The sequence below is a fragment of the Manis pentadactyla genome, chromosome 2, assembly GCF_030020395.1.
Source record: "Manis pentadactyla isolate mManPen7 chromosome 2, mManPen7.hap1, whole genome shotgun sequence".
In the NCBI taxonomy this organism is placed as follows: Eukaryota; Metazoa; Chordata; class Mammalia; order Pholidota; family Manidae; genus Manis; species Manis pentadactyla.
In genome coordinates this window covers 110,099,363-110,676,078 of record NC_080020.1, presented here as the reverse complement: position 1 = coordinate 110,676,078, position 576,716 = coordinate 110,099,363, and the positions used below count along the sequence as shown (strand labels likewise).

The window sequence follows — 576,716 nt, the reverse complement described above, 5'->3', positions numbered from 1 at the left end:
CCCTTCCAAACACTGGAAGAAAGGAAAACAAATATAAGAGGGAAAGGATAGATCAATATGAGGATGATGCAGTAAAAGCAAAAGCTGGGAGGAGACAGTAACATATGCATCACCCTCCTGTGTGCCAGGCACTGTGCTATGTGCTAACCATCTATTATTGGAGACCTCTAACAGGAAATGTCTAAGGATGCTGAGATCCTGAGGACAGATGGCTCAGGTCCCCCTGTCTAATATGGTAGCCAGCATCCGTGCGTACCTACTGAGCACTGGAAATGGGCCAGTGTGAAATAAGATGTATTATAAGTGTAAACTACATCCTGGATTTGAAACAGTACAAATCAAAGGCATGTAAGTCATCACATTAGTAATTTTTTATTGAACATATGTTGATCTGATAATATTTTGGATATTGGGTTAAATAAAGTTTATTATTAAAATTAATTTACCTTTCTTTTTACCCTGTATAAATGTGTGATTACTAGAAAACTTAAAAATTACATATGTGAGGCTTGTCTTTGTGGCTCTCATTATACTGTTGAGGAGCACTGGCTCAGACTGTTAATAAAACTCAGTTCTGTGGTCTGAAAGGGACAACAAAGACCTCTGATAGTCCACTGTTACCCAGGGCTTAGCAAAAGTTCTGAGCCCTTTCTATGCAGTGAGCCTTTGAGTTGCACATTTAAGAGGAGGCACTTTGAATCCACTAGGGTTACACCAGGGGCAGGGGCTTAGACTTGGGCTGCAGGGAAGAGCCCACTCTCATCCCCAAATGGACAGAGTTGCTGAGTCCCTGTGGAGTAAAGAAAGTGGTGATAGAAAAGTGTGAGTGCTCAAAAGCCATGGGAAATGCTGGGGGTGAGGGGTGGTGCTAAAATAGCATAAGGGAAAGAGGACTTGGAGAAATCAGAAAGCAAAAGGGTATCTGTTTTGTACTTTCCGACCTTGAGATTTCAAAAACTGAACAGGAATTTTGTTACTAGTATAAGCTGATATTCGCTGTTCCCTTACAGAGTGCCTGTTACTGTATCAAGTGTTGGTATATACATCAGCTCCTCTAATCCTATGACAAGCCCTATTAGGCAAGCATTTATATTATCCCATGGTCCAGATGTAGAAGCCAAGTCTTAGAGAGATAAGTAACTTGCTAAGTTTTCACATCTGCCAGGTGGCAAAGCTGGAACTTGAAGCTGAATATAGGTCTGTCCGTGTTGGCCATGCTCTACACGACTGCCCAGCTCAGAACAACAGGGCTCCAACCTCAGGAGGCTCTAGGGGCCTTGGGGAGGAGACAAGGGGTGGGGAAGGGACCCCACCAAATTCCCTGGAGTCATTTTCAGGACAGTCCTGGAAGCTGGAACCACAAAGAATAGATTAAGGCATGTAGCTGGGAGTTGAGAGCCCATGTTTGGGTGACTGGACAAGAAATCCTGATGTAATATAGCTACTGAGGGTATGGACACTGGAGACCAACTGTCCGGGCTATGAATCCACTTCCCAACTTTATCCAAAGGCAGTTTCCCCAACTATAAGATTGGTTGATTCTAGTAGCTTCCTCAAAGAGTTGTGAGAATTAAATGAAATGCATGGAAAGTGCCTAGTAAGTACATATAGTGAGTTCAGCAATAAGTATTGGCTGTTATACAGGAGAGGAATTACTCCCTATTACCCTTATCACTGCCTGGCCCCTGAAGGTGTGGTGAGCAGCATGTTTAGATTCTATGAAATGCAGAAGTACTCAAGAGCAAGCCAGCTTTTCCCTGAGGCAGAGAGAAGAGGTGTGGAAATACAGTGCAGTACCTTGGGCCTTCTTCCTCAGGAGATGGGAAAGTACTGAGATCTTGAGGACACCTCTTGGATGCTTATCAGTGTAGGAAGTCAGAGTGAGTTCAACCTCCCTTTGCCCATAGTGAAGAAGGAGACTTCTGCCCATCTTTCTCAGGAAGAGGACTCCTGAGGTCCCCCTGACACCCCACTGTGGGCACAGTGGCCTGGCAAAGCAGGGTGGGCCAGCAGTTTAACCAAGAACTGCCTATATCAGACGCCAGGTGGGCTGGGCCAGCACAAAGGGTAGAGGCAGGATTAGAGAGTTTCTGCTCATAATGGTCAAGGTATGGAATGGCCAAGGCAGGTCACAGAGGAGGAGGAACACAGGCAGCTTCTGGAGGCTTCTCGAGTAGAAACCCCTCTGTGGCTCCAGGGAGAAGGGGGTTGCCCTCCCAAAGCAAGTTCCTTATGAATCCCATGAGGCCAAAGGAAGACAAGGAAAAGGGTAAGTTGGGATTCAGAGGCTTTTTATTCTCAAGGCTCGGTCTCTGTCCTGGTGCCCCCAGCTGCTCACAGTCTCTCTCTCTCCCAGCCCGCTCCTGAGTCCACCCTCTCCACCCTGTGGCACCCTCCTTCTCTCCGGCCCCTTCCAGGAAGAACTCCGTGGGAGGAGGGAATAGCTACTACTCTCCACTCCTTACCCCAGACCAGCAATCACAGGACAGACTGGCAGCTCTGCCTCGGTAAACATCACATTGATGTGCAAACAAGCCCTTATATGCATATCGCTATCAAGGCCAGGCAGAATTCTGGTTGAAAACTTCCATTTACCCAACACCCTTCTATCTATAATTTATCCCAACCCTGCTTCCCTGACTTTGGTAGAGGGGTATGGAAGCTAGGGATACTTAAGTGTGACTTCCCTAGATTTGGTGCATCTTCTAGCAGATATTCCGGTGAAGCTTGGCCCAGATGACCACAGGCCAATGGGAGCCAAAGGAGCCCTTCAAGATGAGCACGTTGGCTGCTTCGCCCCGCCGTGGAGGAGGCAGGTGGGGTTTCACCTTGAGTTGGAACTAAAGGAGAAAGGGAGTGTGGGGACAGACATTGAAAGTTGGTCTCTCCTTTCTGCCTGTTTCTGTGTTAAAAATTACATGTTCAGCCTAGATTCAGAGAAGGAAAAAGCAGGCCCCTGGATATTACTGGCAGGAATTACAATATCCTGTGGAGGAAGAGATTCTCTATCACAACAGGGATTCTCAAATTAGTCAAAGACTTGGAATTGTTTCCTGACAAATGAAATGTAACCAATTATGAAGAATTATTTTGGAGATGTTACATGTCTTGTTTCTTTCCCTTTGTTTACTTTGGATTGCCCCTGAGGTCAAGTGAAAAGTTGATCTCACCACAACAGCCCAGAATACACGAGCACATCTGCTGCCCAGGACATAGCACTCAAATGACCAGATGTAAAATGCGGCACTAAATGAACCAAACAGCTAAGAACACACAGTCTGGCAACCATCTTTAGTCATTAGAAAGCAATACGTATTTTTGTAAAGTGATATTTTACGAAAAAGAGACACGATAATACAATGTCAGCTTCAACTCTCACACATTGCTAGTGGTAATGTAGTAAATATTACTGCTTTAGAAAACTCTTTAGCAATATCTCCTAAGGTTGAACAAGTAAATGCTTTATGCTCCAACAATCCTACTCCTGTGAATATAACTAACAGAAATATATACATGTGTGCATCAAGACACATGTATAAGAATGCTCACTGCCACACTGTTCAAAAAAGCAAATATGTGGATGTCTCTTTTGCACAACTACAAAATCCTGTGGGCTCCCCTTTGCTGCCACAACTGATTTAATGCAGACTGTGGCTTCATGCAGGTATAATCAGTAATGCCCTGCATAGGGCCTACACCATATATATCTGACTTCCTATAGTGCAGCTTCTTGGACTTGGGATTCCCCTGAAAAACTCATGAATGTGCAAACTAGAACAGAATTTATGCTGTAGGACCATCCGTGGCCAATGGAGGCAGGAGCCAATGGGCAATGTGTAAATGTTTCCACCTCTTTTCTCCCTAGTGAGCAGTTCCTAAATGCATTTCAAATGGCCCCTCAGAAGATGCTGGCAGGATGGAGCACCATCCAGGGGGTAACCTAAAATAGTAGTGATTAATTTAATAACACATCCATAGATTGACTTCTTTTCTTCTCCCATCTCACAGGCCTGCATACCTGCTCCCAAGGAAAACATTTCCAGTGAAGTATCCATAGGCAAATCTCTGTCTACCTTAACCCACGCTAAGATAGCTCTATATGGAAACCACACAGTAGTAGAGTGAATAAATAAATAATGGAATATTTGTTATTCCATTATTCCATGAAAGAACTGTTGTATTCATCTGTTCTGAAGAATGGATGGGGCTTGCAAATATAATGTAGAATCAAAGAAGCTAGATATAAAAGAATGTATGCTCTGGATTACATTTATATAAAGTTCAAAAGCAGGTAAAACTAAGTCATAGTGTTAGAATTCAGGAGAGTGATCACCTTTGGGAAGGAGGAAGGGGGCAGTAATTGGAAAAGGTTACAAGGGAGTTTCTGGGTATACTGTCGATATTCTCTTTCTTGAACTTTGTATTGTTAGGTGGTGCTCACTTTATGACAATTCCTTGAGCTGGGCTTTTACGTTTTGCATATTTGTGTTATACTTGAAAAACAAATGTATTAAGAGGTTAAAATCAAGAGATTGTGATGACTGACAGTTTTGCCTTACTCAACAGTGTGCCAGCTTGTTTAGGAAAACCACCATTAATATCCATAGTCGATGGTAGGAGATGCAAATTTCCAGCCAGGAGGTAACATAAAATAAGTGAAGTTGGTCCAGCGAGACTATGTTTTTCTAAACTGAGTGAGTTCTCTTTAGTTCTAGTCAGTGTTGTGGTGGTAAACTAACACTTCAAAAAACTTAAGAGAAAAAAAAAAAGCAAAAAAAGAGAGGGAGAGAAAGATGGTAGGAGGACGAAGGATAAGGGGAAGGAAAGAAAGATGGGAGGAAGGTTGAGATAAAGGGAGGGAAGGTGGCAGAGTGAAGAAGGGAGGGCCTGGCAGGGTAAGGAGGGGAAGGGAAGGAGAAATAAAAGCCCTGATTTATAGATTCACCAAGATCTGCAGTGCAAATAGTCCCACCATAGCCGATGTCAGGCTATCAACTGTCTAACAGTTGGCTCACGACCTTCCTGAGCACTTTGCAATTAGGTCCTGTGAGCCAGTCTGGCTGGCTCCAGCACCTCCGGCTCTAGCCAGTCATTGCCATGTGTGAAAATGGTGCCAGTGTGTCCTGATTTTGGATTTTTTCCAAAGAAGCCAGAGATCTGGATTTGTATATAAAAACTCTGTTTCTAAATGATATCTACTGGTTCAAATTTTTCAAAAACACTTAACAAACCAAGAAAGAAAAAACACATATGCAAACTAGATTTGGCCCATAAAATGCCAGTGTTTGACCCCTGGTCTACAGACAAGTCCGTTTCAGGAGACTCTCTCAGCATCGCTAATGAAGCACAGTCTCAGATACACTGAGCAGCAGTATGGTGCTGTGAAAGCAGTCCTACTTGGGGACTGGGAAAACTGAGTTCTAGTCCCAGTTTTACTATGGAAATTGCTTTACTTGCCTGGGCCTCAGTTTTCCTATCTGTATTAGGATGTTTCTGAAGATGCTCTTCTCATATTAGGACTGCTAGGATTATGTAGTGATTTGGGATGAGACAAACTTCATGACCCAGCAGGACAATGTAGAGGTGCCTGTTACTTAAACAGAGATTTCCAGGCTTGAAGGAGATGCATCAAAGACAAGTTGAGGCATTCCCCAGGTCATCAGTCTAATTGGTATCCAGGGTAGTCCCCAGACTTGATTTCTCGGGGAGAACAGATGCACTTTCTTGAAAGGAAACAGATTAGCAAGAAGACTCCAGCCTTGGAGTTTGTCAGACCTGGGCTTGAACTATGGCTTTGCCACTCCGTAACGAGGGACAGCAACCTCGCTTTCCTCATATGATATCCTGCCTCACAGGGATTGTGACAAGAACCATAAGCTGTTTAAAGTGCCTAACACAGTCTCTGGAACATAACGTCAAAGAGATTTAATCACCATTATCATCAGTGTGATTTATCAAGGCATCTATTTAGAAGTGCTGGACAGCCAACAGCCTAGATATTCATTAAAATGTAATTATATGTCTCCTTGTATTTCATTCATTCTCCTTTACTCTGTTATTTTAGAGATTCAGCCAGAGCTAATATTTCTGCAAGATTCAGACAGGTCTGGACACACATATTCTGACTGCATCCAAATTTACAGGCTCAGGAAAGCTCACAGAAAGATGCTGCTATGTATTCTGCTGGAAAACAAATTCACATACCAGGAGGAAAAAGATTCAGACCTGTAACATCTGAGAAGGCAATTAGGTAGCTTAATCTGTGCTATGAATTTACTTTAAAATAGTATTTTTAAGCTCCCTCAAGACAAGATCAATAACTATATCAGAGCTCGAGACAAAGAGGAAAATGAGTCATGTTGATCCGGTTTTATTTCAAATTTTGATATTTTGTTCATCAAGAACTTTTTCCATTAATTTTTATTTTTAAAATGTTGCTTTAAAAATATTATCTTGATCACTGCTTCTTTAAATTCTGTACCTACTCGCCCTAGTCCCAGCCCTGGTCATAGTTGTTTGAGTACTTTTAAGCCAGCAGCCACTTAGTAGAAGATATTTTTATGCTTTTGAGAATTTCTAGTTGAATTCAATCAAGAATATGACTCAAGTCTCCTCACATAATGAGGCAGGTTTCTGTGGAGAAAGCATTGAACTAAAGAGTCAGAAGTCCTGGTTCTAGTTTTAATCTGGGTGTACTAAATTGATTGAGGACATTACTAGACTTCCCTGAGACTGTTTCTTGGACTTTAAATCAAAGATAAGCACATGCGTACTTTTACTGCAAGGCTGGAATATACCTAAATGCTTACTAATATTACGCTAAAATTCACTTGACTACTGAATTTTTTGGCATCCCCTATATGTGCAAGGAATATGAGTAAGAGTTTTAGTTGTAAACAACATAATTCCCTGCAGCTCCCTCATATTCACTGGACTATATTGGGTATTACACAGAATATCTGGGAGGGCTCAGTGATTAGACTTGGAGGCTACTCAGCTAGGCCCAACACCTAATTATTGCTCCAGGAGGACTCTGCTGTTATGGCCCTAAAGGGTAACTGCCACTAGGACCATGTTAATCTCTGCCTCTGCAGACCAAGTGTCTCTGTCACCCTCATTGAAAATCTTCCACTTGGCACTCCTGACTCTGCAGACCCTCCTCCTAATCCAAGCCTTGCATAGGTACCTCTGAGGAGGCCAGGCTTATGCCTCTAACCAGCTGCAAAGGAATTTGCAAAAAATGAGTTTCTGGCTCCTTCCTGGGGAAATGGGATCATAAATCTGGAAATCTGCAAAACAAGGAAGGGAACTGGGAAAATGCTGTGCAGATAGATGGCATGGTGGATGTCCACTGCAAAGAGGTGGTTTTTGCAAGCTCCGGCAGTATTGATGGATGTCCATGCAAACATGGGGTCAAGAGGACTAAATGTACACTTGGAAAATCACCTCCCTCTTCCCTGGAGTCACACACAGTTGAAGCCGCCCCCTCTCCCCACCTCTCCTGGGAACAGAAGTGTTGATGAGAACTCAGACTGAGATACTCAGGCCTGGTGTCCCGTCATTCACCTAAACCCTTAGATATCCCCACTTCCTGATAATGGGTAACAGCGTGACTGCCTGCCTTACGGGATGTTCTCTGGCCTCATTAATCTGAACATGCTTGGGAAACGCATCTGCTAAGCCTACAGCCAATTGTCATCCTATCAGCTTACACACGCTTTCTCAGGCAGCAAAATATTTTTAAGTTCTAAAACCCTGGCCCTGGCGCGTACTTTTATTTTACCTAGCCTGGTTTGATTCTCTGTATAAGACAAAGACCCAGAATGAATGTCCTGTCTGTCCCCTCTGCACTGCCAGGGTCCTGGGGCACCGGCACAAGTTGGTGTGCTGTGAAATGACACAGGGATTCCCTGTGAGTGCTTCCTCCTCTCCACTGACTGACTTAAGTTTCCTGAAGTTTTTTCTTCCTTCAATTTCTGAGAAAGGTGTGTGGGACTGAGACACAAGGACATTTCTATGGTATAACTATTTCTTTGAATTAGTATGGACTTCTTGTGCTCTGCTCCAGTTTGACTTTTGTGCCTGGCTCTTTGTGTGTGTGTGTGCATGTGTGTGTGTGTGTGTGTGTGTATGTGTGTGTGTTGCTTTGCTCCTTCTTTTATATTGTAAACTGATTGGTGTTGGGAACTACAACTCATCTCTGCCCCACACCTAACAGTGTCTCAGAAAGAAGGCAAAGAAAGGGTAGTTCAACAAATTAAAAAAAAAAACCGAACACCTATTTCTATGCAATAACCTTCCTTTTGCTCCTTCCTTCCTTCCTTTCATCAAAAATTGGTTGGTTTTCCACAAAAACAATGTAATAAGTGGCAGTTAAATAGTAAGGATAACATCACAAATGCCTATTTAATCAATAATATTGTTGAGAACTGTTTATTGCAAAAGAAGGAAACAAGAACACTCTTCTTTTCTATACCACTATTTAAACAAAATGTAAAAACAATAATTCCAAAATAAGAAATTATTTTGAAAAGATTCTATAGCTTAAAGGAAGGTGGAATGTGAAGAATAGCAGGTGGTTTTGGGGAAAAGAAAGAAGCAACGGAAACGCCTTGGGCGGGGATGCTCACAGGGCTCTGCAGATGGGAAGGTCTGGCAAACCAGAAGATGCCAACTTGGGCTCTTTGTTTATCTAACTTCATTCCCAAACCAGGTCAGTTAAAGCTCTAGAACTATTTAGGTTTATTAGAGTTAACACAGCTTGTCTTTTGGCTCACAAATGGAACCAAGCAAGGAGCAGGAACGTTTTTCTCCAGGAAACCTTTCCTAGCTCCTGCCTTCAACTTCAGAATGTGTTTCCCTTCCAGGCAATTCCATAGTTATTAATTTTTTTTTCTTATAATATTGATCACACTTTCCTATTAATTGGGTATATGGTGTTCTTCACAAGATTTATCCATTTCCCAAAACATTTAAAAGCTTGTGTCTTAATCCATTCAGGCCTAAGAAACATGCCACACACTTGGGTGGCTTATAAACAACAGAAATTTACTTCTCACAATTCTAGAGGCTGGGAAGATGATGCTGCTGGCTGGCAGAGTCCCTGTCTGATAAGAGTCAGCTTCCCCACTGATGGCTATCTTTCCACTGTGTTGTCACATGGCAGAAGGGACAAGGGAACTTCCTGGGGTCTCTTTTATAAGGCACTAATCCCATTCATGAAGGCCCTGCCCTCGTAACCTAGTATCTCCCAATAGCCCCACCTCCTAAAACCACCACCTTAGGAATTATGTTTCAACATATGAACTTAGGGTGGGGGTTGGGGGGCACAAGCTGCTTGCTATTCAGACCATAGTACCTTGGAATAGAATTTAGTCATAGAAAGTGCTCTATTATCATTATTATTATTGTTTCAATTTATCTCATACTTAAATACTAGCAGTTGTATGGGAAGTTAATCTTTGCTTGCCAAATGAATGAGTGGATTCTCATGTGCATGCACACACACTCCAAGTACCTTACATCATTCTACTGACCCCTAGGTACACAATTTTGGGGGCGGGGGTGGGAAGAGAGCACTACTTTACAAAAAAAGTCAGGATAGCTGTTTTAATGAAGTAAGATACTTAATTTTCCCTGGGTGACCAAAAATGTTATCAGATGGCACTGACTCCAGGCACTGACTGACTCTAAGTCCCTGGGGGGAGGAGGGGGTTTGGATCACTGAGTTGGGTTTGTACCCACACAGCTGCTCCCTTACTCTCTATCTGGGGGAACACTGCTGAAGATTAATGAGGACTTTATTGAGATCAGCATCTACTCCCTTGTCACATGTGAAACCTTGATTTGGCTGCCAATATTTCTCAAACTAATTTATGACTGAGTTGCTTGCTATGACACACTATTATCAAGCTGAATACTGTATAGTGAAAACTACATGAAAACTTTATACTTGGAAGTGCGATTATATTAAACAGACGTTTTTGTCTTTATCTTCATGTGTGGCTGCCTAAGACAGTCTTCCACATGGTGAGAAACGCAGAGAGAAGCACCTGGAGATCAGGAGCAAGGTCTGAGCTCTTCTGTTGTGTAATCTGGTGAGGGGGCCAGGGCCTTTGCACAGTTGCTCCTTCAAGAGAAGCAGCATGTTGTTTTCTGCATTTGAATGCAGAAAATGCCTCAAAGGTATTTTCTTGGTGTTACAGGATGCAGTAATAATACACTGACAACTCAACTTGGAGGCAAAGTCCAAACAATCTGATTATTATCTCCCTGACTGAGGTGTCTGATTTGCTGATGTGTAAATTTAGTTCCAGCTAGAGGTCAGCATCTGCTGTATTTGACGGCTCTTGACTCCTTCAAGTGAGAATCAACAAATGTAGATCAGACGTTGAGTCCATGGTGAAGGGCTGCTTACAGAGGGCAGGTTTTGTCCTTGAGGAAGAGGAAGCCTAACGGTCTTGCCGCAGGCAGGCGTGAGTGAGGTCTGGCAGGCCCGTGGATGCCCCAGCCAGACACCCCACTTTCCCTAGCTTCCCCTCCCCTTGGCAGCACCCCTTTACTTGTCCTCTTAGTACAATGCAGAGACTGAAAGGGAGTCAGCTGGCCTCTTCTGGCCCACTTGTCTCTGCCTGAGTTTTGAAGTTCTTCCAGAGCCTTTCTGCAGTAGACATTCTTCCCCTTGGCTGAAAAGGAGTGTGGCTCCATGGCAGCCATGTGGGATCAGTGCCAGGGACTCTAAGGAGCATATGAGATGGAAATAGAACTCAGTCTCATGGCACCCACCAGGAGGTCCCCGCTCCAGGCTGGCTTCATACCGAGCCCACTTCCTTACTGTTGCCTTGAATGAGCTATCAGCTCTTGCGGATGAACAGGAGGCGGAGTCAGTTCATGTCTTCCAGAATTGACTGTCCTACTCTTTGAACTCAGGGAATTTTAAAATTCACCATGAGCCATCTCTCCCATGCCCTTTGTGGGGGAACAGAAAAGTGCTCCATTTCTGCCCCTTCCAGCGGCTGAGACCTGCTGAGCGGGTGTCTCTGGCTACTTGGTCCTTCAGGCTGTGCTTCATCCCTCTTCTCACTGGTCATTAGATGGACAGGCAGGCGTCCCAGGTCTCCTGATGGATGACTGACATCGTGGTGGGCCCCAGAGGTCAGGAGAAATGCCCTGCCTTGACCCTACAGCCGCGCTCAGTCTCCTAGGCTTCCCGTCAGAGAAGCCCTGCCTTCCAGGTCCTGGCAGCCCCACTTCACATAAAAACTTAAGTGGGAGAAAGAAAAGGGACTTGGTTCCCATTGCCACAGAACTTAAGCTTTCTACCGAACCCTTACCCTTGTTACTTTCAATCCAAATCCCTGATTCTTATATCACCAAGGAACTACAATCCACCAGACAAAAATTATTTTCCTGTGTCCTCCATCTGCCTCTAAACTGCCCTAAAAAGACACTCACCATCTTCCCACTGTCACCTCCTCCCTTCCCAACTTGAAGGAATCTTTCCTCTGAAAATACTGCTGTCTCTAACTGTGCCCTTTGCCTAACAATCCCACCTGCAGACCCTTCTTGTTCATTTACATTCAATCTCCTCCTGCAGAGAGGGGGTGTGGCAAGCTAATCAGGGAGTCAGAGGCCTGGGGATGGGGCAATATTTCCCATTGGCAGACTTCAGCTACTGACTACCTAGGCTCAGGACTGAAGTTAAATTCCATACACAAACATCACACTGAAGTCCATGCAGGAATGTGTTGAAGGAAATCATCACACATGCAGTGTGACAGTGAACGACTTCACCGCTCTGTGCCTCAGTTTCCTCATTTTTGAAAATGGCAATAATGTTATGTATCTACCTTATAATGATGTTGGGAGGGTGAAATGAATTAGTTAATACATATAAAATATGTAAGTGGAGCCCAGCACAGAATAAATACTCAGTCAATTTGTTTCTTATTATTACATTTCTGTGAACTCACTCATTCCCAGCAACCTCCAGAATCCCTCTGTAGACCTTGCCTTTCTATCAGTTTATACCCTCTTTACTGCTACATTTACGTTCGTTCTGTCTCTGCTCAGCCAACTGTACATCCATTTTCCCCTTGATTCTATGTTTTCACCACAGTTTGTTTAATTTCTAAAAACTTGTTAAATTCCTAACAAATGTATTGGGCATCCTGCCATAGGTTCAGGAGAGATTTCAAGAGAAATATCTGATGAAATGTAATTTAAACAGTTTGTGGTAGAATTAGAGAAAAGAATGCACTACGTTCAATGCCTTGAAGGCCCAGACCTCATGTTAAACGGGATTTTAAAGTAGAGGTGGGACTGTCCATACGTCACATATGGAAATGACTCACTATGGTCAGGAAAACACATACCAACATCTTAATATCTCTAGGATCTGTGAGGTTCTAAAAATACAGAAGAAAGGGCAAACAATGCAGGATTCTTTCAATTCAAAGGTATTTTATGTTTGACATAAAAACACTTTTACATATCTTAAGATCCAAAGAAAAGCAAAATCCATTCAAATGACCAGTTTGAGGGAAAGGTGAAAGTTTCCTCGAGCAGCAGCAGAATTAGTAATTATCTAATTTGAATGCAAAATCCATGCCTGGGAGACCTGTCTGAGTGTTTCTGACATCAGGGTAACAGGTAACAGTCTGGTCAGTATCTGAGCCAAAAGCTTACCTGCTATGCAACCTCCAGCAAGCTGAGAAAGCAACCCCTAAAATCCCATGGTAGGTAGCTCCCAGAATATGGTAGGATGATCTAAAGTATTCCCTAATTTGTCTTATTTCAGAAGGAGTTAAAACTACAGTATTAATAGTTTGTCTTAGGAATTTAAGGTATATTTGGTATTAGAGATAAGTTAACATTAAGGATAATTTGGCCTATTTGAGTTATAAATAGGTCAGTGTTGAAAATTCAATCTAAAATGTTAGTTGAGTAACTAATTATTGTATAATATATATAAATACATGAACTAATTTAGGCTTCAATTTTAAGTAAAAATCTAAGTTTTATACAGTATCGAAACATCTAAGAAAACGTAGGCTTCACCGAACTTACAATTGTGACTTGTTAATTCTTTGAGAGGTTATTTAAGTACTCAGGATATTTTGTTAAATCAGGCAACTGAGTTAGTTAAAAAGGAAATCAATATATTAAATTTGTACATGCAGTTTAAAATGTATAAAGTAAGTTAACCAAATTTGTCAGTGATAAGAAATACTAATCTAAGGCCTTTAAAAATGATTTTTTAAATCCCATACATCTAATTAGAGGCTAATATCCAAAATATATAAAGAACTCATATAACTCAACACTAAAAAACAAATAATCCAATTAAAAAATGGGCCAAGGACCTGAATAGTCATTTTTCCAAAGAAGACATGCCAGTGGTTAACAGACACATGAAAAGATGCTCAACATCACTAATTATAAGAGAAATGCAAATCAAAACCACAATGAGATATCACCTTGCATCACTCATAGTAGCCAATATCAGCAAGACAAGAAATAACAAGTGTTGGAGAGGATGTGGAGAAAAGGGTACATTCATACACTGCTGGTTGGATTGTGAATTGGTGCAGCCCCTCTGGAAATCAGTATGGAGGTTCTCAAAAAACTAAAAATATAAATATCATATGACCCAGCAATTCCACTTCTGGGAATTTATCCAAAGAAAACAAAATCACTAATTCTAAAAACTATGTTTACTACAGCATTATTTATAACAGCCAAAATATGGAAACAACTTAAATATCCATCAGTAAATGAATGGATAAAGAAGATGTAGTACATATTGATAGGGAATATAAGTCAGCCATAAAAAAGAATAAAATCTTGCCATTTGTGACAACTAGAGGGTATTGTGCTAAGTGAAGTAAGTCAGACAGAGGAAGACAAATGCCACATGATTTCACTTATATATGGAATCTAAGAAACAAAACGAATGAACAAACAAGACAAAAATAGACTCATAGACATGGAGAACGAATTGGTGGTCACCATAGGGGAGGGAGGTCGGGGGATAAGTGAAATAAGTGAAGGGAAAAAAAAATTGAGAATGTTTGATAATCCTGATCTGGGTGATGATTACATGAGTGTATAAACATCAGAATTCATCAAGCTGTACACTAAGATTTGTGAATTTTATTTTAAGTAACCTCAATAAGAAATTTAAATAATTTTAGAAAAAACAGACTTTAAAATAAAAATAATAATTTTTCAAATTTGCTAGATTTACAGATCTTTATAAACAGAATTTAAGATTAAGAACTTGAGTTTTAAATGTGTAGCTTGATAAAGTGAACCCTGAAGAAACTAATAACAAACACAAAATCTAACCCCCTGAATATGTGGGGGTTTGGGGTGCAAAGAGTGCCCTTAAGTAATTAAAGCAATTAAAGCATTACTTCATACTTGCCTACCCTTTGCCCTCTAAATTCTTATAATACTATCTTGGGCATAAGTCTCTTCTCTCTAACATGCTCATTTATGGCAAAGTCTGGGTCACCTATTTCTACTTTGGCCCCCCAGGGGACCAGGCACATGGCAGATACCCAGCAAATTCTTTTCTCATCTGTTTGTGACTTTGGACAAGCCATTTCACCTCTCCGAGCCTCTGGCATCTGAAAAGGAGGGGTTGGACCATCCTGCTAGAAGGTGGTCTCCATGCAAAGGGTCTGCATCTGTCTTGTCACGGTCGTAACCCCAGAGCTCAGACCTGTGTGAGGCACACAGCAGGCACTCAACAAATGCTGTTGAGTGAAAGAGCAAATGCACTATATAATTTTATGGCTCCTTTTACACTGTACCCTGACTGTTTCGTCCCATGATGTCTGAAAGGGTCATGGGAGCAGTTCATTAGCAGAAAGATGGTAATCTTAGTCACAGTGTGAGAATAGGGTCACCACTGGAATCCAAGAGATGAGGCAAAATAGTTCTTGACTGTTGCCATGTGGTCACCTTCCAGTGCAAACTGAGTTTGCTGCAGACCAGTCTGCCTTGCTCCCCTGTCACAGTCTCCTGTCCCAGACTGACCCACTCCTGGCTCTTTCCAGAGAAACCTAACATCATTCCAAGAGAAACACAAACAAACTCTCCTTTACCAGTTTTGCTTATATTAGTGGCCTCCTGTAGCACTGTTTTACTGCATTCCCATGCAAAACACCCCCTCCTCCCCAAGGGTGGTAGGGAGGGAGGCAGAAGGTAAAAGGGACATCAGCCCCTGCCCCGTGTATGTGGAGTAGAGCAAGCGAGTGCCTGAGCTTCCCTGTTGTGCCAGCAGTTAACTGAGGAAGTGACAGCATGTACAGAATGTGGTGTGTACAGTTTTCTTCCTGACTCTGCCCCAAGCTCTGTGAGCAATTGAGGACCTCCTATGAATCTACAGAAAAGGTGCTGAAATATAAATGCTAAGGTAGCAATTCTCAACTTTTTTGGTCTCAGGACTCTTAAAAATTATTGAAAACTCCAATGAGTTTTTATTGTCTCTCTTGGGTTATATCTACTGATAGCTACTGTAGTAGAAATTAAAACTGGGAAACCTTTAAAACATAAGAATTCAAAAGCACACATTCTATTTGTCAATTAGAGCAAAGATGTCATTATATGTCAGGGAGCCTCTGTAAAATCCCACAATGCACTTGAAGGAAACCAAAATATGTTTATGCGCACAATATGCCTCTGACATAAAAATTATTCTGTGCTGAAGGCAATTAAGAAGCAGTAAATGTTGCAAAAGCTCCCTGTTTTCTGCTTGAAGGCAGGAAATACATTCTCCTTTTATTGAAGACAGACTTTTATCATCCCAGAGAGGAATCAGTAAAAAAAAACCCTTGTTAAAGTAACTCTTAATTTCTTTAGTTATTTCTTCACCATTCCTATCCCTAGTCCAAAATTCTTTGTCTTGTCAATTCTTCACAAATGTATTTCTTTTGTCTAAAAGGCATAAAAGCTTCCTGCTCTGGACACTGTGGGTCTTCATTCTCCTGTCAAGGTTTCCGTGTACAGTACATGTAAAAATTCAATAAAATGTGTATGCTTTTCTCCTGTTAATCTCTCTTTACTAGTTTAATTTCCAGACCCAGCCAAGGACTCTAAGAGGGTTGAGGAAAACTTATTCCTCCCCTACATACACGTGAGAAAATAAACATTTAAAAATTATTTTAATATCATTATGGAATAGTTTCGACCTCATGTACTTCACACCCCACCTTGAGGACCTCAGTGACACTCTCCCAATATAAAAGCAACTTTAGGCTTCATTAAAGGAAAGAGCAGACTGAGAAGGTTATTATTTCAACTTCAAACTGCAGATGCCACTTCACACCCACCTCACGTTTTCTCTCTGGCTGTCAACGCTGTGGGGACCACATGACTGTGCCTGCCTGCAACTCCCTCCATTTCCAACTGTCCTGTGTGTTGTGGCCAACAAACAGAAGCAACGGGAGAGGAGGATGAAACGGGTAGAGCAGGCAGCGCCAGCAGATGGTCCGTGAGATCAAAGGGAGGGGGGAGCCACCTCCACCAAGATCTGGGCTGGGAGACTGAGCACAGAGAAGTCTTAAGCCTATTCAGAGCCCCCCAGGGCTCTAGGTCATGAAGGCTAAGAGGGTAACCTAGCTCTCTTACATATTCCACATTCATTTCTAATACCATAGCTTTTCATTTAAAGGGTAGCTTTATCAAGACATTAGCATTCCAGGAGTTCTGATTAGCTACCACACTGCCATGTCACCTCCAACACCCGTTTCTCTGTAGAGTTGTGACCACTACAGCATGAGCTACACTACAGTAGTTCATGTGTACACTACAACCAGGATCCATGAATGCTGCACACCATACTACATCTGAACAAGCACTCTGGAGAGCAAAGTGTTCCAGCTCAGGGTCCATCTGCTTCATATTCTCTTGGAAAGCCAGTCACAATATCCTGACAACAAGGCAGAGACAAGCCCAGGAATGCCGAGGGGCACAACCCCACCAGCAGGCAAAATCTCAGACTGGGCTGGTGCTTCCTCTGCACCCTGTTCCTTCTGCATTCATCTCCAGCCTACCGGGGCATAGATCTACCAAATGCCCTGTTTGGGGATCTCCCAACATTTTTGGAAAAACTATCTTCCTCACACATTTTTAAGTTGACATATAAAACTTTTACTGCAGGTTTAAATAATTGAGAAATATAAAACTTCTGGCACATTGACTTTTAAAATTATTGATCACTTGACTAATCTATTAGTTCATCTATTCCAAAAGCACATGAACAAGCTCTTTTATAACAGCCAGAAACTGTCCAGCATTTAGTATTCTTATGTTCATACTTCCATCTATGTTACCCACAGAATTTTATCTAGTATGATATACTTTTAGGCTTCAAAGTCTTTTATTGATCAGCATATAAAAATTCTCAGTGGCAAAATATGTACACAAGTTAAAATTTTACATATTAAATTTTTCTAGATTGAGTATTTATCATGTCATGATTATTAATTCAAAATTGATAAAGTTAAAATTTCCTGTCATTTAAGACTCTACATAGTAATCAACATTCTAGATTAATTTATCATTACAATTTATATCAGTGTGTTATGGGTGAAAAGTAATTATAATACAAAATTTAAAAATAATCATTAAAGCATAAAATAATGATTAGACATTAAAATATTTTTTAAAGATTAGTTTATATACATATTAGTTTATGAATGAATATTGCTTATTGTTAGAATAAGAAAATATTTTATGGAAATATTACCAGCCCAAAAAAAGAGAAGATGTTGGGCTAATAAATGTATAGAAAAGTTGAAGCAAGCAAGAGACTTGTACCCAAATTAAAAAATGAATATGGATTTATAATAACACAATAATCTTTTGGAAAAATGCAAAGGAAAATGTTCCCTCATGACTTTGAATAAATGTTGAAGAAAATACCACATATCATTTACTTTAATTTGAAACTATAATCTTAATAGTTCATCTCCCCCTATTGAGATCAATGTAAAAGAATTAGATAATATAGCTGATACTTGATAAAGGTAAGAAAAAAGGCAGACTCTCTTTTAGCATAATAACACAAGGGGCTGATGCTATTCGTCCACATTGGCAAAAGGAAGTTGGAGATTTTATTTTGTTTCATACTTGGTCAAATTATTGTTGAATGAATAAGCGATGTACTGTGAGGTTACACCATGAAAGACAGGTTTCTATGACTACATCATGGTACAAGCAGGAACTGGAGTAGAAGGGACCCAGGGGAGGAGAAAGAGGGTAAAAGAGAATCCCCTGGAGGAGCCCAGAGATAGGGCGAGACTGCTCCTGAACCCCATCTGAGGTGGTTTGCCATGGACTGAGAGGTATCTTCAGGGCAAAGCCAAGGGCTGCTTTGAGCCACTCTTAGGTTGCCTGTTTGTGCTTGATCGACACATCGCAAGGTTTTCCTTCTGGTAATGGGTTTTCTTCCACCCTTCAACAGTTAATAGGACAATTAAAAGGTTACATACTAACATTTATATGTGTGTGTCTCACCTACAAACAAGGCTAAAAGCTTCTTGAAAGCCTAATTCTGGTCTGAGTCATCTTGGATCTCCCACAGTATCTGAGCCTGCATTATCTGACATTGTGCCTCATGATACATATTATGTATTTGTGAATAAATAGGCAAATATCCCCTTTTTATGAAACAGATTGTTGCATCTTGATCATCAGGCACCATCCTACAATCTGTCATGCACTTAATGAATACTTGATACATAGTTTCAGGCCACATGTAACAATTCTCAGGAATATACTCCTTGATAACTATGTTATCTAAAAGCAGATCTGCAGAATTATAAACAAAACAAAATGAAAACATCATATTACTAAATCCCAAATGTTCTTATCTTAGTGCCATATTGTTTGTTTACCAACCAGAAGAACATGAAAGCTGGTGTACATAAACACTTGCTACCTTCTTGGGCAAACTGTACTCGCTGAATTTGGATTCTCAAAAACAGGATATCTAGGAGTAGGCAGGAATTCCTAAATTGAGATAAGGTAATACAGAAGTCTAGATAGGTACGGATGCCGGCCACTGAAGAATGTGTTACTCTGCCTGCTTTCCATCAATTTGTAATCCCTTTGGGTTAACTACACGTACAGAAATGATAATCAGACTCATCTCAGTGTCCAGGTTCAAATAAGTAAAAAGTGCCTGGGATGGTAACAGACTTGAAAAATATTGAGACTTTGGGGAGGAGATGGAAGGTCAATTATAGAGGTCTAAGGGTTAAGCACCAGAGAGAGTCCAGGGTCAGAGAGAACCTGACTTCCCATAGACCACATTTTCCCACCACACACCCATCTCTTTGTGCTGGCCTGAGTCTTGGCCCTCCTCTCATGTTTACGCCCCCCGCTGAACTGCACTGTCTCTTTCTCCCAGTGCCGGTATTTCCTCAGCTCTAATGAAAGTCAGAGATTTTGCCACGTGTGACAGAAACTGCTGGTCAACCGTTTCTCCTGTGACCCCTTTGTTCTCCCTTCTGTTCTCCTTTTTTCTCTTGGAAATAAAACTAAGTGCTGACCAATGAGATATAAACAGAAATGGCGTGCACTTTCTGGAAATGTCCATAAACAGGAGTGGCTTATCTCACCGCCACCTCCCATCTCCTTCCTGCCAACCGGAATGCAGATCTTGAGGTAGAAGCTGTTCCTGAGGGTGACAGAGCAACAAGTCTTCCAGAACACAGGCCCCTGATGACCTGGAGGGCCTGGGCAGCATTGGGCTGTCCCCAGAACTCTTTGGTGTGACAAAAAAAAAAAAAAAAGAGGACTTTTTTTAATTTGGGTTTTTTGTTTTTGTCATTTGTAACTAATGTAAATTTTACATTTTACAGTTGAAACAGATGTCACACAAGAAAAATAAACTTGGGTAATTTAACAAAAGGGAAAATGTTTGCTCTACTTAAAAGTTACAGAAATAGACATTAAAACCATGAGAAACCATTTGGTCAGCTAAGTTCTAAAATAGAAAGAAAAACAATAAAACTCAATGGTGATACGTCTTTAAGGAAACAGGTGGGCTGACGACAGTGTTATACATTTTACAACTCTTCTAGAAAAATTGGCCACATAGGTTGCTTGCCTCAAATATGTTTCTATACTATTATCCAGTGATCCAATTCTTACAAGATTGGAAAGTATTGTAACCAATAAACTCAAAAGTAAAAATTTATGACAGCAGAATTATTTTAACAACAGAAAACCAAAACTGCATAAATGAGGTAATATAGGGGAATGGTAAATGATGGTACATTAGTTTGATGGAGAACCGTCCAGCCATTTAAAATAATATATGACAAATACCATTGAAGTAACTTGTAAACACACTGGTAAGTAATATTAAGCAAAAATTTCTTCAGGAAAATGAATACATTGGGACAACACCTGTCAAATTATGGCCGATTGCCCCATCCTGTGCCTTTAATCTGTTTCAATGCATCCACATAGCATCCAGTGAGAACTGTGTCCCAGATCTATTCATTGCAATATCTGATCTCTCTCTCTCTGTTGCTATTCTTGCAGAAACAATCCCTTTCTGTTCCTTTCTTTGAACTTAACTTGTTCTTGAATTTTGGATTTGGGGTTTTACAAGGTAATTTCCAGTAGAATAGCTCAGGTAGACAAAAGGGCCTGTAAGAATCTTAAGGACATTATTCCACAGCAGCCAGACATGCCCAAAGTAGAGAGATGCCAGTCTCAAAAAGAAGTATGGATGTGGTTTTGGAGCTTATTGTGGACTTAAGGGACAGTAATAGAATGTCTACAACACTTTAAAAAGAGTTGTAATGAAAAACAACAGAGCAACATTCTGGAAAAGGCAAAACTACGGAGACAGTAAGAAGATCCACAGTTGCCAGGGTTTCAGGAAGATGAATTGGTGGAACACAGAGGATTTTTAGTGAAAATACTCTGTATGATGCCATCATGATAGATAGGCATCGTTATACATTTGCCCAAAACCACAGAAAGTACACCACCAAGAGTGAATCTCAATGTAAACTATGCGCTTTGGTTGATGATGTGCCAATGTAGGCTCATCATTACAAACGTCCCACTCTGGTGGGGGGTGCTGATCATGGGGGAGTCTATGGATGTGTGGGGGCAGGGTAGCTATGGAAAATTTCTGTATCTCCCCTTCAGTTTTGCTGTGAACCCAAATCTGCTCTAAAAAAAATAAAGTCTTAACTAAAAACAAACAAATAATATATAGCCAGCTTGGTGTAAAAGGGTCTGAGATTTCACAAATTGCAAATTGGACTTTGAGTCCCAGCCTTTTTTTTCAAGCAAGTAGGCTCAGAAAGCTATCCAGGGGCCAACATGGGCTATTTCTTATGGAAAAGGAAGGTGTCTCAAAAGACAAAGACAAAGCCAGGAAGGTGCGCCAACAGGAATGGAAAACAATGTACTGGGGTATCCTCCCAGGAGCAAACTGGGTCCTGAGCTCAGAAGAGGGAGACCTGGCAACACGTGCCTGGTGGGATTCCAGAATTCTTATGAATCAGTGCTTGCTATGTCTTCCTTTAATTCCCTTTTAAAATGGAAATATTTACTGAGATTGTCCTGTTCCTGTCTCTCATTGTTTGTTAAGTGTGCAAAGCATGTAACTTGTCTTTCATTTACAGGTTTCTGGATCCAAATGAGACATGGTCAAGGAACTGCCTCAGCCTCATTTGGACTTGATGGAAATCACAGGACAGAGGACTTTGAGCCAAATGCTGCAGTTGAATGAAACTACTCAGGGTCCTCAGAAGGACTGAGTATATTTTGCACATGAAAAGGGCATGAATAATTGGAATTAGGGGGAAGGCCGTGGTCTACTTTTGTAGTGAAGGGCACCAGGGATGCATGCCTTCAGGTAGCCACTTCCCACATTGACTTTAAGCTTGGCCATGTGACTTACTTTGGTCAGTAGGACATCAGCAAAAGCAATGCAAGCAGAGACTTTAAAGAAACACTTGCCCATTGGGGCTTACCCTTCCCTGGTGCTTCCATGAAGCCCTTCCACTGCTTTGTGAAGAAGCCCAAGCTAACCAACCGGAGGATGAGAGGTCCTAGGGAGGGAGGCCCCAAGCTGTCACAGACATCCCAGCTGAGGTCTCGAAGATATGAGGCTGATTCCAGCCCAGCTGGTCCAGAGTAGAGGAAACACCCAGTTATGCATTCAATCATGTTTGTTGTGTTGAGCCATTAAGTCATCAGGGGGCTTTTTAACCAGCTAATACAGGGAGGCTCAAAAAGGAGTAAATCTAGCATATGGAGGACTGGGGAGCTGACTTTGAGGTAGAGAAATCAATGGAAAGAAGGGATGTAATAGGTGTGTGGGCAGTTTCCCAAGACAAACCAAGGCAGACTCACAGAGGGAGACCCAGTGATGGCCAATGAAGAGGAGCCAGGAAGAAGAAAGTGCCAGAAGTTAAGTCCAGTGGGGAAACTGAAGATGAAAACTGGAGCATAAGCAGTAACATTGGAAGTATGTGTGATTAAGGAGGCAAAGTGGTGAGAAGAATGAATGGGACATCAGGACAGTGACCCAGAAATAAAGCTTTGAACAAGAGCTGTAGGTCTTCTTGCTATGAAGTAGCTAACAGGTAATTATCATCGACTACGGCAGAAATACTGAATAAGAGTCTATGAGGGTATGGCCCTGGAGTCTGCCGTGCTGAACAAGCTCGCCAGGAAACACTAATGTATACTCTCTTTTCGGTGACCCACTCCACATATTAAGGGATGTTGGAAGGTGTAAACTTTGTCAAGTCGCTAAAGTCCCTACTACACCCTTTTCCCAGGACAATGGGTGCTTTGATCATCTCAAATATAATCAACATCAGTGATTCTCAAACCTGGCTGTACATTAAAAATCATCTGGGAAACCTAAAAAGGTATGAAAACTTAGGCCCTACTGCACAGGAATTCAATCGGAATCTCTGGGAGTAGCACCTAGGCATTAGTATTTTAAACGCTTCTCACGTGTTTGGATTATGAGGTGGAGAAAGGTGCTGGAAGAGGTGATGTAATCCTTAAACTAAGAGCTCATCAGGTTTCTGAGAAATGAGTAATAAAGGTAGAGTCTCTCTGAACCTTCTCATTTTCATATATTTTGTGATTGATCTAAACTGTTATTAAAATCAAAGAGCATTGTTAGGAATTTGGTGACTAATGGCTGTTTCTGAGTCAAAAATGAAATTGCACTTATTTTCATGATGTAATAAAAGCCAAGTGCACATTAACTCAGACCCTATGAATCAACAAATGGGATTATTCAAATAGAGCCTAAAGTCAAATTATCTATGAAGATGCATTTTGCTTGATTTGTTATACAATATTTCAAGATTTTGGTAGAATGTTTAAACTACTAAAAAAATGGTAATATACATGAGTACAGCCAACCTGATGTCTGGGACAATAAGGAGTAGTTGAGAGCTGTGACAAACCAAATTTTGAGGAGTGGGGAGACTTATGGACCAGCCAAACATAAGAAGGATTGAAGACTGATTTACCCACAGGCTGCCAGCCTATGGACCTCTGAGTCACAATAGAAACTGTTACAGAAGTCAGCCTATGTATGGAATTATAATAGTGTGTCAGGAAAGATACTAAGGAAGGGATGACCATGGAAACATTTTAAAGGCTGAGGATTTTTTTTCATCTTTTAAAATTTGATTTTTAAAATGTTAAACTTTTCATTTTGAAATTATTTCACTTGCAAGCACGTTAAAATTATAGCTTGAAGACTTTTGTATCTTCACCCAGATTCTCCAAATGTTAATATCTAACATAACCTCTGGACAAAGATCAAAATAATTATTTTCTGATATGATACTATTATCTAAACTACAGATCTTATTCAAATATCACCGGTTATTCCAATAATGTCCTTTTTCTGGCTCAAGACCTAATCCACTATCACCTTTTGCATTTGGTTGATATGTCTCTTTAGTTACCTTTAATCAAGAATCATTTTTCTGTGCCTTTCAGGATTTCAACATTTTTGAAGAGTGTTCATCAGTGACTTTATAGAATGACCTGAATCTGGGGTTGCCTGGTGTTTGCTCATGATCCAAATTCAGATTACACCTTTTTGGAATAAATACCGCATAGTGATGCCATCCATCTGAGTGCCTCACAACCAGAGACACAGAATGATAACTTGATGAAAACTTGGATGACTAAGGAAATTAAGGTGGTACCTGCCAGGTTTCTCTATTATCATGTTACTATTTTTCTCTTTGTAATTAGCTTTTGGGGAGATACTTTAAGGGGAGATACTGTGATTATGTAAATATTCTGTTTCTCATCATATTTTTGTTCATTAATTATAGCATTTATTGATGAATCTTGCCTGAAACAATTATTACTGTAGCATTTGCCTAATGGTGGTTTTCTAACTTCATATTTCTTCTACATTTATTAGTTGGAATTGTTTCACTTTTTCTTCTTTTGCATTTATTTATTTGCATATCAGTAAAGTTCACAGATTCTTATTTTATTCTAGCGTTATAATCCATTACTAGCATTATTTATATTGTTCAAAATGTCCCAGAATTGACCATTGGAAGCACCTTCAATTAGACTCCTGTGTCCCTTTAACCTATACCCATCATTTCTTTTTTAGCACTTCTGTATTTCTGGCATCACAAGACATTTCAGGCTCATCTTGTACTTTCTCTACCTCAGACCTAGAATCAGCCATATTTCTTCAGGGAACTCAAGTTTTTATTGGAGCATGGTGTTCAGAAGCCAAGAATTTGAATGAGATCATCAATTTCTGGTCAATCAGTGTGTTCATTGGTACTGAATGTCATGCTTCTAGGTTCTCTGCAGGTAGAGCTGGGAAATATATGTGTAACATAACCATATGTCTATGTCTGTATCTATATGCAGGTACATAGTAAAATCCATGAGTTCATGCTGATAACCTGCAAGTCTAATCCAACAGCACAGAGTTCATTCTAGCCTTCCCCCTTTCCTTATTTATAATTCCTTTATCTGACCATGAGAAACAGCCCTCATTTTCCATAACACATTAACGTATTTGCTTAATCCTAGGATATAAATTAAGTAGTTTAAACAGTCCACCCATTTGACTGTGCAACACCTATACACCCATCTTCCAACACACACATTATTTAGAATTTTCATCCATAGATGTATAAGTACACCCATTCTGCCCCAAAAGTAGACAACCAAAATATCTAATTACTGCATCTTGTTCCAAGTCCAGGACTTCTGGGTATTAGGAAACCTTCTTCTTTCAGTCTGGATATAGTTCTTTATGGTTGATAAAAACATGGCCAAAACAAATTTATCAATCACCAACAAATCCAATATGCAATAGTAGAGAAATAACAGGTATAACTACAATGAAAGAAATATTAATTCTAAAAGAGGAGTGTTGGGGAAACATACATATATACATGAACAGCAACATATAATAATACATTTAAGACAATAACTCCCCTGGGGTGTGTATATGACTTGGTGATGAAAATGTGACTTAAAGAATCTAATCAGGGTGAATTTCAGGGCTCTGGCTTAGAAATGCTGGCACTAAGGCTTTTCTTCTCAGCATCATGATCTGACGATGCTCTGACAGTGGAGAAGTAGCTTATCAATCTGGAAGCCTCTGTTTTTCTTCTCTTGGAGGCTGTTCTTTGTTCACTGATGCATGTAGAGATGTTTCTCTTTCCAACGGCTACAAAATTTTAGCATCTCCCTTTCTGTGTGTGTGTGTGTGTGTGACTTCAAAGAGTGTGACGGTGCCATAGGAGTTGAGCAGTCGTAGACTGTCGTTGTCCAGGACTGGGATTTCTTGGGATTTCTTTGGCAATAAAACTCCTTTACAAATTTAATTATCATCAAGATATTTGACGAGTCACTTCCACAGGCTAGGAGCCAGACAGTGGACACGCCTCTGTTCACTGTGTCTGAGTCTAGGAATCCCTATGGTCTAACAACAGGTCTTTACTCTGTTATTATTCCCTAAAGCTTTAGTGTAATGGCTACTACTTTTTTCTTGACTTCTGCTTTCAGTTTCTGACAACCACCTGAAGTGGAATGATGTGCTCCCTGCCCTCAGGTTCCATCACAGCTGCCCTTGCCTGCCTTGCCAGGCAGGGACTATTTGGGAGTGGCCTAAGGGCTTGTCTTTTGCCCTAGTTTACCTCCTGTCTTTACCTGTATGAATCTTAACCTGGAGTAGCATATTTGGTCTTTGCAACAGCGCTAGACTCCAGTCATTTTGGTTGTAGTCCACACTCTGAGCACAGCCATGCCTTCTTCCTTCTCTGCTTTCAGATGGTTCATCTTAAGATTGTTTCTTCATTGTAGGAACTTACTGTAATAAAAAATCTTGAACTTCTCTTAGCACTACTCCTGATGTGCCTTGCAGGTGCAGGCCTGAGTCCCAGTAGGCCACTGCTCTCTGCCTCATCACCTCTGCTCAGAGAAGCCCGGAATGAAGGGCTTGTATTTCACTGCACCCCACTCCTGGAAACAAATTCCATATCAGTTCTGAATTCTCTGGTGCAAGAAACAGAAGAGCTGGTTCAAAGTAGCATAAGCAATAAAGGAACTTATTAGTTTTTATAAGTTGAAGTTCAGAAGTAAGGCAAGCCTCCAAGTCAGCTAACTTCAGAATGGGATCCACTTAGCAGCATTCCCCTCTTCATTTCAGCTTCATCCTTAAGCTCTTTCCATCCTACTGGCAAAATGATTCCAACAGTTCCTCTCAGATCTTCATGGTCTGATCTGATAGGAAAAGCAAAAAAAAAAAACAACAACTTTGGTACCAGGATTGCATGCCAGAGTCCCAAGATTTATCCTGACTGGACTGTTTAGGTTGCATGGCTACCCCTAAGCCGATGGGAAGTTGTACATGTTAGGGTTAAGCCAGCCAGTGCCTGTCCCACGGGCGGTGTGTGGCAATAGCAGACATGTAACTGAAAACAGCATGCCACTAGAAAGGGGAAAGTGGATTCTGGGTAGGCACTTAATAATGATAGTCTATTACCAGGCCTTTTAAAATAAACTTGACAGGTCTTTTAGAAATAACTTCACGTTATTTCTAAATAGAATAGCATTAATCTATTTCTGAAATTGTCTTATTTATATGTCTGTCTTTGAAGAATCTAAGGCTCCATGAGAACAGGGACTTTATCTGTCTTGTTCATTTCACTTGTAATATAATGCCTGGCATTTAATAAATATTTGCTTAGGAAATGAATGGATGTATTGTGTTTGTTCTGCATCTCTGAGAACTTCCAGCATACTGTCCCAAACCTCTAGGGCATGAATACTTCATGTAAGATACTTGGCCTTAAAGATTCACAGCTGGTAAGTGGATGGCCAAAACCTGAATTTTGGGCTGGCTGACTCCACATGTCATGCATTTCTGATTATTCTAAACTTCTCTCTCTAATGTGTTAGAATAAGCCCTCAGAGTTTTAGCACATCTGTATTCAGAATACATGTAGGAAATACCTAAAATACACTGACAGCTAGTGTTCAAATAATATTTTGGAAGGCTAAAAGGAGTCTAAAACTGAAATGAATTGATATTTTCTGATCTGGAGCTATAAACATGCTCCAAGTTAAATTCATATCCTGCCTAATAGTATATGAAAGGATGGGACTGTTCTGTCACTAGTCTACTTTCTCATTTTGCTGTGGCAACAATATAAGGAGCCTTATGATTTTGCCTATCTCATGCTGCCTCTGTTGAAGATAAACCATTTTTATGTGATAGTATTAGTAGAGAGACCTGATCAAGAAAGAAGAAAATTAACATTGACTGTCTACCATGAGCTAGGTTCTTCCTTCATTCATTTATTTACATGTTAATTTCTATTCTTCACTGAATATTTATTGAGTACCTCCCATGTGGTAGGACTCATGTTAGAGACTAGGCATACAATAGCACAGTCTAGGGAGACACTGTGGTGTGTCAGTTAAGATAATGAACTCTGGAGCCAGAAAGTTCTGAGTTTAAACCCTAACTTTGCCACATCCTGGGACATACACAGTTAACTTACCTGTGTCTTATTTGCTTCATTGCATGAAATTGTTCTTTAATTCACATACACTTGTTTTGTGAGGCATAAGAGAGAAAACATAAATGTTGCACTTGTTGTGTCTGACACATAATAGTTGCTTGATTTAATGTCATTTTTATTACCAGATCATCCCTACCCCCAAGTTGCTTACAATAAGAGGAAACATACACAGATCTTCACACTTAATGTTCCCCAAAATGCCCTGAGATACGTACTGTTTTTCCCATTTTACAAGCAAGGAAATTGAAAATTTCCATACTTCATTCAAGGCTTCAGATAATGAGTAAACAAGGCAGAATTCAAATTTAAAGACTGAGTTGAATACCATATTCTCTCCACTTACCTGGATCAGAAATTGAGAGACACTGATTTTAGACCAGTGGTTCTCAACCCTGGAGAGCCTTTATAAAGCCCCAAATGCCAGAACCCTGTTCTAATTCAATTAAATCAGAATATCAGGATCAAGGCTCACTAGGCATCAAGCAGTATTTTCAAAATCTCCCCAGGAGATTGTAATGGGCAGAACTACTCAACTCTCTCAAGACTCTTCTAGCTTCAACAGTCTGATCTTTGTATATGTGGCAGGAATTGTCAGAATGAGATCAGTACTGGTAGAGGCAGGGACATTTCAGGACTTTCCTCCATGAAGCTCCATGGTCACCACGGTGTACGTTAGGGGAAAGGCCAGTGCATGTAGCGCTCCTTGGCCTAAGGCCAGTGCCGTGGGGTTGTGAGACATGGTGGAGTATCCTTATGACATGTCAGCAGCTGCAGGAGTGCTGGTGAAAGAGAATGGTGGGAATCCAATCTCCCTCTTCAATGTTGGGTTGACTTATCAACAGTATCCTTCACACATAGAGGAAGGAGCAGCTGGGGAAATGTCCCAAACAGCTGCAGCTGTTCTTTGTTTCTGGAGAGGATGCCAATAACATGTTGTTCCTCAGGGTTCTCAAGAATGAAAATGTGTGCATAGCTACAAAAACAGACAAACCCATAAGGATAATTATCATATTAACCTGTATGTCATACAGACACTTGAGTTAAATCATAATAGATATTTTGATGTATATTCTACTTTATATTGAGATATTCAACAAGGGAAGGAAGACTAGTTCATCAATGCCCTCTGAGATATTTCAGTCACTCAGAGTCAAAGCTTCTGCAGCTCCCTATATTTGGGTCACTTCCAGAATTTATCTCAGAGTCTGGTCCACATAAAACTAACCTGCATCTTCTAGGATTTGCTCCTCACGGCAATTCTGTGAGTTGTGAGACACAAGGTCAGATGCCATTATCCCCATTTTATGGAGTTGGAAACATAGGCTTAAAAAGGTTATGTGACTTGTTCAATGACTAGCAAAGGCAGAGCCTACATTCAAGCATAGAGCTCTAGATTCTAAATTCTCAACTTGCTCAAGTGAGTCAGGAGGAAATTATGCTGCCCAGGCACACCACTGATGAGGAACTGAGCAACTAAATGGAAGCAGAGACATTCCAATGAAGACACAGGTATTGGATTCTGATTATTTGTTACTGACATGTTACAACTTTAACTACTTTGCCCCTGCTCTGGAATCCAAGAAGAATATGAGTAAGGCTAGCAGACAGGACCCAGACTCTGGTTGGGTCAGATCTTCCTCAGTCCTTGTCATCCCAGACTAGTTGCAAGTCTCAGGCGATGCTGAGCCTTCATGTATCCAGCCTCTGGCACAGTCCTACTACCCTAAAAACATTCAGGTAAAGGTTGAGTAAGAAAATTACCACCTGCGAAACAGTTGAGAAAGAGCAACAACCATAACTAGGGATGGGTGTGAAAACTCTCCTGACCAGCACTGTCCAATAGAAAGACAACATAAGCCACATGCATGATTAAAAATTTTTAAGCAGCCACAGTAAAAAAAGAGTAAAAAGAACAGATGAAGTTAATTTTACTAATGTATTTTATTTAACCCAATATATTCAAGATATTTTAACATGTAATCTACATAAAAAATTACTAACGAGGTAGCTCACATTTTTTATACTAAATCTTCAAATTCTGGTGTGCACTTTATATGTACAGTACATCTGAAACTCAAAGTAACCACATTTCACGTGCTCAATAGCCACACATGGCTAGTGGCTACTATATGGGGCAGTGCAAGTCTAGACCATCTCAACACAATTGTTAGGTTGTTATACATGCTTATATAAAGTTCGTTTTCTGATGCTTTGTCATTATTTGGGGTTTAATTTGCAGCAAGCCAGATTCTGATTTAATATGAAGGATAGGGTTTTGGGTGGTAAGGCAGTAGAATTTTTATTGAACACTATTACTGCCAGATACTGCACGTGCTCTGGGAGCACAGGGGTGAGCAAAACCAGAGCCTTTGGAATCCTCTGTGTAAATATATTTAATGAAAGGACAGCCATCCGTCCGTCCATCTGAAATTCAGGAGTACAGTTGTAATCAGGGATGCTGGGAGAGAGACTGAATAATGGGGATGATCTAGAATTTAAAATCTAAATTTAAAATTTAGAACTAAAACGTATTTGCAAGCTCTGCAACTCCTACGGATTGCATGGGAGTGATATGAAAAAGATATAAGATAGAATTTGAAGCATCTAGAAGACTTACATATAAAAGAGATGTTTTAGTTTTGATTCCCCCTGTGTTCTCCACTAAGACAAGGATTGAAGTCATTTATTTTGGAGGCAATCTTAGGAAACATGATAATGGAGTAGGGAAATGAGACAGAGAAAGGAGGCAAGCCAATGCACAATGCATTAATGACAGGGTCACTACTTTGGGTAGCCTTGGCTCCTTCCCATGGGGGAGCTGCTGAGAGACTGTGTGGAACACCCCTCAGAGCCCACTCACTGAGGCACAAGGGAGCTGGGGTAGTTATCCTCCAATCCCCAGACCTCACTGATTAAGGGTGTCTACTGGGGCATTAACACCTGGCACTTCTGGCCTGCAGTGCACTTGGGCTGAGCTCACTCCTGCTGCCAGAGAGCAACCCCAGCAAGAGAAGGAAGGGACAGGAAGCTATGGGTGTATGTGGGAACTCTTGCAGGCAGTCATGGAGCAGGCCAGGAAGGTAAGACTTAGGCTCCAACAGTGTCTGCAACAACGATTAACATTCTGAAGACCTTACCATGGGACCAGACACTGCTCTCTGCAAAGATAGAGGTTTGCCACAGTGTGTTATATAAATAAAAAGAGTATTCTTAGTATGTCAGGTACTAAGACTATCTCCAAAACTGATTACAAAACCACAGCATGCAGAGACACTTTTCTCTGGAATCCTTGCTCAAATAACTGAAATACTGACCCTCATGGAACAAATGCACTTTTATACCACCCACAGACCTCAGCCTCTGTTGGATCTCTTGTCCTTACACCTTGATGGCATCTCAGGGAGACCCCTTATTTTTCCCAGCCAGTCAGGTATCAAGGATGTTTCATTTTCAGGTTTGGTTCATCTAACCTCAAACTGCAATCTCTCAGGTATTTATTTCAAAGCTCCTTTCCTACCCCCTTGCAGGTCTGACCTGGGCTCAGATATGTACATTCAGAAAGGGAGGACAGTATTGGTCGGTGCCTCATTCACTGTAACATCCTCTCCCCAGCTCACTCTGCTGCTTCTAACTCCTCCAAAACCAGGCAAGGCGGGAGACATGAGGAGAGGGCAGAAGGCCTTACTTGGCCAGCATGGAAGCAATACAGTCATGGTGCCTTCTACATGGCAAATCTTCTTTTCTTTCACCCATCATTTTCATTGGTGTTTTGGAGACCTCCTTTCTGGGGACATCTCTCTGAGGACAATAGTATCTCCTGGCTGATCACTCAAGATCCCCTTAGATTTGATTTTAGTAGGAGAAGGGAAGGAAATACTCTGTGCTCAGAGAAATCTCTCACTCACCTTCCTCCAGCATTGTTATCAATGCCATTTTTATGTATAGGTGAAGGTGGGGGATACACTATGGGGTACAAAACCAGTTCCAACCATTTAGTGAGTCCTGCTGGTGGTCTCACACCCCCTGCCCTCAGCGCTGAAGCCTGAGCCAGCAGACCACCCTATTCCATATCTTGCTATAGAAATAAGGGAGCCGGCTACTACTTTAGGCTGGCTTAAGTGCTCTCCTGTTTAGTCACACAGATTTTAAAAAGGAAAAAAATTGTAATTAAATTAAGTAATCAATTAAGTGGGTAAATCTGAGTAATCCAATTACTTCAAGATGTCTCCCAAGATTTGGTTTTAATACTCACAGACTTAAGCTTTGTTATTTTTTCTAATCATAGGACAATTACTAAAAGTACCGTGAAAGTGGGGATATACTTTTCTTTTTTTAGGAATATGGAAAAATAAGCAAGGTATAATATAGAAAAGTGATTCAAGGACTCTTAGTTCTGCCAATACACCAATCATCTAACAACACGTAAATCTTAACCAAAGTGTGATCAGAATAGAAGCTTCTGAAGGCAGTGTCCCCTCTTTCTAGTGTTTAGGTGCAGAAGACACTTGAATTACATTGAATTCCCAGATTAACTAATCTCTATTTCCACTCCCGAGGAGAGAACAAGAGTAAAGTGCCAAGAGGATATATTTTTAAAGGTTTAGCGAAACATCAAATTCAAAGAAATATAAATCTCTCTCATTATATATATATACATATAATCTCTTCTATTTGAACCGGTTGATCTATAAGCCATTCTTTCCATGTCATTTTTTTTCTTTCTTACAGAGAATCTGTGTGAATCATCACAGCCCTAAAACTATGACTGAACTCTGACAATTACAGAACTTTTAATTAAAAGAGAACAATGGCTTTAGTCCTCCATTTCCTGATGGAGCCACCTTACTCAGCTATAGATTTTCTGTCAGTGTGCAGCCAAGAGTCGTGTTTCCCTGGTCAGAGGGTCACTGTCTGTCTTCATGGAGATTCAGGCACAGCAACCAACAGAGGGGCAGCTGGCAGCAGCTTTCCCAGAACCCCAGAGGCCAGTTCAAACTGGGCTTTCACCTGGCCCAGGGGAGCAGCCCTCTCCCAGTTCCCCACAGGCTGTTGGCCCTCCTGGAGCCAGATCCGCTTACTTGAGCCTGGGAGGTGGCAGGATGCCCAGGCACACAGGAACAAACCTCGCCTTCCGCTCTCACAGGACATCAGTCAGCACAAGAATTGCCAAATTACAGGAGATGGTTTAATAACTATGATTTAGTATTTTCCCTCAAAATAAAAATAATGTGCTTTCAAATTACAACATGTCCCCTTCATAATATTGAGCAGAATATTTATTGGAACAACAGCTCTAGCTGTGGTACTCAGGACCTTCCTTACACGTGCTCCCACGTGCATTAGCTCTTTGGGGCCTGACTCCAATGGGGTCAGGGAGATGGCACTAATATCGTGACCCCTTTTTTAAAGCCATGGAAATGGATCATTCCACTGGATGTGACTTGCCTTGAGTCAGAAGCTGGTAGTTTTCAGGGTCAGGACTGAAAGCCAGGTTTCCTCACCCTCAGAGTCCTACTGCATTTATCGGGGAGAAGAAGGCTACATGGCAGTTTTTAAAGAATGGCTTATTTTTTTTCTGATTATAGAAGTAGTTGTATTAATCAAAAAACAAAACAAAACTGGAAAAACACAAAGCCTTAGCAAGAAAAGAAAAATCACCCATATTCCCAGACAGACATAACTGCCATTAACATTTGGATGTATAATCTCATGTGTACATTTTTCTTTAAAAATGGTTTCATACTGTGCATAGCACTTTTTTAAAAAATGAAATCTCCTATTTTCTTCCCAGCTATAGAGGTAATGCATGCTTACTATAGGAAAACCAGAAAACACAGATAATCTAAAGCACATCACAAGCATCCTGTAATCCCACTGACCAAGAGGCAAGCATTAAAAAGAAATTTCATTGAATCTGACATTTATAAAGCCCATAAAGTTGCAACATGCCTCCACAGCAAAGGGTAAGACGTTTTAGGGGAAATTAAGGAACCAATACTCTGCCATTATCCTTATTTAGAACCTAAGCTGATTTGTCTGGAATGAATGTCTCTTTATTTCAGCTTCCTCATTCATAAATAGAGGCAAAAGTTTCCAATTAACTTCAGAAGAATATTTTCTGGATCAATAATATAACATTGGTTGAGAATTTTGAGTGTTTCGAAAGAAATCTCTAATCTCCAGGCCATGAACCACACTCATTCAGTTTGAATTTCTCCTTGCCAGGCCAGACCACAGGAAATTGGAGCCACATGAAAACAGCAGAAGGCGGTTGGTGGGGCTGGACATATACCTGCTAGCTTTATCTAAGGCCAGAGAATGCAAGGAGCTGACAAAACAGAGGACATGCAAGCTCACTGTTCCTACATGCAGGCAAAAACCCCACAAGCCACATCCATATGCAGGTATAAAAGGCTTTGGGAGGGAGATAGTTCTAGTTTCTTTTCTTTTTTTTTTTTTTTTGCTATGTCTCTAAATTGCCTTGACAATTGTAGTCAGCATTGGGAATGGTCCACCATCTGATTTAATAACTATCTTAATGACATAGCTGTACCCACATAAATTGAGTAGACAGGATCACTTGAACAGCCCAAAGGCAGCTCCAGGATTGGAAGGTGCCCACATTCTGATGCAGCAGAACATGAAGTCTCAATGGTAACCAGTAAGACAGATGGGTTTTTGGTCATGGCTGAAAAGAAGACCCTAGAAGTATGCACTCAGGTATGTGCTACCTAGCTAAAATAAAACAGAACAACTACTCAAATGGATGAAAACCTTCAGTGTACTCTGGATGGGTTCCAACCCACTGTTAGTTATAATCTCACATGCCCTGTGCTTCCCAAGGCCTGTCCACCCCCTGCATGCCCTATGTGTATATGACAAATGACACCACTATCCACCCAGTTATCTCTAAACCAAATTCCTCAGCATCAATCTTGACTCCTCCCTCTTTCTCATTCCCTAGATTTAATTAATCACCAAACTCTGCTGATTCTACTTTCTAAATATGCTCAAATCCTCTACTTCTTTCCACCCTCATGTCTACCAGCACAGTCCACACTGCGGTCATCTCTCAGCTGCCCACTGCTATTGACTTCTCACTGGGGACCATTTCCATTCTTGCTGTCCCCCTGCCAGAGTGATCCTTTGTAAACACAGATCTGACAGTGTTAATCCTCCACCAAAAACACTCCAATGGTTTCCCATAGTTTTTAAAATTGAAGACTAATTTCCATGCAGTAAAAATCACTCCTTTGAATGAATGATTTTGCCAATTTTGACAAATACACAGCTGTGTAACCACCATAACATTCAAAATGTATAAAAGTCCTTTTATGTGATTGAGAATAAAGCTGTGTTTTCCTTTAAGATTGGGAACAAGACAAGGATGCCCACTCTCCCCACTTATATTCAACATAGCTCTGGAGGTCCATATTACATGGCTAATTATCAGGGAAATGCAAATTAAAACCACAATGAGATAATACTTCACACCAGTTAGGATGGCCAACATTGAAAAGAAGGAACCGCAAATTCTGGTGAAGATGCAGAGAAAGGGGAACCCTCCTACAGTGCTGGTGGGAATGTAAATTAGTTCAACCATTGTGGAAAGCAATATGGAGGTTCCTCAAAAAACTAAGTATAGAAATACCATCTGTCCCAGGAATTCCATTCCTAGGAATTTACCCAAAGACAACAAGTTCTCAGATTCAAAAAGACATATGGACCCCTATGTTTATCGCAGCACTATTTACAATAGCCAAGATATGGAAGCAACCTAAGTGTCCATCAGTAGATGAATGGATAAAGAAGATGTGGTACATATACACAATGGAATACTATTCAGCCATGAGAAGAAAACAAATTCTACCATTTGCAACAACATGGATGGAACTAGAGGGTATTATGCTCAGTGAAATAAGCCAGGCAGAGAATGACAAGTGCCAAATGATTTCCCTCATTTGTGGAGTATAACAGCAAAGCAAAACTGAAGGAACAAAACAGCAGCAGACTCAGAGACTCAAAGAAGGGACTAGTGGTTGCCAAAGGGCAGGTGTGGGGGAGGGCAGGTAGGGAGGGAGGGAGAAGGGGATTAAGGGGCATTATGACTGGCACACATGGTGTGTGTGGGGGGGTCACAGGGAAGACTGTAGCACAGAGAAGACAAGTAGTGACTCTGTGGCATCTTACTATACTGATGGACAGTGACTGCAGTGGGGTGTGGGGGGGACTTAATAATGTGGGTGAATGTAGTAACCACAGTATTGCTCATATGAAATCTTCATAAGAGTGTATATCAATGATCCTTAATAAAAAATGTTTTAATTAAAAAAAAGAATAAAGCTGTTATAGAAGCTCCACAGAACTGGGTGACGGTAAGTTTTTAATTTCACTTGGGTAAAAACCCAGGAGTGGCATTTCTGGGTGTATAGTAAGTGTATATTTAACCTTATAAGTAACTGTCACCCTGCTTTCCAAAGTGGCTGTACCATTTTGCATCCTAACATCATAGGATAAAGTCCAAAATTCATATTAGTTTTCCAGGACCCTCCACATCTGCCTCCTGCCTGACTCTCCATCCACCCTCTCTCTCTACCCTACCCTTTCCTCACTTTATCATCCAATTACACTCAACTTCTTTCACTGTCATGAAAAGGTCTAATCTCCAGGACTTCCCACTGCTGTGTAAGCTGCCCCAAATACTGTGTACTCCTCTTTTTCCCTGAACAACTTATTTATCTGACCAACTTGTTGGCTCAAATGTCATCTCTGTCAGGAAGCCTTCCCTGAACCTAAATTAGTCCCCTCATGTATTCCCTTCACTCACTCATCCAGCAAATGTTTATGAGTAACAACGGGGTCTAGGCCCTGTTCCACGCGTGAAGGCAAGAGCAGTGAGTGAAAAGACCAAAGTCCAGGCTCCCATGGAGAAAATGAACAATAACAACAACAATAAAACAAATATATTGGATACTAGAATGTCAGATGGTAGCAAGTACAGTAAAAAAAAAAAAGTGAAGCAGAGTCATAGGCAAAGCTAGGGTAGAACGTGGGGCTGCTCTTTGAGACGGGACAGTTTCAGAACACTGCTCTGAGGTGGGAATGACATAAGGAGCAGCCCTGCCATATCTGGGGAAAGACAATCCCAGGCCGGTGAACAGCAAGGACAAGGACGTTACCACAGAAAAGAGGTTGGCCTGAGGAGGCTGGCATGCTCAGGAAGTAGCCTGGAGACCTGTGATGGGAAACGCAGTGAGCCAGGGAGGAGGTGAGGAAGATGAGGCCAGCAAAGAGCCAGGGTCCTGCCACGAGGGGGCGTCCAGATCATCCCCACCCCAGCACAGCGTTCATCACCTGCATGGCTACGGCTTCCCAGTCGCCTTTCCCTCTCCATTGTATGCTCATGGAGGCCCAGGACTGTGTTAGTTTTCCTCATTGCTTATTACAAGCACTTTACTTAACAAATCTTTGAATGAAAGAATGAGTGGATGGAGTACCTCAGCAACACAAACTCTCTTGACTGAGTGGCAAACCCCTGAGAAGACAGCATGAGCCCCTATTACCAGTGGAGAACAGGAGGTTCAGCCTGCTTCAACGGCTTTCCCAGAGGGAGACGGAGTGGCTGGAATGCAGCTGCCTCAGGATCGCAGCTTCCTCTAGCAATAGCTGCCCCATCTTTCCTGACCAAGGAGTAACAGACTATAATTCCCAGGCATCATTTGCCCATCCTCATCCTCTACCCATCTGCTGACCTTGAATTTGAAAGAATATCTCTGGACCATCCCTTGTGGCAGCAGTTGAAAAAAAAAAAAGTAGCCCAAAAGAGCCCACAAATTTTTCTATTTGACCCACAGAATGATTTTTGTTAAACTGGGAAACATTTTTAAAAATCAAATTTTTCTGCTTATCTTGAAAAATCTGAAGATGAGGCAATGTTAGAACTGTTATTTCCATAGAAAAACCCACTGAATTGGGTAGTGACTGTCCCTTATGTTGTGTGTGTTCTTTCTTATTTGCCACAACCCTCAATGCTCTTGGATGCCTTGTACCTGGTCCACTTCTCTAGGTTAGGTTACTTCCTTTAGGGTGATAGTGTGGTTTGAGGCCCCATAGCAAATGCAGTCAGGGCCCATGGTTTAGGGGGTTTGGAGACCAAGGCCAGGTCCGTGTACATTCCATTCCTCTTTCCAGAACATTTAGGTGGTTGAATTCAGAATGGAATGACTACACAGAGTAGTCTTAGTCTAGAAATCAGGAAGTTGGGGAATAAAGTTGATGTCCCTAAATTGCTCTGTGTAGCAGAGGATATTATAAGAGGGAAGCCAGAAAGGCAGCGGTGAAGTCTGCATCCCTGGATGCAGCTCAGGGCACAGATCTTAGTGTCTTACCTACGGATACATAAGCCTGCATGGTTTGCTGTACTGGCTGGCAGAGCCCCTGCTTCTCCCTTGATGATTTAACTCAGCACACACTCTAGATTACTGGGCTACTGAAGACATCAGTGTCTATCATGCAGTACAGTCTGGCTTGTGAGAACTCTGGAAGAGAGCTAAAGGAAATTTTCCATGCCAGTTTATGTAATCTAGGGACTACCACAATTCCTAGCACACAGTTGCTGAATAAGTACTTACTAAAGATGAATAAACCTTGTGTGAGTTATATCTCCTGTTTCATCAGAAAAGTGAGGCTTTTTCACTTAGCTAATCCTAAGACCTCATAGAGCTCTGAAATTCTGTACTTCTATAGATTTCTGAGTAGTTACAGGCAAAGTAGAGGTCGGCAATAAATAGAAGGGAACGCATCTATTTCATTAGCATAGAAAACAGGTTTTATTTATTTATTTATTGAAATATCATTGATATATAATCTTATGTTGGTCTCAAATATACAACACAGTGGCTCAACAGTTACCTATATCATTAAATCCTCACCCCCTCTACTGCAGTTACTATCTGTCAACATAGGAAGATGTTACAGAATCACTGACCATATTCTCCACGCTGTCCTACCATCCCTGTGACGGACTTATATTATGATTGAGAATTTTTGCACCCCTTTATCCTCCTCCCCCTCCTCTCCCCACCTCCCCTAATCCAGTCCCTTCCCCCTGGTAACCACCAGTCACTTCTCAGTGTCTATGAGTCTACTGCAGTCTTGTTCATTCTGTTTTGCTTTGGAAAACTGGTTTTAATGATGGCAGAAAAAGAATCCGGAAGGCTCCAATTTTCCACTGCTGAGCTGAGATAATGCCATTAGTCATAGCTGTGTTTCTCAGCATTGGTGTTACAGCACATACATCAAGAGTTTACATTTTGCATGTGAGTGGAGTTTATCTGCCAAAAATTAATTCATCAAAAATTTGCCTCTGGGATTCAAGAAACATGGCTGTAATGGGTGCGCTATACAGGTGAGGCCAGCCTGCACAGGTTGGTGAGGCGACTGAGGCTGCCAGCTGGTGTAATATTAAGAGCACCCACAGGCCCCCTGTCTGAAAATTTTCTTTTGTTAACCTGCTTTGGTACCTAAAATCCCCACAATTAGTCACACCTTGGAGTTAAGGCCTTGAAAGATGGTCTCCCCCTCCAGTATGCAGGTAAGGACTTCAATCAGAACATTTGCACTTGCTATCATGTTCCGAGAATTTTCTCAAACAATAATGATGATATTTGCACTCTGTTACTGAGCACTAAGCCTATAAGCATATTACACACTGCTGAGTGCTTCTCATTTCATTTCTACCACACAACTGCCAGTGTGGCAGGTACTCCATTATCCCTGTTTACAGTGATAGATGGAGGCTTGGCAAGAGCCAGAGGTCATATGACCCTAAGTGGATTCAAACCCAGATTTTCTCATTCTAGATTCTTCTCTTTTTTTAAGGTATAACTCATACACATTAAGCACACAAACTTAAATGTACAGCTTGATGTTTACATATGCATACCCTCATATGACCACCGCTGAGACCAAGACAGAGAGCACTCCCAGCACCCCAAGTGGCTCCCTTGTGGCCCTCCCAGTTGGCCCCCCAGCACCCCTCCCCTGCAAAGGGAACAGAACCCTAATGCTTCACTGGCTATGTGAAGGGAAGTGGTAGCCCAGGCAAGCTGGGAGAAAGGAAATGGTCCAAGACAGAATATTGGGCAGGGTAGGGAGACAACACAAGGGAACTGCCCTGGGGAAAGACAAGGGCTTGTCCTTAGATGCCACCTGTTCCTGCAATGCGCCCAGCTACTGTCCAGGTGGCTGGGACAACCAGCAGCATCTCCCAAGCATGTGTGCAGAGATCACGGCAGGAGCATAGGGCCTGCATGTCAAGCAGAGCTGCTCTCTCCCACTGCCGGGAATCCCAGCCTCTTACTAGAAACAGAATGTTGACAAATGAAAAGGAGATGTGTCTGCTGGCACAGAGTCAATGGAGTGGGAAGACAGGCCAATCCAGGGCTCCCACAGGAAGTTTTGAACCCACTTTCTAATTCTTAGCTTAACTATCAACTCTTCCCAGATCCAATATTGTGTTTTTACTTTGCTAAGTTGAAATCAAGCCTCTGCTATTGACTTTTGTCTGCCTGACAGTGCAGGATTCTAGTTCAGATTTTTATGACCTCTTCGGGTTTCTGCACTAATTTCATTAATTACATTCTATTTAAGAGAGCTCTTCTGCAAGTTGGCACCTGTTGACTGGCAGCTTGTATTTGATTATTCTTACCAATTCTTTAAATATGCATCACTCTATCTTCAGATCTGAAGTCCTAAATAGTTGGCAGGCTTAGGAGACACACCTCAGGGAAACCCTGTGACTTAAACTGCAGGGCAATTGCAGACAAAGTTAAAAGCTATTCAGATAGGTTTCTGTTGGTGAGGAAAGAGGAGTAAGGTTTCTTAAAGTGAGGGGAGGCTGAAGAAAGAGGGAGGAAGGGGCCAAAGGAGAATGAGGAGTGGAAGGAGAGATAAAGAAGGGGAAGAAATAGCAGGGAAAAGAAAAAGAGGTACAAAGATGGAGATAGAAGATAGGAACAGAGAAAGAGGAAGAAAAATATAGGGAATGAGTGAGCAGATATAATTCAGATTTTCAGGGGACAAGAGAGGGGTCTATAAGACAAGAAAAATGGACTTTTGAAGGCTTAATTGTCTATGTTTAATTATGGGCCACCCCCAAATAGCTGAATAGTGCCAAACATCCACCCTAGTGGGTGCTTGTAGAAAACCAGACACCAGCCACTAAGACAAAAGGCGAAGTCACATAGACAGTATGTTCCACAGCTGGATCCTGGAATGAGAACAATGGGGAGCACAGGCCCCAGCAGATACTGAAGGACATGATGCATGAATGAGAAACAAGCTTTACTGTTTTAAGTCACTGAGATGGAAAATTTTTTGTTATCAGAGGAGAAGCTATTCTAATACATATTCCATGATAAATTTATACTTATTAGAATATATAAATGTATCCTCTATCCCCCTCCAAAGGAAAATACACAGCACTCCAGAGGGACACACCACATTTACTTACTAGCTTTGTGTACTGTCTGCACTTTTTTCCCATGTGAAAAGCATAGAGCCAGATGTCTATAGGATCCCTTCACATGCTAACATTATGTCATGCTATGTACAAGGAAAGAATAGGCACCTGTGAGGTTGTGCCTATGTCACTTAATTAAACCAAATAAAATAAAATTAATTTGATTGCAGAGCTGTTATATCTGATTGTAGAGCAATTGATTAGATTCCATAGAGTCAATCTTATTTGGCTGTTTTTGTTTCAGTGTCTTAATGAGGGAATTAGATTGCACACTGATCCAATTGATTGTTTTGGCAAGTGGCCTACCAACTGTTGGCCATTTAGCCAGCACCACAGTTTGACCCTAGGACAGGATGTGAAATTAATTCATTTGAATGCTGAATTCAAGCATTTTTTCCTACAAGCTGCTATGTGTCAAGTACTGTCATATAATGGAAAAATATTTATCAGCTCTAAATATTTAAAATGCACAATCTCCCCTGTATACATGCCACACCAAGAGTTTTAAATATTTTATGATGCTACAAACTTAACTGGGTCAAGCTTCAGTTTTAAGCTCTGTGCAGACCTCTACTTTCATTTAGGGCTTCATTCCAACATTCCAAAGTTTGATCATTCCTTGCCCTTCAAAACAACTGATTATGATTCCATCAATTCAAAATGAAATACTCGTTCAATGGTGGAAGAACAAATTCTAGGATCCAGGATGCCAGGGACTTGTCTATTCTGTTTATTATTGTGTGCACTCAAATAATGCCTGTGTTCACTGTAGGTACTTAAAGATATTGGATGAGTACAGGAATGAGCAATTAACTTATGATTGAGAAGCACCAATCAATATTCAGCTATTTTCCAAAAGGAGGAAGTGTTCTTTTGAGCATATGAAGCAATAGAACTTCATGGTTAAGTGCTTTGGTTGCAGTTAGTTGAGTCTGAATTTGATTTCTGATCTTGCCATTGTGGCAGATCGCATTTTCCAAGGATGGCCACAGTGACCTCTCTCATTCCACAAACTCTTTCACCATATAAATTTGCCACTTCCTTGCCATGAGGTAGTCAATTTCTCCACTCTATTGAATCTACGTGAACTCTGTGACTGGTTTGAGCAATATAATAGCAGAAGTGATAGTGCACCAGCTACAGACATAGACTGTAATTAACCTGGCTGTTTCTGCATTCTGCCTCTTGGAAGACAGCTACCAGGTAAGAAGCAGAATCCTCTGAAACATCAAGGTTCTAGTTGGATTACTGCATGGATGATGAAAAAAGAGAGAAAGGACACATTCTGAGAGAAAATAGAATGGATTCATTTTTGGACACATTAAGTTTCTTTGCCTATGGGACACACAATATTAGAAGGGAATAACTATACATGCTTGAAACTCAAAAGGGAGATAGTATTCAAGATACAAACTTGGGCATCAAAACAAAGTAGGTGGTAATTGAAAACATGGACAAAGTGAGATTATCTTTTGTTTCTTAAATCATATGAGAAAAGAAAGTGGGCCTGGGGTATAAAAATGAGGAAGAATAAGATTTATATTATATTATTTATAAGGAATTATTATTATTATTAAGAGGAAGAATAATCATAAAAGAGATTGAGAACAGAGGGTCCAGAAAAGTAGCTGGAAACCAGGGAGAATTCCTTATCATAAAAGCCAAGGGAAAGGGCTTCAAGAAAAAAGTGTAGTCAATTGTGTTACATACTACTAAGATGTTGAGAGAGCTGAGGACAGATCTATTTGGAAAGACTGAAGAGCTGAACTTTCCATTTTCCAGGATCTATTGCAGCTAGGATTTTAGATCTGAATGAAGTTTCAATTGATAGATGGATTTGCTTGAAATATGGAAGGTGAAACTGAGCAACCTTTATGGTGCTTTTGGCTGTTTTCATGCCCTTTGGTGATATATTTATGAAAGCTGTAACTCAATTCTGCTTCTAGAGAACACATTAGCCAATAACATATTAATTATCAAGGTGATCAAAAGCAAAATCAAATTGTCTGTAATGCTTTTTCAAAAACAAACAGTGCGGATGTATTATAATAACAAATGCTTCTAAACTGAAAGTTCACAGAGTGACTTTCCATCAATATTTCAGATCTGGACATGGCATGGAAGAGGCTCTGGAGTATCATTTGCATTAAACTCAAATAACAAGACCTAGTTAAGTTGTGAAACATTCCAGTTTGCATAAACCCACTCTTGCTGCTAGGAGAGGTGAAAATGGGGAAGATGGGGAGAAGGAACATTTGAAGAGTAGGGATGCAGAAACACAGCTCCAAGTGATATAGTATGTGTAAAAAACTCCCACAGACAGCCAAGAAAGTACCAAGTTCAGAAGATAGTGGTTGCTGCTTGGAGCTAAGAGATTATGCCTACTTGTATGGTGTATAAGTTACTTCTGACTAGTATCAGATTTTTCAGCTCCTATAATTGGTGAGAATTTTAGAAAGAAATCTAATTTACAAAGTCTTTCTGTAGGGAAAATGAAAGTTCCCATGGCGAGCATGCTCACCTGACCCTAATATACTTGCCCACTGTGCACATGCAATGATGTAATAATTGGCCTACTGCATAGGTGCACACATGTTGGCACCATTATTGTCTGTGTTGATCTATAAAGACTTCTGCCCAGTGTTCTGCACAGAGGTGGATTGTGGATTGATGACTTGCTGGATGCAGACATGATTCTAGCACTCGACCTGCTGCCATGAGAATAAAGCTTGGTATAAGACGTTTTACCCACAATGTTCCACTGCTGTTATTCGGTCTCACCAATTCCAGAGTGAACTTGCCCAGAGTTGAAACCCTCTGTCACTACATTTGGTGTAGTTGGCAGGATTCTCTGCAGACTGAAAAAATGGAATGATCTGCCTTCATGGGAGAGGTACTTCAGTGGGCTGCCCCTATGGGTGGAGAAATACTGCAGGATGCCCCTTTGGGTGAGGAGATATTTGGGTGTCCCCCAATGGGCATGTGTTGCAAGGTGGCTTTCCTCATAGAGAGGGCCACTCCCCAGGACTGGGAAGGAGGAGGAGGTGATGCCTGAGTCAGTGGTGAAGACCCTCTACAAAGTAAGGAGGTCCTTCCAGAGATGCAAGGATGGTACAACATTCAAAAATCCATCAACATCATCCAGCACATCAACAAAAAGGACAAAAACCACATAATCATCTCCATAGATGCTGAAAAAGCATTTGACAAAATTCAACATCCATTCATGATAAAAATTCTCAACAAAATAGGTATAAAGGGCAAGTACCTCAACATAATAAAGGCCATATATGACAAACCCACAGCCAACATTATACTTAACAGTGAGAAGCTGAGAACTTTTCCTTTAAGATTGGGAACAAGACAATAAAAGCCCACTCTCCCCACTTTTATTCAACATAGTACTGGAGGTCCTAGCCACGGCAATCAGACAACACAAATAAATAAAAGGCATCCAGATTGGCAAGGAAGAAGTTAAACTGTCCCTGTTTGCAGATGACATGATATTGTACATAAAAAACCCTAAAGAATCCACTCCAAAACTACTAATATCTAATATCTGAATTCAGCAAAGTTGCAGGAAACAAAATTAATACACAGAAATCTCTTGCATTCCTATACACTAATGATGAACTAGAAGAAAGAGAAATCAGGAAAACAATTCCATTCACAGTTCATCAAAAAGAATAAAATACCTAGGAATAAACCTAACCAAGGAAGTGAAAGAGCTATACTCTAAAAACTACAAGACACTCATAAGAGAAATTAAAGAAGATACCAATAGATGGAAACACATTCCATGCTCATGGATACAAAGATTAATATTGTCAAAATGGCCATCCTGCTTAAATCAGTCTAAAGATTCAATGCAATTCCTATCAAAATATGAACAGCATTCTTCAATGACCTAGAGAAAATCATTCTAAATTCATATGGAACCACAAAAGACCCCGAATAGCCAAAGCAATTCTGAGAAGGAAGAATAAAGTGGGGGGATTAAGCTCCCCAACTTCAAGCTCTACTACAAAGCCACAGTAATCAAGACAATTTGGTACTGGCACAAGAATATACCCATAGACCCATGGAACGGACTAGAGAGCCCTGATATAAACCCAACCATATATGGTCAATTAATATATGATAAAGGAGCCATGGACATACAATGGGGAAATGACAGCCTCTTGGACAGCTACATGCAAGAGAATGAAACTGGATTATTGTTTAACCCCATACACAAAAGTAAACTTGAAATGGATCAAAGACCTGAATGTAAGTCATGAAACCATAAAACTCTTAGAAGACAACATAGGCAAAAATCTCCTGAATGTAAGCATGAGCGACTTCTTTCTGAATGCATCTCCTTGGGCAAGGGAAACAAAAGCAAAAATGAAATCATGGGACTACATCAAACTAAAAAGTTTCTGTACAGCAAAGGACAACATCAACAGAACAAAAAGGCATCCTACAGTATGGGAGAATATATTTGTAAATGACATATCCGACAAGGGGTTAACATCCAAAATATATAAAGAACTCCCACGCCTCAACATCCAAGAAGCAAATAAGCCTATTAACAAATGGGAAGAGGATATGAAGAGACAGTTCTCCAAAGAAGAAATTCAGATGGCCAACAGACATGAAAAGATGCTCCACATCACTAATCAGCAGGGAAATGCAAATTAAAACCACAATGAGATATCACCTCACACCAGTAAGGATGGCCAGCATCAAAAAGACTAAGAACAACAAATGCTGGTGAGGATGTGGAGAAAGGGGAACCCTCCTACACTGCTGGTGGGTACATAAGCTAGTTCAACCACTGTGGAAAGCAATATGAAGGTTCCTCAAAAAACGAAAAACAGAAATACCATCTGACCCCAGAATCCCACTCCTTGGAATTTACCCAAAGAGTACAACTTCTCCGACTCAAAAAGACATATGCACTCCTATGTTTATTGCAGCACTATTTACAATAGCCAAGATATGGAAGCAACCTAAGTGTCCATCAGTAGATGAATGGATAAAGAAGATGTGGTACATATACACAATGGAATACTATTCAGCCATGAGAAGAAAACAAATCCTACTGTTTGAAACAACATGCACGGAGCTGGAGGATATTATGCTCAGTGAAATAAGCCAGGTGGAGAAAGACAAGTGCCAAATGATTTCCCTCATTTGTGGAGTATAACAGCAAAGCAAAACTGAAGGAACAAAATAGCAGCAGACTCACAGACTCCAAGAAGGAACTAGTGGTTACCAAAAGGGAGGGGTGTGGGAGGGTAGGGAGGGAGGGAGAAGGGGACTGAGGGATAGTATGTTTAGTACACATGGTGTGGGGGGTCACGGGGAAAACAGTGTAGCACAGAGAAGGCAAACAGTGAATCTGTGGCATCTTACTACATTGAGGGAGAGTGACTGCATTGGGGTATGGGTGGGAAGTTGATAATATGGGTAAATGTAGTAACCACATTGTTTTTTCATGTGAAACCTTCAAAGAGTGTATATCAATAATACCTTAATAAAAATAAATAAATAATAGGGAGGTCCTTAGAGAAACAGAGTGCCATGTGGCAGCATGAGCCAGGGGTTGTCTTTTTCTTATAGTCTTAAAAAAGGCAATAAAAAAGAAGGACATACTTCTGTGAGAAGCATTAGAAGAGGCAACATGAGAACACACACTGTGAGGTGCTGTGGAGGAGGTAAATGATTTGTTGAACAAGATGGCATCTCTACAAGATGCTGTGGAAAAGGTAAAGGCTGTGAAGAAGAAGGATGTACTCCTGTGAGAAACACAAGAAAAGGCCCATGAGAACGCAAGCTGCATGGTACTGTGGAGGAGGTAAGAAACATGTTGAAGATTGAGGCAGTGTCACTGCAAGGCACTGTGGAAAAGGTAAAGGATGTAGTGGTGGAGGTGCTCTGTGGAGTGGCGAGAGAGCTGCCATCAGCTCTGGAAGTGGAGGAGGCTACATCAGAGGAGGATGAGGAGACACCAACTCCTCCTCTATTGAAATCTCTTCTGGTTGTAGTCAAGAAAATAAAGATGCAGCAACCATGCATTCCTCCAGGAGAGGTGCCAAGCTCCAACAAGTGTTATGGGAGTTGGGCATGAAAAAGTTCATTTATAACCCAGTAAATCATGGTCCAGACAAGGAGCTGTTTACTGCAGGGTGAGGTATGTGGTTCTGCAAATGGCTTCCCTGTCCCTCTTTGGGCCCTTAGTGGCCATTCTTGCCCCTCACTTAACACAGCCCATAAATGCAGTTACCCATTCTGGGGGACGTTAAAGCAATGTGGGTATGGAAGGGTGTGCAGTTAGCTACTAAGAGGAAGAGCTTAAAGGGCCTATGAAGGTCACAAGGATCCAGATTGCTTTGACAGAGGCAGGAGTAAAGAGAAATTAGATGGGAAGTCAAATAAAATCTTACTGGAGCTGTGGTAACAACTGAAGCCAGAATAGCAGTTTCAACAATTGGCTAAGGTGAGAACCAAGAACAGAAGTCAGAGAAAAAGCCATGAGTCCAACCAATGTGCCTGTAGGTCTTCCTGCTGGAGAGTGAGCCACTTTGCCTGGACCTGCACAGGAAGTCAATTGGGTGATAGAGTTTGGCTGAGGGGAGGGTCGAGGTGCCCATCTTGAGGGACCAGAGGCTACATGTTGAAATATTAATTCATTGGTCCCCAGTGAATGTACAATATGTCTGGCTCTGGTAGACACAGGAGCTGAATGTTCACTGATTTATGGCAAACCTGAGTGGTTTCCTGGTAACCCCACTGTTATAGATGGATAAAGGGGGAAGGCTATTAGAGTGAAACAAGCCTAAATACTGTTGGTAATAGGGTATCTACCCCAAAAGGAGTATACTGTGTATAAGTCTCCCATCTCTGAATATATTTTTGGGATAGATATCCTATGGTTACAAACTACTGCAGGTGAGTTCAGATTGAGGATACATGTGGTGAAGGCAATCCTGAGGGGACATGCCAAGCACCTGTCTGCAGTTTTGCCTGTGCCTCAGTGGGTAACTAATACCAAGCAATGCAAATTTGCCTGGAAGGCATAAAGAAATTGGAGAAACCCTCCAGGAACTGGAGAGGGTGGGTATTACAAAACCCACCTATTAGATTCTGGCCACAATTCTGGGAAGCAGAAGAGGTATGGTGCACCTTAATAGAAAAAAAATTGGCTGCCATGTACCACATCTTACTGGTTATAGAGCCCATTACCAGAGTGGCCCCAGTACAGGTTAGAACCACCTATCCCTTCATGGGGTGGGTACGACACTGGACCCAAAAACCATGGAGTGGTGTGGAACAGATGCCTATACTGGGCAAGTGGGGTGCATACCTATAGCAGCATAGTACCCTCTCTAGTAGCTCCTTGAGTGAAGAAATCCAGTGTTTACTGGGGTCAGTGACATATATCAGTGAAAGGCACGAAGAATTTTCTTTGGAGTCATTAGTAGCAGAGAGCCCCTTATTGGGAGGGAAGAACCCCTATAATGGAGGATGCATGGTACACAGATGCCTCTAGCCATGGGTCACCCCCAAAATGGAGGGCTGTAGCTCTCCATCCTAAGACTGAGAAAATGTGGGTAGAAGATGGTGAGGGGAAGAGCAGCCAATGGGCAGAGTTGTGGGCAGTGTGGCTCATGCTCACCCAAGAGCCCTGACCACTAGTTGTCTGCACTGAGAGCAGGGCCATCTATTAAGGCTTGACTCTGTGGCTACCAACATGATACCATGCCAACTGGTTTGTTGGTCACCAATTCCTTTGGGGGCAAGAGTTGTAGCAAGACTTATGGGTCTGTAGTCAGTCTAAAACAGCTGCAGTATATCACGTGACAGGCCATTGGCCACCGGCATCTCCAGGAAAGAAAGCAGATGAATTGACCCAGGTATGTTGGCTAGAAGGAAAGCCTGTCTCTGATGTGGCCCAATAGTTACATCAACGTTTGTTGCATGCAGGGCAGAATACAATGATGGCTGTAGCCCATCAGTGGGGCCTGCCTCTGACCTTTGAAGAAGACAGTGAAGCCCGGCAGCAGTGCACTACATGCTCTAAAAGGGATTTACACCAAGTCCCAGAGCAACCTGGGATGATAAGTGGCAGACAGACTGTATCAGGCCTCTATCAATATGTCATGACTTGTGCAGACACAGCTACTAAACTTCTGATTGCTTTTCCTGTGCATTCACAGACAAGCAAATGAGCAAAAGAGGCCTACAGCATCTCTTTGCAGCCTGTGGCCTACCACAGGTAATTGAAAGTGATCTAGGTGCCCACTCTCCTGTATATGTACAAGAATGGGTGCAACAATTAGGGATAAAGTGGAAGTTTTATGTATCATATAATCCTACCAGGGCAGGCATGATACAGAGGTACAATGGTTTGTTAAAATCTGGCCTGAAATCAGATACTAATAGTCTACAGGGATGATCAATCTGCTTATGGACAGTGATATGACATTTTAAAAAGAAGCCCTGGAAGGGGGCATTGAGCCCTGTAACATGCTAACACACATTGCTGTCTCCCTTATACAACTGCAAATACAAACTAAGGAGGAATTGTTGAAGCTGGAGTTTGGCCACCAGAATATCTTGCTGCCAGCACCAACCACAATAAACCCCAGAGACTCCATTTAGTGGACATGGCCCTGGATGTTTTGAGACATGGGCCAGCAATGGCTGGCCCTCCTGGTACCTTGGGGACAAGGATTGGAGGCTGGCCTTATGTGTGTCCCTGGTATAATAGCAGTGTGGCTCCCATGGATCACAGTAGTGTACCTTAAATGGCCAGAAAGTAGGAGCATCTTACCAGAAAGTTTTGTTTTATTTTTATGGCCAGTGCATGCACTTCCAGTAGCACTATACATAGTTCCCTCAGTAATCCCCACAGGGAATGAGGTAAAGCTGTAGTATATTAGACCTGGATGGGACCCCCTCTTTGGGGGTCCTAACACAGGACCATTCTCTTGCATGCATCTTACCTGATGGACAAGATTTACCTATGTTGGTGTTATTAAAAGATGTGCCTTATTGCCCTTAAGGTTAATCTCCTCTAACGTCTTTGTGGACTGGGTACACACCCTAGCAAAAACTGCCTGCTGGGTGTGCACAGAGTTCCCTACCAGTTCCACTACTGGTCTCCTGTGGAAAGTGCAAGTCATGAACTCATATGAGTGGAAATGGTTTGAACACAGCTGAGATGACCACTCAGTGGCAATCGACCTCCTCAGGCTTGAAGACACCTCTATTGATGTTGTGGAATCTGGTTACAGCGTTCCAGCTTTCTCACACAGGCACCATCATGGAAGATTGAGGGCATGTGGATTATGAGGTGAGAATCCTGGAGGGGTGGAATGTAGGGAAAGTGGAAGTTCCCATGGCCAGGATGCTCACCTGACCCTAATATACTTGCCCACAGTGCACATGCAATGATGTAATAATTGGCCTACTGCATGGGTGCATACTTATACATGTGCTGGCAATGACCCATTATTGTCTATGTTGATCTATAAAGACTTCCACCCAGTGCTCTGCACAGAGGTGGATTGCAGATTGCAGACTTGCCCGATGTGGACATAATTCTAGCACTCAACCTGCTGCCATAAGAATAAAGCTTGGTATAAGACCTTTTACCCACAACGTTCCTTTGCCGTTATTCAGTCTCACTGAATCCAGAGTAACCTTGCCTGGAGCTGAAACCCTCTGAGGCTATACTTTCCCACTTAGTATCTCTCTTCCACAACTTACTTTTGGGGGAGGTAGGAAAAGAAAATAATCTCATTTCTCCTGGGCTACATTGTGACAAGGCAAAATTGAATTTCCTAAGGTCATAAGCAGAAGCAATCTTAAGACTTACATAAATTGCCATATGATTCTGTGGTGACTTCCCAGATACATAGTTCTTTACAGGTCTTTAGGGCTTCTATCTCATTTCATTTTTGTCACATCTCTATAAGGAAAATATGGCAAGTATTTGCACTTGTTTCCATTGTACAGGTGAGGAAACTGAGATCCTGGGGAGTCTGACCTAAACAGTTCATATCACTAAAAGCAGCAAACCAAAACTACAAGCTTGGTTTTCTCTCTTCTGGTCTTTTTGTGAATTCTGTGGGTTGAGATCAAAGACAATGAACTTGGATCTTCAAAAGCTAAGGCTTGCAGTTACTGAGCCTATAAAATTCATGGAAAATAACCAAGAAACACATTCTGGTATAGGCTGGGACTTCAAGGTCAAGAGAAATATTTATTGCCATTCTAACCAAGCTGTGTAAGTAAAAGCTAAGTTAATATGTGGAGAAAATGATGATATGCAAAATAGCACTGTAGTTAATGGTTCAGCTTTGATTATTACCAAATGTCAAATAAAATTACCTCAGTTTTCTTGTAACTGAGGTTTTCTCTGTCGGTGTGAGGATGGCCTGGAGGCTCAAGAGCATTACAAGTGTTCACATGAAAATGGCCAATGCTCTCATGTCTCTCCACTCTGTGGGTCCACTCTTGCCACCCCCTTGAAACCGATAAATAGTATAACACAGCTATGAAGTCCATTCAATCATTTTTCATGACTTTTCCTTTTGCCTCCATGAGAGATCAGTTTTGGCATCTTTGTCATGTCATTCATTTTAGTTATTTTCTGAACACAGAGTAACAAGGTCTTCAAGGCTATGGATGACCGACTGTGTTTAGACAAATCCAGTTAAGTTTCTTATGTTTGGAGAATCCTGGGAAAGAAATAAATCAGTGAAACTTCCATTATGAAAATCAACATTTGGCAATGGAGCTGTTCCTCCTGGGAAAGCAATGAAGATTTATGTCAGGAGGAAGGGTACGGCCAGCTGCAAGGACCCTGCCCAGAGCAGCACTGCTCTCAGGGAATGAGCTGAGCCAAGCAGCACTGCAGCTCTCTTTTCTGGGTGTCGCTACTCTCCCTATCCTCAGAGACCTCTCTCAGCTTTTTTCCCAGTTAAGTTGTGAACCGAAGATACTTCCTTCTCTCACATTCTTCAGACAGGCTTGTGGTGAGAAGGTGATCAAACCATGCTGTTCAGTTCCTAGCACCTTTCCCTTCCCCCAGTCCTCCCTGAGAGCCCTGTCTTCTCTCAGGACTCCTCTCTCCCCTAGGGATAGTTCTAAATCCAATGAAACTTAAAGGGGTTTTCTGGTTCTTTTGGAATTCTCACCGGGAGCTGTAACCATCCTCCCATACCCCTTGCTCCTGTTCCCTCCCTTCATGCCAAGGGCATCTGTGAAGGATGCTTGGGAAGATCTCAGAAGTCATTAGGAAGACGAAGGAAATTTGAATACCAACCAATTATTAAATAGCATTAAGCAATTACTGTTAATTTTGTTAAGTTTGCTAATGCCATGGTGGTTATGTAAATTTTTAATACATATAAATTGGAGAGAGAACCTGAAACACTTATCGATGAAATGGCATAATGTCTGAATTTGCTTTTAAATTACTTCAGAAAGAAAGGGGGAGGAGTATATTGGCCAGGATCCTCCCCAGAGACAGAAACCACACCATTTATTGCAGCAGCAAATTTAACCCAAAGGATTATTAGCCAGGTCGCTGAAAGGGAAACAGAGAACCTGAGGTGTCATGGAAGTAGCTAGTACCTGCAGGAAGTAGTTACTGCCCTGAGGTTGCGAAGCAAGGGGACAGGGTCACAATCATCAAAACCTCAAGGCCTGGAGGGGGTGCCTCAGTCAGGTGAAGAGCAAAGAGCAAGCTAGTCTCTGAGCTTGAGGAGGGGCTGTGAAGATCCAGACTGGACTCGAGAGCGCTCTGCCCAATTGGGGCTCAGGTCTTTGATGAAGACCATGAGGCTGTTTGTGTGGTGTTACAACAGCTGCAACTAGATACTATGGTCACTCTGGAAAGGGCCTGCATGGCCAGGTAAGGCAACATCCAGGTGGGGTTAACAGGAAGCCAACAGGAAGAGAAAAGGCCCTTCTCCCTCGCCAGCCTCAGTCCCCTCCCAGCCCCACCATTGGCAGAATCCAACAGGGAGCCAGCCTGAAAAACAGAAGTGAGGTTAGAAGAACCCCAGCCCACAGCACCTCACAGAACACAGAAGTGTGAGATAAGAGCTTAATAACTGCAATGGTAGGTACACAAGACATGACTGGCAAATAAGCATTAACTATTGAAACTGCATGTCGCATATAAGAGGGTTGATATATTATTCCCCTACTTTTGGATATGTTTGAAAATTTTCTGTAGTATGAAGTTAACATAAAAAGGGAGACAACAGGCTCACTTTAAAAAATTTTTCACTATTGATGTTATTATTAATTATTAATATATCAAAATGATTTGAAGGGAAATCAAAAAAATTTTTAAAGATCGATCTATAATTCTGCCATTCAAACAAGCCAAATTTGCTTTCTTAAATATTTGCTTTATTGAGAATCTTAAAACCCATGGGTAACGGCTCACTCAGTACACTGAGAGCTTAGTTTTAACCCTTTCTGCCATTTCTCTATGGTCACTTTTCTACTTTAAGACAGAGTTCTTGACCTACATCTCTATTTAAGGATATGACCTAGATTATTGTCAGGCTAGCAAAACTCTCCAGATAGATGGATATAGATGTAGAATGTAGATATAGATACAGATAAGGTAGAGACAGATATAGGAATAAGGTAGCTATAGATAGATATATAGATAAGGTAGAGATAGATAGATGAGATAGATATTAGATAAAGATACAAAGTATATATATATATATATATATATATATATATATATATAAGGATATGACCTAGATATTATTGTCAGGTCACCAAAACAGTGAGGTAGAAAGAAAAGTAAAAAATGACTTCCACATTACTTGTCTGTGTAATTGGGTAAGTAGGTGATGATGTCATTCACCAGGCAGAAAATACAGGGAGAAAAGCAGAAGGGAGGAGATGTTTGGTTTGTTCTGGGGACGCCTGAATGTGAGCATTCTGAGGGATATCCAAGTTGAGGTGTACAATAAAGAGTTGAGTATATGGTCCAAGAGCTCATATTTTGAAGGATCTGGAATGAAGATAAAGATGGAGAGTTACCTTTTGTTTTTAATAATTGTATTTGTTTTTAATTCCACAAAGATACATAAATATATAAGTTGTAACAAATTCAAACAGCACACATAAAGTACATCTTGAATGCCCTCCCCCATTCTAGATCCTCCCTAAATGTAACTGATATTGTCATTTTCACCTATACCCTTCCATGACTTTTTCTCTGCCTTTACATTACATGTATATGAACTTATACAACTCTGTGTTATTTGTTTATTTGTTTACCTGAAAGCTATTGGGCTGCCTTAGGTCATTTCTCTGGGAAATAAACTCTGTGATGGAGATTTGCATGCAGGAGATTTAATGGAGGGAATGGATTGCTAGTGTAACACCAGTAAGAGATTGAGGGATCAGGGTTGGGTAGAAGAACAAGTTGAACTGTGATGCAAATACAGCTGCTTCTCAGCCAATCTCATTGGACACTCTAGAACTAGGAGAGGCCTTTGGAGTAGACCCATATTGAGGCCAGGGGCCTGGGCCATTGCACCCTCACATTAATCAGACATTGAATGAGAGCTGCCACTGAGAAGGGATTTGCTTTAGGAAACATGGTTCTGTTCAGCTAAGGGCAATTCCTAGAAAGGGATTCTGCTGTAATCCTGAAGGGAAGACCGGGAGGCACACATCCACTATACAGGCTATATGTATGGTTCTGAAACTTGGATAAACCTAAGAGCATATCCCAGAGACTGATCCTTTTTGGTAGTTAGATTGATCATATTCTTTTTAATGGCTAGTGTTTCAGAGATGATATAACCACAGTCTCTTTAATCATTCTCTTGTTGATGGACATTCCAGTTGTTTCCAACTCATTACTGTTAGAAACAAATCTGTGGGTCAAATGGATTTTCAGGTTGGTAATGACTGGATGAGTCTCTATTATAGGATGCCCTCCCTGCTCTGGAAACAATGATAAAAACTGTATATAAATCAAAGGCATCCACTACTTGAAGTAACTGGCAAATGAACAGAAGCAGAAAGACTCCTCTGGGGATTAAATACTTGGAGGAGAGGTGTGTTATGATGTATGTTCTCCATTTCTGTGGCTGTTAGTGTGGCATTACCATGGTGCATTTGGCATTTGGAAGCCTAGTGGTGAGGGCACTGATGGAAAAACCAACAGTCTTTCTGGTTAGCAGAAGCAGAAAAATGAAGCTGGGAAGCTGTTACTGAAATGAATGAAGGAATCCTGGAAGGGAGAGAAAGGGCACAGAAAAAGGATCCCTAAATTTTGTCTCCTCACATCTCAGGCTGACCTCTGAACCATGTATGCATGAGCAGAATAAAGCAGCTCAGCTTAAAATAAATTATTTGAATAAAGACCAGAGCTGCTGCCCAAAGAAACAGAGTTTGCAGTTCAAGCCTAGCCAAGAAAACTGCCTACTTAAGCAAAAGAAACATGATTTAGAGAAAAATAACAGGAACCAGAATCTTTATAACTCCATATTGATAATGTACGTGATACATTCCAAAATAATTTGACATCTGAAGAAACAAGAAAATGGAGCACATTCTCAAGAGAGAAGAGAATGAACAATGTCTGACCCTGAGATGAACCAGCTGTTGAAACTAACAGATAAGAATGTTACAACAGCTATTTTAACTATCCTTGATAAAGTAAAGCAAAATATGTTCTGAATGAATGAAAACAGGAAAACTCAGCAGAGATATTTAGTCAAAAAAAAATCCAAGTGGAAATTATAGAGCTGAAAAGTATATCTGAAATTTTTAAATTACTAAGTGAACTTAATAATCAATTTGATCTATAATAAAAAGAGTAAGCAAACTTAAAGATAAATCAATGAAATTATCTATGTAGATTAACAGGGAGAAAAAGATTGAAAAAATAAACAAGAGACCCCTCAGATCATATCAAATGGTTCAACATACCAGAAGAAGAGAGAAAGAATAGGGCAGAAAAAAAATTTGAGATAATAATGGCTCAAAGTTTCCCAAATTTGTTGAAAAACAGAAATTTACAAATTCAAGTTACTTTGCTGACACCAATTAGGACAGATAAGAAGACAACTAACACTTAGATACATGGTAGTTAAACTGTTGAGCCAAAGATAAAAAACTTTGAAAGCAGCAAAAGAAAAATAACACATTACGTATGTACGCATTACAAACAGAATCCAGTGAAGAAATGAATTCTCATCAGAAACCATAGAGGCCAAAAGAGAGTGGAACATCTTTTAAGTCCTGAAATTAAAAACAAACAAACAAAAACCTAACTAACCCAGAATATCTTATCCAGCAAAAATATCCTTCAAAGATGAAGGCAAAATAAAAACAATTTCAGATAAAAGAGAATCATGAGACTTTATAAGCAGTAGATTTGTTCTGTAAGAAATGCTAAGACAAGACAAGTTCTTTAGGCTGAAGGGGAAGGATTCTAGATGAAAATCTGGATCCTCAGGAAAGAATGAAAAGCAACAGAAATGGTTTTTAAGAAAAAAAAACTGGGGAACAAAAACTTATTTATTTATTTTTCTTAATTTTTAAAGTAAATCTGTTTAAAGCAAAAGCATGACACTGTCTTGTGGGATTTATAATATAGGAATATGTAATACATATGGCAACTATAACACAAAGAACAGAGCAGAAGTGGATATGGCATAGCTTCCATATTTTACACAAAGTGTTACCATGTTAACTGTGAAAAAAATATATCATAATCACTAGTCAACACTGACAAAAAAAATGCAAAGAAGCATACCTAAAGGCCAATAAGAAAATATATATGGACTTTAAAATATTCAAATAATATATTTTTAAAAGCAATAAGTGAAGAACATAGGCTAAAACATAGGTGAGACAGGTAAAAAAATCAACCAATCAAAATTACATTAAATATTAATGGATTAAACAATTCTATCAACAAGCAGAGATGGTCAGGAGGGATTTTATAAACTATTATCTATTAGAGATACACTTTAAATCTGAAGACACAGATTGGCTCAAAGTAAATTAATGGGAAAAATATATATACTATGCAAATAGAAGGTGTAAGAAGGTTGCAGCGGCTATATGAATATCAGACAAAATAGATTTCAAGACGTGGGTTGAACTGTTTTTCTTAAAAAGATATGTTGAAGTCCTAAACCATGGCACCTGTGAATGTGACCTGATTTGGAGTCTGTTGATGTAATCTAGTTGAGATGAAGGCATAGTGGACTAGGGTGGACCCCAATCCAATAAGCAGTGTCTCTATAAAAAGAGGGAAACTTGGATACAACACAGAGACACATAGGGGAAAGAAAGTTATATGATGATGGAAGCAGAGATTGTATTGATTTATTTATGCCATGGAATACCAAGTATTGCAGGCAACCAACAGAAGCTGGAAAAAACAAGGAAGGATTTTTTCCTAGAGCCCTCAGAGGGAGAATGGCACTACTTGTACCTTCATTTTGGGCTTCAAGACTCCAGAGCTCATAGAATAAATTTTGGTTGTTTTAAATCACCAAGTTTGTGGTACATTTTTAATGTCAACCCTAAGAAACTAATACCCAGGACAAAGAGTATTATCAGTGACAAAGAGGAATATTTCATTATAATAAAATGGTCAATTCATGAGGAAGGCATAACAATCATAAATGTATATGCAACAAGGAAAAGAGTTTCAAAATACATGAGGTAAAAACAGACAGAATTAAAGAGAGGAATTGACAATTCCACAATCTTAGAGATTTTTATCAATCTTCTCTTAGCAATTAGTAGAATAACTAGGCAAAAAAATCAGCAAAGATACAGAAGATCTGAAAAAAAAAACACACACACGCTACCAGCCACATAAATATATAAAGGAAAGAAGTGCTGTTAGCCTTAGAACATTCTTTTCTGCTTTCTTCAATTTTCCTGCAATTTCCCCAATTACAGTCTTGGTCTTTCTTCTGATGTGCAACATGTTTACCCTATTTCCCCTCCTCAAATTTGTGGTGGCAAATGTTTTTAATTTGCTTTTTAAAAAATATCTTTCCTCTTACATCATTTATGCTGCATTTTCTTTTACTCTTTCTTCTTAGTCAAACATTTTAAAGTTCTCTTTTCTCATCAGTGTGTATCTTCCACACATTTTCTTTTCTGTTTTGTTCTAAATTCATACTTCTTATAGATTTCTGGTTTTCTTAAAATAATAACAGTAAGCCCTTCCAAGTGTTCTAAATATATTCAGTCTTTTAATCATTTACCATAACCCTATGAAGTACATACTATTACTATTCCTGTTTTATAGATGAGGACATTATGGCACAGAGAAATTAAGTAACTCACCCCAGGTCACACAGTCAGTAAATGGTAGAGTAAGATTCTAACTAGGCAGTTGAGACCCAGCATCTGTGCTCTTAACTATTGGGCTATGAAGTCTGTCTCCCTAGATTGCCAAATTAAATATTTTGGTTCTTTTTTTATAATAACTTTACTTTTATTTCCTCTTTATCAACTTCCTCTTTTTCAGAAGTTTTTCTCATTCTCTGTTATATTATTCTTCAACAAATTAGTTCTTGATAACTCCTTCATCGCCATGAAAAATTTTCTTTCTAAACCTCCTTTAATAGATTGAAAAATGCCCCCTGCCAAAAGATATCCATGTCCTAATCCCTGGAACCTGTGCATGTTCTCTGATATGGCAGAATCTTTGTAGGTGTGACTGAGGGGCTTCAGATAGGGAGATTTTCCTGGATTATCTGCAAGGGTTCTCATATAATCACACGTATCCTTAAGAGAGAAGCAAAGGCAGATCTGACACAGGTAGGGAGGAGGGAGCAACAGGAAGGCAGAGCAGAGAGGGGTTTGGAGACTCTGCCCTTGAAGAACGGAGTAATGTAGCCACAAGCCAAGGAATGTTGCTAGTTACTAGAAGCTGGGAAAGCAAGGAACAGAACTCTCCCCTAGAGCTTCAATAGAAAGCATGGTCCTGCTGACACTTCGATCCCTACCCAGTAATACTGATTTTGGACATCTGCCATCCAGAACTGTGAGAAAATAAATTTCTGTTGCTTTGAGCCACTTAGTTTGTGATAACTTGTTACAGCAGCTATAGGAAATGGCTTCTCTCAGCTACTCTGTTAAAACATTTTCCTTGCTGTCTTCTTTCATGAAGGCAGAGAATCACATTCTTTCATTTGAAGAAATGTTGAATATAGACCTCCTATGTGCTAGGCTCTAGGGATAAACATGTAAAACAGTACTGAAAGAGTCTGGGTCACTGTGCGGCAGTGCTGGGGCAGGGTAATTTTAAACAAAATACAACAAAGTATATAGTATGAGACTGAGAAAAACTCTGAGGTCATGCAGGGGGAGTGTGTACCTGAGAGGACCAGGATGGCTTCTTCAAGGAGGTGACATCTAAGTTCAGGCTCCCACAGGAAGTAAGAGTGAACCAGGCAAAGAAATGTTCCAGGCAGACGGAACAGCATGTGCAAAGGCAGTGAACAGGTCATCTCTCAGGTCCTCTGCATTTTAAAACACCTTCATTTTCCTCCAGCTAACCAGTAAGACCACAGAATGTCTCTTATTCTGAGTCATGTACTTAGTAGTGCTCTGTACATGTTTGTTAATAATTCAAAGGATAAAGCATAATTTTAACATACCTGGTTTCCTTGCTTTCACTTCTAATATTCTTCAGTGGAAGAATCAGTAGCTGAGGGCTGGAGATGTGGGTCCTAGTTTCCATTTCCATTTATCACAATGCTCATTTTTAGAATACAGTTTCTCCTCAGTTCATGAGTTTCCTGACAGATCACGTGGGACATAAGAACCATGAACATGTTTGCAGAAGTACCAGGTGTGGCCAAAATGGACGCCACTCTTACTCCATTTGACCCCTAACCATGACTTTCATTAGCTGACCTTTAATTTCCAATATTCCTAAAGACTCAGGAGAGCTGGTGGATGATTTTTCTGCCTCCATGTAAAAGGCCTTAGCCGTCTCTAACACTGGCATGACCTCACCATCCTGTGGGATCATTAACTCATTGTGGGCAGGAATTGACCACCCACGCATCTCACTTGTAACTGCCCTGGCTCTGCAGCCAGAAACTGCACATAGAAAGCAAAGAACAAATGTGCATCAACAGCTGTGTTTTCTTTCTCTCTTGCCTTTCTTGAGAGAGAGATCCATGCTTAGGGCCATGTTCTACACTGCTCTTAGCTCATAAGGGTACTTTATCAAGGTCCACGAAGATAATGCCATGTGTGAGCTCTGAATTGTCAAACAACTCTGAAGATTGGAGGAATTTGATAACAATGCAATCACGAATTCGAACATATTTTTAAACTTTCTCTCAGAATAGAAGCCAGTAGGACAAGGATACTGAAGTTTGGAAAATGGATGCCTTTGCAGAGAAAATGGTGTCATTTCAGAGTACAGCTGAATCTACAGAACTAACCCCTTCTTCCTCCTCAATTTAACAGACATTTTGTTGGCTGAGTTATACAGCTTCCCGCCCTGCTTCTGAAGGTCTTTGTTTATCTTTGCAAGGACAATTAAGTGACAGGAATGTGTAATCTAGTGAAGCACTGCCAAGACAAACAGCTCTCCTAAAATGTTATGTAGAAGTGGCTATTATTGCTGGTGTTTCTGCAAGAGTCAGAAACCACTTGCTAATAGCTTAATTCCATTTCTCTGGAACAGGCTGATCCTATTGCAGAAGAGGGACCATGTGGTCTGCTGGTCAGAGAGAAGTCCTGGAAGCCTGAATGGGCCCACACTTTACAACATAGCTGAGCAACTGACTCACTCTGTAACCTGGGTTACATTGCTTAACCTCACAGGGCTTGCTGCCCATCCAGCTGGAAAATGTGTAAGACGTGAAACTGGACTGAAAATCCTTTGTGGTGCAGCTGATTGGCCTGACCACAGGGTGCAGTGTGAGACTGCTGTGTTGACAAACAGCGCTGTGCCCTGCAATTGGCAAAGGTAAGCCTCACAAGATGCCATGTGACCTCAGGCTGGAAAGTCTCACAAAAAGGAGTGGGAAGCCTCTCAGCAGAAACAGTAGATGAGTATTTCTAGTGTCTGTCCCAGTCTGGCCTCAATCAATAATCATATTTCCCTGTATAATGGATTTTAAATGAACCTTAGTGGAATCTAGATCCCCAGTTCACTGGCACATAGTGACTGGGTTTAGCAGGGCAAGTTCCCTGCAGTGCCATGTGTTCCTTGCTCCAGGGATCTCAAAGTTGGCAGAGACTCAGCTATGCTGAGACAGGGATGAGCTTGAGGGAAACGAGGAGCAAGCCCTTCCCTGGGTCTCCAGAGGGGAGAGAGTTTACATAAAACTCACACACTTGAATGGGAATATAACTGATTGGAAATCGGTGAGCTAAGTTAAAAGACAAAACAATTCAAGGGAGGGAATGTTTATCTCACAGGAAACAGAGTATTACTATCTTTGCATACCTTTAAGATACTGCCTTCCTATGCATAACTCAATCATAACATCGATTACGTGTATTTCAAATACTTTTTTGCATGGTTTTCTCCTTTGTTTTCATTAGAAAACTATAAGTCCCGGGAGAGGAAATCCCAGGGCAAAATACCTCTAAAAACCTAAATCAGTCAAAGGGAGAAATAAAGTTTAAAGCCCATTTACTGCTCACAAACTGCAGTCCCAGGCAGTCTTTCTCCTCTGCTCTGGAAGAAGCCAGCCAGCAAGCAAGCCAGCCCCCTCCCCTTAATCTCTCAGGTTTAGACACGCCCTCAGTTGCCCAGGTAATTACCCACTGATAGGGAGATGAACTTCTCTCCACCCCTGAGGAATGATGCAAATGCACTAAAGTCATACATCTCTCCACCTCTGAATGCTTACTGACATGCAGATATACTAAAGCCAGGCGAGATATTCTAGAAATATTATAATTTTACCTGCAAAAACCCAACTAATAATAGCTTGAGCTAGAAAGGTACTTGATTATGTTATAGAAAATGAAGTCTGGCATTCACGGTCCCAAGCTGGATCAGCAGGTCAGTGATGCTGTGGCACCATGTAAGCATATCTCTGCTTCCACTAGGCTTTCCCTAATTTCAAGGTAGCTGCCACAGCTCTTCACATCATGGTTGTATACAATGGGACACCCAAGAGGTAAGGAAGTGGGTAGTTGGTTCATGCTTTTTATCAGGAGGAAAGTTCTTCCCTTAAATCCCTACTAGACTTGCCCTTAAGTTTCATTCACATGCTCACTCCTAGACAAATTACAAATCATTGCCTCTGACCAGACACATTACTGTCTAAACAAAATTGGGCTTTTGTTAAGAAAGAAGGGGGGTTTACTGAGTGGGCAGCATTAATGTCTATCTTACTCCTCCAACAGACTGTAAGTTCTTTGATGACAGAAATGGATTCTTATTCTTTTTTCTTTTTCTTTGGTGTTTCGAAGGTATAGCATAGCATCTGACAACAGATGCCCAAGAAACATTTGTTGAATGAATGAAAATGACCAAGGATGAAATAATATAACAAAATAGGCATGGAGAAGTAACAAAGTTACAGAATAGTAGAGATTCTTATAATCTTGGACCCTTCCCTCTAATTCACAATTCCCATCATGGAAGGTAATTTGAAGAGAGGAATGAATTACAAAAGATGTTGTTTTTTTTAGGGTGGTCAATCTGGCATGAGTAAGATTTTTTTTAAAAAGCTGATAGGCAGAAAGTCTGCTGCATGTCTTGAGCTGCTTTGTATTTTAAAACATGGACAACTGCAACACAAAGACAAGTAGTGATTTTACAGCATCTTACTACGCAGATGGACAGTGACTGTGAAGGGGTATGTGGGGGGGACTTGGTGAAGGGGGGAGCCTAGTAAACATAATGTTCTTTCTGTAATTGTAGATTAATGATACCAAAATTAAAAAAAAACATGGACAACTGAAATCTCACAAAAGTTAAGTTAAATTGCACACGTGTTAAGAGATGTGTAGGAAGGGCAGGTCCATGTGCCCTACATGAGGAATGGTTACTAAAGATTCTGTTCTCACATCCAGATGCTGAACATCCAGAAGAGGCAAACAGACTAACACTTCTACTTTTTTTTAGGAGCCAGGAAACCTTCCCCAGAAAGTCTACAGTAGACATCCCCTCACACTTCTTTGAACAGAATAGAGCCACATGCCCAATCCTAAACAAGTCACTGGAAAGGGGAAAGGGATTAGTGTGACTGGTTTAGGTTACTCATTCAGGGTGGGATGGATGCTGGCAAGAAAATCTACATGGCGTGGTCCAGTTTAGGAGCTGCTGCTACACTGTCAGTTCAGAAGTTTAAAAACCCTGAATTTTTTTCATTTATTGTAGTAAAAATAGTTATGCAAGGAGGATGTAAGAGAGATTTTGGACGGTGGATAGTCATTAAATGAGTATGGGGGAGTGGAGAAGCAACTGAGAGGGAGGAATCAGAGAGTTTTTGAGGTTGAATTTCTTCTCAAAATTGATCTGCAGCAACGACAGAAAGATGGAGAGCCAATGACCAACTATTTCCAGAAACTTGGAAATAGTTCCCAGATTTAAAATACAGTTGTAGTTAACAATGAACAAACAAAATCCAAAGTAGATAGCAGAATGCAGGACTCAGAGAATTTTATTATATGGCAAAATAGGGATAATAAGGTCAGCAAAGAACAACATACATAATAAATTCACATGGCTTATGACCACTTCACCTCCCAAAAGGCTGAAAAGGTGATAAGGAGAAACATTATTCTGCCCTGAATTTTGATGAGTTGCAACAAACTAGTTAAGAAGAGCAACCAGAAAGGATCAGCTTAAACTTTGGGAAAGCAGGGAGGAATATAATAAGATCAGTCAGACATGGGTTTTCAGAGTTACGGGAATAGATTCTTAAGAGTTCAGAATAAAAATAGAGTTGAGAGACTCTCATGAAGATGGTCTTCCTACAATTCCATTTGACATGGATGGCACAGGACTGGAAGAAGTAGCCACAAGAGGCTGTGCAAAGTGCTGATGACCCCAAATTTTAAAGGAATATCTATTAAAAGATGGAAGGAGTCATCACATGGTGGATAAAACCTTGGCTATGGAGTCAGACAGAATTGGGATAAATCCTGACACTGACTCTTAGTAGCTGTGTGACCTTAGACAAGTCACATAACTGCTCTGTGCCTTTATTTTCTCATCTTTAAACTGTGTTTAAGAAGTCCTTCCCAACTGGGTTGTTTAGCACCAAGTGCCCAGGTGGAGCACTTTAGTTTGGTACCTGGTACAAAGTCACATAAATGTTATAAAAGTTTTTTCTGTTGTAGAAACTAAAACAATAATAAGTTGTTATTTTCACCTCTTAAATATTTATTTAATAAAAAGGAGAGGAATTGGGAAGAAAACCAGAAACATTCCACAATTCTATTTTCTAGGTGGCGTCTCTTTGGCATGTTGCAGAATTCAATAGGTAGAAAAAAACCACTAAAGGCAAAACAGAAACCCCCGCCCCAACAAGACTACCCCAGCTCCACTCTCCAAATGCAACCAGTACTGACAGTTTCTTATGATTACTCCCAGAAAAACATCCCCCCAAAAGCCTTATTTTTAATTAAATGTTAAATAGGAGGCACAAAAATAATATAAGTCAAATAGGCTGTGCAGTGCAAGACAAATTGATGGAACCCAAAGAGCACACACTTAATTCTCCTCCTCTTCCTCCCTTCCGCCCTCTTCTTTCCTCCCTTCTCCCCACCTCTGTCTTTTCTTTTCTCTTTGTTAAGCAGGAAGTCTGAAGCTCACTGGTTGGAGAGAACTGAAGTTCCAGCCAAGAGATAGCTAGCCTATGTGCCTGACAGATCTAAATGAGATCAGGCAGGTGGGCCATGGGGAAATTTATGTCGGGGAACTGGGAGGACCAGGGATGAAATGACAGAAATGCTGCTTATGGTATTTAAGGAACTTTGGTGATGGGAGGGGAAATGGATCTCAAATTTGAAATGTTCATCAATATGGATGCCCCGAATAATAGACTGGTCACTTGAATAGGGAAATTGAACCATCTTCTAGAATGGGCTATCAAAGGAAAGGTGAGTATATAGAAAAGGATATTTAGAGAGCCAGGACTGGACCCCCTCATTCTCTAGACAGGTTTACTAGAAGAATTAGTAAGGAATGTGTAGGCACAGTTGATCTGGATGTCATGAGAAGAAACTTTTGACAAAGTTTCTTATGGCATCCTTGTGGGGAAATAGAGAATATGATCTAGGGGTAAAGAGATTGACATGGCTTCCTAATTAGTTGGACCATCAGAGGCAAAGGATGCTAAAGAATGGTCCACTTCAACCCAGCAGGTACCTGGAGGATGATATTCAGGGAAACATCAAATACATTGGCCAATTCAGCAAGGATGTGACTGGCAGGAGACTTGAGCCTTTTCTAATGTCCTTTTTTAAAAGGGAGAATGTAACTTTAATGTTACATGTGTAAATGAATTTTAACTTAAAAATTTTTTAAACATTTTAATAGAATTGTATAATTAAATTTAATTAAAAATAATTTAATTTTAATAATAAAAATTATAATAATAAAATATTTTATTGATGTTTCCCCATCTTTGTCAAGAGAAATTCCAATCATCTAAATTCCTCATGCTGGACTGCAAAACTGGTTATAATTATTCATCCCTTCCTATACATACGTCCTTTGCAACAAGACCTTACAGCATATCCCATCAAGAGATGTCCCTGTCTGTTGAACGAGGCAGCCTTGTTACTTGCTATGGCTGACAAAATGGAGCAGAAATGATGGCATGCCAGTTCTAAACCTAGGTCTTCAGTAGCGTTGTGTGTTTCTACTTTCTTTCTGCTGCCACTGTGTGAACAAGCCCAGGCTAGCGTGCTGTACGATGAGAAACACATCGTCTCAACACCCAGCTGACAGCCAGCGAGCTGTCAACATGGGAGGGAGGCAATCCAAAGCCAGCCAGGACCCAGTCTGTCACTTGACCACTGACACATGAGCGAGCTCAATTGGGAACAGACAGGCCAGGGCCAGTTCAGCAGAAAATCCCAGCTGACCTGTTGACGCATGAGCAATAATAAAAGCTTATTGTCTTAAGTCACCAGGTTTTGGAGGGGTTTATTATGTAGCAATAGTCAATTGTTACAGCCCATACATACCTGTCCTGCTTTCTCTCTCTTGCTACTCTGGCATTCATATTTTATGCCTCAGCCATGCTCTCAACAAGCCATTGTGTCAACTTTTCCATGGCTTCACAAATGTGAAACCTCTGTCTGGTTTACAGACAGTAGTCCCTTCCCCACTGTTCATCTTGCTGATGCCTAGTTATCCTTGGAGTCTCATCACCAGAATGAGCTTTACCAGGCAAGAATTCCAGAGTCCCCTTTCTCCACACCTCTTCCAACTCCTGTTGAGCGCTTCTCCTCCTATGCTGCTGACAGTCCTCATCTACACCCTTGTCAGAACACCCATCTTCAGTTACATTCAACTGTTTATTAAGCTATTATTGCTTCCCTGTGAATTCTTTGCAGGTAGACATTTTGTCCTCTATCTTATTCCAGCAACTAGTGCAATTTCTCACAAATAGTTGGTATTTTCCAAATGTTTATTAAATGACATGAATTAAGTGTAAAAAAGAGAAAGAGTATATTATTTGGCCTTGAAAAGAAGATATAAATGTGTTGACAAATTTAATAAATAAACCATTAGCTTGGGAATAGCTACAGGTTATCAATTAGCTCTTCAATGGTCCAGAGTAACCAGCTGATAAATTTAAGCTCCATTAGCCATCCACTCCTCTGCAGGTAACAGGTGTTCCTCAAAGAGGATGTCACCGCAGATGAAAACTGTTGTATCTGTAAAGGGTGGCTGAAAAGACCCCAGAGCATTCACATGAAGTCTATCTCCTGTGTGGGGACCAAAATTAGGCAGTACGATTTCTGGGAGGCCTAGCTTCCATCCACAATTGAGTTATCGATTCTATGATTTTAGGGAATCAGAGTAAAGCAATTCTAGACACAGTATAACAAGTGCACAGACAACAGTTATCAGTCATTCTAATAAATGACTCTAAAGCAACATAACTTTCTTCAAACAATTTTTATGGGTTGTCATATGAAAGAGAAACTTGCCCTCTATGATTCCAATGGAGGTTGAAGTCTGACAGGTACATGGGTGGATCTCCTAATAATTAGATCTGCTCAAAAATGGAGTGAATAACTCTTAAGAAATAGTGTCTTCTTTGTCTCTGGACATATCCAAAGAGAAATTGGCTGACAATACATCAGCAAAGTTGAAAAAAACTTTCATGCTATGGGGTCAGTCCCCTACTTGGCTTTTCATCAGAAAACAACTCTCTCAGGAATTACCATGTGCCTACTCCCTATCTTCACCGATGACAACTACCTGCCTAATTGTTATAAACATGTATGACAGTATCTACCTAACACCAAAGATTCTCTTTTCATGCAAACAGCACCGTTGCCTCAATCATGTTTATAGAAAACCCCATCCCCCTGGCTAGAGTTGACAGACAAGTGGTGGCCACTTGGCACTAGCCTGAATTTCAAAGATGGAAATTTGGGTATTGTGAGTTGACCGTCTTCTGACATGCTCACAGAGCATCAAAGGAGGCAGCTCTGCAAAGAAATGTAGAAATAATGCTGACTGAGCAAATCCTAAATTCCAGGCACTGTTCTAGATGTGGGTGAACCTGCAGGAAACAAACCAGATAAAATCCCCACTTTCACAAAAGGAGGCCAGGAAACAAAGTTGAGAGGCAAAGAGAGATCAAAAGAACATGGCCTGAGTTGCCTGGCAGGCCCGAGAGCTGCCTGTGGGTCCTGTGAGAAACCCCAGTGGTTCTCCAAAAAACTTCTTGCTTGCTTATGCCAACTGGAATTGGCTTCTGTTATTTGCGACCCCCAGGGTCTGAATTAAGACTCCATATGAAGCATTTGACTCCATATCATATCATTCTCTTTATAACCACTTTGGGGCACAGGGAAGAGGGGAGCTTTTTAAGATCAATAGGTCAGAAGCTAGTGGAAGAGAATAAGAAAATTTTTCTTGCCATCTTTCCATACATCAATCCTCAAATTTAGGGTCGCTGGGTTTCTACTTTCCATAATAAGGAAGACCAAGAGAAGCTGTTTCCCCAGATATTCAGGATGGCAGAGCAAAGGTTATATGATAGACAGAGTTTTATGTTCTCTACTGCATCCAGGTATTATTGTTATTATTTAATGTTTCTACATAACTGTGTGATAAGCAAGGAAGTATGTTCTCCACCCAGGCTTAGAATAATAAATAAAATCATTCCAAAACAAGAAGAAAAAAAGCTATTTTCCCCAAGAGCTTAGAGGGGAGAGGCAAGTCAAACAATACAGGACAGAGATGTGGCCTGAGATGAGTTCAGGAAGTTTTAAATAGACAGTGCCGCTGCGGGTTGGGTTTCCAGGGGCTTTTTGAGAGAGCAAAGGGAGGGCTCGCTGCATGGCAATAGGGCTGGCATGCTCACGGAGGGCTGCAGGTGCTGGGACAGCATGCACCCCTCCTCCATGGTGCCTCTGTTCCTCAGGCTTTTCGTTTTGGAATCTTCAGCTTAATAAGTAGGAGGGTAGGAGAAAGATTTGCTTTAAAAAGTATCCTTTTCTAGTGCCATTTCTCTAAATCTGCTCTTATTTTAATGACTCCTACAGTGAGATGCAGATCTTCTTTCAATGTTCTACTTGCTGATTAATATCCTGTTGACTCTGAAGGTAACTAAAAACCTTTTGGATGAAGCAGAAATAGCTTTAATGCAAGTGATTCTTAGAAGTGGGATTGAGCACTTGGGGTCATCTCGGAGGGGCTTCCTCTGAGCTCCAGGTGGGAAGGTGGTTTTTGGTACTTGTTAATTTAAATATGTCCACTCATAAACAAGTTCAACATAAAGTCATTCTTCTCCTTCTTCCAGTGTCCTGAGAGGACCCACCTCCCATTTAACTCTGGAGGCCCAGGGCTAATCTAAATTGTGAAATTAGCTCTGTCCTTCCTCATCCTCCTGCCCAGCCCCCTTTCTTTGACCTTTCCCATCAGTGTTGACACCTTCCTCTCTCTCTCTCTCCATGTTCAGATTCCTAAGTTTAATGCATTTCACCCAGTTATCATAACCTGCTGAAAAGAAAAATACCTTTATATTAGTCATGCACACTTGAGTATGAATTTAAGTCAGATTGCTTCTTCTAAGGGCATCACATATTAAACCTTGTGCTTCAAGGGCAGGGAATTTTAAGGAAGAACTAACAATGGGCTGGTTGTTCAAAGACTGCATTCTAGTCTTGGCTCTGTGCTAAATGACTGGGTTTCATGAACCAGGTACTTAGTTTCTTAGTCTTGATTTTGTTTTAAATTCTATAACATCAGAGGTTTAACTAGATAACTTCTAAAGCCTCTTCCTGTTCTTAAAGCTGTGAATTCCCATATAAAGAGGGATATTTGAGGAGCACTGGAGCCCTTCCAGGTCTCTGAACCTATTACACTGTTTGGCCTCCTTCATCTAGGGACCCAAAGGCACCTTCCAGCAACTGAGATCCCGTGTCTGCAGATTTTCTCTCTGGGGAAGTTCCTGCCAGGCTTTTAGGCAAGGAAAGCTGAAGTCATTATTTTAGGTATTTATTCACACCTAAATTTCTTGAAACTTCCTGATGCTACCTTATACAGTTTGACCACCAACAAATAAGTTTAAGACTAAGAAATGTGGTAGAAACACACAAGCTTTTAACTTCAACCAAATCCCTTTCCACAGGACTGCCAGCTGCTGCTTGTCCCCAGGTGTGTGCCTCCCGAATAGCTCTCCTCACAGGACAGTGGTTTCCAACCTTGGCTGCACTATTAAATCCCCTGAAGAGCCCAGGTCAAGTCCTGTGTCCTGGTCATCTCAGGGACCACTTCATCAGCTTTTCCCCCCACAGAGGACCACAAAGCAGTGTCCTGAGAACACTTGTAATTCTACTTTTCCTCAGACTTGAGGACCCTGTTAGGACACATGTGGGACCTCAGGATGTCTGCGGTGGAGATGTCTTCTGACCTGGGCCCACTGAAAGAGCACTCTACCTCACCTTTCTCTCTCTCAAAATCTGTGCAGATTAAGGAGCCTCCATTTTATTATTCTGTTTAACCGAGGAAATCACACTTCGTACCTTCTTCTATCTCAACCTCTTGGTTTATCTTGAATAACCTACATGTCAGCCTCCTGGGTGTTCTAGTCCCTCAGACTCTGAGAATGACCTTCCTGTTCTTTAATATGCTAAATTAAATTTCCTTAAGCCTCGTGTTCACCTGATACATCTGAGGATTCCCAGGGACCTAAGTTTCTGCTGGCACCTCATTTTGCTTCGCCTGAACTTTTTTCTCTCCTCTCTGTATTATCTCCTGGCACCACCATCCACCTTCCTGTTTGTTTTTCTCCATGACCGGCACCATCCCTACTCCATCACTCCTTCAAAGCACCACTCTCACAAGGCTATGTGTGTGTGTGACAGAGTTTACAGATGGTTTAGCACTAATGAACAGTATTACCACACAGAACAGCACAGGCACAAAACTGAACATCAGTCTTCACCATCCTAAAATTCAGTAGCCATGGAAAATTCCAGTCACATATAATTAATTTCAGGTTTGGGGCCACACCCACTCAAGAAACTTTTTCATCTTTTCTCTTGTTGTTAAGCTCTATTCCCCCAAATTCCTGGTGCTGTTTTTAATGCAAAGAAGTTCACCTTTCAATATCTTAGGCTAAGCTAGCTTCTGCTGACTCTAACACATCCTTATGCTCATTCACTTGGCTGAACAGAAAACCAAAAGTACAAAGGGAAGCACAGTGGTTAACACAACATAACCCTTTTGGTCTCTTTTTTGAGCAGAGCTGTCTTCCTATGTCATGACTTCTGTGCACCTGCCCTCCTTGTTTGGTGGTGCCCTGGTCTGAGCTCACTTCCTTGAGTTAACAAACAATCCATGGTTAAGTGTGCCAGATGACCCACTGTGTGATATAGCTGCTAGGTGCTGGTGAGGGATGCAGAACATCAGAGCTGGGAGGGACCCAAGGACAGTCCAGCTCCTCCACTTAGGGATGAATAAAATTGAGAGTAGCCTGGTATCGGCCCAGGAGAGAGGAGTAGCTCACAGTGAGAGCTCAGGCCTCCTGAGTTCACATCCAGGTAAACAGTGGTGTTGCCTTGAGCTAATTAATTACCAGCTTCTCTGTCATTACTTTCTCTGAGGCTAATAATAGAACCTATCTCATCAGGTTGATAGGATAAATGAACTAATGCATACAATGTACTTAAAATAGTGTCTGGACATAATACACACTCAACCTTATTATGATCAAGCCAGACAGGAAAACCAGATCAAGAATCCAAGCCTTTCGACCTCCAGCCCCTTGTGCCTCTTACTCTGACAGGCAATAAGGGATAACAAGTAGGTGAGTACACAAGACTTTGCCATCTAGCTGGGTAAACAAAACCAGAACACCTGAAGCAATCAGGGGCAACAATTAAGGAAGGGCTGAAGTGCCAAAGCAGTGACTCTCAAACTTAGCTAAACATTGGCATCATTGAGGGGATTTTTAAAAATCCTGATGCTCAGGCCATACCCTTGGCCAATTGAATCAGAATCTTTAGGGGTGATATCTAAGCATCAGCATGTTTTAAATCTCCCAGGTAATTTCAATATGCAGTCAAGGGAAGAAAATCACTGGCTAGAGCAATCATGACACCTTGAAAGGCCACCTCATAGGCCTACAAAAAGGTGACACGCTTTACTTCTGATCACTACAACTATACTGGAAAGCCTGAACTTGACCCAATCTTAAGATGCCTCATCCAATCTTCTTTTTGTTTCAAAGCCATCATTAATTAGGCCTTTATTATGTGCTAAGCTAGACACTTCTCATGCATTATCTCCTTGACCCACACAATAATCCTATGAGGCCAGTCCTAGAATTAGCCTCTTTTTACAGATGTGGAAACTGAAGCCTGAAGAAATGAAGTCATTTGGCCAACATGATACATATAATGAATGTGTGATGGATCTGGGACTCAGACACACACTTTCTAACCCGGAGCCCTTGGAACCAGACCTTGAATCTTTCTCACTGCTCTTCCCAAGGCATCCTTCCCCAGAAATGCTTCTCAAACCTGCACCCCAATCTGAGGGTAAAACGCCCCCCATCCTCTCACTACCCCCCCTCCACCTTTCCCAGCACCCAATGCTGGAAATATTTTTTAAATATACCACTTATTTTTGCCTTTGCTTCAACCCCTTCCACTCTAAAAGAGATTAACTCTCCCCTTTCTCTGTCACAGATCTATATACAGCCTTTTTCTTGCTGATTCCCACAGTTCCCTTTCTGTTCCTAGCTACTTGTATACCTGGACTACTGAACTGCCAGCCATCTTTGTAGGCAGACAGTCTCCTCCCACTTAAAAATATTCACCACATTATACAGCAAGCTTTTGTCTTCATCTGCTGTGTTTCCACCCTCAGTCTTCCAAAATATAATTATCTTGCCCTGAAAAGTCTTCATTAAAAGAACTTGCAATTTATTTTCCTTTCAAAGGCAAACTCCTTACTATAGATGTATTATTTATTGCTATATAACAATATTACCACAAATTTACTAGCTTAAAACAACACACACTCATTATCTCACAGTTTCTATGTGTCAGGAGTCCAGGAATAGCTTAGGTCCTCTGCTTAGCATCTCACAAAGCTGTGATCAAGGTGCTGGTTGGGGCTTCAGTCTCACGTGAGGCTCAGCTGGGGAAGGACCACCTTTTGAGCTCATTTGGGTTGCTGACAGCATTCAATTCCTTGAAGTTGTAGGACTTAATACCTCACTTTCCAGTTGGCTGTCGGCCAGGGGCTGCCCTAAGCTTCTCACCACACCGCATCCTCCACAGAAAGCTCATAACAATGGCAGCTTTATTCTTCAAAGACAGCAAAGACAATGTTCCCCTCACAAATTGGGAATTTCAGTTGTATGTAATGTGATTGCCTACACAGAATCATAACCCAATTGCCTTTGTCATGTCCTATTGTTTAGAAGTGAGCCACAGGGCCATTCCATATTGAAGGCAAGGGATAAAGGCGTGAACACCAGGAGTCAAAGATCATGAAGCCACCTTAGGGCTTGTTTTGGGCACCATCCCCCACCCCTGCAGCTCTACCTGATTGTTCCTTCTTCTTTCCCTACCTCCATTTTCCACCTCCAAGTTATTGCCCAGGTTGCCCCAATGTGGAGTACAAGGGAAGCAAAATTTCTTCCCCCTCCAAGCCTTACTCCAAGGACAGGGAAAGGCATTTGGTGGACACCTTTCAATTGTCAGTTTAAGTAATATGATTTGACAATTTAACCCTGTGCAAAAGTACGTCAAATTCCCCCCTAACATAAAAGGACCTCAGCACTAGTTTGCATGAAACAGAGTCAAATGCAAATGGGTAGGAGAAAAGAGTTTTTCATGCTGATCAAATGGTTTTAGTTGGAAGGACACTAATCCTTGCCATGATAAGATGGGCATAATATTGGATATTCAAAGAGAGAGCAAGCCACAAGCCAGAGTAAAAGTCCTTTCACTCTTTCCCACCGGCAAAGTTTGCCTCTCTAGTTACACTGCCTTCCTCTATGCCAGTTGTCTCAAAGAGCAGAATTTACCATTTGTGCTACTGGACCAGAGGAAGTTGAGCCAAGAAGGAAGGCAACTACAGGGTATGCAAAACATAAGGAAGTACCCAATGGTGTAGGTTTTGGATTTTTCTAGAGAATGTAGGTTTTACCTTGGTGAAAGGTGTAGAAGTAAGGATATGAGATTGTAAACCAGAATTAGTTTCAACCACAAGACACATAAAATTCCCAGACAAAAATGACCTAAACAAGGAAAAGATTGTTTCTCTCTCTTTCTCTCCCCCCTCCCCCTCTCCTCGATGGTCAAGAAGTCTGGAGGTAGCCAGTGCAAGGTTAGGAAATAATCCATGGGGGCAAGAAAGCAGGCTCCTTTTCTATGCTGCTCTGCCATACACAATCTCCATTTTCAAGGTAACTTCACGGTCAAAGTGGTTGCTGGAACCCCAGTCATTGCATCTGTCTTCCAGTCAGTAAGAAGGAAAAAGGAGAAGAAATGTTCCTCCATTTAAAAACACACTGTGGAAGCTGCACACACATACCTCTGCTTAACATGCCATGTTAAATCATATAACCCCACCTGTCTGCAAGAGAGGCTGGGAAATGTAGTTTTCATTCCAGATAAAAATTGGTCACTTATTAAAAAGGGGAGAAATGTCTACTGGTAGACAACAAGCAGCCTCTTGCATAGATATGGCATTAAAATGCACCCCCTGCCTGCCTCTTCATGAGAGGACTCACTATCCCAGCTCTTGGCAGTGCCATCAGCAGAGAGCCCGCAGCTCCAGCACCCCTGGGTCTGCTTCAGCTGTAGAGAGCTGCCTGGCCCAAGGGCTTCCCCACATTCCGTGCCTGAAATGAGGGCATGGAGGCTGGCCTCTCAGCCCAGAGTGGGACAACTCTGACAGGCTATTTTAGCTCCAGAGCCCCTGTGGTGTTGGTTGAGGTTGCTGCTGGGCCAGTCCTGCTCCTACTTTCACAGCTGTTGACCCCAGGGCACTACCTTATAAGCACTCTGTGGCCTAAACTCTGTTTCCCAGTGAACCCAACCTGCACCAACAGGGGAAAGAGGACTTAACAAGAAAAGACTATAGGAAGTAGACAAGAGAAAGAGTTAGGAAATAGGGAAGTACATGAGGGACATTATTAGTCAGGGCTCTCCAGAGAAACAGAATCTACAGTGCGTGTGTGTGTGTGTAAATATAAAGGGGATTTACTATAAGGAATTGGCTCACACCATTTTGGAGGCTGCTGAGCACCAAATCTGTAATGTGGGCTGGCAGGATCAAAACCCAGAACTGATGGTGCAGATGAACTCTGAAGGCCGTCTGCTGGAGAATTCCCTCTTGCTCTGGGAGGCCTGGTCTTTTTGTTCTATTTAGGCTTTCAACTAATTGGATGGGGCCCACCCACCTTATGAGGAGCAGTCTGCTTAACTCAAATTTCACAGATTTAAATGCTAGTCTCATCCAGAAATACTCTCTAAGTTCACACATAAAGTTAACCATCAGACACTCGCTCAAGGCTCAGGAAGCTCCCTTCTTCATTCCCCAACATAACACACACACACACACACACACACACACACGCCTAGGTGGTGGACATTTGCACACGGGGTGGTAAAAGAGAGCAAGCTGCCTGATTTCAGTACCTTTTCACCTTCCTGTAAAGCTATAAATCTTTTAACAGAATCCTTGGGTAAAGGACCATCCCAGGTATTGTGTATTAACTTTAGGAAAGGTGAGAGAGATTGGGATCCCAAAATATAAAAAGGAGAGTATCCCTCTCTATCCAGGACAGAGATCGTAGCAGTTGGTTTGCTGTTCACTAGGCCATGGACCATGTATGTACAAATAACACCCAAGCCAGAAAAGGTCATTCTTCCCTACTTCCCAAGCCTGGGTGAGAACAGAAGAGCCTGTCACTTAGGTTTCAGCAGGAGAAGGGCTGAACTGACATCTAGCACATCCTCCTGGGTCAGGGTTGGTTTGGCCTGGCTTCTGTCAGGTTTCATGTCAAACTCCATCCATTCTTCAACTATCTTTACTCTTTTTTGTCCTCTTATAACTCCTTTTGTTCTGTACAGAGCTAAGTTCAGTATAGATTACAGTTGTTTTTGTCTTTTCTATAGATTACTGCAGTCCAACTGCAGTGATGATGTCTACTCTTTAATATGTGCCTACATGGGTCAAGGATGGTTTGACTTCTCATGTGCACTCAAAAAAGTGAGGACTCAGATCCTATCATCAGAAGTTAGATTATACTAGAAAAGACGTTGGTGATATGTAACCATAACTTGCCTATCCAAAACATATGTATATGTTCTATAAATGATAGTGGTAGGTTTAGATAGAATCAACTATTTGTCCTCCATGTCCTTGTTAGGATATATCCAAGATACAATAAAAGAAACCAAAAGACTAAGAAAATAGTTAAAAGCTGGGCAGCATTACTGTGATTAAAAAGCCCAATCCTCCTGCAAAACTGAAACCAGAGAAACAACATGATTTTGTCTATAGTCAGACAGCTCATTAGTTGCGAAGCTGGGCTTAGAACACAAGTCTTGACTCCTATATGTCGTAAATAGTATTCAGGTTTTCTTGCCTTCTTATTTCCATTCGCTAAACCTATTGTTTTTACAAAACAATATCACATGCAAATGGGACTTTCCCATGTCTGCTGATAGATTGGCAGATGGTCTTTAGATTCTCACTGAAACCTGACTTTTCTTCTCATTGAATCCCTGATGGGCTCATCAGTACCCTTGCCAGGCGCAGAGGGGGAACAGAATTCTGCTAATGCTTCCCATTTCCTTGGAGTTAGCTCAGCCTATAGGGATTTGCAATACCTGATATTTTATTGGATTATATGATTGTCATCCCCTCCCCTTCCCAATCCCCATCAAAAGTGCAATCAGGCAAAGCAAAATGACTTTTTAAAGAAATAAGCTTAGCACACCTCTTGGAGACAAATACAGCTATGCTTCTGGTGTTACAAAACAAGAAAGGCCCTCACAGTCCATCCCTCCAGTAAAATTAATAATACATGAGGATTTTCAGGAATTGCTAAAAGTGTGACACCCACCCTTTCCAGATTTCCCAGAAGGATCCTGATTTCTTTCTGACAAATGAGTTCATTAAGCATGTAATGAAATTTGATTTGATTTCTAGATCTTTGCAAATGTTTCATGTCCACAAAACCATTCATCAGGAAAAAATAACCCTGTGTTGGACCTTGGAAAAATGGGAGCTGTAGCCCAGGGTAAAAATGAACTGGAAGATGGGAAAGCAGCCTGAGCATATCTCCACACAGGTCTGGTCTCAGGCTCTCCCCACCCTCTACCCCAGCTCCAGGTCACTGACTGCAGGAGGCCAGTATACCTCCACTTTGGCTCACAGTCACGGGGAGCATCCCTCTTTCTTACCACAAAGCAAACTTCACTTTGCCTTTTGCCGAAGATGAATCTGACTCATTTTCCTTGCTGAGGGTTACATGGTGGCCTGCTATAGGCCACAAATTCAACTGATTCATGAGTGCTGAATTGCCAGTTGTGCCCATTCAATCACATTTAACACTCAGAGGTTTTATGAAACCTCAAATCCACAAAAGCAACTAGACAGCAGGCTCCAGACCTTCAGCGATTTTCCCTGGCAACCCCCCGCCCCACCCCGGCCCTCCAGTCAGCATCTCCTGTTATTCTCCCACCTTCCTGTCGTGTCCCCTCTCTCTCCACCCCTGCATTTCCAGTCTGTTCAAATCTAAATGGAAATGCATGACATGATTTACTCTCTTCCTCAAGGCTCCTGTCAGTCCTGGCTGCAGGAATAAAAATCTCGCCAACAATCCTCAGCCAGAGGGGGCTGTGCTCACCTCCTTGCTTCCTGTCACCTTCCAGTTCAATTCCTGTAAGCTGTGGCTCTTTCTTGAAAACATTAATTAACCATGAGGCTTTTTTATCAGAATTCTAGGAAAATGATATCTGTATGACTCACATTCCTGCAGTTTAAAATAGTGTTTACTATATTGATTGAGGCAGATGAGTTTTTTGCTAGATGCTTAGTGTATAGATTTACAACCATCTGCAAGCATTCTGGGAAAGAAAAAAAATCAGCACCACTAGTTCTTAATCAGGCTCTGCCAGATCGCTAAAACTCTGAGCGAAAACATATGGGATGAAATATCTTTAATTAACCTCATAAATGCATTTATTTAGAGATACCACAGTTTCCTTTATAATTGCTAATTTTAACAGTAAAGTTAACACCACCCTTAGAAATTATATTCTACCAATCTTTGCATAGTAAAATAAGAGAGACATTTTACAATCTATATTGTTACTTATCTAAGGGATTTGATAATCCATACAACCATGAGCTTGTTAAATAAACTATGTAAATTTATGCAGACCAAGGTCTAAATTAATTCAGGCCTAAATAAATCAAACTCTAGCTAGACCATAATTTAATTAAAAATTGAAAATATGACTCATAGCACTTAAGTTTACTGATGTGTACTGCCAAAAGAAGCATCATTGCTATGAAAGAGATAAATGCAGCCAGGCCTGATGGATTCTTCAAGGCTGAAACAGAGAGAGGCATCAAGATGAACATGGCGGTGTGAGAGTTCCTCTAATAGCTCAAATAAATGCCTTTTAGGGGAATTTCAAAACAAGTAAACTCACAATGTAGTCATGAAAATCCATAATGTACTTTTGTATTCTCAGCTTTTCTCCCTGTAATTTTGGGTTTTTATGTTCCTCCTTACAAAATAGACATGGTTTTTTCAAACTTTATTTTCACTTGTTACATATTTTATAAAATATTTTCTCCCCTCTATATGCGGAAATGTGTTCTCTGTTAGTGGGATCCTTACTTGTGTCTCAGGTGCTTGGGCATACTTTAGTATTCAGGAGGCTTCCTCCCTGGAACATGTGCAGATGACCTTTCACCTGGCTGAGGTCATTCTTCAGCCGTGTGTTCCCTAGAAGGAACTCTGACCACTTTTGGGTGCCCCTAGGCATGAAGCAGATTTCAGGGGAGGCAGGATGGGGTAGGAAGGTGCCTGAGGCAAAACCAGGACACGTGAGCAGACTATATGTGTGTGGCTTATGGAGATATTGGGACAGTATTTGAAACCCGGGTTCCCTGGAAACCAAAGGGCACACAGCCTTAGCAATCAGATTTTTCTATCTGACTCCCAGGCTCTAAACAGTGCCAGTGGAGAGGAAGCTGTGACCCCACCAGGATACCAGGTGGGCGAAGCTATTCCGCCCTCTCCTCCTGCCTCCGAGCAGCCCACCTGCCCCACCCCACCCATGGCTCCCCTGGGGTACCCTCTGAGCAGTGTCATTTTACAATGGATTCTTCCTCCTACTTTTCCAATGAAAACCTTTCTGTTACACCTGTGGATTAAGGAGTCTTAAATGCCTTCAGGCAAAGGAGTCAGTGATTTGGGAGTTTGGGGCCTCTGGCAGGGTAAGAAAAGGGTTTTCTTTTTTAAGTGAAAAGGCTCTTTGGTGTTCTCCAGACCATGCAAGGCTTCTGGGACCCGAGCTCCTCCGTCTCTACAACAGGACCTTCTGTTCCTCCACAGCAGGCTGGCTCTGGAGCTGCAGGGATGGAGAAAGGTGGTCCCAGTCCCCACGGAGGCTGGGAAACACTGGAACTTCCAGGGTGGACAAGGGACAGAACTTCCCCACATGCTGACCTTCCTTGCTCAGGAGATTCAGAAAGCGTGGGTGCAAACTTCTGAACTGTTCTTCGACACAAGCTTGGCCCTTCCTCCTCAAATTCTTGAATAACTTCTTGGGAGACACAGCCAGAGAGAAACAGAATATTTAGGGTCAAGTTTAAGATCCCCCAGAATTTTCCTTAAGAATAGCCAAAGCCAGGGCCTTGAGAACCCTCCTGTCAGCTGTGATGAACCAGGAAGGTGAAGGGCAACAAAGAAGGAAAGGATTCCTAAAGTGACAGAGGTCAGCGCCTTGGCAAATGGATCGCACCTCCCGTCAGTGGTTCTAATGATCCTGACCAACTGCTGAGCACAGCAGAAGCTGAAGGCTTCCTCGGCCTTTTCACGCCCTGTCCTCCCACAGACGGTGGCCGCCGGCAGGCTGAGAGGCCCAAGCGCTAGTCGACAGCGCCCCCTAGCCACACCAGAGGCTACTCACAGACAGCTGGGAGTGTGTTTAGGTTTTTCCACACCAGAAAAGGGGGTTTCCATTTCATTCAGAGTTCTGGGAAGCGGAATTTGTGTAAAACCTTTCTTTCACATGATGGAAAACATTTATTAGCATCTATTAGATGAGAAAATTTGGCCCAGAGGCGACTGTAATCAAAACTTACAAAAAAAGTTTAGTTCTCAAAACCTGCATTTTTTCACTCATCTGTGACTGTGCAGTTTTTGCTTCCAGAACTTGATGCTGCTGTAAGTTACAGATTTTGAAACTGGCAAAGAGCTACCATTTCTTCTGTTTTCTTCTTTTCCTTTTTTTCTTTTCTCCCCCAGGGCAGATTTACATCTGGATGATGCCTACAAGTCCTGAAGGGAACAGAGGCGCACCAAGGACAAATTCCCTAGGCAACCCTAGGCACACTTCAGTCAGGGACATCTGAGAATCATCCAACGGTGCTGTGCCCCTTTGGGTTCACGAGATGGAGATGCAGCCTCTCCGCTCCCACAAACCAGTGGCACGAAACAGCTGCCACGCGTGCTGAAACTGCAGACTGTGGCGAGATCCGGGACACACTGCCCAGCCAGCGGCTGCCTTTACCATCGGAGATGGATGAGGCTCTGAGGAAAACAGAGACTCAAAGGGGCAGCGGAGCTTCCAGGCAAAAGCTGTTCGATGACCATGCTGGCAGGAGAGACAGTCCTCACCTTTGGAAGAATTGAGAGAATGTAGAGGCTGTGAACATGGACGCTGGAGACCAATGCATAGGTTCCATGTCTGCTGAAGCCTGGCCTCAGTTCTCTATACAGGTACAATTCTAGTACCTATATCATAGAGTTTTGGTGAAAATTGAGATAAACCATATAAAGTCCTTAGGATACGGCTGACACATAGCAGGCAGTTGATGAATATTAACTAGTGTTAATCCTAGAATTTAAAGGAATAAACCCAAGTTTCCTTGCATTCTAATAAATCCCTAGTTTTCCTTCGCACCTGAAGGTCTTAGTTAGCAAAGCAAATTGTGCTTGTGTGGTAACCCTCAGTGGCAATTTCCTTGGCTATCCCCACATTGGGAGCAGAAACAGGAAGGAGGTATACAGCTTTTAAACATTCTCTTAGGAGGAAACATGCAAAAACATTTGAAGACTGCTGATATATCTCAAACGGATGCTCAACTAACACTGTTAGCTGAGGAATAATCAGGGTTCTTTCTTTTCAACTGCCATTATAATCATTTCCCAAACCCTAGCACCATCTTGAGTTGATTCAGTGAACTTTCCTGAATGGTCCTTTTGCAGTAAGGCTTTTTGTTCATGTTTCATTAGATTGTAAGTTTCTTGAGCACAAGGATCCTGCCTGCCACTCCATGCACCCAAGCAACTAGAAACTGTTAGGTAATTTTGGATTAATTAATATGAAAAGGAGTGCCTTTTCTAAATCATATTAATACGATTAAGAGTTACATACAGTCAAATGAAAGCCTTAACATTTGGAGTATCTCTTAAGGGTCAGCCTCTGTGTATTGTCATTGAATCTGTGTATTGACACCAAACCATCACTGTCTTAATCACTGTCCCACAAGAACCAAATTATGACACATTATGAACAGCCCATTTCTTAAGAAGTGGCAAACTGACATATTTTCCTGCAAGATGACTGCCTGAGCATCTACCAGAAAGTCTTCCACACAGAAAGTGATGGAAGTGAAAACAGCACTTATCTCCAGAAGCCACGGGATACACATCAACATATAAGACTTTCAAAATTGAAGCCAAAGTGCAACACTTCCTCGAGCTTCACTGAGCAAGATAACCAAGGTTGCGCCCTGGGAAACATGGCTTGACAAGTTTCATATGTCTAGTATCTCTAGATGGCTTCACATGGCTTTTATTTAGTCCTAATTGAGTTACAAGAAAAACCCAGATTATGAATTTTGATTTGATCTACCAGCAGAGTAGTTTACACTCCCTATTTTTTAATGTTCACCCTGCAGCCATACTGCATAATCACATGCTCTCATCTGAATTGGATCAATACTCTGATGAAAAATTCTTACAAACTCTTTATAGATGGGAAGATATGGATAGGTGTAGAACTCTTTTTTGACTACTATATTATACAGTATTGGCTTCCTGGTCTAGCTAAAATGTCTGTACCAGTCATACCTAGAAATACAATCTTCACTGGTTTATATTGACATACTTTGTAATAGCAATTGTAATTCCTGAGGTCTTCAGACTTAAGGAACAGCTCCCTGTAAGAGAAAACTCTGTTCATAATTTGAGTACAGAATCTCCTTCCTTCTTGTTATCAGACAGTGATATATTGGAGCCAGCAAAGAACTACTGGCTTCATATACTTTACGACAGCAACTCTCTGCCTCTGCTAGGCCCCAATGATCGAATGAAGCATAATGCTGTACAAGTGATCTATTTGGCTTTAAAATGCAGTCAAGTATATATATATATATATATATATATATACACAGTTGAAGACACATAACATTATGTATTCAATATAATTCCAATCAAAATTCCCCTGGTCTTTGGGAAAACTGCAAGCTGATTCCAAAATGAATATGAAAGAGCAAAGAACCAAGAGATAAGACATTCAAAAAGAAGAGGAACCATATGGATGGGCCAATACAGCAGAATATAGAGTCTAGAAACAGGTCTACACATGCCTAAAAACCTCCTTTTTTCTAAAGCTGATATTGCAGATGCCTGGGGGGGAAATACAAATTTTTTCAATATATGCGTTTGGGGTAAAGAAATTACCCATATGTTTAAAAAATAAAACTGAACCACTCAGACCACACATAAAAGCCAACTTCTAGTGTTTTCAAAACTTAGATATAAAAGTAGGATTAGAAAATTTATTAAAGATTAATATTGGGAGGAAATTTAATGATTTTCTGATTAATAAAGATTTCTTTGAGAAAATAAATGCTATAAATGAAATGATTCTTAAAGTGAAATCAACTAAATTAAAATTAAGAGTTTGTGTTCCTTAAAAAACCCCATAATGAAAGTAATAAGGCAGGTCAGAAATTGGAAAGAGGTATTTGCTACATAAGGACTAATCTCCAAAGTACATAAAGAACTTCCATAAATCAAAAAAAAAGAAACCAACTAATAAATGGGCAGAAGCTTTGTGTTAAATGTGTATTTCTCAGAAGAGAAAGAAGCGGGTGAAAATACATAGAAAATGAGCAGTTTTACTAGAAATTAGGAAAAATACACATAAATTAATGCAATAATCAGATACCATTTTATAGTTACCATACACACAAGAAGTAAGAACCCTGACAGTGCTCAGTGTTCCTAAGGATGCACAGCAATAGTTACACCACTTTGGAAAATAACTGGCAGCATCTAGTAAATTAGAAAAGTACTCAAACTCTGATTTAGGAATTCCACCCCAAGGTTTAGTTCCTAGAGAAACTCTTGCACTGTGTATGAGCAGACACGGAGAGGAACACTTGCAGCAGCACTATTTGCTCATAATTAGAAAAAAAAAAACCCTGCAGACAGACCAAATGTTAATCAACAAAAGAATGGATAGATAAGTTATGGTATCTTCACAATAAATACATCAATGAACAAATTCAAAAGTTACACTCAACACAGATGGAATTCAGAAAGGAAACGCTGAGTAAACAGTGGTAGAATATGTGTGGAATGACTTGATTTATGTAAATTCAAGAACACGCAAAACTAAATAATATATACTTTGGGTGTGTAAAGGAGGTAAAACTATAAAGGAAAGAAAGCAGTTGATTCCTACAGATGTCCAGGGAATAGTTATCTCTGATAGAGGAGAGAGAGGGAAGGAGCACTTTGAAGCCTTCGAAAGTAATGGTAATTCTCTTTCTTAAAGTAGAGCATTTGGTACTGCATTTTTGTTATGTTCTTATTATTTAAACTCCCCCAAATTTTTTAAGGTTTTTATTTTGAAAAAAATATATATTCACACATAAGTTTCAGAAAGAGCAAGTAAGCTCCTATGTGTCCCTCATCTAGCCTCCCCCAATAATTAGTATATAGCTCAATTATCAAAACCACAAGATTGACCTTGTTGTGATGCTGTGGACCAAGGTGCAGACCTTACTTAGATTTCATTAGCTTTTGCATGTACTATTTGTGTATCTATGTGTGTGTATGTTTCTCTGAAGTTTCATCCCATGTATAGATAATCACTACCACAGTCAAGATACAGATCTGTTCCATCACCACAAACGTGAGGTCACATCGTCCCCCCAGCCCTAACCCCTGGCAACAACTTGTCTGTTTTTATTACTACAATTTTATTACCCTATACATTTTTAAAAATGTTCTCTTGTATTTAAGATTTTTTTTAAAACTTAAACTTTAGAAGGGAAAAATGCTTAGAACGTGGAAAGGAGATCCCCCAATCTCTCCTTAGCTTATGTGGTGAAGTTTCCCTGGGCTTGCTGGACTGTGGTCACTTCATGGTCACCCATCCCACCTCCCTCACCCCTCCTAAGGGACCTAGGGTAAAGATAAGCATACTTTTCTCTCCTTTTTTAGAGGTCATCTTAGAATCAGAAGACTACCCTGTCTTCCCCAACCTGTTCCTTCCCCTTGACCTCAGGCTACTTCAAAGGAGTAGCAATTTATAACAGTTTCTGTTTCAGAGAGTGAAGTTACCCCAGTATGGGAAAAGTTTACAAAGAAATGATTATACACAGATGGAGAAACTACAAATACACTGAGAGTCATCTGATCCTGACTGACAGCCTAACACTTAGGTCTCGCTCTGCATCCCTTTTCCTGCAGGCAGGCTGGCTCTCTCTTCAGCAGAGTCCCTGGTGGATCCCAGGCTCCTGTCATCTGGCTGCTGCAGACACAGTTTAGGTTCTAATCCGCTTAATCCCCAGTCTGGTGGCCTGCCTCTCCTGGATTCCACCCCACCTGTTCTTCAGAGCACCTCAGCTAGTCTCCTAGGGATACAGCCTGGGGAAAGCCCTCCCCTACGCTATGCCTTTTATGTGAAAACAAATGCCAAACTTCTTCCCAACTGGGCTCTTGTAAATCCCTGGTGCTTTCTGCATCTTTCAAACTGGATTTAAAACAGCCTTAGCTCCCTCCCTTCCCTTCCTCCCCTGGTTCTCCTTTCCCTAGTTGAGGTGTGTTTTGTTCCGCTGTGATTCTGTTTTACAGTGCTCAACGGGCACATACAGGCAAACCCCGATTTTGGCCACAATTCATTTTTAGAATCTTCCCCGTAAAGGGAATCATATTTCCTCCTAAGAACAATGCCATACTGGGAGGCTGAATTCCTGGAGAAAGCCAAACCACAGTTAAATAAGTTGATTACAGGGTATTCTTTAGGATATTATCATGTGATTTGAAAAGGGGGTTGTAGACAAGTAATTCTGGGAAAGACTGCATTTAACAAACTTAATCCCCAGCCCCTGCCACTGTAAAAAATGCTCAGATTTTTTTGTGTGACCCATAGACATTTTGGGGGGAAATGGGGAGGTTTTTATGGGCAGAAGCACCACCAAATGAGGCATGTATGTGATGATAATGTATCATTTTTTAAAAAATGAAGCTCAAAGAGCTGAAGGCACTGTTTTCCAACTCCTGTAAAAAGAGCATAAAGACATGCTTTCCCAATCTACCCTCCACCTTCCCATGCCCCTGTGGGAGCTGACTTATAGGAAAGGGGTCGCCTGCTCGTCACTCAGGTTTCTTCCACAGGTGTTGATCCCAAGAGTACCTCCCAATAAATGAGTCCAGAGAAGTCAATCTGTGACAAGAGCCAAATAGCTCATAGATCTTCTGAGAAGTAACAGCCCCTCCTTCCCTCTCTTTTCCAGAGGCAATTAGTTTCAACTCCTTTGATATGTTCTTTGCATGTCTTTGAAGAAAAATGCTTCTATTGCTAATTTCTGATAATTCTGCTTTAGGTATGATCCATGAACTTTCCTTCCTGGAGACTGAAGATATTGTTATCTTTCACACACACACACACACACACACACACACACACACACACACAGAGTAAACTTTTCATCCACCCATGTCCCAGTAAAGTTAGAATCAATACACAGTAAATATATTGACTATACACAAATGATATATAAAGCTTAGCAATGTAATATGATTACTTTTTTTCATTCACATTTGCTTTCCCCACAGGTAATATATGTCTTGCTTTTCCATTTGCTTAATTTCCTATTTATCTATTACTAATTTATTTCCAAATGCTTCACCTGTAAAAATCTCTTAATATATCCAAATTAAGTAGTCCATCAATTTCACCTTCTTGAAGATGTCTCTCCTAGAGTCTTCTGCCTTGGAATTTTCTGGGAGGATTGATTTCTAGGGCTGTCTCCTGTTTTCTTAAAATCTTCCCTTTCCCCTCGTTTCCAGGATTTCCTTTACATCTTACATGCATTAGATTTCTTGTTTTCCTCGTTTCTGGTTTACTTTCTTGTACTGGTGGAGTATACCCTTCAGTAGTTTCCTTAGAAACACTGCATGGGAGATAAATTTTTTGAGATGTTGCTTATGTGAAAAAAAGCTTATTTTAGCCTTTGTACTTGGCTGATTCAGGAAGACAGTGGATCTAATGCCTCCTCCTTCTTTAAGCATTCGTCTTTGGTAAAATCTCTTCTCCCTTTGATTGTTTTTCTATCTGCTTAGGTATCCACGTAGAAAGAGTCCTGAATAGAGACTTCAATTCACAGTTTTAACATGTCCTCAGAATTAGAAATTGGTTTGCACACTATAACCAAATATCAATTTAAGTTATGTTAGGAATTGTTTTTTAAAGTCAATTTATTTAACTTAATGGCTTAAGTTTAGATGTCTAGTTTCAAATATTTCCATTCCTCAAAAAAGTCAATACCTCATTATTACTGATACTAAGGAAGAATTTAGAATTTTAAATTCCCTCCTAAATACAAAGGTCTTGGTAATCCTATAAAAAGTATGAAAGGCTAAAGAAATGCCAAATTTTTATATTAGAATAAATACACAGAGAAATAGTTGTATTAGATATTGCTGCATTTTATTTTTTTGTATATATATTATATGTATATATGGGTTTATATATGTATATATGTATATTATACACACACACATATATATATAACTAATGCATCCACATTATTCAATAGTCAAAGAGTTCTAGAAGTACACAATGAAAGATTTTTTTCCCACCCTACCTCCTAGTCTATTGAAAACTATTATTTATTTCTTGTGTATCCTTCCAGAGATATTTAATGCACACACTCGAATATTCAGAAATACACTGGTAACTCAAAAGGGGTTTAAAGAATAAATGATTTTAAAAAGATGTAGACAAAGTAAAAGGAAAATCACAGTATGGTAAAGCATCTAGGGGCTGACAGCAGCAGGAAGTTGTTACTAGGCCTAAAGGGGCAAGAGGATGGAGAGAAAGGGGCAAAGAGGAAGGCCAGATTAGGTACCCCTGGTCCCATAGCCAGGCAGGATCTCCCATTGGCTGAGCCCAACGGGAACTGAGAGGATGAGGACTCCCTTCACACAGCTTATTAGTTAGATTTCTTCAGAAGAATAGATAGATACACAGACAGACAAGGAACTAGAAAGATTCTGAGGAGCTGACTCACATGATTGTAGGGGCTGGCAAATCTGAATCCGTAGGGCAAATCAGCAGTCTGGAGATGCAGGCAAGAGTTAATGTTGGAATCTTAAGTCCAAAGTCTAGAAAAAGTCAGGTAGAATTTCTAAGTTTCCTCTGAAGACAAAATTCCTCCCTCTTGGGGTCCACAGTCCTCGCTTTTAATACTTTCAAACTGATTGGGTAAAACCCACTCACTTTATGAAAAGTTTTCTTCTTTCCTCAAAGCTTACTGATTTTAATGTTAATCACATCTGAAAAATGCCTTCACGGCAACATTTAGACTGGGGTTTGACCAAACATCTGGGTACCAGAGCCTAGCCAAGGTGACACATAAAATGAACCATCACATTAGGAGCCAAGATGGCGGCATGAGTAGAGCAGCGGAAATCTCCTCCCAAAACCACATATATCTATGAAAATATAACAAAGACAACCCTTCCTAGAATAAAGACCAGAGGACACAGGACAACATCCAGACCACATCCACACCTGCGAGAACCCAGCGCCTCGCGAAGGGGGTAAGATACAAGCCCTGGCCCCGCGGGAGCCGAGCGCCCCTCCCCCCAGCTCCCGGCAGGAGAAGAGTAGGCAGAGCGGGAGGGAGACGGAGCCCAGGGCTGCCGAGCACCCACCCCCAGCCATCCGGGCCAGAGTGCAGACACAGTGCATGCGCGGGGGGCCCTGGATACTAGGGAAACAGGGCAGCAAGACCGGTGAGTGGGTACCGGAGGCCTGGCGCCAGAGGACATAAGAAAAGTGAGAGGCCATTTTTTTGTTGTTGTTGTTGTTTTGTTGAGGTGAGTGCTTTTTGGAAGTCTTAAAGGGACAGGGAACCCAATACTAGGGAAACAGGGCAGCAAGACTGGTGAGCGGGTGCCTGAGGCTGGCGCCGGAGAATAAAGAAAAACGAGCGGCCATTTTTTATTTTATTTATTTATTTTTATTTTATTTATTTATTTATTTTTTTTCTTGTGGTCGTTGTTTTGTTTTGGCAGGTGCTTTTTGGAAGTCTTGAAGGGGCAGGGCAGGACACTTAGTCCAGAGGTGGGGAATATGGGGATCTCTGGGCACTCTAATCCCCTGGGATGCAGGGAGCACGGAGGCCCCTTATGGAGATAAATAGCCTCCAGGCCGCTCCCCCTCCAACGGGAATCCACCATTTTGGAGCAGGAGCCGGAGCCAGGCCACGCCCACAGCAACAGCGGAGATTAACTCCGTAGCAGCCGGGCAGGAAGCAGAAGCACTGTCTGCGCGCAGCTGCCCAGCACAAGCCACTAGAGGTCGCTGTTCTCCCAGGAGAGGAGGGCCACAAACCAAGAAGAAGGGAAGTTCTCCCAGCCGTCACTCGTCCCAGCTCTGCAAACTATTCCTATCACCATGAAAAGACAAAATTACAGGCAAACCAAAATCACAGAGACACCAGAGAAGGAGACAGACCTAACCAGTCTTCCTGACAAAGAATTCAAAATAAAAATCATAAACATGCTGACAGAGATGCAGAGAAATACGCAAGAGAAATGGGATGAAGTCCGGAGGGAGATCACAAATACCAGAAAGGAGATTACAGAAATGAAACAAACTCTGGAAGGATTTATAAGCAGAATGGATAAGACACAAGAGGCCATTGATGGAATTGAAACCAGAGAACAGGAACGCATAGAAGCTGACATAGAGAGAGACAAAAGGATCTCCAGGAATGGAACAATATTAAGAGAAATGTGTGACCAATCACAATGGAACAATATCCGCATTATAGGGGTACCAGAAGAAGAAGAGAGAGGAAAAGGGATGGAAAATATCTTGGAAGAAATAATTGCTGAAAACTTCCCCAAACTGGGGGAGGAAATAAACAGACCACGGAAATACACAGAACCCGCAACAGAAAGGATCCAAGGAGGACAACACCAAGACACATAATAATTAAAATGGCAAAGATCAAGGACAAGGAAAGAGTTTTAAAGGCAGCTAGAGAGAAAAAGGTCACCTACAAAGGAAAACCCATCAGGCTAACATCAGACTTCTCGACAGAAACACTACAGGCCAGAAGAGAATGGCATGATATATTTAATGCAATGAAACAGAAGGGCCTTGAACCAAGGATACTGTATCCAGCACGACTATCATTTAAATATGATGGTGGGATTAAACAATTCTCAGACAAACAAAAGCTGAGGGAATATGCTTCCCACAAACCACCTCTACAGAACATCTTACAGGGACTGCTCTAGATGGGAGCACTCCTAGAAAGAGCACAGAACAAAACACCCAACATATGAAGAATGGAGGAGGAGGAATAAGAAGGGAGAGAAGAAAAGAATCTCCAGACAGTGTATATAACAGCTCAATAAGTGAGCTAAGTTAGGCAGTCAGATACTAAAGAGGCTAACCTTGAACCTTTGGTAACCACGAATTTAAAGCCTACAATGGCAACAAGTACATATCTTTCAATAGTCACCCTAAATGTTACAGACTGAATGCACCAATCAAAAGACACAGAGTAATAGAATGGATAAAAAAGCAAGACCCATCTATCTGCTACTTACAAGAAACTCACCTCAAACCCAAAGACATGTACAGACTAAAAGTCAAGGGATGGAAAAACATATTTCAGGCAAACAACGGCGAGAAGAAAGTAGGGGTTGCAGTACTAATATCAGACAAAATAGACTTCAAAACAAAGAAAGTAACAAGGGATAAAGAAGGACACTACATAATGATAAAGGGCTCAGTCCAACAAGAGGATATAACCATTCTAAATATATATGCACCCAACACAGGAGCACCAGCATATGTGAAACAAACACTAACAGAACTAAAGGGGGAAATAGACTGCAATCAATTCATTCTAGGAGACTTCAACACACCACTCACCCCAAAGGATAGATCCACTGGGCAGAAAATAAGTAATGACACAGAAGCACTGAACAAGACAGTAGAGCAGATGGACCTAATAGACATCTATAGAACTCTACATCCAAAAGCAACAGGAAATACATTTTTCTCAAGTGCACATGGAACATTCTCCAGAATAGACCACATACTAGGCCACAAAAAGAGCCTCAGAAAATTCCAAAAGATTGAAATCCTACCAACCAACTTTTCAGACCACAAAGGCATAAAACTAGAAATAAACTGTACAAAGAAAGCAAAGAGGCTCACGAACACATGGAGGCTTAACAACATGCTCCTAAATAATCAATGGATCAATGACCAAATCAAAATGGAGATCCAGCAATATATGAAAACAAATGACAACAATAACACAAAGCCCCAACATCTGTGGGACGCAGTGAAAGCAGTCTTAAGAGGAAAGTATATAGCGATCCAGGCACACTTGAAGAAGCAAGAACAACCCCAAATGAATAGTCTAATATCACAATTATCGAAATTGGAAAAAGAAGAACAAATGAGGCCTAAAGTCAGCAGAAGGAGGGACATAATAAAGATCAGAGAAGAAATAAACAAAATTGAGAAGAATAAAACAATAGCAAAAATCAATAAAACCAAGAGCTGGTTCTTTGAGAAAATAAACAAAATAGATAAGCCTCTAGCCAAACTTATTAAGAGAAAAAGAGAATCAACACAAATCAACAGAATCAGAAATGAGAACAGAAAAATCACGACAGACTCCACAGAAATACAAAGAATTATTAAAGACTACTATGAAAACCTATATGCCAACAAGCTGGAAAACCTGGAAGAAATGGACAACTTCCTAGAAAAATACAACCTTCCAAGACTGACCAAGGAAGAAACACAAAAGTTAAACAAACCAATTACGAGTAAAGTAATTGAAACGGTAATCAAAAAACTACCCAAGAACAAAACCCCCAGGCCGGACAGATTTACTTCAGAATTTTATCAGACACCCAGAGAAGACATAATACCCACTCTCCTTAAAGTTTTCCAAAAAATAGAAGAGGAGGGAATACTCCCAAACTCATTCTATGAAGCCAACATCACCCTAATACCAAAACCAGGCAAAGACCCCGCCAAAAAATAAAATTACAGACCAATATCCCTGATGAATGTAGATGCAAAAATACTTAATAAAATATTAGCTAGCAAACCGAATTCAAAAGTATATCAAAAGGATCATACACCATGACCAAGTGGGATTCATCCCAGGAATGCAAGGATGGTACAACATTCGAAAATCCATCAACATCATCCACCACGTAAACAAAAAGAAAGACAAAAACCACATGATCATCTCCATAGATGCTGAAAAAGCATTTGACAAAATTCAACATCCATTCATGATAAAAACTCTCAGCAAAATGCAGAGGAACACCATGTAAAAATGTACTGAATCTATTGGACAATGGCTGCTTCATCAGAATGATGAAAAGATGAGAAGGTAGAGACAAGTCTTAAAACAGTCCTTCTCCCAGAAGCTTGGTTGAGAAGGGGAGGGGAAGGGTATGGTTAACATCCATGCATGCTTGTGTAGTAGTGAATCATGCCTCACATTAAAGGAATGGTAAACTTGGTGTGCCATGAATTGCCTAGAAATTATCTCAACCTTTCTCTTCTTTGTCATTTTTTTCACTGTCCTCTCCTCATTCCCTGAACTAAGGGTCTTCTTGGGCCCCCCAAGTTTTCTTTTGAGTCAGCAGAAGTACCTCGCAGATTCCCTTTGCATTTTCTTATTGTCAGATTATCATAGCCCACAGCTGTGGAAAAGTTCCCTGAAACTGTGGCCATTGCTATGTCTGAGCTTTACTTTCTCCTTATCCATGCAACCTGTATCTCATTACCTCCTGGCAAGGCCCACCTCTCTTGCCCACCATCTTTATCTGACAATTCATATTAATTCTCACATTGAGCTCGCAGATCACAGGCCCCAAGTTTTCCAAGGCAAACCATTCTTGGCCTCATGGTGTTGGTAGATAGTGTTAATCATCTCCCAATATCCATCTTCTCTTCTTCCTTTTAGTAGAACCTCCAAGTTTTGCCTGAGCCTAAAAAGAGACTAATTTCTTGGATTCTCAAGCATCTAGATATGACCAGGTAATTACATCTAAACCAAAGGTAATCTCACTCTCCTTTCCTGGGGTGGAGACAGGGGATGATGGCTAGGATGCTCTTGGAAGCCATGTGTTTATTTAGCATGTCAGAGTGGCCTTACCACCCAGACCACTCAGCTCTAGACTGTTAAATGAGGAGGAGGTAAGTCTAGGTTTTAGGTAAGCCACAGTGCTTTGTTTTAGACTGACTGTACCTGAAATAATACAATGGCCACAAGACATAACCTTCTAATTGGTTTTAATGGCTGTGTGATCCAGCTGCCAAGGGACATCTATGACTGGTTTCACAACGACCACTGTGTCTTTCTGGTTTCACCCCCACAATTTGTTTTTCAACTCTTTTCAGTCTCCTCTACTAGAGGAATGTCTAAAAATGTTTCTCATCTTTATGACTTTCGGAGAATTTGGATCAAGAATGAACAGCACCTGGAGGATTCTCCTGGAAGCTTTGCCCCTTGGAAACAATATACATATTGTCCAAGATCTTCTGGCAATGGCATCAGTTATGGCCCAACAAATCCAGGCTCTACCATTTAATAGTAATGCCACTGAACCTTTCTGTTTCTCAGTTATAAAACAGGGATAGTAGTTATACCTGTCTCCAAAAGTTGCTATGATAATAGTTTTAAGTGATTACAGTAAAATTCTCTTCTTTTTGCAAATGTTAGGACAACACAGGACCATGCGAACTAGTGCTGAAACCTCTACCTCTATCTTGGAGAAGTCTGTGTCATTAGCTTCATGGTGAACTCATCTCCAACTACTTAGAGCATCATTAGAGGCTGATACAACACAGGCCCAGGGCCACTAGCGCTTATGACACAAAGGTGGCCCCTCTGGGCTGACACAAGTGGTAGGCTTGGCCGGCAGCTCAAGGCTAGATTTCACCACTCACTCTTCCCCTTGACTGGGTGCCTCCAGCACTGCAAAAACTCAAGGCTGCTGGTCCATCTGCGAGGCCAGTGCATTCCACCAAGGTGCCCGGCCAATAGAGCAGGGGTGAGTGAGAACTACACTCAGGTCCTGTTCTCTCACCAAGTTGTGTGTCTCAGCATGCAGTATGGAAGCCTGAGAACAGGGCATTTGCAGCCTCACACAAAGGCTCTGTGGCTCTGCCAAGTCCTACGCCCACTTTTCACTAGTGAGCACAGAGGTTCTTTAGAGCTGTGGGTGGCCCCCCCACCAAGGCAAGTGGTGGCCCTGTACCTGGTATGCAATAAGCACTCTCAAATATGAATGCTCTTTGAGGTCACCACTTCTTTCTTACCAGCATAGGGTTTTTCTTACTTGCTAAATCTTGCATAAATTTGGTCATCTAAAAAGTTGATTTGCATATTTTCAGGGAAACAATTGGAAACCTAAACTGCTCCAGGGAATTGCTTTCCCAATGTGTCCTTAGGGTTTTCTGAGGGGGTTCATGCCACATCTTTGGGGATTTGACAGGTTCCTTGGCTTACCTGCACTGGCACACTGGGGGGAAAGGAATTCTGGGTTGCACCATCTGGAGAACACCTGGACCTGATCTGAGGCAAAGCGAAGCCACAGAGCTGTTCCTGGCCAGTATTAGAGCCTGGGGGAGGGAGGTAAGTGGCAAGTACCACTGCTCTGTGCTGTTAGTGTTGAGTTTTGGTGCCATGGTGGGAAGACAAGGCAAATTCCTTCGGAGCCTGTTCTCTAAAAAGCCTCCACTAGAGGGCTTCTTAGGGTCTCTATCTCTGCAGCTTGTCTGGCTGTGAGCTGAAAGGAGTAGGAAGCTGCTTTGGACCTTAACTAGGCCTGCGGAGGGACTGAGGATAGTTGTATTTTATAGGTTAGGTTATGAAGGTGGAGTGCAGGGGTTTTGCTCATCCACCCACTTTACATCTGCTGATAGAGTTACCCTGAGGCAAAGGGGCTTCTTAGAAGCTCAATTTCTCCATCAAAGTAAATATGCATTAAAATTTTGGATATATAAAGGTAAATTTACACTCTTACCAACAGCATTTGAGAATTAACTGTTGACCCACACCCTCAATTAACATTGGACATGATCACTCTTGTAAATTTCTCCAGTGGATTAAAAATACATATTAAGCAAATTTTTCATGTTTTTCCTGAGCATCTATATTTTATCTATTCCTATCCTGTCAATATTCTTTGCCCTATATGGATATTTTTAAATGATATATATTTTTAGATCCACGAAGTCTCGCTGTACAAAAGAAATATGGTTTCCATCTAGACCTTTCCTACTGGAATAACCAACCACCTTGGCCCAGCCCTCAACTCCTCTTACAAGGACAGTGCCTACTGCGTGTGACTGCTCTGTTCTCACAGTTTTATGACTGAGCCCATCCTTGATATGTTGGCACTGTCTGCTTTAGATTAAAGTCACCTAAAGAGGTAGACCTGCTTTGCTTATTTGTTTTGTTAGGCAAAATATATACCATTAAATAAGTGTTGGAATTGATGAAGAAATGCTTCAGACTTGGCTTCTCCTTCCTAAAGGAGTAATCTAATACACGATTCTGACCACAATTAATGTGTAAAACAGGGGATTTGGCTAGTATCTGTGCTTTGAGGAAAAATAAGCACTACAGCAGAGAGCTGCCCTCTGCTGATTAAAAAGGAAGCTCACTAGCATAACTTCCAATTCATATTCTAAAGCAGCTTATAAAGGAATTTTAAATGTCAGTCTGGTTTCAGATGATCTGAGTATTTCTTTTTCACTTTAGTTTTTCCACATGATACATATTTCTTTAGAAAGAAATATGTGATCACTGAAGAAAATCAGCAATTTCTTCCAAAGTATAAAAGTCTTATAAACCTACCATTTAGAGATCACCACAAAAACATACTTTATATTTACCTCTATAGTCTACGTTTATAAACACACATACACATGTATAAAAATGTTTTTCAAAAAAATCTGAATTGTAAGATTTTCTGTCTTGCTCTTTTCACTTAGTGCTGGCATTTTCCTGTCATTAAACAGTTTTTAAGACCTGATTTTTAATAGATGAATGATATTTCATTATAAAGATATATCTTTCATTTTTTAACAAGGTTCCCCAGTGCCTTCACACCTTCAAAGGCTGTTTCCTCTTCCTGGGCACATAGGAAGCTCTTGTTTCCCAGCCTCCCTGGCAGTTTGGCTGGAACCGTGTGACTGAGTTCCAGCCAATGGCATGTGGGTGAAAGTGACTGACCTTGAAACCAAACCATGTCATCCTCTGCTCTCCCTTCTGCTGCTGCAGCAACTCTGGAAGCCACGTGTTCCAGGTGGTATGGCTACAACATAAAGCAAGCCTCCATGCTTGAATCACTACTTGGAAGAGGAAAGAGCATCTGATTGGCATCAGATATGACTTGAATGAACTTCTGTATGTTACCGCAGATAGCCCAGTGATGCCTTAAGTAAATTAACCTAATGTGAGACCTGCAAGCTATTTACAACTTTCCACTATTGTAAGTAGTTATTTACTATTTATTCTAATTATTGCCAATTATGTTGCTATAGTAAGTAAAAAGTGTTAGATTTTTTCAATTTTAAATAAGCAGATAGTTATTTTCTTCTTTACATTTTTGTACAATTTTGTAGATTTCTACAAAAAACTATTTTTTTAAAAAGAAGGAAGTGTGGAAAGAGATGAGCAGAACTGTCTGGAGGATGACTCCTGAAGCTTAGTTTGTCTGGTGATGGGCTGCCTAGAACAAGGGCCCTTCTTCCCCATGGGAGGGTCTGTGCCCCAAACCAGGACCCTCTGGGCTAGGAGATGTATTTTCCCAGCTTTATGAAACCAACCTCTACAACTGTTGCCAGGTGACAGAAGCCAGCATTTCCAGACTATGCTGTGCAGCCTGCATCTGACTTCAGACTACTTGGAAACTAAGGTCTGTCTGGTCACAATAAATGATGTCCACTAGTTGCAAGCTTGGCTCATAAACACAACACTTCAGATCAATGTGTCTTTTTGGGGGGTTGGTTAATCATCAGGTTTTTTTTTTACTAAATAATATATTTACATAGATAAAAATTCAAGAGATACAAAAGGGTAGTTAAAACTCTCCCCTCTGCTCCTTAGTCAACCAGTTCCCTTCCCCAGAGGCCATTAATTTTGTTTCTTCTAGATTAATTAGAGAGATGATAACTGATTATAAATTGAATAGAACAACCAGAATAAATAAAAAAAGAGGCTCCTGCTCAAAGAAGATGTTCTCTGATATTTAAAATTATTACTTTTTAAGAATAAAACACATGATAAAAACCTGCACAGTCAGGTCTGAAACAACAAGCACATGCCAACCTTATGCACCAACCCCCGCTCTTAAACCTTCCCTCAAGAACAACCACTGTTACTACTTTCTGGTACTCTGACTCAAAGCATTCTTATGCATCTATCCCATAAACATTTACACCTTAAACTGATACACGGACATACAAATATACATTTCTGACTCTTGCTTCTTCAAACTTTTTTATCTTGGACATATTTCCATAAAAGCACATACAGATAATCTTCCTTCTTTTGAAAGAATGAATCATAAAGTGTTGTCAGTCTTCTACTGGAAGACTTTTAGGTCATTAGTAGTTTGTGGCTATTACAATGTTCTAGTTTTCCTATCTCTCCATCTCCCCAATAAACAATATTTTTTTGTAATGAGCATCTGTGTGTGTGTGTGTGTGTGTGTGTGTGTGTGTTATAATTTTGTAATGACAAATGTTTGTAAGCTTAAATTTCCAGTCAAATAGAATTGTCTTCCTTCTTCCCTCCCTCCCTTCTCTTTCTCTCCCTTTGAACAGGGGAAGATTTTCAAAATAAATAGTCTATTATCATCCTTTTCAAAGCATTTACACCTTCATTTTTAGGTATGATGCTCCAAAAATTTGGAGGAAGGCAAGTTCTTACAATTATTTTTGCTAAAGATCTAATAACACTGATTTAATAACATTTCTCTCTTGATGTGTTTCATTTTATTCTAGTTTAGCTTGGTTATTTTGTGTTGAACTTGAATAACATTTCTCACTGGCCTGCTCCCCTCACAATGCCTTGGGAGTATGATAATGACCCAAGCATTATTCCGAAGTTACTGAGCATCATCTGATAATATTTGCAATGGACAAAATAATTACTGTCGTGTTAGAATTAGATGAAAAAGGATACATGTAAGAAGTTGACAAGATTGAATACAGAAGTGAGTGCCTTTGCAAAGTTGTCATTTCACTCTAGATGAAATTAATTTAAGCACAAATGGAATCACAAAGATAAAGACAGTTTACTGTAACTCCCTGAAATAAATATTGTTTCTGGCATTTGAACAAAATTCAGAGGAAATTTAACGACAAGCTTAACCACTCCTCATTTTTGCTTAAAACTCTTTCCTTTGTATTATTAATGCTTATAAATCTTCATCTGAAGTGACGTTTAAGATAATAGATTAAACTTACATGATTTCAGCAGATTTTCATCAACTTCCAGACTGAAGTCTAATGTAAATATATTTCAATCTTTTGAAAAACTGGGTTATTTCAAAAGACTATTTATTAGAAAGAAATATAACCTAGGAAAGAATTCACACTATTTTCACTCAATAAACTAATCACATAGCTGATTCAAATACAACTACAGGAGTACCATGTTCAGTTACAGCCTAGTAGCTCCTATTAAACCAACCCACCTTCATATAATAACATAAAACACTAGAAAAATATTTTTGAAAAAATGCTTAAAGACAGTGAAGAATGAACAACAGCTGGAAGATGTTGGAGAGGAGCCAACACTTGGAAGAAGAGAAAGCAAATCTAGTCAATTTCCTACATTTTATGGCTTTTAGCCTGAGACAGCCCAAGTTTGCGCAGTGAGTGGGTATGTAATACAGCATTAGAAAATACACAATATATCTAGCTTCAAGAACCAGAAGTCAGAGTTTGGGGCAACCACATCCTTGGGAAAGTGAGGAGGAAGACTGCAGAAAAGAGAGAGGTAGCTGGAGAGGAAGGAACTGTGCTTAAATGCTACATTATGGATAATCTCTGAACTATGTTTGTGCAAAGCAAACTACAAGTAGCTCGGCTAAGGCCAAAAAAATATGAACTCAGATTAGAGCTACTATTTACTGCAAGGAATATCAAGTTTGCAGCTTGAGTCTAATCATGTTACTTCCCTACTGAAAAACAAAATCAGTGATATTTGAGGAATATAACAGAATCCAGTCTTCATAAAATAATATTTACAAGTCCAGGTTGCAATCCAAAATTATTTAACAACTCCAAAATAAATAAACAACCAGGAAAATGTGACCCATTCTCATAAAAGAAACCATCTAAAAGACTGGCTCCAAGATTATCTAAATGTTGGAATAATTAAACAATGCTTTAAAAGCAGCAATTTTAACTATGCTCAATGAGGTAAGGAAATATGCCCATAATGATCTAAAAGATAGAAAACATTAGTAAAGAAACAGAAAATACAAAAAAAAGAAAAAAGAAAAATTCTAGAACAGATATATACAGCACCTATTATATAAAATTTGCCAGATGGGTTTAATAGCAGACTGAAGATGATAGAAAAGGACCCAGTAAACTTAAAGATAGTTCAATAAAAATGATCCAGTCTGAAAAACACAGAGAAAAAACATTGAAAACAACTAATAGAGACACATGGGCATTCACAACTATATAAAGGGGTCCAACATATTTGTAATTGGAGTCTTAGAAAGACATAAGACAATGGGGCAGAAAAAACATTTGGAAAAGCACTACCCGAACACTTCTCAAATCTGGTAAAATACATAAATTTGTAAATTCAAGATGCTTCAACAAATGCCAGGCAGGATGAATAGTAGTAATAATAATTTAAAAATCCCTAGACACATTATTATCAAACTATTGATAACTGAAGAGAAAGAGAAAATACTAAAAGCAACCAGAGAAAAATAATACATTTTATAAATATATAGGCAAACAGTGAATTAATTAATTGATGATTCATCATCAGTAATAACAGAGACCAGAAAACCATGGACCATCTCTGATTGCGGGGACATGTGGGGGGAGGAAGTTGTTAACCCAGAATCTTATATCCAGCAAAAATATCCCTCAAGGATGAAATGAAGTAGACATTTTAAATGAAAAGAAAACTGAGAGAATGGACCTCCAATAAACCTGCACTAAAAAAAAAAAGCTAAAGGAAATGAGGCTGCATAGAAACTTAAATAACTGGGGAGGACTGAAGAACAATGAGAAAAGTAAATATGTGTGTACATATAAGACTACTTTGCCTCTTAATCTCTTTAAAATACATATCACATCACAGATTTCATTTTGTTACAGCTACAGTACATTTGGCAACTACAATGTCAAGGACAAGGGGTGTGGTTAAATGGACCTATTAGTTGAAATAGTACAATATTACCTCAAGTAAACAGTGAAAATTAAGGATATATATTGTAATCCATTGAGCAAACACTAAAAAAGCATGTAAAGAGGAATAACAAAAAAGCAAGAAGCAAACTGACATGGAATTCTGAAAGACATTCATATAATGTAAAAGAAGGTAGAAAAGGGGAACTAGAACAAAAACCAGAGGAAACAAACAAAACAGAAAACACACAGTAAAATGGTAGGCTAAACCCAATCATATCAATAATTGCCTTACACATAAGTGTGCTAAATACTCCTTATCAAATCAAAATGCAGAGATTATCAGAAAGGATATTTTAAAAAGTCCAACTACATGCTGTCTGTGAAGATGCTATTTAAATATGACTACAGACTTATTTTAGATCTGTTTTAGCAAACAGTTTTTAAAAGTCCCCCAAACTTCCATCTAATTCTCCCCAAAGTACTTTTCTCCTCACTGTATGAATGTTTCTTTATTATTAATGACTGTGTTCATAGTTATTAATTCTCATAACCATAGGCCAAGAGAATAAAAGCTATCTAAACAAATACATATTCAACATTCTCTCTAAAACCCATGAGGAAAAAAAAGCCCATAAAAATTCTCCCCTTTGTCTGGTTTCTGATGATTTCTGAAAGGTGTGAACACAATTACAATATTCAGAAGAGGGTAATTGTGCAAAATCAATCAAGCCATCAACCAGTCTTCAAGTAATATCTAGTTCAAGCAAGAAACTCCTTTAGAACTATTAAGGATGATGTTATCCCTCAAAGTCATTTAACAGATATTGAAAGGCAAGGGATTCATAATTAAATAATTATATGGAATCCCCTGAAATTACAAGATTTGAAAGTTTCCTGTGGCCCTCTAATACTCAACATTTTGCTTTGTCACTGCTGCCTCTTCCACCTCCTATGCCTTTATTTTTTAAAGTGATTGATGTCCCTTAACTAACCAAGCTTGACATATTTTAGATCAAAAAGTTTTCAGACCTATTTAGTTTTTCACAATACAAGAATGAATTTACAAAATAACATTTTAATTTCCATGAAATTTTCTCAGCAATAATGCTACTATCACCAACAATCATAATCTCAGCAGCATGCTGTAAGACCTAAAAGTGAATTTTAAAATATCAAATGTGATAGATGCCAAAAAAATAGAAAATTCTTATCCATGAGGGTAATGGTAAATCATCATCCACTACTTACTGGGTGAAGCCACTTTCTTCAGAAAACTACGAGTTCCTTGAAATGCTATCAGTTTGGTTACCAAAAGCCGCTCAACATGAAATTATAAATATTTATAGTAGTTGGACAAATAGAATCATAATTACATTTCACAATTTGATTTTATATATTTGTATATAGTTGATCAAGAGTTCAGATGGAGTAATTGCAATGGAAGGGAATATTCAAGGGTCATAGGGCACATGATAAATTAAACCAGGGGCATGGATGTGATCATTTGGGAGATTACGGATTCAGAGAAAAATGTCAAGGATAGAATCTTGGGACCCACCAACATCTAAGGAACAGGTGGAGATCAAGGAGCCCAAAAAAGATGATGGGCTTTTTGAAAAGAAAGGAAACTGGGGAGAAAGTGGTGAGAGTGTGCTATTGAAATAAAAAAAAGAGAACATTAGGGAGGAGTGTCGAATGCAGAATAAATACATAAATAAATGATGACATAATCTTGTCAATGCTAAGCAAGGAAGGGTGTTTCAGCTCTTAGCTCAGTAAGCCACTGGTATTTTCCATCTTTTTCGATGCAACTGTTTTCAGGCTACTATAAAAAGCTAACCTTTGGCATATGTATCACATACATACCTATGTATCAGTTTGTTAGGGGTCCTATAACAAATTATCACAAAGTTAATAGCTTAAAACAATAGAAACATATTCTCTCACAGTTCTGGAGCCCTGAAGTCTGCAATCAAGGTGTTGGCAGGGTTAGTTCCTGAAGGTCTCAGAGACACAAATCTGTTCTGTACCTTTCTCCTAGCTTCTGCTGGTTACCAGCAATCCTTGGCATTCTGGAATAACTCCAATCTCTGAGTAGTCACATGGCATTCCTCCTAGGTGTCTGTGTCCAAATTTCCCTCTTCCTATAAGAACAGCAGTCATTGGATTAATCCAGGAACTCATCTCAACTTTATTAAATCTGCAAAAAAATTTTCCAAAGAGTCATATTCTGAGGTCCTGGGAGGACATGAATTTTTGGAGGACATTATTCACCTAGTACACCACCGTAAGGGTATGATCACAAATTTACAGGTGCTATAGCAACTCTAGAAAGGGGGATACATTTAAGAAATTAGAATGGTGCACAAAATACATGAATTTTATATGGGCATCTATTGGAAGAGGTCATTGAGAGGATGTGACCTCCCATTGACCCATGAATTGGACCCAGGCAATTAGAGGCTCCTTACTCCATCCTCATCCTTGGAATGTATGTTTGCCCCACTGTTTCCACAACTGGAGCCATTTTCAAGGATGCATCCTTGAGAGAGTAATGTGTTATTGAGGCCATCTGGACTCAATATGTGACTGAACCTAAAGTCTCTATATAAATTCCTAAGTTCCTGGCCCATGAGTGTAGAGATCTACTCAACTTGCCCCTGCCACCAAGACAAGCCTGGTATGTAAGTTCCCTTGCTTATTAAACCTGCCACCTACAAACCTGGAGTGGCCTGTGTCTTTCTACAGCCTCTCCTTGCTCCGTGTATGGGGACCAATTTCAAATATCACTGGGGGAACACCCAAGGTTTCAAACCAACAACACTGAATTTTTTGCACCTTAGTTTCCTTCAATTGTAACAGGTGTGCACAATAGTTAAGACTCACTTTCTAGAAATTCCTCATACTCAAAGTAATTTTTAATTTCCCATCTTAAGAGAACCCCTTTGAGCTGCTTCTATAAAGAAGAAATTAACGTTTTTTCATTCAGTGAAATACAGAATCAGAAAAAGCCTTTCCAACTCTTCCAGACCTGGTTGGACAGAGTTTCCATAGCCATGCGAATGGCGAAACTAATGGACTCTTAAAGTAAGGAGAGGTGTGGCAAAGGACCCTACAGTACCTTTTCCTCATCAGCATCAAATATTTACTATGCATAATGGTCTTCATGGCACCATTAGGTATTAAGCGTATTTAGGCCTAATAAAAATTATTTCCATGGGATGACACTGGGGAGGGGCAAAAAAATGTGAACAAACATAAAAGTAACATTTGGGCTGATGGTGACATTTTAAGCCACGCAGTCAATTCAGGAAGTGATTCGAAGATATGATTCTCGTGGGTAATCCGTCTTGATCATTCTGGATTCCTCCCCGTACCCCGCACCCCCCGTCTGCCATTTGTGATACTTCCCAGGACCCCCCAAAAGCGAACCAGAACGGGCTTAACTGACCAGGCGCAAGGCCCGCAAAGCAAGCCTCGTAGACGTCGGGCAGGCGTCCTGGCGACCCCTCCGGACACTGGGGCCCTGCGCGCTCCTCCCAGGGTCGGCGAGGACTGCCACGCCGGAGGCGGTGTTAGGGTGAGGGTCACACTGGTGCCCAAGTCCAGACAGCTCTCGGTGGTAGTCCATCACACAACTGCAGAGAGAGGGCCAATATGTATCTCAAAGGGCCTGTATTTGAAATACGCATTTCGGATACTGGACGGCATTTTTTAAGAGGACAATTAGTCCCCGGGGCAGCACACACGGCTCCCTGAAACGAAGGCTTCAGACCTGTCCCTGCGGATGAGGCTGTGTCTGACCGGGCGTTTCTGGACAGGAATGAGAGCCTGGATCCTAGAACTCGCGTTCGGACACGTTTCTGTCGCTCTGAACGCCGAATGGAAACAGTGCGAAGTCTGGCTGGAGCGCTGGTCTTTCGCCCGAAGATTTTCTGCCGGGGAGCCCCGGAGCTGCGACCCCAGGTCGCGCCCACGAGCGGCCGCGCGGGGACACCCGCTCCCGGGCTCTCGGCCTCGCGGGTCAGCGGCGCGCGCCGTTTCCCGCCCGCGCGGGTCCTGCCCAGGCCTCTCCCACTTCCTTGCCACGGGCGCCGCCCGCCCAGTCCGGCCGCACCCCCGGGCCCCGTCCCTTTCCCCAGGGACCAGAGGGAGGCGAATTCCTGTGGGTCCCAGGAGGGCCAGGAGTGCGCGGCCAGACGGGAAATTGCAAAAGCCCTCGGCCCTCTGCCCTCCCCCGCGGCCTTCCCGTAACTCCCGCCCCTGGGCGCTCGCCCCGCAGCTGATTCACAGCCGGCCGGCCGCCTCTGCACGTCCGCACCCGCGGCCCGCGCGCGCCGAGGACCGGGCCGACTCGCGGAGCCCTCCGCTGGGGTGAGTAGCCCCGCGCGCGGTCGTAGGCTGCCCGCCGCTCCCTCCGCTGCTTTTCCCGCGGGTGGCGCCGCGGCACTCGGACCCCTTTGCAGCCCCTTCCCGGATGGAAGCGTACCGAAGCGCGGCCGCCTGCCTCCTCTGCCCCCGTTTGCTTTGGCTTGGGGTTCCATCTGCCGCGGGACGGTGCTGAGGGGTCCTCGCCTGTGACCCACCTACCTGGTGCGTAACACTAAGAGTAACTCTTTCCAGAGCGCACTCTTCCGTCGTCGCGGCATGTTCGTTGCATTTAAATTCCCATTGGATCCACGTCTGCCTCTGCCTCTCTCTCAAAACACGCCGCACTAGCTGACTCTTGTCTGCAGCCCGCCCACCCCCCCACTCCGCACTCTTAGACGCCACCTGCCAGTCACTTCTCTCGGGGTGGAGTTGGCGATCTCCCTCCACCCGGGCTCTGTTTACACCTACAAGTGGGAGGCGCTCCCACATGGACAAGAAAACCCGGTGGTGCTTCCGCGCCGGGGCGTACGTCTGTCTCTCCTGCGGCATGAATGGCAGCATCACGAGTTGGCACTTTCGGCGGCGGGATCCTTGGGTTTGTAACCTCCCCACCCTTTTATAGGCAAACCTAGGCGTGAAGGAGCCCAGTCAGACCGCAGAGCTGGCTGTAGTGGTGCTGAAATCCCAGAGCCAAGGGCTTTGCCCCTGACTCCAGGGAGTCCTTTCTTGATAGTCCTTGGCCACCCCTTCATCTGCCTACCCATCGTGCCTGCTTGCCTGCCTGCCCTGTGGGGGGAGGCACAGTGCTAAATACCACCGAGAAGGGCTGCTTAACAGACACGCTTGAAGACACTGTGAATGAGCTTGTTCTCCAACTCAAGAGGAGTGAGGGGATTGTTGATGTATGCAGAGGACACAATAGGATGCGGCGTATTTAATTTGAGCTAAAAGGAAAGAAACTTTGGATCTTATTCCCAGGTCTAAAACTGACTTTGGGACTGGGCTCACTTTCTTCCTCTGCAAAATAGTAATGGTTTATACTTTCTGTGAACCAGGCACTAGTCTAAGTACTTTACATATATGCTAGCTCATTTAAGCTTCACTAAGGAAGGAGGTGGTAGTTTTGTCGTTCTCATTTTATTAGTGAAGAAAACGAAGCCCAGAGATGTTAAACAATTTGTCTATGGTCACACAGCTAGTAGGTGACAGGATTTGGCTTTGGAGTGCTTACAACCACTATGTTGTGCCCCAAACTCTCAGGCCCTTTCTGGAGCAACTCTGAGGTGTTGCTTCATTATGTCCTGTTTTGTCTCTTGAGCTGCTTTAAAAATGCACTCAGAGACCCTTGAGGCTGAAGGCCCCCAGTCAGAATGGCCAAGGATTCCCTAACTTAAGTGAGCCTCAGAATCATTCTTGGAGCTTTTCAAAGTACTAGACTCCAAACTTAGTCATCTATTCAGAATCTGCAGGGCCTGCTCAGTTTGATGTCTCACCTGCTAGCATTCAGTAGTTAAAATGCCTCCAGTGGCAGGGAGCTCACCACCTAACATTTCATTGCTGGACAGAGCTAATTCTCAGCTGTAACTTTCCTCCTTATGATTTACATCTTTTTCCTGGTCTGTCTCCTGCTACTCAGCAAACATGTCTAAGCCTTTTGTATCAGAGCCACCTTAAGAGTGTCTTGAGCCACATTGAGGAGAATGCTTACTTACACACTGGGTCTCCCTCTTTCTACCCTTTTAACCTGAAAGACCAGGAACACTTACAGGGGTGCACAGAGGTGTTCCGGAGTCCCTGATGTTTCTTATAACCCTTTTATCCTGAGAAAAGAACCAATCAGGATGACTATTACAGTTTTGAAAGAGGCGTCAGTGGTAATACGCTTAAGAGGAAGGAGTGTGTTTCCTTGGGGGAACTGGGCTGAGGCACTGTTGGTTTGGATAGAAGGAAATCTTAGGGTCATCTAGCTCAGTTACAGGAACAGTAAGCCCTGGCTTTCCTCTTCCCTGGAGAAGGAAGTTCTCTTTGACTTAAAAAAATATATGAAATGGGGAAATATAAATAAATAAAATATTATGGGAAATGCCTCTCCCACCAAGCAGGCTTCTTTGTAGCTACACAAAGTGAGAGGTCCTTTTCCAGCAGCAGTGTCCTTGATTCACAGCCTTGTCCTTCTCATTTTAGTTCTGCTGGGTTTTCAGCATTTATTTACTCCAGATTGTCTGTCTCTTATTTTTGTTTTAAAAATAATACAAATAGTAATTGAATACATTCTCATTCAAACAGTAAAGAAGTATATGGAATGAAATGTAGAAGTACCATCTTCACTCTTACTCCCTCTCAGAAGAGGGAAGGTAAGATTTTTTCATTTTCTATTCATTTGCATAATATGTGTATATATATATATATGTATGCATATGTAAATGAGATTTTACTCTACATTGTGCAGCTTATTTTTTCCACCTACCACTTCTTAGAGATTTTCCCATGTCTGTACATCTTTTCTTAATGGCTACATGTTATTCTAAAGTAGAAATATAATTTATCCATGCTTTCCCTTACTGATGGACATTTGGGTTTAAAATTATTCAGCATTAGCCAATAGTGCTTCAGGGAAGACTGTGCGTTTATCTTTGTGCTTAACCCTGAATATTTCTGTGGAATAGAATCGTAGGAGTGTCAAAGGGTGTGTCCATTTTTCAACTTGATAGATACAACCTCTCAAATTGCACAGTTGCAACCCACCCCAGTTACTAATTTAAACTCAGTGCATGAGAATGTTACCCTCATTCTTCCCGACATCAGCTATTATCTTTTTTAATTTTAATGTTCAAATCCAGTAAATGAGTGAAATCCGATGTGGCATTTAAGTTTCATTTTTCTGATTACTGCAATTTAACATCTGTAAATATTTATAGCTCATAAGTGTTTTCTGGGAATTACCTGTTCATGTCCTTTGCCTGTTTTTCTATTGAGTCACTTTTTCCTATCCCTGTTTATTGCAGAAACTCTATACCTGTTCAGGATCTTAATCCTTGTCTGTTACAGATGATGCAAATATTTCTCCTAGTATAATGCTTTTTTCTCTCCAGTGTTTTTAATGTGGTTAAATATATAATATAAACATTTACCACTTCAACCATCTTGGAGTATACTGGTAGGGTTAAGCACACTGTTGGATGTATTTTTGGGCAACCACTGCCGTCATCTGTCTCCACAACTCTTTCATCTTGCAAAACTGAAGCTCTGTGCCCATTAAACACTAACTCCTCATTCCTGCCCCTCTCCAGTCCCTGGCAATTTCTTAATGAAATTGACTACTTTCTGTTTGAATTCGACTACTCCAGGTACCTCTTATAAATGGAGAATATATAGGATTTGTCATTTTACGATTTATCATTTTACGATTTTACATTTAGCAAAGTGTACTTTAGGCTCATCCATGTTGTAACAGGTATCAGAATTTTCTTCTCTTTTTCAGATTAATATTCCATTGTAGTGTCTATCACATTTTGCTTTCTATTCATAAAAGCTTTTGCTTTTAACTACCTTTTGCTGCACAGAAGTTTTAACTGTTTAAACTGTTACCAACTTTGCAATCTCATGATTTCTGTGCTTTGGCTAGCTTAGGAAGGTCTTTTTCTCCTAAAAGTTATTTTTTTAAATTATCTTATTTTCTTCTTTTATTTTCATTTGGATTTTTACACTTAGCTCTTTAAAATATCAGATTTTTGTATAAGATGAAAGAGTAGGGTGTAACAACTTTTTTTCTAAAGTTTTAGACAGTTAATCCCATACCATTTAATCAACTTTTTTTCCAACTCACTTGAAATTCTGTATTTCTAGTAAATTAAATTCCTCTTCATATAAGGGTCTGTTTCAGGATTCTATTCTAGTATTTTTTAAATATTTAGTAGTATATATTTGTACTTTAAAAAATTTTTTTAGAAATGATTTCATACACTTTCTCTTTTGTATAAACTTTGGCTTGTCAAGTTTAATAAATACTGTTGAAATTTTTCATAAGATGTTTTTAGGTTTATAACTGATAGTAATTTTTTTGCATTAATATTCGTTGTGGTAAGAACTCAAAGCATGGAGGAAGCAATGTAATGTGCTAAAGAGCCACACTTTGGGGAGTGACCCATCTGGTTTCGAGTTCTGAATTAACTATGTCAACCTATGTTAAAGTTACTTGTAACCTTTCTTAGCTTTCATTTCTTTATCTGTGTATGGGGATAATAACATAACATTTTTCGTAGGGATGTTGTGAAGATTCCATTAATAAATGTATGTAAATCACGTAACAAAGCACCTGGTAGAGAGCATCCAATACATGCTAGCTGGGATAATTTCATATTGACCTTTGTATCCTAGTATGGGCTCTGCAGTGTGCTTTATCAAAGAAAACAAATAATCTTTTCCTTTGTTTATCATTAGTATTCTTGGAGACAAAAATATGTAATAAATATTGCATATAGGTGTGCTGCTCACTCTTCAATATGCATGTGAATTACCTGGAGATCTTTGTTTAAGTGCAGATTTTTATTCAATAGATCTAAAGTGTGTTCTGAGATTTTTGCATTTCTAACAAGCTCCTGGGTAATGTCAGTGCTGCTCTGCTGGTCCTCTGTCCATACCTTGAGTATATAGTCATTCACTGGTGTTTAAAATTAAGCTGCTAGTGATAGTATTTGCTATTGGGATAAATGTGATCGACAGGACTTGTAAATTGCTTTCTTACATTTACAGTTGACTTCTGAACAACACAGAGGTTAGGGTGCCAACCCTTACACAGTTGAAAATCCTTTTATAACTCTTGGTTCCTCCAAAACATAACTATTAATAACCTACTGTTGACCAGAAGCCTCACTGACAACAAAAACAGTCAATTCACACATATTTTGTATGTTATGTGTATTATGAAGGTATTCTTACAATTAAGTAAGCTAGAGAAAAGAAAATGTTTTCCAAATTGTCACTGATCTCCAAAAAATTTCCAGTGTATTTATTGAAAAAATCCACTTAAAAGTGGACCTGTGTGTTTCAAACCCATGTTGTTCAAAGGTCAAATGTATATGCTAAATAATTAAATTACAGTGTATTTCTTTCCTCTCATATTTCCCCCACCTTTTTTTTTTAATGAGAGCACTAAATCTAAATATAATACCAAGTTCTATTCTTAGATCAAAATCATTAACGCAGTTAACTGGATTATTTAAAACTGTTGTGTTAAGATGAAGACAGTCACATAAGATATATCCAGTCTGAGTATGAAATCTAAAGTCAACTGAAAGAAAAGACACAATTACAAGTGTCTTAGCAAATAGAAAATGTAAGACATAAGGAACACTTGGAAAAACATAAGATAAAAGAACTCATGGAAAACACAGAGTGAGGTCCACTGTGTAACCATGCAGCATGCGCTGACTCTTAAGAAAACATATATCAACAGACGCTATGCTGTCATGTGAGTATATTTTCCCACATGGTGTTATTGTAACCAAAGTCCACTGCCCGAAGTTCACTGTAAGCCAAACACAGGATACTGGCCTTTACAAAAGCAATGAACTTTACTGCAGTATGACTGAGCGAGGAAATGGGAGGCTAGCTCAAATCCGTGTGCTCATCAGCAAGAGGGGCTTTTGCAAGGAGCATGGTGAAGTTGGGAAATTGCTACTCTGGCTTCTCCATCCCACAGTGATTGGCACATCCTCTGATTTCCTATGATAGCTGGGTTTTGTATATCAGATAACGAGGTGCATGCTGATCTGGGACACCCTTTCTCACCAAAAAGGTCAGTGCCTGGGCAAACAAACCTATCTTGCACATACTCTCACGACATGACTGGTTTTGCCTGGATCTAGAAGATTTCTGGGGAGGCCCTGACGGGGGCTTGGAGGCTTCCAGTTCCCTGGAAAATATGAATCGTCTGTGACTGTTACCCTGCAGGGCATGGTTTCATTATATCTTGGTCACTTCTCTCTTCTCTCAATCACCCTCAGAGGGGACTTTGAACATGTTAACTAGACATACCTTAGTGTGCCCATCTGGCAGAAGGGAATGATTGTATGTTTTTCTACCCAGGATACTGGTTGCTTTCTGTATTTGGAAACACACTTTTTAAATGCCTGTAGTTCTCTCAGGAGCTGAGAGATCACATTTTTGTACAGAAGCATAAGATAACCTCATAGGTTGATCTAGTACCTAAAAAATACCAACCTGTTTTCAGGTCTGTTTTACAGCTCTGGACTGGATTTGAATTGTAAAACACTATCAGCTTGTTTAACCTTGTTGGGGGTACATGTCTCAAATGTGGAAGTAGTGGAATTGCCACTATTTGCATATGTAAATATATTAAAACACATTTTAAATGATGCTTTGTGCTGCAGAATTACATAACTTGAGATAATTAACCATAATTCCCCTTATCCTGCCCACCTCCCTTACCCCCTCCCAGCTATAAATACCTAACTGTTAGTAGTTGGGTGTCTTTGGGACCATATTTGGATCCTTTGAATAGGAGATAGCAAAGCAGAAATAGATATGCAGCAGATTTGGGGGGAAGCTCTTGGGAAGGGAAAAAGGAACAGGGATGTCAGAGGAGCTCTGCAAACCTGATTGAGTTCTACACCTATGGAAGTGGACAGGCGAGGAGGAAGGTGGGGAGGGAAGAGCTCTTCCAGCCACACTGCAGTTCTGAGAATGTTTTGGCCAGGCCAGAGGGGACACTTCAAATCAAAGGTTGCCCAGGCAGAAAAGGCTTGTCTTGACCATTGGCTCGGAGCAGCCTGGGGGAACTCTGAGCTCAGGTGTGAATGTGCAGCAGATCCAAAGATGTAGAGGCTGCCTGTCTAAGCCCCCAAGACAGGCCCTTGTAAAGGGACCTCTCAGTGCCATAGCTGCGTGGTCACCACACTTCCCTTCCAGAGGTGGTGTTATGTGCATACTGTTTTGAAACTTGCTTTGTCACGCAGTATTTTTAGACATTCTTCCCTATCAGCACACAGGTCTATTTCATCCTTTTTGACAGTTTCATAGTATTCCTCTGTAGAATGCTTAAACTTTCTAATTCCTTTTGATGGCTATTTGGATTTCATTTCTTTCCCTCAGTATTAACAATGCTACAATGAATATTATTTAAATATATAATTTGTTTGTATAGGCACACATTTACATAAATATACAAGCATACTATCTATGGGATAGAATTCCAGAAATAAAATTTCTGGATTAAAGGGAATACACATTGAAATTTTAATAGATATTGCCAAAACAACCTTGGTAAACTTGTGCTTTTTCACCATCAGAGTAACAATACCTATTTCTTCAAACTCTGAGGAGTGTTAGGATTCAATACCTTTTCAGGCTTTACCAGGTGGATACCACACAGACACACATAACAGACATATATAGTTTTAATTTGCATTTATTTTATTAGTGATATTGTCCATTTTTTTCTTTTCTGATTATTGGTGTTTGTTTTTTTGTGAATTACATATTCATGTAATTTGCCAGCTTTCCTACAAGGCTGTCTATTTTTGATTGATTTCTAAGAGCTCCTTATGTATTAGCAATAATAATTCTCTGCCATAACTATTAAAACTATTGCTCCCAGTCTGTTGTTGGATCAATATTAGCACTAGTTTTTTTTAATGTTCAGTTAATCAATGTAGCAATCTTTTCTTTATTGCTTCCAGGTTTCATATGCTAAAACAAATTATATAAATATTCACTCATCTTATTCTTGTAATTTTAATGTTATTTCTTGCATTTATATCTCTGTGCACCTGCAATTAATTTTGTTGGAGGGAGTGAGGGAACAGTAATAATGATAAAAAGTTAACATTAATTGGATTTTCTGTTTGTAGGTTCTCATAATGTTATTTAATCCCCATGCCAGTTCAATGAGGTTGGTTCTTTATTCTCATTTTACAGAAAAAAAAATTGAAACTTACATGGGTTAAGTAACTTGTCCATGGTCATATAGTTATTAAGTGTCAGAGTAGGCATACTACGCTGAGTAGTCTCACGTCAGAGCCTATGTACTTAGTTATTACAGCTTTCTTTTCGCACAAATGTCCAGGCTGTTGTTCCAGTACCATTTGGGGGAGAGGGGGTAATGTATCTTTTCTCAAAAAATTTAAAACATCACCTTTAACATACATTACATTCTTACCTATCTTTTGGATCTATGTTTTCCATTCCTTTCTTTGGCTTCACTTACCACTTAGAGACTTAGCTTTAATCCTAACTGGGGTCCAAATTCCAAGGACCTTTAACAGAACATGGCTTAAAAAAAAGAAAATCAGTTGTGCGTGAACCAGTTCAGTCTCGTAAATCAGGATTGACCTGACACAGCTGGTAGAAATACTTACCTGGGTAGGTTTAGAAGGGAAAACATGCCAGAAACTTCCATGGGCACATCTCCCAGCCACGGACACTTGAGGAGGAAGGGTGGTAGAACTGGAGAGAAAACCTGTAGGTCCTCAGTCCTGTGCTGTAATGGTGGAGGCCCTTTCAAAGGGACTCCCAAAGGCAAAAAGCAGTGCTCACGAAAAAAAAAAAGAAATCCAAGAAATATGGGGAACCTCCAGGAAGCGGCATTACGCTCTTTGCACTGCCACCCAGAGCTCTCTCACCAAGTGCACACGCCCGAGCACGCGTCCCAGATGAACAGCTTCTTTCTTTAAAATTGTATTTGCATATGACATCATCAGGGCACCCAGCCAGTTTTGAAGAGTTTGGCAGTACACCCAAGTTCTTAGGAAGCAAATGACTGATTAAGCTGCTTCTCATGGGAATAATTTGTGGTGGGGAAACTTCCCTGGAATAAATGTTTTAGTAATGACAGAACAAGAAGTGCTGGGGAAAAGGGCAAACCTTTTCAGAAGTTGTTTTGTTACACATGTGGTATCTATACTGAAGGATACACAAAGTCATCTGCCTTTGGCCAAGAGACAAGATTTGAATGAGAAGTTCTATGAAATGAGTGGGTAATTTTTCTTTTCTTTCCTTCTTTTTTCCACCCAGAGAAGGAATGCCAGTGGAAGACTATGAATAAGGCAATATTTGGCAACAGAAAAAGTAGAAGGGCCTGAAAAGAAATCTGTTTCCATTAAAATAAATTGAAAAGAGAGAATGAGAAAATTGGTACAAATTTTTATTCATTTACCAGATACTTAATGGGTAGTACCTCTGTTCTGGGGCTGCTAGACAGCGGGAGTAAGGACCAGGTGTGACCTCAAGCTGCTCAGTCTGGCTGGGAATGCTGGGAAGAGAGAGAGAGAAAGACATCTGGGGAAAAGGCCAAGGCCTGTGGATGAGCGGGAAAATAATCTTTCCTTTCTGAGCTCTTCTTTGTACTTCCCTAACTTCCTTTTCCTGCTGGGAACTGGAAGTGGCAGTGCTGGAAGTTGCAGAGGGAAAGCCTGTTGAATCAGTGGGGGGTGGGGTGGCCTTTCTAGCTGCGGAGGAAAACCCAACTCCGCTGGGAGAGTGGTGAGTGCCAGTGGGGAACCCGCGCCAGCAACTGGCTGACTCTGAAGGAGCTCAGCAGCCCAGCCTGGACTGGCAGCTCTGATTCTTGAGGTGATGTAAGAACGCCTGTCCTAATCCTGTATTTTCCTTTGGATCTGCATAAGCAGGTGGAGTACAGGGTGTGGAGCACCCCAGAGCTGCGTGCACCCATCTCCCTCTTCTATCCGTGCTCCCTCTCAGGGCCATCCAGTCCTGTGACTCTAAATGCTGTACGTGTGCCCGGAGCACGCCTGACTCCATCCCCCAGCCAGGACCCCTCCCACGAACTCCATTCCCTCTGCTATCCTCCCTTAGCAGAGCTGACGAATCAGCAGGGGGCTCCCTAGCTCTGCTTGGATGTCACAGAAGCATCTCAAATTTGTCATGCCACAGACTGAGCCCCTCGTGCAGCCCACTACATCTCTTCTTCCCACTACATGCCATTCTTCACTAGTGGCAGTGGCAATTCCCTTCTTCCAGGGACTCAGGCCAAATTCTTGGAGCCATTAGAGATGTCTCCCTTTGTCACCACCCCTCACACCCTGCCGGCTCTCTTTCAAAAATCTCTGGGATTGCACCACTGTTTCCACTTCAGGTGCCCTTCCCCTGGTCAGCGCGGGCATCACTCTCCCTGGACAGTTGCCTAACCTCCTAACTTCCCTCCCTACTGCCCTGCTTGCCTCCTTCAGCCTCTTCTCCTTACAGGGTCTTTCCTGTTCAGAGTGAGAGAGCCCATGTTACTGCTCTGCCTAGAACTGCCTAGGGGCTCCCATCCAGCTCAGAGTAGAGGCCAAAGTTTCGAGAATGCCTTCCTTGCCTGCTTTCGGTGTCTGTGTGCCCTCTGATTTCACCTCCTGGCACTCACCTCCTTGTTCACTCCATACCCGGCCCCTTATTCTTCCGTATGTGTGCCAAGCACTCTTCCGCCTCTGGAGCTTTGCACACTCCACTTTCTCACCCCCAGGTTTTTCACTGTGCTGGTTGGGGGCTCCCCAGGAAACAGCTGGTGCACTGGGCAGAGGATGAGGATTTCTGTAGGAGGTGTGGCGGGGGGATCACACGGGTTGTGCAGTCACCAGGGCTTGGAAGCTGCTAGCTTAGCCCTTGGTGTCTGTGTTTTTCCTGCAGCATTAGGCTAGGCTCTGCGCCATCAGGGGAGCTGTTCCTGTGGCACTTCCTGCAGCAGGCTCCATGGATGTGCTTCCATCTACTGACTCCCGTTCTGCAAGTTTTAATGAATGTCATTGATTTTTACCAGAAGGTTTCAGACAACAGCTAGGACTCAAAGTTCTGCATGTGGTCCTATGGTGGTCTGCAGCCTGAAACATTGGGATGGTGGCTGACCAGTCACACCACTCAAAATAATCACTTTGCTGCTGGGCAGGCAACAACCCTAATGGGACGGTTGCCACCTATCCAGCAGGTGCAAAACTGTGCACATTGCAACTGATGAGAGGAGAAACACTCAATCTGAGCGGCTGCTGAAGGTGCTCTCTCAGATTCACCGCCTGACGCTGTGAGACGCTGGGGAGAAGCAGGGCTTCCAGACAAAACTGTCCTGCTGATTCAGACTTGCCTGTGAGACCCGGGCCTGAGAGATACTTGTAAACACTCACTTCTCATTTTGGTTATGTGACAACTTTTATCCTTTAATTTCTGGTTACTCTTAATTGGCAGTGGCTTCTAACTTTTAGTTTGAAGTTTCTCTGCCTCCATGACTTGTTTAATTTTTGTGGCATGTAAAAGACCTGATTTACTAGGACAACAAATTTTTACAAACATTTAGAAACATTAAATGTTTTAGAAACATTTAGCCCTCAAACAGGAACCGGGACAATGTGTCTGTTGCCTCCTGAATCATCTGCTTTTAAATTTATGGGATGAGATTTCCTTCCAATGGTGGCACCTTGCATTCCTTAGGTGATGTAAAAGCAAGGAGAATCAGATCCTGTACCCATAGACCAGGATTGGAAGGATATTTCAGATGCACAGTGAATATCACATGCTGACATTTTTCTTTGCCTCTCCTTTGGTTTTGAGCAAAAACTCTTTTCTCTTGAATTAGCTGCCCCCCCTGGCTTTGATATTCAGTTGTATAGGAACCTATTTGAAGTTGTAAGTAGAGATTTTAGAGAGGTATGAATGGTCTGTTGCCAAGAAGAGAAGTAATAGAAAGCAGTGCTTGAAGGAATAGGAATAAAAGCTGTCCTTGGCAGATTTGTGCTTCTACTTGTAGTCGGGCTCATATATAAGCAGGTTCAACCACCCTAGAGTAATTTAATGGCTTGGTTTACCCTCTTCCTGTCTTCACTGTTGTTTGATTTACGTGTAAAATACTACTTAAATCAACAGAGGGTGTGGGCAGTGAAAATGGATGATATGGTTTACTGAATTTCTGGCTTTTGATGAAGTCTAGGTGGCTAGACAGAGGCAAAACTTGACTTTGAATTATTTCGTTGCTTTTCTCTGTGATGAGTCAGAGTTTGAAGTAGCGAAGTGAAATTCAGTGTTTCCCCTGACTAACACACTTATTATTAAATTAAGAACATATTAACCTTCTTGAGGTCATGCTGGCCCATTCTGCATGCCCTCGGATTGCCCCGTGGTCAAAGGACTTGATGAATCAGTGACACTCTTTGCCCTGCAGTTTACAACCCCCATCTAAGACAAGGAAAACCGGAAATTCTTTTAACAATGAAACACTGATTTTCTCTTTAGGTAGAATGTGGTCATTTTTCCTAGATGACATTTTAATGGGAGAAGAGTAGAGATGACTTTCCTACGAATAATTCAAATTTAGCTCTTCTGAGACTGTGGCCCGTCTATTATACTTACCTTTGTTTCTCTGCTTTTACTTTCTACATACACCTTTGCTTGGTTTGAGGAAATCCGCTGACCACTTACCTATTGTCACACAGCCCCAGTGGCCCATGGCGGTAAGCATTTATTGTTCCCGCCTCTGGGATCAGCCACGCTTGGCTGTGGTGTGGCCAGTGCCCACTGAGCTAGGTGGTCCCAGCTGGAGCAGCCGAGATGACAGTCATGCTTCACGTATTGCTTCTTCTCCTCCTGGGCACCACAGGGAGGCCTGGAAATGGTCCTGTCATGCCAAAGGAAGAAACACAAGAAGACAAGCAGAAATACGCAAGGTCTCCTGAGATCTAGGCTCCAAGCTGGCACACCATCACTTCTGCCTCACCCACAGGCCAAAGCAAGTCATATGGAACAGGGAAATACACTTTTATTCTGGGGAGGTAACTCCAAACTTAGGTGACAAGGAGTATGGATGTAAGGAGGAGAGAAGAATTGAGAGCCTTTAATATCCCTATCTACCACAGTTGCCTCAGTGAAACCTATTCAGAGCTCAAGTAAGTAAAATTTCCCTTCTTTGTAACTTATCTTTTTCAGAAAACCAGAACCTATGGCTCTCTTGGTGGTCCTTCAGACAACTTTCCTCTTGGCATTGCTGTCCTTGAGAACTTACCAGAGTGAAGGTAAGAGGGAAGAACAGTAAAGAAAAAAAATCATGTACACTAAAAAAAAAAAGAGGTGGTGGGTGCCTTGGAGAAAAGTTAAGCGAGTCTTTTGTCTTTGGAAATTACTCAGAATTGGTGAGTAGGTCACTCCACCACTTGGAATTGGTGAGTAGCAGTTGTTGTCTTTTTCTGACTTTGCTCATCTTAATGCTCACTTTAATGAGCCACACTTTTACCCCAATTTCCCAATCAGTGCACTAGTCATCAGTACGCCTGTGAATGGCCCTGATCCTGTACAGCTTCCTGATACACTGTGCGTGGCCATCACCAGGGGAGGCCCGGCTGCGCCTCACTGGGTGTAGATGGGGAACCACAGACCTGGGCTGGTCACTGGCTTAGAACCAGTTGTGATGTCCCTCCACTGTGTTCATTGAGAAGCTATTAGCCGCAAGATAATATGCTAAGTGCTGGAATGCTATTTATGGATAGAGAACTAGTACTTGCCATTAGCTATTCCCCCAGTGAGGGCATTTTGTGATAGATCAACTTTTTGTATAAGTCAGTAAGAATTCAAAACCTCTAAAATGTTCATGGATACTATATTTCTTTGAATGAGTTTGAAAGTAGATTCTTAGGTTTGAGAGAGTTTCTACTGGTTTATAAAGTTCGGTGTTTCCGTCTGTATTCCACAAAGCTTTATACCTTCATTATCCTGTGTATATTCTTTGCAGTACTCCCTTTGTAACAGAATATAGGCGCACATTTTTAGTAATTACAAAATTTCTGTCCATGGATTCATGAAAATGACATTTGCGCATCTCCAACTGTAGCATTTGGATGTATTTTCTACTAATCTCCTGTGTTTATGTACATACAGACAGAAATAGAGGTGTAAAAATGGAGATTTGGTTTTTTATTGAAGTGAAATTTTTCTACTTCCTTTGAAAGGAAGTGAACAGATATTTGGAAATAAAAAACAGACTTTGTTCTGATAATAACTCAATTCTCTGATACCCTTTAGGTCTGGGTTTTCTTTTAGGCTCAGGGCCCATGAGAAGATGCTACTTTTATAGCTTCTTAAAAATCAGAGTTTGACTGTTGGTTTCTTCCATAACCTGGAGCTAAAAGCTGGGAATTAGGATTCTCACCTGCAATATGTACACACCTCACTCGATCCATCTTACTTGCTAAAATCTAAGCATGATATAACTGGGCTAAGCCGAGTGGTCTGTACCACAAGACTGTTTAGGTCCAGCTGGAGCTCCTGATTCCCAGACAGACCTATGGCCCTAAATCCAGGCCCTCCAGAAAATCCCAGGCATTTAACTCCAGGCTTCTGGCATTGCACACTTCCCTAGTGAAATCTCATTATCTGATCCAACTACTATTTACTGTGGACTTTCCACTTACAAGACCCTCTGCTCTCAGAGCAAACTCTGCTGCTCACCCTGTCAGCTCCTTTTATTTAGGTCATACATGCATTTACCTGTTTTCCTCTCCATCAGTCTTTGTTTCTGCTTCCCGCCTTTCTCAGCTAAGCATGCCTGCTCTGCTAAGTAATCCTGTCTTTGTCCTCACCTGCACTGCTTGGATTTCTTTTCTCAATTTCTGCTGCATCTAACAAGTACCTACTAAACCTCCATTCAAATGAGTGGGTCTCCTACTTAATCACCAAGCCAGGCTCAGGTCTGAACTCCATTTCAAATAACCTAGCTTCTCCTGACCAATGAGATGGAGCCAAGGCTCACTTCTGGTTAACCTGGGCACTTGGCTCCAACTATAGCATTTGGGTGTATTTTCTTCCAGTCTCTTGTGTTTATGTACATACAGACAGAAACAGAGATATAAAAATGGAGATTTTTAAAATCAAAGTGTAATTATACTATGTATACTAGGAACATTTGTACTATATATACTAATTAAAGTATATTGGGAATCAGTATACCATATATACTGGAAAATTATACTGTATATATATATATATATATATATATATATATATATATATATATATATATATACTTTAATAAATATACTTTAATATCTACTTAATAAAACAATACACCATATGATAAGAGTTTTTACCATCAGTGTTAAGTAATAACAATCATAGTCATTGATGTAGAAATAAAAACAACATCTGATTCAGTGGTTGCATAGTCTCCCTTCTTATGAACAGACCATGGTTTATTTACTTAGGTGGTATGGGGCCGGGCAGAGGAACTGGGTGTGGAGAAAAGTGGGAGGACAGTCTGATTAAATCCCCGTCTGTCTGATTCCCAAGCCTGCCCTTTTTAGCTACATTCCAAGGGAGTGTTATAGAAAGAGAGCTGGGCTCCGGGCCAGGAGCCCTGGGCTCTGGTCTAGTTGTGTATGGCCTTGGGAAAGTCACTTCCCTTTTTTAACCTGTTACCTCATCTGAAAAATGATGGGACCTGGATTTAATAAACTCTAAGGTCCCTTAATCTCTCTGACTTGACCTTGGCATTTCCCAAGGAAGTCCTAGATTGCTTTTGACCAAATTATTTCTGACTGATGTCTCTTGAATACCTGAGTCACCCCACACTCCCTGATGGCATACGTCCATATAAAGAGTTCCTCTTTTGCCTAAACCATCATGCACAGCTTGTAGAGCTTCTAGAAATAGTTGATACTGGTAGCTGACTCATTCTTTCAGTGGCCAGTCTCTGGGTGTCAATACTGTGACAGGTGTGTTCCAGGTCTTGGTTTCACAGCCAATAAGACTCAGTCCCCGCCTTACTTAGCTCACAGCCTACGGGAGACACACACAGAATAGACCAGTACAGCGCACAGTGACGGAGAATCAAAAAGGGGTTAGCAAAGCAGCCGCAGGCGAAGGGAATGCCCAGAAGGGCCTGTGGAGGTGTTAGGGAGGGGCCGCCCTGTAGACTCCTGAGGCCTCATGGAGACGAGAATTGAATCAGCACCTGCTAGGGGTAAGATGTTGTGCCAAGTGCTGGGGACACGAGTCCACCCAAAGATGCATCAGTCTCAACCTCTGTGCTCCAGGAATTGAATTTATTGTACGAGGCTGTCGGCAACAGACTGCCGCACCGGCGCATGGAGACGAGGGCGGGGTTTGCCCCTACGCAGCTCTCTCCGGCGCTCTTGGCTCCACGGTTATTACAAGACCCTCTCTTCCACGAGGGCCCTGTTCTTTCATCTCTCTCCCCTTGCATCGAAGGCTTAGGAGACTCACTCAACTGATGCAGGTTTAGGGAAAGGATGAGTAACAGCTGTTGCCTTTAACTAAAGAGCTGAGAAATTTTAAGTAACAATAGAAAAGGATCACCATGTTTTGGCTCTGAATGTTCAGGAATTCCAATGTACTTCTTTTATCTTTTTGAGTGAATGGGGGCTGATAAACAATTCATTCCACATAAACTGGAGCATCAGAGTGCCAACTTATTTTCAGTGGGAAAGATAACTGCGGCCCAGCCTTTTGGCGTAGACTGACTCAGAAAACTAAGTCATGTGTCATGAAGTTGATTATAGTGATGTGAATCAGGCATATTTAAAGGAATATTCTTTTAAAATCTAACATATCATTCTAAAAGTAATACATGTTTTCTGAAGAACATTTACAAAATACAGAACAGTATAAAAAACAATTAAAATCATTTACCCTTACCATTCAGAAATAATGAATTTTTGACTTACTTCCCCCTTAAAGCTCTTTTAAAGGAACATATGTACTTAAAAAATATGGAATGCAGAGTCCAATATGTTAAGTGCATGGAAAAAGTCAAGAAAAATGTGATTTAAACTTGGCAATGGAGTGAGAGTGGAGTTGATAGGATAGTAGGGACTTAATTTCTGTATTATTTTAACATATTTATCATTATTTTTTTAATGTTTTGAGATGAAATTCATATAAAATTAATGATTTTATGGTTAAGGTGAACAGATCAGTGACATTTAGTGCATTCAGAATGTTGCACAACCATCACTTCGGTCTAGTTCCAAAACATTTCATCACTTGGAAACCACATAACTGTAAACAGTTACTCCCTATTCCTCCCTTCCTTGAACCCCAGCAACCACCTATCTGCTTTGTCTCTCTACTGACTCACCTACTCTGGATATCTCATATAGATGGAATCATCCTATATGTGACCCCTTTGTATCACATATAGGAAAGAAAGAAAGAAAACACGTCTTTCACTTAGCTTAATGTTTTCAAGGTTCATCTAATTAGTAGCATGTATCAGGACTTCATTCCTTTTTGTGGCTGAATAACGTTCTATCCCATGTATGTGTCACCATTTATTCATTAATCTGTTGATGGACATTTGGGTTGCTTTCTCCTTTTGGCTATTGTGAATAGTGCTGCTCCAAACATTTGTGTACAAGTATTTAAGTCCCCACTCTCAATTCTCTAGAATATAAACGTAAGAATGGAATTGCTGGTTTGTATGATTCTAACTTTTTGAGGAACTATCAAAATATTTTCCATAGTATGAGAGCCATTTTATATTCCCCCCAGCAATGTATAAGGATTCCAATTTCTGCACAGCCTTATCAGTGCTTATTACTTCCAGTTTTTAAATTAAAGCCATCCCCGCGGGTGTAAGATGTTGGCTTTGATGGGCATTTCCTTAATGACTAACAAAGCTGAGCATCTTTTTGTATGCTTAGTTACCATTTGTATTTATTTCTTCTTTGGAGAAACATTTATATGCCCATTTTTTGAGCTGTTGCTGAGTTGCAAGACTTCTTTATGTGTTCTGAGTGCTAGATAAGTAATTCTGAAAATATTTTTCCCATGCTATAGGTTTTTTCAAGTTCTTGATAATATCCTTTGCACATAAGTTTTTCATTTTGATGAAGTTCAGTTCACCTATTTGTCGCTCATGCTTTTGGTGTCATATCTAAGGACCTATTGCCAAGTCCCAGGTCGTGGAGTCCACGCTGAGATGTTAGTCAGCACCCAAACCCTCTCCAGCACTGTGTTCACAAAGCATCACAATGGGTTTTCTGGGAAGATAGCCATCGATGACTAATGTCGTGCATTTTATAGGCATTCTTGTTAATCTCACTTCCATAGAATGAATTTTCTGAGGTTTTCCTCAATTAGGAGGCTAATACCCTGTTTGGTTCCTGAAGCCTTCTTACCATGTGGGGCAATCCCATGGACATCCTCGTGCTTGTACCCACCAGGAGAGCTGCTCAGCTTTTCTGGCTCCATCTTAGACATCTATATCCTGAGCTTGGCAAGGCACTGTGGGAGCCATGCAGCATTCTTCTCAGACATTCCATTCTGCGTGGCCTTTGATTGGGCAAGACGCCCTTTCTTAACAGTTGGGGGGCAGTGCAATACGGGGGAGCACACATTTGGGTTTTAGAGAGATCTATCTTTAAATCCCATATAGTTTTGTGTAAATTGTTTGAGTTTACTGAGTTTGTTTCCTTATCTGTAAAAAGATTACTATCTCACAGTTTTGAAAGGGGTATTCATGAGACAACACCTAGCACTGTGCCTGGTAGATAGTATGTACTCAGTATTGTTGCTGTTAGTTTTACCTCCCTACAAGAAAAATACCATGTGTAGAATGATGATTTTGGAACCTTTTTTTCAGTATTTAGATTGCTTCCACTTTTATTGTCAAAAGGAGATACTCTCCTGCCTTTTAAACTAGGTGCCAGAAGGTTTCAGATCATTAGGGGAAATCCCCAAAGAACTTGAAAAATGAATGCTTAGGAGATGATATCTGCTATACCAGATTTCGATTTGCAGAAATATGAATGAACTTATAGCAAAATGCCCCCTTTATTCAGCCTTGCTATGGAATTCTAAACCAATTAGACTGTATGCTTTTGTTTTGTTGAACCGTTCATCAATTTATTAATTTGTTGTGTATTGTACTGACCAAGTAATTTCATTCTCTAGGCCTTATTTTCTTCGTCTGCCTAGTGATTTCTAAGTTCCCTTCCAGCTTTTCAAGGTGTCTGATTTGAGGATGCACATGTGAGCAATATTTTCCAAAGCTAAACAGTGGTGATATTGAAAAATGTAATTATCTGTGACTATTCAAACATGCTCCTATTAAATGTTATTTCCTATTTCGTCTTGGTCTTTCAGTCTTGTCTGAACCTTTACCAGTGACCTCTGACTCCCTGACTGTTTCTATCAGTTCTACACATCAACGTTTGCATTTACAATGGAATGTCCACAACCTTCCTTATCAGGAATTAAAAATGATTTTTCAGATAGAGATCAGTAGAATTAACACATCCAATGTCATCTGGGTGGTAAGTATTTTTTTTGGCTCAATATTTTAAAAAAAAATCCCTTTCTGATGCCATGACTTGTCTTTTATATCCCCACCCCACTGACCCAGCCCCCAAAAATAATCCCAGCGTGGAAACAGTTGAACTCAAAACAGTTTTTCTAAACAATTGCATTTCTGTGTTTTTAGTTAAGAGGATCTAGGACAAAGTAACATGACGACCTTAGTTTTGTAGGTGGGTAGGATGTGGTAAGAAACTAGAACATGTCCTCAGCTCTGCTCTGTCCCCTGACGTGGTCACTGGATCTGTCCTTATGAGTACTGGATTCCAAAGGTCCATGACGATCAACCTTCTTATTCCTCTTCCCTCTTTCTTCCCTGCCCACCAGAGATTTCCCTAAATAAGACTTGTACTAGTTGAGCAGCATTCGTCTTACCAGTGTGGCTTCCTGTCAGTTCCTTTGCTTATACCATGCTGAAATGCAAAGCGCACTTTATGTTCTAGCCGGCAAAGTGGTTCTCCATGGACTGGCCATGTTGGAGAGTAACTCATGGTATCCTTTGTTGCCTGAGTTTATGGCTTTTTCTGCAACAAATTAAGAAAATCCTTAATTTTACAGTCTTTTTGCCTTTGAATTATTTGAGATAGATTTTTCATTTGATACAAATCATGGTCGGCTCTGTGCAGCTGATGCTTCCCCATCTAGTGCACAGGGACACATGGTGGTTTCTGTCAATGACCACTTATGGCTTGGGAAACCTTAATAATCTATACACACATCATGTTTATTCATTATCCTGGGATGCTGAAGGGCAGTGGAATGGTTTCTCATTGAAGGGGAACAGAGCCTGTAGAGAAGGAAAACATGCGGATGTGTCATCTCTGGGGACTTTCATTTGCTCAGCAGAGAGCCACTCTTCTGTCAGGAGGTGGAACCTGGGTACAGGACTCAGATGGTTAGTTCCTTTAGTAAAGCATAAAGACCACTAATTTTAAAGCCTCCAGATACTTTGTACGTTCATTATTGCATCTGAGATCTGAGTGAGTGACCTAAGTTAAATATAACTCTGTCAATTTAGGATTGATAACAGGTCTGTAACTCCACCCTCAAAGGGTAGTTTCCCCCACTGAGAGTGTAGTATTCTGATTTTGAACATGGCAGTGCTTTTGTTCCCTGCCACCATGAGCACATCTCCCCACTATCTCACCTCATGCCAGCAATTTTGTATTTTTAAATATTTTTTGTATTTTTGTATTTTTGATGGAGTCTGTGGTTGTTGATTTGGACCCAGTGAAATACTGAGTTAAGGTCATCTTGAGGCTAAGAATTGTCCAAGAGAAACAAATTTAAGAGAAGTGGTAGAGGAATTTGTGGAAAACAGGCACTTAACACCATTAGCAAAAACTTTAAGCTTAGATCAAGTGAATCCCAGCTCTTGTTTTTCTAAAAGAGCTATTTCTGTTATTAAAAAATATAATGCCAGCCATAGACCAGGTGGATCCGATTATTTTTCTAACAGGCAGTTGTTCATATCTCTTTTCACCTGAGATTCATGAAATCATTCTCTTTTCAAGGCAAAGCAGCTCATGGAACCTACTTCAGTCACTTACACTAAGGCCCAAAGAGAGCAGAGTCCCTCCTTCTCCCATTGCATGGTCCGCACGTCACCCAGCCCAGCCCACCTCTGGCAGAGGAAACACATGGGTGCAGGGAGGTTGGTGCTGTGCTAGGCATTGTCACCAGAGCAGCAGCATCCGGGCAGGTGCTGGCCACCTGCGTCCTCCCCAGGTCATCAGTGGCCACATGTCCCGGAAAGCTAATGCCATGAGAAGCCCTTGTGTGAACCTCTCAGGCCTGATGTCGAGGGAAGATTATAAAATCCATTTCCAGGGGGAGAAAGCCAGCTGAGAGAGGCCACTCCTCTCTCCACCATAATCTCCCTTTCATAGGGTGGTCCCTGTAATGCAAGCCTGGCGGAGCACCCTCACTTAGGCTGAAAAGGGGCAGCTTTCTAGAATCATGTCTCAGATTATTATATTCCCAAACAAGTCCAAGGAAAAGCTTGCAGCTGGACCTGGGACTCCGAGCCACCTCCCAGATGGCGCCGGCCACTTCGAGCTGGCAGGCACTCTGTGTGGCCTCACCCCAGGGCTGGGTTCTGCCCTCAGCCTTTCTAGCCACTTGCTTTGTGGTTCCATCAATGGCCAGAGAAGGCAGGGTAGAATAACAGCTCAGGCTTGGAAGGAGGTCTGGAATGGGAGTCAGTCAGGAATAGACTCACGCCTCAGGGATGGATCAGTGACCTCAGCTGGACTTCTGTGTAAACGTGTGTGCCAGTTTCTTGTGTCTTACTGTAGTCTGCCAGGGCCAAATTAAACTTGCCACTTCAGTGAATGGAAACTGTCCAAACACAGTTCATCACATTAAAAAAAAATCACTAAATTGATGCATTCATGTTTAATCTTCTCCATTACAAAGCAGTGAAGACCACAAAAATAAAGTTGTGGTGAGACAGAATCCACACACATAGCGTCTGGCAAAAACAGGGCCCACTGCAGATCAATAAGCTGATGAAATCTTTCAGCACATGGCTTCAGACCGTGGGCCCAGGTCCAAGCATTGTTCAAGGCTTAGGTCTATCAGTGCTGAGTAAGGAGGAGATGAACACAAAATCAGGATATTCTAAATGTGAGGCATGCGGTACAGGGTCCTGATGAGGCACTGGGGGGTGGGGATTAGGCCTGACCTTTTCCAACAGCTGGAAACGGGCTGTTTGAGCCAAAGTATGAAAGTGGGTTAGAAGCTAAATTAGCATGGAGGCTGGAAAAGAATGTTTTAGGCAGATCCAACAGGTGTGAACCAAGGCCCCGAGGGAGGGAGGCTGCAAGCTCCCAGGCCTGGAAGCACTGAGCACATGGGGACAGGTGCAACGTTGGGTGGCCACAGGACACTGGGGGTTATGCTCACATTGTGTCTTTTACCGGAGGGCAGTAAGAAGAAGGGGAGTGGCACGATCTGACTGGAACTTTTAAAAGCCCAGTCTGGCTGCACAGTGGAGAGTAACTGGGACGGGGAAGTGTGAGTGGCAGGAGGGAAGCTGCAGGTGGGCCCAGCAGAGAGGTGCCTGGAGGGGTAGTGACAATGAGAAGGCCCGAAGCGCCTGAATTCCAGAGAAACATGGGAGGTGAACTCCAAGCTCTGGCTTGTTGACGTTACAGCGAGGTCATTCCTGATACAGTTCCTTTCTTTTTCCTCTTGGTATTTTGTTTCTTAAAATTTAAATAAAATGTGCTTAAGATTGCTTCTATTAAACAGTGAATGCTGCATGGATCAGGACCTCAAAACTTGTAGTTAAAATATGTTTTGTAATCTAGGAATAAAGTATTGCAATAAAGTGAAATATAATACAAACATTTTATACATCGGAGCTCTGTGTAGAGCATAAAAGGATGTGTACTCTTAGATGCCACCAGGGGACCACGGCGTTCTCACTGCAGGGCCGTCTGGTTCTGCCATGGGCACTGTTTAAGGTTAGCAGCCTGGGAAGGTAAGGCATAAGTTGAGGCCAGGCCTCAAAGCTGGCCACCTCCAGCTTGTGTGTGACATGCGTGTTGTCCCATCCTCTTCACTGTGGGACTTGCCATTGGACCTTAGAAAGATGGCTGCAGACTAGTTTTTCCCCAGCAAGGTATTTGTTGTCTCCGTCCCCCAGCTGTGGGGGCAGAAAGCAGGGATCCCAGAGGGACACGAAGAAAAACACAGCACAGTCCTCGCTTTCTCGGGGCCATACTTGCATCTGGGACACACCACAGATGAAATGACAACAACTAACAGTATACGGGGGCCTCGGGAGATATGGGCATGAGAGGAAATTGGAGGAAGGAACAAGAAAGGCTTCACGAAGGAGTTGGGGTATGACCTGGGCTTGAAGGAAGGGACTAACTGCCACTGCAGAGGGACAGTGTGGGACACTAAACCGGGGACACTGAGCAAACACCGGGGTGTGAAAGCGTAAAGCTGTTCCTCCAGAGGAGGGAGGAGCACTGTGTCCGTGTGTCCAGGGAAGATTCCCACAGGGGAGAGGCAGGTGGAGTCAGACTGTAGACGGTCTCGGATGACGAGGTGCAGCATAAAGGAGCCGTTGAAGCCTTTGAAGTAGAAAATAGGAATACCAGAGTGTCAGAAAGATTGAGATTAAAGGCTGTGTGGGGAGAACAAACTGCAGTTCAGCTTGGATGATCTTCCCAGGAGCACAATGTAAGGCATTCCTGTGTGACTGGAATCTTGGGGGACTAATAATTCTGACAGACAGAGCTTAAGGGAGGGAGTACGGTGTACGTGGCCATCATATTTGAAAAGACAAGAGACAAAAAAAAACCCCAAAGGAGTCATGGAGACCAGCTCTGGGAGGCAGTGGAATTGCTGGGCACCACGAAGGATTGCCCTCTCTGCTGAGATTTGGCCAACTTGATCTGACCCTGGCTAAAAATGAATGTTAGAAAAAATACTCATCAATCTTGCATATTTTTAAAGGAAGACTCAGTTCCCTCATCTGCAGGAGTTTTCTTAGCAGGGTCGGTGTGACCAGCACTGTGCATGCTTCTGTCTCTGATCCCTTCCCCTAAGACTTGAGTAGCTTCAGTTTTCTCTCGCTTGCTCCACACGAGCCCCTGGACTTGGAAGTCCATAAAGAAGGGAGCTGAGTTGTCGCAAAGCCGGAGGCTGTGGCTCGTTCATGGCTGAGACATCAGAGTAGGGGGACTGGCTGGTTGGGAATGACCTGCCCTTGCACACATCTTGGAGTTGCAGCAGGCCCTTATGTGTGCTTCAGGGTAAGTCTAGTCAGGCCATTTTCCATGATAGCAAAGCTGTATGTTTCCAAGTTTTTCTTTTTATTCCTAGGAGAACTATAGCACCACTGTGAGGTGGAACCATGCTCTGCATTGGAGCTGGGAATCTGAGCTCCCTTTGGAATGTGCGACACACTTTGTAAGAATAAGGGGTGTGGTGGATGATGCCAAGATCCCCAGGCCAAGGTTCTGGAGCTATTGGAGTTCATGGAAAGAAGTGGATGGTAAGAAGTGAGGTGATAAAGAGCAAAAGGCTTTGATAGTTAATGTTAAATATTTATCAGTAGTCAAAGAGTGGCAGTCCCTTTTGAGAAACTCTGGGTAGACACTGACATTATTTTACTTCGCTCCTGTTGGAACCATGAAGCAGGATGTGAAACTTGCCATCAGATGATAGACGTCTGTGGTTTTGCTTCAGAATTTATTCATTGAGATAATTATGCAAACATAGACAATTTCATATTCATTTTTCCAAACATGAAATGTGTTTATTATACAATGCTAAGTGAGAAAAAGGGACATAAACTGTACATACGCTTCTATGAGAACAACAAAAAGTATGTATGTATCTACAGCAGAGGTTGAGAAGATTTTCTGTAAAGGGCAAGATAGGGAATGTTTTAGGCTTTACAGACCCTGTGTCTCAATCATGACAATTTAACTCTGCCATTGTAGCATAAAAACAGTCCTTAGCAATACGTAAACAAATGAGAGTGTTCCAATAAAACTTTATTCACAAAAACTGATGATAGGCTGGAATTGGCCCAGGGGCCTTAGTTCATCAATCCCTAATGTAGAAAGAAGTGGGATCAGGGGGAAATATGGAAAAATGAAGTCAGTTTTTCATTTGAGTAGTGAGATTATGGGTAAAGATGTTTTAAATATCTCTTAATTTTGATAATTTAGTTCTGTTATAATTAAAACTTAGGAGTGGCTTTTGCCTCCGTTTCTTATGCTTCAGTTAAGCTTGAAGCCAATTCTAAAGCAGTGGCATTTGGCTCTCTCAACTACATATCCTGCCGATTATGTGAAATTCCTGCCAGCAGAACCATCCTTTGGTAAGGTTTATACAGATTCATTAACTCAAACTGATAACACATGAACCCATGAGCAGCCCGGTGATTAGTTTAATACTGATAATAGAATTAAATCTGCATTCTAGTCACTCTTTTAGGCACTGCATATATGAATTTAGTTCTCATATCAACCCCATGAAAAATGTGTTATTCTTATCCCCACATCACAGATGAGCAGACTGAGACGCACATAGCTTAAAGAATCCATGCAAAGTCATCAAGCCACTGAGTGTTAGGGCCAGAATTCCAGCCAGGCCAAGCTGGCTTGAGAGGCCATGCTGTTAACATTATATCCTGCTGCCAAAAGAGGGACACTGTCTTTTGCCAATGGGTTTCATCCCCAGGCAAGTTCACTATGGATTCAGTGTGACCAAAGAAATGACACTAGAACATTCCTGGGATGAAAGGGTTATAGCCAACTTTATTCCCATGGTGGCAGGTCAATCACTAGAATCCCATCCACTCAGAGCGAGTCTGCATGCAGCAAGCCGGTCTCTGCTTCAGGGCCTCTCTGCCCCTGCAGCCATCTTAGTCTCTGCTCTCAGCGCTGCCACCACTCCAGCCTCTGCTCTCCTTGCAACCATGCCATCATGTTGCCCAGAGCACTGGGCAGGGCTCTTTTGATAGAGTCAATCATGACATACTGCCCACACATGTGTTGTGAGATAGCCAACCAGGGCCAGGTGAGAATCCTGGCCACAGGAACCTTCACTTTATCCACAGACACACTTACAGAAAAACTAGAGATTAAAATGATAAGAACATTATAAATAACTTTGATAAAATGGACTAGATATCAGAACTACAACCTCCAAACTAACTCAAGAATAAATGGAAAACCTGATTATTCCTAACCCCCCAGAGCACTGGTCCTCAACCATGGTTGCACATTAAAATCACTTGGGACCTTTAAAAAAAAAATCCCACACAGCAGCCCAACAGCCTGCATGATGTGGGTGATGGTGATTTTAGTGACCCAGTGGGCCAGCAGCCAGACTGCAACAGGCTGAGTGAGCCAGGGGAATGGAGGGACGGAACCTGAGCAGTAAGTACAGGCAGCTCCTTCAGGGAGGCTGGCTGTGGGGAGGGGGCAGGAGGGAGCCTTATAATAGAAGACAGCTGAAGATTTTTATATGCTGACAGGAGAGGCTGAAGTGAGTGGCTGGCATTTTTGAGAAAGTAGGAAGAGAAATGGTCTGCAGTACAATTTAGAGATCATGAAAGATAACATGGTTTGGAGCTGGATAGGCCTGGCTGGTGTGAATAGGCCTTGACACTTTCTGGGTGAACAAACTGGGGCTCAGTCCTACCTGTCCCATTGATGTGAGGTGCTAAAAATGTCATGAGATAATATCCACAGCACATTACACAGGGCCTCCCTCATGGCTATGACCAAGAGAGAGCAGCCATTGCTGTCAAAATAACTGGACACTAGCAATGCCACAGCAACCCACAGCAGTGACAGTGGAGGCTCTTGGGTGGTAAGGACGGTGGCAGCAGCATTTGCGTTTTCAACACTAGGAGCCATAATAGTGAGGATTGTTTCACAGGCACCAAAATTTATAGGTTTGCTGTGTAAATTTAACTCTTATTTCTCTAGGAGGTAGGGGATGCTAAAGTTACCTGTTAAGTGTGAGATGGGAGGGGGCTTGGTGTGGATGAGTGACATTCTAACTGAGCTGTCTTGTTTGTTTTTTTATCTTGCAGTACGAAGTTCTCTTGGAGAAGATCGCTTGTCTGTTTTCCCTAAAGATAAGCTGGTGGAGGAAGGCTCCAATGTCACCGTTTGTTATGTTTCTAGGAGCCATCAAAAGAACATATCCTGTTTTTTGGATGGTGTACAGATACAGGGAGACCAACTTGACCCAAATGTGTGTGCATTCACCTTGAATAACGTCCCTTTTGTTAGGGAAACAGGGACAAATTTCTACTGTGAGATGAACCAAGGAGAGATTCCAGAAGGCATCGTTCTCTTTGTCTCAAGTAAGTGCGCACATTTTCTGTGCCCTGCTCTTCCCATTTCCTATGAAATAGATGGAATTTCCTTTACCCAAAGGCAAGTAAACATTTCTATTCATGGTCTCTATTTTCTTTTGTTTCCTAAGTGTTTTAGGAGAGACTCTGGAAAAGATACCCTTATGCAATACATGCAGGATTTCCTGTTGTTTTTTTGTCCTTACTGACAATTTTATTCCTATAAACCAAGAGTATTGTGAGTGAAGAAAGAGATCATGACAAGGACCGCTGGGAATGTGTCCCACTTGCCTTAGCCATGCTGGGATTATGACAGGATTGTGGTTGGCAGAGAGGGGTTGCAGGCCAGGTGAACCCAGAGAGGCAGCCAGGGTTGGGCCTAGCAGACCTGGGTTTGAATCTTCTTCCTACAGCTGGATGTGCATCTTGGCCAACTTTCCTAGCTTCTCTGAGCCAATATCCTCCTCTATGAAATGGGCTTCGTGATGGCTTTTGTGAGGATGAATGAACATGGACAGGGCCTGACCCCAGTATGATGGCTGCACACAGCAAGTGGAGGCCATCACTGTTCTTAACTGGGTGTGGGAATGCCAGCGACCTCCTTTGGTGGTGCCAATGGAGAGGGGACATTTTACTTTCTATGTGGTTCTGTGTGTGCATGTCCAGTGGCCTGCCACCACATGGTAGGACAATAGCTGCAATCCTCCCTCCCTGCTGGTCCTGCCAGCGGCTGTCTCCAGTCTCCCAGACACTTGGCTCATCTGTTCCCCTTGGCGTGGCCTCTAAGAACAACAGTAACTCTGGGAACTTGGGGGTGTTGCATATTCTGTGAGCTCTCAGCTCCCGGCTGCTGAGTTTAGCAGTTTTCCCCAAACCTGACTTCCTGGCATCCCAAACACCCCTGGGCTCTCTGAAAGCCACAGCATCCAAAATGAAATTCCAGGGCATGCTGACGCCACTTGTTCATTCTTTCCCTTACTTGGTCTGTCATTTAGCCAGACCCATTGAGTGCCTACTAGCAGGCACGGAGGATATATCTTCCATCAAATAGACAAAATGCAGACCTTTTGCAGAGCACTGACCATCCATCCCTGGTGATACTGCAGAAAAGCACAAGGCCAGGAAGGAGAAGGGGCCGAGATGATAGGCATCTGAAATGTGACTTCTGGGAGCTGCTGTGTGAGCCTTTTACTGTTCAGAGCGACTCTGTAGCCTCAGACCCCAAACAGCTTTCCATCTCACTTGTCTTTGAATAAGAGGATTTAACTAAGTCTTCCATCTGTTTTATCTTTGTATGAACAGAAGTACTTGAGGAGCCCAAGGACTTTTCTTGTGAAACACAGGACTTCAGGGCTTTGAACTGTACTTGGGATCCCGGGAGTGACACTGGCTTAACTAAGCATCCTTCCCAAAGCTACACTTTATTTGAATCGTAAGTTCACTCTGGTTACATTACCGACCGATTGAGTCTTCCTTGTTTGAGGTGCTTGTGACAATATCAAGAAAAGCCACATCGGATTTTGAGAATGTACTTGTGTTGTGGAAAATGTGAACAAATATATTAAAACCACCCTGCCAGAGTCAGAAGGAAATATTCCAGTGGTCACAAGCACATAATACTTTCTAAATGAGTTTTGTTAAAGGAAAATGTAGCATAAAAATCATACAGTTAATGGTGAATCTTGATATAAAAATAGTTCCATCTGGTGATCTGGGTCTAGTTTCCAAAATTTTAAGAATATTCCAAGTAGATGAAAGAGGCGTCTGACCATCCACAAGGAGGAGTCAGTAATTCATCATTACACATTTAACCACATAAGTGACATTTGTTGAAACAATATTTTCAGTATTGGTATTTGTTGGTGAGGGTCAATGCTGTTTTGTGGAACATAGTTTGAAAGCCCTGCATGTGTCTCCAAAAGATACAGGGATACACATCTGTGTTGACAAAAAAGTATAAACTCTGAAATCATTCTGTTTTTTTCTTAAAGATTTTCTGGAAAGAAGACACTTTGTAAACACAAAAACTGGTGTGATTGGCAAGTAACTCAACATTCACAGGAAATGTACAACTTCACACTGGTGGCTGAAAACTACTTAAGGAGGAGAAGCGTTAGCACTGTTTTTAACCTGACTCATCAAGGTGAGGCGAGTGTGCAGCCTGCTGTGGTCACTTACATGTCTTGGTGTGACACACCGTGTGGTCAAGTGCATGTGCTGTAGATTTTTGCTCAATTCACATCTTAAGTGAAAGTGTTAACTGTATCCCCTGTTCAGCGACACTTCTCTTCATGTGTGCCTGCATGGCCTGTGGGCCCCTATTTATTTATTTTGATAACAAACTTGTAATAAGCACCAAGGAACTCACTGCTCACCTCCAAACTAGGATGCTGATAATAACTTATTTCATCTCTCATCCCACAGCCTCCCACCTGCTCCTGCCACCAAGATAATTACAGATCTAAATTATATATGTGTATATGTGTATTCCCATTTCTTGTGTAATCCGAAAAATACTGTATTTTTATTTTGTTTGGTTTTAATGGAGATAGAAAATATCAAGCTGAATAGTCTAGTAATTTCTTTTTACATTATTATATTGTTTAGATTTACCCATATTACTGAGTGTTGCTGTAGTCCATTCTTTTTCGCTGCTGTAGAGTATTTCATTATGTAAATAAACATTAAGTTATTCATGCATCTCCTTTGATGGTTTTTCAGGTTGTATCAAGGTTTTTGCTCTTGAGTATAGTGTTAATATGAGCATTTTTGTATAGGTATCCAGTACATACCCACAATTGTTTTTCTTGACTTTATACTCAAGAGTAGAATTGGTGAGGACATAGACAATATGAATGTTCAGCCTCTGAGATCATGCCAAATGATTACCCAGAATGGATGTACCAATTATACCCCCACCTTTGGATTCATATATTCTCTCCAAGTTGGAATTGCCATCCTTCCCATTTTTATCAGATGAATGGGTGTAAAAAGATATTTCATGATGGTTTTGATCTGCATATCCCTGAAATTGAGTATCTCTTCCTCTATGTTGACCACATCTGTTTCCTTTTCAAGGACATGCGGAATTCTTATGCACATTTTCACTTTTTATGGAATGCTTGGCCTTCTCCTTTTACCTTCTTAATTCTTAAGCATCTTTTAGATTTTAGCTTAATCATCACTCCAGTCAGCCAACTAATTAGAGTGCTCCAGTGAAATAGGCACTGGGGATGCAGCAGTGAACACAGCTGGGTAACTGCCCCTAGTGAGCTTATATGCCAGTGTGGGTTGGGGGGAAGGGGTTGAGCGTAGGGAGTGGAGACATACAGGAACCATGTAAACAAGTCAATGAAAGTCAGTTCAAGCATGGATAAGTCCTATGAAGAAATAAAATTCAGGGAATGGGGTAGAGAATGGGGAGGCTGCTGCAATTAGGAGGAGGAAGTTGAGAAAGTAGCAGAAAACATCTAGGGGAAGAGCATTGGAAGTAAGAAGAACAGGATTTGAAAAGGCCATGGGTGTTTTGAGAGACAGAAAGAACATCCTTGTGTCCATACTGTGAGAGGAAGGAGACTGGAATGGCAGGCAGTGGCCAGATCACACAGCACCGTGGCACCAGGTAAGACATTTGGGTTGGAAGGTGTTACTCAGGACAGATAAATGATGCGACTCTTGCTGTAGGAAAAAACCTCTCAGGCTGAACTGTAGGGGTGAGGGTGGAGACAGGGAGAGGGTGAGGAGGCTGTCACAGCAGTCAGGGGAGACTCTGGATAAAAGCTGGAGTATGAAGTTGGTGGAAAGTGGTCATATTAATACACTTCAGAATGGAGTTGGTTAAGACCGACTTAGGGAAGGCATGTATATCATGAGGAGAAGGGGAATTAGGATGACTCCCAGGTTTTTGGCCTGAACAACTGGGCAAATATTGGAACTGTTTCCTGAAATGGGGAAGATATTGGGGAAGAGCAGCTCTGAGCAGAATAGAGTTCTGTTTTAGCCATGTGCGGTTCGAGATGGCTTTTAGATATCTAAATGGAGCTGGTTGAGACCACTGGATATAGAGTTTGCAGAGCATGGAAGAAGTCTGGGATGAATTAGAACTGAGAGTCATCAACCTGTAGATAGTGATCAAGAAAGGAGATAAAAGAGATGAAGGCTCAGGACAGGGCCTTCTCGAACTCCATCTTTTACATCAAATGCCCCTTTAACACTTTCATAGTTGTCATCTTGGTTTCAATGTTGTGTTTGTTTTTCTGGGTATTAATTCATGTTTCCTCCTGTGTTGCACTTTGAAGGGGAGGGCCATGAGTAGTCCTGTTTTAATACTATTTGACAGTTACTCTTTTTATTGGCATATTCAGACCACTTATATTTAACATAATCATTGACGTGGTTGGACTCAAGTCTGCCATTTTACTATTTATTTTCTCCTTGGTCCTTTTGTCTTTTGTTTCTCTGTTCTTCCTATTCTGCCCCCTTTTGGATTATTTTGAATATTTTTTAGTATTCAATTTCAATTTTATCTACTAGCTTTTTCCTACATCTCTTAGTATTCCTTTTTTTCCACTACAGATTACTATACAATGTGTTAATAATCTTTTACAATTTTCTTAGCATTACTGTTTAAGCACTTTAAGTAAAATGCAGAACCTTAATAATCATATCTCTTCCTTTATCCTCCCCTACTGAGGAAGGGTGTAATTACCATATGAATTACATCTACATACACTAGAAGTCTCACTAGACAATGTTATAATTTTTGCTTCCAACATCCATACATATCTTATAAATGAGGACAAAGTAGTCTTTTATATTTTCCTAGATATTCACCATTTCTGTTGTTCTTTCATAAGTGAAGATATGAGTTTCTCTTTTATATCATTTCCCTTCAACCTGAGGAATGTCCTTTAGCATTTCTTTTAGAGTAGTTCTGCTGGTGAGAAATTCTTAATTTTACTTCATCTGAGAGTGTTATTATTTTGCCTTCAGTCCTGAAGCTAACTTTTGCTGGATATAGAATTCTGGGTTTAGACCTCTTTTCTCTTAGCACTTTCAGATTTCTGGCCTCCATGGTTTCTGATGTAAAAATGTGTGGTCATTTGAAGCATTGTTCTGTAGGTAATGTTTTGTATTCATCTAGTTGCCTAAAAGTATTTAGTATGCAATATTATATTGGTTTTAGGTGTACAACACAGTGATTCAATAATTACATACATTACAAAATGCTCACCTTGATAAGTGTAGTTACTGTCACCATACAAAGATACCACAATATTAGTGACTATATTCTCTATGCTTTACTTTCATCCCCATGACTAATTTATTTTATGATTAAAAGTTATACTTCTTTATTCTCTTCATCTATTTCACCCACCTCCCCACACCTCTCCCCTTATGACAACCACCTGTCTGTTCTCTGTGTTTATGAGTTTATTTCTGTTTTATTTGTTTGTTTGTTTGTTCATTTGTTTATTTTTTAGATTCTACTTATAAGTGAAATCATATAGTATTTGTCTCTGTACTTAGTTGGCATGATATTCTCTAGATCCATCCATGTTGTCACAGATGGCAAGATTTCATTCTTTTATATGACTGAGTAATATTCCATTGTTATCTATATACTACATCTTCTTTATCCAGTCATCAATTGAGGGACATGTTGGTTGCTTCCAGATTTTGGGATTGTAAATAATGCTGCAATAAACATAAGAGTGCATGTATCTTTTCAAAGTAGTGATTTTATTTTCTTCAGGTAAATTCCCAGCAGTGGAATTACTGGGTCATATGGTATCTAAATTTTTATGTTTCTGAGAAACCTCCATACAGCTTTCCATAGTTGCTGCACCAGTTTGCATTTCCACCAATAGCATATGAGGTGAATCCTTTGTCATTATAGACTGTCCTTCTTCATCTCTTGTTACAATCTTTGTTTTAAAGTCTGTTTTGTCTGATATAAGTACTACTTCTGCAGCTTTTTTTTTCACTTCCATTTGCATGGAATATCTTTTATATCTCTTAACTTTCTGTCTGTATAGGTCTGAAATATGTCTCTTGTGGGCAGTCTCTTGTATAGATGGGTCTTGTTTTTTAACCATTCAATCCTTGTGTCTTTTGATTTGATCATTTAGTCCATTTACATTTAGTGTATTATTAATTGGTATATACTTTTGCCATTTTACTAAATGTTTTCTTATTGTTTTTGTAGTTCTTTTTTGCTCCTTTTCTTGTTCTGTTCCCTAGTACCTGATGACTTTCTTTAATGATATGCTTAGATTCTTTCTTTCTTATTTTTTGGTTATCATAGGGTTTTGGTTTGTGGTTACCGTGAAGTTCATACATGACGTCCTACCGATACAGCAGTCTATGTTAAGTTGATGGTTGCTTAAGTTTGAATGTATTCTAACAGCACTACAATTTTACTCCCTTTCCTCCACATTTTGTCTATGATTTTACAGCTTTTTATTTAGTGATTCTCGTAACTAATTTTTTCAATATAGTTGTCTATACTACTTTTGTCTTTGAATCTTCATGCTAGCTTTTAAGTGATTGATCTACCACCTTTACTATGTTTTCTTTTAACAGTGAAATTTTTTCCCTTATGTAATTTTCTTATTATGGCCTTTTGTTTTCCTTTTAAACAAGTCCCTTTAACATTTCTTGTAAGGCCAGTTTAGTGGTGCTGAACTACTGTAACTTATGTATCTGAGAAACTCTTTCTCTCTCCTTCGATTCTGATGATGACCTTGCTGGACAGAATATTCTTGATTGTAAGTTTTTTCCTTTCAGCCCTTTCAGTAAAGTTTCTGATGAAAAATCCATTTATAGCCACATGGGATTTCCCTTGTAAAGAACTCATTGCTTTTCTCTTGTTGCTTTAAGACTCTCTATCTTTAATAGTTGCCATTTTAATTATTATGTGTCTTGGTGAGGACCTCCCTCCTAGGGTTCATCTTTTTTGAGGCTCCTAAAACTTGGATGTTTGTTTCTTTCCCCAAGTTAGGAAAAGTTTTCACCTATTATTTTTTCAAGTAAGTTTTCCACCCCTTTCTTCTCTTTCTGATACTACTGCAATGCAAATGGCAGGTGTGGTTAACCTATGTCTCTCAAAAGTCTCTTAGCCTATCTTCATTTTTAAATTGTTTTCTCAAGAATGTCTCTCAAAAGTCTCTTAACCTATCTTCATTTTTAAATTATTTTTTCTGTTCAGCCTGTATGCTTTCCATTACCCTGTCTTCCAGATTGCTGATCCATTCTTCTGCATCCTCTAATGTGCTCTTGAACCTCTCTAGTGTATTTTTTCATTTATTGTATTCTTCAATTCTGATTGTTCCTTTTTTTATATTTTCTTTCTCTATTGAAGTCCTCCCAGAGTTCATCAATTCTCTCATTTCCAGTGAGCATCTTTATAACCATTGCTTTGAACTCTTTATCAGGTAGATTGCTTAAATCCATTTCATTTAGTTCTTTTTCTGAAGTTTTTTCTTGTTCTTTCATTTGGAGCATATTCCTCTGTCTCATTGTGTTTGACTTTCTGTTTGTTTCTATGAATTAGTCTCAAAGGAGTGGCCTTGAAGGAGTGTAGGATGTCCCCTGGGTGGTTTGTGTATGCCTGGTGGCTTTGCTGGCTGGAGGCCAGGTGAGCACAGTCTGGGGAGTCCTACTAGTCACTGAGCCAGGGCTGCCCTGGCAGTGGTGGTTTTGGCTGGAGGGGTATGCAGTCCAGGGAGGTTCCATTGTGCACAAGGCAAAGAAGCCTTGGTGGGACTCCTGGATCTCAGGCAGCATAGTTTGGCCTAAGCAGAGGGAAAGGGTAACCTCAAGGGATGTTTGGAGCTGGTGTGGGCATCCAGACTATGCTCCCCTACATGCTAGCAATGTGCATAGTAACATCATAAATGAGGGTGCTGGCCAGCACCTCTGATACTGGAGAGAGTTCGAGTTCCCCTGCCATTTGGTGGATTCTAAGTTAGTAAGGCTTCTCTTACTTACAGTCTAGTTGTCCTTTAAACTGCAGTCATTTTTATCTGTGCCACAGGGTACTTGAATCTGCACACAGGTCCTTCAGTGATATCCTTCCCTGCTGCATGTCACTTCACAGGGAATGAGATTCTTGTTACTGTGTCTCTGATTTCCTGCCATTTCTCATGTGGTCTTTCTATTCTTCATTCTGTAGAAGCTGTTTGTTCAGCCCTCAGTTCTTCCTTAGGAGGAATTGCTGTGTATCATGTAGATAGATTTGTTGTGTACATGGGATGAGGTGGGTTCAGGCTCTTTATATTTTGCCATCCTGGACCTCTGAGTTCATTTATTTTCTTTCTTTCTTTTTTTTAACAGTTTTATTATGAGGTGTCTGTGTGTAGTTTTCTTTGAGTTTATCATTCTCTGAATCTCTTGAATATGTAACCTTATGTAGATAACCAGATTTTGGGATTTTCTGCCATTATTTATTTAAGTAGTTATTTATGCCTCTCTCACGATGTTGTTCAAATTTTATTGTTCAAGGCCCCTGAGGCTCTCTTCATTTTTTTACAGTCACTTTTTTCTCTCTGGTTTCCAGATAGGATAATTTCCACTGATCTCTCTTCAAGACCTTCTTGATTATTATGTGTCTAGATACATTTCTTTGGTTTTATCCTGCTTTTTAAGTTTTATCCTGAACTTCTTGAATCTTCAGATTTAAGTCTTTCACCAGGTTTAGGAAGTTTTTAGCCATCATTTCTTTAATATAGCATTTTTCCTCCTTTCTTTCTGGGACTCTAACAAATGTTAGAAACATTGTTATCCTATATCTCCCTGAGGCTAAGTTCACTTTTTAAGATATCTTTTCCTCTCTGCTCTTCAGGTTGAGCAATTTCTATTATCTTCCTTCAATTTCACTCTTTCCCCAGTCATTTCCATTCTACTACTGATCCTATCAAGTTAGTTTTCTATTCCTTTTATTGTATTTTGCAGGTCTGAAATTTCCATTTCATCCATTTTATCTTCTATTTCTTTGAAACTTTGTATTTTCCATTTGTTTTGAAAATGTTTCTGAATCTTGGGACAACTCTTTTTTGTTCTTTTTTAAAAAGTCTTTGACAGATCATTCCAAACCTGTGTCACCTCGTTGGCATCAGTTGTCTTTTCCCATATGAGTTGAGATTTTCCTGGTTCTTCGAATGCTGAATAATTTTGGATTTTATCCTGGACATTTTGAATATTGTGTTGTGAGACTTTGGATGTTGAGATCCCGTGGAGAATATGGATAGTTTAGTTTTCACCGACTATTGATCTTGCTGGGTGCAACCTGCAAGTTTCCACCTGCCTTTTGCGGGCTGTGGTTCCAATATCAGTTCAGTTTTCAAAGCCTTAGCAGTGCATTTCAGATCTGTTCCACCTGAGTGCCTCCCAGTGCCCAGTCTGGGACCTGGGCAATGGTCTGCCAGTTTAGTTCTTAAAGTCTTTGATATGCTAAGATCAGATCCACGCATGGACAGCTGGGAAGTGAGCACAGAGTTCATACCTAATTTTATAGAGTTTCTTTCTCAAGTACCTACTTTTCCATGATCTCCTTAGTATTTTTCAGTTTTCTGGAATTCTCACTTTTGATTATCCAGCCCAGAATCTGTGACTTTACTTACCCATTCTGGCACTCACTTCCACTACCATTCCAAGTGTTAGGGAGACTGGTTCTTAAAAAATGGTCAACTCACTGCCAGTTCAGCAATACTTCAAATTCTGGTCTTCTTCTCCAATCTGCCTGCTGCTGTTTTGACTTTCAGGTCCTCAAATAGCCACATTATGAATTCTATGCATTATGAAAACTGCATTCAGTGAGATAGACAGGATGAGGGGTGCTTTCCTCATCTTTTCAAGACCTGAACCTCATCTAGTTTTTTTATTTCAAATATTATATTACTTGGTTTCAAAATTTCCATTTAATTTTTTTTAAAACAACATAATTTCAATTTCTCTTTTCAGAAATGTTTTCATTTCAAATGTGTTTACTTGTATGTTACAGATCTGTTTTAAAATCTTTAATAACTAACAATATGGGTGCCATCTCAAGGTTGGCATCTGTTGTCTTTTCCCTTGGAAATTTATGATATTTTGGGGGGTTTTGTATGTTGAATAATTTTGGATATTATCTTTGACATTATTAATGTTATTTTAGTTAGACTCTGGGTTCTTCTATATTCTCCCCACAGGCTACTTCTCCACATTTTGACTCTCCTCCACAACCTTCCTGCTTTTGTTTAAGAGTCTTCAGGTAGTTTCTTTTTGTATTTGTTCAGAATTTCTAATACAACCACTGAGAGAGAAAGTCTGTAATTTGCTTACTCCATCTTGACTGTAAGTCTGGTTTTGTTTTACATTTTCTCAAAAATAAAAAATTACTTTTGAATAAGTAAATGAAGAAATGAACTTCCCATTTATCAAAATCTGTTTGGTTCTGTGCTTGAATTTTTTTTTTTTTTTTTTTTTACTCTTTTTGGCAGTTCGCCCAATGAATCCCTTTAATGTAAGTTTTAAAAATGTACATGCCACAGAGGCCACCGTGATGTGGAAGGCACACTCCATTGGAAATAATTTTATACTGTTGTGTCAGGTTGAACTCAACAGTGAAGGAAAAGTGATACAAGTAAGAATACTGCTTAATTTTCTATTTTCAAAAAATTTCTTGTCCTGAACAGAGACTGCTGAGTAAAATCTCTTTAAACTCTTATTTCTGCGTGGTTCAAATGGCACAGGTAATCTGTTTTAAAAAATCCATGAAATAAGTCATAAACTTTTACAGTTGGGCAGATGGGCTTAGACATTTATTTTGCCAAGGAAAACTAGTCTTACCCCAAATCAGAACGTACCACATCATGACTGGCTTTGCAATGAAGTATGCCCACTAATACTTGTGGTCTTTGTTTTTTTTTAAGCAACACAATGTTTCCATCAAGGTGAATGGTGAGTATCTCTTAAATGAACTGAAGCCTGATACAAAGTACGTGACTCGGGTGCGCTGTGCTAATGCCAACCACTTCTGGAAATGGAGTGAATGGATTGGTCAAAACCTCATCACCTCTGAAGCTGGTATGTTCAGCTCCATATCGTTTAACTCAAGGATCTAAACTGACTCATGGGAGATGGGTTGGCTTCCCCGAGGTTTTGAAGCTGGATACTGTCTTTTTAAAAAAACTGAATTAAATGCCTAATTAGATAGGAGTGGGAAGACATCACCTTAAATATTTGCCATCAGTGTTATTTCTGTTGCACATTTTCTCTCTCATCTTTGTTTTTGCCAAAATAGTTTCTAAGCTGCTGGTATTGCTGGATTCTCATTGGATGTGGGGCTGTGTAAATTAGTATATACTTTTAATTCAGGACTGGGGATAAATGTAATGGCATTTGGAAATGTATTTGAAATGTAATGTTAGTTAGAAACATATATTATTAAGTCATTTGTTCAGCACAGCAAACTGGGGCCTATCATGCTTTCAGTGGTAGTTTCCTGAATACTGACTGAACAGAGCTTTTCTCCCAAACAGCTATGTTTGAGCTCAAATAGGCCTCGGGAAACTAGAGGGCCCAGCCCTGCTTTTACTTCCTTCCAATTTGAGATAATAAAATATTGTTGCCCAGGTTGCAGATGAAGCAACTTGGGCCCATATATTGGAGAGACATGCCTAGTTTCAAAGTTAATGAATGGCAGACATAACAACAATAGTAACAGCAGTTAACATTTACTAAGTGTTTAGTATGTGCCAACCATAACTCAAAGTACTTGCTGTGTTTTTACCTTTTAATCCTCAGAGCATGGAATAGGGACTATTATTATCCTCTCTGTATATAGATGAGGAACTTGAAGCACAGAGAGCGTAAGTAATTAAGTTGGCTGACCTGTGACCCCTGCTCACACCCAGGCCGCCTGACCCCAGAGGGACACTCTGACCCAGGCCTGGATTCTGTATGTTGTCTCTTGGTGGTGTTACTCCAACCTTGAGGCCTTGTTGATCTAATCCCTGGCTACTTTACTGCCGAAGGAAGGATTATATATACTTGTTTTATGCTACCCCATCCTACGGTTTGTGTTTGTAGGCTGGCAGGGCCCTTTATGTTTCTGCTTAGGGGGCCATTGTAAAGCAGTGCCTCTAACGGGGGTGGTGAGGGCGGCGTATCAGAATCTGGACACGGGTTGGGCACCAATTGCGCTCAGGAGGCCTATTCTCCTTGTCTGGCATTCCTGCCACCCTCGCATCCCTCTCTGCCTCCACTGAGGCTCCAGTCATTTTTCCTAAGGGAGTAGACTCCTCAGCCATCCCTGCCGCAGAAAGCCCTGTCCCTGAGAGTAATGCAGTACATGCCTCAGTTGTGTTTCATGGAAGAATTTTTACTTTAATATACTGCTTGACTCTGGGTTTTTAAACTTTTTTTTTTGCAAAGTTGTTCCAACATTATTAAGTGCAACAGGAAAATGGCCAAAGGACAGAGTTTTTAGCAAATTGCATTTACTTTATTCTATAATCAATCTGAAAATACTTAAATTTTGCTTTGATGGTTACAGGAAAATGAGATGAATCTACTGATGATCAATCTATAGATATATGCTTTTTTAACCTCTGATAACACTTTGCTTAATGCTGGAAAATTCACTATTTATGTGCATTATGATCATTTTTAAGTATAATCATACTGAGCAGAGTTCAATGATACCATGCTAGGAATTATAATGACCTCAATAGAGAACAGTCACTGCATTCTATACACTGTGCACTTTCCTCACAAACACTAATTTATAAACCAGCTGAAGATGTTGCATTGAGCTTTGAGTCCCAGGTTGTTCCTGAGTATTGCAGTAAGTTTTTATTTAATACTAGCTCCTCCAATGGCTTATTAGCAAACTGAAATCTGCCTTTCATAGATTAAAAAAAATATATGGTCCCCTTTAAGTTGAGGAGAAAGTGACAGCAACTAAAAGAATTGAGGCCTGACTTCCATTTCAATTATTGGGGACAGTAAACTCTATTTTTATAAAACAGAGAGCTATATCTTGGTGTTATGTTCCAAAGCAATTCTTCTTGCACAGAAATGTTTTGAATCAAATCACTTGTCCTACACCTTACCTGTGAGAAAGACTACATCAGGGTGCTGAGAGTCAGTGGCCGGGTGCCCTGCTTGTGCACAAGAGGCTCAGCCGAGAGCCTGGGCAATGGGAAGGGATGTGGCCCTCCCAGTGGAGGTGGGCAAGGAGGGGCTCCCAGGTCGGGACTCCAGCGAGCGGGCCAGCAAACTTGGGGAGGAGTGTGCCCACCCCTGGGGCTCTCTGGGCACCTTCATTACAACCTTTGCAAATGCGAGGCGGCGACAATGGTGTTGCTCTGGTCTAGAAAGTCCCACCATAGGAAATATTTCCTAGAATTGGTCTAACTGGTGAATGATTCCAAAATTGTTTGGTGGCTTCCAGCTCAAGCTTGATGTTCATAAGGCCTTGCAGTTTGATGTCTTGTTCAGAAGCAGCAGACCTTTTGTGAAGCACCTATAGTGTCCACCTGGGAGTGAACAGTGTGGCCACGGACAAGGCGGGTAGAAGCCACAGAGAGTGAAAGAGAGGCAAGCCTCAGCTAGGACGGGTCATTGTCACCTTGTTGACTGAACTAGAAAAAGGTTGAATGTATTATTCTACATACATATTGTGACAAAAAGCTTGTGTTTCATTAATTTCAGCCCCCTCAGAGGCTCCTGATGTCTGGAGAGAGGTGAAGTCAGTGCCAGGATGTCTTATGGTGACTTTATTCTGGAAGGTAAGAGTCATGGATTCAAAAAGACAGAGTTGTTTGGCACTATGTCTTCCGCTGTAAAATTGGATATTGGTGCAGCCCTTCCAATTGGGAGGGATCTTAACCTGAACCTGGTTGAAGGTCTTAACCAGTGGAGGAATCCCGGCTCCACAACCTTGTCCCAAATGCTCGGACTGCTCCTTCCTTGACAACGCATCACATGGACAGCCAGTTCTCACTCTTAGAGCCTGCACCTCTGTACCTCCTTCTCAGCCTGCCCCTAACTTTTGCAGGGCCCAGAATAGGTGAAGCACATACTGTAGTCAAAAGGTGTAAATATTTAAATACTCATAGTATTTATGTCTGAAAGTTGTGAGTCAAGCTAAAAAACTGTAATACAGAATATATTTTGTCCTTCTCCCTAGACTAATATGCCTTCAAGAGCACCTGGAAAGCCAGGTTTGTGTCCACCACTCTGATTCCCCAGCTGTGCTGGCCATGCTGGGAGAGTTGGTCCTGGCCACTGCCCACCCTGCTTTTCTACCCTCTCCACAAGGAGCCCTGTGCACTCACATGTGGCCACACCAGGCTGTATGTCCAGGGTCTGTCTACACCCCAGCAAACAGCCATTTCCAGCCAGTTTTTAGGTCTGGGCTGCATACATCGGGGGGAACTGTCTGTCCTGTTCTCCGCTCAACTGTAGTTAGAGCAGAATGCCTGATTTCAGGCTTGGTTTAGAGGGTTATTTTCTCTATTAAACGGCTTTAATTTGCTGGGGAAGGGGGTGTGTATAAGGTAACTGAGAAAAGATGAAAAAGTAATGATGCAAACTCCTTGCAGAGGAAAGTCTCTTTTGAAATGATTATCAATATATTTTTTCAGCCACTACCAAAATGGCATGCCAACGGGAAGATTCTGTTCTATAATGTAGTTATAGAAAACCTAGGAGAACCATCCAAGTCAAAGCTTCTCTCCATTCCTGCTCCTGCCAACAGCACAGAACTAACCCTTGACCAGGGTTCTTACCAAATCCACATCACAGCTCATAACAGTGTGGGCACCTCTCCTGCTTCAGTAATTGTCATTCCTGGAGACCTTGGAAACAGTGAGTTTTGTTTCATTTTGTTTTTATTCGCTAGGAAAAAAAATGTTGATGATGTCATTAGATAGAGATAGATAAGTTGGAAAAACAGTAACTTAGGGAGACAAAATGTCTAGTTGCCAAACACTGTTAGTCCTTTTCTTTTGGTCCAAGTGTGTCAACCGGTTTCCTAGGACTGTTTTCCTCAGTGTGGGAGGAAAGAAATTTCAGAAATAGCTCAGACCCAAACTTGGAAAATTACTGCTAAATGGAACATCAACAGTCTTAACTGAGAGTTAGAGTTGGTATCAATGTGCTTTGTAGCTTATGAAATATGAGTCACATTTATTATTGTAAAATATTTTGTCTGTCTTTGTTACCTATGAAGAGCCCATTAGCATTTCCACAGATTGTAAGAACTGTCATCATCTTTCAAGACAAGTTTGCTGAAGCTGTAGCATCAAAGATGATAACTGGCTAATCCTTTAGTAGTGATGTTAATTTCCTTTTGGGGAGCTGTGTAAAGAGGTTGGATATGCTGTTTCCCCCTGGCCCACCACACACATAGTAACACACTGTGAGACAGTGAACACTTGGACACAATATAGCTGACATCCTATAGTCATTCATGAACCTTGTAATAATGTCACCTTCAGTTGCTGCTATTAAATTTTCAGACCTGCTAATGGTTATGGAAGGTTGTATTGTACCTATTATTCAAGAGTTAGGCTTAAATTTGGATTAAGTGGGCTAGATAGGGGTTGGTGGTGACTAGTTAATTTTTTTAAGAACTATCCAGTGTGTCAAGTAAGAAATAGAAGTTAGGATTGTGGCACAAGAAAAAATGAAGGAGTTATTTAACATAACTTTTGCTTGTCAAGAACTATATTAGAGAGGGAAGTAGAACAGTTGTATTTAGGACCAGAACAGGAAAAGTGGGCATTTCATTCACCCTGGGGGAGCTGACAGACAAAAAGATAGGCTGCCTCACATGAGGCCTGTCCAAACATTGCTGAGCACTATTATCTGTTTTGGGTTCTCTATCTGTGGGTTCCCACCATACCTTCCTTTCCCATCTCCTGCCTTCAGACCCCCTTACTATCCCAGGAGGCTCTATCCAGCCTTCCTTAAATGGCACATGTTCTTAAATCATTAGAGTGGATAAAGTCACTGATGTGCTATAGACAGATCTATATGGTTAAGCTAAATCATACTAGAGTGTGAGTGACTGAAAAAGAAATTTCCTTTCTTCTTCCCTCTATCTCTACTCTTTAAAACTTATTTGAAATTTTAAAGCAGCTTGATAAGAGTTATGATTCCAAATTTGGGATGAAATTTTAGCTAATGTGAGTAAGTGAAAAATTTCATCTTCAATGTGAATGAGATTTGTTTCATTGATGGAAGAAGACAGAGAAGCCATATAGGTAGAATATAAAAAGGTCTTCTTGGGGAACCCTTTGCCTTACACCTAGAGCTACATATTCCTTTGGGTGGCCCCATCTGAATAATAACTTCATGCCCTAAAATAAATAATAACACCATGCTTTCACATTGATGCTCAGCTGTAATTATGATTGCCAGATAAAATACACGATGCACAGTTAAATTTTAATTACAGATAAACAATGAGTAAATTTTTAGTGTACATCTGTACCATGCAATGTCTGCTCCTCCTTCATTGCCTTTCTGAGCAATTACTTGCAGGCCCATGGCTTGATCTGGGTATGCTTTCACTCCAGTGGCCAGCTAGGATTTGTGTCCTATAAACAGTGGTAGGTTGTGAAGTCAGCTTCGAGGAAAGAAGAGGAATTCTTGTTCTGTAAAGTCTAGGGTGAACTAGAAATCAGCAGAATGGATAATGCACGGGGATCATACCACTTTTTTCCAATTTCCTGACCTTAGGGAAAAGTAACCTCGCATATCTCTAACCCTGACATCTCAGAAGTAGTAACTAGTTCAGGGGCAGCCGGCATTATGTGGGGGAATTAAACTGCATTATTCATTCATTCAACAGATATTTTTTGAAAGCAGGTCAAGTACCAGACATAGTTCTAGCTCAAGGTTCTGCAACTTTTTGGGTAGAAGGATAGATAGTAAATATTTTAGGCTTTGCAGGTCATACAGCTCCATTTTCTATTCTATATTTTGGGTTTTTTTTTAACTCTTTAAAAATCTTAAACCCATCCTTTGCTCAAGGGTCCTAAAAACAAGCTTCAGAGGCTGGGTTTGTCCTGCTGGCAGTAATTTGCTGATCCCTGTTTTAGGGGCTGAAGTCTGGTTGGGTCTCGTGTCAGGACAAGAGGCATCTGAAGGACAGATGTGGGTATCTGCTGGGAAGTGAGAGGCAGGAAAACACCTAAGAAAACCCCACCTCTCCCCCTCTGCCCAAGCTCTGGTAGCCATTGAAGTGGTAGGACTCGTAACTATTAGCTGCAATGCCAGTTTGGATTTTTCTTTTTTAAACACTTTTAAAAATGTATACATCTGAAGCACTGCTGTATTTGTCATGTACAGAAGAGGTTGAAGAAGAGAGAGTTAAAGGCACAGAGGATGGATTCTCTCTGTCGTGGAAACCCCAATCTGGAGATGTCCTAGGCTACCTTGTGGAGTGGTGTGACCACCCCTGGGACCCACTGTGTGATCTCCAGTGGGAAAACCTAGGTCCCAATACCACTGGCACAATGATTAGCTCAGGTAAGAACTGTCCACACCACTCTCCTACTCCACCCACCTTGCAGGAAGTTCAGCTAGGCTTTCTGGACCATCTTAACACTCCTTTGTGCTAAACTAATTATTGTGAAATTACAAATCCAGCATGGGTGCTAGGAGTCCACATTTTGCAGGATTTGACCTTTAAATCTGCTTTTACAGAGATCATCTGGACCTAAGGCTGGGCTAGGTTTTCATGAATTCATTCCTCTAGGTCAGTGATCTCAAGTAAATGGCAGAGGAACAGAGAGCGTTTACTGAAGTGAAGAAGTGTATGGATTTGGCAGATGATCAGTACAGAGTTGATGGGAGTTGATCATCAACTCCTTCAATTTCAGTGGAATCTATAGAACCTGATCTCTTGCCTCCCACGTTGGATTTGTAATTTAAAGTTGCTATTTTAGCAGAGTCAAAGGAGCCTGGGTTTGCGGCTTGAGCAGGGGATTGGTGTTGCCATCTGCTTGGGCTCAAGGTACAGATGCGGGAATTGTCTGGGTCCGTGAGGTGAGAGAGGCCTGTGGAAGGCATTCAGCTGCCCTTGGTGATCAGGGAGGCAAGGCTGTCCAGGCTGGAGCAGTGCAGTGGCAGAGCAGGTGCTGAAGGCGGACTGCAGAGGTGCAGGCGTGCAGGGAAAGGGAAGACGTGGAAGCAAATCCTTCCACATGCTTGGCTTTCATGAGGAGAGGACAAGTCACCTGGAGTCAACAGAAACTTTAAAATGGTTTTCTGTGTCTGGTCAAATTCTGCACCAGGTTTCATGCACGTGGATGAGGGTGATGTAGAGGGCAGCTCCTGCAGGGTTCACTAGAAACAATGGAGAAGTCCAAGGCTTGACAGCAGACAGCGGAGAGGAAGTGCTAGAATCCTGAGAAGGAAATTATTAAGGGGGCACCAGTTCACTTTTCATTCTCTTTCTTTCCAGAAATAAAGAGAATAATACCATTCTGTGTTACTGAAAATGTGTTGATTCTTCTTCTCCAGATGCTTTTAGACCAGGGGTCCGATACAACTTCAGAGTTTATGGCATCTCTACAAAAAGGATTGCTTATTTACTAGAGAAAAAAACAGGATACTCCCAGGAACTGGGTAAGTTTAAAGCATTTAATGTCTTCATGGCTAGACTTGTTCAGAAAAATCCAAAGACTCCTAGCTCTGGGTTTGAGAAGATTTCAACACCTTTCCTAATTTTCAGTGTCCTATTTATTCTGGTAACTGGATTTCTAAAAATTATTTTTTTATCATTCAAATGTAAAATACTGTCACTAAAGATGATTTATGTTATGCAAAAGAAAAAAAGGTCATTGCTAATTTTACCACCCAAAGGCAAATACTCAGTCAATATTTGATGCATATCCATGTCCTTTCTCTGTACAGATACATACTTTTAAATAAAAATGGGCTCTTACTCTATGCAGTTTGTAAAGTGCATTTTTGACTCACGTCACTAAATATTAACCATATCATTGCAAAGAGCTTCATTGTTTGCATATGTCAAATCACCTGTTGGACCTTTAAGGTGATCACAGTTGTTTTCAACTACAAAATCCATCTGCAGGTATTTTTCAGTCGCCAGTGCTCAAGCTCTCTTTTCCTCTGGCAGTCTTATGCTCTGAATCACCATCATTTTAGCTAAATCTTTGTCCTCATCCATGATAATAGTTTTTAAATGACATACTAGAGGTAGAATACTTGAGTCATAACGTTTGAACCTTAGTTTTTCATTTATAATTTTTTTCTTTTTTTTATTAATTAATTAATTTTGTTGTCATCAATCTACAATTACATGAAGAATATTACGTTTACTAGGCTCCCCCCTTCCCCAAATCCCCCCCACAAACCCCATTACAGTCACTGTCCATCAGCATAGTAAGATGCTGTAGAATCACTACTTGTCTTCTCTGTGTTGCACAGCCCTCCCCATGCCCCCCGCCACATGCTAATCGTAATGTCCCCTTTCTTTTTCCCCATCCTTATCCCTCCCTTCCCTCCTTTTCTCCCCAGTCCCTTTCCCTTTGGTAACTGTTAGTCCATTCTTAGGTTCTATGATTCTGCTGCTGTTTTGTTCCTTCAGTCTTTCTTTGTTCCTATAGTCTTTGGGTTTGAGGTGAGTCTCTTGTAAGCAGCATAGAGATGGGTCTTGCTTTTTTTATCCATTCTATTATTCTGTGTCTTTTGATCGGTGCATTCAGTCCATTTACATTTAGGGTGATTATTGAAAGATATGTACTTATTGCCATTGCAGGCTTTAGATTCATGGTTGCCAAAGGTTCAAGGTTAGCTTCTTTAATATCTTACTGTCTAACTTAACTCACTTATTGAGCTATTTTAGACACTGTCTGGTCATTCTTTATTTTTCTCCCTTCTTATTCCTCCTCCTCCATTCTTTATATGTTGGTTGTTTTATTCTGTGCTCTTTTGTGCTTCCTTTAACTGCTTTTGTGGGTAGTTGATTTTATTTTTTGCCTTTAGTTAGTATTTGGTTGGTCTGCTTTCTTTGCTGTGATTTTATTTTCTCTGGTGACATCTATTTAGTTTTAGAAGTGCTCCCATCTAGAGCAGTCCCTCTAAAATACCCTGTAGAGGTGGTTTGTGGGAGGAAAATTCCCTCAACTTTTCCTTGTCTGGAAATTGTTTAATCCCTCCTTCATATTTAAATGATAGTCGTGCTGGATACAGTATCCTTGGTTCAAGGTCCTTCTCTTTCACTGCATTAAGTATATCATGCCATTCTCTTTTGGCCTGTAAGGTTTCTGTTAAGAAGTCTGATGATAGCCTGATGGGTGACCCTTTTCCTCTCTCTAGCTGCCTTTAAAACTCTGTCCTTGTTCTTGATCTTTGCCATTTTAATTATTATATGTCTTGGTGTTGTCCTCCTTGGGTCCTTTCTGTTGGGAGTTCTGTACTCCCAACAGATCCCATGGTCTGATCGATTATTTCCTCCCCCAGTTTGGGGAAGTTTTCAGCAATTATTTCTTCAAATACTCTTTCTATTGCTTTTTCTCTCTCTTCTTCTTCTGGTACCCCTATAATGTGGATATTGTTCCTTTTGGATTGGTCACACAGTTCTCTTAATATTGTTTCATTCCTGAAGATCCTTTTATCTCTCTCTGCATCAGCTTCTATGCGTTCCTGTTCTCTGGTTTCTATTCCATCAATGGCCTCTTGCATCTTATCCATTCTGTTTATAAATCCTTCCAGAGATTGTTTCATTTCTGTAATCTCCCTCCGGATGTCTGTAATCTCCCTCCGGACTTCATCCCTTAGCTCTTGCATATTTCTTTGCATCTCCATCAGCGTGGTTATGAGCTTTATTTTTAATTATTTTTCAGGAAGACTGGTTAGGTCTATCTCCTTCTCAGGGTTTGCCTCTGTGATCTTGGTCTGTATCAATTTCTTCTGCCTTTTCATGGTGATAGATATATTTGTGGGGAGCTGGTGCGTGTGTTGGGTAAGAGAAAGTCCCTTCTTGCCAGTTTATGGCCTTCCTCTCCTGGGAGAACAGTGGCCTCTAGCGGCTTGTGCTGGGCAGCTGCGTGCAGACGGGGCTTCTGATCTTGCCCGGCCGCTATGGAGTTTAGTGTTGCAGTTGCTGTGGGCGTGGCCTGCCTCAGGCTGCTGCTCCAATATAGCAGAGCCGCGTCGGAGGAGGAACAGGTGGGAGGCTGTTTATCGCAGTGAGGGACCTCCAAGCTGTGCTGCGGGGGTTCAGGCACCCAGAGCTCCCTGAGGTTCTCAGATGCTGGGCTAAGTGTCCCAGGGCACTTCCATCCAGCTGTGGGGTCCCTGTCCCTTTAAGACTTCCAAAAAGCACTTGCTTTTCTTTGTCCTGGGTGCACCGGCTGTGGAGGCCCGCTCACAGGTCTTACTGTCCTGTTTCCCAAGTATCCAGCTACCCACACATGCACTGTGTCTGCGCTCTGGTGCGGATGGCTAGGGCTGGGTGATTAGCAGTCCTGAGCTCCCTCTCCCTCCCTGCTCCGACTCCTCTCCTCCCGCCTGGAGCTGGGGTGAGGGGCACTCGGGTCCTGCCGGGCCAGGGCTTGTATCTTAGCCCCTTGGCAAGGCGCTGGGTTCTCACAGGTGTGGATGTGGTCTGGATGTTGTCCTGTGTCTTCTGGTCTCTCTTTTAGGATTAGTTGTATTTGTTGTATTTTCAAAAATGTATTTGGTTTTGGGAGATTTCCACTGCTCTACTCACGCCACCATCTTGGTTCTCCTCTCATTTATAATTTTTAAATAAGACTGGTATATACCGTGAAATCACTCCCCAGAAATTTTACCATGATTCCCCCAGTAGTGTAGGGGAGCTTTGACCCTCCCATGTGGTGGCTTATTCACCTTCCTGGCATCCAGTCTCACACCTGCTGAAAGATGGCACCTGGGCCCTTGATTGCCTTGCATGAATCAGATCAACTCTTGGGGGCTCTCCACTTGATGGGTGCTGTCCGAGACAGGCAGGAGGTGTATAGTGTTGGTATTGTGAGTCACATACCAGGTGTGCACAAGCATATGTGGTGAAACAGGCTCAGGGAAGCCTTCAGAATAAACGATCCTAGATTTTTTTCGTGACACTTGGGTAACTTTGCATTGTCACAACCTGGGAGCTTGAGTTCTTCAAATCCATTTTTCAATTCTCTGGTCAGGTCTGCTTTCAAATACTATTTAGAATTCAAGAACAGAATGAAGTCTAAGAAAGCTTTTATTCTATTTCTTGCTCTGTGACTTTGTGCAAACTATTAAGCCTCTTCTGGCATCTATTTCTTCATCTGTGAAAGGCAAGGCTTGAACAAGAAGACTGCTCAGTTCCTTCCCAGCTCTCCCAATATCAAAGCATAAATTCCCCAGAGAAAGAGATAAACCTCCTTATCTTGGCATAAGCTACTACAGTCTCCAGAATTGGCTGTTTCTTTTAGTTTACATGAATGTTCTGAAAATACTTCCAAATCATGACTCTTACCCACCTTCCATTCCTAGCTCCTTCAGTCAGCCCTCAAGCAGTCATGAGTAATTTGACATCCCACTCCGTCACTCTGAGTTGGAAAGATTACGCCACTGAATCCCAACCTGGTTTTATACAAGGTTACTATGTCTATATGAAATCCAAGGCGAAGCAGTGCCACCCAGGATTTGAAAAGGCAGTACTTTCAGGTGACATTTCTTGTTAACTTTTCCAACATCTCACTATTCAAGAGAAATCACTGAGAAGGCTGCTATCTCTGTGGCCAGGCTGAATTCTGTTCTCAGAGGCTTTGATGATCCAACGATGTTCCTAAACAAACTAGGTAGTGGACAAGATGGTGGGGGCCAGTATTTTAACTTATTTTAAAAAACAACATGGCCCGGTATTTTGAAAAGCCACTTGACTTACTATCAGCTCCTTAAGAAACCTTGGCACTTAGGAAACTTTCTTGCCAACACCTTTTTCTAAGTTTTAACTGTCTCTGGCCAATTTGTGTGCCTCTCCCTGGACCATCAACATCCCTAGTTTAGTGGATTATTTTGCTTTGCTTGCTGGCTCCTGAAGAGTTTACTGATGTCCATAGTGTAATGAAACTATGATTTAATTTTTGGTTGATTTAAAAATGTTGACAGTGCTGAGTCAACAAGATTATTAGTGCCCAGCTCTATCCAAAGGGCTTATCACATTCTAATTTTTCTTGAAAGAAACATTTTTTATTTACAGATGATTCAGTATGTTGCAAATGTGTAATCAATGACCCGGAACAAAAGACACTTGTCATGGAGAACCTGCAGCCGGAATCCTCGTATGAGTTTTTGGTCACTCCGTACACAAGTGTTGGCGCGGGCCCCCACGGTGCTTTCACAAAGGTCACGACTCCGGGTGAATACTGTGAGTTTTTCAAGTCAAAACCTCCTCAGGAGTTCCTGGGAAACTAACAAATCACATACATATTGCCCCGAGCTTTGTCTAGGTCAGGAAGTTTTAAACCTTTCTTCTCTCTTCTCTCCTTGTAACTGTTCCACCAAAAAAATGTTACATAGAATCCCACTACATAAAACAGGTAAGAGTGGAACTAATCAGGCTGATGTATGGCCTGGAACCTTCCTCTTGCTTCTCAGTGGCCCCTGAGGCACTTGTCTAGAACTAAATCCCAGAATAGCTTGAAAATCACAGACAGGATATTTTAGTGTTGATTTCAGAAGAGCCATGAGTCTTCTAGAGAAGGGCTAGTGTTTTTCTCAGCAGAATTGGCTGCAGTCAGCCTTTTAGCTGGTTTCCCTCATGGCAAATGAATTGCTTCCTGACTGGCTGTTTGGGGGCAAACAGAGATGGGCGGGATGGGGTCAGGTGGGTATTAGGCAGGGGCAAGAAATGTTTGTTCACAAGCCCGGTGTTTGCAGATTTGTTGTGAAAAAGGTGAGATAAGGAGATACGTATTTTCTAAATGCATGTGGCTTAACAGGAGGAGAATGGAGAGAAGGAAAAATAGCAGGAACTGGTTAATGGGAAGTAAGTTCTCATAGTAAACCCTGACCCCCAGCAAACATACAGGCGTGGAAGAAAATAGATACTGATGGAAGGAGGAGAAGGGTATCATAGGAGGTCTGCACTAGGACATTTGAAGATAGCTCTCTCTGAAAAATAACTAGGCTGAAAAGTCTGCCTGAAGTTACCCGCTGTCCTCTGGGCAGGACAGCTTCGCTGTAGGTGGGGCCATGCGGCTGGGATGGCCCCATCAGGTAGAGCTGCTGAGCGGTGAGCGCCCTGCCCACCAGTGAAGACTCCCGGGGCTGCGGCGGCAGGTGGCGGCGCTCCCTCCTGTTCACTACTAGATGGAAACACGGCCCCAGGTCTCCAAGCCAAAGGCCGGAATGCTCATGACCAGACCAAGAGTTCAGTTAATGATGTACATCATTTGAGCACTCTTGCCATTTTGGTGTTAATTTTAAATTTATTTTCAGGCTATCTTTATTCCAGCTTTGGTATTTGCTGGCTGGTAGGTATATCCTTGGCTGTATACACACACACATTACACATATAACATTTATAATTATTTCAAGTGTATTATCTAGGTTTATCTCCCTTATTCATGCTAAAGCTCCCTAGCCTTGGCTGTGACTCTCTTGATTATATTGCTCATTATTAAAAAAAGAGAATAAACTTCTACATAATTACAGTATTAATAACATTCCATAGTTACAAAAATAGATGGATGAATCTCACAAATTCGGAGTGACGGAAGGCAGACTCGACTCTTGCTGCAGTTCCATTTGTAGAATACAGAGACAAATGCTGCTTAGCTGTTAAAAGACAAGACAGTGGTTACCTTGGGAGGGGATAATGGCTGGATGAGGACACCATGGGTATTTCTGGGGAGCTGGTAATATTCTCTTGATCTGGGTACTGGTCACATGGGTATGTTCAGCTTGTGAAAATTCATCAAGCTGTACACTTATGAGCACTTTTAGGTATGATTATACTGTTAACAAAAAGTTTAGCGAAACCAAATTTAGAAACTATTATGGTTAAGTCCCCAGGCTTGTTCTTAAATACATTATAAATCCATAGTTTAACCAAATCTTAAAACTGTTAGTAGTCAAAAGTATTGAACTTGAGAGGGAGGCACTCTTCAGTGGAGTCCAGAGGAGGGTTCCTTCCCTTCTCTGGCAGCAGGGTTAGTTTTCCAGGCTGGGTGTAGGGTGCTTGCTTGGCACCCTCTTACCTTTCTGCGTCTTCTTCTCCAGATACTGTTGTGGCCTCATCAATGGGTTGGGCCTCTACCTAGGTCTTCCCTCCCTTTCAAATTCCAACTTTATCCACCACACCTCTGTCCCCAAATCAAACCCCATTCCTTCCAGGACAACCAGGTGTTGGAACTGGGGTGTAGGGAAGGCAGGGGAACAACCAGATTGAGCAGAAATATATGCACATGTGAATAACTGTTAGCCTCCAAACCATCCCTGTGCAACTTGCATTTATAAAAGGTGTTTACCAACCCAGATGAATAATTAATTGATGGACTTGCAGGCAGTGGCAACAGAATGATGGGCTTTTAAAGAAAATGAAGTACCAGTTGACATATCTGAGAAGTAAAAGTGGAATTATTCCAGGTTAAGAAATATTCAGGTAATTTTCTCTGAAACCAGACAGAGTGTAATTAGTTCATTTTTTATGTACAACCAAAAAGACCTCAGAATCTCAGTGGCAAACAAAACTATTTTTGTGCTCACAGCTTGGCTGATCTCCAATGGGCCAGGCTGGACTCCAGGCTTCCATCAGGTTTAGTTTGTTCCAGTTTGCTTCACTCTGGTGCTCAGGCCTAAGGGGCAGTGCTAGGAGGGACAAACTCTTCTCAGGATGGATGACAGGAACACAAGAGGGCAAACCGAACTATGCAGTACTCCTACAGCAGCTACTAAGATTACAACTAACATCCTGTTGGCCAGACAAAGTCACACAGCTGAGCGCAAACTCAACAGGCAGAGAAGTGTGTCTACCGTGAAGCTCTGGCCAGGGGGGAATGAAGAATCGGGAGTGATGTGCAGTCTGTCAGAATAGCCACTGAGTCCCTGTGTCAGTGGGTTAGCTTTGTCCCCACCGTCAGGCAGGGTTCAAATTGAATCTTTTATGACTAAGACTTATGAGGAATAATAAACACATAACATTACTCTCAACCTTAATTTATTCCTTTGAGAAAAGTCCTTGTTAACAACATCCTCCTTTTTTTTTTTCTTCCCCAGCCTACACACTGATGCGGTTCCTACTCCCTCTGATTTTCTGCGTTTTGTTCATCACAGTCGTCTGCTACTTGAAAAGCCAGTGGTAAGAGTGTGGGGAAGTTTTTTCCTCCAATAAGAAAGTCAGAGAAAAATCTACAAAGGAGTTTAACGTATGATAAAAATCGCACTGAACAATACGAGGAAAAGTGCCAGAAAGAGCAAAGGAGGCTTAGAGGAAAATATGAATATTTTTTAACAATCTTGCTTTGCAGGTCAATAAGGAAAACAATAAGCATTTAAAAAGATGGAAAATTTGTTTACAACAGTAGCTTTTGTATTTTACCTACTGTGTGCTCAGCAGTGTTCTAACACATATACCACCACCTCCACAAGTACTGTAATTGTCTCCAGTGAACCATAGAGGAAATCAGAGCATAAAGGAGTTAGGCAGCTTGCCCAGGGTCACACAGTTAATGAGTGATGGAGCAAAGATTAGAATTCAGGACTGACTCCAGAGTTCTCCCTCAGCTTTTCCACTGTATTGCAAAATTCAGTCAAATTTTCACTGTTTTCTAGGATGAAAGAGAACTGTTATCCTGACATTCCAGATCCTTATAAGAGCAGCGTGCTATCATTAATAAAGTCCAAGGTAAATGCTGGTAAACTGTGTGTATATCAATGTCTATTAGACAGTAATCCAAGGTTGGGCTTGTAATAACCATCCTTTCCTAGACCTCCTCAAGAAAATAACAAAGCACAAGCCACCTCTGCTCCCAAAGCCATGAAAAGCTAACTTGTGACTAGGATGAAACATGAAAAAACACTGAAGCTCTAAGGGCATTTCACATACTTTATATACTCAGATACACACACATTATACTTCCATATTTTGTTTTTATTCCAGGAGAATCCTCATTTAACGATAATGAAAGTCAACGACTGTATTCCAGATGCTATTGAAGTTGTAAACAAGCCAGAAGGGAATAAGATGCAGTTCTTAGGCACAAGAAAGTCACTCACAGAAATGGAACTTACTAAGCCTGCCTGCTTTTACCTCCTCCCCACAGAGAACTACTTGGGCCCTGGACCTCACATCTGTTTTGAGAACTTTACCTACAATCAGGCAGCTTCTGAGTCTGATTGTTGTGGCCGTGTCACAGTATCCCCTACAGCCCCACCAAGTCAGCTGGAACTACTGACTTCACCAGAAAATTTACTAAAGGCACTAGAAAAAAACTATATGAACTCTCTGGAAGAAATCCCAGCTGGAGAAACCTGTCTGAATTATGTGTCCCAGTTGGCTTCACCCATGTCTGGAAACAAGGAGAGTCTCCTCACAAACCCACCACTGCCAGCAGTCTGTTCAGAGTATAAAATGCAAATGGCTATACCCCTGGGTCTTGCCTCACCTCCCTCAAGTGAGAGTAGCAGTGTCTCCTCGATTACCCTTTTAGATCAAGGTGAACACCATGGCTGATCACTATACTCGTTCCATAACTTTATGCTACACAGACACTAAGAGAAGCATAGCCAGCACCATTTCATCCCCAGATACCTCGGGGCTTAATCCCAGTGAGCTGTCACCATTAGTAGGTCTTATTTATATAAGACCACTACAATCTTGCCAGGTTTCGAAGGTTAGAAGTTATGAAACTTAACATTCCTTGCTGTAGAAATGGTAGGATCATGGGAACAGGCTTACTTTGCTGCTGTGTGCTCCAGGTTCACCTTCCTAACAGCGGACGTGGCGCCTGATACAGGGACAGACCTGCCCACTCAGTACTTGACAGGGTGGCTGTGGTCTTAGAAGTTCAGTTTGTAGTGAGAAAGTATTTCCATTTTTACCCTATTAATATTTCAAGGGTAAAATAAGTACATTTAAGGCTTTACTAAAGGACACAGAAGATTTGTTACATAAACTGTCGATGTTAGTTTATTTTGGATGTGTTCAATGAAAAAGTCACAGGTGTTTGAGCCCGTAACAGATTTTAAACTTGCCTCTAAGTGATAAGAATTTGTAGTTAATTGATATAGTAAAATTAACTCTTCTGGGGCATAGACCTTACTTAATAGGTAAGACATGTGAATGAATTAGTATGATTCCCACAACTTCCTCCTCTTTAGTTTACCACTGGTAAGAGTAGGATTGGCAAGAAACCTCTTGACTCAGTGCCAAGGTGAGAACACTCCTCCGTAGTAGATGCCAGTCTTCTGCCATAATTTTTTATGACTACCTCAGAATAGAAAAAGGAAAATATATCATCAGTTCCATTCACGTTTTATGGTTCCTCTTTTTTTCAAGAACTATAATACATAAATAACCTGTTTTCATTTAGTATCCTTTGTACTCTGCAAAAGGTTATCTGGGTCAAGATAACACCTTCATTTATATTGCTATTATGATAACATAAATAAAATGAAAACTCATTGCTGGATCTCATCTAGACTTAACTGTAAAAAGCTGTATGGAGTGGGAAATTCTGTATTGGCTCAGCAGCACTTTTATCTCCTTGAAACAATATACATAAAGTACTTAGTACAGAACAGGCGTTCAATATATGTTAGTTCCTTTCTCTTCTTCTGTCAATCCTTTATGTTTATCCCATTTCTAAACAAACGTGAGTAAGGGCTCCTTTTGGTGTCTGCTGCCTGTGCCTCTGGTCCCAAATGCTCTGCACTGTGCATCTTTCAATGCCTAAATATACCTACACAAATCAGGACTTCTGTCCAGGCTTTTCAACTTTTTCCTTACATCTAACAGCCTATTGCTAGAAAAACTGGTTGCGTACTCATACCATAGTTTAATGAGTACTTTGGTTAGTTTAATAGTTTCAAGAAGACTCTGGGGACAATAATGTCATTAGCCTCTTTGTGTCCCTTTGTCATGATACAATTATTAAAAATACACAGGAATGTCAATGATGGTGATGACTGATTCGCGAATAGTATCTTTCATATAGATTTTCTTTAAAAAATTCACAAAACCTTGAGGTCATTTTTGTTGCAACAAGCCTTAATTGAAAGATTTCACCTTAGCCTGCGTTTTCTCTACCTCAGTGAAATGAAAATCTAACCATCAGTACAGGTGATAAAAAAACCTCATCAGGTTACTAAAAATGTAAATTCCTTGGAACCACGCCAAACCTTCTAATCATAATCTCTGTGGCATGTGGCTTATAATCTATATATTTCATCAGCTCTCACCATTTTTCACAGATGCACACTCAACTTTGATAATCAGTGGCCTAAGTCAAATGAAGATCTCTTTCTGAAATACAACAACGTAACCAATAGGAAATGCTGGGCTACATAGCTTTGTGTTTACAGTATCACTATGACTATAGTCTTAGCCATAAACATTCCTTTCTCATGTTTCTAACAACCAAGTAGTATTTAAACCTTACTTCTCAATACTATATGCCATCTCAACAGCATTAAGAAATGTTATTCAGAAACTCTGAAATTCATATTTGTGTCAGATTAGGATTTTTTTAAATTCATAGACAACTTAAAGTATACACAGAAGTAGAATGATCCCCTATGTTCTTTGATCAGCCGCAGCAGCCACTAAGCCATTGGCTGTTTTAGCCCATCCATACTTTTATCCTCTTTCCCTCCTGATATTGTGAAGCAAATCATGCAATTTCATCTGTAAATATTTGTATTTCTTTAAATGGCCTTTATTTTTTCTATCATAGCCATAATACTTTAAAAAATTTGTACTTAAATTCAAATTAGTTAATAATTCCTTTGAAATATCAGGATATTTTGATAGTGGGCAGGACTGGCATTAACGACCAATAAATACTGCATCAGCCTGGAGATGTCATCCTTAGCTGCATGTAGGATTCTAGCTGGGAACAGGGAGGGACTTGGTCACACAACAGAGCCATGAACTGCTGAAAGTGCTTGACTGACATTCTAACACCTAACTCTTACTAATTCTAGTGAAACTGATTCTCTACTAGAGTGGCTAAGTATTAAAAAAATCAAGTTGAATTAAACGACATAATATTTTTCCTAAGAGCTCTATAGAAAGATAAACTGGCTTTCATATCAAATAATTTACAAAATATATTAAACAGTTTGCATAAAGTAGAACTTCTAAAACACTTGAAGACATACAACAGAAGACAAAAACTCTTCAGAATTAGCAGTTAAAATATTTGCAATACAGTATGCATATTCAATTTACAGGATTAAGCAAATGTAATTGTCTTAGTCCTCTATAGTATTGAAGTTCCAGTGGATTTTTTTTCTAATCAATACAAATGTAGTTGCTATGGTCTGAATGATCACACCCTACCAAAAATTTATATGTTGAAATTCCAACCCCCAAAGATGATGGGATTAGGAGGTGGGCATTTGAGAGATGATTTAGGTCATGAGGCTGGAGCATTCATGAATGGTTTTACACACTCCCTAGTCCCTTCTGCTATGTGAGCAACATGAGAAGTGTGGGACCTGGAAGACAGCCCTCACCTGACCATGCTGGCACTCTGGCCTCGAACTTCCAGCCTCCAGAACTGTGAGAAATTTCTGTTTATAAGTTATCCATTCTGGGATATTTCATTGTAGCAGCCCAAACAAAGACAGCACTTTATTCTTGAGTGTTTTTATATATAAAAGAGCTTTTTTAAATGAAACAAACTTTCTGAGTTCAGCTCTATTATCATGTTTTTCGAAGGTCAGCTGTATGATGATTGAGGGTGCTTTTTACTTTACTTTGGGGCCAACTATGTTTTTATTGAATCACATACACAGAAGGCAATAGGAAAGTGTGCTTAAAGACCAAACTATCCAAAACAAATCTTTTTCTGAAAGTGAGACATACATTTTTACCACATTTAATCAACTAAAACAGACCCTAGCTTTGTCACTGAATTTTACGCTCTAGGGTTGGTGATTTCCCTTGGTAATTTCTTTTGCCACTAGGTGGCAGTAGGTTAGCCTTTTTGATCAGGCCATTTCCTGCAAGAGAAATCAAATACCTTCCACAGAAAAGTCACCATCTTACCATCATCATATATATTGTATGTTAATTCTGCTAAAAATTCAGAACTTTTCTGTCTAAATATATATCCATTTTTCCCAAGCCCTTTATAATGATTTGAGGTTAAATAAAAATTGTAAAGGTATTTATTAGAGTATGAAGAGTAAAAGTGTAAACAGCTATTTTAAAACATTTGGAACAAGACTACCAATAGGTTACTGAATTAGACTTCATTTGTGGTGCCTAAAAGTCACTTTCAGCAAAGTCACATATATCGGCCTTAGTGGCACATAATTCAAATCAACACTGTTGACCTAGAAAAGAGGCAGAACTGAACTAAAAAGCATTTCTTTGGGGTCTCAGAATTGCATTTCAGGAACATAGATTCAGATAGCAACCCAAATTGTGACCCACTAGGGAATAAAAGTTAGGGGTTTTTAAAGACAGAAGGGAAGGCTTGTATATGCTGTTTACAAATAATCTTGTTTGGTGTTGGAGGCAGAAAACTAACCCTGACTGGATAAAATGGGCTGTTGAGGTTATCACTAAAACTAAGTTACTGTAGCAAGCTGCAGGTGGTCTGGCTGAGTCCTTGTGATACAGTATGGCCCAGTCAAAACTCCATGGTTCCACCAGTGAGAATGTGCATAAGGCCCATCTCCTTAATGGCCTCCTGAGCTCTATTTTAAAGCCCTTGACATATGTGACTCCATTTCATTTCACTTTTGTATTTTTCCCTTTTGATTAAGATCTTTCTCTGAAAGCATCATTTATCAATTACAGATTTGCTTAATGACTGGGGATGGACCTATCCCAGGAAGTCATGTCCCATGTCGGGAAATTTTTCATCTTTGATGGTTTTAGATCGTTTCCTCCTCTGGGTCTTCATTTAAGCCAACTGGAGGTTCAGATGAGTCAACCCATTGAGCAACCATAATTTTGGTGATTGTTGAGATTTTAGATATTAAAACCATCAACTAATTAAATGGACCTTTTTAGCAAGACAATGAGAGTAAGAAGAGCAATCAACAATATTTTTAAAACCTCACTGGGCATTAGGCATATGGATCTATGTAATCAGGAAATTGTCAAGAACATTGAATTATCAAGCAAGGGGCTCAGTAAGTGTTAGAACACATGGATATCTATCAGGTATGACAGAACAGATCTTAGAATGTTTAAAAAAAAAAAGCAGTTGTCTACCAAGAATTTAGATTGCACAGTAAATTTATCTATCATATTTCATTGGTTGATCAAGGTCATTTATTCTTTATTAGGAAAAGCATAATTTGCAGAGTTCTCAGAAAGTCCTTTTCAGTGATGAACTTTAAAAAATTTTTTCGGCAAGTCATTAAGGTCATTACTGCTTAATATTTTTAACAAGATGAAGTTCAAAGTACAAAACGGAGTCACTGATGGCAACTTTTTTTTATGTTTAGCTGAGCTACTATGGTTATGACTCGGGAAAGACAACAAGGTATGGGAACGTCTGATCATAAGAACCTGACAGGTAACATTCACACGCTTGCAGGTATGATCACCAATGGTATTTGGGATTAAAGAAAATAGTTACAGGTAAGGCCAAGGGGTGTCTGACATCATGAACAATCAGTTTCCAGTGACAGATAAAACAGTCAATGAGGTTTCCCCCCTTTAAGAGAAATATGGGTAAGAGTATCCCAAAGGTGGGGAGGGAAACATGGTAAGCAGCAGCAGTGAGGAAAGGGTATAAAGACCTGGTCCAGTCCTCTGGAGAAAATTGTGTCCTTCAGCTGTCACCTGCTTCAATTCCTGGAAATCTTTACTTTTACATCACCAGCTGACATGTAGGTCCAGTCAGGGTTTGGTGCTTTCTTTAGACGTGGCATGTAAATCTAAGAGTTTATCTCTTGGAGTTTGGCTGGGCAAGAGTTGGTCACTAGCACCTCATCAGGGTCTTTCCAATAGGATTGAAGAGAATCCTTATGTCTTTTCCAATGGATTAAATTCCTGGGTTGTAAGCTGTGATGTTTATGCAATGAAACCAGGGCACGCTATGAAAAGACTGTTCTACCAAACCACGTCTATTTTTAATGGAAGAAATTAAGCCTTTACAATAATGAAGTATACCTCCTTTTATTACCTGTGGATCAAAGAAGTACGGGCTATGCGTATTGGGCACCCTGTTACAAAGAGAACAGATTCTCATCAAACATATGCAAATACATATATCGTCATGAAAAATAAGAATATTTGCAAGAGTTTAAGAATTCCAGAGGGATCATGTAGGGACAAAAAAAATAATGTTTTAACCTTTGTTGTAAACACATACTTTACCAAATTGTAGTATGTTACTATAGTTTAAAGGAAAGGAGCAAAGGGTTTTTTAAACCTGGAAAACAAAACATTAAAGCAATCGATTTTTCATTATAGAGTTTCAGGAATTTTTTTACCCAGTTCACTATTATTATTATCTTAACCAAAATCTGTGTTCTAGATTATTTGTTAGGTCTTTTTAATGAATCTCTTTGAAGATGAAGCATTTAGTAACTAAATTATGAAAGACTCAAGAACAGTAACAGAGATTTGGTAAGAGTTCATTTTGATATAATTGACAAGGAAATTTAGTTATTTTTGTGACATTCAATACTTCAAGATAACTAAAATTATGACAGATAACATACCAGGACATACCAGACGTTTTAGGAATTTTATATAATTTCTAGAACTCTTATATACTTATATAAATACAACATAAAGTGTAGTAGTACTTTTCATTTGAACTGGTTCCGTTGTAATATATATATATCAAATAATCTTAGTGTAGTTTTGTTTTGTTTTTAATAAAGAAAGGGCATAAATCTTTTGAGAAGTTTCAGGGACTCTGTCTCAGTTACTTTTAGTTCAAAAGAACTTTATTTAGTATTTGATTTGGGGACGCTTTACAAAAATACAAAAGGTCCTGGACATTTGGCCAAATAGGATCATAGATCATTATGAAACAATGTTTAATTACCTACGTGACCAAAGTGACAATAAAAGATTTTATGGGCAAATACAAAGGGTCACATAGTTGTAGGCAAAACTAATCAAATACCTGACAAAGCACAGAAAGTTATTTTGACATGACATAAAAATCTTTGTTTTTTAGGTAGATTATGTTAAAGGTAAAGAAAAACCTTTGTTTACAATTTCATTTAAAGAGTAGACCGATAATCTAAGAAGATTTTGTACTTTCAGCAGATGAGAGAATATTAAGTTTTAGTTTATATAAGTACACTACTGGTATTAAAGCTCAATTTTAAAACCCTTATAATAATTTTATTTTTAGGCACAACTTGGATCATATATAAAATTCAAGATTCCTTTTCCATAAACCTTCTACAACTTTCTGTATTTATTTAGTTTTGAACTTTTTTATTGTAGAACAATCATTTTACTTAGACAAAATTATTTTTTTCATACCAAAAATGCATCTCCATTCCTCATACTTTTCTATAAAAAAATAATTTTTTTTTACCTTTTTTGTGGTCATTTTTTTATCCTCATTTTCTCAGTTTCAGAAACTGACAAAGTTTATCTAGAAAAGAAATGATGAAAGACAGTTGTTCCAGAAAAATTACCGATTTAGTCTTAAAGGATAGCTTGTTTATATATTACATTAAATGAATATAAACTCCTTTGATAGAATACAGTTAAACCATATGCTTTTTGGAAATTACACTATGAGATATACTTGGGTTTATAGGTTCATCTTGATATTTTTTTGTTAGGGAATAATAGAACATGCAGGAGCAAGAGGAGCACAGTATTATTGTTGAAAAGGGTTGTTTTAAACTGTGTTAGGCAAAATAAAGATTTGAAAACTGGGACAGATGCTAAACTGATGGCAAAGTAACATTACCACCACAACTCCCAGCCATGTAAGTGATTATTAAGAAATGGAAGAAGTTCCTTTAAATCAAGGCTGCTACCTAGCTGCAAATATGAAAAGACAAGTCAATAATGTATGAGTCTATCAAAGAGTGATTATAGTTTGACCTTGAGGAGTTATCATTGTATAAGACAGAAAGGGTGGTTGCTCTCATACTGGCCTTTTGAGCTGATTGCACAAGACTCCTTTGTTGCTCAATTCACTGTGATATAGCTTTTAAATGTGTTGGATCATTTGATAGCAAGAAATATGATGTACATTATATCCCAGCACACTTACATATATAAAACCATGTAAGTAACTGAAGCAAAAGTTTAATAAACTGGCATGTATTTTCTATTTTTAGTGTCGGTTATACATGTATTCTATTTCATATTTTATGAAACTTTTTAATATGTAACAAATCCATTCACAAATTACAGATAAAATTGAAGATACACATACTGTCTATTTATCTATATAGATAAGAGGTATATTCACTTCATTTAAATAAAAGTTATTCACAATCTCTCAATGGTCCATGACCACAGTTTACAGTAAATCCTTCCTCAATGGGAGAGAGCTCAGGGAGTTCCAGTGCTTATATTCCAAGAGTACCTGCCACTTGTATTTTCTTGGTACCAATATACACAATTTGCCCACAGTTAATTTACACTTATTACTCTAAGCATTTTTTTTTTTTTTTACTCTGAGCATTTTGACATTTTTCTTTGATTTACTTTGTATTTTCAGCTCTTCATCTAAATTTTTTAACTATTTGTAATCTTTGCTTTTTAGTGAAAACTAGGAAGCAGGCAATTGTTACCTAACAAACTCGGAAATAAGCTTAAACATTTTTAAGTGTTCTTCTTAAGAAATTATTTTCAATGTGGCATAAAACATATTTATTAATAGATCTAAATATTTCTGCGTAAAAATTTAACAACCAAAATTGATTAATTTATGATTAGCAATAATGTTCACCTTATTGAAAATGATTTATTCAATGAATATCCATTATTTGGTTTAACTTATTGCTTTGATCTTACTTACATTTACTTAATTTGCTTTTAACAATAAAAGCTTTGATTAGACACCGAACTGCTAGCCATTTTCTTATTTCTCTTTTTGACAAACTTTATAACAAAGAAATAGCATAGCTTATTTGACTAATAAGCCCAGGTAGAAAAAGTTACATTATATTTAATGTGACAACTCTGAAGATATGTCTGTTTTTCATTAAATCAATCAACTCAAACTGGCATTATTTATCAATGATTACCTTAGATCAGGTGAACATTAAAAAACATTTAGGTTAGTTTCTGTTTTCTGAGTAATATTTGATTTATATAATGCTTAATTTTCTTTAAGCTAATTAAACATAGTTCTTTTACAAATTAATTTTGGCAATATCACCTTAAGGTAGAAAAATGTACCTGTGACATATATAACATACAAACATGGACATAGAGATCACATAGCTTTTGTTTAGAAATTTTGGCCATATCTCAGATACAAAAGTTAAAGGAAAACAGCAGATCCAAATTGTATTTTGGCAGAGGACTAAATTACGTGCTCAAATGGCCAAAGTTTTACTTAAGAGTTTTTTCTTTTGTATGCAGTAAGGATCCTTTTATAATGGTTTGAAGTCATTTTGTCTTTTGGAAACTTCTAAATCAATCAAAGAACACATTGTATTGTCTCAGAGGTCTGGAACTCTCTCTTAAGGGTGCCCTTTAAGGTGGACCTAAGTTAAAGCTTCCCTAGTATGGCTTTAATTTACAAGTATGTGAGTAAATTGGTAGAGATCAGAATAACCAGGTTTATAACTTTGAATGACCAAATTATATTTTTTAGTAAACCCTACAGGGTCTTCAAGAGCATTAGGAAATTCCTAATAGCTCACAATTCAGCTTTACTTACTTACTACTCAACTTACTACTCTAAGAGTAGTAAGAGGGAGTCAGTCCCTGAACGACCTTTATTAACTAGTACTTTAAATGGTGCTTTATCCCAGGGAGCTTTAAGGTCGTTATAGCATAGATTGTTAAAGAACGTTATAGAACTGTAATATATAGGTGGAGGACAAAGGCAAAGGGACAGAGTAGCAGTAGTGGTGACAGCAGTCAGTTTAGGAGCTCCAGAGCGCTTTTTCTTGGACAGTCTCTGAGAAAGGTCAGAGTTGGCTTTAGAAAGCCTGGAGTTTTTTTCTTGTAAAGAAGCAGGTTTTGAGTCATTTGCTTCGGGACCTCCAAATTCCAAAATGAAATAGGCTTCCCATTCATTTTGCTTAGTTTTATTCCCCTCTTCCAAATGTGTGCACAAATAAGTTAATTTGGGAGGAATTTCCCCAAAGTGGCCATCAAAATTTTACATCATCTTTATTGGTCATTTGTTTATATTGTTCTATAGTGACAAAAACTTACCAAAGGACCATAATTCTTAAATATAAAACCAGCTGAATTCCCATACTGCGGGGACTGCCGTTCCACAGCATTTTGTGATATCTGAAGTCCAATACACTGGATAGGAGTGTCAACCCCCGGTAGAACCACGCTAAAAGGGATCTGGACAGAAAAGTGTGAACTACTCCATAAAAGCCAGCACCAAAATGATACCCAGAGGCTAGAACCTCAACCAAGAAGGGAGTTGTGGAGCAAGAGGACTTACCACAGGACCCAGGACCCTAGGAAAGATGACAGAAGACAAAGTGCTCAAGCAGATATGATGCTCAAATCCGACAGCAGCACCAGAGTCCAGGTAGGAAGTCACTTTGGATCCCACTTCTGCTGACACCACAAATGTCAAGTAAGAAGAGGCAGAACTGAACTAAATAAAAGCATTTCTTTGGGGTCTCAGAATTGCAATTCAGGAACACAGATTCAGGTAGCAATCCAAGTTGTGACCCACTAAGGAACAAAATTAGGGGTTTTTAAAGACAGAAGGGAAGGCTTGTATACACTGTTTACAATCTTGATTGGTGTTGGACACAGAAAACTAACCAACTCGATATAATGGGCTGCTAAGACTATCACTAAAGCAAAGTCACTTAAGACTATCACTAAAGCAAAGTCACTTACTGTAGCAAGCTGCGGGTGGTCTGGCTGAGTCCTTGGGATACTTGCAGTATGATCCATTTAAAAGTCCATGGTTCCACCAGTGAGGATGTGCAATAAGGCCCATCTCCTTAATGGCCTCCTGTGCTCTATTTTAAACCCCTTGACATAAATGACTCCATTTCATTTCACCTTCCACAACACTGTGTTTTAATATTTCAAGTAGATCACCACTACAAGTTTAAGAATTTTAAATTCATTTTTTATTAACAATGTATCCCTTTGATAAGATTATGCTTCAGGAGGCTTTTAATGCCCTTGACATAAACTGTACACATTATACAAAAACAAGAAGACCACACACAAAAAAAATAAAGGTGAGCAAAACCATTGGGGACAAACCTTATTTAAATTATACAGAACTCAATGAAATATTCTTGTGGAAAATATATAAATACTTTATCTTTCTATGTTACAGTTATACAATATAAATCAGATTTCAATGTCTGTTCAGTGACCTACAAACACCAGAACCTCCAAATATGTAGCAGCGTATTATTAAACGAAAAAAAAAAATCATGTGGTTAGGGAACATTAAGTCTGATTTTTTTTTTCCCAATCCCTTACCACGTATCAAAACTAATTTATACCATTTGTTTTACAATGCAGCTTTAGGGTTTCTGACAGGCCAGTAATAGAACATTTTTCAACTGTTATCTATGAAATGTTTTTCTCTCTCCCCACCCCCACCCCCCATCTGTCCCAAAACTTTGCCTTTGTGCTAAATCAACCTATTTAGTGGCAAAATTGCAAGGTTTATATTTTTGGCATAAATTATATTTTTCAAATTAAATATTTTATAAACAAAGTCAAACAAATGTGCAATTTATGTATGCTGTGGCATAGCTACCGACCTACATTAAAAAATACTCCAAAGGTGGGAAAAATCCACATTCTGTGTGAGTCATATAAACCTATTATGAATGCAAAATACTCTGGAACCTATAAATAAAGAAAAAAAGAATGCTCTTAGAAAAAGTCTCACAGGTGTCAGTATGGTCTGATAAGCAAGGCTATTAATTTCACTAGTATGCTTTTATAATGAAATTCTCACTGTAGTGATACTCTTGAAATTAAGCTGGTAATAAATTTCCTGAATGGGGAGATAAGGGAGACCTTTCCCAACTTACATTTTGGAAATTGTGAAATACTCTTTTCTTCCAACAGCATCTCATAAAATTCTCTCAGTTAATTCTACCTTTTCTTTTTTCCTATGTATTAATGGACTGTGATTTTGAGACAAAACTGGAAGCATAGGACAAAAGGGGAAAAAAACCTTACTTTGAAAGGACCTTTCCCAAGGTAGTTTATAAAGTTCATCTCACAGAAAATTAGCACCTCACTCTTACCATGCAAAAATAATTGCAGTTATAATTTGGATGACAATTTGAATGATTTTTATTGCTTAATGATCTGTGCTTTAATGTGGGGATAAAAGGCATCCTCTGAATGGAATGAAAAAATTTTTTATATAAATATCAGGAGACAAATCTAAATAAGCATTAACACCTCACAAACACTTTGCCATTGTAATATACCTTGAAAAACTAAGCTTTAATTATCTCAAGCCCTGGATAAAGGAGCTGAAAACTATTAAAGCCACCATTTCAAAAGGACTTGTATACATGATGTTAGAGGTAACTGGTATAATTATGCCTATTATCTCCTAAGAAGCTTCTTTTAAATGTCACTTTCTTACAGAATGTCCTTATGCTACCAATCTTCATTAGAAAATTTTTTAGTAGGGAGTACAGATCTTCCCCCCCTCTTCAAATCTATCTATGCATGAATAGGAAATAAAAGCGTAAGAAATTTTAGACCATATTTAATTATGAATACTAATTTCTAATTTTCTTATTTATCAGTATTTACTTAGTATGTGCAACTGAAATGTTTTTTAAAAAATTTCGATTATAAATGACAATTCACTTTACAATTAGAAATTCACAGTTTATAACTAGCCGAACTGCCCAAGTTCCTCCAAATTATTCAATAATTACCAATAGTATAAATTCATATGGACTAAAATTGATTCTAAAATCTTGAAAAACTACAGTATTGGCATTATTTTAGTATTTCAGTCTGGTATTACCTGCTATTTATAGATGATTTGCTCAATTATTTCTATTACCACTGACACCATCCCTAACCATTTCTGCTATGATTTAATATTTTTAAATACCTAAGTTAATCACTTGGCACTGCATGTGAGTGTTTTCATCATAAAAGTCTACTTTTATACAAACGAGTAATTGAAAATGTATTAGATCTGTCAGTGAAACATGGATAAACCAATAGCACTCACTATACATTTAATTGTAGACGTTTTTTTCTTAGATTACCGAGAACCACAAAACTGAGTGTCTTCTGAAACTAAGTGCTATAGGCAAACACTATGATGTATACATACATGTCTTTCAAATAATGGAAAAAAAAAAACTATTCAGGCTAGTAATAACAAAGACTTCATTTCAGAATGGATAAGTGAGGTGGGATCTAGGAATGGGGATAGCTGTGTGTGACAAATTACTGGTAATTTTTAAGGGATTAAACCACAGATTTTATACTCTATATTAACTGAGGTAGTGTTTAAAATGAATGTCTAAAATATGTTATTCCCATTATGAATAAGATTACTACATTACCTCCTTTGGAGTTCTTAACCACTATTTGGTCTAGTATTTCTGACATTTGGTTCTCTGGAAGGCAGTTTATTCATCCAAGACCAAAGACCAAGGTACAGGCAACGTCTTAGAGTACTACTGACATTTAAATAAACACGTGGGTTCAGTGATAAAGTTTAGAAAAACGTTATTTCTTTTATCTTCAATTGGATTTTATGAGAGAAAATCTGAAGAACCACTTTTTAACATAAGCAGCAGCTTACAGCCCTTATCTGCTTTGTTATAATGTAAGTTGCTACACAGTGCACATAAGAACAATTCACTGAAGTGCAGTCAAAAAGGGGATGAAATGCTTCACCCCAATAACTTTCAGTGCCATGAAAAAAAAAAAAAAATTCCTGTGAGTTATGTTTTCTAGTTCACAGGGTTCTTTACAGAGATCTCAAAGAACAAGCCCATTATAAAAAGGATCTGTAATATGGGAAAATATTGTACTATGACTGTGTCAAAGCTGATGTGTAACTGTAAAAATGGTATAAACAAATGAATTAAAAAAGGGTCCTAATCAGTCCAGCTGGGTGTTTTTCTATTTATATAGACCTCAAAAAAGATAATCCTTTCATTTACAAGCATTCTAATGATCATGGTCATGCTCTTTTTATATACAAATTTGCATATATGTTTAATTCCTGTAAAGATTACCAAATATCTTTAGACATACACAAATTAAACACACAAACAAAACCTTGCCCTCATCAACAACTTCACAAATTGATAAAGGCATTACTGTACTGATAAACTCACCTATCACTGCATTTATTAGTTTGTGCAAAACAAGAACACTGATATAAAAATAAAATTACTGCTGCTTAAAATTTGATAATTAAGGCTTTTCACTACAATGTTTAATCATAAAAACATTTCATTAATGATTTTTTAAAAGGAAATATGGCTCTTCTTTCCCCGTGGAATGTGTAAATTGTGCAACCTTATTTTTTCCTCGGAGATCCAAAGTATTATTTAATGCTCTTTTGCTTTAGGTCTGAATTAATAGTGCTTGTCCAAGTTCTTGTTTAAAATGACGGCATGGAAAGTTGATGAAAAGAGAAGTCCACTGAAAATATATGCATTCTATAAATGGGAAATACTTTGAATTACAAAATGATTTTGTGATTTTAATCAGAACTGTAGTGAAAAACCTTACTGGGTTCAAATAGTCTGTAATAACACATTGCAACTAAACATTGAAGACACAGAAAACAAATTTTATGCAAGTCTAGTAACATAAAAATAACTTATAAGTCCGGGTTGTTGAGGCTCTTCTTTCACTTTGAGGTTACAAATCTTTGAAGTAGTGTTACAAACTTTAAGAAAAATGCGGAAGGGCTAAAAGCCCTCCTCTAATACGAGCAGTTATAGCACACCCCATTGTGATAATAGGATGCAGCCTCAGAGACACTGATTCCTGGTTTCCATGAATTAGTTAACAAACAAGGCATCTTTATATTTACCCTAAAAAAAGAATTCAGAAATAACTATGTGAAGGGTGCTTCTGCATATCCTATTATTGTTCCACTGTTATTATGTTCTTAAAATGACAAATATAGAAAACCTTATATAGGTATTCAGTGCTTGACTCTTGCATAAATGGTAACTAAAACTCTTAAAACTGTGGTAATGAACAATGAACCCCTGAAAGTACTCAGAGGGGAGAGAAGAAGTTGGTTTGGTTAGAGAAGTCTGCAGTTCTAACTGTTCATGTACCAGTAATTGCTGGAACAGTGTACAGAAGACACTCCTGTCTTTGTTGCCCAGTCAGCATTTTCTGAGGCTTCTAGAAAAATCCACAAATAGGAATATATATAGTATACATCTATATACATCATAAATATGAGGTCAGGATTCAGCAGATGTATCAACTATAGGTTGCTTTGGTGGTGTTGCCAACACAGCCTCTGCTTCTTCATGCATCTAGAAAATAAGTAGTACCTAGTTAATGACTTACTAGTGTATCAACATATATAATCCCTCAAACACAAAATTACTCTTGAAAGACAAATTTCAGAAGTACTTACTTGTAAAAACTGTACATCTTGAAATAATTCTTGTATGAACCTCCGACATGGAAGTCTAAATGTGCAGTGTGAGAGTAAATGGGAAACCTCAGAGTAAAGGCATATGTCATCAAATGTTTGAGGGTATTTCTCTTTAATCCTAAAATTAAAGAAAAGAATATGATGTGATAAAAATTATAATAATGCCTTGCCTGTTTTTCCTCCAAAATATGATTTTTAAAATACTTTTCTCTTCAACTATTGATTAGATAGCATAAGAATATAAAGTATTAAATATTCTTACTTCACACTTAAATTAGATATTTTAAGTTTTGAGTTATCTCTTAAAAAACGCAAATGTGTTTAGAAATGCTTCTTAGAAAGTTAGAAATACTCTTTTTCACTGGCACGAGAAACTGCAAAATGTATTTATCAGTCTAGCATGACTCAAATATTTTGAAAATTAAGTTTTAAAATAAAAATAAGTTTTTAAATATAGACTGGAGTTACTCATATCCTTGACTAGGCTGTTTATTTATCTTTCAACCTTCCAGCAGTGGCTGTTAGCTAGGACAGCATCTCAGAATGAGCCACAGGGCAGGTCGAGTAACAAACAGGTTAAGGACTTCCAGATCTTCTGGCCAGAAGGTCTGCAGTGGGACCCTGACATGTGTGTTATAGTTTTCATTCTGTTTTTGTTTTTAAAACAGGAGACCATGAGTTACATTTCTTTAGAAGGCCACTGCTTTATACAGTGCAAATCAAACATTTGGAGGTTCAGTTTGAATTTTATTTTATCATGCAGCTATGATTTAGAAAAACAATAAAAATTCTGCAACTTTAAGAGAAAGAAGGAAAACAGGGAAAAATTAAGTGAATAAAAATATCACTTGTTTTACGTAGGCTAGCTTTTCTCAAACTTCTGGTCTCAGGATTCCTGTCTTAAAAATTATTGAGGACCCCAAAAAGCTTATTTTTTTTTGTGGGTAATAGCCAAAATCGCCATATTAAAAACTAAAATTAACAAAATTTCAAAATATTTAATTCATTTAAAAAACAAACCCATTACTTATTAACATTAATGCACATATTTTATTAAAAATAACTACGGTCTCCAAAACTAAAAAAGTGAGAAATCATAGCATTTTACATTTTAACAGATTTCTTTAAAGTCTGGATAATAGAAGATAGATGAATTCACATTACCTGCTTCTGCATTTAATCTGTTACTATATGTTATTTTGGTTAAAGTATCTGAAGAAAATCTAGCTTCACACAGATATACCACGGAGTTGAGAACTACTGAATGTAAGCTAATTAATTTGACTTTTGAAGTATTTCAAATATCTTTTCACCATAAAAAGCAGAATGAAGACTACTCATCCTCATAGTTTACTTACGTTAAAAGCCCAGTTTCATGACATTTAGTTGAAACTGAACTACTCAAATTAATGACTAATCTCAAAACTTCTTTGCGAAGGAGTATACGGCACATTGGTGTATCATCTGGAATTGTTTTAACACCTGAAAAGAAGATTAAAATATTTTATCTGTATTCCAATAGAAAGTGATTACAACTCATGGATGTTTTTAGACTTTACCTAAGATCTAAACCTGAGATAATCTGCACGTGGTCTGCTGACTATGCTGAGAGCAAAATTCTTTCTAATGAAAGCAGACTGCTAAGAAGGTACACCTGTCAGCAGCTCATACAGGTTCAACAGTTGGCTAAATGTAACTCACTAAAACTGTTACAGTTTTGAGACAACTTTAATTAACACTATCAACAACAACAAACCTTAGTTTTAATAACAGTGCTTGGACTTGAACCTGAGAACTTACCTAGTAGCAATTCTGTGCTTTTGGTGCTGCTGGCTGAGCCTTCTTGAGACACTCCATCACTGCATCCAGAAATCCCTGAAAATTTAGAGGGAACCACTTCTAAGGGATTATGGATAGTCTGCTCACACCAATCAGAATATGGAATGTCCTGGAGGTCTGAAGAAAAAATTAATTATTTCAATTAAACTATCAAAATGGCTTAATTCCTATGCTTCCATTGTATTAACACAGAAGAGATTCATTCCTTGTCATTTCTTTCCATATTTCAACAATTATTTTTCCATGATGAAGATTTTCAAAATAAATTCAGTTGCTAAGACACTGAAATTTGTTGAATTCTATAGACATTTATACATAAGATTCTCCTAAATTATAAAAATAATATATGAGCGTGATTATTTGAAAAATTCAAATAAAGATGTATACTGAATAGTATGTGAAAGTACCTTATCTACCTCCTCTCTTCTCCCTCCCGCCCCCAAACTAAATATTCCTCCCCATAGGAATATGTGGTTAAATGTTTGATATATTTATATCAGATGTTTAGCTATTTTAAATTTCTTTTTCTTGCTCTTTAGGTATATAAGTAGGATTATGCCATACGTACTATTCTATGACTTACTTGTTGTAGGTCACCCCCATTTAATAATTACCTACATATTTTCCTGGTCTTATCAGTTCATTCCTTAGAATTAAATTAAAAAAAAAAAACATTAACGCACATTGCTAAAATGCTAGATGGAATTTTAAAGTCAACCAAACATCTCAGTGTTGCTAAAATTTTTTGATTTAAAGTTTTCTTGAGCACTTAAACTAAGTGATCAGAGCAAAGAAAAATCAGGAAGTCTTTGGTTATCTTTTTAGGGAATAGTACTGGGCAACCTTAACACTTTAAGAAATACTGGAAATTAGTTAAAGCTTTCATCTCATGAAAGAAAAGAGACAGACCCTGAGCGAGAAGGTATGTCCTCTTGAAAGCCAGTCCAGTACTTTCTCCACTACAGCATGATGTCAGAGCAGAGAAAAAAAGCTATACTTTTAAAAGTCCAGGAAACTAGATGAATGTCAACACATACTTTCTCTCCTTTTGTTGTTTTCCACAGAATAGATATTACCACCTCATCTCACCTCCAAGCACTTCCTGAGATTTTTATGTATATAAAACTAAGCAGAAAATACTTTGGCTCCTTGGAAAAGAAGATACATAAATTTAGCATAGTTTTAAAATTTTGATTATTAAGGAAATCATGTGTCTGTCAAGTACTTAAAAGTAACTCATGCTATTTAAATTATAGATCATTAAAAAAAAATACAACTATTGCCAAAAGATTACAGAACTAAAAAAATACTTAAAAACCAGTAATACTGAATAACCCAATAAGGGATTAATATGTTATTTTAGACAGTTGATGAGCTACCCAGGGAGTATAATGCAAAATATTCCAGCAAAAGGAACAATAAGTTATACTTTCTTCAATCTATACTTCTGAAAAGTTATAAACTGATTTATTTCAGCTTCACCTTTAACTGGTGATAACTGCTAGTATTTTTAACCTGTTAGAATCGTGTCCTATTTCTAAAGACATCATTCAGTCTCATTTAAAATAAATAAATTCATTTCTTTAACTAAGGTTCCAAAATAATTAGCTTGTCTCATTTAGGGATTTGAAACAGGATCTTGAGTATAACATAACAGAAGGCTTTTACTATATAGTTTTTTTTTTAATGAAACATGCTAAACCATATGAAAACATTTTTTAAGGAAATAATCACATGTATTAAATGTAAATTTCACAGGACATATGATCAAAATATGGGCATTATTTATAAATAGGCAGGATAAGAAGAACCAAAATTCTTGGAATTGGGAAAGGAACAGATAGTTGGTCTACTTTTCTTTATGCAAGGGAAATAATGTCTATGACTCCACCAAAAGAAAAAGTTTGATGACATTCCCTTTAAGGAAACTTCCATCTTCTTTAAAAAATAATCAGTGAAATGATAGACACCAAAAAGGGACTAGTGCTTACCAAGGGGAAGGGCTTGGGAAGGGTGTGGGGGAGGGGGAAGGGGATTAAAGAACACAATAATTCACAACTGCAATATAGGTTGGTCATGGGGATGGTAGTACAGCACGGAGAATACAGTTAATGACTCTGTAACATCTTACTACATTGATGGACAGTGACCACACTGGAGGGGGTGAGGACTTGATAATATGGGTAAATGTTGAATCACTCTGTTGTGTATATGAAACCAACATAAGATTGTGTATCAATGATAGCTAATGTTTTTTAAAAAGTAGTATTCAATGCAATGAACCTCAGATACACTTTTACACAAGACATTTCATTTTAGGATTATTTTTAATTTGGATGAAACATTTTGTCCATAAACTAAATCATTTTATCTCTGACTTTTGTTTAACCTCTTAACTGTAAGTTCTTTGCTTTTATTGTTTCTTCTCTTTTTATTAATATTCTGGCTTAGCTTTATTTTATCTCTTAATTAAAAATGGAGACATGAAACATAACGAGAGACCAGACCCTAAGAGACTAGATATATTCTTTACTACTTGCATCAAAGCATAAGGCTGGATGCAGCTAAATGCCACCATATGTGGGAGAAAATTAAAAGCTCTAAACAAAAAATAGTATATATAAACCCATATAGGCTAATACAGAAAACTCGTAAGCTAAATTTTTCCTACAAGAAAGTAGTTAAGCCCTAAAAGTTTACAGAAAATGCTGAAATGATATTTATGAAAAAATTAAGGATTTGATTCATAAATCAGAATTTATGAACCAATACTATTTCTAACATAACTTAGTGTAAATTTGCCATTTACAGAGGATTTACTGAATGCTAATCTTACATATTATTCAATACCAAAAAGAACACCATAAGGTAAGTATCATTATTCCCATTCAGAGGTTTAAGCAAAAATAAAAACTAAAAAGCTCAGCAAAATGAGGTAGATTGCGCAAGGTCAAATAACTAATTAAATGGAAAAGTTTGGCTTTGAGTCTAAAGTCTTCTTGACACCAAAACTCACTTGCTCTATGTTTACACCATTGGTCTTCAGTGTTCTTGGAGTCCTAGCATTTCCTGAACCCCAGGCCCCTTTTTCATCACCTGGGCAAGGCCAGGTACATGGGACTCCACCTCATCCTTTCCCTTACACCTTCATCTACATACCACTAATCTTTTATAAAGATTTTGATTAAAACATGGGTTCTGCAGCTAAAGAAATTTTTAAAACCACCATCTTTTTAGAGCCCACCTCTTCCCAATGTAGTTTCTACTCACTCCTCAAAAATTGTCAATTTAATAATCTAGAAGAGCAAATTGATGTTGTCATTATCTTTTAGTTGAATGATTTTTTTCTAATGCTCTTTTATAGATGGACTGGTCTAAAACAGTAAGGTTTCCCACTCTAAGTTGGCTAGCTACACTAAGGGTAAATGTGGTTGTATACATAAATTAGACCCACCAGAAATAAGTACTAAATTATGAAAGGTGAACATATTATCTTGTATACAAGAACTACATAATGCATAAACATTTGTGAAGGTGGCAGACATAGAATACCATGTTACTAATTACCCTATTCTAATAGCCTTTTCTCTGAGTTAAACCTTTTTGAACTACCACCATGAGTTTTAGGGAATGAACTAACTTGGAGTCAAGTCTTGACATCCCTTTAAAATGACCAAATACTAGAGGAACTATTTTTTTTTGCAATCTGCCATGGAAAATAAGGATGTCTTCTTTCTGATACACAAAATACTTAATATACCTATAGAATGCTTCTCAAACCTTACTGTATTCACGAATAACCTGGGAGTCTTGTTAAAAGGCAGATTCTGATTCTGTGTGTGGAGTGAAGTTTGAGATTCTGCATTTCTAACATGCTCTCAGATGCTGCTGTGGTTCACTGATCACATTTTAAACTGCAAGGGCTCTGTGGGACCTCGTCTCCATTTATCTTTCTAGGCTGATCTTGTATCTCCTTCCCCCTGCTTTCTGAGCTCAATTAACACAGGTGTCTTTTTAGTCCCTTCCACTTCCCATGCTTGCTCCATCAGTGAAGATCTTTGCTCATGCTGCCCCCACTTTCTTTTAAAATTCTCTATACTCTAGTCTTCACTTAGCTTCTATTCATTCTTCAGACCACAGCTCAATAGTAACTTCTCCTGAAGTCTCTTTTTTGACCTGCCTCCTTGGTTATATTCCTGTGCTAAGACCATGTACCTATCCTTGATGGCACTCATTACAAATGCAATACTGTGTTTTTGTATAATCGACTGATTGATTGAGTGACTGATCAATCAATCCATCTCTTTCCCCATTAGACTAAAGCTCAAAGAGAATAAGAATAGTGTTATTTTTATTTTTTTTCTCTCACAATTGTTTTCAAAACATCTAGTTTAATGCCTTACTCATGATAGTGGAATCATTAAGTATCAGGTTGAGTGCAAGAATGAATGAATATTCAGTGACAAACTTAACTATTAGCCTCCTTTCCTTCACGCTTCTGAGATGGGTATCAGTAGTAAACTAAAATCATTTCCAATTAAGAGTTATTTTTCCCCTGCTGTTCCTCAATCTGATACTTCACTAGAGTATTTTTTATTCCGGTAGAATAAAAAGCCAAGGGGCTCTCATAGCCAGGCCAAAGTGACAGCCTCTCTGACTGCAACATGTCTCTCACAAGTCCCAAACTTCGTGATACTCTGCTTGATTATTCTCCCAGCTATAGCTCACAAATGGATTAGGACTAGCTGTGATTGTCTTGTGACTGGGTAATACGGGGCTAGTTTCCCTGTTTCTTGTTTGATAAGTAGAAAACTGTATAGCAAAATACCACAGTAAATGCTCTGTAAGTATTTGTTGAATGAATAAATGAAGTAGAACTTACAGGAACTAAAATGTTATGAATGATGTACAGTCAGATGATCTAAAATAGTATCTTCTCTACTATGAGCAGCATATCAGAACAAAGGTGCTCAGCCCTTTCACTCACAGAAAACGAGAATTACAACAACCTGGGGCCTTGGACAAAGCTGTTCAGAGGAAGTGCCTAGTCCAAGATATGTCAAATCCAGGCCATACTGGGACACGGGGCCACTGAGAGGATTAATATCTCAGCACTCCCATATCCTATCAGTGGTACATCAGTGTGCTGGGAAGGTCTGAATCAGAATACCAAGGGGAAATTTGGACGAGTGACCCAGAGAACTTTGGTCATCACTAGGTTTTTCTGGGAGTGGCAAAGTGATATTTACCAAGAAAAGTTATCTATGGTAATACTTTAAACACATATAATAATCTGAAATTGCTAAAACAGATGGTTCCCAATTTAAAATGGTTCAACTTAAATAATTTTTCAACTTTATGATAGAGCAAAAGTAATACACATTCAGTAGAAACCATACTTCAAATTTTGAATTTGGATCTTTTCTTGAGCTGGTGACATATAGTACTATAACTCTCTCACGACTCTGCCCAACTGCAGCCTAATGTAATGTTCTGAGCACATTTAAGATAGGTTAAGATAAGCTATGATATTCAAGAGGTTAAGTGCATTAAATGCATTTTTTACTTAAGATATTTTTAACTTACAGTGAGTTAACTGAGATATAACCCCACTGTAAGTCAAGGAAGATTTTTATGTCACTTGTTGAATCACACAAAAGCTGACTTTTGGTCCCCTTTATTTACTCCGTCACCAAAAACAATGTCTACTCTGTAAAGCCATATGCAGCGAAGTATCAGAAATACAAAATGCAAAAATGTAACAGACCATAACCTGAAAGAACTTACTGAGTGGAAGGGAAAAAAATAACCAACCAGTAATTATCATAAGAGAGCTATGTGCCAAGGTCAATGAGCAGAGGAGGAGTGTCGATATCTGACTTAGAGAGGTCAGAGAAAGCTGCACAGATAAAATACTCCTGACACTAATGATGAAGTGGACTGGTCAAATAGACTGGGAGTGTCTGTGTGTGAGGTTGCATGTATGAGGTTGGGAGAGGGGCAAGAGGAAACAGCAGGGAAAATAAATTTGTTATGCCTAGAATCTTGAACAAGTTGTTCAAAAACTCTAGTTTGAAAAGTGAGTCAGTAATGGGATGTCAATAAGGTAGAAGAATGGTGAAACAAGACAACAGACAGATCACACACAGAGCCTCGTGTGCTGGGCATAAAGAATCAGTAAAGAACTGTCAACAAATTAATCCCAGACAAGAATATGAAAGCTGAATTGGAAGAGGCCAAAACTAGAGACTGAAACACTAACACTCCAATAGGGAGATGCTGAATGACTGAACTCCTAAGGTGGAGAAAATGAGAATGAAGCAAGAGTGTTGATCAATAGAGCTAGGACATGACTTGTAAATGGAACAGATTCAAATTCAGGTGGATTCATCTAGAAAGCCATAATCATTTACCTGAATGACTACATATTGCACTTAGTTGGTTACTGGGCTGGAAACCCAGAATTTCGATACAGACACAATAAAGGCAGTTATCATCTGTATGCTCCTGTAGTCCAGTGTCTTCTGTACTTTCTAAAAATAGAGAAGCATCTGAGTGGATTGAATTCATTATTTCCGTAAGACTCATCTGCTGTCGTAGCAAGTGAAAAGAGTTTTTTACAAGATCTCCAGTTCCAGATGGAAGACCTGTGCGTAAGTAAATATAAAACATAATCTGATAAAGACAGTATCAATGACGCCTCTTCCACATGCCTTAAACAACGTGAAATTTTAAAGAAGAGAAATAAGGGAAGAAAACTAGAACCCTTTTATGACTTAAAATCTAACTTTAACTAAGGAGAAAAAAGGATAATTTGCTTTAAATTAGGGAAATAATTAAGTCAGCAGATAGGTTTATATTAGTTTAAGAGGAGGTTTTAAATACAAAATGGAAAATTAAATTATACAATTATGGCATTATTTCAATTATCTTCAATATGGGCATTAAAAAAAATAATTCTGAGTCTAAAGAAGTGCTTATTTAAAAAATCAAGGATATGAAGCTTTAAACCTAAAGCTGATATGCATACATTAAAATATTACAGTTCATGACAAAGAAAGATCATGTAATTTTCATGTCTCTCCTTTCCCTGAGCAGCTGTTTCTTAAACCTATGAAAATTAGTATAAGAAATTTTTCACTTATTATTTAAAACATAATAAGCATAATTATTTAAATAATTATTTATTTAATTATTAACATAATTATTTAAAACATAAGCAACTGATTGATTTTTGTCTTTCTGAAAGGCAAGGTAGAAAAACACTTTAACTCCCTCACATAAACTATTGTGGTTTAATTTTAAATTGACTCAAATAATTATTTCAGTATAATTTTTAGTTGCTCCAAAAATAAATATACCTACATTTTTAATGTCAGTCTACTGAAAAGAATTTTTTTTTAAAAAATAACTTTTTAAAAAGTGTTTTCTTTTTACCATGAAGAAGAGTCTCATGAGAACAAAAATCATGAATTACCTCCTGCATCATGAGCAAACACTCTTGCACCTCGATCATCATGTGGAGGTATGTTTTTTGTCTGAAAATAGGGAATATCCTTAACCTAAAAGATACATAAATCATGGTGAGTCATGCTATCATAAGAAGTCCACTTTATGAATATTAGCAAAATTAAATGAAGTGCAATTTTAACACAATTACTATAGCACATGAACCTATAATTTAAAGTTTACTGAAGAAAGTTATATTATTAAAGCTTGAGAAAAAAAATGTTTTAAAGTCCTTATCTATTCTTGGTGACTTAAATGGTTACTGAAATAGTTATTCTGGAATTTATCTAAAATACCTTGAATTCTGAGTTAATTATCTATCATTTAGAGATCTGTATCTCATGGGATGAGGGCCACCTTGTACAACTGAGCACAACATGTGCTGCACTATACAGGATAAACTGGACCAAGGATGTAATAAAAAACAAGGAATACACTATTGTGCATTACTTACACATTGTCATATGTCAATTATATCTCAATTAAAACAAGAAATAAGTCAAATGTGACTAAAAAGCAAGGTTAGGAATTCACTTAATTTCTATAGAAAATATACTGATACATCAAACAAAATATTGATTTAGTATGGGAAGAGAAGGAAGGATAATATTCTGGGGACTTGGAGAAATTAAAAAATTTTAAATGTACGGAATAGCTGAGAAAGGTGAAATAATTTTCATCATAACATTTCTTTAAACAAATCTGCCTTTAAAAATACTTTCCCCCAAATAAACACTAAATTATAATTTCTAATAAGCAGTTATAGAATTTAAGGAAAAAAAATAGGAAAGCAACTCATATGAAAATAAGATAATTTTTGGTACCTGGAATACATCATTGATGTCTACTGGAAGAGCAAGACCTATATAGTCATCCGAGCTACCATATGTCGCACTGGACACCATGGATCTCACTGAAGAGGATCGTTGCAAGGTATTTTGATTAATAGGACTTAATAAATCTTCTTTATCTAACGAAGCATAACTTAAAGCTTTCATAAACCTGTAACACCATAAAAAAACCACTTGCATTAGTTTCTTGGTTTGTAATGTTAATCATATACAGAAATTATAATTTATTGTCATACCTTCATAAAAGAAAAGTGGCTAGTCAAGTACTGAATAGTACCATCTAGTTTACAGAGAATATATAAACACTTGAAAATATTTAGCTTTTATAAATTGATATACAAAAGGTCATCAGTAACACTGAGTGTTAACCAAAAACAACTGTTACAGTTTCCCAGGTAAAAGTGAAGAGGTGAGCAATTAAGATAACTTTCAACATCTGGGAGTTTAAAAACAACAAAAACAAGAACAAAAATGACCTCAGAGGTCAGAGGGAGGATCCAAGGACTACCTTCACAATCACTTCAGACTGCTAGATTTGCTATCATGAAACTAAGGACATATCTATTAACTCTATTTAATATTTTTATGAAAAATAAGATTACTTCATTCTTTGCATGGAAATTAATGCTTCAGCAATGTAAGATTTATGTAACACAGTATCATTTGTAAATATTACAAGAGATAGCCTTGTATGAAGCACTGGCATTTCCTTAATGCACTTCTGACTAGTTATTCCATAGCAAATATGGTATATTGGTATTTCCATGAGATATACCTTTCGATAGATTCTTTTTTATGCAACAGACATGCTAAAATACTTATTAGGCACAGCTTTGTAAATACAAGGCACTATGCAAGGTTTCACAGTCTATGTATATTGCTATTTGGAAACCCAAGTCATTTAAAATGCAATAATTAAGCCTGATTTTAAAACAAAGAATTATTCTGTAAAGGCACACATGCACACACAAAATGCTTCATAAATAAGTTATTATCATAGCAAAAATCAATCAGTTTCTAAGTTCCAACTGAAAATACCCAATTAAAATTCACAAATTTCGTAATAGGCCAGTGTTTTTAAAATTGCACTGTTACAACTTTCTTACTCCATTAAACTCTTCCAGGATTACGGGAGATGGAGGAAGGAATTACTGGATTACTTGCCTTCCCAATCCCTACTTCAGAGTAGCTCCATTTTTATCTATTCTCATACTGGTTTTCCATAGAAATGTTTTTTGTCAAGAAAGGGCTTCTCCACTTAAAAACCAACATTTTAAAAGCTTAAAACCACTTAAAACCATTGTTCTAGTCCAATTTCCCTTACATGAGGTAACTGAGGCTTATATATTTTAAAATTCATGAACTTTACTACATAGATTTATCCTGGCAAGCAACAGAGAAGTTTGCCTGGCTTTGTTCTGGATTAATGAGGTCTGCAAGGCTGTTGAATTCCAGGCAGATGAGACATTACAGCATAATTTATGGAACTTTGTCCAAGTTCATTTACTCTGTGCCAGGATTAGAATTTAGGATTAAGGATTTCCGTTTCAGTGTTTCTTTTTGACTATGCCCCATGGAAATGTATCAGTGAGATATGATTAAGACTGCTGAATTCATGCTATTATAGCACAGGAATCAGTGTGCCTACTGTTTTAGTTTTGTAAGGAAACAAAAAATTTTCTTAGCCTGGATTCCAAATTTTAATGTAAATTTGTAGTCATCTTCCTTCATTTTCATTTTTCCTGAACTAACCAAAGGATAGAAGCAGAATGGGAATATTAAGGCCAACACAATTTTTCCTCCATGGAAAATGGTACAAAGTACTAAATACAATTTGAAAAATGGAAGACTTGATAAACATGGAGTTTTGTTAGGCTTTCATGCCTTTGTATAGCTATTCCTGTTTTTCTTGACTGCCTTTTTAAAAAATGTTTTTCCTTCTCAAAAAATTGAAAACATCTATTTCTCTCCTGTATAATGCCAATATTTTCTCCAGGAATAAAATTTTCAAATATCCTTCTCCTATCTTAACAGGGAATATAGGAAATAATGTCCTAAGACCCAGACTGATTAGGTAGTAATGACTCAGGGTAGCTATCTTTTCTGGTTTACTATGAAGAATATTTAAACACTACAACTTTGAACAGTTTGGATAGAAATGTCTGCTTCGATGAGCTACAGGAACCCTAACTGGATGGCTCATAATTAACAGCACCTCTAGGGCATATGTGCTACCTACTGCCCCAGCTGAGTGCTACCAGCCTGCTGGTGCCTGAGCTCTGGTTGCTGCGGTCTGAGCCCTCAGATACTTTGTTACAAGACATTTCTTCTGGTACCTTGTTTTATCATCTGTCCTTTCTCATTACAGTGTTCCTACCAGTAGAAGCTTCTAATTGTTGCTTCTACAGGCTTGAAAACCTGATATCCAAGCTTGTTAGATATATAATAAATGTCAACAAATGTTGAATGTAGGTCAAAGATATCTCCTTTGAATGAAATTCATGAACTTCACAACATAAATACATATTGGTGAGCTATTGAGAAGTCTGGTGATCTGAACTGATGAAGTTGCCAAAGCTGGTAAGTTCCAGTTAGAGCAGACATCACTACTTAATTTATGAAATTCTACTGGAGATATAATTTATTATCTGCTACCAGGAACCCCTTATGCTAAATGTATTAGAATTGTTTAAATAAAACTGCTTAACAACTTAATTTTAAGAATTTGGTTTTTAAAGAGCAAAATGGATTTCTTTAAAGAAGTAACAACCAATAATTATAATGACAATGATCACAGCAAAGCTTACTTTTATTGAAGGCTTACTATGTACCAGGCACTCTTCTCACTATTTGAAAAATACTAGTCTGTTTACAAATGTAAATAAATAATCCAAAACTAAGAAAATTTTTAGAAGTATTTGCCCCTACAACAAAATGGTATAGAAGTTTTGCAACAATCAAATTTAATACTGCTTATCTTTGAATGGTAAAATCTGAAGTTTTTACTTTGACTAACTTTAATATAATCTTCAGATATGACACAGAAATTACTAAATGTTCTTGAGTACAGGCAAACTGCTACTGCTGAATCCTGAGTGCCAAGTAATTCATTTACCTTTCATTAGGTTCCTACTTAATCACAGCTACTTAAAACAAACTGCAAAGAATTTCACTGAAATTTTCAGTTATCTTAAAAAAAGAAAAAAAAAAGAGGTCAACTTCTGGAGCCTTAAATTGACCTACCTGAAAAGGTTGTTTGTTATTGTAGGTCTTAAGCTCCTGATTCCCCCGACATGCTTCTTTTTAAAATTGATCCTTGCAGAAGCGAGAAATAAAAAAAAGCTTGTGACTTGTGTGTCCTTACAAAGCATGTATGTTTATTTTTAGGGCCTAAAGGAGTTTCTTTTCCCCCCTCGCAGCTGCAAGAATCCATTTCAAATCATATCGGGTAACAAGGAGCTTACAGCCTACCATAGTAAACAATTATAATAGGTCGGTTCTGAGGCTTATGTAAATATAAAGCCTGGCTAATGCTTTACATTTAACTTAGTTAAAATGCAACCATTATTGTTCATTTTTAAACATGTATTTGCTCACCTGCTTGGTGTTAACCTGGACTCAAAGCTGTTGGCCTTCATGGTGATGGTATCAGTAAACAGCACATCTTTTGCTGGAGATGCCAAAGCTTCAGAATGAGATAAGGATGGATGCATTCTTTGTTGCTGTAATCTTTTCAGTGTAGCGTAGCCAAAGGCATCTCTAGAACTTGTGTAACTAAAGTTACAATCTGCTAGACTTTTAATTGTAGCGATAGAAGGTGCTTTAAGGGACTGTGCTCTTCTAGGAAGTGTATGAGAAGAACCTGGAGGCACCAGGGACACGGAGTTTGATTTGGAGAGAGACAGATGGTTAGACTGTGGCATCAAATAGTGGCTTGTTTTAACAGTTTTAGTACTTACCACAGTACTCATACTTCCACAGTCTGTGTCCACAGTCGTAGCATCTACACCTACTGTCTCTCGTGAAGGACTTGAGCTCATTGAACTTATGCCACTTGTTGTAGTGTCTGTATTAAAACTTTGACTACGTATCTTCATATGTGAGCTTGTTGAACTTTCTACAACTAATCTCTCTCGGCTTGTGTTTTCTCTGTGATTCTCTATACCAAGACTCTTGGTGAACTTTAAGTCATTCTCTCCAATACTTGGAGTACTACCAGTGTCTTCAGTGTGCTTATTCCCAACAAATGAAGTTTCTAATTGTAATGTTTTCTGTACCGTGGATATGGGTGTGAAATCATCACTATGATTAAAGTCCACACTGGGCTCTGTAAGCGTTCTGATCCTCCTGTTGCTTGTCTTATTTTCAGATGACAGTTTCCCTCCTTTTGGATCACTGCTACTACGATGTTTTTTATTAGGCAAAGTGAGCGAATTTAAGATACGATTCTTCACAAGTTTACTAGAAGCAAAGAAAGGGAATGAATTTTTATCCTTTATAGGTCCAGGTCGATCATAAAATGCTGGCTCTACATCTTCGTTGATGTCAAGGAAAAATGTACTAGTAGAACTGCTGCCAAATCGGTCATCCTCCATTATGAACATACCTAAAATCAAATGATTGATGAATAAAAGCACACAGAAAATGACAACAAAATCAGGATAACTATTAGTGATATATTTTAGGAAATTTCTGTTTGTGTAAAAAAATTCAAAAATAAAGGGTTAAAGTGTTGAACCACATATAAAGAGCTTCTTTGAGGTACAGAGTTTGAACTTGAATAAAATGTAAAATGATAACATTATGAGGATCTCTTATTTCCAAAGCAAAGCTATAGCACTCACTGTGGCACAGTTACACAGTTTCTTTGATTATCCCAATGAGTTTCTAAAACCTTGAAATACTCAGGAATAAAATTAAAGGGAAAAAGAAGACTTGACCATGGATCCTCACAGTTGCTGGTGGTTTATTCTTCAAATCACAATAGGCAGGATAAATTAATTACTCTTATAAGAACTGAATTCCCAATCTTAAACAAGATATACTTAACAAAGAACCAAGTCACAACATCTTAAACTCATGTTTAAACCAATTATATTTATTTCTCATTTTGCCTTCACTATTAAGAAACTCACTAAATTCAGTGCCTAACACTAATAAAAGACTCAATGGAAAGAAAGCAAAATAAAAGCCTAAATAAACTTACGTTTTGCATTCTATTTCCATATTTTGTCAATTCTAAGATGTACATAATTTCACACCTAATAACTCTAAATTGGGATGTTTCTTGTAGTCAGTGATAAATGCTAGTTTTATAGGCAGCATTGTTTTCTTCTGTTTTAGTGGTACATAAAATACTGGTACATCTTATAGTTCATGGCATCTTATCTGGTGAAATATGGTTTGATAAATGTTGCACTATCTTCTTATAAAGAACCATGTGTTAAATTTTATATGCCTAACAGCATTTAGCAGAGGGCTTAAAACAACAAACTTTTTCTTGATACTCTTTTAACAGTTTCACTATTAATTTTAAAATGTAGCTTTTCTCTTAAAAATGAACATGTGAGTATCTCTTAACAAATATATCCTGGTTCAACAATCTCTATCTGAAAAATGAGTAAAAAATCATGTAAGTGAAGAAGGTAGGCAAATAAACATTTACTTACTAGATTTTATGACAAGCAAAAAGGGGAATGGTTCTTTTGGCACATGGCTTATTATTTAACCCTGTAAGTAGGATTGTCCAGAAGCTATTTAAAAAGCAAGGGGACAGAAAAAGGTAGGCTGATGGCTATAATCTCTGTTATAAATGATACACATTGTCTAAGAAGCTGTTACCGCCTAGTTATCTTAGAAAGAAGTTAATTGGGAATGTAATAAATATTATTTAAATTTTGATATTACAAATACAAATATTAATTTTGGCAACTTTTTATGACTTTGTCTCAATACTCACTTGATGGCGCAGATTCACTTTCACTATTATGTCTCGAGCTAGTTGACTCCGAATTCAAACTTAGGGTACTTGGGATAGATGAGAGTTCATTACAGAGTTGTTCTACATCATCTGGAACCACTGGCCACAGATGTTTGCGACTATGCCTTACAGCATCCCAGCTATGGCATTTTAGAATATCACAACCTTGCTTGGTTTTGGCTATGAGCCCAAGCACATATACACAGGTACTGTATAAAAAAATGTAATAATGACAGTTTATAATTCCAAACTGAGATTCTTAATGGAACCACCAAATATTAGTTTGATATATGTAATTAAAAATTTCTTTAAAAGCCATTACAAATTGCCTAGCTCGTGGAAAAATGTATTAAAACAAGTTAGGAATAATTTAGAAAAAATAACATGAAAACCTCCCTAATAAAAATATTAATTACAAATAACACAATGTAATCTTATGAAAAAACATATATATATTAGCTTTTCTAGCATAAATTTGGAATATCTGAGTTACTGGAATATTTCAACACATCCTACACTTTCACTATTTACTTGCCAGATAAACTTCAATATTATAATGACAAAAATGGAATTTTTTACTTCCTTGAAGTAAACAAGGAGCTCCTTAGATATTTAACTTAATGCATTTAAAAATATGTCATGAGGGCTTTCAGTAAATTGATAGTTTTAAAGGACTACACTGAATTATAAAACATTTATCCCTCATACTGATTTGTGAACCACAATATACATAAGAGCAAGATTTCTGAGTTAAATGACATACCCTCTGATGGAAAGAACCTCACACTGTTTTGCAAGTTTTAGTATATCTGGAATCACATTTTCTTCCTGTAGCAAATTAAGACCCCAGTTTGATGAACCAATATTTCCCTGAAAGAAAACAAATCACTTATATCAAATTCATTTACAAAGTTAACTTTCAAGAGATTTGGAAAACTCCTTCAAAACAAAAATTTTAAACCCATCTATGAGAGAGAAAAAAATGTGAGCAAGAAAAAAATGTGAACACAAACCTCAAATAAGGATCTTTAGCAGTCAAAGTTCCATTCATCTTAGCAAGAAAATTAAGTTTAATTATTTTGTTATTACTAATATGAATTTATTATCAATATAAATATTAAATGGTCAGTTACAATATTAATCTAAGAATAAGTTCCAAATAGAGTGATTTTAATTTATTTAGTATTAATGGGAACATTAGAAAAAAATCTAAAAATTATGAAGATCTTACAGAAGCATTTACTACTAACCAAGGCCCAAAGAGATGCTTTCAGTTTTTTAATTTCTTCCCATTTATCCAAATCTGGTGTACGAATGCTGTGACAGAGTTCTGTAACAATATTCTGGTGAATGGAAAAAAAAAAACCCATGTGAGTAACAATATGTTTTTAATGTATTTTCTTACCGCATCTTAAAATCCTTAAATGGTTTGCATTTAATAACTTTTGCATCCTTAAAATTTTAAAAATAACTGTATAAAATTTCTTAAGCAGCATTAATACATGTGAGTTCATATTCTAGAGTCAGCACTTATTAGCTATGTACCTTGAGCAAGTTATTTAATCTCCCCATGCCTTTATTTCCTAATCTTTGAAGCAGAGATACAATAGCACCTGCCTCATAAGATTTCATGATTTAATAAATTATTACATATAAAATGCTTAACAAAGTAGTTGGTACCCAGTATTATAAAAATGTCAGCCATAATTATTTCTTTAAATAGAAAATATAAGTGCCTAGATTTTATCATACTACATAAGTATGACACTGAGAAAATCATTTATAGATACATGCCCCAATAGTCTTTATGGACATAATATAAAAATGTATGAAACTACATTTGTGTATGTATGCAAAACTTTTGCTCCTGAGATGAACACTGGTATGATAAAGAATTAAACTGCTGGATTACTACTCAGAGAAATATAAAAATACATTTATAACTATTTCTAAAATAAGAAAAAGGTTATATTTATTGAAAACACTCAGTAGCAAGTCATATTCACAGCCATAAATTTGGCATGCATATTAATACTCAAAGAACAGCTGCTTGCCTAAGCCTGTTACATTCCCTTAAGTATATGAGAATAGTGAGGCACTACACTAATAAACAGCAACTATACTTTGTTCCTTACCAATGATAACTTCCCAACAAGATCAATGAAAAAAGTCAGTTTTTCACTATGTTTTTACTAAGAAGATCAGCTTCCCCAACAAACCATAAAGGAAAGAACTCAGACCTTCACTGGGTTATTTACTCTACATAATAAGTTAGCTATGCAAAAGGTGGACACATTAAGTCAGGGAAATGCACACAAGCCAGTAATATGTCTAAGGATTATAAAAACAGACTAAGTCAATTACAAGTTGGACAGCTTTAAATCAAGTACTCCACTGACCTTAAGGCTTCTGAGACATTTTTGCAAAGGTAATACTTTAGCAATATTAAGATTTTTTTTCCTACTACTGTAGCTATTAAAAATAAGCAAATTTGTTTTTACCTGTACTTCCAGCAAATGACAGCCTGTTTTGTGGTGTACCAGTTGTCCATAAAGGTGTATGGGCAGGTAGACGTGAGGACGTTGTAATCTAGTGTAATAAAGATGAGTAACATACCTATTGGCTCATTTAAAATATGCTAAATTAAAACAATGATTAGTAATAAAGCAACTTAATTATAAGTAGATTTAGATAGAATCCCCCAGCATAAATAAAAATATGGAAGTGGAACGCCATGAGGATTACTCCAGAAAAATAATAGTTTAGCTGGTCTTGGAGTAATGGTGAGAGAGCTTAGACTAGAGCTACAGACTAGGGTAAGAGCATGGAGGGCATCTGAATGCTCTATAAAGAAGTGTATTCAGCATGGTAGGAATGCCACTGGAATTTTTGAGTGATCAATGCTGTGCTTTAAGATTTTCCCTAAGTCAGTGTAAGAAAAATAGTTACTTTTCAAGTACTCACAAAACTCTTTAAAAATAATGATGTCTTACAAACTGGTTTTAAATTTTACATTTGAGGACCAGCAATAACTGGACTGTACCTTTGGTTACTCCGACGAACATAGTTATCACCATCAACTGGCTTTCGGTAAGTAGTAAGTGCTTCATTAAGTTGTTCCTCAATCAAGTCAACGTATTTTGAATTATATTCCTAGAAGATAATAGTTTTAATTGTTTACAGTATCATAACAACATTCACTAAATTTATAGTTTGTTAGGTGCCTAGTAAATATTAGTAGCGTAAATATGAGAAAAATGACTATCTGTTCAGAAAGTTTAAGAAATTTTTTAGAAGGATAGAACAAATTATGAATATATAAAATGATCTATCATACCCAAAAGCTACCTGTGTATACTTTTTTCCCCACTTTCAATTAATATTTTGGGTCTCTATTTTTTGATACTGTTCTTTTTAATCTTATTATTAACCGAGTTCTATCATCTTAGCACCTTTTGGTAAGAAACAGTATCTCTTCCCTACTGACTTCAGTCAAATATAAAAAAGATTTCCAAGTAAAGTCTGGAGAACTTCTAGTTAAATTCCTTAAACTGAGAATCAGTCTCACTGCCATCTTTATTGTAAAAGATTTCCACTTTAAACTGTTTATAAGGAATTAGTAGAACTTCTTTGGAAAGCAATTTGGCAGTTTATCAAAAATTTAAATTCACATACTTTAGACTCAACAATACACTTTCAGAAATTCATTCGACATATTTGCACAAGTATGTAAAGATATATATGCAAGACTATACAACAAACACTGTATACAAAACTAAAAACTTGAAACAATGTAAATGCACATCAATACGGGAGTGGGTATAAAAATTAAGATACACTTATATAATGTACTAAGCAGCCATTAAAAAGAATGAGATAGAGCTAAATGTACAACTCTGGAAAAATTTCTCAGATATACTGCTAACTGACGAAGTTAAATACAGCTTTACTTTTAGTTGTAAATAGAATTTATTTGTATTCTTAAATAAAGATTATGTACACAGATGTACAGACCATCTCTGAATGCATACAAAAGAAATTAACAGACATTACTTTGAGAAAAGATGGAATAAGGGGACTTATTTTACATATTAAACCATTTTAGACTACTTGAATTTGGGGGGTTACCTTAAATCCCTCTTAGAGCTTCTAAAAACTTACTTTTCCTTTAGGACCCATATTTACTTTGCAATAGTAATATAAGCTTTTAATTATTATCAGCATACCATATATATTACTACTGCTACTACTACCACACCCTTTTATACATGAAAATCTCAGTATAAAAATCTAATTAAGGCATGTATCTTGAGCTTTAAGCAGTAGTTAACACTCATGTGGTATTGCCTGATCTTTTTGACCAGTAGCATTCATTTGGAAAACACTAGCAAAAGTTAGGGTTAAGGCTTACAGCTTTGAAATGCATTGAGTTTCTGATATGGATCACCAAGAGGATTCTGCCCAAAATGATCTACCTGGATGGGTAAGAAGACCCCAATCAAGGGATGGATGGACCTCTAGCTACTAGGAGGCATTATTACATATGCAGCCAAAGGAGTCTTTGTCTTACTCAAGGGAATTGCAAATGAGAGATCCTCAGTGGTGAGGTCTCTAAGGAACTCATGAAAGCTACCCTCCAGTAAATGAATCAACATTTGAAATTGGCCATACTCAAAACTGACAATCCCAGAAAACAACTATACCAACTGAGTAAGACTGTTCATGACCCTGTACCTGTTCTTCTTCTGCTCCAAACCTGGACAGGTTCAAAACATGCAGTTAAAAAATGGGAAAAAGAATGAGCAACAGAGGATGATGAATTAATCATATCATCCCCCTTCACTGTAGGTTTCCTAATCTTTATCAGGTTTGGGCTCTGGGGAATAAAGTTTTAAAGTGAATGAATGGGTTTTAACATTATACTGGCCTGGATGTTTTATTGCCTTGAAAAAGAGACAGTCTCACTTCACCTTGGCATGCCACAAACTACTGGGAGGAAATTGAATATAGTGGAAAGAGTATGGGCTTTGGAATCAAGAAGTGCCCCTGCTCTGCTATTTTCAAGCTCTGTCACCTAGGATACAAATTAGTTTACTTCTCTTAGCCTCTTAAATTTCATTTACAAAACAGAAATAATAGAATATATTTCATAGGGTTACTCAGAGATAATACTTAAAATGCACTAAGTTCAATGGCAGGCAGGCAATTAGTTCCCTTCCTTTTCTCCCTTTCTCTAATTAATTTGAGAGACTAGATTATACTGTCTTTCTTTTTAGACCTCCCATTTACTGCCTAATTGTAACGGCAATTCAGCATGTTTGTAACTTTCTACTGAAATTGCTCTAGCAAAGTCCACCAATGACCTTTCAAATTCAACAGCCTTTTTTCCAGTATTCATTCACCTTATGTAACAGCTCTGAAGAATATATACCACTGGCTTCTCTTTCCTGAAGCATGCTTTAGTAACACCATTCTCTCTGACAGTTTTTTTCTCTATAGCTTTGTCCTTTTATTCCCTTCATTAAACCAGTATTCTCTAGGGAGCAATTTCTAGTTTTATTTCTTTTTTGTTCTTAACATTTTCCCTGGTGATTTCACTTCTGATATCAACTACTACATACTGATGACTCCCAAATTGCCATCTTCAGTACATATATGAACACCAGATCCACATTCAAATATTTTCTGAATACCACCACTTGGTCATTCCATAGGATATGCCAGTTAAATATATTCAAAATTCATTAATCTCATGCTGCAAACACTTTGTGAAAAAATAATCTCTTAATAGCAATCCATTATACAGTCATTCAAATTAGAATCCTTAAGAGTTAAGTCAGACTCCTCATTCATTATATCCAATTAGTCCCCAAATCCTATCTTATTTCAAAAATGCCCAGTAAATGTGTCCTATTTTCTATCCAACCCGCAACCACTGAAGTTTATGCTCTTATCAATTCTTGTTTCTAACCAGGTCTCCATATTTCTAAATTTAACCTTTGACAATCAAACTCCAGCTTTTACACTGCAACCTGTCATGTTTCTAAAGCACAGCTCTATGATTACAAACACTTATAATTATTCCCTCATTTCCTATAAAACTGAAATCCCTCAGTATGACAATGTAGTTTATATAATGCCTTCTACAATCTAGCTCTAATTAATTGTTCCAGCCTCACCTTGACACTTCCCACTGACCTTAGCCCCAACTACATTGGAAGATGGCTTTCTTCAAAAGTCTGTGAAGCTTCAATAATCTGTACAGATTTATTACTCTACTCCCTCATTCTTGATACCTTTCTTCCAATTTATTTGCTTACTTACTCCGCATGCGCATTTCAAATAATCATGTCCTTTCCTGAGCCTAACATTTCTTTTTTTTTAAATTGAAGTATAGTTGATATACAATATATTGGTTTGCTGACCCCTAAGAGAATCATTAACCCTTCGTGTTTCTTTACACACTGAACATGCTTTTAAGCTGTTATATTTTGTACCTACTACTTGAAAGTACTATACCAGATATGATAAGCAATTTCCTAATATTACAGTTGTATAATAATGTGACCAATTTTATTTCCGTAATTGGTTTAAATATCTTCTATTTAGTAAATAAAACTATCACATCTTATCTCAATTCTCAATTCATCAGTTATTGAAAGACCTCATGCCTGAAGTTACGTTTTAGTTATAGTATTTTAAAAAAATGAGATTCTCTTAAGAAATATGATTCAGTATAAACAATTTAAATAATGATTGAAATGATAGAAAATCTAAAAATTATTTACATTAGAATTGATTATTCCATGGATTTCTAAGATGCTTTGACAATTTATAATGCTTCAAACAAAATGAAGCCACAGTGATGACCAGGCAAAAGAAGTTATAAAGTTATCTAATACCTTCAAACTATTCTCTTCTTCCTACATTTCCCTATTATCTACAACAGCAAGAAGTTTGTTCTCCAATTTAAGTAGAATCCTAAAATGAAGTTTATTCAGACTGTTTGCTTGATAGAACTGTTTACAAACTTTCTTCATTTACAAAAATTATTTGAGTTTTACCTTAAAAAGGCAAAATAAAGGACCCAAGAATGAAAGAAATGATGGTAGGCGTCAACAAACTACACCAATATATTTTATCAATTAAGTTGAAGGCAAAATTTCAATAGAATGTACACAAAACCCATAGTTCACTATAACTGTAATTTAAAAAATAGGTAAAATATAAATACAAATAATTATACAGAATTTAGGACTTGACTTCATATGAATGTTTAACTATTTAACCTTAGTTTGAAAACACTGATAATATTTTTAAAATCCTCTAAATTCACAAATCTATTTTGCAAGATAATATAAACAAAGTTGAAACTATTCAATTCACAGCAAGTTACCTTGTGCCACTTTTCCAATTGTTTTGCTACATAACCCCTTTCGTTCAGATAGGAAAACCCTTTTGGAATGGAGAGAAATCTGTAAATTAAAATAAGCAGTAGTTTTAACATTCAGTCTGACAAAAAATGTTTAAGGAGCTGAAATATCTCCAATAATAATATGTTAAAGGAGCTAAGAGACTTTTAACAATAATAGCTCCTTCCTAAAACTTAAAAGGTCAACTATTATTTAATGTAATTTTAAATACAAATAAATTTTCATAACAAAAACAAATGAGTCCAATCACAGTAAAGAAAACATCATGAAAAGTATGAGGAGACACAAAAATGTAGAAGAAACATTAAGGAAAGCAATGATTAGACAGAATTTCAGTACTAAGGAATGTCTAAGGTGCTATAACAGGTTTCTTTCAGAAGTTAACAGCTAAACTCTTTAGAATGCTTCCTTTTCAAATTTGAATCCAACTTTAATGTATAGTGCCAGAGAAAACACAACGAAAAAACATAACTGAAAGGAAAATTTACTTAAAATTTACCTGAGGAGGAGAAGCAAACCCTTGTCTCCAAGGTGAGATAAAGCTGGCTTCATCTGGATAAGAGCATGAAGATTGGCCTAAAAGAATTATTAGCAAATTAACAATTGCTCAAGATAGCAAATTCTCTATATCCAAAATGCTATACTATGATTTCACATAATTTTCTATTAAAACTTGAGTATTATAATAATAAATAAAATAATAAACCTTCACCTTGTCTTCACATGCTTCATCAAGGATATCAAGAGCTTCAGAAGAAATTGTTTTGCTTTTATCATGTAGCTGGGTCACCAGTAATTCAATTCCCCAATTATTGAAGAATTCAACATTAGCTCTCAACAATACTCTTAAATGTTTTGTTGCATACAGCCTACATGCCTGTAAAGATAAATGAAAACATTAAACACAAAACAAAAACAAAATTTCACCATGGATAGCCTATTTAACTTTTGTTTCAGGACAGTTCTGCTACATGTAAAAAGCAGGAAGATTTGAACTGATGGTTGAGTCCTTGATTGGAATCTTTTAAAAAATATTTTTAAATACATATTTTTTAAGTATAGGTATCATATGACATTCCTTGAAGGAACTAAAATTTTAAAGTAAATTCAAATTCCACCCCATATTCTTAAAATTTATAATTAATTCTGCTTGGCCAAAATCTATAGTGAATTAACCAGTTAAAAAAATAGTTTTACTGCCTATATTATACTTACATCAGTGGCTGCAGTCAGGATTTTGGAAAGGATTACTCTAGCCAATCCATCTCTGCTATAGTCCAAGCTAGAAACAGTCAGTTTTAGCAAGATATCTTGGTTTTTCAAGGAGCAAAGGTTAAGAAGACTAAAGAAAAAGATGACAATAATGAAGGTTATTAGAAATTGCTGTACTGATGTATTAATTCAACAAATATTTTAAAATTCCTACTATGAAGAAGCATTTCTAAAAGAAAGCATTGAATGACAAACATCACATAAAAAGAGTATCAAAGCATCAAGACTTTACTTTTTTTTTATTTTAATAAAACTTACCAAACACACATATGCAGACTAAAAAGCATAACATTCCTCATCACATTAAAAATAAAGTTTAAGTGTGGAAAGAGAATCTAGGATGCCCACCATTGAAATACACTGCATTTTTCCAGCATTTTGACTCCATAAGGGTGGCAAGAAAGTGTTCCAATAAATAAAAAGTAGTGTTGACTAAGTGTAGTCAATAAGCCATTATTTTGAAGACTTCTTTCAGGTTTCATTCCAGATGAGGCATTTAGCCACTGAACAATATCCTTCACTAGATCTTCTAAGTATCCTTGCCCATCCTAAAAGCAAATATATTGTAATTTTATTACAAAAGTATTTAGTGCCTATAATTGAAAAACTGATTTTAATCAAGTCTAAGCAATTTAATGATAATGGTTAAATTACTAGTAACAGATACCAAACACTGAGTACCTGTTCATTTTAATCCCATTCAATGCAGTGCTAGCATGGAAATACATTATTTTCCACTACACAAGGAGAAAACCAGGTCTTCTAGAAGGCAAATAACCTGCCCAAAGTCAGATCCTGACGGAGTCAGGATTCAAATCTAGGTCCTGGGTTCATATGTTTTTAGGATCCATTTGTTTGTGTTGGCTGGGAATCGAACCCAGGCCAACTGCTTACAAGGCAGCTGTGATAACCACTATATCACCAATGCCATGGTCTGGGTTCATATATTTTCAAATATGGGTTATATATACTCAGAAATAAAAGGAAGGGGGCAGGTTCTATGAAAAACATGTGTTCTGGAAAACAATCCAAGTGTTTATTACCTCTTCAGACTCAAGAAGAAATTCAGTAAACTGACAACCCACAACTGTGAGCTGCTTGGCCTTCGCAAAATCCAGATCCAGGTTGGCATATAATTTACTACTGGGCTTATAATAATATAGCAGTCTTCGTGCGAACCTAAGACCAAAATAAAATTAGCAGCAAAATAAGAAGGCAAAACAATTATTTTAGAACCTTAATTATACTTTATGCTATAATAATGTTTTGAATATGTTTGGGTCTCAACTACTGGAGTAAATGGCAAGAAATTTAATAAACACATTTGGTACATTCCACACACAAATAAAACAAAACAACAAAAAAACCTTCAAGGCAAAGGCTACTTTCAGGAAATAAGAATTTTATGGTGAAATGCCTGAAAGAAACAGTTGAGAATTAAGATGGCTAACAGGAAAAAATGCAAATATAATATAGCTAGAAGATAAAGTTAGATAAATATGAGGAGGTCACCCAGACATAAATTTTATTCCATTGTATTATATGAAGAACTTTGTCCCATGGCTGTACAAAGCAACTTTAATTATTAGAGTAACTGTAAGCAAATATTACCATACTATGATTTTGTAGTTTTTCACAATTAGGCCAAAAAAAACAAGCATTAAAGTTGCAGGTAGAATTTAGGCAAATGAATTTTATGAAGCAATGGACATAATTTATATTTTAATGTTATAATTTTCAACATTATGTTCTATCTTCCATGTAATTTAGTTCAATTTAATTTCATGCACTACAATCCAATTCAATAAAGGTGCCAGGTCTTGGAGTTGGAGAAACAAAGCTGAATGAGACTTTGTCTCTGATCTTAGGGAGTACGAGAAGTTAGTGCTATACCTCTTTACTCCCATGTAATTTATATGTTCTATATATTTCTTATAACATAATATAGATTCTAAGTAACATGAGTAGATGAATATCATCACATGATATTAAGACATGAACTTCTCAAAAACATGAGGACCCTCTTCTCCAATGAGATTAGTACTGATTAGTCAAATGTCAGAAGGAATAAAAAAATGCATGGAAGAGCAGAGAACAGCACAGCAGTTTGAAGTACTATATATGCTATAAATATAAATATTTTTTATGTTTTATGATTTTTTATATATAAAAAAACTTTCATATGTTTTATGAAAAGTGTGGAGAGATCAACTTGGTTATGGGGAGTGTAAAGAGCAGGAACAATGGATAGCCCTCCAAAGTAGGATGCAAATCCAAGTACAGGTGGAATATTAAAAATGGCCATTATTTCACAAGGGAAACACTAAGTTCTTACTATGTCAACCTCATGTGTTAGGGTTAAGATTACTACATTGCTGTTATTACTCTAATTTGAGGAACTTTTATCTCAAGAACTTCATTTGTTCCAAAACTAAAATCAGAATGTAAATAACTATAAAAAAACAAATTAGCTGGTGTTTTTTATAAAGTAAGACTATATACAAAAAATGCATATATGTACCTATTAAACAACTATTAAAATGAATATAAGTATCCTTAAAACACCACTTACTACTTTTAGCAGGGACCAGGCATAATATAATTCAAGCCTAAGTTCTTTAAATTTAGATGCAAAAACAGTTCTTACATACCTGTGCAACTGTTCATCTTTATAGTTTCTTAGATTTACATTTGGCCACTAGAAAAACACAATATGTTATATTATATATGTATTTATCAATTCTCAAACATAATAATCACGATGAATTACAAGGAACATAAAATGAAGATAATGAAGTTTTAACCAAGTATCCTATCATACCTTAAGAATGGTCCCTATAAGATTCCAATTCCATTCAAGATTCTCTTTATGTTGAAGGACTTGGCTGTCTTTAAGATTCATTAAAAGAGCTTCCTCTGTATCCTAAAATAACCAGAAAGTATTAAAAAAAATATGGCATATTGTTTTCACAGAGACAACTAAGTGGAAATTTTAAAAACAAAAAAATGTTTTTCACTTAAGGGTGGACTATCAAGGGTTAAAAAACACAGTTCTAAATTAACCAGTCATAAACCTTGGAAGTCATTTAAAAACCCATACACATGAACAGAACTGCAAACTCAAGCAAGTATATTCTTACTAAAATCAAGTGGTTAAAAATTAGGAAACTAAGTTAAAAATTACAAATTCATGTGAGTACCTTGAGAACAAATATATCTTTCTGAACTCGGAGATATTGATCCCGTTTCTGGTGTGTTGCAATTGCTTTCTGAACAATGTGATCTAAATGAAGGCTATAAGGCTTAGGTCCTCGTTTCTTCATTTCATGGAAGCGTTTTAAACAGTTCAAGGCTGCACTAGCTCGCCTAAGTAGAAAAAAGTTCAATTAATTCTTTAGCGAAGCTAGCATAATTTAAAGAAATCATTTTGGTAAATTATTCTATTAAAACATATCAAGGCTAGAAATTGTTACTAAAAAGTAAATTATTTAATAAAAATTGGAACCACAAAGAAAACAAAATCAAGAGTTAACTAAATGTACTTACTAATCTTTTCTTCTAAAGTGGTGAGCACTTGCTGTACACTGGTTTTAAGAGCTCCTTCTACAAAGTCAGAAACCTAGTTTTCCACGTTTTCTTATATAAGTTTTAAAACTGCTTTTCACATTTAAGTCCTTAATCCAACTGAAACTGATTTTTTTTACAGCATAAAGTTGGAATATAATTTCATTTTATCCCCATACACATAATCAATGATTCTGGTATTAAATGGACAGTCTCTATACTCCCCACTGATCTGCAACTATAAGGCATTGCTTTAAGTTATTTTTTTCCCTTGTTTGTGATGGTTTAAAATACAGTTTTCAAGAATTTGATAGTAATCAAATCTCAACTCCAGAACTTCAGGTAAATACAAATCAGATTTAAAATTTAAAAACCTTAAGATAGACTTAGATCAAGTATTTATCAGTAAAAATAGCTTACTGAGCTAAAAAAAAAAATAAACAAAAAACCATTCTAAGAAGGCTATTATTACTGTAATTTTGAAGATAAATTTGAATTCCTGATAAACCATGAAATTAATGGCCATAATTGGGCCCAGAATTATAGGTCACCAGGCTTTGGGAAAGTACTTTTTCCATCATGAAACTATTAAAAGCTAAAAGCTGCCATTAGTAATGTGAGTCTAGAGTCAGAACTAAAATGATCCCTAATGCCCTCAGCTTATAATATAATTTCAATCTGTAAAATAATATTATTTTTATTGACAGAATTAAAATATTAATTACGTGTATTTCTGAATTAAAAAAACTAAAGTTGAGAAATTATAACTTAACAAAATTCATAGTTCTGAATAGCTAATGAACTGTATTTCACTAACATTACAAAAAATGGGGCCCAAATATGTAGATTTTTCTGATCATAATAGAAAAGAAAAGAAAGAGACAAGCCTGGTCTAGACATAATCTTTAACAAACGAAAAAATGATTCCTACTAGCACTTTTCAAACAATTCCATTTTTATGTATTTTATTTCATTATTAGCATTAGAATTCCAAAACAGCTATAGCTGAATTATCATACTTCAGTTTATAAATTCTGTTTATAAATGTTTGCATTATTTCCTTCAGTATTAAGAGTTAAGCTTATTTCAAGCCCTGTGGTATGGGTTACTAAATTCCAATATTTTTAACCATACATATATAAGAATACATTGTTAGTCTTTGTTCTTTGTTGATTTGAAATAATTTAGACATTGGGAAAAAAGTATGAATTGCTGCTCAAAACATAAAATAGACCCAGAATACTCTCAATCAACATTTTTAGGGATCTGGTAGGAAGTCTGTTCCTCGTCCAGAAACATGCTAGAAAAGTTGACTTTTACTAAGTTATGATACTTTGTAGCCTAGACTACAAATTATTAAATAAAAGTATTAATTTTCCTCTTATCTGTAAGGCTTCCCTAAAAAAACTTCCAAGCACAATATATATTCATTATTTTTTTTATAAAGAGGAGGAGGTCACTTAAGTGGATTTTAAATAAGCCAGGCTAAGCTTTTCTAGTGCTCTGATACTTACAGTCTCTTTTCCTTGGGGATATCAAAGGAAGCGGCCATATTCATTAAGGTTGGCAGACAGTGCAAATGATGGCTATGTGAATGAGGAAGAATTGTGTTTGCCTAAAATGAAAAATAACGTTTTATAAGAGCGGAGAAAAAATATTTTGTTACAGATTATCCACAGATAAAACACTAAAGACTCTGGGGTTTAATTCATAAAATTAATGACTTACTTTCCAGTATGTATTTATTTATAATTTTATCCTACTTACTTTCAACAGGGATGAGATATAACAAATACAAAGATAAAAGAATCACACTACATTAATAAACTCTATATTTCATAGGTCCTTTATTAATAGAAGTAAATTATAATTTTAAGTGGTACCCAATTAAACTCATTTCTTAAATTATCTAAAAGGACTATGTATTAAAACTTAGATCCAGTGGTCTAGTATTAGGTTAAAAATAGTATTTAAAATGCCAGATGCAATAACAGAACTTATGAGTTGACTTAAGTTTTAAAAGCCACCTTTTCAAAACAGATTTATCTCATACAGCAAAGATAGCTAAAATTATGTTCGCTTTCCAAACAAAATCCCACCACTAAAACTGCTTTCTCCCAATGAAGATAACTAATTAAATGTAGAAGCCCAAAGATGTAAGAACAATAAGCAATGAACTACTACCACTATATTCAAACATATCAACTTTTATATTTCAGAGGAATCACGGAATTCTGGTGGATGAAGGAAGGGAACAGATTAAATTTCTGAAAAAGATTCTTTCATATAAACAAATAATTCTGGATACTGATATGCATAAAGGAAACAACATATTAAGAAAATAATCAAACTGAGAATGTGTGATATTACTCAATTCTTTCATAGATGGGCTGAAGGAGAATAGAGCCAAAGGGCTAAATAAATAATTGATAAGATAATCATCATTAATCTTTGTTAAATTTTCTTCACCTCAATCACAAAGCCCAGGTACTATGTGGGGGGAAAAAATACTCCAAAAATCTGGAGGTACAGCGGACTGAAACAACAAAAACAAAAAGTACTCCACCAAGAACAGCAAGCCATAACATAATTTTAAAAGATTTACCACAGGATTACTTCTTTAACTAGTTTAAAGTGGTTCTTTTATTTAGTATTTTATTAACAGTAAGGTAATTTTAGTAACAAAATAGGAATTTCTATCTTGCAAACAATTAGCATTCCCACTGTTTTTATTTGCTGGGAGTAGAGAATGGCCAGATTACTTTCCTAGCTTCTTGTTTCTAGAAGATACTGATGTCACAAAATCACAAGGGGGAGTAAAGATTCCCATCCTCTAAACCTCAACGTACAGTTTACAGAGAGTAATGTGTTCAAACAAGACAGTAATATTTAGAAATTTTTTCATAAAGTCTTCTAAAATTCAGGCACTGACTGCCATATATTAATTCTATCCTAGCTGATTGCTGACTTGAGTAGTATTTATGGTTTTATAATTTCTTGCTTTTTAGGTAGCAAGTCTTTTTAAAAGAGATTTAGATTTAATGAACTCAAAATGTCAACATCAAAAGCCAAGTATAAAAATCAGTATTTCAGTATTTTATTTTGTATTTTTATATTTCTTCCATTTATAAAACTAGCATATATGTATCATATCATTCATAAATAAAATACAAGATACAAGGCAGCAAGGGCTCTTTGTAATTCAAAGATAAACATTATTAAAAAAAGCAAATTTATTTTTTAAGATAATACAAGGTAACATTGTTAAAATATACTGTTCTATAAATTAAAACATTAATGTATAAAACTTAACAGAAATTATTAAACTTACCATATGTAAAAGCTCCCCTAAAAGGATGGTAGCTCTAACTGAAATATGGTCATCGCTGTTTGTTATTACTTCAACTAAACCCTTTGAAAATAAGAAGAAAGTACCATAGTTACAAAATAGTATATATGAATACATTTATACATATTGTCTGTTGCTCTAAAGCAATTTTGTTAGAGAAAATTAAATAAGATAGAATAAAATAAAGTTTGTTAAGTATTACCTCTAGAAGTCCATTACGAATAAATGCAGAGAGTATCAGTGCCAAGTAATTATCCATGAGGTCTGGCCTAGAAATAAACAAAGCACAGAAACAGTTTAAATAGTGTTCCATACATTACATAACTTAACATAAAGATAATAACTGTAATAAATCTGAACTATGTCCATAACTAAATGCTACCTGGATCTGGCACGATGAGGAAGAATAGTTTTTGCCTCTGCTGCTACAAAGCCATCCGAAAGTCTCCAAGTGTCTTGGAATCTACCTGGATCTAAAACAGTTAAAATTAGGTGGTTAGGAGAAAATCGGATACCACTGAAAAACTTCAGTTAACCATCAGCTAGCCAGGCTGGATAAGTTTTCTAAATGTTGTTTAAAAAGAAATACTCAAAAATGCATGCAGGGAAAAAAAAATTCATGTAAATGTATTAAGATCTAATTTCCTTCATTTTGGGACTAAGGAGTCATTTGGCTAAAATAAAATAAGACAAGAATTAGATAATGTAATTTGAGAATTAAATGGATTTCTTATTATCTCTCTTTTTGGTCCATCTTTCTACTAATTTCACTGCTCATATGCAAAAGCTAGGGTGATGGAAAAGATATTAAAATTTGTTCTTATTTTTAGTGATTTATTTGAGGTATTTTTAAATATTAATTTCACGCCACAATGATGCAGTCAGAAAAGAAAATACTTACATTTAGTTCAGTATTTTTCCTTTGAGGAATTCTGTTTTTATTAGACAGGGCATTTATAAAAATTAACAATACTTGAATAGATACCAATACATCTCAAGACTTACCAACACTGAGCAGTGCTTCTATGAATTCTTCAGTCACAACAGGAAGAGGAAGACGAAATATATCATAAAGCACTTCAAGCAGACCTCGCTACCAAGTGCAAATAAATACAGTTCATTTACTTTTATGGAATAAAACCTGGCTTACAAATTTCTTAAATGTCCTGTTCACAGAATAAATTGATAAAAACAGAATTTTATTTTGGAAAACTACCATGTCAGACCTATGTTTTAGAACAGATAACTACTGAATGCTTATTACATACACAATTTAGTCTTTTCAATAAAACTTTTATTATCTCCACTGTGCATGCAAAGAAATAGATGTAAAGGTTAAAAGTTTGCCCAAAGTCATGGAGCTATAAATAATAAAACTAGAAGTCAAATCTCAGCCGGCCAGACTCCAAAGACCATACTCTTTCACCATCTGCTTGCTAAGTATTAAGTCAACTGAATTGCCCCAACCTTTAGTTCACTGCTTCTAGATCTCTCCATCTATAATCACATCTTTCTGTTTCCATGGTCTATATGCTTTTTAGTTCACATTTTAAGCAAGGCCTTCCTGGGTAATATTTTCTAATACTTTTCAACTCCAGGTTTGGTTCATATAAAGAAGAAAATAAGAAAGGGGCAGATATTGTTCCTTTGAACAAAATTAAAACAAAAACACTTTCGGGGAAAAGTAACACTTAAGAGTTCATTTTTTTCCCCTCCATTTTCAATCTGTTTTAGCTATTTCATAAATTCCAATGAAATAATAAGGAATATATGTAACAAATAAGCATATAAATATTAACAACACAATTTTAATCAAAACCACCACTCATAAAACATGATAGAAACATGTTAGAAGGCATAAGACACTTAAATACTATATTTAGTTTTTCCTAAACATATTTCTGTATTGCTTGAAGCTTTTAAAATGAGAATGTCTTTCTGTATGTGCATTTTTTATTAATAAAGAATAATTTAATTTCATATATTTAATATAATTTCTAATACAGCCATAGTTCCTAAGATCAGTATTTTAAATGAATAATAATATCCTTAGGGTTCACTAAGCAATAAATATTTATTCATGTACTTTTTAAAAGCTCTATGACAGAGATTAAAAATTAATGGGGAAAAAGCACCACCTGAAATAACTGTTTTACAATTTCCTGTTAAAATCCAGGAATGAAAACAACCATAATAACATTTACTTACCCTTATTTCCATATTTGGTATGCAAAGTACTCCAATTAGAGACTGGATCCCAGAGTTTCCAGGTTTACATAAATTAATAATACCTAAAGGGGATAAAAAGAGAGCAAAAAAAAAAATCAGACTTAAATTTCAAAAAAATTTCTATGTATTGTATGTATAATATAAAATCTGTGACATTTTTCCAAACTAAGTTATATTATTATATTATTTGCTTATCATTAAGTGACAGTTTATTTCAAACATTCTCTGAATTTCCCTATTGATTAGAGATTATCAATATCTGTATCATTTAATTTCTTCTATTTGTTTCATACCCAGGAAAGTTCATGAATCTGATTGCCTACTATTCTTGTTTGCTGATGAGTAATTCTCAGAAAGTAAGAATACTGGATAAAAGTATGACAATGGTCTGTCTCCCTCATTTAATGCTCAACCTCAGGTGAAAAACGTTGACATTTGCCTTTTAAAAGTATAATTCTGAAATTTATTGAATGCACAGAAGGGTACAACGAACTTGAAGTAAACTGTATGGATCAAAGTTTTAAGTGAGAAAATTAAGTCAAACAATTTTAAACATGATTATCATGTCACAAAGTATATGTGAATAGCCAATAAACACATAGCAAATGTTCAATATCATTAGTCATCGGGGGAAATGAAAATTACATTCACAATAAGATACCAGTACATACCACGAGAATGACTAAAATTAAAAACTGACAACACCAAATGGTAATAGGGATGCAGAGCAACTAGAACTCACCTACACTGATTGATGCGAGTATAAAACAGTGCGTTCTGAGAAAAGGTCTAGTAGTTTCTTATAAAACTACACATATATCCACCTTGTGACCCACCAATTCAAGTATTTTTCCAAGAGAAATATAACCTCATGTCTGCAAAAAGACTTGTATAAAACTGCTCACAGAAGCTTTATTTAGAATAGTCAATACAAAAACAGGTCAGATATTCACTAACAGTAAGAGGACTTAAAAAAACAGTGATATGTTCACTCAGCAATAAAAAGGAACATATTACTGATATATACAATGACATGAATAAATCTCAAAATCATTATACTCAGTGAAAAAAAGCCTTACACACAGTATAGCATGGAAAAGACAAGTGATGATAATACAGTATCTTACTATGCTGATGGACAGTGATTACAATGGTGGGTATGGGGGGGATTTGATAATATGGGTGAATATTGAAACCACAATGTTGCTCATGTGAAATCTTTGTAAGATTATGTATCAGTGATACCTTAATTTTTAAAAAAAGGCTTACACAAAAGTATACATACATTGTGATTCCACTTATATGAAGTTTCAGAACAAGCAAAATTTATCTATAATGAAAATAAACACAACAGTGGTTGCTTCTTAGGGAAGGGTGGTCTCGGGTTAACTAGTAAGGAACATGAGAGAACTTTCTGGGTGATGGTAATGTTCTATATCCTGAAAGGGCTTGAATATACAGGTATATGCACTTGTCAAAACTCCCCAAATGGTATACTCAGGATTCATGCACTTCACTGTGAGGGGTAAATTTTACCTCAAAAACCAAAACCAACCAACCAACCAAACAAACAAACAAACAAACAAAAATAACCACATAAGGTCCATGAGAATTACTAAACTCTAGGTAATAATGCATATGCTGACGTGTTTAGGAGTCAAGAGTACTGAAACTTTCTTTGAAATGTGTTAGAATAATATGAGAGAACTGATAAAATCAGAAGGATGGGGAGATAGATCGGTAATAAAGTAAACAGAAAAAATTTTGGTAGTAGGAATGCGTGGGTGTTTACTATGTTTCTATACACCTGAAATTTTTGATAATAAAATGTTGGAGGAAGTATTTTTAAAAAGTCATAAAGGACTCTAAAGTTCCCTAACACTTCTAACTAACACATATATTTATGAATAATCTGTAAAATCTCTTTGAATATAGGTTCAAATTTCAAATTAGAACCTAACAGATGTCATTGCTTAAATCATCAAAATGGTATTTCTCAAACTTTGATAATAATTTGAGAGTATACAGTAAAATACAGTCTTTACAGATTACACTCTGCACTAATAGAGAAAACAGGCTGTTACAACTCATGAAGAAACTGTTCTAAAAGTTCATTTGTCAACTATTTGGATTTTGAAATATATCATAGAAATAATGTCACAAATATACAAAAGCTTATTTAACTCATAAATAGAACCAAAAAATTTCAATACTATTTAAGGAACCATTTCTGTGAGAAAGATATGCTTGGAGTGCTAACTTATAATGCCAGTATTTCTCTTCAATAAAAGGGTGAAAAATACCCAGCCTTCTGAAGTGTCCAATGATTGATCCATGCTTAAGGGCTCCAATACAAAAAATGTTTAAAGGAGGTAGAGAAAGAGATTGGCAGAGATTAGGAGACAAAATGACAGAGTACAATTGCGAAGTAGGGAAAATGAGAAGATAGTTAATTAGGTTGTACTGGTGGTTAGAGAAGGATGGAATTCATTTTTTTGTTAAGATAGAAACTGCTCTAATGTCAAGGAAACTGAAGGATAGTAAATGATGATGGTAGTAGCTAGATAACAAAATTATAGTGATTTCTTTGGTAAAAACAGTGACAGTTAAGCTTGGCAAGAGAGCTGTGTTGGTTTCTATGTTCAAAGAGGCTATGGAGTCTATAAATTATAAAAGGATGCCTGATGGTTGGGCCCTCAAAGAATCCTAGACTGTCCACGATGATAAAGGAAAATAGGCAGGCATGAAGTATAGCAAGGCTGGGGTTTTTACCAAAACAGTGTAAGACTAGAGGAAGTCCCTGGAAATAAACTGGCTAAAGGCCAAGTCTATGGCTGGGATAGTCATTTGTAGGGAAAAGATCTCTATTAGTTAGGTTACCTAGGTACACAGAAATGTTTGGGTAAGTTTTCTTGTTCTGCTTACTGCTACACTCCTTGGTATACCAACCCTTAAATTATTTTACAAAGTTAAGAGAGAGAAGGTAATTATTAATATAAAATAACACATTTAGTGGTGGTATTATTTTAAGGAAAATATTTGCTATTTATTCCATGGAAAGATAAATTATGCATAATCCCTCTTCTCAATAAATCTGGGACTACTAATGGCCTATCTTGCTTATTCACTATTTGTAACATTCTACATTGTACTTTTAGGTAACAAACTTTAGTCACATACATACCTAACACTCTTAAGTTTCTAAATAGTCAAGTTTGTCTTATCAGATGTTATCAAGCAGCACAGAATAACTTACCTGCCCATGACCGGAATGTTGCTATGATTCCCATTTTACTGGCTAGAAACCTTGCTTCTCTGTCTTCTCTTTTTTGGGAGGGGTGAGAAGAGGGGGAAATCAAAGAAATTAAATGTTAAAATAAAATGTGAGTTTTTCCTGCTATTGTATCAGAATAGGAGCTATCATTAGTTAACATTTAAATACTTACACAGGAAGTTTAACATGCTACAAAAAAACAAAGATCAGCTTTCCCTCAAAGCAAATTAACCACTTATGTAACTAAACCTCTCTGACATTTAAAATTCACGTTTCAAAATAAGTTATAAATTCTGATTTTCTATTCAGTTCTACATTTCCTACTCCTTTTGAAAACTATTCTTAGCTCAGTAACACCTTTAGTTGAGCATTAAACACAGTATCATCCTGTTTAATAAGCATCTCTGTTGAAAGACTAACCCTTAGCAAATTACTACATAAACTTCTTATTCTTACCACATATATTCTCTTTACTTCAAAATCCTTACCACAGACTTATTTGGGCATTTCTGGAAAGCAAGCTAAATAACCCATATATTCACTGAGATGTTATTACATAACTAGATATTTTATTAAATAACTAGATTATCACCAGCTATTTTCTTCTTTTATAAATGTGTACCCAATCATTTCACTTACTCCTTTATGTTCATTATTAGTTTATAACAATTAATTAACAATAGAATGATTTATATCCCTTAAACATTCTCCATGTATGGCTTTGGCCAGTTTCAGTACTTAGTAGTAATCTTATACTCTTTATTTAGGCTACCTCAACCATCTCTACCCTGTCAACTGTCTATTTTTTTCTGTGCTATCTTTTTCCTTCCTTAATAACATTCTGAACAGTTGTGAAAATTCAGAAATCCAGAGAACTGGGCAAGAAAAATCAGAAGGGATAAAGAATAATGACAGAAAATCAAATTAAAGAGTCATGAGCAATCAGTCTACAAAAGATGAATGAAATGCTTAAAAATACACATAAACAAACTACACTAAGATCCATAGCACCAAATGAGAATATAATAGAAATTAAAATGGTGAGGTGGGATGGTGGAAGAAATTAATCAGGCAACTGTGTGATTAAGCTTTTGGTGTTCCTTCTTTTAAAAATGTTAGTGACATATTTGTATTGATTGCCTGGTAATTCATTCTCTAGCTTATTGGATAAATTTGTAGTGTTTTTTAAAATCACTCATTTCCTTATTCTTTGGCCGTAATGTACCTTGCTCCATTAACTGCCCATATTTCAGAAACTTAATGAAAAGTGAAGTATAGAACCAAAGAGGAAAGAAAGGATTTTGGTAGACAGTTACTTCCTCTAGCTTCTCCCCAACCCCCAACCCAACTCTAAAATCTACAGTCTCATTCTGTGCTCATCATGGTAGGCAGAATTCTAGAAATGACCCCCTATCCTCTAAAGATTCCACACCCTAATCCCTGGATCCTGTAAATATATCATTGCCATGACTGTGATCGTTACATTATATACAGCCCAGCAGACCTTAAGACAGGGAGATCATCTGGTAGGTCTGATCTAACTGAAGAGCTCTCTCTAACTGGAGGAAGTCAGAGAGATTTAAACAAAAGAATTTGAAGAAATCTTGCTGTGATAGAAGATGGAGGAAACCATGTACCAAAGAAAGAGGGCAACCTCTAGAAGCTGAGAGTAGGCCCCAGCTGACAGTCAGGGACTTCTGCTGTGCAAAAGCAAGAAAGCGAATTCTTCCAACAACCTGAATGAGCTTGGAAATGGATTTTTCAACAGAACCTCTAGGTAAGACTTGTACAAGACTTCTGACCTACTGTATTCTATCTATTGTGAGTTAATAAACTGGTGTTATTTTAAGCCACTACATTTGCAGTAATTTGTAATGCAGCAAATAAAAAATGCCTACACTCTCCATCAATAAAGAGAATGTCCAAGTATCATAAGTAGAAGTCAAGAATGGCACTTAATAATTCTAATTCATAACTCAACAGTAATAAGGTTTGAGAAATCTTCAACAGAAGATTCTATTTTGATTTCTTAGTTCAGGTCATGGTATGTTACGGCGTGATGAGACCCCACAGCGAGGGAGGTGATTGAAGATATGAATCTACTATTTTTAATTCAGGAGAAAAATGAAAAACAACAAAAATATCCCCATTTCATAGTGTTCTAAAAGTTAGTGAGGAATTTTAAATATAAACTATGTATCATCAAAAATAAGGGATTTTGTCTGCAACCCAACAATGCTACTATGAGAACACCTCACAGTGTATTTAGTGAAATTGTCACTTGCACATAGTACAGTCTTTGAATCTTTAATTAATTTAAGTATGTTATCCCAAGATACTTAGTAAATATGTGCTTTTCTCTCCAAAAGACTCTGAAATTTATCCTGCCTCACTTTTTAGAACATGTTTGCTTTCTCCTTTTATTTCCCTATTAACCTTACTCCCAAAATTGTACAGTCTATCTTTCTGCTTACTAAAGTCACTTACTTCAATATTCCCTGTTGTTATTTCATTCTTTTAGTATCTCAGTGTAATTATGCTAAAAATACTTACAACAGAAAACAATTAAAGATCTAGGTTTCTTTCTATTGCAGCCTATCTTACATTTTTTTAAAATAAGAAATTAATTCCAAGTCTTCAATTTCCTAAAGCTTACTTTTAACTTTTTAAACCACAGTTAATTATATTATGTGAACACTACAACATAACTCCATGAAATAAGAAATTTACTTAAACTTTCACTGCTCTGGCTCTAAATGTAATCAGGCAAATCTAAAAGGTTTAATAGCAATACATACATCACCTTATAAATTGTTAGAAACAAATGGTACTTACTTGAGCTGTCCTTCAGCTGTATCTGGACTATGTCTGTAGTGAAAATCAGTATAGGGTGCTAAAATTCTCTAATAAAAATAAAAGCAGATAGAAGAAGAAAATAAAGAGTCCTTATTACAAAATGCATTCGTTCTATAACAGGTAAAAATTAATTTCACTTCTCTGTATTTTTAGATGGGTATACATACTATTGAGACTTATTTCTTCAAACTCATCATCGAGGAGTACGAGTCTTTTTTTAATGTACAAACTGAATTTTTAAACTGAAGTATAACATACATATATATTTATATGTAACAGTGCACAATCATGAATGTAAAGTTCGATGGACTTTCTCAAACTAAGCACACTCCTGTAAGTAGCACCAGATGAAGAAAACGTTAGCATCCTGAACGCCTCCTTATTCTTAGTATTCAGTCACTACCTGTCTCAAGATTACTAAGATTACTATCCTGACGCCTAACACTAAGACTCAGTTCTGCTAATTTGTGAACATTATTGAAATTTTATTTTATTTTATAAATTATTTTCCTTTTGTTGCTAGTATAAAAAAATCCAAGTTTTTTTTTTGTATATTGTCCTTATGTTCAACAACCTTGTTAAACTCACTCATTTTAGAACTTCACTGAATCTCATTTACCACACCCCCAAACTTGCCTATTGTGCTGTGGCCTTAATTTTAAATATATCTTAAAATACATACGACATTACTATATTGTCTTTAACAATGAGTATTCTTTTATATTTTGTCACACATGCACCTTATCTGTCCCTCTTCTTTCCTTCCTGTATTTCCTTGTTTGTCTTAAGAGCATTTTCTTTTTAAGAACTCCCTTTAGCTTTTGTCTCATTTTTTGAAACATTAATTAAATTATTTAATTAGATAATTAAATACATATATATTATGTCACATGGTTTCTGTGAGTGAGGAATCTAGGAGAGGCTTAGCTGTGTAGTTAACAGATTAGGGCACCCGAGTGCAGTCAGAATATTGGTCAGTGTTGCAGTCATCTGAAGGCCTGACTGGAGCTGGAGGACCTGCTTTTAGATGGCTTACTCACAATATACTAGCTGTGGGCAACAGGGCTCAGTTCTTTCCTACGTGACTCTGCTTGGGCTTCTGCAGTGTCTTCATGACATTTCAGGCATTATGTTTTTCAGTAGTAGAATTTCCATTTGACTCATTTTGTAACTCCATTTTTTTCATCTATTTTCTTTCTCCTTTCCTCCATTTTCCTGAACAAATTAATCATGGTTATTTTAAAGTCTTTTCCCTCTAACTGCAATATATGGATTACCTGTGGGCATGTTTCTATGGAATGTTTTTTTCTTTTGCGCTCTTGTCATTATGTATGACATTTTGTATGATATGTATGCATGTATGATATGAATGTTTTATATTACATTATATCAAATTAATGACTGGAACTGAAACATTGTGAATTTTATAAAAGGGTCTAAGTGATGTTATCTCTACCAGAGATGGCTTATCTTCTCCTCTATTAGTCAAGTAGAATAAGGGAACTAATCATCTTATCCTAGTCAACAACCAAGTTAAATTGAGACTACATTGCAATTTTGATAAGACTGGGTATACCTTTTGTTTTCCTGTGTTCCTAAAGTATGTTCCTCTAGTGATTTCAACAGACAGCTAAGTAAGTATTTTTCTCTCTCTCCCTGTCTGGGGGTTCGCTCTACATATTTCTTAAATTTTGAACTTAAATCTTTAGCTATAGCTAAATCCAGAATAGTTTCAGAATTTGAGAAATGTCAAGAATAGGGAATTAGCTATGAAATAACCAGTTTTGTCACTTCAGCACCACACAATTGACAAAATGCCCTCCTGGGTTTTCTGATCCTAGCAAAAGCCTACCTGGACTTTCAACTTCTAATTATATCCTAATGATCAGTAATTAGACCCAGGAGAAAAATTTGCATACAGTCGATGTAAATTCACTACTTCTTAGAGGCCTCTCAACTTTTGTCCATGGCCCTCCCTTCTAGGGGGCCTTTATATCCTGTGTACTGAAAACTATAGCATACTCTACAGTGCTTTCCTAGCTTTTGCCCAGGAGGTTCTTATTTCAGCAAATACCTGAATGGACAAATCAGATTTAGTCTGAAACTTTTCACATCTCTAGTCTTCACTACATGCCTGTATGACTGCCAAATATTCTGGTCTTCTACCTAGGCCTGTGTCATGTTCTTAGCCTCTAGCCTGTGTCCCAAATTTGCAAGTGCTCTTAAGGACATCTATGGATCTTGAAGGCAACTCTCAAAGGATCTTCCTCCCTCTAGTCCTTATTGCTTTCACAGCTCTATACTGCTTTAAATATATGATTTCCATGATTACTCAGCTTTTCTAGTTTTCCACAGCAGATGCTATTGACCATCCTATCTCACTCTGAAGTGTAAGTTTAAAAATTCTGTTGTTTTTTACTATGAAAAATTATAACTTACAACTCTTACAGACTGTCTGTTCTAATAACATTATTATGCTAAATCCACATTTTTTTCTATCTGAGGTTAAAACATGTCACACATAGTACAAAAGAAGCCAGCACAAATTAAAAAAGGGATTTTTTTTAACAGGAGGAAGATCTGGGCCTAACAACAGGGACAGCAGCATTAAAAGTAGTTCCTCTGGAGGCGGAGCAAACATGGCGGCGTGAGTAGGACAGTGGGAATCTCCTCCCAAAAACATATATACTTTTGAAAATACAACAAACACAACTAGCCCTAAAAGAGAGACCAGAAGACGCAGGACAGTGGCCAGACTGCAGCTACACCAGCGAGAATCCAGCGACTGGTGAAAGGGGTAAGATACAAGCCCCGGCCCTGCGGGACCCGAGCGCCCCTCCCCCCAGCTCCCGGCGGGAGAACAATAGGCAGAGCGGGAGTGAGACGGAGCCCAGGACTGCCGAACACCCAGCCCCAGCCATCCGGGCCAGAGCGCAGACACAGTATATGCCCAGGGGGCCCTGGATACTGGGAGAACAGGGAGTAAGACCTCTGAGCGGGTGCTGAAGCTGATGCCCCTGTGACAAAGAAAAGCGGGGGCTTTTTGAAAGTCTTAAAGGGACAGGGACTTAACAGCTTGACGGAAAAAACCCAGGTCACAGTACAGCAGCTGGAAATTACAGGGAAAACCGGGTGCACTAACCCCCTGGGCAACAGCTCTGAGACCCCTCACGGAGGCAAACAGTCAAGCAGCCCCCCCATCCATCACCCCACCGGGCGCTGCGAAAGCAGAGAAGCAGCCTGAGACAAATTCCGCCCACAGAAAGGGAAATTTCTCCCTCCCGGCCAGGCAAGACACAAAGACCCACTCTACACGCAATTACCCAACACAAGCCACTAGGGGTCGCACTTGCCCCAGTAAAGAAAGGCCAGTAGCAAGTGAAAATTTTGGCCCTCCCAGCTGACAGTCAATAGCACCTGTCAACATGAAAAGGCAAAAAAATATGATCCAGACAAGACTAACCCAGACAGCTTCAGCATCTGCTACATCTTCCCCTGAGAAGGAATCTGGGGAGATAGATTTAGCCAGCCTTCCTGAAAAAGAATTCAAAACAAAAGTCATAACCATGCTGATGGACTTGCAGAGAAATATGCAAGAACTAAGGAAGGAGAATTCAGAAATAAAACAAGCTCTGGAAGGACTTCAAAACAGAATGGACGAGATGCAAGAGACCATTAATGGACTAGAAAACAGAGAACAGGAACGCAGAGAAGCTGATGCAGAGAGAGATAAAAGGATCTCCAGGAATGAAAGAATTTTAAGAGAGCTGAGTGATCAATATAAAAGAAATAATATAAGAATCATAGGCATTCCAGAAGAAGTAGAGAGAGAAAAGGGGATAGAAAATGTCTTTGAAGAAATAATTGCTGAAAATTTCCCCAAACTAGGGGAAGAAATGGCCTCTCAGACCACAGAGGTACACAGAACTCCCATGACAAGGGATCCAAGGAGGGCAACACCAAGACACATAATAATTAAAATGGCAAAGATCAAAGACAAGGACAAAGTATTACAAGCAGCCAGAGAGAAAAAAAAGGTTACCTACAAAGGAAAATCCATCAGGCTATCATCAGACTTCTCAACAGAAACCCTACAGGCCAGAAGAGAATGGCATGATATACTTAATGCAATGAAACAGAAGGGCCTCGAACCAAGACTACTGTATCCAGCACGAATATCATTTAAATATGAAGGAGGGATTAAACAATTCCCAGACAAGCAAAAGTTGAGGGAATTTGCCTCCCACAAACCACCTCTACAGGGCATCCTACAGGGACTGCTCTAGATGGGAGCACTCCTAAAAAGAGCACACAACAAAACACCCAACATATGAAGAAGGGAGGAGGAGGAATAAGAAGGGAGAGAAATAAAGAATCATCAGATTGTGTTTATAATAGCTCAACAAGCGAGTTAAGATAGAGAGTAAGACAGTAAAGAAGCTAACCCTAAACCTTTGGTAACCACAAACTTAAAGCCTGCAATGGCAATAAATTCATACCTTTCAATAATCACCCTAAATGTAAATGGACTGAATGCACCAATCAAAAGACACAGAGTAATAGAATGGATAAAAAAGCAAGATCCATCCATATGCTGCTTACAAGAGACTCACCTCAAACCCAAAGACGCGCACAGACTTAAAGTCAAGGGATGGAAAAAGATATTTCAAGCAAACAACAGAGAGAAGAAAGCAGGTGTTGCAATTCTGGTATCAGACAAAACAGACTTCAAAATAAAGAAAGTAACAAAAGACAAAGAAGGACATTACATAATGATAAAGGGCTCAGTCCATCAAGAGGATATAACCATTATAAATATATATGCACCCAATACAGGAGCACCAACATACCTGAAACAAATATTAACAGAACTAAAGGAGGAAATAGAATGCAATGCATTCATTCTAGGAGACTTCAACACACCACTCACTCCAAAGGACAGATCCAACAGACAGAAAATAAGTAAGGACACAGAGGCACTGAACAACACACTAGAACAGATGGACCTAATAGACATCTACAGAACTCTACATCCAAAAGCAACAGGATACACATTCTTCTCAAGTGCTCATGGAACATTCTCCAGAATAGACCACATACTAGGACACAAAAAGAGCCTCAGTAAATTCCAAAAGATTGAAATCCTACCAACCAACTTTTCAGACCACAAAGGCATTAAACTAGAAATAAACTGTTCAAAGAAAGCAAAAAGGCTCACAAACACATGGAGGCTAAACAACACGCTCCTAAATAATCAATGGATCAATGACCAAATCAAAATGGAGATCCAGCAATATATGGAAACAAATGACAACAACAACACTAAGCCCCAACTTCTGTGGGACGCAGCAAAAGCAGTCTTAAGAGGAAAGTATATAGCACTCCAAGCATATTTAAAAAAGGAAGAGCAATCCCAAATGAACGGTCTAATGTCACAACTATCAAAATTGGAAAAAGAAGAACAAATGAGGCCTAAGGTCAGCAGAAGGAGGGACATAATAAAGATCAGAGAAGAAATAAATAAAATTGAGAAGAATAAAACAATAGCAAAAATCAATGAAACCAAGAGCTGGTTCTTCGAGAAAATAAACAAAATAGATAAGCCTCTAGCCAGACTTATTAAGAGGAAAAGAGAGTCAACACAAATCAACAGTATCAGAAATGAGAAAGGAAAAATCACAACAGATCCCGCAGAAATACAAAGAATTATTAGAGACTACTATGAAAACCTATATGCTAACAAGCTGGGAAACCTAGGAGAAATGAACAACTTCCTAGAAAAATACAACCTTCCAAGACTGACCCAAAAAGAAACAGAAAATCTAAACAGACCAATTACCAGCAACGAAATTGAAGCGGTAATCAAAAAACTACCAAAGAACAAAACCCCCGGGCCAGATGGATTTACCTCGGAATTTTATCAGACATACAGGGAAGACATAATACCCATTCTCCTTAAAGTTTTCCAAGAAATAGAAGAGGAGGGGATACTCCCAAACTCATTCTATGAAGCTAACATCACCCTAATACCAAAACCAGGCAAAGACACCACCAAAAAAGAAAACTATAGACCAATATCCCTGATGAACGTAGACGCAAAAATACTCAACAAAATTTTAGCAAACCGAATTCAAAAATACATCAAAACCATCGTACACCATGACCAAGTGGGATTCATCCCAGGGATGCAAGGATGGCACAACATTCGAAAGTCCATCAATATCATCCACCACATCAACAAAAAGAAAGACAAAAACCACATGATCATCTCCATAGATGCTGAAAAAGCATTTGACAAAGTTCAACATCCATTCATGATAAAAACTCTCAGCAAAATGGGAATAGAGGGCAAGTACCTCAACATAATAAAGGCCATCTATGAAAAACCCACAGCCAACATTATATTGAATAGCGAGAAGCTGAAAGCATTTCCGCTGAGATCGGGAACTAGACAGGGATGCCCACTCTCTCCACTGTTATTTAACATTGTACTAGAGGTCCTAGCCACGGCAATCAGACAAAACAAAAAAATACAAGGAATCCAGATTGGCAAAGAAGAAGTCAAACTGTCACTATTTGCAGATGACATGATACTGTACATAAAAAACCCTAAAGACTCCACCCCAGAACTACTAGAACTGATATCGGAATATAGCAAAGTTGCAGGATACAAAATCAACACACAGAAATCTGTGGCTTTCCTATATACCAACAATGAACCAACAGAAAGAGAAATCAGGAAAACAACTCCATTCACAATTGCATCAAAAAAAATAAAATACCTAGGAATAAACCTAACCAAAGAAGTGAAAGACTTATATTCTGAAAACTACAAGTCACTCTTAAAAGAAATTAAAGGGGACACTAACAGATGGAAACGCATCCCATGCTCATGGCTAGGAAGAATTAATATCGTCAAAATGGCCATCCTGCCCAAAGCAATATACAGATTTGATGCAATCCCTATGAAACTACCAGCAACATTCTTCAATGAACTGGATCAAATAATTCAAAAATTCATATGGAACCACCAAAGACCCCGAATAGCCAAAGCAAGCCTGAGAAAGAAGAATAAAGTAGGGGGGATCTCACTCCCCAACTTCAAGCTCTATTATAAAGCCATAGTAATCAAGACAATTTGGTACTGGCACAAGAACAGAGCCACAGACCAATGGAACAGACTAGAGAATCCAGACATTAACTCAGACATATATGGTCAATTAATATTTGATAAAGGAGCCATGGACATACAATGGCGAAATGACAGTCTCTTCAACAGATGGTGCTGGCAAAACTGGACAGCTACATGTAGGAGAATGAAACTGGACCATCGTCTAACCCCATATACAAAAGTAAACTCAAAATGGATCAAAGACCTGAATGTAAGTCATGAAACCATTAAACTCTTGGAAGAAAACATAGGCACAAACCTCTTAGACATAAACATGAGTGACCTCTTCTTGAACATATCTCCCCGGGCAAGGAAAACAACAGCAAAAATGAACAAGTGGGACTATATTAAACTGAAAAGCTTCTGTACAGCAAAAGACACCATCAATAGAACAAAAAGAAACCCTACAGTATGGGAGAATATCTTTGAAAATGACACATCCGATAAAGGCTTGACGTCCAGAATATATAAAGAGCTCACACGCCTCAACAAACAAAAAACAAATAACCCAATTAAAAAATGGGCAAAGGAACTGAACAGACGGTTCTCCAAAAAAGAAATACAGATGGCCAACAGACACATGAAAATCTCCACATCGCTAATTATCAGAAAAATGCAAATTAAAACTACAATGAGGTATCACCTCACACCAGTAAGGATGGCTGCCATCCAAAAGACAAACAACAACAAATGTTGGTGAGGCTGTGGAGAAAGGGGAACCCTCCTACACTGCTGGTGGGAATGTAAACTTGTTCAACCATTGTGGAAAGCAGTATGGAGGTACATCAAAATGCTCAAAACAGACTTACCATTTGACCCAGGAATTGCACTCCTAGGAATTTACCCTAAGAATGCAGCAATCAAGTATGAGAAAGATCAGTGCACCCCTATGTTTATCGCAGCACTATTTACAATAGCCAAGAATTGGAAGCAACCTAAATGTCCATCGATAGATGAATGGATAAAGAAGATGTGGTACATATACACAATGGAATACTACTCAGCCATAAGAAAAGGGCAAATCCAACCATTTGCAGCAACATGGATGGAGCTGGAGGGTATTTTGCTCAGTGAAACAAGCCAAGCAGAGAAAGAGAAATACCAAATGATTTCACTCATCTGTGGAATATAAGAACAAAGGAAAAACTGAAGGAACAAAACAGCAGCAGAATCACAGAACTCAAGAATGGACTAACAGGTACCAAAGGGAAAGGGACTGGGGAGGATGGGTGGGTAGGGAGGGATAAGGGGGGGAGAAGTAGGGGGGTATTAAGATTAGCATCCATAGCGGGGTGGGAGAAAGGGGAGGGCTGTACAACACAGAGAAGACAAGTAGTGATTCTACAACAGGTTGCTACGCTGATGGACAGTGACTGTAAAGGAGTATATAGGGGGGACCTGGTATAGGGGAGAGCCTAGTAAACAAAGTATTCATCATGTAAGTGTAGATTAATGATTAAAAAAAAAAAATGCAGTTCCTATGTGGTGACCTCTAATGAGTTCTACACAATGATATAAAGGACATATAAAAGTGTAGGCAAAGGGTCTGTTTGTGTTTATACAGAGGATCAAAGCCTAATTTGGCTACCCCGAAAATGAACTAAGAAACGATATGAAAGAGAACTTCCAACATCAGCACTCTCGGGAAGACTCATGCCAGAAGATGATCATCAAAAAACCCCAACAAAGATCCACGCACTGCTACAGCTGTAGATGCACTCATCCCACCAGCTCCTGGACTTGCCATGGGAATGAAGGAGATATCTAAGCTGGCCTGTGCATACAGTAAAACAACAAATTTGACTGGATCTATACTGTTGGAACTCAACCAAGAATTAGGAGAAGTGCAAATTGTAGCGCTCCAAAATCTTACAACTACAGACTATTTACTGTTAAAAGAACATATGGGATGTGAACAGTGCCCAGGAATGGGTTGTTTTAATTTGTCTGATTTTTCTCAAACTACTCAAATTCAGTTAGATAATAACCATCATATCATTGATAAGTTTTCACAAATGCCTAGGGTGCCTAACTGGTTTTCTTGGTTTCACTGGAGATGGCTGGTAATTACAGGTATGCTTTGGTTATGTAACTATACTCCTATTATGTTAATGTGTGTGCGCAATTTAAGTAGTAGCTTAAAATCTATACATGCTGAAGTTACTCTACAAGAAGATATGTCAAAGAAATAATCAATCTTCCCATGTTTTCTCCCGCCTGCTACTTCTATAGCTTTTCTTCTTTCTTCCTAATTACAACGAATTCTTAAATAGAATTCGTGCCTCATATCAAATTTACCGAGTATCATAACTCCTCCAAGTGGTAAAGATACCTCAAGACAAATGCTGGGCATAGAAGCCACAGGGCATAAATATGCAAAGAAATAAAAAGCTAACCATTTCAAACAATAAGGCTTCTCTCTCACTTACCAACTTAACATTTCCCTGTATGGCCCCGGAAGATGACTGGTTAGCCAGAGACGGGTAAGATTCCTCAAGGGAGGAACAACCTAAGACAGGCACAGTCGCAGGGGGGTCATCAGGTGAGAAATTGGGGATCAACAGAGGTGAGGCTTAGAACCTCACCCCCCTGTTCTGAGAGAAATCTTCTGCATATGTGGATGTTTTATTGCCCTTGTCTAGCTTGGATTAACACATAGTCTACAGGCACACACCTGATCATCTACATTTGCTCTCTTACAACACTAAACTATGTTTTCTACCTTTATCTTGTATCTACCTACCATTTCAGCATCTTATTAAAAATAATAAAGAGAGAAATGTGGTATCCACATATAAATCAAGTATAAAAATCAAATGTGTATTCATATTTGAACTGACTGTTTATAGTTCATAATGCATGAGCAAAACCAAAAGTTTCTGTGATGACTGCCCTTGTACTGTTCACCATGTAACTTATTCACTATGTAAGAATTTGTTCTCCATGTAAGAACTTGTTCATTATGCTTCAGAAGATTGGAGACTGACGAAAATTAGGCTTGGGTTGGATTAATGATTGTGCATTGAGCATTGACTCCCCTATACAGAATTTTATTGTTGTTAACAACCATTTGATCAATAAATATGAGAGATGCCCTAACAACAACAACCAAGAAAAAGTACACACTTCCAATTGTAAAATAAATAAGCAACCGGGATGTAATGTATAGCATAAGGAATATAGTCAAAATATTGTAACAACTTGGTATGGTGATAGCTGGTACTTAGAATTATCATGTATATAAATGTTGAATCACTGTGTTGTACACCTGAAACTAATGTAATGTAATACTGTGTGTCAACTACCCTTCAATAAAAAATAATTATCTAAAAAAAAAAAAAAAAAAAAAAAAAAAGTAGTTCCTCTGTATGTAGAAAAAGAAATCAAAGTATCAATTTAGAATGAAAATTGATATTAATTAATAAAAATGGGGACAATATCCTGTTAAACAGCAGACTCTATGGTAAAGAAGATAATAAAGCAGAAGATGGTGTTGATGAGTAATATCCAAGGCAACCAGTATTTGTTGGATATTATGTGCTAAGTACTAAATATTTAATATAGATTAAAATTAACATGTGCAAAGCACCTGGAAATACTCTGTAACTCACTATAAACTTTACATGAGTAAGAACTGTTATTATTACTACTACTACTATTTTATAATATTTATTGTTCACAATAATTCTTTAAGATAAAATCCATGACCTTCATTTTACCTAGGAAGAAATGATCCAAAAGAGGTTCATAAGTTGCCCAAAGTTGTAAAGCTAGTATAGTAGGTCATAGAGCAAAAAATCAAAATGTGATCTGTAAAGTCCAAAGTCTATGTTCTCAATCACTAGGATATTCTGGGAGAATCTTGTTAAGGTAAAAGAAAACTGACACTTATGGTTTTAAAGAACAAGATATAGCAAAGATAGTAGTGTACTTAAATGTCTACCATATTCTTTGTGGTTTTTCCATTCTTATGACAACTTTGCTAATCTGTTGTACAATTACACAGGAATAAAAAACATGCCTACACATATTATTTTCATTTATTGTAATCATCTCTCCAATCTTAAAATTGTTTTTCTACTTGATAAAGAAAAAACTTAAAGATATACACACTGTAAGATATCAAAATGCCAGTTATTCTCATTTTACTCCCATGAACAATGTATTGAAAATCACTTATTAAGGAAAATACTGTACTTAAATTTGTTAATGATATAGGCTGTCGATTTCATAGTCTTAAATATTTCTAACAGCCCTAATAAAGCCCAAACTATCACATTTAAGGCAAATTTCATAAAATGATTTAGACAAACCAGAGAACAATAAATCTTTTATACCTTGCATAACTTCATATCCAAATACAAACAAATCCTTGATTTTAACTCACTCTGACTGATATCTGCAATAGACAACCATGTAGTATATATTCATACAAATAAATTATAAGAATATAGTCTGTGATAATTCTGTTCCAAGCTCTACTATATATTTCATTACAAAAAGAGCATTTAGTAGCCTTATGTAGGCTAACTGTAAAAAAAAATTGATTAAAAAAAAATTGTGGAGTATTTTAAAAAGAAAGATATGTATTCTATTTCTTTTTCTATATATATGGTCATTCTTGCTAACAAATACTTTCAAATAAAGAGAACTTTAGCATGGTTTAATAAATAAACGGTATATAATTAGCAGTAGCCATTCACACAAAATTAACATACTGAAGTTCTTAAAAAGAAATGGGACTTCTTAAATAACTGGTAAATGTCTAAGTAACTTTGCTTGTGTGCTAATTTTTTAGTAAAGTTTTCAAAGATAACAAAAACAAAAAATTTCACTTTACACATTGATGAAATTCTCTTAATAATATTTTCATTTTAGTCCAAACTGCTGTAAACAATTGCTGGAAATAAGCCCAGTTTTAGTTAATTTAGGTTTGATAATTAATGCTGTACTGCATCCATTAATTTCAAAATTTCAAAGTAAACGTATGTATTTAAAATCATATTTTAAACCTAGAAAAGAATATTAAAGATCCTACCTCTAATTCTACATCAGCTCGCACATACTGTCGAGTCTTTGGATGATTAAGGAGATGTAAAATTGTAGTAATGAGGGCCTCATTTATTCGACTTAACTGGCAATCAATCACATTTTTCAAGATGGTGTTTAGTCCACCTCGAAGTGCCACCACCTCTGGATTCTGAAGTGCTAAAATAAAAAAGGAAAACAATATATTAAATAGGGTATAATTAATAAAACTAATCAGAAATCTGGTATTTTATAACTTAATTTCCTTTTTAACTTAGAAAACTTTACAGTTAATGACATTTAAAAGGGCACATGGATAAAATTTATCTAATAAGAGTCACTGAATATACTTCCTGAAACTGATTTTTTTTTATATCCGAATTGTTTTTTTCATATCCTTTGTCCCTATTTTACTGGAATGGTTCTTTCCTATCAATTGCCAGGAGTTCTTTATATGGTGGGAATATTAGCTCTTTATCTGTTTCAAATCTTTTTATCTGATTTGTAATTTAGATTTTAAGTTCAGAAACTACTCCCATACTTCAAATATCAGGCATTTTCTGTGTATGGGCACACATACGTGTATGTGTTTTAAATGAGTTCATGATTAGCATTTCAGTTTTTAATCTGTCAGAAAATTGAGTCTGGTTTAATATGATAAACTGATTTTTTTTTCCAAATGTTTAATCTATTATCCCAGCATACTTTCCAAACTATATTCAGTTCAATAAATTCTGAACCATTTCTATAACCTGGTAACCAATACCCCAATCAAGGTATAGAAATTTCAGCATCCTAGGAAGTTGTGTTATGCCATTGTTCCATCAGTGCTCCCGCCACCATACAGGCGACCAACATTCTTATTTCTACCCATACAGATTAGTTGTGCCTTACTGAGACTCATTTAGACAAATTCAAAAGTTAAAAGTACTCCGCAAACACATATATATATATACACATCATACACATTTCACATTAAATTTATTTGTTGTATATAATTGTCTTTTCCACTTGAGAAATAGTATTTTTCTATTATATTTACTGATGATTGCTGAAACACAAAACAAATCTATAAATTTGTATTTTCATGTTTCCACAGCACTGAATTATTAAGTTCTATCTTTCAGTTGACTGTTTCCTAAAAATCCATCCACAAAGTAACTGTGTTTTCTTCCCAATATGTAAACTTCATTTATTATTTTGTTTTACTAATCTGGCTAAAAGTTTTAAAACAATGCTAATTAAGATTTAAAAGGATATGTATTTGTAGAGATCCACCATTAAGAATGATATAGTATTGATTTGAGATATGCTAGGATGTTAATAAAGTAGTCTTCTAACTATTTTGTGTATGTTATGTATATATTTGTATATAAAACACTAGTTTCATTAAAAAATTAGGTTTCCATATTTTTAACACTTTTGATTAGATTACACTTTGCAAGAATTATGCTACTTGAAACAATTTTTTAAAGATAAAACTAACTGGATGAGTCTTTTTGGAAGCAATCATTTCATCAAATATTTCTATAGTTTTAGATCTGTCATGTTTTCTACTTTTTGAATCATTTGAATATTAGAATTTTGTATGAAAACCCATTTCAATAAAATACAAATATATAAAAAAATTACCTCACAACTTAGAAAATTACCATATTCTCTTCCTCAATTCTGCATTAATCTCTTTGTTTCTCTGACCTTTGTGTTTTTCAAACAGTATATGTTTGCATATCTGTGTTACCATTTTTTTTTCAATTAACAGGTTATTCTAAGAAATCTAACTTGTTCTCTAATTAAGACCTTAATTTCATTGTTACTTTCCCCCTACTTACCTTAAAATTGATTTCTTCTTCTTTTATTTTTACTGGATTCACTCACCTATTTTCATTTTTTCTTGCTTAGTTATAAAAGCATTTGATGGTGATAAGTCAGAGTATAGCTCTCAAGGCATTCCATACATTGATATGTGGTCAACTTTTTATTATTTTCAACATTTCCTTAATCAAATTTCTGACTTTGTCTCTAAATCAACAGGTACTGTGGATAGTTTTAAATCCTCAATGGTTTGGCTCTTTTGTTTCTTTAATTTAAAATTTTGTTATTAATTTTTTTACTATATTATCATAAGTCATTGTAACGTATATGGTTTCTACTTTTGGTGGGGGAAAAAATCTTTTGTCATTAAGAATTATATTTTTGTAGTTATAAGTAAGTTGAACTTTTTAAATATGTTGATTAACCATGTCTCTTATTTTTCCTGTTGCTCCTTATATAAAAAAATGATTTATCTATTATGTTTGTTAACATTTAATTTTTTCTTTGTGCTGGCATTGCATGTTTTCTCAACTTACAATAAAATCTATAGCTCTGAAATGTTTGATTTCTTTTGATAATTCAAAACTCCTTTTCATTAAAATGATCAAATATTTACTGACTTTTTCCCACTATTTCCCTATTTAACTCTTTAATTTTACTGCATCTAGAACTCTTTCTTTATGGGTGGTGAGTTATTTGTTGTTTTTAACCCACATCAAGACATATGTGGTTAACTAATGTCTGAGAGCCAGACTTTCAGAGATTTTATTCTAATTACTAGAATTTGGACCATTCCTATATACTGTTTCATGTTGAGTAAAACCTTAAAATTTATAGAATTTTAATGTTACTTTGAAATTATTTCCATAAATAGCAAGTCTTCTACTACCCTATCAGGAATGTCTTACTTTTTCATATCTATCAATAACTTAAAGAATTCATGTATGAAAGGCTTTTATGTGTTATATATCCTTTCTAAAATACTACATCTGTATTACTCAAGAAAGAAAATTCTGACCTAGTTCACAGATTATGGCAATGCATGCTCGGACCATTCTGTCTCTTTCTTGAAGTCCATCATTTCCAACTGCTATTAATGAGTTAGCCACAGAGCTAGGAAACAAGGAAGCATTCACAGTAATCATCTGTAACAGGAAAGAATCAGAAAAAGAAGTTACTTACTTCATAGTACAGTTTTAAAACCTATTTTGGCCAGATTGAGGTGTTTAAGACCATAAAATATTTGGAGCTGTCTTTTCTTCTGAATGCAATTTTAGGGGCAGCAGTTCTCAAAATGTGGTCCAGGAAAGGAGGATACCTAGGATATTTTCAGATATTCTGCAAAGTTAAAATTACTTTCATAATAATACAAAGACATTATTTGTCTTTTGTATGCTCATTCTCTCACAAATGTATATTGAAATTTTCCAGAGGTTCCACTGCATGTGAAATCACCACAGACTGAATGCAAAAGTAAATATGACAATCCAGCTCTCTTATATCAGGATGAACATTAAAGAGATTTGCAAATTTCTAAAATAATACTACTCTAGTCACTAACTTTCTTTTGGGAAAATATAGTTATTTTTATTAAAATAAGTTATTTACATTTATGTATAATGGTTTTATTATTTGTAATATGTTAATATGTATTTTACTTTCTTACTTTTAATTCCTAGCATTATAAAATACTGACACAAGTAACCAAAGAGTTATTGTAAGTTCTTTGGAAACAGACTTTGTTTTCTTATATTGAATTCTCAAAATCATGGCAATAAGACAGATTATACAAATAAGTAAAAACCATACATTTAATTTTTCAACTTAAATTTGAAGAGTTAAATCATGGTCCCAATATAACAGTTTACCTGTAACAAATGATTCATAATCTATCTCCAATACCACATACTAGAACTGCAAATCTCTTTTAAGACAACTCATACATTTACTACTTCCTTACTATGTTCACTGTGGGTACTATTACTAACCACAAGCTAGACAACTGGAAGAAAAAGGAAAAAGAGGGGATCTATTCATTGTATAAACTCAGTATTCCACCGTTCTGGAGCATGTACTGAACTCAAAGGTGGAGAAAGCGGGGAAGAAGCTAAAAAAAAATTACTTAAATAATTTCAGATGTTTTTACTTTAAACATCCATTTCATGAGTCCCATGAATGTTTAGGAAGAAACAACATTTTAGGATGAAATAGGATAAAATCCTCACACAGCTGTGTCCTACCCAAGTTAACTCTCAGTTCACTCTGTTCCTCTGCCATTAGGACATACCATTACATTAAACAATAATTCCTTGAAAGCCTCTCCTTAGAAGCATTATGGATTAGCCTTAACACTCTCTCTTGCAGAATTTAAATTTTGACCTTTTACTCTGCACAATGGCCTGAAATGTTTATTGCAGTAGCCTATGGAATACATTCAAATTCATCTTCAAAACAACCAGCTTGTAAGATTATTTGTGACATCCATCTAATAGAACCAACTCCAAGCATACAATTAAGAGAAAGGGAGGGTGGGGAACAAGCAGTCTTCTTTCTCCAATAACATATCAAAGTGGTGATTTCATTTACAAGTCTACTAGAGAAAGAAATACAGTAGTCCTCCCTTATCTATGTGGATAGGTTCCAAGATACCCCCTCTACCCCACGGATGCGTGAAACTGCAGGTAGTACCAAATCTATATATAGTATGCTTTTTCCTGTAAACATACCTATGATAGGTTAATTTCTAAATTAGGCACAGTAAGAGATTAACAATAACTAATAATAAAATAAAACAATTGTAACAATACATTGTAACAAAAGTTATGTGAATATGGGCTCTCTCAAAATATCTTATTGTACTATACTCACCCTTCTTGTGATGATGTGAGAAGATAAAATGCTTATGAGATGATATTAAGTAAGGAATGAGGTAGGCACTGTGACAGAGTGTTAGGCTACTACTGACCTTCTGACCAGAGTCAGAAGGAGGAGGATTCGCCTGCTTTCAGATCGTGGCTGGCCACAGGTGACTGAAACCAGGGAAAGCACAGCTGTGGATAATGAGGAACTACCGTATTCTTTTCAATGAACATGTTATAAACCATACAGTCGTAGCTATAGCCAATCACAATGAATTACACAAAATATTTACACTTACCTTAACATTCACTAGATCTATTTAACTAATATAATTTTAACAAAATAAAAATGTTTGAGAATTTAGCTTTTGAATTCTAAAAGAAAGATTTCACAGAACAGTCTAAATCTAAAAACATAAAACACATAACATGAAATCATAAATCTGCCTTCACTCTCAGACACAGAGCATACCTTTCTTACTAATCGCAGTGCTTGTGTCCTCTCCACCTCGTTGCTCTGTTGTATGTCAATGCACCTAAATAACACAAAAAATATTTAATTACTGATAAATCTTATTAAATAATTTTTGTATAGTAATACCACTATATCAGATGCATCTTTATAATGTCAATATGAAATTTAAAAATCTTAATACATGTGATTGTTCAGTAGTACCAGATATTTAGTTAACATATGTCTCTAGTGATAAATATTTACTACAATAAAACATTTCAAAACTATTTCATTTAAAACTCCAGGAAAGAATAATACAGTAAATAATTTAAAGAATTTTGATATCTGTAGAGAAATAATAAACATACTTTCAGAGGAAAGTACCAGAAATTACTGAAAAAAATATTCACCTATCTTTGATAAAAGTCAGATATTTTATAAAAAATTGTGAAGGAAAAATATGTCAAGCCTATGTTTTAGTTTGTTACTTTAGGGCCTAAATTTTATTTATTATGACTAGACTATCCATATTATTTATTTTAACCAAAATATAATTTGAAATTGGAATGTGCTTTAAAAATTAATTCTCAATCAGGTATCACTTAACTGATATTTCTAGCAAAATTTATAAATTATTCAATTTCTAAAGGGTTTATGTGCCAGAATAATTCATTTTTACTTTGTTTAGGCAGTTCCCTCTTCTACTCAATACTCTATATATAGACACGCTTGCTATATTCAAAAAGCATTTTTTCTATGTGACTATAATCTAAAACAATTTTATTTAAAAGTAAACAGAGAATTCCCTTTTTGGCCACACAGAGAGGCTTGTATCAGACCAATCCACCTGTCAAAAACAACTATAAAGGCTAAATAAAATACTTCATAAAGCAAATGTTAAAAGAGCAGTGGATAATAATCCCTCAGAAGAGAAGCATAAGCTCCACATCCAACTAGGCTTTGTATCTGGGGCACTTGTCAACTCCTAGTTTTAGGGGAATAGAGTACTAGCAGAAAGCAAAAGTCTTGGTGGATTACAAAGACAGGCTGAACTTTAAGGCAGCTAAAATGACTAGGACTTGAAAGGAAAAATCATAGAGAAAAAAAACAGGAGAATGAGCACAAATCTGCATGCGATCTCCTCTTCAAGGCACTTGCCAAGTTTGTGCAAAAGCAAGCTTACAATTTTTAAAAACTAAGCAAAAAACTACTGCAGAGAAGCTAAGGAATTGAGCAGAAATATTTCATCATGTACATAATACTCTAAGTAAGATAATAGGGCTCCAGGATGGTCATGAAAAAGGAGTTCTACTACACATCTATATTTTTACTTGAGATCCCAAATAGTCACTTCCTAAAACCAAGGCAAAGTTAAAACCAAGATTTAACAGAATCAGTGTGATAAGCCAACATTCCAGAATAAGGTTTAACTCTCTTAAGAGGAAAATTGTATGATTCAGAGCCAAAAATGTTGAATATACAACCCAGTTGAATTCACATCCAATCAGATAATAACATGAACTATGCTTTAAAACAAATAAACATATAGTCAAGTAACTAAAAGCCAAGAAAAGAAAATGACAATAGAAAGAGTACACAGGTGATTCATATACTGGAGTTGTTGTAAGAGGGCTATAAATAACTATGATTAATATGCTCAAGTAAATAGAAGGAAAGACGGTTAAATAAAGCAGTGACCTAGAATCATTTTTAAATAAGACCAAAATAAATCACAGAAATACAATAACTGAAATTAAAAATTCAAGAGACTGATTTACTATTAGGATGGAGGAATTAAAAACAAAAACAGGTTAATAGAAATTAGCTACAGTGAAGCACAAAAATTAATAATAAAGTCTGAAAATACAGTAAGGGTATCAGGGACATGTTGGACAGTGAACACATCCAATACCATATAACTGGAATAATGGAAGATAGGAAAGAATATAACAGAAAAAACCTTTGAAGTAGCCAGAGGAGAAAAAGAAAGACATCAGTTACAAAGAAGCAACAAGAAGAAAGACAACTTCCTTGTTCAACAGGTTAAAAAAGAAAAATCCAGAAGACAGCAACTTATTTAAAGCACTGTAAAACAATAACTGGTCATAAAAAGAGCTAACAAATATGAAGGCAAAATAGAGGCACTTACAGACAAAAAAATGAGAGAATTCATCTCTAGTAGACCTGTACTACAAGAAACAGTAGAGGAAAAGTGCACCAAGTTGAAAGTGAAAATACAAGAAGGAATACTACAGGGGTAAATAATGTAGATAAATATCAACAGTTCCAGTTATAAACAATAAGGGCACTGTCCTCTGGGGTTACACGTTTTACACATATGTAAAAATAAAAAATATAACAATAACATAAAAAGCAGAAGGGAGACGATAGAGTTAATAAGGTTTCCTGCCTTATTCTAGTTGTAATAAGCCTTAATACATCAAGAATTTGGTAGTCTCTAGGTCAACTGCAAAAAAATAGAGAAGACTATAACCAAGACATTAATAGAAGAGAAAAAGAAATTCTTCATTATTCCAAAAGAAATAAAAACAGAAAAAATGCAAGAATGAGCAGATATAACAAATAGAATACAAATACCAAGATAGCAAACAAACTCAAATACATGAGAAAACTAATAGCAAGATGACAAACTCATAAAGATATTAAATATTACATTAGATAAAGTCCACAGACCATGCATATACAAACCATTACACATAGTGTAAATACTCCAATTAGAAGACAAAGATGCTCAAACTAAATTTTTAAAAAATAAACAACCTGTACGATGTTTACAGGTGAGAAACTTAACATGTAAAGGTCAAAAGACAAAGTAAAAGGATGGGAAATCATGTATCATGCAAACCCTAAATAAAAGAAAGTTAGTATAGCTATATTAATACTAAATAACATGAACACTTAGAACTATTACTAGGAATAAGGATGAATATTTCATAACTATGAAAGGACTGGTTCAATGTGAAGGCTTAACAATTCTAGATATGAAGGACTTAGCAAGATATATATAAAATACATAAAGCAAGAACTGACAGAAGTAGAAAATCTGCAAGGTACTCTATCTTTTAAAGAAAATTGAGTCTATAAGTCATAAAACTTCCTAAAAAAGAAAACCCCAGGTCCACGTAGATTCCCTAGTGGATTGTACTAATCAAGTAGGACAAAAACAACACCCATCTTACATAAATTCATCCAGAGAAAATAAAAGGAGAGCAATACTTCCCTCATTGTTTTATAAAACAAATATTTTCTTGATACCAAAACCAAACATGGACATCAGAAGAATGGAAAAACATAGGCTAATACCCCTCACAAACATAGCTGCAAAAATCTTCCACAAAATATAAGCAGACCAAATTCAGTTATACATAAAAAGGACAAGACATCATGAACAAGTGGTGTTTACTTCAGGAATGCATACAAGGAATAAAAAGAAATGAATTAAAAGCCTACAGAAATATCATAAATAATGACAAAAAACTGGAAACTTTCAACCTGATTTCAGGAGCAAAACAAAGTTGTCTCCACTGCCACCATTTCTAGTCAGTGCAATATTCTAACCAGTACAGTATAAGGCAAGAAAAACAAAGATGCAAGGATTGAAAAGAGAGAAATAAAACAGTCATCATTTGCAATTAATGCTTATGTACACAGAAACTCTAAAATAATCATAAAAAAAAAATTAAAACTGGAAAGCAAATTTAGCAAGATCACTAAGTAAGAGGTTAACATACAAAAGCAAAAAACAAAAAAGCAAAGGTTACAAATACACTTTGGCTGCCAGACACTCAATTTAGCAGGAGTTAGAAATCTGAAAAATGTGTTAATACACTTCTATTTTGTAATCTTTCCACTTGTATTCTTGATCTATATCTTATTTTCTCATTTCAATACTTCTATTATTAGTTATTCACTATTTCTCATTGATTTCAGTCTCTTTAACTAGCTCTTTTGCCTGTCTTTAAAAAACCCCAAAAACCCACATTTATTTTTCTATGTATTAGTAGCAAAAAAATATGGAAAAGTAAAAATTACATTAATACACTTGTACACCTTAGAATAAACCTAACAAATATGTGTAAGACCTCTGCACAGAAAACAAAATGCTGTTGAGAGAAATTAAAGACCATTATCAAGCTGCAGTCATTAAAACAGTGAGAAAGTGGAACCACAATAGACAAACAGACCAACTAAAGAGAACAGAGAATGCAGAAATAGATCCATACTTATAAGTTACCTGATTTACAAAAAAAGTGACACTTATCTAGACATGAGGAAAACCTTTTCAATAAATGCTAATATTTATTGAATATCCATAAAGATAAAAATGAATGTGACCTGACACCTACTTAAACATATAAAGAAATAAAACATTTAGATGAAAAAGTACAGTAATATCTTTCAAAGAGACTAAAAACATTAACAATAAAGAACTGCAGGAAAGGCCAGGCAGACTGGAGAAGATACTATCAATTCATACACCTGAAAGGAATCATATCCAGAAGATATTAAGAATTCCTATACAAGACAGACAGGCAATCCAATCTACAAATGATCAAAAGACAAGGAGACTATCCAAACAGCCAACAAGAAAATAAAAGGTGCTTAACACCACTACCTATTAGGGAAATGCAAATTAAAACCACAATGAGAACTCACAATGAAAACCGCAGCAGAAATGTTATAATTAAAAACTGAAAATAACAAGTGCTGATTAGGATGTGAAGAGACTGGAACTCTCAAACATTGGTGGTAGGAATGTAAATTGGTACAAATCTCCATGGAAAACTATTTGGCAGTATGTACTAAAACTAAATATACATTAACGTTATGACCCAGCAATTCCACTCCTACATGTATAGCCTAAGAGAAATGAGTATTTATGTCCACCAATGTGGACTTGAACAAGAATGTTCAGGTCAGCTTTATCAAAACAGCAAAATAACGAAAACCGACAAAATCAACAGAACTGAATAAACAGATTGTGGTCTATTCATAACATGAAATAGTACATAGCAATTTAAAAAATACACATAGATAAATCTCACAGATAATACTGAGGAAAGAAAAGAATAACTGTATATTTCTGATATATGATGCTCAAGAACAGGAAAAATTAGTCTACAATGAGCAAGGTCAGAATAATGTTTATTACTGGTTGGAAACACAAAGGAACTTGAATGGATGATGAAAATGTTCTATTTCTTATTTGGGATAATTGGGTACTTGGTTGTACATATTTGTAAAAATAATCAGGCTTTACACTAAAAATTTGTACACTTTATGGTGGTATGCTAAAACTTAACACATATTATAAAAACAAATATAAACATAGACAGTTGTAGGAAAATTACCTAGCTATTAAATAGTCCACTTTTAGTTTTAGCACCTTCTGCAGAATACTGGAGTCTTGGATGAGATATCGAAGAGCTCGTAGCCCTGCTGCCCGTACTTCTTTTGCTTCATTCAGTAAAGCTAACCGCAAACTGTATGAGAAACAAAAAAAAGTTTTGCTGCATGAGTTTCAAAAACAAATACAACTACAGAACCAAATTCTTCCTCAGGTGAAATAAGCAAAACTGATAGGCATTTTACATATATAAAATCATTTGCTGTAATGGAACTTCACTAATGTTATTTCCTAATCTATGCCTCCTTGGTACAGTCTTACCGAAGAAAATGTTACTGAGTTTTGTTCTACCTTCTGTAATTTATATAACATGGGAAATTAAATATGCCTTTTTCAACATGTATCACATATGCCACTACCATCAATTCTCCTCTTTGTACCTACCTGCTTCCACTTCTCTCAAAGAATCATTGGTTTAAACCAATAAATACTGTATAATGACAGTAGGCACAGACTATTCACATTAATTTTAATTCCTAAGCATAACAAAAAGATGACTATGAAACTATAACATTACACCCCTACTGGTGGGTTTGATCAAGTCAAGTTTGCCATAAGCACATTTTGGCTTATGATAATCTAAAGATAAATCTACAGGTTCTTCTTGTTCTTGGGAATAATATGAGAACTTTCACTCTGTAACTTGTAGATTAAATTTAGAATTTTAAATTGTAGAAATGCAGGCATTTTTCAACATTAGCTTTGGTTATTTATATTTGATAATTACAAAATATCACTAAGAACAACAGGGTAATGATTAAAACTGGAGATCCTGAATTTTTCTAATGTTTAAACAACTGATATCAAATATAAGGTGTTATACTACCCTATTTTTAGTTTAAAATTACTAAAATCTAGAAAGGGTAAGGGAAGGAACTGGATTATACTTACCAAATTATGATGTCCTCATAGTTAAAACCCAATTTTTCTTCACTGTGGCCAATATCACAAAGAAGCTGTCAAAACAAAACAAAAAAGTATACGTATAAGTGTAATATATTTGTCTATTTGTAGACATTACTTTTTAGAATTGAAAATAAGGTATATTCTTTAATAAAATTTTGAAAATATATGATTCTACTGTTCAATATGTAGATTTATTTCTATCATCTTACTGTGTTTTTATCTGACCTGCCAATTTTAGGTTTTTTTAACCCGTTACGTTTATTGCCTTTTTGAATTAACCATTTTGTATTATTCCATTTTTTCCCCCTCACTTATTTTAGTCTCACAAAAACTACTCTTTTAGTGATTACAAGAGAGATTATAACATGCACTGTTGACTTATTACAGTCTAAGAGAAATACTTTACCATGGTCTCAATAATGCTAGACTTTTACAACACTAACTCCATTTACTTTCCTCACCTTTCGCTTTATTACTGCTTTTTTTCTACCTCTCTTTTAAGCCCCATAGGACATTACTGTTACTTTTCTTTTTAGTTAACAATTAGTCAACATCAGTTCATATTTACTCACAAATTCATCTTTTCCATTATTCTTCACTCCAGTGGTTCCTTAATGGGATATTCTTCATCTAAAGAACCCTGTTTCTTACTAATTTGTTTTATTGGTGCTTCCATTTTTAAGAAATTTTTAGCCAACGTTGCTTGTAATGGATTTTTTTAGTTTTTGTTTGTCTGGAGATGATTTTTTTTTTCACTTTTGCTTTTGGAAGATATTTTGCTGGATTTACAGATTTTTAGGTTGGCTGGTATTTTCTTAAAAAGTTTCAAGATAGCTTCCATTACTTCTGTTTAGAAGTCTGACGTCAGTCTTACTATTGGCTCCTTTAGAAGGTCACATATCCTTTTTCTCAGACTCTGTTCAAGATTTTTTCCTTTATCTTTGGTTTTCAGACATCTTAGTTTCTTTCTCTTCTTTCTTTCTGGTAATTCAAATGTCATATTTTTTTTATGACATGTATACCACAAATTTTTAAAGCTTCTTTTCTGTTTACTCCATTCTCTTTTATCTCAGTGTGTCAGATGGACATTTTCTATTTAACTGTCTTCTGACAAGTCTAATTTATTATACTTATCTAGTGAGTTTTAAATTCTTGGTAATGCATTTTTCTCTTCTTGAATTTCTATTTAATTTTACACACATCCAACATCATAATGAAAAATCTTCACTTTCACTACAGTTTCATCCAATTTCTTTCACATATTAAAATATTTAAGTGCTTATTGTGTAAATGGATGTGAACATGTGGATCATCTCTGGATCTGTTTCTATTACCTACCTTTCCCTTTGTTCTAGTCATATGTTCCTCATCTTGGTAGATCCTATAATCTTTGTATATAAAAACTTACAGATTCCTGATATTATCTTTCTGCACAGATGGTTCATCCTTCTCTTTGTTAGTCACTGAACAATGCTGAGAGTCTATATTACATTGCTCCTCTGGTAAGACCCAGTCTACCTCTGGTTTTCCTTTCCCTCCTTGCCACCCCACCACTCCACTCCACCGTTTTAACTGAATGCCTGCTGTTAGGGACTAGTTCCAAGAGGATGACCTATCTAATTTTTCTGTTGCAAAAACACTACAAGTTCCAACCTGATTTTCAAAGATTTCCTGCTTAGGTTTTTAACCTTCCCATCCCACGAAGTCCCAGAATTCAACAAATGTACAGAAGGGAGAATCTCCTTATACTGGATTTTCCCTAGGTTTAACCCAAAGGTGTATGCTGGGGTTTTTTTTTTCTGTTCAGCAACAGTACTCCTGGGTCTGAAAGTCTGAATTCTTAGCTTCCTGCCCATACCCCACATTTTCAAGTATTTTACAAGTATCCCCCAGGTAAAAGTTGTTGAAGAAGTAGGCTCAACTTCACAAAATTCTCTCTTCTCTGAAATTTTGTCTCCTATACTTCTTGTTACCAAAGTAGTTTCCTGCTGGTCTCAGACAAGCTTTCCTTGTTGTTTTCATTAAGAACGCTTATCTACAAAACCAAAAGTTTCTGTGATAACTGCCCTTGTACTGCTCACCATGTAACTTATTCACTATGTAAGAATTTGTTCTCCATGTAAGAACTTGTTCGTTATGCTTCAGAAGATTGGAGACTGATGAAAATTAGGCTTGGGTGGATTAATGATTGTGCATTGAGCATTGACTCCCCTATACAGAATTTTATTGTTGTTAACAACCATTTGGTCAATAAATATGAGAGATGCCCTCACAACAACAACAAAAAAAAGTACACATTTCCAATTGTAAAATAAATAAGTAACCGGGATGTAATGTATAGCATAAGGAATATAGTCAAAATATGGTAACAACTTGGTATGGTGATAGCTGGTACCTAGAATTATCATGTATATAAATGTTGAATCACTGTGTTGTACACCTGAAACTAATGTAATGTAATACTGTGTGTCAACCACCCTTCAATAAAAAATAATTATCTACAAAAAAAAAAAAAAAAAGAATGCTTATCTAATACTAGGTACTTCCATCCACCTAGATGACCATATGGCATTTTAATCTAGTCTGAGTTTTGAAAACTAACATTTATCTAAAAGTTACATGAAAGTTTCTCAAGTCATTCACCGGGCTTAACTGAAAAAGGATAAAGGAAGTTAATCATTTAATTAACATTAAAGAATCAGAAGGGTTTTTCAAGTGCTATTGTTATTCTTCCTCAGTATCAAGTCACGCACATCTTAACAATACAGAATAATTATATAATATTTGAACATGAGGAGAAACAACGAAAGAGACCATCACATCTGTCTATGTGAAAGTAATGGACCCAAGAATGTACTTAAAAGGCACAATATTGGAGAGAAAAAGCTAATGATGTACCCTATCCTATTGATACCCAGATTCTATCCTATTGATAGAATCCTTGTAAATCTCCTCTCCAGTTTCTTTTTTAGAGAGAAAACAAAAAAGAGATGTTCCAAACAGAACAGGATAGAGTATAGGAATAGAATAGCTCTCAGATACTACAATATTTTCACAGCAGGGAAACAGACTATACAAACGATCACTTTATGTGAATGGAAAATGCTGAGTAAATAGGTAAACAGGTAAAAAAAGCTAAAAAGCTTTTCTTCACAAAATGCATGTACTGGTATTCTTATAAAATGTTTAAAATTCTGAAATATAATAAACAAGTAAGTTTTAGACTTTCAACGAGTATAAAAAAATTTTGTTATTTTTTTTGTTGTACAATGTTGTAAGCACTTAGAAAAGGGTGAGGACTTTTTATATACACATACAGATTTAAAATAATAATGTATTAAAATGTCCTGAGCTTTGAGACAAAAGAGAAAATTTTCTATACTACTATAAAACAATTGCATACCTAAAATTAAAAGATAAATAACATATTAGTAAAAAAATACTTGCAAAAACATGACAGACAAAAGGTTAAGGCCTACTATAAATTTGCTAGGGCTCCTGTAACAAATACTACAGACCAGTAGGCTTAAACATAAAAATTTATTTTCTCATAGTTATGGAGGCCAGAAGTATAAGAACAAGGTGTCTTGAAAGAGTTTCCTTGTTCTGAAGGCCTCTCTCCTTGGCTAAAAGATGGCTATCTTTTCACTTGTCTTCCTATAGTCTTCCCTCTGTGTATGTCTGTATCTTAATCTCCTTTTCTTATCAGGGCATTAGTCATACTGGATTAGAGACCATGCATGGGAACTAATTTTACCTTAATTACCTCTTTAAATGCTCTATCCCAAACACAGACTTATTCTGAGATGCTGGGGTTAGGATTCCAAAAAGTGCATTTTGGGGGTGACAAACTTCAGCCCGTAACATTGCACCCTCACCTAGCAAAGTAATATAGGCAGATCCTTACAGTGTAAAAGGTCTGAACAAACTGGGGAAAGACCTCTCAGAAGATGCAAAGAAAATGTAGTTTACCGAAGAAATAAGATTGGTAAGTAAACATGACTTTCTGTTTCCTAAAATCTGCAACAAATACATTGGAATATGCCATTTAAAATAAACTTACCAAAGTGACAAGAAATTGTTTTTTAATATTATATTACTACATAAGAGCATACATTGCCAATGGGATTATAAACTATAAACATTTTGTAAAATCAAGTGGAAAAAGCACCAGAATCAGGATCCACTTTCCGTGTTTTATATTAATAATCTAAAATGCAAACTGAGTTCAAGCACAAGAGACTCAAGACATTATTTACAAAGTAAAATATGGAAACAAAATGTTCATAAAGGAGGAACCTTATGTATTCATTAACATTATATAATATTTGAACATGAGGAAAAACATGCATAATGTATTGGTAAGTGAAGGAAAAGATTCTAAAAGATATATATTTTTTAAAAAGCTATACTTTTCTAAAGATACATTTCTTAAAAAGTCTGTACATCAAAATTTTACTTTCAAAAATGAAAGTGCAATCATGCGTACCTTATTTTCCTTCTTTGTGCTTTGCTGCATTTTACAAATTATTTACAATGAATATGTATTATAAAATCTGAGGGACAATTATATAAATAGTATTCATGAATGGTAACAAAGTAAAAACCATTGACTATTAACCTTTTCAACCCTAGAAAGTAAGTATTTTTGTAAATGAAGAAAACTGAGGCTTAAAGATAGTATGACCTCCCAAGGCAAGCCAGTTAAGTGGTTAAAGCCAGAAATCAGAACAGACCAGTCTGGGTCAAGAGCCTGCTGTGAAAAATGTTACTACAATTTTGCACTGAAATTATTTACACAGGAGTAGAGGTGCAGATTGGATATAAATAAATGAGTAACTGAACGCTACCACCTTATTTCATTTCTCCAACCTCAAAGGTAGTACAAATCAAAAGTCTGAAGAATCACATTCTGGCTCTATACTCATAAAACGAATAAGTGAATTTAACTATTATTTTTTCCAGAACAGCTAAATAAAAACACACATTAAAAAAACTGACCAGGAGAGATTAAAGATGGCAGTGTGAGGGGTGAGACAGAGACCTCCTCCCAAAACCACATACAATATGAAAATATAGTTAATACAACTAATCCTAAAAGATCAACAGGAAAGAAGGCTGCACCAGACTACATACACCTGAAGAAAAGAGAAGACCTCACAAAACAGGGTAACATACAAAAGCCTTGATCCAGTGGGACACAAGCCCTTCCCCCACACCAGCTCACCCGCAAGAGGAAGAGAAATGGAGCGAGGAAGAGAAATGGAGCGGGGAAGGGGTGGAGGCCTAGGACTGCTGAACACCCAGCCCTGGAGATTGGCTCTGTGAGCATGAACCTACATTGCATAATGTTCTGGAGATAAGTGGGGCTGGAAAGCTAAGACAGGTGAATACTTGGAGAGACTGAGATTCTAGCCGCTTGTGGAAAACAGGGATCCACATCCACGTGCTCTGGGACAAAAGAAAGGCAGGCAGCCTGAGAGACTGCCTAACAGTTAGAGGGCTGCTAAAGGGGCAAGGATTGCACAGAGCTTGATGTTCAGGAGAAAGGGCAAGTGTACAAAATTATCCAGGTGCACTCAGCCCAGCAGGTTGGGAACCTTCAGGAACTTCTAGGAGATTCAGGTGTTCCATCCCCCTGGCTGGCTATGCAGCTACAAGGCCCCCCACTGCACCACACAGCCTACTGTGCCTTCCTCCTGGCCAGCACCAGCTTGCAAGCGGGCTGCCCCTGCCATTGTGCCAGGCCAGACAGAGGGTGGCCCCACCTACAGCAGCTACAAGTGTAAAACACAGAGGCTTCTATCTGCGCATGCAGCCCACTGGCCCTGGCAGTGGAGACAGGCACTGCAGCCAGGAAGCAGGGAAGAGCTCTTTCCTCCCAACAGGCACCAGTGCCCTTGCCTGCAACCTCCATCATCGTTCCAGGGACTGAGCAGCTCCAGAGAGTAGAGCTTCTGGGCACTAGAGGGCGCCACCTACAAATATGAAAGGTCAAAGGAATCTGATTCAAACCAAAATCCCACAAACACCAGAAAGAGGGCCAAGTGAAACTGAACTCATCCATCTTCCTGAAAGAGAATTCAAAAAAAAATTAACATGCTCACGGAGCTACAGAAAATTATTCAACAACTCAGGGAGGAATTCAAGAATGAGATACAAACATTTGAGAATACAGTATCTGAAATGAAACAAAATGGAGGCACTTAAAAGCAGAATAGATGAAGTAGTAGAGACGGTAAATGGAATAGAAAATAGAGAAGAGAAATACAAAGAAGCTGAGGCACAGAGAGAAAAAAAGGATCTCTAGGAATGAAAGAATATTTAGAGAACTGTGCAACCAATCCAAACGGAATAATATTCGCAAACAGGGGTACCAGAAGAAGAAGAGAGAGAAAAAGGGATAGAGAGTGTCTTTGAGGAGGCAATTGCTGAAAACCTCCCCAATCTGGGAAGGATATAGTGTCTCAGGTCAATGAGGTACACAGATCTAACAAAACAAGGTACCAAGGAAGACAACACCAAGACAAATAATAATTAAAATGGCAAAGATGAAGGATAAGGAGAGAGTATGAAAAGCAGCTAGAGAGAGAAAAAAGATCACATAAAAAAGGAAAACCCATCAGGCTATCATCAGACTTCTCAACAAAAACCTTACAGGCCACAAAGGAGTGGCATGATATATTTAATGCAATGAAACAGAAGAGCCTTGAACCAAGAATACTCTACCTGGCAAGATTATCATTTAAACTTGAAGGAGGGATTAAGCAATTTCCAGATAAGCAAAAGCTGAGAATATTTACCTCCCACAGATCATCTCTACAGTGTATTTTGGAGGGACTGCTATAGATGGAAGTGTTCCTAAGGCTAATAGTTGTCACCAGAGGAAATAAAACCACAGTAAAGAAAGCAGAACAATTAATTACTATGCAGATGCAAAATCAAATCAACTACTCCCAAAGTCAGTCAAGGGATGGATAAAGAGTACAGAATATGATACTTAAAATATAAAGAATGGAGGAGGAAGAAAAAGGGAAAAAAAAAATCTTTAGATTGTGTTTTAAGAGCATACTAAGTGAGTTAAATTAGACTGTCAGATAGTAAGGGAATTAACCTGGAACATTTGGTAACCATGAATCTAAAGCCTGCAATGGCAATAAGTACATACCTATCGATAATCACCCTAAATGTAAAAGGTCTCAATGCACCAAACAAAAGATATGGAGTCACTGAGTGGATAAAAAAACAAGACCCATCTACATGCTGCCTACAAGAGACTCACTTCAAACCCAAAGACATACACAGATTAAAAGTGAAGGGATGGCAAAGGACATCATCAACAAAACAAAAAGGCATCCTACAAAACGGGAGAACATATTTGTAAATGACAGCTCTGACAAAGGGTTAACATCTAAAATATATGAAGAACTCCCACACCTCAACAACCAAAAAGCAAATAACCCAATTAAATAACAGGTGGAGGATATGAGCAGACACTTCTCCAAAGAAGAAATTCAGATGGCCAACAGACACAGGAAAAGATGCTCCACATCACTAATCATCAGGGAAATGCAAATTAAAACCACAATGAGATATCACCTTACACCAGTTAGGATGGCCAACATCAAAAAGACTAGGAACAACAAATGCTGGCGAGGATGTGGAGAAAGGGAAACCCTCCTACACTGCTGGTGGAAATGTAAACTAGTTCAACCATTATGGAAAGCAATATGGACATTCCTCAAAAAACTAAAAAAATTACCATTTGACCTAGGAATTCCATTCCTAGGAATTTACCCAAAGAAAACAAGTTCTCAGATTCAAAAAGACATATGTACCCCTGTTTATTGCAGCACTATTTACAATAGCCAAGACACGGAAGCAACCTAAGTGTCCATCAGTAGATGAATGGATAAAGAAGTGGTACATATACACAATGGAATACTATTCAGCCATAAGGAACAAACATATCCTACCATTTGCAACATGGATGGAGCTGGATGGTAGTATGCTCAGTGAAATAAGCCAGGCAGGAAAGACAAGTAACAAATGATTTCCCTCATTTGTGGAGTATAACAATGAAGCAAAGCTGAAGGAACAAAATAGCAGCAGACTCAGAGACTCCAAGAAGGGACTAGCGGTTAGTGAAGGGGAGGGTGGGGAGGGCAGGTAGGGAGGGAGGGAGAAGGAGATTGAGGGGTTTTATGATTCGTGCACATGGTATGTGTGGGGTCACAGGGAAGACAGTTTAGCACAGAGAAGGCAGGTAGGAACTCTGTGGCATCTTACTACACTGATGGACAGTGACTGCAATGGGGTATGGGGAGGACTCAATAATAAGGCTGAATGTAGTAACATTGTTTTTCTTATGAAAACTTCATAAGAGTGTATTTCAATGATATCTTAATTTAAAAAATTGACCATTTCAAAGGATTAAAACATAATATACAAAAACTACACTTGTGACTAGTAAAAATAATTTAGTATCTGAGATTCCCCAGATATTTCAGATTACTTGCATTGCCACTGTATGGCACCATATGTTAATAAAAAAGAAAAATAAGGACTGCTTATCATGGTGTTATGACTAATTAGACCTTGGACATATTCTATTATAAACAGAAAAATGAAGCTTAGAATGTGTTTATAAATATTGTACTTTTAAAATGAGAGAAATGTTACTTTCTTACACCAGTGATTTATACATAAGCTCAATTTCTAAAAGGGCAGTATTTCCATTCTTCTGCTACAGCAGAAATATATGTTAATGTAATGAAATGCCTTTCAATCCTAAAAGTAAAGTATACTAAGTCTTGCCCTATCAGGGATTGATTTCTCCCCTAAGTATGTCCTTGGTTCTCATTTCGTGCATTATCTTTTTTACACTTGCTAGATATCCTTGTAGAAAACTACAGATTCAGAGAAATCTAATTTCCAAATTATCCACCTTCCTAAACCACCAAATACATTTGCTAAGATAGCAGTTTTGGTGACAAGGTAAAAAATTTATAATTATTACGGTCTTCAAAAAATACACACAATTTGGGAAGTGCTTAGAAAAGAGTATCTTCTTTTTACAACCTAATATCAATGCATTTCAACTGCTAGAAACATTTCTAAAGAAAATGTTCACTCCATTACAAACTGGAAAATCAAGATTAACAACTAAAATGAGTGATTTACAACAAACTATAGCACATTTGTCATAATCAGTGCCTATTCTCCAAGGATAATAATAGATGTTAGGGTTATACTTTTCAATCGTAGTTAAAAATGCTTTCATATTGTTTCCAGAATTACAGAACCTCTACTTATTAATCAGTCTTAGATGAATCTATCCCTTTTTTTAATTTAATTGAAGTCTTGTTGATATACAATCTTATATTGGTTTCAAACATAAGGTGGTTCAACAGTTACCCATATTATTAAATCCTCACCCCCATCTAGTGCAGTTACTAGAATATATCCATTTTGAATTAGAATTATCCCAAGATTTCTATATATAAATAATTCACACATATCAGGAATAAAAAATTAGAGAGACACTGATAAGATTCAGAATTTTAAATTATTGAAGAAATGTTATACTTTAACATTTCATCACCAGTTCACTTATTATATGTTTCAAAATATTAGTAATAGGACTAAATTACTTTAACACAAAATTCTTGTTATGACTGACTACCTTACTGATCATCTCCTAATATAAATAATCAAACCCTAAAGTACAAATCAAGCCTTTTATTCAAAGAGACACAGAAATGGCAAGAAGAATGCTGAACTGTTGAATTTAAAAAGATAGAAATCTCGTCCTGCCTCAACTACTGACTGAATTACTAATTAATCTTCAGTCATTCTGCAGCAGTTTCTTCAGTACTAAGCCATTACAATTAACTTCCGGTCTCCTGTGTAAGTTATTAAAATGTGATACTGTCTGCCCTATCACACTGGCAAGAGTAAATCATTGATTATGTTTAGAAATCATTAAAGTCTCTTCAAAATATAAGAATTAACATCCTAACAGTCACTTAAAATGGTAATCTATTATTAGACATTACAATTTTCATTGAGTTTCTATGGCTCCCATCCAATGTATTTTTACAACTATGAGTCACAAAACCTAGCTGAATGTGACAAAATAGGACACAGTACATACAGAAGACAGCAAGAAATGGCTGGCTAATCTCCTATTTTATGACTGAAAGCTGTAAAGATGATGTATCTTAGTCATATGGCAAGTTTTTGAGAGTGAGGCTAACCTAAAAGAAAAGAAAGTTGAGAAATGGAGAGACAGAACACAATTAACATTTTTCAACCCCTGAGTTGTTTTGCCTGAATCAGAACCCAACATTTGGTCTTCCGCATGACAGCAGATAACTTTTTTTACTTCTGCTCAATTGAATTACACCGGTTAAATTTTTTACTTATCAATCAACTGTAGCATTCAGTATTATCAGAAGTATATAATTATTTTATGAGCATAACTTAAATATTTTTATATAAACAAAACAAATACTATCATATAATATCTTGTTTTTAAATGGGGTAAATGTTTGATAACACATCACTTGTTTATTTTGCCTATTAACATCTATATCCAACATCAGTCCATTTATTTTTTATAATTAATCCATATGACTTTCTTATGAATACTAAAATATTCAAAAGGGGCTGTCAACAATATTATACTCTGACTAAGTTAAAATAGAAGTCTAGACCATCTTTAGGTAATAAAAATGCCTGAGATGCTGATTAAAACTTAATTTTTTAAAAAATATAATGATCAGTTAAAACTGGACAGTTAAACACTATTCCCATTTTACTCCTTTTGCTCTAAAGGTTAAAGGATTAGTTCTCCTATAAAAACAACAGACAGAATAACCCAAACTTTTAAAAAGTCTTATCACAGATTAGAATTCTATAGAATGCTCTTTTCAGAGAGCAATTTATAAATGTTTTAAAATATAAACTACAAATGCTCTTGGTTCAGTAATCACATTTCTAAAATTCTACTCTGCATAAAAAAAGTACACAAGAGTGTTACTAATAATACATTATGTAAAATAGCAAAATGGAGGGAGAATATTTTTAATAGTGGAATGAATAATTTATGGCACATGTATTATGTACATGTATGTATTTGTATATATATACATATATGTGAATATATATATATATACACATACATCTATCTACACACCTATGCAGATACAAAAAAAATCTGTATTTATAGAAGAAAGGATTCTATGATATATTAGTAAATGGAAAAACACAAACTAGATCTCATGATCTCATTTTAAAAAAACTTTTATATTAATGATACCAAAAAAAAAAAAAAAAAAAGGAATCCTCAAATTCAAATCCTAGCTCTCATACTTACAATCTGGCAATATAACTGGAGCCTCGGCTTCTTAGTGAAACAAAGATAATGACAGCAACAGTATCATAACTGTTGTAATGATGGAATGAGGTAATAGCTAAAATATCCTTAGCTTGATGGCTGTTAAGTTGCAGAAACTCGGGAATGTTAATATTATTCATATTAAGCCAATATAAAACCAACTACTTCTTTCTGTCAACCTCTTAAAACTTACTGAGAGTACAAAGTAAATAAATAAATAAATAAATAATAAATAATAAAAATCTTTGTGTTTACATATATAATAATGTGGTAAATAAACTGAGCACTGTATTAAACAGTTTTTTTGTTTCGCTCATATAGTTCTCACAGCTCAACTGAACACATACACAAACACACACATATTTATCATTTTACCAGAGAAGGATAAATACCTTCTAGTTATGTCTGGAAAATGGTATTATTGTCAGAGTGGGGAGGTAGATGAGAAGGGTGTGTAAGAGAGGACTTTCCCTTTTTACCATATATTGTTCTATGCCACTTTAATTTTTATGTTTAGCTTACACCATTTTTGAACTTATAAGAAAACAAAACAAAACAAAGATTCTTTTGGAGATTTTAATATAAATATATGAGATTAAATATAGGAAAGAACTTTAGAATGTAAAAGCTGAAATATTTTCATCTTTAAAAACCACATCTTTAGATTATGAGCATGTTGTCGGTTTTAAAAATAGAATAGTAAGATTATACTCATCAGCAGTCTGTTAAACACATTACTTTATCTAGTGAAATGATGTCAGAAGGCAAGCATGGGTGTGTGACATTCACATTACAGGATCACATCACTAGCACCCTTTCTTCACACCTTAAAAGGAGATTTAATTCAGGAGATGAAGTTCGCCCTGATTTTATACATTTTAGCCCCACTGATCTACTAAATTAACTTAATGCTAACAAGCTTATACTTAATAAAACAAATGCTAGTACAACAAAAACACATATTTAAATGTAAAATCTTTTCAATGTAATATAATACCTTTAATTAAATACTGTTATTTCCCAGGGTTTGGGATAGAAACGGGTGTAAGTAGAAAAAAATTATATATTCCTTGAGTCCAAAAAACTCAATTTAATAAAATAATAACCCACAACAAAGAATAGATAAAATTTAGTAGACACGTATATAACCTGTTATGAGAACACAGAGAAGGGGACCAACTAACTCCTAACTAACTAACTAGTCTCCTGGCATCCCAGTTTTTTATCTTATTTTCTTATTCTACAGAACTGTTTTCAGAGATTCTGAGAAATTCTATATTTTACTCTATAAGGATATGAACTTACAGATTTCACAGGAATACCAACTCTGTAAATATTAACGTGCTTTCTAAAAAAACAGAATTCAAAGACACATTATATTATGATTAAATTCAGTAAGCATTTGTTTTATGCTAAGTATTTGGAGAAATTTTATAATAAAGTCCACAGACATTTATTTATAGCAGTGATTCTTAACCATGGGCAATCAGGAAATATTTGGCAATGTCTGGAGACATTTTTTGCTTGTCCAAACTGGTGGAGGTGTGTTCCCAGCATCTAGCAGTCACTAGGGATGCTGTTTAACACACTGAACAACACAGCTTCCCAAAACATGTAGTTATCCAACCTAGTAAGTCAATTAGGCTGAAATTGAAAAATCCTGCTATAGTCTACCAATCTGCAACTCAAACTGTTAAGCCAACTCACCCTGTCAGCGAAAAAACTAGAAAAGTGGCAAAAAATACAAAAGAAAATGAAAAACAAATCCCAAGTTGAAAGGCAGTACCTGTTATAGAGTACATATTAAGTGCCAAGCACTAGACTGGAACCTTGTCTCTCATAGCAGCATGATTACTTATGAGTAAAGAATGCCCAAGATTGCCCTGCTAGTTAGAGCCAGAACTGGGTTGTAAGTACCCATCCATTTGGTCTAAAGTTCACTCTTTTCCCATTGTGCCACCAGGCAATCAAAAGAGATTTTATCAAGTCGAATGTGCACGTCGTTTATCAATGGGTCATCTCCTCAGATGCTGACTCCCTCATATTGTAGAAGAATTCTAGTAGGTTTGGTCATTTGATTTTTAGAACCATAAACAACTTAAAACAGCAAATAAAAGGGTGCTATAAGCAGGAACCAGGGCTAGAGGGAAATGGAAAATTATAAAGAAAGGACATGGCAAAACAAAAACAAGAATACAAAAACCCAAAAGCCTAGGGACTTCCTTACAGAAATAAATAATTCTATACAGTGGTACAATGGGGGAAGGGAAGGAGAGAGGGATAGGAGCAGAGGGAGGAATGAGAAAGTGAGAGAAGGGGAAGGAAGTAGGGAAAGGTGAAGAGGGATGAGATAAAGGTGAGAAGAGGGACACTACAGAGAGGGAAGGAAGAAGAGAGTGGAGGGAAGGAGAAAGGGGAGAAGAGTCGAGGAGAGCAAAAACCAAGAAGCAACCAAGTAGAGGGAACAACTTAGTGAATTACTGTGGGAAAAATTCAGAAAGAAGTAAGGAAATGGAGGAAGGAAAAAGGCAGAGAGAACAGCTGACCCTCAAGATAGGCTAGAATTGTGATAGAAATAAATGGAAAACAGAGAAGGGAAAAAGAGGGGTGTACAACAGATTCTTAGATACAAATGTGTAAAACACTCCTATTCCAAGAAGTTCTACGTGTACACTGTCTGTTGTGGCTGGTGGCTACTAGCCACAGGTCACTATGAGCACTGGAAAAGTGGCTTGTTTGAACTGAGATGTGCAGTAAGTATAATATACACACTTGAATGCAAAGACATATTTCATTAATATTTATATTAACTATATTGGGTGATACCTTGGCTAAATATCAATAAGGAAATGGAGGAAGGGAAAAGGCAGAGAGAACTCTCAATAATACTATATTGAAAATGTATTGTTAAAAAGAATTTCACATTTCCCCTTTTACAGTGTAGCTGCTAGAAAACTTTAAATTACACATGTGGCTAATACTGTATTTCTACTGGTCAATGCTGCTCTCGATTTTTAAGACTGCTTTAGGACCACAGTGGTGCCAGAGGGAAGTAACAGAAATCACTGCCAGTCTTGCATCCATCCCCAACTCCTGGAATCTTAGTTGACCAAAGATGTGTAACTGCACGTAGGTGTCAATCTGATTATGACAGGAACTCTGAGTTCAAATAGGACATAAACCTCTATTAAATTGTTTTTAACAGTTCAATCTAGGCAGGTGATAAGACTTAATAGAGGTGAGCGAAAAATGGTGAGATAAAAATAGAAAATTTAATAAAAGGGAGTGAAAGCAAGAGATGCAATTTAAAACCCTGGAACAACTTTTGGTCTTAAAAACTTCACATTATCTGACTAGCACACTGAAGAAAAATATTTGAAGATTTTCATTCCATTCATAAAAATGAAAGGATACCTAGGGATATTTTTGAAAACACCTTCTCAAGCACCTATTCAATGTTATTTTAAAAATGCCACTTTCTCATCCCTCATATAAAATAATTTTCCCATCCATTATATAACATGCCAAAATATTTCAAAACTTCACTAAGGAAAACTACGTATGTAATTGCTTCTCTAACTACAGGAAAAAAAAAACACACTAAACTATTTTATATTTATTGTACACCACCACAATGAAAAAACAACTTTGTTTCATAATGACTATATTCTCATACCCTTTCATTTCTAGGAAATCAAATCAAATCCAACCCACGGTCTAATACTAGAGTAAAGAATTAAACATTTTGGAAGGATTAAAACAATGCTGCTCAAACTTTAATGTGCACACAAATTCACCTGAGAGTTTTATTAAAATGCAGATTCTGATTCATTATGTCTGGTGTGTGGCCAAAACAGTACATTTTAAATAAATTCCAAGGTGACACCCATGCCACTGGTCTGTGGATCACACTTTGAGTAAGAAGGGGTTAAAACAAACAATCATTCCTACATTTAAAATATAGCAGGACAATTTATATTTCATAAACTAAAAAGGGGAAAAAATATTTGTCCCCACAAGGGGCCATTGTGTTTTCTATTTAAGGCATCACCTCCAATAATTGGCATTTTGATGTTTCCAAGATTGGCTATCCAGCATTACTAGGCTTAAAAACATACCAATCCAGCTATTAAACTTGGGAATTTTTGACCACTAATAGAGATCAAGTCAAAGTTTACTTGGGACAAGGGTCCCTATTTTTATCTTTGGCTCTAATTGAGATCAAGATAATGGAAACAAGAGTATTAGGGAAAAGAGAGAGGAAGTTCTAGTATTTCTCTTGAAATTATGGTTATCCTTTAGAAATGCAACACACATATGTACTTTTCTATTTACATTTTTACATCATTACATAAAAATGAGTATAAAAATGGCAAAACAGCTACATCACTATGTAATAGTATACACTGGCTTATGAATTTCTCAGTCATTTTTTAAATTCTTTTCTGAAACTACCAAATTTTCTACAACAAACAAATACTTTCATTATTCAAATACTTAAATTTAAAAACATATAACAAAATCCCTAAGAGCAGCAGAAGCACTAATATTGAGTGAATATTCAAGAATTTGTTAATGGTAATTAAGAAGTATCTAATGAGTATAATTAAAAACAAAGAATTTTAGAAGATAGATAAAAAAACTTCAATTTTTTACTTAAATAGAGATTCAATTACTTACCTTAGTAAAGTTATTCAGATGGCCTAGTTTTCTCATATTTGATACACCTTGCAATTTGGCCACATTTTGTAGAATGTCCCTTAAGTTATCAGAAGGTTCTAGGAGAAAAGACAATTTAACATAATTATAAAAGAGTATTTTTCTTAACCAAATACATGCAGTATTAAAACTTCCAACTCTACCTTTTGGTTTAAAGTCTTACTCTCTATCTCAAATATATCTTATTAGGGGACTTCAAAGTCTATGATGATGACTCATTAAATGACCTTTATATCTCTACCCATGCCTCTAGTCCAATTCTGTGTATTATCAACTGGAATTATTCAACCCCACTAACTTAATTTCAACATCCCAACTTTCACTTTTGGCTATAATGTAGCAACAAACACCAAAATATTGTTCTATTTGAATCAACCAAAAAACTGGACAAATATTTTAAACTATAGTTTTTAAGACAATGGACATCAGGAAGTAAAGAACAATGATCTCTGAGAGATGAGAAACAAACAAGTGTGTCCTACAACTGCTCCAGCTTAATGTCTTAAGAGTTTCTAGGCCTTGGTGCTGAGAGGAGAAACCTCTAAAGAGACAGAATTCAGAGAACAAGGAGACTAAGAAGTATTAGAGAAGAGGGAAGTGCACAGAGAACTTCAGAGATCTGCAAAGGGACCCTGCAGGTAGTCAATAATAGCAATAACTGGTGTATGTGTGTAAGGAAATTACCACTCAAAAATATAAAGGGAAAAGTACCCTACATTCACACAGGATAGATGGCAGTATTTGTTCCTAAGGGCCAGACTGAAAAGCTTTAACAGTAAAGGGAACATTTGTTAGAGTATTGTCTCATCAGTAGTAGGGAACAATCAGTCATAGACTAAGCACTTCTTTGATCCCACCTAACAAATCTTCAAATTAAGACTTAATTGAACTGTTTCTTAGTAACTAAACTGTCACAGACCAAAGCTCAAGAAGATTTAAAAGAATAGAAAATATATGAAGTATCTAATGGGGCAAAATTTACAATGATTAGCATTCCGTCAAAAATTATCAGACATGCAAAGAACTAACATGACCCACAAAGGAGCAAGAAAATTAATCAACTGAAAATGATCTAGAATGGACAAAGATGTTAGAATTAGCACAAAAGGACATTAAGACATTTTCAGAACTGTAGTCTCTTATGTTTAAAAACATAGGGGCATGAAAGTGTGAAAAACCCTCAAACTTAATTTCTGGAGACAAGAACTACCATTTCTCAGATGCAAATATGCTGGATGGGAATAGCAGCATAACTTTTATAGAAGGAAAAAATTGTGAACTTGAAGACAAAGCAATAGAAACTATCTAAAATGTAATACAAAAGAAAAAATAAATAAATGGGAAGAGCATAAGTGAGCTATGGGAATTCAAGCAGCTTAACTCAATTACAGTGTGTACTTGAACTGGAGTTCTTGAAGGAAAGAAATGAGAGAGAAAATGTGAAGAAATAATGGATGAAAACTTCCCAAATTTGATTAAGAGAGGAGCAAAGAACAGGATGACAGCAGATCTTGTGGGAAACAAGGCAATGACAAGACATTGGAGCAACATTCTAAAAATACTGAAAGAATAAAATGCTTTAAAAATGTAAAAACCATTCTTAGATAACTTGCTTTACAAAAACAGGCCACAGCCAGATATACCCACATACAACACCTGGAATAGTATGTCAATTTCCTCAGGTTGCTACAAGTTATTTTTCTATTAATTTATTCAGCGGTCCATTTGTTTGAAACAAAACAAAAGCCCAATCTAAAGAAGAAAAAAAAGTATCATATTGCTGATTTTTAGCTTAAGAGCCATTATGACTTTGTTTAACTGGTAACACAAAACCATGTGCTTTGAATTACAGCTGAAACTTGAATAATGTAGTGGTTAGGTGCAACCACTGTCCTCTTTCTCACTGGGCAGTCAAAAATCCAAGTATAATCTTTGCTCTCCCAAAGCTTAACTAGTAATAGCCTACTACTGATTTTATGGTAGTAAATGACAAAATAGACTAGTACTTACATACATTTTGTGCACTCATGACATATCTTTCTCTTAATTTTTTCAGTATTTCTAGGCTATGCAGTTCGTCTGAGAGTTTTTCCAAACTGCTGCAAATCTCCAAAAAATGTTTTCAATACATTAATTTTTTTAAAATCTGCATGTGACCCATACAGTCAAACCCATGTTGCATTTGCATTGCCCTATTTTAGATTTACCTTGCATTTGCCTACCTTCCTTTATTCTGTCATGTTGGGTGTTAGCCATGACAACCACAAATTGTAGTGTCAAATCACTAGGCACATTATATATCCCAACTATTTCCAATCACTTTGAAATTGCTACATACTGAGATCATTCATTTGATTTTAGAGCATCACCTACAAATTTTGGATTTCTTTTTAACTACAATGAAATTCAATCTAATTTTAAGTGCTTTAGGTACATCTTTATAATTAGTGACTCCTCAAAAGTGGAATGAAAATAGCTAATTATTGGGTAGGACCATATCTCATTAAAAAGAATTGCAAGGAACCATGCATAGGTAGGTCACTATTAGTCTGTTAGTATTCAGTAATATCTTATTTATCATAAATGGTATGTTTGGAGAAACTGAAGAAGAAAAATTATAAATAAGCCAATGGTGTTAAAATGATTTAACTATATTTGAAAACTATAAAAATTCTGTAATAATCTTCATGGTAATTTAGAACCTACTAGTTTGCAAAGTCAGAGTTAAGGATCATTAAAGCCAGTGTGAAATCACTTAATGGAAACAAATGATGTAACCATTTAATGTCAATTTAGAATTAGGTTAGCAGGCACCAATCAAAAAGCTTCACTAAAGTGATAGTACAGTTACTACTATGTATTGATCAGATAGGACTGATATGATAGTTAAGATAATCAGCCTGAAAAGATACATTCTTCACATAGGCTTGCAGATTTCTAATTACTGCCTTTTTTCTAGGTACCAACTGCAGACATTTTTGAGAAATCACAATCTTGTTACAAAACTAAGATCTCTTATCTGAGTTACTCAGTCAACAATTATTAATTAGACACCAACTATGGTCAGATACTGTTTTAGGTACTGGGAATATATAAGTGAGCAAGACCTTCTTTAATGGATATTACATATAAGTGGAAGAACTAACAACAACAAAAAAACCCATGCACACAATCTGACAAATGACAGTGAGAAGCCAATATTGGGTCTAATGAACCATGACGTAAAATGAACCTAACACACTATAATGCAGGTGTTATCATTGTCAATCCAAATCAAAATGAAACAGGTTTTTTCCTTCCTTCTCCTCTTCATCCCTTTCTCTTTTATACAATTAATTTCCAGGAACCCCCAATGGAAGAATTTCAAAGTTTCTTCAAAATATATTTGCTGAAAGACAGAACATGTTTCCTCTCAGAAACTATGTTATTTCCCAGACCAATTCAAAATTGTATTAGGGCCATTTTAGATGTGAAATACTATGGAATGTTTATGTGCAACTATGTTCCTGTGGAGAACTCTAACTTGAAACACCAGGTTAAAGTCCCCCTGGTAATGAAATGAGAAATCCCTGATTTCTTCTTTACCTACTAGAACAGGAGTTTGCAAACTTTTTCTGAAAAGGGGCAGACAGTAGTTAGACTTTGCAGGCCATAAGGTCTCTGTTGCAACTACTCAACTCTGCTGTTACACTAAGAAATAAACTGTAGAAAGAAAAGAAAAGGGCTCTGTTTCAATAAAATGGGCTTGGCTCAAGACCTAGTTTGCCAGCTTTTAGGTTAGATAGTCTGAACGTAATGGAGGAAGAGTAGTGAGCAAGCTGATCTCAATGTAGTTTTTATTGGGGTTAGGAGGGGAGGAAGCAGAAAATGTGAAAGGTTTTACCTCTTTTTATTTCTTCCTAATCTCACTTAATGTTTCCAATTTAGCTTCTCCAAAACTGTCTACTGATAATAGTTCTGTGTGAGAAGTACGATGCACAAATGAGATAATCTACTAGGATATTCTCAGAATCCTTGAAGTTTAGGAAGTTCACAGTTGCACAAAGGAAAAAGAAAAAAATTGTGGCTAGCCAACCACTCAAATGCAAGGAAGCAAAACACAAAAGAACTACTAGAAGTACAGTGGCTCTTTTCCTCTTATCATGTAACTTGTAAGTCCTCTAAGTGTTCCTGATGAATCTCTCTGGAGATAATGATATAACTGTAGTCAACTCTAAATATCCGGCAATTTAGTATTATATAAATACATACAGATATACATAAAGATGCATACGTGCACACAGAAATCCAAAACTACAGTGAATAGCCTTCTACCTAGAAAACTACAGACACACACACACACACACACACACATTCCCTCTCCACTTAATTCTCCATGTACGTATGTGCATGTGTGTGCACATACACACGTGTAAGTATACAGGTGATACTCAAATATTGCAAGGGTTGGGAGCACCAACACCCCCCCAAAAATCCACGTATAATTTTGACTCCCCCAAAATTTAACTACTAATGGCTTACTGCCGATTTTATGGTAGGCAAATGATAAAACAGACTACTATCTACATATTTTATGCAGTCATGACATATCTTTTTCTTAATTTTTTCGGTTTTTCTATCTACCAACTCCTGTGCTAGTCAGAACTTAGACTAGAATGTGTTTCATCTGCAAGTTTTTTCAAATTGTCATATCTTCAAAAAATTTTCCAATATATTCATTGGAAAAAAATCCACATATAAGTGGACCTGCAGTTAAAACCTGCATTGTTCAAGGGTCAACTGTAAATGTGTGAGTAAACATGGATTTATTTTAAAATATTTTCAATATACAGTTTTGTAACATGCTGCACTAAACTGTATTAATATCTTTACCTGTCAATAAATATACAACATACAGTTGATTTTTAAATAAATTTAGGTTCAAGAATATTTTTCCTTACACTGATGCCAAAATCTCCCCCTTCATTATTTTCATTCATTTGTATTAAGCATAACCTTCCAAAATGCAAAACAAGTTATTATCTTTACTCACATACTGAATATAATGTTTCTGCTCGAGCCATTGTAGCAAATAATAACCTTCTTTTCATCATTAGTATGTAATATTTTAAATATAAATACTGTTGTAGAGGCAGGCAAAGAAAACCTATTATTACTGCAAGTCAATCAGTTCAATTACAATTTCTTAAATGTTAGGTTCATCGTATTGAACACTGAACATTTTCATAGGGCTGTTTTAGAAGAATGATGGACATGAAGCACTTCTTGAAAGGTCATTTTGATAGAGGCAAGGACTACTTGGACAGCAATATGGCTCTAGGTTTCTTTCAGCCTGGCTTGCCTTTGTCTCTCTACCCAGCTTGGGAGAAATCTTTCTCATTCTTTGTAAGTCTGGCTCAGTTGTGTAAAGGTTTTGCCCTAACCTAAAGCTCCCTTCTTTATGTTCCCAGGACATATTCTCCATAACATTCACAGCATTTGATATATCTGATCTGCCTGAGTTCCAACTTACATCTATCATGTCAGTGTAATTATAAATACCACCTCCTTTCACTCCCCAAAAGTATCCCAGGTTTTATTGTAAATGACATGATCATCGTAAGTATAGATAAACTTAAACTAGTGTTTGTAAGATTTTCTTAAAACTAGATCTGTCCTCTATCTCCATTTCCCAGAGAGCAGAAGAGAATACTTTTGTTAGGTTCTTGTTAGTGTCCTACTCACAACAATGATGGCAGGCAAAGGTGAGGCGACTTTTGCTGATCTATAAAATCTTAAGATATTTTACATTTAATATTTTCTGGAAGGCTGGGAGACATTTTGAGAAATATGAATGACAAAACGTTTGTGCATTTCAAGTTCAAGGCAGCAAAACAACACACTGAGATATAAGCAAGGATTTCTCAAGAGATTATGTAGCTTGACTTAAGGAATACCTATACCTGAATGATAAAATGAGAGATCAGTGGAATGCTTGGGCTTGTAACACTGATTATGAGACAACTGTGGTAGAGAATTGTAACCAAATTCACAAAGGACTTTGACTTTGTACACAAGTACAAGGCACACAAAGGTATATACAAAGAATACACCAAGGCCATTTACCAAGGCCACAGAAGTGGCTGTCATTCCAAGAAATCTTTGCCATGACATTTAATATTACTTTTCTGCAGAAGACCAATCTGAAAAATAGTCTGCAACTAGAACATTTTCTAAGATAGTAAAAATAAACATAATTATCATATAAAGATTACAATTACCTGATGCTCTGCTAAATGTTCTATGTCTTGATCTACTATATTTACAAAGATAATTTGTAAAATAATTAGATTTCTACAGTTCTCTAATTAGGAATCTCTTATTGTAAGATAAAAATTGTCCCTGAAACAACTATGTTAATGAATACTGTAAAAGAACAGAACAGCTGTGCTTAAAGACTGAGACAATTAATTGCGATATACGCCCAGTTTATTAGAATTACTTAGAAGTTACTTGTACATTTTGCTTGTACGTTTACTTTCATGTTTGTTTTTCTAAATGAAACATGACTATAATTCAAGATCACCTGTCTGACAGGTGGTCTCTATGAATGTAATATAAGGGCTTCCCTCTTAGAAGCTAATAAAGGAGCAAAGGTTACAATTACACTTTGGCTGCAAGACACTCAATTTAGTGGGAGTTAGAAATCTGAAAAATGTGTTATTGCAATGTTATTTTATAATCTTTCCACTTGTATTCTTGATTCTATATCTTATTATCTCATTTCATTCTATCACTAGTTATTTGCTATTTCTCACTGATCTCAGTCTCTTTCACTAGCTTTTTTACCTGTCTCTAAAAGAACATTCTTCTGCCCATGGTTTCCCATTTTTAAAGTGATTATTACTTCTTTTACCAAATCTCTCTGACATTCAGGTTAATTAATTCTTACCTCATCATCTCCAAAACTATACATCAATCAGCTGTCTACACCACCCTTCCCCTGTATGTGTAAACACACACACAGAGTAATTCTACACCAAGTTGTATAGCCTAGAGAATCTAAAGGACCCTACAACGTGTAGCAAGGTTCATGTGCAACACTACAACACTATATATAAAATCATGTTTATAATACCAAGAAACTGCAAACAACCCAAACGTCCATGAGCAAAAGAATAAATATTATTTATTTCATTCCCACTTGCCCTCTGGATTTTCATCTAAGCACTTGCCAGACACGGTGCTAGGAACAAATTTTATAATTTAATACTTATAATAACCTTGCAAGATGCACATTACATCCCCTCCCATAAATAAGAAAACTAAGGATCAGAAAATTAAATAGCATGTCATATATTTCTCTCCACAATTACAGAGCAAGTGTTTTTTTTCCCCAAGCAAATTATGAAGCAAGAATTTAAATCTAGATATTCCCTACTATAAACTCAGTTTTCATTTCACAGTTAATTATTTTTTAAAGGCAGATCACTAGTCAAAATCTTTGATTATCTGACTCTATAGCATCTTACTATGCTGATAAACAGTGACTACAATGGGGAGGGGAGGTCTTGATAACATGGGTGAATGGTGAAACCACAATATTGTTCATGTGAAACCTTCATAAGATTGTATATCAATGATATTTTAATTAAAAAATTTTTTTTCGTTATCATTCTCTTATTTATTTTAGACTATTACAATGCCCTGGATGAACCTAACCAATACTTTCACTGGAAAATTCTAACAGTGAAAAACAATACAATTTGATCAACAGTTAAGTCTCCCTTCTCTATATGCTAAGAGTACAAAACATACCTCAATCAACAAACCAATATTTAGATATTATACAATTATATTTGTTATGGCAAAACAAGTTCTAACTCTAGTGTCACTCAGGAGAAAGTGTCATGATCTCTGGTGACCTATGCCATAGCACACACATTCATTCAACCAGCTGGAAAACTAGATGCTAAAAGAGAAGACACAGCAGAGGCCTAATTCACTTTTTAAAAAAATGAGACACACAAATAACTATTTTAAAAATAAGTCAATAAAAGGATTTTCCCCAAAAATTTACCTATAGGCTATTCAGATTATTTATCAGAGCTCATATTAAGAGTAAAAATAAAAAATATTAAGAAAAGGATAACATTAACTTTACCCATTCTTCCCTATTTCTCTATACTTCCAATGAAAGATTCAACTAAATGAAAGCATCTAGCAGTAGCACTAGAAAAGTAAAACGAACAGAATTCTATTTTACAGAGGTTACATTGTAAGTCCATTTTTAGCCTTCTGATTTGTTGGTCAAGCTTAACTATACATCCAGTCTAAATTTTCTGAATGACATCCAACTAACTGGACTTTAAGAGCAAGGTCTTAGGTATCTTGTAACCTCAACTTTGATACTTCAGACACCTTAGAATATCTTTCCTATGACAGAAAGTCAATAATTAACTGAATGAATGAATAAAATAATACAGTATCCCTGCTCACAACAATTCAGGCATTACTTGGTAAGTCAGAAATAACTAGGGTTAGCCATACATAGCTTACAAGGAAATGACTTATTTTAATACAACCATCATTTCTGCAATGTTGTTTTTGGAGCTTTCTCCTCTTGAAGACAATACTTAAGTCTCATGTGATTCAAACTGGATTTAAAGTGAAAGGATTAATTTGTTCACTTAGTCATTCAATTAACATTAATTTAGTGACATGTGCCATGGAGAGCCTGCTCCAGGGGCTACAGTCCATTCTCCAAAGAGCAGCCAGAGTGCTTTCTAAGTAATCAGATAGTATCACTCCCCTGCTTAAAACCTTCTAATGACTTCCTTCTGCAAATATACCACAGATCTCTAAGTTATTACTTGTCTACCTCTTTAGTTTCATATACTCCACTCTCCTTCTCACTCATCAAACACTATATGGGTTCTCTCCTATCTCTGGGCCTTTGTATTATATGTTCCTTCTACCCAGAAGACTGTACTCCTACATCTTCACTTGGTTCCACTTTCTAGTCCTGTAGCAACCAAATTATCAGCTCCTCAGAGAAGTTTACTCTGACAATCACCCCAATCACCAGTCAACCTTCTTTCACATTCCTGATCTTACATTATTCAGAGCACTTATTAGTACTTAAAACTGTGTTCACATGTTTATTGTCTATGTTGTCCCCACTAGAATATATAATCATCAAGGTTAGAGACTCAATCTTTTTCCAAATGAATCACCAGCAAAAGAACAGTACCCAGCACATAGTAAAAGTCATTAAATATTTGTCACCTATGACTGAGGGAGGAAGATGTGCACAAATTATACCAATATTAGAAGAAAGGTAACATATACTATAGAAGGCCAAAAAAAGAAGATGTTCAACCCTGCCGGGAAAATTAAAATTGAGTTCATGGAAAACTTGTTGCTAGCTACAGTGAAGAGAACAGATTGGGAAAGGATAACAGTACAACAGGGAGAGTAGTTATGAAACCAATTCAACCATCCAGGAAAAGAAATGAGGGCCTGAATAAAAGTATGGTAACAAAAATGGAAAAAAAAAAGATTTTAGAAGTATTTCAGAGATAACATCATTTTCATCTGGTCACAGGATTGAGTATAGAATAAGGACAATGAATAAGGCTAGGATGTCTCCTGGTTGTCTAATTTGGCCCCATTATAGTACTGCTCTAAACCCAGATGGAAATACAGATTTTTAGAATAGTAAGATAATTAGTAAGTTTGAAACACAGAAAGCTTGATATATGTGACTACATGGTTAAAATGTTGAATAAACAGTGAAAAAATTAGCTGGAGCCCTCAATCTAGAACACTAATTTGACAGTCATTTATTCAATCAATAAATATTTAACTAAGCACATACAACTTGCTGGGGCTGTTCTAGGCACTGAGGATACAATGGTGAGCTAAACAAAGTACCTGTGCTCTCAAAACTTACATTTTAGGAAGATAATAAATAATACTGTAATGGCGGTAGTGACAAGGGCTATGGAAGAAAAGAATACAAAAGAACTGACAGTGATGGAAATGGGAGCTACTTTATATACTACAATCAGAGAAGGCTTCACTGACAGTGATATTTAAGCAGAAAGCTAAATGAAGCAAGAGAACAAGCCTACAAATATTAAGGGAAGAACAATCCCAACAGAATGTAACAGAGGTACAAAGGCCCTGAAAAGACAATATGAGTAGAATGAATAGGAGGGAGACAGCTTTGCCAATTATAGTGACCAAGAGGAAAGAGTGAGGAAACGAGAATGGCTGTAGAAATAGCCAAGGACTAGACTGTAATGGCAGTCATCACATAGGGTGGTAGTATATTTTCTAGAAAAATTATCTTGTCACACACATTCTAGTATTTAGTAAGTGCTGAAAATATAGCAGATGCTCAATGAATTCTTTCCAAATTAATGAGTGAATAAACCAATGAAGTAATAAAGTCCCACTATATTTGAGCCCAATTCTTATTTGATCATTTCCCAAACCCCAATTCATCCCCAAAGGACAAACCAAAGAGTAATTTAGACTATATTATAAGCTTGAGCACTCTTCAGAAGCAGGATTTTTAAAAAATATTGAATGGAGATGTCACCATAGAACAAGTATATGCCTTCTTTCAAGGGGACCACTTAGAAGGAAAGAATGACTACCTCGAAGTATGCACTTTTCAGGTTGTCTGCTAAAACAACACATTACTTGATAAACACTTCCCATTCTATGTTTCAATAATCAAAATATTCTTTCAGACAATGTTCTGATCATGTTGAACAGCCAACAGTTTACCATACTACTTCAGCTCTATTCTAGGAAAAAATATTTGAACAATTGGAAAATAAATGATTATCAGCATATACAAGAGCAGTAATACAGTTTTGAAAAACATGGTTAAAAATATAGATTCACGGCATTTTGTTACTCCTAATTAAACAAGCAATCACTCATAATATACCAATAGAAAGTATTCTTTTTATAGCTAATAATCCATATTGAGTTTAAATCATTCAGTGATCTAATTTCTCAGTGATTCTCAGTCTAGACTCAGACATCAGCAAGGATCTTCCAGTTATTAAATGTTCATCAGGGAATTCCAATCTTATTGTCTTCCATACTTCCAAAGAGTAGATACATGAAAATTTAAAACATTTTGAATATTTAAAATGGAGCGAATACTAGTATTTTTTAAATTATCAAATTTAAAAAATGCACTTTATCAGAAACTTTTTACCTTCAGTATAGCTGAATGTTGTGTTTAACTTTCACATTTACTCTTGAGTTTGCATACTGAAATAAGTAAAACTGTTCTTTATTCTACAAATCTATGCTAAGCACATATTGCCAAGCTGATTTCAAGTATTTAACCAATTTCCTATGCAATACTCAGTTCTAACACAAGCACCAAGAGATGGGTGGTAGAATCTTTTTCTATCAAAGCATCAAACCTCAGGGGTTAAAAAAAAAATAACTAAACTAAAATTCAGTGAAGGATTAAGTAAAAAGTAAAAATAAAAATAAAAAATAAAATTTATTTTAAATCAAGCAACATAAAACACTATCAAGTACAGCAGAGGAAAAATGTAGTTCATTTCTATAACATGTCTTATTATAGCAGTCACCAGAAAACTAGGTATAGAAAAAGAGAAACAGAAACCAATGAGAGGTAAGAAAAACAAAGAAGAGAGAAACAATCACAGGAAGATATTCTGTAACTATCAATGAGGTCTTAGATGCTCAATCTCATAAATACCAATGTGTGTCTATTAGTAAATCACATTACTTTATGACTTCCTCATGTATGAAAACTGGAACAGGGTAAGACAGTTCTAATGGTCCCTTCTGCTCTTAAGAATCAAAAAAGACATTTAAACAATATATGCTCTTTTAAGAAGCATCATCTCTATTTTTACTCTAACTTTTCAACTTTGATACACATTTAAAACCACATGTTGTAAGTCTAACATTAATACATATTGGATATCCCACATGAGCATATCATTGAAGTGAGGACCAAGCAATGTTTATTATCCTCCCTTTTTATCTACAGAAATACTAAACCAATTTTGGTTAATTATTCCATCAATTTAATTGGGTCAAAACAAAACCGTTATTGGATTGGAAATCTAATTTTTGCAACTTTCTTTCTAACCTATAATTTTAAATTCTTTACGGTCATCTGATTCTCTGTACTTCTTTTTCTTTTAACAGTCACTAAGAAAAAAACACTGAAAAAAAATTCACCTATCTAGATGTGTAAACTGGTTAAAATCTATTAAATCAAAGGTTGGGCTAAAGAGGCAATATAGAGATATTCAGAAAATTGTTAAAAATTTTTACATAAAGCTGGCATTAGAGTAATTATTCCACTCATAAATCCACTGCCCATCCAAAAGAGAACAATCTATCCACATCATAACATATATGATACACAGAAGACTTGGATTAAAATAACTTTAACTCTACATAAAATATGGTGACACATTATACTGGGTATATGAAATCAGATACAAAGGAGTATATACTGTATGAGTACATTATATGCTTAAAAGGGGCAAAACTAATGTATGGTGTTAGAAGTCAGGATAGTGGTGCTCTTGGTGGTTAAGTAGTGCCTGAGAAGAGACAAAATGGGAGGTTCCAGGGTACTGCAACATTTTGACACTTGATCTAAGTGTAATTAGGTTGTACACTGCTGGATACTTCTTGGAAAGACTCTTACCCTTTTCATCTCATGACAGGGCTACTCACCAAGTATTAATTGAGTATCTCTTATGTATCCAGCATTGTTTTGTTTGCTAGATGTTTAAGACACTGGTTTTTGATTGCAAAAAATAAAAGCAGCAGAGAAGGATTAAAGATGGTGGCGTGAGAGGTGAGACAGAGGCTTCCTCCTAAAACTGCATATAATACAAAAATATAATTAATACAACTAACCCTGAGAGAACAACAGGAAAGAGGACTATGCCAGACTGCATACACCTGGAGAAAAGAGCAGACCTCAGGGAACAGGGTAATGTACCAAAACGGTGGCCCGGCAGGACCCAAGCCCCTCCCCCACCACAGCTCACTAGCGGGAGGAAGAGAAACTGAGCAGGGAGGGAGTGAATACCTAGCTCTGGAGATCTGCTCTGGGAGCACACACATGGTGCTTTCATCATACTCTCGTGATTATGGGGTTAGAAAGCTGGGACAGGCGGAGTTCCTGGGGAGACTGGGATTCTGGCTGTTTGTGGAAAGCAGGGATCCATATCCGGATGCCCTGGGACAAAAGCTTATACCTGTGTGCTCAGCCCACTGGTTCAGGCAGTGGAGACAGGCATAGCAGCCGGGAGCAGGCCTCTTTCCTACACCCAGGCACCAATACCACTCCCCTGCGACCCCCGACATTGCTTCAGGGGCTGAGCAGCTACAGAGAGTAGAGCTTCTGAACACTAGATGGCGCCATATACAAATATGAAACGCCAAAGGAAGCTCGTCCACAGTAAAATTATTAATACAACTCCCAAGAAAGATTTAAATGACATGGACCTCGTGACTCTTCCTGAAAGGGAGTTCAAAATAAAAATCATTAACATGCTAATCGAGGTATGGAAAGATATCCAAGCACTCAGGAATGAATTTTGGTCGGAGATCCAATCGTTGAAGGGCACAATGAGGGTATTAAAAGCAGGTTGGATACGTGGAGGAGATGATAAATGAAATAGAAACCAGAGAAGAGAAATACAAAGAAGCTGAGGCACAGAGAGAAAAAAAGATCTCTAAGAATGAAAGAATATTGAGAGAACTGTGTGACCAACGCAAACAGAACAATATTTGCATTATAGGGATACCAGAAGAAGAGAGAAAGGGATAAAAAGTGTCTTTGAGGAGGTAATTGCTAAAACTTCCCCAATCTGGGGAAGGAGATAGTCTCTCAGGCCATGCAGGTAGACAGATCTCCCAACACAAAGGACCCAAGGAAGACAACACCAAGACATATAATAATTAAAATGGCAAAGATCAAGGATAAAGACAGACTATTAAAAGCAGGCAGAGAGAGAAATAAGATCACATACAAAGGAAAGCCAATCAGGCTAACATCAGACTTCTCAGAAGAAACCTTACATGCCAGAAGGGAGTGGCATGCTGTACTTAATGCAATGAAGCAGAAGGGTCTCAAACCAAGATTACTTTATCCGGCAAGATTACCATTTAAATTTGAAGGAGAAATTAAATGATTTCCAGATAAGCAAAAGCCGAGAGAATTTACCTCCCACAAACCATCTCTACAGTGTATTTTGGAGGGATTGTTATAGATGGAAGTGTTCCTAAGGTTTAACAGCTGTCACCAGAGGTAATAAAACCATAGTAAAGAAAGTAGAACAGCTAATTACTAAGCAAGTGCAAAATTAATAAACTATCCCCAGAGTCAATCAAGGGATAGACAAACAGTATATAATATGATACCTAATATATAAAGAATGGAGGAAGAAGAAAAAGGAGGAGAAAAAGAACCTTTAGATCATGTTTATAATAGCATATTAAGTGAGTTAAGTTAGACTCCTAGATAATAAGGAAGTTAACCTTGAACCATTGATAACCACGAATCTAATGTCTGCAATGGCAGGAAGTACATCCTATCAATAATCACCCTAAATGTAAAAGGTCTCAATGCACCAATCAAAAGACATAGAGTCACTGAATGGATAAAAAAACAAGACCCATCTATATGCTTCCTACAAGAGACTCACTTTAAACCCAAAGACATACACAGATTAAAAGTGAAGGGATGGAAAAAGATATTGCATGCAACTAATAGAAAAAAGCAGGAGTTGTAGTACTTGTATCAGACAAAATAGACTTTAAAACAAATAGTCACAAGAGACAAAGAAAGACATAACATAATGATAAAGGGATCAATCTAACAAGAAGATATAACCATTATAAATATCTATGCTCACAACACAGGAGCACCTACATATGTGAAACAAATACTAACTGAATTAAAAGGGGAAATAGAATGCAATGTATTCATTCTAGGAGACTTCAAGACTCCACTCACATTGAAGGACAGATCAACCAGACAGAAAATAAGTAAGGACACAGAGGCACTGAACAACACTCTAGAACAGATGTACTTAACAGACATCTACAGAATTCTACACCTAAAAGCAGAATACACATTCTTCTCAAGTGCACATGGAACATTTTCAAGATAAGATCATATACTAGGCCACAAAAAGAGCCTCAGGAAATTCAAAAAGATTGAAATTGTACCAACCAGTTTCTCAGACCACAAAGGTATGAAACTAGAAATAAATTATGCAAAGAAAACGAAAAATCCCACAAACACATGGAGGCTTCACAACATGTTTGTAAATAACCAATGGATCAATGACCAAATTAAAACAGACAAATGACAACAACAATTCAACACCACAAAATCTGTGGGATGCAGCCAAGCACGTGCTCAGAGCAAAGCATATTGCAACACAGGCCTACCTCAGGAAAGAACAGTTCCATATAAGCAGTCTAAAGTCACAATTAATGAAACTAGAAAAAGAAGAACAAATGAGGCCCAAAGTCACTAGAAGGAGGGACATAATAAAGATTAGAGCAGAAATAAATAAAATCAAGAAAAATAAAACAATAGAAAGAATCAATGAAAACAAGACCTGGTTCTTCGAGAAAATAAACAAAATAGATAAACCCCTAGCCAGATTTATCAAGAAAAAAAGAGTCTACACACATAAACAGAATCAGAAATGAGAAAGAAAAATCACTACAGACACCACAGAAATACAAAGAATTATTAGAGAATATTATGAAAAGTTATATGCTAACAAACTGGATAACCTAGAAGAAATGGACAACTTTCTAGAAAAATACAACCTTCCAAGGCTGACCAAGGAAGAAACAAAAAATGTGAACAGACCAATTACCAGCAACAAAATCGAATTGGTAATCAAAAAACTACCTAAGAACAAAATACCTGGACCAGATGGCTTCACCACTGAATTTTATCAAACATTTAGTGAAGACTTAATACCCATCCTCCTAGAAGTTTTCCAAGAAACAGAAGAGGAGGGAATACTTCCAAACTCATTCTATGAGGCTAGCATCACTCTAATACCAAAACCAGGCAAAGACCCCACAAAAAAGAAAATTACAGACCAATATCCCTGACGAACATAGATGCAAAAATACTCAACAAAATATCGGCAAACCGAATTCAAAAATACATAAAAAAGATCATCCATCATGATCAAGTAGGATTTATTCCAGGGATGCAAGGATGGTACAACATTCGAAAATCCATCAACATCATCCACCACCACAACAAAAAGGACAAAAAACACATGATACTCTCCACAGATGCTGAGAAAGCATCTGACAAAATTCAACATCCATTCATGATAAAAACTCTCAACCAAATGGGTATAGAGGGCAAGTACCTCAACATAGTAAAGGCCATATACAACAAACCAACACCCAACATCATACTTAACAGAGAAAAGCTCAAAGCTTTTCCTTTAAGATTGGGAACAAGACAAGGATGCCCACTTTCCCCACTTCTATTCAACAATAGTACTGGAGGTCCTAGCCACGGCAATCAGACAACACAAAGAAATAAAAGGCACCCAGACTGGCAAGGAAGAATTCAAACTGTCCCTGTTTGCAGATGACATGATATTGTACATCAAAAACCCTAAAGAATCCACCCCTAAACTACGAGATCTAATATCTGAATTCAGCAAAATTGCAGGATACAAAGTTAATACACAGAAATCTGTGGGGTTCCTATACACTAACAATGAACTAACAGAGAGAGAAATCAGGAAAACAATTCCATTCACAATTGCATCAAAAAGAATAAAATACCTAGGAATAAAACTTAACCAAGGAAGTGAAAGACCTATACCCTGAAAAGTACAAGATACTCTTAAGAGAAATTAAAGAAGATACCAATAAATGGAAACACATCCCATGCTTATGGATAGGAATAATTAATATTGTCAAAATGGCCATCCTGCCTAAAGCAATCTAGAGATTCAATGCAATTCCTATCAAAATACCAACAGCATTCTTCAATGAACTAGAGAAAATCATTCTAAAATTCATATGGAACCACAAAAGACCTCGAATAGCCAAAGCAATTCTGAGAAGGAAGAATAAAGCTGGAGGCATTATGCTCCCCAACTTCAAGCTCCACTACAAAGCCACAGTAATCAAGACAATTTGGTACTGGCACAAGAACAGACCCATAGACCAATGGAACAGACTAAAGAGCCCACATATAAACCCAACCATATATGGTCAATTAATATACTATAAAGGAGCAATGGATATGGATATACAATGACAGCCTCTTCAACAGCTGGTGTTGGCAAAACTGGACAACTACATGCAAGAGAATGAAACTGGATTATTGTTTAACTCCATACACAAAAGTAAAACTCGAAATGGATCAAAAACCTGAATATAAGTCATGAAACCATAAAACTCTAGAAGACAACATAGGCAAACATTTCTTGAATATAAGCATGAGCAACTTCTTCCTGAATGCAACTCCTTGAGCAAAGAATACAAAAGCAAAAATGAACTCATGGGACTACATCAAACTAAAAAGTTTCTGTACAGCAAAGGACACCATCAACAGAACAAAAAGGCTTGCTACAGTATGGGAGAATATATTTGTAAATGACATATCTGACAAGGGGTTAACATCCAAAATATATAAAGAACTCCCATGCCTAAACACCCAAAAAGCAAATAAGCCTATTAACAAATGGGCAGAGGATATAAAGAGACAATTCTCCAAAGAAGAAATTCAGATGGCCAACAGACACAGGAAAAGATGCTCCACATCACTAATCATCAGGGAAATGCAAATTAAAACCACAATGAGATATCACCTCACACCAGTAAGGATGGCCAGCATCGAAAAGACTAAGAACAGCAAATGTTGGCGAGGATGCGGAGAAAGGGAAACCCTCCTACACTGCTGGTGGGAATGTAAGCTAGTTCAACCATTGTGGAAAGCAATATGGAGGTTCCTCAAAAAACTAAAAATAGAAATACCATTTGACCCGGGAATCCCACTCCTTGGAATTTACCCAAAGAATACAACTTCTCAGATTCAAAAAGACATATGCTCCGTTATGTTTCACAGCACATTTTACAATAGCCAATATATGGCAGCAACCTAAGTGTCTGTCAGTAGATGAATTGATAAAGAAGATGTGGTACATATACACAATGGAATAGTATTCGGCAGTAAGAAAGAAACAGATTATACCATTTGCAACCACATGGATGGAGCTGGAGGACATTATGCTCAGTGAAATAAGCCAGGCAGAGAAAGACAAATGCCAAATGATTTCCCTCATTTGTGGAGTATAACAATGAAGCAAAACTGAAGGCACAAAATAGCAGCAGACTCAGACTCCAAAAATGAACTATTGGTTACCAAAGAGGAGGGGTGTGGGAGGGTGGGTGGGCAGGGAGGGAGAAGGGGATTGAAGGGTATTATGTTTAGTACACATGGTGTGGGGAATCACATGGAGAACAGTGTAGCACAGAGAAGGCACATAGTGGATCTGTGGCATCTTACTAAACTTATGGACAGTGACTGCATTGGAGTATGGGTGGGGACTTGATAATATGAGTAAGTGTAGTAACCACATTATTTTTCATGTGAAACCTTCATAAGAGTGTATATCAATCATACCTTAATAAAAATAAGTAATAAATAAATAAATAAATAAAAGCAGCACCTACTGTATTTTGGACTTTATTATATATTGTAGACTGTGTTAAAACATAAACTATCTAATACATTTTTTATAAGTATTTATAAAGGAAAGAACAAGGATCAATTACTGAAAAATCATTCTTTAATTAAATTTGGCTAATCTTATGTAAGAATTTCATTAACAAACATAGATCTTCAACAAAAGAGTACACCCCTCTGAATAAGCTACCTTCAGTGAAAGGTTTGAGTGATGATGGATGACATCTGACACATATTATAGAGAAAATTCCTGTTTTGAATGAAAGAGCTAGTAAAAACTTTTAAAGTAGCTTCCAAATATTCTTAAAAATAGATACAATATTTACATGTACACATACCCACCAAATTCACTTACATTTAAGTACCACAGGTGAATATTTAATGGCAATATAATTATTTACTTTAAAAATAATTATGCTTTTTCTCTGTAGTAATTTCACAATATAGAAACAATTATTGATGTAAGAAAAAAATTTTCTTAGGACTCAAAAATGAAGTCTGAACTTTGTAAATACAACGACATCACTATTAGAAGAAACAGTACGTAGCAAAAGGCAACTACCACAGTTTACCCTCAATCTCTTAATCTTCTGTTTATTTCCTTTTGAAGAATACTCAGCATATTTTTAAATTTCTTCCATTTTGCAAGGTAAAACAATTAAATATTTATGTATTCAAAACAATGTTGAAATGTGAACATACAACACTGAATTTTCCCATGACAAAGGAGAAAAAGGCTATTTTAAGGTTCTAATTTAAAAAATAGTGATTTAAACATTTTTAATACTATGCTAATCTAAAATTTAACTCATTAAAAAGTTATAAAATCTTATGTTAAGAGTTACTCTTCTATGACACAGGAAATCCATCACATAAAAATTCATCTGACCTGCTTTGTACCAACCATTATGTCATTCGAAAATAACATTAGAAGTTACAGCCTACAGTAAAAAATAAAACCAAAAGTCATTCTAAACAAAACAGGTAGGAAATGACCACTTGAGTTTAAATATTGAATTACCTTTATTTTATTACATTACATCATATGTGACATCTATGGTTAAAAACTTATCAAAAACACATTCTAAATTAAATGTTCCACAATATTCCACTTGTCACTTGGTCACACTTGTAGAACTGCGATATGGCTAAATGTTAAGAGTTCACAGCTCACCTACCTCCAACCACTGGAGTCTTCTCAACTCTTTCTGTAACTCTAATCCCCTCAGTTTTTCTTTTCCCTTTTTTTTTTCTTAAGGGAGAGGCCTGAAGGCGATGGTGGTATGGTGAAAATTAGGAAGTGTATTATACAGAATTATGGGCAGAAAAAAAAAACAGGGCAATTAAAAGTTTTAGTAAGTGGGAGATGAGCACTAAGCATGGAAATTAGCAAAACTATTTTAAGATGTGGTTTCCCAAAATATGAAACTACTGATAAAAATATATGTGCACACATTAAAAACAGTTAAATATACTTTTATCTGGCAAGCTGTTCCCTCTAAGTAACTAAAAGTAAATTACTTGGCAATCTTCTTTGTTTACAGCTTCTGTGTTTCTTCACTCTTTATTCACTATAAGAAACACATGAAATTACACTGGATTTTGAACAAGATTACTAAAATCTCTGCACATGGCAATTCAACTTGTCTTTTACTATCACAGAGCAACATTTTGCCCAAACACAATTTATCCTTTACCCAAATAACCAGAGGGTTGGGTAGGGTGTCTGGATTTGTTTTTCAGGATAAACTTAATTTCTAATATTCAATATCTCACTGTCAGGTCACATATTTAAATTTTGAGATCAGAAAATATGGTCATTTAAGTGTGGAAAAAAAGAAAAACACTATCTGGCCCATTTACAGTCTCCATTCCAAATCGCATACATCTAGAAGTAAGTTTGATAAATTTACAGAGCCCTTTGAACATGCAGTATTAATGAAGGGAAGAGGAGACACATACACTACAAAGCAATGGAAGAAAAAAAATCATTTAAACTTGGGTTTTGAAAGCAGCCAAGCATCTAAAAACTCACAGTCAAAAGCACGCAATACTTCAAAATATGCCTAAGTCTTGTAGAAAGGTCCAGTACTAGTTTCAAAGGTTAGAAGAGCCCTAGTTTGAAATCAATTTTCAATAGTTAATAGATTTATATACAGAACACCTCACCAACTTTCTATCAACATTATCTTCAAATACTGAATAATATTCCAGGAACAAATTAGTTCACAAAGTTAAGTTACAATTTTTAAAACACTGATCCTGACCCTTAAGGTTCTCTCTTATGCAAAGGTCTTTAGCGGATCAACACTTTTATTAGGTCTTCCCTCTAGGTCATTCCTTACCTAGTTCCCATTTTTTTCTGAATTCCTCCAGCTTTTGATTATTTTATAAAGATAACTGAAAGATCTTTCAAATATTACTCTTATATAATGCCCTGAATACAGATATACCCCAACTATAATATAAACTCCTTGAAGTCAAGAATTGCGCCCTCCTCATTCACAGTAACACTTACTAACCTGATTATATCATATATTCATCAAAAATATACTAACGTTAACAAACCACTACCAATCCAAATTCTTCAACCTATTGGGGTAAAAAATGGCAAAGTAATTAAGGAACCAAAATCTTTAAAATCCAAGTAATTAAGGTTATAAAACTCTTTTACATATTTCTTACTAAACTCAGTTGGCTCCTTCAACAGGCTACGTTTGAAGCCTTGGCAAATTCTAAATTTTATTACATGTAAATTTTTCATCATTACCAGGTACACTTCTTAGTTTATGCAATCTGGTTAAACAACTTTGTAAGAGGAATTTTAAGAATGTACTTAGGCTTAGGTTCTCTTTGAAACCCTATAACTCTGGACATGAGAATGTTATGTTTAGCTGGTTTTACAATAATTATTTCCAATTTAGTTTGGCATCTGTATAATTTTACAAGTTTATTTATTGTAGAGAAATAATTTTAAAGAAGCTATTCTGCTTTAACCTGGCAACATTAACAAAAAAGCACAGATAAAACAAAACAATGGATGATCCAAAAAGCATTAACAGTCAACTCTCAATTCTTCACTTGTGGATTACCTAATTAACATTTAAGCCTACTTATGTCCTCTAATAGTATTTCTTTAGAAAATAAAAATTGATGCTAATAATTCAAATAAAAAATACATCAATCTATTATAGAGGTAGAAAGAATATAAAATCTTCCCAAGTCATCTATAAAAAATAATATTTAGATTACATATTTAGCACTCTTCTACCATTATTTACCTTTTATTAAGTGCAGGTAACTGAGAGTGGACTGTATTTAGCTTGGTGAGAGTCAGGTACAGATATACAGGCATGCAAACCATTCACTCACCCCACTGTGCTTTTCACAGCCCTATTTTCAGTAGCCTGAGACCTGGGAGGGGGAGGAGGCAGTAAGTCACTGCAGATAATCAATTAAAAGGAAACTGAGAGTTGACTATAATTTACATTTAAGTGCTATGCAATACCTTCACCTCTACATGTATTCATTACTGTTCATGGGAATACTTCGCACAGTGATTTAACAGAACTATAAATGATTTCTCTGTAACCTTTCAATATCCTAGAAACATATCTGAGAATCACAAAGACAGAAGGTAAAATATAAAGTAGTGTGTATGTGTACATGTAAAGTAGTATGAATTTTAGAGACAAGGAAACTGTAGCCTAGAAGGTTAAACAGCATGCCAAGATCACCCTCAGATTATGAAAGAATAGAACTGTTCTCCAGACCCCAACCTCAGGGCTACAATCTTACAGTCCTGTCATCCTAAAACTCTCCTCTTGGCTTCAGAGATCCTAATTTTGCTGACTTTCTTCTCTTCTGTTGGCCTTTATCTTCTTACTGATTCCTAGGCTATACTCTCATCAGCTTATACTCTAACATTCAAATCTTCAGCTCTTTCTCTATGTTCTTCTCTCAATGTACTATGCCCAGAACATCAGAGCACAAGTTCAGAACTACTAGAGCTTCAATTCCAGTATTTGCTGGTAACTCTTACACATCTCTGATAGAGTTAATCACCTAAAATTCAAAATGCAAAGCTGAACTCATTATCATCCCTCCCAAAATGATTTCTTCATTTCATGGCACCATCAATTTCATTGTCCCTCAGGACTACAAACTTAAAATGCTCTTTAACTTCTACTCTCCTGAATGCTGTACTTTCCCCATCTCTCTCTCCATTCTCCCAATCAATAAATATGTCAGTTATTATTATATGACAGATGCTGGAGGAGAATCTTAAGATCTAGTGAGAGAAAAAGAACTGGACAAAGAACTTAAATAGGGAAATGCAAGTGATAGTTAGAAAGGAATAAACAAAGATGTAGAAAAGGAGAGGAAGCAATGCACTCCCACTGGGTTAGTAAGGATTTCCAGAGTGGAATGTGACCTAGACCTTAAAGAACTAGAATTTTGGTAAAGAGTGCTGGATATGGAATTCTAGGCAAAGAAAACGACTTCTGCAAGTTCAAGTAAATAGAAACCACATGCCATGTGCAAGGAGCAACAAATAGTTATCTTTGACTAAAGCAATGATCCTCAACTAGGAGCTTAATGGGAAAGAACAGGAATGGAGGGGTACATGCTTTAGGCTAGCAAACTCTCCCCAGTTACCCTTGAGAAGCACTGTGTGTAAAGAAGGAAGGGAGTGTGTTACACAATGCAGAGAGGCAGACAGACTGAGAACAGTGTGGTTAAGATAGTACAGAAGAAAATAACCCTGGAATGAATTATAAAAGACCTTCAATGCCAAGCTAAGAAATTTGGTCATTCTGTGAGCAAAAATGAGCTTGTAAAGTGTGAGTCTAAGTGTGTGTGTTTTGTTTTTTTACTTAAGGGAATAACAAGATCAGATTTAGATTTCAGGGAAATAATCCTGACAATCATACTGCAAGGGAGTTAAAAAAGGTAAGAGAAAACATTTTACTATTATTGAAATGATATCATGAGAATGTGAACTAGACTAATGACAATGAGAATAGAAGAGGAGATTGGATATTTCAGAGGCTAACTGGGAATGTGGAAACTGAACAAAGATGATGAGCAGTAAGTCTCTAGCTTGAATATCAGAAGATGGTGATGGTACCTAGAAAGTTAAAAGTGAGTATACTTTGGGTGCAAAGTTTTACACATCCTGACTTTGAGATGTACCAGAGACATATGCTAATATGTTCTGCAAGCAAGAAAAAAAGGTGAATAAAAATGTAAATACTATAACCATCTCAACTCATGGATTTTTGAAGCCATGAGTGAAAAGGCTACTCTGGGAGTAGCACCAGTAGGAGACAGGAAAAGAAGATCAAGGACAGAACCTCAGGGCTCACTTGCTTAGAGCTGGAACACCAGCCAGTAAACAAAGGAGCAGCATGAGAGGTAGGTAAAGAACCAAGAGAATATTTCACAAAAGTCAAGTGAGGAAAGAGTTGCAAGAATAGCAATAGTGTAGTGGCTACAAGTACATGATCTGCAGTTAGTCACTTACTAGCCCTGTGACCCTGGCTGAATTACTTACCTTCCTTCAGTCCTTTAGAATTTCAAAGCCTGTATCCTCAACTGTAAAAGAGGAATAATAAGAGTACCTCAACGAGTTGTTGAAGATTAAATGAGAGAGTCTATTTTATGCCTGGAACAAAACTATTAATGCAGTAGTAGTACTAGTAATAGAATGGGTAACTTAAAAATGCCAATGAATTTTGCATGAAGTTATTAGCATCCTTCAAGAAACTATTTACAGTATAGGGTTTGAGCTATGCTTACAAGACTATAAAGTGGAGTGAGAATAAACCATTCTATCGAGCCTACAGACAAATAACAATTTTGTAATCTTTGTCTTTATCCTTCCACATCTCCCACCATCATCCCATGCCTAGTATAGTACCTGACCTATATGAAGGATACAATAAATGATTGCTGGACATGAGAAAACTGAGTCAGCAGGAAAGAAGAAATGAAGACACAAGAGATCTTAGTTCTACAAATAATCTTAGAGGAAACAGTGTAAAGAGCATAAAATTCCTTTCCAGGTTTTCCTTGGGAAGGAACAGACTGACTCAGGGAAAGAGAAGATAAGCATGGGTGAAAAATAAGGGGGAAAAAACAAGGGAATTCACATTAGACAGATTCTACCTTCTTAATAAAGATATACAAGTTTTCTGCACAGAGTAGGAAGATTCCAAAGTCATTTTGGAATCTGAAGAAACAAAATGAGTTGATTTCTGCATTCCAATATACACTTCAGCTTCATTTCTGTCTCCAACACCCTGGTCTAGTCCCCCATCATCTCTTAGATTTTATCAGTGGCCTCACAGGTAGCTGCTCTTCCTACGGACTTTACCTTTCCCCAGTTGTGGTAGTCTGGAGAGCCCACATTTCCTTCTACTCTGTCCACCATTGTTCTTATGAGAAGTCAACCCCTCTGTGAAGACTTCTCTGATCCTCTACCCACCAGATAGTTAATCACTGTTTCCTCTCGGCGACTTCTCCTTGTACAGTTAGATTACTTAATTCATTGTTCTATATTGCCACTTCTTTATGCCTGTTCTGTTAAACTTCTAAAAAGGGAGTAACATCTTTATCCCTCCAACACTTAATTCAGCATTTAGTATATAATAGGCATTCAGTCAATATATATAATTCAGTCAATGTTTTGTCTAACTGAAGTGACTGATTAAACTTGTAATCTCCTAAGAAGAAGAAATCAGAAAACAAAGTGTTCAAAATTGCATCATTCAGAGAGCCTTCCCACTTTTCTAAGGATTAAACAGCAACTAAGACATTCAACTATTCGTATTAATGGAAATATATAACTCAATAGTTTAAATAAATTATATATAATAGTTATATTTGGACAGGTGTCCATGTCCTGGGAATTTGCTTTAAACACAATTAAATTACACTAGGAAGGGCTTACACAGAAAAATATTCTGTCTTTTCAAGTTATTCAGTACCAGGAAGAGATGCACCACTGGACTAATAAAAAAAAAAATAGACTATCTTTGCAGTGAAAGTGACTAAGGCTAGCATTTTGGGTTTCAAAGTAGATGTTGGCATGCAAAACAGAGAGAATATTTAAATGATATCAATAGCAAATACCAGGGACTTTCACAAATTAAGTAGTTATGTGAACAAACCTGAAAGCAACAACTACCAATAAGTTGACCTACTATGGAAGTAACACTAATAAATAAGACCTATTACAATGAAGTTCTTAACTAGATCAAAATTAATCCATCAACAATTTTTAAACTGAAGTACTAAGGAATTTTCCAGAGTCAGGAAGAAAAATTCTAAGTTTCTATAAAATAAAGTATCACAATCTTAGGTAGATATAATAGATAGCTCTTACTTACACCTAATTGGTTATCTCACAGATTACTTTCACACCTGTTGTGTTCAAGAACTCTACTTCAGACTATACCCAAGTAATAGTATGTCTCATAAAAGTGAAATCTTCAATGCTATAATTCCTTAACAAGTTCACAGTATTCAAAACAATCATCTGAAATATTTAAATGTAATATATATAATTTTGATTTCACAATGGAGGAAGTTAACTAACATTTAGTTGACATCACTCACAAAGTATTAGGGCTTGTGCTGAGTACTTTAACTAAGCACTAGCTCATTTACTTCTCACTTCTGAACCCCTTGAAGTGTCTTTTTTGTTTTTGTTTTGAGATGAAGAAACCAAGAGTTAAGCAAGATCAAATAACTTACCCCAAATCACCTATGAAGTAGCACAGCTGAGATAACAAAGGAGAACTATTTGACTTCACAGTCTGCTCTCTTTTCACTATGCATTGATGGCTCCCTTAGGAATTACAATGACCATGACCTCTATTTTATAATGAACTTTGTTAGATAATTACACAGTAAATTTCTCAAAGGTTACATAAAGCAATATTAGAATGAGAGCAAAGGCTGCCTTAGCATTTAAAAATATGTATTTTTGGTTACCCAACTTTATCTAAACATACTGTAATCCAATCCACAAACAGCTGCCCTTTAGCTGCAACCCAGACTGCCCCACAGTTCTCAATTTATTACTAAAGTTTAATACTTCATGAACTTTCCCCATGTTAGATCAACAAGCCTTCTTTTAACAAAATATTGGTCAGAATAGCAATTTCTTAAACAATAGTGCCACTATATAATCTAATTCAGATTACATTTTTAATTCTAAACTTCCTTGGAATTTAGGAATACAGTTCTCCTAGAAGCTCTCACTATCAGTTGTATATTGCTTCAGCAGTCAGTTTCCACTAGCTTGTATATTTTATTTCAAACTGAAGTACATTTTGTCAGGGCAAGCAGAAATGGCATTTTCTGATCTTTTGCTACTATTGTAGAAAGACTATGGACATAGGTGTTTACTAAATCATCAGGGAATATAGCATTTTAATATTAAACATAGTTACCTGTGTACTTGAGTAAAACTGGAGTAAACCAAAGGTATCAAATCAAATTTGATTTTACAACCCAAAGTTTTGTACATAAATCAAAATTGTCTTTTACAAACCCAACACTTTGACACCAACTAGAGAAACCAGTACTTAAAAGAGTTTAGAAAACTCAATTTAAAACACAACTATAACTTATTTCTACCACTACATCCAAATAGATAGTACATAAATTGAGGCTCAAGATCTATCCAACAGTTGCTCTTCTCACCTCCATCTAAAACACATATGGTCATATACGAATTAAACTGCTAATAAATTACATGTGCTACACAACTCAAACGCTAATTTCTGTAGGAATTTTGCTTCTTTGTTAATAAACTTACTAGAATCTTTTCTCACATATATTTTACATCAATTTTTAGAGTATGAGTTACATTCAAGTTACATCCAAACTGTTACATGAAAGTCAAAAGCTTTAGATCTTTCTACTTTAATATTCAAACCCTATCTGCTGAAAAACTGTCCCAATTTAGTGCATCAGTGATCCAACTAGTTACTATTTCTATTGCTGAATCCCTACTATATATTTTACAAACTCTTCTGCCTGTAAAAGAACTTACTTCACCCAAAACTAAGTCCCTGAACTTCCAGAACACAATATTGTTATAAAAATGTACTCTTGTACTAAATGAAAATTAGCCTTTTAATTTATAAAACAGTAATCTTACATTATGAAATACAAAAGAAATTAGAAATTACACTACGCTTTAAATACAGAGGTGAGCCTCAACAATGAGTGTGCACCTAATACCCTGCAGATGTCAGTAATGTTAAACGGAACATAGGTTAAATTTTTAAAATTTTATACAGAATGTTTACAGTTTATATAGAATGTTTAATGTTTATATAGAATGTTTATGACTTTCTAAAACTTCCTGAAGTGTTTTTCAGATTTCATAAAGGAAACTGATTCTGTACAGCTGAACCAGGTCTAGGCTACAGACCGTGTGAAATACGACTTCTTCAGAATCAGCAGCCCAATTCTGTTTACCCCCTAAGAGAAAAGAAAAACCTTGTCTTTAACTACTAAATCTTAAGCGAGATACCGTCGAATAAACTCCAATACGGTACCTTATAGAAGATATACTGGCCAGTAGCCGGATGAGGTCCATAAAAATATAAGCGGGGTATACCCAATTCCCTAGGTGTAAACAAACCCATCGCCCCTGCAAAAGGTAAACAATGAACCTGCCGCAAGGGTGAGGGGGCGGTGTTTGCCAACTACAGTCCCAGCGGCCCGGGGGAAGGAAATACAGCGTAAACCAGACACTTCGCAGAAGTCACCGGCTCCAGGTTTCACTACCGAGTTATCAATGATGCGGGTCCCCCAGGGCGACAGGCAAAGAGAAAAGCAGTCACGCAGTCAGCAAGAACCGAGCAGGTCCGGTTTCTGCTCCGAGGGACGGGGAGGGCAGGATGTGGTCGCTCTTCCCTCAGACATCCTCTGGCAACCTAAATAACAGCCTCTACCTCCCTCCGGCCGCCCCCAGGCGAAGGGCTGCACCAGCTCCGGGTTAGGAGCGAAGCGCTCGCTCCCTCGGGAGCCTAGGGAACCGAGAGGGTCGCCGGCTCCGCCGAGTCCCGCTTGGCGCTCCCAGGCACCCGCGGTACCCAGAGACCTGGAGATGGGGCCGGGGCTCGGGAAGCGGGCACCGGGAAGGGGGGTGGATCCGGGAAGCGGCCCCGGGCTCGGCTCCCGCGGGCCAGCAGGCGGGGCCCGGGCTCTGCCTCCAGCACCCCCGCCGGTGCCGTGCGGGGCCCGCCCCTGCCCCCGGTCTCCAGCCTCCGGCCCCACTGCAGCAGCGCGCCCACGCCGGCGCCTGCCGCGCCCCGCGTTACCTCGGGTCAGATCCAGCGGGACGTTCTCCTCGCCGCTGTCATTCCGCCCTGCGCGAAAGAGACACACAGCCCCAATTAGGATAGCTCACAGGCCAGTGGTGGCAGCCCTGCCTCCGGCCAGCGCTCCTGATCGCTCCCCCTACCCAAGTCCAGGGGGAGGCTAGAGCCAAGGGTGGCGGGCGCCGGGCGGCGGAGGGGTGAGGGCTGAATCCGGCTTACCTCGTATTCGGAGGTTCTTCAGCGAGCGGCCGCGGCCAATCGCCGCCATATTGACGGGTTTCAGTCACAACACCGGAAACCTCGCCCAATCGCGCGAGAACCCCTTCCCCTCCCAGCGCGCCGCGCCCGCCCCCCGCAGCATGTCTCCCGCCTCTACTTGGCGGCGGCGGCCGCAGGTTGGGCGGGTACTTCTCGCTCAACCCTGGGTGCTGGGGGGACCCTGGGTCTCGATGGAGTTCAAGGCACGCGCGAGCCCACACGCCAAGAAGGCGGAGGGCGCGGCGGCGCGCCCGGCCCTCCGAGAGCACGTCTGCCAGGAGGGGGCATTTCCCACGAGGGGAATCCCATTGATGCGAGTTGGCAGCGTGGGGGATGCTTCCCCTCCAGCAGCCGAGGAAACCTTAGTCAAAAACCGACGGAGGTTTTTCGGAGGAGGCCGGGTTGCGGCCGGCTGGCCACCTGCTGAAAGCATTCTGCATGATTCTGCTTGCTTTCAAACCCTGAGATACACAGCCCGCTTTCTTTATGCATCAGTTAAAGCGATTTTTATTTTTAAAAATAAAACACAAAACCCGCTGCGCAGTTTTGACGAAACTCATTACCCCTTTCCTACAGTCGCTTTGCTCCAAGTTAACGCAGAACAAAGTTTGTTTTCCACCCTCGCTCTGACCACCACCGTTCTAAGCAGCCTTGCACTTGATCTTCAAAGCAACACTCAGCTAGAAGGGCTTCTCTTAGTGGAAGTGGTGGGGTGTACGTTATGGTTTTGAACGCTTAGCGCAAGACAGAATAAGGGAATGAAGAAGCCCGGAGTGCAGGGTGGTGGTCCCGGCGGTGTGTCGCATTGTTGCTGCGCACGCGCGGGCGCTTGGCGGCCCAGGGGAGCGACTTTCTCTGCTTGGAGTGTAGCAGAAGTTTGTGTCTGGATTTTCTCTGTGTACGCTCCTCGACAGTACACGGTGTCTAATGGAGATGATGGATTAATATTTTCTATACAAAACCTAATAATTATGAACTGCAAAGAATTTAATTCTAGACACTGCTTTAGCTAATTAATATTTATACACCTGGCCCCTGACCCAGCAACTTTCTCTTAAAGAAGGTTAACTTTAAGGAGAGTGTGAGCGTTTTGTTGCCTCCTATTCATCAACTCATGTCTTCCTATTCCATGAGACTGGAAGTTAATTGACAGGGGAGATCTGTTTTCTCACCTCCTACTTAATGCAGTGTCCAGAACAAATAAGTATTCAATAAATGATTTAGTTGGATGAGTAAGTACCCTGGATTCCTTCTTTGTTTCAATGCTTCTTTTGCTAAAAAAAAAAAAAAAAAAAGCTATATTGGAGATTCTGATTGCAGTCGTTAATAATAGTGAACAACTGGAAAGAAACATTTAAATGACCAATGACCAAGGTAAGGATTATGCAAATTATGGTAGCCATTAAAAATGACTGTGTAGCTCTAGTATATTTATAGGAAGTAATGTGATAGTAAATCAAACAAGAGATTACAAAGTTCCCTTTTAAATAAAGGTTTAAAATACATATCAAATGAGAAGTATACTTCATAAAATATTTTACTATCTGTCTACATAGTAAAAAGATATACATCAAATGTTAACAAAAATTATTCCCTTCAGTGGTGGAATTACACATACCAGCTTTTGTCCTTGTTTGCTTGTTTGTACTTTTTAAACACCCTATAATTAATATATATCAACTGTAAAATAAATAAGTCGTAAAAAGAAAAATGAAAGCAGCATAAAGTGGCAACATCAGGAAAATAAAAGAGGACCCCTGCTTCCTTAGGATACTATCTTCTGTATATTGCAGAACTTTTTCTTACTAGATCTGCAATCAGTTAGCTGCTGATACTACACCTAGATTCAAGGGTGCAACACAATTAGAGTGCTTTTTAAAAATATCTCCTGACATTGCCAGTAGTGAATGTAATAACAATTTGCTCCTTCTTTTGTAGTTTTTAAGTCTTGGTGCAAATTATTTATTGTGGTTACAGCCTAAGGCAAAAATCACAAAACTTGAGGTCTGGCTAGGACATTAAAAATGTTGTATTTCATTGCTCCATGTATTTCACGTTTTTGCAAAGTAGAAATCTATCAATGGAAACTCTACCAGGTTCTTAGAAAATTGTTCCAATTTTCAGCCAAACCTTATTAATCTTATTTTTTGTCCCTATCTATTGTAATAACTCCTTCCTAATACAATTTAACTTTGTTTTCCCTTTCAGTCTTTCATGAAATTTGAGTATAACTGGTCCATTTTAAAATTACTTAGGATACATAAGAGCTTGAATTTTATAGCCTTTTATTTTTGCATGTTTCTATTTAAAGATCATTATTCAGTTATTCCATCCCTTCCAGGACTTCAATCTTTAAATGAAACTACATTTTCCTCTGTTACTGTATCTGTTACTTGAATGGCTGTGTTCTCCACATTTGATAAGGTAAGTTGCATTTCTAATTTAAAAAAAGAAAAATAAGTTTTTAGTGTTTGCAAATGACACCCAACTGGGAAACAGGAGTTTAGGTAAATTTTAGTAAGGAATACATTTCACGATGTTGTGTTGGCTTTTTAAACAATACATTGTTGATTCTAGTCAACTTGTGTGTTAAAATCTCTAAGTTATCTTCTATGCTTGCCAATAGCAAACCATTCCTCTTTTTGAAACTTGTTTTTCTTCCTTGTTTATTTTAGCCCACACTTATGTCTTACTAATTTTGTTTACTTCTTACTACTTCTCCAATTTTCCGGGTCATTTTGATTCTATTCTGGTCATTGAGAATGTGACTTCCTCTTCTTAGTTTTCATTTCCCAACTAGGTTTCATTTGCTGTGTGAATTAATTCTTTTTCCCCTAGGATTAGTCATTGATAAAAAATGTTATATGAGATTGGATCCTGGACCACACTTCCAAGAGATAACTGCTTGATTCTGAAGATAACAATGACTCCATTGATAGTCACTCTCTGGGTTCTCTTCTCTATCCTATTGAACACAGTTAATACTTCTACTTTATAAACCAAATGTTATCAGTTTCAGATACAGTAATAATGTTGAACAGAAACAAAGACTTGCCAAAATCTTAGTTCCCTTTATCTGTCTGCCTTATTACATAGGCCATTTGAAGATAAAACAAGTCAAAAACCACATTTGCTCAGTCTATTGATTGGTAATTTCTCTTCATAGTTAAACCATACATTTAATAACAAGGTAAGGATCATTAAAATAACCGAAAATGGACTAAATTAAACAAATGTTATAATCCTACACAGGGTTGATTATGAAGGTTCAGGCTTGGTCATAGCAGGAAATAGCCTTTTAGTATTGTTCCTCTCAACTTTAATCTCCCAAAATCTCATGCAAATTTCATTAAAAAAACAATTATGTAAATTGTAAAGGCCCTCTATGAAAACAGCTTTAAATTAACTATAAGCCTATGTGTGTGAAAAAGATACATATATTGATAAAACTTGGGAGGGTATGCACTAAAATTTCAATAGTAATTATATTGCTTGGTAGAATTTTGAGTGATATTTTTCTTTTTCTCATTCTAATTGTTCTAAAACAAATTTTTACTATGCAGTTTTCTTTTTAAGGAAAATTATTTTAAAGAAATTTTGTTGGCTATCCTAAACCACAATGATAAACATTTTATTATAATAATTTGTCAAGTAGTAGACCTATCAAAAATGTGCATCTCACCATTAGGAAAAATAACAGTTATACACATGTTGTAATACATGTATATTTACTTTTCTATTAAATAAAACATATAGGTGAAATAAAAAGTTAAAAATAATTTTTAATGTTATTTTACTAATGTCACAAATAAAAGCAATGGTGCTGAGTATTCCTCATTACTTTTTAAATTTCTTGTTAAATACTTAGTGATATAGCAATTCAAAAGTCTAATTCTAAGAAGAGTTTATCTGCATGTTGGGTTTTAGTAGCTGAATCCTCACAATTTACAAAGTTAAGATTGGAAGTACTACTCTACTGGCAGCAGTTTCTCAGTCATAGCACTCATTTTCAGTTCCATCCAATAGTTAGTTATACAAAGGATTTTTATGTGATTTGGTTAATAAATGTCCATCTTCCCTAATGTCAATCCATTTTCATATAAAACTAGAAGGCATAACATTTAGAAACTTTTAGCAAATGGTTTCAAAACTCTTCATCTGAAAGATTTTAAGCAGGTTAGAAAAATCCATTTCTATGATTTTTAAGTTTATAGGTATAAAAATTTTTGTTAAGTGACACATTTCTATTTTTAATTGGTTACAGAAAAAAAATCACAAAACTGGAAATGTTTCCAAATATCTGTATCTTAAATTCCCTCCACCTAGCAAAAATTTCTTTTGAAAAGTATAACTTTCTTAGTTATTGTTATCATGTTTACTTGAAGGGAAAGATTAAATTTAATAGTCTAAAAAATATCTGATTGATAACATGCTACTGAAAGCCACCAGTCCTCATGAAAAACAGTTTGCTGCTAAATAAATATCAAACACCTACATAGTACAAAACATTTTCATAGTCACTCCACTTCTCCTTTCAAAGTGTGTGAACATTAAATTGTAAAATACAGTCTTTATTTTATAAAATTATCACACGTGGTACTATCTCTGTTCTTCTATGAACACCTTTTAAGTTTTCATTTATAGCAACTGCTTTATTGATTCTTCAAAAAATATTGCTTTTATTAAGGAAATTGTTTACTAGTAAGTATACAGTTTGGAGGAGCAGAAAAAGAGCAGTTATTTGTGTAGTTGATTACTGAACAGAATTTAGCTAAAACCATAACCTGAGACAAGTGTAGAAGCATCTATGCTTCCATCCAACAACACAGCAAAGCTCCCATAATTCCTACTTGTTCAAATAACCTTTTATTTCAAATCTTTAGCCTTTGTCTTTGTTTTTTTTCTTTTTTCTTATTTGAACATTTAGTTTTGTCAACAAATTGTTTTCTTTATGACTTTTTCAGCCATTTTTTATTGTAGGAAGAAATGCCAGTGTATTCCCCACTGATATGTGCTTATTTATCTGTTGTTAAAGAGAATTCTCTCCTTTTGCAAAGTAGTGGATTCGATACTGCATGACTTCTAAGATCACTGAAAAAAAATATAGAAAAGCATCTTTATATTCTGAATACTTTAAAAAAATATTTTGCTAATTAGATAGCTTTATATTATCACTAGTTAACATCTCAAGGAACAATGTATTCCCAGAGTTAACTAATAATAAAGGGTAATATAATAACCATAATAATTTCCATTAAAAAAATTTTAGCTGGCATTATGACATCTCATTCCATTTTCATTACTTTCTCCTTGTAATGATATGGATAAAGTGCTGCCATCAGGGGTAGAAGTATCTGATCTTCCATATTTTAAAACTGTGTGCCTGTGCTTTCATTATTTATGTTACATATATTTTCTTTGCAAGATTCTTTTTAAGCTATGTGCCCACTTTGTGAAGGATAGTTTAAAATATCTTTAAATCTGCTTACCTGATTGTAGGATGTAGATGTGTGCCCAAGTGGAAAGAATTCTTTGGGAAGTACTGTGAAATCTTCTGAGTTACAGAACTCTAAATCTCTCCTCAGGATACTTTATTTGACTGATTAAAGCTACTGCTGATTAAAGCTACTGATCAAATGAAAGCTCCACTGTTCATCTGTATAACACATATCAATAATTTAATTTCTAAATTTTTCTTTTCTTGTCTCTCTCTTTCCCCAGGCATTAAAAAAATTCCCATAACTCCTCCACCAAAAAACATAAAAACCAAGCAGTGTACTAAAATTAGAGGAAGAGTGAGCAAAAATAGAAAGCTGGAAAAGCAGAGCTATCTAGGGGGCAAATGCCAATTGCATACCTGATATCTGCAGCCTAAACAACATCCAGAAGGTAGAAAAGCAAAACTTGAGACTTCTGCATTAAGCCCAGGATCCTAGGAGTGGACCCGGGTTGGTAGCACCCCCTGGCTTCCAACAGTAGCAATTACAAACCCTTTCTGGAGAAAAGTACAAAGAACATAAGCTTCTAGACTCCACAAATTAAAAGCAAACAAATGAAAATTCATGCTGAAGAAACATCAAACTCATAGGAAAAATTATCTATAAGTAAGAATCAGGAAAAGTAAAAATCAACAGAATTCTATTCCATGGACTACAGGTAATGATGATCAGAAACAGAATATTTAAAAAAGATGTATTTAAAGTGATATTTTTAAATCAAGAATTTCTGATTCCACCCATTATGGAGAATGGGTAGTGGATTTAATTTACCAAAATAAATGACTATTAATCTAGATAAAATATATAAAAAACTATTTTTAGGCATTGGACAATAAATCGGGTGGCATTGTGACCTTGAGATAAAAGAAATAATCCTCTCTGGATTTTTGCCTGGGGATACCTTCCAGAATACAACACAAAGCTGTGGAAAACAAATAGAGAATACCAGTCTCACAGGATGGAGGGAAGAAAGATTCACACTCAGAGATAAACAATTGAAATTTGAGGTGCAGAATACCTTAGAGGAGGGCTCTGTACAGAGAAGGAGTTTCAAAAATTTGTATATAAATCCTCTTGATTATTTAGCTGAATTTTAAGCTGAGCAAGTACAGAGTGAGACTCTGTGAGGCTTGGCAGAAAACAGCTTCTGGGGGCTCTGAACTGAATGGCGATTCCAGAGGTTGCAAATTGCTGAAACACTTTAGAGTTCCAGCCAAATAAAGAAACTTTGATGAACATTGAGCATTAAGTTAAGACCCCCAAAAGGCTGTAATGTAGGGAAAGAATTACTTGAAGACCTCAAAAAGTCATAACTTATAGAAAAAGACTGCACTAGCCCTAAAATAAAGGCTACTACAGACACATCCAAACAAAACCTGACACCAGTCCTTGACAGGATCAAGCTGATCTGCCAATAAATTAACTAATGAGTAGAGGGAGAGAATCACAAAACACATTAAAAAGAAAACAATGAAAGCCCAGCTCTCAAACTTAGAGCATTCACAATATTCAGCATACAATATAAATTTTATTAGGTGAAGAGAATGTGTTTCAGCATCATGAGAAAATAATAGTCATTGAAAACAGACCCAGAGATAGCACAGACATTGGATTTAGCAGAATTTTAGAAATATGGTTGAAGATTTAAAAGAAAAGTTGGACATGATGAGTAAACAGATGGGGGCACTGACCAGAGAAAGGTATACTTTAAAAAAGAACTGAGTGAAAATTCTACAAATGAACAATGCAATATCAAAAATGTAAAACCCCACTTGATGATGACATATTGGACACTAAAACAAAACAAAACACATCAAAAACAAAATCCAAGTGAATTTGAAGACAGACAAATAGAAAGAATAGAGAAAAAAAGGAAGAAAGAGTTTCAGTGACCCATATTAAACAACAAATAAATCAAACAGCATGAATTATATTTAACTGGAGACCCAAGAGAAGTGTAGGTAGAGATTAGGCTAGAAAAACTATTTGAAGAAATAATGACTGAAATGTTCAAAATTTGATTACAACTATGAGGCCACAGATCTAAAAAGCTGACTGAATCACAAGCAAGATAAACACAAAGAAAACCATTCCCAGGCAAATAATAGACAAATTACCAAAATCAAAGATAAGGAGAAACATCTTAAAAGTGATCAGGGAAGAGAACAAAGGAAAATTAACTATAGGCAACAACAATAAGAATTACTGATGACTTCTAGTAAGAAACAATGCAAGCCCGATTTCAATTAAATGACAACTTTAAAGTGAAAAAGGTAAGAAATATCTATTTCTAGAAATCTAGAATTCTATATCTAGTAAAAGCAAGTTTCAAAAATGAAAATGAAATAAAAATATATTCAGATTTTTAGTATTTTGAAAGAATTTGTCATAAACAGGTATATTCTAAAAAAATGTTGAAGTTTTGTAGATGGAAGGGAAATAATATCAGATGGAAATTCATATCTCTGCAAAGGGACAAAAAATGTAGCAAGTGGTCAGATATAGGTAAATAAAAAAGAGGCTTTTTAAAGATAAATTCTCAAAGCAAAAGCAATACAATGTACTGTGGATTTAAATTGTGGAAGTAAAATGTATGACAAAATTGGATTGCTCTAAGGTTCTTATGTCATATATGAAGTGGTGCAATATTAGTCCAAGGTATACAGTGATTAGTTAAGAAGATATATAAATAGCTACATCGGAGATTTCTGCTCTCCTGTATCAATTAGCATATTAGAAGTAAGTGAATTATACACTTACTGATTTCAAAACCTACTATAAAGCTGCAGTCTAAGACAGTGTGGTACTGGCATGATAGACATAAACAAGGAACAAGAGCTGATAGAACTGCAGGGAACAAGAGATAAACACACAGCTCTAGTTAAAGACTTCAACTCTCCTTTCCCAGTAATAGAACAAATAGAAAATCAATGAGAAGACCCGAACAATGCTATCAACCACCTTACCTAATTGACATTTACAGAACAATGCACTCAACAATGGCAGAATAACCATTTTTTTCAACAGCAAATGGAATATTTACGAAGACAGACCACAGTCTGGGCCACAAAACAAATTTTAACAAATTTGAAAAACTAAAATCATACAAAGCATGTTTTTGGACCATAACAAACTTACACTAGAAATCACACAGGTCTAAAAAACTCCCAAACATTTAGAAATTAAACAGTAAACTGCACGCTCCTAAAAAACCCATAGGATAAGCAGAAGTCAAAAGGTAAATGAAAATGTATTTTGAATTAAATAAAAATGAAAATACACCAAAATGTTTGGCATGAAGATAAAGCAGGGAAATTAATAACATTAAATGCTTACATTTTAACAAGGAAGGTCTCAAATCAATAGTTTTAGCTTCTACCTTAGAAAATAGGAGAAGAACAGCAAATTAAACCCAAAGCAAATAAAGGGGAGGTAGAGCAGGGGGTGTGAACTAAGAAAAACAGCGAAAGAAGAAATAAATCAGTCTCCAAAAAAAAGCAAGAACAAAGAAGTATAGAAAGAAAGCTGACAAATAGAAAAGACAATGTAAGGTAGAAAAGAGTCTAAATATATATATACATGGATGCAATGCTTTATGTAATTGTGAAATTACCAGTTAAAGGCAGAGATTATTAGATTAATTTTTGAAAATCCAACTATATGCTGTTTACCAGAGATCCAGCAAAAGTTAAAAGATGAAAATTGTATATAAGATGAAAGACAGCCAGGGTAGCTGTGTTACTATCAGAGAAAATTAAGTAAGCCAAAAATCTAATTAGTGATTGAGAATGTCCCAACATAATCAAAGAGGCTCAATTATAAGGAACACTTAAAATCACAAGTTCATATGTACTAAATAAAATGGTCTCAATATGTAAAATAAGAAGCGATAGAAATAGATGGAGAAATCAACTAGCTGGTCATCACAGTGGGAGATTCCAACACATTTCTTTATTGTTAGTTTAGGCAGACTCCTTTCCTGATAAATGGTGTTAAAACTTGACATATAAAAACCAAATGAGTATTCATATTTGAACTGACTGTTTATAGTTCATAATGCATGAGCAAAACCGAAAGTTTCTGTGATGACTGCCCTTGTACTGTTCACTATGTAACTTATTCATTATGTAAGAATTTGTTCTCCATGTAAGAACTTGTTTGTTATGCCTCAGAAGATTGGAGACTGACGAAAATTAGGCTTGGGGTGGATTAATGATTGTGCATTGAGCATTGACTCCCCTATACAGAATTTTATTGTCGTTAACAACCATTTGATCAATAAATATGAGAGATGCCCTCACAAAAAAAAAATAGAAGAAAAAAAGGGAAAAAAAAAAAAAAGACAGACTTCCAATGATAAAATAAATAAGTAACCGGGATGTAATGTATAGCATAAGGAATATAGTAAAAATATTGTAACAACTTGGTAGGGTGATAGCTGGTACCTAGAATTATCATGTATATAAATGTTGAATCACTGTGTTGTACACTTGAAACCAATGTAATGTAATACTGTGCATCAACTACCCTTCAATAAAAAATAATTATCTAAAAAAACTTGACATATAAAAAAGAACAGCACAAAAGAGGAAGTAAGCAGGATTCCCTAGAAAAAAAGCTTCAAAAAAATGGTTTGAGGAAGTTTTATTCCTCTTCAGGGCAGACAGTTCCGTCAATAAGGAGAGGAGTTCTGGGACCACGGCTCAACCAACTTTAAAAACAGAAGTCCCACCTGTGAGATTCTGTTTTCAAAAGAATGAAAAATCATTACATGGTTGGTGCTGGTGGTTTTCAGATCCTATTATAGAATTTTCATAACATATATGCATGAGAATCTTCTGTGTAAGAAAGCAATTTGTAAGTCAAGTAACTTTTCCTGTGACTGAAGTATCTATTTCCATTCTTTTGCAGTACCTCTTTCCACAGACACCTGGGAAATTGAGTTAGTAACCAGGTTACTTGGTCAACATGGAATCAGAGCAACAGTTGTTCTTTTAAAAGAATGTTTTGCTACTTTATGTTTTCAAAATTGTGTCTAATATTCTGCATTAATTTTTCTAACCTTAATTTGTTTTTACTTTTCTCCTATTAACTCCTTCTTATAGTATTCATATGAATGATAATTTTTTAATTTACTTCGATAACTATGAGAGTTTAAAAATTATTATGGGTTCTCTTTTAGTAAGCTATTGATACAATTGAATTCTTTAAATTTTCTGTAAAATGTGCTCAGAGACTTGAAATTTTCTGGCCAAACAGCAAGCAATGCTCAGCATTAATATAGTGGAAATACACATCGTTGTGTGACTCTCACAGAAGCCCTATGCATCAGTGGAAACTTGGCATATGAGAGTTAGTTTTGCATATCAGTAGAGAGGGTTGGCCCAGTCAATAAATGGTCTGGAGGAACTGCTTCTCTGAGTAGAAAAAGGATCTGCATTTCCAGGTGAGTTCAAAGAATTTAAACTGGAAAGCACAACTTCAAAACTTTCAGAAGAAAATGACCCTAAATGTAAGACTTTCGTATATAAACCGTACCAAATCCCATTCAGCAGTATCTATTCAAGTGGAGGATGTGTGTACCCTACCATTAGCAGTTTCACACCTGGGTAACTCGCCACAGAGAAACCCTCACAGGTGTGCCCAGGGAAACTCCGACATGAATGTCCAGAGTAGCATTGTTTATGAGAGCCGAACTGAGAACAGTGAATTGCAGACTCCAGAAGTAAAGTAGAAATATTTGTGGTTTGTTCATTCATAGACGGCTGTTATACTTTTTCCAAACATAGTGGAGGAGTGACAAAAGCAGGTTGCAGAAAAGTACATACAGAATGACACAAGTTATATATAACTATAAGAAATAGAAAATAATACTTCAAAAAATTTGAGAGATAAATATGTATGAATACTTAAGGAAAGTATGCAGAAATGCACAAGAATGATAAATACCAAAATCAAATACTGGTTTTCTCTGAGAGGCAGGAAAGGAAGGAATAAAATGTAATTGGAATGAAATACACAGAAATCTTTAAATGTATTTGTAATCTTTTATTTAATGATAAAATTAATTTTTGAAGGTGATTGAGGGAGAGATAGAAAACTTATTATAGTAAACTTAAAAATTGAATTTTCAGTGAATTTTCTCTAGATACTAAAGAAGGTTAGAGGCAATTTGTGATAAATAAGAAACTATCATTAACTTATGGCCATAGCTTAATTTCACAAGAGTATTGTCTTGCTTATTCATCCATCTTGCATACCAGATGAGGCTCTAAATGCGTTTAGCCTGTTTGTAAAAATCAAACCCATTTTCAAAGGATAAATATGTATTATCTCTTGATAACAGAGATATTAAAAATAGATCTTCCTAAAGTTTAAAGGCAAATTTGAAGGTGGATTTACTCGTTTTTTGGTATAGTAATTAATCTTAATCCCATATAAATCATTGAAGTAAATGTAAATCCCTACAACTGAGTACTTTGAAGGGAACCATTCTACTCTGAATATGTAAATTCTGGTGTGTTTGTTAAGGAGCAAATCACAATATGTTGTCCTCATTTTTTCTGAAGTTATTACAGACTTTATGTATTCTCCAAATTTGCTTAATATCAGTTAAATTTATATTTTAGTCTTTCAGGTCTCTCTCTTGAAACTGGGCTCCATACCTTACCCAACCCAAACATTTCTGTTTGCCATCAGTATCATTATGAAAAAGAACCAACAAGTTTCCTAACTTCTGGCTTCATTGTGTCTCACTGATAATTTTCATGCTTTTCTTTGTTTTTATTTTCATTTTTTAATTATTCAGGGAGAATAGGGAGCAATGTGTATCAGAAAGCAGGCTATCAAAATGATAAGACATTGGGCACAGAGTGTAAGCCTTATTGGCCATAACTTGGGCAAAGCCTATATCTCGAAGCGTCATTCCTTCATAGTAAAATGAGCCTGACTTGGCAGAGTTGACATAAGGCTTAAATGGGACAAGGGCCACAGCACTCAGGGCAGCGTCTAGCACATAGGGGCACTCAGTAAATGCTCACGGATGGCGAAGATGGTGATGGCAGAGCAGCGTACCTATGGAATTGACTTAAATATGAGATGGTAGGATTTTACCTTTTGAATAAGTGAGTAAAATACATAAAATAATAGTAAATAGGCTTATAGCACACATTTACCATTTAACTGCCTCTCTGCTTACCCAGTGTAAATTTAGTTGCTTAGGTGAAGCTGCCTTTGAAATGATTCAGGATGCTGGTAGTATCCTGACAAGCAGAGAGAGACAACCCCTTGATGATATGAAGAGGCCCAGCTTTAGTGCTTGGTCCATAAAACATACACTTTTATGTTACATCTTATTTGACAAGAGAACCATTTCTGCAAAAGCTTTGCTTCTGATCCATTCCTGCTAACTTATACTGGTGGGTGCCCCCAGCCCTCAGCTGCTGTAAGAATTGGCTGATAAAGCTCCCAGCTGCACCTTACTTGAGAGAATTGCCCTCAGTCCAAAAGAATAATATTGCGCAGAGAAGAATCAGCAGTTGTGGTGGGGGAGGAGGAAGCCTCTGGCAGTCAGTGACTGCTGAGGTGGGGATACAAGCCCAGCCCCCTTTCTTCAGTGTGCACAGTGGAGCCATTCCTGCTCTGGCGCTTCCTTCTGGAATCAGGCTGAGCCTGGGTTGCAGCTGTATTCAAGGCTTTACTCAATTTGTTTCCCCATGCTGTGCTGTTCCCTCACTCTTTACATGTGTCTCCCAGGAGAGCCCCTCAACAAATCCCTCACATAAGAATTCCAGTCTCAACATAAGAAACCTTCCTAGCATGTCTGCTTCCACAAGTATGTTAGGAATAGGAGAGATTTTTGTGTGTGTTGTTTTTCTTCCAGACAAATGCATGTGCCTATGAATACTTTGTGGTTTTGGTTTTCTACTCCTGCCCATTTATTTAGATCTTGCAGATTAGTAACCACTATAGCTTAGTGTACCTCTTTTAGAGATATACATGTTAAAGATGAGAAACCAGAAGAAAAGTCTGGTCCCCTGAGGCATGTGGGTGGCAACAGCATTTCAGTGCTTTTATTAATACAGCTTCTACCAGTTGGGGTGAAGCTCTGACAAGCATATTGTATTAGCTAAAGCACAATAATCTTGATTTCATTCTAACTTGAAAAAGGCTTACTGCTGCTAGAGATGTGGTGCAGAGTTAAGATTCAGTATCCAATGACATGTGTTAGATCATGAATCTGAAAGGGAAGAGAGAGTTCACATGCCTGAATAAAACTCTCCATTAACTTGAGTAAAGTTTTTGAAAAATATTACAGTATTTCAAAGATCTACTTCTAAGAACTGAGATGAGAGGGCTGACACGGTGGTCACAGAAGGTATGTCTTTGCTCTCCTTTCCTAATAAGAACCTGGCTGCAAACAGCCAATGTTAGCTATTGAGTATCATTCTTAGCTAGGCGAGTCCCAAAACACAATTTGGCTTTAGATTTCTATTCAGTATTCTAGGCCAGGGCATTGGCAATATATCAGATGCTAAGGAATTTGTATGCTGTAGCATTAGTTTTTTATGACTATATTCCTATTAAACCCCTCAATGTCATTTGGTGCTACTAACAGAAGTGGAATCTGGCTGTTAGACACTAGATAAATTTTGTCCATCCCTCACCCACATAAAAAGCCTTCCCATTATTGGCAAGTCGGATAGCTACAGAGTGGCCTGTGCTCCATCTGATTTTTTTCCCATCATAAATAGCTGATGTTGCAAACTGACTACATGGGTCAAATCTGGCCTATGGGGATAATTTGTTTGGTCTGACTAGTACATTTAAGAAAATTTCAATCAGCAGTTAAAAAAAAAAAAAGGCAGGAGTTAGATATATAAACCTGGATATGCAGCTTCTCTTGAGAAATTGGAGAATCTATCAACAATGGGCCCATAGTCCATCAGAGTTGAGTCTTATTATCAATAGGGCTTAAGCAGAAAACAAATGGCAAAACTCAAGTTGGGAAATTTGAAGAGGGCTTAATAATAGGATTGTTTACAAATGTGTAAACAGTGTGTAGGGAAACCACAAAGAGAAGTCCCTGGCAACCTCAGGGAGGGTTGCAGTCTTGAAGGAACAAGGAGAAGTAAAAGCCCAGGAACTCAGAAAGTCAGCACAATGTGGAGAAGCCTGTCTGACCGAGTTGTGAGCGTGGGTGAAGGGCACAGGCGCCCATGATGATGCTTCAAGGAGGAAGTTGGAGGAATAAATATCCAAATTTCACTCTCTCATCCCTCTAATTGCCTGCTAGTGTTTCACATTGGCCAAATCAAAGTGGGAGCTCTAAATCAAGGGAGCTTGAAGCTGTCCATCAAGATTAGTCTTCAGGAGCACAGAGCAGGATGGAGAAAGGGATGGAGCAGGTTTGAGAGGGGGATCTGGAGAGCCAGACAGAAAATAGCTAGCATAATTAGCACAACTCATTCCTGTGGGCAGAGTTTATATTCCACCATTTGCCACACTCACCACCATGCTCTATTATACCCCACACCAAAGCTGAATGTCATCTGCCATTTATCATCATGTTGGCACTATGTTGTTTCTTTATATATATATATTTTTTTCTTGTAGAAAAGAAGTATTAATATATGTTTAAAATAAACAAAATTTACCTTTGTGGGAAAATAAACATAGATAAGGGAAAATAAAATGAAGCAAGTTATTTTTATTTTGCCATGGGGAATTGTTTATTTTCTAAGACAGAAAAAATTGAGCTTATTCAAAACTAATGAGAAATACCTAGCTTGGAAGAAAAGATAAAAAGACAGGGCATAATCCAGGATCTAAATGTCTTGAAAATATTTATGTACATATATATAAATATACATGTATATATGTACATTTATATAAGTATATATATATATACACATATATACATATATATGTATATGGTTTTTCCCATACAGTGTAGTGTACAGGAAATACCGAATAAAAAAAGATGTGATACACTGTAACCTGATACTCAGATGCAGGAACTAGACCTGGCCCAGATATTGCATTTATTATTTTATTTATTGTGTGTATTCTTTTTTTATTATTATTGTGTGTATTCTTAATCATTTAATTACTCTCAAATATCAGTTGGCAAATAACTGGGACTCAGAGCAAATTTACAGTCATTGAAATAATGTTCATCTTAATAGGATTCCATTGCATCGACCTGTTCAAAGTGAATAATAGCAAACTAGCAAGCAGGGTGATGGTAATAATCATATGTATCAGACACTGTATTAAATGCTAAGTACAAAGTTTCAGTTAACTTTTACAACCCTGTAAAGTAAGTGTCTTCATATTTTATAAATGCAGATGCTGAGTCTTAGCAAAGTTTAGACTCTTGGTCAAAATTACATAATATAGGTGATAATCTCAAGCAGGCGATAGAAGGACTGATGGACATTGTCACTAAAATAAACCCCTCAAGTATGTGGCATAACTGTGACTAAATAGGTAGCATCGCAAGAATTTCCAGTTAGAATAATAATAAGTTGTAATATTTGAGTCCTTATGGTATGTCCAGAACAAAGCTTCGCATTTCACAGATGTAGTAAGAAATAATTTGTAAGGGGAAAAAAAATAATTTGTGTTTATTTCTGCCAAAATCTCTCTTTTCAAGACATTTAGATGCTTGATTATCCCTAATTTGTCTTTTTATCTTTTCCTCTGAGCAAGATCCTTCTCATTAGTTTTGAATAAGCTCAGTTTTTTCCATCTTAGAAAACAAACAATTCCCCATGGCAAAATAAAAAATATCTTTCTTCAGTTTATTTTCCCATCGGGCTATCACTTATGTTATATTTCTCATTTTTATAGTAAAATTTCTAGGAAGAGGTATCCATAAAATCTGTTTCAATTTTCTATCTTTCCATTCACTTCTCAGTCCATTTGTGGACATGGATTGAGTCCTGCCACACTCCCTTCCAAAGAGGGGCAATTGCTGCATTTAGATGGACCCTCAGCTGAGGGGAGTGTGGTCTGCAGACCTTCTCCAGCTGTCTGCTCCTCCAAGGTCTGCCTTAACTTCAGAGTCAGCTCGCACCAGGTCACACCTTTCCCAGAGTGGCCCCTATATGGTGACAAGCGAGATGGGGTAAAGATGTTTAGCGGCTAAGCACTAAACTCACATTGGAGATAGTTAAAAATTAATCTGTATTTCCTTCCTCAGAGGTTCTGATTCAGTTGATCTGAAGAGGAAGATGTGTATTTTCCACCTCCACTGTGTTCAGTTTTCCTCTGGAAAGCAGACACCAAGATGGGGTAAAAATGCAATAATTTTTTTTTCCTGGAAATGTACATGTGTGAGAGGAAATAGGAAGAGATCTGGGGAAGGCTTGAAAGTGCTATCTGAAAACAGTGCAAGTCTGACCCCATTGGAAGTGGGGCGGGGTTGCGGGAGGGCTGGCTAGAAGCGTCCCAGAGTACTATGTAGGGTAAAGAAGGTGTAGAAGGCTGCTGGGGAGTCCTCAGACCCAAGCTGGCCCCTTGAGGGCTGGGGTGTCTTTCAGGAGCAGGCCTGCCATGCCCAGTCACTGGCTAGGAGCAGTCTCTGAGAGGTCTGGCATTGATGCAACATGGTGATGAATTTCAGGGGGTAGAAGGTGGTGACTTTGGTCAAGTTCCCCATAGCTGAGGGTCTGATGCACAATCTCATAGCTGCCACGTGTACCCTACCATTTTAAGACAATAGGATGAGAAAAGAAATGGAAATGGTCTATAGTTGGGGAGGCATTTGAATTCAAGGCATGGTTTTTCAAATGGGAAATACTTCAGTATGTTTGTAAGCCTGCACAATGAGAGAAGACAAAGATGAAGAAGAGGAAGGGAGAGGAAAAGATGGATGCGGAGGGTGTGTGTGTGTGTGTGTGTGTGTGTGTGAGAGAGAGAGAGAGAGAGAGAGAGAATTAATTAATTGTGGAGGAAGAAGATTTCAGAGAAATGGAGGAAGAAGATTTCAGAGAAAGCAAGATGAAGAAATAAGATAAAGGTGTGGCTTTGAATTTGAGGAGGGACATTTTATTCTCTGGCATAGTGTCTGGATATGTATTAAGGTTGAAAGTTGTTGGAAATTGAATGGTATTTCACTTGGTTGTCTCAGTTTGTACCACAAATAGGAGGCAAATGTGAAAAGTTGGGTCTTGAAGAGTAGGAACCCCATCTTTTGCAGCAAAGCCAAGAAGAGGTAAGGATAGGCTCAGAGAAGACTCTTGTATGTGTGGGATCAAGTTATGGGATAGAAAGGCAGATAAACTCAATTTCTTGATGAAGCAGGAGGCAGTTACCAGCTGAAGATATTTATTTCTAACTCTTCTCACATGACAAAATTCCATACATAAAAGTGTAACAGAAATAATATTTAGTACATTAGAATACTCCAAATATACCTTTTATATTGATATGATTATATATTACATAAATTTTTCATAGGCATGTGTGTGTCTGTTTCTTGGGGTATATACCAAAACTCTAAAGTATTTTCTTGATTTAATTTAGAATTTTAAAAAATGACAGTGTATTGAAGTTGCACTATTCTCAATCAGAAAAAAGATTACAGGAAATTCAATGTCAGTGTATTATGTATATTTGCCACCAAATTTAACGAATACAAATACTTTTTTTTTTTTTCAAATACAAATACTTTTGAACTGTGTAATTTTACCTACTATTAAATTCATCACGTGAGCATATTTTGGCTTAAAAGTAGACATCAAAATATTTCATATTTGGAAAGGGTCTTCGAAATCATTGGTTTCAAATGTGAGGTCCGACTTCCAGAATCTATAAACTGAGCAACAGGAGTTGATCTATTTCCATATCTCAACGTATGAGTGGAAATCCCAGTATACCCACATGAAGACTTTGGGTTCCTTTACAATTATTTGAAATAATCTCAATTCAGTGGGGCTACTCTTCAGAAGCTCTGATGGGCCTTTGCAATATTAAAATTTGGATAATGTGTCAATCATTATTTAGTCTACGAGTTTTAAAAATAAACAAAAGTTTCTAAAACACAGGTTTGTTGTGGAAGGATTATAAAAATTTGGGTTAATTGGTAGTGAAAAAGTTGGCAAAAACTGATTTAGTCTAATCTTGTAACTTGCAGATGAAGAAACTGGGAGGACAAATAATTTACTCAATATCACATTATGGTTCATTAGTAACAGAGGCAGCATTAGGATTTGCTTATTTCATGTTTTAGAAATTGTAGAAAAGTATTTCTTTGGGTGTTAAGGTTTTATATTTTTATTATGGTGTTTAGTGTTCTTAGCATTTGGAACCAAAATGCTTCACATTTTGTTTTGGGGTTGCTTTGGGAATGAATATGTATCAATAGGGAACACCTTAGTCCAAACACTAGAGTTTATTAATTTGTACTCCTTCTGCTGGCCAACTTCCCAGTACTGTGGTTAAAAAAAAAAAAAAATTCTGTAGAGGTAATTGAAAAACAAAAACGAAAACAAAAACCTTTAGAAATCTTCATAGTAAAGAGGTGCCATAAAAAGCTAATTAATTTCAAAGTTCATTATTTCATTCTTCACAATTTTTAGGGTAGTCTTCATTCACATCTACTCTAGTTATAACAGTACTTTAAACAGAGTACAGAATTAAACTGTTAGCATATGAATTTGCAAAAAGAAAACATTTTAGACTCTTCTACAGTTTTTCATCTTAATTGTGTATACTAAATGCATATACTCATCAAATAATTAACATATTCACAATTAACAAATAGGGACAAACTATACAAAAGTTGTTATCACAGTAATTTCTGAAAATATTTAACCCACCAGCAAGAGAGGAGACAGCATTGCCTTTTTTAAGACAGACAATTTGAATAGATAGTATAATATACAATCATAATTAGAGGTGCAAATAATAGTTTTCCTTTTTGTGGAATGTTTTAAAACTTCCTTCCTTATATTTCTTTGTTCTTTGTCCTTATATTTCTTAGGCAACACAATAATTTCTTCTCAAGTGTTTTTTTTTTATTTTTAGGGGAGGGGAGGTTGTCTATTGATGGTCTAAAAGAAGAGACTTCATAACTACAGCTGAGTCAGAAATGGGACATTTAGTAATTCCTGCATTGTATTGATGCAGTCTTCCAAGATATTGATTAAAGGAGAGAGATCATTTTCTATATCCAACATCTCAAAACTTTATAAAGATATCAGAATTTCATAACAAATGATAAAAGGAGTTTTGTGCATTCATTTTCTGTAATAACTAATAATATATGCCAATTAAAACCCAGACTTCATATTTTCTTCAAATGAACTAGCAGAATGACCAAAACTGAGAGCTAGTCATTGTCATAGATGCAACCTGAAAGAAAAAAATACAAATGTAAATATGGTTATACTAAACACAAACCCTCTAAGTGTTTTAATGTAAGAAATGTGGGTGATTCATACTCTCTTGGTTTAAGATTTTTAAAAAGGTAGAGTTGGCTCACTTTATGAAAAAGTGTTAAATTGAAGGTTATATATTTATTTAACTTTCATTGCTTAGATAGATTTATTCTCTATCAAAATGAGGATTATGAGTTTTATCTGAGATTACTTAATTAAATGTACTTTACGTTAGTCATTCCGAATAAGGTTGAAAATGTTAAATATCATTACAAACTGTAAGTTTAAAAGGCAACATGATTAACTCTACTTCATTTCAGTTAAGATTAACTATTTATGTCATAATTAGAAATAGAGAATGCTTAGAAAATATTAATATTATAGGTTATGAAGTAAGTACCTACTTATTGGCAAAGTATACATATTTTTGTGGGTAAAAAATTCTTATTAAGATTCATAGCATAATGAAAAATTCATCAAATATTTTCATACTTCTGTTTTCAAAGAAAGTAAATAAAAGACTCTTCCTTCATGCCCAGCTATGTGCAAATTTCTTTTTTCATTATACCAGGGCATTTACCTTTCCTCTCAGTATTCAAGTGATTCAAATTCTGATCAGATTGGAAGCCTCTAATCAATTCTAATACTAAAAATACAATATTTTTACTATTTGTAAGAAGAGTAAATTCACTGTTATTATTCCCTGAGGTGGGTGCCATATGAGACTTACCATCAGCAATATCATCATAGATCTCTCCATCACTGTAAATGTAGAAAACAATTTTTATTTTAAAGAAAATATCTTCTTAACATTGCAGCAGTATTTAGATTAAATGGTTAATGATATGATTTTATAGATACAATAAAACTATTTAAGGGTGACAAGTTACATTCATGCATTTATAAGCAGAAAGAAATTTTATATGCATCTGTACCTCCTTTCACTGGCTTAACCTAATCCTCCATTTCATTCTAAAAATAAAAAGCCTGTAACTTATTCCATATCCTAGACAGAGAGAATAATGGAAACATGCCTCAAGAGTGCAGACTGTGCCTTACTCATCTTTAGACCCAACCTTGGGTCTAGCACACAGCTGTGCTTGGTGAGAACTGTTTGTTGAATCGGACAAACTGAAAAATCATGGCATAGTACTCCATTTGTGGGGGGTCCTAATCCAAAGCTATAATGGATTCTTTATATCTGGCAATAGTTATACTTTCACTTGAACCTCAAATATTGAATGAAATATGGCAATATTTGGCATAAGAAATTGGGTGTATCATTTTTGCATGTTTCTAATTATAATTTGTAAGTGTTAATGATAAAATATATAAATATTAGTTACAAATAAGTAGCCAAAATACAGTTGGTATGGTAATTCTTATGTTATATAATTTTAAAAATATTTATGGATACAGGCAACATCCATAATAACAGTTCTGGCTACTTTTACACATTTTGAGTTTTACTTGGTCCTGAATCTTTGTCAAATATCCTACTCTAGACACACATTGAGTCCTTTTTGTATACTAGGGGATATAAATATGAGTAAGACAAAAGCATTGGTTTCAAAAGCTTATAATCTAGTGGAGGAGAAAATGATATGCAGGCAAATAAATAGAAAGTATTTTAGTGTTAATATAGTCTTGAAACGTAGAATAGAGTTTCTTAGTTTAAAAATGTAGGTGATATCACTTAGAGCAGACCCACTTTTGGTTCCTGTACTACCTCTCTGCTTTTATCATGAAGCAGCAGCAGGTCCTTCAAATTGCTGCCAACCATGGCAGATGCTTGCGTTTCCTGTTTTCTGTTAGGATCCTTTCTCTGAGATTGAGAGAGGATTTGAGTAATGGAAGTCCAATACCAATGCAAAGAAGACAGATTTTCCTAGCATTCATTCAATAACCATTTATTAAGTGTTCACTTCAGGAGGTGATGAGCCAATAATTACTTAAGGAGTACACTTTCTAAATTAGCTCTTAATTATCTGTAATAATCACTGATGATGATGTCATCTTATTATCTGCCACAATTCTTTCCTTGATATTTGTTATCTTTCACAGAATAAAACACATTGAAAAGTCCCATGTCTACTGCCATGTTTAATGCTGTGAGGAAAATGAAAGTATTATGATTATTTTCCTTTTGAGTCTTGACTAGTTTGCTGACAGGGCACTTAAAATTGATTTGCCTTTTTTTGATTGGTGTCATGTTGTTTACGGATAGTTTGTGACTCCTCCTTGATTTTTTATTATGTTGAATTCTATAAATCTTTGTACTGGTATATGACCTGGTAATGGAGTTCATTTCTTGCACTGGCATACTTGGAACAGCATCTTATGTTTTGGGGCCCTGGAATAGCACAATGGTGACACAGACTGTGAAAATGTTCTTATTCATAAGCATAGAAGAATCATTGACTAGCACATCTTTTTTCTGGCATGCTTCCAAAGAAAAGGCAACTAAATACTCTACTGTACTATGCCTGGTGTGAGTTTAGAGAAGCCCTCAATTAGGGGCCAAACTATAGACTTTTAATGTGTGATATGATCCCCTATCATGTAGACACTAATTGATCCCTAATTCAATTCAAACAACTTCATTATTCAGCAAGAAAATGCAAAGTATTAATGAAAGTGTTAATGGTGTTGACCTGTTTCCAATGTTTTCAATATTTGTCTCCAATGAATACATAAAACTATGAGCTGTATAACCATGAATGAGAAGAGCTCCTTGTCTATTTGAAAGAATGACACTTTATGAAACTCTTAACTTTATTATAGGCACTAACATATTCACAGTAGCATAACATACTAATTTAGAATTTATTTATGATAGTTCAGTAGATTACTTAAATGATATTAGGAGTCTTTCCTAAAGAGAAGCATAAATTTCTTTTTACAAGTATCATAATAGAAGAAAATGAGCTTACTTGTCCACCAAGCAATTCCGAAGAACATAACCATCTATAAGGGAAAAAAATAATTCATAAATAATTAATAATTTATTAATAGTACAGACTTGAAATGTCTTTACTATTTTTTAAGAAATGGAAATATAATGGAATAATTAATGTACTATATGATATCATATATTGAATAATTGTATCTGTTTAGAAATATGACCCATTTTCTCACTCGTGTCTACTTTCCTCTCCTTCTTTTCTTTTCCTTTTCTAAATTTTATCTCTCTCTCCTGCATTTCTCTTTCTCACAATTTACAATCTTTCCTCTTTTCCCTTTAAGTAAGAAGAAAATTATTTTCTTTTCTAAGCTACTGCAGATTGTAGCACAAGGTTCTTCCAAATTTTAATATATTTTTTCAACGTGTTTACTATGTGACCCAGTTTTAGAAAGAATTTATTAAGCATTTTTTCTCCAACTACAAAAATAATTCATAGGTATTTTAAATACCACCAGATCAAAGACTTAACTTTTCAAAGTTTATTGTATTGAACAGAGAGCTGTATTTAACTTCCCTTTCAGATCACCAATCTAGTGGTTACTTGGGGGAGTGTGTATTATAAATGGTCTCAAAGGAGCTCTCAGATTCAGCGTGGAAGGTTTCCCTTAGTGTTTCTGCCATTTGACAGTGTCAACATTTGCAATTTTCATCTCTCATGGAAACAAATCATTATTAGAAGAGCACATATCAGAGAGTCTAGTGATATCCTATTAAGTAGAAAATAGACCATATTTTATTCAAGGAAGCAAAGAAAAACATTTTTGAGCACCCTGTATTTGCCCCTATTGTGAAAAATGCTTTTAAGAACAAATATGGACTATTTTTCTTGAGAAATGTCTGCTGACATCTAATTAATATTGCTAACCTTTGCAATTATTAGTTTTATGTTAGCACCTAAACACTATTGCATTCTTGAGATTAGTACTATTTATTGCCTTATCAATACAGTCTCTAAATAATTTCTTTCAGTGAATCAATCTATTGTTTTTGGTCCACTTTAGATCTGGTTTTAGTTCTAAATCAGAGTAAATGTGTAAAAAATTATAACCCAGGAAGCTCATAAGCAAAGATTAGTACCAATGATGATAAACTCAAATTTACTGATGTCAATTTAAACTGCAAAAACATTTTTCAAATAACGTTGGGATCACACTACTGAAATTGTAGATTAAAACTCCTTTAAGAAAATGAACTTTCCCTTGAAATATTCCAGGGTTAAAAAAAAAAAATCCACTGAAATATTTTATCAAGAAATTCATCACTCTTTAATGAATATTGTTTATAAGAATCATATTTGGAAAAGAAAGAATGAAATTAGTTTGAATTTCTGTAATATGGAAGTAATGAAGTAGTAGTGTAGTTAGCATGAATTGTATTATGGAAGTAATGAAGCGTGTTTCAAAATGATAAAAACACAATAAAGTAATTTTCACTCAGAGTATGAAAAATTAGACCATGTTACACCTTCCTTTTTATTTCAGTTAAAGCAAAAGTAGCAAAATTTCTTCTATTATGTTAATGTGTGTGTGCAATTTAAGTAGTAGCTTAAAACCTATACATGCTGAAGTTACTCTACAAGAAGATATATCAAAGAAATAATCAATCTTCCCATGTTTTCTTCCGCCTGCTACTTCTATAGCTTTTCTTCTTCCTTCCTAATTACAACCCTTAAATAGAATTCGTGCCTCATATCAAATTTACCGAGTATCATAATTCTTCCAAGTGGTAAAGATACCTCAAGACAAATGCTGGGCATAGAAGCCACAGGGCATAAATATGCAAAGAAGTAAAAAGCTAACTTTTTCAAACAATAAGGCTTCTCTCTCACTTACCAACTTCACATTTCCCTGTATGGCCCCGGAAGATGACTGGTTAGCCAGAGACGGGTAAGATTCCTCAAGGGAGGAACAACCTAAGACAGGCACAGTCGCAGGGGGGCCATCAGGTGAGAAATTGGGGATCAACAGAGGTGAGGCTTAGAACCTCACCCCCCCGTTCTGAGAGAAATCTTCTGCATACGTGGATGTTTTATTGCCCTGGTCTAGCTTGGATTAACACATAGTCTACAGGCACACACCTGATCATCTACATGTGCTCTCTTACAACACTAAACTATGTTTTCTACCTTTATCTTGTATCTACCTACCACTTCAGCATTTTATTAAAAATAATAATAATAAAGAGAGAAATGTGGTATCCACATATAAATCAAGTATAAAAACCAAATGAGTATTCATATTTGAACTGACTGTTTATAGTTCATAATGCATGAGCAAAACCGAAAGTTTCTGTGATGACTGCCCTTGTACTGTTCACTATGTAACTTATTCATTATGTAAGAATTTGTTCTACATGTAAAAACTTGTTTGTTATGCCTCAGAAGATTGGAGACTGACAAAAATTAGGCTTGGGGTGGAATAATGATTGTGCATTGAGCATTGACTCCCCTATACAGAATTTTATTGTCGTTAACAACCATTTGATCAATAAATATGAGAGATGCCCTCACAAAAAAAAAAAAAAAAAAAGGACAGACTTCCAATGGTAAAATAAATTAGTAACCGGGATGTAATGTATAGCATAAGGAATATAGTCAAGATATTGTAACAGCCGGGTAGGGTGATAGCTGGAACCTAGAATTATGTATATAAATGTTCTACCACTGTGTTGAACACTTGAAACTCATGTAATGTAATACTGTGTGTCAACTATCCTTCAATAAAAAATAATTATTATAATAAAAAAAAAAAAAAAAAAAAAAAAAAGAACATATGGCATGTGAACAGTCCCCAGGAATGGGTTGTTTTAATTTGTCTGATTTCTCTCAGACTGTTCAAGTTCATTTGGACAATATCCACCATATCATAGATAAGTTTTCACAAATGCCTAAGGTGCCTAACTGGTTTTCTTGGTTACACTGCAGATGGCTGGTAATTACAGATATGCTTTGGTTATGTAACTATACTCCTATTATGTTAATGTGTGTGTGCAATTTAAGTAGTAGCTTAAAACCTATACATGCTGAAGTTACTCTACAAGAAGATATATCAAAGAAATAATCAATCTTCCCATGTTTTCTTCCGCCTGCTACTTCTATAGCTTTTCTTCTTCCTTCCTAATTACAACCCTTAAATAGAATTCGTGCCTCATATCAAATTTACCGAGTATCATAATTCTTCCAAGTGGTAAAGATACCTCAAGACAAATGCTGGGCATAGAAGCCACAGGGCATAAATATGCAAAGAAGTAAAAAGCTAACCTTTTCAAACAATAAGGCTTCTCTCTCACTTACCAACTTCACATTTCCCTGTATGGCCCCGGAAGATGACTGGTTAGCCAGAGACGGGTAAGATTCCTCAAGGGAGGAACAACCTAAGACAGGCACAGTCGCAGGGGGGCCATCAGGTGAGAAATTGGGGATCAACAGAGGTGAGGCTTAGAACCTCACCCCCCGTTCTGAGAGAAATCTTCTGCATACATGGATGTTTTGTTGCCCTTGTCTAGCTTGGATTAACACATAGTCTACAGGCACACACCTGATCATCTACATGTGCTCTCCTACAACACTAAACTATGTTTTCTACCTTTATCTTGTATCTACCTACCACTTCAGCATTTTATTAAAAATCATAATAATAAAGAGAGAAATGTGGTATCCACATATAAATCAAGTATAAAAACCAAATGAGTATTCATATTTGAACTGACTGTTTAGAGTTCATAATGCATGAGCAAAACCGAAAGTTTCTGTGATGACTGCCCTTGTACTGTTCACTATGTAACTTATTCATTATGTAAGAATTTGTTCTACATGTAAAAACTTGTTATGCCTCAGAAGATTGGAGACTGACAAAAATTAGGCTTGGGGTGGAATAATGATTGTGCATTGAGCATTGACTCCCCTATACAGAATTTTATTGTCGTTAACAACCATTTGATCAATAAATATGAGAGATGCCCTCACAAAAAAAAAAAAAAAAAAAAAAAAAAAAAAAAAAAGGACAGACTTCCAATGGTAAAATAAATTAGTAACCGGGATGTAATGTATAGCATAAGGAATATAGTCAAGATATTGTAACAGCCTGGTAGGGTGATAGCTGGAACCTAGAATTATGTATATAAATGTTCTACCACTGTGTTGTACACTTGAAACTCATGTAATGTAATACTGTGTGTCAACTACCCTTCAATAAAAAATAATTATTAAAAAAAAAAAAAAAAAAAAAAAAAGTAGCAAAATTTATTACTATAAAGAATATCTAAAATAAATATCTATGGTCCTTGGGTAGTCTTTGATATCAGTTCTTTGATTCATTTCATGTTAATAGACTTTAAAAATTTAAGATATACCATAATTTAACATAATTTTCAAAAGGGGATAAACTCATCTCTAACAAATTCAATTTTATATGTGTCTCTCAAAAGAGAAAATCTTTATAGATAACAAGCTTTTAGAACAAATTGTGGATTTTGTGATAGGGCTGCAATAACTGAAATCTGTCTTTACCTGTACATATGTTTGTGGCTAAAATAAAATGTTAACAGTTCTCTACAGACAGTAATAGTCACAATTTTTTTTCATTAGTTAAAATGGTGCTTCTACTTCCATTATGAATTTTCTCTTAAAACAAATTGGAAATCAGACAGTATAATGATCTATTCATCATTAAGTTAATTAAAAATAATGATGTATACCAGTCGAAGCTTTTAACAATGAAGTCAATCTTGTGAGGTGTTCAGGCTTTGTAAACTAAAAAACTAAACTAAACTGAACTCTGAATTAAAATTAGAACATAGAAAATTAGAAAAATGTTTAAGAAATTATAAAGTGTTGCCAGACTGAAATTATACTAGCATCAAATATATTTCTTGTTTTTTTTAATCTTTAGAGGATTAAGGGAAATAAAGGTAAAAGAAAAAGAGAATATAATCACCATTTTTGGAAATTAAAGGTTTTTTATTTTCTGTGCATTTAGGTAATCAACTTCTAAAAAGTCATTTCTGCTAAAATTGTATAGCCCTGAATAAAACACTACCTGTTATTAAGCACTAAAACCATCCTTTATATGTCTAAAATCAATAACTCATGGTATAAGGCTTTATTACCTAAACATCATAAAATTAATTATTAAAAATATCTTCACTTGGGTTCTCAAACCCTTATTACATTTCCTCCTATATCTTGCTTGTGCAAGAGTCCCAGAGATCAGTTTTTCTTTTGTGGAGTGCTCTATTGTTGTGTGTTTAAGACACATAAATATCAATAGTTGTTTATATTATTTAAGAAATATATATCAAAGAGATGGAATGTAGGATGGTACTGTGCTGCTTTGTTTTAGTTCCCCAAAATGCTGTGATAATTTGGGGTTCATTAGCTATAAAATTACTGTTGTATAACATTTTGATGGGGTTAATGACCTTTTAGTACAGCATAGATTTTGCTATCTGGTACCTTTAAAAAATTTCTGAAACTTAATTCTATTAAAAGTATGATTCATGCCAGTGTCAAAACAAATGACTTGCTCTCAATTTTTATATAATCTCTCCATTGTAGTTCCTAGAAATAATTTTTTTTTTTTTGCAGTAGAAAAATGCTCTCTTTGCTCACATGTTCCATGTGCATCCATCATAGGGAATGTTAATGAACAATACAAAGAAATGGAATTAGAGAATACTCATCATGGTTTCGTGCCATGTAGAATGGCTGCTGTGTTTGGTCCATCCTATAATACTGTGAGTGCTGGCATACTAAAGATTCTCACATATAATAAGAAATTATTATTTGGAAACCTCATCTTTATAGAGAAGAACACAGTGTCTTGAAACACATGTTTTGAAATATGTGAGGGGATAGAGCTAGTTGAGAAAGTAACACCCACCCCCCATATGGGCCAGTCAATTTCTTCCCCAAATGTTTACTTGCTACAGGGCAGATGTGTCCCAGGACTAATGACTCACCTTTCAGAAGGGTGTTGTGAATATAAAATTACCAAGGAAATGTAAACCCATCTTGAAAAAAATGGAAAATGTCTTTGTTCCAATATTTTCAAATCTTTTTCTTAATAAAAAATGACTTGTTTCCTTATTATCTCATTTGTTATGAGCAAATCCAGAAATAAAGTTAAATTAACTCAATTTGGCCTCAAGTGGTTTAAAACAATAAAATCATATTGTATAGATTTACCCAGGCAAGTGGAACAATGTCCAACTTCAATGGAAAAAGCTCATAATATAATAGAGAAAACAAAATGCAGTGTATAACATTAAATATATATTATCATCCTCTTTTTATACAGATGTTCTTTCTCCCTTCTCTCTCTCTCTCTCTACCTACTTGTACTTATTTCTCTTATTTCTTCAAATCAGGTGACTTTAAAGATTTCTGAACTAAAAATGTTTTCTTCAGTGAATATGTGTTGTTTTACAGTTGAAAACAAAATTACTTAAGCAAACATGATCAATTGGATTTGGGAAAATCCAAAGCATCTTTAAAATTCTCTTTTCTTTGATATGCAAAGAACATTTTGACCACAAATAATTCAGCTCATGTCTCACTCCACACTTTATGTAGAAAATTTTTTCCCAGTGACAGGAGGTGGGAAAACTCACAGCTTATGAGACATTGAGTTGTGGAATATGTGCAAATATTAGCAAGAAATTCTGAACAGTTATGGATGTGCCAGAAATACATATTTAAGACCTCAATGCCTCCACAATATGCACTTTTACAAGTCATTTGGTGAGACTTGATCAAATGTGGTAACACCTGTAAAAGTGGCTTGTACTCCACAATGGCAAGGGATTATTGTTAATGATTTAGCCTCTCATTTCTATCATTGTAAATTAGGTTTAAGTAAGCTATGTTTTCTTTTCTTTGATGATTTAAACAAGAATGGAGAGTAAGGAAAATGTTAGGGTCACTATGGTGTTGGATTGTAAATGCCTCTACTGCTAATCAGAAGACTTAGAAATAAGGAACTGCAAGATTTAGAGAAATGATACATAACAAGCAAACATCATTACTAACGCTAAGACAGAGAATTTCTTCCAACAACTTAAACTATTCAACAGACTTCTTCCTGTGGATGTCTATATGCCAGCCTTCAATCTGGTTTTCCAACTGCAATCTCCAAATTGTTACAGTCAATTCCTCAAGCCCCAAACAAGATACCAGGCCCTGTAAAATGTGTTGGTGAAATAATGTTGAGAACTCTTCACTGAACCTCCTCTCAAGTTCATAGTCTAATAAGAGTAACAGATTGGTAAAACAAAAGGGGCAATTACATTAGCAAAAGTGGTTCATGGAAGACCAGGGGAGAGATGAATTGAGATGGGTGGCTGGGGAGTAGGAAGTAGATATGCTTCCACTTTGAGATGACAACTGAGTTGTTTCCAATAGACAATTTGGGCATTCCAATAGAATAAAATAGTGTGGAAGGATGAAATAGTATGATTTATTAGAGAATGACAAGTAGTTTGTATTTGTGAAGTGTCAGTTGCAGATACTGACACAGGTGATGAGGGTGAGGAAATAGCTGATAGGGTGAGGAAATAGTTGATGAGGTTGAGGCTAGATCATAAAGGGTTTAATGTACTAGCCTAAAGACTTTGTGCTTTTAAAAATAATATTTGAGTAACAGTGTGGGGAATGGATAAGGGTAAGGATAAGGGAGACATATCACTTGAAAAGCTATTGCAATAATCTAGGTGAGGGAGGGTTAAATCCATAGAGCAATCATCTCAAATCCTATAGGGCTATGTGAGGAATGGATCAGACATTAAGAAAATTAAGAATGTGAAGGATCCAGTTTGAGGAAGGATTTTTAAAATGTAATGTTTCTGTTTCTTATTTTTAACAGGTGATAAATTCTAAGAACGGGAGCCCTTCTGTAATCACCACAGTATTTAGAATTTTTGATGTCCAAATAGGAAATGATTGCAAATGATAAAATTATTCCTGAGTGGTTTTTTCTTTTTCTCATTCTTAAGGTCCACTGGTTCCTAGGAAGATAGAAGTCTCCTCTGAATTTCTTTTTCTGGTGCAGTACGTATTCCTGCTTGTCTATATCCATACATGTTTGTTGAGGAGGTCATTTTCATTCTTAGTACTCAGAGTATGTTCCAAGGACCGGCCACATCAATTACCTGGGAGCTTGGTAAAATGAAGAATGTCACACCTCGCCTTAGACTACTAAATTAGAATCTGCATTTTTAACAAGATCTCCATGTGATGTGTATGTACTTTTAAGTTGAGGAGCTTTGATCTCAACTTGGATTGTTGCTCTCAAAACCAAATGGCATTTGTTGCTAAGAACAGTAATCTCAGGACAGCATGGTAAAATGTGTCTGAAGCTTGTGTACTGGAGAAAGGTCCACATGATCAGTACTGGGACATTCTCTGTTGTGAAAAATGTGAAATAATTTGGAAAATAGAGGAAGAAAATATATCATTTAGGTCCATCACTCTAATCAACCACTATTAGCATGCACTTAAGTTTAGTTTCTTTTGTTTGCATAAATGGCTGTAAATCCTATCCCATATTAAGCAGGCTTCTTATTTCTCTTACTATTGTGTCATGAGAATTTCTTCACATTATTATCAGAGTCATCATGTAAAATATTCAATACTCAATTTGGAATATTCATCACATTTAAAAATCTTTGTATTTTTGAGCATTTAAAAAATATTTTTGATGACCTTTTAATGCACATATTTTTCTGCATTTAAGTTTATTCCTTGGGTTACATCCTACTGATGCCAGTCTGAATGGGGGTTTTTGTCTCCTGGAGCACGATCTATACATTATTTCCAGTGAGCTTCAAGTCTTAATACTACTGTATCCCTGCTTTTTATCCTTTGTACCCACATTCCATTTTCTCCCTTAAAAGCCAACCACACCTCCTCCATGATAACTTCAGATCCATTTTCCCCACCCTTGAGTCACTGTTTTTATTCTTACAATTCCCATTTCAGTTCCTGTCCCTGAGTCACCTTCCTGTCATTTAAATTTGACTCACAGAGTTCATGTTTTCTGTGCAGACTAACCGAGCTGATATGGGGTAGCCATTCAGTTTTAAATATAGGACAGCATAATTTTGAATTACTTTTTAATGGGCTTAAATGAAATAAACTTCCTTTTAAAATTTGACAAAAACGTTTTCCTCTGTCAGCTTTAATAGCTGATTAAAGTCAAAGAGGACAGGGGCTCTCTTGTAATTATTTAGAATACTATATCATACCAAGTGTGTTCAAACAGGAAATGAGAACAAGTGAATTTGCAAGGTAGGAAAATGGGAAATTCCAGGTGGAACATATGCTATGTAATTTCAAAACCAGGCTAGAGCAGAAGCTTCTCACCACTACCACAGTGGACTTCACTTTAATGTACATAAGAACAAGCTGGGGAAGAAGTTATGATCACAAAATCCATCTGACCCCCAGAGCTTATGACTCAGCAAGTCAAGGGTGGATCCAGGCAACTGCAATTTCATTACGCACACAAGTGTATTCTGATGTCGGTGGTCTGTTGGACTGCCTTTTGAGAAACACTAATTTGGCATTAAGTTGGCACTGCAGTGCCAAATATATCAGGAGGGAAGTGAAAACAAGATTAAAATAAACTGCATTGATTTCAGCACAGTCAGATCTCTAATTTCTCAACTGTTTTCCATGATTCACAAAGCATAGAAAAAAAAGTTAATAAAATCAGATCACTAAAACTTGTTTGTTAAATTCTGGAGTGCCATATCTATGAAGAGTTAGCAGTGACTTACATTTTCCATCTTCATTCCTGCAGAGAACTTTTGTATCATCTGTGTTTTGTATAACTTCAAGAGATTCACCAGGCTTTACCTGTAGATCTCTGGTCCCCCACTTTCTAGAAGTTAAGAAGGATGCAACTTTGGTTGAATACAGAACTCTAATATCACCATCATACTGGAAAAATAAAGAAAAAACATTCACATTATTGATTGATGTGTACTATTAAAGTAATTCATACAGATTGATTAAGAAAGTCTTTGCTATAAGCAGTTCCTTATTCAAAAGATACTATGAAAACATTAAAGAAAACTTTTTGGGGAAAAATATCACTCATAACCTCACCAACCTAATATAACAGCTATTTTTAAAGTGAAAAAAATATGTTTAAGGTGTACAAATGCTAGTTTGATACACTCATATTGCAAATTGATTGCTATCACAGCTTTAGCTAATACCTCTATCACTTTATTTAATTACCATTTCTTTTTTGTGGTAAGAACATTTAAGATTTACTCTCTCAGCAACTTTCAAATTCATAACACAGTATTGATAAGTACACTCACGGGCTGTACATTAGATCCCTTAAACTTATCCATCTTATAACTCAAAATTTGTACAGCATCTCCCCATTCCCTCTACACTCTCGGCCTCTGGCAGCCACCATTCTACTCTGTGTTTCAATGAGTTTGGTTTATTCAGATTCCACATATAAGTAATATACATACAGTACTTGTCTTTCTCTTTTTAACTTATTTCACCTTGCATGATGCCCACAGGTCCATCCATGTTGTTACAGACGGCAGGACTCCTTTTTCATGGCTGTATAATATCCCATTCTGTATTTTTATATTATGTATATATACATAATACATATCACCATATATTATGGAATACACAATACAGTGGAATAATATACTTCATTGTATTATGTATATATATATATGCAGACACACACACATTTTTTATCCATTCTGTTTTTAGGTTACCATCTTATCAAATTTCAAAGGACAGCTAACTTTATGATTATTGCAGTATATATATTATGCATGTATGAGAGTTTGCTTAATTTGTCATAGGACTAAATTTAAATCTGGAATACATTTTGTAGAAATTAAAGGAATTATGAAGGGTAACTATGATATTGATAATTGCACTTTTAAAATATGCATTTTGGTACTTAAAAATCATTGAATCTTTTTCCATTGGTGTTTTGAACTTTGTGTGACATTTAAATATGACATACTTTAAATTTTTTCCTGAAGTCTTTTTCTTCTTTTTCCTGCTTTTTTAGCTTCTTAGGGTCTTTTTCTTCCATCTTGACCTTGGCTCCTTGACTAAGAATGCAGAACACACATAGAACAATACTTAGTTTCAAAAATATAAAAAGAAGACTGTATAATAGAGACTTTATTCATAATACTGAATTTTTGTTAAAATTTGTTTTCAATTAATGATTTTTCTTAGAAATCCACTACGTTCATTGTAATAGATGATAGTTTATAATGCAGAAGAAATTTCTCAAGAGAATACAGACTGTGAGTGAAAATGGAAGAGTTGTCTTTATGTTGAACCATATAAGATCACTGGGGTATAGTTTAAATATGGTTACACATGAGTGGTTTCACAGGATCTGACCTAGTCTTGAACTCCCTATATTTTTCAACCCTTCCTAGATAGTTAAGTGTCTTGGATGATGTCATAGAAAAGGCATTTAAAAAAAAAAAACCCTTAAAAAAATGATTTTCATGGCTTAAAAAGTTTATCTATACGTTAGTTTTTTCAAATCTATTTAAAATGGAGCCAGGGTGGTATCTCCTAGATACCAGCCACACTAAATCCAGTTGTGTTACGAGTGGTGACTAAGCCTTAACTAGTGATTCCCTAGCCTGGCCACACATAGGATTATCTGGGAAGCTTTTTAAAAAATACCACTGCCTTTATCTAATTACCAGATATTCTAGCTAAATTAAATTAAAATTCTAATTAATTTGACTGAATGGGGTACAGGTACCAACATTCAGATTTTAAAACTCCCTGGATGATCTAATTTATAGCCAAGGAGGAGAACCATTCACTAGGGTTAAATATGGATATTAAGGAAAGGCTGTGAATCTCTTTGGAAGGGAATTTTAAAAATCAGAATATTTGTGAATAATGAACAGCTCTGAACACTCATAAATTTTTATTTAGAACACCTAAGATAAAGTTTTGTTTGTAACTGATTTATTTAAAATGTTAGGCTCTTAACTTTTGAATCTTAGAATTGAGTTCATTCAGTGTGAAACGAATTAGCACAATATCCTGCTTTAGGTTCTGCATCATCCCTGAGTATCTCCTGTTTTATGGTTCTCTGGGCCAGAGTGGTATTGCTTTCCCAGATTAGCACTCTGGAGCCATCAGAATACACACGAATGTTAAAAATGCACCACAAGCTCCCTTTGAGAACAATTTACCTAAATTAATTTTTAAAAAATTCTGTGTTAGAGAACATAAAATTGTGTTAAGTTTGGAAAACAAGCAACAGGAAAGAAAACAGTATATATCACATAAAGTTTAAATGGCTAGGGTTTGTTTTGCTTGGAGAAACAAGCCATTGTATGATTCTGGGTTCCTAGCCAGCTATTTAATGGAATGTGGTGGTGGCATTTCTATGGTAGCATAAAACAGAAATGTGCATTAAAAACTGTCAGGGATGGAAGTGACTTTCTGATGGTGAGGAATTTTTAAAAGTAACATATCCCTGAAAAAGATTTGATTTTCCTTTCATGGGGCGCTGAGAAAGGAGAATGAGCCTCCTTTCATCTTTCTTGCTTGTTTTGCTTATAGAAGTTGATCTTCATATTACAAATGACAGCAGATTTTCTCTTTAGTTTCTTTGATCTTGAGACTGCCTCTTGTCCAGTAAAATTAGTTTAACAATATTGGTAAAAAATACTTATAGGTCTCTCTTGCATTTTTACCAGTGCAGCTCAGAAGACACCTGTTGTTGTATTCCATTTATGTTACTTTCAACCTTTACCTATTCAAGTCCAAGATCTGTTTATTCACCTTTCTTTTTTATTAAAAAAGTTAGAGAGGTGTTCTTGCTTTTACACACAGTATGTGTCAGATCATGTCACATATCTGTTGGAATATAAAAAAATATCTTCTCATTTACATTCTATTTCAAAACAGTTTTCAAAAGGCACTCCTTTTGTATTAACTGATCTTAACAGGTTTTCATCCAATTTTAGCCTAAAATTAAATTGAAACTTGAGGTGAGCTGAAGAATGCCACTATTCAATGTTGAGTTTTAAAAGATTTTGAATGGAATTGGAGAATCTGATGCTTTTATGAAAAAAAGACATATCTGAAAGTCCTTTTTAAAAAACCAAATACTCCTTCTTTTCATCAAAGGGAAAAAAATCTTCCTGTGGAGGACAGAAGATGGGTGAGGGTTGAGATATAAACTAAGAGATTTTTTGAAGGCCAAAAAGGCTTTAGCAAAAGAGTAAAAATAAAGGGAGGAGATGAATCAGATGTGATCAGGCTCTCAAATATTTTCCCAGAGAATGACTGAATGAATGAATAAATGGATTCAGACTTCAGTGAGTCACAGGACAGACGATAATGAGCAGAAAAGGAGAAAACCAATGGGAATGTGGGAGGGGGAGGCAGAAAGGTGAGGGACAGAAAAGACAGGAGGAGGAGGATCAGGGCTCTTCACTCACAAACCTGGTAGAAACAATTAGGGCTGGAATCACGGAGAAGAGGACAAAGTGAACATGAGCACACACAGTAGACATACACTCCGTCAGAATTTCATTCTCATTCAATTTTCTTGAGCAGTCTGATTTTCATTACTTCACTGTAATGAGAACATGTTAATTACCTCATCTCTGCTGACGGAGCAGGGAAATCAGAGGCATCCACATCATCATAAACTTCCTCTCCCATGTCTAATAGAAGACAAAAGAGCAAATGTTGAAGCACTGCTAGTTTATATTTTGATAGAAGCATTCAATGATGTTTTTAACATGAAGTTGCAGGGACAACAAAGTGAGTTTTCCTGGGGTCTTGGTACATTTCTCCTTGGAAGCCTTGTCTGTTCCTTAAAAGGGAGAGGTTCTTATCTCCCTGGATGACTCCCTGGATAAATATCCCTTGGAAAACCGGTGACTCTGATTGCAACTATCATTATCAGGGAAAGTACCCCAAAACAGTGATTGAGATTCTATGACGATCCACAAAAGTGATGAATGAATGGCAAGATTATAAAAGAGCTGAAAACAAATCAGCCATTACCAGCACTGGCAATAGGCAATGGAGACCAAAGTCAAAATTCTTATGGGATTTGGGGTGCTATGATAATAGATAACATTTTATTTTTATGTCTGTGTCCAAGTCTTTGCCTTTATCTATTATATCTAACTATCCATCTACCTATCTATTTGTATCTATCTGCCATTCTCTTTTACTCACTGATCTGTTCTTTGTTAACTTTCACCTTATAGTAATATTAGGTGTGGCACTACCTTAAAATGGAAAGAGTATTTCTACTAATAAGATATTTCTGACACTAGCAGGTTTTGAGAATCAGTATTGGTTGAAAAGTTGCTCTGACTTTATCTGGTTCCTGGCTTTTACAATCTGGAGATAACTTCTTCCTTCTAGACTTCTTTTCAATAAAATCAGGAGGAATCCACTTATTAAAGCCCTTCCTCTCTCCACCTATTAAGTTTCTCCACAGCAAAACAAGCTGAGTTGAAGGGCATACAAATATTTTAAGGAAAAATTACCATTGAAAGTTTAAATGTCCTCTGCTAGTGGCAGAATTTTATTTCTTTTGAAGATTCCCCTCTCTGTATATACTCGTACTGTATATATGTATGCACATATCTCTGTGTATGTATGTGTGTGTATTCTCCCCCCATTCAGGTTAATTAACACAGGATAAAACTTGCTCAGTTATATGAAGAATTTATGATAAACGTGTAAAAATTACGACTTATCCTTGGCTTCCAGGATGTATAAAATTGCCCTTCCATACACAACACTTGAGACATACTTGAGAACAAAAGAAAAAACTTTTTTTTTTTACTTAATTGATCACATTTGCTCCATTTTATACCTACTCTTTGTGGAGCTAAGTTTCTTGGGTACTTTTTGAAAATTTTTTATTAAGATATAATCTCATCATCAGTTATTGATCAGTTTGAATTAGAGTCTTACATATTTCCAAATTGATAACTGAAAACAAAGTCAGGTAAACAGTCTGGAAAAATAGATTATCTTTGTGTTTGGTTTACTCTTTCAATTTATTGATAAATTAAAATAACCATTTAGAAAGCCCCTGAATATTCTTGTGAGACATTTTATTTTGTGCAAAATAAATTTAAGAAAAGTCTTTTAAAGCTCTGTCTCAACAGGTGTTGAAACTGTACAAAGAAACTGTTTAACATTAAGCAGTGGAAAATGTCCAAATATAAGTCATATATTTAAACGATCAAAGAAATTTAGATTTAGGGCTTTGGTGGCCTAAAAATCTGGTATATTTTTATAAATCTTTATGCAAAGATCCAATATATCAATCTCTGACTGAACTGTGGTTGGGGGACATGGGGTCAAGACTTTAGACTTTTAATCCCCTGCTCACTTCTCCCTTTGTCCATAGTGACCCCAGTGACTAGCAGAACTGTTTATAAACCACAGTATTTTCCTCTTCTCACCAATCTACTGCTGAGAAACTGTAGCTACCCAAGGTACAGTTCTTTGACAAGATTATACAATTTATTATCTTTGGAGTTGGGACATTAATCTAGATATCATAAATATCCCGTGCTTTCCCCATGTCCCATCTGCAAGAAATGAGATATACAATGCATAATTAGCTTGTATTACTTACCCAGTTGTTTAGGAGGAGCAGGGAAACTGGAAAGAAAATGAGAACAGTTATGAGACCAATATAAACACAGAAATTGAGCCCTTTATTTGAGACAGATTAATAGCCTAGAGGTTTATAGGCTTTCATTCCTTTCTCATCCTCCATTTCTCCACTAAGTCCCAGTTTCTGTCTACTAAGTAGGAATTTAGTATGACTTTTTAAATTCTGATGTTGGCCCAAAAAGTTAAAAGTCAAGACATTCAGTAGTTTATTTTGCCCCCATAGCTATTGGACCCATGTTTTCTGATTGGTTCTATGAGGTTTGGGCATATTTTCACATCAGAGTAAATTAACCAGACCCAATATTTTGGAGTCACTGTGGCATATAGCTCAGGCCCCAAATTGTTTATTTGACTCAAGGAGTGGAAATACAAAGTCAAAACCAATTAAGGTCATAGGAATCTTCATATGACCATGTTTCCCCAACAAGTACATAAAACAGGAGAATGGTGAATAAGAAAAGAATATCTGTTGAGACTAGAGAGAGAGTTATTAATAGAGGTGATCTGAAATCAGGATTGGGTGGCATTTAGTTGCAGGAGAAAAAGATCTTTGCTTTTATTGCTTTCTGGACTTTAAAAACACACAAACATCACTGGAAGAATGGTGCATAGTTACAGTAAAGTGTGAGAGGTCATTAGTTCAAATGATTCAAAATCAGAAATTAGGTGATGTGTATGTGTGGTGAAAAAAACAAACCTCTGCTTTTATTTCCAAGTAAGGACTGTATTTGAGTAATGCTGCAGTAAGAGAAGATTTCTTTACTTATAATTTTAAGTTCTGTTTATTGAGTGCTGTTTTAGTGTCTCACAAAAGGACTTAAAATGAGGAATTCTATATGGAATTAATATCTTATAAAGACTTAGTTAAGTATGGTGAATCTTCTAGGCACATATAAAACAATAAGTATATCTTGTTTCAGTAAATATGACTAAGAACCTTCAAATTCATAGGTAATTTATGCCAAAGCTATTTTGGGATGGAAATAGAAAATTTATGCTTTAGTTTTTATTTAGGCAAACTGAAGATACATAGAATAATTTTTGTATAATATAAATGTTATTCAAATAGAAATAATATATCACTGCTGTATATAATGAAGTTACAAAGACTTAAAATACTGTATTTAGAGAAAAGAAATTTTGAATTGGATCCTTTATTTTAGCAAGTTGATTTTTAAAGAGTAGTCAATATAAAATATTATTAAGTATTGTTAAAATACCATTATAGTAAAAAAATAAGTCCTACTAAATAGAACATGTGTGTATGAGTATGTGATGTTGTGTGTGTGCAGTAAATGAGGCCAAGACTAACAGAAAATAACATTAAAACGATTTCAGCCTGTCAGAATTTGGTTATTGGTGATAAAATATTAGTAGCATTTGATTAAATTAATATTAGTGTAGTTATTATGCACTGGATTTGTTTGGTCGACTCTTACTATGGACCTTCATTATTGTCTGACTCAGAGTCTTTAGGTTTCTCTCGTATGCTTTTCTTTTTGTCATCTTTTCCCTTTATCATCTTCAAAATCCCCCAGGACCACGAGTTACTCTTCTCTTCAACCTGTAGTGTGGAGCTTGGGAGCATGCACGCATTGGTCAGAATGTAATAATTGGTGGAACGTAAAGATACTGGGTGGACATTCAGGTTTTTTATACTTATGCTGCATTGATCATTCAGGCAGTAAGTTACTCATTGTATTCAACATGATGGTACTATTTAGCATATAGGTCAGGGTCTTTGAATACTGCTGCTACTAGGTAAATAGTAGGTAAGCTGTTTCTTTTTCTGTTCAGTGAGATTTCGCTTCATTCTTAAAATAGCAAGCTAATTCAGGATTAAGTTTTAAACATCAATTTAGCTTTATTTTATGATTAAAATTAAGTAATTAATAGATCTTAAAATTAAAAATATGCCATTTCAAAGGCTTAAATAACTGACGGATTAAGTATTTAATACTGCTTTTGCCATAGACAGCATATGGTCTCAATTTATTTGGATTGCCTATAACTTTGATTATTACATAGGGGATAGTCATGCAACTGATAAAACTCTCCACAGAGTATTGTAAAAGTAAATTATTGGTTGTTAAATAAATGAGTTGAAACATTCTGAAAAAAATCTATGTCTGTAACTCTTTATCCTTTATTTATTTCACTTTTTTTTGACATAGTTGTTGAAGTTTTTCCAAACGGCATACCACTTCATTTTAAGTGTGGTTCAATTACATTTCCTGATTTACTACAGATATTAATTATACATTCAGGTCATTTTGGTAATGTAATAAGGAGTACCATTTTTTACTCTAACTAGAAATCAAAACTAAATTTCAGTGTATACAATCATTTGAAAAAAAGTAATTCATTGATCATTCTTACCCATCATCATCTTCTTCTTCCTCGATCCCATCATAAATATCATCATTTGGGGGAGGTGGGAACATCCCTTCATTTGGATTAGGGAGGAAAATCTTCTGTTAATTTTTTAATTTGGTCATGTAATAGTCACTCAAAATTTGATCATAGATCTGCCATATTTAACTGCAGAAAGCATCCCTCTTTCATATTTACTATTTAAATAAAAATCAACTTTATTTTCCTACTCTTACATAGATAGTAGGTAAAGGAATTGTTTTGTTGATTACTTTAAAAGAAATTCTTAGAGGTGAAATATAATAAAGATATGGGGGATGGTAAAAGGTATTATGCACTGGAGATGAAAGGAATGGTGGAGAATAAATATGAGAAAAAGTAAAATTGAATAGAGAATAGAGTTAAAAATTTATTGTGGAAAAAGAGAACTGAGGAGTTGATAAGAAAAATTTAATTAACAGTGAGGAGACATTCAGAAAAAGACACTAACATATAAGTGAAGAAAAACAAATGGGATGAACAGTGAATTTGTAAACATTGATAGTAGTTGATACAAAGAAAGAAATGAAAGGTGGCCTTTTATTTCCTCAAAAAAATATTTTAAAAGTTAAACCCTTTTCTGTTTGGTTTGTTATCCCCCACTCCTTAAGCACCTTGTTATTTGCCAAATACTTTTTTTAGCATTGCAAATCATAAGTAAAATACTCTTATTTTGTTGATGAGAAAACAAGGGGTCTTTAGGAGTCATGGCTAAGGTGACCTTAAGAGTTATCCTCCAATCAAAGATGCTTCTGAAAGTGAAGGATTACTATTGAGAACTCTGCTCAGACAACTGGCATATATCAGGACTGCCCTGGGCTCATTGGAAGTGGAGTCATCCATAACAAACTTGGAAGAAAGAGGCGACTTGCCCAGCGTCACTCAGTGGTCTGGACTGGAATCCAGTCCATTGGTTCCCAGTCCCGTGTTCTTTCTACCACATAAACATCCTCCTCACGGTTTGCAAACAAAAGCATGTATCATGAATACGCCCAAAATGTTGAAGACTTTGAGAAACTGCTGATAAAAGTCTGTGACTTACCTCCACTTCCACTCTGACTGTGGCTAAGAAAAAACAGACAAATTAAATTAATATATGAATTATTTAGCTATTGGTAAGAGAAGTACATATATGGAGCACTTATACAAAAGAGAAATAACATTCCAATGAGAAGTTCTCAGGATACTACATGTGAGGAGGAAGAAACATTGTTCCTTATTGTAATGGATGAGAAGTAACAAGGCAAAAACAAAACAAACCTAATAAGAATCAAGTGAGTTTCAGATCTACCTAAGGCATTCAAAACAATGATACTGTTTGCTTCTAACATTTTCCATGAGGCAGTTTTCATATTATACATTATTATATCATTTCATAGAGGGACTTATTTTTAAAGAAAGTAACAAGAGTATTATTCTAGAAGTCATATGGAACCATTATTGCATTAAATTCAATTCTCTTTCAATATCATAACCACAGCATTTTACTCTTAGTCCAATAGCATTGCGTTCTTTTTTCAAATTGAAGTATCATTAATATACAATCTTATATTGGTTTCAAGTATACAACATAGTGGTTCAACAATTACCCATATTATTAAATGCTCACCCCCACTAATGCAATTATTATGTCAACATTGGAAGATGTTACAGAATCCTTGACTATATTCTCCATGTTGTACTACTATCCCTGTGACCAACTTATATTATGATTGGGAATTTTTGTGCCCCTTTATCCCCCCTCACTTTCTCCCCCAACCAACTCCTCCCCCATGGTAACCACCAGACACTTCTCAGTGTCTATGATTCTAAGGGAGAACTTTAAAAAAATTGAAATCTTATTTATGGGGCTTTAAATAGTGTGATTCTCTAACTCATGTTGCCTGTATATCTTATTTATTTCTATAACATTCTATATTTTCCCTATTTTAAAATCGTTTATTTTTAACTGTTGTCTCCCACTAAACTGAATTCTGTGAGAGCAAAGAAAATGTAGATTGTGAGAACTGGAAGAATCTCAGAAGTTGTCTGCTTCAGTTCCTTTATTTTGCAAAAAAAGAAACTGAAGTTCCAAGAAATTAAGTGACTTAACCAAACCCACTTTTAATTAACCGAAGAGCTAAGAACTTCAGAATGCTTCCTTTCTGTACAATGTTTTGTCTACACCTTGTTGCACTCCCTGTACTGCAATTGTTGCTTTTGGGATACTCTAACAGCAACAGTCTGATATTATAACCATACAGTCTTACTACATACTCCTATTTGATTCTTTCCCTTTGAAATCAAGATAAAAGAAACTGGTCTGATGCAGATCTATTGTTAATTTAAAAATAAAAACATACTCTTTGTAATGAAACCTTTGGAAAAATATGCTATAAATGTCTTAACATATAAGTGAGTAAGTGATTTTTTATTAGGTATAAGTATATTCCCCACTTGTTTACATACTATTTTCACATTCTTTTTCTCTGATGCTTCCCTTTGAGCATGAAACAAACAGTGGAATTATGTGAAAAATTGTGATTTTGCCTGGCTGCCATTCCTGACAAATATATTCCATCTTGGAGACTGTCAAATCCAATTCCCAGGAGAACCCGAAAGCAGACTTACAATAATGAGGAGCAAAGCTGCTATACAGTATTTCATTTCTGGAGCAATTCTTCACCTTTCCAAACTGGTCTGTTTGGAATTCAAAACGTTTAACAGAAGTAGTAGAGGTAAGGAGAGGAGAGTGCAAGGAAAGAAAAGCACAGAGGAAGAGGAAAGGATGGAGGGAAGGACAACGGTTGGGAAGCATACATAGGAGTAAGTTTGTTATGTGATGGAGGAGTGGTATTTGCATTTTTAACTTCCTTTCTGTCAACATTTCATATTTATTATAAAATTGCTTTGGTTGAGAATAAAGGAAGGCAGAGAGTTGTCAGGACCTGTGCTTTTAAGCCTCCTGTCAGCTCATGGAGTCTGAGGTGGCTGGTCAGCTCTCCTTGCCCTGGAGGAAAGAGCAGGTAAAGAGTGCAGGGACCAGGGGGCATCTGGAGGAGGGGAAGGAGAGGATGGTGCCTTCTCTTATTCTTGCCAGGGCAAGCCTCTGGCTAGACTTAGCATCTTTCCTTGTTCTACTAAGGACAAAGCATGTTCTGTTATGAGATCTCTGCCAGCAGCAGCTGAAGTTTAAACAAAAAACAAAAAAACTTGTGTAGAAATAATCGATTCTTTCATTTTCTTACTAAATATGCATAAGGGAGGAATAGATGCCAGTAAATTTTGTGGTGGTCTATTTGTTTATGATACTGAGCATTAAAATCATACCCTCCAACTCCATTTTGTTAAAAGAAATTTTTTTTTCTGTTATGTGTTTGCTAACTAGAGCATGTATGGACTTGAAACAATGGAAAAGCTAATACTGTTAGTTATGGGAAATAGTCACCTATTATGGTTAAATAATGCATCGTTTTTAGAACATCATCCCTTTTTTGCAGATTTATTATTTTTTTCTTGAGTACGTGCATCAGTGTAAATATATATTTATTAATATAGCAGGGTTCTTTAATCCCCAAATAAGAGAAATATGGTTTTCTTAAAAGATAAAGTCAAAGTATATATACTGATAAAACATGTAGAATGACATATTCATGTCCAGAAAAATCTATAAATCTCAGAATATGGCCATTTAGAACTTCATCTGATCTCAGAACTGGCATTTTACTGATTTCTGAACTAGGTCAATTGTGTCTGTAATTACTAAAGCCAATTTATGATCTGTAAATCCCAGTGGATACATCACATTTTGATATACATTGCATAATTTATGGTCATAACATGATAAGATGGTATTGTAGGCTATAGTTCATTTTAGAAAGACAAAACTGCCAGAAAGTGGTGCAAGTTTAATTGATGACATGAGGTAAAAGACCACAAGAGGGAAACTTTATATGTCATTATGTGTTATAAGTGTATTACTATTTTGATCATTTTACATTTTCTAAATGGTTGATAATTAAAACTTTTTCCTTTGAAATTTGAATGATGAGGAATGAAGACATATTTTTACCCAAGTGAAAATCTAGCAGAGATCATGTGTTTGGGATCACAGTGGAGGTTTCCCAATTCTACAACGTGGCCATAGAAAAACAAGGGTTCTTAACTGGTCTGCAGAATTTCCTCCTTCTTCTCCTTCAATTTGAAGGGGTTATGGTTTTACCAGGAATGGGAGATATTGGAAGAGAGACGGAATGAAAGAGGAATGGAAAAGCAAGAAGGAGAGGAAAGCACCAGGAAGATCAGAGGAGGAAAAAACGTGTTCCCACATTCTTGAAGCAAGGTCAGCCTAATCTAGTGGAATGAATGGCCATGTGAGGTTGGCCCCTTATTTGGTCCCCAGAGATCATAGGGAACCAAATTTTACTGTTAAAAGTAAAACTGAGCTTCTACTTTTAAAGAGCAAAGTAGGGTTGTGGTAAAAAGTATCATTGTTTCTGTTATATAAGAACAACAAAAATATTTAGACTCAGAGATTTTAGAGGAAAGAATTTTATATTTTTCAGAGCTAAGTTTTATGTTTCATGCTTCATATTTTGTGAAACTATATTTACTTGAGGCATAGCCCTAAGATCAAATCTGAATGAATGTTATAAAACAGCGTTTTGAAATGACAACACATTTGGCAAGATCTGGCAAATGGGCCATTACATTTCAAGTAGTGTTTGGCACATATAACCAATGAGTAAAATAAAAGATAGCGGAGTTTCAAATGACTTTGGAGTACTTATAAATGGTAATTTAGTTCAGTGATAGAGAGCAGTAGGAAATACAGAAAGTAAAATTCCAGGATCTTAAAATACATAATCTTTGACAAGGAGACAGTCTGATCTCTTTTACCATTTGTATTTGCACCTACCTGCTGATATCATCCTGCTCTGCAACATCATCATACACTTCCTGGTCATCTTCCATAGCTCTTGATGAAAGAGCACCAAGAGAGGTTTTTTTCCATTTCAGGGAATCATAGTCAATCTCTACAGCAGTTGTTTTAATATAGCCATCTACCAAAAGGGGAATGATATATGTTCAGGTAACTGTAGTTTAAATATTTCAAAGTTGTGAATAAAATATCAATTGCCCATTTGCTCTTTAATATTTCCTTTCATTTCTTTGCTCGCAAGTCTGATTTATAGACGTCCCATGCAGACACATGTTTACTTCGTCAATGTCTTAGGCTGTTGTGGTTTGGGGTAAGCCTAGAGTTCTACTTCAAAGACTCTGAAGTGATGCACATGAATTATGTTTTCCTTTTAACATCATTTAGGAGCCTACTGCCCTTGGTTTCTCTCTGGAATAATGTAAGTATTTACATTATTCCCCACTAAAATGATAACACAGATGAGGTGAAGATGGGGGTTATACCTGTCATTTTAAATCTTCCTATCTTTATCTACCCTGTAACAAGTACTCCTCATTTAATGCCTCTGCCTCTGAGTTGTTCTGGAAGAATTTACACATTTAATATTGGCTCAAAAAGACACCCTTTGAAGTCACAGGAGAATTTGCACTCACAGGACCCTCTGGCTGTTCTGCCTAGCCATTTCCCTTCAGGGTTGTCAGTGATGCGGATTATTTCAATTTGTTCTCCTTGCTTGAAACTCAGTTCATTCTTTCCTCCTTTGACGTCACAGCAAGCTTTTGCTTGATGGATGACTTGAATAGGGCCTGTTAGCTGCAAAGAGAGGGAAAAAAATCACAACAGGCTTCCTTACTATTCAGAAAATCTTGAAGGAATGCAGTTTAGAAAGACAATATGTCCACAATGTTGCCAACTTGCCTATTTCCAACATTTACAGGTTTGAACTAGAAACTGAGGGTGAAGCTTCTTCTATAGGAGGGCTTAGTGGAAAGTCACAGAGGTCAGGCAGAAGCAGTAAAGAACCGTAAGCATGTCCTTGGGGTCCAATAGAGTGGCAGTGATCTGCTGACTTCAGGAACTCTATAATAAAAGCTTTCAAAGGAAGCCACCATAACCAAATCCCACTATGTTCAACAATCATGATGGGTGCTGTGTGTTTTTATGGGATTTGTTGGTGGTCTGACCGGCAGATGGAGGTGTTTTCCTCCTCTGCATTGTGGAGTTGTCCTGGTGGTTCCCTGCAGGACTAAAACAGCAAAGGTGGTAGTGGTAGGTTGTACTTAGGAAAAAAAGTATTTTCTTCCTTTCTTTTCTTTTTAAACTTTGTGGTACTTTATCTCTAAACTTGGAGTAGACATTACCTATAGTAACAAGATAATACGTTAGAAATAGCTTTGTAAATTTAAAAAAAAGGAAACAAATGTTAGGTGAGTTTAAAAAAATTAGTATCTCAAGTATCTTGAATAGTATGGTGATTTCTAGACAGCAGGGAAATAATCTAGTACAGAGCATGAATTCTAAACTCCCAATTTCCTAATCCTAAACTGACGTCTTTTCAATAGAATTTCTTGGATCTTTTGATATGCAAATATGCATTGTGACTTTTGAAGATGATTAACCCTATTTTATTGAATTTATGATGTTATTAATCGGGACACATCATTAAGTATGTATCACTAAGAAAATAGCTTAATAAATTGTGATACACCAATGATCTTAAGATGCATTTTAATTTCAGAATTTAAAAAATGCAAAACATTTTATATCTTAGAATTAATAAAATATGGTGCTACATAACAGTTTTCTCGCTTATTTAATTTTGACACCTATTAATATTTTCCAGAAGGAATATAGCTTGTGAAGTCCTAGCTTTGACAAACTTGATTGCATATTTAGTGGTTTAATTTCCATATCTTAATGTTTTCTTACTAAAAAAAATATTATTTGAATGAATGAGTGAAACAATGCAAAATTGATTGCTCCAACAGAAACACAAGGAATAACTTCACGTAATTCCTTCAAAACTATAAATAATCTTCATAAAATATGTCCTGAAGATCTTCACTTAAGAAATTCATTTTTCATATTTTCCACTGGTAAAAAATAAATGTTGGTAGCCATACATTCATACTGTAATCTTAATTTGACTTATATGAAGTAAGCCCTTTCAGAATGTAATGAGAACCTAATGTAATATGGTGCCTTACGTGCGTTATTTAATGTAATTCCTCAATAAGCTTTTAGGAGAGGTGTCATTTGTTCTCACTTTAAAAAACAAGAATCTGAAATTCTTAGTGACTTGCACAAGATCACACAACTTGCATGTGCAACTGGAATTTGAATCCACATCTGTCCAACTGACTCTAAGCTTTATCTCTGTACTGTTGCCATATTGTCGAACTTTGGTTTTAATACCATAAATATGCTGGGAAGTTATATATAAATCAAATGTTTATAATTCAAACTGTACATTAAATGCTTGAGAGGAATTAAATATTTAAAGGAAACCTCATATGAATCCTTTTTTGTAGTGGAGAATGGTTTTGTAATTCAGATAACCACCCTAAATATAGCTGACATACCAGACGCATACCAAACAGGCCATGTCATCAGAGATAGTGCAGCCAAAAGAAGATAGCCTACAAGTGTAGGGCTGATGGTAGAAGTCAGGCATTAGAAATCAGAGACGGAGGACAGAAGTCAGAAACCCAGGTGGATGAAGAGAGATGAGAGACAGCAGGTACCAGAAGTCAACATGTCCATAGGCTTAAAGTAAAGGTAAAAATATACATCAGGTCTAGACTTGCAGTCAGAATAGCTTATAGAAACTTTATTCTGAGACAGTTCTGGCTCATTTAGAGACACATATGTCCCTTGAACCACTATGATATCTGTGTGTGTGGACCTAAGCTCATAGTATAAGCAAGCTATTATGGAATAGGGAATGGGGAGAGCCAAGATGGGTGTAAGTAACCAAGTATTCATTCACTCCATCGACAAAAAAATGTCCTGGATGCCCCCTAATTATAAGCCACCATATTGTATTTGGATTTTATTGTATTACATTTTTAGTGCAGGAATAGGAAGCGTACGGACCAGAAAAGTACTGTTATAAAGGTAGTTGAGAAAATGATTAAGTAATTCTCCGGCCATATAAGTATTCAAGAACAGTGTCCCTTTCACGTCAAAGTTAAAAAAGGAAATGACTCTTTTTCATCTATCCGCAAGAAAGCTCTTACTTTAAATTTCTTCTTTATTTCTTGTTCTTTCTTTTCTCTCTCTTTCTGTTCCTTTTTCTCCAGCTCTAATCTCTTCTTTTCCTCCTTTTCCCTTTTTTTATCTCGTTCTTTGGATGCTTCTCTGTGAATAAAAATTGTTAGGTTGTTTTCAGCATCTGCAGGCATTGATGTGTTAGGGTGCCCCATCCAGGGATGTTTCTGCACAACAGAAGATGGTGTCTGAAGTACAGAGGAAGGTAAAAAGCCAAGGGTTGTCAAAATTCCTGGGTGTGTGAGATTGTTCTTAAAACCAGTAGGAGACATACAAATGGGGAGCCCTTCCAAGGGCTCTATGTCCCTTTACAACTTGTGCCAGCAAGTGGGAGGCACTGTTTGTAAAGGCTCTCTTCTTGCTGCATGTCAGCATGAGTACAGTTAGTTGTTCTTTCTGTGTCTCATGTGCATGGACTCACAGGTACAAGAGTGCGTACCTGTGCATACAGGCAAACCTTAGTCCAGACACTTTAGTCAGAATTTGGTGAATGAGAATTGGAGAGAGAAAATTGAGATATTTGAATCAACAGGAGATAAAATACACACAATTTTCACTTGCTTTCGAAATCATTTCTTAGTCCTGGGCTACTGAGAAACCCGTTTTGGAGCTATTTTTAACATCTGTCTACTCTAGCAGGCTGAAACTTAGGCATCTGGTGCTGTGCTAAATTATTTCTTATAACACTCTTGTGAGGTGAAGTACTGCCTAGGTGAGAAGTTGTAACATATAATGAATTCATTTGTCCAAAGGCACCCTGAGAGCAAGAAATAGATTCCCAGCTCCGTGATTCCCTGGCTGTGGTCTGTCTGGTAGGCTGTGGTCTGTCTCTGGCCTCTCACACAACAGCATTTTCAGAGTCCTCTGTGAATCCTTAGGCAAGTAAAGAATCTTTAGTCCCTTGTACTGAAAATAAAGGTTATTATATGCCAGCCATTTGAACTATAAAGCTTCTCCTCTAGTGTTGCATATCAGTCCATCCTCCCTCATACAAGTCATTATATTTCTCTTATTTAGAAGAAAAATATCACGGAAAAAAATGTAATTCATACATGTCTTCATATGTTTCTCCATCACTCTCTTGTTCCTGTCAAGAAAAACATTAACAATGATTACTTCTAATTATTCAAAAAGGAAACATACACATATTACATCGATCAAATACTTAGTAAAACAGGCATAAATTTTAAGTGTATGTAAATTTGGCTTGCTTAAACTATTTTTTTCCTTTATAGAGATAGAGTGGGAAAGCACAAGAAGATTTCATTTTATATCCCACTGTGTAATTCAGATGTGCAGAGTTTATGTTCAGCGCTACAAAATACTGTGGGTCAGCATAATGATGGGTGTTTAATGTTTCATGCATTTTAGATAAAATAAGGTTATAAATGGAAAAACATAATCATTACTCAAGAATTTTCATTTGTTGGTTTATACCAGTAGGACTTGAATCATAGTGATTGTTAAGTATTCTAGTTCCGGCAATATAATATGAGAAGGAAAAAAAAATAACTGACCTCATCTGGAGTTCCTGTACCTAAAGGGTTTAAAAAGAGAATAAAATTTAATATACTATAACTATGAAGCACTTTAATAAAGGATTATTTGGTGTAATACAATAGTAAAAACAGTTCGTAATCTAATAGAACTTATGTTTATCAAAGATACAGAAGTACAAAATAGAATACATGCTTTAGATCTTCACTAATACTTTTTGATACTTGTAATCTAATTATAAAATCATTTCATTGGCTTTCATTAAATAATGTAGAAGCCAAATAATAATAAAGACATCCTTTGATCTCTTTATGAAACGTATGTATATTTGGTTTTGCACTTTTGTGTGGAACAAAGGTATTAGCAGAAAATGACAACTAGTTTGTATACTTTGACTTATTTGTTTCCAAGGATTTGCTTTTATGTATCAAACAAATCAAGTTAGATGTTTTGAAGCAATATTTCACTGCTCAAGTGTTTAGTAATATAAACTAATTACCAGATATAAGCATATAATCTTAAACAATATTAAAAAAGGTGTGGTGCTGGTATAGAAACAAATAGACTGATGGAATAGAACAGAGAGCTCGGAGACAGATTCATAAATTTACATATACACACATGCAGTGCACACACACATATGTATAGATACATACACACCCACAGAGCTGGTGTATACAAGGGTGACATTATAAGTGAGAAAAAGGTAGATTTCCAAAGTATGGAAATAGGAAAACTGGCTCCATATACAAGGCAACAAATCTGGATTTCTACTAACTCCCCAAAGGGACTGCAAAAAGATCACAGGCCTAAGCATAAGGGTTAAAGTTCATAGATTAAAATAGGAGATAATATTTTTATTCTTTAGGGACAGGACTTCTCAAATAAAACTTAAAAGGCATAAATTACAGGGTGAAAATTAATGAATTTGATTATATCAAAATTTATTTATATGCAGTGAACACCACCATGGACTGTTAATAAACAACTGACATGGGATTCATATCTGGAATACAAAGGAATTTTGCAAGTCAACCAAAAAAGGATAACGCCCCAAGAAAAAATGGTCAAAGGATATGAAAAGACAACTTACAGAAGCAGAAACCTAAAGGCTAGTATACAAAAGAAACACTCAAACTCAATAGGAAGCAGAGATAAGACAATGAAATGAGACACCACTTTATACATACAAGACTGGAAATGGAAACAGTTGGAAAGTTGAATAATACCATGCATCTTGGTATCCTCATGCACTGCTGATGGGACTATACACAGATGCAGCTTTTCTGGAGAGCACCCTAGTCCTACTCAGTCAAAATGAACAGTCCATAGCTTATTCACAGCCATTCCACTGATGTATATATATATATATATATATATTTAAAGAAAGTGTCTCAGAGGTCCAAAGGAAGATATGCATAAGAAAGTGCATTGAATTATTATTTGTAGGTGCCAGTGAGTTAGAGGTAAAATGTGATTGCATAGGATAAATACCATGGAATATTGTACAGTAGTTAATAGTAACAAACTAAATATACATATAGCAACATGGAGGGCTCCCCCACTAAAATGCACTAAGTCAAATGTAAAAATAAAAAGTCCAGACTGAGCTGAGCTATAAGATACTGTGTGTGAATATCGAAATACATATACATATATAAACAGTACACAAATAATATGTACAAACAGACACATACACTTTAAATACATTAGAGTATTTATCTCTGGTAAGGGGAAAAGAGGAAAGGGAGTGGGTCATGGAGATAAAAAGAAATAGACAAATGGGTAAAAAAGAGAGTGGATCAGTGATGATAAATAGCCCATTCATGACTCTCTGAGAATGATTAATGAAGATTTATGTGCCTGAAGTACCACATAAACATCTTTTTGTCCCTTACCATCAACATGCATGACACCATCTTGATTTTCTTCATTTACAGGGCTTCTGAAAACAAAAAACAAGAAAAAGTGAAAAATGGGACAAGTAGCTACCCATCTTAAAATGAAAAAAAAAAAAAGAATAAAAGGATCATTTTTTAGTTTTTTCTCTCTTTTATATGTATTCTTATTCAAAGTGTCAGAAGTCATTAGAAGAGGTTTTGTCTTACATTTATGCTGCTACTACTGTGAAAGATGGAGACCTGGGGGGCTCGAGCACAGCACTGCCAATTCACAGTGAGCACAATTAATCCACTGCTTCAGGGCAGTAGTAAGTTTTCTGTTAAAATGGCAGTGTATCAATAGCTCAGTTCTGGGATTCTGAAGGTATTTGACTGATCTAGGGATTTGATCTAGATACCAAAGAGAATTAGTTCTGATCCTTGACCCCTTCTTCGTCTCCAGATGTTCTCCATCAGGCTTTACTTCCATCATTCGAGGCTTGGACTCCAAAGTGCTTCATTCCAAATTGTTTTACTCCAACTGCTCTTAGTAGTTGTCAATATCTGGGCCCTGCAAATCCCTAGTGATTTAGTTGCAATCTTTATTTTCTATTTCTATTCTCAGGTTGAATAGCAAAGCTGGAGAAAATTGCTACTTTAGTGACTCTGAATATAAAAAATAATTGATACTCAATCTCAACTGCATTCAACTCTCAACACTATTCTATAATCTCATTACACTTTTTTTCTGGTCAACCCTCTCTTGCAGCATCCTTCTCAATGGCTATTCAAAACCTTCCCTATTTTCCTCAAATCTCTTAGTCCTGGGAGGTGGGGAATGTGTGTGTGGAAATCTGTTAGTCCTCTCCTCTCCCTTATAATCAGATGATACTCTTTTTTATTTCATGGATAAAATAACAGTTTCGGGTTGTGAATTCTCTTAAGAAAATTTGTACCCATCATTACTTTCTCCCTACCAACTACTAGTTTACACAAAATACAGAAGAGAGAGGAACACATAAGTTATACTATAGAGAAACAATCAGCAAAATCTAGACTGGTGTCAACTACAGTGTCCACAAAAACTTGCAATTTTTTTTTTCTCTTGAAAATTTTATTAAGATTTAATAAGCAATAAATTATTCAACTTTTCAGCCTTTCTGAAATTTTCGTTTTAAAGATAAAATGTATTTCAAAAGTCCTAGTGTAAACAATCAGACATGAATAAACTTTTACAATGAACTTCTCCAGCAAGTCTCTTTAACACCTTTTTTCTTGGGATGACAATAGTACTATGATGGTATTAAGTTCTCTTTTATAGTCAAATGAACTGTTTTCAGTATTAATGGTTATTGGCAAATCTTGATTTTTTTCACTACTCTGCTAAAGCAAGATAAAACATGATGCTTTAACATTTTTTTCAATTCCCTACCAACTATATTTTAGTGAAAAACGACTTGGTACTAAATGTTCTTATGCTCAAGTTCTAAGAGTGACCTTTAATCCCAACTGAATTTGATATTCTAAGATTTAAAAAAATGTTTAATGATATTTACATAATAAATACAATTTTACTCACTCAGTTCTTCCTCACCACTGAAATATGTGCTTTTCTTTATCCTCGGGCGTCTTGAATCATCTGATGTTGAGGGACCCCCTGGACTGGGTTTCCATTTTTTTTGTTCTTCAATTTTGGCTTGCTGGAGAGCTATGGCCTGGCTGAGGCTGTCAAGAGCAGGATCTTCCCCTTCTTCACTTTCTTCTACTTCTTCACCTTCTTCTTCTCGTTCAGGAATTTTCTTCTTTTTCTTTTTCTCTTTCTTCTTTGGAGGCTCACGTTCTCCAAGCATATTTTTAGGACAGGCATAACTGAAGTGACCACTTTGCCCGCATTCGTAGCACTTGGATTTGTCGAAGTAGCTGCGGCGCCGGATGAACTCGGCGGCTCTTCCGTCGTCGATGGCGATGCTCGCGCGGATCACTCTGCCGAACAGCTGTTTGTTGTTTATTGCCTTGGTACAGTTTTGTGCAGAGTCTTTATCCAAAAATAAAATAAATGTAACCCCTTTACTCTTCCTGGTATCTTTATCTTTCATTATAGTAACCTTTACAACTTTGCCATACTTGGAAAATATCCGGTATAAGTCATTGTTGGTCAGGGAAAAGGGCAAGTTGGATACATACACTGTGCTTTTACTTGGGGCCAATCCACCACTCATTTCTGCAGGTGGGGCGGCCTGAGGGCGCGGCGCGAGCCGTCGGCTCGGGGAGGCTCAATCCGGGCTACGCCTTGTGCCCCGCGGCGGCTTGGGCATCCCGAGGCCCGAAGGCGCCGGGAACCAGGAGGCGCCGGCCAAAAACTTGCAATTTAAAAAATAAAGCCATAGAGGGTGAACTTATAGCTTGAAAGAATTACAAATGTATAAGCCAATGAAGACATTAGACTTTGTTTAGATTCTTCAAATGCAAACAAACTTAAAAAAAACCCCACACACTCATATACAATTTAAGAGACTTGAAAATTTGTACATGGACATGATATTTTGTATTAATACAAATATTTGTTAGGCATAACTACTGAAATATTCATGGATTAAGTAATATGATATTTAGTATTACTTTCAAAGTAATGTGAGAACAGAGGGAAATGAATGGGGTATAAATGAAATGAGATTGGTAATGAGTTTGTAACTGTTGAAGTTGGTGAAGGGGACATGGGCATTCATTATATATTCTCCCTGCCTTTCTTATGCTTGAAATTTTTCAAAATTATTATGCTTCTTAAAAATCCTGATTGCAAATGAAATCAGAATATTCAAGAGAACTGAATATGGTTTAGTAGTTTTACAAGTCATTTAAGTTATTGGGAGGGTTTTGCCTAGTGGAGTTATTAAGTTTGTTCAGCCGGGTATTTGAAATGCTTAAAAATAAAATTCAACATATAAACTTATAGACGCAATGTAAAAATGTAATGGAGTTTAATTAACTAAATTTATAAAACTTGATCTGAAAGAATTTAGTCTGAATTATCCCATCATTAATCAAAGATCCCACTGAAAATATTTTTATTTAAATAAAAATCACTAGATGTATAAAGGGATAACAAGTTATATTATGTGAATTTAAGTACTTGAATTAGGCCTTTCTATTATTAACTTTAATGAATTGGATAGTAATTAAAAGCACAAAATGTGAATACCTTAGGCATCAAAATATACTGATATACCATGAAATAAAATCTATAGCCTTTTCATGACATACGGGTTCTTATGATTAGCCTTGTTCTTTTACAGTTTTATTTTTCATATTTCCTCTTACACTGTCTTTTTTTCACATATTAATGCGGAACTCACTCATTTTCTGAAACTCTGTGGTTTCTTGTTCTTCCATGCTTGGACCACTGTTTCCTTCTCTGGAATAATCTTCCTTGTCACTATGCCCTCCTTGTTGCCCTTAATCTTTAAGCCTCTACTTCAATACTCCCTCCTCTGTGTAGATATCCCCGGTTCCCATAAGCCCACTCAGTTGCTGCTTCTGTATGTCATACTTTGCTCCATTAAAGTGATTATTCTGTATTACTACAATTATCGAGTAATTGCCTACCATAAGACTATAAGCCCCTTGAGGAAAGAGATTGTCACTTTGTTTGTTAATTTATTATTGTGGCTGTCAAATTCTGGAAGCTATTAGAATAACTCCTGTTTTGTATAAGGCTTTGATTAGTTTTGATAAATTAATGATGTTTCATTAACTCTAAGAAACAAAATGAACTTTCATTACTAAAGTGAATTGTTTATCATTTTTGAAAAAGAATGTTAAGTAAAAAAAAATACCGTACTTGTAGTTTACTTCCTGAAACACTTGGATGAATAACAAATATTTGCAAAGTGCAAGGTATCTGCCAAGCACATTGATATATATGTGCCTGCATGTTTATGCAAACCGTTTATTACTAGTGTTGGCATGCACATATCTAGTCATGGACCCAAAGTAATAGCACATAACTCTTAGTTTATTTTATATAGGTCTGAATTCACCACATATATAAAACATTAAAATATTCAGTAAATATGAAAAAGTGGTAAGATTGGGAATGCTAGTGAAGAACAAAAGGGAAAGGCCGAGGAAGAGAAATAAATGCCTGTCATGAATAAACCCAGATCAAACTGTCCCCGGTTGCTCCAAAAAAAAAGAGCTCCAGGCATTAAGAAAATCTCCACAGAGAGATAAAGAGACAAACAATGAAACTAGTCACAACCCCCCAGTCGGAAACTCAGCAGAGGGAGAGGGTGATGGAGAAGAAAAGGAAGCTTATCAGTTGTTACAATAATATGTGCATTCAAGAAGACCTTCACCATAGCTCTTTATTTTCATGCGGTGGCATGCAGAAATAAATAGGAAAAGTAAAGCTCATTTAACACTATGTCACTTTTAGAAAGCTCTTAGAGCTCTTTTTCCTGACTTCTAAAGATGGAAAGCTGTTGACCTTTATTTTTATATCTTATTTGCTCTTAATGACTTTAGCTTTTTAATTGCCTTTTTGTTTTTTTGGAAGAAGAAGGAGAACTCTAAGTGTCTAAGAAAATTTTGTTCTGTACCTGCCCTTACTGAGAAGGAAATTCTGTGAACTTTCCTCTGGAACATGTTTCCCTATGTTTAAGGCATGAGGAATTACAAAACTATAGTTTGTTTAAGCTCATACTTTCCAAAAGGGAGTTAGGTGAGACTTTCTGGTAGTGCATACTGATATGGCAAGTTTCAGATTCTGGAAAATTTTACCACTTTCAATTAATAAAAAGTTATCATGGTAAATTCTTACTTTTCCTCTAATTTTAGAGCCCCCCCCCAAAATCTTTTACTGGTTATGAATGACCTCAGGGTGAGAACTGTTTAACTTTGCCTTTTCTAATGTTAGTCACTTCCCATTATTCTTTATTTCTTATTATTTCACTTTTCCTGTCTCATTACTATTAATAACCACATAATTTGTTTTGTATACCAAAACATTCAAATGTTGGTTCTGTTTTCAAATGAAGAATTATACTGTTAAAATTATAATTATTTTAAAAAAATGATACCAAGAAATATGTTACACTAAAGCTGTTGATTTAAACACTAACAGTGATAAACAAGCTCCTTTGACCCCTTTCAGTTCCTCTTCAGATGTCTGAGTAAAACAGCAGAAAATGTAACTCCCTGATTTCTCACCACTAGGTGGGGAAACAATACAATTTAAAGTACAAAATAACTTTGGCCTCAACTATTTTATTTTTAAACATGTTATTTTGAATTCTCATCTGCCTCTAATCTTTTACATTCTTAAAGCGTCCTGGCCTGAATGACTCGATGACAAATGACTTCTGGGAAGTAGGCAGGAGATAAAGGCCACTCTACTGCCAAAATTCTTTCTTTGTTCCAATCAAGCAAGACAGATTCTAGCACTAGGGAGATGGCAAACCTGTCAGTCATTTTTTCCCTGGGGAAGCCAGTTCCTCACCTGAATACTAGTTCCCAGTTGCTCTAGTCCCTGGTTCTCCCTTCTCCCCACTATTACCATTTCCCCTCTTTACTGTTTTTTTGTCCCCACTGGCATACACACATATTGTTATTTATTCTATCTTAAAAAGAACAGTAAATCTCAATTCCATTTTCCTCAACAGTTGCCGCTCCATTTCTTTGCTTCCCTTTTCTCTATTAAAGAGCTGTTTATCATGGCTCTTTTCAATTCCCTCCTTTCATACTCTTTTAAATTTCAGTCAGGCCCGTATCCCCACCATCCTGAGAATTTCACCACCACTGACATCCACAGTCCGCACTCATGTGGCTTTTCAGTGGCATCTGCCACAGTTGATCACTGCCTTCTCCTTGGGAACACTATCTTACTTGGCTTCCAGGACACCACACTCTTGGTGTTTCCTACATTATTGACTGTTGTTTTTTATTCTCCTTTGATGATTTTTCTTCTCCCAGACCTACTATAGCTGGAGTGCTCCAGGGCTTGGTTCTTCTCATCTCTCATGTGCTCACTGCCTTGGTGATCTTAATTGTCTCATGACTCTAAGCATGGAATGTAAATATACCTATGACTCTCAAATGTATATTTTTAAACCAGAACTCTCTCCTAAACTCTTCACTCCTTATACCCACAACCACCTCAACATCTCCACGTAGATGTCTGAGACATCCCTAGATCCACACAGCCTTGCCCTCCTCATCTTCCCCACTTCAAACTGGCTCAACTTCAGCCTCTCTTCTTTCAGTTAATGGCTACATCATCCTTACAGTTGCTCAGACCAAAACCCTTGGAGCCATCCTCTTTTTCCTTTCCTTTCCCAATCCAAACAGTTGTCTAAACCTTGAAAATATATCCAGAAGCTAAGCACCTCTGCCCACATTCACTGCTACCATCCTGGTTAGAGCCACCTCTACATCTTGCCTGCATTTCTGCAATATCTGCCTTGCTGTTTTCCCTGCTTTGACACTTGCCGACTGTCCCTTTTCAGACAGCTGTTATGATAATCTTTATAATACAGAAGTCAGAAGACACCACTGCCTGCTCAAGCTCTTACAGTGGTTCCCATTTTACTTAGAAGAGCCACACTCTCAACCATCCCTCCCTTCCCCAGACCCTACAAGGGCTGAGTCTTGTACCGTGACACCTTCCCTTGCTCACTCACAGTCCCAGTTACCTCCTACTTCTAGTCCTTGAACATTCTAGACCTTTGTTCTGTCTGTTCTCTTTGCCTGGAACAGTCTTCCTCCAGATACTGTGTGCCTAACTCCCCTCACTTCCTTGAGTCTTTGCTCAAGTAGAAGTTCCTGTAAAGGGAGCTGCCCTCACCTCTATTTAAATTTGAATACACTGTCCCCAAACCTCCCCTCACACTATACAACCTAACTCAGCTCTATTTTCTTTCATAACACTAGATATTTCCTAACATACTTTATCCTTTACTTGTTTATTATTTTTATTCCTGTGGTCTCTTGCTCCCTGTTTGATGTGGGCAGAGATCTTAATTTTGTTCACTGATATTCCCTGAACTCCTACTATAAAGGTACAAAGTGATGGCTCAAAAATAATTCTTGAGTGAATGTAAAAAATCATATCTTGATGTGAGAGTGACCTTTGATTAGAGAGGAAAGCCCATTAGTGGGCTGGCAGAGGGAGCACCTGGGAACCACCCGTGTGTGTTTCAAAGGGTGGCATGAGGAAAAGCACAGAAACCACCGCACCTCACATTTTACTGAAAGATCATCCCCTACATTTCCACCTCACATATTTGAGCCTGACTATCAAGACCTACTTTTCTTCCATTTCTTCTTTGTGTTTTATTGGGCTTCCCTTACTTGGGGGAAAGTTTCTAACCCAGATTATTTCTTCACTTTGGAATTTACTTGAGCCTTCTGATGGCAGCCTGAAGGTTTTTCAATATACACCAGATTTTTGCTTTTGCAAAGAAATTATAGATGTCCCTTAGCTCTCATTCCCTCTATTCTCTCAGCTGACAATTAGCTTTCAGATACTCCAATTATAGTCTATCCAGGTATTTTAATATCTAAGATTCTTGTTTCTCTTCATTTTTCTTCTAAGAGTGTTCATTTTATGGAGTTGATAACTTTTAGATGAATCAGACTTGCTAATTAGGCATCCTTCATAAGAGGGAAATGGGGATGTAAGTAGGTACAATTTAGTGGGTTTTGCTAACTTCTGCTGAAAACAGTATTACAAATAAGAATTTGAGCCTAGCAGTCCCTTTTCAACATTGCAAGAATTCCCTGAAAAGCTGGGAAATTGACCAGCATCCTTATGAAATAGTAGACCAGGCTATAGAACTCTTTTTGAAATTCTTTCTTCCTTCTACAACTTTTTATTCCCCACATTGTCATAATGGATTCTAGGGAGAAGGTTTGCAGAAAAGAGTTAATACAGTGGGTTTGAAGATGGGAATTTTAGAAGAATCTGCTACCAAGATTGACCATTGGCTTATATATGAAAAACTTAGATTCTAAAAAATTCCCTACACTGATATGAAAGGTTGTCTAATTGATAAGGGTGTCTTGCTGTGTCTAGACTGTATAAACAACGTGACTTACCGTGAATACCTGTGTTTCTTCTGGAAGCCTGGTATTTTGGTAGTTGCTAGGTAGAAGGTACTTATGTGACCAGCTCATAAGAAAAATCTGTCTTTAATAGGCTTCCCTGGGAAGCAACAATATACATGTACTGCATTTTCATATCTATAGGAAGGAAGTCCTCTTCCAGGCTTAGAAGGAAAGAGTTACTATAATAAACCTTAGCCAGGAGTACTACTCTATGTTGAATCCAGTGAGTCTTTTTAGTGAATCATCACACATATTGGTGGTATTGGGAACTCCCAAAAGAGCAGGAATACAGTAGTGCTGAATACTCCTCCTCCCCATGATTTCTTCAATCAGAAATTACTAGTTTTCACATCTTATCAATTTTGAGGAATTCATGCTCAAGTTATTTATTAAAATTTCTCACTAGAATTAAATGGGATCCAGAAGCCTGACTGGAACCAGTAGCTGGAATAAGGTCACATAATAAAATTAAAAAATGCTAAGATCTGAATCTAGTGGATTAAATTTATCAAAGCAGGAAGAAGATTGGGAAAAAGAAGCAGAATTTAATATATGTGAAATAGAAATCAAGTATATATAAGCACACATATTAATTAGCTATTTTAATTAAACTGATTTATTTAGCACATCTATTAGTAGGCAGATGGCTTAGACTCTTATTTGGTAGTTAGATATCATGGGGTATTATAGTCTTAAGTTAAAATTCTTAAACTCAAATGCTTGGAAGGGTGTGCAGAACCACGTAGAGCCACTAAGCTGCTCTAACACCTTCTAGTTACTACCTTTAAACCTCCCAAAAAGCATATTAAGGTGAAACACAGTGGTGGCTACCTATGACAAACATGTTTTCAACCCCTGCTCTAAGTTATAATCATTAGCATTAAGGAAAACTATAAATGAGATATTTAAAAATTCTATTATATGGATTATGGATAGTAAGCACTTTAACTGTAAAGAACATTAATCTGATAGGATACTGAAGAGAAGGAAAGACAAATCACAGCTAAATATTTTGGTATATTACTTATTTGTGGTAAAGGAGATTCATGTAAAACAATTTCCTAGAAGAAGAAAGGGAAGATGTGGTCTGACTTGCCATAAGGATCTATGCTTGCCATTGTCTGAATTTTTTTGAAACAATATTTTATTCTATTCCAACCCTCTACTTGCTTTTTTCTCAACCAGATCTTCTGTTAAAACATGGATAAAAAGCCCATGCATAGCAATCCATAGAGTTTTTTTTTTAATTAATTAACTTATTTTGGTATCATTAATCTACAATTACATGAAGAACATTATGTTTACTAGGCTCCCCCCTTCACCAAGTCCCCCCCACATACCCCTTCACAGTCACTGTCCATCAACATAGTAAGATGCTGTAAAATCACTACTTGTCTTCTCTGTGTTGCACAACTCTCCCCGTGCCCCCTCCCCACACTATACATGCTAATCATAATGCCCCCTTTCTTTTTCCCCGCCCTTATCCATCCCTTCCCACCCATCCTCCCCAGTCCCTTTCTCTTTGGTAACTGTTGGTCCATTCTTGGGTTCTGTGGTTCTGCTGCTGTTTTGTTCCTTCAGTTTTCCTTTGTCTTATACTCCACATATGAGTGAAATAATTTGGTACTTGTCTTTCTCTGCCTGGCTTATTTCACTGAGCATAATACCCTCTAGCTCCATCCACATTGTTGCAAATGGTAGGATCTGTTTTTTTCTTATGGCTGAGTAATATTCCATTGTGTATATGTACCACCTCTTCTTTATCCATTCATCTACTGATGGACATTTAGGTTGCTTCCATATCTTGGCTATTGTAAATAGTGCAGTGATAAACATAGGGGTGCATCTGTCTTTTTCAAATTGGAGTGCTGCCTTCTTAGGGTAAATTCCTAGAAGTGGACTTCCTGGGTCAAATGGTAAGTCTATTTTGAGCATTTTGAGGAACCTCCATACTGCTTTCCACAATGGTTGAACTAATTTACATTCCCACCAGCAGTGTAGGAGGGTTCCCCTTTCTCCACAACCTCGCCAACATTTGTTGTTGTTTGTCTTTTCAATGATGGCGATCCTTACTGGTGTGAGGTGATATCTCATTGTGGTTTTCATTTGCATTTCTCTGATGACAAGCGATGTGGAACATCTTTTCATGTGTCTGTTGGCCATCTGAATTTCTTCTTTAGAGAACTGTCTATTCAGCTCCTCTGCCCATTTTTTAATTGGATTATTTACTTTTTGTTTGTTGAGGTGTGTGAGCTCTTAATATATTTTGGATGTCAACCCTTTATCAGATCTGTCATTTATGAATATATTCTCCCATACTGTAGGATACCTTTTTGTTCTATTGATGGTGTCCTTTGCTGTACAGAGGCTTTTCAGCTTTAAATAGTCCCAGTTGTTCATTTTTGCTTTTGTTTCCCTTGCCCGGGGAGATATGTTCATGAAGAAGTCACTCATGTTTATATCCATGAGATTTTTGCCTATGTTTTTTTCTAAGAGTTTTATGGTTTCATGACTTACATTCAGGTCTTTGAACCATTTCGAATTTACTTTTGTGTATGAGGTTAGACAGTGATCCAGTTTCATTCTCTTACATGTAGCTGTCCAGTTTTGCCAGCACCATCTGTTGAAGAGACTGTCATTTCCCCATTGTATGTCCATGGCTCCTTTATCGTATATTAATTGGCCATATATGTTTGGGTTAATGTTTGGAGTCTCTATTCTGTTCCACTGGTCTGTGGCTCTGTTCTTATGCCAGTACCAAATTGTCTTGATTACTGTGGCTTTGTAGTAGAGCTTGAAGTTGGGGAGCGAGATCCCCCCCACTTTATTCTTCCTTCTCTGGATTGCTTTGGCTATTCAGGGTCTTTGGTGGTTTTATATGAATTTTTGAACTATTTGTTTCAGTTCACTGAAGAATGCTGTTGGTAATTTGATAGGGATTGCATCGAATCTGTATATTGCTTTGGGCAGGATGGTCATTTTGATTATATTAATTCTTCCTAGCCAGGAGTATGGGGTGAGTTTCCATTTGTTAGTGTCCTCTTTAATTTCTCTTAAGTGTCTTGTAGTTTTCAGGGTATAGGTGTTTCACTTCCTTGGTTAGGTTTATTCCTAGGTATTTTATTCTTTTTGATGCTATTGTGAATGGAACTGTTTTCCTGATTTCTCTTTCTATTAGTTCATTGTTAGTGTATAGGAAAGCCACATATTTCTATGTGTTAATTTTGTATCCTGCTACTTTGCTGAATTCCGATATTAGTTCTAGTAGTTTTGGAGTGGAGTCTTTATGAATCCATAGAGTTTTGACATTTTAAAAACATACCATCTCAAAAATGTGGGAGTAGGCTTGAATAAAAGTTTCCTACATTTTTAACACACAGCCAAAAATCTGAAGATTGAGAGAAAAACCTGCATTTTTTTTCCTTAAAGGAGGTTTCTTAGCAGAGTGGCTAAAAGCACACGTTTACTTTTGTCTCAGACTGCCATTGGCTCAAATTTCTACTATACATCCCCGTGTGATCTTGGAGAAGTTACTTGGCCTCTTTAAGTTCCATTTCATCATGTGTGAAATGATGATAATAATATCCATTTGATGTGGTTGCAGGGATTATATATGTAAAGGGCCTAGCACATCATAAGCCATCAGTAAAATATGGTGGTGGTGGTGCTGCTAATGGTGGTGGTGATGATGGTGATAATGGTGGTGATGGTGATGATGATAATGGTACTGGTGGTGTGATGGTGATGGTGGTGATGATGGTAATGGTACTGGTGGTGTGATGGTGGTGGTGGTGGTGATAATGATAATGGTACTGGTGGTGTGATGGTGATGGTGGTGGTGGTGATGATTATAATGGTACTGGTGTTGGTGATGGCGGCAGTGGTGTGATGGTGGTGGTGGTGATGATAATGGTACTGGTGGTGTGTTGGTAGTGGTGGTGGTGATGATGGTGGCAATAATGGTGGTGATGGTGATAGTGATGGTGGTGGTGGTGATGATGATAATTGTACTGGTGTTGGTGATGGTGATGGTGGTGGTGGTGATGGTAGCAGTGGTGTGATGGTGATGATGGTGGTGGTGGTGATGATAATGTTACTGGTGGTGTGATGGTAGTGGTGGTGGTGATGATGGTGGCTATAATGGTGGTGATGGTGACGGTGGTGGTGGTGGTGGTGATGGTGATAATGGTACTTGTGGTGTGATGGTGATGGTTGAAGAGATGGTGGTGGTGCTGACATGAAGAAATCCTCAGAAGTTTTAAAAAGGCAGTGGAAGTTTTCTTCAAATGAACTCTTAAGGGGAAAACCACTATAAAAACAGATAAACAAGAGTTGCTCAAGGTTCTAGGGATCCGAGGGTCTGCTCAGCCATCCCTTCTTCCTGCCAGCTGCCCACCCCATGGCCCCAACAGTTTACCATGCATTCAGCCAAGCATAGTCTGAAAACCTATGGCAAGAGATTGACAAAGAAATGGCAAGATAAATTTTGCTTACTTTAGATCTAAGGGAGGCTTAATGTTTCTGGGAGGTAGACATGGGACTGGTGGTTGCGCTGGGTGAGAGGCTGGCAGTGGTGGCTGGCTGGCTGGATGGGATGGTGGAGGCGGTGGTAGGGAGGTTGTTGAGTAAGATGTTTGGCCTTTGCTGGGACCTGAGAAGCAAAGCAAAAAATACCATGAATTGGGACAAATCTTCAAAATGTCTAAGAACTGGCTATTCCAAATATGAAGAAATGAGGATCTCAATTATAAAAATGTAAGAAATGCATCCTGAGTTGAATTAAAGCTTTAAAGAGTCTAATATTCTAAGTATCATGGGACATGGCATTTTAAATATTCCATTTCTTTTCCCCCCCTAGATTTATTGAGGTATAATTGACAAATAAAATTGTAAGATATTTAAGGTATATAGCATACTGATCTGATATACGTATTGTGAAAGTTTTCCCCCATTAATTAATACAGTCATCATCTCACATGTTTACCTTCTTTGGTGAGGAAGTGAGAATATTTAAGTTCCACTCTCTTGGCAAATTTCAAATATACAATACAGTGTTATCTACTCTAGTCACAGTGTTTTACTTCATATCCTCAGAACTTACGTATCTTATGATTGAAAGTTTGTACTCTTTGACCAAACTCTCCCTATTTATTTTCTCCACTCCAGCCTCTGCAGCAACCACTTTTCTACTTTCTGTTTCTATGAATTTGGCTTTCTTTTTCTTTAATTACACATATAAGTGATGCCATGCAGTATTTGTCTTTTTCCATCTAGCTTTGCTTAGCATAATGCACTCCAGATTCATCCAGGTTGTCATAAATGACCAAATTTTTTTCTTTTTGAAAAGCTGAATAATATTCCCTTGTATATATCTACCACATTTTCTTTACCTATTTGATGACTGACACTTAGGTTGCTTTCATACCTTGACTATTATGAAAAATGCTTACTATGAACATGGAAGTACAGATATCTCTTTGAGATAGTGATTTTGTTTTGTTTTGATATATATCCAGAAGCAGGATTGCTGGAGTATACGGTAGTTCTATTTTTAATTTCATGAGGAACCCCATATCATCTTCCATAGAGGCTTTACCAGTTCACATTTCCACCAACAGTGCACAAGGGTTCCATTTTCTCCACTAGCTGGTAATTGCTACCTCTTGCCTTCTTGATAATAGCTTTCCTAACATGTGTGAGGTAATATCTCATTGTGCTTTTGATTTGCATTTCCCTGATGATGAGTGATGTTGATAAATGTTTCTTTTCTTGAGATAGATAAATTATTTCAGTTTAATGGCCACTATTACAAATAATTTCTGACCTTGTTAAGGAAAACCTTAACAATTTTCAAATCTACATGTAGAGTATATGAAAAGTTTCATAATAAAAAGGAAACGACAGTAACACAAAATTTCTTTTACTTTTTCTAAGCTTTTGTAAACCTTAGTTTTAATATTCTGGATTTGGTGAATAATACAACATTCTTTATGATCTTACAAATATAGATCACTTTTCATCTGACCTATTATTTTAGACCAAAAGGTTTAATTTTTGTGTCTGATCTCATAAGTAACATATTCTTACTTGTTCTCAATGATCTCTTTGAGTCTTTAATGAAAAGACATATTTTGTTTCAGGTGTGATTTCTAAACATTGAAACCTGTTAAGCAATCTTACAAGTAAATCATATGTATTGTAGAAATTATAATATGGACAAACAAAACTAAATAAATATGAATCACCCATAATCCAATAGCCAGCAATAACTACTGAGTTACACATAGTTTAAAACATTTTAGTGAAAATATATACTTTAGTGGGAGGAAACAAAATGAGACCATTTTGCTATTTTGCTAAGATTTAAAAAATTTTTCTCAATATTTATAAATATAAATATATAACAACCTGAGAAAAGAAATGTAATCATAGTTCAGTAGTTGACTCAACAAAGAACTTATTTACCAAGTCAGGTTATAATATAATTATAATTACATTATAATATATATAATTTATTATATATATATTATATATATATAGTGCTCTAATTATATATATGATTATATATTTATCTTATAATATATATATATATATAATCATATATATATAATTAGAGGTTAATATAATTACAATATAATTTTTAGTCATTGCACATTTTTTTCTTTATGTAGCCCTACCATGATTAAAAAATTAGAGTAGGGCTCTAATACTGGATAATTGTATTAATTATTTTCTTTTGTGCTATAATAAAAAAATGGCCTAGTCTTTGCACATATCTTTAACATTTTTCTTAAGATAAATTCCATTAAATAGAAATCCTGGGTCAAGCAGCATTTTTTAAGGGTTTTGATACAAAATATCAAATTATCTTCCAGAGAGTTACCAACTGACAGCTTCATCACTTAGTTTATGAGAGTGCCCATTTTCATATGCTTTTTGTAAATATTAGGATTATTGTTTTTGAATCTTAGACAATACTATGGAAAAACTACCTTCTTATTTTCAGTTTGTTGTAATCAGAATAATACATGCTCAGAGATTAGGAAGTCAGTGACAACATGCAGCCACCACCACCAGAAAACAGGGTTCTCTCCTCATTGGAGGCCATCACTTCCAACGTTTTAGATGTTTCTTTTACATTTACCTTCATAGTCCTACTACAACACACACACACACACACACACACACACACACACACACACACACACGTATATATACTGCTTGATTCATGATTTTTACAAAGATTATTGACTTTCTCTTTGTTAGATATGGATTTTTGCTCTCTTCCCCTCCCCTTTCCAATACAGCAAAAGCATGACTTAAATAAAAATTAAATTCTTATTCATTGTTTTCATGATCATGACTTGGTAAATATGTTCTTTGTTGAGTCAACTACTGAACTATGATTACATTTCTTTTCTCATTCAACTTACTATTTTCCTGGAGTTAATCGCCTCATTTTGTCACTTGCAAGGGATTTTGCTTGGAACTCTTTCTTCTCACAATTTCCAATTAGTGCTGTAAAATATCTTTAAACATTTTCTACATAATTAAACCTGTCAGTTAATGCATGAGTATATTGTCTCTTGTCCACTTGCTCTAGTCTGATGTGGTTGCTTTTTAAGGTCTACACATAGCTGACACTTTGGGATTTCTCTGCCAGCATCATGAATCTGAAATATTGAGAGAAAGCATTATGGTCAAGAGGGCAAGATCTAGAGCCAGAAGGCCTAGGTGCAAATCCTGTTTCCACCACTTACTTGCCTAGTAACTTTTAATTTCATCTGTAGAAAGATCATAATAGTGCCACCTTGTAGGGTTGTGGTGAGGACTTTAGACGTAACATATGTAAAGCTCTTAAGTTAGTGCCCAGCATATAGTAAGTTTAGCATTTTATTTTTCATTCAACAACTATTTTTTGAATGCCTACTATGTGTCAAATTCTGTTCTAGGTGCTAGAACACAGAGAAAAAAAACAGACAAAAATTTCTGCTCCTATGGGTCTGGGAAGACAGATAACAACTAAAAAAATAAAAGTGAAAAAAATATAAAATTGTGGTGAGGAGTGCTCTAAGTGATGGAAAGACTGTAATGGTGACTACTGCCTCCTCTTCCCAACTCTGCATTTGCTGACCTCATTATGGTAGATTGGTTTGGTAGAAAAAATGCTTGTGCTGGAGTCATTCAGACTTGGGTTTGACTATTAATCCCAGCAAAGACTAGCTATAGGACACTTGTTAATTTATTTCATTCCTCTGGGTTTTCTATTTCCTGACTGTTATAATGGGACTACTGATTCCTAACCTGCAGGATGGCTATGAGAATTAGAAGTAATATGCACACCTGTTCAGCACATATAGGTGTTCTACTTACGAATTATCTTAGAACCTAGAACTGTTGTGTTCTGGATGGGACAAGCTCTTATTACACCTCTCAGGACCTATTTATTTCCATCCATGTAGAGAGAATGGATAATCATACTCTAGTTAACTTTTAAAAAAAGTTTTCTAAACTGCCACTTATGCCTGAAACAACATATAAATTGCTGTGCATCTGACCATTCTGCAGAAAGCAAGCTTCCAAAAAGCCACTTATCCTTTTAAGTGAAGTGAGGCTGTACTACTCTTCCTCCATGTTAACACCATGCAGCTTAATGCTGCTCAGGGAGCTCTCCTTCATTTGTACACAGAGCACTCATATGTGATTTCTCACACTAATTTTATTTTTTTAAAGTTCCTTTAAATTATTTTTCCACTTATTCACATTTTCTTCCTAGATGAACAGAGAACTTCTGAGGGCAGACAGGTCTATGCTGTCAACATCTGGGTGTGTCCTACAGTTTATTAATTTAGACTTCGTTTCTCTTTTACTCTTTTCCTTTTAGAATATAACCTAATTTAAAACAGTTTATTGCAAAATAAATATATACACAGCAAAACATTTAAGAAAAAACAAGAGGGAATACTTTAAACAAAATCTCATATTCTAGTTTCTGTGTGGTCATTACCCATTCCCAAAGACAACTGTTATCAGTCTTCTATGTGTCATTCAAAAAATATTCTATGCATTTTTTTTTACACAAATGAGACCAGGGTATACACATTATTTTTTCTTAATTTTTACTCAATGAAAAATCAGCAAAATCTTTTATAAACACTATATAAAAGAGAATATCCAAACAGATAATGGTTAAAAAGAAAGAAAAAAAGATGTCTAAAGTGAAAAAGATAGATCATACAAAGTGGTTTTTAGTATAAAAAGCAACCAATGGTGACTCTATAGCATCTTACTATGCTGATGGACAGTGACTGCAATGGGGTGTGTGTGTGGGACTTGATAATATGGGTGAAAGTAGTAACCACAATGTCACTCATATGAAACCTTCATAAGATTGCATATCAATGATTTCTTAATAAAAAATAAAGCAACCAAGAATTAATACTGTCAAAATGGCCATCCTGCCGAGCAATTTACAGATTCAATGCAATCCCTATCAAAATACCAATGGCATTTTTCAATTAACTAGAGCAAATAACCCCAAAATTCATTTGGAACTACAGAAGACCCTGAATAGCCAAAGTAATCCTAAGAAAGAAGAACAAAGCTGGGGGTATTACCCTCTATGAGTTCAGAGACTATATTATAAAGTTACAGCAATCAAAACAGTATGGTACTGGCCCAAGAACAGATCCATAGATCAATGGAACAAAATAGGAAGCCAAGCTATAAACCCATGCAAATATGGTCAATTAATATATGTTTAAGAAGCCATGAATATACAATGGGGAAAAGAGTCTTTAAAACTGGTGTTGGGAAAACTGGACAGCTACATGCAAGAGAATGAAACTGGATTACTGTTTAACTCAACATACAAAAGTAAACTTGAAATGGATCAAATACCTACGTGTAAGACATGAAACCATAAAACTCTTAGAAGAAAACATAGGCAAAAATCTCTTGAACATGAGCATGAGCAACTTTTCCCTGGACACACCTCCTTAGGCAAGGGAAACAAAGTAAAAAGTGAACAAGTGGGACTACTATTAAAGCCTTCTGTACAGCAAAGGATAACAGAACAGAAAGGCAGCCTACATTATGGGAGAATATATTCATAAATGAGTTATCTGATAAGGGGTTAAGATTCAGAATATACAAAGAATTCATACACCTCAATACCATAAAAACAAATAACCCAATAAAAAATGGGCAGAGTACCTAACATATATTTCTCCAAAGAAGAAATACAGATAGCCAACAGGCACATGAAAAGATGCTTCACTTCACTAATCATCAGGGAACTGCAAATCAAAACCATAATGAGATAGCACTTCACACAGTCAGAATGGCCACTATCCAAAAGACAAGAAATAACAAGTTGGTGAGGATGTGGAGAAAAGGGAACCCTCCTACACCATTGGTGGGAATTTAAACTGGTGCAGCCACTATGGAAAGCAGTAGGGAGGTTCCTCAAAAAATCAAAAATAGAAATACCATTTGATCCAGTAATGCTGCTTCTAGGAATTTACCTGAAGAAAACAAAACCCCTGATTCAAAAAGATATAAGCACCTCTATGTTTATTGCCACATTATTTGCAACAGCCAAGATATGATAGCAACTGAAGTGTCCATCAGTAGACAAATGGGTAAAGAAGATGTGGTACATACACACAATGAAATATTATACAGCAATGAAAAAAGAAATCCTGTCATTTGCAATGACATGGTTGGATCTAGAGGTTATTATGCTTAGTGAAATAAACCTGGTGGAGAAAGACAAATACCCTTTGATTTCACTTATTTTTGAAGTATGAAAAGAAAACAAAATGAACAAAAGGGCAGTAGACTCATAGACACTGAGAACTGACTGGTGGTTACTGGGGGGAGGGGTGTTACTGGGGAAGAGTGGTCCGAGGGGGAGAGGGGGATAAAGGGGCACAAAAATTCTCAATCATAAGCTGGTCACAAGGATGGTAGTACAGCATGGAGACTATCGCCAATGATTCTATAACATCTTCCTATGTTGACAGATAGTAACTGCACTAGTAGGGGTGAGAATTTAATAATGTGGATAACTGTTGAATGATAGTGTTGTGCACTTGAATCCAATATAAGACTATACTGCAAAAAGAAAATAAAAAAGGAAAAAAAAAAGCAACCAAAGCACTGTGGGTAGAATTTCTTAACTTAGTTTTAAAAAGAGAGATTGTTCTATATTGGCACAAATAGGAATACTAGTTTTTCTTCATAGCTGTGGAGATCTCCATTGCATGGATTTACCATAACATATTTGATCATTATTGATTGAAATTTAGGTTCTTAAAAAAATAATAATTTTCATTGACATAATTTACATAAATATACTGGTTTAAAGTATACAATTTAAATCTTATTAATACATTTACAATTGGGCAACCATCATCATAATCTAATTTTGGAACATATGAATCATCATGAACATAGACTTTGAACTTCTTAACAGTCACTCCTTATCCCCTTCTCCCATCCCCTTACCTTGGGCAACAATAATCTACTTTTGGTGTCTATAGATTTGTCTATTTGGGATGTTTCATATTAATAGAATCGTACGATATGTGGTCTTTTGTGACTGATTTATTTCACATGGTTGTTTTGGCAGTTGAATCATGTTGTAGCAGATATCAGTACTCATTATTTTTATGACTGAATTATATTCCATTGCACGGATACCACATCTACCTGTCCATTCATCAGTTGATGGACATTTAAGTTTTTTCTACCTTTCAGTTGTCATAAATAATGCTGGTATGAAAGTCAGGTACCAGTTTTAGTGTAATTCATGTTTTCATGTATCGTGGGTATATGCCCAAAGTAGAATTGCTAGGTAATTCCTTGTTTAATCATTTGAGGAACACTAGATTGTTTCCTATTTTTTGGTATTTTTGGATTATTAGACAATCACAATGATAAAATTATTCTTGTACTTATGTCTTTGAGTACAAGTGTAAATACATCTGTAGGATATTTCTTAGAAAGTAAAATTGGTGGGTTGAAAGAACTGAACATTAGAAAACATTTTGGTAAGTAATGTCACTTAGTGAGATTTTAACAATTCATGTGTTTTCTAGCACAAGAGGAGAATGCCTATCTTACCATAACCTCACTAATATTGTGCATTATCTTACTTTATTAGTCTTAACAATTTGGATGGGTAAAAAATGATAATATACTTTAACTTGCATTTCTATATTTATAAGTGAAGCTAAGGATCTTTTCACACATTTATGAGACATTTTATTTGCACGTGTGTGTGTCCTTTATACAGAATATTAGAGGTACAGTGTGTTATTTAGTTAAGTAGCCAAAATAATAAACATTATCTCTTTTATGATTAGCATTTTCTGTAGCATAGAATATCATTTACAATTCAGGCATATAAATGTGAGTTACCATTTGTGTCAAAGTGTCTTAAAATTTTTCAGAAGATCCTCAGTAGCCTTCAAAGGTAGGGCTTGAAGCCTCTAGGCCACAGGCTTAGAATATCTAATTTTACAGAATTTCTTCTTGCCTTAATTCAAAGGCATCCATTCTTATCTTCAAAGGATTTGTAAACTCGTAGTGAATGGGGAATTTTGAAAACGAATGTAGTTGAAAACAAAGCACTGTAACTATATTAGTAAGAAAACCTTTGCTTTGAAAGAAGCTGCCAAGAAAATTTTGACAGAAAAGTCCACCAAAATGGAAAGACAAGTAATACTGAAACATTGGTGTTTGAATAGTTAATAAAAGCAGAAATTTTAAGATGTAGATGATGTAGAGATCACAACAAATATGATAATCAGAGAAAAATAAGTAAAGAAACTCTTCACTTTTTAAAATTTCTCTATCTCAGACCTAACTTAAACATTCAATGTCTCTGGATATTTTTTTAATTCTCTAAAAATATCAACTCCCCTAGTCATTTTGTTGGCCATTCATGTGCTGTCTATATAATTATTCATATAATTAATTATATGTAATCATGAAATGTAAATTGTTTTTATAAGTGATTTTAGTTATTTTCAATTCCTAAAATAACATGAAATTCAAATTAGACAGTAATTTGACAGAGGATTGCTGACTTCTAAAAATTCCTTTTTTTAAGAATGTTAAGTATTATTTTAAAAGGAAAAAGTCAGTATATAAGAAACATTTCTTGGTAAAATGCTTGTAGCTTACAGAGTGTCTTCTTGCTCTAAGGTACAGCATGTTTGGGCAGAAGACAACTGCATTTCTTTTCTTCAAATGCTAAAAGTTGTTCTAAAAGTGTTTCAGAACTTATATGGGGGCAAAGGAAGTACTGGGACTCAAATTTTAGAATCTCCTCATATGAATTGATTTATATGTTGAAGGAATAATGAATGTTTTGGGTAAATCAATACTTTGAAATCAAATCAGAATAATCCAAAAATATAACATGTGTGAGCAAAGAAAGAGTAAAAATATCGATGTAGTGGAGACACTATCACAGCTTCAGAATGTGGGCAAATAGAGGGACAACCGAAGCAGAGGCTCTTGAACTCAGTGGTCAGAGGAAGCCAGTCAGGAACACGCATTTGTACACTGGGCTAGGAATGTGCCTGTGGTGGGCAGGAGATTAATGCCCTGTTTCAATGGGTGGCTACTGTAGGGCTCCTGCCTTTCGTAAATATGGGAAGAACAAGTCTTTCTTTTCTTTTTTTTTCCATGAAATCTTCCAACTTTTGAATGTTGACAACTAAGTAAGCAGAACAAAAAAATAAGTGAAACAAACAAAAACCCCCAAACCCTGCACACCAAACAAGCGTATCTGCAGGTGATGGTAATTTCTGACAGACACCTTTTTTAAGTTAAGAAAGAAGAAAGGCCACAAAGAAAAGGTTTATTAAGGGAAATGGTCTGATCATAGGTTCATCCAGGAAGCCAGTTTTTTCCTGCTGAAACGATGAGGTTTTGAAAGGTGCTAATTAGGCCTCAGCCCAGATAGAGTCCTAACGAGTTGAGGAAAATGAACCAGAACTGCTGAGAAAGAAGGCAGAGCCGCCCTGCAGGTGTGGGCAGAGCAGGTGCTGCCGGCAAGACTCCAGGAAAGAGAGAGTGACTATAGCCCAGTTTAACCGTCAGAAGCACAGCTGTGTAGAGAGACGGCTGTAAACAGAAGATATTCAGCTCAATTAATGTTTGCCACTTCTATGACAATAACCATTATTGTCATTGCTATTTTTGTAAGATTGCCGAGGTAGGAGAGAGGAGGGACCCTGAATCAAGAGACAACACAAAAGCAGATGATAAATCAAGACCTAGAGAAGAGAAAGACATAGAGGAAGACAGGACCCAGAAGAGGGGGAAAAAAGCCCTAGAGAAGCTCCTACTAGAGGCGTGATATTAGGCAGGCCTCTCCCTCTTCCTTCTTAAAAAAAATAGAGTAAATATTTTAATTTACAAAATTAATATATTTATAATATTCGGAAAAAGTTGACAAAACAGATAAAGTAAAATTTCATATGGTCTCTCACTCCCCCTTCCATTCACCTTCCCAAAGGCAACCACTGTTTATCTTTGCAGAACTTTTCCCATGCACTGACTCACCTAGGCACGGGCGCATGGAAATATCTGATTAAAAAGCTAAATATCCCTGTACACTGAATAGCATGTTGCATGTGTGGGCCTCTCTCATTCTTGGTAATCATGGCGGACTGTTTTGTGACTGGGATATTTCACAGTTCATTTAGTCTTTCCCCCTTGACTACTGACAATGCAGCAATGACCATCCTCTTACGTGCTTCTTCGTATATACGTGGCAGTAGTTTTCTAGACTAGATATTTAGAAGAAGAGTTACTGATGAAGCATTTGCACATTTTATATTCATACGGGTTTTGTCAAATTCTCCTCTAGGCGCACTTTATCAGTACAGACTGGCTGAAGTCTTGTCTTCTCAGACCCTCTCTACCACTAGATATTTTTAATCCTTTTTCAATTTTGGCAACACGGTTATTTAATGTTCCTGAGCCTCCGTTTAATCTGTGTATTTATAAAAATCCTAGTTCACAATAATGTCATGATAATTATGTGAGTTAAAAGAAGTGTGTATTACAAGTACCTAGCTCACAGTAGACACTCCACAAATGTTCATTCCCTTCCCTAATTATGCAATCTTTAGTGAGGGAAAATTTACTGTAATCAGGTATACTTACATAATTTTCTTATGGTGCTAATAAAGCTGGTGTTTATCTATTGAGTAAATCCATTTCCTAGCCCATATTCATTACTTTATTTTTAATTAAAGTGCTCTAGTTAGGAATATTTCTTTAGAGTTTAACATTGCTATATCACTATTTCCTGTGCTATAGTTTAATTTCCCCACTGTATTTCTTTTTTCAATTATCGTGAAACCTTTGTTTTTTTTTTTATAGTTAGTTATATTGCTTGGCCTTTACTTGTTTTTTTTTTTTTCATTTGTCTGAAGCAAAAAAAGGTGTACTTTAATGACAATGCAAATATAAACTTACATTATTTTTTAAAGATTTTCACTGGGATGAAAACACAGTTTTAAAATTTGTATAGAAAACTTAAGGACCTCTAAGAATGTCCAAAGTCCTCAGATTTAAACACACTGCCTCAACTGCCCACAGGTCAGTTAGCTCTACCAATTGAACATAAGAATTTCTCCACCTCATTTGTCTCATCTATATGCCTTGCTTTATGATTCTAACTGGTCAACTTTTAGATCCTAAATTCTAATTCATAAATTCCATCATTATGTTGTACAAATTAAACTAAAATAATATCACATTTGCACTGTGCATCTAATCTTGTTTGAAGTCCAAATGTAATGATAAATGGGTGAAATTAACATCTAATTTATCAATATTTAATAATCATTCATGCCGATCTCTCTTTGGTTTCTCTGACTCCCTACATCCAATACATGAGAACTTCCTATCAGTGCTGCTTCTGAAACTTACACTAAATTTATCTACTTCTTTCCTTTCCACTGTACCACCCTGGTCCAACCAAGCCCATCATTTCTCACCTGGAAGCTTTTTGACCAGACTTTGAGCTTCTTTCTTATTTGCCTATATTTTTATGCTCCAAACATCAAAGAGAAGTCCTAAAATGTAAACCAGATCATAACACTCTCCATAATGGCTCCAATTCAATGGAATCCTATCACAAATCCTGAACTATGACCTCCTAGGACCTATGGGGTTTGATCAGTGCCTATTATTCCAGCCTCATTTTGAACTGTTTCCTCCCTCAACTATGGAATTCCAGCCCACTCAAGGTCTTTCTATTTAATCACATCAAGCTGGTTCTTGCCTAAGGAATCTCCATTAATACCTCTTCCCAGACATTCCTCTCCTATATCATTGTATGGCTGGACACTCTCACTATTCATATCTCTGCTTAAATATCATTTCAGAGAGGTCGTCACCATTCATCTCATCTAAAATAGCTCCACCTTGTCTACCACTTCCATAGTTGCTCTATTGCACCATTCTGTTTTAATTTTATTCATAGAACTCAATATTCTCTGAATTTGTGTATTCATTTACTTATGTATTATCTGTTTCTCCAACTAGGATATAAGCTCTATGAGAACAAAAAACATATCTATCATTTTCATTGCTATGTTTCTAGGCATAAACACATAGTAGTCCCTCACTAAATATTTGCTGAATGGATATATGAATAAAAAATAATACTTTGCTAGAAAAAATATGAAATGTCAATGCTTTTTGGATCTTGCCAGTGTTGAACACCACCAAAGATAAAACTTATTAAAAATTTATCATGTAATTCATGCTTATCATTATTATTCACACTAAGGACTCTCATTTTTAGTACATGGGAATTGAATGTTACAGGGCACTGAACAAAAAGAAATGACAGTCAAATGTGAACAGAAGTCATATAATTAGTAGAAAGAATAACACTTAATATCAGTCTTAGTATTGGAAAAAGAAATCATCCAATAAAGAAATTCACTGGGTCTAAATTTAATTAAATTTTAAAATCACTAACTAAGAAAGGAAATTTTTGTCAATAAGAGAGCAGGGACAGTCAAGAATATAGGGCCAAGACTCAGGATTTTGGATAGATAAGAATTGTGCTGGTCAAAGTTCATCCAGAAAGGTCAGCCAGGAATGTGACAAGAGTCCAAGCTAGTCAGCCAAAGTAGAGCATCAGTCAAGACCCTGTACTTTGGTGTAGTTAGATTAGAGTCAAATGCCCTTGACCTTGAAAATAACTGCTACCCTTGTCCAGTGACTGATTATCATTACTTGGCTGCAATGTGCCTATGCATATCTTATAGATAATCATTATTATATAATTTGTGGACAGTGAAGCAAGAGTGCTGGTGGCCTAGTGAGAAACTGCACATGAAACAGCAATATTAGATCCAGATAATATGATTTACTAAATGCAGATTTTGCAACTATGAAAGGTAGTGGTGCTGGAGTTTAAGCATGATGAAACTGGGAGGGATGGTTAAGAGGCTTGGCAAGCCCCCACTTTGGGCTTTCCACCTGTGCCAGTACTTCACCACAAAAAAGCAACACATAATAGAAGTCAACCTGAAGTTATCTTGAGAAACTGGGCGGGTATGAGAAGATATGCCCACCTAAAATCCCCCAGCTTGATTTCTTTTGGTATTGTTTGCTAAAATTGTATTATTTATACTTATCCTGGTAAACATTGATCTACAGATTGTGTCACAGTGCTCATTTTGACTAATGTTCCAATGGGGTCTTCTACAGGATTACATCAAAGGTGCATGCTTAACTCAGATTTCAATCACACCTTGTTGAAGCCCTACTATTGCTTGAGAAGACAAGAATTATATCTAAAGATTCCCTGGTTAGTTAAAGAGATCTAACAAGGTTGACATTAAACAGAAGGAAGTGCAAATTAATTAGTTAGGGACAAAAAAATTAGTACACGAGAGGGAAAAATCAACTATGTCAGCAATCATAGAAACAGGTTCTAGAAACCCACCTTTAGATATTTTGATTCAGGTGCTCTTGGATGGGGCTTAGAGGTCTGAATCCTTGCCTGGAATCTCAGAGAGTTCTTATTCATGTGGCCTATGGACCACACTTTGAGGAACACTGATTTTTTTTTCTTCTTTAAATGAAATAGTGAAGCTCAAGACAACTAATGCTGACATTTCTGACCTAATGGTTTAGATTAAGGTATAAAGAGATGTTTTGAGAATTTAAAAAATAACTTAGAGAACACTTATCCATTTTATTCTAATATGTCACAGTAATTCTTAAAGTATGGACCCAACACCAAGAGCATCTGCAAAGCCTAGAAATTCAAATTCTCAGGTCCCAACCCAGATCTAGTGAATTAGAAACTCTGGGGTTTGGGTCCAGCAATCTTTGATTCTGAGGTACACCAAAGTTTGAGAATCACTGGTACAGAATAAATGGTGGTATACCTTGCCTTATTCAAAGGTCAACATGAAAATGTAGAATACTGTGAAGACACCAGAAAATTTAAACAGTCATTGCCCTTCTAAGGTATGCAGCTCATTTCCTGAAAAGTATTATTCTGACAACCTCTCTTTCTTCAATCTTAAAGCACAACTTGTTTAACTTTGACCCTCAATAATACCGTTTCTGCTACTAGCTGATACTTTCAGTTAGTACTTCATTCTCTGAGAGTTCCTTCTCAGGTTATTATTTGCCCTTTTTACAAGAACCAAACCTTGTATGATCCAACCATAGTGAAAGTAAGAGAACCTGGTGATTATGAACTTGGATGCCACAGCATGACCTTTTTATAATTGGAGGGATGGGGAATGGCAAGTAGGGATGGAGGATGATGAAGGTGATGGGGAAAATCAGAAGATGACTTTAACAGAGCAGTTGAAAATATTGGGGAAAAGGAGCAATCTTTAAAATACTGTTTACAGCATATTGACAACCAGTTTTCTATCCAGAAAGGGAACAGAACTGGGCAAAGTGGATTCATTGAGGGGGTAGAATCCTTTTGACTATCTACCCTGTATCACCTTATAGAGCAAATGACCAAAAAGTTAGAATCTCTGTTCCTAAAGTTAGAACCATAAAACTATAGGACTGAAAGTTCTTATGAATTTACCATTCCAGTGTTTTTTACTTTGTTTGGCAAGACTAAGTCTGTTGATTCTTTAAGAGGCCATCTTCTCACTTCTGCACAGGACTTTGAAACACAAAGAATGAGAATGAAGCATGTAGCCCTAGGACTGACATAGCATAGGATAACTCCTAAAAATGCCCTCCATTCTGATCAAAGGTAAGAGATCAGACATCCAGGTAAGTTTAGTGATTCGCTGAAAGACACAAAGCTTAATATCATGAAAGCCAGGTACTAGAATCCTGTTTTCTGTATTCAAGTCTTATGTTTTTTGTACCATCCCATGAAGCCAAATCTCTCTCTCTCTCATTTGTTTCAAAACCCTAAAAAGGTAAAACTAAACATCTTCCTTTTGTAAGAGTTTTCAGCATCTGACTGGTGAAATAACAGAAAATGTTACTCTCTAAGATGAAAGAAGCAGCTAAACAGAGACTAGGGTAAACAAAACAAATCAACCACTAACAGACTAGGGGCAAACATAAGCAGGACGAACTCTTCCCACACACACAAAACAGTGTGCCCAGTTTTTGTTTTTGTTTTTTTTTAAGTGAGGAGGAAAACTTGAAGATTTCCCAAAAGTCATGGCTCTGTTTGTTGGCTCATACCTGTGTGTGCATGTGAGTGCTGTGCTGATGAGACATAAGCAAGGTTGATCATTAACTTTCCGGGAAGGAGGGCTACTGCTGATAGTCAAATCTCTGACCTTGGGGAAGGAAAAAGGGGTGTGGGATGGGAAGAGAGAGCAGAGTGGAGATTCACCCAGGCAGATGCTACACGGACTGTTCAGCTTTCTTTATGAAGAATCCCAGAAAACCTCAGAGAGGGGTCCAGTTTAGTTGGGGTAGAGAGTATGTTAACAGCAGCTGGGTTAGACGTCTATCGCAGAGGGTTTGGAGACATTTTAGTTGGTTGTTGACCCTGCTGTAAACTGTGAGCTGGGATGGACTAAGTTGAAACTATTCTGAGAAGAGAATGACTCACATGGGCTGGAGTGTGGGGGCACCCAGTGGATATAATTTCTTTTGACCTCATTGGGGAAAACCCCTGCCTTCTTCTAGAGATTCAAAGAGAAGAATGACAAAAGTCACTGTGAAAGCATGTGGAATTTACAATTTCAAAATGAGCTCAACTATTACTATACCTTTGACGTGCAGTTTTCCTGCTGTGTAGGATGTTCCTAAGAGATTTTGAACTCCTGGCTCATAACTGACCAGTGCTTTTTCTGGCCACTCCTTATGGGACGCGGGCAGAAAGGAATCTCAGGCCCCATCTCCTCAGGGTTCCAAATGGGGGTGGGATGGTACCAGTGTCCAAGGAAGCGTTTGGGACTTGTGGTGGGGCTGGGGGACAAGGGGTTGTCTTGGGGTATTGTAATGGCTAGTGAGGGCAAGTGACTTTTCAGTGGCTAGAGGTCAAGGAAGCTAAAACACTTTCCCTGAGCAAGACAGTTCTGCTCGAGGAATAGTGTGTCCCAGACCACCAGTGGCATTCCAGAAAACTGAATAGCTCATTTTATACATGAGATCTGGAGTGTCAAGTGCTCCCAAGGCTGTGCAGAGCACGGATCAGCTTCCTCTAATACAGCAGTGCAGGCCCCCTTCCAACAGACTCCCTTCCAACAGCCTCCTCACAGCTGTATGCAGAGAATTCCAAGGCATTTTTATATCCACTTATGAACAGCACGATCAGAGGCCCACTGCTGCTGCTATACTCAACATCATCACAAAAGCAAATCTGTATTTTCAAACAAGTAAATGTATAATAATTGGCAACTTGGGATGGCCGAATGCTTAGTCTTCATTTGGCACCAATTATTGTGAGTGGCTTTACTTTAAAAGTGTCAATCTTTGAAAAGATAAATGCTGTTTATCTCTCAAGGCTGTTATAAAGGGTGGGAAGAGAAACAAAGATGGATACAGTAGAATTTTTCAGAAATGAGGCTCTTTGCTAAAGTCAAAAGTAAAATAAAAATAGCAGCACAGCCTGTCAATTTTCTGATTTAAATAATTTCTTGTGCTCATCCTTTGGCTCGGCTTCCCAAGCCCATTCTACCTGAGATGGTGTAGGCAGTGAAAAGAAGTGCAGCAGTACAATCACCACGAGGTTTCACCTTGAGAGGCAAGAGCAAAAACAGGAAGGTAAGGGGCCAGTTTAATTTCCAGAGACTGGCTTGTTGCAATTTCAGTGAGGCCTCACGTGCCCATGGAGGAATGCAGTGATTCTCCTTCTCAGATAGATTGGATTGCTGACTTTGAAAGTGTGGACTCTGTCTTAGGAACTTCTGCCTTGGCAGCACTGGAATATAACTTGTTGGCAGCTGTCATTATTTCTAGGCGTTCAATGCCCACACCGCTATTTCAGTACCATTCTGCATTTAGTAACATTACACGGTGGCCCTGCAGGCTAGAGCCCAGACACCTGTCTGGTTTCCTGAGGGCTGTGGCTAACCTCCAGTTTATTGTTTTAGTTGCTGCCTTCTTACTACAGTGCCCCTGCTATCCAGAGGGTTTTATTTCTTGGGGGAATTGACACTCAAAGGATGTCTGTAACCTACCTGTTCTTTTAATTCCACAGATCTCTTGAGCTGGAAGGCACCTTACAGATGATCCAATTCACCCCTTTTGTTTTGCAGATAAAAAAGTGGCCAAAAAAATTACTTATCCAGGACCACCCAATGTTGACAGAATTGGGTCCCAAATGGAATCTCTTGAAATTAAACCCAACTATGTTGTCCAATTTAATAACTATAGATTGATTAGATTCAGTACAACATATCATGCTCAAAATGGTGGTTGTCAGAATTAAAGAATCATTAAGAATGCAAAACTGTTTTTTTCCAGTAGCTTTTCAAACTTTGCTTTACTTCTAACTTTTTGCACTTCAAATTTTATATATTAAAGGGCCTCACCAAAATCCCCAACACTCTTCATCATCTCTCTCATGTCCTTGAGGTTATATGTGCCCGTGTGGTGCTTGCTGAGATAGTGTCTTGCAGCTCTGCCTCTGAACAACAAAGTTGCTGAAGCTGTTAGAAGCTGCAAGAATGCCCACTTCCTACTTTACTGGTAACATATTTTTGCAAAGATGTTCTCACTCAGCTTCCCCATCTCAAACAAATTAAGATTTAGAACAATGACCAAGTTCCTTGTATGCTGTTTCTGCTCTATATGCAAAGACAACTTTGCTAGCAAATACAAAATACTTTTCACCAGTGAATTTGAATTGTAAGCATTACCTGCTACTCTGCATATATTTCCTGAAGAATTTCCTCCAAAGTTAGTTCCAGAGAACATTGGTCTATTCAAAATACTGAACTATTTTGTGAGAGAGAGGAAAATGGAATACTGTGGTCAAATATGATTTGGCAATTGCCACAAACTATACTCTCCTTTTGATATTCATAATGTTCAGTAGTGTATAAAAGACCTAAAAAAAAGAATTCAATTTTGCTTAACCCAGGATTCCTCAAACCTACTTGAATTACTTTTTCCCCTATAATGTTTATTTACCTCCTGCAGAGCTCTCAGTATACAGGTAATGCTGAAGTAGTTAAAGTTTATCAAATGCTTTCTGTATGCTTCACAGGGTTCCAAGCACTTTAAGGGAATGAAAAAATTTTAAGGGCTCAAATATTAGAGTACAAATTCAGACTCTGTAGTCAAAAGCACAGGGTTCAATTTGGCTATACCTCTCTCTTACTATCTGCAAAACCTGAGTAAATTAACTAATAAACTCTGAGCCTTGGTGTCTTCATTGCAAAAATGGGAAGAATAAGAATGGACTATGACATAATGTGGGGAGAAAAGGCAAAAAATACTGGTAGAATATCCAAATAAATAGAAGAACAAGAGTAATAATTAGGTTTTATAACAGCACCAAGATTCAAAAAATAGAAATACAGAAGCCCTGTTATTATGTTTTGATAAGAACTGAGGCTAATTATTTTAACCTCTAAAGAAATATCACCTGGAAGTTTACCATTATCTATAATAAGAGGATTTTTTCTCCAAATCTTTAACTACATGGCAATATTTTCTAGTAAGTACCTGATAATTTTCTCACAATCTTAGGAAATCCCTTATTTTAGGAAACATATCGTCTAGTGGAACATGCAGAAAGTTTGCTAAGTTTTAAAGTCTTCTTCTTGGCTCTGACTCTAAATGAGTTGGGGCACAGAGTTTGTAAGTTGTTTCCCCTGAAAATGTAAGCTAAAAGCTTGTTTCCAGGCTAGCTAATAAATCCTTTAAGTCCATAATAATAACAGATTTTGTAATAACTCTACAAAAGGTTTTTGTAGAGTGTTTCTTATATGCCGGCACTGTTTTCAAAGCTCTGTTTATGGAAATATTTATATAAGTTCCTCAAAAACCTTAGAAGGTAGGTAGCATTATTATTCTCATTTGCAGGCAAGGAAACATGCGAATTATTAACTTGCCCAAGGTCTGACAGCTACCGAGGGGCAGGGCTGGGAACCAAGCGCAAGCAGCCTGGCTCCAGAGCCTGCCCACCTGACCGCTCGGCACAGCTCACCGGGCTGGAGCTCAAAAGCAATGATGTTCTGGATTCCTGTTGGGGAGGAGGAAAGAGGGTAAAGTAGGGCAAAACAACAAAAGACATTATTTTCCATTCCTAGGGGACAGGGAGCAGTACGGAGGGTTCATCTTTTCAGGAACTTCGTACTTTCCACACCTCACCACTTCTGCCAATACTCTGACAGAAAAGTTCACTTCGCTGCACTACCATGCAGTCACTTCTCTCCAAACATCTGCATGTGCTGATCTATTTTTTCCCGAGCCCATCTTCAGCCTCTCTCCTTTTCCCTCACTGGCCTGGGTGACATCTACTCTCTTTCGGGGGCTCAGCTTGGCCTGGAGCATCAATTCCAATAGGAAGCTTTCTCCTCTGACTCTCCAGGAATGTTTCAGTCTCAGGGCTCCCAGATGCCTACAGTCACCTGAGCACTCATCAGGGGCTGGTATCAGTGCTTGTTGACTTGGCTGAGGCTGCTATTGTAAGACAAACTTCAGAAGGGAAGGGTGCATTTGCTGGATCCCAGGGTCTGGTTGAGTATCTAGCATATGTTTGGTGCTGAGGGACTGTGTGATGCTATCCACAACTGCACCATTCCCCAGTGGCTTACCACTTCCAAAGTAATTTATTCCTCACCTACCCTTTCCTTCTTCCTAGTGCATATATGGGGAAATTACATCAGACCCTAGCATGCTGCAGGAGGGAAGGAAGAGGAGGGTGTTTCTCCTTAAGATTTGCCTCTCTTGGTCCTGTTCCATTTTTGTGAGCTTCATCATTCCTGTTAGGCTCTCCACCAACACTTCCTTTTCCAATCATCTCATCCTTACATGTGAAGAGGTGGTCCCTTGCAGAGACATTGTGACAAGCATATGTAGGGCGGTGTTGACTAAGACTCTCAGGGAAGTCCCTACCGTGACACTGACCAGTCCCAGGAAGACTATGTGGGCAGATTCTCACCACCACAGTTATCTGGCCAGGTATCCTGGCCCCTTAGACCCAGAATGCATATGAGATGGAAGCAGAGATGCCATAGCAACAGAAGCTGGTGTTGCTTCTGTGTCCACGAAGTGCTAAATGGTTGTAAGGGTTACCTACTGAACGCTCATGCAGTTAAAAGTGAGCACCGTTGGGCAGAAGGCAACTTAACAGGACACGATCTACTTTCCACCTTTCCATCTTCTACTCTGGCTTTGCTATAATTATGTGTGACAAACCCTTTTATCGAAGCTATCTTGTAAACCAGGCTACATTACTCTATCTTGTCAAGTTTTAGTACGCACTTCATCAGTTTAAATCTAAGAGATTATATAAGTGATTATTTTTCTATGTATTTTTGGCAGAATTTTAGATATTGTCCCACTCAATTGATCATTCATTCAACCAATGCCTGCCTAGCACATAGCACAAAGGCACTTGGTGAGTGTGCGGGGACTGAAGTTGAGCAGGGCATGGTCCTTGTTTTCATGCAATGTGCGATGCACAAAGGTTCAAGTACAGAGATGACTAACACTATATAGAATATAATTTGCATGAAATTGTGGGAAATGTTTATTCAGTTTTAGAGCTGTAGCTGAGGTACCAGCAGGTCATTAGTTCAGTGCTGTTCAGTAGAATATTCTGGGACAATGGGAATATTTAATCTGTGTTATTTTATACTATAGCAAATGACTATTGAACATTTAAAATATGGCTAGTGTAAAACTGAGGAACTGAGTTTTAAATTTTATTTTATTAATTTAAATAGCCTCCTGTGGCTAGTAGATACTGTATTGGCTAGTATAGACCTAGATAAAAGCCTATCAGACAGAAATGTAAAAACTCAGAAAAGCATTGGGTCCCAAGAGGCTGCAGTGTCAACAATGTAGAGAGACAACTGAAGCTCCTATGAGCTCCAGACCCTTGTAACTACCCACCTATTTGACATCTCAGACTTCTTTAATTGAGCATGTTCAAAATAAAAACCATGGTCCTCCCACACAGCTGACCCATCATTTTCTAATCTAAGTATTTCTTAGATCCACTCTCTTTTCCTATCTCTTCTGCCATCTCTCTAGTCCGCACTTTTGCTTGGATTACTTAAGTTCTCTCCTACTTTATTATAGTGCTTCTAGAACAATCCTTCACAAACATCATCTAACCAGGTCACCCTCATATTTAAGGTTTGGTCCCTATCTACGTTCCTAGTCCCATGTTTAATGCTTTTATTCCTTTCTCTCCACTGCAACCTCATTTACCTTCTTATTGTTCATTAAACAATGCTGGTGTGAATGGAGAGCAGGTGGCAAGTACAGATGCAATAGTGTGTGTGTGTGTGTGTGTGTGTGTGTGTGTGTGTGTGTGTGTACGTGTGTGTGTAATCAAATACCCTACACCGTTGCCTTTCGGTTTTACCAAAATTTAAGGAAGCTCCCAGAGGCACTATGCAGCTGCCTCTAAGCAATAAAAATAAATGCTTTTTTTTTTTTAGGCCTGAAGTCTATTTTAGTTTAAAGAAAGTTTTAATTAATAACAAGGCTTTCAAAGAGACTCAGGTCATACACATCATCTTAACTGGGTTAGGGTGACCCGTGCAGGTACAATATGACAAAGCTGAGCTTATTTTAGCACCATCATGTCCCTTGCTAACTAGGTCATCACAGACCCAGATCAGAGTAAAAACAAGGAGCCATAACTTAAGATCTTTGAAGGTCAGAGTACTTGGCATGCAGGTGATGTCAAATATTTGGTGAAATACAGTGCCCAGCTGAAGGTAGAGGAGTAAGAGAAGCCTTTCTCCTTGTCACTAGCTTCCCTGCAGCTGCTTGGCACCTTGTCCTACACGCTTTTATGCAATTGTTTCTTTTTCTATATAATGCTGCTGTTCTGAACTTTTCTAAGCGTTTCAGGCAAATTTCATTATCTGCAAAAGATATTCAGGGCAGGAATGTCTTCTTAGGAAAAGGAAACAAGCTGCAGGCAGGCCTACTCTAAGCAAAACTAAGCTGACAAAGCTTTCTTCAAACGTCCCTACGTCTCCTATTGGTGCGCGTTTCCCTGTTTCGTTACCTCAAACTCTGGGCCAGGGAGGGCAAGTGGAGCCAAACAAGGTCTCCTTAGTCATAACTGAAAACAAGTGTGATACACGTGTTTGCCTGTTAGCACCTACCCTTGGAGCAGGACTGGTGGAATTCCTAGTGCAACAGGAGAATGAAGGCCGCCCAGGAGTCTTCTATAATTCTGCTCAAATAAACACTCCAAATGCCAGTTTAGCAGCACTTCAGGCCAGCCCAGCATCTGAGATGAGATGGTCTGGGATGGTTCAGAGCAGCTGCCTGGTTTACATGATGTCCTTTCCCTCGGTGTCTCCACTCTTCCATTCCTCCTCCACCCAGGGCTTCCCTAAGGAAAATGGATTACTGACACTGCTCAAAACAAGCTATTCTTGACTCTACCAAATGCAGACAAATATTTGCCATCTAAAGAGGGCTGATTTTTTTGACTTAAATAGTTTCTATTGTCAGTGTGCATAAGAATCTCCTGGACAAGTTATTAAAAAAGGAGCTACCTAGGCCCCAAAGTCAAAAGTTCTGATTCAGAAACGGGTCTGTGGTGCTGGTGGAATTTGGTGGGGGGCAGCAATCTTAAGTTTTTATAAGCACCTCAGCCTATCCAGGTGTAGATGGCCCATAGGCCACAATGGAAGAAACACTGCCCTAAGAAATGGTGGATAAAAAGGAAATTTTAACAAAGGTGCCAGGTGAGATATTTTGAGGTGATGAAAATTTACTTCATCTAATGGCAAATCCAGTCCTATTTAGAAACTTAGAAGAAAAGCCAATTTTCAATTATTAGAAGGAACATAGCAATGTATTAAAAACTGATTTCTTAGGCTAATTTTGTGACCATATCAGGAAATGTGGTTATATTATTCATAGATATATCTAAAGCAGATAGTTGTCAAAGTTTTTAGGTGAATTATAATTCAATGAATTGATAAGTGAAGGCTGAAACATTTTACAAAGCTTGTGCTTGGAAAAGAATAACAAAAAGTTCAAATAATGAACAAAAAGAAAGTTTGTGAGTTTTCTTCTACAAAAAAAGCACTCTTATCTTAAAATCAATAATGTTGTTGACTGCTTAAATCATTTTAAGTCACTAAAGTGTGAAAATTTGAAAATAGTTAAATGGAGTATTTTGGTGAATTTGAACAAGAAACTCTTAAACTATTGGGTAATATAATTAGCAAATATCTCTTCTTTTGTTCACTCACAGACTGCAAAAAGGTTAGTTTTCTTGCCTTTTTAAGAAAATCCCAAAGGGTTTTCACATTGGAAGATTAGTCCATTTGAATGAAAGACTAATTTCATATTTACAGAAGCACATTCTTGCAATTAAATGTGCTACTGCTGTTGAAAACTGGGCTTTTACCTTAATAATCTTTGTTGAAATCAAGAAGCTAAAACAATTTCCATCAGTTCATTGATATGACTTAAAAAAAAAATCTGTTCAGTAAATGTATATATTATTTGATGGTTCACCCTTTGCCCAAAATTTACTTTAATGGTGTTGCAGAGAGATACTTGTTAGCTCTCTGTTTTGAACCAGTGCGCTCTCAAAAGTGAGAGATATGTGCAACCAGTTCTGACCTAGTTATAAAATGCTATAGAAATCACGTATTTCACTCACCAAAAATTAAACTCTACTCCACGGTCACGTTTCAACATGTGGGTAAAATTTCAGTATTTCCAGAATCTCTTGCCTGGCCTTGGTACATCTCCATATCAATGGTTGATTACAAGGGAGGTGGAGAGCTGACCTGAACCAGAGAGGTATTTTTGGCTTCTTTGCAGCTGGATCATGAGAGACACGGGCAAAAGGGAGTAGATTATTGCTTGTAAGCAATAAATGGGTTTCTCCCACTTTATTTCTTCCTTTGATTGATTTCAGCTTCAAAGGTTTATTTGCCCTGAGCTGGGAACCTACTTTCCCCCTGGAGTTACAAACATCAATTGACATTCATTTTTTTTTTCACAACATGGACAGCACTTTAAGTAAAAACAATTTGGACCCAGCTTTAGTTAACTTTGATTCCACCTTATATGTTGTTAGCATTTATACCTTAAGTCTACAACCTAAGTAAAATCCTTTTCTAGAGAATACATAATTTTTAAAATTCCAAATAATGAATTATGTGTCCCTTTAAGGCACTCATACTCACTTCTCAATGCTCTTTCTTCAGATCTAATAAGATTTGTAGGTAGGGAAGAGTACCCATTATATGTAAACATTGTTTTTCTTGTAACATAATTTAAGAAATGAAAATCCATTCAATGAACTTCTTTAAGATAAAAATCTCCTATTCATTATTAGGAGGTATAAAATCTACACTGGCATATACATACTATCAATCCTTGTGAACAGTTGAATGTTTCACTGTTTTTTGCATTGTGTAAACCCAAACCTTAGATGATTCTTTTAAGATAACCCTTTAGGTACTTTTCTGATATTGATATTTTACAACAGTTAAATGTCCTATTAATGCTTTCTCCTTAAGATGCATGATTAAGAGTTCCCAGTCAAAAATATCATATGATTTCAGAATCTAAAACATAAAACAAATGAATAAACAAAACAGAGACTCATAGTTACAGTGAACAGACGAGTGGTTGCCACAGGGGAAGGTGGTAGGGGGATGGGTGAAATAGATGAGGGAAAAAAGTGAGAATGTTTGATATCTCCATCTGGGTGATGGTTACATGATTGTATAAAGATGTCAAAATTCATCAGGCCATTCACTAAGATTTGTGCATTTTTACTGTATGTACTTCAACAGAAAAAAATTACTTAATAAATTTACAAACTATAAAAAAATTCATCTAATTAAAAACAAAACAAGTTTCCTGTCAAGATGGCAGTCACTCCCTCACTCCAATGAACTATGGCTGCTTAAACTGAAACAATATAGAGACTAGTGAGTCTCTACTACCAACACGTGCATGAAAAAAGAATCTCCAAACATTAAGGAAAAGCCAGTGCCAGGAAAGGAGGATTCTGGCATTAACAAACCGAAGACACACCTAAGGAAACCCAGTAATACAACAAGAGATACGAAGAGATACTGCATCTAAAGAGGATCAAGTTGATACTGTGATAATGAAAAGCTTTTATGTTGTGTTTAAACAAATTAAAAATGTGATTTAACATTTGCAATAATTGGATGACCTTCTTAGTGTTATTGATTGATGCCGGAAGCAACTGCTGATGGTTACCATCTATTATTCATTCATTTTTCAATGAGGTCTTTATCTGAGCATTGTCTCCTTTTCTCCTTTAATAAGTACAATTAAATTGTTGCCAATGATACACCAGAAACCGTGCTAACTACTTTTCAAACGTATCTGTTTAATCCTTACAACAACCCAATGACAGAGTAGACTTAACTCCATTAACATATGAGAAGACTGAGCCATAGTGGTGCTAAGAACCTTATTTGGGGTCCCACTGTTAAGTGGCAGAGCTTGTGCTGGACCCCAGGATCTCTAGCAACAAAGCTGCTGCTCTGAACCCTCCCTTAGAAAAACTGTATAAACTGCTTTTCTCAAAACCGAGAAGTGATCCTGTCTTCCTAATACCCCTCACTTCTCATGGATCACTAAGTATTCCTGGTGCTTCCTGCAGGCTTTCCTATCAACTTCACAGAGCCATTAAAAAAAGTTTCCAGTTTACAAAAATATAGTGACAAGCTAGAAAAACGTTTTTATGAAAGCCACATCCACCCTCTTCTTTTATCATTAAGCTCACAGATGCAGGAATCTGTCTGCAGCATGAAAACTTGAGCGCTTTTCTTCTAGCTTGCATACCTTTGAAGATCAACCGAAAAGCATTACTGGGGAAGGGTGCCTTTTATTTTATGACAACTGCCTTGCTTGCTTTTTCGTTGGCTTAATTACTCCTAAGTACTATATGAACATGGGCTTGTTTTGAAGATTAGACACTTAATACACTAAACATTGTTGAAGAAAAAGGTGAGTGTTGTTTCCAAGTTGGTAAGTTATTTAGACAGTGGGGTAACTAGGCCAATATAGCTGAACTTGGGAAGTGACCAGATTCAGAGCATAGAAATACCAGAGTTTTTGACTCTGTTCATCCCTTAGTCCTCCTGGTCAGATTGGGTGGAGGGAGAGTGGGGTTATCACCAAGCACAGGGACCTCTGGAGGGAGTAAGTGTGGTCACATTGGGTAGGCATGTGGGCTCCATTGTCATTCTGGCCTCCATCCACACAGCAGCAGTTCTTACAGTGATACAGTTATTCAAGTTTTCAAAGTCTGTTTTTCTTGGCATTCAAGCATTTTTTTCTTTGCCTTGAGTACTGCTATAGTGCTAAAACTGTTTTTTTAAAATTGATGAATGGCAATTATATGTGCCATGTGAAAAACACTGTGCTGAGCAAATCAGGATGCCACTCCAGGCAGAAAGGAAAAGGGAATAGAGAACAGAAAAAGGAAGAAAGGAAACAGAGAGTGGCAAGGGTTCTTATTACAGGTGCTCTGTGGGGAGAGGAGCACGGCACCCATCCAGGATGATAATCATGGTGAGCTGGTGTGTGCCAATCAGCTGGTGTGCCCAATTAACCACCGATTGTTAAAATAGCGAACTAGCTAAAACTCTCTAGGGTTTCCAGATACCCTTCAGTGACACTGGAGCTCTTTGTGATCTAGCAACTAAAAGTTTATTGCCTGACCTAGCAAAGGACTTTCAGGACTGGTGCTAGCCAGCCAGATCTTAGATATTTTAACAGCACCTTTACATTTTCCTTAACTAAGCAAATGTATATAATCAATCACAGGCTATTACCTGTTCATGCAAATCATTCATTTCCATGTTTTGATGTAATCACTAACTTCTAATATCCTGTCTCAGTGTTATAGTATTTTTATTTTCAGAAAAATAGCTGTCTTGGCTGAGGGTTTCAGCCCCAGGCAAGTTCACTATTGACTTGGTGAGACTGAGAAACGACAATGGAATGTTCTTTGGGTAAAAGGGTTTATATCTGGCTTTGTTCTCATGGTATTATGTCGAGCACTAGAATCACATCTACAAACAGCAGTCTGCAGTTCTATAATCCACCGCTGTCTCTACCTCAGCCCAGAGCACTGGGCACAGCTCTATATATAGTGACTCAGTCAATAATAGTTCATTGTCAATGGGTGTAGGAGCACTAGCCTTGTAGTAGGCCAATTACACCGTCAAGCAGTTTAGGGTCAGGTGAAGATCCTGGCTGTAAGAACTTCTATTTTCCCCACAATTCCTATGGCTTAGAAATACTTCATCTCCCCACCATCCCATTTACCTCCCCTCTCCCACTGTAGTAGTTCTCACAGACTGTAGTATTTCTTAGTGTGGTCCAAGAACAACTGCCTTAGAACCCTCTGGTGATGTTGATAACGATTCCAGTTCCTGGGTTCCATCCCAGGCTTCTTGAACTAGAAACTCTGAGGGCATGTCATACAACTTCAAGTGTGAGAAACTTTGAAACAGTAGGCCCAATTTTGATATTCTCGTGTTCCTTCTGAATGTATGCTACATACACTGTTGATCAGAATATCTATCCATTTGGGCCATCTTTCTCCTTAAAGATCTATGTAGTGTCAGAATGATCAGGATGATAAGTAAGAGGACATTGGTTGGCATGGGTGTCCTTGTGATATTTTAATTCAGGAAAGAACCTGAAAATTTTCAAGTCCCAGATATGGTAAAAGAAAGCCACTCTCTAGCACTCATTTTTTTTTTTTTTTTTTTTAGGATCTCTGGATATTAGGCACTGAAAATGGACAGGAGGATAAAGCAACCTGACTGTGGTTCTAGTTCGGAAAAATTCAGTTCCTGTACTTCTATTGGGATTGATCAAACTCTCCTGGATACATTCTATTCATCAACCGTTTGTTTCTAGTAATGTAATGGCTATCAACAGCAAAGTAAAATAAAGCCACTTCTGCCTCCTGGCCATCCCGTTGCCTTAGCTCCTCCCATTCTCGAAAGAGATGGTGAGGAGGTCTTTGAATAAGAAAATTCTGCTTATATGCAAAGGAAGACGATAGCAGAGTTTGAGGGTTTGGGTTAGAAGCAGCTGAACTATTCTCAACAAGAAAATAGAGAGTGTTCTCATTTTTCTTTGCCATTGAGACACAGGGGTCAAAGAAATGAGAGAAAGAAAAGCTGAGTTGCAAAATATCTAGCTGCTTCTGAAGAACAGTGGCTAACAATATTCCATTTTAAGTTTCCAGCCCCATTGCAAAGTAAATGCACCTGTCTCCCCCACCTTCGGGGAAGTCTCTCATGCACACTTGTCTCCAATGAATGGTTTGAAGTGAAAATGAAGGAAAAGTGCTAAGTCTTGTTTGGGTGACTGCAGTACCACAGAGGGTCAGGGAGGCAATTCCTAACCTGACCCAAGTTAGAAGAAGCAGGAGCTGAAAGCTGGAAATGACCTTGAAAATTCAAGCTACTTAGTCATTCATTGATCTTCTGAGGGGACCATTAAAATTTTCCATGAAATGTGGGCTGGCATTTGGAATTCATTTAAAATTAACGAATTTTAAGGAGCATAATAGCAGCTTTTCTACTTCCTGCCTTAGCTTTTCTATTTCAAAAGCATGTTGACATGTGTAATTAGCCAGGTGTCTTCAGTTCAGAATTCAGCAGCCTTTTTGGTCCTTGTGTCTCCATAAAGCTCAGCGTTTTCTGTGGGTTTTACTAACAGGTTTTACTGACCCAAAAGAGAAGAGATTTGTAGTGATGATATGGGGGAAAGGAAAACGATAAGATTTTTAAAAAAGAATCATAGCTTAGAGAATGAAGAATAAAGCAAGAAATACGAGGGAGACAGGTGGTGGGGATGTGACAGAACATCATTTCTGGTTGAGTGGAGCAGGTTATCTGCCAACAACTCCCCAAATTCCTATGTTGAAACCTAATCCCCAATGTGATGGTATTGGGAAGTGGAGCATTTAGGGGGAAATTAGGTCATGAGAACAGAGCCCTCATGAATGGGATTAGTGCCCTTACAAAAGAGAGTTCAGAAAGCTCCCTCATCCCTTCTGCCATGTGAAGACAAAGCTAGAAGTCAGCCATCAGTGAACTGGGAAGTGGATTCTCACCAGACGCCAGATCTGTTGGTGGCCTGATCTTGGATTTCCTATTCTCTAGAACTGTGAGCAATACATTTCTATGGTTTCTCAGCTACTAGTCTATGGTATTTTTGCAATAGTAGTCTGAACTAAGACACAACCTCACTTTGTAACAGTTCACCCAAACAGCAAGCCCAATAGATAATCACTCAGGGTTAGAGGAGAAAGCAGGAGTTCCCAGCTGGTAGACCGAGATCTAGCAGAAGATCTAGAAACCTCAGTCAGAGCATGATTAATTTCTCCCCATGGGGACTAAGAATTCAAGGCTTTAGAGAAATCAAAGACAGCTTCTTCCTACAAAATAGTGAGGTTTCCTGCTTGTTAAACTGCTCATATTGGGTCTAGAAAATTTTAATGTAGAAGAACATGAATGACTGAAATGTAAACTTGCCTTATCCTCTTTCTACAAAAAATTCGTTTTGAAAAAATGGCTGAGGAGCATGTCATGGTTGTGTGTGTGTGCATGTGTGTGAGTGTGCGAGTATGCAGCTTTCTTACCCAATCTAGATGAACCAGAAGCCAATGGCTGGAGAGCAGGGAGAAGCAGGGGTCTGGGAGAGGCTACAGTCTAGACCCTCGGTAACTGAGAGTACATGGGGTACATCAGCTTTTTTAAGATGACAATTTGGAAGAGAAATAAGAAATATTGTGTGATTTATTTTTATACAGTTTTTTATTAAGATATTATTGATATACACTCTTATGAAGGTTGCACATGAAAAACAATGTGGTTACTACATTCACCCATATTATCAAGTCCCCCCCACCCATTGTAGTCAGTGTCCATCAGTGTAGTAAGATGCCACAGAGTCACTACTTGTCTTCTCGGTGCTACACTGTCTTCCCCATGATCCCCCCCCACACCATCTGTACTAATCATAATACTCCTCAATCCCCTTCTCCCTCCTTCCTTACCCCACCCCTCCCCTTTGGTACCCACTAGTCCCTTCTTAGAGTTTGTGGGTCTGCTGCTGTTTTGTTCCTTCAGTTTTGCTTTGTTATTATACTCCACAAATGAGGGAAATCATTTGGCACTTGTCTTTTTCTGCCTGGCTTATTTCATTGAGCATAATACCCTCTAGCTCCATCCATGTATTTGCAAATGCTAGGATTTGTTTCTTTCTTATGGTTGAATAGTATTCCATTGTGTATATGTACCACCTCTTCTTTATCAATTCATCTACTGATGGACACTTTGATTGCTTCCGTATCTTGACTATGGTAAATAGTGCTGCAATAAACATAGGGGTGCATATGTCTTTTTGAATCTGATAACTTGCATTCTTTGGGTAAATTCCTAGGAGTAGAATTCCCGGATCAAATGGTATTTCTATTTTTAGTTTTTTGAGGAACCTCCATATTACTTTCCACAATGGTTGAACTACTTTACATTTCCACCAGCAATGTAGGAGGGTTCCCCTTTCTCCGCATCCTCGCCAGCATTTGTTGTTCTTAGTCTTTTTGATGTTGGCCATCCTAACTGGAATACTGTGTGATTTTAAACAAACCACTAACGGTGGGGGAGGGGGCTCTTTTTGGCATTAATCTAGGATCTTTCTCCACCTCATAATACTTGAACAACTTTTATTCCAGAATAAGGGGAACAGATACTCAAACACATTTGGGATATCTGTGATATTCATCTGCTTTGCTATTTTTTGGACAGATTTTTAGTTGCCTGGTTGGTACGAATCTCATCACCACCCAGGTTGCTTTTGAAAATCAGGTGAGCCACCTTATTTTGAGAATTGAAGAAAATCAAGAAAAGAGAGTGGTGTTCTCTTTCCTTGTGCCCTTTTTACCTCAGCAGACCCATAGCCACTCCTGAAAACCCCATGTCGGTTGCCAGGAGCATGCTGGGGGCTGAAACAGCCATTGGGGCATGCAGTGGTGCAGCTGCAGAGAGATGTAGGCTGGTGTGGTATATACAGACAGGTGGTGATTCTACAGGGCAAGTTCTTACTTTGGGCAAAAGAAAACCTCATATGGTTTTTGTTCAGATTTTTTTCTATAACCAGATGTCTCATCTTCAGTTACTTTTTCCTGATAATATCTATTACTATTGGCTGTTTTAGATGTTTTTTTTCCCTACCATTGCAATGCCAGACAGAATGAAATATAATCTTCTTTCTTTAGTGACAATTTAAACGGAACAGAAATATGTATCTTGTCTATCTGTTTACTATGGTCTATATAGCAGTTAAAATCTCCAACTTTGGGATTTTTTTCTCTTTCTTGTTTCTCGTACGTTAAAAAACAGTAATCTACTGCTCCAGATGATTCTCTGGGGTTTAGAGCAATGCCAACACTATCACGATTATTTTTGCAAATATTTTGTAGATATTTTAGTAAAACAGGTATCTGGATTTCTCCTCTTAAGGCATAATTTTGTTATTCTTGTGTTATGAAAGTTAAGTTCATTTTATTTTGAAAGTAAAAAATATACACAAATAGGTGCTTTTAGTATATGAGCCCATCGTATTCAGAAATAGCTAACATCAAGGCAAAGAAGAAGCCTTCAGTGGCAAATGCAATGCTGGAAATCAAATCCTTTAAAAACGAGTTTTATTTGGCTTGGCTTGGAAATAATTTTAGCAGATTATGTGAAGCAAGGCATCTCCTGCCCAGTGAGCAGACTGAATTATATTATGTCTGTTTGTTATAATTTGGTAAATAGTGCTGCAATAAACATAGGGGTGCATATGTCTTTTGAATCTGAGAACTTGCTTTCTTTGGGTAAATTCCTAGGAGTAGAATTCTTGGGTCAAATGGTATTTCTATTTTTAGTTTTTTGAGGAACCTCCATATTACTTTTCACAATGGTTGCCCTCCTATCTTCCTATCTAGTTTATAAAAAAATTTGTATGTGTGTAAGCATAATTGAAAGTAAATCAGGAAGTGCTTTTATTTGATTATTAGACTTGCATGCACTTATATTTGATTCTTAGATATGACTTTCTTTTTAGTCTTCTTCCTTTCTCAAGTAGAACTGTTATTTCATATTAATGTTTTTACCTCCATGGGTTGGTCACATGAGCATTTTAAGAATTAAATAATCTTGAACAAATTCAGTATATATTAAATCACCTTATGTGCATTTCATACTTTAAAGGCAAGTAAGCCATTATAAAACAAAATGTTTATTTATGTTACAAGTGGCCATATCTCCTTGGATCTAGAACAAATGCTGCTAATGTTGATTAATACCAGTTGACTGGGAATATTTCCATTTTTTCCTTTGTAAGTGGTTTAAAAATATACCAGCTTCTGCCTCTTGAACCTGCAATAGCATGTTCATCTTATTACAACATGGGAAATCATGGCATGTTGCTCCAAACTAGGTTTTACAGAAATTCCTTTTCCCTTAACTAAGAAAAGAGATAGTGCCTCATAAAGGCATTGTGAATATCATGTAAGGGAACTTCCTATATATGAGATGATAAGTATAGAAGATTGTTGAGCTAAAATTAATATTAAAAGACTAACTGGTACCTGAGCAATTAAGAAAGAATTTTGTAGGCCAAGTCGAGAACTGAATAAGGAACCAGGAACCTAAATATGCAGAAGAGACTTTTCAATGGCAAATGGTTGAGGGTCTGAAAAGGGGGGATTTGCCTTCCCCAGAGCTCATCCCCAGTGGTTCTCTCCTTTTGCTGATGCATTTTCTTATCCAGCATTCTATTCCTCTCCTAGTCTAAGTATAAACTGATAGGCTGATAAAGGCTTAAAATATGACTGCTCTCGGGGAATTTCCAGGTTGAAGGAGGTCAGATGTTATCAACAGTCCAGAGGTGGAGCACCCATCAGGTGTCCTGAAGTCTCCTCAGAATTGGAGAGGTTATGGAGTGGTCATCCAAGTGTCCTTGACCAGTGAACATAGTCCAGGGGATATGAAACAAGGCTCGTAGTGGGCACTCAACTCATGTGAGTTTTCTTTCTGCCATCTTGCTGCCTGCCTTGTGAAGGGGTGAACTGATGGTTCCTTTGGAAATATTGCTGATCCCTGGATTATAATTGAAATATTCAGTTTGTATTAAATAAGGAGAGAGGGGACTTTCAGGATGTCCCTTCTCCAATTTCCAAATTAAATAGTAAAACAAAGTAAGGCAAGATAAATATTATCCCAAACTTACTAATGGTTACCACATAGGAGAAGAGAAATGACTACATTGAGTAAACTTCAAAAAATGGTGGTGCAGGGAAGAAACGATTCTGATGCCAAAGGAGTTTTCCATTTGTTGCCCAGGCCCAGACACAATACTGGGGGAAGACAGTGATTTTAGGAAACCTGTGAATTCCCTCAGTATACTCCAGGTAGGAGAGGTGGACTCAGGGGTGAGCGAGCTACCTGGGGAAGGTCAAGGAGAGCCCATAGCATAAAAGCTCTAAATACCACCACAGGCCTGTGGCAGAGACAGACATTGGGGGAGCTGTCGTGGAGGCCTTGCCCTGGTTCAGGGCACTGAGAGAGAGCTCCAAAACTGGAGCCACGTCCAGGTCTCCAGCAAGGACTGTTCTCAACCAGCCCAGCTACCCTTCTCTCTACACAAAAGTGGATTCAAAGAAGCACTTGGAACTCAAATCACAGCTCTTAGGGAAGACAAACTTATCACACTGGCTTGGAACAAGAAGATGCATTTGCCAAATGGTGTGACTTCTATGCATGTGGAACAGGGAATCTCTGAGAGCAAAGAAGAACATCATCTCTCAGAAATACTGATGACAGAATGATTGACAGATGCGTATTTCAGCTAAGCTTAAACCTTAAGGACTGAGATTTCTTTGAGAATCCAGATAGATACACACATCATTTTCAAAGGGGAAATGTTATCTCAGACTTCCCCACAGTAGACTAAAATGCCAGAATATAAAAATTAAGACCATGTAGATTGCTTATAAAAATGATAAAAACAACAAACAACAACAAATGTTAGCGAGGTTGTGGAGAAAGGGGAACCCTCCCTACACTGATGGTGGGAATGTGAATCAGTTCAACCATTGTGGAAAGCAATATGGAGGTTCCTCAAAATGCTCAGAATAGACTTACCATTTGACCCAGGAATTCCACTTCTAGGAATTTACCCTAAGGATGCAGCACTCCAGTTTGAAAAAGACAGATGCACCCCTATGTTTATCACAGCACTATTTACAATAGTCAAGAAATGGAAGCAACCTAAGTGTCCATCAGCAGATAAATGGATAAAGAAGAGGTGGTACATATACACAATGGAATATTATTCAGCCATAAGAAGAAAACAAATCCTACCATTTGCAACAACATGGATGGAGCTAGAGGGTATTATGCTCAGTGAAATAAGCCAAGTGGAGAAAGATAAATACCAAATGATTTCACTCATCTGTGGAGTAGAAGAACAAAAGAAAAACTGAAGGAACAAAACAGCAGCAGAATCACAGAACCCAAGAATGGACTAACAGTTACCAAAGGGGAAGAGACTGGGGAGACTGGGAGGGTAGGGAGGGATAAGGGCAAGGAAGAAGAAAGGGGATGTTATGATTAGCATGTATAATGTGGGGGGTGGGGGAAAGGGGAGGGCTTTGCAACACAGAGAAGACAAGTAGTGATTCTACAACATCTTACTATGCTGATGGACAGTGACCGTAATGGGGTTTGTGGGGGGGACTTGGGGTAGGGGAGAGCCTAGTAAACAAAATGTTCTTCATGTAATTGTAGATTAATGATAACAAAATAAAAAATAAAAATAAAAAAATAAATATCAAAAAAATGATAAAAACATTGGATTAAAAAAGGCCAAAAGATGCTGTTGGGATGTAATACAGGCAGGAAGAGGTTTGTTCAAGAGAAAAAGGTTTAGACTGAGTATCTGGTTTATTGTAGAAGAGCAGAAGCGAGAAGCTTAGAATTCCAGAAGAAAGATGAAGAATAGGAAGCTCATAAGATCTGACCGGGAACTTGTCTGGTTAGGAGAGGGGATGCTCTTTCAGGGACACTTCTGTATTGGAGTCAAACCCAGGTAAGTTTCCCAATGAATAGTTCGTGGTTCTGCAACAGTTTCAACCTGGAACAGAAGGAAGACCTAAAGGTCTTATGGAAAACTGCTTTCCCAAGGACTGAGGAGGGTGAGGGAAATAGCCTGGGCTCGAGCTCCTGCTGAAAGTGGGAGTGGATACCAGTCACAGAGTGGGTACCAGCCACATAGAGTGCTCAGGCACCTGGAGAATGAGAAAGCAGAGCTACGTGTGGAGGGCCTCATTGCCACCTGAAGCTGAACCACACGTCTGAGGAACTTCCAGTCTGTTCAGCACAGAGCTCTGTTTCCAGCTTTGCAGGACTCTGAAATAGCCTAGTCTGTGAGAGGTTTCAGGAAAAATGTCCTGGGATCTACTTTTTAGGTATTTGCTCTCAGATTCCAAGAGCACAGTAGTGTATCAGCGCTTATAGAAATCCTGCTGTAAAGAATTTTTCAAATGTGTTTGAGCATAGAATCCCTTTTCCTTGTAATGGCTTGGAGCAATAATATACACTGATACAAAATGTGATATGTAAATTCCTAATAAGGTAGTTTTAAGAGAGTACCTGAAAAAGAAAAGCAAAGGGAGAAAGGTGATAGCTTCAGGGTCTATGAAGGAAAATCCTGCTCCTTTCTGGAAACAAGTTACTTGTTGGTGAAAACAAGCCCATGAGTCTTTGGTTTAAGTTGCTGTAGGCTGGACTAGTTAAAGTGACATATAATCAGATAGGGGATCAGACACACCTTTAGCCTTTTGTTAATGCCCTTTTCAACCCTGGCCTTACCTCTTCAGTTGTCAGAATGCTTAACTGACTACTGTTAAAGCTAACAAATGGAAAAATAAGTTTAGTTTCTCTACAGTATTAAGAACAAGACCAGGAAAAGTATCAGATGGAGTATTTCCCAGCAGATTTTTATTAACTGTGACCTGCACACCAGCAGTTAAGCCAGGGGTTCTTGCAACCCAAACTTGGCTGGTAGTTTATACACTGATGCTTGGGACGAAGTCCCCCTGCCACTCGCCCAGGAGGTGAAGGCAACCAGAGAGAAGGTTAGTTCAGAGAACACTTTGACGTTTTGGTAGCCTTTTGTGTAAGTGTAGCCTTTTGTACCTTTAAATGGTTCTGGAAGAAAGGAAGTTATTAGCTGCATCTTCAGAAAGAAACACATTACATTTTTTACATTCAAGCTTATGGTTTACAAGAAAGCAAGCTGAATACATTTACAGTACAGATCCTGTGTATAATACTCATTTTGCACTGAAACTCCATTCAATTGAACTCAAGTCTGCTGGGAGGGGTTATCTAATTTTTTCAAGTAATTGCTAAGCTATAGAGAGTATTTTGATTAATTCTGGTCAAATAGACTTTGGTGGGAGACAGACGTGAGCAACTAACAAAAATATATTATTTCTATGCTCCAGATAGATAATGCTAAGCAGGTGGGTAGGTACCTTCATGGACCTTAAAGTGGTATTTTAAGTTAAAAAAAAAAAAGACATGTTTCAACCAAAGGTCAGAGAAAGGGAAAATGAGGATTCTTTGGGTCTCATGCTTGATTTATTATCTCATATCTATGTTTCAAGAGAGGGAGCCCAGCAGAGAGGGGGGCAAGGGGGACACAGAGAGATATGAGGGTCTGTCCTGTCCCTGCTTAGTCAGGTTATAGCCTTGGGTAAATCACATAACCTCTCTGAGCCTTAGTTTCCCCAAATAATTCCTGTTTCATTTGGTTCTTGGGAGGAATAAATAGGGTAATATATATCTAATATATAACAAATCCTCAATAAATGATAAATATATTTAATGGCCAATATGTTGGTGATGATAAAAAAGATGATAGAAGATGGAGAATAGATGTGGGGAAGAGCTTTAAGGAATTAGATGTTAACCTAGAAAAGAAGGAATTAGGTAGAAGGCTAAGAAAATAATTTTGAGTTTTGAAAAACTACAGAGCTATTAGATGAAGTTTTAATTAATTTGATACTACTATATACTTTCTAATTCCAGTTTATTTTTAACCTTCCTAAATGGAATAATAAATTATTTAGGATGGTTTAGGAAAAATAGCAGTGGTGAGATCAAGGGTCAGCAGACTAGACTATTAAGAAGTTCTCTGTGTTCAGAAAATAAATACTTATTTTATGACACATATACAAGTTATTTTTTTGCAGCATGGTTTCAAACAGCTAAAGTTTATACAGACTGTTAAATCAATTAGGTAAGTCATCCATTTACCAGAATATTATGCAGCTCTAAAGATTATTGAGTTACCTCTTATTAAAATGTGGAAAGATACAGAGGATTTATTATTATTTTTTAAAGCAAGCCTCAAAGTATTTCAAACAGTATTCTACTTCTTGAGTAAAAAGCAGGGGAATTAGCATCAATATTTGACACTACTATATACTTTCTAATTCTGGTTTATATTTAACCTTCCTAATGGAATACTAAATTAACTAGGATGGTTTAGGAAAAATAGCAGTGGTGGGATTATGCTTGTGGAAACATAAAGAAACTTTGGATGGACATAGAGATTGAGAAGAACGGTTTCTGTGGTGCAGAGGCTGGAAAGACCCAGCAAATGGCAGACAAGGACGAATGATGACTTTTCACTGTGTACCATATTATACCTGTTTTCTGAGCTAGATGTAATTTCTACTAAAAAAAAAGTTAAAAATATTAAATGCTTAAAGAGAAAGTGTATGCTTTAAAGGGGTATTATTTTGAATTTAAAATTATGAATCTGATTGCTTTATTCAGAAACCAACCTGAGGTCAGTTCAGATTAAGAATTGAGTTTCGATTTGTGTAAGAGGTAAGTGAAGAAGAAATATTGTCCATTTTGAAGCATAGTATATCCTAAGGAATCAGAGGTAGGATGTGGGGTACACAGATAAGAGGATTTAGAATCTAAACTGTCATGGGGCACCTGAGGAGTGGGGAGGCATGTCAGGACTGGGCGGAAAGGTTTGCAAATCAGTGGAGAAAGAGAGCAAGGATCACCTCTGTGTACTATGCAATTCTGTCTGGGTCCCTCGCAGCATTATTGCACACTGAAAATCAGCTCAGAGTTGACCTTACCAGAACTCTAGAGCTGGAAAAAAGACTCCACTAGCATTTCAATAGCATGACACCAAACAACTGGTCACCAACTCCCAATCCTGGTAGTAGAGTGAAAATAAAGCTGGAAGATGTGGAAGAAAACTTTCAAAGGTTTCTATTTAACGTCAGAACAGTTTCCTTGGCATAAAATGGAGGTTACGGCAGTAAATTTTTCACTAGAGGCACTGAAGAACTAATAACGGAAAATAAGAAGGGATCTATTAGAAGGTTTCACAAAACTAACATTTTTGAGTTATGGACCAGTATTAAATTAAGAAGATTACAGATGACAAGGACACATGTGTAACAGAGCTGACTCTTTCTAGAAGATGGAAGGATAATCACAGGGTCATGCCAAATTTGCTTCCTACAAGATAGATTGATGGGGGATTTGACCAGTAACCTGTTGATCACCATTGAGAATACTCACATATTACAAAAGGCTTCTATAAAGTCAAAAAAGAAAAACAAATTTTATATCTAGAACTGTTTTAACTAGATCATGCTTTAGAAGGAAAAAATATGTCTAAGTGTGGTGTGGTCATGTCTAAGCATCCTTTCTTCCCTCCTCACAATAAACAACAGTTGCACATTATTTTGCCCAAAATATTAATTATTTCCGGGGTAAGTGAGGCTTTTTCATCTCTACGCAAAGTTGCATGTCTTTGCTAAGTCATTTGGTTTCAAATTTTAGCACGCGTCATAGTACTGTGGTAACATATCTGTTAGAAAATTAAACTAGTTACCTAGGAGAATAATATATTCTTTCCATGGCTAATTATCCTTGTTATGTCCTACTTTATGAATCAGAAAGGTCTAGAAACCTTTATACTGAGAAATAGTAAAGAGCTGTAATGTACAAGAGAAAGTGCCATTTCACAAGAGTCCTGTTTATCTCTCACTCAGATATTGAGCTTAGGAAACATATAATGAGTTTGTGGACTTTTAAAATCACCTGGAAGAGGGTTTCTCAACCTCCGTACCACTGACAGCTACGGTTGCATGAGCGTTTGTCGTGGGAGGCTGTCCTGTGCATTGTGGGGTGTCCAGCAGCCCCAGCCTGTACCTACTAGATGCCACAGGTTGCCTAATGTCCCCTGGGCATCCACATTGCTCCGGACTGAGAACCACTTGACTTAGAGGTTTGTTCATTTTCTGTCTAACTCCCCTGTGGTAGGAGGGGTAACTTAGACACCTGAGTCTCATTCGACAGACATGAAACCCAAGTAAGGAAGTAAATGAAAGCAAAACCATCTATCAATCAAATGGATGTATTTCCCCCAACCGCCAAAAGCATCCCACCAAGGCTTTTACTCAAAGAATGCTCACACAGAACCAAGGATTTCGACTTCCAGACCTCCCACACCAAAGGAATGACATGCCGAGGAAAGTCATCATGTGCACAGCAGAACCAATGATGGACGCATTCAACGTTACAAAATTTTACACAGATGCTAAAACACCCTGTGTGGGACAAAACATGTTAAATAGCAAACGAACAAAGAACTCACTGTTTCCAGAAGCGGGTTTTCGGAACTTCGTCAGGTCCACGTTAGGGGGTCTGCTGGGTTTTGGTGGGGGTGGGCCCAAGGTAAACAAGGGAGGTAGGGGCTTCCGCCTCGGGGTGGCTGGGTCCTTGTCTCCCTTTTCCTTTTCTTGGCTTTGGCCCCATGACCCTGCCACTGTCAGCTTAGAAGGTGTTTTAGGGAACTTGTCAGGAGGAGCCCCAGATGCAGACTCCTCCTGATGCATTTTGCTCAGGAAGACGTTTTTAGCAGCATTTACCTTCCTATCTTCACTTTTATCCTCCGTGTTTTTGGAGAGGCTGGGGCCCCCTCGGCTTGCAGCCGCAGGCTTCAGAACCACTCCAGCGAAGGGCGAGCTTGACGTGTCACCTCCATGGTCTTTATTTTCCGGCCCTTCCCTTGCTGGCTTTAGGGGGCCGGTTTTGGACTTGGCTCCGGGGATACCCAGGGGCCCTTTCTGCAGAGATGCGTCCTTGGGGCCACTCTCGTCTTCATAGCAGTGGTCGGAGCTCCAGGCTGGCTTCTGGCCGTACGCAGGTTTGGAAAAGAGGGGTTTGGGGTCATGATCTTGCGAAGCTGACATAAACTTGCCTTTAACCCCAGGCAGCTTTGGGAACACTTGCTTCTGCTCATTTTCCTGGGTTAGAGGATTAGACCCCGGCTTTGGGACTGGTGGCTTTAGGTCAGAGTCTTGGTTGACACCGTGCAGCAAAGGCTTATTCCCGGGAGGCCGGGGAAGCACAGGTTTAGAATCTTCTCTGGGCAAGTTGTTGGGCTTGGGGCCCACGGGTCTCAGATATCCCACCTTGGCCTCAGGGTCTCTGGTGGCTGAGTTTGCCGGCGGTCCGAATCTTTGGTCCACTCCAGTCGGCCTTAGAAGTGGGGGTTTGGGCTCCTTGTCAGGCTTTTCCTCGGAAGAAGATTTCACCCCCAAAGGTGGCTTTGGGGACCCAAACCTAGGTGTGTTGCTAGGTCCTGAGGGAGGACTGGCATTTCCTTGGTTGTTGAATAAGTTCTTTTTAGCTTGCACTCCTGAAGGTGAGTTTTGCCCTGGGGCTTTGAAGGGTCGGCTGTTGACAGAGACCTCCTCCGTGGGGTTGCCCCCTGTGTTAAACTTCGCCATGAGGGACTTCACATCTGTTTTTGCATCCTACAAGCACAGGGAACAAAAACTAGCTGAGAGCCAGAAGTCTCACTTACACAATTTAAAATACTACACTTTAAAGGGTTTCCTGGTTTGAGGCCTGCAGCGTTGCTGATTGGTTAGTGAGATATTGTAACATTTATCTTCCTCTATGGCAAAATAAGTTGTGAGAGTTTTGGTTACTTTGTTTAAGTCACAACTTAACCTTTTTCTTTTCCTCTCCCTGTTGCTCCAGCTAAGAGTTGGATTTACTCTTGATATTTATCTATTTTGTTTTACTTGAAAAAATATGGAAGTGACTAATAAGTGACTTCTTCTACATTATGACAATTGAAACACTTAAATAGAAACTGCACTTAAAAAAATGAAAGAAAGCTCTTCTGTAAATTTAGATTGCATGCTTTATACAGCATGGCCATGTTTAACATTTCTGTGGTTGGCAAGAGTTCTCTTGATCCTCTCCACATTTAAGGTCTGTTGGTTTGCTAACAGGAGGTGTAGCAGAAAAACGCACTCATTTTTGTACTTAATACAACACGTTTTTCTAATTATTCACAAATATTCAGTGCAAATGATTCAACCAGAGAGAGACTGGCAGGCAGAGTGTGCTCACTTTCAGAACTGATCCTGTCTAGGGGGCAGAGCCCGGGGCACATAGCAAAGGTGACCAGGAAGCAGTGGAAACCAGCGGGAAGTCTCATATCCACATTTCTTGTTTCACCAGACTTCTCATCTTGTCTCTAATGACATTTATCACTCCTTCTCAGAAGTCCTGGCATATAGCCTCTGTCCTCTTTGTCTAAAAGTAGGGTTTTACTTAGTAAAGATAGCAGGCAGTCACCCTTCTCTGTGACTATAATCTCATTTAGTCTGGAAGAATTAATTCATGGTGTTGTAGTTCTCTTAAAAATATTTGAAAATCTCAGGATTTTAAAAAATTATTAAAGATCCTCATGCAGCTATGACAATTTCCATTTTCCTGCTTTAAAATTCACCTAGGAAATGTTCCCCTACCTCTCACACTTCTATCTGTCTGGCCACACACCCAAGCGTATTTAATCTTTCAAGGCCCCACTCAAATACCTCAAAACCAGATCCTGTGCAGTTGGGAAGACTTGCTCTCTCCTTTTAGCTCATGTAACACTTCAGGCACTTCTCTGTGTCCCGTGTTATTTCCTTTCACATAGTGAGAACCACCATTTAGTGTATAAATATGTGTGTTGATTCTGTTGCATGCCCAGATCTATATGGCCCCATCTCATTCTTTTTGAGAATGGTGTTATGGAACTCCGTGTCATGGGACAGAAAAGTGAGCTTGAAACTGTAGGAGGATGTCATGGAAAGAGCCTGGGAACTTGGTTTGAATCCTACCTTATTTGTGGGGTTTCAGTTGTATAATCTATAAAGTGGGGATAATAACACATGTCTGCCAGAACTAGCATGCCCATTAGAGATGGAATTGTAAAGTGTCTGCCTGGGCCACAGTATGGACTTAGTATATGGAAACCATTATTATTAGAAATGTTAGGTAGCTTATTCAAGGGCTCCTAGACAGGAACTGTGAGCACAGGGCTGCAAACTCAGGTCTGTCTGAGGCTCCAAGTCCAGAAACTGTCTCGTTCCACTTAGTGTCCCCATGACACCTAGACCAGGGCCTGGCATCCTAAGAGTTCTAGTCTATGTTTGGGGAATGAAGGTTGGCACTGAGCTGAATACTGTGAACAGTGATTGAAAAGAAATGGTGCCTCAGCAGGAGTTTCTCTCTGTACCAAACTGTAGAGTGTGTATTTTCAGGATGGGGGTAAGGCATGAGGAGGAGAAAACCAGATGAGAGCAGCATTTTCCAGCTTGAATTTTGCTCTTTTTTTTACAACCCTAAATCTGAGTTGCTGAAAACATCTTGTTTTCTACCTTGCCTCCCTTGACTGCTTTTTTAATCCCCATGATTTCCTCAAAGCCTCAAGCAATCCTGAAGACAACAGGCAGAAGACAGCAGAATGAGGAGAGGTGTAGGTGCTAGGAGAGTAGACAGGAGAAGACAGGCCTCACCTGTGCCTCCAGGGAGGTCATGGCAGCAGAGGACGCTAAACTTTAATGCCAGGTGCATAAAGGAGAAGGACACAAATATTTCCTACATCTCCCCCCATCCTCCAACCCCCACCAAAGAAAGTCTCTCTGGGGAAAATTCTTTTATTCTAGACTTACTCTGTATTTTGTAATTTATATTCTAGGTCTTTAATTCATTCTAGATTGTAACAAGTGGGCTACATTGCAGAGCGGTTAAGTGCACAGACTTCTTGGGTTTGAATCTTAGTAGCTTTTAAACCTAGGGCAAGGTACACAAATTCTCTGGGCCTTTGTTTGCTCACCTCTTTCATGGAAAAAGTAATGCTGTGTCAGAGGGCTGTTAGGAAGATTAAACAAATGAGTATTTGTAAGGCACTTCAAAAAGTTCCTGGAACATAGGAGGGTTTCCTAGTTTTGCAAAGCAAGTGAAATGTTAGAAACCCTCTAGTCTACTTCTCTCACTGTGCTGCTGTGGAACCAGAAACCAAAGGATTTACCTGGCATCCCTATTCCACACCTCGGATTTACCGGGGAAACCCATGAACACACTAACCTATTGTCAAACTCCACATCCTGGTTTTAGTTTAGGAAACATGGAAGTGGTTCATTTGGAATTGAAACTTAGGTCCTTAGCTGCCAGCCCAGACCCACGAGGCAGATGGTTAAGAGCACCGGCTCTGGAATTACTGACTTGGGTTCAAACCTTGACTTTGCCACTTAGCCATGTGACCTAGCAACTTACTTACCTCTCCGAGACTTAGTTTTCTTCATCTATAAAATGAGAATAATAACAGTACCTATTTCTCACAGGATTTTGTTTTTTAATTAGGATTAAGTGGGTTAATGCATGTACAGTTCTTAGATCAAGAACTGTACATAGCATACATCCATTGGTTGTCTGCCATCGCTGTTTTTTTGGATTCATTAGTCATATAACATAATTTTCTCTGGGTGACCACATTCTGAGGCTACACTTGTTAATGTTATGTCTTAATGTTAAATAAATGTAACTGAAACAAACATACTTCTGGATAACACAATAGAGTTACTATGCTTGAGTTTGGCCTCCCAAACAGTGAAACTTTTCACTGGATGTTGAAAGATAGGGAAAGAAGGAGCAATAAGTTCCTGTGTAGGACACTGAAGAAACAGTAACAGCCGAGCTTACACTAATATGTCTAGCAAATCTAACTCTACAACTTATGCTGACTGTTTAGTTTTAGAAAATTGTTCGGTCACTGTTGTTAATAAGTTTATTAGTTAAAATTTCCAACACCCCGATTCACCCTTCATCTTAAAAACAATAGCATGATTTTTTCCCCAATGATCATGATAGAAAGACAAAAATGGCAAAAACATATTTTGACATTCTCCCATACTAATCTCACTGCAGATTGACTATCCATTCCATTTTCCAGGGCTATTTTTACTTTAAAAAAATTAAAGGGGGGCAGGAGCAATGTATCATTATAATAGAATGAAAAGTAAGCCTTCTTTAAGCCCTGAACCTCCAGGGTGCCCGATCTAGAGGGGTCATGTATCCTGACTTACCAGGACACTTGGTGTTTTTGTCTATTGTTCTGGATTAATTGTTAATGATGCTTCCTTTTACTCTCAAAACGGACCCACTTTAAACAATAAATTACATGGTGAATTTAGTCCTCACCAGAGGCGACCCTGTTATCAGTCTCTTGTGTACATTTCTAAGCTATGCATATACAAATACATATAAATACACACACACACACATCCTTCCTGTCCCCAACTTGGCACATATGGAAACCCCTGTTCTGTACCTTGTTTTTTCACAGGACTGATATTTAGTTGCTATAAATCAGTACAAATGGACGTATAATCTGCAAACCATTCTGATTGCTTGGTACCTATGCAAATCAGTTGTTAAATATTTTCAATATTAAATCTGCATTTTTCCTTTGACAATTGATCCATACCAGTGCATATTATTTTCATGAACTTGTTTAAAAATGTTTCATTTCTTTACTTTTTAGAAAGTTTTAGATTTATAGTAGAATTGAGAGATGGTAGGAGAATTTTCAAATACTTTTTATCCTATTTCCCCTGTTATTAACACTTTACATTAGTTTCCGGGGCTTTTTTTTTTTAACTTTGAATGATTTAAAGATTGGGCTTCTGCTTATTCTTAAGAAGAGGTATTTCAATCTGGAAGGTCTTAGTGTTTAGAATATTTTGAGCAAAATGAACATTTTATGTTAAATTACTTGAAATTCCTTTTCCAAAGTCATTTGAAGTAATTTATTATTATTTCTCTCTGTTATGTACCTATGCATGTTTGGCTCAAACTACTCTCATATATTGCTTTATAACTACACAGATGTAATTATAGAAATGCTCTTGACAGAAATGAATTTGCTTTAGTCTCCATGCATATTCCCTTTCCTCAGAATTGTATATCTTCACTGGTATAAACTCACCATGTTGCCACAGGCCCTGGGAAGGTGGCTGCTAGCAAAAATGCTTTTGCTTCCTCTTCTGGATTTTTAGTTAATAACCCCAGATTCCAAAATATCTTTTTTTTTTTTTGCTTTTAGCATCTTACATAAAAGCAATGAATAAAGTACATACTTAAACAAAGTCTGAGTTGGTATTTAGGACAGACACCAAGACTTTGCACACATCAAGAAAATATTTCCTTTTGTAGATAGTTCATCTACATATTTTCATAGGGAAAATTAAAAATACCCTATTATTGTTATTGGTTATAGGGTTTTGCTTGTTTGGGATTTTTTTTACAGTATTCATGCTTTTAAATATGTCTTGGATATTAGGTTAATCCAGTGGTTCTCAAACAGGGGACAAATTTGGTAATGTCAGGAGAGATCTTTGATTAAAATGACTGATGCAGTGCTCTTGTCATCCACTGAGTGAGGCCAGGGATGCTGCAAAATACCCTCAAGAGCACAGCACAGTTCTTGTTACAAAGAGTATCAGTCCAAATAGTGCTGAGGATGAGAAGCCCTGAGCTAATCCTATTGCTTCTAAATCACTCAAAACACCTTACCAAAAAGTCTGATTTAAATTTTTGTATCATAATACACTCTAAAACTGACAAATAACTGTATAGACACTAAATAATACAAAAGGCTGCCACTAAAGATTGTTTTTAAAGCCCTTGTCTTTGAAAGTCTCATCTTTGTAGAGTTTCGTTTGTAAAGCACAAAAAGAAAACACCCATGAACCACAGGTAACTGATGAATTTAAAATAACTGCAACCTGATTTTACCTCCTTAAGATGTGTCTGTATACTTTTGTAATTAAAGCATGAGGAAAACAAACCACTCTTTTGGATACCGTTATTCTTCCTTAGACAGAACCCATGGAGAAAGAGAAGAAAATGATTTCACTTGACTTCATGTAATGTTTTTAATCACAGAGACAGTAAATAACAATAGTTTACCCAAATTGATTGATTATTGGTTTCTTTCCCCTCCCTCCCTCCCTCCCTCCCTTCCTTCCTTCCTTCCTTCCTTCCATCTTCCTTTCTTTCCTTCATCATCCATCAATATTACTGTGTGTGGATTTCTTTTCTACTGTTATGTTGAGTCATTTCATGACCTATTTGGGCCTAATTGCTGGTTCTTTTCATGGAATGAAATTAGTTCCTGCCACTGCCACCATACCCATAACAGGACCTCAGATACAGTGGCATCAGGGAAAAACACGAGCCTGTAAGGAGGTGTGTACGTGAAGGGAAAAAACCTCCAGGAAGCCAGGAAGCCAGCCCCGATCCTGCCATGGCTGCAGAGGTTGTAGCCAGGGGGAGAGGAAGCGGAAGGAAGCAGGCGATGACTGTGTGCTGCATCGGGGGCCCAGCTTCAGCAGGGGTGATGGCTCATGTTGTCAGACTTAGGACCTAATCAGCTAAGGACTGATTAAGAAAACATAACAAAAAGATTGAGAAGATAGAAAGTTTTTCCCTATGTCAAACTTAACATCCTTGGGATAGGAAACAGGCTGGTGAAAATTTGTAATAGACTTAAGGAGTTCAAACTTTCACAGAGCAATGATATTCATCCTCAGTGGATTATATTGCCTAGATTAAAGAAAGTAACACATATGCTCCCCATAACCAAGCCTTCCACCTCTTATGAGCACACACACACACACACACACACACACACACACTCACACACACATGCACACACACACACACACACACATCCGTAAGTTGTCTTATCTCTTTAAAGAGACTTGATCTGCTATGCCCAGTGAACTGGAAAAAGGAGCTGATTTAATCTGAAAATGAACTTTCTTCAAACTCTTATTGTTAGAAATTACATAATAAAACTTCCCTAATTGCTTTTAGTTGTAAAGATAGAGTTAATGAAAATCCAGTACTTGTGACAACCTTTCACAAGATGGTAGATGGCAAATTCCACTAGACACAGTGAAACTGAGTAAACCTTTTTATCCCCACTAACATTTAAATATTAATTATTTAATTAAATACTTAGGTCTTAATGAATCATGATTAATATGTGTACTGTGTTACAGATTAACACATACTTAAAGTGTATACTCTGTTTTCTGAATGAGATGTAAAAGCAGGGACCTGTTTTTATTTTTCTTCCTCAAGAACAGCACCCCTCTGCTTAAACCCCCTTGGACAAGCACTCTCTAATGCGCATTTCTTTCCACGATCTCTATCAAACACACTGCCTGATGGACAGCCTTTACTTGAGATTCACCATTCTTGATCACATGGATGATAGTTGCGGAAGTAATTGCCTTAGCTTCCTTTTTTGTTTTTTGACTGAAGTATAGTTGATATACAGTATCACATTGGTTTCAGGTGTACAACATAGGGAACTTAGCTTCTTAAAGAGTGCTGAACCCCAGTCATGAATCTATTTTTAAGAGCTGTCTGTCTCACAGTCTCTAATTCCTTGCGAATGGGCCGTGACGGATTCCAGTTGGCTGAGTCTCTGGGGCTGAAGGAAGCACCAGGCCCCTTTTTGACAGGATGTGGGAACGTGCCTCTCACCACAGATTGAGTTCTTGGGGCAGGATCAGGCTGTTGCACACTTGGCAAGGGCGCAGGTAGGAGGCTCTGGGGGGCGGAAGTCATGGTGACAGCTCTGATTGGGAAACAACCCCTTACGTTTGTCTCGGTAGCTGTGAGGGTGGAGATGGAACTGCAGACAAGCCCAGCACCAGCCCTGTGAGCTGTAATGCAGTTAAGAAGAAAACACCTAGCATGAGGGGATCTCTCTGGTAGCTGTGTGTTTTGCTTCCTTCAGCACAGGTGAACTTGGCCAATTCCCCCCAGGAGGCTGGCCTGAGAACCCTGGCTGAAAACTTTTACAGATGTTACTGTATATCATCATTCCCTCTGCATTATCTCAGGCACCTGATGCTCCGAATCTTTCTTGTTTCTATTGTGTTCTTTCTTCTAGTGGATTGAAGGAGAGGAAGCAAGATTGTTTAGCAAGTGGTAAAGCTTAGATGGTGATGGCCCACCTCCCAAATGTTGTGTCACCTTGAACTCTAAAGGTACATTGATCAAGGAGGCTTTTGTGTACCCTTTGTCTTTAAAGACCAGGTTTGAAAATCACCATCGTAAATTAGAATCTTCCAACCTTCTCTTCCTGGTTATCCTGCCAAATAACTCCTGGCCAGACAGTTTTGACTTTGGCATGGTGTCTGATGGCTTAAGCAGAAATAGATAAGGAAGTTAAACGTGACTAACTATGTATTTTTGAAGTTTGTTCTGCTAAGTTTTTCATTCCTTGATTCTAATAAATGATGATAAGATACAGAAAATATACAATTGGGTGTAATTCATATAGAACAACAGTCCTGGAACTACTTGTTTTGTTATTCCATTTTATACAGTTTTAATAGCAAATTTAGCTTGCATTTGCTTAGGGTATAATTCACTTAGCCTGCATTAACTAAATATAGCAAATTAGAAGATAGTGTCTGAGGAATTTACATTTGGACTAACTGAAGTGTTTTCCTGGGTATCTAACTTGTGGCTTATTTTGTCTTAGGCTAAATTTAATTGTATGTCTCATAATACAATATCAGTCCTTTCATTTTTCCTGTACTTTCAACTCTGTCACCTCACAGAGATCTTAATTCCATCTACTATTTCTTGTGGTAATTCTTTTTTCATATATAAATAGTATAAGCCAGCAAAAGAAAACTGACTTTGCTAAAAATATGAAATTTGAAATAATAATTCTTTACAGCTGAGGAATATACTGTTTGACATGGAAAAATAAAACAGAAATGTTCTGTTCTCTTTTTATTCCTCAGTCTCCACACCCCTCCCAACACACATAAACATATATATATATATATATATACACCCCTCACACACACATACTAGGAGCCTAGGCAGTGAGGACCTTTTCTGCACTTGACAAGAAGTTAGAAACTGAAAATGGAAGGTCTACTTGGAGTGGGGTCAGGGGAGAGGCCTTCTGTATGGTTTTCTAGAGACTTCCTTCTTAGCATGTGAAAAGTTCTGTGTGAGAAGAACTACTGAGAAGAGGAAGGCTTCAACAAGTTAACAAAGACAGGCAGCAGCTGCTGGTCGGTGAGGGATTCAGACTAGGATACAAAGGAAGTAAATACTCAGACATTAGAAATGGAGGATTAGGGAAGATTCCACAAACAGAGATGGGTCACGTTTGGAAACCTCACTCTACAGAACAGGACAGTGTGGAAACCTCTTCCTCATCTCCCCTTCTCATTCCTATTCTGTCTTTCCTTTTGAAATTTGAGGAAAATGCATTTAGCATTTATTAATCAGAATTTAAAAATATAATCACCTCACACTTCTGACCTCATTTTTTCTCTTTTATAAGTCACAGTAACAAGATTCTGCCATGAGATGAGCAACCTCTCTCACCTTTGTCATCATGGGGCTCTTTAGGGTGGTTGCACCTTTCCTCATTAAAACTGTGATGTTCTCAATTACAAGCTTTGCATGGTGTGTGTCCTGCTCTTAACCCCTTGCCTCCCTCTTTTCTCATGCCCCCTCATCTTTCCAAGGTACCTCATGGCATCAGCTGCTCTGGGTTTTCACTTACTCATTCATCCGTGCATCCCTTCATTTTTCTTGTGGTGACTGCTTGCTTACAGGCTAATTCTAGTTCATGGTACTTTGCTACTATCTAGTTTCAAGTCTGTGCTTTATTAAGGTCACTTATTCTAAGGTGCAAGTGACTTCGATGTTTCTTGGACAGTTATGTATATTTGTATAGTTGGGAAAACAATTCTGGAGCTTGATATTCTGCACCTGTAACTGATTCTATTATTAAAACTAATAATCACATTTAAAAATAAAATTTCACATGCAATAGCTCATTTGATCTTCCTAAAGCCTGGTTCAGTCTTACTGTTAGAGAAGGAAAACTAAGTTCAAGCACATGGTAGAAAGGAGAACCAAACCTATGTTTTCTGACTCTAGATGTTATGTTTTCTTCAATACACTGTAAGAACCATATTTTCCTTTTTTGCACCGTTACTATTTTGAGTTTAAATTCTCAGCTCGTATGCAAAACTTATAGTTTCGTATTTTGATCCTGATCCAAGCAGCTTTCCACCTAACCCTAGTGATTTACCTATGTCCAAATATCCCTAATCACGGCAGGAGGTGTATTAACATTTGTTCTACTTATGGTTGTGATCATAGGAGATCTAAGATGAACAAGAAGGTAGCCAGACACAGGGGATGTAGGGCTGTAGACCAGAACACCGCGGCTGACTGCAACATCACAAGCAATCTGGGAAGGGTAAGATAAGACAAACAATTCTGCTTGCTTTTTTAGATGTTTCGTCTGTGTGTATCACTGTGGGGGTGGAGTGTTTAGGTAAGATGACTCTATCAGGTTTCTTTTCCCCTAAGCAACTGCCTCCTAGAGTCAGTGACATACATCATCTAATTGGCAGTTCAGGGCACTGGGGCACCATTCTTGTCATGCATTGTCCCTCCGGGGTGGTGTTTATATTATTCACCAGGCCGCAGCTTAAAACATATTACCAGCAGGAGGGTGAAGGGTATGAACCGATATGACTAGGAAAAGAGGCTATGATTTGGGAAGGCCCATGGTAAAAATCAGATAGCTGGCAATGCATATAAAATCACTCCTTCTGTCTGGAGAAAAAGCAAAACAAAAAAAAGTATTAATATCTATGGTTAATTCAAAGAATGGAAATAAAAAATGAAATACATCAAAATCCCTTTCTGTTCTATGATTTTCTAAATGCTATATGGGATTCCACTTCTGGATACACCCAAAAGAAGTGAAAGCAGTGACTCAAACGGGTTATTCTACACCCATGTGTGTAGCAGCATTATTCACAATAGGTGAAGGGTGGACGCAGCCTCAGTGTCATCAGTGGAGGAACAGTTTAATCAAGGCTTGTATATACATACATAGAATATTATTCAATGTTAAAAAAGAAGGCCATTTTGATCCATGCTACAAGGTGGATGAACCTTGAAGACATTGCACTAGGTGAGACAGGCCAGTAACGAAAGGACAATATTGTGATTCCACTTATCTGAGGTACCCAAAGTAGTCAAATTCATAAAGACAAAGTAGGATGATGGTTATCAGGGGCTGAGGGAAGGAGGAATGTAGAGTTAGTGTTTAATGGGTACATAGTATCAGTTGGGGAAAATGTTAAAGTTCTGGAGATAGATGGTAGTAATCATGCAACAGTGTGAATGTACTTAAGCCATAGAACTGTACACTTAAAAATGGTTAAAATGGCAAGTTTTATGTAATATATATTTTGCCAGAAAAAAATTTACTAAAAATAGTTAACTGGTGTTTGGGGAATTATTAAATTAAAGTAAAACTTTTTGTAAATGATAAAATTGCTGCTTTGATATTTTCCCACAGTGAAATGTTTTCTTTCTTTTTGTCTAAGTTTTAGTGATTGAAAGAGAAAAATGGAAATGACTCAAAAGGGAGGAGAAAGTAACATTTCAATAAGACCCAACTTACATGTATATATTTCACTGTCTAGATGAAATTTTGATTCAAAAATTTAAAAAATCTTTTCAAACATTTTAAATAACTTACATGTAAGTGTGGCTAAAAATGTAACAAAGGACCAGTGACAAATTTCTAATATGAATAAAAGCAGTAGAGGTATAAGAGCAGAGGTATAAGCACAGCTCACTGACTAAAGTTATGTTTTGACTGGTAGGGTAAAGAAAAATATTTTGGAAGGGCTCTTCTAAGGGAAAGCCAGGGAAAGCAGAGGGCACAAAACACAGGGTATGGTAGAATCACCTGGGGGATTTTTTTAAAGCTACACATGTTATATGACCCAACCCATCCTGCTGTGCTCCTCTAAGGATTTCTCTCAGTCCAGCCAGCCATGGGTACAAATGGAAAGGTGTGGCATCCTGTGGCATGTTCAGGTGCAAAATGACTAAAAGCACTAATAATGAATTATCAGAAAGAGAAATAAGAAAACAATCCCATTTACCATTGCATCAAAGAAAATAAAATACCTAGGAATAAATTTAATGAAGGTGTTTGTATACTGAAAACTACAAGACATTAATGAAAGAGACTGAAGAACAAAAAGCAGAAAGATATGCTGTGCTCAAGGACTGGAAGAAGTAATATTCTTAAAATGACCATAATACCCAAAGCAATCTACAGATTCAACGTAAAACATAACCATGGGGATCCTGGATCCCTCTTGCTCATATCCTCACATCTTTATTGATCAACTCCTGCTAAAAGTGTTGTAGGAATTTCATGGCAAGGACTGGGGTACCTTTTGGGAGTACTGTGATTCAGAACGGGTGAATGGGATTGGGGTGCAAGTGTTGGCTGCTTGTCTTTCTAAATTTTCCCTCTACCTATACACCCACCCATAGTGGGTTGAATGTAACTCCCTCCAAAAAGACGTGTTAATGTCTCAGAATGTGACCTCATTTGGAAAACAGATATAATTAAGGATCGTGTACTAAAATCATCCTGGATTACCCAGGTGTCACTAAATCCAATAAGTATCCCTATAAGATACAGAAGAGGGGATGATAAAAGAGGAGGCCATGTGAAGGCAGAGACAAAGATTGCAGTGATATAGCCACAAGTCAAAGAATGCCTGGACCCAGGAGAAGCTGGGAGAAGCCAGGAATGGATTCTCTTGGAGAGCTTTTTGAGGAGCCTGACCCTGTCGGCACCTTGATATCATGACTGCGAGAGAATAAATCTCTGTTGCTGTAAGCCACCTCGTTTGTGGTCATTTGTTACAGCAGCCTTAGGAAACTAGCACGCCCACCCTCACAAAAGTCCTAAATGCCTTTGTGCTGTATATCTATGAATGTCCAAGGGCTTGCCTGGATGGGGTTTAAGATGAAGAACAGAAAGTCTTTTAACATGCTTCCCTTTTCTGGGCCTCTGTTAGTAACCACCCCAGAGCAGGTGTCCCCGCTGCGACTGTGCCTGACTCGGAAAGACAGAAGGGGAATTAGTCCCCACTTAACCTGCCCGCAGAAGCAAGGTCAGACACTGCTCTGACCACCAGCCACGGCAGGGACTCTGCAGCCTTATTCATAAAGGTCTCAACGTTCAATGGTTTTGCTGGTTTCCTGAATGTGTAAGGAGGCTGGTGAGCAGAGGCAGAAAAACAGGACAAGCCCTGAACTCTCCAAATCCATCAGAGAACCCCAGACCAGCTTCTGATGGGGGAGTATTCTTCAGCTTCTAGGACTTCCCATGGGATTCTCATCCCTGCCCAAACCCTACTTGGTTTATTCTTAGTGGCTGATACAGACACGATTTCAATCTCCACTTCTCATCCGTCAGCAACTGTAGTTATAAATGCCTAGGACATGCTTGACCCTGGGCTTTGGTAAAAAGACAGGAGATCAAAGTGGGCCTTAAAGCTGGACCAATTCTAATTGGAAGCCTTACCTTAGAATCAGTGTGTGAGAAAGAAAAAAACTTCAAACATCAGTGATTTCAAGCTGTTCATTTCACAGGAAATAAAACAAGGTAAGTGATCTATCCAAAGTCACACAGCTACTTAGTGAGAACCAGAATCTGGGTCTCCTACTTGCTGGTCTATTGGGTTTCTCCCTGTCCTGTGCTGCCAGACGGGGTTGCAGCTTCTACAGAAAGTTGCGCTTAAGTCACAACAATAGCAGATTGCACTGTAGCTTCCCTTCTGTGCTAGAACCGCTTAATAAACTGTGAAGTTATTGTCACCCCTGTTTTACAGCTAGAAAAACCAAGTCATGGGGCAGTTCAGTGATTCACCAAGACCCACAGCAAGTCAACAGCAGAGCCCCCATTTCAAACTCAGATCTTAATTCTGGAGCCACTGTCCTAACTACAACCCCTGCGACCACAGCCTAAACCTAGCAAGTGAGCCACAGTCCTCTTTCTACAGTCTTTTTCTCAGAAATGCTGCTAACAACTCAGACAAATGAAAGATCATGTTTGCTTCTCCTGACCCCCGATTCTTGTTCACATGGGAAACCAATTGTGGAAAACATGATTTTTAAGGCTCTAAAAGGATAGAAAAACAAAACAAACAAACAAGCAAACCAGAAAGAGACTCATAAACACAAAGAACAGACCTCTGGTTACCTTGGGGAAGGGGGCTAGGTAAAATAGGTGAAAGGGATAAAGAGGTACAAACTTTACATTTTAAAATAAATTAGTCACAGGGATGAAGCACCGCATAGAGAGTAAAACCTGTGATATCTTTGTATGGTGACAGATGGCAACTACACTTACCGTGGTGAACACTTAGTAATATACACAATTGTCAAATCACTGTGTTGCCCGCCTGAAACCAGTATAATATTGTATATTAACTACGTTTCAAAAAAAAACTTTTTTAATTGAAAAAAAAAGCCTCCGAACAATTGCCTGTGCTTAGCCTTTGAACCACTAGGTGTCAGTGTGGCTGCTCAATGAAACAGCCATAACTGTACTGTTTGTGATTGCCCCAAAAACCAGATTTTTGAGCTCCAGTCCAGGGAAGGGTCTCTGTATTTGGGCAAAAGCTGGGGGAGCATTAGAAGCCCACCGATAGTTAAACAAATGAATGCAAATGACAAGCAGGCAGCATGGATGTGAACCTTTAAAATTTCCGAGAGAAATGGAATCTCCCAGCCTTGTCTTTTTGAAACAGAAGGCTATGTCTCCAGGGTGTCCCCTTGAATATACCACAGTTCCTTTGATATTCATGATCACCTTTGACAGAGCATTTTTAAAGATGTGGTTTTATAGGTAAGAGCAACCTTGCCCTCCTCTCCCTCACCTATTGTTTATCATTAATTTCTTGGGGCATTAGAATATTTGAAGTTTATGCCTTGCCTTGTATATGCAAAACTTTTGATCTACCTAAAACCTCTTTTGACAATCTCACAGAATGGGAAGAAAATCACAGCCATGACTGCCTTGCGTTCATAAACCCATCTACTTGTCTACACAGAATAATCTCTAATGCCAAAAGATTTAAAGTGGCCAATATGAATGATGTATTACTATGTATTAATACACAATAAGTGTATAAAATTTTATACTCACATTTACCCCATGAAGTAAGTACTATTATTTTCTTCATTTAAAAAATTTGTTAAATTTCAAAATTTATTTTGAAAATTTGTTATATTGAAGCATAGTTGACTATTCTACTTTCTCAGAGGAGAAATTTGAGGCACAGAGAGGGTAAGTAGTTTGCCCAAAGTCACACAGCTGATAGGAGGCAGAATAAGGGGCCGAGCTCTTTTTTTAATTCTTTGCTATAAGTTCAATTACAAGGGGGGGAAACGTTTTTTGAATTCCAGAAAAGGAAGCAATTCATACACGAGGGCCTAAGCCTACAACCAAATTTTGGAGTTACTGATGCTCTGGAAGATTTCCTCTGATGATTTGTAGCCCTTTGTCATTGCTTGTCCTGGCTTGTCAGGATTCCTTCTGGGAAGGCAGGGGTGATGGCAGAATAGTCCCCCTTTTCCTAGTCTGTGTGAAAATTTCACATGATTCCCCATCTCCTGACAGACCTTGAGATTTGGGGGAATTTGAAATTTTCTCCTCCCCATCAAAAAGATGAGCACATGCTTGTCAGGAGGGAGGCTGAAACAAATCATCTGTGTCCACAAGGACCACATTTGTGGTTTCATTGCAAGACTTCATTTAATAACAGAGACACCGGAGGTTGGATGAAGAACGTATGAGAGGCCCTATCTGGTTATGACACAGCAAGTGACAGACACATCTTTTATCTGCTCCTCAAACTATGGCTACAGTGGAGCAGAGTTTTAGTGTCTGATGTCCACATGTCTGTTCTTTTCCAGCAGAACATGTGTTTCTTTCAATTATTCCAGTGGGTACTATCTATGCTGCCAGATTTGGAGGTAGTACCTTTCCCTGCTGTCAAAAATTTGCACATTTTTTGAAAGAAGAAACAGGGCAGAGCTGTTACCTGACTCCTGCAGAATGAGGTGGGGGGATGGCCTCATTCAGTGGGTCTTCCTGGGGCCAGGGGTGGCGCCTCCATCACTTTTGGCCATTGAGTGTGCCCAGCATGCAGAATCCAAGAACTGTGGAACTTTCTGATGCCTGGACAGGGCATGTCCAGGGGAATGGCTGTGTGATCCACCCCTCCCTCCCCCTACCAGGCTGACCTAGACAAGAAAAGTTCTATTATATCTTCAGGATATTGAGTAAGAAGTAGGAGAGGGGAACTAAAAAGTGTCTATTCAGCCTGGGCACTTTTGCGGACATTCCCACCAAGCATGTGACATTTAAAAGAATAAAACCAAAACCAGGTTCTCCTATGTACCACCAGGACATGCCCAGGGAGGAAACGGTAGGGCCTTGGGTTTTGTAATCTGCTTGCACACCCAGGGTTGTCTACCTGCAATGGAGGTCAGGAAGCAGGAACAGTCAATAAGGGAGGCCCACTCCAACATGTGTGAGATGTTTGGGATCTAATTGCATCTGTAGTTGGGAGGCAAAATGGGGTGCTTGACTGTATCAATTGAAGGGAGTGCAGGGAGTGGAAAGCCCAGGGGATCCACTCTTGTCTACTCTCTGTTAGATATGTCTTCAAATTCCAGATAAAATGGAATATTCAAATGAGCATTTGTATTAAGAAACTGCCATTGGGACTAAGTGGGATTTTAACAAATTGTGTTTGTTGAATTAACCTCCCTATGTCCCTACATTCATTCATTCATTCATTCAGCCATTCAGTCCTTCATCAGCCATACACACTAAGTACCTACTCTTATGGGCCAAGCACACCAAGACAAGAAGGGTCACCAAGACAAGGCTCTTCCTGTCGGTGTCCATAAACTCGTAGAGATCATGCCAGAGATGCCGCTTTCCTCCCTGTAGAACCCCTTTTCCCTAGGACAGGAAGGCAAACATAGTCTGTGTGCCAAATCTGGCCTATCGCTTGTTTTGAACAGCCTCAACCTAAGAATGGTTTTCCCATTTTTAAAGTTATTAAAAAAAACAAGAACAACAACAACACATGAGAAAGACTGTATGTAGCCTGAAATATTTACTATCTAGCCCTATAGCAGGAGGATTCTTGCTTTTGGGGTCAGGCTTACAACTACACAGAGCAGGACATTTTCTAGCCCCTCTTGCCACTAGATATGGTCATAGGACTAAGTTTGGCCAATGGGATAAGGAAGAGATTTATATAGCTTTTGGGTGGTGCTCTCACACTGGGCCAGCGCGCTCTCGCTCCCTGCCGGTGGGAACGCTGTGCGGCCTGAGCAGTTCCGGTTCACTGATGATGAGGAAATGCTCTCAGGGCAGCAGAGTTGGAAGAGAGCAGGAGCCTGGGCCCTGGCTCCGGGGAGCAACTCTACCATCTCTGGATTTCACTGGATGGTTATGAGGGCGGGAAACGGAGAAAGAGGAGAAATGATGACTTTTTAAAGTCAGTCTTAATGTTTCTTCTTTCCCCCACCAACTTCTCTCTGATGCCAAGAATGAAACGAAATCCCCACAAACTCAGGACATGTCCTGCTGTGGAACGTACCTTCTTCCTGCTCTTACACCTTGTAAACTCCTGCTCATGCCCCGAAGCCCAGGGTAGTTATATACCACTTCCTGCTGAACTCAGTCCCTCCAGACTGGGTAGGGCATTTACTGACTTCTGTAATATCTTTCAGTTGTTGGAGACAAGCCTGTCTCTGCCACTAGACCTTCAGCTCTTTATGTGGGGATCTTGGCTTATTTGTCTTTGATTCCAAGCTCCTAGTACAGTGCCTGGCACGTAGAAGGCACTTTATAAACATTGTCAGATTAATGAATGTGTTAAAGGCTGAGGGTAACTTCCTGGTTTGTGGGGCAGTTGCTTTTTTTACACTTACCCCAGGAAACAGTGAGTCCAGCAATTTATACCTCTGAAGGGCAGAAATAAATAAATTTTTCTTTCCAAAGTGGAAGAGAAGAAATGTACACATTTATAAAGATTATATTAAAAAATGGAATGCTTTATTTGATATTTATTTGAAAATGTGCTTTCTTGATAGTGTCTGAAAAGATTTGGAGATTTAATAAAAACAAGGAAGAAGCCATCTATTATTAGTAACATAATGATGTTCCTGAAATAAATGAAAGTATAGCTACTTGCCCAAATCTATCTTTTCTTGAGCTGATATTACTATATAATAATAAAGAACACCCAATTTTTCTATTTTTCTAAAATATTTCCTGACAAAGGAAAATATGGGCAATAATCTATTGTTGTTAGACAACAGTAACATGACAATGATGCTGAAAGTTACATTTAGTGCTCCTCATGCCCCTCTATGTTATGTGGTTTATAATCAATAAATGCAAAAGCAAAAGCATTGTTTTTGGTGTAAGCCTCTTTTATAGTATACTCTGGGTATATGCAACCAATTTCCTGAATTTTTCAGACACTGCATAGCAGTAGTGTTTCATTCCTTCATTTAGAGGAAAGAGTACAAAATATGTGGGGCTTTTTTTTCTTCACATACAATCCTTCTTGACATGGTGTTAACAGAAGATGGAGTTGGAAAGAATTGCTTGCACTTTGTTTTTAAAGGAAACCAGTAATATAATATTGGGTTATTATTTGAATATCTACTCATAATTTTTGTAGCCACTCGCTAAAGCTTTTCATAAATTATAAAGAAGCCAGAGCAATAAAATAAAATCATTCAAAAGTTTCTTAAATCATATATTAGATCTTACATCTGCAACAGAATCATGGCTAACACCTTAATGCTTCTAGATATTTTATTAACTATTTAGGGTTCTTCCCCTCCCCCAGCAAAAGTGATAAGCAAATGATGAATAGCTCATTCTCTGTGGACTTGAATACTAAGCTTTTTATTCCCCACCCTGCGCAACTCCGTTGTGCAAAACAAGGAAATAAAATGTTATAGGAGGAAAATTAGTGAGTTGGGAGGTTATGTAGTCAGGATGGAGGAAGTCAGCTTACTCAGCTCATTAATACCAGTATCAGTACCCATTTGGGATATCAGAATTTCTGCCTTCATAATCCAGGCAAATTCTTTTACTCTCCCTAACTGCATCCTCCTCTGTACCTTAGGTTGAGAAACCTTTCCTTATTTCTATCTGGTCAGTGTAGTTACAACCTGCTGCATTGGCCTAATACCTATGGCCTGTCACTATGCTTGCTTTTCTGTTCTCGAGAAGTTAATATATTGTACTTGTTATTGATCTTGCACTTATAACAATCATAACATGTATTTCCTCTCAATTAAACAAGAATGGTAAAGTGAATATTCTAGTACATAAAGGAGTGTGACATCAAGCCAGTGGCCTTTCGAGGAGAAGTGATCTAGTTGTGGTGGCCAGGCCAGCTCTGCTGGGCCATTTAAAGCCTCCAGCAAGTTATTCAGAAAACAAATCATGAATGTGTCTGGGAGTCAAAGTGGTATGGCCTTGAGTTAGGCCTTAGCAATCCTGCTGGCTTCCTTTCCTGTGAGCATCTGGCTGGAGTGTGAAGACAGATGGGGGCAGCTTCAAACTTCTGCTTGCTCCACGCAGGAGAGCGTTTGGCAGGAGGGCCCGAGTTCCCCACTGCTCCAGGCTAATGAGCAGCAGATGAAGCACAAATGAATGCACACCCTGCAGAAAGCTCGCTATCGCCATGCTGGCTGGGTCTGGCAGTCAGGAGCTTTGTCTTTAAGCCCATCACGTCCTGATCACAAGTCATGGAAGGTGTGTATTTATAGAGTGAGTTCACTGGCTGCTTCCAGAAACCACCCTATGTTTGGCCACACTTGTAATTAGGATGAGAAAAGATCACGTAGGAGAGAAGCCAAGAAACAACTTATTTTCTTTGGCTTTAACAACTACTTCCCCTTTCTTCCCTCGAAACCCCTTCTCACAAATCAAAGAAGCATTATAATCTGCAAGGTGCAGGACTGGCTCCAGGTTAATTTGGTGGGGGACAAAAAAGTTAGCTTTTTTCTACTTTCCTCTACCCTACCTCCTTTTAACCCTAACCTCTTTCATCTCACCTGCTCTTTCTTCTTGCTTCCCAGGGAAGCAGAAAGCTAGCTGATCAACATCAAAGATTTTTCCAACTCTCAGCTTCCAAGAATATAAAATGCATTCAAAATAGGAAAAGGTACCAGGGACTTGAACAACTTACAGGAGTTCTGCTACGTGGGTTTTTGTTGGTGGGCAAACCTTTGGTAAGATGCCAGCAACCTTTGAAAGGTGGGTATGCAAGACTCACACCCACTTCCCCTCTTCTCCTTGAGTCTCTCCTTTCCTGAGTTTTTGTCATGTAGAAGAGTGGTCATTCTAGAGTTTTCATTACATATAATTGGCAGTAAAATGTGTTTACACATGCACACTGTACACGTGGATATATTTTAGTGAACCCTGTCTACACACACACACACACACACACACACACACACATTACTTTGCAAATACACTTTTTCCATTATAAAATGTAAACGAAAATAGACAAGATGAGATTTTTTAAAAATACACTATTTCTACCGATTTTTCTTCATGCCCAACAAATTGTTTTGTACTCTCCTTCTGGTGTATTCACTCCACTTTGTGGACCACTGTTGAAAAGAGTGGAGAGAGAAAAATCATAGTACCAGAAACAGGCAAAAGGCAGAGGGCTGTCAACAACACCACAGTTCCCTGCTGGCTGGCCCCGCCCATTCAAGTGAGTTCACAAGTTCCAGTCTGTGGCATGCAAACTCAGCCAAGCCTCTGCTGGCTCCAAAGCCTGCCTCCTCACACCATTCCGTACCCACTGCATGGCCCCTGCTGAGTCCGTGTTCTTGGTCCCGAGGCTCTCACTATTGCTACCCTGACCTAGGGACCACCTAAGGGACATTTTCACCTGACTGTTCAAGAGGAACCACAGTGACCCATTCACATGAGACTGAAATGTGAGCTTTCCACTAGAATTTGCTGGGGTAGGGTCCAATTCATCATTTTTCTGTGTGTCTTCAGAATAGCAGTCCTTAAACTTTAATGCTCAGAAGAATAACTGGAGGTGCTTTCAAAAATGCCATTCCAGGTTGAGTAGGTTTGGGACAGAGCCTAGCAATGGGCACTTGGAACTAATTCCCTCTCCCAGTGACTGTCCCATAAGTCATCCTTACAATTTAGCACGGTATTAATGCTCAGGCCTTCAATCATTAGCAGTGAAACAGGAATTCTCTTTCTCATCTTTCCATGCCTGATAAATGCAGCACTAGTATGAGCTGAAGCAAAGACCACATTGACTAGGCTTTTGGAAATGGGACTTTGGCAGACTACCCCTGGGTGCGGAGATTTACTCCACAGCAAGAATCTGGTCTGAGGACCTGCTTTGTTTTATTGCCTGTGTGTGACTGTGTGGATGCATACACACACACACACACACACACACACACACACACACACACAAATTCATGTATCATATTCATTACCAACAATTAAAAACAGTTTTGAAAATCATAAAAAGATAGGGAACTCTTCTAGATTAAAAGATACCAAAGAGACATTATAATAAAATGCAATATGTACATCTTGACCAGATACTGGTTTGAACAAAAAAAAAATTATCAAAGAATTTTGAGACAACTGGAGAAATTTTAATATGGAAAATTAAATGATAAAGAAATCACTACTTTTCTTAGGTGGGTTAATAATGGCTATGGTTAGAATGAGAAATGCGCTTATTCTTAGGAGACACATGCTTAAATTTTTAGTGATGAACTGTCACGATATATACAACCTACTTCCAAATGGTTCAGGAAGTCTTTTACATACATACATATAATGTGGGAAAATGTTAATAATTAGGTGAATCTAGCTGAAGGGATATGGTTGCTGTATTATTTTTAAGCTTTCTGTAGACTTAAACTTTAAATATTTAAAAAATGGGGAAATATAAGAGCTAGAGTGAATTACATAGCCATGCATTTTTTAGGATTTCCTTGAAAAGTCTGATTTCCCAAAGCAATAATTAGCTGGAGCCTCAGACCCCTTCATAATTTGCTGTAACCACTTTGGTCATTGAAGTCACCTGCCAGGAGGCATTTGATTAGCAACTGAAGAGATGGAGCCAAGAACCCTTGAAATTTTCTTCCTGAATTCTGTTCATAGAACTGTTTCTCTTGAGTCCAGTAAGACTGAGACACACACTAGGCCGGTTGCTTCTCCCCAAGATCAATGACCAGAGAGAGGTATGAGGTGAAAGATCCAGTCAGCAGTAAAGGGCGACTCTTAACTGGAGCGATCATCATGTCCATCTTGCGGGGTCTGGTGTCCTGGCCACACAATCAGGGTGTTTGTTATATGCTTCTTTATACTTTTTTTCCATCTTTAAAATTTCTCAGAAATGAACAAACCAAAATGTTGCTTCTTCCTCATGTAGGACAGAAAGATTTCTACAGTATTCCATAACATGGATATGCTAGCTTTGCAAATGCTGTCACCTACAGTAATATGCTGTCAGTCTCTTTCTAGAATTGAAGGATGAGGAAGTAGAATCAGAAGGCTCTAGAGTTTTCCCAAATGCTAAGAAACATAGATTTTAATTTTAAATTACCATGGTCAATGTTTTCTGATGTGGCATTTCCCCTTAATTTCCCAGCAGCTAAAGAAAGATGCTAGCAAAGGAAAATACCAGACAAGAAGTATGTAAGATGTTTTCTATACAGTTTCCCTTTTCTTTTTTCTGACTCTGGAAACTAATAAAGCAAGACCTCTCATTTATGTTGTAATCTCTCCTTGTTTTAAATTTTGGAAACTAAAATTTGAAAATACAATTATAGTACTACAGTTGATGACTCTTTGGAGGTTTGAGCTAAATACAGCCGTCTCTCTTTAGAACATTACAATTGTACTTTTTACCCATTCTAATCTGATGCACACACTATGTCAGCAGTGCAGGAAAATAAAACAGGATAGTAAAGGGGCTTTCTCTTGTGGCAGCACCATGCACAGCTTCTCATTTCTCTGTGGGAAAGGGTGTGGCTGCTACACGAAGACTGGGGTCAGTCCTGATTGAACGCCCCACCTCATTAGCTGGGCTGGGGTTGGGGCTGGTGGAAAGAGGCTGGGACTTGGGACCCCAGGAATGGTGAACTGAGTCATCTAGAGGACAGGGCTCATGATCTCTCACTAAAGGAAAGATTTAAAACTTCAGTAGGACTATGAACCTTGTTGGGACGGAATGAGTTTATACCATCCCTCTGGTTGAGAAACGGACGCACCTGGCTGTCTGCACATAATGCTAAGCTCATGTGTCTCATGGGTTCAGTGTCTGCAGTGCAAAGGGAGTGGTTGTACAAGAAGAAAACCCAAGGAGAAATCAGCCATCATCCAGAGCCAAATGAAAGGACAGCAGAAACTAGCTCTCCTGAGATATGTCAGTTTACAGTCTAAGCAGAATTAGTTGGAACTCTAAAACACTTCTAAGTCTGACCAAGAGGGGTGAGTTTAGAGTACATCTTGGATATTCACTTTTGATATTTATGTTTGCCATGACATACAGATAACTTGACCTGCTCTGTAAAATTAATAATCATAGCTACCTTTTATTGGGGGATTAACAGATTCCAGGCAAAGCACACAGGACTTTGTATATATTATCTGATTTACTCCTCACATGATTATTATGTTCATTTTATAGATAAGGGCAATCAGTTTTAGAGAGGTAAACAGAGGACTTCCTAAGGACTGAAGAAGTCTTCAAACTTATGTTTGTGAGATGGTTCAAATCCCCTTTCTTAAATACACCAGGGGCTCTCAAACCTGGCTTCACAATAGAATTATCTGTGGTACTTTTAGCAAATGCTGATGGCCTGGTCTGTGTTGTCCAATTACAATTTTTGGGTGAAGTGTCTGGGCATCTGTTTTCTTTAAAGCTTCCAGATGATTCCAGTGGTGAATCAGGATCAAGAACCTCTGAATTACTTCGTACTGCTTCCAGTATAACCCAAACCATCCTATAGTGTGGCAGCCAAAATCATGACCCAGCAAAGATGTCTACCTCCTAATCCCTTGAACTATAAATATGTTACCTTACATGGCAAAGGGGAATTTGCAAGTGAGTGATTCAATCAAGGATCCTGAGCTGGGGAGACTGTCTTGGATTATCCAGGTCAGCCTAATATACTTTTGGGTCCTACAGGGAAAGGGGTTGCAAAAAAGTCAATGTCAGAGTGATTCAGCTTGAGACAGGCTCCAGCAGCCATTACTGGCTTTCAAGATGGAAGGAAGCCATAAACCAAGGAATACAGGTAGGCTCTAGAAGCTGGAAGAAGCAAGGGAATGAATTTTCCTCCAGAGCCTCCAGAAGGAACACAGCCTGACCCCACCTTGATTTTTGACTCAGTGAGATCTACTTTGGACTTCTGACCCACAAAACTCTAAGATAATAAATCTGTGTTGTTTTAAGCCACTGAATCTGGCCTTTGGCTTATACTGTAAGTGATATAGTTACATGCTTGATGGCTATCTATCCAACTGTCCATCCACATGCCTACACACACACACACCCTTCTATCCATCTACTCGGAAAACACTTACTGAAAACCTACTAAAGGTGTGGAGCAAGGGTTGTTTTATCCACTTCACTGATGGGCAAACAAGCACAGAAAAATTAATAATTGAGGCAGGATTTAACTCCCAGTCTTTGGATCTCTACATGCTGCTCTTTTTCTGTAGGATGTTACCTCTGGAGTTTCTAATAGAATCCTAGGCCCTGTGAGTGGGGATTCAGATATTGCCATTGTTGCCCAACAGAGGAAATATTTTTATGCATGTAGAATTCTGTTGCATTCTTCAAGTCATAAAGGTGAGGTGAGCTTGCCCTCCATAATGGTATGGCTTTGGGTCAGTCTTGCCTAGATTAGCATTTGCCTAGATCTTCACCAACCTGTACAACATGGGTTACCTATCAGTGATTAGGCCATATTTTGACCTCTTTGCTGAGAGTGGTGCCTAGAGGAGCATAATATCCAAGGTCTGAGTTTGGGCCGTAGCAGGTTGCAAAAGTTTTTAAAGTTGCAAATGACTTTCTTCCAAACTATTCTAGTACAGGCAGGGATGAGTACGTCAGAACCTCTTATTTCCCTTACCCCAACCCTTTGCTGCATCTCATTGGAATTCCCAGGACTCCACAGAGCATTTTGAAATTATTGGGATATAGTATTAGTGATAAGAATGGAAAGACTGATGGCCCCAGGCCAGCCATAATGAGAATGGAGCCCAATCTTGAACAAATACCTCTCCATTTTAAAAGGAAAATACATTCAAGTTTTACATCATGATCTTGATTGTTATTGATTAAGAAGAGGAGGAAGATTACTTAAGATTTACTTATCTGGGGAGGCAGTATGATGAAATAGAAAAAAATGCTTAGCTCAGAACCAAACAGAGCAGATCTAGCTGCCACCCTAACTGTTGCTGCTCTTGGATTGCTCGGTTATCTTGGACAAGTCCTTTCATCATCTGAGCCTCAAGTTCAAGGGCATGACAGGTATGGAATAAATGTTGAGTTAGTCTCTTGCATCTGAATGTATTGAATACCTTTCAGGCTATGAGGCATCCTGTCAGGTGCTGTGATCAAAGATGAATGACAACATGTCTGCTCTGAAGAAACTCAAGGATGTTTGAAAAAATAGATTTCTGAAAGAAAAATAGAAAAATCTATTTCTGAAAAAATTATAGTGTGATGACTATTACAGGACAGTTTATTTCAAATGCCAAATGAGCAGTCCAGACATGAGAAATTATTATACATTAAAGTGATCCTGAAATGCAGTATGGGTAGGATTTACTGGGGTGAGAGACAAGGAGAGCAATGTAAACAATGGGAGAAAGAGTGCTAATAAGGATGAGCTCAGCGGTCGCATCATGCTCATAATTCTTTCATGGCTGGTAGGTAAGTGGAGGTACAGCTAAGTATTTCCCTTTCACAGAGTGGGGAACTGAGACAGGAAAGTCTAAGTTCTCACAGAGTCAGCAGTTCTCAGCTGCACCCTGTCCAGCTGGGTTCAGCCATTAGACCACAGTGCGAGCAGCCTTGTGAGGAATGCCTTTGCAAGAGTGGCTAGGTTAGGCTGGGTCACCCATGCAGCAATAGATTTTTTCATAGGTGGTGGGACTTGAAAAGTGATTGTAAGCAGGATGCAGGACCGAAGAGAAGCTACAGGGATGCAGAGAAGTGTATCATCAAACTGGCCAAGCTCTGAGTTCTTGGGAAATGGATCAGTGTAGAATGATTAAGAGTGTTGACCTTTCTCTGAGCCAAAGATAAGAGTGGTCAAAAGGAGACTGACAGATATCCAGTGAGAACACATACATGCGCACACGTACACAGGCACATATCAATGCCCTTCAGTAGTCCTTTTTTATTAAAATGGATATTGAATTATTGTACAAAAATGGATCAATTTAATATGAACTTTCCTGGTATCATTAGCCCATATTAGCTTAAACTATAAGTCATGAGGGGCCACACAAACTAATAAGCCACTCTGAAGAAGAGTCAGGGCTCTTTTAGGTCCCATTCTACCCAGTGTCTTTGCAATAATCTACAGATCATGTATAGCAGGTCTTAGAGATGGTATCTGTGTGCTGTTACCATCTATCCAACCTCTGCTCGGGCTGACAACAGACACAACCATCTTCTCAAATTAAAACTGGATCTGTTCAGCAGAAAACAGAAATGACTGGGATGAAAAGGAGAAAGGACCCCCCAAAGATAACTCAGGGAGTTGATCAAAGAGAGCCAAAAAGCCAGAAATGACTCAGAGAGTTAATCAGATGAAGCCACAGGGTCCAAGAGTGACTCAGTTAATGTCCAGGGTCCCCCCAGGTAAGAAACATCAGAGGCACAAGCACAGCACAGCCCCTGTCTCCATTTCACCAATTGGAACAAGCCTAGAGAGCTGACAGCTGTCAGTCAAGGACCTCTCTGCCCTGCCAAAAACCACATAAAAGAAGCCTCAGAATGAGCATCCTGTCTTACCTTAGGCAGGCCCGCTCTGTTACTCTATGCAGAGTGTATTAAAACTTACTTTACTTTCTTCACTCAGGTCCCTCGTCTCACTGTATCTGACTTCCCTGGGACACCGAGCTGAGTTCTTCCCTTCCTAACAGATCCTCATTGAAAAATGGTGTAAGTGTAGCATTTTAGAGTAAATATTTTATAAAACAAAAGAACTTGTATGCAACTGGAAATAACAGACAATTATCTGGCCAGGCAGATGAATGGTTTGGTTTATGAGAAGAGAGTAAAGGAAGATTTAGATGTAGCCTCCAAAAAGCTGTTGGTAATTTAGCTGATTGGATGAAGAACCAAGGTCGCACCTTTAGTATGGTCTTCAGGCCAGTTCAGACACAGAATTGCATTTACTTTCTCCCTTCTTCAGTTTATCATAGTCTGGAAGCCCATTTATCTTATATTTATATTCACCATATTCTGCAGCAGTGGTTCTCAAAATCTTTGGTTCCAAAAAAATTTGCATGCAATAATAAATCATTGCATATTAACATGAATGACACTTTTAGGAAAAATATATTTTCTGAAACAAAAAATTTTATGAGAGGCATGGTGATGTTTTACATTTTTGCAAATGTCTTTAATGTATGGTGTAATAGAAAACAGCTGTATTCTCACATTTGGTCTGCATCCAGTCTGTTGTGACATATTGTTCTGGTTGAAATCTGTGAAAATACAGCCTCACACAGATATACAGTTGGAAAAGGGAAGAATATGTTGAAAGTCTTTTCAGATAATTATGTAGCCTCTGGTAAATTCCACTGAACTTAAATTCCAGTGTCCTACGTAATGGGATTATAGTAGAGAATGAGAATGAAAAAAGCATATAAAAGTTTAGTCTTATTATGTAGATAGTGCTGACCCTGTGGATTCCCTAAGAGGGACTGAGACGATCTAGTCTTCAGACCACTCTTTAAGAACTGTACTCCAGCCTTTCTCTAGCTTATATGGGTCAGATGTATTTCCAAGAGACATGGAGTTTCCTGTTACCTGTATGGATGATTCTTCTGGTAAACTAACTGTGGACTCCAAATGTGTGCTATCGAGTCTTATTTCTAGGTCTTCCAATAGAGTCTTCTATCCAGTTCCATAATAACTTCCCCATTATGGCAGCACACTTTGTCAGCCTGATTTTGCATGGAATTATGTTATCTGAGGAAAGGTCACTCATCAAGATTGTTTCATTTTTAACTGTATTTGTCTTTATTAAATATTATTGGTACTTGAAACACTTGACTCAAAGCAAGGAGACACATTTGTTAATCGTAATTTTTTATATGTAAAAGGATTTTTTGGTTTTCTCCTCTGGGGCAGTGTCCTATGTAATGGAATTATAAAACTGAATCAAACAGTCCTATTGGTCCAAGAAGTTCATAATCCTTGAAATACTAAAAGGTAATCACAAAATCATACAGTTTGCAAACAGACACTCAATATTTTAAATTTCCTAGAAGGAAAGAGGCCAGTGTGGCTTGCCAGGCGATGGAATTGCTTTCCTGCTCATACTATGATTAGGAATGGGGCGGGCATAATGGCTGTCAGAAAACCTGAAATGAAGAGGCAATTACGGATAACACCCCAAGGAACAGCTTTTCTTTTCACAGTCAGCATAGGATCTTAAAAATATTTTCCTTGAGAAATGAACAAAGGTGACATTTTTACCCTTTGGGCTTAGAAGTGGGTCAGTGCACATTTCATAAATAAATAACTCTTGGCTGATTTGATGCAGATGTCATCCACAGCTGTCCAAGCAGGGGCAGAAGGGGTGTCAACAATTTGCCACAGATTTACATTTAGCATTTTGGCAGAATTCATGAAATACAGACAATTGATTTATATAAGAGTTTGTTTTATCTTTCTGCTGCTTCAAGTTTTGCTTCTTTCATATATTATTATGTCAGATAACTGTATCTGTATAAGAGCTGCCATCTTTAGTCTATAAATACTTGTTAAATATTTTTGAACATTTATTAGGCAAAAACTTGTAGCTCATATGTTATCAGCTGTTATGGATTACATCACACATATTGCATTTTTTTTTGACAAAACTGTTGATAAGCTTCTAGAGAAGTGCTAATAGGATTTTTTTTGTGGTGTAGAAATGTTCTATATCTGTGTTGTCCAATATGGTAGACATTAACCTTATCAGCTACTGAGAAACTGAAGTGTGGCTAATGCAACTGAAAAAATAAATTTTTAATTTTTAATAATTAAGAAATTGTAATAGCCACATGAGGCTAGTGGCTACAGTACTGGTCAGTGCAGTTCCAGAGGAACAGAACCATATAATATACCTTTATTTTCTAATCCTTTCAGCCACATGAATTCTAGGTATATAATAGAACAGATAATTTTAGGTAGTTTAAAATATTAGATGATATTTTTATATTAAATTATACTATTCATATTATTTGGACTTTAACCTGGGTCAGTGAGAAGATTAATACACTACTAACTTTGCTCTGAATTTAAGAATAGATTGAAAATAATAAATTTAAAAGACTTATGGGACTAGATCTCTAATTTAAAGAGACCAATATGTATTGGAATATCTGCTGGACATTGTGGACTTTCATAGACTTTATAAAGAAGGCATTGGGATTTTTTGATAGAATCATCTATGAATTGAAAAATTAAGGTCCTATGTAACTCTGGCAAAAGAATTAAGCAAACACAGAAATTAAAGACCATTAATGTAAATCCAGTTTCTTGGATAGGAACTATAATGTTTTGGCAAAAATTGAGAAATTGAGTGCCATATCTATAGAGACATAGCAACACCTAAGAATTATAGGGGATAAAGGTTTTATAGACAGAGGGTCTCAGGATAGTTGGATAAATGAAGATAAAAATGCAGACAGCTATAAGAATCTATAAGAATTAGAGGAAATTCTCTATAAGAATCAGAGAAAAATAAAGACCAATCAAAGGATTATTATATGATAGCAAATTATGAATTGCCAAATTAGGAGTTTGGAAAGAAATGTAAGATCAGAGGATGCTAAACTCATATTGGACAAAGGTAGTAGAAAGAGTGTATTGTTTGAAGTCAGGCTGACATTTGAGGTCTTAGCTCTCTACACTTAGTTTTTCTCCTCGGTCAAGTTACTTAACCTGAGTTCCAATTTTCTTATCTTATAAAATTGGGATAATATTAGCTAACATGTAAGTATGCTGTGAAAGTTGGCCCAGGACCTAACACACTTTAAGTACTCAAGACTACAAGACAACTCAAGTAGTTATGACTATCAACTATTACTACTAGGATCTTCTGGAAGCATAGCAAATGTAAGAGATGTGATCGTGCTGGTGTAGGCAGTGATTAAGTGAATTTAATTTAAATAGAGGTTGTTGGAGGAAATAGTAGGAAATAAGTTAACAGGTAGGATGGGGCTACATTATTTCTTTTCCTGAAATCCTGACAAAAACATCTGGGTTTGACTGTCATAGGTAATGGGAAACAGTTTAGGCTTCTGCCTAAAGCAGTGGATAAGTGGATCATTCAGGGGCACCAAAGAAGAACTTGGGGAAAGGCAAAGCAAGCAGTTAGGAAGATGTTGTAATAATCCAAGTATCAGATAATGACCTTGAATAAGATAGTAGCAGCAGAAATATAAGAGACATTTCAAAGAAAGAATGGGTTAATTTGAGCTTACAGTTAAGTTGAGATGTTGATCCATGAATGACTTGGGGTTGTGGAGTGTACCCTACCATCACCCGGACCCCCCCACACATACGCAATCAGGCAATTACTTCCAGACATAAGTAACCTTTTTTGTTTATTCAATCAATTTAATACCATCATTTCCTGTGTGGGACATGACATGAAAAATACTGATAATCACTGAACAAAAGTGCTTAGTATCAGACTGCATATGAGGAAAGAAGGGACGAAAGAGCTAAAATGATTATAATACTTTTATTCAAGGCAAGCTGGGTGGTGCTGATGGAAATACCATAGCTGGGGAAGGGAGCTGGTTTGCAGAATCTTCTTTTGGATATTTCAGTTGCTGTGAGCATGAAATATTCATGTGGATGGGTAGTGGGGAAAACAGGATTCGAACAAAGAGAGGGTTTTTAGACACCGCCCAGAGGATGTAGATAATTGGTTTGCTATTAATCTGTCTCTATCTCCTTCGTCTTTAGGCTATTTTCTATAAACTATTTTTATAGTCATCTTAGACAAAGATATAGAAGTATTCTGATATTTACAAATCAGATACGTATGGAAGGAATAGCTAATGCAATGGCTGATACAATCAGGATTCAGAATGATTTGTTGACTAAACTAAGAAGATAAAAATAAACAAGTGCACTCAACAATGCAAATGATGCCACTGAACTACACATAATATAGATACATATACATGCATAAGGAGGTAAGTTTTAGGGAAGCCTGAGAAGGAAAAGGGAATGCTTTACCCTCTGTTAGGGGAATTTTTAGTTCTTCCTTTGGGCCACTCCTAAATAATTCCCTTTTAACTTGGCAAAGATAAAACTATTTAATTAAGCTAAGATGAATTTGTCTGCATTACTTTCGTGGGCCAACCCACCTGCCTTCTAAAGAAGGGACACTAAGGAGCAGCTATTGTGTAAGGACAATGATGTCTCTATAACTACACAGGGAGCTATCAGGATGTCGGACAGAAAGGGAGCCTCTAGCCTTCTAAGTATTTGTATGTAATTTTTCGAACAGCCCCATCAAATCAGCAGAAAGTGTGTCTAGTGGCTTATCCAGAATAACTAAACAAACAAAAATATGTAGTATCACTTCAAAAGGCTTAATAAACTGGTAGGAAAGCCAAATATATCAGGGTGGGACCTTATGATTTGTTTACTTCTTACCTCCAAGAGCTAAGCTTTCAAACCACTTCCCTTTCTAACCCGTGACAACCTCATTGTAGTTTCCTTGTGGTGTGTGAGAATGCTGAAGATTTCTGCGCATGCCAAAGTGACTTATTTGGTCAGCCCAGGTTGCTTACAAACCCTGGGCACAAGTGGATCACTCAAGAGGAAGTGTTACCACCCCAGGGTCTCCCAGACTTTTGATTCTGGGAGCTGGGCGAGGTGCAAGGGGCCATAAACTTCAGCTCCACTTCCTGGCTTTGGAACTAGTTATCCTCAGGTCAGCTTGTTTCCCCTACCTTCCCATTTATTCCCACCTCTTTCTCTTCTACTTCCTCTTTCTCTTGTTCCTCAAAACCTGGAGTGGTGGAGCGGTGATAACAAGGAAGGGAAATGAGGTCAAGGTTGGGAGTGGGAGTGGGGTTGGGATAGGGTCCCACCTAGTTCCTTTTTTCCCCTTCATTTCTAAGACAAAGAAATGGGTATGGCTGAGTAGATTGTGCCCTGGAAAACCCTAGCAGGTGCCATTCAAAATGCAGCATATGATGCCTATCACTTCCCAGTGAGAAATCTACTTACTTATGGTTTTAACTTCTCTTAATTCTTGCTACTGGCTTAATGCTGCTTTTTGCTGGAGGGCACCTATTTGTAACCATTTGTTCAGAGAATTTGTTCTTTAAAAAACAAGCTCCTCATAAGCTAGCATTAAAACTCAAAAAGTTTTATCAGGCCAAAGATTTTGCATTATGTTCCCTCTTGGCCGTGTTCCCCTAGGTTTTTCAGTCATCCTGAGGGAACCTTCAGAACTCCTTACATATGGTTTCATATTCCAGAAACTTAATTTGTAATTAAGTGTAAAATCACTTAATTTGTCCCCTCCAGTTGAAATAACCCCAACTCTCTTTGATTGCCTCAAAGTTTTTCATTTCAATCTATTTCTATAATTATCTTCCAGTTGTCAAGTGCTAGAATCCAGAATTAAATATAAAAGGTGTCTGTTCTACTACAGTTAAAACAAATGCATGGTGTGCATGAATTGAGGGGGAGGGTCTTCTACTGTACACAGTGATATGTTCCCAACTCACAATAAGACAAATGGTCATAATACCTAATAGCTCTAACGGCATGGAGAGCGTAACTTACCAGGGGGATCATGGGAGCGGGAAACAAGAATAAGACGGTGGTTGGTGAGATGGGTCACTCCTGTGATTTCTTGAATGGGTTCAAGCTGAGATACTGTCTCACAGGAAGGGAGCCCAACGGTTCCATAGAAGCTAGAGGGCAGAGAAGAGAGTTGCCTGAGGGACAGGTGAGAGAAGAGGCTGTCTGGATATGATGTCCCGGCAGGATGAGGAGGAACAGGCTTTTCTGTAGCTTGTCAAGCAGAGGATTAGCTACTCTAGGATCCTTCTTCAAAGACGACTACATTGTAAGACTTGAAAGGGGTGTTTTGTTAGTTCTACTTTGCTTTTCTTTAAAATCTCACAGCAGCTTTGTGCCAAGAGGAGAAAGAAAAAGTTATTTTTTCCTTCTCTTTTGTTTGGTCCATGCCTAATCTAGAGGGAATAAGTAAAGCAGTATACCTCTGCGGTGGACAGGCAAGCCAGGGGATAAAAATAAAACTCCCAAACAGGGGGTGAAGCTGTGAGGAAAATGGAAAGGAGCTCATGGGACACAGAGAGGCCCTAGCCTCAGAGTTGTTCTATGAGCTCATTGCTCTTTCTGCAAAACGACGAAATAGCAGATTTTTAAGGCTGAAGTATAAATTATATTTTCCCTTTATTTCCCCAGCAAATATGATGGGCTCATATTATATACTAAACAGAATTATATAATTACAATTCAGCTTGCGGCTCTTGCTTGCCAACTTCATTTCTATCATAGTGATAAATTGGTATGATTGGCTAATTTTTCCGTAACAGTATCCCAGACCCTTTGAGTTCCTATCATGTAACTTCTTTCAGGGGAAATAAGAAGATCATTTCCTCCTACAGGAGTTCCAGATTATATTGTGTACAAACTTTTTTCACATAGTTCCTCTCTGATGTCACACAAGCAATAGTTCTGGGAGTAGAAAGTGACTGTCATAGTGGTAAAGTACAGAATGACTGTCCATGGGGAGCAGGTAAAACAACAGGTGGTATATCTAGACAAAGGAATATTATTCAGCTATTGAAAAGATTTGCTACAGGTCCATATGAACTAAAAGGAAAAGATGTTCATGGTACCAAGTTGTGTTGACAAAGGCATGGCAAGGAACAGAACGGAAACAGCATCAGCCCCTTTAAGGCAAATAACACACAGGTTCAGAGCCTGGACCTGAACCAGACTACCTGGGCTTGAACACTGACTGTGAGAGGTGGGGCAAGCTACTTCTTTGTGCCTCAATGTTCTCATCTGAAAGCAGGGATAATGCTGATGATAGAATCTACCTCAGAGAATCATGTGAATACAGACAATGCCACACACACAAAACAAGTCAAAAAGCTTAGGTCCTTCCCAAAATGATGACTTTGAAAAATCATCACTTTCTTGCTTAATGGCATATAGTTTCCAAATAATAGTTTTGAAATATTTAGAAGATTTTCTGTTTCATTTATCTTTATTTGGTTCTGCATAATTAATAATGTTTTCCAGCATTATATAACATATGGATGAGAAATTTATCTTCACATAATTCTGATGTGAGACAAAATCTTGTTTGTATTTACAAATGGAGTCCAATATTCTATTTGCCTTAAGCTCTTATTCCACAATTGCTCATTACATATAAAAAGGATAAAAACTCATAGTTTTGGCACAATTCAGGAAATTAGATGCCTCTCTCCAGTTTAGTACCTGAAATAGTAAGGATTATGACTTAAAAAGGAAAGTCTCCCCAAATAAAAGGATAGAAATATAACTTCTATAAAATATCATTTATATCTAGACATTTCTTACTTTAGAAATGTACTTATAGACATTTTTCTTCATATGTCAACTGTAACAGTTCACCATTTTAAAATATATTACATGAGGAGGTAAAATAACTATGGTTAATTTTAGCGAACTTCATTCACCAAACACTCGTTGAGCATCTAGTAGATGCCAGCACCATGCTATGCTTTTAAAAAAGTTTGTACTGATCAACTTTTGGAAGTTCGATCCCTTGTCAATATTCTTTTTCCAAGCTCTGGGTATATTTTTTTAGAGAGCTTGTTTTCCATCTTCTGAGGTCTTAGGAAATTGGTCCAGAAGCACAGAAAAAAGTCAAAGCAAGCTTCTTTGGTTGCGCAGGTGGCCAAGAGGAACATCATTCCCCACTCCTGGGCCACTTTCTGGATGGGTCAGGAGATGGGGAAGCATTCCACAGCAGTAAACAGTTTCCCAGCCTCAAAGCCTCTGTGTCACATTCATTGTTGGTATTTGGTCCTTTTCCTTCTCCCATATACCCAAAGAAGTCCAGACATTTCTAAGTATTGTTGGAAAGTAGGTTATTGGGCTTTTTTTTTTTTAAATAAGAATTTTGAACCCTTTAAAATCATTTTGAAGGGATTCAAGTCTTTTTGCTTTTCAGCTAAGGTTTTGAAAGCGTTTGCACTGAGGATTGAAACATTTTAAAGAACCCAAATAAAATAGCAGACATTCCATTTGCACCTATTCTGGGTAGACACAGTACTAAATGCTTTCCTTCAATATTGGCTCACTTGATTTGCATCAGCACCTACAAGGGAGAGGATGTCATTGCCCCCATTTTATTAAGGGGGGAACGGGGCCACCAAGAGGAAGCAGCTTGTCCAAGATGAAGCAGTTAGCACAGCTAGAACTTGGATTTGCATGCAGATTGGCTCTGGGACTGCTCCTAACTGGTGTGTGAATCCATTAGACAGATGATCAGACAGTGGTGTGTATGCACAACACTGACTACTTGGTAGGAAGATGAAAGAGAAGTGATCTGATAGATAAATCAGTCCTCATCATCAATTATTTTATCCTTCTTTCTTTATATTTCTGATCCTATGGGGATAAAATAGTAGAGTATAATAAGATGTTAGTTCATTAAAAAATCACTTGAGTGGATGAAAATTATCTGACTTTAAACTTCAACCATTTAAAACATGTCAGCTTTGAGAAAATGTAAAGCATCTTGATGTGACTTGTCTTAAAGAGCTCTTAATTCTACGCAGGCAAAAAAGAACTCCTAAAAACTGTCAATATTTAAGTTGGAACTTAAAAGGGAAGTGTATTGAAGCTTTGCTCTGATACTCTGAACCCTGTAAACATGTGTAGTTATAGATTCTTGGCTGACTTCGAAATGCACCTGACTGGCCTAAATTCTCAAACGTTCTCAGAACTGACATCAACACTTTCTGGCTCCTCCCTTTAGGGACTATTGATTGTTATTTGTGCCACACACCCACTTCAACAAACTGGGTTCATATCTATAGAAAACTCAAACCATAGAGTTCTCTATTAGCCTTAGTACAGGTAATATTAAAGTTGTTACAACTAAACACAAAACGAATTAGCTGCAGTAGCTAAGAGTTTACATGAGCCCAAGTAATCAGTGTGTTCTCAAAAGGCAGAGTTAACAAATTTCCCAGAGGCCAACAGGAGGTTTGGCAGAATGCTCATGGGTTCCTCTTTAGTACTTTTGGAAGAATGTGGCATTTTTGACTCTTGGTCTCAAAGATGCTATTATGAAAGTGAACTTTAAAATGTGTGAACAAAATCAGATTGCCAAGGGGATTGTAATCAGTTATTTTTCCCAGAGAGAAGCCAACATCTAATGTGGGGTGGGCAGGGAGAGGGGTTACTAGGATATTTTTGCGCTTGTGAGAGTGGTCATTCTTCATTTGTCAAAGAACTATAAATGAAGGAGAGACACTTGCATGTTGAAAAAGGTTTGAATGTGACTTAGTCAATCTGTTTGACTAATATTAATTAAACTGGCTCAAACCAGGAACTGGATTAAGGGGTTTTTAAGCAGAGACAGATTGCACAAAGATCTGCATTCAGGGACTGCTGTTCTAGTAGGAGGAGACGAAGCAGAGTAAAAAAAAAGTTTTCCTGGTAATATGATGGCTCAGTGAGGGCACAAAAAGAGGATTCTCAGTTCTTTTGGGGGAGACATGGACTTAGGAGTTAGAAAGGTCTCCTTAGAAAAGGTGACCCTTAAGTTCACTGTTGAAATATGAGTGTTTCCAGAGAAGACAAGTAGTGAGTGACTCTGTGGCATCTTACTACACTGATAGATAGTGACTGCAATGGGGTATTGCGGGTATTTGATAATATGGGTAAATGCAGTAACCGCTTTGTTTTTCATGTGAAACCTCCATAAGAGTGTATATCAATGATACCTTAATAAAAAAAAATAAGAAATGTGAGTGTTTTCCAGATGCACAGGGTATTCTAAATAAACTGAATATTCTGCTTAGAATGAACAAAGATGCTCTTGTTGATGACGGCCTAGCCCAGCACTATCCAATGTGGTAGCCACCAATCACACTTAAGTTTAAATTTATTCCAATTAAAATCAAATAAAAAATTTAGCTCTTTAGTTGTGCTAGTCACATTTTAAGTGCTCAGTAGCCGTGTGTGGCTAGTGACTACAGCACTGCACTGTGCAGGTGCACAACATCTCCTTTATCACAAAAATGTCTACTGGTACTGGGAAATTGCAAGTGGATAAGCTCTGCTGCAGTCTAAGGCTCAAGAGCATGTGTGTAGTAAGAGCTAAGCCTGGAGATAGAGGTTGCAGACAAAGAATGGAGGTCTTACATGTCACACCATGCAGTTCAGACTATCTGCTAGGCCATGCATCAGCAAACTTTTCCTGTAAAGGCAAAGCCTTAAATATTTTCAGTTCTTGGGACCACATAATCTTTGCTGAAACTATACAACTCTACTATTTGAGAAGGAGATCAGTCATAGACAGTATATAAATGAACAAGTGTGGCTGTGTTCCAGTAACACTTTATTTGTAAAAGCTAGCAATGGGCAGGATTTGGCTCCTAAACTCATTTGCTGACCCTGAACTAGGTTTTTAGGAGCTACCTTCAAGGTTTAAAGACAGAAATTTGCATAATTAGATGTGTGCTTTAGAAAGACCATTCTAAGAGCAGAGTAATGATGGTCAAAGAAGACAAGGGCCTGAATTCTGAATTTATGCTGCTAAATATGGTTGGACAGAAGGGAATGTCTATGTACTTTAAAGTCAGTTGGCAGAGCACTGATGGCAATGGAGAACTATAAAATGACATTGAAGTGTAAGGCCTGGATGACTGGGTAGAAATGGTGGCTACACTCACTGAGTTATGGAATATAAGCAGGAAGAACAGATTTTGGGAAAACATGATGACTTCAGTTTGGGTCAGGTGGCATTTGAGGTGCCAGACTTGTGCATCATCAGCAGAGGGGTATTAGTTGAACCCCTGAGAATAACATGAAATACCCAGGGAGGGTAGGCAGAGTGAGATCATGACAGAGATGGTACCTCATGTGTTACCAAAATGGGAGGTAGAGGTTCAAAGTGAGCTAAGGAGAAATTGTTACAGACATAGGGAGGAGAACCAGGGGAGAATGATATTGCAGAAATTGAGGGAAAATATTCAAACGCCAGTGAGAAGACTAGCAAGATTCCACTGAGTTTAATAATTAAGAGACAGTTTTGGAATGTTACTCAGAATAGATTTCATAAAACAAAACAAACCCAAAAATAAATCACCACCAGATAGTCTGGAACCTCCTTTTGTTGAATATGACTAAGTGGAGTGATAGCTATGACTTTTCATGTTTTGGGTTCTTTTGGTGTTAAATGTTAGGGTTACTTAAAAGCAGGGAAATGATTTGGGTCCTTTGAATCTCACCTTGTAAATGATATGGTCCATCCATCACTCTGTTTTGAGACAGAGGGGAGATGAGATCTTGTCTGGTCAGCCCTGAGGGAATCCAACTTCTTGGGTGAGCTCTATGCTGTAAGTGTGGTAAAGTGACTAGATAACCTCTTAAAATAATTAAGAGTTCTGATTTTAGGGTATGTGAAAACAAAACCTGTGGACTTCTTAAGACAGCAGACCTGAGAGATTTATGTAATGATCACTCTTGATACACAGATATGTTTTATCCTGAAGCCACCTTGATAAGCTAAGTAGTAACAGCTTTAAGATGGAATCATGTGATTTGGGAATGTTCTATTTCACAGTTTAATGGTCAGAGGATTAGTCATCCCTTTAATGGAGGAGTGCCAAATGATTTATAGCCATCTTTGAAGAGGTTTATATTAGGAAAATATTTTACATGCCTAGTGGATGAATATATCTTGCTCAAATGTTGCATGATTTGTTTAAAATTTTGTCTTAAAAACAAGGAAAAACTAACAAAAACATGCGTGTGGTTTTCAATATTATTTCTTGAAGGAATAAAAATTAGTATTTATTTCTGAAAGAATTGCTTAGTGCATGAAAATCTGAGGAACACACATTTCTGAGCACTTTAAAGTAATTTTACCTCTAGAAAGCACATTGAGGGAAAAGTGAAATTGAATGACAATAACACATAATAACAATAACAACAAAAATGAAGTGAGGAACTCTTTCATCCCCAGTGACCAACTGGCTCACTGGTTAGATTACAGCTTTAACAGGTAGAGGCTGACAGTTCTCTGTGTGGACTGTTCTCTATGCCCTGACCTGAAATGTCATCCTCAGAGTATGTAAGGCTAAGTGAGTGGGTGGGAAAAATCTCTAAAGTGCAAAGTGTGAAAGTAAATTGAACTCTATACAGAGCAATGCTAAAAAGGAAAGCTAGACTCTATATACTGTCTTTTTTTTTTTTTTTATTCTAAAGGAATCAAGATCGGAATCACAACTGGAATTTTTAAAGAATTATGAACTTTACTTAGAAAAAACATGGTTAAGGAAATCAACGAACAGTGTGAAAAAGAGAAGCAATGATGGAAGGGATGAGGGGGATTAGCTCTATTAAATATTATATTATAAGATAATAACTAAAAAGGTATGATATTATAAAAATAAGATATAAATGGCTCAGAAGAGAGGCAAAGTATAGGATAATATAAAAATAACAAAAATGGGAAAAGGGTATCTATATAGATATTATTTTAACTTCATATTTAATTCCTTCCTCAAGTCAGAATAAATTCCAAATAGACTGTAGAGTTAAGAAGGAAAATCAGCAAAGTATGGACTGTAATATCATCCAAAAGTGTGCTGGTTTTTAAAGAAACTACAATGGATGAGACCAACTAATATAAAGAAGAAAAACCTGTCATGCAACAACAAAGAGCAATAAAATAAAACAGAAAACAAAGTGTGTAAAGTATTTGTTTAACTGGGATCAAAATTTAATATATTCTAAATTGAGAATTTACATGGGAGAATATCACATCAATAGATGTCAGTTGATAAGTTCCCCACATCCATAAACCCTATGTGATAGGAAATTTAAATATCAACCTAATGTAACAGAATATTCAATTCAACAACAGTGAAAGGACATTAATTTAAAATGGTTCCTTAATATTGCTTCATTTATTAAATGGCCAACTAGAAAATATTAAAAATCCTATTCTGTCTGTGTATATATCCAATCAAGTAAGAAAAACATTAATTTCTTTTATCACTTGTAGGACTTTAAGGAAATCATCCAAAGAAAGAAAAGAACTATCAATTATATGCATGAAAATATTTACTGCAATTTTATTAATTGGAAAAATCTTAGCAGCAACCAAAATACATAAGTAAACTATGCTATCTTAACTCATGGAATGTGTTAGTTATAAAAGGATTATGAACAGCACGTAGCAACATGGGAGAATGCTCATGAATTAACCTTAATTGGAAAGTGCTATGACAATTATGTAAAATAATAATATGGATGTACTCATAGATAAAGATTGAATGGTCATTTGATATAAAGGAAAACAGCTATGACTGTGGATTGTTTCTCTTTTTAGATTTCCTTTAATATTTCTGTATAGCACACACAAAAAGAAAAAAAATCTATTGTGTACAAGAGAACAAAGAAGCAGAAATCAGCATAAATTCACCTTGATTTTTTTAAAAAAGGTCAGAGAATATCTCTTAAAAGAGATCATTGAGTCAGTCAAATTAACACAGTTTAATAATCTGGTACTAATAACCTAGTAACACTCACATAGAGAGATCTCGGTAGACTCCTATTCAGTGTAAGAAACCAGATCCCCACAGGCCCCTACCTATAGAAGAGTGTAGTCCCATTTCCGTGCACCCCAGAGAGTCAGCCAAGTGGAATGGCTTAGGCATATGCTCTGGAGCCAGTTTGGGTTTGGATCTTGGCTTTAACATGTACTTGTTGGCTGCTAATTGCTTTAACCTCTTTCTCCTTTGGTTTCCAGATACATAAAATGGAGTAAAAGTAGTACTTTTCCCTCGGTTGTTGTTAGAATTTTAATGAAATTCAAAACACAACAGTGTCTGGTTGATAGGAAGCACTTCCAAGGTCAAATGTTAGCTGTTATTATTATATTCCTTATTTCTCAAACACAAAGTATGAAAAGTGATTTGAATCTAGATATAGCTCAAGACAGTAAGTACTATACTAAAAGGAGAAAGATAGAAATGATCCACTTTTCTATTCATAAAGAAAAGAACACCTTTTATTGCCCAAATTATCTAGCCTATGAATCTATTCTTTGAGGTTCCCTGAAAGGCGATACAATAAGAATAAGGAAGATATTTCTATAAAATTAGGAAACCATTTATAAAATTTACAGTGAAGAAAGACTGACGCAGCCTTGGAAGTAATGGAAACTACTTGAAGTAGATGTATTAAAGCTACCTTTCAAATATTAGTAAGAATACTTCTTTTCACTTTTTAAAGAACCAAATCTAGTTTCATTCAGATGAAATAAAAACGCCCAAACACTGCCATACCTGTCCGGGGAGCCCAGAACCTTCCTATTCTTCATAGACTATGCCAATTTCTCATAATGAACCTTAGGGAAATGACAAGGACAAAATTCAAGAGAAAACTACACGAGCTGAAATTGGCTTATATTTTCTGAAATAAAAATTCTCTGTGTTATAATTATAATCTCTGTATTTCCCATAATTTAACAGAAATGGATTGGCCTGGATAGCCTCATTTTTATCTAGAGCGAGAATTTGCTTTTAAACTGTGTACTAACTTATTAAGTTAGAAGGATAGTTTTGCTTCAATTATATTAGGCTCTTATAAATTTATGAGTCCAATAGTAAATACATATTGATGGCTTGGGGTATGCAAGATAATATGGTGGAATGCAAAATAATTGGGGAGAAAATACATTTGAACGTTAAAGGTGCTTAATGAAAATTTCAAGGCGTTGACAAGAGAGAGGCTGAAGGCAGGCAGGTCAAGGGGGATAAAGGGAAGTGCCTGAATGAAAAATGGAAGCTTTCTTGAAGGAAGAGAATTGGAGGCACGTATTAAAGGAAGTGCCAGAGCGGGCCCGGTGGAGTGGAAAGCGGAGGAGAAGTAGCACAAGTACAGCTACAAGAGGCGTATAAAAAGGTCTCACACTCTAGTGACATGTCTGGAAAAATAATTACTAAAATGTTAACTGTTTCCTTCAGATGGTGGGGTTTTTGCTTTCTCCACATTTTCCTGTATTTCTTTGAAAAAAATTAACATCGTCATGAATCCCATTTTTACAAGAGGGAAACATGACAAAGATATTTACATTTAGAGGGGAAAATGTTTTTTGCTATCTTGTGGATGAACAGAGGCACTGGTTATAAATACAGAAAATGGAGTATTGTACTAAAATTCACAACTCTAGTTGCCCAGTCTATTTGACACTTAGACCGACCCCCACACTTTTTCTACTTAAGAAATTGCAAGCATAACCAGAAGTTGAAACTGAAGTTGAAAGGGAACATCACTACACCCTGACCTAGATCCTACAATTGTTGGCATTTTTTGATTCCTGCTTTTCCTTTATCACATCATTCAACTTTGCTTTTTGATGCACATCAAAGTAAGTTGCAGACATCAATATTATATTTGATACTAAATTTTAAACATTCCCCCATTCCCTCTGCACATACACACACTCAAGACTAGTCCAGAAACAACCAGAAGTTTGTTATGTATTTAAATGATCTTGTTTCCTATACCTAGACACGGTTTCCAATTCAAACATGTCCAGAATCAGCTGCCTACCAAACCTTCCCCCTGACTCTTTTTATATATCCAGTACTGTGTCATTTACTCAACTCTAGAATACTAAAGCCAGAAAGGGAAATTTTCTGATCTGGGGTCACCAGCTCCAATGTTTCCAGGAACCAAGCAGGTAACATAAAACGTGGGTATTTCATGGGAGATAATCAAGTGGATCTGATAATGGAGACTGATCCAGCCTCCATGTGGGGAGGCAACAAGGAGAAGCAGAGCTACCCAGAGAGCTTGAGAAAACAGAATAACAGAATATACAGTCCAGCCATAGCCTATGGTTCCAAGAGCCTTTTATTGTAAACATCTCTCCTGTTTGCCTTGTGAGTCTAGGACACTTAAAGATACAAGTTTATTAGAATAACTGAAATAATACAATGTTAAATAGAATCTTCCTTTAAAAAAGTATTTAGCTTTTAAAAAAAGTATTTATCTTTCTTTAGAAGTATTTGTGGATGCAGCATTGATACAGCCTTTCCATTAAATACAGAGCTTAACAATGGAAATTGTAGCACAGATATTACAATTGCAAAGATGTGGTATGTTTCTATGTTTTGCAAGTTACTTGCTGAGAAGGCAATATTCCTTCCATGGATTGACTGTAATGAACCCAAAAAACAGAGAAATGAATTTTCTCACTGATCAAAGCGTAGGTACAGCATCATTTCTCAAGCATGTGCTGGCAGATATTTCTGTATGTATGTGTGTGGTTTATACATTAAATAGAAGGATTTACCACTTGGAATGGAAGAACAGTGAGAAAAATGGGGATAGAGAAGAGTCAAGTTGTGTGGAATTTATTTCTGGGTTTTCTTGCTGCATTATCCATCAAGACATGGTGATTCTGGCTACTTTCTAGAACTTCTCCCTGTCTTTACCCTGCTTAGCATATTCAATAGATGCTTGCTCAAGGTGGCTAACTTCTACATCCTACTGAGAATTAAAACCATCTATGGTATGTATACTCAGTAGACGGGGTGGACTCTGCTTAGAAATTAGAATTTATAACAATTCCACCTTCACAGTGTTTCTTTGTTTGATAATTAACAATAAGTAGTTTGGAAACTACCTCCCTCCCCCAGGTAACTACTTCCAACACTGTGTATCTCAGCCCGGTTTTGTTTGGGTAGCTATGTTCTGCTATTTAAAAAGCTCCACCCAGCCCTGAAATGCTGTCTCATGCAGTTGTGGGTACATGTGATAAAATTAGCTTCTCTCGGGTGAATGTTCTCCTGTGATAAATTAAACTCAACTACTTTTCTTTCAAAGTTGTAATGAGTAAAATTGCTAGTAGTTCTTTGGGACTATGTCCATAAATTGACAAATAAAAATGTATGTATGTAAGTTAAACCTCCCAAATGCCTGTCTATTAAAGTGGTTTTACTAGATTTCAATGAATTCTTTCAACTAAATGTCTGTCATAGATCAAATTCAGCAGATGTTTATTTCAACTTCACGTCTTTTGATCTCTGCCAGGAGTTACATAAGGGTTGAATTTATTGTTGGTTTATCAGTTTTTGTAGCTCAAATATGACTATAGAATAGTGATTCTGAGCTCTAATTTTACAATTCCACTAGCTGGTTTTAAAAGGCGTATAGTAAAATTCTGAAAACTTTAATGAAGAAAGTTAATTTTTATTGAATCAATATTTTTAAAGAGCATATGGCATTTGGGGGAAAAGCTGGGTCTTATAAAGCTAAAATTTCCAATGCAAAAAAAGAGAAGCAGTCTTTACATGGTTTAAAAAACTTCCATTCTCAAAGCAGTTATTTTGAATTAAGTTTGTTTTGCAGGTTCTTTGCATGTTTTACTTACAAGATAAATATTTCAGAAAAATTTTGTGTAGTTTTTTGCTGTGTGAAAGGCATAATCCTGAAGACATTCATATATAAACCTCTGTAATCACAATCCTAGAACGTAGGTATAGTAATTCATCCCTTTTCACATATGGGAAGACTGTGGCACAGAGAAGATAAATGGTTCAGAGTCACATAGCTGATAATGGGCAGCATGGAGCTTCAAATCCAGGAAGTGCAACTCCAGACCAGATTCATTTAAAATTTTGTTAACTAAGAGTTTACCAACTTCCACTTAGAATTCCCAAAACACTGGGTAAGAGTTGGCATAAGTGATCATCAAAAGCGTTAAGCAGTAAATGAATAACTAAAGCAAACTTTGGATATTTGAATCATTTGGGGAGTTTAAAAGAAAAAAGTACCTGAGCCCCACCCAGGTGAATATCTGGAGGTGGGGTTTGTGCAGCTGGGTATTTTAAAGTTGAACAGACAAATGCAAGATGCAGCCAGGTTGAAAACCACTGATCCACACCTCTCGAGCTAATTCTTAGTACAGGGGATATCAAATTTTACCACACATCAGAATCACTTGGAGGGCTTGTTAATAAGCACGTGGCTAGATCCCACTCCCGGAACTTCCCACACAGTCTCAATCTTAGATGGAGTCCAAGAATTTCTATTAAGTCTCCAGGTAATGCTCATGCTGGCTTGTTAAGGGAACCTACTTTGAGAGCCACTGTCTTAGTAGTTTGGGATGGTGGCGAAGATGGGTGAAGGAGGCCTGGAGGAAACTGGACTGATCCCCCCAGTATCTCACCAACCCCGATGCCGACATGTTTCCTCCACTTTGTTGGTCTACCCAAAACCACTGATCAAGGATGAGGGGAGAAAAGCAAAAGGAAAGCTATGAAACTAAAGGGAAGTAAAAGAAAAGAGATAAAGAGAGGAATCGACTTCTGGTCAGTAAAGTCAATTCTGTGGCTCTCTGGTAGACCAAACCACATGTCAGTGACGGGTAGAGTATGAAATGAGAAAATTTAAAGAAAGAACTTTCCTTATCAGAAACAGAAGAGAAACACAAGTCAGTGAGTGAGATGGAGGGCTGGCAGAGTGGGCCATTGGTTCAGGCTATGGGAGCATTTGTTAGTCTAACTTCTACAGGGTAACTTGAAAACTTAAGCTAGGGTCGCTCTTTGAAACCTAGGGCAGTGCAAATAGGCTTTTTTCCATCTTTAGCACCAGCACCATGAGAAAGAGACCAAATGACTTCCTGCGGAGAATTGCCTTGTGATGGGCCAGCAGTTCTTAACTGTGAGTGATTTTAATAGAGTGATAGAGCATGGGTTTGGACCTGGAAATGCTATTATGTTGTCACAGAGAAAGGTAGAGGGCTCCTGCCAGTGATCACGCTGAGCGTCCTACAACACACAGAAGAGCTGACGCTGACATGGCCCTGGGCTCTCAGAACCCCACAGCCAGGACCCGGGCCGTGGTGCCAGCTGGCTTAGTAATGACAGTGCTCAATGTGCCATATTACTGTGGGCCTGGATCTTGCAGCTCTCCATGTAGTCCTGGTTCCAGGCTGGGGTCTTCAGGAAGAAGTCAGTGAGAGAAGGCAGGCAGAAAGAGAAAACTAACCAGCCAACAAAACCTCAAAAGTGGGTTCCTGCCACAAAATTCCAAATATGAGAAGAAGACTATTAAAAAAAAATAAAAACCCAATAAAATTAAGAATTGAAAGATGGGTTTACCTCAAATTAGATTAAAGTAATAGAACAAACTGAAAATGATTTTTAAAAGTCAGGATTCGTCAAGAAACAAATAAATGAAAAATATCTGTAGGAGAGTATAAGAATACCTGAAACAAAAGTAGACATTAGGCAAGAACAAGTGGTTATAGAAAAAAAATTCAAAAAATTGAAAATAAAAACTGAATGAAACAAAAACTCAGTATATGGGATAAAATCTGGATTGGACACAGAGAAGGTGAAAAAGTATCCTAGTCTGTCTGGACTGAACGGTTTCCAGGACATGGTATTTTAATGCTAAAACTGGGAAAGCACTGGGCAAACTGACACAACTGGTCACCTTAGACACAGACAAAGGAAAACTTAGTGAATTAAAAGATGAAGTTGGTAAACTGATTTAGACTCCATTATAGGAAGACCATGTAGAAGAGCAATTAAAATCATGGAGGATAGCTTGAGACTGACTTTTATCTCATAAGAACTGTAGACCAAAAAAAAAAAAAAACCTAGGAAGGAGAAAATGGTAGAGTAATAGTTTCTGAGGAAATAATAGCTAATAATTTTGCAGAACTGAAGAATGTTATTAGGCTTTAGATCAAGAAATGATAGCCTATGGACCAAATTTAGCCTGCCACCTGTTTTTATAAATAAAGTTTTATTGGAACACAGCCATACCCATTTGTTTATGCATTGCTTATGGCTGTTTTCCTGTTCTAATGATAGAGCTGAATAGTGGTAACAGAGACCACAGGGACTACAAAGCCTAAAATATTTACTACCCGACTCTACAGAAATGTTGCAGACCTCAGCTTTAAAATGACACTCTGAATACCAACCAGGATAAACAAAAATGAATTCACATCTCAATGATACATAGTAAAGGTACAGAACATAAAGATAAATAAACATCTTAAACCGAATGATAGAATTTCACCTACAGAGAACAACAATTAGATTTGACAGAACCCTTATATCAGCAACAATGGAAGTCAGAAGCCAAAGGAGTAAGTCTTGAAAGTGCTAGGGAAAAATAAATATTTTTTTAAGGTATCATTGATATACAATCTTATGAAGGTTTCACATGAGCAGTATTGTGGTTACAACATTCACCCATATTATCAAGTCCCCCCACCACTCCACTGCAGTCCCTGTCCATCAGCATAGTAAGATGCTATAGAGTCACTACTTGTCTTCTCCATGCTATTCTGCCTTCCCCATGCCCCCCCCTATATTATGTGTGCTAATCATAATGTCCCTTCATCCTCTTCTCCCTCTTTCTCTACCCACCTTTCCCTTTGGTAACCATTACTCTCTTCTTGGACTCTGAGTGTGCTGTTTTATTCCTTCAGTTTTGCTTTGTTGTTATACTCCACAAATGAGTGAAATCATTTGGTACTTGTCTTTTTCTGCCTGGCTTATTTCACTGAGCATGAAATAACCCTCTAGCTCTATCCATGTTGTGGCAAATGGTAGGATTTGTTTTCTTCTTATGGCTGAATAATATTCCATTGTGTATATGTACCACATCTTCAGGAAAAGTAACTATTAATTTAGAATATTTATACACAGCTAGACCATCAATTAAAATGAAGTCAAAATGAAGTTTTCGGTCATACAAAGATCAATATACATTATAGTATATATTAATCTTTTTCCAAATGGGCACCCATCTTTGCCATTATTCTGAATGCTAGAGCAAAATACTTCCTTACATTTCTGTCCTGCATGACCATGTGTGACTTATTCTGGCCAATTAAATGTGAGTGAAAGTGACATACACCTCTTCCAATAAGTTTTAAGAATTAGAAATAGAATAGGGTTAGATGATTGTATTAAATAGGTAATTATAATGTATTTAAGTCCTTGTTGTGTTTGGAAGAATAATAATAGAAATAATAAGTGTAGAAATTATTAGACAATAGGCAAGAGCATATATACTTGGGTAAGAAGATAAATGAATCCAGAACAGAAGTTACTCTTATGTCTTACTGATATAAGAAACAATGATAAACCCTGAGTTTTATGAAATATATCGACCAGTACGACAGAACCAGGAGCCTAGAAGCCGAGTCACACATTATGTGGGAGAGGGACAGATGATGAGGAGGCATTAGAAAGTGGTAGGGGAAAAGAAAAGACTAAATAAACACAACTAAATTGGCTGTCCATATGGGAATATATTAGATGCCTACCTCACATCACAAATATAAGTAAAATCCTGAAGATTAAAGGCCTAAACATGGAAATCGTATCTTTAAAACATTTAGAGGAAAGGTTAGGAAAACAGCTTTAATATTTGGGGGTGGGGAATAACTTCTTTGAAAAGACATCAAAAGTAGAAATGATAAAAGGCTTATTTTTAAATTTAACAGCATTAACCCTTAAAACTTATGTGTAGAAAAGAGACACCAAAAATAAAGTAGAAAAGAAGCCATAGATTGGGAGCATAAAATTTGCTTTGCATGTAACTCACACATAATTAATGCCTATAATTATATAAGGATTTCTTATAAGTCAATGTGACATGGTAACCTATAAGAAAATTGGCAAAGCACATGAGGAGAATTTACAGAAGATCTAGTCTGAACAGTCAGTAAAGTTATGAAAACATGTTATATCTTAATAGTAATCAGGCAAATTAAAACGACGAAGTAGAGTTTTACCTAAAACAAATTCTCAGAACCCTATCGATAAACCTGACAATACCAAGTTTTAGGGATGATGTAGAGAAATGGCAACTCTCATACAAGGCTAGTGAGAGGCAAATTGTTACAATGATGAGAGAAAGATTTGCTAGCACTCAATAAGCTTGAAGTGTTTCATACCATGATATGAGAGAATATTCATTCTAGTACTGTTCAGAATTGAAAAATGAGAAAAGTGAATGTTGGAGAACAGATGAATGATTGCAGTATAATCACACAGCAATTCCATAGATTGAACCAGAGTCGCATATGTCCACACGGTTATATCTTAAAAACATAACAATATGGAGTGAAAAAAGGCAAATGCAGAAATCCTTAAAAAGAAATCAGGCAAAAAGTACTGTATGTTATTTTATGGATAGAGGCAGATGAAATAAAAATATAAAAACATGTCTGGGAAGGCAAGATGCAGCTTTCGGGCAGGTGTTCCTCTTCTGTTGCAGGGAGGAGCACGGGACTGGGAAAGACAAAAAGAGACCTTCAGCTTTGCCTTTTTTATTATCTTAACAGATGACAAAATGGCCAATTATGAAAAAATGGCAATATGCATGAAATCTGGGTAGTGAGTATGTGAGCATTTATTGTATTATTTGTTTCATAACATACCATAATATTTTCAAAACAGGAGCACATCAGAGGAAAGAAAGGGCAGATGAAAGATGAAAAAAAAAGGGCGCCTCCAGTAATTACGGAAGCGATCCCGAAGTCACCAAATCAAGAGCCGGAGCCCCACACTCACTTACGTCAAGAGCAAGGGCACACGCGTTTAGTGTATGCTAAGCTGTGCTCTCATCGAATAGCTCTCATTTCCTCCTTACACACATTGAAATGTGGATAAAGGACATCTAGAATTTGAACCTCTCATCCTTGGCTTAAAACTTGCTTATCAGAGCACAAAGTTTTTTGTTTGTTTTTGTTTTTGTTTTTTTGATTCATTGGGCTAGATCTTGCCACAGCAGGTAGGCAGTCCCTTTCACACAAGGGGAGAATATGAATGGGCCAGGGAATGGGGGTAGGGGAAGCTGGGAGGTGAATGATTTCCATGAGGGGATATTCCCACAGCATCTGGGATGCAAGACCCCTCCAGCTTACATGATAAAGGCAAGCATCACTCTCTCTGTGAAAGCGGTTAGCTGGGACCCGGTCTCAGAGGGATCCTTCTAGCTCAGTTCTGCGCCCTCTGATTTACTACACTGGGACACCAGTTCTTAACTGGAACCCTACTGCAGACACTCAAGTTCTCTGAAGTTCTCCAAACCCGATCCCCTAAGAAACCCTACCCTTATCCTCTAATTTAGCTATGTTCAAATTGGGGGCCCCAATTTTGAAGGATGAGGGAGAAATAGTCAATATTTAAGCCCCAAGCTGTGGTCAAGGCTGTCGGTAAAGGACCCACGTCACTTCAGAAACGGCCCTACTCTCAACGCGTAAATCAGATAAGGGCACTCGCTCCTCTGCGCGGGGCCTCTAAGGACTGCTGCCCTTAATACAATAACAATTGAAATCTTTTGTCAAGGCCCAGCAATCATGTGGCTGCTGTCTGTTTCTTAAATCCGCCTCGGGCCACTCTCTTTCCTCTTGCTCTATCCTCCAGCCACCTGGTCCTCCTGCAGGCCCAGGCTCCCCTCTGCCTCAGATCTACCCCACCTGCCCTTTGCTCTGCCTGACGGGGTCTTTCGGTCACTTTCCCTTTGCCCAGCCCATTCTCACTCTTGGGAGCAGCAATTCTCAGTCTCACTGGGCTCCGCCTCCCACCACCAGGTTCCCGTTTAGCTGGTGTTAGTTGGGGCCCTAAGAGGAGGTCTGACGTAGCAGCAGAGGGGAGAAAAACTGCTTCAGTTTAAGTATCACCTCATCAGAGCCCAGGCCCCTATTTACAGAGGATGTCTCCTTTATATGCTTTATCCCAGCTTCTTCTTTTCCTCCTTCAGAGGTCATGCTAAGGTATGTTACTTATTTAATGGATTAGCTTTAGATCCTTCATTTCCACAGAGCAGCGGTTCTCCACATGCTGGGATCACCACCATCAGCAGCATGTGGGGACTAGAAACGCAAATTCTTAGGCCCCATCCCTGACCTCCAGGCGATGTGGAAGCAAGCAAAACGCCAGACCCACTGCACAAGGCGTGAACTCTAGGAAGCCAGGCCCTCACCTGTGCCGTTCGGCCCGTCTTCTTGCTCCTCCTGTGTAACTCACATGTGAACTACAAGGCGAGTGAAAGGACAGAAACAAACTAACAAAAACCTGAAGACCAGTTTTTACTTCATTTCTTAGAACCTTCTAAGTTAATTCCTAACAGACTTTTCTCCTCGCTCACCATGAACATACACAAATGTATACATGAGATATATGTGCCTCCTTTTATTCCAGAAAATTCAATAAATTGAAATGTACCCAAAAATAGTTGTTTTGTGGGCAGGCATCATTCAATTATTTCCATTTTAGGACTATGAAGTGAGCTGATTCATCTAAGGTTGCTGATTAAGTTAATTTCCTCAGGGGCTAAGGTTTGAGAAGTAGAATCGTAATGTCATGTCCTTTCACTTCTAAAATATGGAATCATAAAGAACGCTGCCAAAATCCTAGGCCAATTCTGTACCTTTACTGAGCAGCTTGAGAGGGAGTTGGAGAAACTGGGTCAGGGACCCACTGGAGGCTACAGGGGGCTGGCCTGGAAGCCAGCTCTCCTTGCCACCATGTGGCTAAAATTATCAGTCTAAATAGCTGATGTGCTTGTTTTCACAAAACCCCAAATATTCTTGTGTCTCCTTCCCACAAGTTTCCACAGTTCCCCTACCAATAAGTTAGAGTTGGAGGAGGCAGGGTCAGTCACACCAGTAACACAGCAGGTGAGCTTGGAGTGGGTGATGATTTAGTCCCCCTTTCTGAACACTGGGGTGCACAGCCCAGAAGCCAGGGACCCCTTTACTCTCCCATCCAGTGGGCTTTGCCAGAAATCAAGAAAGTAAGCATTCTGAAAATAGGACAATTCATAGTGGCAACAGCAAAAGCGGCTACGACAGCTGATTTCCAAGTCTAACAGGGGTGGTCACCAGCCTAGCCCCTCACCCTCCTAAAAGCCAGTCCTGGGTTTATCTGGGACCACCCTGTTGTTTCCTCTGTACCTGCTTTTTCTTGGCTACAGCATAATGTATAAATCTCAGACTCTGAGATCAGACAAAATTGTACTCAAATTCCAGTCCCAGTATTTAGCAGCTATGTGAACTGAGAGCATGCGACTTACCCTTCCCAAGACTCAGCTGTCTCAGCTGGAAAGTAAAGTAATAGCAGTAAGTATTTGTAAGGCTTGTTAGCGGATTTTGTGAAATGTTGTATGTCAGGGCTCACAAATGTTAACTGCCAGTATTATTCTCCTCCTCTGTCCACACGCAATCTTTATGCCTATTTAGGAAATTATTTATTTAAGGCTGGAAGGAAGGGAACCAACATTCCTTCAGTGTCTGGCTGGTACCTGCACTGTAATAGGTGCTTTATAATTGCAATCTTATTTACTCTGCATAACAACCCTGTGGGATAGTTGCTGTCATCAACATCAATGTTGGATAAGGAAACAAGCCCAAAACTTAACTGACCTGTGAAAAACATAAACAACTAATAAGCAAAATAACTAATTAGCAAAGCATAAGAGTCAGGAATATGGCCTTTTGACTGTACTATTATGTTTTTCAAGGAGAAAAAGTAGGAAGAGTTTTCTCTCCTTTAATTTGCTATGTGCCTCTCTGCAATGTGTCATGGAAATGTGAGAAGCAATGTTGGGGAGAGAGAAATGAAGGGGAATCTGTTTTCTCTTTAAGTATAATCTTGACATGCAACAAAAGTAGGCATGTAAATACTGTAATTGCAACTTGGAAATTCATTCACCATGCCACTATATATAGTTAGTAAACTTCAAAATACATTGTTTAACAAGAGGCTAACTTGTGTTAAAAGTCTCGAATATATCTATTTGTTCACTAAGCGATTCTTGTAGGAGTTCTGCCAATAGAAAATAATCAGTATTTTCATAAATGTATGTAAAAGAATGCTTGTGACAGTCTTGCCTATATTACCATGAAAAGAAAAATGAAATAAGAAACAATCTAAATATCCAACTATATGGAACTGATGGAAAATAAGTTATAGATTACCATGCAGTCATTAAAAATGATTCATCATTAAAAATGACATCATAACTCAGTTATTATTCAAGATACTTTAAATAAAGCAGGTAAGAAAATAGTTTATAAAGTATGATAACACATACAGAAAATTGTATTTATAAAATAAACTTAAAAATTATTGCCTTAACAATGATTGCCTCCTGGGTGATAGACCTATAGAAAATATATATAGTTTCATTTCTGCCTATCTATCATTTCTGCTTATCTACATTGCTGAGAAATTTTGTTTAATAATATGTGTTACTTTTGAAAAAAGAAGATGGTAATCTCTTAAGAAAACATTGCTTATGTAATATACCAAACACATGCTATCCAGTTAAACTTTCCTTCTTTTTTTTTTCCTGTTATTATCATCCTGTTTCCCCTAAGAAAATACAAATAACTATAAACCACAGTGCCCTCTTTTATTTTTGAAAAGAATATCAGTAATTCAGGTAAAGCTTATTTTGAAGAATCCTGGACCTAAAGACCCAGTTTAGAAACATTAGAGGGGCTTGTAATTCCTGCCTTGACAGGTACCCTTCCTTCCTCTACAAGGACAGCTGAAGGGAGGGCCCGTTTGCTGCGGTTTCCTCCACCGCTGCGCATTCCTCTCCCCTATGACTCTGCAGCTCTGACCCCATCTCTTCTCCTCCGTCTTTCCTCCATGGCAGTGCTGCACTCTCTCTACCTCTGCGCTTTCCCCATTCTGGCTCAGGAGCTTCCGGACTACAAACACACGCCACGAACCCTTTGCTCTCTTTATTCCAATCCCTGTAGCCCACTGCCTCCCCCAAGTGAGTACCTGTAGGAGTCACTGTCTCAGTCCCTCTCTTCTCACCTCTCTTCAGGGACTGGCAAAGGCAGTAATCTCCATTGCAGAGAAGGGATAACCAATCTCCAGTTTTCCAGGGGCAGGGGAGTAAGGGAGGGGAAGTGTGGGATAGAAAGTTGGCTCTCTTCTAGATTCTGGGAGCATAAGAACACCACATGTATACGAACACAGCCAAGTTTTACACAGAAATAATAATAATAAAAAAAAAGATGTAGCAGAATATTAACACTGTAGTTCAGCTTGATTATGGGTTAAGCTAGTTTTTATGGTACAACTGGGAACCCAGTCACTATTTTAAGTGTGTTCCATATAATGACTTTCCATCAACTTTGGAAACATAACCTGTCCCTAAGGTTTGGACTATTTGGACTGAGTTTGCTTCTCTTAATTAAAATAATAAAAAATATTTTTACAATAAAAGAGCTACTTTCATAAAATCCACTGTGTTGTCAAAGTGGCACTCATCAGCGATGTCGCCCAACATTTATCATGGAGTTCTCTTCTGGGTTCCAAAATGTTCATAGTAAGAAACTTGACTACATTACTGGTTCTGGCACCCAGTTATCTTAAGAGGCAAAGACAAACAATGTCATTTTCCTTCTGTAAGGCATAGCTCTTCCTCTATTCTGAAGGCTCAAAGCAGAAAAAGGAACTCCTGAAGCCACAATCTCTCAACTGGCATAGTAAAGACTCAGCAGCTTTTAGCAAATGAACAACAGTGGGTCAAGCAAAAATTCCAAAGAATTGGAGGATGTGCCCGTGAAGCGCCCCCACCCTTCTCTGCTCTACATGAAGAAGATTAGATGTTCTCCAGGAGACGGAGGAGAGTCATAAAATCTATTACTTACCATTTTTTTTTTTAAGAGTTGATGTGCTTGGCATACGGCGACCCTGAGAATGCTGTAACTCGGACAGTGAATGTGCAAGTTAGCTTTGCAGAGTGTACTTCCTTTTTTAAACTGTGTGGTCTGTCCGGTTTTCACACATTGATATGTAAGGTTTATTTGCATGTTATCTCAGCATTCAGAGCATTTGTATAACTGGTCGGTTCATCCAGTTATTACACTTTAATAATATGAGAACAGGTACAGGTGAAGTTTTGAAGTCTGAAAGACTGACATAGCCTTTTTAAACAGTGCCTGGATATTAAATTCTATGTACATTATTAACCTGTTCTATAGAAAATCTCTATTTGTGGCTATCTATCTATCTATCTATCTATCTATCTATCTATCTATCTATCTATCTATCCATCCATCCATCTATCTATCTATCTATCTATCTATCTATCTATCTATCTATCTATCTATCTATCTATCATCTATCTATCTCTATCTACTTTCAATGAATGAAGGACTCAGTCTAAAATGTTAACAGTGGTTGACTTGGGTGAAGGTATTATTACAAGTAATTCTTGTTTTGTACTTTGCTGACTTTTTGACTTTTCTATTTTGAGTATATAGTAGTTGTTAAAATCATAATTGTAATCTTAAAAAGAACAAAAGGATCACGATAATTTTAATAAGCAATTCCAATGTATTTAAACCTATTTCACCAATATTTAAATGGTGGAAACATTCATAAGCTTATAATAGGATGTCATTCAGCTCATTAAAAATATAAAATACATGCCAGTCTAGGTTCATATGTTAATTTTTAGTAAAACTTGTTAGCATCAGACACCTCAGTCACTCATGCTGGTGAACTAGATATTCTTGAGTTAAGGGCATGGTATTTGATCCCTAGAAGCAGATTTCTCACAAATCATCTATAGTTCCTGTCTTAACACCTTTTGGTACATAGCTTTATCTCCTTTATTTTGAATACAGAGCCCTAATACTAAAATAATTTTCAGGGCAGAAAGATCATCATCATTTCTTCTTGCAAAGGAAAGAGAACTGATTGCTTAATTTTGGGTTGCAAATTTCTAAAACGTCTTCTAAGTACTACCTCATTTAACTAGTAGAGGGGCACCAAATTTCTTCACTTGGTGCCAAGCCAATACTAATTATTACCACGACAATACAAAAATCCTTTATTAGAAAAATTTTTCCTTATTATTTATTTATTAAAATGAAAATGTTTTCAAAGTCAAGATGTGATTAGAAATATGGATAGAATCATTGCCAGGAAAAGGCGGAGCAGGCAGCAAATTTCAGGGGTAGAAAGGAGCTTGATACTGCCTTGAAAAGCTTAGGCATTTTAAAGAAGAGTGGGGCTTGAGGAGTGGTCAGGAGCTATGTGTGTAGTCAGGAATCTGAAACTGCATAGTCTCTGGCACATGAATGCTCAATGAATGAATTGAGGAGGAAGATGAAGGTAAGACAGGTAGGGGGACCAGGCTTGCTTTTAGATATAACACATTTACCAGAAGAAGGCCTTGAAATTGAGACATTTTAAAACTTAACCAGAAAGCCTCTTATCCATTATCAGCTGGAACAGAAGTTAACACAGTGCAGGCACAGGATTGGATCAAAAACAGTGGTTTAAAATCACCTGGGAAGGTTTTAAAATTCCTAGGTCCCAGGCTTCACCCCAGACCCTTAAGTCAAGATCTCTGCGTTTGAGACCCAAGCATTAGTATTTTTAAGTGTCCCAAGTAATTCAAAGGTTCAGACAAGTCAGATCTCAAAGAGAAGGAGCAGATGACTAACACTCATGAAATGGTAAACGGGTCCCCATGCAAGCTTTGCAGGTAGAAATAATCCCAACACTCTGACACTGTTTACTACTGGGTTTAACAATGTATTTTCACCATGCACTAAGTAATAATTGCTTGTTCCTGATCATTCAATGATTGCCTCTCTGTATCAGTAAATTGGACAAAAATTAGATAATCCACAGAAATCAAGCAATTCCCATCAACAGTGTAGCAACTGGACAGTCTCTGGTTAGAAGAATCTTGCATTTCAGTTCATTAATTTGAGTTCCATTTCAATTGGTGCTTATTTCTAAATGAAGATTAAGGTAATTTTTATTTGCTATTGACATCTATTCAGCAGTCTCTCAAAAACATACATTTAAAGGAAGTGTTTTGGCTAAGGAAAAGCAGGTAAGGGCTGAAGCTCCCAACCATAACCCATAATCCACCAAGAAGTTTTTATTTCTACTTTTTGGGGCATAATCACTTTACTCTCAAAATTATGTATTTCAAGTATTGTGTGTGAGAACATTTCCTGTGGAGTCAATAAAGTACTAAGTCTCTTATCAGAATGGTAAAACCGGAAGCTCAGTGAAGATGACAGACAATATAGCCATACCATCTAAAGAAGATAGTTGTATTTTCATGGTATGGGCTCTATACATTTATTCCTGCCAGTGAAAGGGAGAGTAGCTCAGAGAATGCAAAAGTGTTTAAAATTCTTCAAATACTTGGGCATGCAGTCTCTTTTCGTAAATTTGCATTCCAGAAGACTTTTTGTTTAGGGATTGGTAAAATGAGCCTGCCCCTTTGGTATTCATTGAGAGTGACAAGTTGGTGGAGACAGTAAGGCCTGAGATAAGGGGTGGTTCACTGAAACCACCTTCATTTTTTTAAAAGTCAATTTATAAGTGGAGGAAGAAAGCAGAAATAAAAATTCATTATTTAAAAGCATTGTCAGTTTTGTTCTATCAGCCTTTTAAAAAAGCATGGTTAGCATAGATGGTTAGAAATACTTATAAACTCTTGAGTTCACCTTCCTGAAATGACAAACCTTCCATGGAAGAATCAAACCATCATCTACTTTCTGTGCCCAGCACTAATGTGTCTGCATAAGACCCCCAAGTTAGGAGAATAGAGGGATGTTGAGTCTCACCTCTTCCAGGAAGCCTTCTCTGCTGCTCACTCTCCCCCTTTTTGTGGACTCCTGTAGACTCACCACGAAATGAAGCTATTTAATATATTTTCCTTTCATGGTTCTCCCATGGTATCAGCTGCTGCATTAAGTCTGGCTCCCTAACTGGATTTGAAACTCCTCCAGTGCAAATTAATTTTCATACTTCCTTCTGTCACTCTAAGATCCTAGAGCAGCTTTTATTTTTTTAAAGTGCTTTTGGCTCATGGGTTCCTTTGAGAATCTGATGGAAGCAGTACACGTTTGCAAGCAAAATCTGCTGTGTAACAGCCTCCTTTAAAGCCCATCGTTTATAAGAAGCTGTAGGAAAGCTCTTGGCTAAAATATTGTTAAACATTAGGACATGGTCACTACATTGCTGCTCTTTGATAATGAAATTAAAGCACAATGTTAAGTGAACCCTCAAGCTTCCAGACTTGGGAACTGGTCAGCTAACACTTCCATGATTTTGCAAACTTGTCTTTTTTTATCACGTGCATTTGAACTGTGCTAGCAAAGAACAACTCAAACTCACAAAATAGATTCATAGAAATTCAAGGAAATTCTAGTCTCCCTGTTTGGATAGATATGGAACTGCCAAATGGAAAGAGCAGGAAGAAAGCAGGATAAGAACAGGCATGCTTGAAAAGGCTGTGCGGGAGGAAATGGGCAGTTCCTTGATTTGGCTTATTTTTCTTTCACTTTTTGTTTTGAAAACAAAATGGAATTTCACTCTTGTACTTTCTATTTTCTCTGAAAGGAGGCCTTAACCCTTTCAGAACATCAGTACTCTGGAAGAAACAACTCATTTCAGTAAAAAATTGATTCATTTTCCAGCAGAAAAGTCCCCACTATATTTCAATAGGATGAGTAAGCTGTATTTAAACTCAAGAAAAGCAGAGAACAATTGCCTTTACGATTTAAATCCAACCCCAGCCAAATGTTTACTAAACTCTAAAAGAACTGCTAAAATAAGACAATGGAGAAATAACTTTTAAGCAAATAAACTTTGCTTAAGGAGTCTTCCATCAAACCAACTAACTTGGAAAGCAAAGAGATAAAGAACAAAGTTTATAGAATTCTATGCTGTATATTAAATTTACTTATCACGTTCTTTTGCTATTTTGGCTATAATTAGTATTTTACCTTCTGTTGAATATTGGGGGTCTCATAAGGCTCTACAGGGTCTGTTGAATCTTGCTATTCTCCTCTCATGGTTTCTCACCTCTTCAGTCCTTCGAAAAGACTTCTCAGAAGCAGAATCTAAATTGTAATCCTTCTATCTCACTGGATCTCCAAGACAAGGAGATTTAACTGACATCATCGATGTACACACCTTCATTGGGCTGGTCATTTCACTTGACAGTTTGTTAATAATTTTGCATTTAATAAAGGAAAACGTCCTACATGAAAAATCAATCTTTCAATTTTTCCTTTTGTCCTTCCTTAATTAATGAATTAATTAATTCCCAGTTTCCTTCTCAACAGGACGGTTAGTTCAGAAAGTTTGGAAAACAAAGAGATGTGCCTTGGGATTTTATAGTGTGGGTAAAATTGTAATATTTCCAGAATCTCTCTCCTGGCTTTAGTGTATCTGCATATCAATAGGTGTTTCCAAGGGGTGGAGAAGATTTCATCTACGTATCAATAGGTAATTACAAGGGCATGTAAAAGTTTATCTGGACTTGAGAGGTTGGATGGAGTTCTCTCTGCTGCTGCAGCCTGGTCAAGAGAGAGACCGGGTGACTCTTAAATGGGTTTCTTAACTTTATTTCTCTCTTTGATTGATTTTTGGCTTTAGAGGTATTTTGCCCCAGGATTTTCCTCCCGGATTACATATAGACTCAGAGGAGATGACAAAGGGGTAACTGATCACTCCACCATTTCTTGAATTCTTATCCTTTCCCACTGTCAATTAATGGCAGGTATGAATATACTCATTTTCTTAGTTTGTTTAATTTTAAAATAGGAATATTTCCATTTCAGTACAGGATAAATAGGATAAATATTGGTGAAGCCTTACATTTTTTTTGGCACTTTTAGAATATGATTCCAAAAATTTTAAAACAATTAAAAAATATCTCCAGATTTCACTTTTTCCTTGATTTTGTCTTTTTCCCTCCTTTCTTCTCCTCCTCCTCCTCTTCCTTCCTCTCACCTTAGAATCACCATTCTTTTCATTCAAAAAGTGACTCAGACTTAGTCTTTTTTATGTCTTATTGTTCAAGTTAGAATTTGTCAGGCAGGAGCCTACCTAAATACAAAATTATTTATGACCTGACATAAACTTATCCATACCTGCATGTAACCTACTGACACCATTTCCTTTTGACCAGAAGAATAGAAATGTTTTGATTTTCAGTTCTAGCATGTCTTTTAGAACTTAATACTTCTACTTAATAATGTTACAAGGAAGGCTTAGGAGTATATATAATGTAGTATATATAATATAAAACAAATTTATTAAAACATAATTTGTGAAATGATTCAATGTTATCCTGACCCTCTTCTCTTTAATCTCTTCCAAGCTGATTGACTTAAGTAGGCTAGCACATGGTTAAAAAAAAAATCACTGAACAACAAATGATACTGGGAAAATTGGATATCCATATGCAAAAGAATGGAGTTGGAGCCTTACCTTATGCCATATTAATTACCACAAAATATTAAATACCACAAAAATTAACTCAAAATGGATCAAAACCTGAACATAAGAGCTACCAAAACTCTAAGACTCTTAGAAGAAAACAGGGGAAACTTCATGACAAAATTGACGTTGGATCCAATGATTTCTTGAGTATGACATCAAAAGCACAAGGAACAAAAGAAAAGAATAGATAAATTAGGCATCATCAACATTAATAACTTTGTGTATCAAAGGACACATCAATAGGGTAAAAAAAAACCCAAAATGGATGAAAATTTTTGCAAATCATGTATCTGATAAAAGATTAATATCCAGATATATATATAAAGAACTTCTACAACTCAACAGCAATAAAAAAGTGATTAAAAAATAGACAAAGGACTTGAAAAGACATTTCTTCAAAGAAAATATATGACAAGGAGAGTAAACACCTGAAAGATGCTCAACATCACCAATCATTATGGAAATGTAAACCCAAACCACAACGACATACCATTTCATATCCATTAGGATGGCTATTTCATTCTTTTTTAAAAAAAAAAGAAAAAACCACCAGAAAATAGCAAGTATTGGCCAGGATGTGGAGAAGCTGGGACACTTGTGCCCTGCTGACAGAAATGTAAAAGGATGCAACTGTTGTGGAAAACAAGTTAGTGGTTCCTAAAAATTAAACATAGATTCAACCAATGATCCAGCAACTCCACTTCTGGGTATTTGCCCAAATGAAGTGTGGTATATATATATATCATATGTATGTATGATATTTTTATACTACATTTTATATTATTCAGCCTTAAAAAACAATGACATTCTGATATATGTTGCAATACATTACATTAAATAAAACAAGTCAGGTGCAAAAGGACAAATATTCTATGATTCCACTTATATGTGGAACCTGAAATAATCAAATGCGTAAATACAGAGAACAGAATAGTGGTTGCCAGGACTGGGGAGTAGGGAATGGGGAGTTACTGGTATAGGTATAGAGTTTCAGAATGGGAAGATGAAAAAGTTCTGGAGATCAGTAGTGGTGATAGTTGCACAACAATGTGAATGTACTTAATGCCACTGTACTGTAAGCTTAAAACTAGCTAAAATGGTGAATTTGATATTATGTATATTTTGTCACAATAAAAAAGTAACTGTAAAAAAATCACTGAACCCACTATTTAGAGGAGGATAGTAAGCTATTCTGCCATAAAACTTTATACTTGGTTTTCAGATAGAATTTTCTTGGCTTATTAAATGTTAAAAATGTTAGAGTATATTTGGAAGGATTTATATCAGTAGCTTTGCATGATAGCAATAGCAACAGCTACCATTTATTACTTGTCTATTGGGTGCCAAGGTCATTATATGCGTTATCTTAACAGTCAACCTAGAGACTCTATGGAGATATTATCCCTGAGCATATCTTGGCTTAGGGCCTTAGTAACTTGTCCATTGTTAAAAAGCCACACCATCCCATTCTCTTGACCCATTGCTCTTAGCAAGGTAGTGAGTAATGAACACAAGGTAGGGGTGGTGGAGCTGGAGGGAGTGTGGTTGGAAAGATAGATGTTTGTCTTTCTAATTATTTATAAGTTTGTGTGTATGTGTGTGTGACTGAGAGAAGAAGACAGAGAGAATCGTTTCATTTTCTTTTTTTAATTAACTACAGCTGAGCCTATTTGGGTTGTTTTCATAAATAGCTTTTGGGCAACAGGAGCTGCCGTTGGGGGCTGTTGTATGTAGCGTCCCTGTGGATCCACAATCCAAGGGTCCTGGGGAGACAGTGGTAAAGCCAGGTTGAGTCGCACCTCAGACATTTACCAGTTGGCAGGTGTAAGTTGTTGTCTACCATGAGATCAACAGAATGACTAAGCAACCTGAGTTTTGAATATAAAAAGGGAAAAGTGTAAAAATGGAGCAATTCTCTGAAGCTTCTTTTCCCATTAGGCCCAAAGGAACATGAATGCCCACCCCCAACTTCTTTAGGTCCTTTTGATAATGTCCTGGTTTCCATATAATGACCCAAATGTATGACCTGAGTTTCAGAAGACTGTTTTCCCCACATGTCCCTTTCCTTGAATTGTGATATGCCCCCTCAGGGAGCATGGAGGTGGGGACAGTTTTACTGTGCTCTGTTTACCCGGACCAAGCTAGGACTTCCCTTTTAGGAGTCTGCTTTCTCCTAACCACAATCCAGGCTAAGCCATGTAATGCCTGGCAGCCAGGAGGCCCTCGTCTCCCCCAGTTTCTTACCTTAGTTTAAGTCTAGAGACTTTCTGTGCCCATCCTGATGGACAGTTTCTGGTGTCTCAATGGTGCCCCCTGCTGGATATTCTCCACCAGATCCCTATCTTTGAAGGGAGTTGGGATTTCCCTATCAACAGTGAACCTGCACTTTTCTCACCATTGCCATAGAAGTGACTAATAAATCATTAAGCTGACCCGAAGGGGGTCTTGTCAAGGCTCAGTTCTTATCTTGTTTGACATTTATAATTCACAAGGGTGAAAAGAATTCTTAGAAATTACTATGATAAACCTACCTTGATCCAGACACTCTACATCAAAAAGTCTTTCAACAGTGGATTATCTAATAGCAGAGTCAGTATTTGTACACCTTTAACAAATCCTAATTATTTCCCTTTCTGGGGATAGGGAATCAGAATTCTCTTGAGCTCACAAGTCTATTTTAATGCCTAATGGGTGTGGCACTTCTATTTTAGAGCACCATCTCCATATCACACCCAATATAAGAAAATGCATCCCATATCCGGTAAGACAAAAGAAAATTGTTAAAAGAAAATTTGAAAATTACTTTTAAAAATTTTGCTTTTGAAATTATTTTCCAATAAATAATTTTACTGTGGTGTCTCAGAATCATGTGCATTCTTAAGGATTTCTGCAGTGAGAAAAACTAACTTAAATCCATTTATAAATATATGAAATGTTTATTAATGGTAAGAATAACAAAGGAGTCAAAATAACATTGTTGATATTTAGTTAAACATGCATTAAACTTTATTTTGCTTTCCGTTTGTGTTTTGATTTTTTTCTATATATTTTTTAAGATCCTCAGACCTTTTCAAAAGTTCATAGGCTTAAGTATACACTACAGTTAGCATCCTTAATCACCTTTGCTTGTGGGTAGCCTTTTTTCTCATAAGTCTAGACATTAAACTGGATGATATGAAATTGTTATTTTTCTTGGTATAATATGACTGAACAGAGGCAATTTCATATGATATGACCTAGTAGTTTTTGTTTACTAAGACAATATACCTTGTCCTTTGGATACACAGAGTTAAACCGGAGAGCTAGGACTAGCAAAAGCAGAGTACTGTGTCTGTGGTAGGTGATCAGTTTGACAAATGAATACATGATGTATCAATGAATGACCAAGCGAGGTGCAACTATGCAAACAAGTATGAAATTGCATGGAACAGACCTGTAATGGAACTTCCAGAACATATTAATCACATAAAGCACTTTGGCAATTATCTTTAAGTCTTTTTAAGCAACATTCTCTTTTTAATTTAATTTTGTTAGCAAAAGATTGGCATTGCCTGTGGGAGAAAGCAGTCCTGGAATATTTCGCTGCTGACTTTCCTCATTAGGGAATTAAAAAAATGGAAACATCATAGGAGTTTGAGGAGGAAAATAAGCATTGTGGATCTAAGACAGAAGGTTTAGAGGTTGGTAAGATTTTCATGAAGCATGTTGCTTTTCATTTGGCAGCAAGGACTGTCTCTAGGGGTGGGATCTTAAATTGGAAGGTCCTGGTGTTTTTCATTCCATACGATCCCAAGGAAGCCAACAGCTCTATTGTTTTGGAGGGGGAGTGGGGTGGGGGAGGCAAGAAATCCTAGAGGAAACAAAGGGTTATCAAATCTTAGTGATTTATAGGACTTCAACTTTAAGTCCCTCAACCCATCCATTTATTCATCCTCTTACTCTGTGGTACCATGATGTGCCAGATACCGTCTAGTCTAGGTGCTGGGAATAGAATGAGGTTTAAGATATAAGACACATTTCCAAGCTATAAGGGGTATTCATCTTGTATAAGGAGATTAAATGTGATTAGTGCTAGAAAAACAGAGGGAAATGTGCTCTGGGAATATGGAGAATTGATTCCTGGAGAACTGGAGATTTCACCAGAGGTTAATTGGTCTGGGTCCAGCATAGAGATTTTCAGCCCTGGCTATAGATTAGAGTAACTAGACTATTAAAAAGAGAAGAAGGAGAAGAAAGAAGAAGATGAAGAAAAAGAAGAAGGAGGAGGAGAAGAAGAAGAAAAGAAAAAAGAACCATGGCCAGGAAGGATTCACCAAAGCTTTTGGTTTCATTGGTTTGGGATGGACATCAATTTGGTTTTGGCCTTTTACAAAGAGCTAACCAGATAAACTTAATGAGCAACTATGTGGGGAGTCACTGGTCTGGAAAGAGTAGAAACACAGAAGGTGAATGAAGGATAAAGGGGTTGCATTGGTTGAGGGAGGGGAAAGTTGGACAGCATTTCACTTAAAGTAAATGGTATGTGAAAAGAAAGATGATGTCTTAACATTTAATATTATATGTATAAGGGGAGGGAACTTGACTTTCATTATCCATAAACACAAAATGTGAAAACTGAAAGAAATTTGTTACAAAACAGATGAAAACAATAGGACATCCCAAGAAGCAAACTAGCTACAGGAGTATCTTCACTACCCAGAGTAGACAGGATTCCCACAGGAAACAATTTCCAGTAATTGGAAGACTAAGCCTGTAATAAAAATATTACTACTTAAGGAAGGAAAAATGCCATGAGAATCAGTTAGTATCAACAGACAAAAAATTGTAGTACAAAATTTATATATTCTGAAAAAAACTGAGACTACCATATGAACATATTTAACATGTTCAAACAGATGAAAGTAGAAAAAAAAATCCAGTAGGCTAAGAAAGAAAAAGAATGATCAGTCTTGAAAAAGAACCAAATATAAATTTAAAAAAATTTTTTTAAATTATCAGTCGGTTGGCTAAAGGGTAGGCAAAGCATAGCTGAAAACTTAAAGGTAGAGCTAAAGAAATCACAGAGAAAGCAGCAGGATATTCCACATAGAGGGAAACAGGTAGAAAAAGAAGTCCTGAATGCCAATATAATGGATTTTTGGAGACTACAGATACTTTAAGAGCACAACACGCTAGACTGACACTTCAGATAATGAGAGACCAAGTTAGCTTATTCTTTCAAATCAATTTTCCTAAAATTGAAGTCAAATCCTAACATATAGACTGTGTTGTTGAATAAGTATATTTGCTTAGAAGGGCAAAGAACATTCCTGTAATAATACAAAGTTTATTGTTAGAGCTGAAAGTATGGTTGAATGATAAAATGGAGCCTATGAATCTTTGTTTAGGAAAGTACATGCTTTTTTTTTAGAAATTTCTGTTACAAAAACCTGTTTTTTCAATTAAAAGTTAAAGCTATGACTGACATAGGAAGTTAGTCATCCTAGCTAACTTGTGAGGATTAACACCTGGGCTAAAATCTCACTTATCTGTTAGGATTCTAATTAGTTCTACCAGAATGAAAGACTAAGCAGATCCTCTTGGTACTAGAAACACAGCTTCAGTTGCTCTTCTTTGTCAAAACAAAGTAATAAGATTTCAGATGATTACCTGTAAAGCAAAATGCAGAATCTCAGTTTTCTTAAACATTAGTAAAGTTAAACTACAAAACTAGAATTCAGTAAATACCATTTATGTAAATTTTTAAAACATCCAAAACAATACTGAATTTTTACAATTGTTACCTACATATTTACCACAAGTATAAAATATGGACTAGAAGATACACATTAACTTAATGAAAGTGACTCTATCTAAGTAGTGTGGAGTAGAAGAATGATGCTCAACCTTTTTCTCAGGGGAGGTGATATAGTACAAAGTACTCTACTGAATCTGTAATTGTTTTTCTTAAAAAGAAGTTCTGAAGTATTTCTGTATATGTATATGTATGTACACATGTATACCAATAGTATATTCTGTACATAAATACATATATAAAGTATATATGATATATATGTGCTTAACATTTGTTAATTCTGGATGCTCACTGAACTGGGAAGAAGAGTGAATGAACAGTGAGAACTTTAACAGAGAGGTGAAAATATAAGAAAGCACAAAATAAAGTCTCTGACCTGAAGAATACAACAGCTGAATTGAAAAAAACAAAAAACACTAAAGGGGATCAACAACAGACTGGATGAAGCAGAGGAGGACCAGTCAACTCAGACAAGACAGTGGAACTCACCCAATTAAAGCAGATAAAACAAGAAAAAAAAAGAATGAAAAAAAGTAAGGATAGCTTAAAGGACTTATGGGACATCAGATGGCCAAACATTCACATCATAGGGCTTCCAGAAGAAGAGAGAAAGAGACAGAAATCTTAGTTGGAGAAATAATGGCTGAAGATTTCCCTAGCCTGTGGAAGGAAACAGACATCCCGATCCAGGAAGCCCAGAGAGTTCCAAATAAGAGAATACAAAGGAGACCCACACCAAGACTCATTACAATTAAAATATCAAAAGTTAAAGACAAGGAAAGAATATCAGAAGCAGCAGGTGAAAAATAACTTGTTACATAAAAAGGGACTCCCATAAGACTATCAGCAGATAATTTAGCAGAAACTTTGCAGGCCAAAAGAGAGTGGTAGCATGTATTCAAAGTTCTGTAAACAAACAAACAAACAAACAAACAAAAAACTTCCAACTAAGGATACTCTATCCAACAAAGTTATCATTCAGAAGTGAAGGAGAGATAAAGAATTTTTAGACAACCAAAGTCAAATTTTCATCACTACTCAGTCAACCTTATAAGAAATGTTAAAGGGACTTCTTTAAGCTGAAAAGAATGGGTATTAATTTATAACAAAGCACATGAAAGAATAAATATCACTGGAAAGGTAAATATTTAGTAAAAGTAGTAAACTAGTCACTTATAAAGCTAGTATGAATGTTAAAAGACAAAAGTAGTAAAAACAACTATGATTACATTAATTAGTTAAGGGCAACACAAGAAAAAAGATGTTAAAAGTGACATCAAAACATAAAATGTGTGTGTGTGAGAGTAATAATGTTGACCTTCACAATGGTATCAAATTTAAGTTACTGCCAATGTAAAATAGGTACTATACATATAAGTTCTTATATGTAAGCCTCATGGTAATCACAAAGCAAAAACCTATAGTAAATACACAAAAGATAAAGGAATATAAACATACCACTAAAAAAAGTAATCAAACCACAAAGGAAGAGGAAACAACAAGAAGAAAGGCTCAGAGAGTAACTACAAAAACAGCCAGAAAACAACAAAATGTCAATGAGCATATATCCATCAACAGTTACTTTAAATGTTAATGGTTAAATTCTCTGATCAAAAGACATGCAATGGCTGAATGGATTAAAAAAATAAGCCCCATCTCTGTACTGTCTACAAGATGTTCTAGATGTAAGGACACACACAGATTGAAAAGGAAAGGATAGGAAAAGATATTCTGCGCAAATGGAAACCAAAGGAAATCTGGAGTAGCTATACTTATAACAGACAAAATAGACTTTAAAACAAGGACAGTAATAAGAGACAAAGGCAGGTTTTATATAATGATGAAGGGGTCAGTCCAACAAGAAAATATAACATTTGTAAATGTTTATGCACCCAACATAGGAACACCTAAATATAAACAGCAAATATTAGCAGACCTAAAGGGAGAAATAAACAGAAATATAATAATAGTAGGGGACTTTAATACGCCATTTCAGCAATGGACAGATCATCCAGATAGAAAATCAATAAGGAAACACTGGCCTTAAATGATATGTTAGACTAGATGGATTTAACAGATATTTACAGAACATTCCATTCAAAAGCTGTATAATACACATTCTCTTTAAGTGCACATGGAAAGTTTTCCAAAGGAGATCATATATTAAGTCAAAAAGCAAGTGTTAGTAAATCTAAAGGATTAAGTTCATATCAAGCATCTTTTCCTACAACAGTATGAAAATAGAAATTAATTTCATGAAGAAAATGAAAATTCACAAATATGTGGAGATTCAACAACATGCCACTGTACTATCAGTGGGTCAGAGAAGAAATCAAAATAGAAATTAAAAAAATACCTTGGGACAAATGAATATGGAAATGTGACATGCCACAATTTATGGAATGAACTGAGAAGTTAATTGTGATAAATATCAAGAAACAAGAAAAGTCTCAAAAGCTTAACTTTATACCTCAAGGAATTAGAAAAAGAAGAACAAACAAAGCTCAAAGTTAGTAGAAGGAAGGGAATGACAAGATTAGAGCAGAATTAATGAAATAGAAACAAAGGATAACATAAAAATCAATGAAACAAAACAGCTGGTTCTTTGAAAAGATAAAACTGGCAAACCTTTAGCTAGATTCATCAAGAAAAAAGAGAAGACTCAAAATCATAAATGAAAAGAGATTTCTGATACCACAGAAATACTAAGGATCATAAGAGACTACTAGAATAATTATATGCCAACATATTGGACAGCCTAGAGGAAATGGAAAAATTCCTAAAAACAACCTACCAAAACAATGATGCAGACATGGAACATCTGAACAGACAAACTAGTATGGAGATTAAATCAAGAATTAAAAATTTCTCACTGAACAAAATACCACGACCAGAGGCTTCGCTGGTCAGTTTTGCCAAACATTCAAAGAAAGAATTAAAACCAATCCTTCTCAAGCTGTGCCAAAAAGTAGAAGAGGAGAGACCTCTTCCAAGTGATTTTTATGAGCCCAGCATTATTCTGATATCAGATAAGGATGCCATAGATGAACATAGATGCAAAAATATTCAAAATACTAGCCAAGAGAAATCAACAATACATTAAAAAGATTGTATACCAGGGCCAAATGGGATTTTTTCCAGGGCTGAAAGGATAGTTCAGTAGTCACAAATCAGTTAATGTGATACACCATATTAACAAAATGAAGGATAAAAATCTTATGTTCAGGGCTCTCTTGTCCCCTCCTGGCGAGAGCCAGGAGCTCTATTCTCTCACTTTATTTCTAAATAAAAGCCTGTACCTTGAAAAAAAAAATCATATGCTCATCTCAATAGAGACATGAAAAGCATTTGAAAAAAATTCAACATCTATTTATTATCAAAACTCTCAACAAAGCAGATGTAGAGGGACTGTACCTCAACATAATAAAGAGCATATGTGATAAGCCCACAGCTTACATCACACTAAATGGTAAAAAACTGAAAGCTTTTTCTCTAAGATCAGGGACAAGACAAGGATGCCCACTCTAATCACTTTTATTCAACATAGTATTGGAAGGCCCATCCAGAGCAATTAGGCAAGAAAAAGAAATAAAAGTTGTCCAAGTTTGAAAGGAAGAAATTAAACTGTCACTATTTGCAGATGACATGATACTATAGATAGAAAACCCGAAAGACTCCACCAAAAAATTGTTGGAACTACTAAATGAATTCAGTAAAATTTCAGGATATAAAATCAATATGCAAAGATATGTTGCATTTCTATACACTAATAATAAACTATCAGAAAGATAAATTAAGAAACCGTTCACATTTAAAATTGCATCAAAAAGAATAATGTATCTAGAAGTAAATTTTATCAAGAAGGTGAAAGACCTGTATACTGAAAACTACAAATTAAAGGAAGAAATTGAAGATACAAAAATAGAAAGATATTCCATGTTCATGGATTGAAAGAATTAATACTGTTAAAATGTCCATACTACCCACTAAAGCAAACTACAGATTGAATGCAATCCCTATCAAAATTTCAGTGGCATCATTTACAGAAATAGAACAAACAATCCTAAAATTTATAAGGAATCATAAAAGACCCCAAGTAGCCAAAGCAATCTTGAGAAAAAAGAACAAAGCCAGACAAATCATGTTTTCTGATTTCAATCTATATTACAAGGTTATAGTAATTAAAACAGTATGGTTTTGGAATAAAAATAGACACATACACTGATGGAAGATAATAGATAGTCCAGAAATAATTTATGACAAAGAAGCCAACAATATACAATGGGGAAAAGACTCTTTAATATATGGTGCTGGGAAAATTGGACAGCCACATGCAAATTAATGAAACTGGACCACTATCTTACACCATACACAAAAATTAAACCAAAATAGATTAAAATCTTGAATGTAAGACATGAAACCATAGAACTACAAGAAAAAAAACCTATGCAGTCAGATCCTTGACATAGAGGTTAGTGATGATTTTTTGAGTCTGACACCAAAAAGCAAAAGGAACAAAAGCAAAAATAAACAAGTGGGGCTACATCAAACCAAGAAGCTTCGGCAGAGCAAAGGAAACCAAGAACAAAATGAAAAGGCAATGTACTGAATGGGAGAAAATATCTGCAAATCATATATCTGATAAGGGGTTGATATCCAAAAATATAAAGAACTCACATAACTCATAGCAAAAAAATAAAATAAAATAAAATAAAAATGGGCAGAAGATCTGAATAGATACTTTTGCAAAGAAGGCATACAGAGGTCAACAGACATGAAAAGATGCTCAACATCACTGATCATCAGGGAAATGAAAATCAAAACCACATGAGCTATTTCCTCACACCCATTAGAATGGCAATTATCAAAAAGACTAGAAATAGCAAGTATTGGCAAGATGTGGAGAAAAGGGAACCCTTGTGCACTGTTGCTGGGAATGTAAACTGGTGCATGCACTATAGAAAACAGTATGCAGGTTCTTCAAAAAATGAAGAATAGAACTGCCATATACCACTTTTGGGTATTTAGCTAAAGAAAACAAAAATCCTAACTTGAAAAGATATACGTACCCCTATGTTCCTTATAGCACTATATACACTAGCCAAGTATGTAAACAACCTAAGCGTCCATCAACGATGCTTGAGAGCATCATGCTAAGTAAAACAATCAGACAGAGAAAGACATCTCTCTTACATGTGGAATCTAAAAAAGGAAAAGAAAAGAAAAGAAGCAAACAAAAAACACAAGCTCATAGATACAGAGAACAGATTGGTGGCTGCCAGAAGCAGGGGCTGGGGGTAGGAAAAATGGAGAAACTATTTTGTTTTTATGTTTGATTTTTTAGTTATTTTTCAATTTATACAATTGAAAAAAAATTACATGGAAACTAGGTAAGAGATAAAAGCAAGACAGAGATCAGCCTATATAGTTTACTACCATTTGGGTAAAGAACAAAAACAGGGGAGGGAAAGATATCTATTTATATCTACCTAAGTATATGTGCATGCATATATTTTTTATTTGTGTATTTTTAAAAGTTCTAGAAAAGGGCAACAATGATAACAATATCCAACAGTTATTGAATACTCTCTCCAAATTCAAGACCTTTGTTTGTCTTTTAAATTTGTTATCTCACTGTAAGTACATGAGTCCTAAGTACCTTGTATACCCTCAGTCCAGTTTTTGTTTTTAATTAAAGCAAACACATAAAAACCATGTTTTAGGTAATTAACCTACTGCTATGACCACATCTGTCTGGAACAAAAACAGGTCTTTGCAAAAGTCCACTGTATACAGAACAATATAGAAGACCAGGAGTTTATGCCATCATCAAAAACTCATTCTGTTAAGAACACTATGTATTGGATAATGGGGTAATATCTAATTGACCCAATTAGATTCTGTGGCAGTTAGCATTCCTTGAAAACAGACTCTAAGATTAATCTGAGATTTGAATGCAGTTTACTAATGTGTGTTCTTGGGGAAAACATATGTTAGAAGTGTGGGAAGCAAGATTAGGAATGAGGAGAAACTCAACTGGAATGCCCTTGGCAACAGAGGTTTCAGGGAATCATATGAGGAACTCTGAAGGTGAGATGGTGCTTCAGAGTTGTCCCAGTTGAGGCAATAGTGCTGCCCATTAGATATCACGTTGACCCATTACCAGATACGGGCCTTCCTAAGGTAGGGAGCGTAAGCATGCGCATGGCTACTTCTTTCTTCCAGGGCAATTTCTGAAGGGAGACTCGGCTGTGAAATGTCAGCAGCTAACACTCGCAGAAGCTGGGGAATGCATGCGTGTCCTGAAGGGAGAGTGGGGTGCTGTGCCGTGGCATCCTCTACAGACTCTTAGGGAGTTTTGAATGCAGAAGGCACTGAGGAAAGATGGTCAGAAACAGTAGTAGCAGAAATGATAAAAAAGAGACAAACTGAGTTATGGAAGTGGTAGAGTTATTATAGTTTGAACAAGGTAGTTAAGTTGCTGTAACAGCTTTTTAGTATCTTGAAAGGCTTTTGTTTCTTCAACAATGATCAATGATGTTCAGGTCTTCATAAACACTAATTATAATTGCTGAGGCAATTGTATTTTCCCTGCCTGTTCCTTGTGCTCTGAAAAAATAAAACTAAAAATCATAGATCTTAGGTATTCGACTTGGAATTGCACCTTATCAATGGTGCTTTTTAAGAATATGTGCAGAAATCTCCTCTGAAAAATATTAAAGACTTTGGAGAGATTAATAATTTTGCTTACTTATTTTAAACAAAATCATCACTGTTTATTACTTTTTGAGGTAGAAGATGTTAAAACTGCATGTTAAATGACACACAAAGAAAGCCTAATTTGACCACTTTCATTATTCATTCAATTTTTCTCCTCTGTTTACATGGATAATTTAGAAGTTTAGTACAAATTAATTCAAGAGCTAGTTTTCAAATTAAATAGGCATTTTTGTCATTAATGATATCACATGAGTTGTTCTTACCTTAAGAAAATTTTTGTTTACTGATTTCACAGGCAGTTCCTATAAATTTGTTTGGACAGGAACACAAACATTCTCCATCCAGGAGGATCACAGTACCTCCATTTTGGCAGGGGTGGCATTTTCTTACACTGAATTCATTGATATAATCTTCAATGGCTCTTTCCAGATTTTGTTTCTTTTGGTGCGCATCTTTTATTTTCACCGGAACCAGGTTATAAATGGGGGACAGCTACAAGAAAGAAAAACATTTAATTTTGGTCTTTCCCCACTGATGGAGCTTGTGCAATATTCTTCACTGAATTATTTATTCATTAATTTATGAAGGTTTGTTGAGTGACTATCATTGTCAGATATGATGTTAGGGAATCAAAACCAGTCATGATCTCTGTGACCAAGGAGATCATGTTATGGAGGTAAGGAGACTAATATTAAAATCAAGGAGACTAATATTAAAAGCTTGGAAAGGTTTTTCTGAGAAACTGTGATATGCACTATAAAGGATGGGTATATGTGTTTTAAAAACGAACAATCAGGGGTTTAAACTCTTGGCAGGATCATTTATTGACATATTCTTTTGTGAACTGTCTTTGCTTTTTCCCTCTTCCCCTCATGCAGAAGGTAGCCAGGTGCTTGCTGTCTCTTGTCTAAGAGAAGGTTTGTGTGCAGGCCCAAGTCTAGAATGCCCCTGAAGACAAACTCTCATTGGATTTTTTTTCTCTAAACAGCCTGAACTCGTTGAAAAATTTTTGCTCGGAGAAGGAGTGTGAGAAGAATGCCAGCAAGGGAGGAGATTCTACCAGACCAGGAAAGAAATAGAGTTAGTGTGTACCTCCAGTAGCAGAAACTGAGCCTAGATCTCTAGCAGCTGTTTGGGAAGTGGTGAGACCTGGGCAGTGCCCCCAGGCGAGCTTGGTATCAGGAGCCAGGGATGCAGCTTTGGCAATGGTTCCCATGCACAACCTGGGGCTGGAAGGCTTGGAGCCACCTGACTTCAAGTGAACATGTGAGCTTGAATAACACATTACCCGGCTGACCACAGTGGACTAAACACTTACATGTATCCCATCCCTATATCCCCAACAAAGGCATTAGGATTCTTGTATTAATTTAGGCAATGAATGAAGGATGAATTTCCCAGCAGTATGGAGGGATGGGATATCAATGTCAAATTTAACTGGACTTAACAGGAAGTACAATGATTTATTTTGCACACTTAAATCCCTGGAGTAAGATACATAGTTGCTACAACTGATTCAGTGAAGCTTGGAAAGGTTTTTCTGAGAAAATCACTATTCAACTGAGATTTGAGGATGTTAAGGCAGAAAGAAGAGTATTCTAGTCATACGGTGCAGAATTTAAAGTCATTACAGTGGAGGGACTATTACATAGACAGAAAAGTTGTATCACATGTCTATTTAAGCAAATTCAGATGTGTGACTATAAAGAGCTGTTTAGGTAAATTGTTAGAAACTGCAGCCCTGTAGTGGCATAGAACTTTGAAATAAGAGACCACAAAATTGAAAAGAAACTGGAATCTAAAGACTGAAGAAAGGAGAGCTAAAAAATATACCACAACTCCTACAGAAGAGTAATGACAGATTAAATAATGTCAACTAATCCTTTTTCTGAGGACAATGAGAAAAGCTGAACAAAATACAACCAAGATTGAAAATCTGCTTGAAGGCCCTGAAGAACTAACAAGACAATAAAGACTTAACTGCACTAAGATCTGGGAGGAGGTGCAGATTCAGTGAGGTGAACTCAGTGTTTTGGGGCGAGCAGTCCCCTTGACACAGTTTCTCTTCTAGGAAGAGGCAGTTGAGGGACTGAGAGGTGGAGCAGCACCTCACTGGGCTTGGGAAAAAGGCCTGTATCTAGGGCTCACAATGGGAAAAGTGCTGTGCTTTGGACTGGGATCCAAAGGGCTGCATCTTTAGAAGTAAGAGGGAATGGGAGTGGGGTAGCCCTGGTGAAGACTGCAGCCTTGCTTGGATTAAAATAGTCTGGAATCATTAGGACCCTAAAAGAATTCCAGAGGTAAATACATATTTTCTTTGGAGGAAAAAAAATCGTCTCAGGCCTCAAGCTTCTCCTATATTAATATTAATATTATGAATATAGTTAATATTAATTACCCTATAAGAATTTCTAAAGTATAATATCCAGCCTAAAATAAAAATAACTAGGTACACTAGGAATCAAGGTAACATGAATGAGACACAGAAGAAATTAAAGAAAGTAGAAACAGAGCTGTAGGGGATGCCAAGATGCGTTATCAGACACATACTTAAAAATAACTATGTTTACATAAGCAGGGAGATAAGAGGCAAGACTGAAAAATTCAGCAGAGAACTGGAGATGATTTTTAAAAATAAAAGGTTTGAAGAAATTAAAAATTGAACTATAGAACTTGACAAATAATACACAAATCATTAGACTGGTTAAATAACAGGTGTAACACAGCTGAAGCAAAGTTAATGAATGGGAATATAGGTCAGGGGAAAGTATTGACAATGAAGCATGGAAAGATAAAAGGTTGGAAAATACAGAAAGAGGGTAGGAAACATAAAAGATAGAGTGAGGAGGTAAAAGATCCATATAAATGGAGTCCCAGAAGGAGAGAATATATAAGAAGCAATATTTGAAGAGCTATTGGCTAAGAATACTACAAACTTGGTGAAGGACATCAATATATCCCATTAATGGAAAACAAAGTTAAAAAATATTATTTTCACACATCAGAGTAAAATTTCAAAAAAGCAAAGATAATGGGGAAAATATCAAAAAGCAGTTTAATCAGAAGTTCTTGGAAATTAGATTGACATTTGGGTTTAATAGATATGATCAATAATACAACATACATTGTACTAGAACAATGAGATATTCATATGGAAATTTTAAGAATTTATAACTTATACCACACACAAAAAACAATTCTAGTTGATTGTACATCAAAACACAAAAGTCAACAGTAAAGACAATGTATAGGAAAGTATCTTAGTATGTAGGAGAGTATTTGCAAGATGGAAAGATTTCAAATAAGACACAGAAATGCTATAATGAAAAGTAATGTACATTTGACTACATCAAAAGTAAAAACTGTCATCATAATCCCCGATATGATGTACTGAGAGGGACACAACATCAGTTCTGTGGTATTCTTCCTAAAAATGCATAACCTCAATCTACACTAAGCCTAAATTGAGAGACACATGACAAAAACTGACCAACACTCAACAAAAGTGTCAAGGTCAGGAAAGACAAGTAAAGTGTGAGCTACCGTCCCAGACTGGAGGAGGCAGAGGGAGCATGACTGAATGCAGTGAGGTGTCCTGCCTGGATCCTGGGACAGAAAAGCAGACACTGGGGGAAAATCTGGTGAACGTTTAATAAGATTTATGGTTTAGCCAATGTCGATTTTCTGATTTTGTTAATTGTACTATGATTATTTAAGTTGTTAACATGAGGGGCTGCTGGGTATAGGGCATATGTGAGCTATGCTATTTTCGCAATTTTACTGTCTGTACTAATTGTGCAATTTTATAGTAAGTCTGAAATTATTTCAAAGTAAAAGTGTACGTCTACTATCAAAAGTATCATTAAAGGATGAAAGTCCTCAAGTGAGAAAAGACATTTATAACACTTTTAAATAAGGCTACTTCTTCTCCAAAATGTACTAAGAACTTCAGCAAAGTCAACCCAACTGTCCACCGGCAGAGTCCTTTATGAATTAGTGCATAGAATTCAGATTTCAACAACGCCATATTTATTTGGAGGAAAGAAACCTCTTACCAATGTCGCCACATTGGCACACACAGCTTAAGCATGTGGTGGAGTTATTTTGATTTTTAAGAAAAGAAATTCATCTTCTTTACCCTTCAAAGGAAAGTCAAGGCCAGATAATCTAAGATACAGGAATAGATGGTCATGGAGAAAATGCAGTTTGGATGACATGCATAAACAATGTTCAAAGAGATAAGATGAAGGACATGCGATGGCAGCAGTTTCAGAGGAGCCTCAGACCCTGGAGTCGGAAATCTTGCAAGAAGATGAGGACAATTAAAATGTATTTCATGAAGTTTTCCTGAAGAGACACATTTTTTTTTGATGAACTTCAGCCTTCTATTAAGTAAGAAAACAGTTTGGATTTCTCTCCTATACTAGCTAACTCTCTCTCTCTCTCTACCATTTGTAGATACATTTTCAGTGGATGTAATTCATCATAAAACTTGCTAAAATACAAATAAGTTGACAATATAGTTTAATATTAAGTACATATAGGTTTAATACAGGCTTCCAGACTAATTAAACTATATGTACCAAATGTGGTTCGTTGATAGAATGAGTGTGATTTTTATCCCTGTACAGGAGAGTTAGGAAAGATTTTCACTGTCGTTATAACTGTAATGACTACCACACAGAGTGCTGATACTACAGCTCTTCAAGATACTGATGCTCTTTAACATCTGATGCATCACTACAAGTTGCACAATATAACCCAAACTGTAGGCTAATTAGTTCATTATTACCCCTGTTGCTCCAGGAAGAGCTTAATATAGCTTGAGATGTAGGTGGATAAAAGTGGTTGAGAGAAATGAGAAAGGAGAACTGAGCCCAGGAAAGGCAAGACAAAGTCAAAAGCAATACAGATGCACAAAAGTCCTGCCAGGGCGGCCCAGCCATTTGCATGAAGTCACTTGCAAATTCAGTAATATTTTCTCATGCACTGGGCGAGACACCGGATTGAATGATTGCATGCATAGAAGAAGAACTTACCTGATTCCCAAAGGGAAACAAAATGATGTTTGCAACTGAGATTAAAGAGTGATCTCTTTCATGAGTTCTCATAAAGGAGCCCTTGTATTACGTAATATCCTTTTAATAAGTAAAGCAATGGGTTGTGTAACTTTGTTTTTTATAATGCTAAAACTAAACTACAGGAAGCCAATATGCTATATGCTAGTTACTGATCTCTGCTGTTATTATTGCTCTAGAGGAAATCATAAACTTTATACCTCTCAGGCAAGCCTTCATAAATGTAATTTCTCTCAGCTGACATTTTTATAACTCGTTTGTAGCAGTAACCTTAAGAAACCAAAGTTCAGCTATTCTGATAAGATAAAATGCAGAACCATTTGTGTTAACATTTAGACAAGCTAGAAATAGAATTAATATGCTTCCATGAAAGTTGGAGACTGTGACAAAAGTAAATACTGAAAGAGAGGCCTTCTCTGCATGGAGAAAGGCTGAGGATTAATTCTTGGGCTAGACCAACACATTCCTCAAGAAATGGTTTGGGGTCTGCTGAGGCACATAAAGGGAGAATCAACACCACAAGATTCTACTTCAGAGAGCATGGTCATGGTTACTTCAATATGGAAAATATATATATGTGTGTGTGTGTATGTATACATTTTTTTACTAATATATATCTCCAAATGTTTTGCTTAGAAAATCTTAGCAATATGTTCATAAAGCCAATAATTTAGAGTAATATAACTTCCTAGTGTTTCTGGCAAGATAAGCTGTCTGAAATATAAACACCTAGATAATTGATTCAATTTGCTATGGAGGATTAAATATAAATCAGTTAATAGTAGTTTAGCATGGTAGGGAGATATTTACTAATTTTCAGTATAACTAAGTAAGATGCTAATTATTTTAATATTAAGACCTTCTCTGGTGTTTAAACACGTCATCCACAGACAAGAAAATGTTTCAACTTACTGAAGAATGAATTAGTGATTACAGATTGTATGGAAATAGCTTCCAATTAACCAAATGGATTTATGAGAGTAAAATAACTTAGAATCGAACTCAAGATCAAATTACACTGTATCTCATATCTCTTTAGGGATTTAAAAGCTGCACAAAGTGAATAAAATGCATAATATTTTACTGTTTTTCTGAACTTGATCTACAAGAAGATAGATTTTTTTAAATGACTCATGGGGAACTACCTATAGCTACCATTTTCTTAGGTAGAACACCTATATGAAAAGACTAGGCTTCCAATGTATGAGTAAAGAAAATTATACAGCTATTTTAGATGGAATGCCTACTAATCTAAAAATCTGGGGGACAATAGTTGCCTTTTAAAAAGGATAAACACTATTTTGCATCCAGCCAATAGGACTGTACCAACAGATTTGATGAAGGTCTTTAATTAGCTCTAATAAGTCTAGTAGTAAAAGTTGAGCAGATGCCTTACCTATTTGAGATTTTTAAAGTCAGCTTTAGAATATGCTGGGCTATTACTAAGACCTTGTTGGAGAATAATCTTGGATCCATACAAGGACAGTTGAGCCTCCTTTACAGACATGAGAAGATAAGACACTTCAAGTGTCCATCTGGATATAAACATATGCCTAAATCAGTTCTTTCCTTATTTAATACCTGACATAGATTCACTTCACTGAGTTCAAGATAATGAATTTAAATATGATTTAAACATACTGAAATAAGAAGATCCTCTTTTTATTTTAATTTTTATAGGGACATGCTAAATTGACCAACTTTTTCTCCCTCTTTATCTTACTTTTGGGACAAAATATTTGTGGTCTCATAGATACATTTGCACATCTATGAATGGCTAGATTTCTATAAGCTAAAGGAACATAGATGAAATTTTCCAATTTCTGAGTTCCTCCCTCACATATATGAAATAATTTTGGTGGCTTCACTTATTCTTTAAAAACAATAAAACAGAATGAAGGAAAATAACTCTACTCATTAGTCTGATCAAAATGTTAACATGTCTGTAACTCAAGTTAAGTAAACTAAACCAGGGAACAAAGATGCAGTTGACCGGAGGGAAGAAAATTGTGTTACATACAGGTTAAACTGAAACCTATAAAGGGAAGTAGGAAAAAATAAGGAATAAAGGAAAACACATACCCTTTTTTGTTTGAGGAGAGAATGATCAAACTAAGTAACAGTGGAATTTATATCTTTACAATTTCAATGTGTTTCCCCCCTGCAAGAATAAGTACTAAACTGTGAACTCCCAATGGGTTTATAAACTGAAGGCTATTATATTCAAGACACAAAAAAAGAAAGAATTTCTGGGTCATATGAATTGTTCACCCTTGGTCTTATTTTCTGAGACCTTACGAACTTCCCTTTCATGAAAGTCCTTAATAAACATGATTCTTCTAAGTTGGAAGTGGTAGTATGATGCCCCTCGACGGCAAGGGACAAACAGGAGCAGGTGGAAGGGAACTAACAATTTCTGAGCACATATTTTGTGCCAGTCTGTGCTATAGGCTCAATACAAGCAGGCTTATTATATCTCAAAATAAGCATGGATCCCTGGAGAATTTAGTGTTCCAGAAGTCAGAAAATGTTGAATGTCTAGAAAGGGACAGAGACCCAAACTCAGCCCAGGTTGGTTTGATGCCAAAGACACTACGTGCCTTTATTCTATGCCATGCATCCTTTCAGGGATGAGACAGCAGTGCGTTTGAATGCTCACGTCTCTTTTAGATGAAGTTAACTGTTTATCTGAACCAACAGTTTCATGTAATAGGAAAATGACAAAATATTCTATTTGAAAACAAACATTCCTTACTTTTTGACTTATTTGCACTGGAGCATCATTCAAGGAGGAAGCCCAATTTACGAAGTCAGCTACATCAACCGCCTTGGCTCCTTTGAGAAGCTTCTCTTTCAGCTCAAATGCATATTTTCCGGTTCCTCCTCTGATGAGTGAAATAACATCATCTATGAGGTCATCACTCAAGATGTTTACTGAGAAGAGAAAGAGGATGTAAATGAAACATTTATAGTTCTGTGATATTTGGTAAACATTTATTGAACTGTTTCTATAAAGTATAGTCTGGTGTATTTATTGAATTTTTAAATAAATATTACTTATGCAATTTTTTTCACCACAAATCTCCAAGGGCAATTTTTATTAGTAAACTATTGTAGATTTCATCATCTCTTAAAAAAATGATGCAATGACTGAGATATATTGATAATTCAAAAGTCATCACCTATGCCCACGCACACATGGTAACATGACTTCTGGATGTACTATATATTTTTTGTTGCAGACTTACTTCATCATTGTATTTTGATTATAATGGTTTGCTTTAAGCTATTTTAAATTATAAAACATCAGAGTGTACAAGAAAGAATAAAGTGAAAAGCAAGATTCCTTTTTATCCCAAATTCCTGTCTCTCTTTCTTCAGACTAAACTACTCTTAACAAACTTTGTGACTCTTTTAGAATTGTTTTGAACTGGAAAGGAATTTCAGGATAATTTTTTTCTTTATCTTTCCTCATTTTTAGGGATGAGAAAACAGACTCAGAGGAGTGGAGTGACTAGCCTAAAATTACGCAGTTAATTTAAGGGCCACGTGTTGAAATTTTGACATTTGTTGGTAAGTTCAATCTTTTTTTTAATTCACTAGTGGTTCCCAGTCATAGCCATACATTAATGGTTGGTAAGCTTTTAAAAATATAAGGCTTTCCTCTTTTCTGCCTCGCCACTGTCAGTTAGCTCTTTAAAGGTGAGTCTCAAGTATTTGTATTTCTGAAAATGATCTCAGATATTTCTGATGAGAATAAAAATGGAGAATTCTGGCCCTACGTTATGCTTGTAAATCTGCTAAACATTAACAGCAGAAGTGATATTTATGCCAGAAATATTTACATTTTAAAACAGTTATGCATTGATTAAGGATTTATCCCTCCTACCCCAGTTTTATTGAGATATAATTTACATACAACACTGTGTAAGTTTAAGGTATACAGTATAATAACTTGACATATATTGCAAAATGATTACAACAAGTTTAGTTAATATACATCACCTCATATAGATACAAAAGACTTTTTTTGTTGTGATGAGAACTTTTAGGATCTACTCTCTAAGGAACTTTCAAATACACCAAACAACATTGTTAACTGTAGTCATCATGTTGTGCCTTTCATTCCCAGTACTTATTTTTCTCATAACTGGAAGTTTGTAACTTTTGACCAATTGGGTAAAGGTGGATTAGAGAATTCAAGTCAGGTGGAAGATTGAGTTAAGGAAGTGGCTTTAACCTTCTCCTTCTTAAATGGACACACACAATACTGCCACTAGTCCATTTGGGATTTTTGTTAAAACTAGGGGGAGAAAGGACACTTTTCCTCAAGGCATTTTTTACTATGGGCCTTCTTCCACTGCCATGGTAAATTTATGAATCTACACTGACAACAGTGTGAATGGCACCCCCCAGAGCTGTGCACTGCATGAACTGCACAGTACGTGTCTGTAGGTCACTTGAGTTTATAATGGTTTGGAAACCACTGTAAAGGTAAAATACTTTTTAAGTACTTTAAGGTTTTTTTTATAAATAAAGAAGGTAGACAATAATGAGGGTTCATAGTGATAAGGCAGTGTTCATTGACATTCCCCCACTTTTTTTAACCTAGAAAGTTAAGCCATACTTACCAGTATTACCCTCACCCCTCTTTATGCAATCATCTTTTTTAATATTTCCTGTGATTTCAGCTCCAACATTCAGAGATAAGTCCAGATTAAACCCGAGGCATTTTTGTACATCCCTTATTTCAACACCTGTTTAATATATTCAGTTGAAAATGATTAGGTAACATATTAACATCATAAATAAGTTCCAATTTTGCTCTTTTGTAAGAAACGCAATTACTTGGATTCCTAGACATTATTACTGAACTCAAATGCAAGGTCATATTTATCCTGCTTTGTCCCCTTGAAATCCACTGGCATTCTTTTGACTTTGCTTGCCAACTTAATGGCAAAGGACATATAAATTTACCCCTTGTTTAAAAGGGACATAGAGCAGAATAAGGTAGAGTCCTTTACCTCTAACACCATAGAAAGGAGACAATAATTTTTAACATGTATTGACTGCTTGTATGCTCAGCATCACTCTAAGCATCTTGTAGGCAGTAAGTAATATAATCCTCACATTGACTTTTTTATGTTAGTTCTGTTATTACTCAGAATATAGTAGTTGAATCTCAGAGCATTTAATTAACCTGCTGATGGTACTCAGTTAGTAATTAGCCAGTTTGGTATTTGAACACAGAGCTGTCTGGTTATTAATCACTTCTCTATATCAACTTCACAATTTGACTGTGGGATGCACCAACATCTCCTAATCGTCTTTGGAAGACTCAGCACGAAATTCATTGAGGTAAGTAGTTCATTGCTTTGAGCATGTGTCTTATATTTATGACAACTTTGTTTTGGTCCTATGAATGCCATTTAGTAGATGTAGTCCTGGAAGATGCATGATTGTGGTGTGTGGGGCTCCAGTTACTAAGGAAAAAATCCTAATATTTACTCAAATATATAACTTATTGTCTATTCTCCCGACTTAAAAAGGGGAACGGTTCCTTTGTTTTAAGAATAAATTGCCCAGGCCTTAGCTTATTGACCATGTCAGTTTTTGCTCTTATTTTTCATTTCAGAACACACACATGCACACACACACACACACACACACACACACACACGTGGCTGTTTGTCATGGAAGCCAAATTCTTTATAAAAAAGGAAAGAGAAGTTAAGTTAATCCCAGGATCCATAGTGAGATTTAGAAGTAGAGATCTGGAGGCACTTAGGCATTTTTTCATTCAATAAATATATTTTGGGCATCCACTGTTAGTGAGAACTTGAGAAATATCAGGTGGCATTTTCCACAAGAAAGGAAGAGTGAGTATAAAATGGAAGATAATGCTAGACATCCAGAATGCTAGATTTCCAACCTTAACCTAAAAAGCATGAGGACTGTTATTATGAATATAAGGATGAAAATACCTAAGTGACCCCAAAGGGCTTAGAGCCTCTGCCTCAGCTGTGAACCTTTCATGTCCAGACAGACTCTGTACATCCCAAACTGAAGTGGAAGACATGGCTTTATCCTCAGGTATTGCCACTGGAGAATTGAGGAAGACAACTTCCTCTTCAAAGACACCGGGACTGATCTAATGATCCTTGTTTCCTAAGTCCAGAAGGCTTAAGTGGACAGCTCTGAGTCGTCCAAGACTAAAGATTACAGCCTATAAAGCTTTCTTACCAAAGTAACCCTAAGCCTGAAGGGTTCCTTGTGCTTTGCTCACCCTTGTTTAGCCTTTCTTTTCTAGTGATTAAGTTTCTCCAGAAGACTTCTTGCACCCTTCCCCCCTGTGATATCTATCAGTATAGCCTCCCAGGCAGGGCTCATAGAGACCTCGTTTTGCTGTCCTGCAGGATGAGGCCCTGTAAGGTGGTATAAGCCAAACAACTTCACACTCCACTGCCCTCAACAATGCTTCTACCTGCCCAAGACTAGACTGAGGCGTCAAGAGCAGTTGGCTCTGACCATGTCATATTTGCTTTATCCGTAAGGTTTTTACTGACTGGTGACACTGTCAGACTTCAAGACAATATCCACATCCCATTCTTCACAGTCAGAGGCTATAGGGAAAGAGCTATGGAAGTGATTTTTGGCAACACTTCCTTCCCTAAGAGACACACTCAAAAACTTCGAGGAATGAGAGAGGAACTATGCTAACATTTGTCACTTGTTTAAGGAATATTATCACTAGTCATAATTACTCCCAAAGTAAATACTGCAAACTTATTAACATAGTCACTTAGCATCTATTTTATTCTTAAAAGGCTTAGATGAAGCCTTTAGGCCAAGATAGTAATTATGTAGCATATAGGCCTATCCTGTACATATGGTGGGCACTGATGATCAACTGTGGCCTTCTTTCCCAAAATTTCAAATGTGGTTAGAAACCTACTTAGCAAGGATGCAATTCAACTACCATTATATGATTAGAATTGTTATCATATTAGGTAAAACTAATTTTCCATCCTTGTTTTAAGGTGTTAAAACTTACATGAGGTTAATATTGCTTCTTCCCTAAGAAACATTTTAGAACAATATTTCCCGTTCCAATACTGAAGAATATTTTGGAAGATAATTGTCATACATATAATTGGAAATGGGTTGTGTAAATTATGTCTCTTGGACTTTCTTCCACCTTTTAAATAGTATTTCACTAAAAGCAGCAGTATCAAATGATATTAAATTGCAGTACAATTTAGTACATTTCTTAATAGTGCCACTGAGTAGTGCATGTTTAAGTCATCTATCTCATTTGAGGCAGAAGACAATTTGCTGTTTGATAGGGCTTTAGATACAAAGAGCAGGGAGAGAGTTTTCTCAAAGAAGCAGGTTATAGTACTCTATTCTGGAGCCTCTCATCATTAAAACAGGTTAGCAATAAGAATAATGGTTGGTTAAAATAGCATTAGAAGTTAGAGTTCTATTTCTAGGCATACCTTTCTCTTCCATGGAAGCTTTATCTAAAACATATATTAGTTCATAGAATCCTCCTAGAGACCCAGAGCTACCATAGTGGGTTCCATAAGTTTCCAAAAATGCAAAATATTCTCCTTTTTCATAGGTAGTTGGCAGAGCTTTTATATCACCCAAGAAAGTTGTTGTCAGCATGACATCCCGACTTCTCATCACAAATCTTCCCAGATGGATTACTCCTTTCACAAGTAGAAACAATTTTTCCTTTGTTGTAGAGCAGAAGAAAAGAAATATGACTTTTATCACCATTATTTTAAATTAAAAAATTCACAAAATTTGTATTTCCATAGGCAATACCTTTTTTAGCAGTGACTGTAAGGTACCACTTTAATCCACTAGAATGGAAGGCTTAAAATTACTATCAAAACCAACCGTTGAAGATATGCAGCAGCTGGAGATCAGATACATTGTGGGGGAGAGTATAAAATGACACAACCACTTTAGAGAACTGTTTGGCAGTTTCTTACAAAAATAAACACATGTCTACCCTATAGCCAGCAATTCCACATCTGCCTGTTACCTAAGATGAATGAAAAAAATAGTCCACAAAAAGACCTGTACAAGAATTTATACCAGCTTTAGCCAAGGCAGCTTAAAATTGGAAATGACTCAAATGTCCATCAACAGGGGAATTCATACATTGTAGTATATTCACATAAAGGAATACTACTTAGCAGTAAAAAGGTACAATCTACTGATAAATGCAATATAAATAAATCTCAAAAATCACATTCTGTGTAAAGAAAGCCAGAAACAAAAGAGTATATATTGTATGATTCCATTTATATAAAGTTCTAGAACAGGTGCAACTGAACTATGGTCAGAGAAATCTGGTCAGTGGTTGCTTCCATGGCTGTGGGGATTGCATAAGGGAATTTTCTTTGAGGTGAAGGGAATGTTCTCTATCTTGTTTGAGGAGGTGGATACGATAGTCAAAACTCATGGAATTACATTCTTAAATCTCTGTATTCTATTGTATGTCTTACTAAGTTGATTTAAAAATGTGAACAATGGAAGGAAATTATATATGAGGCACAATCTTCTTATTGTGGAGATGAGTAAACTCTAACCCAAAGGTATCAAGTTCTTTGCCCCAAATCACACAAATCATTTGTGGCAGCAATTGGTACTAAAAACCTAGGTCTCAGATCTTTCTGTTCCTTCCACTCTGTCTTTTCAATCTCTGTTTTAAGACAATATCAAGTCAACCTAAGCAGCTCAACAGTTAAATGTTCCCAGGGATGATGGCTTAAATTTCCAAGAGAAAATTGGGGCAGTGACAAAAAACACTAGATTCAATGCCATAGACTGTCTCAGCAAAGGCTAAACTACAATTGACACTCCTAGTTTTGTGGGTGGTTCTTTTGAGGTTCTCCTGTTGTAGTTGTGGTTAGTACATGTTGATTGCATGGGAGTTTAAAGCATTTTGTTATTTTTTAATGGCATATTGTGAGCATAGGACCATCACACTAAACCTTCTGTGTTCTAGAAGCATAATTGCTCACTCTACATGACATAACTTCATGTGATAGTGGGTAATTTGGTCTTTAACAAAAATGTTAAAGGATCTTACTCCAGATATAATAAGCCATAGTTCTCCATCTAAACAACTTGCATAATAATTCTCAATAGAGAACATACATAAAGCATACTGGTATTCATTTTCATTGTTGCTAAAATTAGGAGGTATATCCTGTCAGAAAGATGTTATGTTCTTTGGCTCCACTTATTTTAGATGTAGATCTTAGATCATTTCTATCCAAATATACTGTTATTTCTTCTGTCTTACAGGGTTAAAAAAAATCTTTGACCTCACTTATCCAACCATTTTTACCCATTTCTTTGCCTTCATTAGCAGCAAAATTCCTTGAAAAGTTTTCTATACTGGCTGCTTCCAATTCCTCTTCTCCTAGTTTCTCTTAAATATTAAATGTAATCCAACAAAACTCCTCTTGTCAAGGTCACCAATAGTCTTCATGATGCTAAAGACAATGGTCACTTCTTAGTCCTTATCTTCTCTGACATATTAGCACATTTAACAAAGTTCCTTCTTCCATGATGAGGTTTCTTTTCATGTGTTTCAGGGTAGTTCTTCTCATTTGTAAAGCGTGAACAAACTACTTGGAAAATCTTGTTAAAATGTGATTCTGATTCAGTAGGTCTGGAACAGAGACGAGGCTCTTGCTGCCCAGTAATGTTGATACTGATGGTCCACGGACCATACTTTGAGTAGTGAGGTTCCAGGTTGTAACGCTTGCCACATCTTGCTTTCCTTTGTTGGTTCTTCTTCTTTCCCCAGATCTGTTTATATTGATGTTTCCCAATTTGGTCTTTGACCTCCTTCTATCTACATTAACTCTGTTAGTGGTTTTGCCAGACCCTATGACTTTAAGCATCACATATACATTAATAGCTCCCAAGTTTATAGCTCAAGCCCAGACCTCTTTGCCAAACTCCAGACTCAAGACACCAGCTTCCTACTTGACATCTCCAACTGAATGTCTAGTACACATCTCAAACTTAATCTAACTAAAACTGAAATACTGGTCTTCTTCTCCAGACCTCTTCTACCTGATGTTTTCTCCATGTCAGATGAGAGCAACTCCCTTCTTCCAGTTACTCAGGTCAAAAACATTGGAGACATGTTTGACTCTGCAACTGCCATGCCTGAACTACTCTCATCTGGATTTCTGCCATCGCTTTCAGCAACCCTTTTTGCTTTGCTCCTAACTCCCAGCCTCTTTTCTCAACAGAGCAGAGTAACCATTTAAAATATATTAGGGTATGCTAATTCTTCCATTCAAAACATTCCATTGACCTTCCATGTCACTCAGAGAAAAAAACCAGACTCTTAGAATAGACCCTGAGGCTCTTCATCATCTGGTGCAAGGTATCCTTTCTAATCTTTTCTCTGGGGCAGGTATGCTCCCATCTCAGAGACGTGTCTCTAGCAGCTACTTCTGCCAGATACGTCATCCTGAATATGACTATCTGGCTGTCACCTCTCCTTCAAATCTTTGCTCAAATCTCCTTTCCTCAATAAGCCTACCCTGAGCTTTCTTTTTAGTACTACCATTTGCCTAGCACTCCTGATTTCCCTTATGTTACTCTACTTTTCATTTTAATCCATAACACGTATCACTTTCTAAATACTATGCAGTTTCCTTTTGTGCTATTATGTTTGTTGTTTTTGTTGGTCTCTCTTCCTGAACTTTCAGCTCTATGAGGACAGGAATCTTTGTTAGTTTGGTTCACAGATGTATTCCAAGCACCTGGAACAGTGCCTCGCCACATAGAAAGTCTGCAATTAAATATTTGTTGAGTGATTTAAAGGATTTTCGAGCAGCATACTTTGTGTGAGCATGCATGTGAATATGGAGGCAATGTACAGACCTATACGAACAAATAGGCATATATAAGTACTAAGGGTGAATTACTATTTTTAGAGTAGAAGAAAAGTATCTGATGAATTTGAGAATTTGTTGAATGTTAGTTTTTCTCTCATGAGCTCTGTCTGTTATAAATACTTAAAGGAGTTTGTTAGTTTAAAAAGTAGACATTTCATTCTATTCTCTTTACTAAGTATTGGGTCTTACCTTCTTGGAAGAATGTGACAAGAACTGTTGGTAAACTTCATTTTTGGAATATGTAAATCGAAACTTGGCCTCAGAATTTTCTTGATTTGGGGACTCTTTTCCAGTAGAAGGTTCTTGAGGTTTACTTTTAAGCTGCTCAATTGCTTCAATAGGTGTGAATTTAAGAGTTAAGTCTGCATTAAAAGTTGATATAGTCTCTTGCATAATACTTTTGAATGCTTGCACCTGCTCTTCATAGTGTTCAATTCTGAAATTTTTATCAGCTTTGGTCTAAAAGAGAATAATACATTGTTGTTAAAAACACAAAATAAACAGAATAAAACAAAAATCAAGCAACTGTTTAACAGGTGCAGGAGAGAAGTTAGGAGTGAGGCCACTGAAGCAAGGCTGCTGGTGTCCAAACTCAAGCTCCATGTCTCTGAGGACATTGCACAATAACCTCTCTGGGCCTCTTCTGTTTCCTAGTCCATAAAATAGGAATTGTCCAAAGGTTGTATATGTACTCAGTGCAATAATGCACAGGAAGAGCTTAAACACAGAAGGCTATCAAAGTAGAATACATTAATCATTAAAAAACAAATTGCATAACAGATATACGATATACTCTAATTTGTGAAAAGAAAGAATGATAAAGCCAACTCTTCCTGGAGGATTATGGGCCAGGCACTGTTTTGAGTGTTTTATGTAAGTTAATTAATTTAAGTTGAAAGGCCAGGACTTGAACTCTGAACTGCATCTTAATGTTTACTGTTAAAAAAAAGAGAAAAGAAAAAGGCTTTTTTGTGAATAGGGAATTACTGGAAGAATAGACAAAGCACAGAGAGTATTTGCCCTTGAGGAGGGGAACTGTGAAATGAGAATATGGAGTGCGAACAGGCTTACTTTTCCTTGCATAATCTTTTGTCCTGTTTGGACTTTTTGATTTTTTTTTTTTTTACCACATTCATTTTTTCATGGAAAAAAAAAAAGAAAACTAAACAACTTTGTCAAAAATCAACACTTTCAATTAAAACATTCTTTGCCAATTTGTCATTTGAAAAGTATCAATGAGATAAGTATCTCAGTGGTTAAGCTTTCTTTCTAGAGGACCTCTGACACAGGCTTTAACTCTTGTCTGGGAAGCAGACATCCATCTCTCAGTGGCATGGACTGGGTTCAGCACATGCACTGAGTGACTGTTCTGCACAGGAAATGCGGTGGTCTGAATGTCTACATCTTCTGCACCCCAATCCATGAGTTAAAATCCTGATGCCCAATGTGATGGTATTAGGAGGTGAGGCTTTCTGGGGGAGACTTCATGAATAGGGTTAGTGCTCCTATAAAAGTGACCCCATAGAACTCCCTAGCTTCTTCCACCATGTAAGGATACCAGGAGAAATCTGTGACCCCAAAGAAGGCCCTAACCCATTCATGCTGGCACTCTGATCTGGGACTTCCAGTCTCCAGAACTGTAAGAAATAAATGCCTGCTGTTTCTAAGCTACCCAGGGTATGGTATTTTGTTATAGCAACTGGAATAGAGTAAGACAGAATCTTAAGTTACCAACTAATGGAAAAGTCAAAAGTACATATAATTTTCTTTAAAGCAAGGCCTGCTGGGAAAAGTGCCTGATGTAGAGAAGAGCAACCTAACCATGTCACTTCCCTGTTTAAACTCTTTCAGTCTTCTCATGGCCTTTAAGATGAAGTCTACACTAAACTTATTCCAAGTTAATATCTCTCCATACTCTAGTCCTCTATGCAGCTTACTATTTCCATAGTTTATGCATCTTCCCACCCTTTTATTTTGCTTTTGCTTTCTGGAATGTTCTCTAACACTGTCCTCCTCCCCCATCCTCCCATAAGACAAGCACTGTACATACTCACACACACTCTCTCTCATACACTCATACACATACATACTATACCCTTGGCCTGGTTAATTCCTACTCCTATTTCAAGTCTTAGCTTAAACATCACTTCTTTAGGAAGGCCTTTCCTGAACCCATGGACTAACAAATCCATATTCTATAAGCTGTCATGAGTCTTCTTCTAAAATAAAATAAAATGAAAAACGCTTCCCTTTTATAATTGCTTACTTAATAGACCTTCAGATAGTATACTGCAAGAAGTCAGGGATCATGTCTGTTTATGCACATGCTATAGCCTCAGCACTTAGTAAAATGCCTGGCACATAGTAGATGTTAATAAATATTTATTAAACTTAATATGCAGATCCAATATAGCTAACAATAATAATCAATATTTATTGAATGCTTACTCTGTGTGAGGAGCTGTTAAAAGTGTTTTATATTGAAAAGCATATTCAACTTCCAACCCTCAAACTAATTTCTGTAATTATCCCCATTTTACAGATAAGAAAATGTGAATTAAGAAATTTGTCAAAAAAAAGAAAAAAATTTGTTTAAGGTCACACAACTAGAAAGTGACCCAGCAGCATTGAAACCTAAGAAGTCTGATTCCAGGAGTGAGCTATTAAATCTTATTCTGCACTGCCAAAGAGGGCTTGACAAATTCTGCCTAGTGAAATGAACAAAGGACTCCTGGAAAAGGTTGCCTTGAAAAATTAATGGGATTCCTTTTGCCTTGAGATCTGAGACAAGTGGAAGCAACTGAATACACTTCCCCTCAGTCTTCAATGCTGAAAAATGCCAAAGCTGAGCAAAATGACTCCAAGTAGCCACCTCTCCATAACTCTCTTGGTCAGCTGAGGTCTTCTTAGCTCTCTGTCTTCTGACTGGCTGCAGGACAGGGCATTGTAATTTGTAGACACTTGTAATTATACCTGAGATGGTTAGAAAGGAACTGGTATGGAGCAGAGATCAACTTAGCAATGTGGAAGATTGCTTCTGGGTGTAAGAGAATGTTTGTCAGGTTATCAGTTAGAATGCTGTTGAATGGTCCTGCCTTGCTGTGCTAAGATGGTCAAAGTAGTGAGCAGGCTCTGAAACAGTGAGCGTGGGGTCACCCCTGAAAGCATAGAGACAAGACAAGAGCTCAGGAAGAACCCATTTATCCGAAAAGAAGTCTGAACCCAATGTTAGCCACTGAGAGGTGGACCAATATTTGGAATCATCATGTACTGAAGAACAAAATTCTTTGAAAAGAGGCTGAGAGTCAAGGTTAGAGAAAGCAAGAAGATGCAAGGATAGAAGCAAGTTTCTTTATGAGAACCAAATGAGCAGATGTCAGAGGAGCTAAAATCAGAGGGAGGGGCAAGGGAGCATGGAGGTCAGGCACATTACAGGTGCCAGTTAAAATTACCCTGTTTAAAGATTTATTCAGTAGACAGTTTTTGGAAAGAATTAACATTACTTCTGGCACTGAGAGTAGAAGAGAGAGAACACAATCAATAAGTATTTCAGAGTTCAAATAGAGGAGGCTGGAACAGCAATTGAAAATAGAAGGTAAAGAAAGAAAACTTAAAGATGCCACTGAGGTTCCATTTGTACTAATGGATAATAAAACAACATATTATCAGTTATTACTATGAAAGCTATCTCTCACTAACCAAGAGAAGAAATCTGGAAAGAGTAGATTGACTGTAACCCCATGAACCATCTTCAGCTAAGGTACTAGCAGAGCTGCATGCACATGCTTAACCCTTTAGCCACTAAAGTGTGGAGTGATTTGAAATTTAGCAATAGATAATGAATACATTTCTGTTCTTTTATCTTCAAGAGATCATTTTCTCTGCCCACATTAAATGTTGGTGTGCTCTAGGACTTTATTCTCTATATTCTTTCCTCTCTCATAATATACTTCCTGAAAGATCTAAAGCACTTTCAAGATTTCAGTGATCATCTACATGCTGGTGATACATAAATCTCTGCCTCAGATCCAGATTATTCTCTTCATCTCACATTCATATAATCTACTCTTTGCAGGATAACTCCATCTAGATGTCACATAGACCCTCACTTTCAAAATTATCAAAATTCACATCAGTATCTTCTTCTTGGAATGAGTTCTTACTTTGGTAGGTCCTCTCCCTGCAACACCTCCCAGGTCTCTTTTGATGGTTATCCACTGGAGGTGTCCTTTGACTTTCTATCTCCATATTTTCCATCTATGATGAATTTACTTTGTGCTAAACACTGTTCTGAGCACTTTCACTTATTAATACATTTAAACTTTCCAAAATCCTATGAGATATGTACCATTATGACTCCACTTTATGATAAGAAACCGAGATTCAGGAAAGATAACTAAGTTGCCCAAAGTCACATGGATGATAGTGGAGTCTTATTTCAGGGAGTCTTAGTTGAGAACTGGGCAATTGATAATATGCTGTGTTTTCTCCAATGCATCACTGAACTCTCAGTTCTTAAATGTGCTGGATTTCACCTCTCCCTCTCGATCTCTACTATTACAAACCAGTTCAGTCTTTCATCATCTTCCTCTTGGACCATAAAATAGCCTCCTTCTGGTATTACCTCTAGTCTTGTCCCTTTGAATTTTTCATGTCCACAATGATTTAAAATGAAACTCTGACCACGTTGCTCTCCTCAGTGGCTCCCTTATCATGCTCAGGATTATGCCCAATTTACTTAAGATGGCATGTAAGCACCTTCATCATTTGTTCCTTATCAGTGACCCCAAATTTGAACCCATGTGAGTTTGTTATAGACCATAGTTCTTTTCAAGATGAGGCCCAGACTTATTTGTTCTTGGGAACATCACCATACAGCAGAAAAATTAGCATGCATATAGTAAACTTGATCTGCCAGACATTCTAAGTGGACTCAAGTTGCCAGTAGAAAGAATAGTTGAAATTACATGTTTAATTGATTATGGGCTCCTGCCTTCTTTAGATGCATTAACTTTTAAAAGGAAGAAGACAAGTAGTGACCCTATAGCATCTTACTGCACTGATGGACAGTGACTGTAATGGGGTATGTGGTGTGGACTTGATAATAGGGGCAATGTAGTAACCACAATGTTGCTCATGTGAAACCTGTGCATAAGATTGTAAATCATGATACCTGAATAAAAAAAAAAATTGAAATTGAAAAACAGGTTCTAAAATTCATATGAAAATTTGAAGGAGCTAAAATACTTAAAACAAATTTTGGAAAGAACAATAAATTTGGAAGCCTTTTGCCTGATTTTGGAATTGCTACAGCACTATTATAATCAAAGGTATAATATCATGAGAGGATGGCTGGAGCCAGAGATGGAGTCCAGACCCACACATATATTGTCAAACCATTTTCAATAGAATTGTCAAGATATTTACAGCCTGAAAGGATATTTTCAAAAAATTGTTTCAAAATTATGACATCCATATGAAAAATCTAAAAAACCTCAAAACATCTCAAGTCATTTACCAATAAACTTGAATTGGATCATAAACCTGAATGAGATAAAAAAAGTACATCTCATAGGCAATATATGAGGAACACTCTTTGTGAGTTAGACAAAGACTTTTACAAAGGACATAAAAATCAAAATGCAAAGAAAGTAAGTTGGGACTTTAAAAAAATTTAAAGTGTTGGCTATTAAAAAGACACATTTAAGAAAAATAAAAATACAAATGCAAGCCATACCTGGTGAAGAATATTTGCAAAGTATAGTATATCTGACATGTATCCAGATTTTAAAATAACATCTCAACAATAATAAAAAAACCCAATCTAACAACTTAAAAAGGAAGAGTGTTAATATACTGTATGCACCTATTTATTAATTCAGCAATCATTTATTTAGCATGGCATACAATGTTCATTTCTCAGGATTCCATGGTAAATAAAAAGACAAGAAACTATACTAAATGTATATATGATACAGGAAAATTAAGTCCAGAACAGCAAGAAAACCACAAGCTATTGCTCTCATTTGCAGGGGGGGGGATCTAACCAAAATGGAAGATTAAGAGGAGAAGCTGAGGGTGGAGTGGCAATCAAAGCCAGATCAGGAAGGGCTTTGTCCTCCTTGCTGAGGAGGCTATTATCCTGTGGGCTATAGGGAGAAATTCACCAAATTTAAGCAGCAGAATGATGAGATCAGATTTATCCTTAATCTTCATACTGAAACATGTAAAATGAATTGAAACTGAGCAAAACCAGAGGTCTCAAACCGATAAGAAGCCCAGATAAAAAAAAATGATGGGCCTCTAAGGCAGTGGCTGTGGCAATGGCATTGGAGAAGAGAAAGATTTAAGAAACATTATAAAATCAAGGAGCACGGAGATTATTTGGATGTTGTGGGCTTCAAAGGATGCATCTATAGAGGAGATCTTTAGGAAATTTTTCAGATTTCAAGTTTGATGATTAGAAAGATGTTTCATTTGCCAAGTAAAGAATTCAAAAGCAAGAACCAGGGAACTGAGAGTAAAATGGGGTACCAGCCTTGGGTATGTTAACTGTGTGATGACTAGAGACAGCTGGCTATAGGTATCCAGTTCAGAGACAGACATGGGCTGGAAGGAGAGTACTTGTAAGCCATGAGGATAGAGGTGAAAACTGAAGCCACCAGAGAGGATGAAATCACCCAAAGAGAACTTGCAGAGAAAGTGAAACAAGGTTGCAGCTCTGGGAACACCAATATTTAAGGGCTGTCCTAAGTAAAGTGAGCTCAAAAGAAATTTAGGATGGATTCTGACAAAGCAGTTTGGGCAACAAGATAACGGAGATTTGGTGTTATGGGTTCAATTGTGTTCCCCAAAATCCATGTGTTGAAGTCCGAAGCCCAAGTGCCTCAGAATGTGACTACCTGGAGATAGGGTCTTAAAGAGATAATTAAGTAAAATGAGGTCATTAGGGTCAGCTCTAATCCAGTATGACTGGTGCCTTTACATAAAAAGGAGATTAGGACTCAGATGGACACAGAGGGAAGAGATGTGGAGATACAGGAGACGACCATCTGCAAGTCAAGGAGAGAGGCCTCAGAAAAAACCGGCCCTGATGGCACCTGCCGCTCAGCCTTCCAGCCTCCAGAATTGTGAGAATAGAAACTCCTTTTGTTTAAACCAGCCATCCATTGGAACTTTGCTATGGCAGCTCTGCAAACTCTTATAGCTGGAGAATGACTGGAAAGTGCGAAAGCAGAGACAGCATGTGTAAGTAAGAAGAGTATGTGGAGATGGGGGGTTCCTTCTTGTGTGTTTCTGTTTTTGTTTTTACATAGGAGCCTTGAAGATATTTATATACTAAGAGCAGGTGGAGGATGAGAGATAGAGAGGTTGACTTAAGGCTTACAAGGTACTGGGCATGAGATCCAGAGCATTGAGCGGAAAGATACACTTTCTCCTGAGGCAGAACAGAGGATGAAAGGGTGGACTGCGCGGCAAGTAAGTTTGTACACAAGTATGACTTTGAAGAAAAGACCAAGAACATTCCTGTCTGGGCTTGGTATTCGCTGTCAAATAGGAGCTAATGCCATCTTACTGTGCCCAAGGTCTGAATGGTGAGATAAGGAGCTTGAGGGGTTCCCTGAGAGTTTTAAACTGAACGGGGAGGAGTACAGCCTGGGGGTGGTGTGGATCTGCTGAGCTGCCTGGAAGACCTGGTTAAAATTACAATGCTTCTCATTCTTGAATTAGTATAATTTTCTCCACAGTCCTTAGCAGTATATGTTTACAAGTAGATCAGAAAAATAATACAGTCCATCCAAAGTTGAGTTTTTCTGGATCATAGAGGTATAGAAAGCAAGGACATTGATAATCTTATGACGAATGGCCAGAACGAATCTGAGGTGTTTGGAGGAAGGCACTGAAGTCAGGAGGAGCAAGACAGACCGGAAGAAAAAGAGGTGGCAGAGCACGGGGTCCAAGAGTAAGAACATGGGGTGCAAGAGTAAGTTAGTGGTCATAAACAAGGGAGAGCTGAGAGATTGCAGAGCTGTGGTGAGGTGAGCGTTAAATGTTGGATTTCCAGATTTTCAGATGCCAGAGGCAGCACAGTCTGGGGGACCCAAGGTTAAGGATGTGGCTAGAAAGGTGAGTAGTTATAGTGGAATGGATATAGGAAGTTAAAAGGCAACAAGAAACTATTGGCAGTCCACATGATAGAAAAGTCACCTGGGAATTTGGCAGGATTTGGGGTGGGAAGGATCATATACTCGAGGTGCATTTTATAGACCTTTGTTGATCTCCTAAATCTTACGTTGTCACAATATCCAGGTTTAAAAAAAAACTATAACTAAAACCTGATTTATAAATTGTTATTTTCAACAGCAAAAGTTTCAACAAGGAAAAACAAGTCAAAGGAACTAATTTGTACATGAAACCATCACTTTTTTCCCCCACAGGTGCAGACTTCTGTTATTCTTGTACTTCTGACTTGCAAAATAGCCAATAAATCTTGACCTAAACTGTGACTGCTAATTATTTATTTAACCATTGCTAACTCTTTTACTAATTATATTCCTGAAAAGAAAAATAGAAAATATTTATTGAGTGCTTTCTATGTGCCAGTAACTTCCTAAGTGTTTTAAACTCATTTATCTTTACATTATCTTTACAAGGAAGGCATTATTATTTCTGTTTTACAAATGAAGTCACACCCAACCTATTCAGTGTGCTCTGAAGCCAGATCTGTGTTTGAGATAAGAGGCAGAGGAAGTATGAATTATCAGCATATTCCCCATATAATGATAGGCTGGTTGAAGTCTTTCAAAAAGTAAGAGACAGTAAATTATTGCCAATAAGTAACTAAAATAAGATTTAAAAAATTAATTCACTCAATAAAAATTTGTTAAGCTGCTATGCCACACACATATTGAGTTGGGTGTTGGTAATAGGCTGTAAGGAAGTATAATATGCATTTTTTGCCTTCAGGCACTGTAATAAAATACATGAAAATATAGTAAAATGTTCCATTGAGTATTGGAAAGTGAAGAAAGAAATCCTCCTGAAGAAGTCAAAATAGAGATTTCCACTCAATAAGCTCACATTCTTTTAGTTATCGTACAATCCAGTTTGGCTGGTCACCTTTCATGACCGGAGGGGTGGACGAGCAGTGGGAGCGCAGGGTGATTTCAGGGCTCAGCAAGCCTGCAGCCAACTCCGTCAGTGTCTTCCTCAGGTTCACGGTCGCTATCTGCTTTTCTGTAAGCTTGATGCTAAAACTCATGGAGACACTAATCTGATCGGAATTGATAAAGTGTTATTTGTAACCTTCATTTTTCCCACCCTGTGTGAACCTGGGGAACTAATGGGTAAGTTTCCTTGCTACAGAAATATTAACAAGTTTAATTATGAGATGTTACTCCTAATTCCTCTTGGGGTGGGAGTCACACACCTTCGTAAAATCTGAAACATTCCCAAAGAGGAAACATGTTGCCACTTTGGCAGATGAGGAAAAACTGCGCTTACTCCCCAAAGGTAACCGCAAGATCAGTCCTGGGCAACCCGCCACCTTTCCCATCCTGTGTCACACCAGTTACTACCCCACTGAGAAGCTAAAAGGTTGGCCGTTGTGATGAAGATAGCAACACAGACCTGAGAACCAAAATCAAAATAAAAGAACAACATGTAACCCTCTGCAGTGACAAAAGTTACTTATCTTTCATATATTCTTTTTAGGAAAGAAGAACCTGTGTGTAATACTTTTTAGGAAGATGACCTCCACTCCCCTGTCACCATTCTCCCTTCAAAAGATTCACTTAAAGAAGGGAAACCTAGCACGAGGGGAGAGATTAAGAATCCAAAATACTTCCTGAGATTTGTGGGAAACTGGTTTATTCAAGATTTACAGGTGCTACGGATATGGCAATGTGGTCACCTGTGAAAAAACCTCCAGTCAGACAATCCAGACATTGAAATCTTAAGTATTCATGGGAGAGGAGGATCTCTTCAGCTGCCGCGGGTGGGAGTGATAATAATAATAAGGGGCTTTGCAATAACCGAATAAAGCAAACTTCACGGGTCACCAATGGAACCATTTAAAACACAGATTATTGTAGTTCTTGGCTCGGGATAAACTAATTATTATTCTTCATTCTATCTTGCATAGACCAAAGAAAGCATCCCTAAAGGTGACAAGTATTAATCACCTTTGAATGGGGAGGTCCAGGTAGTGGATGGTTCTAGAGAATTTAGGTGACTTCTAGGAAGGTGATAAGTTTGGGATAGCATTGTGTAGAGTGAAAATCATTTTAAAAAACACTTTTACAAGAACTATAGAGGTTTGAGGTGAGTGAAAACAGCTGCTCACATTGGTCACACAGGTTTTACAAAGGGGAATATTGAAGGAAAACAAACTTAAAGGTGGATTTTCATTGGTAGGCTAGCAAAAACCAGGCTTAAATACCATGTAAGCACTACACTTTGTACTTAAATCAGCACTAATTTAATTTTCAGTTTTATCAGAGATGATTCTTTTCAAGGAGTCTAGATGTTTGCCAAAGCTCTATTGCTAACTACATGTTCCTGAGGATATGACTGTAAACTACTGTATGTTTTCTAAAGAGATCCAAATTATACCTTCTCTTCCTTAAGTCAGTCTTACACTCACATTAAATTCTTATATTCTAGTGAATTTTTCACATTATTTAGTATAAACTTACTGAAACAGCTTTTCAGCTACAAGCTGAACAATGTGTTTCTTCTGAGGTGACTTACTTCATAGGCCAGAGAAGCCACGTTCCAGGGTTTGCGGTAGTAGGTCAAGGTGTTTCCATCCCGAACTCGTTCACAGAGTCCGTTGTAGTACTCGTTGTCAAAAGGCGTGCTCAGGGGATCCATCCCTAGGATGTTGATCCTGAGAATGAACAGAGTAGCTTAGATGTGCAGAAACCAGGAGCTAATGCAAGGCAGCCCTCTACAGGTGGGAAGAGTCAGAGCTTTCCCTTATATCCCAGTCACCCAGTCACCACCCCCACCATAATCAGAGGCAGAAGCAAGAGCCTGTTCACCTCTGCTTTCTGTCTCCGAAAGCATGCCTTGGGAAGGCCTCATCAACTCTTCTACGCAGCTAGGACATGTTGAGAGCACAATGAAAGAAATGCAGTAAGTAGGGAGCAAGGGACTGTGTGCCTGGCTCCCAGAGTCTCAACTCCACCGCTGTAACTCTCAGCTAACCTCCCTTAGTGAACTAAGAGCCAAAGTTGTAATACCACCTATTTAAATTATTTGAGAACAGTGCATCTCTGGGGGGCAGTATAACATATGCCTGAAATTTTAAATCTATGAATCAGCATTGGGGTTCTTTCTCCCTGCATTCTCTTTGAACTTAAGCCCTTTCCTCCAGCTGTCTCTTTGCTTGTCAAGAACCTCATTCCCTCCAGACTTGTATTATTCCTATTTTACTTTCCAAGAGGAACACAAAAATTTCAGCATCCCAGCAAGGCCTCCTTAAAGTTCTACTTTTTTCTCTCACAAAAATATTTTTATTTGTCAACCTTTAATTCAGAAATAGGAATCTTGTTTAGTTTAAAAGAGTTGTTTGATCTGTAGACCTAAAAACAGCGTATGAACAAGAAGTACTTTGTTTTCTGAAGTATACCTTTGTCAATTGGAGGAACAGTCATTGTTGTCTAAACGGTATTTGGAATAAAGGGTCCCAGGCCAGGGAGGCCAAAATGGAGGTTGGATCTTCACATCTATAACTCAGCTTGGCACAAAAGCATAAATTCTTCCATTCCTCAAGACCACATCCCTGACTCTAATGAGCTGGATTACAAATCCTGATGTCAGTTTCAAGAGCGATTTGTCAAAGGACATGGATGGCTTGCTGTGTGTGAAACCATTTCTAATGCAAGAAAAATGATTGAAAGGGTATCCTGCTGCCAGTGGGTTAAAAACTACATCTTCACATAAATTGCACATTCTTAATAAACTTTGAATCTACAGAGAAAATGAACAGTATAGCTCAAATTTAATGGAAGGTAAATTAAGGAACTAATTAAGGAATATCTTTCTTAAAGCTGACTATAGTTAAAGTTAACCACTTCTCATTTCTTGCCCAACCTAAGAATACCATTCATGAAAAATTCTATGGCCCTAGAGTTCCAAAATAGGGCCAACAATTAGACCTAGTAACTTCAGTAAGGAAGTGAGGGGAAAAAAAAACATTCTGTATGTATCTGGTTTACTTTCTTGAATATCTTATCCCTCATGGTAAATTATGACTTTGGCTTCAATTCTTCACTCCTCCTGGCATCTACAGACATGTTAGCAATAAATAGTTTTTTTGTTCTGTTTTGTATTACTGAAGTTTTGATTCAAAGACACAGCATACTAGAAAAAAATCATCTGTATTTGTTTCTTAAACAAGACCTCAAGTACATTTTCTTTATTCTATAGTGAACTGCATTTTATTGGCATTAATAGAGACCCTGTACCTCGTCACTTTTAGCAAACAATGACATTAATCTTTGAATATAATGATGATTGATGAACACTTAGCTGACTACTTTATCTTTGTGTAAGGTAGTGTTTGCAATAAACAATGGGTAATGTTAAGATACTAATACACAGTCCTTGTTCTCATGAAAATTATATTCATGTTAGGGAGTTGAGCACACAATCACCAATTCAAAAGATAGTCCCTGGTTGAACATGTGTGTGCCAAATGAGGTAAGTGCTGCACAGATTCCCATGGCAGGGTCACAAAGAGTTTTAGAAGAAGGATTTGATTTGGGTTTTGAAGGATGGGGCTCAAAAGGCAAGAGGATGATGTGCACATAAGTCTGGAGATTGAGTGACTATGGCATGTTTTCAGGTAGTTCAGATTCTGCTTGTCTACGCTGTAAAAGATTTTGACAAACTATGCCTCCCTGCACAGTTTTAGTTTGACATCTAAAATATTTCATCTTAAGCTTAAGAAGTTGCAAAAGATATAATTTCCTAGCATGTTATAAACAGTTACACTTTAAAATATAATTATTTTGCCTCTTTTTAAAATAGATCCAATGGGATGTAAATGCTGTAGTGATGGTAGGTCTCAAATCACTACAGTATTTATATTTCTTTAACAGCTGGGCATTTCATTGTATCCTTTTTGATTCTTTTTTTAAAAGACCAATTTGTACAGAAGTTTTAGGTCCATGGCAAAATGAACAGAAGGTACAGAGATTCCCCAACTGTCCCTACCCCCTTTTTATTCTTGAATCCATATTTCTATTCTAATTATTCCATAGAATTTAAATTTAGTGTAAAGTGTTCTATGCTTGGAAGTTTTAATTGATCACTTTTTCATGCTTTCTGTCCCCAAAAGGTATTAATTGAAAATTTAAAGCTATTAAATATCTTTTAACCATAGTACTTAAGTATTTTTTAAAAATTTCTGGATTGAGTTATCATTATTATTAATCTATATAAGTACATCAAATTTGAAAAAATAGTTAATAAACATAGAAAAAATTTTATTGAAAGGGTATCTCTTAATGAAATAAATAGGGCTTCTTTTTTAATTAATTGATTAGTTCCTGCATCCATGGATAAATATTACTATTGCCAGAAAAAAGACAGGGTTCAGTTTTAATTTTATTCTTTTTTCCACTTTTATAGATGTGAATGCAAGAAAGTTTGCTCACATAAGTGAACAAGAATAGAAGGAATTTTGTCACAGCAATGCCACTCAGTTCTTTAATATGAATTTTATGCCAAAAAAAGAAACCTGCTAGTCTTCCATCAAAAATTATTGTTATAGTCCATTACTCAACAACTGAGTAGGACATCTTTCAATGCCATTGATAAGAAGAATTGGAGACCATTTGACTTACAAGATGCTAGGGTCCAGCTGAGTACAGTATCTGGAGGTGTTCCCTGGTCTTTCCACCCCTTGGTAAAATGTGAGGTGGATGAGGGGTGTACTCTTCTTTCAGAAAGTAGAATGTAGGTGGTCATAAAAGGAGAAGTGAGGAAGAAAATGGGCTTGATGACTTGGATGTTGCTGTGTGATCAACCGTATACATTTTATGGAAAAGATACACCTATGGAATTGAGTATTTACTATTAGGTACCTTAGTTAAGTAACTAATAATTGAGGGAACTATTATCTTAAAGCTTACCTGTGTTCCCCTTGGAAAGGCTTTTTGCACCCTATGGTATGTGTACCCCAGTTGGAAGGTTATTGTTTTACAAAACAGAAATTGGCCACTTGGCTGGATCCATATGGAAAGTTACAATGAAGCTGATCCACAGTCTAAAGCACATCTAAGGAAGAAGTGTTGCAAAACTTTTGACTTGGTTCCACTACTACGAGACAGAGACAGTCAGTCTGGTCTAGCATAAGCCAATTTTTTTTTCTGCCAAGAAGCATGAAAACTTCTCATGGATGGAATGTCATCGCCTGGGAGATAAAAAAACATGTGTTCTTTGGCAGCACTTCGCGATGCCTTTTCTCACACCAACATCTAGAACCACAGGCAGTTCCAACTGACCAAGTGAACTGAAGAGAAAGCTCCCTCCACAGAAGGGGTGTTATGCTTAGATCTCACAGAAAAAGTAATTTCTTGCATATAATACATCATCGACAGCTGGTTTGGATTTATGTGTTTTCAATGAATGAAAGATGGGTTTGGGATTTCCCTACACACTTCTGGAGAATCTGAGATGCCTACAGGACAAGAGGCTGAAACATTTATGATGCAAGTGATTTCTACTGACATAAGAATTTAAATGAGAGTCCTCAAGTGAAAAAAACCTGTAAGTTAATTACTATGAGTACTTGTGACTTTCATATGTAAAAGAATCTGACTGTATATGACTGCTGAAAAGACTTGTTTTGGGATTTCCCTGATTGGATTGTGCAGAAGGAGTTTATAACCATGTTGCTGGCTATAATTAGGATGCTCACTCCTATTGCCTGTATTTCTATGTACTTCCATAGCCCCATATAAAAGTAACAGAGATGTATGATAAATAAATATGTAATATTTATGGTATTGAAGTATATAATAGATATAAGAAAGCATGTTATTTTGAAACCTCTTCATAAATATTAATTATTGATTTGTACAACTTGTCTATATTCTTAATTCAAATATTTGGGTACTAAATAGCTACTTAAGGAGTTTTATTTTCTAAGGTTAGTTTTGCTTTAAAGTTAGGGTATTGACTTAAGGGATTTTTAGTGATGTGGATGGTGATGGGCATGTGGAGAGAAGGAGAAAGTAAGGGTGGCAAGAAGGAAAATATGTAGTTTTATATAAGTCAGAGAAACTTCGGTTTTTGTTCTGCTAGAAACTAATGAACAAAATGGCATTATTTATTTCACTCAGTTCTTATCTGTAAAATGAATATAATACCTCCCCTACAATCTCACAGGATTATTATGAAAGCCTAGAGAAAAGGAATGTGCACAAATATTTTTAGAAGTTCAAAGTATGCAAGTGATAGCTGTCAGAGAACAACAGATTTTATGAAAACTGAATTAGAGATAGGTTACTGAACATGATAATGGGGAACTTAAAAAATGTTGGTGGTAAAGCATGATGTATTTAATGGACCAGCTCTCTGGGATGCCTTATTATGAAACTCCCTGGCAACTGCTACATAACAAATTTTCTTTTCCCTCAACAAAGAAAACCAATATTATGAATAACTGTTTTTCCACTAACAAGGGCACGATTTCTGTATCCTTTTCCTGTAAGACAAGGTGTAAATTTGCATTGAGTGAGAAAACATTAAGTAGGCAATGCCTTGCTTCAAGTCCGTTTGTTTAGATTAGGGAGAAAACTGTTTTTGGACCCAAATCAAACAAAATGAAGTAGCAATGAACTTTCACCACAGACTCCCTCAAGAAGAGTCGGAACTCGTTGGTGGAGCATTCAGTGATCTGGTTATAAGGTTTTGAACAATCCCCATCTCATTTACTGCAAATTATTAGGACAGCCTGCTGAGTTCGGAGACAAAGGCCATCCATATGACTCAAGATTTCTACCTTTAGGCTAAGGCCGAAGACACTGTGGGTTATATTTGAATGCTGCTATGACAAAATTTTATAAAGTGAATGAAGGGCACGCGAAGTATTTGATCTGGCCCATGATTCTTGGTATCCTCAAAGTTTTTCTTGTTCTTATTAAAGAAGTGGAAGCATCATCTGGCTTAGAGAGAGGGGACATCTGCAGCTTTAGGCAAACCTGATCCTGAGGTCTTCTCTTAGGGGCTGCCCACCACCTTAGCGTAGGGGTTCTCAGCCTCAGCACTACAGGTGTCTTGGGTCTGGCTGGCCTGTGCATTGCAGGATGTTTAGTGCCATCCAGGGCCTCCATCCACTGGATGTCAGTAGTGTTCCCTCACCCCACCTGCAAAGCCTCCACCTCATCCCCACACTTGTGACCACCAGAACAGATTCCAGGCTTTACCCAATGTCCCCTGGGGGAAATCAGCTCTGGTTGAAAATGACTACCTTAGTCCCTCTATCAGTCCTGCTCTTACCATCATCCCCATTTTCTTTCTTCTCCACATTCTCAGGACTGGAGTTCTGAACTGGAATTTCTTTCCAGGAACCCAGTTTCAATCTTACCTGATGCCAACTGATAATATTTTAGAAGGCTTTATTTTAATTAATTAATTAAATCATCTACTTATGTACCCACCTGTATTTTCTGAGTTTCTGCTATGAACTGGACACTGAAGTTATGAGGATGAAGGGACATATTTTATTAAATGCAATGAAAGAGAGCCATGCAATACACTGCAGTGTCTGTCAATGTATTTCAGTATACTACTGGTTGAGAGAACAGGTGTGTCTCTGTTGGGGACAATTTGCCAACAAATCCACCCAAAGTACCTTTATTGAAATCAACTCAGAACAACTAATGGAGACTATGCTGTAGACATCCCTGAAATGTTCTCTGTCTATATGGAACAGAACAGAACAGGCTTATATCATTTTCCCAGCTCCTAGAGCACAGGTCTGTACATAATGGTCTCGATTCTGTATAACTCTGAGTTCTAAACTGTCCAAGACTTCTTATCTGAGCTTACCAATGGGCCAGAGCCCCCGTGTTTTGTATGATAAATGAATGAAACTTAAGTCTATAATGAGAAGCAGAGTCTCAACACCATCACCATCTGGCATCAGACCTGCTTGCTCTGTCCTCTTTCTCTGGAATCAACTTCAGAATGATGGAGCCTCTTGAGAGCTTATAGCCAGGCAGATTCAGAGAAGTTTCAATGGAAGACTGACAAGTCAAATACTTGAATCAAATTGTCAGACCTACTACTAGCAATTAAATTTCAAATGTCACTTGAACATAGATGTGGTCTCCCAGAGGCTCACAAATGAGGTGTTTCATCTCCTACTGGGCTCAGAAGCAATCATCTATCATCCTGAGATGACAGTCCTTTCTACAGACCCCTACTGAGGCCAGGCAGTTTGTCCAGATTATCTTGAGACTTATTCAGCACTTACACCTTCTTTCAAACTTGAACTAATTCAAACAGAATACCAAACCATAGGCTACTCTTCGTACCAGCTCAGACCCTCTGCCCATCTAGCATGGCAGGAGAGATGAAGATCATTTTCACTCATCTTCATCTAGAAACATTCTGGCAGAATACAGACCCATAGCCTGCTGTCCGTGCCAGCTCGGACTCCTCGACTACTCTTTCTCGGCAGGGGGGCCGAGGATCACTTTCACAGTCGTCTTCATCTGAAAAGTCTCCACAGTCATTGTCACCATTACACAGAAGCCGCCTCTTTATGCATCTGCCTGTAATCAAAATCAGGAAAAACACTATGTGTCCAATGCCAAATTTTCTCTTTCTGAAGTTATCAAATGTACTTCAATGATAGAGGGGAGGGAAAACACACATCTTCGAGTTGTTTGTATAGAACATGTAGATGGCCCTTTTCTCAGCCCCTTTCACACTTGGAAATAAGAGCATCTAGAAGAATGTTTCTTTCTTTTCATGCATGAGTGCACACAGAAACCCACAATGAACAATGGGAGGCAAAGATTACCTGTACCACATTTAAAGTCATTTCCACAGTCATCCTCAGCATCTTCACAGGCCTGGGTGGGCTCACACAGTCGTCTGTCTCCCACAGCATCCAGGCATTTTTGCCCATTAAATTGTCCAAAGACCTCAATAGTTCGTGAGCGAAACTGCACAAAACCAGCTAGATAAGTTAGAATTTCTAATGCCAAAAACAGGATTATGATCTAAAACAGCCCCCACACCTCTGTAACCCTTGAAACCCAGGTAAGTCACTGGTTTTGAGATGGAAGCCCCAAAAGCAGTCACTAATGGCACTTATAGTTACACCTCATATTCTAGGGTTGGCAGCCCCTTGTACAGAAAATGTTCCTCATGACCCTCCTTTAGTACACTGTGCAACATTCAGATTTCCTGGCAGGGTGAGCCTCATCCATTTAGACATTTGTCTTCCCTTCTCAGTTTGGAACTCAGGTGGGGGTGCTCCCTGACTCATAGTCATTTTCCTGAAGAGGCTGACAATACAGTTCCCATTTGAGGACATCAGTGGGGAGTGACAATGAGCGCTTACCATTTGTTTGAGGCAAGGATCACATTCCGACCATTCACTCCAGGGGCTCATTATGCAGTCTATGGGCAATGGAGTGCCATTTTTTTGCGTTGGCTCTGGGGCAGAACTAAGGCAACAGATCATGTTAATTTATGACCATTATGTGTGTCTGTGTCCGAGAAGTTTTCACAAACTAGTTTAATTTATTTACTACTTCCTCTTCCCCCTTCCAAATCACAGACTTATCCTTTTACTACATCTCTCATTTGACATTTGATCGCATGCTGCTTTGTATATTCAGCTCACCTTTTTATTTAATTCTTTTACTGTATTGTAACTTTTGCTTTCAACCTCACAACAGCACCAATAATAATGGTGACATGAAAACAAGCAAATCATCCTGCTAAGCAGTTTACATTGACTAGTGTTGAAGATAGAAATCTTGTTTCACCTGTACCCACCAGAGAGTCTGATTAAGCCTCCAGTTGCCTGGTTCTCTTGCAAATTTAAGCCAACTGGCCCAGCCATTCGGGTAGCAGGCACTTCATAATTCAAGCTTTCCTACTCCTACATTTTGTATGTCCTAAATTGGGAGACTTACCACTTCACATTCCACTCCAGGATCCAGGGCTTAGTACTTATTTTTTTGAGTTTTAACATACATATTTTGGCACTTACAGCCTTCTTTCCCACCCCAGGCCCAGTGCTCAGCATGCTTTTCTGGCTTTGAACTCACCTTTGTCTTGGTTCACCATTTGGGTCTCTTCTGGTTGCAACACAATGTTGGACTATTATCTCATTCAGTGACAGAAATAAAACAAAAACCAAAGCCACCAAACGAGAATCCTATAAACTTTCCTGTGCCTGCTTCCCTGACTGGCACCCATCCTTTTTATGCAGCCTCTTACTCCAGAGGGAAGGCTAGGTAAGGCCAGGCCCCCCGTAAAAGCTCTAGATCCCTGCTCTTCTTTGAGACTTGGATCAATTGAAATTCTCCTCCATTTAAAATTCTCTATTTCTACCATAATGTGTTCAAGTCTTTGATATTAAATATAAATAAGTAAACAACTCTTCTGAGCTCTACATTTTTTTCCAGCCACCGCCATCTCCCTCCTGCCCCACAAGAAGAGCCATTTCTTAGAGGAATTGCTATAAACATATTTATGTTTTTCTAGCATCCCCCACACCCTCCAAAAATGTTTCATCTCCTTCTTTAACCTACATGCCCCTTTCGCTACCTTTTAAATTCTCTCATCCTTTTGACCAACTTGCCTGGACAGATAGTTCACACCGTGGTCTCTTGCTCCTTACCCAGCAGTCACCGCTCAGCCCTCCTGCCCCAGGGACGCTGCTCTTGCCCAAGTCAATGATGACTGTGATGTGGCTCATTTGGTTCCCCACCAGTCTTTAGTGTATTGACTTCTTCATAGCGGTCAATGCGGTTAACAAGTCTTGTTGAAAACTCTGTCTTCTCTTAGAGTGAGTAGCACTAGACACCTTTCATTTCTTCTTTCTTTTCTGCCCAGTTCTCTTACTCTCCTATAAGTGTCCTTCCCTTGGAGAGTCTCTGAAATGCTGTTTATTATCAAGGTCCTGTCTTTGGATCTCTTTTTCTCTCTCTCTTTTTTTTTTGTCCTCTCTCTGCACTTTTCCCAGGGCTTTGGTTTCCATGTGTACACCAATGACACTCAGAAGTACTCTGTCTGTGGTCCAGATATCTCTCCAGAATTTTAAACTCTAGGATATAACTCCCAATTGGATGTCTGCACTTGGATTTCTTCACGGCCCACTGAATTCAATGTACCCTAAAACAAATTCATTATCTGTCCTCTTCTCAGAACTGCTCCTCCCCCTGTATTTATCATCTTGGTAAATTTTTTTAAAACCGTTTATGCAATCATCTAAGCTAGAGTCTTGGGTGTCAACTTGTCTTGGGTGTTATCCCCATGCTCTCCTCCCATATCTAATCAACCACTGAAACATATTGTTTACAGTTTTGTAAATGACTCTTAAATCCATCCATTCTTCATCTCCTTCAGACATTTCTCCAGTCTATACTAACATTATATCTCTTCTAGATGATACATAGGAAATAATTTCTTTCCAATCCAATTTCCATAAATCATCCAGAGGCATCTTTTAAAAATGCAAATTTGGCCATCTAGTTCCCTACTGAAAACCTTTCAGTAGCTTCCCATTGCTCTTTTGATAAAGTCCAAATTTTCTAACATGGTGTGATATCCAAAACAATGACCCCCAAAGGTGTCCACGTACAAATCCCCAGAATCTGTGGATCTGTTACCTTACATGGCCTGAGAGACTTTGCAGATGTGAGTAAGAGTAAGTTATCCTGTATTATCTTGGTGATCTGTTCCAAACATGTGGTCTCTTAGAAGCATAAGAGTTGTTCAGAGAGATGTGAAGACAGAAGAAACAGGAGAAATTCAAAGCATAAGAAGGGACTCTATGTGGCTACTGTCTCTGAAGAAGAAGGAGGCCATGAACTAAGAAATGCAGGCAGCCTCTAGAAGCTGGAAGAAGCAAGAAAGTGGATTCTTCCCTTCAGTTCCAGAGTGAAACACAGCCCTGCCAACACTGTGATTCTTAGCCCACTTTGATTTGAGAGCCACTAGACTTCTGACTTGTGGAACTGTGGGATAATAGATTTGTACTGTTTTAGGCCACTGATTGTGGTAGTTTCTTACAGGTGCAATAGAAAATTAGAAATCACGGTCTAGAGAGCACTATGTGGCCTATCTTGTCCTAATTGTTCAACTTCACTTTTCTCCATCGAAACTCCAGCCATTGAGCTTGCAATTCCAGAGATAAACTACTTTTTCTTATGTCCTCAGGCCTTTAAACCTTCTATTCCCTATTTACCATACTGATCTCATGCTGGGCATAATTTCTTTTTTTACCGTGAACTTTCCCTAACCTCTTCATGTAATTCACATTTCTGTGTACAAGCTTTTATAGCCATTTATTGTTCCTTTTAGCATAAGCACCTTTGCTATTATATATTTCATTTAATTAATTTATTATTCAGTTACTTATCCATTCATTAACTATTTATTAATTTTTTTCTATATGCTAAGCATAGGGGATATAATGGTGTGCAAAACAACAAGAGAAAATAAAACAAAAACGATGATCCCTAAACAAACAGAGTTTATATTCTAGATAAAAATATCAGTGAGTTAAGGAACTTTTCAATCTTGTTCAGCTTGCATATCAACTGCCTGGAACACAACAGGTGCTCAGTAAATGTTTTTTGAACAAATAAATGAATAACTACATGCCAGAAGGGGAAGGAAGTCCTTGAATATGTTGTCTTGGACAGACCTAGTCCTGTATTTCTCTAGGTTATGATGTCCTGGTCAGCCACACACACTGTATTTGTGCAAGATTTGCTTGTCATGGAGGCAGGCTTCATGACTGGAGGCACCACTTTTGTAAGTCTGACTATTGCCTATACCATCCACAAAATCATGATGGCCTTTAATCTTATAAAAAATGTAGGTTAAAAACGTATTAAACAGACTCCTCAAAGAACCTGCTTTCCTTGAAGTCTGAGTACTCATGTGTATCTGAAACCACATAGCTGAGAAATTCTCTGCTAGAACTTTACCATAAAACTAAGGCCTTCCTGGAACTGACAGATCTCATCAAGAGGCAATGTAAATGCACCCTTATGTATGTAGTAGTTGGTCTCAATGCCGATTGCTTATCATAATTCTCAGATATTAAAAATAGGAATTATAAAATTGTGTTCCCCAGTCTGAACTAATTAAATCAGTCTTTCTGAAGATGGGCTTCAGGCATCAATGTTTTAAAAAAGTATCTCAGGTGATTATCACATTCATGCAATGTTGAGAAACACCACTTGGCAATATCTGGTGGATATCCATGAAATCTGAAGGGGTGGAATTCAAGTAGGTAAGGGGGCACATATTATATCAACATAATCTAAGCTTGAACTCACCATTGACCTGAAAATGTCACTGAGCTGATCCTATCGCTGGTTTCAGAAATTACTCCAAGCTCTACCTAGGAGCATCTCTATGGGTCTTGGCAATATCTTCTAATTTCTCCAGTATTAGTCCTATTGCCTTCAATGGAGTAGCTACTTCTGTCTATCTTTTTTTGTATTTATCACTGAGTTTTATGATCATGTTAGCATTTTGTTTTAGCATCTCCCCTACTCCCCTAAAGACATTACTTCCTGGGCTCTAGAAACCATACTCTACAGACAAGTGACAAGACACTTTCATCTTTCTCACCTGCCACCGAGACCAGCTTCAATGAATAACTAGTTCAGAGAGTATAATACTGCCTGGGGATCATGTATGGAAGGTAAAAATCCACTGAAAATACTCCAGAGTGAGTTACAGTTCTTTGTTGGGAAAGCCTAGAACCCAGACAGGGCTGATGAGAAAGGCTATTCATCTGTCTCACACATAAGGATCCTGTCCAGTGATACTGGCGTTGCCTAGACACTTCTTTATCTCTAACATCCTTTGCATTAATAGTAACCCCACAGTAACTGTGTGAAACTTAGTTCCCTTTCTTTTTAGCATCTAACTTAAACACTTTCCTTTTTTGCAGATTTGACTTACACTGTGGCCTTAGTACAGAGCACCAGATCTTTGCCTTTGACCCTTTATTGCCCTCCTAGACTGTGATTTGGATCCATCCCCTGAATGGTCCAACCTGTCCCCATAAGAAGGTCCTCATAGGTCACACCTTTGCTGCACTGGCAGCATGACTTGCATCCCTCTAGATACCAGGTTCAGTATATTTATTTGCTAGGATTGCTGTAACAAGGCACCACAGCCTGTGTGGCTTAAATTTTAGAAATTTATTTTCCCACAATTCAGGAGGCTGGAAGTCTGAGATCAAGGTGTTGGCAGTGGTAGTCTCTTCTGAGGCTTCTCTCCTTGGCTGATAGATGGCTGTCTTCTCCCTGTGTCTTCACATGGTCTTTCATCTGTATATGTCTGTGCTCTAATTTATTGTTCTTGTAAGGACACTGATCATACTGGATTAGAGCCCACCCTAATGACCTATTTAACTGAATTACTTCTTTAAAGACCCAATGTCCAAATACAGTCACATTTTGAGGTACTAGGGGTTTGAACATCAACATATGAATTTTGGGGAGACACATTTCAACCCATAACACTCAATAAATATTTGTTGATTAAGTAGTTCCTTATATTTGTCTACTTTTACTAGACAGTTTTCAAAAATCACTTTCTTATTAAGCTTTAATTCTACCACTGAGGGGTAAAGTTTGTAGGTGTTATTAGTTTTCTTTTATGGATGGGAAGCTAAAATAGGGAATTACACCGTCTGACTGAAGTTGGACAGTTAGTGGCAAAACTGAATTTAGAACCTAGGTCTTTCTACTACTTGTTCAATGAAATTTTTCCCTGTTCCCTGCACCACCTTTTTCTTTTTTCTTCCAACTTAAATTTGTCTTTGAAATAATCTACAAGGCGAGAGCTCTTTTAATAATTTTTGGATGTAAAACTCTCATAATTTTTAGAAATTGTGAGATGCAGTAGGTTAACTAGAATGTATTAATTTTTTAAAAATATAGCAGCTCCAGGTAAAGCTCATCAGTTGGACAGCCTGGTTCTTGCCTGGATTTATTTTAAGCTGACACCTAAATGATGTCAAATTAGGCAAAAATAAACTGAAAATTATGTGATTACCTGGTAGTTTTGGCTTCACTGGGCCAGGTCCCTGGATACTTGGAGACAAAATAAAGACAGAGCTCTCAGTAATTATGAGGAGGAAATAGACTATGCAAAAGAGACATGCTATTGAAATGAATGTGCTTCATAAATATTAAGATAGGACGTGAATGATCTTGGATAGCTCCTTCTGAGCCCAACACCCACTCCCTGGCTCCTTTGACTCACTAGGCAGATAATCTTTTGCAGCTCAAGGTCTGTATATGTACAATGCTCACCATCTGCCTTTCCCCCTGCTGAGCTATTAGGCTGAGTAGAGAAGTATTTGTAAAGCACTTTCAGGATTCTTAGGTGAAATGTATTTGTCAAGTAAAACGTATCTCCAAGTGTTTCAATCTCAGCTTGAAAGTCACCTCCCAGATCAAACTGATGTACATCAACACAGCAGGATGTCTAACTGGGCCAGAAATGAATTAAATGAAGGGCTATTGATGTAATTCTGGTCCCATCTCCCTGCCATAAAGAGTAATTTCCAGCTTTAAAAAAAGAGAACCTCAGGGGCAACTCAATCCCCAGGACACTTTGCGGTAGGCCCAGGCAGAAAACATGTATTGTAGGAAGGAATCTTTTTGTCAATAAATAATACAACATGGCTCCTTTGAGTGGAGAAATATAAGCTAGTTAGGCATGCGTTCTTAACCCATGTATCTTCCAGTTGGTTTAACCCATGCAATTTATAAAGATGAAAAGATAATATAATAGCAGTGTCCAAAATTCCCCTTTTTTCAGGACCTTTCCTGATTTCCCAGGTCCTAGTGAAGTGCTCCTCTCATGTTAATGACCCTTCTGGAGACCCTGCTCTGTGCCAGGAGTTGTTCTAGTGCCTGGAGCTTCAAGACAGCGTCCTTATCATGGAGCCTACATTCTAGTGGGTTCTACATTCTACTGAGATACAATGAATGAGTATATCAGAAAATATGCAGCATTGGGTAGAGGAAGGAGGTTTCTTATATAGGGTAGTGAGAGAACTCTCTCAGAGGAGGTGTGGTGCTTTAAAAATGTATTCACAAATTCTTTGACATTGTTCCCATCAAAGTTGGAGCCCACGTGCTCTTTTGAAGCTGGTGGGGCCTTTGTTAATGCCTTGATGAGCAAGATAGAGTAGAAGTGACCCAACATGATTTTCAAGGCTAGGTTAGTAAAGGCCATGCAAGTTCTGCTGTTTTATCTAAAAGACACTTGCTCCGGGAGCCATTCATCACTGTGTACGAAGCCGACCGCCCTGAGTCTACCTCGTGGCGTGCACACACGCACATGCACATATACACACACACACTCCTAAGAAGAATCAGTTGTTCCAGTCTCCTAGGTTTTTGGGTCTTCCCTGTCCAGGAGACAGGCACATGAATGAAGAAACCATCATGATGACCTCAGGCCCAGCCACTGTCTGACTACATCCATGTGGGAGACCCCTGACAACTGTTCCACTGAAAGTAGCCAACCTTAGATTCAGGAGTCAAAGAAACAATTGCTGTTACCTTAAGCTATTATCTTGGAATGATTTGTTACACAGCAAAAACTGAGCAGAACAGAAGGTGATATCTGATTAAGTCTTTGAATTAATTTAGAGAGAAGCTATGTGGGTGTCTAGAAAAAGAGTGTTCTAAGTTGGGGAGAAATAAGTGCAAAGGCCCTGAGGTGTCATGTTGGAGCACCAGCAGATATAGTGACAGAGCAGAGTGAGCAAAAAGGAGAGTGGCAGACGTGTGTGGAGAAAAGGCAGGGTGCAGATCATGCCTTGTAGGCTGTGGTGAGGAGTTTGGATTTGATTCTGAGCTTGATGGGAATCCTTAGAGTAGTAAAAAAGCAGGGGTAGCACTCAAACTTATGTTTTCAAAATTTTGAGATTTCTATCATTGCTAGAGGGAGAACTTACCACTGGAGAGTGGATAAGATTGGATACAGACCAGAAAGGATAGTAATTTGGGTTGGAGTAGTCACAGTGGGTTTGTTGAGAGGTGGGCAGACTTGGGATATATTTTTAAAGTAATACCAACAGGATTTGCTGATGGATTGCATGTGGGAGTGATACAAATGGAGGAGTTAAGTATGATTCCCAGGTTATTACCTGAGAAACTTGGTGAACAGTGGTGCAGGCTGGGTAAGGATGAGTGGAGGAATGGATAGGTATGTTTTGGACATTTTAAGTTTGGGTTGCCTGTTAGATTTTCGAAAGGACATGTTGACTAAGTAATCAGACATTTGGCTTGTGGAAGAGGGGTGCACCATAGATATAAACTGGAGAATTATCAGAGTATAAGTGGCATTTTACTCTTGAGGCTGGATGTGAGTGGGCACATCTAGAGTAAGGCCAAGGCCTGAGACAACATTTAAAGGAAACATTACAACATGTCTCTGTGCTGCTAGGAATGATTTGGCACAACAGGAGATCTTGGTGATGCAGGGAAGAGGGGCAGACTTACAGTAGCCTCGTCCCTGAGGAGGCTGCTGCACAGGAAGCTGGTGCACAAGCCGACAGCTTACATGCAGGGGAGGGAGCAACTATTTGGAGATGCCATTTTTTTCACCCATGAGATTGTCATATATCCAAGTTGGCTAAGAGGTCCTGCTGGTGAGGCTGTGGGGAAAGAGTGACCCTCATACTCTGCTGGTGAAAGTTCAAAAAAATACAAACCCTGTAGGGACATGGGGCAATTTCAGTAAAGTCACAAAAGTAATTTCCTTTCAACCCAGTTATATCACTTCTATGAACTAATCCTCAGGTACAATTATCCACTTGAAAAATGATATATGAATGAGGGCATTCATTGCAACACTGTTTATAGTACAAAAGATCAGCAACAACCCAAATGTTCAACAATAAAAGACAGGTTATCTGAACTGAACTGTATATCTGCACAATGGAAAATTGATCATTTGTAAGGAGAATGAGCAGCTTCCTTCTCTTCTGGATACAGAAAGGTTTTCAGGACATATTGTAAAATAAAAAAGGAGGAAAAATAAAACAAAGTACAAGAGAGCATGTCCCAGAGAATGAGATTATATATGACTCTATGCTTTAATCTACATTAATAATACTAGAAGGATACACAAGAAGCTAATAGAGGTGCTTGCCTCTAGAGTTTGGACAGCATGGGAGGGTAGTATTCTAAGTACTTGACATATAATGACATGGATCTCATGAAAAGTTGAGTGGAGAAAAAGACTTCTCTCTGTGTACTTTGTTAAGCTCTTTGATCTTTGAACCATGTAAATATTTTGTGATTTACAAATGACAAAGAAAAAAATGATAGTTATGCTCACAGAGCACTTAATGCTTGCCTGTCATTGTGCAAGCACATTGCATCATCTCTCATAGTAGATCAGGGGTTTCTCACAGCAGCTTACATTTTTATTCCCATTTTGCTGGTGAGAAACAGGCTTAGAGAAGTCAAGGAATTTGCCTACAGTCACACAGCTAGGAAATTGCCGACTCTGAAACCAAACTCAGACCACCTGGCTCCAGGACATATGTTATGAGCTATTGCTCTACTTGCACAGTGGTTTTTGACATTTCTATCCTACCTTGAGAAATATAAGAGATGGTGTCCTTCTCAGAACCTGTTCTCATGGGCACACTCATGTTTGCAAAGAGATGGTCACTGAAAATCCCCAGCAGCTCAGCAGTAGTACTGTAGCTGTGGCTGAAGATGAGTATCTGCAGCCATGTGGTATCCCCTGAAGGCCCGCTGAACTCCATCCCTTCCTCTCCTAAACCAGAAGGCATATCAAAATGAAAGTAATGGTAAGGTTATTATTTTGACGAGTACTTCACCCTTACTGAGGTCTTACCATGTGCCAGGCACAGATATTGTATGTTCACTACATGCATAATGATTTAGCCTTCACTAAAAACCTTACTAGGTAGGTGCTATCATTGGTACTGTTATGGGCTGAATTGTGTTTCTCCAAAAAGACACATTGAAGTGCTAACCCCTGCACCTCAAAATGTGACCTTATGTGGAAAGAGGGTCTTTACAGAGGAAATAAAGTTAAAATAAAGTTATTGGGGGATGGGCCCTAATCCAGTATGACTGGTGTCTTTATAAAACCAGACAGACATCACAGAGGGAAGGTGATGTGAAAGGTGGTCTTGTGATGATGACAGAGGCAGATTGGGATCATGTTGCTGCAAGCCAAGGACCGAGGCACCACCGGGAACCAGGAGGGATCCTACCCGGGGTCTCAGAGGGAACATTCCCTTTTGACATCTTGATTTTGGACTTCTGGCCTCCAGAACTGTGAGACTATACATTTCTGTTGTTTGAAGCCATCCAGTTTGTGGTACTAGGAAATGGGTACAATCAGCATCCCACAGATGAGGGAACAAAGGTACAGAGAGGTTGAGTGACCTGCCCAGATTTACATGGTGGGTGGGTCAGCAGTGGTGCATCCACCTGAGTTTGGGAAGCCTAGCTCCAAAGGAGTGCTCCACTCTGGTTAAAACTGCATTAAAAAAAAATCATTTGCAAACTTCAACTTTTTGAATGAACTAGGCATCTCATTTCTTGACTGACCTGAACACTTTGTTTTGACCTCAACCCTGTATCAAAGGGCAGAGCACAGAGTGTTCAGAGCAGGGCAACCTTAATGAACTCTCAAGGACCTGGCAGTGGGGGCGCTTGAAGCCAAATCTAGTTCAGCAGTGCAGCTGCTTAGAGTTAGGGGACCAGGCAAAGGGCTTCCTGGTTCCCGAAAACAGCTGAGTGGGGCCCAGATCCAGGGGGCCCTAACTTCAAAGCAGTTGAAGCCTTCCCCACAGCCTCTCATTTTTGAATAGCTGGAGTCACAATCCAGGATTCATGCGTTGTTTAAATTATTATTTTAACTTAAAAAAGGGTAAGTACAAGAAGGCTAATGCAACTTTCAGTAACTACCTTCCCCAATCCCCTCTGAGTGAAACAATTCTTCTTAGATAATGTGGGAAAAGGAAGCAATAGAATGAAGGATAGTGTGGTGGAGCACTTCACCCAAACCTGTGCTGGTCTGTGTAGCACCTCTGTGAGACCCCTCCAGGAAGATGCAGCCCTGTGAGCAAGCCACGTGCTAAGGGGGGCCCAGGTGCAATGGCAGCCTCCACTGTGCCAAGAGACAGGCAAAGATGTGCCTGAGATGGATGTCAGAGTCCAAAACAGAATTTGCTTAAACCAAGAGTCAAATGACCAAGGGGGGATTGAACACAGGTCAGTTATGTCTGAGCAGGAGGCAGTGTTTGGGCAGATAGCTGCCCCTAGCTACACTGTCAAAGCTGGAAATATTTCAATACTGTCACCAGATGGGACCATGCTGTTTCAGATCGCATAGACCTTGTGTTTTCCAGCATTCTGAGTACCATATTCCATAAGCACATAGTGTCTGGTTGATTTATTTCCTGGATCAGCTTGGCATGGGCTTCATGTCCCAGTCAGGATCAGAGCAAAAAGAAAGAAAGTAAGTGTCTTTACTGGAACTATAGCTGACAGGACCACACTGTGGTGATTCTTCTTGAATGGAAGAATTACATTAAACCTGAGGACACAATGTGTGCTTCCGGACAAAACTTAGGCTGTAAGGAGCAGAGGCAAAATGATTCACCTTTGCCTGATGTGGGATCTAAAGAATGATGTACCCAATAGTTAAGAGACTTAGACATTGAGGTGGTGGTGGAAAGATAAATTTCCCAGTTTTGAACTTCTTAGGTGATAGGTACTGATCAACCTTGGTCTATCAGTAATACTCTGATGAAAATCAGCTTTGTTTCATAATTCTAAGTATTTAAAAAAACTATCTCAGCCTTGTATTTCAAACACCTTGTTTAGAAAAAATCCCTGGAAATAGCAGCAGCTTTCTTCAGAAAACTCTCAAAGACACACCCTATATCTTTTCTTATCCTTTTTCAAAGTCTAAATTCTGGGGCTATGTATCTCAATGTGGGCTGAAATTTTTTACCTGCTTTGCTGCTAAGAAGTAATTTGAAACATCAAAGCCCACAATGAAATTCCAAAGACAAACAGAAAAGGGACTCACCTAGGAGTGGGCCCAGCTTTCAGGATGCTTATTTCTAAGATGCATATTGCAAACGTAAGCCACTGGCCGGCATACATCTCTGGCGAGGCAGCTCCGAGTGGGATGGCCAGACAGGTCCTACAAAGCTTTTATTTGCAAAAGGCCAGAGGACAAGGGAACAATAATTGTTTCGCTCTGGATTTTGGGTTTCCTGGGAGCTGAAGTCCAATGAAAGGAGAGCCATTTCGTAATTCTCAGCCTACTGTTTTCTCATGTGGATGAGTACATTTGGACAATGAGCCTGTGGGTGCCAAATTGCTAAGACAAGCAGGACTGCCATGTTAAAAAACAAAACAAAAATCCGAGTGGTTCTCATCCTCGATACTCTGGAAGGCAAGATGAGGGGATGTGCAATTTGGAAGAAAAAAGTTCTGTGGATCATTCCCATAGAGGCATAAACTCAAAATTAATGAAAGAACTGTACTGACTAGAAAACACAGACATAGATGTTCCAGTCTGAGAAGGAGCTGTGTGGGTTATTTCCTAACAGGCAGGCAAAGTATAGAATGCAACCATAAATCTAGCTTTCTTTATAGACATAGTGCATTGTTTTGAAGCATCCAGGTTAACTCCCTAAGGCATTTACATTATCCTGCAGGATGATATGACCTTTTTATCTCAGAAACAAACCTGTCAGCAAGATGGATTCTGTGATAGAATAATTTGCTCTAACCCACCATAAAGGACTGTGGGCAGGGGATGGTGTTTTGGAGGTCCCAGGTGAAGTGGACATCACAGCTGCTCTTAAAACACCGTTTGTGCAATAAAATGACCTGGAGACCTGTGAAAAACCACTGAGGCCTGCTCACCTTGCACTTGATTCTGGTTGAAATGATATGGGGTGGGATTCTGCATTAGTGCTTTTGAAAGCCTGCTGGGCTATTCAAATGTGAAGCCAGCACTGAGATTTAGAATGACCACCTTGAGAAGACATGAGATGCAATATGTCTGTCATTCAGTTTTATTTTTTAATTCGCTAACATAGGACTTAAGGAAATTTTGTAAGAATTCATTAATTACAAACAGGCAATTTTCAAACATGAACACATACAAAGAGCAATAAAACAGGGATTGGGGCTGGAGGATAACATATACTGTTAGTTATTGTAGTACTGCCTTATATTTCCACTAATGGTTCTACTTAGAATCTGAGTTCTCTATCTCACTACTCTTTCTTGCCCCTTCTTCTTTCATGCAGAGAGCCTGAGGTCTCTAATGGGACTAGTATCATTGGTGCCTGAATTTACTGTTGACCTGTAGACCATGCAGAATTGCCAACTAATAAGGTGATTCGAATGTGTATGGCAACACTTGCAAGTACGTCAATGAATAAATCTATGCCCAGACACTTGGGAGTCTTAGTTAATGACAAGTGGGTTGCATCCAGGTTTAGTATGAATCTGTCAACTATGATGAAACAATGCTCAGAACTCTTACATGGCTTCTTTGGATCCTGCCATGATACATACAGAAAGAAAGAATGAAAGAAGTACTTGAAGCAGGCAGGGTAAGATGATGTTAAAGCTAATTAGACTTAATGCCAATTGATTAGCCTTTGTGATACTTGACTTGATAATTAGGGGTGAATGGAGATTGAAAATCACCTCTCTCCTTGGAGACTCACTGGAGGTGATTGGGAAGAGGAATTTCTTTGCAGACCTGTTGAATGCTGAATTGCTCTGTGGAGTTCTATTTATTTTATCTCCATGGTTCAGGCAAAATGTAATGTAGCAAAGTAATAGGAGCAGTAGAGCATAATAATAATATATTAACTATATATTCTATTAGTAACATAGAAAAACAAATAAAATATATAATTAATACAACTTTACATTTTGTTAATACTTCTAACTCTTCTCTGCCCTTACCATCTATCACATATCTGAGATGTTTTTAAATGAGATTTATATTTCAATGTATACATAGGGGAAATGAAGCATGAGTCATTACACTACAGAAATGAAAATAATAACCTTCTTTATTTGCAAACATTTAATGGCTTCCAAAGAACAGAATGGATAAATGTTTATTGGACTATTATGATGTGCTAAACTATCCATCTATCATCTATCTATATCTATCTATCTATCTATCTATCTATCTATCTATCTATCTATCTATCTATCTATCTATCTATCGTCGTCTCTATCTATCTTTCATCTATCTACATATAATCTCATCCAGTCTTCAAAATAACCCATGTTGCAGTTGCAGAAACTGAGTTGCTCTGAGATTATATCACTTGCCCAGCATCACCCACCCCCAATGGTGAGTAACTGGAATTTGAACTTGGTATGTTTGATGCCACATCTCAGGCTTTCCCCACCACACTACCAGATTCTGTTGTTATTATTTAATTATGTCATGTTAAGCAACATGAAACTATAAATTCCTCACAAAATTCTTCCAACTCCATAAAAGTTATGCTTTTATTCTCGTCTTACAAGAGAGGCTCAGAGAAATACTGCCAAGGCTACACATGAAGTGGCAGAGGTGAGATTTGAACAAACCATGTCTTCAAACTCTGAGACTCTGCTGAGAGTTCTCAAAGTTTTCACTACTCAGGGAACTTAAAAAACATTTTTATTTCCCCCTGGTTTTAATTTGTTGGGGAATATTGCGGTACTAAATTATATTTATTGCACACTAATAATACTTTTTCTCATTTTTAAGACAGAGACATGCACATGTGCATGTGAGAATATATGACCATCAGGCAGAAACACTTAATTTTTACTGAGGTGATATAAATGTGTTAAGTGTAATTTCCATTTGGCTCTCTTAAAGTGATGGAAACAGTTTTTTGAAAGTTTATTATTAGTGATTTCATAGACTCTGTTAGTGACCAGACATCTCAAGTTGAAACCACCATCTCATTCCATATCTGCCTCTAACTGAATCCCGAAAGATCCACGTGTCTTACAATGCTGCAATGAAATTGTAATGTTTTCACTTGGAGCACATGCCTTGCTGAAGGTAATTAGAATCACTGAGTAGGGACTTTGAGATGACCATCCACTGCAGACCTCGTGGTTTTAATGTGTCTTGTTTGCTGCTATGTCCCTAACATCTAGGATTGTGCCTAGTACACACTGGGCTTCAATAGCTATTGTGAATTGCATGCATTAATAGATGAATAAATTAATACAGATGGGGGAAATGATGTCCAGAAAGGGGAACTAACATTTCCAACATCAGACAGTCAGGAGTAGGGACAGCATCAGATTCCAGATCTCTCTGTTAAGGGTTGAGTTTGTTCTCCTTGGTTCTTATCCCTGCTGCAACCCACTAACTCAGAAGCTCCTTTGGTTTCCTGTGGGCTGCTCTCATGTCATGTTCCCTGCATCTCAATCAAATCTCAGAGGAAGAGGAAGCCTGCTTTTATTTAGGACTATCTGCTGCCCTATACATGCACCTTGACTTTCCAGGATTCTCTTGAATTTGTTGTTCTCTCTCTTTCACATCTTCAGTTTCTTCATTTTGGTCAGTTCCTTCTCATCGGCCCATGAATGTGCTCCAGTTTCTTTTATTTTGAAGAATTCTACCTAATTCCTTGATTTTTCTCTTATTGCTATTACCCTTGTTAGCCAAACTCTTGCATTCTGTATCATCTTTCTTGACTGCACGACTATGCTTAAACAGTGCCATGTGCCTTTTGCCTCCATGACTTCACTGAAAACCTCCTTATTGCTAAATTTGATGGATATAATCAAACACATAATTCTTGCCTTGTAACTCCAAGGAAGCTCTTCTTATATTCCTTATTTTCATTAATCAGTCACAGCTGTCTTTCTGGTTTCTATATCTAGAAGTTCTCTTTGCTTTTTATGTTTTAATATTTTGACAATACACCAAGCATTAAGCAGGCTCCTAGAGATTACTTCATAGTTATTCCATAGTTGGATGATTAGTTGATTTCACTCAGGTCAGGTATATTTGGCTTCTGGAAGTTAGGAGTTTGACAAAAAGAAAGTAGTATTTGAGGACAAAAATGTATACAGATTTATCAGTTAACCACGTGTGAACCCAACTAAATATAATAGGCGATGATGCCTTGTAGATCTTAAATTCTCTTAAATTTCTTTCTTAAAAATTATGTTTTCTAGATTCTTTGCAACTTCAAGGCTGAACCCCAAGGCTTATTGCCCAGGGAAGGAGATGGTGAAATAAAGCAGCAAATGATCGCCTATGAATGCCAAAGCAGTGGGGACAGTGTAGGTTATGATACAGATAATGTGGAAAGACAGCCTCTCTGGCTCAGAGAAATTGTGAGAGGGAGGGGGCCAGAGGTGGAGAGGCAGGCCTGGAGAGTGTGTTCTGAGCAACTCTTTCTGGCCAGATTTCAGGATGGGGCCAGCATGTCAAGTAGGTTGAGATCAAACACAGATGTTTCTGTCCTTGCCATCTGCAACCCTGGGACACCAACATCTGAACTTTCCCAGTATGGGGAAGCCAAATCAGAATAAAAGCACTTGTGGTGTGTGGCTGGGCAGAGGAGGAGGGACCAGATTTGACTGTCCTGTGCCACAGCGGATAGCATGATCCCCTCTGTTCTGAGTAGGGATAAGGACGGTGGCTGACAGGCTTGCTGGGACATTTGCTACATCAAGGACAACGTGGCAGTGATAGAAAGTCACTTACAGTCAGTCCGGTGTGAGTGAGGGCCAAGGTGGGGACCTAGGCAGCGGGGAGAGCCAACAGGCCATGGGGGCCCCCAACTGCACAGACAGGAACAGAGCCTCCATTCTTCAGCCAAAAGCTGTAGCTACAGATGCCAGCAAGGCAGTGAGCAGGGCGACGAGGCGCATGCTCTAGGGTCTGAGGATCTGCCTGAGCATGCAGACCCCTCCTCAATAGCCCCCTACTCGCTGGCCCCCACCCCCACCCATAAAACCAAACATGTCATGAAGAGCAGGAAGAAGGGAAGAAATCTGAAACACTGGGCACATATCCAAAAGAGACAGAGTTACCTATAGAGGGAGTGACAATGACCAGATGGAGGTTATAGGACCATCTAAATGCTGGCATTCACACCTGGCAGACTGGACATCACATGAAAGAGCAGATGGGTTAAAGAAAGAAAGAAAAAAGCAGAACATGGATACAGTTTCTCTCTGCACCTGCATGTGACGTCAGCACATTTTTTACCCTGTTTTAGAATACATTTGTCTCCTGCAGACACGTCTGCTAGTCCTTCTTTTCTAGGGATATGGCTGGTCAGTAATTATAGATGATTTAAGGCAGGAACTTAATTCTATTTCTGGTCCAGTATTATCTCCTTCATTTTTTTCTTTTTCCTGATGTGCTAGTCTCTGTCCGGGATTGTGTGCTGCTTTGTCGATGGGCTGCAGGGCGTGTTTCTGCTCTGTATTCACCTGTTCAGTTTCCAGTCTCACCCTTCAAAGGTTCATTTTTGTCAAATTAAAAGATGAAGAAAAAACGCTGTGTAAAATAAACTGTGTGTCATCAGTATAGGGTTTTGATCTGGTTCATTAAGAGCGTGATATCATTGGATGTTAGATTTTGATGAAACTATACAACAGTTATTGTTATAAAATGGGCCTGTGTGAACAGTCTTTTTCATTGCCCACGGACCATACACCTAGCCTGTGAGCACAGGCAGGATGGTTTGATATTTATAACAGAAGAAATTGGGAGAACATTACTCACAAGCCATCCTTCATTGTGAATAGTCTGAGGCTTGCATTAAAAACATTTAAACATGATGATGGGAAATTAAAAAAAAAATTAGAATGGACCGAGTATGAAGTTAAATTGATATGTTGCACTTAAAACAACTAGAAAATTGAAACTTTGAAGTGCTACTTAATTCAAAGTTTGAAAAGGCCAAAAGGCAATAAGTTTGCCTAATTAAAAATAAGCATAAGCTTAAAAATAAGTGATAAGCATATTGGTTATAGGAAGTATAAGAGGAAAAAGAGTACAGTTGATCCTTAAACAACAAGGGTTGAGCTGCAAGTGTCCACCTACATGTGGATTTTTTTCAATAAATATATTGAGAGAATTTTTGGAGTTTGTAACAACTTGAAAAAAAATTTATTGTGATACACTATGTAATGCATATAACAGACAAATATGTGTTAATCGACTATTTATGCTATCAGTAAGGCTTCCAGTCAACAGTCGGGTAATACCAATTAGTACTTAGGGGAGTCAAGGTTATACTAGTTATTGTGCAAGGGTTGGTGTCCCTCAACCCTGCGTTGTTCAAGGGTCAGCTGTCCTATGAAGAGAATAAAATCTCGGTGAGTGTAAGACATAAAGGTGTAAAGGCAGTGGGGCCACCTTTGGGATGCACTGGAGTGGTTCAGTGTTTAGTGGGAGGTTAAGTGCTGGAGCCCAGGGTGCGATTTCACTTCAGCCACTTGCTAGCTTTGTGACTTCAGACAGTTCCTTACATTCCTCACACCTCAGAGTCCTCGTCTATAAAATGGTGGTGGAAATAGCAGACCACCTCACAGTGCTGATATGAAAATTGAATTTTTATGTAACACACTTGGCCTCTGTAGATGGCAAGTGCTGGGAAGATGTTTGCTGTTATTGTTCAATGACCCCTGGGGCCCATCTGTGAATTCACTATTGTTGTCCAAAGCGTGCAGGGCTGTGCTTGCAGTCAAGGAACCTGGAGAATTGTGCAGCACTTTAGCAAGTGAGAGCTCAGGAGTTTTACAGTTCTCCCCCAGTATCCTTCAACTGAAAGGGCATATGCGAGTTCAAATGAGGTTATGTCACCGTCAAAGCCTCCTGTGCAGTCGCATTGAGTTCCCTGCTCTCTTCCGATTTTCACTGTCTCCGGTGATCATGCTGACACACAGAAACCAGCCCACTGCATTCTTGAGCTCCTACCTTCTAGTCAGGGTGCCATACCATGGGATTTGCTGACTCTGCTCTCCACTCGTGTGCTTCTCTTCTGCTCTGAGGGCTCTGTGGAGTCAAAGACCCCTGTGATCTGCATTTGGAGATGGGCCAACTTTGGGTTAAACTATCACCTGCATGTGTGGAAGATCTATTAGGTAATCCATCACACATGTCCAAGGCCCTCTTGCCAGGGCTGGCTTCAAGGGCATGCCACCAGCACAGGGCTCGGCACTCAGAAAGGCCTGTGCTGGGTTTAATACTCTATTGTTGCTATCTTGAAATGTTTAATTTTTATGTTTGGACTTTGTTTTGAAAGTAAAATCCACACATGAGCAGAGGGAATAAGCATTGTGTCTCCTCTTCCATGCTACCGTGTTGGCAGTGTTTATGTTGTCCCATGAACAAGGAATTCAGGTGGATCCATGATACATAGCAATTCAGTGACTCAAAGAAAAAGTGAGTGTAAGGTGGAAGTATTATGTCTATGACTGAGTGACAGCCCTGAGAGGACCCACGCACTGTCTGAATCAACATGTGCATCCCCCACACACAAAACACAAATGATGGAGAAATGCTGTCATATCTTACCTTTCTTACTAGTATTACTTTCCAGCATTAGCCATCTTCATACAGTGAATAAAACAACATAGAAGAAAAGGGAAGAAAAGGGTAAACCATAGTTCCTTGTTTTCCCCCATTTTTCTTTACTCATTAGTAAATGGAAGGTAGAGTGTACTGGTAGAATGTACATGTGTTGAAAAGTGGATTAAAAATAGTTGGGTTAGTGTTACACAGTGTTTCTACTGCACAGACACTTTGATTCTCCTCTTCCGCTCTCTCTATCAGCTCCTGTTCCAATAGTCCCCTTACTGGCTCCCAAACACAGGGTTCTGTGATGATCAATAGGTTGTAAGTAGGAACCTGGTCAGGGAATCCTCAGACACACCCCAGAAACAGCCACAGCCCACTCAGGTCCCTTGTAACTTTCAGAATGGCAATAATCCTTCCTTGTCACAAATGAGGTAAAATAACAGTGACTGAAGTCAACCACATGGAGGGAGAATCGACAGAAAACATGACTATCAGAGTGAGACTGTTTTATTTTTCTTTTATAACCACCTCATCTCTGGCCACCACAGAAACCCAGTTTCTTTGCCAGAGATTAGCCCACACTGTTGTCTCTTGGAGACTGGCACTCATATGATTTCAGCTTATTGTAGAGGCTCAGTAATTAAGTACATAATTTCAGAGAGGCAAGGACAAATGAGGGGCTCCAGCCCTCATTAGGTGAGATGACACATGGCTGGACCTTGTCCAGCAGCACTGCTGTAGTTACAGCAGGTCACCAGTCTGCTGCTGTGTGACCATGTTTGGCATATCAACTTAGAACATGAGCCTTAGTTATTTTTAATAGAAGGGAGTTAAAACATTTCCCAGCAAGAATTTGGCGTTTTACTATTAGGCAATCTCCTCTAGTGGGAATAGCTTACATATTTACCAGGGACTTTGGGGGAGCTCCTGTCTTTCACTAGAGGACTTTGTATTGAACCTGTTCCAGGAACACGGGTCAGAGTCCTCACTCATCAGCTAACTGCAGGGTCAAACTCCTGAGTTAGCTACATTCTCTGCTCTTCTCCCCTCCCTGCTTTCAGCACAGGAAAGACACAGAATCACACTCTGCTTGGCTCTCTCTATTCAGCATGGAAATTGGAAATCACTGACTGAGAAGGTCTTCTTACTACAATGCACAGTTTTACAATAAAATACCATTGAAATGACTTCCTTAAGAGTTGGAGTAGATTGCAGCCATTGTATAGCTGGATACCATTCTTGGATGAGATGGAGCAATAGCAGATCCCAACTCACAGGATTATTGTATCAATAGAATGAAGTTATGTTGTGTAAATGGTAAAGCACTTCATAAATGCAAGATAATCTTGAGAAAAATCAATCCCTTCTCCCTTTGCATTGCCTTTATGTGAGGAATTTGGAGGTGCACTGGCTGTTCAAGTTCAGCTTTTAGCTTTGATATATCTGCTGCCTAAATGAAACCTTCCTTCAGGTTTAACAGGATTACCCTAAAAACTGAACTTCTGGCATACAGGTGGAAAAGCCACTGCTACTAAAGAGACCGTAAAGAAGATGTCTGTTCCTACTTCACAGGGACACTCCAGTGAGCACCTTTCCCCAATAGGTCAACAGCAGTTCTTACCGCACTACAGTGGATGTCTTCTCCTTGTTCACATGAGCAAGGGTTAGCCTCTGGTGAGATCCTGCAGATTAAGCCATGTGGAAATAGCCCACAAGCTCAGTGGGTTCGACACACTGCCAAGTATCTGGATAAGTCAGATAATTTGTGCAACATGTTCTTATCAGCAACCTTCTCCAGTTCATTGGTGGCTTGCTGGAAGCTCCTTTTGTGTGGCATCTCTTTCTCTATATTCTACTCATTGTTGTGAGAAAGACGAAATGTTTCACTTAAGAGGAAAGGTAAGGTAGTAATACTGAACATCCCGTAAGAGTAAACACCCATCAGTGACCCTGTCCACCCCCAGGTTTGTCTTCCTCCTTAGAAAAGTCAAGTTTAACACTAAGACTTCCATATCCAAGCAAGACATGTCTTGGGGTCATCTTTCCTGTAGATTTAGGTCTTCTTGAAAAGAAGAACAGTCTTAAACTTTTGTACCAGGAGAGAGTTTAAGAGTGTCCCTTTGCTGCAGATGTCTGATCGTTGGCCTGCCTAGCTGACACAGCTCTCCCAAGCAGCCTGCACTAGCCTGGACCAGTCCCCACCGTTGCGACTTGGCGAGGTCAAACATGCTCTGAATAAAGAACAAAGGGAGGCAAACAGTAAAAGATGTGAACCAAGTGCTCACTGATAAACGATTTCTATACTAGATGTCAGTCAAGGTTGCTGTGGGACAGGTCTCTCCCCTGGACTCGCACTGAATTCCCGGGAAGAGAATATGTATAGGACTGAGAGAGGAGAATAGGTATTGAAAGATATAAGACAATAATTTATTCATGGTGTTATTTCATGGATTTCTACTTTCTTTTCTCTTTGTGATGATCTAGAATGCATCATTACTAATGTTTGCTCTCCTTAGACTGGTGTATTTTATGCCATGACTCTAATGTATCAGTCCAAAGCGGGGGTCAAGTATTAGAATAAACTGATAGTAAGACTTGAGATTCTGCCACTCCAGTTTATTGACATGAGTAGATCTGTAGCTTTATTTGCATACAGAAAAGTGCACAAAGAAATGAGTATGTACAAAACAGTGTGTGGCTGATTTTCTCTTTCAAAACTTTTTCTACATTCAAAAATTCAACTTCCTAGAAATAAATGCCTCCAGTTTAGCACATTTAAGTATTTGGACATATAAAATACTACTTTAAATATGTGTTTATAATGACTGAGTAGGAAGCCAGATGGAAATTACGCCGCACATGATCAGCTATTACCATTAAACAGAAAACCAGGGGACTTCAGCTTGGGCTGCTCGGGGTTAATCCATAGAGGTTCATGAGGGCACTATCCTGTTTAGATAGCAGTCACCCTCTTCTTCTACCCAGAGGTAATATTGTCTGTGGTTGATTAACATCCACAAGGACCTGAGCATTAGGTATCAAGAGACAGCATTACAAAAACCAATAAAAAACAAAATAAAACTCTTTTTGGCAAGAACAAACCCTTCAGAACTGTGCAAGCAATAGGACTGAAAATGAACTGGGAAAGTGTCCAAGGATGAGGGGAGAAATACCGCAGACATTAGATTTTCAGTGATACCACCAAAAACTTGTTCTACGGCTCTCCTGCCTTCTCCCTCCTCCTCCCCCTGCCCAATGTATCTTCCTACCAACTATGAGATCGTGGCTTCGAGAAAGTTTTCCAGTTACTTCATTAAGGTCTAGCACTGACCCCAAATAAGCGTCTATATGCTTGGTACAATCACATTGAACTTCGTGATGCATTGCTCTTAAGAATACAATCGTTCACTGCTGAGTTGAGTTCAGTTTACTTCAACATTAATTGCTCATCAGGGACTTCAGCTACAAAGGATGGCCTCCTATCCCACAGAAAGGATAAAGATTGTGCCGTTTTGCAATTCTAGTTACTGGGATTAGTGATTACTGAGATGGTGGAGAGGTTTCAGACCTGTGAGTCATTGGGTTTTTTTGATCCATAAAAATCTGTTACTTGTGAAGGGAATTTTGTTATATGAATCCAGGAGCAAAACTGACTGAAAAAGGAATCAGAAGGAAAGGAGGAAGGAGGAGATATGAATAATGCTTTTTCCCTCATTGGCAAAAGCTAGGAAGAGATTGCCCTTGAGAGAAAAATGACCTTCAGAAAGAGAGTTATGCTTTTAAATAGGTTCTTAGATGTGTCAGATTCCAAAATGCCTAAGGAGAAGTTGGACATGCTTAGATTTTACTTTACAAATACTCTGTAAGTGATGGTCTGAAGCAAGATTAAATAAGGTGTTTGGTTCCACTACAATCTTTAGGTTGCATGCTGTAAAACAGAACACCCCAAAACAACTTTGAACAGTAAGGATTTTAAAATTTATTCAAAACAGTATAATCAAAGGGTTTGTGGTGGCTGCATCTCTTAACCAGAGGGTACATGGTAGAGTGTTCTAGAAGGTTCTAGGGATACAAAAGGCAAGGGTTCAAGTATGGAAACTACTTCATTTACATTTAAAAATGCTAGAGACTTTAGGTTCTTAATTTATTTAAAGCCATAGATTCAATTTAGCTTTAACCTAAATAGAAAATGAAAGGCATTTTACAAGTGCAAGAGGCAGCAAGAAATAAGGCAACAGATAATATGTCAAAGCTGGAGCAAGGGCAGAGGTCAGGACTTGTTGGCTATTAGCTTTGTCCTTGACTCCTAAAGCCAGTCTTTTTGTTCCTCTGGAGAGTCAGCATGCCAAATTCCTAGAAAATTACAGAGAAGAAAAAAACATGGTTAGAATTTTTGGATTTGAATATCTATGCATTAAATATCAAGTCATTACTTAAAATGTCAATAATACTATTCCCTAGGGCTGATGCAAGAGCATTGAATAAGATAAATGTTAAATCTGTAAGAAAGAATAACACAAATGCTCCCTAATGTCAATTCTTTTCTCCCAAGATTGTTGTTCTCCCACACTCCAATCTGTAGGTTTAGCAGGTTGACAAAAATGATCCTTCCTTCAAGATCTAAGGAAGAAAGGGCCTCCAAAGAGAAATCTGGACAGTTCGAGAGCAAACAATCCTCCTATCCATCTAGTGTAGTTTATTCCACTGTGTTAGATTGGGCGTGCCTCCCGTGGCGGGGAGGTGGGCCAGCAGGAGGCTCTGTTAAGACTTGGCACCCTACACTATCTCACACTGCTTTATTAGCATTAGAAATCACAGGGGATGCTTGTTAAAAGGAAGCTTTTCTTCAACACCCAGAGGGTTGGGGTGGGGCCCAGGAATCTGCCTTTTCAATAGTCTCACCCCATGTTCAGAGGCAGGTTTTATGGAGAAGCTCTTGGAGAGACACTGTCGTTGTATAAGTGGAGTGCAGAGGAATAACCAAATTGTAAATAACTTGATCTTAATTACTGATGTCAGGTTTAAGATACTTATCTTTTTAAAATAGTTTAATTCTACATGGGCCACAACATAGTTTAGTTGTCCCACGTGGATGGGGCCAGACTGGGAAAAAAAATGGGCTTGGGTTCTTCTGCTTTCTTCTGCAGTTCTCCCTTACCAGCTCTGCCCTATGTCCTTTAAAAGGCAGACAGACCTCCTTTCCTCCACTAACTTCAAACTTTTAAGATCAGGCGAAGTTGCTTCCCCTCACGCTGAGAAAGAAACAGTCATGCTGAGCCCTCCCAGCAGTCTCGGAGAGTTACACCTAATAATTTACCTAGCTAGGGTAAAACCTACTAGTGAGAACTGACCTGTAGACCCATCTGGACTTGCACTGCTTTTGGAGAAATTGGCAGTTGTCCCCACTTTCGGATTTAATACCATCAGACAATTTCAGACTAAGTTTGAGGCCCCCCACAAAGGAAGAAATATTGCTTTAGGAGGCAGAAGAGTTGTGATCATCACTTCAATATGAAGGTAAGAAAACAAGAGAGCTGTTTTGTGTGGAGTTTTATTTCCATATAGAACTGAAATATGAGAAATAGGAGGTGATAGAAATCCATATCCCATGGGAATATTACTATTTTTTTATGTATAAGAATTCTATTCTTAAGTGCCCAGCCCACTCATTATTGAATTAGTTAAGCATAGATTTCCATATCTATTACTACTAAATTACAGAGGGATTTAACCTCTTCCCAATCCAAAACTAAAATTTCATCCGCACCCCCTGGGTCACCCTTACTCATCAAATCTAAGCTTAACAGGATCTTCCACTTACAGAAGCTAGGCGAAAGGATTTCCGAAAGGATCCTTATGTACATCAGGAGATGTGGGTTGAGAAGAAGTCATCTATGAAGATAAAACCATCCAGACAATAAGATTAATTACACTTATAAGAAAACCCCTGTAATTAAGACTTCTCAAATTCCTTTAAAAATCACTTAGGTCCCAGACAAATCGGATATTGTACAGTTTACAATGATTTGTGTTTGCCTGCTTGTAATTGGTGATATGCTATATTTATTAATAACATCAAAGCCAAGGTCATGTGAATTGTTTGCCTCCTCCAGATAGGAAATATTATTTTTATGAGCTAAAGAATCATGGCTGGGAAATCAGAAACTTAAATCTTTGAATGATTTTATTTTAAGATAATATTTCAGCTCAATTATTTTCCCAGAATGATATCATGAGCCAGGCTAAACGTGATACAAAGGACTTTTTCTGTATGGTGTTCGTTTCTCAAGTTCAGGATAGTAGTCCCCACAAAAATAATCATTTGCCCAGTTTGAGTTGATGTTTATACTGTGATGGTTCTCAGTGATAAATCATATTCAAACACCCTTTACCATCAAAGAGTTTCTAGACAAGCAAAGTTAATTCAGGAGGTGGGAGCCGTGTAGCGCATGTACTTTGGAACAACGGCTTCTTGAAGTTGATACTCACAGAGGCTTGTGATGAACTGAAAGGATCATTAGAGAAAGGGTTCTCAAATGCATTGTCAGCAGATTTGGTAACTGGCATGGCACCTTGTCTGGGAGCTGGCTTTGGTGGTTCTAGAAGGAAAAGAATCCCCAGTAGTCAGTAGGCAAGCTCTCCCTAAATATAATCAAAAGTCCTCCAGTCAGGCTTATCTTAGAAATTAAGTTCCTTACTTTTGAAATTTACACCCATAGAACAAAAGTTACCACCAAATACCAGGCCTCCCAATGATTATTACAGGCAGATTCATCCCTTCTCAGAAGAGGAAGCCATGCATACTTATCTCAAGTGTGAGCGACTCAGAATTCCCGCAGTTAAGGCCTTGGAGTGTGGCTGAGGCATTTTTATACAGCCCTCCAGGTGCCACACCCCACTGAATTTCAAGAAGTCTTGGCAGCCCTTTTAAGATTTGTCACAAGAGGGCAGCATTGGGCCAGTGGGCCAACCCTCAGAAATAGCGGAGGTAAAGGTTTGCTCCCTAAGGTGAATGGTTAAATTGCCTCCAAAAAAAAAAAAAAAAGCTCTGCATATTCATATGACAGTGGAAACACTTGTTAGTGCAGTAGACAGAGAGGTGGGTAGCTAGCTTACCATTGATCTTTTTCAGCAGCTGATTAGCATCAAAGTCATCCTGGTCCGCATTCTCCTGAGGAATGCCAACTCTGCTGTTGAAATAATGGGAGAAGGCACTTGAAGTCCCAGAGGAGGTCTGCTCTCCCTTCCTTGCAGGCACCGCAGGGGGCTGCCGCAGTTGGAAGTTCTTAAACATTTCCTTCACTTCCTTTACTTCTTTATCCCCAAGTGGGTCCAAGGCAGTGAAGGCATCGCTGGAGATGTCCTTTGGAGGGCCAGTTCTAGGAGGTGGTTGAGGAGGAGTGGCCAGGAGAGAGGAGAGCATCGAAGCAGGCTGCGCAGCAGCTGGAAAAATATTGCTCTGGAAAGGATTCCCCAAAGGGCTTGTTGATGACCAAGTGTTGGGTGCCACAGATGCTGACGGGCCCCAAACAGCAGGGGCTGGAGGGGAAGCAGAAGGCTGGTTCCAACCTGGAACAGCTGGGTTTGTGGTAAAGACGATGGGCTGCCCGAATCCTGAGGGCTGACCACCCATCACGGCTCCTGGGACCACGGAAGTAGGCTGAGTGAAGACTAAAGATGACGGGCTCCACGGTCCTGCCTGAGGGGGTGCAACTGGTATGCCACCTGAAGGAAGCGGGGGAAAGGACTCATCAGGAAGAGAGCTGGAAGGGGATTCTTGAATTTCAGAGATCACAACCTGTTGGGGAGCATTTATAGAGCATCTATGTGGCAAACACCTTCATTAAGCTGTGAGACTGATGTGGAAATAAAGATTCTGAGACATTAAATGGCTCTCAAGATGAACTAGCTAATACAGTACAGCTAGTATTCAAATCCTGATTGCATTTTGAAGCCTGTTCTTTCTTCCACACCTGTTTTAACTTTCCTCATTAGAAAGGTAATACAGCCCATAAATACCTAGTCATGAATAAATGAGTCTCTCCATATGTATTCACAGATGCTGAATTTCAAACAGCTAGAGCAGAGCCTGTCAGTAGCATGAGCTTATTTGTGGAGTGAATACATTTACATATTTTGATTATGAAGTAGTTAATTAAAATAATCCATGGGGTATTCTCAGTCATTGATTTGATCTTTTCGTTTGACAGCTGGCTTCTGTCTGGAGTCTTCTGGAAACCAGCTATCATGTACGTGCAGTAGGCCTCAACATGCTTGCATCCTGGAGAAACCAGTTCAGTTTCCTTGTTTTTAAATGCTGCCAAGATTTACATAGCTATACGAAAGGATGAAAAAAGTCGGATGATGCCAAGATAGTTTTAGATTTTTATATGTAAAAATGGAGGAAAGCCTGGTTATCCTGGGAGAGCTATTTCAAATAAAAGTGCTTCCTGCCATGTGTCATTCACTAGACCTTGCCAGAAGTTAGAAGAGTATTTAAGAGACGAAGGGAACAAGAGAAGAGGATGTGAAGCAAAAAAATCTTCTGAGGTAACTGGCTTGTGTCTGGTTATCTGATCTCTGTGGAACAATGGCTCCATCTCCTACACCCTCACCATTTTGATTAGTTAGTCAAATCACTACAATTCAGGTCTCTCCAATATTTGTCCCCTTTTCCCTATTCCTGAGAAGTGTATTCCCCAACAGCTTGTTCTAATACCTAAGGCATTTTTTCTCCTGCCTCTTCCCACATATATTAACAACCTAGTAAAACTGTCACCATGAAAAGAAAACCTAAATTCAGCCTCATACCTATTCACAAATGATGCTCTGCACTCAAAGCCTACTTGCTTTGAGCTTTGGAGCAGAGCTTCAGTTATGAAAGTTTTCTAATCAAACTAAGAAAAGGCCTTCAATCTTGGGTTAGGAATGTTTTTGTTTCCAGAGTGAGAAATACTTTGAAAATGATGTTCAAGGGCTGTTGTAGCAAGATGTTCTACCTTGAATGTTCTTAGTATTGAGGATTGGTGTTACTTGATTCAACTCTATTGTGAACTCTGGCTATCTGGCCATGAACACATGCAGTGTGCTCACAGGAAGTAGTGGCTTTCAGAAAGGGTCATTTTAATGAAATTAACATGCCTGTTTTTTGAGGCGAGGGAACTCGATACAAGATACTAATTATTAAGAGTGGGAAGGTCATAGTCTGTGGCAGGAGAGACTAAAACTCAGGCATACTGGCTCCAAATCCAGCACCGTCTCTTCCTATTCTGCCTCCTTAGCATCAAGGGACAGGACAATTTTTTCTCTTTTTAGTGGAATGTTAATTCAGATGCTTATTTTACAGATACAGAAATTATATTTCATTTACACTAAAGAATATCATATTCCTTTTATAATGAATCAAGGGAAAACTTCTCTTAGATTCTATAATATAGGCTTCTAAAAGTGGGTTGAATTTGAGCAAAGTTATGGCTAACATTTTAAAACAAATTTATTTAAATCTTATTAACCAAAGCCAGAGTCACTCACTAATAATTTACACTAATTGGATGTGCAAACTGGGTAGAATTTGATCATCTTTCATGATGGACGACTTGCCTTCCCTTAGGAAAATGTGTGGCTAATTTAGCCATAGATGGTATTAGTGGTGGTGGTAAAAGAGAAAAATAGTATATTTGCCAGGAATTATAGGCTTTCCCAGTATATACTGATGCCAGCCTTCATTCCCATCTACCTGATTCCATGCATTGTTTTTCCAAGATATTTAAGACCCCACTGGAGAAAATAGAGGCAAGGAATAAGGAAAAAGAGAGCGTGGGTTTGAAAGTTAATTTTATCACTTTCTGATGCTAGATTAAAACACAGGGTAGCTATCAAAGCTGAAGGCTCAGCTTTCTACAGTGCCCTCTCCCCACCCCCAGTTCTCGAGAAGAGACAGCCCCCCAGCTGGGTCTAGCGGAAGCCAGACCTACAACCTTCATGGTTTGGCGGAGGATCCCTGTGGGTGGACAGGGGCTATACTGTAGAGCTCAGTGTGAGTCCCATGTCCAAACTGGAAGAATCATCAGTATTCTGCAGTTGTATACCCCACGGCCTCAACAGGGGCACCTCGCCAAAAAGCTTCACTTCGTCTGAATAAATTAACAGTTATAGGGTCCAGCTGTATTTTCAGGCTGACTTGTTAAATATTGGCTGTAAAATTCTTCAGGGCATTGATACTAGACTACAAAACTCTGTGATGTGATCAAGTTGTAGGCACTGCAGGCAAGCTCCCTAACCTCCTGCAAGGAGAAGCAAAAACCAGCTTCACTTGGGGGCTCAGGAAAAAGATGCAGAAAGGGGGAAGCCCCCTAGAGACACAAAGTGCTTAGGGAGAGTCTCTTGATGGTGTAGATGCAAGCAGAGACCTGCAACAAGTTGGCTTCTCCTGACCACGGGGATATCAGCCACTCAGCAGTTGGGTAACAACCCCCTCTTGCATCATGCTCTAAGTGTGATTAAACAGAATTAATGTGACAGAAGTATTTTCCTTTGTGGAGAGAAAATAAAACAAAGTACAGTCCTGATGATCGACTGGACTGGAGACAGAGAAAGCAAGAATCCCTGGTCAAATTTCACAAAATGGGAAAGAGAGTCCCTTTTCCTCTATAGCCCACAACCTCTTCCCAAGACAGAGTCTATTTGGAACTTGTACAGGTGCTAGGAAGCAGAAAAACAAAGAGAATCCCCAGATGGATAGCAAAGATTGTTATTGGAGTTCCTGAGACTGTGCCATGGAGGCAGAAAAGAAGTGGAGTCTGTGGGCAAAGGGTAGCAGGGCCAGCCCTCAGCCAAGCAGCCTTCCCCAGAGTCCTGCCACAGACAGGCTCAGTGGTTCACATGAGCTAATGACCATTTATGAATGCTGGTACCATCATATCCCAGGTACCTGATAGAGTTACTCTCTTCCCTTATCTCTGTGCTCTTTTCAATTTCACGTTTCTGGTACTTATTTTCTAACTCTATTAAGACACCCAGCCAGCCAAAATATTGGCAAGGAGGACTGAAGGCTTAAGCACTCAGAGTCTGATCAGAATATAAGACGGTTCCACACCCACCATGAGCATAGGAACAGAGCTGGGCTCAGAACCGGGATTCTCATTCTATGACTTACACTTGCTTCAGATTTAACTTAACATCCCTAGGGGATATGTATCCCTTCCAAGAGGGATGGCAATTCAACAAGGGGTAGAGATTCGATTAATGACAAATTGCGTGGAAGCCATCCTTATTGCTACCTTTTCTAATAGAGAAGGTAGACAAGGCTTTCTCAGCTCAACTTGGCTTCTCCAGTGCATCTGGTCTGAGCTTCAGAATCCCTTATGGTTATCTTCAGTAAGCCATTACTAGTTGGTTCAGGTAAGTGCAGTGTTGAAAATGGATGTCTTCTCACATGTCAACTCAAGGAGCCAAATTTCAGTTAGAAGTTAAGAGTACCAAATGGGGGTGAGGTTGTACAGAAGTAAAAGTGGGACAAAGGCTCCCTAGGATGCTTAAATCTTATGCCCCTGGGACCTCCTAGGTATGAAGTACCTTCTTCCTGTGCATTATCATCCTATAAGTGAAAGTAACAGAGTCAAACCTACCTAGACCTGTAAGGGGTCCTGCTGGGGCAGAAGCACTTGTCTTGAAGAGATCCAGAGGGTTGGTCTGTAGGGTTGTGGATTGTCCTGTTGGTGATGTCTGGCCTGGAGGTTCTGAGATGGGAGGAGCAAAGATGTCTGATGCAAGCAAGTCATTTGCCGGAGACTAACGGGGCAGAGACGGAGACAGAAGAGTTACTCAGTAACGGGTGAGATACGGCTTTGTTCTGTCTCCTACTCTGTACCTCAAATTTGGGAGCCAAAAAAGGAAAAACTTTTTTCTATTACTGATAAACTACAAAAAGATAAAAAAGTCACAGATCTCTGCAGTGGACAGAATATCCAGTCTTGGCATCTGTTGTAACAGAGGACTCTCAAAGCGCAATCTGTTCTGCTCATTTCCACATTTGTGTTTGTCTGCTCTCTTTATCAGCTAAAAGCTTGAAGCTGGGAAAGAAAAGCCAACTGCAAATAAGTAAGCTAAATATTTTTGATCATCCTGTTGGGTTTAAATCAGTCTGCATAATGGTAAGTAGTGTTATCATTAGGCCAGCCTGCATATTCTAATAAGATTTTTCCAAAGATACTTAGAACCAAAAAAAGATCCAGAAACCACATTTTAAATTGCTTTTAAATGAGGTAATAGTAAATATATGTTTCCTTCAAGACAATGGATTATTCAGTCAGCATTTAAGAGAGGAGACAGACTCTATAGCACCACCTTGGCAATTAATGCAAGATGAGAGGTGTGTTCGGGTGTGTGTTAGTGTGGGGAAGGTACAAAAGGAATCACAAGAACCCTTGCCCTCCCTTCCCAGAACATGACGATCAAACTTACCAGAGGTACAGAAGCATAGCAGCATTAAAAATGGAAAAACTTGTGTTTAGTTAATAACAAGTGACAAGACATGCAAATGGCAAGCAGGGTGTGACAAACACTGCTTAGTGAGAAGCTTAAAAAGGATGGTGATTAGAGGAAAGTATTCCTGGAGAACGATGTGCCTTATCCCACCTTCTATTTCACAGCCACACAGGAAACTACAATAGCAGCAGGAAAGAGTTGCATCACACCACCCTTTGGTACCGAACATGCATTCTGCCAATGGATATGTGGAGAAGACAATTCACCTTAGCGGTTCTTCTGCCTCTTCCTGGTTTGGTACTTTGTGGAGGTGGGATAATGGCTATGGAGTCATGTGGTGAGGACTGGACAGAGCTTTCCAAGTCCTGTTTTACGCCATTCGGTACAGGCAGTCCTTTGGGAGGGTTTCCCACAAAAGGGTTCGGGGAGGTTTTGACATGGAAGCCGTTCTGCTCTCTTTCAGATACCCCATTTTGAGTTCTCACTGCTGGCTGTGTTTGCATACTTGAAAAGGGCCACGGGCCTGCCTGAGCTTCCTGTTTGCCAGTCCGGTTAGAGATCTGGTCAAACTGCTGACCAAAGTAATCAACATCCCCATTCAGGGGCCCATTACTCAGTGGAGTAGACAAGCTACTCAACTTCTCTTTCTTCTGATCTGGAGATTTGACAGAATCAAACGAAGAGGGTGTCGATTGATCTGGCTGTGCAAAAGGATCGTCACTGAAAGGGTCAGGATTAGGGGTGGGAAAGAAGTTGAGATTGGCAGAAAAGGCATTTTCAGGTAAGAAAGATGCCTGAGGCTTTGGTCGCAGAAGAGAGCAGGAGGTGATGCCATTTAAGAATGGATTTTCTCTTAAAGAATTCTGATTGGTGTCGATTTCAGAGTTTAGATCCACTAACAGGATATCTTTGCTTTCCTATCACATTTGGAAAGAAAAAAAAAAAGTGTTAGTCCATGTTGTGACTTCAAATGCGAAAGCTATATAAGATGACCAAGATTATCAAACTTGCCATTAGATTCTGGTCTTGACAAACTGGTTGACCGTTACCTCCTCCCATCACCTTCCTGAGTACATCTGGTTGTGCAGCAGATCCTCCCCACCCTTCCCCTACCACATGCCCTTTTGTTTAAGTCTCAATATCACTGGTCCTTCATTAAGTGAAATCTTATTTTTGTTTACTTTATTCATGTCTTCACTCATCCTTACAGCCTGGCTGGGTTCATGAATCATTGTTTCAATTCATGCCTTTGAAAGTCTTGAAGGGAACTAATTTTGAGTAACTCTAAGTGGTTACCTATGTGCACTGAGCTTGAAAGTAAGAAGTGACCTCAGAAGCCTAGCCCTGTTTCCTACTTGATGTACAGTCCCTTCTACTGTACCTCTAAATTCACATAACATCCTCTCTCCAAATGAGCAAAGGGACTGGTTAATACATTTCATATTTTATAGTGACTGTGACGAAGTTTAAGGTCAAATATATTTCCCTATAATTTGTCTTTCTGCTAAGGAAGCAAAAAAATATTTCTCCTTCCATCACAGCCTGTCAGATATGCCTCTTTAAATACTAAAGGATCTTTTTGAAGGTGTTATCCAAGATGGACCTCTCATCTTCATCATCCTGGTCTCCCCTCTGGACATACCCTTTTGTCTATGTCCTTCTAAGAAAGTGATACTCAAAATACTGATATAATCTGATATAATATATTTACACATTTACCTCCCATACTGTGCATTTTTTTATGACATAGCATAAAGTTTCCTGAGTTAAGACAGTAATCTCATCTATTTAGCAGATAAATAGTTCTTTCATTTATCTATAATCTAATATCTAATTTGTATATAAGGTGGAGCTGTAGGTTTGTTAATTTGAAAGACATACCAAATGCATAACTCTACATATTCTATTCCCTCTCTATCATTTTTTTCTGGTTATTAATTATTTGGGTTCTTAGTTGTTAGATTAGACATCCTTCTCAGCATAAAAGCAGAAAATCAACAACTCTTTATTCAGGTCAATGACAAAACTAATTAGGACTGACCCTGGGATAGAGCTGTCATCCTGGCAGACCTCCCTTCTGACTTTGATTCATTAAATACTGAACTATGCTAGCCATAGAAAAGCATAAAATATAAAAAATGCCTAGCTGAAATGGATTTAGAGTTCTAGCACTATCCTGAGCAGATTATTAAATATTTTGATCACTGGGACAAAACAACCTCAAGGAAATAAGTCTCAAACTAATAAGTAAAATGTGGGTCTGAATAAGCCTTGGCTTTAAGAGAAGAGAACATATTTTTAGGAAGTTTAGGTCTTGAGTCTGACTTAATTAGTGCTCTATATTTTGGCTTTCTTTATTGGTAGGCATAAAAACACAATTTTGTACAAGCCAGCTTTCCTCTTTATAACCAGGAGGGTTTATCAGAAGAGCTTGTAAAAAATTATTTTTTAAATCAAGGAAAAAATTATTTTTCAAATCAAAGAAATGGATTGGAATATCTTAATGTAGGGATCTTTAACAATCAAAAGGTAGGAGAAAATATACTACAAAGCTTGTGATTTCAGTATTTATTCATTTATTATGAGCCACCTCTGGGTTAGAACAGTTGGGTGTTCACAGCTGGTTGAGTTCTCCTTTGCAAACACTTCAGAAGAAGTTCTTAGGACACCAAACAGGAGCCACAATGTTAGACTTCTGAATAGTCACCCTATAAGTAAAATGTATAAGGCTCTCCTCAGGTTGGGTTTGTTGTTAATCCAAGATTAAGAGTCTAGTTCATAGACTACAACTGAGAGATGTGAGACTCCTCATCTACTCCCTAGGTCAGAGCTTCCTTAATTCTTTGTTGGACTGTGGACACCACATTCAGTTGGCCATCATTTGAGCATCTGAGAGAGAAGCACCAGTCACATGAAAGTGAAACACATTCTCGGCTCTTAAGGAATTCTGGGAAGAGGGGCAAGAAGGCAATCACACAAGTGTCTGCACAAAGGCAAGGTTTTAAATCCTGAGTTCCAAGGCCTCGCTCTTCTCCAGGTAGTTAATCCCACCTAATCTTTTCAGCCTTCCAAATTCTGGACTTTCCTACTCAAAGCCTCTTGTGGCTTCCTGCTACTTCTTATCTTAAAATAATCTTCATTATCCAGACTTTGAAAATGACCCATAATAGAACCTAGTTTATTTTAGCCTAACCATTATTTTCCTACACATTTTAAAGACCCATTTTCAAGTTCAGATTCTTTGCAAAGCCTTTTCCCATTGATTCTTCTATTTTATCTCCACCTGTGCCCACCCATGGCATCTTGTGTATACATGAGACTGTGCTTTGTGTCCTGATCCCATCTGTGTACCAGATTTAACATACTTGATGGGAGACCACCCTTATGATCTTCTCAAAATAACTGTGTTTTCAAATTGCCCCATTTTTAAAGTTAGAGGGCATGTCTTTTACTTCTCTTTCCTTTTTGACATGCAATATAGAACTGGTTTTCCAATAAAAATTACGTTGTAAGGGATGCCACTTAGTTTACAACAATGAGCTTTATTTAAAATGCATAAAATTATTCTGTGTGAATGCTGAGTGAGTAGCAGATGAGACAAGGAACCACTAATAAAGTCTAGATAATTTAGATTTTGTTTTCTCATCATTTCTTCTGGAGCAACTGCTGTAAGATTTGAGTATCTTTAAACATGCTGGTTTCATCAACTATAGGTAAATTTATTTTGTGATAGATGAATATGGAGTCAATATGTAAGAACACATTGGCAAAGTCTAACCAGTACACAAGTAGCACTGTTAGCATTCTCTTACTTACCAGATACCATCTACTTTGATGGTATTTATTACTTTATTGTGAGTTTAACTAATACTTGTATTTTATTTCTGTGAATCAAAAAATTCTTAGAATGCATGAAGTCTAATATAAACGAGACTCAAGATCCTTATATTGCTTTTGTTTTATATTTTCAGAACTTTCTAGAAGACTATAGAAGCAGATTAAATAGTATATGCTTCCTTTCATATCCCATTGGAATTCTGCTTCATAGCTTGAGTGCTTTGATCTCGTTCATATACTTCTTTGAATGTCAATTATACTTGGAAAGCAGGTAGTTCAGATGCCAATTTACTTTGAGAGGGGAGCTACTAAAGGAGGCAGGGCAAAGTTGTCTAGGTCTCAAAAGGACCTCAGAGCTAGGAAGGACCTTTCAGGATGATCTAATCCTGATATTTCAAAAGTTTAACCTTAGAATGTTAGTAAGCATTATGAAGAATGAAACGTTCTATAGAAAAGTGAGTTAGGACTCTATACTTAAAAGATCTTTAAGACTTCTCTATTGCAGGTTTTTTAGGGCCTCTAAAATGCTGTTATATACTGTGAATCTCAAGTGTTTGGAGCAGAGAAGAGTCTGCAGCCCCTCTCTTCTCCATCCCACTGGGCCTGGGCATTTTATGTGATACTTCATAGGCCTGGCATTGTCTGCAGCCCTCCGGCAGGTGAGATTGACCCAGTCCTCCACCTGCTGCTGCTTTGATTCCTACGGCTTCTTGGTTATGCAGGCTTACTTGATAATCCCCTGATAGAAGAGTCTCCTAGATAGACATTCTTCCCATTATTCTAGACTGATGGTCTTTTTGTCTCTCAGCTTTTATGTTCAATTTCAGGAACTCATTCAGAGGAATTATCTGAACCTCTAAACTAGGTAAATACCTTGTAATTAACATCAACTAATAGGCCTCATTATCAGTGTTAATGTTGGTCTCCCTGCTAGATAGTAACTCCATGATGTCACTGACACTGTGTGTCCTCACTCACTTCTGTGCCTTGCAAATAGCACATACACAAGAAACTGTTAAATAGATCACAGAACTTGTAACAAGTCATTCAAAATTACATGGGCAATTTCAGTTGAGGCCTGTTTCAGAAGGTCTGAGACTTGAGCTTAAGCCTTGAACCTGAATCTCTTTCTTGTGTTTTTCTCTGAATCACCATTTCTATGTCTGTAAAGGCAAATATTGCTCCATTCTCACAGACTTGTCATGGATTGATCAATATCAAGAAGACTTGATACACTATAATACCTGTAAAGAATGAGCACCTTCTTAAACAAGGCTTTGATTAAACATAACTGAGACTCTTGTTTGTTTTAAGTCTTACTTCACACCAAGTTTATATTGCTAAATCACAATAGAAAGAATAGGAAAAAAAATGAAGAGGCCAGGAGGTTTACAATTATCATCTAACAATTATACTTCCTTCAAGGAAACGTATTGGATGTTATGGTTAGACAAGCCAAGGGTTGTTATTCAGTAATTCCTCCTGACCCTATGTAATACCAAGAAGGACTACATTGCCTGACCTATTGCTCAGTTTTAACCTGTAAGCAATATTAATATATCTGGAACAGTGCTGATAGGTTCCCATGGTGACCTAAGATGCAAATGTGACCTAGTAGCCATTTACACGTTATGCAGAAAAATCAGCAGTCACCTTTCAAGTTTCAGTGAGATGCTCAAGATTTCTGGTTAATTGCCAATTTGAGTTATAGATGTCATTTCCATTACATTGCAAATTTAAAAACAGACACTTACTGTTGGACTATTTAGGTCAGGAGGTGTAGACATGTCCCCAAACAAATCCATCTGGTCAACACCCTTAAAAAAGTATTTGGATTAGATTCAGATGGGTCTACTGAAGATTACTTTGTATATTGTCAAAATTGCTTCCTAAACCACAATTTAGGAAATCAGTTGTCACAACTGGATTTTTCATTTAATACAGATTTGATATTAGTCTATTTAGGTCAGGAGATGTAGACATGTCCCCAAAGACATTCATCTGGTCCACACTCTTATAGAAGTATTTGGATTAGATTTAGATGTGTTTACTAAAAAGATTACTTTGTGTCTTGACATAAATGTTGCACTAATGTTTAGAGAAATTGTCTCAACTGGATTTTCATACAGATTCAATACAGACTTAGTATTAGCAACATCTGTAGGAAGTAAAGCCCAAGTTCAGATAAGTAAGAACCATAAAAAGTCACATACATACCAATTTCAGTTTGTTAGCTTGGTCATCAAGAGTCAGCAGGGTCTCACTCCCATTCTGAAAAGATGGCAAATATTTAAGGGCTTAGCTGGTGAGCTTTCCCTACAGAATCTAATTTCCCAGTGTGTTGGCTTGCAAAGCAGTTATGATTTTGGCCCTGATCACTCAACTGTACATCTTCTATGGCCAGAAAGGACTTGAACACATAGTAATAAGCTAGGAGGAGAGCATGCTTGGGCAGGTAGCACACAAGGCTTATACACATCACATGTGCAAGTCCTAAGAAGTAAAGATATGGTGTTACCTCTTCTGCTTTGTTGGCTTCTTCCACCTAAAAAAAAAGACACAAATTCAGTGATTTTAGTAATTACAGCTAAAAGGAGTCAAATAAAATGCATATACATATATATATATACCTAAAGGTTCATGGACATAAGGCAAGAGAGAGTCTTGCGTATTACTTCTGCCCTACATTCCCTTCCCCTTTTCATAACAATACTGGATTTGAACAGAGTTGCTGGACTTAAACTTGGTAGTCCTGTACAGTCCCGGGAATCAGTGTGAAGCTTGTAGGGAGTAAAGACAAAAGTCTGGGACTAGATATCAGAAGTGTCTAACCATACATCCATCCATTCCTGGCAATTGGGAAGAACTGACAATACATTTCTCTACTTTCTATACTTTGAAGCCAACTCTCCAGACAAACTTTATGTTTATATAACATTCAAACATGGCCCTGAATAGAGCCTTAATTTATTAGAGCTGGTATTGGGTAGTACTTGCCTTTTTCTTTTCTTCTTCTTTTTTCTTTACATTATAGATAACTTGAAAAAGGTCTTTAAGATCAATGACTAATGGTTCGGCCTAAAGCAAGAGAAAACATCTTTATCAGTACTTTAATCTTACAGTTTTTTCTCCTTTGTCTCCCATCATTTCTGATCTGTACCATTTTCCTCCTTTCTCTTAAAGTTCCTTTCTACCTTCCCCTGGGTTATCAGGGATCACCACCACTCCCATCCCCACCTGAGGGTACATAAAGGACAGTGCAGTTAATAAGTATTTAGATAAAACAAGAAGTACCATAATAATTTTCCAAGTGTCTTCAGGATTTCTGGGAATAATTCTCAACTGTTCTAAAATCAGCACTGACCTTATAAGAAAATCCACTTGACCAGTCCTATACCACATACTCTGCTGGTATGTGTCACTTATCAGTGACACATAAAAAATATTTCTTAGACCACTAAAGATAGTCATCCTCTGAGTCACTGCTTAGTCTTCCTACATCTGCTTGTTTCCAACAAGCTCTCTAGTTGAATGACAGACACTTCTATGTTCAGCTGCGGGCAAGTGTCCCTCTGGGTGTACCTAAAGGCTTCAAGCTTACCTGTTGCCCTGTTTTTATGGCAAAAAACTGGTGCTGACCTTCTCCTCCACACACATAGCCGAATGCCCGGTTGTCTGTCACATCACGAGCAATGAAAGAAATCTTATTTACTGGATGTTCATGCTCTATTACCTGAAAAGGAGCATAAAAAATGATTGAGAAAACTAGAATATATTTGTACAACTAAGTTTCAGATACCTAGGCATATGTGAAAGGCTGAAACGTTTGAAGGAAGAATATTTTGCCAATGGCTGAAGACTAAAGCTACATTTATCCTTGCTAAAAAGGGCTCTACAAGGAACAAGGAGCAGAAAACACAAGTGGGAAGAATGCTCCTCCTTAAAATAGGGATACATGACTTTCTCCATCCCAAAGATGTGGTGCTACATAGCAAGGAAGGCCTGAGGATTAGGAGACCAAGAATTTCTAAAGTGAAGATGGGACATGTTGCCCCAAGCCATTCTAACTAGGTCTGTTTTCCCAACTCAAAGACAAACTCAAGTGAACAGTGTAACTAAGCTACAAGAGTGTTCACAGGGATCCTTTGACAATGGCTCAGAGTGGCCGGAGAATCACCCTAAGTATTATTGTCCTAAGAATTATCCTCAGTACATTCTAGAAGTTACCAAATGCTGTCAGCAACTATTTCTCAATCTCACGTAGATGTCCACGTCATCCAGGAATCCCATGGGCAGGGGGTTTAGTGGTTTAGTAGTGCCTTCCTGTCTATTTCCTCCTACCCCTTTCTCCTGATCCTTTCAAGCAGAGAGCAGGGCTCAGCTCTTCAGGGATATTTGTAGGGTGTCAGAATGTGTATTGACTTTTGTTTCCAAATGCCCAGGGCCACTTTTCAGTTTTTACTGAAATTTACACTCAATTTACATTGGGTGTCTTAGAAAGTTCGGAGGGTGAGAGAATGCTTATGAGGGAAACCTGCCACCATTCTCTGGTGGGCTTGGGAAATGAAACTTGAGACATGAGGAAGAATGGAGACGGCAGTCAGGGCATGAGGCCCAGCAGGGTGAGGGGGCATGGACCCTGGTCAGCTCTAAGCCTGACCGATGGATTCTGCATAACAGATAATGGGTATCTCCAGGAAGGGGTGAATAGTAACTGTAGGTCTCCCCACAGTACCTTGATTCAATACAGTATTTTTCAGCAATGAAAATAAGCTATAAACAATACTGTAAGTAGATGAATTATAGGATGTTATGGTGAGCAGAGAAAAACAAATCCAAGAAGACTTGAAGTGTGATAGCTTTTTGATAAGGCTCAAAAAAACAGAACACCACAAAACAAGCAAGACAATTCACATGTGATTGAACAATAGCAACTGAAAAAAAAAACATCTGTGGGGTGAGGAGGAAGGGAAAAGAGATGAGAAGACAAAAGGTAAATGCATTGCAGGTAATATTTTAGCTTTACATTAGCTGGAAAGTTTGCATGTGATCGATGCATTACAAGGAGACCCATGCTTGGAGCCCTGACAGCATTGCAAACCAGGGATTAGGATCGATCTACTTCTGTGGACCTGGGGTCCAAAAAATACCCATTTATAGCATACTACAGGCTCGATGTTCACATCTACTATAGGAAGTGAATTTGAAAATAAATTATCATGACTCCTCACCTCCTGCCCTGTTTTCTGCCTGTTACTTCTGGAGAAGTAGTATGTACATTTTTTTTTTTCCTACAGAATTTTGAAAAGGAAAGAGAGATGCTGAAATTTAAGTCGCCAATTGTTTGTCAGACTCAGGTGGTCAGAAAGGTGTTAGTGAAAGTGAATTCTTACCCCAGTTTTCTCATCAATTATTTTTATCCCAGAAAGGGAAATGTTAACCCAGATCCTTTGTTTGTGCTGTCCCTGAGACCGGCCAGCCGCTGCCATTCCCTGAGGAGGTCGGGAAAACAAGAAAAATCTAGTTACAAGAGCCCTACAATGCTTCCGATACTAAAAAAGATTTAAAAGACAATTTTGTTTTGAGCTTGGTTACCATCTATGAATGGGTTAGGCCCCCTTCATAGGAGACAGAAACATGGAATAGAAGACATTGAGCCAGGGCATCAATAGTTAGCTACGTGAACTTGGATGAGTCGTTCTAATAGTCATCGGTAAAGACAAGGAGACTGGACTGGAAGATCTTCAAAGACGTTTCCTCTAGGTCTTGTCTTACTTAACAAGTATTAATTATTTAATTAGTTTCACACAGTTACAGTATTAGAATTTAAAAATTCACAGAATCAAAGGACTAACACTAATGATTCATGAGCTTCCAAGTAGAGTCCTGAATGTCACCTGAATGCTTCCAGGCTCTAACATTGGATGTCCCCAAGGGAAAGAGTCCTGCTATGCTTGAGTAAATCAGACAGCAAATCAGACTATGCAAACAAACTCATGACTGCTCATAATCTGAGGAGTTGTTGGATCAGTTTTGTGATTAGAAAAGTCTTTCTTTCAAATAACATGACCTCCTAATATGACTCCCTCTGTTGGACGTTTGCTGAAGATGGAGCCAAAGCATGCTTGCCCCATTTACCTTTAGTTTCATCATAGAATCTTGGCTCATTTTATCCCCTCTTGCATCTGGCACATCATCGATGCCAATTAGCTTGGCCTTGTATTTTACACCATCACCTTTGAATCTGGCCAAAAGATACTCATCCGTCTTTTCAGAACCTAAGAAAAGAAATAAATAAAGTTTATAAATATTTAAACTTCAGCCCCAGGTATGACCAAATATGCTCTAGAATCTCCAAAATTGAGAACTGTAAATCCTGGCTATACGATTGACCAACTATGCAATATTGCACCCTCTTCCTACTCGCTTTGAGTAAAATTGTGCTCTGTAACACTGCATGATGTTGGGAGGAGGGACAATAAACTCTTAAAGGTATAAATAGACTGAACTATGGGAAACTTAATGGGGATACATGAGGAGGGATTTACTGATATTCTTTATCATAGCTCTTAAAATATTTTTAAAAGACTTTAAGGACAATAATGCTTTTTTAAGTGAAAAAAAAAGGCACTGCACAACTTAGTAACATTTCAAACTAGGCAGTAAGACAGAAGGGTATTACTAGTAAATTCCTTTGAAAATCATTAAGATAATTACCCATCCTTACAACTTTTGTCTCTTCAAATGCCTGTGCTATCTCAAGTGTAGAAGCAAAAGGCAAACAAGTCACAGAATATTCTCAAACTATCAATGATTAAGGACGTTAGTGGTGCCGCTGGCCAAGAGAAGAGGGTCGAATCAAGAAAGGACAACTATTTCAATAAAGCAAGTGGTAAATAGGTTACTGAGAGATAACCGTTTAATAACTGATAATTGCATTTATCAACTGAACAAGATGCTATGAAAACTTCCCAGCAGGACCCAAGTTGTTGCAACCTCAGGATTCAGGGACGCATCTTATTGTATATGGAGCAAACTAACCTCCTCTGCCAAAGTCCAACTCTCCTATTAAAGAGGACTTGAGACTAGACTGAAGTCAAAACAAGGCAACAGCCAGCTCTTAGCTCTTACTTTAGCCTGAATTCACATTTCTTCAGAGGTAACCTCTGCTAGCTCCCCTCACTGGCCTCAAGAGGGTTTCTCCATACCTTTCTTCTTTTCCTTCTTTGATGGTGCTTTGGGTGCAGCCTGTTGGTCTGGCTGACCATTAGTTGTACTCGTTTCTACTTCGTTAGACATGGCAAGAGGCAGACAGCAGAGTTCAGCAGCAGCCGACACTTAAAGATGCCAGGCGATCCCAGAGGGGGACGTCTCAAATGGACATAACCCACCACGGACACCTGCAGGCAGAGAGAGGTGTGAAGAGATCCTTGCAGCAAACCCTGACTTTACTCCACAATGGGGCTACAACTAGTGATTCGTGAATACAGTTCTTCAGATTCATGTTGTTCTTTCTCCTCTTTGAGACTCAATTCTGAAAGCAGGAGAGTGGGTAGGATTGTTTCCTTGGTCATTTCCAAAATAGAAAGAGGTTATTTACCAGACTTTTCTCATAACATTTAATGGTTATCTAGCTAAGCAGTTTGTATTAGAAGTTAACCATAAAAATTAAAGATAAGGATAAAACATGTCAAGTGGAAAAATAAGGTTTCACAGCAAAACAGAAGTAAATCGGATGAGGAACCTGAGAACAGCCACTGTCATCTGGAATTGGGCATTATAAATTCTGGTGTGGTGCTTGACAAAATCATCTAACTCCAAAGGCAGTGACAGGAGTAGAGTTATGAATTTTCTTATTCATATTGATAAATATTTTTTAAAATGTTAGGATTCTGCATATGATCTCCAGGGCTATCTAAGCAGTATATTTTAGAAAACATTTATTTTTGACATTAACACATGTATCAGAGAAAGAATGAACTTATGGGGTGTCTATTGTGCAATTCATTGAGCATAAATATTTTTATGCTATTATTCGGTATCACTATTCTCAAAACAGCTGTGGTATGTGGCTCTCATAAAGCTCTCCCATGTATCACAGTAGGTAAAACAGAAAATGCAGAGTCATTATAAGCACATATAAGTGAACTAATATTTCGACAGGTTTTCCCTACCTCCCAGGAGTCAAAGTTTCGATACAGCTGAAAGAGCTAGGGAGAGGTTAACTTCCTACATGGACTGAAGGCCAAAGGCAAAGAAAAGCCATTCAGAGTTTTGTTACCCTGCGAAGACCACCAATGGGCTGGTACATTCCTCCCGCCCCAAAGAGCCCTCTTCATTCTGTGCCTTTAGTATCCATTTATTTGATGCTTTTTAATTCAAGTACCACATCCACTATGTGGGAATATATGGTATTTGTTAGACATTCAAAGGATAAAAAGTAAGTCTCAGGTTTTTACTTACTTAGCTTGAATTGCACTTCTGCTTCATAAATATTAACAGGTTTTCCTGAAGATCAGTACTTAATCTCTCCCACTGCATGAGTCTTTAGTCTTTATAGTCTTTAAAAACAGATATATACATAAATCTATGTATGATTAATGTTAGCTGAATTATTTCATTTGGACAGTGAGTAACTAATTCTGTTCAAAGACGCCTGAGGGGTAGGCAGCCAGGGCTTTTGAAGAGAGAGGTGTTTTATAGGTAAACATCTTATGTAGTGGAAGACTCAAAGCCCTTTTTCCTCAAGACTTAGTTGCAGGGCAGGCACTAGTAGCTTTTTACCTGTATTAACTCCAAAACTTCACAGTAACTCTGAGTATCATGATCCAGTATTATTTTACTTTTCCAGAGAAACAGCCAAGGCTGCTATGTGGGTCTAAGCCAGGCTGTCTGGTGACAAGCCAGAGCTCCTCCAATGTTCCACTGATGGCTCTTATCTGAGAAGCTCCAGACTTGCTGCAGAGATGCTCTATTGCACATCTGTAGTGGCCCCCAAAAAGGTATGTCCCTGTCCTAACCCTGAACCTTCGAATATGGTCTTATTTAGGAAAAGGGTGTTTTCAGTTTTAATTCAGGACCTTCAGCTGAGATTATCCTGGATTTAGGGAGGGCCCTAAATGCCCTTATTAAAGGAGAGGAGGAATTTGAGACATAGAGACACACAAAGAAGGTAATCTGGGACAGAGGTGGAGAATGAATGGATACATCTACAAGCCAGGAATGCCAAGGATTGCCAAAGTTCACTGAAGCTAGGAGAAAGGCACAGAACGATTCTCCCTCAGAGCTCCAGAAGGAACAGACCCTGATGACATCTTGATTTAGGCCTCTGGCCTCCAGGACTGTGAAAGAAAAAAATTTCTGTGGTTTTAAGACACTTAGTGTTTGTTAATTTGCTAAGGCAGCCCTAGGGAACCAGTACACCGCTCTTTTGTACATCCTGATGGCTTTCAGTGGTTCTCAGAATTTGTTTCCTCAAGAAGTGATAAATCTAGTCATATCCACACTCTTCCAATTTCAGAAAGCTATAATCACTTTCTTAATTTCAAAGAATTTATTCCAATTCAAGAGGACATTGACCCATGTTAAGACCATCAGGACGTGAGACTAAGCTCTGACTGAAGGAGATGCGTTGACTCATCCTGCGTCACCCTCACCTTCTCCCCAGTGGGCTTTTCTTTTATAAACTGTTCAGATCTCATTGTAGAAGTAAGGAAAATCCTTCCCTATGACTGTGTAGTCCTCTGATCATCAGCCCATGGTCTTTTCATGATTAAACAATATAAAATTGATGGTCTCCTACCTTCTGCCTTTCCATATTCCCTTCCCTTGAAAGGACTGACTGATTATCACAACTCTAGCCTCAGAAAATCAGCATCAACTGCTGATTGGTCTGACCTAATCCAATTACTTTGCCACTTTGCTTTTCATCCTGCTGGGGGTATCTGACTGCATGCATCAGACACTTATACTTTCTGGTGAGCCGTCCTCCTCCCCCTACTATTTGCTCCCATGACAACCTTGAGGATCAGGTCCATGGCTGAATTGGGATGATCTGGATTTTATTTTTTTAATGATGAAGTTCCTCTCAATTTTAGAATAGTGTTTGGAGTTTACCTGTTTGGTCCTGTGATGACTCCTCATTCATTTAGGACAAAGATTTTAACTTTTTTGTTTTGTTTGTGAGACTCTCAAATATTTTGCTCCTCCTGACCTTCAATCTCCTTTCCTTTCACTCTTGTATACCATTTCTTTTAGAGCACTTTCTGCTTTTTGACCCCTTACCTTTTCAAATTTGACAAGCTTCCCTGTCCCCCATATCCTGTCCATCCCAGTTACCTATTTGTTCCTGAAGACAGAAGGAAAGACCTCTCTCTGCAGCCTTCCCCTTTTCCCCACCAGTTCTGGTTGAAAAGTAACCTGGAATAGAGTTTGTTGACCACCTTTGAGGCCTGATATTGCATTTTCTGCAGGATATTATTTCTGACAAGAAAAGATTTAGCTCTTTAAATTTAGCAAATTTTATCCTAAAGTGAGAATATTTTAAAGGGATTTGTGTAGTGCCACAAGTATTTTGAGGGGCTTGGGAGAGGAAAAGGTGGTATGTGGTTTAGTCAATTTAGTCATAAAGGCAGTATAAGACATACAACCTCACAGCTCAAGACCAGGTATCCAATCTAGTGCTGGCAGACTGGGCCAAAATGGAAAGAGCTCTCATTTTACAGGAAAACTTCTCTTTCAGACACTTCAGCAAAACTTTTCACAGCATTGGAGTTGTTTCAAAAGTATTTGCGGTTCTTTGACTATTATCCTTTCACTGTTTGGGGATAAATAGTTATAAGATGCAAGGCAGAAAAAAAATAGGGAGAAAAGTTTCTTTAGCATGAATTCCCTGAAGAAAAGGTGTGTGTATATTGGGTTGCAATAAGCAAGTGTAGGTCTCCATTGTAGATTGTACAATTAAAAATGTGTCTATATCCCCTGAAATGAATGTAAATTAACTCTGCCCATAGGCTCTAAGACTCAAAGATAAATCCCTTTTATAGAGAAATGTTAAAGGTTTCTTAAAATGTTTTAACAGAAATGTATATCCAGTCACACATATACCAGAATGATAAAAGTTCACCTATCTCCCAAGGTTTAAAAAGAAAATATCCCATCAGAGACAGTTGAAATGCCCAAGTTACCACCTGACACAGAGCAGAAGGAAGAAGTCTTGCTTCCAGACTTAGGTTCCTCTGTAGAGAATAATCAACTTAAATGCAACAGTTAGAATTCAAATATACAATCCTTCTAACACTGTTACAGAGCTGCCAATTGTGCTCATAAAATCTTCAGCACACTTTATAATAAATTGATTTTTGGAAAGGATTTGGGCCTAGGAATGGGATCTGAGGGCCAAAAGATGCCCTACTTAATTCATTTGATTACTTTCCTGAACTAGAGCATTGTTAAAAAGAAAAAAAAAAGTCTATATTGCATTAGGGTTATGTGGTCTGTTTTAAAGCTCTAGCAAGGTAAAAGGTTTTTTATAAAGGGAAACAAGTGGGTGTAGGACAACCAGGAAGAATATAGTCTTCTCATTACTGGGTTTAGTCCCAGGGACTCTTTTGACCAAGAAGTACAATATGAATCAGGATAACACCACAGAAGTGCTATCATAAGGCAGGGATTACAAATTAAAGCTCAAAAATATATACAGAGGGTAATATGAATAGCTCTCCATCTAAACCTAGCTGGTTCTAGTTCTTTGGGCTAGGCTGTTCCCTTCATTAGACACTAGAGAAGAGAAATAAGAAGATTCTAGTTCTTTGGGTTAGGCTGTTCCCTTCATTAGATGCTTGAGAAGAGAAATAAGAAGATACATCTGGAAACAGTTGGGGATCTGAAGTTATTGTTTATTCTTGAGTCCTTCTTAAGGTCTAATAAAGATCAGAAAATTGTAAATGAAACTTAGCTAAGTCAATAAAATTAGCTTCCATCAGAGTGAAGATATCTAACTTGGATTTTGGACTTAATACAAACCTTCTTGAAAGAATGTAGGGACTTCCCCTTTCCATAGCACAAGAACCGGATGACTAGAAGAGATTTTGAAGCTTGCGACATCTTCTTTAGTTTCTGAGAAGTTTCTGAGATAGGTATACCAGAAGACTGCATGAGTCATCTTAGGACCCCATGTCCTATGTACTAGAAAAAAATCTGCTATAGTTTGTTTAGTCCTTAAAGTGATTCATGCAAGAGAGCTAGTATTTAGAACCCTGGAATAGCCAGCACAGGAACAAATTTGTGTAGGGAGAAATTTGGCTGGAACTTTCTTATTCTCACTTATACTTTCCATCACCAGGGAAGCACTGGTATCAGCAATGGTACTATTTAATAATTCCAGGGTTGTAAAGCAGTATCATGATACAACTTTGCCACCTCCCTCTCATTCTATCTTCTTATGCAAATTACACAGAGTAGAGAGGAATTTGCTTGATCACTATCAAAATGTTGGTAAAAGGAATAACTTGAGTTAAGGACATTTAATGGTAACCCCATTCCACAAATGGTAGAGAGTCTGTTTTAAATGGTAAAGGGAATGGGACAAACACCTAATGTACCAAGCACTTAAGAAATTTACCCTGACAGCTCTGTGAAACAGAATTTGTCCCTATTTTATGAATAATGACATGGGCTTGGAAACACAAGATGAGTTGTTAATAAGTCACTAGGCTCAAAATTGAACATGATCTGTGTTCCCTTTTCTATTATGTATGCTGTCATTCTTATCTTTATTTTTAAAATCCCACTGATTTTAACCTGTATTTTCTAAGTTGCTTTCAAAGTCATAATCCCATTGACTTTTAACATATCAGTTAAATTTTTAGAAAGAGCACATAAAATAGACACAGGAAAGGGAGTGAAGTAGAGTCAAGGCCAAAACAACACATCTTTGCTAGAGTCCCAGTACTTTGTACTGGTCAGAGAATGTGCTTCCTTGTCCTTTGGAACTTTCTGCCTGTCTCAGCTGAGGTACTGAATTAAGACATGTGAAATATTAACCTCTAAGACAGATCCTGGGGTCCAAGAGGACAGCAAACAGCCTTCACCACTATCTTCAAGTAGTCTTTTGAAAATAAGGGACATTGCCAGAAATGATGTTAGGTGATGTTAGGCTGTTTCTGATACTTGATGTAAAAGTCTTTCTCCCTTAACTGTTTAGATTCCTAAGCTTTTAGGAAGACTTACTCTACTCCGCAAAGGCCAAGTTAGGAAGACAGTAAGACTTTTGCAGCCTGCTCAACTGGGGAAATGAGACTATGTGAATGCATACTGAAAAGGAGTCCTTGGAATATTTTCCTGTAAATGCTGACACTGCTGTAGGGGCCTCAGTAATAAACCATGCCTGAGTCCAGGTGGTATACCCAAGTTATGCATTTACAGAGAGCATGTATTATTGCTTTTAACCCTTGGAGAGGATGCTGCAAGACTTATAGGACATATACAGCCCTGAACCAAAGAGCTTTTGGAGCCAAGTCAGATCAGATTTCAGAATTCCCCAAGCAGTGAATTTTGAGTTGAGGTGAGGTAAGATAGCAGCTAAGACATCAGGTTTGGGAGTCTTACACATTTTCACCATTTTCTAGCTCTGTGACTTGAGGCAACTTATCTAACATTCACTTCCTCACCTGTAAAATGGGATTATAGTTTGCAGAGTTGTTATGAGAAATCAGTAAGGATGTACATACAGACTTCAGTGGCTAGCATATGGAAAGTGCTCAATAAAGGGTAGCTATGATTAAATCAAACTGTTTCTTGACCCTATGTGTTATATTGTCTTGTGTTGCATCACACACTGCTTTTCCACAGTATTTAAACAAATTCAGAACAAATGGGACCAAGAAGTAAATAGCTAGTAAACAGAAACTTGGAGGAATGTAGTGCTTTAATTAGTAAGGCCCAGGTGATAAAGTAAGACAGTTTGCCAACATTAGAACCACCTCCTTTTAACTTTGGCTTCTGAGGCTACAGAATGTAGGCTCTATGGGAACAGGATGCTGGGAACAAAATCTAAGTTCTCAGAGAAGCCTGTTCTAGTAGATACTGAGTCAAATCCAAGCCTACACCACTGGCAGTTTAGAAGGTGTACCTCACATTACCCAAGGAACTTCTACTGGGATAAAAGCTCTTAAAACATCAATGTCCACACCACATTCAAGTGAATTAAATCAGAATCTCTAGGGAGGGGATGAAACACAGCTATCAATATATTTTAAAGATTCACAGGTGATTCTAATGTACTGGCAAGTCTGAGGTCCAATGATCTACTTCCACATTCCTATGTCCCCTTAAAGAAATATCAACTGGGTTTGACTATTGAGCTGGAAGAAACCTAGGGAATGATTTGGTGACCCTCTTTCATTATACACATTAGGGAAAACTGAGGGCAAGAAAGAATATATAACTTTTTTACAGACTCTAAAGAGTCTAGTTGTTAAACGGCTGGCTGGGGATAGAGTTGGTATCAGAAGAAATCTAGACCTTAACATAAGACTCTACTGTCCTATTCCTAGAGATTATATATGTCAGCTTTTGTAAAACTATTTTTTAAGAAGACTGCATAAAGCACATTACACAGAGACTGAAACAAGAATACCTTTCATTTAATAACATACTAAGTGAAGAACAAGAAGATAGCTTAGGAGAATGGTTTGGACATGGAATTTCACAGATATTTTCTGAACCAAAACAGAAAAAGGATTTCATGTGGTCTAATTACACATTGCTACTAGATTCTTTTTTGCCTAGGTAGCTGGAGTTCTATTTGGTCAAACTGTTTCATTAATATTGATTTAGCTGCTTGGAAGAAAGTATTTCACTAGGTTTGAGACACAACTCACAGATCAAAGACCTCAAATTTATTTCAGTACATTCTCTACTACTCAGTACTAAACCTTGAGTTTTGATTGTTTTTGTTTTGTTTTAAAGCACGACAGGAAGTTTGAGTTCTTGAGTTGGCAACTTTTCAATGTTCTTGACTCATTATGACCTCTCCTAATTCTGTACCCACCCCACCCATTTTGTTTTCTAAGTAAGTTTTCATTAGGTATTTCTTCTACTAGTGCCTAAAAAATAGTCATTGTAATAGTGTTTAGGAGAGTTCAAGCTAGAAAAAGGAGCTTAATGCTATCCCAATGAGGGCCTATTCTTAGACTGAGCAATACAACCAATTCTCTAGAAATGTCTGAAAATTGTTTGCAAGTTGAACTTAAGTGTTAAGTTTATGATCTCTTTTAATCACATTACTCAGTTGTTTCAGTACAATGACTACGAATTTGAATGCTTAACTCCATTAGGTTTAGATAAAGAAGAAAGTATAGATTCATAATCAGAGTATGCTCTAGCCTCTAGACAAAGCTGGGCACAAGTTAATATGCTCATATGAACAAAGACATGCATAGGATTGAGTCTAGAATCTATCCCTACACTTACTCAGACTTTGAGAGAGAACACAGCATTGGAATATCCCTGTGGTCTTTGACCACATGGAATTTTGGGAAGATAGACATGAGAGGCTTGGGATTGGATTAGCTGACATTGGAGAGAGTACATCCATCTCCACACCAGCATTCCAGCCAATCACTCTACCTCAGTTCTCAAGTATGACCTCCTCTAGCTTAACAGGAAAACTGGAATCCAACTTTATCCTTTAACTCACTTCTACAAAGAGAAGGAAGTGACATTGAAACTCTGAAGTTTTGAAAGTCATGTTTCTGTTATTGCTTTACATGTCTGGTACTGGATCATTTGGGCTATGCTCTGACATCAGGGACCATCTAGGCACAGCTCAACCAGGCTATGCTACGTGTGTTCTGTACATCTCACATGAGCTGGGCAGGTCAATAAAGTAGGCACAACTTGACATGGAAAAGAGAATTGGGGATTTCTGGTCTGGTATACAGTGTGTTGCAGCCCAGATTGACTGAAGCTCTGCATTTGGGGGTCATTGGGTCCTGATCCCTCTAAGGGTGTGGTATTTGTTTCATTATCTGTTATTGTGTCTTTTGTGCTTGTCTTTCAGAAGCCATGTGGGGAAGAGACACTGGCAAGATAATGACTGCATTCTTGAGTCAAGTTCATAATATTAAGTGCCATTTCCAACCCATGTAGTAACTGCTTTTCTTTCTATTAGAAACATGTCAGGTCACCAATGGAAGGAGCCATGTGTGATTCCCGTTAAGTCTGAGGAGAGGCTATTAGGAAACCATTGTTCTGAGAGGAAGGATAATAATAATGGCTTTTTAAGGGATGGGAGAGGATTGGCAAAGGCCACCTTTCCCCATACACCTTGGGCTTTAGGCTCAATGGTAGCTGGCAATCTGGTGGGTAAATCTGTATAGCAAGACAAGACATTCCTGGGTAATGACCAATGGATTGAAGTGATCCAACATAGGGTGGGTGTGTGTGTTTGGGGGCATGGGAGGGCAAGGGAAAACTTCTTAAGGGTGAAGAATGTGTAGACAGTAAGAAGTTTACACTAAAGATCTGGGCTGAAATGTCAGGGTTCCCATCTGACCAGCTGAGGAGATACTCTGGCCCTTTGGGCAGGCCTCAGTACAGTGGCTGGTTGGGGGATGTCTGACCACACCGAAGGAGCTGTGTGACTAGACGGCCTGTGGGAACATGGCGGAATGCTGCTTAGCACCCACCTCTCCCTGACACACTACAGCAGGCCCGGGGGGGGGGGCGGTACCTGCTTCAGTCACCAGAGCACCTGCTTCAGTAGATAAAACCCAGCATGTTTTGCTGGTGGTGCAGTAGTGTGTACTAGGGAGCTATCACACGGCTGGGGACACCAGGCTGCAGCGACCGTGACAGAAGGGGATTCTCACAGAGTTTGGTGTGTCCAGTTGTGAAGTGATAGTAGCCAGAAAGTGAACCAAAAAAAGCACAATAGAAGAATAAGATTTTAAAAAGCTTAAGTGTTTATACATAACTGTAATGGGTGAATGGAATAAGCCAGTTTAAAATTTTGAACCTAGAAGAACTCTATTTTGTACTATTCAATGGTAAATTAGGATAATGTGTTTCATCCTGCTTCCCTGCCATCCTAAATCCAAGGGAAGAAAGTGTTCAAAAGAATGAGCAATTTACATAAATGACTTTAGGGTTTTAAATAAATAAAATTTTAAAACTACTAACATGGCGGTAGTGGCCTCTAAATTTTTTCTCTTGCAGAGCCTTTAGGGAGAAGCATTATGTAACTGTCACAAAAACACAGTGAACATATGATTTTTATTTTGAATTCAGAACCAAGGTGTATAATAGGTATTATACTTGATCCTTGCAGGAAAAGGTAGCCACAGGCTAATGAGTCAGGGTGACAGAAAGGGGGAAAGGGACTGGCATTATACCATTTGATCCGAAGGCTAGTACACTACCAACCTTGCCTCCGATGCACAGGTACCTACCCAAACTGAGCAGCCAACATTTCATTGTTTTCATGTCTATCCTTCCTAAGTTAGGTTAAATACTTCTACCAAAACTAATGCCTCTTCCCAGTTCCCAGCTGTTTTTTCAATAAATCATATAAATGACTCTTAGCAGTTTGTTTGCTAGAAAACACAATATGAAGTTGTGCTTTCTCATTTCCACATGAAATAATCCTGGATTAAGTCAACACCGATATGCAGCATATCTAGCACGTGGACTTCACGATACAACTGTTTATTCATTTGAGCTCCTCTGTGATTTCACTATGATGCTTGTACACATAAATCTTAATTGTTAAACATGTTCAACTTTACAATAGTCGTCTTGAAAGTCTATGTGGATATTAGAAGAGTTAAAGAAAGCATGTTATTAGAAGCATCTGCATTGAACAATTAAGCTATAAATGAAGACCCACATGCACTAGTAGAATTATTTTATGATATACTGCATCGGGCACTTTAAAAGCAGGCAAGTAATCATAAACTTTTCCTCTTCCAAAAACCTGTGCAAGAAACACTGCCTGATATTTGGTTTCTTCTTTAATAGCCTGGCTGAATTATATTAAATCCCAATGTGGTTTCCCTTTCCAGGCAAAGCGCAACATTTATATAATCCTCAAAGCCATTGCTTGAGTGTTTTTATACCTCTTTGCAACTCATGTTTCAGAGACATGCTGTGTTTCAAAGAGTTTAAAGAAAGAAGAATCCAGCTGCCTTGTAACAGCACAGAGTGGTCAACCTGAGACCTAGGCAGCACGTGATCATAGACAGACAGGCAGAACTTCTTTGTTGTCACATTTCTGTGCATAGACCAAAACCATGAACAAAAGTTCTCAGTTAAGTAGATGCAACACAAAATCAGTTTAAGTTATCTGATTCTAACACGTTATCTCTGGCTCTGCGTGGCCTTTGCAGTGGAATATGCCTTTTGTTAGGGTTCAATCTACCCTTAGAGTTGGCATCAACTGTCCATGAGAGACTCGCCATTGGCTCACATTCCATGTCTGATATGATTTAATCTAGTTGGGAAAGATATCTATAGCCAACAGGGCATTTGCACTCATTTTCAACAATATTCTTAACCCCCATGGTTAAGAATAATTTTTTAAAAGGCACTTACTGTTTACTATTTAATCTGTGTGTTTGATATAGCAATTGTACCTTTAAGGATGGTTCTTCACAATTTAGCTGATTTCCCTTAGAGAAGACTTGGCTGATTTTGAATAAGAAGAAGGAAAAAGGAGTCATTTAAAAATAAAAAGGGACTATTTATTTATTGAATTTCAGGTTTGCAGAGAACCATCAAACTGATAACCAGCCCTCTCCCTGCCTGATACCAGTGTTCTCCCCTGCTGTAGGTTAGTTAGGAAGTTTCCAGAATGCTGTCTAAAAGGCTAGGGGAACTCTTCCAGAAGAAAGTATAACAGTGTAGTCTCCTTTGTTTAGTTTCTGGTATACGAGGAGAAAGATAAATCTGTCAATTGATATATTAATATCACTCAAGTGCTGAAAATTTAGGTGACAGGATATAGTAAAAGTCCTGCTAGCCTACCTGCTTTGAAACTGTTCGTCCATGAATAATACACTAAGAAGCTACCGCACAGTGAGTGTGAGACAGATTAAGTGGCAGAAGTGCACAAGGATCCTTGAGCTAAAGTTCACACTCTGTCATTATTGTCTTATCTTCTGGGAAATGGTATTGGAACAGATAAATATGTGGTAATAAATAAATACATGTTTAACCTGTGGGATAAAAAGGTTCTAAGTTGCAGCACATTATGCTAAATGGAACAGATTTGGAATTTTAATTGCTGCTCAATTTAAGTAGCTGCATTGAACAATAAAGAGTCTAATGTACTGAAATATCTGTATACAGCTCATTGACTGCAGAGATAGATGAGCATTGGAAGTGCCAATTACAATTTTAAAAGCCTACCATTTAATATCAGACTTTTGCTTATGAAGTCTAACTAGGTGAGACAGGGTTTGTTTCATGAATTCTATAGATAAATAGAAGTTAATATAACCAAAATTTTACCTGTTAGTATCATGTAAGTTATCATCATTAATTGGTCATCCTTTCCATAAACATATCTAGACCTCTACCTTAGAGAACATGAAGCATAGTTGGAAAACTTGGATGAGTAATTCAAGGAACCCTGTATCTACCAGAGCCTTTAGGAAAAGGCTCCCCTGTGTGATCCCAAACATTCAACATTGTTCCTAACCTAAAGAAGCTTTTAAGAAGTCAATTACTATACCACCTTTGGCAAGTCATTCAGTGTCTTCTACAAAAAAATGTTTAAAAAGATGGTGGTGTGTCAGAGAACTAAGTTAAGAGCTCTCAGAAAATGGAGATAGAGCATACTGGTCTTTCCTGGTTGTAATATTAAAAGAACACAGGGAAAGACCTTGAGGATCACCTTCATCTGTACAGAGTTCAGAAGGTTTATTCTTGGATTTAAAGAGTGGCTTTGAAGATTTCTAACATATATTTCCACTAGATTGTTTTCTAAGTCATCTCTTGTATCACTAAAATCATTCCAGGACTGGGAGAAGGGGAAAAAAAATCTGTACCAGCTACATACAAACAAGATACCTATGAAAATTGTCCAGGTTATGTCACTAGACAATATATTCAAAGGCTCAAGTGTTGAATATTTCATTAATTTTTTTCTCTTTTTTTAAAGATAAGTTCCTGAGGTGCCATTAACCAATGATTTTGAGGAACCTAGAAAAATGCTATTTTTCCCCAAGTCCAATATAATTGTGTGCATGTGTGTGTGGTTTTTTTGTTTTTGTTTTACGTTTGATCTGGATGAATTCTATAAACATTGAAGAAGTAACTAGTGTCATCATATTCATATGAAGTAATAGTCAATGCAATATGCTGTTTCTTTTAAACCTATACTGCCAGGTCAATAAACAACTCAGCTTGGATATTTTAAAAGACAATAAATGCATCCACTAAACAAATCATCAATTCCTATGGTGTCAAAGGAATTGTCACTTCTGAAATGGATTAACTTATTTGAAATGATAAGTTTATATACTAGGACAATCTAGTTTTTCTGGTTTTCCAGACTATAAAGATTGATTTATTGTATCTATGCTTTTTAAAGTGTATTATCCCAAATCACCTCCAGCTGCAGAGAGTGTGAGTGTCAATCTAGTGCTGGGTGACCCTCTACTTCCATGTTAAAAGAGTTTGATTTAATTTAACAGTGAGATTACTGTTTTGTCTGACACTTGTCCTAAAAGCCTATGGAGTATGTTCTGTTTTCTAGTTCTCAGAGCTTTGGTTAGAAACTGTTGGCTTGAGTTTTTGTCCTTTGTGTTACTATTTACAAACATGCCTGACATTCAGTCACAAGTATCATTTAATGGTTAAGGTTTTGCTTAAGGACAAGAGGTCGGTAAAAAAGTCTGCCTTACCAAGGGACACTTGCTGAGAGTGAGCAGATGAAATGAGATGAGAGCTCTTCCTCCTCCCGTGATGAATGCACGCCATCTCCACCAGGTTCCATTACCTTTTTAAGATGATAAATCATGGAGGTGCCATTTGGGCTATAGTTCTAGCAGGAGATGATCTTATTGCATGCCACTTGGCTGGGCTTCCACTGAGATCTCTTGGCCCATTGTGAGACATTCATATTTACACTGAACTATAAAAAGGCTTCTGGTCAAACTACACAGGAATGGCAACATCAGTGACTCACTGTAGAGGAAGTTTCCTTGGTTCATTAAAAAAATGGAAGATTTAAGCAACATGTTTTATTAGCTTTTAGAACAATCTTGTCTATTCTCGGAACCATTAATGACCTGTTGCAAAATTCTGTGCCTGCTAAGTAATTGACACTTAAATATTTAAGGAAAATATAGGATAGATAGAAGTGATTAGATAGAGCCTCCATTTGTAGCCTCTCTTAATGATCCCTATTATGGTCATTAAATAAAAGTAACTTGAGCTGGTCCTTGGAGCTTTAGACAGATTCATTCCATGATGGCATCTGCTATTTTCTAGTCTTACTATGTAGGCATTTTTAGCATCAGAGAATGCAATTAGATAATTTGTTTCCTTAGCTGAACTCTATAGCCTTGGGCAAAGACAAGTCTTCTTTGAAAGCCACTATTAAGTTCCTAATCCAATCTTTATTAAAAAGACTCAATATTGTAGACAAGGAGGTTAAGACAAATTCTCAAAAAAGTCATGATCAAGCCCTTCTATACCTCACAGATGCCTCAAAATTTAAAACTAGGAATATGTTTATAGTTGTAATATATATATATATTTTAATAGAATGTACTCCTTAGCAAACTATAGAAGCATGTAAATAAAGAGTTTCACCAAAAAAAAAAAAAAGAGCGAGAGGTATCCTTAGTTCCACCAAAACAAGCAGAGTTCTACTTTTGGAGCTAATTATCAGAAGTGGGATATGATTAAATTTTCTTTCTCAAGTTCAGTCTCTCCAGTACTGATTCTATATTTGGCTAGAAACTGTTGAGTACCAACAAATGACATCCTTTTTGACTTTTAGAATCATTCTGTCCATCTCATACTGTGCCTAGCCAGTGACTATGCAAATGGTAACGCATTGGCTACCCTAGGTTTTGCTCTGAAGCCATGCTATTAGAAAATGGAAAAGGCTTCCAAATACTGACAGCTTGTTTTCTGCTCAGAGCACATGAGATTTGGTGATTGATCAATGCTCAAAGCCATGACGATTTAGACTGGAAATAGTGTGCGCCCGAATGCCAGTGATTAGCACCAGCATGTTGATTCACGCAATATACCTACATCCCTACTGTGTGCCAAGCAGTCTTATAGAGCTTGGGATATATCAGTGAGCAAAATAAAGGTCTATAACCTTAAAGGGTTTGCACTGTAGCAGGGGAAATACATAAGTGGATTATAGTCTTTCAGAAGGTAATAAATGCCCTGGAGAAAAGAGCAAAGTGGGTTGAGAGCACAGAGTTGGAGATGGCTTGAACAAGTTTAATAGAAACACAGAAGGAATACCATGTTTTTAAAAGCTAAGACTTTTGAATGATTATATTCAGGTGTGATGTTAAGAGTCTCTCATTTACTCCTGTAGGGAAGGTATCATTATCTCTACTTGACAGGAGGAAGGTGAGACACAGAAGCTAACCAACCTACTGAAAGTCCGTGGGTCTAATACATATTTTTACATGTATCTTTGACATAAGACAAAGGCCATTATTACCTGTGACATAAGATAAAGGTCTTATTACCTTCATTCTAAGATTCATTTCATCCTAAAAAAAAAGAGTCCCATGATGTCAGGTTTATAAAGACTTACATAAGGGAAATAATATTTTGAAATATTTTGAAATAGGTGCCTAAAGGAACATCCTGTAATGTGTTTGTTTTACAGCAATACAGGACCAGAGAGATTAAGTTAGCTCTTTAGACAGGTGAAATGTGCATTAGCCAGAAAATACACTGGGGAAAGAAGCATTGAGAGCAATCCTAAAAGATATTTACATCGTCTTGGCCAGAACACAGGACTGTGCTGGGTTATACAAGGGGAGAAAGGCTGAGAGCTGGGTCATAGTGGATTATGATGGGCTCTCAGACCTATATTTTGCCTAGATTAGGGATGATGTTGAGGTTTTGAGCAATGGTATGGAGATTGGGGCGGTGACAAATCCAGGGATGGAGCCATGGCATCAGTGAGGCACGTGGCTTTGTACTATGATAGTTGCATGAACTTGCCACTTTGATTCAACACTCGGTTTCTTTCATTTAAGTACTCAGCTAATCTTTTGGAAACAAAGCCCTTTAACTAAAAGGTTAAGGTCTAACAATCTCAAATGTCAGATTCAAGGTTGTCCCATCTTGCCAAGCTGTGATGCACAGTGACCCTCAGACTTCAAATAAACAGTGTCCTAAAGGTGGTTTTAAAAAATATCAAAGGCCATTCTATCTTATAACCTTCATTCTAAGATTAATTTCATCCTGAAAAAAAGGATTCCCATAATTTCAGTTTTATAAAGACATATATAAGTAAAATGATATTTTGAAATGTGAACACCTAAAGGAACACCCCTTATAAAAGGCAGCTATTGACTAAAATGGTTATTATAGCCCTTATCTGAGGCAGAATATATAGCATTTTCCTATTTCATATATGTTTGTCCACATAACTGTTCAGAGAACTGGAAAGATCAGTACTAAGAAAATGCTGTCAGAGGGTAGTAGCAGCGAGAGAGCCACATTTCTACTTATCCATTTTGAATAGTGGTATCAGTGTGACATGCGTCTCTATTAGAGATGCGCTAACTTGTCAGAGAGCAATATTTAAACTGCAGGTTAATCTAAAGTCTAACCTGGCCTGAAGATGGAATCATGAAGGAACTTTAGGACTCAGTCACATGAGATTAAATTCCAAAGCTGAGGGAAGCTCCGTCATGGCCACGAGCACCATCTGACGCAGACAGAATGCTGACTGTCCATAGTAAGCATTCAGCACTAGCAACTTGGCATCACTGATACTTACTGATCCAAAGTTGTTGAGAAAAGCTCCTGATAGAGTTTTAAAAATGAACAGTAAGTTTTGAATCAATTGCTCACTAGGGTTTGAAAAAATTCTTCCATGCTAGGATTTTGAAAGTTGGTTTCTGTTTGGTCTGCTGTTTCCAGACAGGTTTATTTGGGCCAATGGGGTCTGGGCAACAGTAATGAATTGACAACCCAATTTAAGCATTTTAAGGAGCCTACTGGATATCACATCTTTACCCACAATACAGCTGCGCATGCTAATTAAAAAGTGAGGTTTCTTTGATTTGGGCAGAAATTTTCTCAAATCAAAGGTTTAACTTCAATTATCTAGTACTGAGCCAAAGGTTTTATCTATGTCATCAATTTTTAATTAGTTCTTTAGTAAACAATTTAGTGGACACTTTTAAAAGGAGAAACAGAAGGAGAATAAGAAGTAGTCCTTGGAAAAAAATACCAGGTTGAAAACTAGTTACCATTACAATGATTATCAGTCAGGTGATTACATCCATTCAGGGGCAGATAGATGTAGGAGCTGTGATGAATACCCCATTAGTAGAAGTTAAACCAAGAACTTGCAAAGACCACACCATCTGAAGAATTTCAGTAACAGCTTGTCTCTTTTTCTCAGACCCTGAGAAGATATAAACTAGAGGAACATATGGGTACTGCTCATTATAAATAAACTTAAAGGTCTCAACTGTTTTACTTATACCAATAGATGATAAGGCAAGCTAAAGTTTCTAATTTTCCTCACTCTATAATAAATGAGAGTAGCTTGAGTCACTCAATCGCCATCTGGTTATTGTTTATTGAGCACCTACTGTACTCACTGCATTATGACATATACAGAGTGACAAAATAGACATGGTCTCTGTTCTCAGGGTATTTACTGTATAGTGGAGGAAAGAGAACAAGCAAGTAATAGTTACAACTGGTGCTAAGATTTTTAGAGGAAATGTTTCTGATTAGGATAGAAAGCCTCATTGTGATTAATAATGTTAATAAGGACAAAATTAGTATCACTTCAAGAATTTCTATGTAAATTGCTTTCTTATTTATATCAACCATGGAAAGATACAAATTTTGTTTTAAAGGCTTGATTGTCTTCTTCAACAGATAGTTTTAAAGTTATTACATTTACTTAAAACATTAATTAGATGGGGGATATTTACATTTAATGTTTGCAAGGCTTCTGTAGCCATATTACAATCTGGAGGTGCGTCTGTGTGCCAGAGCCGGTGAGAAGGAAGAATCTTGTGATGCTTTAGGGTATTAAAGAATGTCAGTGATGCTTCCTGCAAAGTTATCTTAAAATCTAAGTTTCTGAGTCAACACTATTTTCATGAACACCAGAAAGAAACACTATGCTCATTCGGCATTCAGCTTGGTCACTTCACAAGTTCATGGTCACTTCACAAGTTCAAGCAATTCAGAATTAACATGAATCTCTATATTCTAGAACCAAATGTGTTCTGTGGCCCTCTCAATTAGATTTTTCTGAGTACAACAGTGTCACTTTCAGATTAGGCCAAACTACTGAGTTGTAGATTTAAATGAAGTAATATTGTGGAAATGTAACCTGCCATATCTCCTCAGTGGCTTTGGTTATTTAAGGAGCATTACCTAGATACAAGAGCATTATAAAGGGGATATTAGATAGCACTTGGTTACTGTCAGCAAGCCCTCAACCAGTACTGGCTGCCTGAAGTGTCAGAATCTAAATCCTAAAACAGCACATGGTTGCACCTACTGCTTCTCTTAAAGAGTTCCCATACAGAAACTCGAATATTTATATCTGTCTGTATACACTATCTGAAAAGAGAATTACAGAGTTTATTTTGCACATGGATATATCTAAAAGATACACAACAGTATGTGTGTAGTTTAGCATGAAACTAAGCTCTCAGACTGTTTACATGTTTACTAAATCTGGCAAACCTTTGACCCTCCATTTTCCAAAATTATCATTTCTGTCCATAACTCTCCTCCCTCCCCAATAATTATTTTTACTTATTTTTAGCATTCATCCCCAATCTGTCCTCATTGTCACCCCAAGTTCCTGCTTCCAAAAAAGCTATACTACCTTGTATCATATACCTTGTCCCTCACAATTAGCCAACTCATATTGCAGTGTTATTTCAATATTTTCTCTGCACACAACATAGGCACTTAACATATTTAGAACACTTGAAGTAGAGAAACTCTTTGTGGGGTGAATTCTTCATCTTCTCAAAGAGACCAATGAGAATCTAAGTTGTGAAAGACTCTAGCTGTAATTGACCCACTTTCATGGCTGAACTCTTGTAGTAATGCCCTATCAGAGCTCAGGGACTTCCTGATTTTATAGTAATCAGGTATCAGGGTTCAGCTCCTTTAGCTACAGTCAAACTGAAATTCAAAGGTCTTCATAATTAGAATGCACAGGATATATATATATACACACATATATATATGTATACACACACACACACAGAAAGACAGAGACAGTAGGAAAGAGAGACCTGTTCCCTGGAAAGGTTGATCTCTTTCATTTCTCCTGGAGACATACAAACATACACCATGCTCTCTCATGTTGCCTCCCTAACTGTAATACTTAACTCTTCTTCCAGGTCAATTAAGTTTTGAGATCAGGGAATCATTTATCCTACTTTTCTGGGCCTCACATAGTCTGATAAAGAGCAGTACACTTAAGCCATTAGAGATAATACATATTATCCATTTGCTCTGTTGTGTGTGTGTGTGTGTGTGTGTGTGTGTGAAATACAGGTTTTCCTTTATTGCTAAACCATCTCCATGGAAATTCATCCTGCCAGTATAGCCAAGTTAATTTATCTGAGCCAGCATTTTGTTTTCCTAATTTAATAGAGATTTACAGCTTACCAAATAAAGATCTATGTTTTTGCCCTGACTCCCAAGCTCAGTGCCATCCATCTCTCCTTTCCAAATAGGATCACCTCATACTTCTCTGCCATCTGTGCTGTCTCTTGGCCAAACTGGCCAGTCAATATCCTTTGGATGTACATCTGCATGATGGGTATTTCCTTGTGTACTTCTGCCTAGGATGTGTTTATCATTAGCTGACTGCCACTATTCCTTTAAAGGCCAAGTCCATTATCACACTGGTGGTCCTTTTCTCTCTCCAGACCCTACTCTGTACAGTTTGATTATAATATAACCATATATTGGTTGAGTAGTCATCATTTTCTCAAAATTTCTTTTTGGCAGCAATTACCAACATCTGCATGTGTACTAGCAGGTATTAGGTTAAGTATTTTTATACAACTTTTTGTAACAACCAGCATTCAGTCATTGCGAACTTTAGACCAGCTGAATAAGTCAGAAATCCCAAAGAACAAGTTATGAGGCAGTTGAGCGAACATCTGTGCATCAAGATGTCCTTTAGGAAACAGCTTGAATGTCGAATAAAATTACCATTTCAATTCAAATACATGTATGTTTCTGAAAAGTCTCAGCTATAGTCGAACCTTGGTCCAGGCAGAAATCCATATTAAATCTTATTATTAACTATGAATGGAACAGTTCTATGAGTTACATATTTTCTACTTCAAAAATGACATTGCATTTAAGATGTTTGACTTTAGAGGCAATGTTGAAAAAAAAAAGTAAAAAATAACATCACTTCTACCCAGTACTGGTGTATTTAAAACACAGCTAAGGCTCCTCTTTAGAGGACAGGTATTTGAGCACCTAATATGTGTACCATTCTGACTTCAATCCCTTTATCCAGAGGTCTATTGTTTCCTGTCTGTAGTAACACTATGTCCCAAAGCCAGACTGGTTCAGCATTCTTCGTATGACTATGTCCGCTCTGTTCGAACACATTTGGTTTATTTCTGCTATACTAAATGGTAACAGAATGCACTTTGGCATTTGCTTTACATTTTATAGATTAGAACAGGTCTTGGCCCCCTAATAGGACACCTAAAATATGAGAAATTAGTGGGGTCACTTGGGTGCAATGTTTAGAACAAGAAGGGCAGCTGTGTCCAATTTGGACATACTGAGTGAAATTATTCTTCACTTTTCAGTTCTTTGAGTATGGATTAATCGTAGAACTTAAGAGGACTCAATTGTCCTGCTCAGATGAAATTTAAGTGGTACTTTAAGAGTCAACATCTGGGTGCCTGTGCTGCTTTACGAAGCATTACCACATTCTCCTGCTTGACCTTCACATTCATATATAAGAAAGAAGGTCTTCTAATTTTCAGCCTGAATGTGTTCATTTCTAGATTTTTGCTTACTCAAAGCTCCCAAACAATGAGAATGAGAGCATTTTCTAAATACCAACTTGGTTGTTGCATTGAGTATTGTAGTTCTAGAAAGGTATATTTCGGAAGCAGCAGCTCTGAAGAAGTATTTTTTCATTAATTCTCCTTTAATTTTAACTTTGAGGCAACTCATTTTGCCAATGGAGAAACTGAAGCTCAGATGTTATAGCTCTTGTCTTAAATGGCAAAGCGGGTTGTGTACACATTCATTCATAGTTTAGAGCCCAAGCTGATCTATGTTACCTCCTCTGGTTACTAACTCTGGTTAAAACCAGAATTCCATTTTTCTATTTCCACACACCCTTGTATTTTTCAGGCTCGTGTGATCTCTGCTAAAGATCAGTCTCTGATTAACAGAAACTTATGATTGTTTTGTAAGGTGGGTGAGGCAATGAAGAGTCAGAAACACTGAGTCTGGCAGAGCTGCTGTCCCACTTCAGGTCTAGATTCTATGTAGTCGGCATCACATGATGTAGTCTTTCTTCTAGATTTCTACTCACTGGGACTTCTTCCATTGCCAGTCTAGCAACATTTTTTCATATAATAAGTACTTACTAATATTCAGATAAACGCCAAGAATTGAATCATAAAGACTCATGCTTGAATCCTGGCTCTGCTACTTACTGATATGACCTTGAACAAGCTGATATGCACAGATCATACTGGAGCTAAGAAATGGAGATTTTTTTTCTATCAGAATTTATTTAAAGTGAAAGTCATATGGGAGAATGAAACAGTACTTCATAAACCATGAAACCACACACAACAAGTGTTATGATTCATTTACCAAAATATGGAGGAGGCTTCATCTGTGCTCTGGGCATGGCACGAGAAACAAAATAAAAAGTTTATAGGTTAGAAAAAAATCATCTGTCTCAAGGATAATGATCTAGTTTACTAGAATCTTTTTTAAAAGAAGTAACTGGGACAGTCTCCTAATAAATGGAGGTTAATTATACACTCTAAAAATCCCGAAGGAGAGGAAGGATTTGGAAGTGAGGTGATAATATAAAACTAAGGAGTGCATCAATTTTCTAGGATCAAGAGAGCAATACTTGCCATGGTAGGAAAAATGTCAAGGTTGGTGCTTTTTCATCTTCCTGCATCCTAAGATTCAGTTAAACTGAGTGCTGCTTAAATATTTTGCTTTATTATTTCCATGACTGTAGGAATTCAGACACTTTGTTATGCTTTCCCCTGAACAACTGAACTATGAAAGTTACTTTTAGATCCCATGGAGGGCTTGTTGAAATGCAGCTGAATGGATTCTCCTGCTAGACTCTGGCTCAGTGTTTCTGGGAGAGGGACCAAGAATTTGCATTGTTGACAAGTTCCCAGATGATGCTAATGTTGGTCTAGGGACGACACTCTCAGAACCTCTGTCTTAGGTAAGTTCTCTCTAGCTGTGAAATACACCCCACGCTAACTAGGTGTCCTTGAAAGACCGAATGAATTTGATTATTAAATGAGAACTTACAGGGGTCCACCTGTGATATAAAGATCTAAGTTTGTTTCAGAGTAACACTTTGCATCACATTTGCAAAGGAGCCACAGGATAACTTTTTACCCAGAGAAAACATTGAACTACATATCCCTCACCTTCATTTCTTCCCAGTTGAACAGCGTTTCAAACCCCACTCTTCCAGGATTATTATTGCTTCTTCCACCTGCTCCCTTTACTCTGTGGTTACCTAAAAATCTAAGTGGCAGCCCTCATGCTTTCTGCCTCTTGGTAACTTCCCTACAGCAGAAAACTCGCTTGGTTTGTTCTGAATGCTCAGAATTCATACTAGTTTAAGGTAGTTGAAGGTCACTTGCCCCTAGCTAGTTTGTATAAGTTATGGAAGCAGAGAAAAACTGCCAGTCTTCTTCTATATGGAGACAATAGCTCTTATGTTCCTGAAATTTCATAAGCCTTCATGTTTTGCTGTCTTGATGATGTAAGAATTAGCAAGAATTAGACAATGAATATTAGGATTAAAATAAGTTGAGAAGAGGAAAAGGATGAGGTAGGTGGACAGGAGAGCCTATCTTCCTTAATAAAAAAGTAACTTCCATTTTTAGGCCAGGAAGCAATTTGTTCAGATTTTGCTTACCCAAGAGTGGCAGCCTTCCTTCCAGGGCAGGAGAAGGATGCGGAAGGGGAGTAACCATGGCAACCTGCCCAGCTCTGTGGCCAAGGAGAGTATGGGGCCGCGCACAGCACCGAAGGCTTTTTATTTCTGGCCCAGTCACTGTTAGTATGGGTGGTCCCTCCCTTCCCACTTCCTTCTGCTGTAGTGCTGACTTGGGAGAAGGATTTCTCTGTCTCTATCGGGAGTCTGAGAGGGAGGGGTGGAGAAGACTTCAAGGAGGCCAGAGGCGGTCGGCTTGACCGCACCAAAGTGCAGGCTTCCAGGGGGAGCACAGAGAGACACTCCCTGTCTGTTCCAGCGTGAGCACAGCAAGCATGCTGGCTTTGTTAATATTAAGTGCTGGAATGATTAACATTTTTCAGGTAGTTGAGCAGTGTCCAGTTTTGACGAAGAAATTCTGTACTGTGCCTTCAGTTTCACAAAGGTACATAATTCAGTTGTGTAGTGGGCAAAAACAAAACAAAGCATACATTTCTAAGATGGACTAAAGCATTTTAAGCATAGTAGATTTAACAATCTTCCCCATAAACCTGTGGGTAGGTACGATGATTCTCTCCAGATAAGAAAGCTTAAGCACAGAGATGTTACACAATGTGCCCAAGGTCACGTAAGCAGCGGTGGGGTAGCTGGGATCTGAACGGAGGCCGTGGGTCTCCAGAAGCCACACTCTCAAGCCCTGCTGGGTTGTGCCAGGTGACAGGCAGCAAGTGGCAGGAATGCCAGCTCTGTGTGCCCACTCCCTACATCATTTGTTCCCCTCATCAGAAATAAGCATGTTTTTTGAAGAAGAGGAGACTTGCTCATCTGCTTTCCTTCCAATTCACACAATTAATCCAGTCAGGACACGTTACCACGAGTTGGGTTTCCATTAAACATACATCCCTGATGTTCCAGTTCTCCCCCCTAAGTGTGATTCTGGTCTACCTTGGTGCAGTTCAGCTGCACAGCTTCAATTTTAGAATCACACAGGAGCACCAGAGAGCATTTTTAAATACCACATCCTTTTCTTCAGGTGCTTCACCCTGCCAGCCTAGTTCTCATTCTGGTTCTTTTTGGAGAGTGGAAAACCTTATGTGTTCAGTCAGTTAGCAAAACCTCCCCAACCAGCCTGCTTCAAGACTTTCCACCTGGGGAAGCAAGTTCTGACACCCAAGGAGGGCAGCTTCACCTGCTGGGAGCTCAGTCTCCAGCAGCCTTCTCAAGTATTTCAGCCTGCGAGAGAAAGCATTAATTAACCCCTCAAGTCAGGAGAGACTGAGAAAGAGAAACACGTGAAGCCTGCAAAATCATCCAGGTAAAAAATATTGGTGGTAGCAAGCTTAAGCTTACAGACACACAAGGGTAGAATTAGAAATGAAGCTGCATACATTCACAGTACCACCAAGAGTCCACATGTCCATAAAGCCTCCTACTGCCCAGGTGCCATGCAGCAAGCCATGTTACCTTCATACTCTCTTAATTTTCTGGTAATGAAGCCATGGCCAAGCAGACCAAAACCTATCACCCCCAATCAGCTAGGCAGCAGCTTCCAGGGGTCCCTGTACCACTTTCATGTCAACAAGTGTCTTAAAGGTAATTCCTTCAAATGAAACAAGGTGTCTGAAATCCACTCAACCTTTGAGCACGGCAGCCAGCCTAATGCACAGGAATTTGGACTTTTAGTTGAATCTAAAACTATAAAAAGTCTAGAGTGGAAATGCAGACTCTGCATTCTGTCCTTAAATTAGGCAGGGCTTTTATTTAACAAGTGCTCTGGCTCCCTTTCCTTCCTCACATCCTCAGGTGAAGATCAACTGTGTCCAAGATCACCGGAATGGCAGCTACATATGTCACAGCTCAAAGCTGGAAGACATCCCATTACCATCTACTTGCTCTTGTAATACATGACAATGTAGGAGACTGTAGCTTCAAAGAACTGGTTTCTAGGGCAGTTATTTGGGTAAGAAAGGTTAGATAGAGCTGGGAGTGTGAAGGGAAGGGGGAAGTTGAGTTATTCACCAAGAACAGGAGAAAGAATCCAGTCTGCGTAGGAAGAAACTGATTGGCAATTTAGAAGAAGTAATCTGTCTAGGTAATCTGGTTCTCCTTTGCGCTTTCTCTAGGAGAGGGTTGACATTGCACACTCCATGTTTATTAAGTGCGGTATTGTTTATTGCCACATACCCAGCACTTCACCAAAAAGGTCCTTCTCCAAAGAAGGACAGCTCATCCCGAATACTCCTGAATTCTCAAGGCAATAAACTTTCCTACGGAGTCATTGAGGCCTATCTCCCCTCAGTGAGAGGCAGACAGAACCAGGGGTGTGGGGGGCAACGGGCCCAGAGAAAAGCATCCTACCCAAGGTCCAACGCCGGCGTAAGAAGCAAGTGTGGAGATGTCATAGAGCTTGGGGACAGGCCATTTGGAAATGGGGCAATGCTCCCCCATTTCCAGCTAGTTCTTCCCTCCCCAAGAGCCAGTATGTGGGGGGTCCAACCTCAAGCCTGTAAAGATCAGTTATCTATCCCATCAAAGCCATTCTAAGAGCCTTATCAGATATCTTAAAGGCCTTTTTTTTTGTAGCTGCTACTTCTGCTTGAGTTACTTCTGTCTTACCTCCTTCTCCCCCATTCCCCTGTTTTGTCTGCTTAGGGCCAGAAATTTTTTCATTAAGTCACTTTATAGTGCAATAACAACATTTACTATTCATGAAGTCGCCCCTCCATAATTTTTAAGTCTTTCCATGTGTCTGGAAGCTTGTATCTGCTCTTCTCGTTTTACAGAGTGCCTCTCTTCCTTCCAAACACAAACTAAAAAGAAAGAGGAAAAGGTGGGGGGGGGGTTGTGGGGGGTGGATGGGGTGGAGATAACATCCAGATTCTTAAGGGTTTTTAAGCCAGTTAAATTTCTCTTTGGACTCAAAACAGTTCTCCTTGCTGAAATTGACTGCGAGACCTGACTTCCAGGCTAAGAATGAAGTCAAGAGGAAAGGAAGGCAGAAACAAATAACAGAGTCAGCTCTATGCTATGAAAACCACTACGTTGACTGGGGCAACATGGCTTTAACCCATTCATTTTTTTTCTCCTCTTTTCTGGAATTCTTTCTTAATCTTTCCAGCCAGCTTATAGCCAGCAGGCAACCAGCACTTAAACGCTCTGCGCTTCGGGGATTTAAAACAAGTTTGTTCAGTCTCCTGGGCAGATACTTTCTTAAGAATGCGTGTGTAAGACAAAGTTCACATTTTAATGCCATATGTTGTCAGTCACCAGGAAAAAGCTTCTCGTGGACACAAACCACGTCCCCAGCCTTTGTCACACGGCAAAAATAAACACCCTTGTTGGAGTTAATTGGGCGGTCAACAGCCACACCAGCGCAGCCACACCAGCGTCCCCCCAGGGCTGCCCGCAGAGCCTTTAAAGAAGCACACAGACACACACACACACAACAGGGAGGCGCTTGTTAAATGTCACAAGCCGGACATCTGGAGTGCGACCCAAAGGTAAATGCGTTCCGTGGAAGCGGAATGGCAGGCCACTAAACCGTTTGTTTCCCCGAAATTTCTAAGATTCCCCAACAGTCCCAGGTCTGCACCCCAAGAGGGAAAAAGAGCAAAGGAGGGAAAGAGGTCGCAAAAAAAAGAGAAAAAATGGAGCCTAAGGGAAGAAGGATTTGAAAGCTACTCACAAGCCAGCTAGCGCCACTGCGAAGCGAGCATGATGACCTCCCCGAGCCGAGCCTCCAGGCTGCCGGCAGGCGACACCGCGGGCCGCGCTTAAATAGCCGCCGGCCGGGGAGCCTCGGAGCCGCGCGGCCACTCCCGGCGAGATATGGTTCTAATCAGATGCTGGCAGCTGAGGACTCCCCAGGAATGCGCCGGGATGTTTTTGCTGCCTGGGCTTGGTAACTCCCCCTCAACGTGTCTGCTGAGTCTTCCAAACTTAACTGTTTATTAACTCGAGCTGCAGCCCCGCAGAGCGGCGGCTCCGGCGCCCGGCTCGGCGCCCATCAGCGGGGGCGGCGCGGGGCGAGCCGAGGGAGGGAAGAGCACGCGCGCAGTCCGCCCGCCAGGGCGCGGGGCTGCGGGCGCGGGACGGGGAGGGTGCAAATGAGGACAGGAAAGGGAAACCCCGCAGGAAAGGGGTGGGATCCACCCGACCTTCGTTTCACAAATTCCTTGTCTGGATTGCCACTTCGAGTGATGTGGCACGCGAAGTCATCCTCACCCGTCGGGGCCCTCTGAACAAAGGGCTGCTTTACTCCTGACTTCTCCTGGCAAGAAGCTCAGATCTGCTGTTCCCAGGGTTGAACGTGTGCTTGCCCCTTTTAAAGGAATTCGTGGCTTTTTCTAAGCAGATGTAGGTGCACTTAAATTGGTGGGAAATCTGTAGGTGTGTATGTCAGTCATACTTTATGTATGAAATAAATTCCTGTATATACAGATATAAAAGCAATACTCTATGAAATCGATATACACAAAAATGTTCAGGACTACAAAATTTACCTAAATAAGCAGTATATCTGCTATAAACAAGGACTTTGTACTTGCTTCTTTCTGGCCCTACCGTGTGAACATTCATGTGTAGACACATAAGACTTTATCTGCACTAATTTCCATAACATATCCTATGCCTCTGTGAAAAATATGAACTAGAAGACACAAAATATTTGAATATATTGATACGCAGTGCTCAGCAGTAGAAGGCACTCCATAACGCGTCTTAGTCAACCTTACCATGCTCGCAATTCATTTTCTCCATATTTCAAATTCATGAACAATTGTCAAACACCCTCAGAAACTCTTGCTTTTTAAGAATTATATTATTATTGTGAAAAGTGTGTCTATGTTCCTGTTTTTTTTTTCTTTTTTTTTTTTTTTTTAGTCTAAGACAGTATACTCAATGTGAAAATGCCATATTGTGACTTGGATGGGAAGGGGTTATTGATTTTATTCAGTGAGCAACACACACTGTATCTTACCTCTGGAAACTGGGGGTTCAAATTGGGCTCACGGACACCAAGGATGTATTTTGTGGTCCAAGCCTAGCCCCAACTGCAAAGCCACTGTGTAATTTGGGGCAGCTCAGTGTGAGTGGCAGTCCCCGCTCTCAAGTAGGTCAGGCTTGGAGCAGCCCAAGCAGGAGACAATGAGAATACTACTATCCTGGCCTCTTCTATTTCTACCACCTGTGTCATCTCCTAACACAGGAGTGCAGGGCTGGTCAGAATGATGTTGACAGTTTTCAATATTCCTCTGAGGTAATTTGATGTTATTGAAAAAGAAATGACTTTGTGTGAATGACAAGAGGTCTATAAACTGCAGTCTAGGGCAGCATTTAAACATTCATGCAGAGAACTTTAATTCTGGTAGGGCATAGTGCTTTATTTCTAAGATCCAGAAATCCAGGGGGTGGGGTGTTGTTTCACTTCCAAAGGCTAAGTATCTGGACAAATGACAGCTGATTTCAGGCAAATAGAGGCTTTGACAATCAAAACCAGTGGGTCTCTCTTGTAACCTCAATATGTAATATTTTCTCAAATGAGAAGTGACCATCCAACCCTGTTTTTTAAACCGAAAGACTTTAACCAAGAAAGGTTAACTTGCATATGCACTATACCACCAAATGCAAGGGATTTATCTAAGAAACCAAAGGAAGAAAATGATTTTATCTGCAATGAGCTATAGTTTCAAGAACAGTTCATTTATGAGCAGTAGGCTCATACACATGTCTTAAAATGGACAACAGTCATTTTACACAGAAATTCCAATAGTCGACAGCAAAGAACTCTGACTTGAAGTGTATTTTTCTATCTCTAGGCTGCTGATATTGCTTCTGGCAGCAATTCAGTGTCCTGATCACAGCATGAAAAAAAAGATTTAAAATAAATTTAACCCTTTTTATTCGTGGGGGAACATAGTCTTCTGTCCCACTGAAGTTGTTTACTCTTCAGCAGATCTAAACTGAACATCCTTGCAGGGAGAATCCCACCCAAACCCACCCAGACTAATGTTTAGTCCTTCCTAAACCATAGTTTTTTCTTATCACCACTGAAATGAATGTTTAGAAAATTAAGATGAGGAAAATTCAATGCAGTGTTTGAAAACCTATGGTCTTTACATGACTCTTCCTCTTGCATAAAATCTGCCTGTGAGGGAGAGGGTGAAAAAAAAAATTGACAACTGTGTTTCCAGCCGAGGAAAGGGGTAGTTAATCCCGTGATGGCTTGCTGAAGAATGCATGGTTTATTATTAAAGTAATCTCTTAAGATTTTCCTGGAATGTGCTTCCACAGCAATTCTGCCTGTGTGAGCTATCCTGTGTGTGTGTCTTTTCTTCCATAATTAAACTGGTTTTTCCCCCTTTAGCACACAGGCCTAAATGCTTTGTCTTTCTCTTCTCCAGCCCTTCTGTCATCTTCTCTACTGCGATAGTCTCCCTTCAACATTCTTATTCGAATCCTGCCATTTCCCATGAATTGTGAATGGCCCTTTGGACTTGGCCACAGGTAAATGTCTGTGCCCCCTGATGCCTTACTGGACACTTCCAGGTGTTCTAATCAACAAGAACTGGTTGAAGTCTGTGGGTCTAGCAAGTTCACATCTTTTTGTTCTTCCTCAGTGTCATACAAAAAAATGAAGAGAATAGCTATTGTTCCCAGGCCTTCACTGGTCCTGACAGATGCAGAAAAACTGGTCCTATCAGACTGGGCTGTCGATAAATATGAGGGGCTGTCCCCTAACATCTATCTGTCTGTCTATCTATCCACCTAAAATCTAAAATATGTGGAGGACAGTCAATTGAAGCTAGCTTGTTTTCATTTTGTTTTGTTGGTTGGTTGTTTTCTTGGTTACACCTAGGCAGGTGCAAAAGAGCACCTCAGAACTCAATCCATATTTGCTTGTGACATGAAATGTTAGCAAAACTCAAATGCTGCTTGAAAAGTTGGAATGTTGTAAAGTGAAGGACATTTAAAAATTCAATATGATAAAGTCATAAGCTAATTACATCTTGCTACTGATATAAATTTTTATAGCCAGAAATTGTAAAGGGGAAAGGAGTACTCATATAACTTACCAGTTAAAAATCATCTTATTTGGAAAGCAAGTTAGAAGGAGTTATTAAAAATAAAAATATATATTATCCTGCAAAATACTGACATCAATCATTGTTGTAGTTAACACCTATACTGTTCTCTAGCCTATGAATAAGGATCCATCCCCTCAAAGTAAAGCATCTATATAAAATACAAAGATGTTAATGGCTGCTTTGTCCATAGCAGCAGGGACCTGGGAACAAATTATGTCTGTCAATATGGGAATGATCGAATAAACTCTGATGCTGTAAAATCGTTTGCAATAATTTCAAAGAATACACTGGAATTAAACCTTGTAGTATTGAAGGGTTTCTATCAGGCATTGTTGAGTGAATAAAGCAAGATACAGAAAAAAAATTAAAATATGTTTCAATTTTAGTAACACAAAAAGCAACAAGTATGCACGTAGGTTTCAGTGTGCGTGTGCACACACTCGCGCATGTGTGTATGTGTGTGTACGCGCATGCATGAGCGTGATTCTAAGGGAGACTAGAGGTGAGATGTAACAGATTTTTACTGACGATGTGATGGAGATAAGAGTAGACAGGAGGGAAAGGGAGTAAGAGCTGTGCAAAAAGGGCAAAGAAATTAAAAGTCTGTGTACACAAAAAGATATGGATCATTTGGTGCATATAAGTGAAATGGCACATGCAGAGGTCTGTATAATTTTTTCAAAGAATATAACAAATGATTTTAAGATAAGGAAAGAGAAGAGTTTAAAATCCCACGCAGTTACTGTCATTGAGATGTTTTCCTCAAGGTCTTGCAAAAGTGAGTCCTGACCGGTGCTCTCAGGATCTAATTTAGGCCCTAAAGCAGTAGTTCACAACAGAATTCAGGAAGCTTGTTCCAAGGGCAAATTCTTGAGCCTGACCCCAGAGAGCTGGACTGGAAAGGTGTGTGCATGGGCTGGTGGCAGGGAGTGAGGTGGCTGGGAATCTGCACTTCCAATCTGCATTTTCACCAGCACTTACGAGTGATTCGGGTTTGGGGACCACACTTTGAGAAACACTGCATTTCTCCTGCGTTCAAGAGGACAGTCTTTTTGTGCCTCTCTGTGTGGAGAGGAGCAAGTGCCATTGGTCTTTAGACCCTTGCCTTTCTCTCTCCCCTGGGCTCTCTGCAGCTTCAGACAGTGTCCTGACTCTTGTGATGACTTTTCTCTCTGGCTCCTCCCCTGTCAAGATTTGTTTTCAGAGTAAGATTTTATATCAGCCATTTGTTTTGACCTATACCCAGATATTTGCATTTCTAATCCTGCCCCTTCCTGTGGAATGAAAGGTGCTGCTTATTGTTAAAGGCATCAGTTGGAGCTGAGACAGACTTTTGCTTCCATTTTTGAAGAGACAGAGGTGATTGTCAACTCTACCCTGCACCCAGCTTAAGGTTACCCAGAAAAAGGGAAGATTATAGGACTTCCAACTTCTGGGGGGACTCTCTGCTGTCTCTGAAGTCATACTACATCTTGGCTTCAAAATGGCATATGCACAGGTTTGTATGATTTTTTCATTTGAAAATAGAAAATCGAAACTATGTATTATAGACATGATTGCCTTTGTAATATAGCAAAAGAAAGTGGAGTTTAGGATTGGATCTGGGTTTGAGTCCTGCTTCATCTCTTACTAACTGCAAGATTTAGGAGAAGTCATCTAGCTTCTCAAGGATGCAGTGTCCTCATCTATAAAACGGGCTCATTCCCCACCTACTCCTCCCATTTTGGCTTTTGGTGGGAAGCAAAAAAGGAATATTCATGAGAGGACTTTGGAAAGTTTTAGACTATATAAGTACTATAAATTATGTAAAAATTATGCAAAAAATACATTATTCCTAGAAAGATGTTCTTGTCCTAAATTATTTCCACCACTAATATCAGAAATTCCATCATTAGTAAATCATGTGTGTAGATACCTCTGCTTCTCTGGCTATAGTGAACTTTGCTAAGGCTCAGCCCTCATGTGAAATAGTCCCAGACCCTAACATAATTTCTAACATATTAGTGAAGATTACTTTAATGGCTCAATTGCATCCTATTGAACAGAGATGAGTGAATTTCTGTTGAAATAAGGACGTTTAAAGTGAGGGGAAAGGCAGTAAATGAGAAAATGGGCACTAAAAACCAAGCATTTCTACTTCAAACATCTGCTGCTATTACCACAAAAGGTGCCTCACCATCCAGAAACATGCAACTCAATCCTACATCATTCCCATCCCGCTCCAGCTGTGGCCACGTGCTGTGCTGGGGGTCTTGGGCTGGCCTAATGGCCTCACTTCTTAAGTAGAACAGCCATCTGTGACTAAGGAAGGAATACTATTTGCTGTACTCATTTAATGCTTGGGCTCAAAATCACTTCTGAATTAGAGAATGGAGAGGAACCATGTCTGGACTCCAGAGTAATTTAACTCCCCAATTACCTTGCATGTATATGTGTGTGCCCATAGGTATGTGCATTATCTGAGGAATTGCACCACAGATTTCATTAGGTTATCAAAGGGCCTCATGGCATAAAATAAGGTTAAATTCCAATGCATTATGGGTGTAAAACCACATTCTTCCTATCCACTTTTATCTAAGGATTTTATCAGAGTCTTTTGTACCAATCTGGTATTTATCCTCACAGCATTGTCGTCAAACAGGTTAGGGCAAGCATTCCTTTTTCTAAAGGTTAAGAAATTTAAGTGCAGAAACCTTGATTTACTTCTGTTTTCAGAGTTAGAGACAGAGCTAGAACTATTACTCAGCTCTCCTAAATGACCTAGAACATAGGTTCTTGGGGTCATGGCCCAACCATAACTACAGTGGTTAGTGACAACTTTGGGTTCCCTGTGTCCAGTGTTGGTCCATCCATGCCTAGAAGAGAAAGCTGTTGTAGATAACCTTCCTGTGAAAGACACTGGCAAATGGAAAGGTGTCCAGAGCAGGTCCACTTGGACAGTGAGGGCATTTTCCTGGAGAATGAGAACTGCTGGGGTGCCAGCAGGGTGGCCTGACTGTGTTGGGCTTGTGCAGCCAGGACAAAAGACTCCTTGGGCATGTGAGGTGGGGCAGGGAGGGGAGATGTGTGCCTAGTAGAGCTCTTTCCAAATACCTGAAAGCCTGTCATATGGAAAGTAGATTGAGCTCCACTCTTGGCCACAGATGGTAGAAAGGAATCTTGTTTAGGGTTCAGTAATATTCCCCTAAAATCCATGTCCACCTGGGACTTCAGAATAGGCCTTATTTGGACATAAAGTCTATGCAGATGTAATTAGTTAAGATGAGCTCATACTGGATTGTATGAAGTCTTACCTCCTTCAATGAAACATTTCTATGTGCCTTGTGATACTCTTTTTGGTCAGAATATCTTGATTTCTTTTATTATATTCTATTTTGCATTTAGCACAAATCTGGAACCATTGTGTCCCTAGGTGTGAATCCAGCTCCATAGCTTACCAGTTGTGTGGTCTGAGGAGAATTGCTGAATTTCTTTTCTATAAAGTGATGAAAATAATAAAACTTTCTTCAGAGTGTTGTTATGAGGATTAAATAAATTAATCTTAAAGATTTATAGCAGTAGTTAGCACATAGTAGAGTGCTGATGATAATGTGAATTTGTCTAAGTTTTTGTAATGTCAATTTGAAAATAAGCTTACCTGAAACCTCAGAAATTTCACTCCTAAATCAGCTTAAAGGAACTCCAATTTATTTGTCAAGGAATATGTCTAAGAATGTTTAGAATAGCAAAATGTAGAAGCACCTTACATGTCCATCAACAGGAGAGCAAGCAAATAAGTACGCTGCATGCACCCATTGGGAATACTCCAACAATAATAGGAATGACATGGATGTATGACCCAGAACTGCTTGTATCAACACAGATGAATTGAGGAAGCAGAACAGGTTACAGATGAATACATAAAGCATGATGCCATTTATGTATGGTTTAAAATATGAAAATAAAAGTACTCATTACTCAGAGATACAACTATTCATATAAATGAATATAAAGATGCATGGGAGTGATAAATCACAAACTCAAGATGGTGCTTTCCTTTGAAAGAAGGAAGAGGGTTCAGTGAGAGAGATCTCAATCATGCTGGTAATTTTTTTTCCAAGCCTTAATGCAGGGGTCATGGGGGCATATTGTTTTGCTTTTATGCCTTTTTATATAGATCGTCTTTGAACACTTAACAGGTATTAATTTATTTAGTCCTGATAACAATCTTGTGAGTTAAAAGCTATTATTATCACCATTTTACAGATGAAGAAGCTGATTGAGGTCACAGAGCTAGTAAATGCCAGAGTCAGGCTTCCAACCCAGTGGTCTGGTTCCAGGGTCTATGACTGACCCCCCAGGTGATACTGTTTCTTATCAGAATTCTGTAAAGACATGAAAAGGCTGTAAGTAAGGCTGACTTTCCAACACAGCTTTGGAACCCACACTGGTCACGTTCAGCTTGCTCGCTCCTGTGACGACTCCATGCCTTCAGCCTTTCAAGCCCCTCATCCTCCGTCCCACCTGGGCTGTGTACCTGAGCTCCTGGTGTTCTTGTCTCCTCCCTGGGTCAATGGCCTTGTCTAGATTCATTTTTCTGGCTTTGATCATGACCTCGGCACACTTTTCAGGCTGTCTCTGGTGTCTGGACTTTGACCATAAGGAAAAAGTCCTGTCCTGACTCTAAGTCTGGCTCTGCCCCAGCTGGACAATGGTCAGTGAGAGGGAGAAGAGAAACTGGGAAGTTACATACTGCCGCTGAGTACAGCAAGGATGAGCCGCTAAGGAGGGTTTTACCTGAGAAGGGTTTTAAGAGAGATTGAATAGAAGTAGAAGTGGTAGCAGGGGTATGTGTGTGTGTGTGTGTGTGTGTGTGTGTGAGTGTTGATTCAAGACATAAACTAGTGTTTTTCAGAAGAAATACTGGTGGAAGGTACAAGTTGTAGGGTGATCCAAAATGACCAATAACCCTCAAACAATTTCTACCTGGCTTTGGACATCATCACTCCAACTAAACGGAGCCATCCTGATTTTTTCCACAAGGCAAGGAAATCATACTTATTTTGGTTCATCTTCACACTGATTCTCCTCCTCAGTCTCTCCTTCATGAAAGAACATTCCTGCAGGCCAACAGGGAGGGAAACTTCATCACTGCTGTTGAGAGCAGAGCCAAAGCAGTGGCCTCTGCCTGGGTTCCTGTGGCTCCAGGCTTGCGTGGAAGAGCTCAGCTTTCCCCAAGTGTATTTGCTGGAGAAGCAACACCCGCGAAGGCCAGGCTGGCTGTGGTTTTGGGCGCAGGGAAAACCAGTCTAGAGCTCTGTAGTTGCTGCTGACAATGCTTAAGGTTTTCTGAGGCCAACCAGGAAATGGGTAATCCTAAACTTCAAATGTGTTTATCTGTCAGGTAGACACTTCTGTTATTTTGGTTTATGTCGGGGCAGTTTTTACACTAATGTGAGTAACTACACCTAGTAATTTGATAAGCTGCTCACTCTGTCCTCCCACCCTGCCTCTGACACACATATACAACACCTCTATACTGTGTTGTGATAAAGTTTGAGTGTTAGACAATAGTATGTTGGTAAATGAGGTCTTTGAATAAAAAAGCTCTGATTTATTGTGTTCGTTGATTTCCACGGGATTATTCCTTACACCATTGTTTATTTTAAGGTATCATGCGATGTCACTGAATGAAAAGATGGAAAGAGGTGGCACAGTCAGCTACGGAGAGCTGTGGTGCGGGGCTA

The 576,716-nt window shown here is 37.9% G+C and overlaps 6 protein-coding genes and 1 non-coding gene across 30 annotated transcripts; 1 reads left to right on the top strand and 6 right to left on the bottom strand.

Annotated features, from left to right (window-relative positions):
- The first annotated feature begins 104,654 nt into the window (after positions 1 to 104,654).
- OSMR (oncostatin M receptor) lies at positions 104,655 to 160,683 on the top strand. 9 transcript variants are annotated; one of them, XM_036910833.2, is made up of 19 exons: positions 104,800 to 104,880; positions 107,164 to 107,231; positions 117,805 to 117,890; positions 123,976 to 124,145; positions 129,028 to 129,199; positions 131,759 to 132,034; positions 133,328 to 133,457; positions 134,017 to 134,168; positions 142,507 to 142,649; positions 142,939 to 143,092; positions 145,724 to 145,800; positions 146,659 to 146,881; positions 149,372 to 149,551; positions 150,548 to 150,652; positions 154,541 to 154,714; positions 155,250 to 155,417; positions 158,270 to 158,351; positions 158,825 to 158,897; positions 159,153 to 160,683. In XM_036910833.2, the coding sequence occupies exons 3-19, from the start codon at positions 117,818 to 117,820 to the stop codon at positions 159,723 to 159,725; spliced, it is 2,925 nt and encodes a 974-aa protein (XP_036766728.2). In that variant the 5' UTR covers positions 104,800 to 104,880; positions 107,164 to 107,231; positions 117,805 to 117,817; the 3' UTR covers positions 159,726 to 160,683. The 9 variants fall into 9 exon arrangements, with proteins under 9 accessions (XP_036766730.2, XP_036766721.2, XP_036766722.2 ...); XM_036910831.2 differs by lacking the exon at positions 104,800 to 104,880 and adding an exon at positions 104,909 to 105,099; XM_036910832.2 differs by lacking the exon at positions 104,800 to 104,880 and adding an exon at positions 105,366 to 105,472.
- Positions 160,684 to 170,429: 9,746 nt separating this feature from the next.
- Positions 170,430 to 284,349, bottom strand: RICTOR (RPTOR independent companion of MTOR complex 2). 8 transcript variants are annotated; one of them, XM_036910841.2, is made up of 41 exons: positions 284,234 to 284,301; positions 284,015 to 284,062; positions 279,226 to 279,266; positions 277,041 to 277,082; positions 254,867 to 254,964; positions 238,771 to 238,835; positions 237,824 to 237,955; positions 232,470 to 232,533; positions 230,158 to 230,284; positions 227,335 to 227,504; positions 215,105 to 215,172; positions 212,252 to 212,319; positions 208,975 to 209,057; positions 207,772 to 207,859; positions 207,149 to 207,239; positions 206,969 to 207,035; positions 206,749 to 206,829; positions 204,932 to 205,032; positions 203,054 to 203,219; positions 202,675 to 202,776; positions 202,505 to 202,551; positions 200,897 to 201,032; positions 200,202 to 200,401; positions 199,797 to 199,923; positions 199,294 to 199,458; positions 199,081 to 199,157; positions 198,545 to 198,623; positions 194,192 to 194,301; positions 193,650 to 193,737; positions 192,399 to 192,491; positions 191,912 to 192,018; positions 191,128 to 191,357; positions 188,766 to 189,774; positions 188,412 to 188,483; positions 185,142 to 185,319; positions 184,286 to 184,370; positions 183,222 to 183,455; positions 176,770 to 176,925; positions 176,328 to 176,451; positions 174,949 to 175,087; positions 170,430 to 174,844 (listed from the first exon to the last, which is right to left on the bottom strand). In XM_036910841.2, exons 5-41 carry the CDS (start codon positions 254,900 to 254,902, stop codon positions 174,770 to 174,772), a joined length of 5,040 nt encoding a protein of 1,679 aa, XP_036766736.2. In that variant the 5' UTR covers positions 254,903 to 254,964; positions 277,041 to 277,082; positions 279,226 to 279,266; positions 284,015 to 284,062; positions 284,234 to 284,301; the 3' UTR covers positions 170,430 to 174,769. The 8 variants fall into 8 exon arrangements, with proteins under 8 accessions (XP_036766736.2, XP_036766739.2, XP_036766731.2 ...); XM_036910844.2 differs by lacking the exon at positions 277,041 to 277,082; XM_036910836.2 differs by lacking the exons at positions 277,041 to 277,082; positions 279,226 to 279,266 and having other exon boundaries at positions 284,234 to 284,349.
- TRNAT-UGU (transfer RNA threonine (anticodon UGU)) lies at positions 200,710 to 200,781 on the bottom strand. Its single transcript has one exon. It is a non-coding gene; the product is annotated as a tRNA-Thr (tRNA).
- Positions 284,350 to 302,086: 17,737 nt separating the features above from the next.
- FYB1 (FYN binding protein 1) lies at positions 302,087 to 448,288 on the bottom strand. 6 transcript variants are annotated; one of them, XM_057495588.1, is made up of 19 exons: positions 448,135 to 448,288; positions 389,297 to 390,461; positions 349,367 to 349,523; positions 336,788 to 336,834; positions 334,910 to 334,929; positions 334,445 to 334,479; positions 333,362 to 333,482; positions 330,776 to 330,935; positions 330,120 to 330,264; positions 326,265 to 326,287; positions 325,194 to 325,256; positions 324,250 to 324,388; positions 322,770 to 322,795; positions 320,757 to 320,823; positions 318,129 to 318,219; positions 316,897 to 317,059; positions 307,091 to 307,124; positions 304,888 to 304,919; positions 302,087 to 304,131 (listed from the first exon to the last, which is right to left on the bottom strand). In XM_057495588.1, exons 2-19 carry the CDS (start codon positions 390,432 to 390,434, stop codon positions 304,109 to 304,111), a joined length of 2,484 nt encoding a protein of 827 aa, XP_057351571.1. In that variant the 5' UTR covers positions 390,435 to 390,461; positions 448,135 to 448,288; the 3' UTR covers positions 302,087 to 304,108. The 6 variants fall into 6 exon arrangements, with proteins under 6 accessions (XP_057351571.1, XP_057351566.1, XP_057351564.1 ...); XM_057495583.1 differs by lacking the exon at positions 448,135 to 448,288 and adding an exon at positions 444,308 to 445,386; XM_057495581.1 differs by lacking the exon at positions 448,135 to 448,288 and adding an exon at positions 423,042 to 423,179.
- LOC118925201 (zinc finger CCHC-type and RNA-binding motif-containing protein 1-like) lies at positions 338,326 to 339,117 on the bottom strand. The gene has a single exon (XM_036910857.2). It carries the CDS (start codon positions 338,986 to 338,988, stop codon positions 338,341 to 338,343), a length of 648 nt encoding a protein of 215 aa, XP_036766752.2. The 5' UTR covers positions 338,989 to 339,117; the 3' UTR covers positions 338,326 to 338,340.
- Positions 448,289 to 456,114: 7,826 nt separating the features above from the next.
- Positions 456,115 to 509,829, bottom strand: C9 (complement C9). The gene is made up of 11 exons (XM_057495608.1): positions 509,674 to 509,829; positions 497,930 to 498,035; positions 497,384 to 497,528; positions 496,985 to 497,132; positions 490,090 to 490,228; positions 479,527 to 479,796; positions 475,894 to 476,134; positions 473,026 to 473,151; positions 471,150 to 471,328; positions 463,580 to 463,808; positions 456,115 to 456,451 (listed from the first exon to the last, which is right to left on the bottom strand). Exons 1-10 carry the CDS (start codon positions 509,748 to 509,750, stop codon positions 463,581 to 463,583), a joined length of 1,659 nt encoding a protein of 552 aa, XP_057351591.1. The 5' UTR covers positions 509,751 to 509,829; the 3' UTR covers positions 456,115 to 456,451; position 463,580.
- Positions 509,830 to 521,137: 11,308 nt separating this feature from the next.
- On the bottom strand, positions 521,138 to 567,927 carry DAB2 (DAB adaptor protein 2). Of its 4 annotated transcripts, none has more exons than XM_036910858.2 (15): positions 567,591 to 567,926; positions 540,714 to 540,905; positions 539,644 to 539,783; positions 538,899 to 538,997; positions 537,107 to 537,238; positions 536,503 to 536,583; positions 536,024 to 536,050; positions 535,723 to 535,776; positions 535,260 to 535,322; positions 529,935 to 530,585; positions 528,810 to 528,972; positions 524,299 to 524,907; positions 523,672 to 523,781; positions 523,004 to 523,074; positions 521,138 to 521,535 (listed from the first exon to the last, which is right to left on the bottom strand). In XM_036910858.2, the coding sequence occupies exons 2-14, from the start codon at positions 540,802 to 540,804 to the stop codon at positions 523,009 to 523,011; spliced, it is 2,286 nt and encodes a 761-aa protein (XP_036766753.2). In that variant the 5' UTR covers positions 540,805 to 540,905; positions 567,591 to 567,926; the 3' UTR covers positions 521,138 to 521,535; positions 523,004 to 523,008. The 4 variants fall into 4 exon arrangements, with proteins under 4 accessions (XP_036766753.2, XP_057351585.1, XP_036766754.2 ...); XM_057495602.1 differs by lacking the exon at positions 567,591 to 567,926 and adding an exon at positions 563,888 to 563,906; XM_036910859.2 differs by lacking the exon at positions 535,260 to 535,322 and having other exon boundaries at positions 567,591 to 567,927.
- Between the last annotated feature and the right edge of the window lie 8,789 nt (positions 567,928 to 576,716).

Coding starts and splice junctions, on each gene's coding strand:
- OSMR (XM_036910828.2), top strand. CDS start 105,429: ATGGCAGCATCACGAGTTGGCACTTTCGGCGGCGGGATCCTTGG. Junction 132,035..133,327: donor CATCGTTCTCTTTGTCTCAA/GTAAGTGCGCAC, acceptor TTGTATGAACAG/AAGTACTTGAGGAGCCCAAG. Junction 142,650..142,938: donor GTGAAGGAAAAGTGATACAA/GTAAGAATACTG, acceptor TTTTTTTTTAAG/CAACACAATGTTTCCATCAA.
- RICTOR (XM_036910836.2), bottom strand. CDS start 284,282: ATGGCGGCGATTGGCCGCGGCCGCTCGCTGAAGAACCTCCGAATACGA. Junction 209,058..212,251: donor AACATTCCGGTCATGGGCAG/GTAAGTTATTCT, acceptor TATCCCCTTTAG/GTATTATTAATTTATGTAAA. Junction 188,484..188,765: donor TCCAGGTTAACACCAAGCAG/GTGAGCAAATAC, acceptor CGCTTCTGCAAG/GATCAATTTTAAAAAGAAGC.
- LOC118925201 (XM_036910857.2), bottom strand. CDS start 338,988: ATGAGTGGTGGATTGGCCCCAAGTAAAAGCACAGTGTATGTATCCAAC.
- FYB1 (XM_057495577.1), bottom strand. CDS start 406,855: ATGGACACCGACAGGAAGAGCCTTGTCTTG. Junction 334,480..334,909: donor GTACAGGAACTCCAGATGAG/GTCAGTTATTTT, acceptor TTTTCTTGACAG/GAACAAGAGAGTGATGGAGA. Junction 325,257..326,264: donor CAGTCAGAGTGGAAGTGGAG/GTAAGTCACAGA, acceptor ATCCAAATGAAG/GGATGTTCCCACCTCCCCCA.
- C9 (XM_057495608.1), bottom strand. CDS start 509,750: ATGTATGCCGGCCAGTGGCTTACGTTTGCAATATGCATCTTAGAAATA. Junction 473,152..475,893: donor AGCTTCCATGGAAGAGAAAG/GTATGCCTAGAA, acceptor TATATTAAACAG/GTGTTGAAATAAGGGATGTA. Junction 471,329..473,025: donor GAGGGGTGAGGGTAATACTG/GTAAGTATGGCT, acceptor TTCTCTTCTCAG/TAAACATCTTGAGTGATGAC.
- DAB2 (XM_036910858.2), bottom strand. CDS start 540,804: ATGTCTAACGAAGTAGAAACGAGTACAACTAATGGTCAGCCAGACCAA. Junction 538,998..539,643: donor ATTCTATGATGAAACTAAAG/GTAAATGGGGCA, acceptor CGACCTCCTCAG/GGAATGGCAGCGGCTGGCCG. Junction 524,908..528,809: donor AGGACCCCTTACAGGTCTAG/GTAGGTTTGACT, acceptor CGCTTCCTTCAG/GTGGCATACCAGTTGCACCC.